The sequence below is a fragment of the Panthera pardus genome, unplaced genomic scaffold (assembly GCF_024362965.1).
Source record: "Panthera pardus isolate Hobbes unplaced genomic scaffold, ASM2436296v1 HiC_scaffold_11, whole genome shotgun sequence".
Classification (NCBI taxonomy): Eukaryota; Metazoa; Chordata; class Mammalia; order Carnivora; family Felidae; genus Panthera; species Panthera pardus.
The window spans coordinates 63,208,784-63,782,869 of NW_026526666.1; the positions used below are offsets into that span (position 1 = coordinate 63,208,784).

The following is a 574,086-nucleotide window of genomic DNA, read 5'->3' on the forward strand; positions in this document are numbered from 1 at the left end:
GGCACCCGGTGGCTGAGGGAATGTGAGACGGTACCCCGTGGCTGCAGTGTGAGGAAGAGCCTCCGACTCTGGACTGCAGGGAGTAAACTTGACTCTGGAGACTGCAGGGTGCTGGCAGAGGTCTTTAGCAGGAGGAACACATTTGATTCTTCCTTCAGAGGAGGGGCTGCAAAGAAGTCTCTCTTCTGTGCATCAGGAATCATGATGTCATCGTCAAACTATCTTGCAGGCTCATTGAGAAGAAAAAGTGAGATCCAGAATGTGAACCCCGCTGGGAAACCTTAAAGATTTAAGCAGAAGAAAGGGGAGGGCCAAGCACTGTGCCAGGGACCTTTCACTTTAGTGACTATTAAAAGGCAACATTGAGTCAGCATGTAGTATCTGCCAAGCAGTGTCACAAACTTATCTACGTCTTGTCCCTTGTATCTCATTTCCTCTCGTGTTCGCAAACGTTCCAGGAACCTGGTTTGCTTATTCGCACTTTACAGAGGCACAGAGAGATAAAGTTACTTGCCTGAGATCACGTGGCCAGGATCAAACCTTAAGAGGTCCAGATCCAGAGCCTGTCGTACCCCCCACCCTGCCCCTTGACGTCTCGCTCTTCCTCAGCCAGGATTCCCTGGAAGAGAGAGCTGGAGGCCAGGCCAGGGGGAACCGGCCTGTCAACAGGAGGTGGCTGCCGCTGGCAGAATGGTGTTTGTTCTTTTCTTGTTTATCGGTACTTCCTTTCAGAAAGAGGCAGGTGCCACAGCAACCTCCCAGACAACACTCATACGCCAGGTCCAGAAAGCCACAGAGCCCAGGGCAGCCAGCCAGGCCCCTCCCCTGGCTCACATGGACAGAATGGCGGATTTAATGCCACAGGCTGAATCGAGAACCCAGGCAGCCAGCGTCAATATTTGCTATCTCCCTGGCCCCGGCTCCCTCCCCCCCCACCCCCCCAGCCTGCACCCAGGGACGGATGGATGAAATTTAAAGAGGCTCAGCCTTCACTGCAGGGCTTGCACTGGAAATCTGGTCTGCTTTAACCCTCTGTGGTCACTGTTCACCCAGGACTCTCTGTCCATCCTTGGACTCTCTGAACCACAGGTATTGGAAGTGGTGAGAAACTCAGAGCCCAGCCAGGCTTTTGACAAGAGGACACTGGGACCAGCTCAAAGTGGCACTGACTGTCTGCTGGGTGTCACTGGGATTCTGAGGGATATACAGCAACTCCAGGTCAAGGTAGAAGTGATTTCTCCGAATCCTCTTAAAAAAAAAAATTATTGAGGTATAACTTACACGCAGTAAAGGCATAGATCTTAAGTATATGTTAATGAGTTTTTAAAAACAGCTTTATTGCGGGGCGCCTGGGTGGCCCCGTCGGTTAAGCGTCTGACTTCAGCTCAGGTCATGATCTCACAGTTCGTGAATTCAAGGCCCGCGTTGGGCTTTCTGCTGTCAGCACAGGGCATGCTTTGGATCCTCTGTCTCTCTCTCTCTCTCCCCCCCCTCCCCTCTTGCTCTCTTGAAAATAAACATTTAAAAACACTTATAAAAATAGCTTTATCGAAGTATAATTGACATACAATAAGTAACACATATTTTAAGTGTACATTTTCATAAGTTTGACATAGGTACATACCCATGAATCTATTACAATCAAGATCATGAACATATTCATCACCCTTTACCCTCACTCTCCCCAGTCCTTACTCTCATATTCAGGCAGCCAGTGATTATCTTTCTTCAGTATAGTCTGTCCTTTTTTTTTTTTTTTTTTTTTACAATGTTATAGAAATAGAATCACATAGTATATACCCTTTTGGCCGGGCTGGCTTCTTTGGCTCAGAATAACTATTATGAGGCTCACCCATGTTGTACCCTGCCTGATCGGCCTTCCTTCTTATTGGTGACTAGTATTCTTTTGTATGAATCTGCCACAATTGGTGCACTCCAGGCTGAAGAGAGGCACTCTTCAGTGACGCATTCATTTGTTAATGGATTTTGGATTACTCCCAATTTGGGCTATTACAAATGAAGCCCCTATGATCATTTATGTACAAATCTTTATCTGGACATGAGACTTTTCCTTTATCCTGGGGTAATACCTGCAAGTGAGATGGCTGGATGTTTACCTTTTTATGAAACTGCCTGTTTTCTGAAGTGGTTGTTGTATCATTTTACATTCCCACCATTGCAACAGGAGAGTTCCCTTGCTCTGTATCCTTGCCGGCACTTGGTATGGCCAGCCTTTTTCATCATAGCTATTCTAGTAGGTGTGGGGCAGCATCTCGGGGTGATTTTACATTACATTTCCTTAATGACTGATGATGTTGAGCATCTTTTCACGTGCTTACTTGTCATGTATATTTCTTCTTTAGTGAAGGGTTCCTTCAAATTCCTTACCCATTTTATTTTATTAGATTGCTTGTTTTTTCATTACTGGGCTTTGACGTTTTTTTATATACTCTGAACACATGTTCTTTATCAGATGTGTAATTTGCAAATATTTCTCCCAGTCTGTGGCTTGTGTTTTCATTCTTTTAACAGTGCCTTTCCAAGAGCAGAAATTTTTTATTTTGATGAAGTCCAATTTATCAGATTTTTCCATTAAAAAAATTTTTTTAAATGTTGATTTATTCTTTTGAGAGAGAGAGAGAGAGAGTGAGCAGAGGAGGGGCAGAGAGAGAGAGAGGGAGACACAGAACTCAAAGCAAGCTCCAGGCTCTGAGCTGTCAGCAGAGAGCCCGACGCGGGGCTTGAACTCACAGACCATGAGATCATGACCTGAGCCAAAGTTGGATGCTCAACCAACTGAGCCACCCAGGTGCCCCAGATTTTTTCTTTTATGGATAATGCTCTGGTGTTGTATATATGAAATAATTGCCTAGCCCTAGGTCACAAAGATTTTACCCTCTGCATTCTAGAAGGCTTATAGTTTTGTTTTTACAATTAGGTCTATGACCCATTTTGAATTAATTTTTGTATATGGTGCAAGGAATGAATCAATATTCTTTTTGTTTTGTTTTTGCACATGGTATTGTTCCAGTGCCATTTGTTGGAAAGACAATACTTTCTCTACTGAGTTGCCTTTGCGTCTCTGTCAAAAATCAGTAATTTATAGAGGCGCCTGGATGGCTTAGTCGGTTGAGCACCTGACTCTTGATTTCAGCTCAGGTCATGATCTCACAGTTCACGGGATCGAGCCCTGCGTCAGGCTTGGTGCTGACAGCATGGAGCATACTTGGGATTCTCATTCCCTCTCTCGCTCCACCCTTCCCCTGCACTCTCTCAAAATAAATAAACTTAAAAAAAAATCAGTAATCTATATATTTGTGGTCTATTTGTTCCACTAATCTATTAGTCTGTCTTGGTACCAATACCATACTGTCTTGATTCCTGTTGCTTTATACTAAGCCTTGAAATCAGGCTTACTTTGTTCTTTTCCAAAGGTATTTTTTGGCTATTCTGTCTAGGTCCTTTGCACTTCCATATGAATTTTAAAATTAGTTTGCCAATTTCTACAGAAAAGTTCTGCTGGAATTTTGATTGAAATAGCATTGAAACTACAGACCAATTTTGGGGAGAACTGACATCTTAACATTGCTGAGTATTCTTACCAATGATTACATTTATCTCTATTGGTTCTCCTTAAATTTTTCTCAGCAATGTGGTATGGTTTTCAGTATACAGGTCTGTACATCCTTGGTCTGATTTATCCCTAAGCATTTTATGGTTTTCGATGTCAAGTGGCATTTACAAATTTTAATTTCTGATTTTTCACTGCTAATTGTATAAAGATACAATTTTTGTACATCAATCATATATACCTTGCTAAACTCTTTCATTAGTTCTAGATATTTTTTTGGTAGATTCCATCAGACTTTCCATATAGATAATTATATCATCTGTGAACAAAGATAGTTTTATTTCTTTCTTTCCAATCTGGATGTCTGTCATTTTTTTCTCTCATTTCAGTGGTCATTTACAATGTTGAATAGAAGCAGTGAGACTAGACGTACTTGCCTTGTTCCTGATCTTGAGGAGAAAGCATTCAGTCTCAATGATCATTACCCTTCATGGTCTGATGTCCCGTGTTTTAAAATTGTTGCTTCATGTATCCTGCCTGGTTTTTTGTTTGTTCCAGGCAGGAAGGCAAAGCTGGTCCCATTATTACATCTTGGCTGTGTTCTGAATCCTTTGAGAAAGGCAGTGGGAGGCACTTTCCTAGAGTTTTCCAGCCCCAGTCACTTGTAGATTTGTTCTACCTCATTCATCAAGAAGCCAGGGTCCAACCATCGCAATTTCATTTTATAGGCTGGGAGACTGAGGCAATGACTCAAGCCTCCTGGTCTCCACAGATGGGACTGATGGTAATGAATGAGATTAAGTCTTGCAAAATTCCCCATTTAGCCCGCTCAGTGCTGTGGGAAATACTGGACCTGAGAATCAGTCCAAGATTACACCCTGACTTTCCCTGCAAGCCCACCCCGCCCCCTCACAGTGGAGCCCAACTTCCCATCTGCACAGCACACAGATTTACAGAGCACTTTGATTAGAGGATCTTTGTTCTCGTGCCATTATCCGTTTCCCAAAGAAGAGTCCTGGGACCTGCACCTAAGATTCTGAGGGCAGGGGGAATGCTGCTTGATTAAAATGTAGGTTCCTGGGGCCAAACAGCAATTGAGAGTCAGAATGGAGTGGTGGATGTTATCTGCACTTTTTTTTTTTTTTTTTTAAACAGTGTCCTCAAGTGGAGGACTTGGAACTTCTAGGAATCACTGATCCAAACTTAAGCCAGTGATTTTCTTCCCAGGAGCTATACCACTTGCTAGATGTGCTGTCTTGTCAAGTTATATCACCCCTTTCTACTCCTAACCTCGTAAGCATTATGTGGCATGATTTTTCTTTAATAAAATGAATCAAAATAGTATTTTTGCCCATTTCACAGAAACCTTTGAGATGACCAGGGAAATCTGACAAGCATTAGAGATTGCCCAGCCTAGAGGGGACTTTCAAGTTCATCTACACTAACTCTCACCTGATGTTTGGATTCTATGTACCAGCCTTGCCTTCTGTTTGCACACTTTTGAAGACGAGGAACTTGCTATCTCTCCTAGTAGCTGTAGGTTTAGAAATTTTCTTCCATTGCTGAATCAAATCTCTCTCTTTAAATTAGTTCTGGGTGCAGAAAACCTATCTGTTCCCTCTGTCCCAGGAAAGTTCTTCATCTGAAAACAGCTAACCATTGCCTCTGAGGCTTCTCAAGCTGCACAACTCCCCGGTCCTCGGCTACTCCTCCTGGGATCAAGGTTTTCAGTCTCCTGAACAATCCTACTTGCCAAGCTGCACAGGGCTGCCTTCGCTCACCTGTCACTGGCTTCCTCTTGCTCTGGGGGAGCCACTGCTGTGCTGGCACGGCCACTGCTTTCCTGAAGTGCGGGGGTTGGGGGGGTGGGTACTGATGCTGCTTGGGAGCCTGGTGGCCTGAGATGGCTCCCCTTGTCTCCTGGGTTGTTCCTTGTAGCATATGAACATGTGTCGAGTCTCAGTCCTCCTGATATGAAAACAGCCTGCTTCTATGCCAAGTTCTCCTCGGGCTACCTTCTCAACTCCAAGTCCAACTGCTTGCATCTGTCTTCTCTGCCCTCTGCACCACGAAAATGCTCCTCTCTTGCGGTTTCCATGATGGGGCGCTATTCTGGCTTCCTCCTCCTTTTTCTCAGTGGCCTCTTCCTCTGCTTCCCTTTAAAGGCTGCTACTCCCTAGGTCTCTATCTTTAGACATCCGCTCACCCCATTTTATCTCAGTGGCTCATAATTGGGGGGGCATCTTTTCTCCCCTTTGAGAATGTGAGGATGATGGCTCTGGAGCCACCATAGGGTGGGGGAAACCCACATTTATCCAAACACAGAACACTTTGCATACAATTCCAGGTTCTTAGCCCGAGGCCCGTTCTTCCTGCCTGATTTCATTCTGCCCCCTCCCCCCTCCTCTCCCAACCCCCGCCACCCCCAGCTTCTTCCCAGTCTCTCTCCCAGGTGCCTAACTCTCTGGCCCCTCAGACTAACAGGTCAATGATCACCTGGACAGTTTCATCTGGTTGTCCCACCTCAAACTCGACAAACCCCAGACTGAACTTATCTGGCCCCAAATTTGCTCCTTCTCCAGGGCTCCCCATCTGGGTGGGTACTGACCTCCGTCGAAAGACCTCGAAGCAGTCTTTGACCCCACCTTCTCCGGTAGATCAACACCAAATCCTTCCAGTTCCCCCACCAAGCTCCACGGCTCCAGTGTCTGTGTTCATCGCGGAGCCCTGTCACTGGGCAGAGTGCCTGGCTCACACAGATGCTCAACAGATACCTGCTGTGTGAGTGAATGAAGACATCTCACCACCAGCCCCTCTGCTGCATTTCCTCCGTGCCTTACCTCAGGCCTCCCTTGGCTCCTTGCTGGACTCCCCCTCCTGGCCAGCTTCCACCAACAAGCCATCAGTATCTTTCTTTCTAAAACATGGGTTTCTGTCGTCCCTGCTTTCATCCCCAGTGTGCCTCCCTGTGATTTTCAGGAAAGAGGCCTTCTCCAAGACAGGTCCCTGTGGACCGCTCCACCTTCGTCTCTCAACTCCCTCTGGCTCCAGCTCCAGAACTCCTGAGAGCCTCAGGTGGGCAGATGCTAGCACCCTTTCCCACACTCCATAGAGCTAGAAATGCCCGGCCCCTCTCTTTGATTTGCTGACTCACATTCATCCTTCAAAATTCACTCAGGTCTCATCTTTTGGGAAGCATCTTGCGCCTCACAGCTCTTGGTTACCCATTTTAGCATTCCTTCACTGTGGTCCCAAAGCTCCCAAAGCAGACCCAAATCACAATGCTGATCACACAAAGCCGTAATTGGGAAGTCACTTGTCTGTTCCCTACTTGAGGACAGGGACCCTGTCTCATTTGTTCTAACAGAGCCCACAGTAGGTGCCCAATATTTGCCATATGAATGAAAGGAGGAATGTATTAGTAAGTAGTCTGCAGAGAGGAAAAACAAATAGGCTGTGTGTGTGTGTGTGTGTGTGTGCGCGCGCGCGCACGCGCATGTGTACACATACAGAGGGAGAAACAGGGAGGGGGGCAGGAAGAGGTTTATTCTAGGTATCTGTCTTTTCTCTTAGGCCTGCAACTGACTAGATGAAGCTTATAGACATTATGGAGAATCATCTCTTTTTTAAAACCCACATTTATAAATAGTTTCACAGCAACACCTAGACTGGCTTTTTTTTTCCCCCTAGACTGGATTTTGACCAAACTCCTGGGCATTATAGCCAATTCAACTTGACACATAAAATTAACCACCCTAATGAATAAACTTCCTCCCTCTAAGCTTCAGCTTCCCCATCTGTAAAATGAAGAGCTGTAATAATATTCTAGTATTCTAGAAATAAATAATTATAATTAGACAACATCGGGATCAGACTTTATAGTTCAAAGCACTCTCACATTATATAATTTAATTCCTACAACAATCCTATCAGGCAAGTTAGTTCTTTTTACAGATAAATTAATCCAGGCCCCGAAAGGAAGAGATTTGTGGGTGACAGAATGTGGACTGAAGCCTGAGTTTTGGGACTCCTCGTCTAGAGCTGATTCTTCACTGCCCAAAGAACCATCTTTTCATAGTTGAAAGAGAGGAAGTTGCCAGGAACGAGAGGCTGAAGCAGGAGCAGAGGGGGAAATTTCATTACAGAAACTCAGAGTAAAACCATAATGGTTGGACATCAAAATCAGACTGGTCTGGACAGTCCAGGAATTCCAGAATGGAATTTCTCTTCTCCAACTGAGAGAGTACAGGTATAGCCAGAGCTCAACCCCCGGTGTATTAAAAACTACTAACTTGGGGTTTAAAGATAAATTTCAAAAAGTAGAGATGACAACAGATGCATGTTAAAGGTGGCCAGGAAGGCTGGTCACTCACTGCTCTTTATTGGCCAGAAGGTATGCAGCATTTAATTTTTCCAGAATATTCTCTTACAAAATCTATTCCAAAGCTAGGCCCCTGTGTTTTTTCCAGACCAAAGGTACACAGAGACCTTTGCTGGCAGGACTAGAAAGAAAGCAAAGCCTTCTGGTAACACGTTCTATTTATTCTGACTTGGTATTACCTTTGTTTGCTTACGGGATTCCAGAAGATCACAGCTAAGTTGGACACCAAGAAGGCAGTGGGGAGAATCTCAAGACCAGGAAAAAACCTGCAAGCTAACTCTGCAAGAGTTGTCAAAAAGCCAAATGTCCCAAGCACTTCCAGGGCTGGGAAAGCTAATTGCTTGCTCTTGCTTTAACACTTTCTCCTTTTCCTGTGTTTTCCCTCTGTGTGAGGCTTCAGGGAGACTCCATATCCCTGCCTGTGTCAGTGTCCAGAGGCCACCTGTATTCCTTCGCCACGAGGCCCCTTCCCTGTATCACTCCAGCCTCTTACTTCCACGAGCCTCCTGCCTCCCTCTTAGAAGGGCCCTTGTGATTACACTGGGCCCACTCGGATGTTCCAGGATAATCTCCCCATCTCAAGATCCTTAGCTGAATCACATTTGCAAAGTCCCTATTACATATTCGCAGGTTCTGGGGATTATGACCTGGACATCTTTGGGGGGGGGCATCATTCAGCCTACCGCAATGGATAATGGGTACATGGGGGTTTGTTCTATTCTACTTAAAAAAAATTTTTTTTAATGTTTTTATTTATTTTTGAGACAGAGAGAGACAGAGCATGAGCAGGGGAGGGGCAGAGAGAGAGGGAGACACAGAATCTGAAGCAGGCTCCAGGCTCCGAGCTGTCAGCACAGAGCCCGACACGGGGCTTGAACTCACACACCGTGAGATCATGACCTGAGCCGAAGTCGGACGCTCAACCGACTGAGCCACCCAGGCACCCCTGCTCTATTCTACTTTTAAATATGCTTGAATAGGGGCGCCTGGTGGCTCACTCGGTTAAGCATCTGACTTCAGCTCAGGTCACGATCTCATGGTCCGTGAGTTCGAGCCCCATGTCAGGCTCTGGGCTGATGGCTCAGAGCCTGGAGCCTGCTTCCGATTCTGTGTCTCCCTCTGTCTCTGCCCCTCTCCCGTTCATGCTCTGTCTCTCTCTGTCTCAAAAATAAAATAAACGTTAAAAAAAATTAAAAAAAAATATGAATGTATGAGAAGAAATGTTGGTCTATCATCATTGTTATGTAATTCTAATAGACTAGAAGATTCTGATTCAGCAAATATGGTTGTGGCACAGGAAATTTCATTTTAACAAATACCCCCTGAGATTCTGGGGTAGGGGTCCACAGACCATACTTTTGAAACTACTGATTTATTCATTCTCACAAGTATTAGCAGGTAGGTGGCCTAGTTTTCAAGTGGTAAAGGGAATATTAGAATTGAGCCACTTGGCTAAAGTTTATAAAGAGTTAGCAAGTGAATCCTAAGAAGAAACAAGAAATTCAATTTAAGAATAGCTAATCCTTGGGGCGCCTGGGTGGCTTAGTCGGTTGAACCGTCCAACTTCAGCTCAGGTCATGATCTCACAGTTTGTGAGTTCGAGCCCCGTGTCGGGCTCTGTGCTGACAGCTCAGAGCCTGGAGCCTGCTTCAGATTCTGTGTCTCCCTCTCTCTGCCCCTTCCCCACTCATGCTCTGTCTCTCTCTGTCTCTCAAAAATGAATAAACGTTAAAAAAGAAAAAAAAAAGAGCTAATCCTTGTAGGTAAGCTTAACAAATACACAAATTACCCCATCTATTTTATGCTAGTCATAAATTCATGGACTTGATCATTTGTTTCAATCATTTAAACAAAGCCTAGACTTTTATAACTCCATCTGAATGACTATGAATTGTTCAAATCGAACGAGAAACATTTGTTTAAAGGAATCACCAGCAGAGGAAAATGAGATCCTTGAAAGAGAAAAAGGATTAAAAAAAAATGAAATCTTAACTTTGAAAGTACACTGTATTTATGAAAGATAAGTGGTCAGAAGTTGCTTCCAAGATTTGCCCTCCAAAACGACCAGAACAGGTGGATGTTTGAAGAGTAATTTCAGATGCACCTCTCTGATGGTATTGTCCCACCGCAACAATGGGGTGGGTGACCCACAAATTAGACTCCAGTTTGACCAACAATATATGCTAAGTTTGACAAGTAAGGCTGTATATGTGCACTAGGAATTTGGCAAGGTGTGCTACTGTCCACCCAAATGACATTTCAAAACTCAACTTTACTTCTACAAAGAAAAGCAATCTGCACCTCCTCTGCCTTTTTCAATGTACAAATTTCACGATCAGAACTTAAAAAATTTTTTTTTCTTTTGAATGTTTACTTTTGAGAGAGACAGAGACACAGACAGAGACAGCACACTAACAGGGGAGGGGCAGACACAGAGGGAGACACAGAATCCAAAGCAGGCTCCAGGCTCTGAGCTGTCAGCACAGTTTGAGCACGTGGCACTCAAACTCACGAACCGTGAGATCACGACCTGAGCCCAAGTTGGACGCTCAACTGTGCCACCCAGGCGCCCGCCCACCGCCCCCCCAACCCCACCCCGGCCCCGGACCAGGATCAGAAGTTTTGATATGATCTTGGGCAACAGGCCTTTACAGACCTAGAGCTTGCCTAGATCTGAAAAGCAAATAAAACATGTATCAGACCCAAGATCCACCTTTACTAAAATCCTGGTTCAACTCCAGAGCATTTCCAACTATCAAACCTGTCACACTAATGTATATCACACCAATGTATTAATTCCTTGAGCACTTCACTCTCTTACTTGCCAGTATGTCTTGCTTTTAAGCTCATCTTAAGGATGGAATATGGTCTACAACAGCACTGTTCCACAGAAATAAAACATAAATCATAAACATAAGACGTGTAAACTTTGTACTATCATAGTAGAAACATAAATAAGGTGAAATGAATATTTTAACCCCCAAATGACCATTTTAGCATGTAGTCAATACTAAAAAATGGGACATATTTTCCATTTATACTTTTTTGTACTTTGTTATGATATCCAGTATGTTTTTTACAGCACGTTTCAATTTGGACTAGCCCCACTTCAAGTGTTCAAAAGGCTACATGTCACTATGGGCTACTGTATTGAACAGGGAAGGTCCTGAACCTTGCTACTCTTAGTGTGGTCCACAAATTAGAAGCACAAGCATCTTCTGGAAACTTGTTAGAAATGTTGAATCTCGGGCCCCACGTCAGATCTACTGAATCAGAATCTACAGTTTAACAAGATTCCCAGGTGATTTGCATGCACAATAAAGCTTAAGAAGCATTGGTCTAAGGCAAGTCATTGGTCTCAGGTTCCTCATGTCAAATCGAGGTGATAATCCTGACTTTGCAGGACTATTGTGACAATTCTTGGTTTACTTCATAGACTTAATAGTTGGGATTTTAATAAACATTAACTATTATTTAGGAAGGTAATGTAAGAGTAGGCTCTAGAGTTGGATGAAAATGAGTATAAATTTGGGTTCTGTCACTTACAAGTTCTGTGATCTTAGCCAACTCATTTGAGGCTGAGTTTTTTCTTTATTGAGGTTTTTTTTTTTCCCTCATAACAAGTGCCCTCCTTAATACCCATCACCATCTAGCCTGTCTCTCACCCACCTCCCTCCATCAACTCTCAGTATGTTCTCTATTGTTAAGAGTCTCTTGTGGTTTGTTTCCCACTCTTCTCTCCCCTACCCTTCCCATATGTTCATCTGTTTTGTTTCTTAAATTCCACATATGAGTGAAATCATAGGGTATTTGTCTTTCTCTGACTGATTTCCCTTAGCATAATACACTCTAGGTCCATCCATATTGTTGCAAGTGGCAAGATTTCATTCTTTTTGATGGCCAAATAATATTCCACTGTGTGTGTGTGTGTATATATATACACATACACATATATATATGTATATACACACATATATATACATATATACACATGTATATACACACATATATATATATATACCACATCTTTATCCATTTACACACACACACACACACACACATATATATATATATGTACACATACCACATCATATATACCACATCTTTATCCATTCATCAGTCAACAGACATTTGGGCTCTCTCCATAGTTTCGCTATGATGCTGACTTTTCCGAACTCTAAAGTGGGGCTAGTACCTATCTTCCATTGTTGCTGTGAGGACAGGGTGTGGCACACAGGCATTCAGTAATGGAAGGAAGACACACAGACACAGACACAGACACAGACACACACACACACACACACACACACACACACACACACCCTCTTGGCTGGGTCACCCTGTAGTAACAAATCATGCTAAGCCGCCTTGTTAATTCACTTGGCCTCCTATCCCAAACCAAAGTGGTGTTTCCTGTAGCTCCAGTCTACATTTCACAAGCAGAACTTAAGGACAGCAAAAACGTTTATTTGAAAAAATTACTATGTATTGAAAATATACATTAGAAATTATTACATACTTCCATAGCATTCCCCTCCCCCACCACAAAAGTAGAAATATCCACTTGCTATGCTAATGCCATAGGTAAAGTCAAACAAAAAGGAAAACACCATCAGCCCCCTTTCCTCATACATAAGAGTAGGGGGAAAGAGGTCAACTCCTATCTACCAATCAGTAGGAATTTAACAAGTCCCAGTCTTCCACAGCAAGACACACGTATTTCTGCTTTGAAGACTGTGAAGAGTTGCTCTGTTCCTTCTCTGGCTCTTCAAAAGCTCTCTTCTTGCTCTTCTTTGACTCCTGGCTTGAGACAGCTTCGCGCTTCAATAGTGGCCCATGGCAGTCTGGGGCTTTCTCTTTATAGAACTGGAGTTTCTCAGAAGAGTTCATGTGGGTATCTGCCAGGGCACACTTCACAGGGGCTTCTGTTCGAGCCCGCTTGCCATCTGTGAGGGTGACAGAGGGAGGGGCAACGAGTTGACTATGCTGGTGTGCTAATGCCTGCCCAAGTCCAGAGAGATGATCCAAGGAAAACGACAAAGGCCTTAACAGGCAGAGGTCTGGATTAATTTTATTCTCTTCTGAATGCCCTACAGAGGAACAGTGGCATATGCACTGGCACAGGGTGGAGGAGTGTACTCATGTGGGAGTACGACAGATTTGGATTCAAATCCCAGCTCTGCCACTTCCGGATAAGTGGCCTTGGGCAAGCGGCTTCTCGGAGATTCAATTTTCTCAGCTTTATAAGGATATAAATCCTATTTTATGAGGGTGATGTGGAGATAAATGAAGCAACATATAGAGTGTTCAGCTCAATGTTCGGCACAGAGTAAAAGCTCAAAAAATGTTCCCTATTATTCTTCAAAATCTGGACTCTGTCTTCTAAAAAAGAGCCAAATTTGTGGCACACTCTAGCAAATGATCCCACCTTATTCTATAGTTTTTGGTATGCCCTGAATTCTTATTTTGCTACCTTTATTTTTCCTTCATTTTGATTTCATCCCTTAACTCTTTTAAAAAATTATGATCAAATATACTTAACCTCAATTTACCACTTTTATAATTTTTGAGTGTATAGTTAGTTCTGTGGCATTACATACATTCATTGTTGTGCAAACATCACCATCTTTCTTCAAAACTTTATCATCTTGCAAAATGAAATGATATACCTATTAAACAATAACTCCCTATTTCCCTCCCCGCCAGTCCCTGACAACCACTACTCTATTTTCTGTTTCTCTCGACTGTTTTAGGAACCTCTTATAAGAGGAATCATATAACCTGTTTCTTTCTGACTGGCTTATTTCAGTTGGTATGATCTCTTCAAATTCCATCCATGTTATGTCAAAACTTCTTTCTGTCTTAATGCTAATATTCTATTATATGGAAATACTACATGTTATTTATCCATTCATCTTTCTTTTCTTTTTTTTTAAAGATTTTATTTTTGGGGCACCTGGGTGGCTCAGTCAGTTGAGCATCCGACTTCGGCTCAGGTCACGCACGATCTTGTGGTTTGTGAGTTCAGGTCCCACACTGGGCTCTGTGCTAACAGCTCAGAACCTGGAGCCTGCTTCAAATTCTGTGTCTCCCCCCTCTCTGCCCCTCCCCACTCATGCTCTGTCTCTCTCTCTCTCTTAAAAATAAATAAACATTAAAAAAAATAAAAAATAAATAAAGATTTCATTTTTAAGTAATCTCTACACCTAACATGGGGCTCAAACTCACAACCCAGGGATCAAGAGTCGCATGCTCCACCGACTGAGCCAGCCAGGTACCCTTATCCATTCCACCTTTTGATGGATACCTGCGTTGCTTCTATCTTTTGGTTACACTTAATTCCTTTTTTAATGTTCTGTGCTCTATCCACTTTTGTGCCGCTGCAAATCTTTTTTGAAACAAAATGGGATATTCATACAAACACACACGTACATTTAATAAACTACTTTCCTGGTGTAGGTGCTTGAGGCTAAGTGTGAACTTATGCTGTAGCGTGTTGAGACAATACAAGTTTTGATGATCTCCTTAAGTCAATACCATCATAATTACTTTTCCCACTGGGTTAAGATGGGCTAACTGCTTTAAGGGTGCAAATAACCTAAGGGCAAAAACTCCAAAGAAAAGGAAATTTCTTACAGAAGTGTTGAGCTGCTGTTCGAGGCTCCCCGGTTTCTCGTGGCTTCACAGCTTCTGAAGTCACACGCTCCCATTGCAGAACAATCTAAAATGCATTTGGAAAGATTTGAATCCGAACAAAATCTCAAGTTTTCCTTGTTTCCTCTAGCTCCCTTTCCAGAAACACAAATCCCTGTGGTAATCTTACTTCAGATGACAGGTGGTAAGAATAACCAAGTCAAGCCTGGATTTTCTGTTTTAACACATAAGGTGATCAGAATACAAACATGTTGGATATCTGTGTTTCCATGACTCAGGAAAAATCTATGAAGCTGATTCCCTATTTTCATCTCTATTGCAAGCTAGAAAAAAGTGCCTATTCTCAAATTAAGTAATAAAATGTAAAACCTTAGTCATAATACTTTTCACACGTTCCTAGACTCACTTCCATGCCTTAAATATACCAAATACAATTCAAACTCTTGTACGTAAAATGCCCATGTTTCCATATTCTCATCTTTCATGATCAGTTTCCGTCTTTTAAATCTGTTACAAATATATTTTTATTATAAACTACTACAAATTCTTTTGGAAACTTGGCTGAATATAAAATATACATAAACAAAGTAAGCGATTGTTTCACATACACAAGTAACAAGAACTTTTAATTTAATAGTAGTCATTACAGTATGCAATGCAACGATCCTAAAGAAAGTCGAAGAAAACATTTCGGGACACAGAGGCAGGACAGCACAAGAGTGTAAGAATACAGACCCAGAGTTAGTGCCTCCACTTACTAGCCAGGGTACCCTCAGCAAGTGATTTGATTCTTTGGTCAGTATATACCACACCAGGCTCTTGGGAAGATTAAATGAGGGGTTTAGCAGTGTCTGGCACGCAGGAAGCACTCAGTGAATACCAGGTATCATCCCTTCCAGGATAACTTCCTGATTGTGGAAAACGGGTCAGATCCAAGAGAACGCCAGGATAAACCAAACCTGGTGACTCAGTGGGCAATCAGGAAAATAGTGCTTCCGCTAACACTAGTAAGAATATCAAGAGGAAGAGCTGCTGGGGGAAAGGGAAGAGGAAAATGAGCTTGGTTCCGGACACATTAAATCTGGGGTGCACGGTAGAGACTTATGGACAATATTTAGGAATGGGTCTGAAGTCTGATGTGTCAGAGAAGGTAAAATCTTCCCTGCAGGGACAGTTAAGGTGCTAAGATCAGTTAACATCACCAGGAGAGTGAGAGAAAACAGAGGAAGGGAGGAGGAAGTGAGGAATCAGCAAGAGCTAGAGGGAGAAGCGAGCAGGAGTCAGGAGAAAGGCCAGGAGAGGAAGGCATAAGGCACGTATGTTTATACCAGTACTGCAGAAAAGTGAGCAAGGTGGAGAATGAGATCACATGCCACCTTCAAGAAAACACCCACCGCAGAGCAGCGGAGACCAGACACCTAGATTACAAGGGAGTAAGAGCTGAGTGGGCAATGAGGAGGGGGGCAAGATCGCAGAAACCAATTCACGTCTGCATTGGGGGGGATGAAGAACATGTTAGAAAAAAGGTAACTCATGTTTATACACAGAAAGAAAGCAGCCAACAAAGCATGAGACTGAAAACTGAAGGGTGGGGCAGCAGAGGAAAAGAACTGTTAGTGACCTATACCAGAGAAATGTGGAGATCTCAGGGACTGTAACTGAAAAACAAACACTGACATGCTTATCCCTAGAATAAAGTGGCACACTTGACCCCTTGGATAGGAGGGAAGTAGGATATGGTTGAAGAAATGGAAAAATTCTGAGACATTGATAGGGCAGTATGGGGACTCCTGTTAGTGGCCATCATTTTTCTGTGTCACCTGGGGAGAACGAGGCAGGAGACTGGAGTCAGCCTGAAACATTTCAGTGGGGATCAGCCAGAGATGGGTAAAATACTGCGGCCACGCTTTAGGGGCCTGCTCAGGGGGATGTGGCCTGAAGCCGCGTGTGTGAAGGAGCCCCATCAACTTAAAGGCACGCCTCTCTTTGCTGACCTTTGCTTTATTACGTTTAGCAGATACTGTTTTTTATGAACTAGAGATCTGTGGCAATCCTGTGTAAAGCGAGTCTAGTTGCATCATTTTTCCAACAGCATCTGTTCACTACATGTCTCTGGTGTTACATTTTGGTAATGCTTGTAACACCTCAAGTTTTTTCATTGTTATTACATTTGTTATGGTCATTAGTGACAATGACTTGCTGAAAGCTCAAGTGACAATGGCAAGCATGTCTCAGCAATAAAATATTTTTAATTAATGTAACGTACTTTACTTTTTTAGATATAATGCTGTCACACACTTAACAGACTACAGTATAAACAGAAATCTTATATGCACTGGGAAACCAAAAAATTCATTTGACTTGCTTTATTGCAAGATTTGCTTTATTACAATATTCGCTTCATTGAGGTGATGTGAACCAAACCCACAATATCTCCATGGTACACCTGTACTTCAGGCCAGGATGCTAGGTATTTTACTTCATCCTCACTAAGCTATTTAAGAGAGGTCCTGGTTTCTGCATTTTACAGATGAAGAAACAGCAAATCCAAGTTGTCTAAGTCATGTAGCTATTGGGCTGTCCAGCCAGGATCCCAAACTCCTGTCTCTTTGACTCCATAGCCTATGCTTACTCCACCATATCATGTGCTACCAAACTTCATTAAACCTTTGTTTGACTATCCCACATCTGTCCCAAGTCCACTGGATACATATAGGATTCATTCAGTGCTACAAACCTTCTGGCAATGCACTGTTGTGATTATTTTAGCATAACGTTTTCTGGACAAATGTCAAAGTGCTCCTAAAATACTGACTCACCCCTTCTTGATTACTTACAGGGAGGTGATGTTACAATTAGGCAGTTGGATAGGTCCACCATCATGCATTATAGTGGAGCCAAGGGGGAATTCAGAACCAAACATTTTGGTGGGTCCTCTAGGCCTCCACCAAGAAATATTAAAGTGTGTGAGGAAGAAAGGCACGAGCTACAGGCAAGCTGCCGTCTACTGGTGCTCTACTACTCGGTTACCTTCTGACTTCCTATTTAGGTCTATACTTTACCAAGTTGAGGAAGACCACCAAGAAGACATGAGAGAATCGAAGCCAAGAAGTTGAAAATGGGAGGGTTTGCTTAGTGAGAGGACAGAAAAAGGTATGTCCTCACTAAGACTCTAAGAGTTAAGAAATTGGTCCAAACTAAGGAGAAGAATCAGATTTGAATCCTAAACAGTGTAACTTATTCTCTTTTCAGCATTTATCTACATGCTAAGGGAATTTGTCCTAAAGTTAGGTCATATTGCTTTTTTGCATAGCAAGCCAGAATATGCTTTTTTCTGAGTTGTTTATAACATGGCATTTTCTCCCAGGGTGAATAAGGATGAGACACAAGCTAGTGACCAGAGCAAGAGATTTAAGGATCAGCATCTAACACCTTGCTTTAAGTAGCTGGGTCAGTTAAAGGCCATCAGTGTCTCCGATTTGACATGAAGACGGCCATTCATTCAGACTACCAAGAGGATTAATGTTTGTTCCAAGTGTTGATTGAAGCACTTGGACTTCTCACTGTGGGAGAGAAAAAGCTGCAGTACCTGGTCAGCCCAGCCCTCTGTCTTGCAGTTACTGTGATCAAATTCCTTCAAAGGCACTTTGGAGTGGACAAGGCCTATGTGAGTCTGGAGCTTGTGTTTGATGGCTTTGATGTCCTATGAGGGAAAGAATAAGAATGCACACACATCTGGTCAATTCGTGCTTACTTTCAGTAGGAAACAAGTACTATCATAAATACCAGTTCTTTTGAAACACCAATTAGCAGGAGCCAAAAATATCTAATTGTCAGTCTGGAGAAATAAGAGAAGGGAGCAAATGTCTTACCTTGAGCCCTGTCCCAGAAATATCTAAACAGTTTAGTTTTCTAAAAGAGAAGAGGTATCCAATGCCCGCATCTGTGATCTCAGGATTACCTAGATGCCAGAAACATAGGTTGTATTACAATATACAGTATAACTAATACTAAAATCCAACAACAAACTCAGAAAAAATGCCAAACAATAAAATATAAAGTACTGAGTGGGCAAACTTTGCAGAGAAAACCAATGTAAGGATCTTATCTTTATCCTGTCTGTAATATGGAAAAGCCATACCAGATGACCCTTAAGATCCTTTATAGCTCTAACTTTCTAGGAGCTGGGGATTAGCAGAAAAATAAACGGGGGCACCTGGGTGGCTCAGTCAGTTAAGTGTCCGACTTCGGCTCAGGTCATGATCTCACCGGCTGTGGGCTCGAGCCCCGCATCAGGCTCTGTGTTGACAGCTGAGAGCCTGGAGCCTGCTTCGGATTCCGTGTCTCCCTCTCTCTCTGGCCCTCCCCATCTCGCACACGCGCTCTCTCTTTTTCTCAAAAATAAACAAACATTAAAAAAAAATTAACCAGGAAGTTATCCCAAAGGGTTTAATTTGGAGCTTTATGAAAGCAGCATACATGAACATGTATTAAAATGGTTTATCAGACTTTGTGCATGGTTATTTCACCTCCAAAGTTAAAGATTTATTTTAAAAATATATGTATTTTTAAGCTATGAACCTTTCTTTTTTCTTTTAATGTTTTTATTTTTTGTTTTAGAGAGCGAGAGCACACATGCACACATGAGCATGAGCAGGGGAGGGGCAGAGAGAAACGGGGACAGAGGACCCCAAGCAGGCTCTATGCTGACAGCAGTAGGCCCGATGTGGGGCTTGAACTCATGAACCTCGAGATCATGATCTGAGCTGAAGTCCAACGCTTAACCAACTGAGCCACACAAGTGTCCCTGTAAAAAGATTTTCAAAGGTATTTAGACATAGGACAACCACTACTAACTTGCACTGTTTTCAGAAGCCTTTCTCACATATTACCTTCTCAACTCAGACAGTACTACTTGAATCCTCAAGGCCATAAACACAATGCCTGGCACATTCTAGATGCTCAAAAAAATATTTGCTGAATAAATATGCTTTCCTGGGAGGGAGACTGGACATTCACTATTGTTTTTGTTCTACAGAAGCTAAGGCTCAGGAGGTTAAATAACTTGCTCAAGGGTACACAGCCGCTAAAAATACAGCAGAGCAAGGACTGTCCTCTGATCTTAAACCCCTGTTCCTTTTATTCTTTTGACACCATACCAACCTGCTATATAGTCAATGGATGCTCAGCTAAATTGTAAATGATCTCTACCAACTTTCTACCACTGAAATCAATATCTGGTTAATCCTGAGAAAGTTATCACAACTGTGAATTCATCCAGATTGTCATCAGACAAATACTGATTAAAAAAAAGACCTAGGTGACAGACACCATGGATCAGCAACTCAAAGAGAGAGGAGCCACATGTCCTTTATATGTGCCATGAATATGATGAAAGGCTGTTCTGTCTGTACACAGTAAGTGACCCAGATGAATGTGGAAAGGCTTTTCCTATTCTTTTTTTCAGGACTGCTTTGGCTATTCGGGGTCTTCTGTAGTTCCATATAAATTTTAGGATTGTTTGCTCTAGCTCTGCGAAAGGTGTTTCCTATCCTAAAGACGTGGCAGCGTACAGGAAAGGTATATAGTCAGGAGTCAAGAGCCTCTGGCTTTAGTTCTGCTCTGCCACTAACTTCCTATGGCAGCTAGGAAGGGTCACCTCCCCTTAATCTTACCATCTCTAAATTGATGGGGAAAAACTAGGTGATTTCTAAGGCCATTCTTCCAACGTTAAATACTATAATTGCTAATAAAACTTACAAGATAAGTCTAATAATGTTAGATTTTCAAGGCCTCTTTTCATCACTCGAACTGGTGCTGTCATTTTCCGCACCCCGGCATCAGATAAACAATTATCCTTCAGGTGGAGTTGAGTTACGCTAGGGAAACAAAGTCCATACATAAATCACTTAAACAGAGTTTGAGAAAGTCCACATATATAAATTTCACCTAAATACCTAAAATACAAAATATCCTCCACATCCTGTTATTTCACACCCATTGTGTTTAACAGCTAAAAATCTTTTGTTGCTATTTACTGACGGTTAACTTAGGGATCAAAGTGTCAATGTAGTACTAACCTCAGATGGCAGAGGACACTAATAGTATATGGTCAAATGAGGTAAATAGGGACTTCATGAAGGAAATAAATATACCCTGTTTAACACAAAAGCTGCATTCATGACAAATCCTAAGTGAAAACCAAAACACTCTATGTCAGGAAAGTCTATTAAAGAATTTCTATGAGAATTCATTTTGCAAAGCAAATAATCCTCTAATTTTAACTAGCTTTATGAATCCAGATTTTCAGATTGGATTTTTAGGTATACCCATAACCCAATCCATCCAGCTAACCTGAAATTGTGTATTAATTTGCTCCACTGTCCCCCACACAAGAAATCTGAACCTTTACTAACCCCCACACAAAAATACCTTTGTATGGGGCACTGTGTAGTGTCGCTGTCTGAGGCAGGCCCCAGGAAGCTGGTTAGACTTAACTTTGTAATGCTGTTATCCTTCTGGATGTTTATGAAACCACAAAAAACCCATCTGGCCTCCTTTCTGCTGGCCAGACTAACGGGATCAGTTGGTCTATTTGTGAATGTGTATAAACTGGGTGATTTTTTAAGATTATGGTTCTTGAAAAGGATTAGGCAGTGTTTAGTAGTTTACGTTTTAAGTAGTTTATAGTTCAATGATAGTTAAAGTAAAAGAAAATGATTGTAGATACCTGTATAACTATCTCATGCTAGAATAACCTAGGACTGGACAAATTGAGAGCAAAATTATTTTCACCTCTGGCAGTTTCCTATACTACATGTTGAAATAAAGGTTATTTATAAAAGGAACCAGCTAACTTACTTTCCTAAGACCTGTCCAATCTATATTGCTTATGCTCAATTAAAGGAGATTGAAAATGTTTTAGAAAAGAGCAAAAATTAGCAAATAAACACAGGATTAGGAAATAACCAGCATTCTTCAAGATGATCCCATTGGAACATTCTTTAAAAAAATAAAACAATTCATCTACAAGTAGTGGCAGGTCAATACCTAGACAGGGCCTCATTGGTGAGATGTTCTAGAAGTTCATGCTCATCTCCAAGCTTGCAACAGGAAAGATCCAGGCAGGTCAGCTCCCGGAAAGACTTAATCTCCTCAAGTTTTTCTGAAATCACCAGGTATCTGTGGGGCATGGAGGGCAATCAACAACTTTTTCTTTTTAAAACGTTACCATTTATGGTTTTGTCAAACAGTCAACATTCTATCAGGACAAGGTACTATGTAATAAGCCGACTTCACCAACTACTATGTAGGCACAGGTTGAGTTTTTAAATTAGTAAATGTCTTCAAAGTCTTTTTACATGATGGTGGGATAAAATCTTTAAATAAAAATGTACGAGCAAAGGCAAGACACAAGAGAAAATATCTGCTTTTTCAGAAGACAGACCTTGGTGTTGGTGTTGGGCCCTATGGGAGGATTTCCAAACTTTAGGATACTCAAAAACTTAATCATTCATTTTTTTGAAGTTGCCTTTTACCTTATGCTCAGGATCTACTGGTTTGAAAACTGGAATATGACCTGGAACTCTGGGTTCCAATCTCTGCACGTCCCCAAGAATATACCAAGAGATATTTGGCAGATCACATTTTCTCTCTTCTATTCAAACACATGCTTCAGTAGCTGCTCACTCCACTGTGCCTATTAACTTTACTCCAAAAGTACGTGCAGCATGATAGACTCCAAAGACTCAGTCTAATTGAGATGGTTAAGACAAGTCTGTGAGCACAAACAATTTAATTACACTGGAGCACCTTGCCAAACGATTATCAGGAAGCATCAGGCAGGCCTCTGGAGAGGAAAAGAAGATCAAAAGGGCATTTCACAGCCCGGGCCTCCACCCTGCTTTCTAGTTGTTCATCTATTTCAGATGATGTCAGTGAGAAAAAATCAAAAAGGGATTAGGTGTGACAGGAAACAGAGGAGAGGATCCTAAAAGAACAGGGAAACTAACTTGTAGCAAGAGACTGCCTTTCTCATCCGTTCTCCCCATGGGTGCCTAAAGTTTCGATTGCAAAATGGTATGCTAGGATCAGTGGAGTTACACTTAATAGTGCTCACTTCTCTTTTCTGTCAATAGGATCACAATTACCAAAAACAAGATGGAATAATCTGAGGGCAAGAGGGGAGTTATATCTCTTTTCTTCCTATTTCCAATCAAAATAAGATGTGCTGAAGCTGATCACTGGCCTGATGGCTAAGTACAGATGGCCTGGGGCATTGATACCCTCTCTAAGCTGCCTGGTGACAGAGCTCAGCTGGGTACACAACTGAGCCTTATTTACTCAGACATATTTTAATTGCACTGTAAATAAAGCTGCTGTTTTCCATCTTCCAATCACAGAGTTGAAGTGGGTTAATGGGGATTTGGGGGATTACTGGCAATCAGAGAAAGGAAAACACACATCCTTTGATCAATTAACCAAAATATTTTCAGTAATTCTGAAACAAGGGTTATCTGCAAAGGACCTAACAATGTATACTTTGATTAACAAACATTACAAAATCAAGGCTGAGAAACCAACATACAAAGCCACAGGCACTACTAGATGCTTATCTAGGACATGACAAAGCTCTAGGGTCTTGCTCAACACTGGTCTTCCAATTTGCCCCATAGAGTTCAGAATGGTGTAATGGAGAAGCAACATAAAGAACACAGGCTTATTTTTGTGTCAGATACACCTGAATTTGGATTTTAACAACCCTAATTACTTGTGTGACTACAGAAAGTTACTTAACCTCTCTGATCCTCAATTTCTCCAGCTAGAAAATGGGGTAAAGGATTACTTCTTTTAAGAATTACTAAGAAAATTAGAAACAATATTCCAAAAACACATGACATCTTATAGAACTTCATTCAATGGTAGCTATTTTTTTATTTGAGGCAGAGAGAAAGCGCGCATGCAAGTGTGAGCAGAGGAAGGAGCAAAGAGAGAGAGAGAGACAGACAGATAGGGAGAATCCCAAGCAGGCTCTGTACTGTTAAGCACAGAGCCCAATGTGAGGCTTGATCTCGCAAACTGTGAGATCATGACCTGAGTCGAAATCAAGAGTCAGACACTTAACCCAATGAGCCACCTAGGAGCCCCAGGATGATATTTTAAGAAAACATACTTGCCTCCCTGTGACCACCAGTGGGTTTAAAAATCACTGGGCTTTCGGGGCACCTGGGTGTCTCAAGTCGGTTAAGCATCTGACCCTTGATTTTGGCTCAGGTCATGATCTCACAGTTTGTGGGATCGAGCCCTGTGGTGGGCTCTTGGCTGACGGCAAAGTCAGCTTGGGATTCTCTCTCTCTCTCTCTCTCCCTCTCTCTCTCTCTCTCTGCCCCTCCCCTGTTCATGCTTGCACGTGTGTGCGCACACTCTCTCCTTCTCAAAATAAATAAATAAATAAACTTTAAAAAACCCAAACCACTGGGTTTTCAACACAAGGAAGAAATAGTTTTATACGATTGGGACCCAGCTGCAAAGACACTGGCTTCTCCTTCTGACAAGCAGCTTTGTGACCTACCCCAAGACAGCAAATGACTGAACATCCCCAATCATCTTATTTTCAATAATTTTCTCAGTCTCTTTCTCTTTGACTTGAACTCTTTTGTGCTGGTAAAACCTTTCCTGCAGCAGCATCAGCCCTGGATTGTAAATGCAAACCCAAATCTCTTGTCCATTTCCTATTTTTCCTTTGGGGATTCTAAAGTAGAAGGGAAGTTTGGAACCATAATTGAAAATCTTACTCTTGTATCTGAGTAAGACAACAAAGTTGAGAATTGTTGCACTAAAACATGAATCAAAAATCATGTTAAAAATGTTTCTATTTTTCTGACTATAAAAGTAATACAAGTTCCTTGTAGAAAAAATTAAGAAAATTTGAAAAATTATAAAGAAAATTATAACGGTACATAGACATCACAAATGGATAAAAAGTATTTTTGCCATCATAAGAAATACCTTAGCTATAATGGTAGATGGGGGAAAAACAGAAAACAAGTTATAGAGTATATTTCCAAGTGTGTATTTGAAAATGATCACCACATATAGTGGCCTTATGAATTTCTTAAAATTATAGCTTTATGTATTTCCCAAATATGCACTGCCTTTATAAAATAATTTTAAGATACGGTATGTATCATCCATTTATTTTTCATTGTTCTAATTTTTCTACAATGAACATAAATAACTTGGAACAAAACATGAAGGAGTAAAATGTATTTTAAATATATGAGCTACAATGAAATATTGCTTAGGCTTTTTCATTTAGGCAAGGTAATTCTTTTTTCTTCTGGCAGAGGCCCCAGGTTTGGTCGTGACTGACCACAGCACAGAGACAGAGCTTTTAGAATGTGCCTGCTCTGTTCCTAAGTCCACGGTTCTGCTCTCATCGGCATGTGTTTATGCCTTGTCTTTTTATAGTACAATGTTAGGACTGGGGTGAAACCATTAATTCCGTGAGCCAATTAAATAAAGATTGCTACTTTTTTGTTTTTGTAAGCATATGAGTTTAGCTTATGCTTTCTGGTATGACTTTCTTCTCTTATATGCTCTTCTGAGCCTTGTTTTAACACTCATATTGACGGTGCATCTTAATAGTAAGCTACCTTTCACATTTTCCAATCACAAGAAAAGTTCACACAGTGGCACACTAATTTTTTAAATCTACAGGTGTTGATGGCTAATGATTTTCGAAATATGTAAAGAAAGCAAAGTGTGTAACAGTGTAAGCAGTATGCTGCCACTTGTATAACAAAGGGGAGAGTTATAGATGTGTGTACATGTGCGAGATATCTCTGGAATGATGTAAAACTGTGAATAGTAGTTGCTTCTGGAAAGATAGAAGATAAAATGGGAGATTGTTTCACTTTATATCTTTTTGTGTTTGTGTTTGAATTTTCCATGCACGTTTTTAAAGTTTTTGTTTTACTAAAAAATGCTCATTTTACATGATGGAATAAAAACTTTAAATAAATCAATAAAAGCATGGGGCGCCTGGGTGGCTCAGTTGGTTGAGTGTCCGACTTCGGCTCAGGTCATGATCTCACAGTCCGTGGGTTCGAGCCCTGCATCAGGCTCTGTGCTGACAGCTCAGAGCCTGAAGCGTGCTTTGGATTCTGTGTCTCCCTCTCTCTCTGCCCCTCCCCCATTTGCTCTCTCTCCCTCAAAAATAAAACTGTAAAAAAATTAAAAAAAAAAATCAATCAATAAAAGCATATGAGCAAAGGCAAGTCACAAGGGTTGCTGTTGGGACCTGTGAAAATGAGTCATGGGAAGCCTCACTAAAATGAAGAGGGGAGTTTTCAGCAGGGGGAGCTCTTAAGCCCTATCACTAGGAATCAACAGTGGACCCAACAGAAAGAGCGAGCCTTGACCTTAAATGGACTTGACCTTTCACGCAAACCCTAGTCTACTACTCCCAGCCAGTAAAGAAACTGTTTTCCTCATCACCACCCCACCCCCGCACCCCCCGCCCCGGCAATAGCTTTACCAATGAAAAGTCACCACACTTTGAACTCCTAGCTTGCTCCAATGACTTTTAGTTCCAAACAACCTTCCCACCTTCCTTTTCTCCTTAAAAGAGTATGCCTTGGGATACCTGGGCGGCTCAGTTCATTGAGCTTCTGATTCTTGATTTCAGCTCAGGTCATGATCTCATGGTTTGTGAGTTCGAGCCCTGCATCAAGCTCTGCACTGACAGCGTGGAGCCTGCTTGGGATTTTCTCTCTCTGCCCCTCCCCTGCTCACTGTCTGTCTGTCTGTCTGTCTGTCTCTCTTTCAAAATAAATAAGTTAATTAAAAAAAAAAAAAAAGTATGCCTCTCCTTTGTTCCCTTGGACTTGCCTGTGGTTTTGCCATAGCTTGTTTGTCCCAGGTTGCAATTCTCTTTTATTCCTGAATAAACCCATCTTCTGCTGATAAAATAACTGGTAGTTTCTATTTTTAAGGTGAACAGATCTTATGTGAAAATTCCCAAACTTTAGGATACTCAAAATTTTAATCACTATTTTAAAGTTCCTTTTTATCTAATGTTCAATATCTAGAGGTCTGAGAACTGGAACAGAGCCCAGAACTCTGGTTCCTAATCTTCACATCCCCAAGAGCATACCAAGAGATATTTGGCAGATCACATTCTTTGTCTTTTCTGTTTTCTCACACTAGAAAAGTTGGGGGGTGGGGAGTTGGTAGATGAGTTATTTTTTTACTGAATGGAAGAGTGGTAGCAGTCAAGTAGTGGCAAAGAGATTTCAAAATAAAGCTAAGGGTTTTCTGGTGGGGGTAGGGAGCGAGAAAGAGTGATTTTTCTCAAAATGGTCTGCCACTTTGTATTTGGAAGTTTTAAATTGAACTGCTATTTGATGGGGGAAGCCCCCAACCCCACAAAGCCTGAGCACTAAACAGAATTAACACACCCAATAAAATACTCGATATCCCAATCGGAACACCCACCTGTTTCGCAAACACAGGGAGCAAAGCACCAGACTTCCATAGGCCTCAGTGAATTTCTGTAAAGCCCTCAGCCCTGCACCTGGCTCTGTGAATTTCTGTCTGGCTTCTGCAGCAGAGAACAGCTTTTCAGCAATCTGCTCAGGAAAGCCAATAAGGGAATCAATATGATCAACATTGTCGGAGATAAAGCCCAGGACGAGGCTGAAGAGAGATTTGGCAGAGTACCGAAGATTCCCCTCCCGGGTATATGTAAAGATGAAATGATCAGTCTTCTCTTTCTGTGCAGTATCATCTTCCCTGTTCATGCAAAGCTCCACAGAGAAGCCTTTGGGAAACAGTCTGAAAGGCCTTGGCTTCTGCAGGCTACTCTTGACACCATCCAAGGCCAGATTGACCATGTGTAGCTGACCGTTTTCTCGTACATAGATAGGTCCTGGGTCCAGGTGGTTTTCTGAGTTGAGGTAGTAAGACATTGCCTTGGTTGCAACTGTAAAAGCAAAGCACAAAGGAAGCAATCCAATTAAAATGCCATTTGTAACATGTAATTTCATCTTGCTGTGCCCAGAGCTTTACAAGCCTACAAGGAAGGCCCTTTGGTTGGTTGGGGAAACAAAGCTTACCAGTTGCCTGTGAACTCTGGCAATGAAGGCTGCCTCTATTGCCTCTACCTGGAATGCCGTTTCTTACTTTCTTCCTTTTCTTTGTACCTGGTGCACTCCCACTCATCTTTCAAAAGCCAGCTCAAATCTTATTTCTAAAATTCACCCTGAGGAAGTTACAGAAGCACGCAGAGTCACTTCCAAGGAAAGTCACAGCAGCTCAGTTGGTAATAGCAAAACAACTGGAAACAACCTAAATGTCCAACAGGGGTGTTATTAAATAAGTTATGACACATCTGCACCATGGAACGTATGCAGTCATTAAAATCCTAAATTTTTTTACTGATTTGAAAGTTACAAACAGTACATAAGAAATTTACTATTTCTGTTTTTAAAAATATATTTATGCACAGAACAAAGACCAGCAACTAATAATTCCCTTGCTACCTTGGCACCTTCCACATCTTTGTTGACTCAGTGTTCCACTACTGATTTATTTCTGGGCCTGTGTTCTACTGGTTTGAGCTTCTTGAGGAGAGGGACTGTGTTTAATTCATCCAGACTCCCTAACATAGTGCTCTGGCATATAACAGTCCCTGAGCAGATATTTGTGGAACTAAAGTTTACTCATTTGCTAAGCCTTACATAGACCACAAGCAATACGGTTTTTTGGATCTACAAAGAAAGACCTCCATCACAAGAGCTAAAAAGAAAGCTATTCTACTCCTTGGAAACATCATTATCTCTTAAGGTTCTATTAGATACTTTTGAGCTAAGGCAAAATACCAAAAACAGTGGGCATTTATGCAATCCTATGGGTGACATTTTGTGCTCAAGCATCAATTGGAATATCTGTTTTCCTGAGACACTGTGAGATTTCAAAAATACATGAGAAATTGCTATGTTAAATGAAAGTGTTTGATTATCATTTCCACAGCAACTTAGAAAAAAATTTATATATGTCAAATAGCTGCCATTATCTTTAAATGACTCTCTCCGCACCTAGGTGGCTCAGTTGGTTAGGCTAAGTGACTTTTGATTTTGCCCCAGGTCATGATCCCAGGGTCATGGGATCAAGCCCCGCATCCCGCTCTGCAATGAGCATGGAGCCTGCTTAGGATTCTCTCTCTCCCTCTAAGATAAATAAAAGACTCTGGCTTTTAAAGTGAGCTAACCCAGCTTCTTCTGCATCCGTGCAGGGCTGGGATGTAGCTCTGATGCCACGTAAAAGCCAACAAGCCAGTGATCAAAAATGCTGAGTCTCTGGAGATCAAACAGTGATCCTGCTTGTGGGCATCAGTGCAATCCATGTTTCTCTGGGGGATAATTACGTGTATAAAAGCACATCAGAAAGAAGGGCCCTGCCTAGCCTGCCAGCCTCACCTTTTCCTGCCCATCTTCTTATGCCCTACCTTCAGCCACGCCACACTATAAGTAAGTTGGCTGTGCTCTCTTATCCCAATGGTCTTTGCCCATTCTGCTCTCTTTGGTTGGAACATCCTTCTTTGCTTTTCTGACCTAGTTAAGCCTTACTCTCATTACCAAGCTCAACCACCATCCCTCTCCTGGGAAATCTTCACTAACCCCTGCACCAGCGCATGCCTGTCTGATTTTCCCAGAGGGCCAGTGTCTCCTTCTCTATATATAGCATGTAGCACTGTGTACTATGTTCACTTGCTAATGTTCTCAGAGCTATGAGCTCTTTGAAGGCAAGACACTTAATGGATTCGTCTCTTTTTCCCAGGCCCAACACAGGGCCTAGTACCGAGTAAGCCCTCAACAGATACTTGCTGGACTGAATGAAAGGAAGGGTGAGACCTCAAAGGGACAGACTTAGTGCTCTGAGCTGCAGGGCCTGATGATACTGTTGCTAGGAGCCAGCTCCTCTTCTAGGCAACAGCTGCAGGCTCCTCCCCGACTTGCCAGACCCTTCTGCAGGTGGAAGAAGCAAAGCAGATGATGGGAGTATATTGCTACTGGTACTACCAGGGGGAAAAAAAATCTAAAACCCAGAAAAAAAAATTCCTGTCACAGTGGCAGCTCTTCTAACCCATACTCTTGCCAGTATTCAGTGCCTGCTGCTAAGGAAATGCCTCTCTTATTCTAAGCTCTTCATCCAGTAGAGATAAGTGTCTGGCCCCTTCAACCTCACAGACTTTAATCTTGAGGATGAGAGACAAAGCAGAGCCCCTCAGTCTCTATCCCTGGATTTGGACATTTAGAGCCCTACTCTACCTGTGGATCAGAAATTTGCCACCAGGCATGGCCCTAAAAAAGAATGACTTGACTGTAATATGAGAAAGGCAAATTCAATGGAAGATAACATATTATAACGAATCAGCACACTATAAGCTCCCTGACAATGAAACAGGGTGTGCCCATCCGTATTACCCCTAACTCTCACCCCAACAGTGTGTTCCACAAACTTTGGAGTCCAATGGACAAACGGATGAATGACCACTTCGGGTGAAAATCAGAAAAGTCTGATTCCATCCAGCAGAGGGCACAAGCAACTTGGGATCAGAGTAAGGATGCTAACCCAGGCTGCCCCAAATCCTGGCAGCTTCTCTTTGCATCGATCACTTTCAAAAAAGGCATAGTTCTGGCTATATTTTACCTCTAAAGTACTCATCAAATGCTAGTTATCTTTCTAAATGATGAAAGAAAAACCCAGTATTTCCTTAAAAGTAAACCTACATTATCTGTCCAGAAGCCCCAAGGCTCCTCTGCTCTTCAATTGAAGGTACTTGAGTAACTAACCTTGGTTCAGGACATCCAGGTAACCTTTGATTTCTACTACTAACTTTGTGCATCTCACATTCTCCCAATAAGAAGCTTCCGGAGAGTTTGTGAGGTACTATAGAATGAGCTAAGAATTAATGTTTAAACCTTTCAAGGTTAAGAACCATAAAGACAAGAGCATTCCACATAAAGCTTCTGTACTTGGTTTTACTTACGCCTGGCCATTATACACGGTGGTCTATTATAAATGGGCCCTCAGGCAACAGGGCCTGTGCTATACCATGGCAAAAATCCCACACAAACTGGAAAATTAAAATAACTAGTATCTGTCAGAATATCTAGTTGAGATCTGTATTAACTATATTTTATATTAGATCAACAGAATGACAAGGTATTCTGATGGTCTCCCAGCTGGTCTCCAGAGAGGCAGTTTTGTAAACCATACAACCTCATAGAAAAATATCATGGGGAGCATGGGTGGCTTAGTTGATTAAGTGTCTGACTTCTATTTCAGCTCAGGTCATGATCTCACGGTTCATGAGTTCGAGGCCCATGTTGGGCTCTGTGCTGGCAGCACGGAGTCCGCTTGAGATTCTGTCTCTCTCCCTCTCTCTCTCTGCCCCTTCGCTGCTCACTCATCCTCTTTCAAAATAAACTTTAGAAAAAGAAAATATTACAACAGTGTTCTATTCAGTCACCACAAATGAGCCAAAGTTATCACAAAACGTATCATTTCATCAAATGAAAAAAATGTAACCTTACTACATTAAGAACTCAGTTCTTTATAGCCTCTAAATAAGAGGCAAAAAACAAAAATAACTCATAACTAAACATGGCAACGTTTTACAACCTGCAACCAGTTTACCAAGCAAAAAGCAGGACCATCCCACGCAAATGGACTGGAGGGAAGGAATCGGAGACAGAAGTCACAGGATTAAAAATGTGAGCTGAGTCTATGGCTCTCTAATTTGAAGTAAACACTTTCCTTAATTTTAGTAGGTAAAGTAACAATCCCCTAAGAATAAATCATACTGATGATGATGATACTGGGTGTGATAGCTACCATTTATTAAGCACCGACCGGATGTTAAGAACCGTGCTAGGTACTCTATTAAGTGATCTCATGTAGCCCTTGACAATCCTTTGAGATCAGGATTGCCACTTAACAGGTAAAGAGGCCCAGAGAAGTAAAGTAACTTACTTAAGGCACAGAGCTAGTAAATGGCAGAGCCAGAATTCAATCTCAAGGCTGTATTACTCCAAAGCTCAAGCTCTTTCAACTGCATGATGCTGTCTCTCAAGAATAAAAATATGACATCAGCCTTAAGGATTAAAAAAAGATGTTAAAAATTAATCTCACCCACCTGTTTGATCCTTCTGGTATTCACTGGCTTAAGCTTGGGTGGGGGGTGGGCAGAGAGGAGATTAAAAAAAAAAAAAAAAAGTGGACATCTGAAGAAAGAGTTGGTGGGAACAGAGCCAGGACAGAGCTACATTGAGGCCTCCCTTCCTCCCTCTGCCAGGGCAGAAATTACCCACATCCACACACCAGGAAAACATCTGTCAACCCATGGCCTTCATCCCAAGGCTGCAGACACCCTTGGTTTATTTGAAAATGCAGTATTCTTGAGAAAATTTCCACACCAAAATTTGAACAGAAACTAGTTTCAAACCACCAATACCCAACTAACAGCCTTACCTGCATTGTTCTGTGTCACCATCATTATTCAATTTTTAACTCCTCGCATTCCCACCGCCACCCCCCCAGCACTTTCCTACCTGCCTTTTCACCCCTACCCTTTGCTTTCACACCACACCCAGCTCCCTACTTCCCTCCAGGAGCAGGCCAATCTCTTCTACATCCTGACACTCTTACAGTTCTTCTACCTGCCAACTCTAGAGCTATTCACACACAACCCAATGTCTACACCCCAAATCCTCACCTCACTCCCTTCATCCACTCCCAGCATCCCTGCCCTGACTTCTCACATCTCAGGCCCTTCCAGTCCTTCCATGGCCCTTGTGAAATAAGGTTCTCGGTCCCAAACACCTTATTTCACTTCCACCTGCCTCTCCTTCCTTCCCCACACTGTTCCACCCCCATCGATTCCCCTGTCCTTCGCCAAGTATTCTTCCCTTCCTCCCACTGTCTGGGATTCCCTCTCCTAGGACGACAATCTCTCCATCCCTTTTCTTGTCTTCTGTCGATAACCTTCAAAATCCCCTTCCTTCACGCCTCACAACGCCCAACTTCATAATCCACAGCCCCAACTTTTCTCCCCTACCCCCAAGACCCCACCCCTTCTATTCCAATCCTGATCCTTTCCTTCTTACAACCCTCAAATCCCACTTCGTTTTCCCCTTCCCCAGTACCTCAATTCTCCACCCCTCCCTCAATTCCCACGCATGCCCCTCCCCGAGCCCGCCCAAAGTGACCCAGGTCCTTTCTCCCACCTTGCCCCCAACTGCCCTACCACGGCACCCCGACCCCACCCGTAAACCCATCTCCCATACCCCTATCTCCTCATCCTCACACCTCTCACCCAAACCACACCCCAACCCCGTCCCTCCCGGTCTACCCCTCCCCCAGTCCGCCCCTCCCTCACACCCCGCCCCCGCCCCCACTCGCAGCCCCGGGCTGCGTGAGCGGCCCAGCCCGCGGCCGCCACCTACCTGTGCCCCTGCCCGGGGCTGCGAGCGGCAGCTTCTAGGTGGCGGCTCCCTCCTCCCGCAGCGCGGCTGATGGGGGAAGCGGCTCGGCGCCCCGGGCACAAAGCTAGGGAGGGTGGGACCGAGAGAGGTTGGGAGGAGGGAGGGGGCTGGGGGCGACCTGGCGCTGTGGGACCGCGGGACTGGCGGGGGCGGGGGAGAAGGCTGGGCTGGGAAGACGCGCGTGCGCGGAACCCGGCATGAGGGGCGGGGCCGGGCTGGAGGCGGGGCCGGGCCCGGGGCTGGAGACCTGAGGGCGGAGGGCTCGGATCCGGGAAAGGTGGAGATTGCGCATGCGTGTTCGCGTAAGGGCGGGTCCCCTGGGTCCTACAAAGCCCCTGGGATTAATATGAGGTGGGGGGAGGGTAGGCGGCGCGGGCTCCGCCGCTGCTTTGAGGAAAGGCCCTAGGGTGGGGCTGCGTAGTTTAGCCGCGAAGTTAAGGAGAACTCGGAGGCGGGGCCTGCGGGAGAGGTGGGGCAAAGAACGCGGAGTCGAGATGGGAGCGCGCCCCGAGAGCGCGGCTGAGAACGGGGACGGATTTCGCGGGGCGGGGCCTGTGGGTGGGGTGGAGCGAAGAGCTCGAGTAGAGAAGTGCGCGCTCCCGGGAACTCTTTGGAGGCCTGGAGTAGGGGGCGGGGCTAGGGGTCGGGGCGCGCTGCGGCGCGGCGCGGCGGGGCGGGGCGGGACGGAAAGGAGGTTCCGGAGCCTGGACTGTCCGCCCGCCTGGAGCTAACGGGAGCGCAGGCGAGCGGGGCGGCGGGGCGGTGGGGATGGTTGGGCCGGCACCTGGGTGGGTGGGATCCTGGCTGGACGGGGGCGGACAGAGCGGGGAGCTGGTGGAGAGGCGAGCGAGAGTGGGGAGGATTGCGAGGAGACGCGCGGCGAGGAGGTGGAAGGCGGGAGGGCGCTGAGAGGCGGCCCGAGTGGGGACATGGATGAAGTCTGACGCAGACACCAGTGGCATTCCACGAACTTTTTTGAGCCCTGAAATGATGTTTTCACTCTCAAAAGTGAAAAACAATTGCAAATCGAAATTAATAAGTCTACCAAAATAACCTCTCAACTGGTACATAAGCCATATATTATGCATCGCGATGTGGGTTCATTTAATACATTTTATACAATTTGGAGTGGGGCGATCAAGTCGGAGTGTTTAGGACCCTCGGAGGTCCTGAAATGGCCTTGAACTGAGAAGGGTTTGGGATGGAAGCGAGGAGGTAGTGTCAGAGCTGATTTGCCTTTCTAGGGATACCAAGCCGAAGGCATTGGCCCCTGGGAGTACCAAGTCAGGGATACTGCGAAATTGACTCCTCTAGGTTTTCAGAAAGGGACCAGAAATGTCATGTGAACTGGAGATTAAAGGGTGGCTAAGTCGCCCTGGGTTTAGAGTACAGGATAAGACATCAGGGAAGTCCAGGGTCAGGGACCTTAAAAGGTGCAGAGGATGGCACCTCAGAGTGCACCCCCTTTAGTAAACTGAGGCCCTAAGGGAATACCTGATTTAGAGTAAGGTATCCCAGGGTGGGGTTTAGACTACATCGCAAACCTGCATCTTGTAATTGTGGAAGCAACATATGTACGGAGTTGTCTGGTGGGTTTCTTTGGGGCTAGTTTGCCTCTTTCTTATTAACCACAACAAAGGAACCTTAAAGAGAACTCAACTTCTGCCATTAAATAATTACATCCAACACAGGAAATGGGAAGGATATTGACGGACATAAGGAGGTATGAAGTGAGTTTTGTGTTAAAGTACATGTTGGCTTCCCTCAGACAACTTAGATGATAATGTGAGGCAAGAAAACTGAACATTTAGCGTATATCCTTTCCTTATTCATATACTACACATCAATGCTAGATACTTTTCCCTAAAACATAACTTTTTTAAAGCATATTCTCTGCTTAAGACTCCAACCCCCACATTTCCACCCCCAAATATATTACCATAAGGTTTTTCCACTTCTTTATATCCACATTTTGGTCTAGATAATTATTTGTTGTGGGGGACTGTCCTGTGCACGGTGGGATATTTAGAAGCATCACAAAATGCCCACTAGGTGCCCATAGTAGCGCACGCGCGCGCACACACACACACACGCACACACCAAGTTATGACAGCAAAACTCTTTAAAAATTGTTGGGGCACCTGGGTGGCTCAGTCGGTTAAGGCAACTTGACTTTTGATTTCAGCTCAGGTCATGATTTTGCGTCATGACATCAAGCCCCACAGGGCTCTGCACTGGGTGTGAAGCCTACCTAAGATTCTCTGACCCTCCCCTGCTCTGGCATGAGTGTGTTCTCAAAAAAAAAAAAAAAAAAAAAAAAGGAAAAAAATTGTCATATGTCCCTGGGGGACAAAATCACCCCAGTCCTATTGAGAACCATAGGATAGAGCCCATTGACTTTAACCTGGCTTTTAAGATTCTTCATTATCTGTTCTCAGTCTGTCTTTCCCAGAACGTGATCCAGTCTCAAAGAACCACCAATGCAGGAATCCTTTCTTTAGTTTCCTCCATAAATTATCTACTTGTTTGGGACATTTCAAGGATGGAAAAGACTTAAAACCTTTACTTTGCCAGTAAGTTCTTTTATCTGTGATGTCTTTCTTCCTGTTTAAAATTTGTATTTGTTGAGTCCAGTTCTCCCTCTTGGAGTTGTAAAAGAAAAATTCTAATCCTTTTTTCGTTTTTGAACACTTGTGATATTAATCGCATTTTTCTCTTTTGAAACATTTCAGCTCCTAATTCTTTCAACTTTCTCCATGTGATAGTTCATAGATCATCATGAACTTTTTGTTTTCCTCTGACAATATGAAGTCTGACAATGTCCTACTTAAAATATACTACCCAGAACCGAACATGATTCTGGATGTAGCTCACATTATTACACATAACATAGTATAATATTTGTTGCCTGTTTGTCCATCTTCCTTGACTCTGAGCTTGAAGGCAAGAACCAAGGCTTAGTCACCATCTTTGTCTTAGGTTGTAGTCATCTTTGCATTACTAGCAAGCACAATGCCTGGTCCTTAGTTAGTATTCACAAATTTTGATGGATATAGTTCCTCCTTACCTCTACTGCTACAATCTAAGATAGTACTCCTCTACCTTTGGGGGGTGGATATGTACACTCTTGCCCTATACTGTGACTTTGTAGTGAACCAAACCTATACATTTTACATATCTAGATCAGTGGTCAGCAAACCACCCTTCTTCTGTAAAGGGCTGGATAATAATTATTTTCACCTTTATGAGCCTTTGGATCTCTATGACAGTCACTGTAACACAAAAGTAGCCACAGACAGTGTATACATGGATGACCATGACAAGATATTATTTTAATTTTAAAAAGTAATTTAAAATAAAAAACATTCTCAGCTGATAGGCCATACAAAAGCAGATGGCAGGCTAGATTTGGCTCAGAGGCAGTAGTTTGCCACCCCCAATCTAGACCCAATCCTTGTGTGATTGATTTTTTAAGTCTGAGTATGGGCGTTTATTGTTATCCTTATTAAATATATTATTCCTCATACCCCATCTTTCTGCCTTGCTCAGATCTTTTTGTGTGCTAATTCTGTCATCCGGCATATTACCTGACATCCCAGCTTTGTGTCATCCGCAAAATTGATAAGCATACTTTTTCCATCTTTAATTAATAAAAATGTTGAATGGCATAAAGACAGAGGTCTTTCATAGTTCATTCTGTTCCATTAATCATCATTCTTTGAGCATAGCCACTCAAAGAGTTATAAATATCTACCTAAAGTACTGCCTGTCACCCAGCCGACATTTCTCCATCTGGTCCATGTGTATCTTGAGAGGCTTTGTCTGAAGTTTTGTTGAAATGTTCAGAACATGTCCCTAATTGGTAGTGACCCTATCAAAAAAACAAGAAATGTTTGTTATAATCTTTGTGAACTAATGTTATTGCTCCTTCCTATTGTACTACTCTCTTATTTATCTTTTCAAGGTTATCGTTTTAATACTGAAATTTATTAATTTCAGAATTTTGTTGAAAATTAACACCCAAATTCATTGATCTGTATTTCTAGGAATTTATCATCTTTCTTCAAACTAGTGCTAACAGCATCTGACACTAGTTCTCTGGTATCGATAGTATTAAATGCAAGAAAAAAGCCAAAAAAAGAGGCACAAGTAGAAAATGTCAGAATATATTCCTTTTTTCTTGACCAATCTCACCATGGCTTTCAACTCTATAATACTAGATTTTTAAATTACAATAAAAATGAACTTTATGCCAATAAATATAAAGACAAGAAATAGATAATATTTTTCAAAATAGAAATTTCAGAATTGATTCAAGGCAGTGTGGAAAACCTGAAGCGAACAATTGAATTTGAAATAGTAAAAACAAAAAATTTGCCTAGAGAGATTTTAGCAGGCTTACAGGATCAAATAAGCTCTGTCTTATATAGATTGCTCCAATAACTAAACAAAAGGGAAGCTCTCCAACTTGTTTATGTTGGGAGTACAGTCTTGATTGTAAAACCAGATATGAACTGAGTAACAAAGGAAAACTACAAGCCAGTCTCACTTAGAAATGTATCTCTAAAAATTATTATTAGCAAACTGAATCCAACTCTGGATAAAAATGGTAATATACCTTGGCCACATAGGTAGAGTTTATGCTAGGAACTGAGGATACTATAACATTAGAAAACCTTGATTTCATTTATCACCTTATCAATCTGTAGGAATTGATCATCTTAGTAAATATTAGAAGAGCATTTGTTAAAATTCAATGTTTATTCATGGAAAAAACTAACAAACTAAAAAGAGAAGGAAATTTCTATAACCCAAAGAACAGTATCCAAGAAAAAAAGCCTTCAGTGAGCATCACATTTAATGATGAAATGTTAGAAATATTCCTTGTATGGCAGAGAATAAGATTTTTTTTAAATAATGTTTTTTTTAATCCCATTTACAATAGCAATAGAAACCATAAGACATCTGAGAATAAACCTAACAGAAGAGGTGAAGATATGTTTAGGGAAAAGTAGAGAACAATTTCAGGACTTAAGGAGTCTTAAATGAAGAGAGATGCTGGATCCATGGATTTGAAGACTCATTATCATAAACATGATATTCTCTCCAAATTAATCTATAAATGGAATTGAATTACAGTCAACATCTCAAAAAATATTTTTCTGTAGCTTAAAAAAATCTTTCTTATAATTAAGGTACAAAGCATAGACCCAAACCAGTTTTGAAAATTAAGTAGAAGAATTTACTTTATCAGATATCAAGACTTGTTATTCTATCCTTTTACTTTCCCTCTATCCTTATATTTAGAGCATCTCCTGAAAAGCGTATCTGCTGGGTTTTTTTTAATGTTTATTTTTGAGAGGGGGGTGGAGACACAGTATCCGAAGGGGGCTCTGCACTGACAGCAGCAATCCCAATACAGGGCTTGAACTCACAAACCGTGAGATCATGACCTGAGCCGAAGTCAGACCCTCAACTGACTGAGCCACCCAGGCACCCCATCTATTGGGGTTTTTAAAATTCAGTCTGATAATGTAGTGTTTAGTTTATTAACATTTAATGGAATAATCAGTGTATTTATGTTTAAAACTATCTTCTTGCCATTTATTTTTTATTTATTGATTCTTCTCCTTGTTGGCTTTCTTTCAGATTAAACAGGTATTTTTATGAAATCCATTTTTTTTCTTTTCTATTGGCCTTCTTCCTATAATTTTTTGTTTTGTGACTTTTAGTGGTGAATTAATTCTAATCCTAGGATTACAACATTCATCTTTAACATCCTAATCTACTTTGAATCAATATTATATCACTTAATGTTCAAGAACCTGACAAGGACTCTATGAAGAATAGTCTCATTTATCCTTCTTTTGCCTTTTGTATTATTATTGTATTTGTTATTTCTATCTGTTAAATCCCTATCATTCATTGCTATTTTTTAAATTGTCAATAGTTTTGTAAAGAAAAATTTTATATTTTTTTATTTTTTTAATTTTTATTTATTTATTTTTAATATGAAATTTATTGTCAAATGGGCTTCCATACAACACCCAGTGCTCATCCCAAAAGGTGCCCTCCTCAGTGCCCATCACCCACCCACCCCTCCCTCCAACCCCCCATCAACCCTCAGTTTATTCTCAGTTTTTAAGAGTCTCTTATGGTTTGGCTCTCTCCCTCTCTAACTTTTTTTTTTCCTCCTCCTCCCCCCTGGTCTTCTGTTAAGTTTCTCAGGATCCACATAAGAGTGAAAACATATGGTATCTGTCTTTCTCTGTACGACTTATTTTACTTAGCATAACACTCTCCAGTTCCATCCACGTTGCTACAAAAGGCCATATTTCACTCTTGGTCATTGCCATGTAGTATTCCATTGTGTATATAAACCACAATTTCTTTATCCATTCATCAGTTGATGGACATTTAGGCTCTTTCCATAATTTGGCTATTGTTGAAAGTGCTGCTATAAACATTGGGGTACAAGTGCCCCTATGCATCAGCATTCCTGTATCCCTTGGGTAAATTCCTAGCAGTGCTATTGCTGGGTCATAGGGTAGGTCTATTTTTAATTTTTTGAGGAACCTCCACACTGTTTTCCAGTTTGCACCAGTTTGCATTCCCACCAACAGTACAAGAGGGTTCCCGTTTTTCCACATCCTCGCCAGCATCTGTAGTCTGATTTGCTCATTTTGGCCACTCTGACTGGCGTGAGGTGATATCTCAGTGTGGTTTTGATTTGTTTTTCCCTGATGAGGAGTGATGTTGAGCATCTTTCCATGTGCCTGTTGGCCATCTGGATGTCTTCTTTAGAGAAGTGTCTATTCATGTTTTCTGCCCATTTCTTCACTGGGTTATTTGTTTTTCGGGTGTGGAGTTTGGGGAGTTCTTTATAGATTTTGGATACTAGCCCGGTAAAGAAAAATTTTAAATAGTCTTTTAAGTTAGTCATATATGTACTATTTCCAATGCTCTTCCTTCCCACTCATCCAGGATTCAACCTGAAATCCTTTCCCTTTGGCCCACAGCACTTCCTTTAATATTTTTTGTAGTGTGGGTCTACTGATAACAAATTCTTTCAGCTTTTGTTTGCCTAAAAATGCCTTTATTTTGCCTTCACTTTTGAAGGATGTTTTTGGTGGATATAGAATTCTATATTTTTTCTGTTAGCACTTTAAAGATGTCATTTCATTGTCATTTGGTCTCTATTGTTTCTGATGAGAAGTCAGTTTTTATTCTTGTTCTCCCAAATGTAATGTGTGTTTTTTTTTTTTTTGCTTTAGCTGCTACTAATTTTTTATCTTTTCTTTAATTTTCAGCAATAAAGATGCCTCTAGGTGGGGTTTTCTTTGTTGTGTTTATCCAACTTAGGATTCAAGAGCTTCTTGGATCTTCGGTTTATGCCTTTCATAGATTTTGGAAAATTTTCAGCCACATCTCAGATTTTTCTTCTATAGTATTGTTTTTCCTCTCCTTCTGGGACTCCAATTACATGTATTTCAGAATAGTTTGATAATGTCTCACAAGTATCTGATGCTTTATTGTATTTCATTTTTTCTCTGTATTTCATTTTGGATCATTTCTGTTGACCTGTCTTTAAGTTCACTGACCCATTATTATGCTGGATCCAATCTGTTGCTAAGCCTATCTAATGAATTCTTTATTTGAGATACTATGCTTTTCAGTTCTGGAATTTTCATTTTGTTTTTCTTTAGTTTCCATTTCTCTGCTAAAATTCCCTTGTCCATCTTTTCACTAAATTATCTAACAGATTTATAATAGCTATCTTAGGTAATTCCAGCACTTGGGTCATCTATAGATCCGCTGAAGTGATTTTATATATTGGATGTTGTGTTTAAAAGAACAATAGACCCTGAAGTAGATAATGCTTTTTCCCAGAGAGACAATTTTCTTTGCGCAGCAGCCAGGATAAGGGGCAGATCACTTTAGTCCACCTCAGGATTGGACTGAGTTGTAGTTTTATTTAAATAGTTTCAGTTTACAGGTGTGCCTCGGTAGCTCAGTTGGTTAAACGTCTGACTCTTGGTTTTGGCTCAGGTCATGATCTCACAATTTCATGAGTTCAGGCCCCACATCGGGCTCTGTGCTGACAGTGTGGAGCCTGCTTGGGATTCTCTCTCTCTGTCTCTCTCTCTCCCTCCCTCTCTCTCTCTGCTCCCTTGCTTACACTGTCTCTGTCTCTCTCAAAATAAAGAAATAAACTTAAAAAAATAAAAATAAATAGTTCAGTTTACCTCTAATTTCAGATATTCAGTTTACCTCTGAATTCAGATCAGTCCCCTCCATCAGGGCTTTGGGATCTAAGTACCCAAGGTCACAGAAATCTTTCTTTGCTTTTCAGTTCATACCAAACTTCCTGTGAAGCTCCACTTGGGGGACGATTTCTTTGATTTTATTAGAGGTTAAGCTGGGTTGGGGCTGGATTGCATCTTTACTTAGTTGCACTTCAAGTCTATGACACAGTGATATGGGTAAGTGTCAAAAACAATGATGAAAGAAGCCGGATACAAATGAGTACAAACTGTATGAGTCTATGTATATGAATCTCAGTCAAAATTAATGTAAGAAATAAGGACCATACTTAACCTTGGAAAGGTGGGAAGGGTAGTGACTGGGAGGGGGCATGCAGAGGGCTTCTGAAGTGCTGATAATATTCTACTTCTTTACCTGGGTGTTGGTTACCTGGGTGTGTTAACTTTGTGAAAATTTATTGCTCTACATACTTCTGATTTGTGTTCTCTTCTGTTTATATGTTATAGTTAAGCAATGAAAAGTGGGGGTGGGAAAACTCTTACACACACACACACACACACACACACACACACACAAAGTTAAAAAGAAAAATCAAGCTGCAGAGTAGAAGATATTTGCAACAAATATAACAAAGGATTTGTATCCAGAATATTTTATTTTAAAAATCCCCATAAATCGAAGAGCAAAGGACGACAAAAGTTTTAAAAAGCAACACAATAGAAAAATGAACAAAGGATAAGGAAGAGCAAATAACGGAAGGAGGTCTGAATGGCTCATGATCATATGAAACAGTATTCAACCTCACTAATAATTATACAAATATGAATTATAACCTTATTGAGATATCATTTCACACCGATGAGATTGGCTAAAGCCAAAATATCTAACAATACCAAATTGGTGAGAATATGAGGAAGCAGAAACTCTCATACATTGTTGATGGTAGTGTAAATTGTTAAAATTTAGACATCTAGTTGATCAATTATTGACTTGAAGATATGCTGATTCTAAGTTTCTGCCATTTTACTTCTGTAAAGAGACTTTTATCATAAAGACTTTCTCCCACATGTGCTAAGGATACATACACAAAGATACTCATTTCAAATTTGTGTATAATAGCAAAAAATTGGAAACTTACCCAAATATTCATCATTAGAGAAATAGAGAAAGACCTGACAGCAGTTGAAGTGAATAAAGTAGATTTATATATATATCAACACGATTAAAAACTTGAATGAAAAAAGCAGATAGCCTAAGGATATATATATATATATATATATATAGAGAGAGAGAGAGAGAGAGAGAGAGAGAGAGAGAGAGCGCATTTAAGTTTTAAAAGAACAGTGCATGTCATTTATGGATACATATATGGTAAAAGTATAAAAACATAGTAAGGAGGCGTATTTATCAACTTGACAATAGCTGTTACCTTTGGGCAAGGAAAGAAATGGGCAAAAATGTTAATATTTATTAAATCTGGACAGCGGGTACATAGTTATTTAACATATGTGATATTCTCTGTAATTTGTTGATTATTTATTTGAAACAGTTTCACTTTTTGAAAAAATCAGACTGAGGCCGGAGTATGAAGGGTATTGGAAGCTTTTCTCCTTTTTCCAAACACTCTTTGTCTTTTAATTCTTTATAGATTCAGCTTCATAGTCACTTTGCATCTACATATTGGTTTGTGCCCTGTCACGACCAGATCAAGGAGAAAGGTGAGTGAGATCTGATAGAATCTTTTCTCATCTTCTGTCTTATCCACCAGGATCCATAGTAGAGCTCAATGATATCTTTTCAGGATACTTTTATTAAACTTAAAATATTACCATACAATAGAAATGTCTTGAAACCCATGACCCAAGTGACTGATGTAGAATTTAAAAATAAGCAAAAGCTTGTCTTCTCTCTTATTTTATATTCTGCATCAAAACAATAATGATGGTAAGATACCTTTCAAGTTGTGAATAATGTAGTTTGCTATTTTCAGTTGATAAATGTATGGGTAAACAGTCACAAAAAATCTGCTTTTATGTTCCAGATTTTTTTAAAAAAATGTTTTTAACATTTTTATTTATTATTGAGAGACAGAGTATGAACATGGGGGGGGGGGTCCGAAAGAGGGGGAGACACAGAATCTGAAGCAGGCTCCAGGCTCTGAGCTGTCAGCACAGAGCCTGATGCGAGGCTGGAACTCACAAACCGCACACTCATGTCCTGAGCCGAAGTCGGATGCTTAACTGACTGAGACACCCAGGCGCCCCATGTTCCAGATTTTTTTTAATTTCAGAAATATGGGGCACCAGCTGGGTGGCTCAGCTGGTTAAGTGTCTTGGTTTCAGCTCAGGTCATGATCTCATGGTTCATGGGTTTGAGCCTCATGTCAGGCTCTGCACTGTCAGTGCGGAGCCTGCTTGGGATTCTCTCTCTGTCTCTCTCTCTCTCTCTCTCTGCCCCTCCCCCACTCACTCTCTCTGTCTCTATCTCAAAATAAATAAACTTAAAAAATTAAAAAAAGAAATTTCAGAAATATAACAATATAAATAATTTTTTAAATTTACTCAGTAATTCAGTGAAAAAGAATGAAATCTTGGCATTTGCAACAACATGGGTAGAACTGGAGGGTATTATGCTGAGTAAAATAAGTCAGTTGAAGAAAGACAGGTATCACATGATTTCACTCATGTGGAATTTGAGAAACTTGACAGGTGATCATAAGGGAAGGGTAGGAAAAATAAGATAAAAACAGAGAGGGGGGCAAACCAGAAGAAACCCTTAATACAGAGAACAAACTGAGGGTTGATGGGGATGGGGAAAATGCGTGATGGGCATTAAGGAGGGCACTTGTTGGGATGAGATTGGGTGTTACATATAAGTATGAATCACTGGATTCTACTCCTGAAGCCAAGACCACACTGTATGTTAACTAATTTGAGAATAAAATATTTAAAAAGTTACCCATTAATTCATGCCACTTTAGCTTGTTAATTGGTTCTATATCATTATTGAGGACTTTTAATTTTAGAATCAGAGAAATGATGTCAGAGTAGTCAGAGTCTTGTTTTGTGGAGTTAGAGTAGTAGAAATAATCATTTTCTTACAGATTACTGCTGGGAGAGGTTAGGAGTTTACTTATGTAAATAAACGTTAGAGTCCCTTTCACTTGTTGAATAGCTTGGTTGTTAAGCTGTGTGCTAGGCAACAGGCTTTCTCTGTCTTCCTTTTCGCAGATCAAGTTCAGAGAATCAAGAATTTACTATTTTTATTATTGTTTTATTTGCAGATTAAACACTTTAAGATGAGAAAAAATGACCTGTGTTTGAGCTCTGAGGGGGCAGAAGTGATTTTAGCTACATCAAGTGATGAAAAACACCCTCCTGAAAGTATGATTGATGGGTAAGAGTTACTATTTTTTCTTCCTTAAAGTCTTGATAGTAGGTCAGTGAACCCCTTGAGTACTGGGACTATGCTTTGCAACAACCAGAACTTTTAAACATAGTTTAATAAATGTTTGGTGAAGTATATTACTTGACAATGTTCACCTTTGGTACCATTCCTGAAACCAATTCAGTTGTGTATATTTAGGTTTCTGATCCTTTCTTTATAATTCTTAAACAGACCTTTTATACAAATAGTTTTTTCTGAAGCTGTTTAACAAGGCAAAACTTCAAACAGACAACTACCTCATTTTATGGAAGAGTACATTTTAATATCTGGTTATGATTTTATTCCAAGTTTTTTTTTTAGTATATAGGAATAAAAACATTGTAACTTCTCATCTACTGCCTATGTCCTTAGTCGTCTAAGCAACATCTTTGCTAAACTGAATGCTTAACTTCCTGCTATCCACATGCATTGTTTGGTTCTCAGCTTCTTGTTATCATTCCAATTTCCTCTCTTCACTGTGTTAGAGCTTATTCTAGGTAGAGATAAATATCATTCTCAGGCTTTTGAATTCCAAGAAAAAGTAGTTAGTGGGAAATGTCCTTTTTTAATCGTTGTGACCATTTTATTACTTTCTTGAATTCTCTTTCTTGATATCTGTACAATGGCCAGAGTTTGACTCATAGAATCATATAATTTTAGAGCTGGAAAGACTTAGGAATTTATCTTAGGTAAACATTTTATTTTAGACTTGTGGTAAGAGAAGTCTAAAGAGATCAAGTACTAGTTTTAATTATTGAAGGCAGAGCCAGTTATAACGCGGATCTTGTGGTTTTTTTGTGTGTGTTTTATTGTGAACCCCATGTATCTAGATAAAATTCTAGCAACTCAAGCTCTTCCTTTAAGCCTAGTTGTTATCTCCTGTCTGACATCTGTCCCTTTGCCCTCACATAAGATTAATTTACCTTTGTGTTGGTCTGTAAAAGAATTTAGTATATACCTCTATTACCTTATTCCTTTATTATATGATTATTTATTTTTAATGTTTGTGTCCTCTCTTAACTGTGAATTCCTACAAGTTAGAGACTATGACTTACTCAAATACTGTGACTTACTTAAAATAATTGTTGAGTAGCTTGAATTTGACCATCAAATATCAAACTCAAATTATATTGGAAAGTAGCTGAGGACACACACACACACACACACACACACACATGCATGTATTACTTTATATTTGCATAGGGCGTTATAGTTTCATAGATGTTATGTCATTTGACCCTCACCATAAGCTTGGGAAATAAGAGGCAAGATATTTTACAAATGTATTTTCAGTCCATTGTAAAGATGAGGAAAAGGATAATCAGAGGTAAAGATGACTTATTCAAAATTACACAGATAACCAAGTGGTGGAATCAAGATTAACACTCATGTCTTTTAACTCCTAGTTTGGGGTTCTTTGTACCATACTATCATAAGTCAAACTTTAGGTTTGAATCCGAAACTCAATATCTGTTTTTTGCCTGTGCCTCTTAATCCTTCGTCTTTTACTTCCTAAAGTTCAGGTAATAGTTATTTATCCCACTCTGCCTTGGAGTAGAGAAATTAATGTGGGGACTGCTGTGAGGATACACAGACATAAAAAGATTCACCTTAAGTTGTTTTCAGAAATAGAGATCTTTCCAAAGATCAGTCCATATTAATGAATGATTAAGGACATCATACTTAATTAGACAAAACCCTTAGTACAGAAAACTATATGGAATAAAAGTAGTTACTGGACCTGACAACTAAGCAGAACACATCAGAGACTTTTAATGCATATGCATTTCCAATAAATACAATTAGACTTTATACAGTAGATATTAAAAATTATTCTCTGCTCATGGGTTGGTTTGTCTAAAAGGAAGTAACCATAGAATTATTTGGGGAAAACAATGCCATAAATTTGCCCCCATTAGGTAGTTCTCCCAACTCTCAATTTCCTCAGGAATCAGAGTTAAAGAAAGTGATTATATTTCTACTTGCCATTTGACTCTATTTTTGCTCTCTGATATTTAATATATCAATGAAAAAGGAGAAAGGAAGTTCTGCACTAGAAAAAACGAGTGAAGAGAAAAGGGAGACGGAGAATTAGTCCTTTCAGCATAATATAGAAGGATACTAGATTTACAATTAAAACCCTGGTGGGGGTGCCTGGGTGGCTCAGTCAGTTAAGCATCCAACTCTTGATCTTAGCTCAGGTCATGATCTCACAGGTCATGAGATAGAGCCCCTCTGTGCTGACAGCACAGAGCTTGGGATTCTTTATCTCTGTCTCTCTGCCCCTCCCCAACTTGCGTGCATGCACACTCTCTCTCTCTCAAAAAAAAAAAAAAAAAAAAACAAACACAAAAAAAGCCAACTTTAAAATTCCTGGTGGAATGAATTATATGTGTTAACTTGGACTAAAAGTGTATCTTTGAGCCTCACTTCTCTGATCTGCAAAATGGAGATAACACTACCTACACTGACTACCTCAGAGTTGTGAAAAAAATCACTTGAGATAATAGATGTTAAACAGTTGTTAGCTATAAAGCCTTATTTAAAAGAAAACTACCATTTTTATGACTTCGTTTTACCTAACTATGAGAATTCAGTCATGTGCCATTTAAAAATCTATCTATTTATTTATTTATTTAAAAAATTTCAGTATGATTAACATATTAATCATATGCTATATTAATTTCAGGTGTAAAATAGAGTGATTTAACAATTCTGTACATTACTCACTGCCCTTAATCCCCTTCACCTATTTTAACCCATCCCCTAATCCACTTCCCCTCTGGCAACTAACTACCGGTTTGTTCTCTGTATATTAGTCTGGTTTTTTTGTTCGTTTCTTTTCTTATTTGTTTGTTTGTTTTTTAATTCACATATTAGTAAAATCATATGGTATTTGTCTTTCTCTGACTTATTTCACTTAGCATTATACTCTCTAGCTCCACCCATGTGTTGCAGATGACAAGATTTCATTCTTTTTTATGGCTGACTAATATTGCATTGTATATATGTACCATATCTTCTTTATCTATTCATCTATGGATGGATACTTGAGTTGCTTCCATATCCTGGCTATTAATAAATAATGCTGCAATAAACAGAGTGGTGCTTTTGTCTTCTTGAATTAGTGTTTTCATTTTCTCTGGGTAAATACCCAGTAGTGGAATTACTGGATCTTATGGTGATTCTATCTTTAGTTTTTTGAGCAACCTCCATACTGTTTTCCACCATGATGGCACTGGTTTTAATTCCCACCAACAGTGCACAAGGGTTCCTTTTTGTCCACATCCTTGCCAACACCTCTTGCTTCTTGTGTTGTTGATTTCAACCATTCTGACAGGTGTGAGGTGGTATCTCATTGTGGTTTTGATTTGCATTTCCCTGATGATGAGTGATGTTGAGCATCTTTTGAGGGTCTGTTGGCCATCTGGATATCTTCTTTGTAGAAATATCTGTTCATGTCTTCTGCCTATTTTTAATTGGATTATTTGGGTTTTTTTAGTGTTAAATTGTATGAATTCTTTATATATTTTGGATATTAACCCCTTATTGGATATATCATTTGCAAATATATTCTCCCATTGAGTGTGTTCTCTTTTTGTTTTGTTGATGGTTTCCTTTGTTGTACAAAAGTTTTTTATTTGGTTTAGTCCTAATAGTTTAATTTTGCTTTTGTTTCTCTTGCCAAAGGGAATATATCTATAAAAATGTTTCTACAGCTGATGTCAAGAGATTACTGCCTATGTTTTTGGGTTTTTTTTTAATTTTGGGGGGGGGGTGCCTGCGTGGCTCAGTCGGTTGAGCATCCGACTTCGGCTCAGGTCGTGATCTTACGGCTCGTGAGTTCTAGCCCTGCGTCAGGCTCTGTGTTGACAGCTCAGAGCCTGGAGCCTGCTTCAGATTCTGTGTCTCCCTTTCTGTCTGCTTCTCCCCTGCTTGTACTATCTCTCTCTCTCTGTCTCTCAAAATAAATAAACATTAAATTTTAAAAAATTATTAAAAAAATAATAAATTTTCTTTATGTTTTAACTTTATTTTTGAGAGTACAAGTGGGGGAGGGGCAGAGAGAGAGAGGGAGACACAGAATCTAAAGTAGGCTCTAGGCTCTGAGCTGTTGGTATAGAGCCCAATGTGGGGCTCAAATTCATGGACTGTGCTGGGTATGGAGCCTGTTTAAGATTTCTTTCCCTTTCTCTCTGCCCCTTCCCCATATGCTCTTTCTCTCTTTTCCTCTCTCAAAATAAATAAATAAATAAATAAAATAAAAGGTACAATTTATTGGCTTCCAGCATATTCACAGTTATACACCTATCTCCATAATCAATTTTAGAGCATTTCATTACTCTCCATTGCAACCCATTGCAGTCATCTTATATTCCCCCTATCCCCATCAGCCCTAGGCTCTCAATAATCTACTTTATGTTATATCTCTATAGATTTGCCTTTCAGAGATTTAATGTAAATGGAATCATACATATGGTCTTTTGTGACTAGCTTCTTTCACTTACACGTTTTCTTTTTTTTCTTAAAAAAATTTTTTTAACGTTTATTTACTTTTTGAGAGAGACAGAGCACGAGCGGGGAGGGGCAGAGAGGGAGTCACAGATTCCAAAGCAGGCTCCAGGCTCTGCACTGACAGTTCAGAACATGGGGCTCGAACTCATAAGAAATTATGACCTGAGCCGAAGTCGGATGCTTAACCGACTGAGCCACCCACGTGCCCCTCACTTACATGTTTTGAAGTTTCATCCATGTTATAGCACATATCAGTGCTTCATTTATTTTTATTGCCAAATAATATTCCATTATATGGATATAGCACATTTTATTTATCCACTCACCAGGCTGATGGATATTCAAGTTTTTTCTACTTTTAAGCTGGATTTTCTCCAATCTTATTAAAAAATGCCAAGTGACAAATCCAAGAAACTCAGCAAGCCCCAAGCAAGGTAATTACAAAAAGACCATACTGCAGTCTGCTGAAAAGTAAGAAAAATATTAAAAAAAAAATTTTTTTTTAACGTTTATTTATTTTTGAGACAAAGAGAGACAGAGCATGAATGGGGGAGGGTCAGAGAGAGGGAGACACAGAATCTGAAACAGGCTCCAGGCTCTGAGCTGTCAGCACAGAGCCTGACGCGGGGCTCGAACTCACGGACCGCGAGATCACGACCTGGGCTGAAGTCGAACGCTTAACCGACTGAGCCACCCAGGCGCCCCAAGAAAAATATTTTTTAAATAGCTGCAGGAAAAAATATATTAACTACAAGGGAACAATAGTACCAGTGGCAGCTGACTTTGCATCACAAACAGTAGAACACAGGTGACAATGGAACAAAATCTTAAATGCTGAAAAAAGAAACAACAGAAAACCCCTGTCAACTCAGAATTCTGTATCTAGGTAATATATCCTTCAAAATTCAGGGTGAAATAGAAACATTTTATTCATCACAACTAGCTCTGCATCACAGGAAATGCTAAAGGAAGTTCTGCATGTTGAAGTGTTGTAATACTAAATGGAAATTCAAATCTGAGGAAGAAATTAGGTACATTGGAAATTGTAAATATTTGGGTGGATGTAAAAAACTATCCTTTTTCTTTTAATTTTTTTTACAAATTCAACTAACCACATAATGGGGAGAAAGACACATTGTACTGTGGGATTTATTATATACATATAGTAGTAAATGTTATGTATGTGAATGTAAAACACATGAAAATAATGGCACACAAGTGGAGTTCAATGTAAATTGACTATCGTGAGGTCACACACCAAAATGAGAATAGCCACACACCAAAAAAAGAGATATAAAACCAATAGAAAATTAAATGGAATTTTAGGGTTTTTTATTCAGTCAAAAGTAGATAAGAAAGGAGAAATAGAACAAGAAAAAAATAGATGGGAGGGCAAATAGAAAATGAAGAGCAAGATGGTAGACTTAAATCCAACCATAGCAATAATTACATTAAATGCCAATGGGCTAGCCATTTTAATTAAATGGCAGAAATTGTCAGACTGGATAAAAGTACAAGACCCGTGTATATGCTGTCTGCAAGAGATGTACCTTAAGTATAAAGTCACAAATAGGTTGAAAATAAGAGGATGAAATAGATGCATTCTATAAACAATAAACATAGGAAAGTAACTGGCTATATTCATACTAGACAAAGTAGAATGTAAAAGGGGAGAATTACCAGAGATGAAGGGGACATTTTACAAGGTGTGAGCATCTTTTCATCAGGAAGAGATAATACTCCTAAATGTGTACTGACCTAATAATAGATCTTCAAAATTTATAAAGCAAAAACTGACAGATGAAAGAGAAATAGACAAATCCATAATCATACTTGAAGATTTTAACAACTTTCTTTCAGTAATGGTAAAGCAGCCAGATGAAAAATCTAAAGATACAGATAGTAAAGGCATAGTAAAGATAGAATGATCTGCACGATACTGCCAGTCACCTTGACTAAAATGACATTTATACAACACTATAATCAACAATGGCACAGGGAACAAGTATGCATTAAACATTCACTAAAATGTACTGGGGCATAAAATCTCAATAAATGTCAAAAGATTCAGATCTTAGGGAATATATTTTCCAAAAAATGGTAAACATGTGAGATGATGGTTGTGTTCTTTATTGTGGTCATGATTTTACAACACATACACGTATCAAATCATCATGTTGTATACATTAAACTTATGTAATGTTGTTATGTTGAATATATTGCAATAAAGCTGGAGAAAAGAATTTGTTCTCTGACCACTATGTAAGTAAATTACAAATAAATTTTAAATAGACATCTGGAAGAATATCTCTGAAACTTAGATTTTAAGCATGGCACTTCTAAATAACCCATGGGTCAAAGAAGAAATCACAAGGTATATTAGAAAATATTTTTAACTGAATGATGATGAGAACAATATATTCACATTTGTAGATGCAGCTAACGTGGGTGATTCCAGGGAAATTTATAGCATAAATATTTTCTATTATAAAGAATTTTTAAGAACCAACAAATAAATTTCCACCTTAGGAAGCTAGATAAAGAAGAGCAAAGTATACCCAAAGAATGTAGAAGAAAATAAATAATAAAGAGCAGAAATCAATGAAATGGAAAATAGACAATTAGAAAAAATTAACAAAGCCAAAATTGATTATCTGAAAGGATTAATAAAAGTTATAGACCACTAGTAAGATTGACCAAGAAAGAATAGAGAAAATATAAATTACCAGTACCAGCAATGAAAGAAGCAATATTGGGTTCCCTGGGTGGCTCAGTCAGTTAAACATCCAACTTCGGCTTGGGTCATGATCTCACAGTTCATGGGTTCAAGCCCCATGTTGGGCTCTATGCTGACAGCTCAGAGCCTGGAGCCTGCTTTAGATTCTGTGTCTCCATCTCCCTTTGCCCCTCCCCTGCTTGTGCTCTGTCTCTCTCTCTCTCTCAAAAATAAATAAACGTTAAAAACATTTTTTAAAAAAAGCAATATCAGTACAGCTTCTAAAAGATTAATAAGTCACTATCAAGGACAAATTGAAGGTATTAAATCATTATGTTGTATGCCTGAAATTAATATGTTAGATGTCAGTTATACCTCAATTTAAAAATATTTTCCATTGGGGCGCCTAGGTGGCTCAGTTAGTTAAGCATCCAACTTCGGCTCAGGTCATGATCTCACGGTTCATGGGTTTGAGCGCCACATCAGGCTCTGCACTGAACGGCTCAGAGCCTGGAGCCTGCTTTGGATTCTGTCCCTCCCACTCTGTCTGCCCCTCCCCCACTTGTGGTCTGTCTCTCTCTCTCTCTCTCTCTCTCAAAAATAAATAAGCATTAAAAAATGTTTTTAATTAAAAAAGAAAAAATTTAGGCTAATAAATTTGATGACTTAAATGGACAGATTCCTTGAAAAACTCAACCTATAAAAATGACAAAAGATGAAAAAGGGTATTTGAATAGCCATGTAGCTATCGTAAAGTCTATCAAATATTTTGAGGAAGAAATAGTATAAATCTTTCAAAAATAGAGGAAGAAACATTTCTCAAATTGTTTTTTATGAGAACAGTGTAACCCTGAAAATAAAATCTGATAAAAACATTACAAGGAAAGGAAAGGAAGGAAAGGAAACAAGAAAGGAAAATTAAAGAACAATATTCTTTATGAACATAGACACAAGAATCCTTATAAACTGAATTCAGCAAATGGAATTAATCCTGGGAATGCAAGGTTGGCATATTTACCACGTTATCATAGGAATACCAGGTTGGGTGTAATTCACCACATTGCCAGAACGAGGGGGAAAAATCAGATGATCATCCCAATAGATGATTTTGTCAAAACCCAGCATTCATTTATGATAACAATTCTTAGCAACCAATCAGATTAACCAGTCTGATAAAGTCATCTACTAAACACATTCAGCTTAGTGCTGAAATAATAAATGCTTTCACCCTGAGACTGGAAATAGAGCAAGAATGTTTGCTCTCACCATTTCTATTCAGCATTGTCCTGGAGGTTTTAAACCATGCAATAAGGGAAAAAAAAGATATAAAAGGCATAAATATTAGAAGGAATAAAATTGTCTCTGTTCACAGATTGCATTGTTTCATCTGAATCTACAAAAAACAAGGAATCTACCAAAGAAAGCCTACTAGAGCTAATAAGTAAATTTAGCAAGGTCAATATATAAAAATCAACTGTATTACTATATAATAGCAGGAAACATTTGGAAACTGAAGTTTAAAAAATTCCATTTACAATAGCAGTTAAAATATAAGAGAGTTAAGAATAAATTTAATAAGATATGCAAACATTTACACTGAAAACTATAAAAGGTTGCTGAGAAAAATTAAATAACTAAATAGATGAAAAAAATGCACTACGTTAATGATTGGAAAATTTCATATTGTCAAGATGCAATTTCTCCCTAACATAACCATCGATTCAGCACAATGTCGATTAAAATCTCAAATGACTTTTTGCATAAAACACAAGTTGATTCTGAAATGTATATGGAAATGCAAGGGTCTCGTCTAGTCAAAATAATCTTGAAAAAGAAGAAAGTTTGAGCACTTATGTGATTTGATTTCAAGATTTAAAAATAACTTACAGTAATCAAAACAGTGTGATATTTTTGTAAAGATAGGTATCTATATCAGTGGGACAGAATAGAAAGCCCAGAAATAGACCCACTTATGCAAGGTCAATTCATTTTATTTCTTTTTTAAATTTTTTTAACGTTTATTTATTTTTGAGAGAGAGAGAGAAAGCATGAGCAGGGGAGGGGCAGAGAGTGAGGGAGATACAATCTGAAGCAGGCTCCAGTCTCTGAACTGTCAGCACAGAGCCTTACACGGGGCTTGAGCCCACGAATTGTGAGATCATGACCTGAGTTGAAGTCAGATGCTTAACTGACTGAGCCACCCAGATGCCCCAAGGTCAATTAATTTTCAACAGAAGGCTAAGGATATAGAAACAGAACAATGGAATAAAATGGAGGAGGCAGAAATAGATCTACCCATATACAGTCCATTAATTTTAGGCAAAGACATCAAAGCAATTAAATAAGAAAAGGAAAGTCTTTTAGTAAATGGTGCTGGAACAACTGAATAAACATACAAATAAAAATGAACCTCTACCCGTACCTTATACCAAACACAAAAGTTAATTCAAGATGGATCATAGATCTCCACTCAGAGCTAAAATTACTAAGCTTCGAGAAGAAAACATTAGAATGTACCTTCATGACAATGGGGTAAGCAAAGATTTCTTAGGACGTGAAAATCACTAAACATAAAAGAAAAAAGTTGTAAAACTGGACTTCACCAAAAATAAAACTTCTACCCATTGAAAGACACAAGGAGGAAAAGGAAAAGGCAAACTACAGACTGGAAAAAAATATACACAATACATATTATTTCACAAAGGACTCCTACAAAAATATATAGTCATGTACAGTTGACCCTTGAACAACATGGGTTTGAACTGCATGGGATTTTTTTCTGAAGAAATATATGTACCGTGGTGTAAACATATTTTCTCTTCCTGCAGATTTTCTTAACATGTTTTTTACTCTAGCTTACTTTATTGTATCATTATATAGTACATATAACATACAAAATATGTGTTAATTGATTGTGTTGTCAGTAAAGCTTCTGGTAAATACTAGGCTATTAGTAGTTAGGTTTGGAGGGTCAAAAGTTATACATAGATTTTGACTGCGTATCAGGTCGGCAGCCCTAACCCCCACATTGTTAAGAGTCAACTATATAACCAGTTTAATAATAAAAGAAAAAACACTTAACAGGCATTTCACAAAAGAAAATGTGTGAATGGCCAAAAAGCCCATGAAAAAATGCTTAGCAACATTTGTTATCAGGGAAATGCAAATTAATATCATTGTAAGACACCGTTTTACATCCACTAGCATGGCTAACATTTAAAAGACTGACAACAGCAAGTGTTGACAAGGGTGTGGAGCAACTAGAACTCTCTTACATTGATGGTAGGAATGTAAAATAGTACAACCACTTTGGAAATCTGACAGCTTCTTGTAAAATTAAATATACCTCTGCCCTGTGACCCAGCATTTCTACTCCTAATGATTACCCAAGAGAAATTGAAAATATGTCCACAAAAACACTTGTACAAGAACGTTTGTAATCACCTATTCATAATACTAAGAAACTGGAAGCAATCCAAATATCTAACAAAATATCAAACAAAAGAATGAGTAACCAAATTTTGGCATAGTCTGTGGTCATAGAAATCAGAGCATTAATTGCCTAAGGGAGGTAAGAATTGTCTGGAAGGAAAGAGAAGGAAAGTTTCTGGAACAATGGAAATGTTATATACCTTGATTGAGGTATTGGTTGACCTATATACATTGTCTAAACTCATTGAATTATAGACTTAAGATAAATTTCACCATAGGTATAAATTTGCCTCCAAAAAAGAAAAAGAAAATAGAAATGGTTATTTCTGTAGGCAGTACTATATATTTAGTTATAGTTATATAGTTATATTTAGTACTATATATTTAATTATATATGTGACTTAAAATTGAGTGCATTTTTTTCTCAACACACATCTATTCTGCATCTACTATGGGTCAGCCATTGTGATAGTTGCTGGGGTGTAAAGATAAGTAAGAGAAAGCGGTTTGACTCAGAAAAGTCAGCATCTAGCAGGAGCCATAAAAACACAAGAAATAAGTACCAATGCAAAAATCGATGCTAAGTGCAAAGGAGGCCTGAGGAAGTGATTCTGATTTGTTGAGGTTGAGAGATGGGACCAAAGAGTGAATAAACTTGTAAGGGAAAAAAGGCTTTCGGGTCAAGAGAATCTCATGAATTAAGTGAGGCACAGAAACATGAGCCTATATGATGTCTTTGCAGAATCTTAATTGGCCCAATGTGACTACAGTAATGAGAGAGGATACTATGATGGGAGACAGTGTACTTTAATAATGGACCAAATTGTACAGGGTCATAAAATGCCATACTACACAGTCATGTTTATGAGCAATAAGGGGCCACTGAAGGCTTTCAGACCAGAGCGATATCAGTTCTGTTTCTGTGTTTTTAAAAAATAGATCTGCTAGTAGTAAAGAAGAATTATTAAAGTTGGGGAGAGATTAGAGGCAGAAGGAAGAGATAGGAATTATAAGAATCCAGGGTCATTTATTTTTTTAAAAATACTTATTCACTAGAATTTTGTGATTAAACATTTTTATTTGGGTCTTTCTTTCTCTTTTTCTTTAAAATTAACAATAGGAATCCAGATACATTTTGGACCACAACAGGAATGTTTCCCCAAGAGTTCATTATTTGTTTTCACAAACATGTAAGGATTGAAAGACTTGTAATCCAGAGTTACTTTGGTAAGCATATCATATGTGATTATTCATCATCTTTTAATTTTCCCATAGGCAGAGGGCACATATGTAAACTTTTGGCAAAACAAGTAAACTTCTTGGCAGAACACTAACTTTTTTTACAGTTTTATGGCTGGGGTGGGAGAGTGAGGAATATGGGTTAACTGCCTTGAGCACAGTTAGCTTCTCTAAAATTGCAAATTTGAAACCCTTCCAAAGTGCATAATAATTTCCATGCAATTTACTATTTGATAATCTTTGGCAAAAGACCTATTATAAACATAAGAAGCCAGCTTGCCAGAACACTAAGTTCTTCAACATCTTTATTCCAGATTCATTTGGCTTGGGGTTCCTCTGTCAAATTCTTTCTGAAAATCTGATAACCCTGATTATTTGCATGGGATCATTTTGATTCTTCTATTAATAATGGCATTTTCTGAGGGGTTTAGGAGGAGACTCTCCCATTGGAACATCATTCTAATCCTGTCTTATGTTTATTTAAGGATAAAGTATTTCAGACAAAGTCATGGCAGGAAACAATATATCCCAGATGGTTCAAATGAATTTATTGATGAGATTACTTACAAAATTATGGTCTGAATAAAGAAACAAATCAGGGATGGTGGGAACATCCTGAAACTGGCTACAGCAATAAGTCATTACCACTCCTGGGATAAGGGATGGAAACAGTGTTTTCGGAGCCCAGTGGGAGCTGGAGCCTGTGGCCCAGCAGCAGCTGTAATCATGAAGGGACCCAACCACTGTCAAAGACATGGCATGGAAGCAGGAAGGGAGTGGAGAAAAAACTTGATCTCACTTCGCCACTGCCCTCCAATTTCCTCCCAGTGCCTCCCATTAGCCAAATCTGACCAGTAGCCAGTGGTGCTGTCTACAGGGATCCTCCCCCTAGGGCACAGAACAAAGAAGAGAAGAGTGGTTCTGGGGTAGCAGGATCTGGGTTAGGGGTAATGAGAAAAATCAATGCAGAAGGAAAATGCCTACATTCTGGTTAAGTCTCTCTTCGGACATTAATTTTAGAGGCTCTGGAGTCAGACACACCTAAAGTTAGAATTCCACTTTTGGCCCCTACTAGTTGTGTATCATTGAACACTTTGCCTTACTTCTCTAGGGTGCCTGATTTCTCTAAGCCTGTTTCCTCATCAATAAAGTGGATTGGTAATATTTTTTCTCATAAGATTATGGTCAGGAGTGAATGAGTAAATAGGCCTGGCTCACAGTAGTTTCTCTAGTAAATATTTATGACCAAGACCGCTAATAATAATAATAATAATAATTAATAATATCAGAATATAAAAATAATTTATTATTATTATTATTATTATTATTATTATTACCAGTATTCAAAAAACTCTGGATGATAAAAAAATTCAAAGATTCTAGGGGCGCCTGGGTGGCTTAGTCGGTTGAGCGTCCAACTTCGGTACAGGTCATGATCTCATAGTTCGTGAGTTCGAGCCCTGCGTCAGGCTGTGTGCTGACAGCTCAGAGCCTGGAGCCTGCTTTGGATTCTGTGTCTCCCTCTGTCTCTGCCCCTCCCCTGCTTGCACTCTCTCTCTCTGTGTCTCTCAAAAATAAATAAACTTTAAAAAAAATTTAAAAAAAAAAGACTCTACTAACTTTGTGTTGTTAGTACATTTATAAGATTATAGTGACATAAGACTGCATTTTACCATTGGGCCCTACAGACAAACAGAGTATGTGGATGATTTTTCAATGGTGTTTCTGATCCCAGTATTTTGTGCAGTCCCACCCGTGGTTGACACTTTGAAACAGAGGAAAAAAGGAATATAGGGACAGCAACATAAAATCAGGTAGGTAATTAACACTTTATTCATTTTGTTTGCTTACAATGTCAGTGAGGACGTTGAGGATTGAAAAGAGCACCTCTAAAGAGCCAGTTGATTTTGAGCCATGGATTGAAAGAGGTATGTGCTTGTTTTTTGCCAGCATTATTCTGATAATGAAGGAGTATTGTCCTTTGATTCTGTATTTCCAATTCGACTGCATTTTGGTGGAAAAAGATGACTCTTGTGATTTATTTAGAGCCCAGAAAAACTCAGGTTTGAATACAAGACTGCTTTTTCACTTACTGGTTATGCAGCTGTTACCATGTTAATACTTAATTTTTTGGGGTTTCAGAATCCTTATCTGAAAAATGGAGATGGTAACCTACCATTTAAGGTTTTTGTGAACTTAGTATCTGGCATATGGTAGACAGTAAATGTTAGTTTCCTGTCTTTCCTTCCTTCCTAATTAGTGGTACTATTTAATATCATCAGCAGAATTTCCTCGAGTTAAACACAACATATTGCCTTCATGTGTCTATTTCCTCTCCTTCCATGAAAATACCATGAAAATAATAATAAAGAAATAAAAGGAGTCAGGGCACCTGGGTGGCTTGCTCAGTTGAGTGTCTGACTTCAACTTAGGTCATGATCTCATGGTTTGTGAGTTTGAGGCCCACGTGGGGCTCTTGGCTGTCAGCATGGAGCCCACTTTGGATCCTCTGTACCCCTCTCTGCCCCTCCCCCACTTATGCGAGCACACTCTCTCAAAAATAAGTAAAAAATAAAATAAAGGAAGAAAGAAAGAAGGAAGGAAAAGGAAGCATAAACCTACAAGGGCAGAAAATAAAAGCAAACAAAAACCATAGGAGATCAAAGCAGATGTGAGAGATGGATATTATGGAAGAGAGGATACAGGTGGAAGAGAATTAACTTGTACAGCTGAATGGAGTAAGTTATAACCTAAGTGTCAAGGAGAATATCAGTGTGAAGCACGCCAGTTTGCCCAAACAGAACCCTAGAAAGGTCTAGAATTTGAATGTAAGAGGTACCATGGAAAGTGCAAGTGAGACAAGGACCAGAAAACAAGGGTGATTAGTTGAATATCTATATATAGAATGCTTGGGCCCTAGGTAAGTTCTCCTATTCCACAAAGCTGGACCACAAACCACTTGCAAGGGGTGACTAGAAACACTAAATGTTGAGGCTCAGAACTCCGGGAGACCAGGCATAATAGAGAAAGCTAAGTGAGGCATGGAGTTGAAAATGGGATTTAAGTGGAAGCCTGCATGTTGAATGGTGGGAACTCCTCTGTGCTCTACTATTTATGACAGCGACCAAGAATATAGTCCTGGCCAGGAGACCGAATGATTAATTTTTGGAGAAACTGAATGGCTATAGAAAAAAGACCTGTGGATACTGACAAAGCCTAGCTTTTTCCTGGCCACCTATTGAAATCCACTAGTCAGTGAGCCTGGTTTCATGCATACAATTTTCAAGTGATTTATTATAAGTAACGAAAGACAGCCAAAGATCACAAAGACATTTGGTGAAAGCCTCAAACCCTGAATATGATCAAGCCTTTAGTTCTAATTCCAGTATATAGGAAACAGAGGACAGAGGAACAGATTTAATGAAACCATGAAGAGGCAAGATGACAAAATGTGTGTCATTCTGCTTTCTGGTCCCTTCAGTAAGACTGACGTGGGAAAAAATGGGGGGAAAATTAGTTCAAGATTAAAAGAGACTTAATTCTGATTTGGATAAAGCAACCATAAAAAGACATTTTGGGAACAATTGGAAAATTTGAATGTGGACTGGTTATTATATAATATTAAAGCATTTTAAAAATTATTTTAGTGTTTGTTTATTTTTGAGAGAGAGAACACGAACGGGGGAGAGGCAGAGAGAGAGGGAGACACAGAATCTGAAGCAGGCTCCAGGCTCTGGCTGTCAGCACAGAGCCCAATGCAGGGCTCACACCTACAAACCAGGAGATCATGACCTGAGCCAAAGTCAGACACTTAACCGACTGAGCCACCCAGGCGCCCCTAAAGCATTTTTTAATGTTAGTATGATAATAGTATTATGGTTATGTAAGAAAATATCCTTATTATTTAGAGATAGATAATCAAATAATTGGAGGTGAAATGTCATGTTGTCTTAGAACATGCTTTAAAATACTTGAGCAGGGGCGCCTGGGTGGCTCAGTTGGTTAAGCGTCCGACTTCAGCTCAGGTCACGATCTCGCACTCCGTGAGTTCGAGCCCCGCGTCGGGCTCTGGGCTGATGGCCCAGAGCCTGGAGCCTGCTTCCGGTTCTGTGTCTCCCTCTCTCTCTGCCCCTCCCCCGTTCATGCTCTGTCTCTCTCTGTCTCAAAAATAAAAAATAAAAAAATAAAATAAAATAAGATACTTGAGCAAAAAAAATTCCATAAATTAAGTATATTGAAATGTTAATAAGTATAAAATCAAGATGATAGGTATATACAGGAATTATATCCTCTCTTCTTTTATGTATGTGAGATTTTCCAATTTTTCATAATTATAAAACCAATGAAAGAAGAGGTTATTATTAACTCCTGGTAGAGGAGGAATTGTGTAAGAAAGAAAATGGGATCGTAGTCCATTACTCATTTCAGCAGTAAATAACATTTATATAGGCAATAATGTAACCATCAAGTATTGATTTCAAAATTGAGAGGATGGCGGGAGGGAAAAGTTACAGGAGGAAAAGGGAGAGAATATTGGTCTAAGAGACCTAAACTTTCTCCTACCATAATATAAAGTCAGTAAATCATTTACAAATTGAGAATGGAATATAAACATGTTACAATTCCAGGAAAAAAAGCTTAAGGAGTTGAAAACATTATCTCTCAGGAGCAGGACTAGAGAAGGAAGAAAGGGTCAGGCAGGGGATTACTATTCATTACCTCAGAAAGAGGTTAGGAAACAAAGTCATGCACCATCTTACTTCCTACAGACTACCCTGTTCGTAGGATGTGCCTTGAAAAAGTATGCATGCTAACTATTCTGATACAAAGAAAGTTAATTTCTAAATTATGACAGTATTTATTATTATATTAATCAAATCATATTTCCAGGGTACCTGGGTGGCTCAGTTGGTTAAGCGTCTGACTTCAGCTCAGGTCATGATCTCACAGTTCGTGAATTCGAGCCCTGCATTGGGCTCTGTGCTGACAGCTCGGAGCCTGGAGCCTGCTTTGAATTCTGTGTCTCCCTCTTTCTTTGCCCCTCCCCAGCTCACACTCTGTCTTGGTCTCTCAAAGATAAATAAACATTAAAAAAAAAAAATTCAGGGGCGCCTGGGTGACTCCATTGGTTGGGTGTCTGACTTTGGCTCAGGTCATGATCTCACAGTTCGTGAGTTCGAGCCCCGCATCAGGCTCTGTGCTGACAGCTTAGAGCCTGGAGCATGCTTCAGATTCTGTGTCTCCCTCTCTCTCTGCTCCTCCCCCACTCATGCTCTGTCTCTCTCTCCTTCAAAAATAAGTTAAAAAAACATTTAAAAAAATTCAAATCATGTTTCCAAAAAATGTTTGATGTGATTAACTTGTGATCAACTAAGTTAATGTTTTAAAATTATATAAGTAAAGGTTTTTTAAGTTAGATACCTGAAAAGGTCAATTCATGGGCAGCATAATTCAACATCACAGTAAAAATTTAGTGTGAGAAACTGAGCTGTAGTCATGACCCATGAGAGTGGTGATAAGATGGCTCCTTTCAAGGGGCACCTGGGTGGCTCAGTTGGTTAAGCATCCAACTCTTGATTTCGGCTCAGGTCATGATCTCGTGGTTCGTGAGTTCAAACCCTGCATCGGGCTCTGCACCAGCATCATGGAGCCTGCTTGAGGCTTGAGATTCTCTCTCTGCCCCTTCCCTACTCTCTCTCATGCTCCCTCTCTCTCTCAAAATAAATAAACTTAAAAAAAAAAGATGGCTCCTTTCAGGCCTATAATAACTGTTAATAGCTTGATCCTTAAAAGGGATTTCCACATTTTATCCATTCCTTACTTTATATTCCTTTACTGTAATTTCCATTTCCTTTTGTTTATACTTACTAGAGATGGTCTAGAACTCACAGTTTATCTTTCATGCTTTTTATATCACATATTGCTATTTTGAAATTGAATTTTAACCCCCAAACCCTGGTAAGTCTGATCTAACTATAGTTTACCAGACATCATGTTTTGCTGAACATAAATTTCAGTAGCTGTCCTCATGTATTTTGGTCCCTAATTCATTTCTGTTAAATTTGCTTTAGATCTAGTCCACACAGAGGGGCAGCTTCAGAATGAAGAAATTATGGTAAGTAAATATACTTGGTAGAGATAAACATTATCTGTACCAGCACAATGTATTTAAATTTTAAATCTATCTCTTTAGTCATAAAGTTAATAAATATCTTCCTGTTATATTATAGGTTCTTTATCCAATCAACCAACAGAGAAGGTTATTCTCAATAATATTATATTCTAAATATAGCATTCATAAACTAGGCTCTTGTCTATCGTAGAATGACAGCAAGGATAAAACAGTTCACTTATTTATCTTTATTTTGTTCAATTATTTTGAAGTATTTACTTGCTTAGCTTTCTTTCATTTGATTCTGTAGGCCTTTTAGAATAGGAATTGAAAAAGGTCGAGATGCCAAAATCGGATGTTAATTTAAGCATGAAAGGACAAGGGAGATTCACATAAGGGGAACTGGAGCATAGGATCAGCAACAAATAAGCCAAAGAGAGATGAGGTGGAAAGAGAACCAGCATTTTTCGACAACATTCCATTGGGCTTTGCTTGTCAAGTGGAATGAATGCCCGTTGATGAAGCTGCTGCCTCATCAGGAGTTTCTCTGTTCCTGCTAGTTTATCAGGCCCTGGTTTTAGACAAACACACAAAAAAGTAAAACAACTGAATGTGGGGTGTTTTTTTGTTTTTTGTTTTTTAGATGATAGTGTTTGTTTAATTAAGATTTCTCTAAATGAGGCTTAAAGTTAAGTTTCCTTCTTCACAACTTACTGGGCGCAGCGTTTCAAAAGATTCTGTAGGAAGTTTTTGAATCCTCTTAATTATCTTCTCTACCACCCACACATGCCCAAGGACTGGAGAGGCCAGTGGGGGGCAGAAAAATGATTAATTAGACAGAATATTAACTGCCTGTTTTTGTCCATCTTTACTAATGAGTTATGATTAGTAAGCTTCTGGTAAGTATTTTGTTTCAGAACTCACTGTGAATCAAGGAGCACTGCAAAATTATATAGAACATTTGGAAAATAGTAAGGGGGAATGGGAAGCTGGAAATCAGCCATGATTTTATTAGCCTGCCACAACAGCTTTTATTACACTTTTTTTCTTCTAGTTGTCAATATGCATCACATAGTTATCAAAATGAAGAATTTTGTATCTTTTTAAACAATATTATATTACAAGTTTCATAATTAAAATTAAATGTATGAAAATAGGCAAATGTTAACTGATTTCATTTTTCCTCCCTCTGTCATTACAAGTAATACTACAGAGGCCATGTTATGCATGTTCTTGCTACCATGATCGTCACCTTGTGAATTATTCTCTAAGATTAAATTTCAAGGAATAGAATTACTGGGTCCATCAGTGTAGACATGTTTATAGCTGCTTATGTATATTGTCAATTTGCTTTCCAGAGAAATTATATCAATGTGAAAGTACAGTAACGTTTCAGGGTATATAGTCAGAGGAATCATAAAACAAGGGAAATCTAAACATGAAAAATACTTCAGAAAGACACTTTTTAAACATGTTTATTTTTGAGAGAGAGAGGGAATGTAGGCAGGGGAAGGGCAGAGAGAGAAGGGGACCAAGGATCTGAAGTGGCTGTGTCGACAGCATCGAGCCCGATGTGGGGCTCGAACTCATGAACCATGAGATCATGACCTGAGCCAAAGTTGGACGCTCAACTGAGCCACCCAGGTGCCCCATAGAAAGACACTTAAAAAATTAATCAGAGGGGCGCCTGGGTGGCTCAGTCGGTTAAGCGTCCGACTTAGGCTCAGGTCACGATCTCGCGGTATGTGAGTTCGAGCCCCGCGTCGGGCTCTGTGCTGACTGCTCAGAGCCTGGAGCCTGTTTCTGATTCTGTGTCTCCCTCTCTCTCTGACCCTCCCCCGTTCATGCTCTGTCTCTCTCTGTCTCAAAAATAAATAAACGTTAAAAAAAAATTAATCAGAAATGTAAAGTTGCAATTGTTAGCTCCACCTGCTTTTTTTTTTTCATCAAACCAATGCTGATACTTGCCTGATAATACATCAGAGCAACTTCACTATTATGTGCAGCTGGCTTCTCTTCTGAGTGTTGTAGCTTATATATTATTATATATTTAGGATATCGTTCTTGCATCAAACCCTTTCTTCTGCTAACTGCCATTCAACAGTTAACTAAAATTGCTAAAAGCATTCATATTGCTTTTTCCTTTACAGGCCCGGGATGGCCACGCCACTTACTTGAGATTCCTTATTATATCAGCCTTTGATCATTTTGCATCTGTGCATAGTGTTTCTGCAGAGGGAATAGCAGTCTCAAATCTTTCTTAGTCTTTATAACAAAATACACTTGCATGATTTTTTAACAATACGTTTATTTAAACATGAAGTTGTCATTGATATACTTTATTAAAGGGACTTGCATCGATCTGTTTCAGTTTTTATTTTCTCTTCGCCATTTTGTGCAAAGGAACTGGTTCATTAGTCAGAAGTGTTGGCCACCATGTAGGGTATGAGAAAGCTCTCTCTTCTATATACAGCTTAACAAAGGAAATGACTATATGTGAAAACTTAACTGATAATCCGTGGTGTCCTCACAACATCTAACAGGATGCCCCTCAGATATCAGTGCATTAATTTTTTTTTAGGTTCAGTGCATTAATTTTTTAACTGATGAAAAGGGCTAAGTGAGCAATATAGACACAGAATGTATGAATTCAGAAAAGAGAAAGTACTTATGGGAAGGTTTCATGGAGGCGACATGAGCTGGGTCTTGTAGAACAAATAATTTATTTCTTTTAATTTTATTTTGCCTTGATTTGAAAATCTCAGGGAAGAATTAGGAAAAACATTATCGGACTTCCCATAGACAACCATATTGATATTATTTGATTTTTTGGATAAGTGGGGGAGGTAAAGAATAAAATAAGACACACTAGAGGGAAATAAAACTTCTCTGAATGTACTTTATTATATAGTTTGACTTTGAAAACATAAATAACCAATATAGCCAAAAGGTAAAAAAAGAAAAATCCAGAATATTGAAAAAAAAACCAGAAATGCGTAAACCTAATGTTATCTCAGGTTGATAAACACATAGAAACAATGGCATTAGAACATAGTGTTTTGCCTGTGGGGTTCGTATTAGTTTCTTGGGGCTGCCATAATAATGTACGACAAATTGGGTGGTTTAAAACAATAGAAATTTAGTCTCTCACGGCTCAGGAGGCTACGAGTCAGAAATGAAGGAATTGAGTGTTTGTTCTGACTGGAGGTTCTGAGGGAGAATCTGTTCTATGCCTTTCTCTTAGTTTCTCGTGTTTCTGGAAATCCTTGGCTTGTAGCACCGCAGCTCCACTTTGCCTCTGTCATCATATGGCATGCTCTCTGTATGTCTTCACATCATTCTCCCTCTGTGCATATCTGTTTCTGTGTGTCTTCTCTTCTTATAAGGACATCAGTCCTATATTGAATTAGGGTCCACCCTACTCCAGTGTGACCTCATCTTAACTGATTACATCTGCAACGTATTTTCAAGTAAAGTCACATTCAAGGATTAAGACTTCAACATATCTTTTTAGAGACCGTTCAACCCACAACACAATCTTAGTGAAATATCTTTATGATGGTTAATTTTGTGTATTATCTTGACCGGGCCACAGTGCCCAGATATTTGTTCAAACATTCTGAATGTTTTATGTGTGGGGGTTTTTCTTGAATGAGATTCACATTTAAATTGGTGGACTTTGAGTAAAGCAGGTTGCCCTCCATAATGTGGGTGGACTTCACCCAATCAGTTGAAGACCTTAATAGAATAAAGACTGACCTTTTCCAGGCAAGAAAGAATTCTGCCAGTGGACAGCTTTCGGACTTGTACTACAACATTAGCTCTTCCCTGGGTCTCCAGCCTGTCAGCCAACCCTACAGATTTTGGACTTGCCAGACTTCATAATCATATGAGCCAATTTCTTAAAATCAATCTCTCCCCCCCTCCATTATCTGTGTGTGTGTGTGTGTGTGTGTGTGTGTGTGTGTGTATGTATATGTGTGTGTATATATATGCATGTATATATATATATGCACACACACATACATACACACACACACATATATGATGGGAGGAGAGGGAGGTGGTGGCTATTACTGCTATAATCTACTACAATTAAACACTGTATGCCCCCTGATGTGATGCAACATGAAGCACACAGGCCAGCCTCCGAAGTCCTCATGCCAAAATTACTGAGCCTAAATCGAGTCAAGTTCTAGAGTTCACTTCCATTTCCAGGAAACACGAGGGATGGATAAACAAGTAAAATGACACCAAAAGGAAGCAAATAGACTAGAGGCCATTTTGTAGCTCACTGAAATGTGCAGAGTTGCGCCTTCCCTGCACAAGGTAAGATATGCTTCCTGGCCTTCTTGGCTTGGGTAGGGCCATGTGACCAATTGTGGGTGATGAGATGAGGGGAAAGTGATTGCTAGGCCGAGCATTTAATTGCCTGCATGAGACACTTCAAAGCTCTTTTTTTTTTTTCTCTGTCACAACGACCGGCCGTGACGTTCTACACAGTAACTACTTCATCACTCTGGGTCTGGAAGTGAGCCTGGTGATGGCAGGTAGCAGACCTCTCAGCCAGTGTGCGATGGACATACAGAAGGAAAAATAAAGGTTCATCGTTTTAAGTCCATGAAATTTGGAGTATAACCTGGCCTGTCCTGACCGATTCACAGACAAATCTGGAATGTGGCTTATCCTACACAGCAAGTAACCTGGTTTCTTCAAGTCAGTGGCCTGAAAAATGGTAATTAATTAAGGGAGAGGGTCCACTCTAGAGTCAAAAAGGCATGAGAGTCCCAATAACTTCATGCCGTGTGTAGATCATGTTCGGATCTGATTTGAGCAAACCAACTGAAAGTAAGACATTTTAAAGACAGTTGAGGACATACTCTTACAGATTGGGTGTTACTGTTCATTTCACTAGGTGTGTTACTGGCATCATGCTTAGGCAAGAATGCTCATACTTTTCAGAGATGCATATAGACGTATGTAGGGGTAAAATGACATATCTGGAATTTGCTTTAAAATACTTCAGCAGACTTTTTTAAGGGAAATGGCGTTAGTTGAAACAAATATGGCAATAAATTGTTAGATCTGGGTGGTGGACGTATGGGGGGGGCGCTTCACTGTCCCCATCTCTTTATCTTTGTGTGTGCTTGACATTCTTCATAATAGAAAAATAAAAATCATTAATGCTACTGAGGGTATCTCTGTGCTGCCCCTCAGATGATTTCCTTAGAAGAGATTCCCAGCGGGAACTGGTCAAAATTAGGCTCTTACTACTTTCTGATAAACTACTTACCACGATTTGTTGCACAAATTTACTTTTAGAAAGGTAAGTTTCAAATAAATGGAGGAGAGTAAGAAAGGTATTTCAAGAGCAACGTTGGTGTGATCGGCAATGTGAAGATGAGCACTCTCTGATCAAACACATTTGGAGGATGTGATGAGGATTTAAGTCTGACCAGGGCAAAGAATGAGACGAAAACCATACAGATCACAGACAGCCTTTAATGTTCTCAAATAGTTTCTCCTAACACCGGAGCCATGTAAGGTTTTTGAGAAGGAAGGTGACTCAGAGCAATTGTGTTCCTGTTCAATAAAATGAAATGCTAAGGATTCTCTTTTGGCCACCTTCCTAAACTGAAATGTCAATGATTCTTTGCGTAAGAAGGGCTCACAGATTGCTGGAAAGGATCTCCAGAGGTTGTCTGATTGATCTCTTTGGCACAGACCTAGTAAATTATCTCTAAGTCTTTTTTCTCGGTTTCTGTCTTCCGCAGATGCAGACAGCAAGTTATCAGTGTTAGTGCTTGTCTTACCACTTTATGATACTTAAAAACAGCATATTCTTTAACCTGCGTTTTCCTGGGCTTTAAAAACTCATTTCATCCTTATGAAAACCTCTCCAAGTTTCAAGAAATAGGTATAATAATATGTGGCTTTATCTTTTTTCCTCCTCACTGCTGAACCCCATCATCTTTTCAAAGTATCATTTGTCCCCAGTTGGCTTCCTCTGTCCCCCTCATCCCTCATTTGGATTTATCTCCACCTACCCACTGACTCCTGACTCCCATTGTGCTGTGTGTGCTATGCGATTTAGACCTTTGAGTCTGCCTTCTCTTTCCTTTCCTTAGGTATGTGTACAGCTAGCTTCCTCATGGACTTCAGATCCTTACACCAAATCTCCTCAGTGAGGCCTTCCCTGGCATCCTGTATCTCACCATCCTGGCCATTTCCCACCCACACACACCACTGCAACGTGAACACATTCAGTCTTCCTTCCCTGTGTTTTTCTCCTGTGTTCTGGGACTAGCCACCCTGTGTCCTATGCTTCAGGGGTTCGGTACCTTATTCCTCTTTTCTCACTAAAATTCAACTTAGATTTTCCCCCCTTCAATCATACCCCAAGCAAGCTTTGAAAGATGAGGGCAGCGCAGCCTCCTTTCAGGTGTAAATATCTTGGGTAGGGTCTCGATTGAATTGCCCTTGGCTCCCACAAGCCTTCAGGGATGGCCCTACCTAATACTATACATATTTTTTTCTTTTCTTTTTTTTTAAGTTTATTTATTTTGAGAGAGTGAGAAAGAGAGCAGGGGAGGGGCAGAATGAGAGGGAGAGAGGGAATCCCAAGCTGGCTCTGTATGGTCAGCCCGACGCAGGGCTCAAACTCACAAACTGTGAAAGCATGACCTGAGCCAAACCTAAGAGTCGGACGCTTAACTGACTGAGCCACGCAGGTGCCCCACACATATTTTTTTCTTATTTCTCATGTATATCATATTTGTTGTGTCTTTCCCTCACTAGCATGTAAGTTCCACAGGGCAGAGAACTTTTGTTTCTTTTGTTTATGACTGTATCCTCAGGCCCTAGTGCCTGGCACATAGTAGATTTTCAATGAATATTTTCAATAAATAAACAATGTTCATTTGTTTGCATATCTCTGTCTCTATACTATAACATCCTTGAGGAGTTTTTTAATAAAGCTAGCTAATAAAGTACCCATTTTTGGATCATTTACCGTGGGCCAGTGCCTACCACAGTGCCAAGTTAAACAACCGATCAATTTATTTAAAGGGATGGATTTTTTAAAAAGTAAAACTGTAGGGGCGCCTGGGTGACTCTTTGGTTAAGTGTCTGACTCTTTTTTTAAAATTGTTTTTTAATGTTTATTTATTTATTTTTGAGAGAGAGAGAGAGCAAGCAGGGGAGAGGCAGAGAGAGATGGAGACAGAATCCCAAGCAGGCTCTACACTGTCAGCACAGAGCCCAACATGGGGCTAAAACCCACGAACTGTGAGATCATGACCTGAGCTGAAACCAAGAGTTGGACGCTTAACTGACTGAGCCACCCAGGCGCCCCGTGTGTCTAACTCTTGATTTCGGCTCAGGTCATGATCTCACGGTTCGTGAGTTCAAGCCCTGCATCGGGCTCTGCGCTGATAGTGTGGAGCCTGCATGGGATTCTGTCTCCCTCCCTCTCTCTCTGCCCCTCCCCCACTCGTGCTGTCTCTGTCTCTCAAAATAAATAAACAAAACAAAAGTAAAAATCTAATGACGTTTTATGATGTACTCAAACAGGGCAAAGAAATATTACACAAATGAAAATTCTTGCATCTCTCACTCATTTATGCAGACTTTTAACAAGCATTGCAGTTCTGAGTCCTGTCTCAGGAATTCCCCTCCGTGGGGGGCATCCTTTGGGAGCTCCACCTTCTAAGGTGATGCTCCAACAGCCCCTTGTAGCTGATAGCAAGCCCCCTAAAAATAGCATGTGGCAGTGTGAGAAGTTTTATGCGTATAGCTTTTGACACAAATTCCATTTATAGGAATACATGCTAATGAAAGAATCAGATCAGTGACAAATGAACCAAGATTTATAGCAATGCTGTTTACAGGACAGAAAACTGGAAACAACAGTACATCCATACATTAGAAAGCAAATATATAGACCTCAAATATACTTTATAATGGGATATAAATCATCTATAAATATAGGATGGATACTTCTGGTTAAAGATGGTGGCAGAAAGAGATTTTTACTCTGTCTCCTTTTTCAAAACACATATTCACAACAGAAGAATTATAAAAAGAAAAAAAAAGAATTTCATCTTCAAGGAAATAATTGCAACCTCTAACTGGAAAGGATTTTCACTACATACGGTGAAATCGGGATTTTGGTGAAAAGGAAGCTGAGAACAGCCATGCTTTACCGGAACTAGAGAGTTTTCTTGAACATGTCACAGACGTAAAATGCTTATTCAACATTTTTTTTTTTTTTATTAGACTCAAGCCATCTCAGCCCTCAGGTAGCTTCAGAGGAGGGGGAATGTCCCCAGAGGGCTAAGGTTAATAAACTCCAAATGGCAGCGGAGATGGAACTGAAGGAGAGACAGGCAGGACACAGCAGAGGAGGTGCTGGAGGAAGCATGGTGAAGGCGGGCTGCCGTGAGAAAATCCAGCAGGCTGGGGGCTTAAACAGACATTTATTTTCTCACACTTCTGGAGACTGAAAGGCCAAGCTCAGAGTGCCAGCACCGTTGGTTTCTGGTGAGACCTCTCTTCCCGGCTTGTACACGGCCACCATCTTCCTATGTGCTCACATGACCTCTTCTCTGTCCACAGCGGGAAAGCGAGCTCTCTGGTGTCTGTTCTTAAAAGGACACTGATCCTATTGTATCATTGCCCTTGCCTGACCTCATTTAACATTACTAATTTTTTTTAATGTTTATTTTTGAGAGACAGAGCATGAGCAAGGGAGGGACAGAGAGAGAGGGAGACACAGAATCTGAAGCAGGCTCCAGGCTCTGAGCTGTCAGCACAGAGCCTGATGCGGAGCTCGAACTCCTGAGCCGTGATATCATGACCTAAGCCGAAGTCGGACACTCAACCAACTGAGCCACCCAGGCTCCCCTCATTTAATCTTAATTACCACCTCTAGGCCCTGTCTCCAAATAGAGTCACCCTGGGGGTTAGAGCTACAACATATGAATTCAGTGCATACGAGGTGGTGAGAAGACAGTTAAAGCAGAGAGTGTGACTGAGGGGATTTCTAGGAGCACTGTTGCAAAGGAGGTAGTAAACTTAATAAGAGGATATCTAAGACTGCTAATCTATTTTTTAATTTGAATTTATTGTTTAATTTACGTCCAAGTTAGTTAGCATATGGTGCAGCAATGATTTCAGGAATAGGTTCTATAATGCCTCTTACCCATTGAGACCATCCCCCCTCCAACCACCCTCCAGCAACCCTCTGTTTGTTCTCTATATTTAAGAGTGCCTTATGTTTTGTCCCCCTCCCTATTTTTATATTATTTTTGCTTCCCTTCCCTTATGTTCATCTGTTTTGTATCTTAAATTCCTCATATGAGTGAAGTCATGTGATACTTGTCTTTCTCTAATTTCGCTTAGCATAATACCCTCCAGTTCCATCCCCGTAGTTGCAAATGGCAAGATTTCCTTCTTTTTGATAGCCGAGTAATACTCCACTGTATATGTGTATACCACATTTTCTTTATCCATTCATCCATCGATGGACATTTGGCCTCTTTCCATACTCTGGCTGTTGTTGATAGTGCTGCTATAAACATTGGGGTGCATGTGCCCCTTTGAAACAGCACACCTGTATCCCTTGGATAAATACCTAGTAGTGCAATTGCTGTTAAGACCGCTAACCTAAATGAAAGTTGCAGATAGCCCCAGCTTACTCCATCCTTCTACACTCTGTTCCAGCAAATAACATGCCCCATTAAAGAAGAGTAATCAGAAAAGACCCAGAAGGGTACTGCTTTAGGTCAGGTTCTCTAGAAACAGAGCCCAAAACAGAGATTCTTGCAGGAGCGATTTACTGAATGAGTGCTGTCAGGAAGCAGGATATACCAGGAGGGGAAAGCTAATCCAAGATCTGGCTTCAGCTGAAGCCCCAGCCTGATCCCATAGGGAGCTCTGGACCATGAGTGGCACCAGAGAGGTATACTCCCCACCATGAGGCAAAGGACTAGGACTTTGTGCTTCAAATGCATCAATCATGGGCCACCTCAGGAATTTTGGGTAACACAGCTCCTGTCACTTGAGGGCACTTGTCAGGAGAAAGGGCATCTGTGAGGAACCAATACGGCAGCTGGCAGATGGGTGCACTGGCTTGGTGAGAGGGACCAGGGTGGATCACCGACAACATCCAGTATCTCAATGCTCCTCAAACTGTGGTCCCTGAAACAGCAGCGTCAGCCTCCATCTGAGAACTTGTTAGAAACGCAGATTTCCTAGCCCCCCCTCCCCCCCCCAGATCTGTTGAATCAGAAATACTGGGGGGTGAGACCCATGAATCTATTTTAACAAGCCCTCCAGGGAATTTTAATGCAGGCCGAAGCTTGAGAACCACCATACTGTAGAGAATGATGACTAGAAACTAAGACATTGGAGGAAAAAAACAAAAATAAAGCGGCTATACAACACATGTTGCAAGAGAAATTAAAGAACACAAGAACTGAGGCCCATGGAAGACAAAAAGAGCTCAAAGAAGAGATACAAGGATTTAAAGAAAAAATTATAAGGCACGGAAGATGAACAGTGAGCTGCCAGAGCTAATAAAAGAAATGGAAGAGAAAAAACCATTTCAGAGGTAAAGACACATAAGAAACAAAGGGATGATGATGGTAGTTGCAACAGTCAGCATTCAGTTAGGACCCTACAATCACCCCGGATACGTATTTAAAGCGGAGAGGGAAATAGTGCAGGGAATTTGTTACAAAATGTTGAAGAGGCTGGGAAAACAAACAGGAGGTAGGAATGTAACCCAACGTTGGCACCCATGAGCCACACTCACTATTGACCAGCAGAGGCACCATCACTGTCTCTGAACAGAAGCCACCCGCTGCCGTGGTGATAAGACAGCCACAGTGCACGGTCCCCTTCCATCCCTATAGCCAGATATGGGAAAAATGGCTTCTCCCTTCTACCCACCTTCTAATCTCCCACCAGCGCTTCCCAGTGGCAGAACCTAAGCAGAACACAGTCAGTCTTCAGGCTTCCAGGTCCCTGAAATCCAGAGGAGAGGGTGGGCAGATGGGAATGGGTGAGAACCAACAAACTTTATCTGGCTCAATAATAAACCCAGTTTAGGAAGAATCCGGGTCAGAGGAGAGAGATTGAGAAAAATCATGGAATGAAATAGAACACAGATTTAAAAAATAGTTACAGAGAATAGCTATGGAAGAACAGGGATACAGCCTACCTAATTATAGTTCCTAAGAGAGTAGGACAAAATACAACAGAAAAGATGTTCCAGGCAACTGAAGAGAATGTCCTTGAAATTAAAAAAAAAAAAAAAAAAAAAAGAAGAAGAAGAATTAAAGCTTAAGACCAGAAGAGGATGTTATATGTGCCTTAGTTGTTTAGACTAACATAACAAGAATGCCATACGCTGGGTGGCTTATAGACAACAGAAATTTATTTCTTACAGTTCCCGAGTCCAGAAGTCTGAGATCGGGGTGCCAGCAAGGTCAGGTGAGGGCCCTCTTCTGGGGTTGCAGACTTCTTGTGTCCTCACATGGTGGAAGGAGACAAGCTAGCTCTCTGGGGCCTCTTTTATAAACACGCTAATCTCATCCCAAAGGGGTCCCTCCCGAAGGATGATTCATTCAGCATTCCTCCCAGGACTGCCCTGATACTATCACGCTGGGCTTTTGGGTTTAGCATATGAATCTGGCAGGGGTGGGGGGACACAACCATTCATACTATAGCGGTATTACAGGACATTTCGATACTAGAACAATCACCACTGGACTATGTCTTGGTGAAGTTACTGAACCTCAAGTATAAAGAAAGAATCCGGGGCGCCTGGGTGGCTCAGTCGGTTAAGCGTCAGACTTCGGCTCAGGTCACGATCTCGCGGTACGTGAGTTCGAGCCCCGCATCGGGCTCTGTGCTGACTGCTCAGAGCCTGGAGCCCGTTTCAGATTCTGTGTCTCCCTCTCTCTCTGACCCTCCCCCGTTCATGCTCTGTCTCTCTCTGTCTCAAAAATAAATAAATGTTAAAAAAAAAAATTTTTTTTTTAAATAAAAAAAAGAAAGAATCCGACAGGTTTGGGGCAGAATAAAAGCAATTCAGGAAATGCTAGGAGTAATCAGGCTGGCCTCAGACTTTTCTTCTCAGGACTTGTAGACAACAGTGAAGCTATATCTGCAAATCTCTGAGGTAAAGAGACTGAAACACAAGAGTCTAAAACCCAGCCAGGTATCCTGCAGGCTTACAGACAATAGACTGGAGGCTGCAAATATGTAAGACTTCATTCAGGGAATACAAGACCCATGTGCTTTTCTTGAAAAACCTACTTGAGACTTTTTTTTTTTTTCTAGAGAAAGCAAGGGGGGAGGGGCAGAGGGAGAGAGAGGACCCCAAGCAGGCTCCACATTGAGTGTGGAGCCCCACGTGGGGTTTGAGCCCACTACCCTGGAATCCTGACCTGAGCTGAAATCAAGAGTTAGACACTCAACCGACTGAGCCACCCAAGCGCCCCCGACTTGAGACTTTCAATGATGTAATCTATATGGCAAAATAGGTATCCTGAATCCTTCCTCAGTTGAACCCCTAACTATGCTGGATGAAATGTATTAACATACATTCTTAATTCATGGCTGAGCTTACCAGAAATGAAATAGTCTGTGGCCAGTTCAGCAGAATTAGAGTTGAGTCCAAACCTCTTGAGTCCCCTGCACTTGGTCTTTTTTCCATCTTTGCCATGTAGGTTTCTCTGCTTTAACACCCTCTTCCCTTTCCGTGTTCTCCAGGTTTCTGTTCCGGAAGGCCTGGGCCTCCTTGAGGACCAAGCCCAAATGCCCCCACCTATGACAGGCTTTCCCAGACCCACCTAGCTCCGAGGGATTGCTCTCTCCTCTATACTCCCAGATCAGTTAGTCTTTTTTTTTTTTTTTTAAGTTTATTTATTTTTTCAAGAAAGGAACAGAGATAGAGTGCAAGCAGGGGAGGGGCAGAGAGAGAGGGAGACACAGAATCCGAAGCAGGCTCCAGGCTCTGAGCTGTCAGCACAGAGCCCAACACGGGGCTCAAACCCACGAACAGTGAGATCATGACCTGAGCCAAAGTCAGACGCTCAACCGACTGAGCCACCCAGGCGCCCCTGATCAGTTAGTCTTATCTCAGCTGTCCCCATCGTATTTGCTTTGAATTATGGTCATTGCCATGTATGCCTAGTCCCCCACGAGGTTAAGCTGCTGGAGAACAATATAGCTGGACCTTGTCCATCTATGCATTTCTTAGCACCCAGAAAAGACTCAGTGCTCAATGTCTGAAGCATTAAACTGAAGAGAATTCAATTGGCACGCTTGGGGTCTATTTTAACATTCTAAAACCTCCTCAGTTCCAGCCACTATTGTTCACTGAAAACTGGGAGCTTTCTGTGCATTTAGAGGCATGAATCGGGGGACCATCTGGGAAGTGGTTCAGAGGAGCATGGCCTTAGCCGCTGTCTCCTTTTGTGGAACTTGGTACTTAGGAAGGACAGTGCTCGGCTGTGCGTTAGCCCCGCCATTTTCCCAGCTACTCATTCTCTGTCTAACCTCACAAACTCATGCCAGCATTGCTTTGGCAGGGTGAAGAATTTTTATCCAGTGTCCCTACTGTCCTGCCTTCCCTCCATCCCCCACTCCCTAAAAAGGGGGCCCAAGGAGGCAGTTGTGAAATAATAATGGCCAACACATCCATGGCATTTTCTCCAAGGCAGGTACAGTGCTTTACTCTTTCCAAGAGTAGCATTTTCTGAGTGCTTTACTCATGAATCGTGTATGCAGCAGGCGCTGTTGATATCCCATTTTATAGTTCAAGATACCAAGGCAGCTTAGCCAAAGTCCCACAGCTAGCAGGGAACAGGGCCAGGACTCTGGCTTGAACTTAGAGGTGGGGTTTGAATCTCTGTGGGTTACTTACTAGTTCTGAGACCTTTCACAAGTTACTTAACTCTGAGCCTTGAGTTCCTCATCTAGAAAATGGGGATAATAATTTCCTCTTTGAAATATATGAAGATTAGATGAGTTAACATATCTGAAAGTGGGTACCTGGTAGATGATTAGAGAGAACTTTTTTAAAAAAATAAAATAGCAATGTTAATAGTATTAACATTGTGGCAACTAAGGCAGAGCCAAAGAGAATGTTTTCATGTTAGAAAAATGTCTCCCGGGGCACCTGGGTGGCTCAGTCAGTTGGGTGTCCAACTTCAGGTCCGGTCATGATCTCGCTGCTTGTGGGTTCGAGCCCCGCTTCAGGCTCTGTGCTGACAGCTGGGAGCCTGGAGCCTGCTTCAGGTTCTGTGTCTCCCTCTCTCTCTGCCCCTCCCCTGCTCATACTCTGTCTCTCTCTCTCCCTCAAAAATAAATAAAACATTTAAAAAAATTAAAAAAGAAAAGGAGAAATGTCTCCCAAGTCCATTCTTTTATGTCATGTTGTGAAGGTAGCTTGATTCCAATGTGAATCAAAATGTTTTTTTTTTCTTTAAAGGCAACGGCCCCTGGACCAAATGAGGCACCTCCAGCGTATGGTATTTTTGCTGATCAGATCACACTGGGCTATAATTAAAGCTGAAACAGGCTGACACAAATTGGAAAAGGAAATGTAAAGATCACACCGAAGCCATCCCAAATAGCCTGAGGTGTTTTAATCATACTGTATTAGCTTTACTGCATCTTAAAACATTTTCGTTCAAGTCAAGTCACAGCTGTGTTCACTTTGCACTGTGGCCGTCATAGACAAACGTGAAAAGAAGCAGAGTTAAAACAGATCAATACCAATGGTTATCCATGAGTCTGATGTAATGTAACACAAATGACCCTTAGGAGACTTGCAAAGAAACCAGAGAAACAGTTTCAAATACGAGCTTCCGCATCAATGAACGACAGCTTTCAATTCCTCATCTCTCTCTCCACAACAGGAGTTCTCCCCATGCTTGGTTCTAAAAACCAATTTAGCGTCTTAGACGATCAGTTCCAGAAATGGCAAATTTGGTGGAATGAATCTACCTGACGTGAGGACTGCCATATGTCACCACTTGGTATCAGAGTGGCTGGAGATGGGGACCACGTGCAATGAATGTGGTCTCTGCGTGGGGGCAGCATTGACATTCTGTACAGTCTTTAACATTCAGCTCACTTGCTGCTTCGTTTTCTGACTACAGTTGTTCGGCTAGATCAGAGAGCTCTGAGCTGGTAGTTCAGCTGGGGATACAGGTCAAGAGGTAAAAGCCACATGGGCTGGGGGGAGAGCCAGGACTTGAGGAGCCCTCCTGCTGATCACCTAGGGCTGGGGGATCTGCCCAGACTAACTGTGGAGCTTTTCCAGAACAGCGCGAACTTCCTCTGGATGATAGTTCCAAGGGCCAGGTTTACCCTGTAAGAGAGAAAAATCAGCATTCCCAGATTTCCGACTTGCAGGAATTAGCAGGTCTGGAGCTTAGCTGAGAGAACTGGGCTGGTGATAGCTACATGGGAGTTGTCAGGATGGTGTAGACAATGGCAGATGCAACCATAAAGCGGATGGGATCACCCAGGGGGAGAGTGTGGAATGGCACTCACATCTAATGGGCAGACTGGACAGAGAAGTCTGAGGAGAACCAGAGGGGGTAAAGTGAATAGTTTCAAAGGAGAAAGGGGTCTCTACAAATAAGCTGTTCTTCCATAATTCGACCTTTAGATAGGCGTTATCTTCTCTATCCATCAGAACCACCTCTGCCTCTCCAATCCCCATGCCCTAGTTCAGCCCTCTTCGTTCCCTACTTGGGCAGCCATCCCACCTCCTGACTATCCCCAGTCCTCAGTCCCTGCCCCCTCCAGTCAATGCCTCACCCTATAGCCAGTGATCTTTCTAAAATACAGATCTAGTCATGCCTGTCTCCTGCTCGAAACTCCCACTGGCTCTCCTCCGCCCTAAGAGGTAGGCTGGACTCCTTGGCCCGGAAGGAGCCCCAGTCACCTAAATGCCCCAACTCTCCATTCGCACCCTGCCCTAACATGCCTCAGTGCCTTTGCTCACCTTCTTCCCTATATTTGCCATGATTTTCACTCACCGTGCTCATGTGGCTGGCTTCCTGGCCTTTAAGCCTCAAGCAACTGTCACCACCTCTAAAGAGCCTACCTCTCTTCCTCAGGGGTCAGGAAATTTACAGTCTGAGAGCCAAATGTGTCCTGATGCTCACACTCTTTCATTTACATATCGTCTACGCTGTTTTTGTGCTCGGACAGCAGGACTGAATGGTTGTCGCCGGGATTATTTGGTCCACAAAGTCAAAAATAATTTATAGTCTGGCCCTTTGCAGAAAAGGTTTGCTGATCCCTGCTCTGGAGTGTCACAGCACTTGGGACACTGGGGCACTCTATGTGTGTCCTCCTCATCCTCCAGACTGTGAGCACCTCCAAGTAAGGGGTGGGCCATTTTCAAATCGTTTTTGTGTTGCCAGTCCTTGCACGGGGCCTAACCCTGCTTGGCCTCCATCGTGCCATCTTAGAGCCATGTCTCTGGGGAGGAGAAAGGAAGAAGGACCTGAATTCTTGTCCTGTGGCCCTTGGCACCCTGGGGATTCATCTGCAAATTGTTGCTCATTTTACCCGCGTAAGTAGGGCCAGCTTGACACGTGGGCAGGGGAGCATCCACATGGTTGGGCTTCATGTGCTCTCCAAGGCTTGAAACCCCTAAGGCAGCTATAAAACAGTTTCTGCCCTCTCAGGGGAGGCCAACAGTGCCCGAGTGGTCAGAGGCTGTTCTTACACCCCCCACCCTGGCCAGGCTGGAAGTCCTAATGGGGACACAATCACCAGAAAGGAAGCCAGGACTCAATTCCTGCCTTGAATCCCTGCTTTGGCATTTCCAGCTCTTAACTACAGGGTTTGCTCTCTTCCCCCTCCTACAACCCCCACCAGGTTCAGGCCGGCCTCGGAGATTAGCAGCTTCAGACCCTCCCACTCCTGGCCTGTCCCATTCAAAGGGTTTAGAACTGAAATCAGAGCCTTGCACAGTGTGACCTTGGGCAAGTCAATGTCCTCCCAGCATTGTTTAGGAAATGGAAACTACATCCTCTCATTCAGCTTCAAACTGAACTAGGGCTGGGCCAGTCTTCTGGGTGTAGAAGGCAGCCAGGAGGCTGCGGCTCCAGTCCAAATACTAGGGACAGGAAAGTCCCATTATTTCACCTCCCGTGAGGTGGGGGGCCAGAACCTCCATTTTGCAGAAGAGGAAAGGGAAACTCCAAGACAGGAAAGGACTTGCCCCCGGTCACATGCCGGTAAATGGCTGGGCAACAACTTGAATGCCGATCTGCCTGATACAAAGCCCTTTCCGCCCTCACCCGCCCTGGGCCCCTTGCCCCTGGGCACCACCTTGTAGAGGATCCTGCCCGCCTGGAGCACATAGAGTCTCTCGGGCAGCGCTGCGTAGAGCCGGCTGCTTTGGTTCTTCATTGTGTCTACCACCACAGGGCACTGGGGGCTCCTGTCCAGCAGCAAGCAGGCTGCCTGCAGGCGGTCCTGGAGATTCCGATGATTCCTGATGTTCACGTTGTTCTTGAAAGCCCAGCCATCTGCAAAAGAAAGGATGGGCAGCGGGCCTCACGGGCATGGCGCATATTTTCCACAGATTAAATACCCCCATCCCCATCCCCACCCCTTTTTAACGGAGGGTCCCAGATGAGCCCTTGACCATGATTTCGCCCAGTGTCCTATTATGTGTGAATGCATGAGATCACATAGGGAGATACTGACTGACCCAAAAACAAAGCCTAGGTATCCTGACTCCCGGACCTCAGCTCTTCAGCATGAGAGAGTCCAATAGGCCAGTGCTTCCCGAATTTGAATGTGCATTTGATCCTCATGAGGACCTTGTTAAAGGAAGATCCTGATCCGGTCTGTCTAGGGTGGCACTGAGAGTCTAGCTGGTGCTTAGGAGGCCAAGGCTGCTTGGTCCCTGGACCACATTCTGAGAGGCAAGGGTCTAGAGCAGTAGTTCTCTGCAGGCATTCCGTCCAGACGAGCAGTGCTGGCCTCACCTGGGGCTTTATTGCTAATTCTCAGGCCGCATCCTAGACTGACCGGGAATGGGGCCCACCAATGTGTTTTCACAGCCTTCCAAATGATTCTAACACACACACTGAAGTCTGAGAACTACTATCCAGAATCTAGACAATCTCCCTCTTCTAATTATTCTCCACCAGAATGTTCTTTCCAAAATGCAAACCTGACCATGGCATTCTCCGGCCGTGGCTTTTCATGGCTCCCTGTCATCCTCGGGATAGATCTCCCCAGTGACCTGGCCCGTCTCACCTACATTCCTCCAGCCTCTGCTCCAGCCAGGTGGGTGAAACACCTGGGACCCCTTGACCCACAACCCCCCAAGCTGCCTCTCACTTCCACCCTCTTCATCACGGTGCCGCCTTCACCCACGGTGTGAGGGCAACAGAACCTTCTCTTTCCTATGACTTCTGGCACTGCTGCTGGTGGGCTGTCCGGACAGCCCCAGGGTGCCTGCCACTCAGGGTGAGCCGACAGCCAAGTACAACTGCTGGCCTGGCAATGACCTTACTTTCAACTTCTCCTAAGAAGTATCCCTGCCTCCCTCCTGATCTTGCTCCTCTCTAACCCATCATCCAAAGATCTCTGGCAATGCTACCAACACAAAATGTAATCAGATTTGTTTCTCTCCTTACAAACCAGTTATAGGACCGGCTCCTTGGCATAGCGTGTAATGATCCCGACCATCTCTCTCCATGCGTACTTCCGGTCACGGATCCCTGTCCTCCCACGTCTAGCTGAAGTGAATCCTCCTCAAATGATGCCGCCCCCTCTCTTCCCTGTCTCCTTACCATCTCTTCCACATTTGAGATCCTACCTGTCCTTTTAAGGCTCACCTTGGGGCGTTTAGGTGGCCCAGTCGGTTAAGCGTCTGACTTCGGCTCAGGTCATGATCTCACAGCTTGTGAGTTCAAGCCCCACATCCAGCTCTGTGCTGACACAGCTCGGAGCCTGGAGCCTGCTTCGGATTCTGTGTATCCCTCTTTCTCTGCCCCTCCCCTGAGACCGCTCAGTCTCTGTCTCTCTCTCTTTCAAAAATAAATAAACATAAAAAAAATTAAGAGGCCCGCCTCTACCATGGTGCTTCTCAACGTTGGGACTATTGACATTTGGTGGGGGGGGGGTGCCATCCTGAGTGTTCCCCGATGCTGAGCAGCATCTTTGGCCTCTACTCACTAGGTGTCAGCACCGCTCTGACAATTTGTGACAACCAAAAACATCTCCAGACATTGCCAAATACCCCTTGGGGGACAAAACCACCCTCAGTTGAGAACCACTCAACTGCCCTCCAGGAAGCCTTCCCTGACACACTCAGCTGTATGATATCGGGCAGGATCTTGAAATCTCTTAAAAAAATTTTTTTAATGCTTATTTATTTTGCAGAGAGAGAGACAGACAGAGCACGAGCAAGTGAGGGGGCAGGGAAAGAGGGAGAAGCAGAATCCGAAGCAGGCTCCAGGCTCTGTGCTGTCAGCACACAGCCCGATGCAGGGCTCGAACCCATAAGCCGTGAGATCACGACCTGAGCCGAAGTTGGATGCTCAACCAACTGAGCCTCCCAGGCACCCCTGAAATCTCTTTAAATTCTCAGCTTCCCCATATGTTATGGTATTAATAGAACCTATGTTGCAGATGGCTGTGCAACGGCTTGTATGAGGTAACTTATACGGAAATCCCTTCATAGAAGCTGCCTGAAAAATACTGGTTTATTTTGCCCGAGTGCCCTAAATAACAGACAGGTGGGAAAGAACCCAGTTTTTATTCTGTCCTGCAGAATACTGCTACTTTGCTCTGGAGATGCCCCAAACCACTTTGACTGCTTAACTTTACTTATTTTTTTATTTTTTTTAACATGTATTTATTTTTGAGACAGAAAGAGACAGAGCATGAACAGGGGAGGGTCAGAGAGAGAGGGAGACACAGAATCAGAAACAGGCTCCAGGCTCTGAGCTGTCAGCACAGAGCACGATGCGGGGCTCGAACTCACGGACCGCAAGATCATGACCTGAGCCGAAGTCGGACCCCTAACCGACTGGGCCACCCAGGCACCCCTGACTGCTTAACTTTAAACAGGAGGGGATTTTCAATTGGCCTCATTTGCCAAGGTGCCCCTCTGCCTGCTTACAGGAAGTGGTACTCATTAGTTAATGGGCCCACAGTTTGAAAAAAACAACCATAAAGTGCTACTGGCCTTGCCCTTCTACTTGCCTCATTTCTGGGGAGCCTGGGACCCGGGTAATGTGGTCATGGGTTCCTTCGGAAGCCACGTGGCCTGTGTTTACAGTAATAGCTGCCTCCCAGGGTAATATAAGTTGATTAAGTCTATCAGCAGAGTCCTCTGCTCAGGAACCTTACTCCAAGAAAAACCAGCTCTCAGGAGAAATTCACACCAAGATACAAGTGCCTGGCCATAGTGTAAAGTAATTATTACCTGCCCCAAGACACCAAAACTTTGTAGATGACGGTAACACTGGCCTACATTGGCCTCACGTGTAGGTAGTCAGTCTCGTGCAACAATTGGCTCACTGGGGCTTCACAACAGCCACCCACGGGAGGTCAGGCGGGATTCTCGTTCTCATCCTGAAGCTGAGACCATCGAGGCCCAGAGAGGAGCAGTGACTTGCTTCCCCAGCTTTAACTGTGAGTTCCTGAGAGGCAGGAACTGTGTGTGTGTCGTTTGTCTCAATATCCCTGAGCCCAGCCCAGGGCTGGCACACAGCAGGTTCTCATTAAACATCGTCAAGCAAGTGTGAGGTTGGTGTTGCCATCCTGTTTCAGTGTGGCAGAAGTGGGCACGGCAGGGAAGCTGTCCAAGGTCACGTGGCCAGCATGTGATGGAGCCAGGAGCCGTACTCAGGTCTGGAGCTCCAAAGTCCGTGTTCTTCCCACCATGCCTCATGCCTCCCTGTAATCTACCCGGACAAACATGTGGCGTGGGGAGGAAAAGGAAGCCAGCTGACTTGGGCCACAGGTCCCAGACCTGGTGGGATTGGTGGATACTGGCTCTGTGCATTTTAATTTTGGGGTTCAGGCCGTACTCCCTCCTGTCTGGTTGACAGAAACAAGTACCCCCGGGGAAAGAGATGCGGAGAAGGAAGAAATGCCTGAACTAGGAGTGGCAAAGCACAGGGGCAAGAAAACTGTCAGAACAGGGTGAGGAAGTCCTTCCTCAAAGGCTTTGAGGTTCTGGAAAAGTTAAACCTATTGGGGCTGACTCCAGGAGGAACAGGACAGATACCAGGACCAGAAACCATTTCTGTGATGATCCACCCCTCTTGTCACGGTTTACAACTTGTTCCTTTAGAGATTAAAGCTGGATCCTCCAGGACCTTGTCACTACAAGTGTGGTCCCTGCACCAGCAGCCTCAACCTCCCCTGGGGAGCTGCACTGCGGCACTGCTGAGCCAGAACCGGCTGAGGTCCCCAGGTCATTGACACGCACGTTCAAGTTTAAGTGCTGCCCCAGGACAGTTAAATCAGGTTTGGCTGAGCTTCGGCTGCCAGCTGTGATGACATCAAGTCAATGTCTCCTCTCGGCCATGGAGACCACAGACACCTGAAGGTGCCCAAATTCTCTCTCTGGAGCTCCTGGCTGCTGCTCTCCCAAAGGAGTGTTTGACCCGGAGGCACACTGAGCTAGCATTTGCTCTCCTGTTACCTACACGCTTTTCAATTGCGTTATGGAAAAGTTTTAAAGTACATAAACGTAGAGTGAACAGTATAATGAATCTCTTGTGTACCTATTCCCCTATGCTAGCTAATATTTTAGGTTGCCCCAAACCCTTAATGAGGACAGAAGCCGCCAGTGAAATGAACACAGTATTAAGTTGAAAGAAGTTCTCAAACCTTTGGGTGCAATAAATCAGGATGCAATGGGCCTGGGTGGGGGCCCTGGAATATCCTTTTTTTTTTTTTAATTTTTCTAATGCTTATTTATTTTTGAGAGAGAGGGGGAGAGAGACAGAGCACGAGCTGGGGAGGGGCAGAGAGAGAGGGAGACACAGAATCCGAAGCACGCTCCAGGCTCTGAGCTGTCGGCACAGAGCCCGACGCAGGGCTCAAGCCCACTAGCTGCGAGATCATGACCTGAGCCGAAGTGAGACTTTTAACCGACTGAGCCACCCAGGTGTCCCTGGAATATCCATTTTTAACAAGCAACCCAAGTAGCTCTGACTTCAGGGATCCAGGGAGCATATTGGAGAAAGCGCTGCTGGGCCATCTTTGCTGATAATTAATAGCAGCCTACACTTGATAGCACATGGATAAACCAGCAAGGCTAATACTGGCCTAAGCACGCTCATTCATCCAACTTTTGCTGAGCTCTGATTCTGCGACATGGGCTCTGCCAGAGGCTGGGGACCGACAAATCGTGTGGGAGGTGGGCGAGTAAATGACACCCGTCCCACTTGCCTTCTTCAGTCTTTGGGTTTGAGAGTTGGGCCACACTCATGGGTCCAACCCCCTCAAAAATCGGGAGATAGGAGTGTGTCTGACCATTCTGTCAAGTTCAAAGGGCTTAGACCATGAGCTCTAGGAGTTTCAGGGAGAGCTCTCCCGAAGAGAGCTGCCCAGGAAAGGAACAAGATTAAACGTGAAGTAATGAAGATGTGTGGCCACCTGTTAGGGGCTGAAGAAAGAATGCCTGCCCCAGATGAAAGTTAGCCTGGAGCAGTGGTTCTCAAAGTGTGGTCCCCAGACCAGCAGCTTCAGCATCACCGGGAGCTTGGCAGAAATTCAAATTCTCAGATCTAACTGATAAACTCTGGGGTGGGCTCCAGCAGTCTGTTTTAACAAGCCTTCTGGGTGCTTTTGAGGCTCACTACAGCTTGGGAACCATTGACTGGGGTGAACCAGTGTCCCTTTGAGCTTGGAAGAGTCTTAGGCTGGATTTCACAAGTAGCTCTAGGGCAGTAATTCCGGTCTAAATTCCTCCTACTAGCTTCTCTCCCTTGATTTCCCTATTTATCCATTCAAAATCGTGGGTCCTCTGCCAGGGAGACTTGTCCCTCCAGGTCTTCTGCTCTGTGTGCCCGGTTGAAGGCACAGGCGGTGGAGTTAACAGTGGTGGTAAACCCAGCAGGGACTGAAAGATGCCAGGTACGCAGTGAATAGTGGGGCTCTTTCCCTCACTCCTCTTCCTCCCCAATCCCCAACCTTGAGACAGGGCCTGGGGGAAGCAGGAGAGAAAAGAGAAGGTAGGAAGAGGTGAGGGCAGGGCGTCTCTCTCTACCTGATGCGTGTGCTTCTTCGATGTAGATGATGAGAAAGTCTGCTATGGAGCAAAAGTCTTCGATAAGTCTCTTGAACTGGTCAAATTTGAAAAGAAATGAAGGTCAGGTACAACTTCCAAAATTCAGCACCAATGGCCGGTTGCCTGAAACAGGAACGGAACCAGCAACAACCAGTCATCTACACACAGCATTGATTTGCCAGTAACTTCTTTACTCCTGCCCTCACTTCTATCACCACCATTAAAAAAAAATGTTTTTTAATGTTTATTTTGTGAGAGAGAGAGAGAGAGAGAGAGGAAGAACAGGGGGAGGGACAGAGAGAGAGGGAGGGAGAGAGAATCCCAAGCAGGCTCCACACGGTTACTGCAGAGCCCGATGTGGGGCTTGAAACCACAAACTGTGAGATCATAACTTGAGCCAAAGCATCAAGAGTCAGATGCTTAACCAACTGAGCCACCCAGGCGCCCAAATTCTGTTACCACCTTTATTTTCCCTCAGAGATGAAGCCAGGCCACAGTGGGGGGCTGAAGCCTACAGGGCAAGACTGAACACAGGCTGGAGCCAGTTTGCTCCTCTCCACAATAAGGCCATGTTATCAAGGGGTCTCAGCAGCCCACCTGCAGCCACTAGGTGGTAATTAAAATAATGATAAAGAGAGTCCCTCTCATGCAGTTTATAAGGCAGGCACGCACCTGTTTTCTCATGGGATGAGGTTAGTATACCGCAAAGTAGGCAATTTTCCCCCTTGTTTATAGGCTTGTTCCAGGCCACGCAGCAGGGTCAATGGTGGAGTTAAAATTAATACTCTGGCTTCTAGACTCTCAATTTAGTACTCTTCCCATTCAAAGCCTCCGTTTCCTCATTCACAGTCATAATATAGGATCGTTTTGAGGATTGAAGAAGGTAGTACAGATAAGGGCTTAAAATGGTGCCTGGCTTATAGTAGGTGCTCAATAAATGTAAGCTGTTGTTATCGGCTGTCTTATTCCTGAGCTACGAAGTGGGGGAGGGGCAGTGCCACCAAGGGGAAGGAAGGATGAGGACACGACTGGCTACATAATTTGCTGGCCCAGTGCAAAATGAAAATGCTGAGCCCCTTGCTTACAAAGTGGGGAGGGGAAGTGCCCCTAAACATATTAAAATAAACAGATTTTCTTCTGTGGTCTCTCTCCTGCACTGGCATGGTATTTTTTAGCTACTACTTAATGTCACGTTCCCACGGACAGAGGGATATTCATGGGGTGAATGCAGGCCCTCACAGTCACCCAGGAGCCCCAAAACTCGGTGCTCGTGTGCATGTGTGTGTGTGTGTGTGTGGCCAGTGGCTGCCAGTTTGCCTCTCCCTGCAGCACCGGATCAACACACTATGCCCCCACTAGGAGCACAGAAATTGAGCTAGACATTCACCCTTCCCGCATGCCCACCCCCCACCTCACAGCATATAACGACCTCCATTCAGGGACATGTGCCTGGCTCCTTGACGGGGGAGGGGAGATGGGCAAGAGGCTTCTCCCACCACGTTACCCCACACACTCAGCACAGTGCACATGGTGCTGTCAGCCCGGGATGGGGACGGCCGCCTCCACGCTCTGCCAGGAGACGTGGCAGGATGGGCTCACGGGACCCCAACCTTCCCCGTGTCTGCGTCCAGGCCCTCTCTGGGGTCAGAAGGAGGCAGCAGTCACTGGATAGCAATGGGAAGGAGGCTGGCCAAGCCCTGCATCTGAGCGGGGTAAGAGTGGGTCGTGGAGAACGTGTCCCAGGGAGCGAGGAAGCTGTGGGAGGCAGGATCCTGCATGAGCCAAGGCTCCAAGTCCCCTGGCCCGTCCCATTGTCCCAGCAGGCCTCACTTGCAAAATGCAGATTCAAAGATACAGTGATTAAGGATTTCAAACAGCTACTGCAGAATACTGAACCCCAGGCACGGGGCCCTTCCGAATGTGGAACCCCGTATGACCCACTGGTCCCACACCCACGAAGCCGGCCCTGGGTGGGAGCCTTCTGCAACTCTCCCACCTTAGATTGGGGGTAACTCCAGGGAGCTGCCAGCACCTGGTGGTTACCTGTGGCTGGGGCCGACATCATCGAGCCCGTCCCTCACATCTGTCAGAGCACAGCAGGCTGCGCACCGTGACGGGTCTGTGCCCGCCAGGCTACTTGTTGCCCCTTGTGGGCAGGGCCTGTTCCTCATTCAACCTCATGTCCCCAAGCATGCTCTCATTCCACCTATAGGCAAGTTATTCAGACTTATCCTGTGCGAGGCTCTCAGCCACATACCAGGGATTCAGCAGAGAACAAAGCCAGCAGGCCCCTGCCTGCATGCAATTTGAGGTCTATTTAATGGCAAAAAAACAAGTAAACACATAAATGTGGTAATTTCAACTTGCGACAAGTGTTACGAAACAGACAATCAAGGAGTGACCTACTTTAGACAGGTGGGTCGGGAGAGGCCTCTGAGGAGATGCCATTTAACCTGACAAATGAAGGATAGGAAAGAGCCAGCCATGGGCAAAGGGAGGAGAAGGGCATTCCAGACAAAAGGACTCTATCATGTACAAAGACCCTGAGGCAGGACAGAGCTTGGCGTGTTCAAGGACCTGTAAGGCCACTGTGACCAGAGCCAGGCCTGGGGAGGGGGTGGGAGAGTGGGTAACGAGAGGCATGACTGGAGAGGTAGGTATGGGTCAGGGAAGGCAGGCTCTCCTATGCCTTGGGGAAAAATCTGGATTTTATTCCACGTATGATGTGACATCACGGAGATGTAAAACAAGGACGGTGGATATTTGTTGCAATTTTGGCTGCCCAGTTCCTAAGCCTCCTTCCTAGTTGGAATTTCTTATTTTGTATGCTATTAATGGGAGAGTATGCCTCTGTGGAGGAGAGAGGGGCCAGGTCTGTTCTCTGTCCTGAGTAGCCAAGGCAAAAGCAGAGACCCAGGCTGGGCTGATTGGACTCTCCCACATAGATCTTTGATTCTGGAGTCATTGGGATGGCAGAATTCATCCATGGCCCAGTGGTAGTGCCCCTGTCAGGGATGGTGGGGTCCTGGGGGTGGGGGGGTTGGTTCTCAAGGCAACCACAGTGACAGCAGCATCCTGGCCTGACTGTTGATGCTAAAAGACAGTCCAGGCCCAGGGCTCCAACTGTGGTTGATTCTGGAGATCTTGCAACACCTTATTACTATGTTCTTTTGCATCCGTATGTTTGTGACTAAGAAAACCAGAGTGAGTTTCTGTGGCTCGCAAGCCAGAGCCCTGACTGTTACGGTAGGGGCATATAATCATGAAACACGATTAGATTTACACTTGGACATCACTTTGTGGAGAAAGGCCTGAGGATGAGAATGGAAGTGGGTAGGACTCAGTTAGGGGGTGTCAGAGAAATGCACGTGAGAGATCATGGGAGCCCGGGCAAGTATGTGGGCAGCAGAGAAGGGGAAAGATAGAACTTGCTGATGGAGGGGAACAGAGGGCATTTTACCTTGCCGATGCTTCATTCCATGAGTTACACCCTCACCTTGTTGTGCAATAGGTTTGAAGCAGCTTACACATATAGTAAAATATTTAAAAAAATCATGCCCTTCTGGGAGGCACAGAACAGAAGGGAACTATGGAAGACAAATAAACCAGTTCTAAGGTCCCATGCATTCACTGTAACTGAACTAATATTTGACTGAGTTTCCTGGTGCCCAAGTACAGATAGAAACAATTGGTTATATAGTCCTCATTTTTCAGTACATAAGGAGAAAGCTGTCCAGGAGATACAAATCTCTCCTTGTCCTTGGCTTACAGATTTTCTCTTAGGAGGCCCTAGGGAGTACCAAGTGGGCCTCAGTCCCCTGTTGGTTGATTACACAAGTCCTCACCCATGTGACAGGGTTGCCCAGGCCTCATCAGGGGAGGCTCAGAGGTAAGTCAAGGCCAAGTGGTCAGCCACTGGCCTCCAATGACCCCAGAGAGTCATGCTTTAGATAAGAACCCAAAAGACTTAAGGTCAGGACCAGTGCTAAATATTAGCTGTCTGGAATTTTGTTTTTAATTGGAACAAAATTCAACACTGATCAGGACATTGGAAGAGACAGAGACATTCGTTTAATTATTTATAGTGTGGTTGGGTGCAGTGATCAGTATTGAGGGCAAAGTTTAAACTGGGTTCCCCACTTACGTGGTAGCAGAGGGGAAGGATGGGTGCAAGGGGGTAGCGGTACAGAGGGCTGGCACTCTGCCTGTGTGCACAAGCCACGGTGCAGAGAACACCATTTCAAATGTCAGGCAAGTGCCGCCAAGTCCAGCTTGTCTGTACAAATGGGAAAACAGCTCTGCAGCAGCTGGACTTGAACCCACCATCCTCACCTCCATGCCAGTAAATTAACCCCCATGGCAGGCTCTCTCAGCAGACTAAGCCCATTTATAGTTGCTAGATGGCACCTCCTAAGTACACTGGGAGAGAGTTTAGAGGATAGGAAACAGGGGCTGAAATAAGTCCAGTTTCATATTAACTCTCAAGTGCCTAGAAAATAAATTACCCACCATCGTCTTCTACCACAACACACCAGTTAATCAATATTTTGCTGTGTGTGTGTGTGTGTGTGTGTGTGTGTGTGTGTATGTCATGTGTGTACATGTGCACATACATGCAGAGGATAGGAGGTGGCTGGGAATTTCTCTGAGCCTCTGTTGTCTGATCCAACAACACAAAGCACAGTAGCTGAGAGTCAGAAGGCACAAGTTCTAATTCAGGCTCTTTAAGAACTTGCCATATGACTCTGAGTCAGTAATTTCCCTCGCTGGGCCTTTGCATCTGAAAAAATGAAAGAACTGCTTTAGATTACCCATAGAGTCTTCTAGATCTTCCAGTCTGTGGCTGTAAAATGAGCTCAGATTTATACCTAAAGCATACGTCAGAGATTTTTAGTGGTCTGGTGGGTTTCCAAAGCAGTTATAGGATATCTTTCTATTAAGCAGAACTGATCATGTTAATGCCCTGCTTGAAAATCCTTCTGAAATTCACCAATACCTTCAGGATGAAGTCTACCCTCTTCAGTAAGACACATCAGGTCCCTTAAGTGCTGGTCCCTGATGATGGCTCCAGTCTCATCCTTCACCACTTCATGCCTCCCACAGTCCCACTTCTGCCAAACTGACGTCACCTCCACATCTTAGATCACAGCTCCCCCCTTCTGTCCTGCTCTGCTCCCCACTCTCCTGTTCCCCACACACTCCAAAGCTTCACTGTCTCTAGACAATTGGCTCGCCATCCTCTTCCCCAGGAAGCCTTCCTCTGACCACCTTCCTACCCACCCACATCTTCCAGAACCCTCTGCTTCCCTCTCTCACTACACTATCTCCCCCTCTGGGTTATGAGATTTTTCTAGGGCCGACATCAGTTGTGTTGATTTCTGTATCACCAGTATCTATCATTTCAGGACGATTCAGTACCATTATTTCTTTTTTCTTTTTCTTTTTTTTTTAACATTTACTTATTTTTGACAGAGAGAGAGAGACAGAGTGCAAGCAGGGGAGGAGCAGAGAGAGGGGGAGACACAGAATCTGAAGCAGGCTGCAGGCCCTGAGCCATCAGCACAGAGCCCAACGTGGGCTCGAAATCACGAACAGTGAAATCATGACCTGAGCCGAAGTCGGACGCTCAACCAACTGAGCCAGCCAGGCGCCCCATCAGTACCATTATTTCTGAATCCATGTGCTAAAAGCCAACTCATTTTATAAGTAGAGTTTTCTTTTGTCTCTTGGTCTCCTTCTCTCTCCATTCTTCAGTCTCAGGTGCAATAGCAGGGAGCAGAGGGAAATATTTAAAGTATTTAAAATGTGAAGTGGTCCATGGGTGCCTGGGTGGCTCAGACGGTTAGGTGTCCGACTTCGGCTCAGGTCATGTTCTTGCAGTTTGTGGTTCAAGCCCCGCGTCGGGCTCTGTGCTGACAGCTCAGAGTCTGGAGCCTGCTTTAGATTCTGTGTCTCCCTCTCCCTGGCCCTCCCTCGCTCACACTCTATCTCACTCTCTCTCTCTCTCAAAAATAAATAAACATTAAAAAAATTTTTTTAAATGTAAACTGGTCCACTGAAAGCAAACAGTTACAAGAAGCGAGTACATTCTGTGAACTGGCCATGAAGCAAGTTGGCTTTCATGGAACTGGTCAGTAGATGATTGATATTCATCAAATTGGCCTGCTTCTAGCTCAGTGCTTGGCACATAGTGGACACTCAATAAAAGTTAACTGTTATTCTCAGTGTTCTTATTATCAGTGGTCACTTGGCAAATGTTGGATAAATACAGGTCATTTATGTACCGCAGTTTAAAGTCATGAGCAACTGGGGCACCTGGGTGGCTCAGTCGGTTGAACGTCCGCCTTCGGGTCAGGTCATGATCCCACGGTTCGTGGGTTCAAGCCCCGCATCGGGCTCTGTGCTGACAGCTCAGAGCCTGGAGCCTACTTCAGATTCTGTGTCTCCCTCTCTCTCTGCCCCTACTCTGCTCACACTCTGTCTCTCAAAAATAAATAAATGTTAAAAAAAAAATTAAAGTCATGTGCAAGAAACTCTTGCCTGTTGCTCTACTTGAAACGCCTTTCCCTTCCCAAGCTATAAAAATCTTACTCATTTTTCAAGGCCTAGTTCCAAAGCCACCTCCTCCAGGAAACATTCCAAGCCCTGCAGGCAAACTTTATACCTTTACAGCCTCCCCCATCTCACAGAACTGTGAGGATTCCTTTACTACGTCCATCTGTGCTGGGAAACCGTAACCTTCTCGAGTGAAGGAGCAAGCTCTTACCTAACTCTGAGTCTTTGGCATCTAGCTGAGGGCCGGGCACAGAGGAGGTGCTCGTGAATGTTTGCTGACTGAAGAAAATGAGATGAAGAGGCCCAGATTCTGGGTCTGACTTGGTTGCTCACTGTCTCTGTTACCTTTGCCTCTCAGCGTTCTCCATTCCCTTCTAAAGTGAGAGGACTGGATCAGGTCAACTTTTCCCAAAGGGTGTTCTTTGGATCATGTATGATGATGACAGGCATTTCCTCAGGGGGAGACCTGGGGGTTGTGTGTGTTAGGAATATCAGTCAGTGCTTTGTCAGTTTGGTTTTTTTTTCCCCCAAGTTTTGTTTGTTTTGAAGCTTCAGGGCTTCTCAGAGCTTTAAAAATATTCGCGTGCTGTATGAATTTCCAGGAGGAGGGTATAGCGTGCAGCGTTTCTCAAACTACTTGAATCAGGGAACTCAATGTAGTAAAGCTTATCTGCGGGATTTGGCCTCCAAAGACGTGCTTTGAAAAACACTAGAGTAGCCACCTGCCTCAGGGGCCTTCTCTACTCCATCCGCTGGGTCTAGGTCCCAGGAAATCGGAGATGAATCGGACACAGTACTGTCACAAGGCTCCCCGTTGGGCAGCCAGAGGCTAGGTGGCAAGAATCAGTGTCCGAGGAGAGGGGCAGATACAGAGCCATGCGTCCAGGAGAGAGAGCACCTGCCTAGCTGTAGGGCTCTGAGACGGCCTCACGGAAGGGCGTGTGTGTGAGAGCAGGCCCCTGTTGATGAGGTGTTTGGACGGTTGGCGATAGAGGGGAAGAGCCAACAACATCAGCAAGGCCAAGAAGGGAAAGCACAAGGGATGTGCAAGGCCCAAGAATTGGTCTGCAGGCCACAGCATGAGGCGCAGCCCACAGGTGAGATGGGGAAGGAAAGCGGGAGTTGGCTCAGGAAGGAACCTTGAGCACAAGGCTGGGCCCCGGCTTCGTTCTGAGTGCAGAGGGCAGCTGCTGAGGCTGGGGATGCGCTTGCTAAGGGGCAATCTCGCAGCCAGTCACAAGTGGGGTAGGAAGAGAGGGCAACAGGGGGAGGAGGAGGAAGGCCTGGCAGAAGGAACAGCTGTGAGGACAAAAAAAAAAAGGGGGGGTCTGTAAGACCCCACATCAATAGAACTTGTATACATAGGAGAGGGAGAGAGAGTGCTTCAACATATATTTACTGAGCGCCTGCCATGGGCCAGCAGCAGCCAAAAGGATGCAAAGTGGGTTCCACTGCATGGGCTCCACCTGCATGGAGCGTGCAGGCTAGTGGGGGCGGCGCAGAACTACCTACCAGGTCAGGTGCAGTAAAGAGAAGCTTAGGACATCAAGCATGGAAAAGGAGGTAACCTAGCCTGGTGGGGGATCCAGGGCTGGCTTGTTGCAAGAAGTGGCACCGAGCGGAAGTCTGAAGGATGAGCAGGAGCTGACCAGGCAGGGCGACTCTAAGAGCCTAAGAGCCTGTGGAAGGGGGCGCCTGGGTGGCTCAGTCGGTTGAGCATCTGACTTTGGCTCAGGTCGTGATCTCACGGTTCATGGGTTCGTGGGTTTGAGCCCCACGTTGGGCTCTGTGCTGACAACATGGAGCCTACTTCACATTCTCCTTTCTATCTGCCCTCCCCCACCTCTCAAAAATGAATAAACATTTTGTAAAAATTAAAAAAAATAAATAAAGAGCATATGGAAGGAGCTGAAGGCCAGTGTAGCTGGTTTGTGGGTTAAGGGCCTGGGAAGGTGGCGATGCCCCTCAGAAGAACAGAATCTAGAAGTCCTAGATGCAGGAAGTGAGAAGACAAGAAGCCAAAAGGGAGCAGCCAGAATAGAATTCAGGACTTTCCAACCCACTTCCCCACCCACTGCTGAAACCCCCACTCCAAGCGCATCTCAAACTTGGAACAGTCTCCTGACCTTTCATGAAGTCCCAGATGCTGCACCTCTGTCCTGAGAGCCGGACCACGGGGCAGTTGGGGGCCAGACCTCCTGGCTCAGTCCTGTCCTCGAGTCGCTGCCATCGGACCTTCAGGACAAACCAGAAATACTGCACGCTGTACAGAGTTGGGGCCCAGTTGTCATAGGAAAAGTGGGGGTTCTTCCGGTTCATGGCCACGATGTGTTGCTTGACTCTCGAGGGAAACAATATCAGGAACACTTTGCCCACAGCCACCTGCAGGGCCACCTGAAAGAGGACCCAGAGCCTCCTCAGCCACAGCCCTGCCTGGGGCAGCCCCATTTTGGCACAGCCAGAGCTGGCTCTGGGGCTGGTGGGCAGAGAGGCCACAGCCGGGCGGTAATGGGAGGAGCTGAACAAAGGTGCAGGGTGGATGTAGCCAACCCGGGACAGCAGGAAGGTCCTGGGACAGAAGGTGTCTGCCTTCCTGTCAATGGAATGGAAAATTCCAAACCGAGGGCTCAAAGGTCTCTTCTAATTATTATCATTTCTGATCCTTTGCCTTAACCTTTGAGAGATCCTTGGACTGAGAGACTTCAGATTTTAAATCCTCCCTCTGATAAATTTTCAAAAACCAATACTTATAAAGATCACACTTAAAAGGACTCTTTGGTCCTTTAGAAAGGCTTTGTTGTAAGTAACTCCTAACATTAATCGTTCTTTTAATAATGTAAATTGTTCCTTTACTAATGAAAGATGGTTTTCCCACTCACAGCTTCTTACTTGGTGGTTGAATGTTTCTGGAGGCATAGCCTCCCCTAGAGGATTTTGGGCCTGGAAACTCCCAGGCAGAGACAGAGCTGGGTTATCCCCAAGAAAACCTGGACCTTTGTGTGTGTGTGTGTGTGTGTGTGTGTGTGTGTGTGTGTTGTGTGATATAACTACAACACTCTGCACTCAGCATGGTGGCAGTCCAGAGTGGGGAAAAGACAAATAAGCAAAAAGTTATCATTTTAGCATATGAAGCACAGAAACAGAAGATGGGTGGGGGGCTTGGAAACGTGGTGGAGGGCAGTTAATGCAGTTAATTCTATTTAGAGAGGTCAAGAGGACTTCCCCCAAAGTGATATCTACGCTGAAACCAGAAAGGCAGAATAGCAAGCAGTAAGCCAGGCAAATGGGGACATTGGTCCTAGTGGACGGAACCACATGTCCAAAGACCTAGAAGCCAGAGAGAGCATGGCCCACTGGAAAAATTAAAAGAAGAATCATAGAAGCTCAGAGCTGGAAAGTGTTTTAGAAAACATCTGAAACTACTTCCCTTTTAAGCAGGGAAACTGAGGCCTAGAGAGGGGAAGAGACTGAAGGCCAATTCTGCAATTAACTAATGTCCTAAAGAGTTAGTTCACAAAGCTTGAAGTTTACCCCTCCCTGACGCATTTGCATACCTGTGCGTTAGGGCAGAGGGAAGAAAGTCTGGAAAGCTGACTGTCCCAGCCATAAAGGTGTTAACCTTGGCCTCTAGCACACTAACTCTATTTAGAGAAGAAAAAACACCTCCAAAAGCTGTTCTGTTTCTAAGCATCTCACTGTAAATGCCAAGCTGTGCCCCCAAAGTACAGCACCTGCCTGTTTGAGCAGTAATAACCCCTAATGTGTACATAGCATTTTCCCATACAGAGCATTTCTGTTATTTGTTTTAAGTAGACTATTTTTTCAAGCAGTTTTAGATTTACAGCAACATTAAGCCAAAAGTACGGGAGTGCCCAACTACCCCTGGTCTCCATACTTGCACAGCCTCCCCTACTATCCGTATCCCACCAGAGTGGTACATGTGTTACAGTTGATGAGCCTATATTAACAAATCATTATCCCAAAGTCCATAGATTACATTAGACTTCACTCTTGGTATCGTACAATCTATGGGTTTTGACAAATCTATAATGATATGTACCCACCATTAAGGTATCATAAAGAATAGTTTTGATGCCCTTAAATCCTCTGTGCTCCTCCAGTTCATCCCTCCCTCTCCCCTAATCCCTGGCAACCATTAATCCTTTTAGTGTGTCCATAGTTTTACCTTTTCTAGAATGTTATATAGTTGGAATCTTACAGCATGTAGCCTTTCAGTTTGACATCTTTCACTTAGTAATATGCATTTAAGAAACCCTCGTGTCTTTTCAGGACTTGATAACTCATTGTTTTTTTTAAACATTGGACAATATCCCATTGTCTGGATGTACCACAGTTTATCTGTTCACCTATTAAAGGACATCTTGGTTGCTTTCAGGTCTTGGCAATTAAAAATAAAGCTGCTGCTATAGACTGTTTGTATCCTGCCCTACCCCACCTCCCCCCCATTCATATGTTGAAACCTAATCCCCAAAGTGATGGTATTTGTTTTTTTGTGAGGCCTTGTAAGGTGATTAGGTAATTAGAGTGGAGCCGTAATGAATGGGTTAGAGCTCCTTCACCCCTTCATCCATGTGAGGACACAAGATGACTGACTGTCTGGGAACCAGGAAGTGGGCCCTCACTAGATATCAAATCTGCTGGTGCCTTGATCTTGCACTTCCAGCCTCCAAAACTGTGAGAAATAAATTTCTGTTGTGATCCACCCAGTCTATGGTATTCTGTTATAGCAGAATTAATGGATTAAGACAGGTGCCATAAACAACTATACGCAAGTTTCTGTGTGGATGTGTTTTCAACCCATTTGGGTAAATACCAAGAAGCACAAAGGCTGGATCTTATGGTGAAAGTATGATTAATTTTAAGAGAAATTGATAAATTGTCTTCTAAAGTGGATGTGTCATTTTATATTCCCATCATCAATGAATGAGAGTTACTATTGTTCCATGTCCTCACCAGCATTTGGTGTTGTCTGTGTTCTGAATTTTGGCCATTCTAATAGGTATGTAATAGTATCTCACTCTTGCTTTAATTTGCAATTCCCTAATGGCATATGATAACGAGCAGCTTTTTATACACTTATTTGCCATCCATATATCTTCTTTGGTGAGGTGTCTGTTCCAATCTTTCATGCATTTTAAAATCAGTTTGTTAATTTTTTATTGCTGAGTTTTAAGAGTTGTTTCTTTTAGATAATAGTCCTTCATCAGCTATGTCTTTTGTGAATATTTTCTCCCAGCCTGTGTGGTTTGTCTTCTCAGTCTCTTGACCAATGTCTTTTGCAGAAGTTTTTAATTTTAATGAAGTCTAGCCTACCAATTCTTTTTTTCACAGATTGTGCTTTTGGTGTTGTATCTAAAAAGTCATCACCAAACCCAAAGTCATCTAGGTTTTCTTCTGTGTTATATTCTAGGAGTTTTATAGTTTTGTGATTTACATGTAGGTCTAAGTTCCATTTTGAGTTAATTTCTATGAAATGTCTGTGCCTAGATTTTTTTTTTTTTTTTTTTACATGTGGATGTCCAATTGTTCCAGCACCATTTTCTGAAGACTGTCTTTTGTCCTTTGTATTGTCTTTGTTCCTTTGTCAAAGATCTTTTGATTATATTTGTGTGGGTCTATTTCTGGGCACTCTTTTCTGTTCCATTGATCTTTTTGTCTATTTTCCTGTCCATATCATACTGTCTTGACTACTGTATCTTTATATTAAGTCTTGAAGTTGAGTAGTGTCAGTCCTCCAACTTTGTTCTTCTCTTTCAATAGTGCATTAGCTATTCTGGGTCTTTTGTCTCTCCATATAAACATTGGAATGAGTTTGTCAATATCCACAAAATAACTTGCTGGGATTTGCTTTGGGATTGTGTTGAATCTATAGATTAAGTTGGGAAAAACTGACATCTTGAAAACATTGAGTCTTCCTGTTCATGAACATGGAATGTCTTTCCATTGTTTAAGTTCTTGTTTGACTTATTTCACCAGAGTTTTCCTTGTATAGATTTTTTATATATTTGGTTAATTTATATCTAATATTTCATTTTGGGGGGTGCTAATGTAAGTGGTATTATGACTTTAATTTCAGATTCCAATTGTTCATTGCTGTTATATGAAAAAGCAATTAACTTTTGTATATTAACTTTGTATCCTACAACTTTGCTATAAACACTTATTAGTTCTGGGAGGTTTTCTTGCCAATTAATTCAGATTTTCAATATTGTAATCTATGAACAAAAAAAGTTCTATTTCTTCCTTCCCAATCTGTATACCTTTTATTTCCTTTTCTTGTGTCTTATTGCATTCTCTAGGACTTCCAGTATGATGTTGAAAAAGAGTGGTGTTAGAAGGGATATTGGCAGAGGTTATTGGGAGGACATGACTGCCAGTTGACCCACAAGCTGGGCCTGGGAAATCAGAGGCTCTTTATCACCTCCCCTATCCTTGGAATGTGTGTGTCATTTGCCTTCCCTGTGTTAGAAGCTGCCCAAGGACACGGCCTTGAGATAGTAATGTGCTGTTGAGACCATCTGGATGGTATACGTGACGAAACCCAGTTAACGCCTCTATATAACTTTTAAGATTCTGGCAGGCAGGTGCAGAGATCTACTTCTCTTGTGGTTGCCCAAGACAAGCCTCATAAGTAAGTTCTCTTGCTTACTGAAACTGCCACCTACCAATCTGGAATAGTCTGTCTCTTTCTTCAGTCTCTCCTTGCCCTCTGTGTAAAGGGGCCAAGTTGTGGACCAACAGGGTACACTCTTGCCTTGTTCCTGATCTTGGTGGGAAAGTATCTAGTTTCTCACCATTATGTATGATGTTAGCTGTAGGTTTTTTGTAGATGTTCTTTATCAAATTGAGAAGTTTCCTCTATTCCCTTTTCTGAGAGTTTTTATCGTTAATGGGTGTTAGATTTTGTCAAATGCTTTTTCTGCATGTATTTTGCTATAATCGTGTGATTTTTCCTTAATCTGCTGATGTAATGGATCACATTAATTCATTTTTGAATGTTGACCAAGTCTTACATATCTGGAATAAATCTCACTTGGTCATGGTGTGTAATTCTTTTTATACATTGTTGGATTCAACTTGCTAATTTTATTGAGGATTTTTGCATCTCTATTCATAAAAAATGTTGGTCTCTAATTTTCTTTTTTTTTAATGTCTTTGCCTGGTTTGGGTATTAGGGTAGTGTTGGTTTCATAGAATGGATTAGGAATTATTCCCTCTGCTTCTAATTTCTGGACAAGACTGTGGAGAATTGTTATAATTTCTTCCTTCAACGTTTGGTAGAATTCACCAGTGAACTAGTGGGTTAATTTGGGTCTGGTGCATTTTCTGTTTTCAAAAGTTATTATTTATTCAATTTCTTTCTTTATTAAAAAAACTTTTTTTAACGTTTATTTATTTTTGAGAGAGAGAGACACAGAGCGCAAGCAGGGGAGGGGCAGAGAGAGAGGGAGACACAGAATCCGAAGCAGGCTCCGGGCTCTGAGCTGTCAGCACAGAACCCCACGCAGGGCTCGAACCCACAGACCGTGAGATCATGACCTGAGCTGAAGTCGGAAGCTTAGCCAAGTGAGCCACCCAGGTGCCTCTTGATTCAATTTCTTTAATAGGTATAGATCTATTCAGATTGTTTATTTCTTCTGGTATGAGTTTTCACATGTTGTGTCTTTCAAAGAATTAATCCATTTTATTTTGGTTATTACATGTGAGCATAGAGCTATTTAGAGTATCCCTTTAATATCCCTGGGATCTCTAGTAATGTGCCCTCTTTCATTTCCAATATTAGAATTTTTTCTTAGTTAGCCTGGCTAGAAGTTTATCAATAAACCTCTGGTTTTTGGCTTCCTTGATTTTCTCTATTGAATTCCTGTTTTCAATTTCATTGATTTCTGTTCTAATTTTCATTATTTATTTTCCTCTGCTTACTTTAGAGTTAATTTTCTCTCTCTCTTTTTCTAGTTTCCTCAAGTAGAAGCTTAGATTGCGGACTTTAAATCTTTCTTCTTTTCTAATTTTCTAGGTATTTTTCTCTTATTGATTTCTACTCTGATTTCAATGTGGCCTGAGAGCATATATAACATAGTTTCTACTCTTTTAAATTTGTTAAGGTATATTTTATAGCCCAAAATGTGGTCTATCTTGGTGAATGTTCCATGTAAGTTTGAGAAAAATGTATATTCCACTGTTGTTGGATGAAGTAGTCTATATATGTCGATTGTATCCACTTGACCAATGCTGCTGTTAAGTCCCACTATGTCCTTACTGATTTTCTGTCTGCTAGATCTGTCCATTTCTGATAGAGGGACATTAAAGTCTCCAACTATAATAGTGGATTCCTCTATTTCTTCTTTCAGTTCTATCAGTTTTTGCCTCATGCATTTTAATGCTTTGTTGTTAGGCACATACACATTAAAGATTGTTATGTTTTCTTAGAGAATTGATCCCTCATCATTATGTAATGCTCCTTCTTGGTAATTTTTCTTGCTCTGAAGTTTGCTCTGAAATTAGTGTAGCCATTCCAGCTTTCTTTTGATTAGTGTTAGCATAGTGTATCTTTCCTCATCCCTTTACTTTTTTAAAAATAGAGTTATGGGGCACCTGGGTGGCTCAGTCAGTTGGGCGGCCGACTTCAGCTCAGATCATGATCTCTCGGTCAGTGAGTTCGAGCCCCGCGTCGGGCTCTGTGCTGACAGCTTAGAGCCCGGAGCCTGTTTCTGATTCTGTGTCTCCCTCTCTCTCTGACCCTCCCCTGTTCATGCTCTGTCTCTCTCTGTCTCAAAAATAAACGTTAAAAAAAATAAAAAAAATAGAGTTATTATGTAAACAGTTATTGGAACGATATGATCTATATAATCACTGTTCTTATTACTTTTTTACTTTTGATTTTTTTTGTGGTAAAGTACACAAAACATAAAATTTACCGCCATAAACAGTTTTAAGCATACAATTCAGTGACATTAAGAACATTCACACTATTGTACAACCATCATCATCATCCACCCATATAACTCTTTCCATCTTGCAATTCTGAAACTATATTCATTAAACAATAACTCCCCATTCCCCACATCCCTCAGCCTCAAGCAACCACCATTGGTTTCTTGCCTATGAATCGGACCACTCTCAGTACCTCATATAAATGGAATCATAGAATATTTGTCTTTTTTGTGACCGGCTTATTTCACTTAGCATAATGTTCTCAAGGTTCATCCATGCTGTAGCATATTGAGGAATTTCATTCTTAATTTAAGGCTGATTAATATTCCAATATATGTATTCCACTGTATGGATAATATGTATAATATTCCAATGTATGTATGTAACACATTTTGCTTATCCCATCTACTGATGGTCATTTGGGTTCCTTCCATATTTTAGTTATTATTGTGAATAATTGGCTAGGAACATAGGTTTTTAAGACCCTGATTTCAATTCTTTTGGGTACATACCCAGAAGTGGAAGTGCTGAATCATATGGTAATTCCATTTTTAATTTCTTTAGGAACTGTTTTCCATAAAGGCTTCATCATTTTACATTCCCACCAACAGTGCACAAGGATTTCAATTTCTCCATATCCTTGCCAACACTAGCTATTTTGTGTTGTGTTTTGTTTTGTTTGCTTTCTTTTTGTTTTTATACTATCCATCCCAATGGGTATGAGATGATGTAAACATTAATATTTAAAATTTTAATGGGTATGTATTTCTTTCAATTTGTATTACCTATAAAAAGCACACCAAAACTGGGGCACCTGGGTGGCTCAGTTGGTTGGGCATCTGGCTCTTGGTGTCGGCTCAGATCATGATCTCATGGTTTGTGGGTTTGAGCCCTGCACTGGGCTCTGCGCTTATGGCATGGAACCTGCTTGGGATTCTCTCTCTCTCTCTCTCTCTCTCTCTCTCTCTGCACCCCCTACAAAATAGGTAGATAAACTTAAAAAAAACCCTATCATTTCATAGTTATTATCACTTAGGGTAAGACCAAAGTAGATAGTATAGTGGTGAGCTACGTCTTCAGAAAAGGGTTAATGTTAAAAAGTCCTTCTTGTGAGATTGGCGCTTTACTAGTGCTCGCAAACTTGGATTTTAGAAGGGTTCCCACCACTGAAAATAGTGGTTCACTGTGAAGGAACTGTTTATGGAAACAGTGTGAACACCTGCTGAACACCTTATGCCGAACACCTGCTTTCCTTCTGGGACTCTGGAATTTAGGTGTGTGCTAGACAGAGGGTGCCTATGTGACCAGCTCCCAGTAAAATAAAACCTTAGGTACTGAGTCTCTGATGAGCTTCCTTGGGAGACAATATTTCATACATGTTGTCACAACTTTTTCTCTGGACTGGTTTTCTCTGGACTTCGCCCCTTGTGCCTGTTCCCTTTGCTGATTTTGTTTTATATTTTTTTGCTGTGAAAGCATAGCTGTGAGTATGACTATACGCTAAGTTCTCTGCGACCTCCTACAGATCACTGAGACTTGGGGTGGACCTATGATACACCATGTTACACAGGCTGCCCATAAACATTTGAAACCTCCAGCACTTCTGTTATTTTCAGTGATACATTAACCATCACTTCAGAAAGCTGACAACTGTTTGTAATGCAAAGTAGGTATAAACATGTTTCACTGAAATCTAGAAAGGGATTAAATATGGTTTGCCTTTCCTTTCCAATTGCAGATATGTGTTGGGAGTTGGGATTCTTGGTGCTGTAGCACTGAAACCAAACAACAGACTCATTTTATTATTCTAGAAACAAATCCTTATCTTAAATAAAGAGACAATGAGGGGTGCCTGGGTGGCTTAGTCAGTTATGCGTCTGACTTCAGCTCAGAGCATGATTTCATGGTTCATGAATTCGAGCCCCGTCTTGGACTCTGTGCTGACAGTTCAGAGCCTGGAGCCTGCTTCGGATTCTGTGTCTCCCTCTCTCTCTGCCCCTCCCCCCTGTTCAGGCTCTGTCTCTCTCTTGCTCTCTCTCTCAAAAATAAATAATAAACATTAAAAAAAAAGACAACGAGCTTAATATATCTGTGTTACTGATTGATCATGTATTGTTCCATTATTCTCACTAAAAAGTTTTTTAGATATGTATTTGTATAAATAGATTATTACTTTTATATTTTATCATTTATTTTCTTAATTTTTAATGACTTTGATTTTCATTGTATTTATTAGTATAGCTACATTCTATTAATGGCAAGAGATCGTGGTTTTCCATTTCATGAAGTTGATATACAGTTTCTCTCTAAAATAAACATATTTAGGGGCGCCTGGGTGGCTCAGTCAGTTGAACATCCAACTTCAGCTCAGGTCATAATCTCATGGTTTGTGGGTTCGAGCCCCATGTCAGGCTCCGTGCCATCACTGGAGCCTGCTTGGGATTCTCTCTCTCCCTCTGCCCCTCCCCTGCTCGCACTATCTCTCTCCATCTCAAAAAGAAACATAACAAACAAACAAAAAAATTAAAAAATATATATATTTAAGTTTAAAGAGTGAGCTCACAAAACCATTAAAAAAAGAAGGAAAACGAGGATGTGGTAAGTGAACATAGGTGATGGTACACGGGATTTCAGTGAATTGTCCTTTACTTTCTGTGCATGCTTGGAATTTTGAATAATAGAAACACTAGTTAAGAATTGCTAGCAGTATGTCAGCCTTTTGCTCACAAAACAACTAGCTTTTCCATGAAAAAACTATTTTATTTTTTTTAATGTTTATTTATTTATTTTGAAAGAAAGAGAGACAGCTTGCAAAAGGGAGAGGACCAGAGAGAGAGAGGGAGACAGAGGATCCAAAACAGGCTCTGTGCTGACAGTGGAGAGCCTGATGCAGGGCTCGAACCCAGGAACCGTGAGATCATGACCTGAGCCAAAGTTGGACGCTTAACCCACCTAGCCACACAGACAACCCCCAAAAAACTATTTTAATGTATTACGTTCACAGGAGATAAAGGAAAACCTCCAAACATCGACATGTAAGTGTACACACGCATAAATAATATCATTGGGTAAAACCAAAATAGGGAACTGGGCAAAATGGTTTGGGCAAATGTAAAAGTTAAAGCAGCCCTGAGGGAAAATGGCAGTTCTGTGATTGTGCAAGGAAGTCTGGAACATGCTATAGGACAGAGCGGCCGATTCTGAGTTTCCTACATTAGGACAGAGACTCCTGGAAGAATATGAAAGTGGTCCCGTGTCGGCAGTGACTACTGGCTTCTGGAAGAATCAATATTAACTCTTTTCTGAAAAGATATCCCCTGTATCTTGGTGTCAACAATGACTGTGTGCATTTGAAAAAAGAGCCAAATAGAACCATTAGAAAAGAAAAAATATTTAGACCTGAGGATTTCCATAGATTAGGATAAAACTGATATGAGTATGCAAAGATTACCACCACGAGTAGTACAAAGAAACAAACCACCATGAGTGAGAGTCAGCAGAAAAACAACATTGAAATCCTTAAGAATTTCAGGTAGTGGAATTATCAAATACAGCCTATTTAAATAATTATAACTATGTGTTAAAAGTTTAATTCATTCATAGGAGTCAGGGAACCCTGACAACAAAGGCCAGCTTCTACCAGCAAACTATTAAGTATTTGCCTTCCTGGATTATTAAAAAAAAAAAAAAAAAAGCATTCATGGGTTATCCAAAATGATTTTTAAAGAACCAAACAGAACTTTTAGAAAATGAATACATAATGGCTGGATTAAAAACTCAGTGGGTGGTTTAAATAGCAGATTAAGAACCCCTGAAGAAAGAATTAGCTAGAATGATGTATAAAGAAATTACTTGGGATGCCATGCAAATCAAAGGATTTGAAAAACATGAAAAAATGTTATTTGAAAACATGAAAGAGAAGTTAAAGCAATTCAGAGTGACATTTACAAAAAGTAATCGGTACGCTGTTTTAGTGAAGCTATGGAACACACACACACACACATACACACACACACACACACACACACACACACACAAACAAGAACAAGGAGAAGATCTTGAAGTAGGCATGGGGGGCACAAGAAATAAGTAAAAGCAAGCAAGCAAAGAAAAAAAAAGTCAGAGGGAAGAAAGAGTCCCCTACAAAGAATTGAGAATCATATTGACAGCAATTTTGAGTCAGCTTTCCTAGAAGCAGAGCCTGAGACAAGATCCTTCGGCACATGATTTACTGACAGGGCTCTCAGGAGAACCTTTAAGGTATAGGAAAACAGGACAGGGCAAGGGAAGAAGCTAAGTAAAATGTGGTTTCAGATGAGGTCTAGTCTTTCCCTGATCCCATGAGGATGCTCTGGATCATGTATGGCACCACTGAGTTATATCAATTTGAGGCAAAGAGGGGTCAACCATTAGTATACTCCTATCACTCAGTTACTGGCTACACGTATCACCTCCCAGACATTTCCAGACAAAGCAGTATCCTTCTGCTGAAGGGTAATTCTCCAGAGAAAAAGGGAGCTCTGAGCCATGAGTAATCACCACAGAAGTTGGGGAATGGATGCAGCAGGTAGTCATGAAGATTTAGGTGGGGCACCAAGTGCAACAGCAGAGTCCTCAGCAGCAACAGTGGAAATCAGAAGGTAGTGGAATAATATCTTCAAAGTATTGAGGGAAAAAATAACTGGCAATCAGGAATTGTGTGCTCAACCCAACTGTCTTTAAAAAAATTTTTTTTTCCATTTATTTATTTTTTGAGAGACATAGAGAGACAGAGCACAAGTTGGAGAGGGGCAGAGAGAGAAGGAGACACAGAATCCGAAGCAGGCTCCAGGCTCGGAGCTGTCAGCACAGAACCCGATGCGGGGCTCAAACTCACAAACTGTGAGATCATGACCTGAGCCGAAGTCAGACGCTTAACTGACTGGACCACCCAGGCGCCCCCCCAACTGTCTTTTAAGAATGGGGATGAGAGGCGCCTGGGTGGCTCAGTCAATGGAGCGTCTGACTCTTGATTTCAGCTCAGGTCATGATCTCATGGTTTGGGTGGTGAGTTTGAGCCCTGCTTTGGGCTCTATGCCTGCTTGGAATTCTCTCTCTCTGCCCCTCTCTCTCCCTCAAAATAAATAAATAAAAACTTAAAAAAAAAATCTATCAAATATTCCAAAAAAAAAAAAAAAAGAAAAGAATGGGGATGAAGGAAAGTATTCCTGAATAAACAAAACCTGAGTTTATGATCCTAGACTTCATTAAAATTACTTCTAAAATTTTCAGGAAGAAGGAAAATGCTCTCAGGAGGAATGTCTAAAATGTAAGCAGGCGTAGTGGCAATGAAACTGGTAAACATATAGGTAAATCTAAATAAATACGTTCTGAATAGAAAAATAAGAATAGGAATAAAGGGTTGGGCATCATCCCCCCAAAAGTGATTGATTTAGAGGGAAATATTACAGTTCCTAACAGGATGGAGACACCTGGAAACAGCCTAGGAACCAAAGTGGTTGGTCAATCTGTCAAATTAATGTGAACACTGTGGGAGCTTCCCGGGCAACAGAGGGTGAGTAGGTCTCGGTGAAGGCACGGGACAGAGCTGACAACACCTAAGACGATGGTTGTGCACTGGGGACTGGAGAGAGGGTGGACTATCATGTTTCCATGTGTCCATTTGCTGTCCCATACATTCCACTGAGAGACCCTTTCACTCCCTCTTATTAAAAAACCAACTAAACAAAAAAACCAGTAGCCAGCCCATCACTACTGCTGAAACCAGACCAGAGTGGGGCATGGTTAACTGAGATTCAGGCAGACTGGCAAGTCCTAAGTGGTCCCCCTTTTACACTCTCTGTCCATATCTCCAAGGACTGGGTGGTTCTAGATAAAGGTGACAATGAGCAGTGCCAGGACACTGATACAGAGTATGTAACACAGCTGCCCTCTCCACTCTTTGGTAGCTCTCCACACCTTTCTCTCCCAATTCATCACATAGAACACAGGGCACAGGTGTTGTTTTGTTTTGTTTTGTTTTTGTTTTTTTAGGCTCTTCTCTCAGGTATTCATCACCAGGACAAGGGGCTAAAACCCCTAGGAGAGTAAGAGTTCATTCAGAAAGATAAAACACCGTCTTAAAGGAAAAGATTCAATTGAACAACCTACATCAAAGGAGGCAGTGGGGGGAGGGTCACATCAGTTATTGCAGCGTGACCTGGCCTATCCTGATTCACAGAGGGAAACAAATATAGGGAAAAAGACTTTCGTGAAATCCCAACTAAAAGCCACTAAAATTAGAGAAATATGTAAGACTTCAGATTGAAAGTAAGATTGAAAAAACCACACCTAGGGGTGCCAGGGTGGCTCAGTCAATTGAGCACCCAACTTCGGCTCAGGTCATGATCTCATGGCTCGTGAGTTTGAGCCCCGTATTGAGTTCTGTACGGACAGCTCAGAGCCTGGAGCCTGCTTCGGATTCTGTGTCTCCCCCCTTCCCCAGCTCGTGCTCTGTCTCTGTCTCTCTCAAAAATAAGCAAACATTAAACAAACCCAAAAACACACCTAGTCATATTATAGTGAAATCTAAGAACATTGGTCACAAAGAGAAATTTCTGTAAGTTTCCAGAGAGAAAAAGTAGATATCACATAATATTGAATGAGAAGAACAAAATCAGATGACTGATACTACCCCAATTCAAGGATTACTATAAAGCTATAATAGTCAAGACAGTGTGCTATTGGCAAAGAATAGACAAGTATCAATGGAACAGAATAGGGAGCCGAGAAACAGAACCACATAAATATAGTCAAGTAATCTGACATAGGAACAAAGACAAGACAAAGGAGAAAAGACAGTCTCTTCAACAATGGTGCTGGAAGAACCAGACATCCACGTGCAATAAAATAAAATAAAATAAAATAAAATAAAATAAAATAAAATAAAATCTAGGCACTGACTTTACACCTTTCACAGAAATGAACTCAGAGTAGATCACAGACCTAACGTAAAACACTAAACTATAAAGCTTCTATTTTTTTTTTTTAATGTTTATTTATTTTTGAGACAGAGAGAGAGAGACAGAACATGAACGGGGGAGGGGCAGAGAGAGAGGGAGACACAGAGTCGGAAGCAGGCTCCAGGCTCCGAGCCATCAGCCCAGAGCCCGACGCGGGGCTCGAACTCGCGGACCGTGAGATCGTGACCTGAGCCGAAGTCGGACGCTTAACCGACTGCGCCACCCAGGCACCCCAACTATAAAGCTTCTAGAATATAACATAGCATAAAACCTAGATGACTTTGGGTTTGTTGATGATGTTTTAGATACAACACCAAAGATACAATCAATGAAAGAAAGAATAGGCTGGACTTATTAAAATCAAAACCTTCTGCTCTGTGAAAGACACTGTCAGAAGAATCAGAAGATGAGCTACAGACTGGGAGAAACATTTGCAAAAGACACATTTGATAACAAACTGTTACCAAAATATACAAAGAACTCTTAAAACTCAACAGTAAGAAAACAAACGATCCAGTTAAAAAAAGGGGCAAAAACCTTAACAGACACCTCATCAAAGAAGACATACAGATGACAAATAAGCATATAAAAAGATGATCCACATTGTATGTCATTAGGGAACTGCAAGTTAAAACGATAATGAGATACCACCATCTGCCTATCAGAAAGGCCAACATCTGGAACACCCATACCACCAAATACTGGTGAGGGTGCACAGCAAGAGACTCTCATTCTTTGCTGGTTGGAATGTAGAATGGTACAACTACTTTTGAAGTCAGTGTAGCAGTTTCTTAAAAAACTAAACATACCCTTCCCATACAATCCAGTAATCCCGCTCCTTGATATCTACCCAAAGGAGTTGAAAACCTAAGTCCACACAAAACCCTGCACACAGATATTTATGGCAGTTTTATTCACAACTGCCAAAACTTGGAAGCAACCAAGATTTCCCTCAGTAGGTGAATGGATAAATAAACTGGGATACATCCAGACACTGGAAAATATTATTCAGTGCTAAAAAGGAAGGAGCATGAAAGGACATGGAGGAACCTTAAATGTATAGTATTAAGTGAAAGATGCCAATCTCAGAAGGCTACATATTGTATGATTTGAACCATATGACATTCTGGAAAAGGCAAAACTATGGAGACAGTGAAAATATCAGAGGATTCCAGGGGTTTGGGGTGGGGCGAACAGGAGAAACACAGAGGATTTGGGGGGGCATTGAAAGTACTCTGTATGATACTATAATGGTGGATGCGTGTCATTACACATTTGTCCAAACCCAAAGAATGTACAACATTAAGAGTGAACCCTAATGTAAACCATGGACTTCAGATGATTATGATGTGTCAGTGTAGGTTTATCAACTATAACAAATGAACCATCTGATGGGAGATATTGATAATGGAGAAAGCTGTGCATATGTGGGACAGGGGTACAGGAGAAATACCTTTCTCTCTTCCTTACAATTTTTCTGGGAACCTAAAACTTCTCTAAAAAAATACAATACAATACAATGCAATACAGTACAATATAATACAATAAGATACAATATAATCCCACAACACAACACAATACAATACATGGTCCCACCAAGAAAAATGAGCAGATTATCTACAGAAGGATAAAATGATAAGAACCATTGGAGACAAGTAGAAAAGGGAATAATATTTGTCAAGTGTCGAGGGAAAGTGACTGAATTTCATGTTGTTAAATTAATATTTAAACATGAGGGTAAAATAAATTTGAGATATTATGAGGCACGTATAGCCATTGGAAGGTTTGCCACAGAGACACATCTTGAAAACATTATTACGGGAAACTCTTCAGCAAGAAGAGAAATGAATCCAGGAAAATGCCATGGGCTAAGGAAAATAAGAATGAGTGAGTTTGTTTGTAAAGTTTATCATTTTCTAAATGAGCAAGTGTCAGAATAAACAACAGAGCAAGTACCAGAATGTATATAATAACAATACAGAAACAAAACTCTAGAGAATGTGCTGGGGTATTTTCTTGTTCATTGGATAGTATGCATGACTTTAATAAGCTTCTAGAAAAAAAATGAGTTAGAAGCAACAAAATAAAATGGATCTATCACTTTGAATTAGCAAGGAAAAAAATTAACCTAGATAATGAAAGATAGTAAGGAATATGAAGAGGGCTTGGAAGTATTTAATGTGCAAAAAGATGACTGAAGTGTCTAAATATAGAAAATAATCGCATTTAATGTAAATGACTTAGAAGTACTTCTGGAATGGAAGGAAGGGTAAGGATCTTGGAAAATCCACTCCTTTATAAAGGTGATGAGAACAATGGCGAAAATGGTCAAAATCAACTTTTTTTTTTCAGAATTCTTTAAATTAACCAGCGAAAAGCTTGCAATAATCTGAAAAGTGTCTATTCAAGAAAAACAGCTGAATCTTGGTAAGAGCTTTGTGGTGTTTTAACTCACTCTATTCCCATGCCCTTCACACAGCTCCAGTTGAAAAACAACAGCTTTGCAACCATGGTTGCTGTGAAAAACAGCCATCAAGTAGACACTGGAAGTGGAAGAATGCGTTGGGAGCTCTTCAAAAAAAGTCCTATCCTCAGAGAACTTCCATTATTTGACTTGTCTAATGTCTTCCTTGGAAAGCTCCATTCTTGGGTCTTGGTTTTATTTGACCTGAGTCAGAGCTCACTCTATAAAAGCAGGGTATTTGTCAAAATATCAGTGGCAATTCTTTAACACTACAATTGTCTGAGGTGGTGTAATAAGTTTGGGGTAATGAGAGGCTGACCAAAAAAATTAAAAAGAAAAAAATTGAGGAATGAGACGTCCATAGTGGGGTTTCGCAAAGCTCCAAAATATTCCTGGAAATCCAGAAGGCCATGTGCATGTGTGGGGCTATAGGCATGCACAAGAAAGACCCAAGAAGGCCCTAATCTCTGTCTCTGGCTGACCTTGAGGCTCTGAACAAGTAGGAAGTGAAGGCTAAGAGCGGTCACCTGTCTGACTCAGCGTTGGAGGCATGAGCCAACATTCACACAGAGCCCCTCAGCAAAGTCTGAGAGACTTATTCCTTCCAGGCAGTTAAGGAAATCTGTGCAATCATTAGCTAACTACTAAAGCAACCAAGCAGAGACTTCAGTAGTCACACACAACAAAGAATACAGATTTTACAGCATTAGTTCAGGAAAGGAACCATGTAACCCAGCAATTCTACTTCTAGGTATACACCCAAGGGAAATTAAAACATGTTCACACAAAACTTGTACATGAATGTTTACAGTAGCATAATCCATGATAGCCAAGAAGTAGAAATGACCTAAATTCTGTTAACTGGAATATGATAAACAAATTGTAGTCTATCTACACAATGGGATATTATTAAGCAATAAAAGGAAAGACATATTGATTGATACATGCTACAATATGGCCAAACCTTGAAAACATTATGCTAGGTGAAAGAAGCCAGTCTTTAAAAACTATATATTGGGATGAGCACTGGATGTTGTATGGAAACCAATTTGACAATAAACTTCATATATTGAAAAATAAATAAATAAATAAATAAAAACAAAACAAAACCAAAAAAACCTATATATTGAAAAAGTTTTAAAAACCTATATATTGTACTTTTCCACTTAAATGAAATGCCCAGAATAGACCACTGTATAAAGACAGAGTAGATTAGTGGTTCCCAGGGACTATGAGAGTGGTGATGGAGATTGGGAATGACTGCTATGGGTACAAGGTTTCTTCTGGGGTGATGAAAGTATTCTAAAATTATATAATTAGGCTGGATACACAGCTCTGTGAGTGTACTAATAACCACTGACTTGTACATCATTAAATTAGAAATTTGGTAACAAAATGTTAGCTAAAAAATCCCTTATACCCTGAAACTATAAGGCATGCTGTCAGATAAGCCTTGGATTGAAGAAGAAGTCATTTGGGAAATTATAAAATATTTAGAAGTGAATAACAATGAAAGCATAATGTGTGTCACAGCTAAAACAATACCAAGAATACTTTCTTTTAATAAAACAAAAAAGAATGAAAAAATGAACTGAAGATTCAAATGCATGATGGGAAAAAGGACAATAGAGTAAGCCCCCTCACAAGGAAATCATAAAGATAAGGAAAGAAAAGAATAAATTGGTGGGGTTGGGTGGATGGGTGGCAATGGAGAGCTAGAAGGAAAAAACAAATGACTCAAAAAATTTTCCTTGAAATGATTACTGAGATAAATAAATCTCTAACAAAATCTGATAAAGAATGAAAATCTCAAATAAACACTAGTAAGAATGGACACAACAGAGGGGCGCCTGGGTGGCTCAGTCAGTTGGGCGTCCAACTCTTGATTTTGCCTTAGGTCGTGATCTCATAGTTGCGAGATCGAGCCCTGGTGTGGGACTCCACGCTGGCAGTGCAGAGCCTGCTTGGGATATTCTTTCTCTTTCTCCCACAATCCCTCTCTCCCTCAAAATAAATGAATAAATAAACATTTTTTTAAAAAGAACAGACACAACAGAGATTTTAAAAATAAAATGAGATTTGAACAACGTGTCAGTATATTAAAAACCTTAGATGACATGTACCTTTCTGACAAATATCAAGATACTGAAATTGGTAAAAAGGAACAGAAATTTGAAAAGGTCAATGTCCATTTAAAATTGAAACTCTAACCCCTAACATCTTTCCCACCAAAATAATCCTAGGCTCACATCACTTTACAAAAGAGTTTAGCCAAACTTTCAAGGGATTGATAATACTTGCCTTGCACAAGATTTCCAGGAAATAGCAAAAGAGAGAATGCCTCTCAGTTCATTTTATGAAGCTATATAACCTTAATTTGAAAGCTGGATAAAGACTGTACAAGAAAAGTATAGGTCCATTTCACTTATGGACATAGATCTAAAAATTCCTGGAGGGGCGCCTGGGTGGCTCAGTCGGTTAAGCGCCCGACTTAGGCTCAGGTCGTGATCTTGCAGTCTGTGAGTTCGAGCCCCGTGTCGGGCTCTGTGCTGACAGCTCAGAGCCTGGAGCCTGTTTCAGATTCTGTGTCTCCCTCTCTCTGACCCTCCCCTGTTCATGCTCTGTCTCTCTCTGTCTCAAAAATAAATAAACATTTAAAAAAATAAATAAATAAATAAAATAAAAATTCCTGGAATTCTCAGCAACATTAGCTAATGAAATGCAACAGAATCCAAGCAGTTTGCCATTTGTGTTCAACGGTTCCCAAGACCACCCTCTGGTTCAATTACAGTTAAAAGGATACAGTTGAAAAGATACTACAGTGAAAGGATACAGATTAAAATCAGCACAGAAAAGGGACACAGGGCAGGATGTAGGAGAGACCAAGAGAAAGCCCCCAACTGTCCTCACTCAGTGAGGTTTACAGACATTGCTTAATTCTCCCAGTAGAAATGGGTGGCAAAATGGAGAAACACTCACCCAGCATTGATGTCCAAGGCTTTTGATGGTTGATCATACTGGCATGACTGACACTTGCTTGTGGCTGACCTTCAGTCTCCAACATCTCCAGAGGTCAAACTGATACTATACGGCCCAAGGTATCTACCAGAATCACATTGTTAGTATAAATTATCTGGTGTGGCCCAAAGCCTCAGGTAAATAAGGACTCTCTTAATGGCAGGATAGTCCAAGGGCTTAGAAGGGATCTTCCAGTAGCCAGGCAATAGACAAACTTTCATTTGAAATGTGCAGGATTTAGACAACTCAGACCTGCTGAGTTAATCTTTTACTGCATAGCATCTTAAGGGACTAAAGTAGAAAGATCATGTGATTCCTCATTAAACGTAGAAAAGACATCTGATACAGTTCAGCATCTACTTAAAAAAATTTTTTTAAAAAGATTAATTTGATATCTGCAAAGCCAAGATACTAACCTTCTGTCAATTTTTGTTCAAAGGCGAGTGGGGGGTATATAAATAAGACAGCATAGCTGCAGGTAGTTGCCAGCTATGGTGGGAATCATGGTGGTGGCCCTACACAGCTGAGGTTTGGAAAACTCGTGGCTCCCTGTGGGCTTTGCAGAGAGATCTGGGTCTGAGCCTAAAGTTCAACCACTGGTTGTCTCAGGAAAAAAGAAAAAAAAAAGTATGCATACATCTGTAAGTTTGTCATCAATTTTACAGATATAAAGGATGTGCAGTAAAAAATTTACAAATGACAATAAAATATAAAATATTCCTTATTGCAAATTCCATCTAGCCAATTAGTTTTCATAGGATGCTTTCATTGCTTTTTGGCAAATACTTTTCTTCAGTCCACCTATGTTTGCAATTGAGAAATAGGATAGTTTGGACATGAGTGTTAATAATACTTTTCTTTAGGTTAAGGAGGAAGGTAAAAGTGAAACAATAAACACATATGTCAAAATCTGACTTGTTTGCTCATGATGTTGTTTTTGAATACTCAAAGAATACTGCCTCAATTTTTTGTGTTATTCACAATATTACTACTACAGATACAACATGTATTTTTATATTTAACCTGCACTTTAACGTTTTCTCCATCACTTTCTTAAATCTAGACCAGGGGCTGGTAAATTGTGGTAAATTATGGCCAAATCTGGCCCTCTGCCTATTTTTATAAATAATGCTTTTTGGAATACAGCCTGCCATTCATTTATACTTTTGCCTATGTCTACTTTTGTGCTACAACAGCAGATTTGACTAGTTGCAACAGACTCTGCTGAAATACATTTACTATTCTGGACTTTCTAGAAAAAGATTGCCAGCCCTGGTCTAGACAATTAACATCACAGTAAATCAATCCCAGACATGTAGCTTTTGCCTATTTCTGTGATGTAATTAATTTCACCACTGCTCATTTTAAGCTACCAATGTGACATCACTAAAGAGATTGGGAAGAGATTATCAGAAGCACACTGTATGTATAAGATAGATACAGCTTCAGGAGAATAGATAATGGTAAAATGTAGAGAAATACTTAGAAAGCAGTGTTTTGAACATTATTACCTCTGTTGTTAAAATAATTTATTGTTCATATAATTTCTTTAATTGTAAGCTTATATAATTTAACTTTAATAATGGCTGGATTTAATAACTGGCTCCTGAGAATAATAGGATTCCTGAGAATTTAGCAACCAGCTCTCATGAACTGGTCCGAGAATGCTCCAGCACACCACTGGCCCGATCTGCACCCAGCTGTATGACCAAAGCCGAATCACTTAACCTCTCTATGAGACAGGGCATGCAATAGAATGCAGGCCAAGCCATGCTTCTCCACTTTGTCTCCCACGTACTGCTAACTACCGAGTATCTGGGACTAGCCCACTCGGTTTACAAAGTCTTTGAAATCTGTTATTTCGTCTTTTAAAATGTTTGCAGTTGGTTTACAAATTTTTATGATCAAATTTTGGTAGGGGGAGGGGGACATTTATATGAGTCTTGTGTCCTGTTTGTTGCAGGATGGCTCTGGCCTACGCTGAGCAAGGGCCAGCGGCCTATTTCAGGTCTCCCTTGCCCACACGGTGGCTTCAAACAATCTTAGCCCTTAACACCGGGCGCATTAAAAAAGGACAAGAGGGCTGTGTGTTAGGAAATCCAAAAGAAAAAGATTAAAGCAGTCCTAGGGTCAGGGTGAGATGCTCCCACAGTGCCAGCAGCCCTCTCCTTGTGATGGGTGTTGCTCACGGGGGTGGTGGAGATGCTTTCTGGAACATGGCTCACCTATGTGGTCACCAGCAAAAAGCCAGGGGACTAAGTCAGGATCACATGCAGCATCTAACCAGAGTGTCCCCTTTACCCCCCTTATCCCTGTCCATCAGAGCAAGATGCTCCTCAGCTTTCCTTCCCCCTTCATGCTTCCCTCATTCTATCTGGGGTGGGAGGGTGGGATGGGTTCCATCTCTCACTGGTTCATTCCCCTTCAGAGCAGTAGAGGTGGAATTAGCATCAGCGGCTGAGCTCATCTACTTTATCATACTTGGGCAGACAACTTAAGGACATCTGAACATCTGAGCTTGGTTTTTTACCCTTGACACCAATAGTCCACATTTTGGACTAGATAATTCTTTGTTATGAAGGGCTATCCTGTGCCCTGTAGGATGTTTAGAAGTATGAGGGCCAGGAGCACTCCAGTAGCACCCCACAAGTTATGACAGTCAAAAATGAGATTTTTGGCAACTTTAGATGTTGCCAAATACCCCCTCGGAGCAAAATATCCTACAGCTGAGAATCACTGTTTTAGTTAAACCAGTAATCTTTGATTCTTATCTCAGTTTGAGCCAAAACTTTTATATCATTATAACTAATAAACCGATATAACCTTTATTTCTGTTTCTGAGAGAAGAAATATATAGCCTAGCTGTTATCACCTCCCCCCAACACACACATTGACCACCAGCGATGGGACTGTTGCCATCTGACTGCTGAGCAGTCCAGTTCTAAAATTCCACCCTGAGGGCTGCTTACCGGGGTCGCTCGTGGTACCAGTGTGCCTTAGTGTAGGTTCCTCATATGAGTACTTCATTGGCAAGTGTGAGTTCAAGAACCGGGAGTGACGGACAGGGGTTATAAAGCAGAAAAGGAAGGAGCGCCGTTGCAAGGATGCATTATCAAATTGGCCACTTCCTGAGGCACTTGCTGCTCGATCCTACAAGAGAGTTAGAAAGCTATATGAAATATCTGAAGAGTCTTTCTGAGGAGAAAAAGAGAGAAGCATCAGTTGCTGACCCCATTGGTCAAAAACGTGTCCATGGGGCATCAACCACTCCCCATCCCGGCCCTTCTGGGCTGTTCCTGTCCTGGTGCTGACCAGTTCCAACAGCCCCAGGACCCCATGGGATCAGGACACAAGTCATGAGGCAGGTGAGAACGCTGAGGCGTGGGTCTGAGGTGAAGCCCACTTAGGTTCCACCTGCTGGAGTGGAGTAAGATGCATGGTGGTGAAATAAGCAGCAGATGAGGCCAGGAGGATGTGAAATGGGGCATGAGGTGTTTAATATACTTGCCCACCTGAATTTGTGCATTGCGATTCATTCCTGATACCCTTCTCATATTCTAAGCCTCAGCTTTTTCTTTATAAAATGAGGATAATCACCTCAAGCTTGCAGGATTGTTTTGAGAATTAGAGATCCTGCTTGTATAAAGCCTGATCAGGATGTCAGCTCAACAAATACACTAAGTGTAAGTGTGAGTGAGTGTGTGAGTGTGTGAGTGTGTGTGTGTGTGTGTGTGTGTGTGTGTGTGTGTGTGTGAGTCAGATGTAAAGTCTTTCCAATTGACCACAGGGGTCCAGTGTGGTGAGGCCGAAGTGACCCTTTGTGTGAGCCGCGAATTATGCTTATGCCGCTCAGACAGCCAGAACTTGCTCACTCTACAGTTAACCTTTAGTGAGCAACTACTGCGTGCCTGGCCCTGGCGACCCAGGCACCAGAAAATTCCTGATCATTGCGCTCTAATTGCTCACAGGCTGGTAAAGATGGGCAGAAAACAGCAATCGCAGTGGTAGAAGCGAGCCCTGGAGACCAGGGGAGGTCAAGAAGTCCTTGCGCGGTGGTGGAGCAAGGCAGGCTTTTTCTGCAAGGAGAAAATGTACCAAAACCTGGAAGGCTATATAGGCGTTAACCAGGCCAAGACGGAAGGCAGGCGAAACGATTCTCACCAGGTTCGCTGGTGCACCCCCGCCATCGTTTACTGGGACCCCGTCGAGTGCCGGGTGGCGGTCAGTGCAGTGGAGGACAGAAGGGTGCGTGAGAAAGGCCTACTGCTCCCCCCGCCCCCCGCCCCTACCCGGGGCAGAGGGAGGCGGTGCGGGAGTGAAGGAACAAATACCACACTCACGGGGGACGGCGGCCACTAGAACAGACTTCATCCTGCGCTCGCTCACTCGTTCACAACTCAGAAAGGATTGGACTCATCCACTCCCTTACCGCTTCATTAAATTTTTAGCCAAAAAAGAATGCGAGAGGTTGATGACTTTTGGTCTCTCGACAACCGTTCTTCCTTATGTTATTTTATATTTCAATAAGAATAGAGGTATAAACAAACAATAAAAAGTCCCCACAAGCTAGAGAATTCTTTGTGCCTCCCCTTCTCCTCCCCCCACTCCACGCCCACCACCGCTCCGGACTGCGCCTGTCTCTTTAAGAACCCGAGCCTCCGCCTCGCAGGGGCGGGGCTAGGAGCCGGCTCTGGAGGCCGCGGCTGCCCAGTCTCAGAAGCAACGCTTCGGTCTCTTTAAGGAGGCGGGGCTCTGCCCGGAGGAGGTGGAGAAGTTCCGCCCCCCGGATCTCCGGCTTCCGGCAACTCGGCTGGACCTGAACCTGCCTGGTACTACTGAGGTTGGAGTCTCCCCCCGACCAGCTGGACGCCGAGCCCCTCGAGGTGAGGCGGCCGGGACTGCGGGGAGAGCCCGGGACGCGAGAGGCCCGCTGTCTCCTGCCCGCCGGGCCGCTTCGGCCCAGATCCTCCCCCTACAACCCTGCCTTTGCTTTTTGGGCAGCCCTTGCCCAGGCCTGCCGGGGCTTAGGGTATCCCAGGCTGCAGGGTCGCCGTCACTCCAACGCCTACTAATTGCTCGGCTGTGCACTAAGCGCCTTACACTCACTGTCTCATTTAATGGCCCCCCAGCACCGTGCGAGTAGGTACCATTATGAACCCATTTTACAGATGAGAAAACTGAGGCCCCGAGGAGCCTGCAGTCATACAGCGAGGACAAGCAGAATCGGGAATCAAACCCAGGTCTGTTTGACCCCAGAGCCTGTGCCCTTAACCACTGGCTAGGCTGAACTGTCTTTGCTCTTGACTGCCCTCATAGCCACCTCTCAAACTCCAGCCTCCCGTTCCTCACCCTTACATTTCCAGGCTCTTAAACTCCCACAGAGTGAGTGAGATTGGATGGAACCTTTGGACTCCCTATGGTTAGTTTCTTTATATCTGTTGCTAAGTGGTTATCTTTATACAGACCTGTCTCACCCTACCAAAGAAGGAGGCAAGGAAAATAGTACCATTTCTAATGCTGAAACAAGATTTGTTTGCGTATATTTTATTCTGGTATCTTATGAAGTTTATTTATTTTTCCTTTTTAGACCCCTGCAAAATTTCTTCTTAATAATTGGGAGAAGACCCGCTGGCTGGATGGCAGCTGTAGGTGATTTGCAGTTTGAAGGTACATCCGTTGGGGGCCCACCTTTTATGATCAGTGTTTCCACAGTCACAGCAATGGGTTCTCATTAATATACTGGCATATATATTTATGAAGATTATTTCAAGCATCTTGGTACAAGTATGTTGGGCACATCCAGGTTTTTCTGTTTGTCCACATCAGTTGTTCTTTTTTGCTGAATAGCCCTTCAGATTGGTAACGTCATTTTTTTAAAGATGTTTTTTAAGTTTATTTATTTATTTTTGAGAGAGAGAAAGAGAGAGAGAGAGAGAGAGAGAGAGAGAACACAGGCAGGGGAGGGGCAGAGAGAGAGAGGGAGACACAGAATCTGAAGCAGGCTCCAGGCTCTGAGTTGTCAGCACAGCCCAGTGTGGGGCTTGAACCCACTAACCATGAGATCATGACCTAAGCCGAAGTCCAACACTTAACTGACTGAGCCACCCCAGGTGTCCCCAGATTGGTAACATCATTAATTTAATACTGTGATTACAAAATAGCTATAGAGTTACTGCCTTAGTTCAACAAATATTTACTGAACATCTACTTTGTGCTTAGAACTTACTAGATGCAGGAGATAAAAAGATAAAGGAGGAGTTTTTTCCTCTGCTGGAGTAGATAAAAGTGTAAAAAGCTAATTATGATGAAATGTGATCAGGTCATTCCTTCACTGGATCAATAAGTATCTCATGAATGTGACTATGAGCCAGGCAGTTGTTCCAGTTATCAGGGACAGAGGAGTGACAGTTCACTCCCTAATGTAGCTTTCAGTCTGATGAGGGAGACATTAATTTGATAAATGATCACTTACATATATATCCACAGACTATGAAAATGTTGGAGGAACAGTTTATCACTCACAGCCTAGAACCTAACCTAGACTAGGGACTGACGAATGCTTATTTGTCTTAAAAACACTTGCACAGCACTTACTATACGTCAGGCCCTAGTTTACATGCTTTCCAAATATTAGCTCGTCTAATCTTCATGTTAACTTTATGAAATATTTATTCTCCCTGTTTTACCAGTGAGGAAACCGAGGCAGAGAAAAATGAAGTAATTTGCCAAAGGCCACATAACAAGTGGTAAAGCAGGGTTTGAACCCAGGCAGCCTGGCTTCACAGCCAGTGCTATCTCACTGCTATCTGAGGAAGAGAGGAGATGTTTAAAGAGAAACCACCTCCTCAGCAAATACTGTCAACTCCATCTTCAACGTACATTCAGCATCTGACCACCTCTCCTCACTACTACCTCTCCCTCACCATGCTCAAGGTCACCATCACCTCTCATATGAATTATAGCCCTTACCTTCCTTCTAGTCTTCCTGCTTCCTCTGTTGCCCCCTTACAGTCTGTATTTTGCAACGAGTGGTCCTTTAAAACTAAGTCAGATCATGTCATTCTTTCAGAACCTTCCGATGGCTCCCATCTCACTAGGTATGAAAGCCAGAGCCTTTTCTGTGTTTGGAGGCCGTACATGATCCTGCCTTCCACTCCCTCTGATCTCTCCTGCTACTCTTGTGCTTTCTCTCTCTGCCCTACCCACATGGGCCTGTCACTGTCCCTCCTAGACACCAAGTACACTCACAGCTTAGGGCTTTTGTGCTATCTATTTGGGAATTTTTTCTCCAGATAGCCACATAGCTTGCTCCCTCACTCTGTTCAAATCTCACTTCGTTCTAGAGGCCCTCTTTGGCCATCCTTTCTGAGTACAGTGTAGGAAAGTACAATGTCAAGAACAGCATATGCAAAGTACCCAAGGGGGGAGGAAGTTTGTTTGACTTTTTTCCCAGGTAATTGAAGGAGGGCTAATGTGCAGAGCACAGATGGTTCGGGGTTGGGGAGGGAGATGAACACAAGGTGAGGTTAGAGAGGAGGCAGGTGCCAAATCACAGAGGACTTTGTAGACCTTGTTAAGGACTTTGCTCTTTAGAACAGAATGTAGGATGCCGTGGGGGTCATGGAAGGCTTTCCTGCGGAAGATGGGAGTTCAGGTGAGAAAATTGAGATTGGGGCTCGTCAGGTGGAAGACCTTGTGTCAGGAAAGGATCAGAGGCCACACATAGCATAGGATATGCCAGCATGTAAAAGTAGAGAAGATGATGGTGGAAATGAAGAACATGCCAGTCTTGTCCTCAGGGAGCTGTGATGGACACCGGTAACTCATATGGAGCAGAATGTGTGGTCAAGTGATCCTGTGAGAGGTACACCATGCTGCGTTCCAATCAAACCATGCTACCTGCCGTTTCTCAGATAGGGGACACATCTTCCATCTTCTGGTTTTTGCCCATCCCATGCCCTTTGTGCGCGATGCCATCCCCACCACATCTGACCATCCTTCTCATGTGGCATCTTCAAGAAGCCTTTCCTAAGCCTGTCAAATAGACAAGTTATCATCCTCCTTTGAACATCTTTGGCCTTTGTACTTCTTTTTTTTTTTTTAATGCTTATTTATTTTTTAGAGAGAGTAAGACAGAGCGTGAGCAGGGGAAGGGCAGAGAGAGAGGGAGACACAGAATCTGAAGCAGGCTCCAGGCTCCAAGCTGTCAGCACAGAGCCTGACGGGGCTTGAACTCACGAACCACGAGATGATGACCTGAGCCGAAGTCAGACATTCAACTGACTGAGCCATCCAGGTGCCCCTGGCCATTGTACTTCTAAAGTGATCCCCTGTTCCTCCTTCTGGTATGCCCTTCTGCCTGCTGAACTACTGCTTTTTAAATACGAGACTTGGGCCACCTGGGTGGCTCATTCGGTTAAGTGTCTGACTTCAGCTCAGGTCATGATCTCGCGGTCTGTGAGTTCGAGCCCCCCGTCAAGCTCTGTGCTGACAGCTTGGATTCTGGAGCCTGCTTTGGATTCTGTGTCCCCCTCTCTGCCCCTCCCCCACTCACACTCTGTCTCTCTCTCAAAAAATGAATAAACATTAAAAAAAAATTTTAAATATGAGAAAAGTGTATCTTCCTCTGTCTGATTCCCTCAGTTGTGATCATCTTTTTAAATATATATATATATTAAATATATATATATATTAACGTTTATTCATTTTTGAGAGACAGAGCGCAAGAAGGGGTGGGGCAGAGAGAGAAGGAGGCACAGAATCCAAAGCAGACTCCAGGCTCTGAGCTGTCAGCACAGAGCCCTACACGGGGCTCAAACTCATGAACTGTGAGATCATGACCTGAGCTGAAGTTAGACACTTAACTGACTGAGCCCCCCGGGCTCCCCGTGATCATCTTTTTAAATGTTAATGTCCTGTTCCATCAATAAATGATAGCTATGACAATATTTATTATTATATCATATCATCCTCAAAATCTCTCCGTAAGATAGGTGTTACCTATGTTTTATTTATTTTTATTTTTAAAATGTATTTATTTTTGAAAGAGAGAGAGAGCGCAAGTGAGGGAGGGACAGCAAGACAGGGAGAGAGAGAGAATTGCAAGCAGGCTCCACACTGCCTGCCCAGAGCCTGATATGGGGCTTGAGCTCACGAACGGTGAGATCATGACGTGAGCCAAAATCAAGAGTCGGATACTTAACCGACTGAGCCACCCAGGTGCCCCAATTACCTACATTTTAGAAACAGAGACTCAGAGATACAGTGTTATTTGCCCAAGGTCATAGAGCATTAGTCTTAACTAACCCTTTGACCTGGTAATTGCACTGATAGGTGTTCAGAGATAATAACTCAAAAGCTTTTTCTTTGCAGACACTCCTTACAAGTGTTATTTTTATAATGAAAAGTTGGAAACACCATAAACATCCAACTTACAGTCTCTCTCTCCTACTCCCTCCACCTCCCAGCTGATGGAATATTACGTAGTTATGAAAATGGTTATTATAAAGACTGATATAAAATGAAAAAATCATTTTTCTATAATCTCCAGTTGACAGAGCAGGATACAAAATTGTATAGTATCACATCAGTACTTGGCACATTGTAGGCATGCAGTAAATATATGTTCAGTGAATGAATGATCATCACTGGCATGAATCTTAGAGAGTTACTATATGGAGAAAAGGAAACATATCAAAAATTAGTAGTGTTTGCCTTGATGTGGTAGGACTAAGAGTGATTTTTTTTTTAATTTTTTTTTTTAACGTTTATTTATTTTTGAGACAGAGAGAGACAGAGCATGAACGGGGGAGGGTCAGAGAGAGAGGGAGACACAGAATCTGAAACAGGCTCCAGGCTCCGAGCCGTCAGCACAGAGCCCGACGTGGGGCTTGAACTCACGAACTGCGAGATCACGACCTGAGCCGAAGTCGGACGCTTAACCGACTGAGCCACCCAGGCGCCCCAGAGTGATTTTTATTCTATGCTTTCTACTTTCATTTTTGACCCTATATTCCCTATAGTGATTACGTTGGACTTCTTGGAAAAAATAACTTCCATTAAAATTTTTTGAACTTGAATCAAAGAAGACAGGTATAGATTGGGTACTTGCTGTGGGCCAGCCACTCTGCTAAGGACTTTACTTAGGTTACATTCCTGACTTTCCCCCAATTCTCTAAAGTAGATGTTATTCTCGCCATTGTGTAGATGAGAATACTGAGGCATACAGAGGTTGAGTTACTTACTCAGGCTCTTATAGTTAGTAAGTAGGTGAGCCAGGACTAAAATCCAGGTCTGATTCCAAATTCTAGTCTTTGTAACCCCTTTTCTAAGTCAGCCTCATGTCTAGATGAGGTTTTTTTAGAGCCTTTTGCCATTTATATCAAATACGGTCTATAGCAAAGCTGGGGTTGAAACAGCTTGTCTTTAGATTAAAAGTATGGCATTTCCAATGTGTGTGAGGTCTTTGATGCCCTTGTGCCCTAATTGCTTTCAGAATTTGGTAACGCGGCCGCTACTGCAGCAGAAAACCCAGGTGCCACTACGATAAGTATCGAGGGTCCTGGTGAAAGCCCGACGCATCAAGCAGGACTCCCAAGAGGCTCCGGGAGAGAAGAGGATGATGAGTTGCTGGGAAACGATGACTCTGACAAAACTGAGGTTCGAACTTGTCTTTGATTTGTCCTTTTAATTTTTTTAAAAGCTTCTTCATGCATTTATTCACTGTCTCCCATGTGCCACGTAGAGTGCCAGGCAGTGGCAGCCCAAAGGTGGATCACACATGGCCTCTGCCTCGGGGGGAGACAGACAGGCACGCAGGCCATTGTTACCCACAGGGAGCGTGCTGGTGGAGGGGACACCGGGGTTGTGGGGGCAGAGCGGGGGCTTTGTGCAGGTAGTAACACTTGAACTGAGTCCTGGCACAAGGGTAGGAGGTGGCCAAGGGAAGAAGGCAGGGAAGGGTGATCTAGGCAAAGGGAAACGTTTCAGCAAAGCCAAAGCGGCACGAAAGAACGTGGTACACACAGCATGTTTCCCATCTTCACGTACATTAGAGCAAAATACAGGTGAAGACAGGAGGTGAGGCTACACGGCTCGGCAAGGACTCAACCAAATGAGTAGGAATTGTGCTCTGAAAGCTATCAGGAGCTACTGAAAGATTTTAGATGATATTTAGCCAGAGAGTTTAAAGATAAAGGTATGGTGGCCCTGTGGGGTAGAAACTGAAAGGAGCGGAGGCCAGTGGGAGACCATGGTAGCGGTCTAGGCTAGAAGCCCGAACCACAGCCGGACACAGGTGGTTAGGGGGTGGGCTCAGTTGGGCTTTGTGGAGAAGGGGTGAGGGATAGAGAGCAAAGATTTTATCGAGACTTCTAGGTTTCTGCATCTGGTTGGACAGTGAATAGCAGGTGGCTGTTTTTGGTCACAAAGATTTATCTCTATGTGCACTGGAAGTGTGTTCCAGAAAAATAGTATTTCTATCCATATTTTATAAATGCAGTCATGACTGTGATGCCCTAGGGGAGCACCCAGTTTACAGCATTGAGTTCACAGGCTCATTAAGTAGCAGAGCTCTAGGGTGCCAGGTGATCTTTCTGGAACTCCATGAGCTATCACAATAAGTACAGAAGCTTGTGCTAAATTAAATACCCATATATGCTAGACACTGTGGTGAGAGCTTAGACTAGGAGCCTAACTTTGAATCCTGGCCCAGCCAGTAGTAACAGCTATGTGGTCTTGAGTAAGGTACTTGAACTTCCCTAAGACCGGGTTTCCTCATCTGAAATATAAGAAAATAATGCGTTGACTATCGCCATCATTATCAGTACAATAGCTAATGTTTATTCCATGTTTCATAGCTGCCAGACACCATTTAAAGTTCCTTACTTGGATCATCTCATTTGACCCTCAAAACAACTCTGTATACCAGGAACTATTCTTATCCTCATTTTACAAAGGAGAAATGTGAGGCGCAAAGTTTAAATAAGCTGCCCTGGAACACACAATTAGTTAGCGTGCTCCAGAGCGCTAGAACCAATAGGATGTGTATATATAGAGAAAGAGGTTTATTTTTAAAAGTTGGTTCACGTGATTGTGGATGCTTGGCAAGTCCAAAATCTGCTGGAAGTGGCTGGCAGACTGAGACCCAGGAAGGAATTGGAGTTTGAGGCCAAAGGCATTCTGCTGTAGATCCAGGAAGAGCTGGTGTTGCAGATGAAGGCCAAAGGCAGTCTGCTGGAGCAGTCCCTCTTGCTCAGGGAGGTCGGCCTTTTGTTCTATTTGGGCCCTCACCTGATTGGCTGTGGCCCAGCCACATTATGGAGGGCAATCTGCTTTACTCACAAAGCCACAAATTAAAAAAAAAAACTTCTTAACGTGTATTTATTTTTGAGAGTCAGAGAGAGATTGAACACCAGCAGGGGAGGGGCAGAGAGAGAGAGAGGGAGACACAGAATCCGAGGCAGGCTCCAGGCTCTGGGCTGTCAGCACAGAGCCCAACATGGGACTCGAACCCACAAACCATGAGATAATAATCTGAGCCGAAGTTGGACCCTTAACCGACGGTGCCACCCAGGTGCCCCGAAAGCCCACCAATTTAAATGTTAAAGCTTATCCAAAAACACCTCACAGAAACATCCAGAATAATGTTTGACCTAGATAAGTTGACACACGAAATTAACCATCACACTGAGCAACGGCGGGTGTCAAAAGTTTGAGAAATGTATGAGGGGGGAGAAAAATCTTAAAATTGACAACATTCTATCCATCATCTTAATTTGTCCGGGAATTGGGAAGAAGTTACCAATATTCTATGATAGGCACTGAATCCCTTGTCCTAGCTTATAGAACATGGGTCTCTGGAGTTCAGTACCTTCTAATGCTAGAGTTCGAAAGAACCTTCAGTCTCCTGTATGTCACCTTCCCTCCCAAGATACTAATGCTGTCTGTGGTAGGTGGGAAAGACAGCACTTGGATACCCCTTTCTGGAGGCTATTTGTTACCGTGTAAAGCAGCATTGCCACTATTAGACAACTTTAATTGTGGAGAAATTCTCCTTTCAATGAACAAAAAAAAATCTGCCCCTTGTCCCGCAAAGCTCCAGCTAGTCCATCCGTACCTTTCGCTGTACGAATCCTCATGAAATATCTCAAGTGGCAGTCGTAGTTCCCGGCAAGGGGTCTTCGTTCTGTTGTCAAATAGCTGCGCTGTTGGGATAGATGAGCCCCGTGTGTGCTGCTCATAAATTGCAGTTTTGTGGGGGTTTTTTGTCAGAGGAGTATATTTTAAGTTTTCAGCATGTTAGAGTGAATCAGCGTATCAGATTTTTGAGAGTTGAGGTGGGGATAGTGGTAAGAATCTTGAGGAGGTAGGGGAGTAGATCTGACACTGACTGCCTTCTGTGTGTATATGTTTGTGTGTGTAAAAATGCGTATATATGTTATTGTACCTGATACATATTATATATAATCGATCTAATCCTTCCTATAATCCTATGAAGTGGATCTTGTTGGCTGTAATTTTTGGAGAACAAAGTCTGGTGATTTGACAAAGTCTCCCCCCGGTGGAGGGACCAGGAATTGAAACCTTTTGGTCTGACTTCAAAACACACGCTTGTTTTCTATCAGGCTGAGTTGGGCATGGCTGTTGTAAAGTTCATGAATGCAGAAGAGCTTGGTCTCTGATGCATCTTGATTTTCCATTAGATTAGCCCCCTGTCTGCATCGCTGATATAAGGACATTACTTCTGTGTTCATTATGTTTTATTTCACCTCTGACAGTTACTTGCTGGCCAGAAGAAAAGCTCTCCCTTCTGGACATTTGAATACTATCAAACATTCTTTGACGTAGACACTTACCAGGTTTGTAAACCCGTTTCACCTTTCCTTTTACACGTAGTGGAGACTTGTGTCTTTTGTGGTTAAACAATCACATGATGTGAACGCTTTTATGACTGGATATGGTCTTACAAAAATAAAGGGTCATTCGCATTTGAAAATACTATCATCGTGAAAGCTGTAAGAAATCTTCACGAAAGCTGTAAGAAATCTTCAGGAGACTTACTGCTATGTTGTTTTCCAGGTCTTTGACAGAATAAAGGGGTCCCTTTTGCCAATACCAGGAAAAAACTTTGTGAGGTTATATATCCGCAGCAATCCAGATCTTTACGGTATGTGTAGAGCTGTTTGGATTCTTTACCACGTACCAGTTGAATTCAGGTGCGTGTGAGCGTTGCCTGAAAGGTTGGAGAAGTGCACTGTTGGTGGGGCATGCAACATTTCACTCAACTCTTCTGGACGTCAGCGACAGCCTTTACAAACAATTTTGGGGAAAATGCAATTCTGTGTTATATGAATGCTGTGATTGCAAGTAATGGGCATGTCCTTTGAACGTCTTCAAATGACACTGCAAACCTGAGACGAATTAAGTTCACTTCGTCCAAAAGGAGATTGTTGATTTTAACTTGAGAGGATCTGAGGGTGGGGATCAGTGTGGAGGAGGTGCTCTCATACTTACTCATTGCTGTGCGGAGTCCCAGCTCTGCCCTCAGATGAGCTGGCTCCCCTGGGAATTCAGTCACAGCACTGGAAGTCTGTAAGAGGGATGGGCCAGGGGGTGACTGCCATTCCTGACCTCCATGCTGTCTGAGAAGAGGTCAGAGGCCCACCTGGTACTCCTGAAGGGAAAGGGCTCCTATAGCCATGGCCTTCCGTGTTTGAAAGGAGAAGCGAGCCAGCAGTTCTGGGTGCTTCCTTTGTGCAGATGCACTACAAAAGACTGGACGCGGGCACGTGTAATTCTTGCAGCCCCCTTGGGGGTAGGTATTCTTCTCCCCCTTTCTCAAACGAGGAAGCTGACTCTCAGTGAGGCCCAGTGATCCTGAATAAGCATTAGAGTATGCTCGATCCTGAATAAGCATTAGAGTAATATGTTACATATTTTGTACATATGTTGATCATAAGAGGAGAAGGAATTCATGAGGATCTATTGTGTGCTGATGACTGCATACACTTTAATTCTTTCAACAAGATTCTATATTAAGTGTGGTTAGCCCTCTTTTCCTTGTGAGGAAACCAGGGCCGAGAGTTGTCAAACTGAAAAAGCAAGAGCCAGAACTAGTTTGATGTTACGTGAAGCCCATACTCTGTTTGCCTGGTGGTTTTAAGCTACAGAACCTTTTCATCAGCTAGCATGGAGGTCCAATAGTTGGAACCAGTGAAAGTGGAACCACTGTGGGGGAGGCTGGGGAGAGGGTCCCTTCTCTATAGCTCCTCTATCTGGCAGCACTGAAAGTTCCATCCAGATGTCGGCGGAATGCCCGGAGCGCCAGGGAGCGCCATGTGCAAAGCACTGCCTTGGCCCATGCCTCTCGTCTAAATGTTGCCAAGGCAGTTTCTCCTCCTCGCTCTCTTGTTTATTCTTCTAGCCTGAGATCTTGAGAGACAGGCTATGTGTCTGAGTGATTTATGTCATCAGTGCCTGGTGGAGGCCTGGCACAGAGTAAGCACGCAAACAATTTTTGAGCACCTTATTTCGTGCTACAGGCTGAGGATGCAAAGATAAAGTCAGTCTCCACTGCCAGGAAGAAAGAAATGGTAGAACTAACATGTGCCGAGTGCCTCACAAGTGCCAAGAGCTCAGCACTGTGTCACTGTTTTATAGTTTTATATCCCACACCCCGAGGTAGGCTTACCTCACAAAAGAGAAAATGGAAGTTTGGGGAGGATAGCTTGCCCATAGTCACAGAGTTAGCATAGACAATGACACTAGCAAATGTACGTAGTGCTTATTATGTGGCCCCGTTATTGGGGAAGAACCTATATTAACTCACTTAATCCTCATAACAACCCGAACTTTATGAGGTAGTTACTATTATTATCCCCATTGTATGAATAAGGACACCGAGTTACTCAGATGTAATGCATTGTGCCTAAGATCGTATAGCTGAGCACAGTTTTCAAATCAGCACCATAGCTCATAATCCATATTCTTTATTACTCTGTTACGCTGCCTCTCCTGATAAAACCAGGATTTGAACCCAAAGTTTGCTTCTTTCCACAACACTGTTAGCCTCGTGAGCTCACAGACATGGTTAAAGAAAAAAAAGAGGTACTGTATAGGTAAAGTGATAGTAGAGAGGACTGGGCCTTGTGGGGGAGATTGGAGGAAGGTGGTCGGGGAAAAGATGACAGAAGTGCCAGTCTGCAGAATCCGAGGGTGAGACTGATGAATTTGATTGCATTTAAACTAAAATACAAAATTACTGGGGGAGCCTGAGTGATTCAGTTGGTTAAGTGTCTGACTCTTGATTTCAGCTCAGGTCACGATCTTATGATTTGTGGAATTGAGCCCTGCTTCAGGCTCTGCACTGACAGTGTGGAGAGAGAATCTTCCTTGGGATTCTCTGTCTCCCTCTCTCTTTGCACCTCTCCCGCTGGTGGGCACGTTCTCTCTTTCTGTCTCTCTCAAAATAAATAAATAAACTTTTTTTTAACTACAAATTTTTTTAATGTTTATTTATTTATGAGGGAGAGAGAGACATAGAGTGAGAGGGGAAGGGCAGAGAGAGAAGGAGACACAGAATTCGAAGCAGGCTGCAGGCTCTGAGCTGTCAGCACAGAGCCCAACGTGGAGCTCGAACTCACGGACCATGAGATCATGACCTGAGCCGAAGTCAGACGCTTAACTGACTGAGCCACTCACGCACCCCCTAAATAAATAAACTTTAAAAAAAGGAAAAAAAATTTTCTATACCACAAAATAAACATAAGCAAAGTAAATAAATAAGTAAATAAACTACAGACCAGAGATAATATTTGCAATTCTCATTAGCAACAAAGGATGAATATCTTTAGAACTCCTATCATTTATAAGAATAAAACCAGTTATAAGTTTTAGAGGAAAATGAGCAATTCACAGAAAAGGAAACCCAAATGGCTAACAAATATATGAAAAGATACTTAGCCCCACCTGTAGTCAAGGAAATAAAAACAAGAGATTATATTATGCTCATTTTAGCAAACATACAAATTGACTTGTCTTCATTCGTTCATTCAATTCAACAAGTATTGAGCACTAAACTATTGCAGGCACTGGAGATATAGTAGTGAGAAAAACAAAAATCCTTGCTCTGAGGCAGTTTAGAATCTACTGAGCTTTATGATAAGTAAAATAAGTCAGATATATAGTATGCTAATGATAAATGCCAAGGTGAAAATTTTAGAGGACAGGAAATACTTGTGTAGGTGGGTGAATTTGAAATTTAAAAAAATTTTAAGAGGTAAATTTTGAGTAAAGGCCTGGAGGAATTGGGAGCAATTCATGTAGATATCTAAGGGGAAGGCATCTGAAGCAGTGAGCACAGCAAACACAAAGGCCCTGAGGCAGGAATTTGCTTGGTATGCTCAGAGAACGGCAGAGACTAGTGTGACTGGGCCAGAGGGAAGAAGGGAGCCTAGGAGATGAGGTCGGAGAGACAACATGGAGGGGTAAGTTGTGTAGCATTTTGGTCACAGTGAGGACTTCAGCTTTTACTTGAGTGAGAAGCCATTGAAGGGTTTGAGCAGAGGAATGACATACCCTTAAGTCAGATTTTCAGAAACATTGATACCAAGAGTTGTCAAGATTGTGCAGCAATGGGAACTAATATGTGTCTAGTGGGTATGTAAGTGGTGCCTGAATGGGAGCCATTTGAAGATTCTCGTGCCCTACAAATTGGCAGTTGCTATGTATGATCTAAGAGAAACACACAAATATAAAAGAAGACATAGAATATTATTCATTGTAGCAACAGTGCTTGTAATAGCAAATATTTGGAAACAAAATATTCATCAGCAGGTGAAGAAATAAGTAAATTGTGGTGTATTCATACACAGAATGCTGTAGTTTTTAAGAATGAATGAGATCTATGAGCATTGATGTGGCTAACTGTCAGAACAAGGATAAATGAAGAAAGGCACGTTTTTGAAGGATGTGAGTAGTATGACCCCATTAGAAGGATTTGAAAAAGTAGCATGACGGGTACACCAGTGTGTGTTGTATCATTCTTTGTACTTTTCTGTATGTTAGAAATATTTTATAATATAACAATGCATAATACAAACTAAATTAAGACTCCTTCCCACCCCACCCCATAAGAGTAGAAATTGGCAGGAAAGAGGGAAAGAGAAGGTGTATAAAGCAACCTGGCAGGCCCTGGGATGAGTAGGTGGTTGTGCGTCTCTGGAATCTGAGCTTCCTGTTTGCCTTCGGGCACAGGACTCAGCGACTACATCTGTTGTGTGTCACTGTATCCCTTGCACCTGGCCCAGGGTCTAGAGAACAGTGGGTTCTTACAAATAACCTGCACTGTCAGCACAGAGCCTGACGTGGAGCTCAGTTCCAGACTGTGAGATCATGACCTGAGCTGAAATCAAGAGTCGGTTGCTTCACCGATGGAGCCACCCAAGCACCCTCTCTGCTTTCTAGTTATAGGTTCTATAATATTTTGGCCACTTGTGGTCATATGCTTGGATGGTCTCAGCCTGTTGACAACACATGGCCACTTTTGTTCATTTTTTCAACAAAGCTGTTGGCAATTTTGTAATCATTAAACTGTAGGAAATTTTTTTTTTTTTTTGGCCTTGTCTGTTGCATCTTTTATATGGTTGGTATTCAGAATAATACAGTGAACTTGTCCTTGGTGGTAGCAGAGGGCTTGCAGGCTGATGAGTCAAGAGCAGTATGTGGAAAGCCAATAGTGGTGATTCTTTGGAGTATCCCAGTTGATTGCTTGGGCTCTCTTTCCCACCTTCAGGAGCCAACTTGGCTTTGAGAAGTGCTAACCCATTTCTGCTAGTCATCTCCTGTGACACAGTAATTTTCTGAGTTTTGTGATACGTCATGGTGCCTGCAGTTATGCTAAAAGGTGTTGCAAAGTATTGGTGACATCGAAACATTAAATTCATACAATTTATTAGGAATATCTCAATTAAAAAATTTCTTTGTTCTACTTTTGTAGTACTTTTTCTAGATAAGGAGACGCAAGGGTGGTGTTCATGAAATCAAGTGAAATGGAGAAAGGGATTTGCAAAGCATAGTGTACTCATTCACTCAGTGGAATAGTTGATAATCACTAAAAGTAGAATAAGCTGATTTTTTAAAATGTTTATTTTTTTTTGAGAAAGAGAGAGAGAGAGCATGAGCAGGGGAGGGGCTGAGAGCAAGGAAGACACAGAGTCTGAAGCAGGCTCCAGGCTCTGAGCTGTCAGCACAGAGCCCAACGCGGGGCTTGAACCCGTGAACCTCAAGATCATGACCTGAGCCCGAGTCGGACACTTAACCGACTGAGCCACCCAGGTGCCCCATAGAATAAGCTGATTTTTATGAACAGCTATGGTAGAATCCCTAGGATATATTAAAGCGAAAATCGTAAAGTATGGAATAAGATATATATATATATATATATATATATATATATATATATATATATACACACACACACACACACACACACACACATACATAACTTAAAATTTACCATTTTACTTTTTAAAGTGTACAATTCATTGGCATTGAGTACATTCACAATTATTGTGAATCCACGTATCTTCTGGAAAGCTGTAAAGCAAGGCTAAATGGATATAGATATCTATCTATATATCTACACGTTATCATTTATATAAACATGCACACAAAATGTGCATTTGTTTATATGTATATAGAAATCTCTGGCAGGATTCACCAGAAACTGGTTATGGCTGCGAGCTCTGGGGAGAAAAAATGTATAGAGCCAGGGAACAGAGAGAGAAGGAATTTACTTTTGTCTATTTTAAAGGAATTTACTTTTCTCCTGCCTGCCTTTCGTTCTCTTTTGAACACTGAACTGTGTGCATTTATTGCTTTCTCATTAGAAAGAAAAGTCTTAAACACATTGCATGCACACATACAACCACGACAAACTGGTAGATTAAATGAATTCTTCCCTAAAGTGTTCTGTTTGCACTACTCTTCCGTTTAGACTGCAGAAGGACCTGTCTGATTTAAGTTATTTTTCTCTGGCATTAATTAACATTTGGCACTTAGATAAGGGAAGTAACCTTTGCTTCCTATATCCTGATGGTGCAGATTTAACAAAATGTCCATGAGTTTTTTGACATCCTCTAATAAAAGAAGCTATAAACAAATTAGTGTCTTTATTCAGCTAATTGTAGAAGGTATTTTGGCCTTTTCATTCCAGTCTCCCCTGTCTTTAATGCACCTAATTGCTGAGTTGTGTGTTTACCTTTTATAAAAGAAAATTCCCATTAGATGAATATTGATTGCATCTAAAATTCATTTTCCCTTGCTTATATGAATAGGGCGAGGGAGATAACAAATTATTCTGTAAGAGTCTATAAGCTGGTGCTTCATTTTTTTGTCTGAATTTTCTGGTTTTCTTTGCAGGCCCCTTTTGGATATGCGCCACATTGGTCTTTGCCATAGCAATTAGTGGGAATCTTTCCAACTTCTTAATCCATCTGGGAGAGAAGACATACCATTATGTGCCCGAATTCCGAAAAGGTTGGTGAATAGCTTGACTCATTTGGAACGCTTTCAATTTGTTACCATGCGTTCCTTTTAGTGAGCTCTTGGGCCCCTGTCTCTAGGTGCTGCAGCCCCTGCTTTTTGTATTAAAGGATTCAAACACCCTTATCACCTCAGCATTTACCACCCATCTATGTAAATTGACATAGTCTTTTTTTATGATGGTAACATATACATAACTTAAAATTTACCATTTTACCTTTTAAAGTGTACAATTCATTGGCATTGAGTGCATTCACAATTATTGTGAATCCACGTATCTTCTGGAAAGCTGTAAAGCAAGGCCAAATAGCAATTGGAACTTATTCAAAGCAAAATGTGCAAAGTAAGTAAAAAGCAGTGTGCATGAAAGTCTCCATTGTAGCATTATTTGTATTACCCAGATGTTGGAAACAATAGGGGCATTGTTATTTAAGTCATGGTGACTCAACTAGCTGGGTCTGTAGCCACTAATTATGAAACACTTAGAACTATGTGGAAAACTGATAATCCAAAATTATGCCTTTGCTGTTAGCTACTCTGTTAGAGGGAAGTCTGCAAATGGTCAGGGTCTAGAAGGGAGAATGTAGAAATAAGTTTGTCCTAGCAATGGGCTTGTGGATGACATTGTTTTTAAAACTTTCTTTCTGTGGCAGTCTTGGATAATTATACAAACCAACCAACCAACCAACCAACCAACAGCTTTTTAGGGACTTGTAGGTGACAGCCATCCCAAAATGAGGAATTTTGGCTTTATAGGAGATTGATGTGTGCCACTTGCTCAGTTCTGTCCTCCTCGCCCCCCACCCCCCTGCCTGCCTGCTGTCCTGTGAGAGGCTATATACAGACTGTGTAAGGGCACAGTCTCTGGAACCAGGCCACTGGCTTCAAGTTCCATTTACATCACTCATTAGCTTCTACTTGTTGGGCAAGTTATTTCATCTCTCTTGACCTCGGATTCCTTATCAGTGAAATGGGAATAATAATACCTATGTTATAGGGCCATTGTAAGAATAAAGAGTTGGTGTTTGTAAAGAGGTTGGAATAGTGCCTTGTACAAAAAAGAGTTAATACACATACACATATATGTGTGTATAGAGAGATATGTAGTTCCTTCTGTGTGTGTATGTGTCTCCGTGTATCCTTCCTTCTACCCTCCGTGACCATTTTCGTAGAGTCAGACCTGATTCATTTCCAGCCCCATTTGTCAAATGATCCTGGTTTGAGTTTAACTCAGTAAATGTTAATCATGAGATATAGACCCTGCCTTCAAGTTGTTCAATGGTTAAGTAAAGAAAGTCAGGTAAATGAATATTGCTGTAAATGGTATGTGTTAATTTCTATATCAGAAATTATTAACAGAATTATTAACAGAAATGAAGGAGTGAATTACCCTGCCTGAGGGTCTGGAAACTCAGCAGAGTTTTTATCTTTTCTTATCCTCCTTGGTTGGACAGTATAAGGGAGCCATGGGATGAATCGTTGACTCTGTCAATAAACACTTTTCCATTTTATGTGAAGAGTATACATCCACACATTCAAGGTCAGATCCTGCTTCCACCACTTGTTAATTATTTGACCTTGACCAAACCACTTAACTTCTCTGATCCTATTTCCTCATCTCTAAAATGAAGATGTAGATTATGTGAAATAATATATTTACATATCAGTTAATGATATGAAAAGGTAATTCTTGAATGAGCATTTATTTATCAATCAGTGTTATAAGTATATTTGTTTTTACTCATTTAATTCTTCTAGTGATTTTTTTTAAGTTTATTTATTTTGAGAGAGAGCGAGAGCAAGAGAGAGAGAGAGAGTTTGAAAGAGCATGCACACATGCAAGCTGGGAAGGGTCAAAGAGAGAGGGAGAGAGAGAGAATCCCAGATGGGCTCCGTGCTGTCAGTGTGGAGCCTGGAGTGGGGGCTCAGTCTCATGAACCATGAGATCATATGGCCTGAGCCGAAATCAAGAGTTGGACACTTAACTGATTGAGCCACCCAAGAGCCCCTAATTCTCCTAGTAATCTTATAAGGTAGTATATGCTATGATAATTCCCATGAGGAAACTAAGGCAGGAAAGTTAAGTAATTCACCCTCCAGAGTTACTTAGCTATAAGTGGCAGAGCTAGGATGAGAACTCTTGGAGTCTACATGCAGAGTCTGTGGCCTTGACTGTTACACAGTGTTGCCTCAATAAAATACTCAGTGAAATGCCTGACACCCAGTGGATGGCTGTAGGTATATAGGTACTTCCCTTCCCCTTCATTTAGCTATTAAAAAAAAAAAAAAAAAAAAAGGCAGTATAGCAGGAGAATTACATTTGGCTATTAGTTCCCAATATGAAAAATCTCCTCTGGGAGCTGAAAACGTTTTGGCCAATCACATGTCTTAACCAGAGTCTGACTACAATTGCTTGGGGTGCCTTTGTGCTTGCCAAGAGCGTTAAGTGCATTACTTACTGATTTTCCCATAGGAAGGGCTGGTGCCATGGGCTTAGCCACACTTTATGGTCCTCCACTCCAGAGGAGGGAAAATGAATCTTCTGGAGGAGGAGGAGGCAGCGGCGGCGGCCTGGACCGTAATAGACTGAACACTGCTGTTCTGAGGAGCCACTCGGTAGCATTGCTACCACAGACACAGAATTATTTAATGAAGAAAGTAAAAGTGAAGAATCTGTCGAACGATTCATCAATGAACTCAAACTCCCTATTTCAGGGACAGCAGGCATTCTAAATAGCACGCAGAGCAAGTTAATCTGCACCCAGGGCATTTGAATACATTCGCTCAAGACATCAGTGTCAGCTCTTGTTATACTGGGAAAGAGGATGTGTTCTTCCAAGGGGATAGTTGGCTTTCCTTTGACTGAAATGCTTGGTATGTTTAAACACTTGTATTGAGGCCCTCTGAAGTCTTTCAGTTGCATAATTCAGTTGTTCAGTACTGTTTGTTGTTATTAAACCAGTTATAAAAACCATATGAGAGACCACTGGTCATCACACGAAGACAGTGCTAAATCTTCGTCAATTCAGCACCGCCTTAGAGTGCTTGCTCTGTGGCAGTACTGTGCCAGGCGCGGGGACTATGAGACCAATAAGACTCGATCCCATGAGCCAGTGAAGCAGGTGGACATGCTAGGGAGTAAGTCCAGTAAGGTATTAGAAGTGCTCTGATAGTAATTAAAGGCACGATGGGGATTAAAACTTGTGTCCTGTCATCCTCAGTGTCCATAGCGGCCACGATCATCTATGCCTATGCTTGGCTGGTTCCTCTCGCACTCTGGGGTTTCCTCATGTGGAGAAACAGCAAAGTTATGAACATCGTTTCCTACTCGTTTTTGGAGATTGTGTGCGTCTATGGATATTCGCTCTTCATTTATATCCCCACAGCAGTAAGTACTATACTTATTCTGAGCGATGCCCCGGGCTTGTTGAAAATTCAGCCAGCATCATCATTTCTAGCCTGACACTGATGCACGCCTGAAGAATACCATTTGAATTTAGAGGTGCAGCGGGAATGGGGATAGGGAGCCAAGTGCCTTTGCTGGATCTTGAGCCCTTTGTTCTGAAAGCATTCGCCTCAGTCTGCATGCTGGGGTGTTTCTCCAGCTGTACTGAGAAACCACAGTGGCACAGGGGGCCCAGCTGCTGATTGGCTCAGGGGCCTTTACAAACACACGTGCCTGGAATGAACAAATGCCTCTCCGAAATGCCTCCAAAAAAGCCCTCCCCTTCCTCCTCTTCTTTCAGGTGCTGTGGATTATCCCCCAGAAAGCTGTTCGTTGGATTCTAGTCATGATTGCCCTGGGTGTCTCAGGCTCTGTCCTGGCAATGACATTTTGGCCAGCTGTTCGTGAGGATAACCGGCGCGTCGCACTGGCCACAATTGTGACAATTGTGTTGCTTCACACGCTGCTTTCTGTGGGCTGCTTGGTATGGTCTCATTCCTGTGATCTTCCTGTGTGCCTCAAATACAAAGGCCGAAAGACCTCAACCTGTTACTCACAACGGACGGGTCTTTTAAGACGGGCTCCATAAAATTAATGTTGTTTTGAATAGACTGTCCTAAATGAGAAGCGGTAAATTGATGAGAATTTGATGGTAATCTCTGGCTTTACCTAATTTCTGAAACTTGGTAAGATTTGGAGTCTGGCCAGAGGAAGTCGGGGTGGATGAGTGTCTGTAAGAGGTTGGGGGGTGGGGGGGGGGGGGGAATGTTCAACCTTTGGATGTCTTTGCAGGTTTTCTGCACATACCTAGAAAGAGTTTTGAAATTTCCAGTTTCATAGGTGGAAAGTCTGAGCATGAAATCAAATTAGGAGAGGGGAGATATTTTTAAGGTGAATAACATTTAAAAGAGGTTTTGGGTTCGTGTATTTGGGTGTCTTTTTAGGGAGAGCATGTGGTTTTCAGGCAGGTCCAGATTGAAGACCAGCTCTGTCACTCACTGGCTGTGTGAGCTGGGCCATGGTACCTACCTTCTCTGAATCTGAACGGCTTAATCGGTAACATGGGCATAAAATTTCCTGCCACCTAGGGTTGTATTGAGGATAAAATAAAGTAATACATATAAAACAGTTAATATAGAACTTGTCCCACAAATGCCCATAAGTTAGGTCCCTTTCCCTTGGTCCTAAGGAAACACGGTTTTATATCTTTTGTGCACATTGTACAAACCACGGTTTTATATCTTTTGTGCACATTGTACACAAAAATTGCTGCCCATGGCCTTAACAAGGCCTGAAGCAGGTTTGTTTTTTTTTTTTTTTTTTTTTTTTTAATTTTTTTTTTCAACGTTTTTTATTTATTTTTGGGACAGAGAGAGACAGAGCATGAACGGGGGAGGGGCAGAGAGAGAGGGAGACACAGAATCGGAAACAGGCTCCAGGCTCCGAGCCATCAGCCCAGAGCCTGACGTGGGGCTCGAACTCACGGGCCGCGAGATCGTGACCTGGCTGAAGTCGGACGCTTAACCGACTGCGCCACCCAGGCGCCCCCTGAAGCAGGTTTTTAAAGAACACCGAGTCCAAGAATGTTAAGGTCACTAATGAAGGAAAGAATGTGCCCACAGGAAGATACCCATATTGCATGTGTCCAGACCCTTGGCCGGGTTTTACAGTTGTGGGAGTAAATATTTCTTTGGCACCATTTGATCTGTGATAGTTTTGTGTAGACAACCTGGGTCATTAATAAGATCCCAATACTTGATCATTGAACAAAGTCTCATACAAAGTGCCAAGTTCTGAAACACGGACCTGGTTTACGTGCAGTTTACATGTCTAAGCTTTAAATTTTTGAGACGGAGGACTATTGGTCTGACTCACGGCAGAGTGACACCATTGATTTCGGGGACTTGGAGTCCCTGGGCTGACCCATTGTTACAATGGGTAACGCTGCTGAGGCCTTTCTTGACCTTTCTGTCTGCGGAGGAAGAATGTCGTTTCTCGCCGTAGCCCTCTCACTGGTGTCTCCCCACGTCTCTCTTGAAAATTTCCCCGCATATACCTAGTTGAGTTGGTGGAGAGAAGAAGGCAAGAGAAGAAGCACTGCCTTGTTCAGTTCTGTAAAGAATAGAGAGGAGCGTGGCAGATTAGACGATGGGGCAGGGAGGTGGTGGTGATGGTAATATTACTGAGAACCTATTTCCTTTGGTGTGGGTGGCAGGGTCTTTTACCTCCCATGCCTGTTACTCCCTTTTGGGGGTAAATGACACTGAAGTTAGGATTTACCTGCCCATCCTGCTGCTCCGGAACTTGCTGGAAGAGAGCATTATAATGAAATAAAAAGAGCCCTGGACTGGGCTTAGCTTTGTGAGCCTAGGCGAGTGACTTCATTCTCAGAGCCCTGGCTTCCTCCTCTATCATGGAGATTCATATTTTGTGGGCTCTTGTGAGACTCAGTGAGCTGGCCGTGAGAGCCCTTCATGTGTCGTGAAGGGTTCTTCAGGTGTAAAGAAGGTACTAAGAGAGCCCTGTGTGATCTGAAGCTGCCAAGGCCACTCTGCTACCTCTTCCTCCTGAGTGCCCCAGTGAGAGTGGTCCAAGGTCACACAGCTCGAAAGACAGGGCCCTTTCATTGGTGCCTCTCACTGGCATCTTCCCACCTCTCTCCAGAATGCCTTTTCCATCATACACCTGGCTGGGAAGTTGGAGGAGAGAAGGAGACAGGAGAGAAGGCTTCTTGTTCACTTCTTAGGGAGTCCGAGGAGCCGGGCACGTTGGATGATGGAGCAGGGAGGGAACTGCAGGTGTAGACCCCCTCTTGGAGGGAGGTGCAGTTTTCTCCTCCTCGTGGAAGGGAACCATCCCATGATCAGGGGTTTAGCCAGGGGCCCTCTGTGCCTGGGGTTTTGCTCTCCATGCCGGAGAAGGCCTCCTCTTATCTCTTCTGGAGATGTGCAGTACAAGAGGTTGGAGCAGAAGTTAGGAGATGGGGTCTGGTCCCAGCTCCTTCGCTCCCTGCTTTGGTTATTTCCCCTCTCTGGCCCCTACCTCCTCACTTAGAAAACGGAGCTGCAGGAACATCTTTACTTTTGTAAGGACTGAATGATACATGCAACATGAACAATACAAGCCATGCAAACGGCAGATATTATTATTAGTGGAAGGGCAGAAGGGAGAAGAATTGGCAGGGGAGGGGCACTGGCTGACCCACACAGCTTGGCTTCTCACTGCCCCAGGGAGCACGGATTGCCGGTTTTAAAGCTTCAATGTACTAAAGTGTTTGACAGTCCTCTATCTGCCGAGGACCCCTCAGGGCTCACAGTTGTATGCTAAGTTGGTAGTGGACGCTCACTCCAGGTGGGGAGGACTAAGGAAGCACCAGAGGGTGCGTCCTTGACTGGTGTATTGGAGATGTACAAGCCTGCGTTTGCCATGGTTACTGCTGATGGTGGACAGTCCTGTGCCCTAACTCTGCCAGGGGACACTCCCAGCCCTACTCCTAGAAAGCCTGAAGTTGCATCCTGAGGCCTCCACAGTGCCTCGTCCTAGACTGGACATAGTCTACGGCCATACCACCCTGAACACGCCCATCTCGTCTGATCTAGACTGGGCATAAAGTTAGGTGCCAAACTGCAGGCAGCACTGGAGAAGAGAAGAACGTAGTTTTTGGAGCCGGACACAACCGGATTGAAGCCCTCAGACACAGGGTTGTGTAGCTTTGGGAAAATCTCTTTGCCACTTGCTCATCTTTAAAATGGGGATAAAATTGCCTATTACAGGATTATCGAGTAGGTTAATGATCTATGCACCTGATGCACAGTAGGCACTCCCTGAATGACAACTGTGGCTATTGCTAAGTATTTGTGGAATTAATGAACTAATGAGCCGTAGAATTACAGTTTGACCTTAGAGGTCATTTTTTCCAATCCTTCCATTTCACAGATTAGAAAACTGAGACTCACGGGTGGAGTGATTTGTCCAGAGTTACTGTGCGAGTTACTAGCAAAACCAGGTTTAGAACCTGGCCTCTTGGCTCATTCCCTCTGATGAGGGTTTCGTCCGGTAGCCTGGAAGAAAGGTACTGTTCCTGCCTCATGAGGGCTTTGTGGCTCCACCTTCACGATATCTGGAGGGGCCCAACACTATAGCAGCATGTCCCCTGTCCCCTCGTTAATTTAGGGACCATTCTTTCCCTGCCTCAGAAAACAAGTGCCAGAAGGGACCCTGGGAGGAAGGCTTTTAGAGCTAATAGGATTGCTCAGGGAATGTGACAAACTAGGGGCGCCCTGTAGCTGGAAACTTTGAAATGGATTGCTGAAGAGCTAACACAGAATAGGACTATGTTGGGGAAAGTTCTAGTGTGTCATGTTGGTGCCCCCTCCTGGCTGATAGAGAGCAGTGCTGGCAATATGGTTCTTGACTTGGCTTTTTATCCATTTAATCCCAATGCCCTGACTTCCAAGGCGGAATCACAAGTGTGCAGTGATCCTTGATCTGTTAAGAGATTCACCTTTCCTTTGAACAACCCAGGTATTTTACTGGGCTAATGTCAAGATTCTCAGACCATGAGACAGGTCGGAAGATCCTCCTTGGTTTTTTCCCTCTTCTATCTCCTCCTGATTTTTGACAGTTAAATTGCAGATGTTGACTGAAAGCATTTATCAAACCTTTCATTTTCACGCTGAAGAATTATGAGGTAAGTCCTGCCTGGCGCTTTCTTTCGGAGGTCTTTACCAAGAGCCAGCGGGTTTAGCAGCAATCTGTCGTAGTTCAGTTCATTAAGTATTGGCTGTTTACATAGTGTGCCAGGCCCTGAGTCAGAGGCTGGTGGCACAGGGACAAGAAGGACACAGTCTTTGCCCAGGAGGAGAGACTGTAAGGTAGTGATTAAGAGCCTGAGGAGCTTGGAGTCAGAAAAGACGCGACTCTCCCACTTATTGGCCATGTGCGCATGATTGAATGGCAGCCTCCCTGAGCCTCAGTTTCTCATTTGTCAAATGAGGATAACAATAGCACTCCCCTGGGGTGGTTATGCAGATGAAGTCAGATGTAGTAAGTGCCCAATAAATAGTGGCTAAATTTTAAAAAGTGAGTCACAGTAGAGTAAGTGAGATGGACAGAAACAGAGTCGGTTGTAGTTCAGTGGGATGACAAATGTGTCAGAGGGAAACATAGGGGCCATGAGAGCCCAGACATACTATTGGCATGAAGACTAGAACACTCGAGCAGATCACTGTGTTTTAACCGCCCTCATGGGTTTCCTTCTCCTGCAGGCATACTTTTTTGATGCACCGGAGATGGACCACCTCCCCACAGCCACAGCTGCTCCAAACCAAACAGTTGCAGCAGCCAAGGCCAGCTAAAAAGGAAAGTAAGAGATTATTTTTTGTTATATTTTTTGCTGTTTGGTACAGTCAGAAGTGGGCAAGCGCAGCACTTCCATTACTGTTAGCATCAAGAACCAAGAGGGCCAGACCCTTTTGTCTCTCCGCACGATTCACTGTGGTGTTTGTGCACGAGCATGTCTGCATATATGTGTCACGTGTAACCACGTGAAATCCACGTGGCCCTGGTTTAATAGGTTTGGGAGATGTGGGCTCTAAGCTTCTTCATGAGAGGAGCTCCTGCCTTCTGGTCCTAGCATCCCCTCCCCTCTGCTCTCTGCCCCTTTCCCAGGAGCACAGTGTGGGTGTGTTCTATTTGGTTACAGTCCTGGTGGTTTTTGTAGTTTCCCTGTGACTTCTCACCATGGCCTCAGACCTGGAGCGTGACTTGTCTTGAATTACTCACGGGGTTCTCCAAAGCTTACACATTCTCATGCCTGGTTTGCTCTCTGGCCTCTTGGATGATTTCACTTCGGTGGTTAGCTCCGTGGGTTAGAGTAAAGGAAGTAAAGGGAGAGCCAATTCCTCCATGGCCTATTCCTTGCCTCCCAGTTCCAGCTCCTCCATGTTCCAAGGCTGCAGCCATGCTGGACTCTTGCCCTTGCCAGAACACATGCCTTTGCACTTGCTCTTCCAGATGGCTGAGATGTTCCCTCTCTTCCAACCGTCATCACTTACCTTGTGATCCTATTATAGCTTGTATTATACATTCCTGTTAATGGTGCTTGAACTACTAATTGTTCACTGTGCGTCCATCTGCCTATTCATTTGTTCATTCATTGATTCATTTGTCCTCTGTGGACTGGTATGTCCTCTTGAGGTATGAACTGTTCAGCTCAGTTCCATGAGAACAAGAAATAGGTATTACCCTTTATCTTCATTGCTCACCACAACACAGTGGATACTCAGTAAATGTTTGTGGAGTGAATGAATGAAGCCATACTCTGCCCCTGATCCCCCTGTGGGCCAAGAACCTTTCGTCTGTTTTGTAACCACAGGGTGACCTTCTCCTCTCCCAGAGTTATTGAGTGTGGTGCAAAGACCAGGGCCTTTAGAGTCAAGCAGAACTAAAATGAGATCTTGGTCCTACCTTATACTGGCCGTGTACCTGGGGCAAGGAGCTTACTCTTTCAGAGCCTCGGCCAACTTAACTGTGAAATAAGAATGATACAACCCATACTCTAAGACTGCAGTGAAGATTAGAGATCACGTTTATAAAAGCTCCTGGCACATAGTTAAGGTACTCAGTGATAGATTCAAAGCTACTTCCTCTCTGAGAGTGGCTTGGTATTTGTGTTGAGATTTGGTGGTTCCCACTGACTTTACCTTGACCCTTTATTTCTTTTTTGTCAAATAAGTAGATTTTTTCTCTTAGGTGGGGAATTTGGGTTGCAGGCCTTGCAAATTGACAAGATTTGCTTGGTCAAACAAAGACACCTCTGGCGGGGTTGTTGGTAAGACAACTGCCCTGACCAATGGAATGACTAGGGAACTATTGTAAATGTCACAGCCCACCTTCCCCTCTTCCTCTCTTCACATGGGGATGTAATGTCAGAATCAAAGGTCAGAGCCCTTGCAGATAGGGTGGGCTTCCCTCCCCCTTTTAATAATAAGGAAGCTGAGGCCAAGAGAGGACAGTGCCTTGCCCAAGGCCATCCCAGACTTTTGTAGCAAACCAACATGTGTAATATCACACTTCATTCTGCAAAATACTTTCCAGATCACTCTCTCTCTGTCCACTCTCACCAGCCTTGTTGACCCCATTGTATAGATGAGGAAGATGGACTTAAGTCTGAGTTGACTAAGTTCACCTACCTCTTAGAGGCAGAGCTTGGACCCAAACTCATGTATTCTGAAGCCAATTTTGGAGGTTTTTCTGATTTCCTACCTTGAAGGCTGATGTTGTTTTTATTAATAAAACTTTCAGGCTCCCACTGCTGGCTTTTGGCCTCTTTTTTGGAGCCCTCCTTTGCTGGTCTAGAGATGCTTCAGTTCATAGAATCCATACTTCTTTGGTTGCACAACCTATCAGTTAAGAATTTAAGAATGTGAGGGCTGTATTAATTATCTATGGCTGCCTAACAATATTACCTCAAACCTAGCACCTTAAATGACACTCATTTATTAGTTCGCGGTTTCTGTGCATCAGGAATCTAGGCATAGCTTAGCTTGGTTCTCTCCTTCAGGTTCTCTTACAGGGCTGCGCTCAAAGTGTTCGCCTGGGCTGGGGTCTCATCTGAGAGCTGCACTGGGGAAGGATCTTCCTCCAAGCTCACATGGTTGTTGGCTGGATTCACTTCCTTGTAGCCTGTTGACTGAAGGCTTCCTTGCTAATTGTCAGCTGGAGGCTGTCCCCAGTTTCTTGCCACATAGGCCTCTCCATAGGCTCACCAGCGTCATCAAAGCTGTAAATGGAGATAATCGACAGTCAGGAAGACAGAAGATCTGTAACATAAAATAACCATAGAAATGATATATATCACCTTTGCTGTATTCTTTTGATTAGAAGCAGGTTACAAGTCTTGCTCATACTCAATGGGAGGGGATTATACAAAGGCATGAATACCTGGAGGCAGGGATCATTGGAGGGCATTTTAATTTTATTTTATTTTTCACCTTTATGAGGGAATCATTAACAAATAAGATGATACAGGTATTTAAAGTGTACATCATGATGATTTAATATACGTGTACATTGTATGGAGGCCATTGTGCTGTCTGCCACAAGCACATACTCTAGTAATATGTGTGTAGTGTTTACGTATTTTGTTGTCAATCCATACAGTAACTATTAAAGCGTAGTTTCTTCTTTTTTTGATGAAAAATAGATATTAATAGAAGTTCTAACATTTTTCCTCCATTACCTCAGTGGGTTGTTTTTGCAGCCCACCGCCTTAGAATGAGCATGTGGTAGCTTGTTTGCCTCATGGTTTGATTGTCTACACATTTGTTCAGCTCCTCTTGCAGATGGATTTGATTGACTGTTGCAGAGAAGGCCCTAGGACAAGGCGGGTCTCTTCCTGAGATTGAGTTTCATGGGGAAGAGACTGAGTCTAATTGGACTTGGACTCCCCAGTGCTTGGCCCAATGCCTGCCTGGCACAGACAGAGCGAGTGCTCAGTCAAAGTTGGGTGGTTGGAGGTGACCCTTTGTAAGATTAAGGCAAGAGTGGGATGTGGGCTTTTACCAGAGGTGTCTTGGCTCACGGAGCTCCAGACATCATTTACTCTCTCGCTCAGTGTTTACTTGAGGTGACTCTGTGGTCCCCCATGGGCCAGGCATTGGGGACCTAGAGAATCAGATGCAATCTGCCATGGGGAGCCTCGGTCCATGGGTAAAATAGCTAAACAGATAATAAGCAGATTATGTGAGACGTGCCCTACCCAAATTGTGAATTGATGAGCGTGGTGGGAGCACAGAAGCACTGACTCATTTGGCCTGAGGGAAGGCTTCGCAGAAGGGATCTTGTTTGAGTCTGGCCCTGAAGGTTGAGCAGAAGCAATCAATTACCTGTTTTTCTGAAGAGTGGTCAGCTTCCCATGGCATTTGGGAAGGTGAGGTCATAGGTTGTTCATTGGGACACAATGATGCGATGTGGGCTCACCTCACTGGGAATAAGAAAATCTGAGCTCAGCTGGAGGATAGAGGTAGAGACCACAAGGGCAACAGTTGCTTGGATCTCTCTGCCTTGGTCGAGAATACCTGATACCAGCCTGGGTGAGGGGCTCTTTCAGCCTGATCTTGCATTAGGACTTGAGTTCCTTCCTTATATTTTATTATGAAGGCTCCGACTAATGTCCCAGGTGCTGTAAACCTTCAGAGAGTCAGAAACTGGCATCTGAGAAAAGCCTGGACCCCAGGACCTTTGCAGACCTCCCATCCTGATTTATACAAATTTGACACCTTTGGGCTTTGCTCAGATCTATAAACTTGGGTGTCAGTGTCTCCATTTGGCCTCACGTCTACAAATGAGATAGTGATGAACAGTTTCTTTGGAGCTTCCCTGGCAGAAGCATCAATCGCTTTGCCAATGAGGGGTCTGTCTAGAGCCCCAGGCACTGTAGATTTATGAGCTGGCTGCCTTCTACTGTAATCTTAAGCCTCCAAGCTTTCACTGAAAAAGAATGGCTTCTAATCTCGCAGATAACCTTCCTTATATAAATCTGTGCATTGGAGGGCTTAGCATAGTATGGATTATGGGAAGAGCTCTGTCTGGAAACTCAGGATCACAGAGGAGCTTCTGATTACTTGTGATCAGAGAAATTACCCCTGTATAAGTCATTGAGATATTATAGAGAATATTTGGCTTTCTTCTTCCCTCCTTTCCTTCCTTCTTTCCTTTGCTCTTTCCTTCCTTTTTAAAAATTAACTTATCACCTGAGGGCCAGTGCCATTTCTTCTCTGAGCCAAGACCCTGGGGAAGCCTAGAAACTACCTTGGGAGTCTTACTTTGGCTTGTAGGAGGGAGTTTCTGAAGGACCGCATTCAGACGGGGGGTGCCTTCCCAGGAGCAGTGATAAGTGGGTCTGTGTGGAGAGGAAGGTGGCCAGCAGATAATTATACTGCAGTGTGATGGGGCTTTAATAAGAGATGAGCAGAGGACTGGAGAAGATTCCTTTGTCATTAAAACCCTCCTGATTTGATACCTAGGGTTTATGTGCAATTATCCTTTCACTCACTTGGGTCAGGAGTGTTCCTTTGGTCAACTAAAGCTACAAACCCTTTTGCTATGTTTATACACATCAGTTCCATTCTGAAATCAGCTTTAACCCAGTGCTATCATCCTCTTTAACACAGCATCCAAACAGCAGGACTTTATACCACGGCTAACACTGTTTTCTACCAGCCCCTTATTTTCTACACAATGTCTGAAAAGTCCCTGCACAGAGAATCCATTTTCAGTTTCTGCACTATTTCTTCATTGCTCTTCTTCCTGGTTCTCTTTCTTTGGAGTCATTTGGGGGAACTTGGGTTGGAGAGTGGGTCAACACAATAACTTCTTATTCCTTTTTAAACTTATTTTGTGGGAAGTCTTTAAACACAGGCAAAAGTAGAGTGAACAGTATAACGAATCTCCACATACCCATGGCTCACTTTCCACAGTTTGTCAGCTTGTGGTCAGCCTTATTTCATCCACACACCCATCTAGTCCCTCCTATTCATTTGAAGCCAATCTCAGGTATCCTATTATTTGATGCACAAATATTTAAATTCTGAATCTATAAAAGATACTTTTAAAAACACGACCATAACACCATAGTCACATCTAAAAAAAATGATAACTCCTTAATGCAGGCATACCTCCTTTTTACTCAGCTTTGCTTATCATGCTTCACAGATACTGTGTTTTGTACAAATTGAAGGTCTGGGGTAGCCAGGTCTATTGGCACCATTTTTCCAAAAGCATTTGCTCACTTTGTGTTTCTGTGTCACGTTTTGGTAATTCTTGAAATATTTTAAACTTCTTCATTATCGTTATGTCTGTTATGGTGATCTGTGATCACTGATCTTTGATGTTACTTACTATTGTAATTGTTTTGCGGTGCTATGATCTACGCCCATGTAAAATGGTAAACTTAATCAGTAAAGGTTATGTGTGTTCTGACTGCTCCAGTGACTGGCCATTCCCCCATCTCTCTCCCTCTCCTTGGGCTTCTCTGTTAAAGACACAATAATATTGAACTTAGTCCAATTAATAACCCTACAATGACCTCTGAGTGCTCAAGTAAGAAGAGACACACATCTGTCACTTTAACTCAAAAGCTAGAAATGACGGGTGCCGGGGTGGCTCAGTTGGTTAAACATATGACTTTGTCTCGGGTCTCGTTCTCACTGTTCGTGAGCTTGAGCCCCGCATCAGGCTCTGTGCTGACAGTGCTGGGCCTGCTTCTGATTCTCTGTCTCCCTCTCTCTCTCCTCTCTCTCCTCTCTCTCTCAAAATAAATAAATAAACGTTAACACAAAACAAAACAAAAGCGAGAAATGACTAAGCTTATAGTGAGGAAGGCATGTCAAAATCTGAGATAGGCCGAAAATTAGGCCTGTTGTGCTGGTTAGCCAAGTTGTGAGTGCAAAGGAAACGTTCTTGAAGGGAGTAAAAAGTGCTACTCCAGTGAGCACATGAAAGATAAAAAAGTAAAACAGACTTATTGCTGATATGGAGAAAGTTTGAGTGGTCTGGATAGAAGACCAGCCACAACATTCCCGTAAGCCAAAACCTGATCAAGAGCATGGCCCTAACTTTCTTCATTTCTGTGAAGGCTGAGAGGAAGCTGCAGAAGGAAAGTTGGGAACTACCAGAAATTGGTTTACAGCTTTAAGGAAAGAAGCTATCTCCATAACATGAAATTACAAGGTGAAGCACCAAATGCTGACGTAGAAGCTGCAGCAAGTTATCCAGGAGATCTGGCTAAGCTGATAAATGAAGGTGGCTACACTAAACAACAGATTTCCAATGCAGATCTTCTTATGTTGGAAGAAGATGCCATCTAGGACTTTTATGGCTATAAAGGAAAGAAGTCAATGCCTGGCCTCAAAGCTTGCAAGGACAGGCTGGCTCTCTTGTTAGGGACTAAGGTAGCTGGTGACTTTAAGTTGAAGCCATTGTTCATTTACCATTAATAAAACCCCAGGACCCTCAAGAATTATGCTAAATCTCCACTTTCTGTGCTCTATAAATGGAACAGCAAACCCTAGATGATAGCACATCTGTTTACAACCTGCTCAGAAAAAAAGATTCCTTTCAAAATGTTACTGCTCATTGACAGTACATCTGGTCACCCAAGAGCTCTGATGGAGATGTACAAGATGGATGTTGTTTTCATGCCTGCTAACACAACATGCATTCGTAGCCCATGGATCAAGGAGTAATTTTGACTTTCAAGACATATTATTTAAGAAATAAATTTCATAAGGCTACCACTGCTGTAGTGATTCCTCGGTGGATCTGGGCAAAGTAAATTAAAAACCCTCTGGAAAGGATTCACCATTCTAGATGCCATTAAGAACATTTGTGATTCATGACGAGGTCATGAACATGAGCAGCAGTTTGAAAGATTCCAACCCTCATGGATGACTTTGAGGGGTTCAAGACTTCAGTGGAGGAAGTAACTGCAGATGGGGTGGAAAGGGCAAGAGAACTAGAATTACAAATGGAGCCTGAAGGTGGGACTGAATGGCGGCAATCCCACGATAAAACCTGAGCGCCTGAGCAGTTACTTCTTACGGATGAGCAAACAAAGTGGTTTCTTGAGATGGAATCTGCTCCTGGTGGAGATGCTGTGAAGATTGTTGAAATGACCACAAAGGATTCGGATGATCACATAAACTAGTTGATAAAACAGCGGCACGGTTTGAGAGGACTGACTTCCAATTTTGAGAGATGTTCTAACTGTCACTAAAATGCTATCCAGCAACATCACACTCTACAGGGAAATCGTTTGTGAAAAGAATCAATCCATGTGTCAGACTTCATTGATGTCTTCTGAGAAATGGCCACAGCCACTCCAGTCTTCAGCAACCAGCACCCTGATCATTTGGCAGCCATTGCCATTGAGGCAAGACCTTCCACCAGCAAAAAGATTGTGAGTCGCTGAAAGGTCAGATGATGCTTAGCATTGTTTAGCAATAAAGTATTTTTTAAGTTAAAGTATGTACATTTTTTAGACCTAATGCTATTGCGCATTTAACAGGCTATAATATAGTGTAAACATAACTTTTATGTGCTCTGGAAAACCAAAAAGCTCATTTGCTTTCACCTTATTGTGGTGTTCACTTTACTGCCATGGTATGGAATATCTCCACCATATCTCTGAGGTATGCCTGTATCAAATATACTTTAGTGTTTGAATTTCATCTTGCAATTTATTGATGTATCTCTTAAATGTTTTTCAAATTATAGATTCCTACTCCATTTCCCTCTCTCTCCCTTTACCATGTATTTGTTGAAGAATCATTTATCCTGTAGCTTCTCACTGTCTGGATTCTGCTGACTGTATCCATATGGTGTCGTTTAACATGTTGCTCTGTCTTCTGTTTTCTGTAAATTGGTGGTTGTATCTAATGGTTTGTTCAGATTCAGCATTGGTCGGTTGGTTGGTTTTGGCAAGACTACTTGATATGTGGTGGTAAATTCTTCCACCCATAAACTCATAATGTGTAATTATCTCTTTTACTCTTTGATATTAGTGACCATTAATAAGCAATGCCTACATCTGTTCATTCATTAGGGCTTCCAAAATGGTGATATTTCAATTCCATCTTTGCTTCTTTGTTTACTAACTAGAATATTTATTTAAAAAAAATTTTTTTAATGTTTTTTGAGAGAGAGAGAGACAGACAGACAGAGCATTAGTAGGGGAGGGGCAGAGAGAGACAGAAACACAGAACCTGAAGCAGGCTCCAGGCTCTGAGCTGTCAGCACAGAGCCCAACGCGGGGCTCAAAGTCACGAACTGCGAGATCATGACCTGAGCCGAAGTTTGCCGCTTAACCGACGGAGCCACCCAGGCACCCCTAGAATATTGCTTTTATAAAAACTTCCCTTTATCTACTCTTTGGCTATCCAGTGATATAGTTTTTATAGAAGAGCAGAATAAATGATTTATTTTTCACCTATTTTCAAAATAGCAGTTGGTTTAGCAGCACGCGGCAACAGTGACCAACTAATTTCAGTCCATCACAAGTATTATGCTTATCAGTACTCAAATTGTCCCATCTTTGGCTGATGGGAACCTCTTCAAATTGGCCTGGGTCCTGTTGGCACGGCCCTAAGAGTTTCTGATGACTGCCTTGTTATCTGTCATAACAAAATTTTCCCGGCTTATTCTGAACATTTCCTGTCCGAGACCCAGGTTGAGTCATGTCTCGAAGGAGCCTCGGTCCTGTTCAGTGGAGAAGTGGTAAACTGCCAGATCGTTGTAGGGGTCTTGGCTGTTTACGGGCCTTTTCACTGTTCAGAGTCGGGAAACAGATTTGTGGTTTGCTTGGTTATTTATTTTTTTAAAGAAGATACATTGTGAGTTCATACCCAGCCTTTCAGTTCTTACGTAGCACTACAGAGTTTTCACTAAATTGCTTTTATCTTATATCTGCATCTCCTTTCTCACCTAAGGATCTCGCTTTTCAACAATACCAGCAGTGGTAAAATTGGCCTGGCACATAAGTACTTAATTGTTGTATCCAGGCACTCACAATGGTCTAATAATAACAGCAACAGCATTACCATTAATTACTGGGAATATTGCTCTAAAACCTTTTAATTTTTGTTTTGTTTTGTTTTGTTGCGTTTTGTTTAAGTTCTGGAATTCCCTTCCCTGGCTCACCTGCTTGGAAGCTCACTATTTATTCTTCAGGACTCACTTCAGATACCCTCTCCTTGGGGAAGTTTATATTACTTACTCCTCTGTGCTGTCCTACAGCTCGTTGTATGTTCCTCTGTTATGGCAATTTTTTTCTATTTATTGTAATCTAGACTGAGAATTCCTTGAGAGCGGAGATGTATTTACCAGTATACCCGCAGCATCCAGCAGGCATTTGAGGAAAGCTTCGTTTTGAACGAGTGACAGTTGATACACCAATCACATGCACATATCCTCGGTTTGTTTGCCAGGTTACTTAGGAACTTTCATTCATTCAAAGAGAACTACCCTTTGCTACTTTTTGCTGGGTGACTGGGGTGAACAATAGTGATAAGTCCTTACCCTCACAGATTTTACACCTTGATTTTCTATCCCATGTGCTCAGACAGACTAGAAGGCCCTGCTAAATTTAAGAGAGAACTTCTGATTGGAGCACCTCCGATCAGGCTTGGGTGCAGGGCTGTATCGACGAACAGGACATGGGGCATGCCTGTGCCACAGTGGGGCCAAAAGTGGGGAGCCAAAAGTGGCCAGGAATCGGGTGTTCGGCAGGGAAGAGGTGAGGGGGTTCTGGCTGTTGGTGGCATTATGGGCCAAGTCTGGCACAAAGTATCATCTGACTTGCCACCCTCTGGCCCAAGCCCCAGGAATTCCCAGCCTCTGTCCCACAGGCTACCTATAAAGGTTGGCAGCAGGGCAAGGGAATTTTCTGTCTGCACTTCCTCCTCTAGTCTTGACATTAATTTGGAACAAGCAGCTAGAGAGATGAGAGAAAAAGAGTATATTTATGAAAATAAGATCTTTAGTGCCTGCCCTGTGTGTTCGTTTGTCCCTACCTTTATTTAGCATTTCAAAAACCTGAGTTGATGTTTACCAGAAGGCCAGTCAGGACTTTAGGTTCTAACAATCCAGCAAATCCCAGCATTCACCCTTCTCGAACCACTTTTCACAGATATATTGTTGACAGCATTTCCCTTTTCTGGAGCCGGGCCATTAAGGTACATTCCCCTGTCTTAGCCCCACCCTGCTAGTGTGGTCAGATGCCGACGTGTAGGTGTGATACTGCCCCTGATGGTTTCTAAGGAGGCCTGGCACATTCTCTTAGGTTCAAGGCCATTTATTAGGAAACCCTCTCTGCCACATTTCTTAACCACCCCCCTGAGATATAAATATATTTCTGGCGCCTCTTTCCAAATTCCCATCTATTGCAAATCCCCAACTGGGTGTACCAACAGATGACTCAAATTCATTATGTTCGAAACTAAACTCACCCCCACCCCCATCAGATCCTCCTTGTATTTTCCTGACTCAGTGGATGGCACTACCATCCACACCGCCCCTGACTTCAGACTAGGTTAGATTCTTCATCATACTCTCTCACAGTTACCATACAGTTGTAATTAACATAAGTAATGTTTTATGTATTTGTTTCCTCTGTAGTTTCTGCCGCTAGACTGTAATTTCTTGAGAGTTAGGACCACATCTACCTTATTCATCACTGTACCCAGTGCCTGACACATCTGACACATGAGTCCTCGCTCAGTATTTGTTGGATTAATTAAGAAATCCAGGGGCGCCTGGGTGGCTCAGTCAGTTAAGCGTCTGACTTCGGCTCAGGCCGTGATCTCGCGGTCCGTGATTTCGAGCCCTGCGTCGGGCTCTGTGCTGACCGCTCAGAGCCTGGAGCCTGTTTCAGATTCTGTGTCTCCCTCTCTCTCTGACCCTCCCCCGTTCATGCTCTGTCTCTCTCTGTCTCAAAAATAAATAAACGTTAAAAAAAAAAAAAAAAAAAAAAGAAATCCAACCCAGTCACCCAAGGTAGAAACCTCATCATCAATGTAGATTCCTCTCTCTTATCATCTACATCTTATCTATCAGCAAAATTTGTCTATTCTACCCCTGAAATGTTTCTCAGATCTGTCCTATCAGTACTATACCTGGTGTTCAGGATCTAATCATCTCACATTTGGACTGTGGTAATAACTTTATGGGTTTCTCTATCTCTTTTCTTTTTTTCCTTCTAATCTATCCGATGTGTAGCCAAAGCGGTTTACAAAAAATTATAAACTGTGTCACTCCTCTATTTAAAAACTTTTTGGGGGCCTCCTATTGTCTAAAAGACAAAATCTAAACTCCCGGGAGAGTGGGATCTATCCCGAATTTAATTGTCCTGCCTCATATCCTGCCATTGTCCCCTACATAACCACATGTTTCAACAACCACAAACAGTTCCCCAGTTCCCAAATCTTTTTATGTGTCTCCATATTTACTTTCTTCCTCCTCTAGCACCTAACACAGCTGTCACAAAGACAAGAGAAAGAAGGATGGGTGAAGGGAACTGTGGGGTCTGGTAGAGAAAAATCACTGGATTTCCAAAGAAACAGAGGAAAACTTTTAAAAATGTCATCTTCCCTCCAATGGTAAGCCTTGAAGCTCGTGAATCAGGGCTCAAGGCTGTCTGGTATTGAAGCTATACCTCTAAACATAAATACCGTCCTGCAGTTTAGCTCCTTTCCGTGTGGGGGACTCTTCATCTTAAAAGTTGCTCTTTCTGTTTTTCAGTTCTCTTTTATGTGTTTTGGCGTGTGTCTCCTTTGGACGTGGCATCTACTGCAGGAAAGCAGAACGACCAAGTGCAGGAAAACTGATGCAATGGCACCACCTTTGGCATCTATCTGTAAGGTGTCACCCTGAAACCCAGTCACCTAATTTAACACACAGCAATTAAGTGTTGTTCAGCGCCTGTGTCTTTCAGCTCTTCTTTCTCAACTGTCAATTACCATCGGGACTATGCCCTGATTTGGAATGGAACACAAGGGAACGTGGTATGTGTGCCTGCCATTTGCCTCTCGCTGTCATGTGACATGCTTCACATTAGGTCTGCCCTTGATACGTGGAATGGATCCATCCTGAGCTTCTCATGTCTTTGTTCTGGATGTTCCTCTAAGGTGATCCTCTCCTCTCCAAATGCTTGCCATCCTAAAGTGGCCAAACTGTATGAACTTTGGTTCGGATCCACTGGGAGCCTGAACATTTGTCTTTGGTGACCTGACTCTGAGCAAGCAAACCTAATCGTTGCAAATAAATACCTCATAGAATGTCTGTCTGCATTTCATGACTTTGGTCTCAAGTTCTTCCTTGATGTTTTATCTTTAGTATGCTGGAGGCTGCTGGGAATCTTGATTTATTTAATGCGCTAGCTGTTGGGGTGAGGGACATTGGAATTGTTCTTCCTAGAAGTAGGGAACAGAAGGATTAAAGACCATGCTCACTTACAACCTATTCTGACACACACATTTTAGTAAAAACTTGGAGGGCACTTTGAGTGCCTCTTTGAGGTGGCATGACTCCTGGCTAGGGTGCCTTAAGGGGGGAAACCAGTGACGCCTCTCGGATACTTTTAAAATACATTGTATTCAAAATGCGTAGCACCGAGGAAGCTGAGCTTCTGCCAAGTCAGGATTGCTGATTCCCTACTGTTCTGTTACCCTCTTCAGGATGGGATTTTCCAATGTATTTCTGAGACAGCCACAAAGACGCACTCGGTCTTAAAAAGCTGATCACACAGAAAAAGTAAGATGCGTACCAATTCCGGCTCCAGTGAGCTTAAGATGACCTTGGCAAACCTCCCATCAAGTGCAGAGTATTCCTCCCACTGATTTACTTAACACGTATAGGTTGTGCACCTACTATGTGCTGATCACCATTCTAGGAAGTGGGACTAGAGCAGTGAACAAAACAGACAAGGTCCCTGAGCCCCTGGATCTCACCGTCACATGATTACTGCTGGGCAGTCGCCAGCCTCGGCCTCTCCAACGCCGCCATCTCCTCCTCGAACAACTCCTGTGTGTACCTCTGCAGCTTTCACTGCTTGGTCCGGGCTCTACCCCTGGACCTCTCAGATCAGGTCTGAGCTGTCTTCCCTTTGTTGACTTCAGATGTTTGAAAACAGCTCTTCTGCACCCCCTGCGTCTTCTCCAGCAAAGTGTTTCTTCTTCTTTTTTTCTTTTTAATGTTTATTTACTTTTGAGACAGAGAGAGACAGAGCATGAGCGGAGGAGGGGGAGAGAGAGAGGGAGACACAGAATCCAAGGCAGGCTCCAGGCTCTGTTATTTTTTGACACAGAGAGAGACAGAGCATGAGCGGAGGAGGGGTAGAGAGAGAGGGAGACACAGAATCTGAAGCAGGCTTCAGGCTCTGAGCTGTCAGCATAGAGCCCAACGTGGGGCCCGAACTCACGAGCCATGAGATCATGACCTGAGCCGAAGTCAGACACCCAACCTACTGAGCCACCCAGGCGCCCCGCTAAGTGTTTCTTTTATCTTCAAGGACTCTTCAAAGAACTTGGTGTCTGTACCTTCTGGTCACCCTCTGAAATGGTACCCTGGTGCTCTTTCTTTAAAATTTAACTCGGGGCGCCTGGGTGGCTCAGTCAGTTAACCGGCCAACTTTGGCCCGGGTCATGATCTCGCGGTCCGTGAGTTTGAGCCCCGCGTCGGGCTCTGTGCTGACAGCTCAGAGCCTGGAGCCTGTTTCGGATTCTGTGTCTCCCTCTCTCTGACCCTCCCCCGTTCATGCTCTGTCTCTCTCTGTCTCAAAAATAAATAAACGTTAAAAAAAATAAATAAATAAAATTTAACTCCTGCTGCCCAAGGCAGTGATTCTTATACATGTGGGTCCTGTGAATTCCCTGTACAGGCCATTTGCAACCTCCCCTTCCTGTCCCCTAGCAAGAGTGGCAGGACTCCGATTGAAGAATAGAAGCATATTGTGAAATGATAAATCTATACATTGGTCTCTGCCACTGTTTCTGACCGAGCTGCTAAGACCCTTGCCATTTCCTGGATGATAAAGAGTGTCTGACAGAGCTCCCAAATCTCTTGGAATTTCCTAGGTAGTGGAACATTAAAAAAAAATTTTTTTTTAATGTTTTATTTATTTTTGAGACAGAGACAGAGCATGGGCAGGGGAGGGGCAGAGAGAAAGGGAGACACAGAATCCGAAGCAGGCTCCAGGCTCTGAGCTGTCAGCACAGAGCCTGATGCGGGGCTCAAACTCACAAACTGCGAGATCATGACCTGAGCCGAAGTCGGACGCTCAGCCGACTGAGCCACCCAGGTGCCCCTGGAGCACTTATTTATTTATTTTTAAGTTTATTTATTTATTTTGAGAGAGACAGAGATAGCGCAAGTGGGGGAGGGGCAGAGAGGGAGACAGAGCATCCCAAGCAGGCTCCACACTGTCAGCTTGGAGTCTGATGTGGGGCTTGAACTCACGAAACCATGAGATCATGACCTGAGCCAAAACCAAGAGTCGGACACTTAACTGACTGAGCCACCCAGGCACCCTTTTTTTTTTTCCTAATGAGGTGACTCTTGGGAGGCTCTGGAGGGGGCTGGTCACCAGGAAGACCAGGCCATGATTAGAAGCTTGGAACTTTCAGCCCCACTCCCCATTCTCTGGAGAGAGGTGAGGGGCTGGAAATGGAGGTAATAATCAATCATGCTTATGTGATGATGCCTCCATAAAAGTCCCAAAAGGACGGGGTTTGGAGAGCTTCTAGGTTGGTGAATACAACCACATGCCCAGAGGGTGGTGCACCCCAACTCCAAGAGGGACAGAAGCTCCTGTACCTGGGACCCTTCTAGAACTCGCCCTGTGTATCTCTCCATCTGGCTGTTTATTTGTATCCTTTAAAATGTTCTTGGTAATGAATCAGCAATAGTGAATAAACTGTTTTCCTGGGTTCTGTGAGCAAATTGTCAAACTCAGGGAGGAGGTCATGGGAACTAACAATTTATAGCCAGGTCAGACAGAAATCATGGGTAACCTGGGAACCCACTATTAGCAATTGATGTCTGAAGTCAGCAGGGTGGTCTTGTGGGAGGGTGCCCTTAACCTTTGGGTCTGTATTACCTCCAGGCAGTTAGTGGCAGAATTGCTTGGTGTGGAAAACCCACACATCTGGTCACAGAAGTGTTGTTAAGCGTTAAAGTGAAGGAGAGTAGTGAGTTTTTCCCAGGCATACATAAATATCCATGTTTGAGGGAGAATTTAGTTACTACTGAGTACTTTTAAGTGTGGTATGACTGGTAAAGTTTAAAAAAAAATGTTTAGAGATTATTTAATACATTGGTCAGGATTTAATTTCTAAGTAAGGATGTTAGACACAACCACCCTCATAAATTAGCACCATCATCTTATAAAAGAGAGAACATTATAATATCAAATAATCTGGAGGGGCATAATTTCAGTACTAAAGAAGCTGACTACTTTGTTCATTTTTTCTCACCTATGAAGGACCAGTGAACATTTCATGAACCAGACGGCCCTGCCATTTGGGGGCCCCTGCTCTTGGGACCTCCGTGAAGCACTTACAAATTGTATTCAACCTTAAAAAAATTCTGAAAAGCAATAGCTTAAACAAATTAGTAGTTTTACTTTTCTCACACAAATAGAAGTTTAGAGATAGCCCCACCCAGGTTAATATAGCTGCTTCATGATGCCCCTAGAGAGTCTGACTTATTTTCATTTTTCTTTGGTTCAACAGTCTTTAGCATGAATTTGCCATCATCTGATCCCAAGATGTCTGCTGTCTTCCAGCAAAGTGTAGGCCATAAGGAGTCCAGCTTCAAGCCAGAACCCTATATCTTTCAGGCTTGACCATAGACAGTTAGGGGCTATGTACCTAAAGACCTTTACCTGACAGGCTCTGGGAAAGCTGCCCACTGCACACCAGACTAGGTGCATGGCCTTAGCACTGTGCTCTCTGAGGGGAGTTGCAGTCAGGGGCTCTGGGCTCACCCTACCATCACCCCAGCCTTGTTCTTTTGCAAATCTGCATTTCTAGCGCAGCTTCCTTCCTTTGGAGGCCTCCTGATGGAGCTAAGGGATGAGGGCCCTAGCTATGGCCTCTCTCAGGTGCCTCTGCTAGACCAACATACTCGGGGGTTGGGGTGAGGTTGGGGTCTTGAAGATGTTTTCTCCACTCTGACCCAGTATTCAGTACCTTTCTACCCATAGCCCTCTCCCTCCTCCTACCCTTCAGGGCTGTAAAATGGCAGGCGACTTTTGTTTAGGGATCCTTTGGCAGTAAGACCGCGCCACATCTGTACCAATCCACCGGACCCTTGCCTGTCACTGTTCCATGGAGAAAAATGAACATTAGGGGAGTCAGTGCTTTCTCCTATTTAGTGTCTTGCTTATACCATCACAGTAAATGATTAAGACTTGACTGTAACTATTCATGTTTACTACTCAGACACCTGGCAGCTCAGCACTCCAGCTCAGCTCAGCTTTTGACAGGAAGGGAAAGGGCAAAAGGGGTTGACCAGTTGGACCCACCTTTGAATAAGCTTTCTCCAAAACTGCATTTAATGTCTTATGCTTATATCTCATTGGTCAGAACTGTATCACATGGTCATCCCTAGCTGTAAGGGAGGCTGGGAAATGCTCTTTAGCTGGACACACTGCCACCCTGAATGAAACCAGAATGAGTTTTAGACAGATAGCTATTACATCTTGGAACTTTTAGAAAAGTTAATGGATGGTGGTTTTTCCATTGTCAGTTTGATTTCACCGGTTGGCGTCATATGAAGATTTAAGAGAAAAGAATTCTGAGAAGATGGCAGTGGCATTTTTGAATCTCCCCAAATTCCTCCATTAAAAACAGAACATCTGGGATAGCAAAACCAAAACCTATGGACAACATCTACAACAAACCTGAGTGACAAGATATCAAACCCCAAAAATCAAGCTGGTGGAAACCACTAGCAACTCAAAGACTCACATGGTATTAGCACTTTTGTGGAAAGAAGCAAAGGGAAGCAGCTCACCTTCTGAGAAATCTAAAAATGAGAGAACCTCAAAATAGCCAAGAGGTACTCCCTAGAGAGGACAGTAGGCCAGTGGGAGAACAGCAGCTGGATTCGAGGGCAGTTTTGTGCAACCCAGTTTGCAGCTGATGAGCGCAGGGGGTCTGAAGTAAGGTCTGAAGAAGTTGGAGCAGTCCAGGTCCTGTGGACTCTCAAAACCAGCCGAAGGCTCTTTCCAGGACATCAGAGCAGAAACTGCAAGGAATGGGATACAGACAGAGTAGGCCAGAGATATTTGGGGCACAGAAAAGGGAAGTCAGAGGAGAGTGGGGGAAGGGCACACAGCCAGGAGGTCTCAGAAAGTGTGAAGCTATGTGTTTGAACGCTTTGTGAAAACAAAAAAAGAATCTGTAGAACCTTGAATTTAGCGAAGCCAACCTAAGTCACCCATCCTTCCTAAGTGTGCAGGAGAACTAATTTCATAGAAAAATGAGCAACAGAAAGGACCGCAGTCACATCTCATCGTGAAGTTATTATTAGAAAAATGAAAATACAGAGCAGAATGATATCCCTAATGATATGAAAACATTCCAGAAGACACACCCACAAAATCACATGAAAAGGCTAACTTAGTATTTCAAAATAAGCTAAAGTAAGTTAAGGAAATAGTGCAAGTTCCTGCTCAACAGCCATGGGGTAGTTCTAACAGCAACACTGGCGCTCCCTTCGTGTGTATGTGCGTGTGTGTGTGCGTGCATGCGTGCGTGCGTGCTTATGGCTCTAATACAGGAGTAGCACCTTCATAATGTTTGGATAAGGACTCCCTCCTCCCTTTTGCTACTGCAACCCTATTCTTTCTCCCGTATGTTGTTCAGCCCTTCTAATACTTTTGTTATCAATTCTCTGCATTCAGTCCCTCTTTGATTTAGATAACAAAGTTTGTTATCCTGAACAGACACTTTCTGATGTAGTTACTTCCATTCATTCTTCTGTTCATTTAACAAACATTTATTGACTACTTTTGAATGTTATGGCATTTCAAAACAGTGATAAACAGGATAGACAAAGCCCCTGCCCACGGGAAGCTTATCTGCTAGTGAGGAACTCAGACAATAAATAAGTAGTTACACATGATGATTTCACATTGTGGTAAGTGCTCTAAAAATAAATGTGGTGTAAACAATAAATAATTGTCTCTTGTATAAATGAAGTCAGGAGGTAAGGGCAGGTAGCCTAAGGATTGGTTTAGTTGCTCCAAATAATCAAGTCTCCTTTTATCCATATTCCATGCAGCTGGATGGGGGAAGGGTTTAAGAAGGGGCAAAGACCTTGGATACCTCTCCTTCAAGGGGAGTTTCTGGGAAGCTACCACGTAAGTTTGAATACATTTTTATTGACCTGAACTCATCAGTCACCTGGCTCCACCTAGCGGCAAGGGAGACTAGGAAATGTAGCCACATGCCTAACTAAAAATTGGGGATTCTACTTCTAAGAAGTAAGGGAAGAATAGATAGGGTAGACAACCAGTAGTCTGAACAAGATACTAAAGGAACTAAACAAGGTAATCTGATCGCAAGTAACCTGGAGTGTTTAATTTTTTTTTAATGTTTGTTTATTTTTTTTTTAATTTTTTTCAACGTTTTTTATTTATTTTTGGGACAGAGAGAGACAGAGCATGAACGGGGGAGGGGCAGAGAGAGAGGGAGACACAGATGAGCCATCAGCCCAGAGCCTGACGCGGGGCTCGAACTCACGGACCGCGAGATCGTGACCTGGCTGAAGTCGGACGCTTAACCGACTGCGCCACCCAGGCGCCCCATAATGTTTGTTTATTTTTGAGAGTGAGAGAGAGAGTGTGAGTAGGGAGGGGCAGAGAGAGAGGGAGACAGAATCCTAAGCAGGCTCCAGGCAGCCCGACGTGGGGCTCGAACTCATGAACCGAACTGTGAGATCATGACCTGAGCCGAAGTAGAACACTTAACCGACAGAGCTACCCAGGCGTACCTCCTGGGGTGTGTTTAAGGACACTCATTTAGAATGATTCTTTATAATCTTTCTCTACCACCAGATAGAAGGTTGTCAGATACCTGATCTACCTTTGTATTCCCAGTTTGTTCTTCAGTGCTTCAGACATGATTGATATTAACATGTTTTTGGAAGTGAATATAATCTTAAAGCAACTCAGGAAACCATTATTAGCAAACATTACAAAGCACTATGTGTGATCTCAATTTCTCTCGCTAGATTGGGACTTTCTCCAGTCAGTAAATCACTGAATCTCTGTTACTAGAGTACTGAACATTGACCGTGGTATGTAATTGGGTATGTAAAAGGTGTTAGCAGTATGCCTCCAGGGATCCCACTGAGGGCTGCTGCAATCAGAGAAGATTTCATGAAGTGGAACTTGGGTTGGTAAAAACCTTTTTCCTTACTGGCAGGAAATTAATATTTGTATAGCATTTTATCATATCTTGGCAACATCACTGGATGCTTTTATTTTTATCTTTATTTTATAGGTGAAGAAATGGAGGCTAAGAGAGGGTCAAGACATTCCAATTAGCAAGTGGCAGAGCTGGAACTAGGAACTAGATCTTAGGAAACCAAATTCACCTTTATGGAAAGAAAATTTTTTCCATCAGTAAAATTAGTAAGTACCTCTGTGGAGAAGGCCACACCATCCTTTGATTTCACTTTCAGGCAGTCGATAAAGAAAACTGGGAGAAATAAGGGCCGATCATTTTGCCAGATCTAACTGTGAAATTCCGACCAATTGTCACTGTTCATATTATCGGCTTTATAAAAGACTACGATTCCCAGCATGCCACAAGGTACTTCTGGGAAGACTTCCACTCCCGGCATGCCGCACTTTGGAACTGAGTCCCAGAATGCAACGCTCCCCTTGCTCCTAGACCGCGGTCGAGACTACAGTTCCCAGCATGCAGCGCCGTCCCCAGTCTCTGGCGCCCCGGTCGTCCCTGCTTCGGGGAGACCTTTTGAACGCCAGGGGGCGGGTCCTGAAGTCCCAGCTCCCTTTGGGGGACGTGTCCGTGGGGCAGTTCTGGGGCGTTGCGCCTGTCCAGAAGAAGCCTCGAAGGGATTGGTTGGGGCCCGGGCCGGGCTTCGCTCAGGCAGCGTTTGAGGCAGCCCCAACAGGGTCCTCGTGGGGCCTTTCTCCCTTTGAACTGCTGTGGCGGGCGGGCACACTGTCTCCTGCACCCCTCAGAGTTGGGGCCGCCATCACCATGGCCACGGCTGCGAGTCGCCTCTCCGCCGGCGGGTCGCGGGACATTTTGTGGCGCGTGAGTGCTGCGCGCGCTGTGGCGCGCGCTCGTCCCGCCGCTGTAGTCGGGCCTGGCGGGCGGGTGCTAAACGCGCGTGCGCGGTGAGCGGGTGGGTGGAGGGCGGCTCCAGCGTAGCGTGGGGAGCGCGTGGGGAGGGGGCGACCCGAGGAACCGATTACGGGAATGTGCTGGGGGCATCCCGAGTGGAATCTGGTTATAGGGTGGGCGGAGCGGGCTGAGGAAAGCTGATTAGTGTGTGCGAGCGGGACGTCCTGAGTGACTTGTTATGGGGTGGGAGAGGAGTCCCAAGAGGAAGCTGGTTGGAATGAGAGGGATGACCTGCGTGGGAATTGGGGCAGGGAATGGGCAAGAGTTTCATGCGGGGGTAGTCTACCTAGTAGGTGCAAAATAAATAGCTTATTGATTACTAGGGTTAAGAAGTGGGAAGGAATGTCCAGAATTGGAAAGACTGTGGTGTGGTCTTAGCAGAGGCTGTATTCCAAGCTAAACGCTTTGAGTCCTTAAGTTTTACTTGTTCTTTATCACCTATGTTATCCATGACTGGTGTTCAGTAGACAGAAAACATGGCTGCAGTTCTTCTTTTCAAAACGTTCCCATTGCCACTGCCTTCCTTCAGGCACAGGCAGTAAACTTTGGCTGTGGGCAGTTGTGGTAGACTGCCTCCTAATTGTCTCTTGTGGGTCTTGTCCTTTCTGATCCATCTTCATTATAGCCACTTTACAAACACGACAGTGTTTTTACCTTCCAAAATGTAAATCCGATTGTCATTTTCTTTCTTCAGACCCCTCAGTATCTCTTCTTCTATTGACTTATTCGGCATTCTATCTTGGGTCTCTTAAGTGGCAGGCTCTGGTGATCACACATGAATACAATGCATTAACTGCCTGATAATTGCTGTAGCTAATAATGGAAACGCAATTACGATATGCAGATGATTCCCATACAGTGTATACATCTTTTAGATACTAACATATCTATCAGTTAAACCTAGAGAGACAATTACAAGTTGCTGTAAAATACAGTTGTAAAACTAGATAAGACAATTCCTGCCCTTCCCCAAAGTGTGATATTTAATGTGGCATTGGACTCTGGACTAATACAAGAATCAGTTCAGTGATAATTACAAGATTCTGTAGTCGTATGCAGTGTTATTCATAGGAGTAACCGTTATGATCTGGGTGTAAATATTAGTGTTTAACGTCCTGTATGAAAAGGTAGGATTTGCATAACTGGAATAACTGAAATAGTTTGACTTCATGATTGAGGGATTTTGTTTAATTATAGGTTTTGGGCTGGAGGATAGTTGCGAGTATTGTCTGGTCAGTGCTGCTTCTACCCATCTGTACCACAGTATTTATAATCTTCAGCAGCATTGATTTATTTCATCCTATTCAGTGGCTGTCTGGTAAGTGGTACTCAGTTTGGGGAAATCAAATTTACAGGACCTACTTCTCAGCATAAAAATTGTGTTATCAAATAATTTGTTTTTCATCACTGCCTATATTGATATGGCAAAACATTCACCTTGAGGTAATCTTAAGGCACTCCCTTTATGAATCACCTTTTCACTCTATAATAATATTAGTAAACCTGTCAGACTCTATTATCACATAAGCAAAAAGATAATTAGAAGGTCACATAAATGAAAACGTACCTTAATTTTTGTTTGTCTTTTTTACTGCTTTTTTTTTTGACATTGTCTTTTTAAGGACCAGAACTGTTCCTTTTATCTATTTAAAAATTTGGAATAGAAAATATGACATCTGTCTCTTTAAAAAACCTGTCTAAAATTGAGACTACTTCATTTCTATATTGTGATTAATAAGAAAAAGAGAAGAGAGAAAAGGGGGAAAGAGTTAAAGACTAAGAAACATAGAGTTAAATGCAAAGAGTGATGAGGAGGAAAAGATTGGAGCAGACTAAATGTTTCTCCGTGGAGACAAAAAAGTCACTACATTTATTACAATATGATTATGTCAATAATACGACCAATTATTGCCATCTACTGTGTGCCACACACTGTACTAAGCACCTTAAGTATATTAGCTGTTATCCTTCCTACAACCCTATATAATAAAGAAGTATTATCCCTACTTTATAAATGAAGAAGCTGAGACTTGGTTGTATAAGTCTGTGCAGAGTCACACAGTTAGCGAGTAACTGAACCAGAATTTGAACATTGGTCTGACTTCAAAGCCTGTGTTTTTCCACTATGCTACACTAGAATTAAAAAGAGAAATGTTGCCAGGATAGGTTTTGAACTCTTTAAAGTTTAAAGCTTCTTGCCTAAGGCTAAGAAGCACAAATACTCTTAATTCTTTTTTATTTCCCTCTCCCCAACAAGAACGACAAATTTCTTTTGCTTTGGGAAGTGGAAAGTGTGTTGTTGATTTAACTTTCAGAAGAAAATGCCGATTTTCAGGGAGTCAGAAGCTTTACCTTGTGGTCTTTGGAGACATTGCTGCTAAAGAATTATAGTCGTGTTAAGTTTTTTGTTGAGACACCTCAGTCACTTCTTGCAGGGGTTCTACAAGGCAGATAAAATTAACCCTTAAGCCAGCACAGGGATGGCAGGTATTTCTGTAACCACCTTGCCTGAGTCTGCATCGCTCATTGATCTTGGCCGTCTGGTCCCAACCTCCGAGTATTGAGCACTGAAATCGAGAACCATTACCAGTTGTTCTGAATTGGCACTTAAGAAAAGCTTTTTGCCATTTCACGGGCAAGGGTTTTTTAATCCTAGTAACACCTTCCCTCCAAATGGGATTTGATTTGTGCCATTTTTCTCATCAAATGTTTCTCATCTCTTTCAACTTTTGCTCACAAAGTCTTTTCAGAGAAACTGTGCTCTTCCCTTTCTTATTTCTAGTCACATGAATCAGTTCTTTCATTCTTTTAGTTCAGTATAATGTTTGGCTTTAATTGTGAATACTTAACAAATATTCTTTACTAATCTTGGTCAATAAATTATACTCCTAAAAATTATAGGTTTTATTATTAAGTCTCAGCCTATACACCAAATAGATTTCCTTGTTATTTCTCTTATTTATGTTTTTAGGTGTTTTATATACACATACATATTTTAAACTTGGCCATATTTTTGAAATGGAATATTTGCTTGTTCGGACTACTCTAAAATGTGAATGTTAGTATTTTACAGGAATACCGTGATTTTTAAATTTTTTTAATTCAGGTCACTTAGATAATTTATGCATTATGCTGTTTCCAGAAATGTTACATTTTTTGCTGTAGGAGCTAATTGCATTTATTAAGAAGAGATATGAAAAATACTATTTATACATTTTAAAAAGAAACCTTGTTGGTATATTACTAAATGTGGTACTTCTCTCTTTCATACGATGAAATACATTTGCATATGGTAGTATTTTGTCTGATGTTAACATCTGGATCATCTAAAGGAAATTCTAGTATAATTTTAAAGGACCCAGAGCTTGGTGTAAGTAACTCACACTGTAGTTCTTGAGTTGATGTTCTGTAGGACCTGTCAGCAGGGTATGAGTAAATTCTTAAAGAAAAGATAACTTTTACAATGAAACTTGCAGCTGTGGTTCAGACCCCTTTTCTATTGCAGTGTATTGATCGTGACTACATGACTGAATGAATTTACTAATTCATCTCTCTTGTGTTTTAGATTCTTTCAATGATCTATATAGTTCCTATGTAATTTTTTACCTCCTGCTGCTGTCAGTGGTAGTAGTAATAATAAGTATTTTTAACGTGGAGTTCTATGCAGGTGAGTTTTCAAATGTTAATTGTCTTAAAAATATGTGACTTTATATTATTAAGGGCATACTCAGTGCATTTTGTATGTAGGTGTATATAACAGGCTTGTTTTGAGTCAGTTTGAGTCAGTTTAAGATATCTATACAGAATCATCTGCTTTGAATGTTTTAACTAAAAATTTATTTGAATGCCAGTTTCTCTGTGTTTAAAAATATTTAGAGGTTTGGGACACGTGGGGTGGCTCAGTCAGTTAAGCATCTGACTCCCGATCTCAGCTCAGGTCTAGATCTCAGGGTCATGAGTTCAAGCCCCATGTTGGGTGTGAAGCCTATTTAAAATATTTAGAGCTCTTAGGACAAATATTATATGATTTCACTTATATAGTAGATTCCTAGAGTCATCAAATTCATAAAAACAGAAAGAATAATGGTTGCAGGGGCTGGGGGAGGAGGGAATGAGAAGCTGTTCTTTGACGGACACAGAGTTTCAGTTGGGCAGGATGGGAAAGTCTTGAGGTGGATGGTGGTGATGGGTATACAACAGTGTGAGTGAACTTATGCTGCAGAGCTACATGCTTAAAAATGGTTAAAATGGGAAAAAATGGTTAAAATGGTCAACTTCTGTATATTTTACCACAATAAAATTTAGACCTTTTAATAGTTTACAGCTGCTGTTAAAGCTGTGACTCAGCAGATGTATTATAAAAATAACTCCTTTATAGGGTAGGAGATCAGGACCAGATGATTTCTAAGGTCCTTTTCAAATATAAAAGTCTATAATTCTATAGTTAAAAAAACAACAACAACTGTATGTTTTGCCTTGGGAAAATCACCTGCTAGATTCCAGAGCTTTGTATTTTTTTCGGTTTCTCTTTTTACTCTTTATGCCTTTTCTGATTCCTGCATCTGTCCTTATGGTACTGTAAGAAGCTTTTTCTGACACTTCTTTTTTTGACTATACCATCATCCCTCTCTTAGCCCTTCAGTAGTTGCTTCTTAGAGATGGGATAAAATTTCAAGTCCTACTCTGGATGTTATAATATATACCCTTTTCCCTTGCTTTCTTAATCTTTTACGCCTAGCTGATGGATCTCTTTTTCTGTTCAAGCCATACACAACTCTCCCTAGCATTGTGCTCTTTTACACAGTCCCACATTCTCAGGTCATCTTGATGTAGATGCCACACTAGGGCTGTCCAGCTTGTCATTCTTAAAGCCTGATTAGTCACTTTGAATCATTCCTTCAAAAGCATTCTATGTGCCATACATTGTATGGGGATAAGAGATGAGTATTATGGTCCCACTTGTCCCCAGAGGATCTCAGTTAATCAAACATATTCAATTACAATACACTGGATAGTATGGGAATATATAGGAACACATTTACCCAGCATGGGAAGCTTCGTGGAGGAGATGATGCTTAAACCAAGCCTTGAAGGATGAGTTGTATTAATTGGGAGAAGGAAAATGATGTTCCAGGGAAAAGATAAAGCACATAGAAAGGCTTAGGGGCACCTGGGTGGCTTGGTTGAGCTCCTGACTCTTGGTTTCAACTCAGGTCATGATCCCAGCATCGTGGGATCGAGCCCTGTGATGGGCTCCATGCTGAGTGTGGAGCCTGCTTAAGATTCTTGCTTGCTCACTCTATCTCCATCTCCCTAGGCCCTTCTCCCTCACTCGTGTGCTCTCTTAAAAAAAAGGCTTAGAGACATGAGAAGCTTTGGTATGTTCAGAGCGTTATAAGTCAATTGCATGCTCAGTGGGTCTCATGGGCATTTCTGGGGGGCAGGGAGAGGGGATAGCAATCTCTTTCTCCAAATGTAAAACACCTAAGCCCTCTCCTTTCACAGGAATTTTTCATCTCTCTACTCTCTCTTTACTTGGAATCTGTTAAAAGAAGAATGTATAGGGGCGCCTGGGTGGCTCAGTCAGTTGAGCATCTGACTTTGGCTCAGGTCATGATCTCACAGTTCGTGAGTTTGAGCCCTTGTCAGGCTCTCTGCTGTCAACATGGAGCCTGCTTTGGATCCTTTGTCCCTCCCTCTCTCTGCCTCTCTCCAGCTCACTCTATCAAAAATAATAAATAAACATTAAAAAAAGAAAAGAATGTGTGTATGTGTAGGTCAGGAAACCCTCTGCTAGCTGTTTTCAAAAGTCAAAGTCAATATCCCTCCTACCCACACTCACCTGCCCTAGCACACTTCCTGAAAACTGTTTTTGATTATCAGAAGTATTAGAAATTCCTGTACAAGCATTTATTTTAGTATTCAGTGTTGTCATCATTTACCTAGTTTGTGGTTTAGTTTTTACAATTGGGCTATATATTGACAAGTTCAAATGCTGAAGTAAGGGTAACTTGTCAGAGGGCAAGCACTATCTTTCAAAAATGATCATTATTTGTTCTTTTATGGCACCTACAAGGTTGGCAGGGTAGACAGTATTTGAACTATTTTGATTAAACTATTTTAATTATTTTAACTTAGAATTCTTAATTTGGAGTTTTTCTTTACTTCACATTGATTCTGGGTTTCCTTGTGCCTTTGGAATATCTGTGCAAGGACGAGAGGGAACGATATGGTTCGTGTCCCCTGATCTCATATGCTACAGATTATAAAGCCACAGTAACGTGCTTTATTTGCAGTTGTGCCTTCCATTCCCTGCTCCAGACTGGCACGGATTGGGAAGATCATTCACCCTCAGCAGCTCATGCACTCATTTGTTCATGCTGCAATGGGGATGATGGTGGCTTGGTGTGCTGCAGTGATAACCAAGGGTCGATACGGTTTTCTTGTGGTTTCCTGCACTGGTACTGAGAGGTAATATGAAATCTGTTTTCTCTATGGAACTTGTTTAGTTACTAATCCAAAGGTGACCTGTATAGGTTAATAGTTTGTGGGCATTCTTTGTTTATTCTAGACTTACACGGAAGGTGCTTTTATACATAACATCAGATGTTTTTGATATTTATGCTTGTTGAATTTCAGTAGTTTTTTTAAAACCGTTTTCTGTGCAAGGTGCTATGCCAGGTGCTGTTGGATTTGTGAGAGTGATTCACACATACACTATAAGGTCTTTGAGAGTTAGGAACAGTAAGGGAATTAAGACATGGACACAAATGGATGTGATAGAAGAGAAATAGGAATTTATGTGAAGTGGGAGGGAATAAGAAAGTAATGTGTACACATTAAACCTGTGGCAGTTCAGAAAGCAGGGAAGATCATTGGCTTCTTGGAGGAGGTGGCATTTAGGTTGGAGTTTAAGGAAGGATTGTGTGGGGAGAATGAAGAAAAAACTTTAAAATAATTACAACCACCTTCTTCAGTAGTCCTTTTATCATTTTGAAACTGATACATTTCTTGAACACATGGCCCTGATAAAAATTTCAGGTTGCTATTCTGAGCTTAAAAATAAAAAAAGATTACGGTAGTCTTAAGTTCCCTATTTTTTACCACCTTTAAAATCTAGGGTTCACAAGTACTACTTAATACTTGATTTCCCTCCCCCCCGCCCCCTCCAGTTACTATTACATAGGGCTTTTTTTTTTTTCCCTAATGTGATAAATTTTCTTTAGTGAAAAGGGTCCTCTTGAGGGATTGCCCCTTTAGAAGAGATAGCACAGAGAGAAGGCCAAAGGCATGACCTCTCTAGCAGGCACGCACCGTTCAGTTCTAGTTCTCAGTCCAAATGCAGCGTACCTGCTTGTAAGCAGTGTTGCGTGCTATCACAGGGCATGTTCTTCCCATTGGCAGACTTCCACAGGAAGAGCTAAGGAGTTAACCTTTAGAGAGGTCAAATTCTCATGCATCCGGGAAAGGGTTTTATTAATCTTTTGCCCACACTTAACCCAAAATGAGCCATTTAGTTAGCATTTGGGGCATGTCTTAAGTGATTATGTCAAAGTTTGAGCTTTCTAAAACAGTGGTTTGTGTCCTTGACTGTTGAATTAATAACCTTTTTCTCTCCAGTTTAAATAGCCCTGCTGCACAAACCTGCATAAATGAGTATCACCTGTTTTTTCTCCTGGCTGGTGCATTTATGGGCTATAGCTACAGTCTCCTGTATTTTATTAACAACATGAACTATCTTCCATTTCCTATCATACAGGTAAGATATCATTTGAGCATTATGTTATGTCAGAATTTAGCAGAATTAAAATTGCCTTCGTATATGTGTATATAACTGGCCTCATCTGATTGATTCAAGATTTGATCAACAAAACTTAGGACTGAGATCATCAAAATGCCATTTGGAGAAGAGTGATTTGTTTTCATGAGACTTTAGCATATGTTTGAGAGCTGTAGCTGCCCTTCACACTGCCACTCTGAGGATACTGCTTTGCCCCACTCTTTCCCCCGCTGCTAGGTAGTGGCAGTTGCTGTGACCTAGCAGGGCTGGGGGAGGAGGAGGATGACATTCATGCAGTGTACTTCTGTGCAGCTGCCAGCTTCCTTTTGCACCTAAGAACTCATAGGCTTGAGGATGTTCACGTAAGTACAGAATGCCAGTTACTGTCTCAGATCTTTTCCAGAATGAGGCATGGTGTATTTAAATAAATCAAACAGTTTGACTGGTTTGACTGAATAGTTTAAACTATCTCTCAGTTAGGTTTTTAAAAATCTAATCTGGTAGGAGTCTTTGGTGGAACTCAGAACCACCTCCTTTGGCAGGAGAGAGAAAGATTGGTTGAGATTTCTCCTGTGGCGTGAAGGCTGTCTCCAGACTGTTCCCACTCTTCCTGACTGTGCTCTGACTCGCTTCATTCCTGTGCTGTGGCAGGCTAAGGACTGGGCTTTGGAGCAAAACTATTAGAACCAGCCCTTTCCCACTGAGACCCAGTCTGGTGGGGAGGGAGGGATGTGCAAACAAATGATGTATCGTGAGAGTGTGAGAATGTAGATTAGGGTTCTCCTGACTGCACTGAAGGTCCCATGTGCCTGTTGCTTCCATGAGAACGATCTGTTAAAAATAGACCTATTGCAAGGAGATAGCGCTCACAGAAAAAGCTGGCGAGGGCACCTGGGTGGCTTAGTCGGTTAAGCGTCTGACTCGGTTTCGGCTCCAGTCATGATCTCACAGTTTGTGGGTTCAAGCCCCACGTTGGGCTTTGCACTGACAGTGCAGAGTCTGCTTGGGATTCTCTCTCCCTCTCTGTCTGCCCCTTCCCTGCTCATGCTCTGCTTCTCTCTCTCAAAAATACATAAACATGAAAAAAAAAGAACAGGAGCTGGCCCTTACCTCCCTGCAGTCTGTGAGTGTATGAAGGAAGAGTCCTGGTTAGAAATTCCTCACATCTTGAGAAGATGAATTAAAAGCAGAGTGTCAGCTTTGCCACCTTAAAATTTTAGGAGGAAAAAACCCCAAATTCTGTACAGAAATATCCATGCTAAATCGTATTTGATCCAAATGTAATTAAGAATATAAAGAATAAACGTGTTAGAGAAAAACGAGATACCCCGAAATCACTTTCTCCTCCATGAACCTCAGTTGATGGCAAAAGAGCACAAGTAGGAACGGTCCGGTAACTGATGGTGTCTGCCGGTAGAGGGTTCCCGCTGTGTAAAGTCACATTTGTTTTTTTGTTTCTTTTTTTTCTAAATGTTTATTTTTGAGAGAGAGAGAGAGAGAGAGAGAGAGAGAGAGTGTAAGTGGGGGAGGGGCAGAGAAAGAGAGAGAGAGAGAGAGAGAGAGAGAGAGAGAGAATCCTAAGCAGGCTCTGAGCTGTCAGCACAGAGTTGGACGTGGGGCTCGAACTCATGAGCCGTGAGGTCATGACCTGAGCCGAAGTTGGACGCTTACCTGACTGAGCCACCCAGGTGCCCCAGTAATGTCACATTTTTAAAATTTTACTACTAAAGTTTTTGTAATTTCTTTTGATAAAATTTTATTTTATTAGAAATAGAGACAGAGTGTGAGCAGGGGAGGGGCAGAGAGAGGGAGACACAGAATCTGAAGCAGGCTCCAGGCTCCGAGCTGTCAGCACAGAGCCCGATGCAGGGCTCGAACTCCAGAACTGTGAGATCGTGACCTAAGCCAAAGTCAGACGCTTAACTGACTGAGCCACCCAGGCGCCCGGTCCTTTGATAAAAATTTAGATTTATTTTTATGCCCATGAAGTTTCTTTTCTTTCTTTTTTTTTAAGTTTTTTTTTTTTTTTTTAGTGTTTTTATTTATTTTTGAGAGAGAGACAGGGAGACACAGAATCCGAAGCAGGCTCCAGGGAGCCCAATGCAGGGCTCAAACTTGTGAACCACAAGTTTATGACCTGGGCTGAGGTCAGATGCTCAACCGACTGAGCTACGCAGGCGCCCTGAAGTTTCTTTTCTAACGGTAATATTCAGCTTTGGCTTCAGATTCAACTTTGGCAGAACGTTAACTTTTAACATTGGGCCATTCTGTATTTGGCCAAAATCTTTTTTGGGGGCATCTCTCATAACCATGAGCGTACAGGAACAGTGTTGTTTGGTCTGCCCAGGTGGGTGTTATTCTCCAGCCCCGGGGATGGTTGGAACAGGGGTTTTATGGGTGGATGCAGTGGAGTAAGGGAGGTACAGGTTTTTGGCAAGAGTAGTTGAAATGATGGATCTTTGTAACCAGGATCATAGTTTCTCATCCACCAAGTTTGTAACTGTCTTTGCCTGGCTGGATAGATTTGCCTCTTCAGAAGATTGATGGGGAAGGAACATACAATAGCTTAGCCTTCTTTGATTAGCCCTAAGAGCATGGTGCACATCGTATGACCTTTCCTTATGCACTTCAGTTGCTAAGGAAAGCAATATTGATAGGAACTTGCAAGCTTAAAGTGAGATCAGGCCCATTTGTTCTTCTGAACCTCCATAAAATGAGATGATGGTAATAGCTGTTTACTTTTTTTCTTTAACTGGCCAAGCTGACCAGAGAATGTTAGACCTTAAATTTTTTTTTTTTTTATAAGCATAACGGCATTATTATTAGCATCGCCATCATTATTATTTTTGGTGCTGCCTGTCAGCTTACGTCCTAAGAGTAGAGTGGTAACACTATTTTTATTATAAAATATTCCAATACCGTAGATAAAACAAAAGTTTCCTTTAGTCATTCTGCTGCCAATCTCAATCTTTGCCTCAGAGATCACTGTGACCAGTTTAGTGTATGTTCTGCTAAACCCTTTACTGTATAGTTACATATATATTATATATATGTAGGATGGAGCTTCCATATATATTTTGTAGGATGGAGCTTCCATAAAGTTTTATATGGTACATATTATTCAGTAACTGCTGTTTTCATGTAACAGTATGAAAAATTAGCTCTTTTTAAAAATCTAATTCTAAGCAATTTACCATTAGCCTATTCGTTTTTCTTTAAACTAGCCTATAGAACTACAACCAGTTCCATTGTCCTTATTGAGTTCTTAATGATAGACTGATGGGGAAAAACAGAACATCAGCATAGAGTAGGAGACAAAGAAGTGGATGAACATCAGGACGGGGCTTGGCAAGCTCTAGGCCAACAAGACTGAAAGTATTAAGTAAGATAAGATTTATAGAGCCTGGCACATAGTTAATACTCAGTGAGGGGTAGTTTATAGCCACATCACAGAAGAAACCCACTAGGGAATTGGGGAGCACGAAGAGGTTCTATTAGTTATTCTCTGCATATTTACTGATATGCCTACCTCTTTGCCTAACCTCTTTGGATAGTTGTGAGTAGTGGTTGAGGTGAGAGCTTCAGTAGGAACAGTATAGGAACTATAGCCTTTCTATTGGGAGATCAAGGTAAGAAGGTAGCACCCAGGGGCTGTGCATAATTGTGCCGCTCTGTATCTTGGACTTTGAATATATCCAAATAAACCAGGACACTTGAAACTGTGTGGTTAGTGACAAGTATTCATATGGGATGCTTTTTGAAAGATACTGTAGGAGTTCACAGACATTGTATGAAGCTGTAATTTCCACCTGAGTAATATAATTATTTGCTCTTCTTTAGCTCCTGAAATTCCTTAAAGAAGGATCAGCCATAATAGAAGCAGAAAAGAAGACCAGAATTTGGGAAATTCATCTTTGCTTCATTAAATTTCCTTTAGATTCTGCCCAATAATTTAAAAATAGTTTTCCATTGGCATTTTTGGGGCAGGGAGGGGAGAGGAAAGAAGCAAACAAGCCTTATTTTACAAGAAGTATAGTTCGTTTTTTTTTCCAGGAAAAAAGCATTTCATATTTTTTAATTGATTTTTCTCTCTTAGATGATTAGAATAGAAGATACCCATTAATGCACTGTTTGGCTGGGTCAGCCTTCTTATCTCACAGATAATTAGGAGACATGACTTGCTCAGTGCTACACAGAGAGGAGTACTGAAACTCAGGTCTCCCGACTCAGTCTCGTGTCTTCTGCCTATTTTTCTTGTAGACAGCATTTGAAAACATTGAGTGTAGAGGCAGTATGCAGAAGATTGTAGTCTCTGAAACCAGCCTGCCTGGTTTAAAATCTCAGATTTTCCTTTTGCTAGCTGTTAAATTGGTTAAGTCGCACCTCGGCTTCCTCATTGGTAAGATGAGGATAATAATGGAACCTCCTTCATAGCGTTGTACTTAGAGTAGTACCTGGTACATGCTAAGTGGCCAAAGAATGTCAGCTGCTGCTGCTGTGATTATCATGTTTTTTGTATGTACACACTCTATTTCCATAGTCTTTAGTATAACTATAGATATTGTTAATTTTGTCATTTCTGATCTCCTATTAATGAGATGTTGTATATGTAAATATTAAATATTTTAACATCAGAAATTGTTGATTTTTTACCTCTGGAATAAACTTCATCTTTTTATGCATTGATTATTATTTTTTTTTTATTATGTGGACTGTTTTAGTGTTTGCTTTAGAATGAACTAGAACCTCTACTTGGAAGTGTCCTTTGATTCTGTTTTTCTTTTTTTTCTCAGCAATACAAGTTCTTGCGCTTCAGGAGATCTCTGCTCTTGTTAGTTAAGCATAGTTGTGTGGAATCACTGTTCCTGATTAGAAATTTCTGCATTGTGTATTATTTTCTTGGTAAGAATTTCTGCTTTTTGATACAGTGTATGTGTTAGCTCACAGCTCAGAAAATGTCAATTAACCAAGTCATTTTTGGTTTTGTTTGTTTCTCAATTGTAGGTATGTGACTAGCCTGATTCAATGTTTAGATTGTTAAAGAGTATTTATTAAGTTAAGGGAAAATATTGTTAAAGAAAATGTATGTACAAACAATGGAATATTATTCAACCTTAAAAGAGAAGGAAATCCTGTTATGTGTTACAACATGGATAAAACTTGAGGACAACATACTAAGTGAAATAAGCCAGTTGCCAAAAGACAAATACTGCATGATTCCATTTACATGAGGTATTACTTGAAGCAGTCACACTCTTAGAAATAGAAAGTATAATTGTGGTTGCCAGGGGCTGTGTGGGGGAAGGAAAAAAGAGAGTTGTTGCTAAGTGGGTAGAGAGTTTCAGTCTGCAAGGTGAAAAAGTTCGGGAGATCTGTTGCACAAGGTGCATATAGTGTCTGTACGCTTCATGGTTAAGCTGGTTAATTTTGTTGTGTGGTTTTTACCATGATAAAAAAAAGAAGAAAATATATGTCATTTTGTCATTCTATAAATAACATACTCTTTTTTTATAACCTTTTGTAACTTGGTACTAATATACTAGAATATCCTGCTGCTAAGGGAAACATAGAATTTATTAACATGAATTTTAAGCACAGAAATATAGCTTATTTAATATAATGAGGCAGATCAAGATGAATGGAAAACATTAATCTCAATAGCAACATATAATAGTATAATCAAAATTCAGCATCCTAAAATACTGTTTTCAGACTACAGGTTTCCCCCATTATCTGAAAGTGGAGTGTTCCTGGGAAACTTTTTGTAAGCTGAAATGGCACAGAGTGAAGAAACAATTACTGTTGATTTATATAGAAAGATTAAAAAAATTGTTTTAAATGTTTATTTTTGAGAAGACAGAGTCAGAGTGTGAGCCGGGGAGGGGGCAGAGGGGGGAAACCCAGAATCCAAAGCAGGCTCTAGGCTCTGAGCTGTCAGCGCAGAGCCCGATTCAGGGCTCAAACTCAGGAACCCTGAGATCATGACCTGAGCTGAAGTCAGATGCTCACCTGATTGAGCCATTCAGGCACCCTGATATGGAAAGATTTTTGAGTATCCCAAAATAACCTCTCTTAGGCTTTTCTGATATTTTAGGACGCATCTTGCTAATGGATGCACAAAACAAATTGAGGTAAAGCACAGATGCTCACAGACACAGTTCAAAGCTTTGGAGGCTTGATGCTGAGCTGCAGGAAGGAGCCTGGTGGGGCTGCTCTTGCTGCTCAGGGTGTGCTGCCTCTATACAGCAGCTGTTCGGCTTGGTGCAGAACAAATGCTGAATGTTGTTTGCACTTTTCTGCCTTTTTCATAAATTTGGATTTCTTTCAGTTAGAACAAGTGCTAGCGTAGGCCTTTCATAAAAGCGAAGTGGCATAACATGAACTTTCAAAAAGCAGGGGATATCTGCATAACTTTCTGATCCTACTTTTTTCTATGGAATCATTTTATAGAATTGTTTTTACTGGGTATGGGCTGTTCTGTTGTCCACTTCTTTCATCCTTAGTTTATATAACCCATTGTTTTACATAGCTCTTACAACTGTCATTCTGATGTTAACACCTTGTTGTTTTTTTATTAACCTACTATCTTCATTCAGCCTGGATGTTTCCCCACCGTTGTACATTTGGGCTGACATAGCAGCCGTGTGACTATTTCCGTGGTCAACTATTTCTTCTAGAACTCTGTACATGTTCCATTCAGATTTCATTTCATATGTTAGCACTTTTCATTTCTTTGTTGCACTTGGGTCTTTTGGGCCAGTTTCTTTCAGTTATTCATTTTTATAAAATGTCATGTGGGCTTTTCATAGGAAACAAGGAGGCGACACAATGTTATGCTTTGCTGTCTGCGCCTGAACTGAATAACAGATGTCAGTGACCAATCACAAACAGACTTAGAAAGAAGGGATGTGATTAGTCACAGATTGTGATGTGTTTCCATTATCTACATACTGATTTGTGTACTGAGAAGCTGGAAATATATTCAGTTGCTCACTGTAAATATACCATTGGCAACTGAAATTTGAATTATGCTGTTGGGGGACTAGTGTGATTTAACTAAACCACCACTGAAATATGACTGAAATATATGCATAATCAGACCTGTGCAAAGCAAGGACTTCCTGTATTTAGAAATTATTCTCTTTTCCTGCCCATTCCTGATCAAACAACCTAGCGTTTTGACCCAGGTCTTAGTGTCTACCTGGTCATCTCATCAACCTCATGTTACAAAGTATGATTAAGATTTATTAACTTTTTATGTTTATAGCATTGTATTTTTTTCCTGTCAGGCCATATTCCCAAAGCTTGGATTAGCACTGCAATGGACCTTCAGATAGATGAGTAAGTGATATATGAAAAGTCTGATTTTTAAATGTTAGTTGTTTCCATCATTGTAGGTGTTTACCACTTTCCAGGTATTTTGTTTAGATTTAGCCTTTAAATTTTTAAAGTTGAAAACCAATTGTTTTCATTTTGGAATATACCTAGTTCATATAACTCAAAATTCTAGTGTCATATAAAAGAGTATACAGTTAAGAATAATCCTTTTGCTCCTGTCTCTAGTCACCAAGGTTCCTCTCCCTGGAAATTAGCAGTGATAATTTGTTTTTTGTTAGATATAGCTTTTATATTCTAGAAAAGTGGACTTCTTGAGTTGTATGGGCATACCTCTCTTGTTTTTCTCCTCAGTAATCATTCTCTGCTATTGTGGTAGGTAAGCACAGTGCTATGGTATTGTTTTAACTTTACCACTAAAGAAACCAAAATTGAGCAGGGTCATATGACCAGTTGAAGGTCAATAAGTGATAATCGAGTGGCAGCACTAGGGTGTCTTACTCTGGTTCTTTCCCATGTACTTTGCACATAGATAAGGCTTTAATCTTTATTTGGAAAAAAATGTAAATTTCTCTATCAGTATTTGTTCTTTTAATTTTTATTATTCTACTGTGAGACTTTTTATATCATGTAGATTTAACTAATAGCATTTTGGGGGGGTGGGGATGTTGACATTTGTAGGTGTTTGAGATATTATGGTTTCTACATTGTGTATTTCAATTTCTAACTTTTTTTTTTTTTAATGTTTATGTATTTATTTAGAGAGAGAGAGATAGAGAGCGAGCAGGGGAGGGGCAGAGAGAGAGGGAGACAGAGAATCCCAAGCAGGCTCTGCACTGTCAGCGTGGAGCCTCATGCGGGGCTTGAACATACGAACGGTGAGATCATGACTTAAGCCGAAATCAAGAGTCTGAGCACCCACACACCTCTCAATTTCTAACTTTTAAAAGTTTCTAGGTAAATTTAGTTTTGTCCTCGGTTTAATTGCTAGATAATGAAACCATATGCATGGGTCATTTATGTTAGTCTGGATTTTACATTGGGTCTAATGGAAAGAGAAAAATGATAATGACATTTGATTGTAATTGAACATAGTATTTTTTTCCTTCTTTCACTTGAAATACACTTTATTTGTATGGCAGTGTCAAATATCCTGTTCTTAATATATGGCAGATACTTAAAATCTGAAAATAACTTTATTCTCCTAGAAACTGTAAAGCACTATGCTAGACACACCTAACATCAGGTGTTTTAAATGTCAGAATAGCCCTAAGAAAGAAGAGGGGTGTCTGGGTGGCTCAGTCAGTTGAGCGTCCAACTTTGGCTCAGGTCATGATCTCACAGTTCGTAGGTTCGAGCCCCGTGTCAGGCTTTGCTGAAAGCTCAGAGCCTGGAGCCTGCTTTGGATTTTGTGTCTCCCTCTCTCTCTGCCCCTGCCCTGCTCACATTCTGTCTCACTGTCTCTCAAAAATAAACATTAAAAAAAAAACCAAAAAACACCTTTTTTTAAATAAAAAAAAAGTAAAAAGAAGTGATTATGGTACCATTGTATGGATGAAGAAATTGAGTGTGGGTTAGGTCAAGCAGTTAAAGGTAATCACAACACACCTAGATGGCAGAACCAGAGGTTCTAATCCTGTTTTAAAATTACTAGTTGTGTGATTGTAGGATTATGATGACTTTGCTAATTGATCTACTCAAGGTTTTGGTAAAGTAGTGTTCCCTTTATTTAGCCTTCTAACAGAGTTTCTTAAATTATTATTATTTTTTTAAGTTTATTTATTTATTTTAGAGAGAGAGAGAGAGAGAGAAAGCGCCAGCTGGGGAGGGGCAGATAGAGCGGGAGAGAGAGAATCCAAGCAGATTCCTTGTGCTCAACTCAGAGCCCCAATGCGGGGCTCAGTCTCACAAACCATGAGATCATGACCTAAGCCAAGATCAAGAGTCAGTCATTTAACCAACTGAGCCACCCAGGTGCCCCTTAAATTATTTTAAAAGTAAAGATTGTGATTTTCTGATAGTGCTATGTGCTCCCAACTATTGTGGAACCGTTTTTTTAGGGTGTACAGATAGAGCCGAAATTTGGCCCAGGAGAGGTGCTAGTCCTATTGAATGATTATGTGTCAAGCTACAAAGTAACAGTAAAATTTTACCCAGCTGCTAAGGGTTGGCTTACAGGCTTGGCTCATTCTTTCTCCATAGGAAATGAGAGTGAAGATTTGGAGCACAAGAAACTGAGCATAAGTTTAGGTCTCTTCTTCATTTAAGGCTCCCTTATGTAGTTCGTAAGTAGGTATTAGGGAAAGAATTGTATAGGGTGCAAAAGGAGGGGAGTCTATAGCACCATTATTTATTTATTCATTACAAAAATTTTTTTTAATTTTATTTTTGAGAGAGACACAGAGCATGAGTGGGGGAGGGGCAGAAAGCGAGGGAGACACAGAATGTGAAGCAGGCTCCAGGCTCTGAGCTGTCAGCACAGAGCCTGATGTGGGGCTCGAACTCACAAACTGACATCATGACCTGAGCCGAAGTCAGACACTTAACCGACTGAGGCACTCAGGCACCCCCGTATCACCATTATTATTAATAAATAAGATTGATTTGTCATTGTGAAGCTGTTGAAAGCTGAGATTGTATTTTCCCCATTGGATTAAATAGTAATTTCTGCTTTCATAGGCAGTTTCATAGGCCTCTTGACACTCTGAGTGGCCTCTTGAATCTCTCATTACTCTACCATGTCTGGCTATGTGGTGTCTTTCTTCTGATGACTTGGTATATCTCATGGATACTCTTCAAAATCTTTGCCACAGAGGTTAGTATTGAGTTTTTTCTTAGTACATTTGTGTTTTAGAGTGCACGGGTATTTTTAGCAGAGCACTAAGCAGTATGCTATTGTGCCTAAAGCCATTCTGATAAATTGGGTTTTGGTCTCTTTTCTGAGGCTTTACTAGGGATGTATCATTTGTAACCATAATTCGCTGTGTGTGTGTGTGTGTGTGTGTGTGTGTGTGTGTGTAAGGAACAGTGTTAGTGTTCTTGCTCTTTGGAAACTAAACTGCATGAACTGCTAGTGGAACTTACTGTGCTTTATCTGTAGTGTAATTCTCATTCCTCTAGTGAGCACATGCTAAATGCCTGAATTTTAAATTAGTTTTACATGCTATCGTTATAGCTAGTCTGAAAATATTCAATATAAAGCAATAAAATATTTGTTCTTTGAAGGAAAGTCTTAAAATTTGTATAGAAATTATTTTAAATGAATGGGAATTACATTGTCTTTATCATCCAGGTGTTTATCTTAGGAAATGAGTGTTTGTTTTTCAGTTTACCATCTTTGTAGGTTTGTGCCCTTCAGTGGCTTCAGAGAATCTTTGTTACTGGAAGCCAGAGATTTAATAAAATGGGGAGAGTAACATTTCAGAAAGTAGTGTGTTTAGGTATATGTAATTTTGATGCAATCCATTACTAAAACACTGAAGATGTTAATTTGGTTGTATTGTTTCCTGTTGTAATAAATTTCAGTTAGTGCTAAGTTACTGAATAGAGTCAAGAAAATAATCATTTTCATAGTCTTTATATTTGATTATACTTGATAGGCTCATCTGTTCCCTGTTCAGCCACCATTTTCAGAAGAGTCGGACGAATGCCTCCCGAAGGTCTTAAACAGCAATCCTCCCCTCATCATAAAGGTGCCTGAGCTATGTGTTTTGTGTCTTCACGCAGTAATCTCGAACCTATTTATGAAATGGACTTAATATTTAGCGTATTTAGATCTATTTTTTGAGGGCCTACAATATTCTAGCACCAGTATTGTAAAACATCAACTACACACTGCATGGAATGCCATTCACTTTCTTAGTTTTCATTCCAAGTGACTAAAATGCAAGGATATATTGCAGTGTGTATGTACAAGCTAAGCTAATTTGTGCAAACTAAACTATACTTAGATTAGACATAAAAATATTTCCTGGCACAAAATACTATGATATACAACCGTATGTGTGCATTAGCTTTTCATAAACTTATAATTATAGCGAAACAAAATACTGTTTTGTTTTATTTATTATGGAGTCGACATGTTTTTACTCATGTACTATTTTTTAAAAGTTTTTTTTAATGTTTGTTTATTTTTGAGAGAGAGAGACAGTGTTGAGTGGGGGAGAGGCAGAGAGAGAGGGAGACAGAAACAGAAGCAGGCTCCAGGCTCTGAGCTGTCAGCATAGAGCCAACACGGGGCTCGAACTCACAGACCGCGAGATCATGACCTGAGCCAAAGTCGGACGCTCAAACGACTGAGCCACCCAAGGGCCCCTACTCATGTAGTATTGTTGGTTGTTATGATCAAAGGTAGTACTTGGTAGGTACACATACAATGAGCTGTCTTAAAAGATGAATAATGAGGGGCACCTGGGTGGCTCAGTCGGTTGAGCAACCAAGTTCGGCTCAGGTCATGATCTCGCGGTTTGTGAGTTCGAGCCCTGCATCGGGCTCTGTGCTGACAGCTCAGCCTGGAGCCTGCTTCGAATTCTGTGTCTCCCTCTCTCTCCGCCCCTCCCCTGCTCATGCTCTGTCTCTCTCTGTCTCAAAAATAAATAAAACATTAAAAAAAAAAAGATGAATAATGATAATGATCCTAAATTAAATTTTAATCAAAAGAGTTTAAAGAAGTTCTAACAAATTTACAAATTAAACTAAGAATAAATTGTTTTGATTCAAATTGCATTTTGAAATTTTAAAGTAGATCTATACATAATATGTGTGATCCTGTTAAGAAGTCCTAGTACTTAAAAAATAATTCAAAGAAAATGGAACCCAGAGTTTGGAATACATTCCGAAAAGTTGTAAACGAATAAGAAAATGAACCAGTGAGGTTCTGATTACCGTTAAACATCAATTATGACTAATTTATTAGATATACAAAAATATCAGCTACTCATTTGGTTATTTAACATATCTTTATTTACTGGGTAGGTGTCAGTCATTGCTAGTTGCTTAAGGCATAATAACGAGTAAGATGTAGCAAGCCTAATGGAAAAGGCAGATACACAAAATAATGAAAATTTATTATGATGAGTGCAGTGGGAGCCACTTATTCTGCTTGGAACCAAAATAGGAAAGCTTCATAGAAGTGATGGTGTCTTGAATGATGAGTGAACGATTTTGCCAGGAAACAAAATGAAGATTTTCAGTAAAAAAAGTTCAACATATGTTGTGTGTCTGCTGTGTGCCAGGCACTGCCTTTGGATGTGGTAGCAAGTAAGATGCTGTCCCTGCCTCAGAGTTTAGTGGGTGGAACCAGATGAGACAAGTAAACAGGCAGTTACAATAAATTATGTTAAGTGTCATGGTTGAGAGCTGTGTAAGTATATGTTGATGTGGGGGAGGCCTGGGAAGTTCTAGAAGGAAGTGATGTTTTAAGTGTCTCACCATAGAGATGGGAGAGAACACAGAGAGTTTCTTGTAGCTGGAGCCTACAGTGGGTAGGGTAGCTTACAGAGGGTAGAGGCAAGAAAATTCTGGGAGTCTGGAAAGGAAGGTTATGGCCAGCTTGATTGACAAACTGAATTTCCTTCATGAAAAATTTCAGCGACTTCCCCTTACATATAATACTGAGCCCAATTCATAACTAAGATTTCATATAGACGTTAAAACAATGAGGGGCACCTAGGTGGCTCACTTCATTAAACGTCTGACTTTGACTCAGGTCATGATCTCGCGGTTTGTGAGTTCACGCCCCACATGGGCCTATTGTCAGCCCAGAGCCTGCTTCAGATTCTCTCTCCCCCCGTCTCTCTCTGTCCCTTTCCTGCTTGCGCATGCGTGTGCATGCGTGCGCTCTCTCAAAAATAAACATTAAAAAAAAAAAGTTAAAACAATTAAATAATGTTTGTTTTTTTCCCTTTTAGTATTTGGCCTTGCAGGACCTGATGTTGCTTTCTCAGTATTCTCCCTCACGAAGACAAGAAGTTTTTAGCCTTAGCCAACCAGGTATTGCTAAAAGTAACAGATATAGGCATGTGTGTGCAGAAGGTATTCCACTTAAAATTTTTGGTGACAGAGATGTATTTAATAAAATACACAACTGTTGAGTCCATTAAATGAAGTATTGATTTTAATGCACCTAAATGTTTGCATTGCTGTGGTTAGAGGTTATATTTCCAGGAAAGGTATTTTAAAACTTTCTTCAGCATCCTCATTCCCTTACCCTGAAGAAATGATGAGGTAGATTGACAGTTTTAGAGCAGAAGAGTACAGTTTAAGTATCCTCAGAGTTTTCATGTTACAAAGTGTCTTGAATATCAGGTGGTCTAATTCCCTAGATGGGGGATCTAAGTCTCAGAGAGATTAAGTGGTTTATTTACAGTTAATGTCAGAGTTGGAATAAGAAATTCTGTCATCTGACTCCCAAGTGCAGAGCTCCCTCCTTCTGTCATGTTACTTTGCCTCCCTTTAAAAAAAAGTAAAAAATAACTAGATTTGATGGTGACCCGTGGATGCCCTTGGCAACTCTGAAACACTTTTCCACTGTCAGTTGTTACAAACTCATCAAGACTGCAACTATGCCAGTGCTCTGCCTGTTCCTGGATGGAAAGCATTCCAGCCTAGCCACCAATGAACAACCTAACCTAGGTAGCTTTTCATCTCTGTAATCAGCTCTTCGTTATTTTGCTAAACTTGCCAATTCCCACATTATAAAAGAAACTTTCTATGGTTAAATGTTACATGGAAATGAAATTCAGTTACATAAAAATATAAATGATTGGAGCCACACTCTCCTTTTAGTAGCATGAAAAATCCAGAGCTGATGCTGTGGAAAATTAACTAGCAATTCTTTTTTGTCAGACTTAGGTTCACTTAGGAATTCTCTATGCATTAAATATTTTCACCAGATATTCCAGTGAACTGTAACAAGGTGACATGTTCTCTGCTAGAGAACTTACATTCTAGGGCATATTATTAAAATTTCCCTGGACAATCACATAGTTGCTTATTGGTTCTGAGTTACAGCAGTACAAAACATTCTGGGACCTACTGATGAAGTATTTTGTTTTCTTGGAGGTTAAGTGGTATTCCTCTTGAGCTGTAGATGGGGGAAGTATTTAAGGGGGGCTCTAAATGAAGACAGAAAGGTTATTTGGCACCCAGAATGGGAAACAAGTTTTCAGTGGACTCCTTGGCTATTCTCAACATAGAAAGTAGCATGGTTGATTTTTATGTGGCAGCTGTGGGAGAGAAAGGTCTTAGGAAATGAAAAGATAATGAGAGTAAGGGAATTTTTACAAAATTGTGGATCATAGTAGTTTCAGTTAAATAATAACAGATATGTGTATAAAATATGATCGTTAGGAATAACATGTCATTCCTACAGACATAGTAAGAAATAGGGGCCATTGTAAATGAAAATGTAAGGAAGCTTAGTGGGCCAGACACAAATTTATGGGTCACTGGGGGCCGTGGGGCACATCTCATGAGACATGCCTGTATTCATTGTCTTCGTCTTCAGTCTGTTCAGTGCTGGTAGGGAAGTAACTCTAGTCTTTTTCATTCACACCATCCTGTAGTATTTGGCTTTATTTTAGCAACCAATTTGGCAGGTTTTTTGTTTTTTCTTTTTTAATGGTAAGATGGCAAGTTTTCGCTTGTAGACTTTTTGTATAATTATTTCGTACAAATATTTATTGAACTCCTTCTGTGTAGATGGCAGTGGTGTAAATAGTAGCTTAGCCGCGGCAAGTGGACCTTCATGCAAAGTGCAATGTAGTGTTTCTTGCAGAGTTTTCTCCTCACTTTGAGAGGAGACTCTAAGATTATGTACATTTTAAAAGCTGGTTTTTTGACCCCTTAGGTGGACATCCCCACAATTGGACAGCCATTTCAAGGGAGTGTTTGAGTCTTTTAAATGATATGACTCAGAAACTGGTTCTGTATCAAGAAGCAGCTGCTACGAATGGGAGAATGGTGTCCTCGTATTCTGTGGAGCCTAAGAAATCGAATTTTCCAGGTAATGCCTGTACTAGTGAGAGAGGGCAAAGTACATACATTTTGTTTCCTAAGAAAGATGACAGTAGTTAATCTAAGGATATGTATACATGAGTGTGAAGGAGTTTTAGGGAAATCCTAAATTTTTAGGGAAAATTGATCTCATAAGTGGGATATTGTACTGAACCAAGAAGAAGGCCTGAGTATCATTGTAGATTGAAGAAATTAAGTCTGGTGTGCTGACGGTGTTAAGAAGGTTAACTGTGGCTCATCAAATAGAAGGAAGCGTCAGCTTCCTCAGGTACAAAGCCAGGTGAAGCTTTACAGGTAGTACTGGTGCAGTATCCCAGACACAAAAAGTCGCTGGCCAGTGCCCAGAGAAGAGTAACTGCCTGACTGAGTGATTTCATGGTGGGGGCATCGCATTCATGGTTTTCAGAGAGCTTGATAGAATGTTTGAAAGATGAAAGCCGAGGGGAAGAAGTACAGTGGAGGAACCTAGGCTATTTGACCAAATTCCTTATGTCAAAAATTGCCAAGGAACGTAAGACTAACGAACGGACTTAATGTTCACCTGCCTTCTGGAGCCAGGCCTTTAATGAAAATGGGCAAAACTGGCTGGGTGAGGACTGTGGTAAACCTGAGAGCACTGGCTTCATCTGTAGGGGAAGCTGTGGGTTAGCTTCGGTTCATTGTTCCCATGTGGGAATTTGGACCCAGTATGTGAACTTCTGTGTGCCCCCCCACCCATCCCTACTTTTAAGAGAAGCCTGAAATCTGAAAATATTTTGGGTGAAATTTTCCACTTTTTTAATTTTGAGTTTATTTATTTTGAGAGAGATAGTGCATTGTTGTGAACGGGGGCTGGGGGGAGGGACAGAGTGAGAGGGAGACAGAATTCCAAGCAGACTCCATGCTGTGAGCACAGAGCCTGAATCAGGGCTCGATCTAACAAACCATGAGATGGTGACCTGAGCTGAAATCAAGAGTTGGATGCTTAACCAACTGAGCTACCACAGGTACCCTGAAATTTTCCACTTTTTAAATGTTGGTAACTAATTTTGATATTTACAAAATCACTACATGGGTCACAGTAAACATCATGATTCTGAGGGGGTCATAGACCAAAATGAGAGATTACAAATGGAAAACAATTTAGGTAAGATCGTGAATGTCAGATTTTAAAAGATTCTAGTGTTTCACTTGTTCTCCACATTCAGATTAGCATTTATTTATTCAACAAATATTTATTGAATGCTTAGTATATGCCAGGCAATGTGCTAGAAACCAGAGAATCAAAGATGAAACACTCTTGGAACTGACCTTTTAGTGGGAGGCCCACAAATAATTACAAGACAATGGAATTGGTAAAAAAAGAAGTCTGTCACAGATTCTGAATGGGTAGGATGATTGTTGATAACAAAAGGAGGCCTGGCATATGTAGTTTATATTTTGTAGCAATATGGAGCCATTAGAGAATTTTGAATAGGCTAATTATATCAAATTAGCATGTTAGATCAATGCAGTCCCAGATTAGGAGAGAATCATGGGGGTGACCAAATAGGAATTATTCATTATTTTAAGCTGTTGTCACATCCCATTGCTCAGTCAGTATTTCACATTTTGTAGAACTTAAAAACCCCAGTCTCAATTTTTAAATTGATTCTTCAAATATTTCCAATTAGCACTAACCTTAAAAAGTCATTCAAAAAAGTTTGGCACTTTAAATGTTTGATGTTTTATGGTGGTTTTATTAAGAAGCTAGAACACCAATGTAATCTATTTGTCTTTGTGCCTTGCACTGGAGTGGCTGGAAAAAATATTCCTTTGTTTTTATACAACGGAATTTATAAATTGGTGATTATAAGATAAATTTTGAAGAAAGTGTTTATAGATCATATTTGTAGATAATCCTGGGCAAATTCATCTCTGGTGTGACTTCTGTTAACTTGGAAAAAATTCTGTGGAAAATGGGTGAGTGTGCATTTATCAGTACATTTCACAATACAAATTTGTTTTAGCCAAGTAATAGCTGTAGTAGGAGCTTGCAGTAACATTGGACACATACTAGCGCAGTAACTGAGGTTGTTGCCATTTAAAAATAAAATAGAAATTGATAGGTTCGTTCAAAACAGCGTAGGTTTAGAGAAACTGACCTTGAAGGTGAAGATCTTCTCTGGGGGTAGAAAACAAGGGAAGCTGCACCAGTCTGACCGAAGATGTAGAATACCCCCGTGAGTGGTCGCTGAGTTGCTGTCATAAAAGCTGGATGTTGAGAGTGTAAACATACATGGAAACAAGCTACTAAACTTTGGGTAAATGCATTAACCCAAAAACTGAGATGTGTAAAATTTGTTCAGGCTGCCTGTTCAGCACTGGCTCTGTTCTTTTACAGAAGAAACTACTTTTCAGACCCCGAGATCTAGCCAGATGCCTCGGCCGTCAGTGCCACCATTAGTTAAGACGTCACTGTTTTCCTCAAAATTGTCTACTCCTGATGTGGCAAGTCCCCTCGGAACCCCATTTGGTTCTAGTGTAGTGAATCGGATGGCTGGAATTTTTGATGTAAATACCTGCTATGGGTCACCTCAGAGTTCTCAGCTGATAAGAAGAGGGCCAAGATTATGGACTTCTGGTGAGGATTGTTTTCTAAAGTTTGAAATGTCATAGTTGTAGAGAATCCGATATCCTAAGTTTTCACTTTCTTGATTTTGTTTTGTTTTTTGTTTTTTGTTTTTTTATTTAGATCAGCAAATGCCTGAATTTTCTAATCCTTCTCCATCTACCTGTGTTGGTGCGGAGGGTAAGACAGCAAGACAGCCTAGCATGATTTATTCATGGATTCAGAATAAACGTGAACAGGTAGGATGATATGGTTATAGGATTTATATTTGCACGTAACATTGAGAGCATCAGGAATCTCACAAGAGTAACCCATCAGGGATAATTAGGACTTTTTTTGATGCTTCATGTATTAAGTTGACCCAAATGAAATTGCCAGTATTTGACGGGCTTTGAGCTATATAAATTGTAATTTCATATGACTGAGACTAATACAATGCCTTTGATCTGTGAATTCTTTCGTTTAATGAATATTTACAAAGTTCTTTATATATGCTGGGTGTGGTTTTAGGCACTGGGAAAACAGCAAACAAAAGTCCCTGACCATATGTTTATATTCTAGTGAGGGGAAATAGATGAGCAAGCAAATGTATTAAACCATGTCTCTCTGAATAAAAAAAAAAAAAAGTATTGTAAGACTTATTTCATATGCTATTAAGAAAAAAAGTTGCCATGACATGCTGTCAATTGTTAAGACGCGTCCCAATATGTTATACTCAAACTATGAAAAATATGTGTCTTAAAGGGGAAGAAATTTGATGTCTTAAGTGCTGTATAGGAAAATAGAGCCATTAAAGGAAGTCTCCTTGATAAGTTGATACTTGATTAGAGACCCTGAAGGAAAGGCAGTGAACAGACAAATGCAAAGGTCCTCAGGTGGGGGTGTGCTTGATTTGTGTGAGGAACAGCATGGACACTAGTAGGTGGTGATGAAGTCAGAGAGGCAGCAGGCACCCAGAGCTCATCAGGCACATTAGTTATTGTGAAAACTGACATTTTCTCTAAGTGAGATGGAAAGCCACAGGATGATTTTGTCCACAGGAATGACGTGATGTAACCTTACATTTTGAAAGTGCTGCTTTAGCTGTTGTGTTGAGACTACGTTCTCAGATGGCAGGAGTAGAAGCAGAGAGACATTTGTAAAGCTGTTGAAGTAACGTAGTGGGAGAGGATGGTGTCTGTGATCAGGGTGCTTGTGGTGGAGATGTTAGATGTGATCAAGGTCTGGATGTATTTTGAAAGTAGGTGTGATAATCCTATCTTACTGATAGCAAGATAAACCTTGCTTACTGTTTGGTTGTGTGTGAAAGAGACAGTGTTGACTTTCAAGTTTTTGGCTTGAGGATCTGAAATAATATAGTTGCAATTTATGGAGTAAATTTAACTGATTTGAAGAGATTTGGTGGAGATGAGGTAGGGAAATTATGAGTTTTATTTACGTCCATTTTGAGGTGTTTATTAGACAACCAATTGAAAATACTGAGTAAGAACTGAGATGTATATCCAAAGTGTAGGGGTAAGTTCTGGGCTAGAAATACAAATTTGGAAGTCATCAGAATATAGACAGTTTTGAAAGCCATGAGACTCCCATGAAAAAATGCTTTGGGAGTGGATACAGAAGAAAAGACATGTGAAAACTGGACTCTGCAATGACTAAAGAGGTCTGAGAGATGAGGAGGAATAGCAAAGGAGACCAAGTAACTATTGAGGTGAGAAGAGAACCAAGAAAAGGGGAAGTAAATGCCACATGCTGCCGATACGTAGCCTGAGATCCACACTAGGAATGAACTATTGTGCTAGAAATGTGGAGGTCATTGAGTCCTTGTCCAGCTATTGGGTGGAGCCTTGGGGATGAATGCCTGATTGGATGGGTCCAGGAGAGATGGGAGGAATTGCCGGCCACAAGAAAAGCTGGATCTTTCAAGGAGTTTTCCTATAAGTGGTACAGAGAAATGGGGTAATTAATAGCGGGAAGGAGTTGAGGGGTCAAGGAAGGGTTTTATATTTTAAGATGGGAGGAATTACATCTATTTTGACGGAATGATTGATTAATAGAGAGGGACTGTAGGCATTATACAAACTTGAGGATCCCATTCGCCCTACCTGTCGTAAGTACCGCCGTATCGTGAATTCCCTTTCAAGTCAGTTGGGGTATATAGCTTTCAGCTTAATACTAAGAAAATTGTTTCCCATGTAAATATCAACTAATAGAAAACAATTTCATGTCTTAAGATTTTTTTGTTGTTGTTGTCTGAGGAAACATTCTTTTTTGGCATTAAGAAGTTAAAGGGCAAGACCGTTGTCAAGAATTGAGTAAGAAAATTATCACCAGAACCAATTCAGATTCCTTTTATTGTGGGGTTAGACATGTGTACTTGAGAATGCAGTTTAGGTGAGATGGCCCATCTTAGTTTTCCAGTTTATAATACGAAGGTATTTACTTACGTGGTTTACTATAACTATTCTCTGTAAGATATGAAGTGTTTCATTTAATGTAGTGTCAGGGAGAAACTGGGGATGTGTTAACATTATGTTTGAAAAGATTTGAAAACTTACATGTGTTAATTCTTCCTTCTTTCCAACTCAGGTTAAGAATTTCTTATCAAAACGGGTGCTGATAATGTATTTTTTCAGTAAGGTAAGAATATGTAGTTACAGCATTGGGAATGGGGGGAGAGGAAATGAAACGAAATGAAGTACCAGACTAGATTTGACTTCTAAATATTTAGTTCGATCCTAGGAAGCTTGGCGTAGTGCTCTGCTAAACCTCCATGTTAGTAGTTGCCCTAGACCTCCATCTCACCTCAGTGGCTTCCTGAGGCTTGACTGCAGTTGGCCTCCCGAGTCTCCTGGCTGAGGACAGCTTTGTGCTCATATTCAGCCTCTTCCTGCGGAGTGATCAAATCCATGGCGATCCTTCATGGCTCATTGTCCTGCCAAGATCTTTGTGGCCAATTTGGTATTCAGAAGAGAGATGACTGGATTAGATTATACATGTTACGCTTGCGTGGGATAAAAAGTTGTGATTCAGGCCACAAATGAAATGATGTTCCACCTTGTCCGTCCGCCGCCCCAGCTGCCGCAGGAGAGTAACTCTGAATTGCAGAAGCGGAAGAGTCGATCCTGTTTCACTGACTACAGCTGTTGCATGTTAATCCTTTGATAAGCAAAACTTCTGCCCATATGTAGGGGAAAGAAGTTTTGTTTTGTGTTAGCTATTTAAATCTAACTCCTTTCATTCTGAAGATACTACAGTATTAGCTAATGTTGTACTTTGTTAAAGTGAAAAGTTTGCACTGGCATACGTTATTCATTTTCATTCTGTGGGGAGAGAGATCTGAGTAACTGATGGAACATAGGCACACACAAGAAAGGAATCATTTCAAGTGCTTGAAACTTTTTTCTCGCTTTGGTGGCAGGGAAGATCCACCCAACTAGCAATTACCTTTACCAAAAAGAATCTACCTCAGGCTCTCCATTAGAGCTTTGGGAAAACTATCAGCCCCCCCGAGGAAGGTGTCCTGTCTTCCACCAAGAGGAAGAGGGGTTGTCCGAAGTTTTACTTCAGAAGGATGGGAAGAGAACTCACCTTTGTGTCTTATGTATGCCATGTTCTTTTCTCTTAAGTTCCCTCATTTAATTCTAACAGCATTCCTGTCAGATGTCTTTCTGTCCTCATTTTACAGATAAGGAAACCTGAGGCTCAGGGGGGTGGGGAGGGGGTCAAGTAGCTAGTCTAAGGGCACATAGCCAGTAAGTGGCAGAGCAGATACTGAACGAGATCTCCTTTTCCCTTGGAAGTGAACGTCTACTTTTGATTTTGATTTTGCAAGTGGATCTATTTTAAGATGAGGAGTTGTAGACACTGCCGTTGGATGTTGAAAAATGTAACGTGCTGGTGTATTTAATAGGCTTTGTTGGGCATTACCAAAGCCAGCATTTGTTAAAATGCTCCATACTATTTGACCTTGCTGTATTAAAGAAGATTGGATGGTGTTTCTTTGGAGTGGGGCTAAGGGTAGACAATTTAAGAGTGGGTAATATGTATTTAGGCGTTCTGAGGTTTTGACGCCTGAGCATTAGGTGTTCTGAGCATTTGTAACCATTGTCTCAGGTGATCTGTATACCAATCTGAGGTGCGTTGAGTGTAACTCTTATTTTAAGTGGGAAACTGAGACACATAGAGATTTAGAGATTGGGCAAGAATCACACAATAAGTTGGTGATAGACTGCTTTATTGCAGTGAAATCATATTGTGTAAGAATTTCAGATTTTAATTCTTGAGAGGCAGCTGTGAATTTTGTACTGTTACAGCTACGTAGTTGATAGATGACATAAGAGTTATTGCCCAGGGGAACTTATTGAAATGTTTTTGTTGTATTTGTAGCACCCAGAGGCATCTATTCAGGCTGTTTTTTCAGATGCCCAAATGCATATTTGGGCATTAGAAGGTAAGCAACCTCAGTGAACTACGATTCTGATTTTCATTATCAGTTAAATAGTGAAGTATAATCCATGAAAGGTCAGTTCTAGACTCTGATATCAGTCTTTGCATTTTTAGATACATTTTTATATCTTTGTTTTATATGGATCATTTTTCTTTCTTAGATACTTAGGTGTGCTTTCATTTGGGCAGAAAATTTCCTTATATAGAAGCAGAGAAACTGAGCCTGGGATTCTTACCTATCTTTTTCTGCTTCAAAAAACTGCAACAATTAATAGATTGTTTTCAACTGTCAACTTATGTTGACCTAACATTTAACATTTTAACGTATTTAACTTGAATTTCATATTTAGCTTTAGTTTAACGTATTTAACTTTAACTTCATATTTAGCTTGAATATGAAAATTTGGTTGTTAAAGAACTGTTTTTTGTTTTTTTGTTTTTATCTCCTAGATACTGCCTTCTCAATGCTTAAATAATACTTCCTCAGAGAGCCCTTTCCTGAGCACCCTAATGAAAGTGCCCTCAATAGCAGTCACTCTTTTCCTTTATCCTGCTTTGGTTTTCTTTCTACCAGTCATCACTACCAGACACAATATCATTTAAAAACTTCTCTTCCTACTAGAATGTAGAGACTCCTCTTTTTCAGGACTGGTGTAGTGAGGACCTTTTCAGTGCATGTTTCTTTTGCGCATTTTTCTAGCGTAATACCCTCCTCCTCTATTTCAAGTTCTTTAGATACTCAGGATATTAATCCTTTCTCGATAGATGTATCGTCAGTAGATTTGCCTAATTTTTTTTTTCTCTTTTCTTCTTGAGGTCTGTCTCACTTAGTAGCAGCATCATTCACCGAAGATAGATTTGGAGTTGTCCAGACTACACTACCAGCTATTCTTAACACTTTGTTGACGCTGCAAGAGGTAGGCAGTGTGTGGGTTGCGGGGAGGTAGACGGTCATGTTTTTCCTTTCCTCCCAGGTTTTTCAGTTTGTTTCTCACATGTCACATTTATTGAGTAACAAAACATATGTTGGAAGTTAAAATGGGGTACTGTTCTCACCCATGGGAAATTCTAATCTGAGAGAGACCAGGAAGAGAAACTTCTAATTCGTTTGTAAATAATAATTTTATAGACACAGAAAAAGGAAGTCACTAAACTTCTGGTATTAATCAGATTACTTAGAGTATTAGAATTCTGTTCAGTGATATAAATTTGGATCCTTACACATCTTGTAGCTACTAAAAATAACCTGTAGTTAAATTATCCTTGCAGATAAATGTTACCTATTGGCCAGATCCCTTGCTGCCAGGCTGGTGAACAGTTTCAAAGTAGTAGGACTTTTTAGTCCTAGACTTAAAGACAGAAAGATAAAACATACGCTTCTTGCTTCTGAATAGGCTGCCTTTCCTCATTTCATGTTGGGTGGTGTGTTTTACGCTGTCTTGGCATTGTCATTGTACGCCAGGTGACAGATGCAAACACTGAGTGCCAAAAGCATTTCCAGGTGGGAGCTGGGTTGTGCAGTAGGTGTTCCGGAGGAGTGGTGTTGAAATAGGCTCAAAGAACGATTGGTGCATCTGTGCAAGAACGTCTTGGGAGGGAATGTAAGATACGAGAAGAAAACATGCTTTGCTGTTCTTTTCTTCCACTCTCAATTTATTTTGCCTGTTACAAAGTCTTAGGCATCAGAGCCAATGATTCTTTTTTTTTTCCTTTGAGTTCTTTTTGTGCCCACTTTCTCATGAATGTGTTTTGAGACGTGTGTACATGTGTATAGTTTTATTATTTGTGCTCTTTTCCCAGATACCTTTCTCTAAAGAAATCATTTCCTAGTATTTCCCCACAACTTCTAGTATTTGGCTTGCCTGACAACACAGTAAGATACCCAGGATTTGGGTGTGTATTTTTTTTTTTTTTTAATGTTTGTTTATTTTTGACAGAGAGAGAGAGAGACAGAGCATGAGCAGGGGAGGGGCAGAGAGAGAGGGAGACACAGAATCCCAAGCAGGTTCCAGGCTCTGAGCTGTCAGCACAGAGCCCGACATGGGGCTCGAACTCACAAACCATGAGATCATGACCTGAGCTGAAGTCAGATGCTCAACCGACTGAGCCGCCCAGGCGCCCCCTTTTTTTAAAAATTAAAAAAAAAATTTTTTTTAATGTTTTGTTTTTTTTTTGTTTTTTTTTTTTAATGTGGGCGTATCTTTGACACACATAGCATTGTTTGTTTTTTATCACTTGGGCGGTGTAGTTTACAATAAAATAACAATAACAGTACGGTGCTTTGTAGTCTACAGAGCGATTACTTACCATGTTTTGTTTTGTTTCATTTAGGAAGACTTAGTTTTAAATTCTCTAACTACCAAACTTCTGGGGTTGTTAAAGTATATTTTTTATTTAAAATAGTTATTATTCAAGTATAATTACCATACAGTGTTATTAGTTTAAGGTGTACAACATAATGACTCAACAGTTCTGTCTATTGCTTAGTGCTCATGCGGTTAAGTGTACTTTTAACCCCCCTCACCTATTTCACCCTTCCCCCCACCCATCTCCCCTTTGGTAACCACCAGTTTGTTCACTACAGTTAAGAGTCTGGGTGTTTTTGTTTGTTTGTCTCTTTTTTTCTTTGTTTGTTTCTTACACCTAACCTTACACCCGTCAGAATGGCTAAAATAAAAAAACACCAAGAAGTAAGTGTTGGTGAGGATGTGGAGAAAAGGAACCCTCCCTCATGCATTATTGGTGGGAACGCAAACTGCTACAAACTGCGGAAGACAGTATGGAGGTTCCTCAAAAAATTAAAAATAGAACTACCCTATGATCTAATGATTCCACTACCAGGTGTTTACTCACAGAAAATGAAAAGTAACTTAGAAAGATACATGCACCCCTGTGCTTATTGCAGCATTACTTACAACAGCCAAGATAATGGAAGCAACCCAAGTGTGTCCATCCATAGATGAATGGATAAAGAAGATGTGCGGGGGGACACGCACACAATGAAATATTACTCAGCCATAAAGAAGAATGAGATCTTGCTATTTGCAACAACATGGATAGATCCAGAGGGTATTATGCTAAGTGAAATAAGTCGATTAGGGGCACCTGGGTGGCTTAGTCAGTTGAGTGTCCGACTCTTGATTTCAGCTCAGGTTATGATTCCAGGGTGGTGGGACTGAGCCCCACATCGGGCTCCATGCTGAGTGTGGTACCTGCTTGGGATTCTCTCTCCCTCTCTCTCTGTTCCTCTCCCCCGCTCACTCACACTCTCTCTCTCTTAAAAAGTAAGAAAAAAGAAATAAGTTTGAAAAAGACAAATACCATACAATTTCACTCATACCATTATTACTATTATTATCTTTATTTTTATTTTTTTTGGTCCTCATAACTATCTTGTGAAGGAAGTAGGATGGAGGTATTTTAGGCCTATTTTAGAGGTGAGGGAGGCTAGCTTCAGGTCTCGCTCACAAGTCTCAGGTGGCAGAGCTGGAACTTGAACCTGAGCTGTTTGCAGGGCATTAGCAGTGTAGAACTGTGGGTTTGAAGGCTCAGAGACACTTGACCAATATTCTTTTATAAGTCGCAGTTCATTTTTCGTTCCTCTAGAATCCTCTGCTGCTCTACCTAATGTTTGTGTGGTATTCCAAAGAAATGATTTTTCTTTAAAATTTTAACAACTAAGGTTAGAATAAGGGCTGTTGTACGTGATTGTATCTGTCTCAAAAAGGCTACTATCTTTTGGTATGACTTATTTAAGATTATGCTCAGTAAATGGTCAAGTCAGATTTGAAAACCAGGCTTTCGGACTCCTAGTCCTTTGCCTCTGTGAGGGCTTGGAGGGTTATGCATCTCCTAACCTTTCCTGAGATAGAATGGCAGTATGTTAGATGGACCAAAGTGCTAGATCTAGAATCAATCCCACCTGTGTCTGAGTCCTAGCTCCTACTACTTCCTAGCTGTGCAACCTTAGAAGTACATTTACCATATTTCATTGAGTCTAAGATATCATTAATTAGAAGATACATCTCCATTTCAGGAATTTTAAAATGGCGGGGCGGGGGAGTGCATTGTATAACCGGTGAAAATAATAATCTCTAAACATCAGTTTCTGTATCTGGAAAATGGAGATAGTAATAGTAGTACTTACCTCATGGGGATGTGAACAATGAATGAGATCAGTACTCAGGATGCCTGTCCCATATTAAGTACCCAACAAATTTAAGCTTTTATTACTTCGTTATTATTTCCATGTTGTATGACAGAATTCTTACAGTGTACAGGAGAAAACATCTTTCAAGATTAAAAAAAAGTATTGCTATCACTACTGTAAGCAAGCAGTCTAAGAGACATAGTGTCAGACAGATGTCCGGTTCAAGTCCAGGCTCTTATACTTTCTGAATGATCAAGGGTAATTTATTAAACATCTGTCAGGTTAGAGTCTTCATCTTTAAAACAGAAATAGTACCTTGCAGGGTTATTATGAGGGTTCAAGATAAAATCTGTATACAGAGTCTAGAGTGGTGTCCTAAGTTATCAATTGCCTGACAATAATCAAACAGTTACCATGTGCTAAGATACAGAATAGAGAAAGACAGACATGGTTCCAGCCCTCTAGTTTACAGAGTATAAAACAGATAATCTATGAATAATTAACTACAATTGTAACAAGTGCCACAGTGTACAGAAATGTAGAATGATCAGAGAACATAAAACAGGTATGCAATAAATAACAATTAAATGAACATTAAATGAAATGCTTGTGATGTCAGCATGGTGTCTTTGTTAGCAAATTATTTTAATATTTAAATGAGGTAACATATATAAAGCAGCTAAACTCCGTGCCTGGCACACAATAACTGCCATCAGTAAATTTAGCTATCAGCATCATCTAAGAGTATCATTTTGTAGCTGTGGTTTTTGCCAGGGGCAGTTTTGTTCCCCAGGAAACTTTGGGCAATGTCTGGAGACATTTTGATTGTCACAGATAGAGGGGAATGCTACTGGCATCCTTTGTGGAGGCCAGGGATGCTGCTAAACAGCCCATAATGCACAAAGCGGCCCCCACAACTGAGTATTACCCAGTCCAAGATGTCAGTAGTGCTGAGGTTGAGAAACTCTGCTCTGTAGTCATGATTACATTTAACAGAGTCTGGTGTTCTCCTTGCCATTTGTTTGGGACTCTGGCGTTCGTGGAATAAACCTCTATTTTAACCAGGTTGTAAGTAAGATCCTTGAGACGAGGCGCTTTCAAAGCTCTGCACAGTGGACAATTTGTTAATGACACTGACAGATAAATAGTCACAGGAGAGCAACGAGAGTTTTCTCTTTATTCGGTTTGTGTGCATATACAGTGCATATAAATATAAATGGGCCAAAAGTGCCTATTTTCATAGTATAGCCCTTTTTCAGGCTTCTATAAGGGCTAACGTAAGGCCTTTTGGGGATTTTTAATTTTTACTGAAGAGTATATTGTTTAGTGGTGTACTCTACTCACTGTTTACCCTTTTCGTTGTTTAATTCTTTTTTTTTTTTTTTAATTTTTTTTTTCAACGTTTTTTATTTATTTTTGGGACAGAGAGAGACAGAGCATGAACGGGGGAGGGGCAGAGAGAGAGGGAGACACAGAATCGGAAACAGGCTCCAGGCTCTGAGCCATCAGCCCAGAGCCTGACGCGGGGCTCGAACTCACGAACTGCGAGATCGTGATCTGGCTGAAGTTGGACGCTTAACCGACTGCGCCACCCAAGTGCCCCTGTTTGAGATAATTCTTAACTGTATATTTGAGATCCCAGTTGTGTAATCTGAATCTTCAGGCCAGAAACCATGTGTAGTGCATAAAACGAGTGCTCAATAGATACTTGTTTAACCTCACAGCTGATTAAGTACTTCGGTTCTAACTATGGCATACATCACTAAATACTGCAAACTGGTGTTTCCTAGAGTGAAGTTATTCATTTACTACTTCCATAGTTTTTGCTGTCATTGTTTATTACCACGTTATTGCCATAATTTTAGTCCTATTTGCCACCTGAACTATTATTTACTTATTTAGTATTTCAAGTCGTTCATTATAAGCTTAATTAATTCATTAATTTGGATTTTATTTTTAAGTGATTTCTATACCTAACATGGGGCTTGAACTCACAACCCTGAGATCAAGAGTCTCATGCTCTCCCAACTGAGTCAGCCAGGTACCCCTAACTTAAATTTATTTAAAAGGAAATTTTATCTCACTTTTGTAAAAGGAAAACTAGCTTGAATTGCTATAAATAGAACATAGGTGCACAGTTCCTTATCTCAAACCTTAGGATATATTTCAAAATTCAGATTTTTTTGGATCTTAAAAATATAACATTGTATATATATCCTAGATTACAAAATACTCCTATTGGTATCTGAGGCAGAATCCCCTTAATCAGATACATTAATACTTTTCTGCAGTGAAATATCTGGGTCTTCATATTAAGTAAATAAAGACTGTAAATAGCCTGTGTCAGCTCAGGTCAGGTTTTACTGCCAGATGAAGTCAGGTCAGCTTTTGCCACCAACAGTTAGAAAAGTTTTTGTTTTCAGGGCTTTTTGGATTTCAGTATTAAGGGTAAGACAGTCAAAGTGAGAAAAGACAATAATTGAAAGCTCTAGCTGTAGATACTGTTGTTTGCTGAAGTCCCTGAACCTGAAACCTATTTATCCTTTGTCATAGAAGGAGATTAATGAGGATTCAAGATGTGTTAGGGACACATTAGCTCCAAACCCAGACTTTCCTCCCTCGTTTAACCCTTATCTCATTAGGGTCTGTCGTTCCTTATTTTTTAAGAGCTGATATTTTATGACTTTTATTCTTAGAGGTCTTTCAGAGAACAGATAAAAAACAATTTAACAAAATTCATTCTTTTGCATTTACCCTTCAGACCCTTTTAAAATCTAAGATGTGGGTGCTTGGGTGGCTCAGTCGGTTAAGTGTTCGACTTCAGCTCAGGTCATGATCTTGCAGTTTGTGGGTTCAAGCCCTACATAGGGCTGTGTGCTGACAGCTCAGAGCCTGGAGCCTGCTTCTGATTCTGTGTCTCCCTGCTTCTCCCCCACTTGTGTGCGCGCGTTCTCTCTCTCTCTCTCTCTCTCTCTCTCTCTCTCTCTCTCTCTGCCTTTCAGAAAAAGTAAATAAACATTAAAAAAAATCAGTCTAAAGAAAAGTAAGCTAACCATTTAAAATAAATAAGTAAATAAATAAAATCCAAGATGTATTTTGGAATCTTAGTGATTTCATGTTTCCGGTATCTTGAAATGTAAAGATTTCAAGATTTGCTGTTTGAGCATCCTAGGAATTATTTCATCATTACTCATTATTTATTCCCAATTGTGGTAAAAAATCCCAATAAGAAACAGGAGAATGATGGAATCACATAGTATTCCATCATCTTTCAAGAAAAGTATATAAGTGGGGCGCCTGGGTGGCTCAGTTGGTTGAGCGGCCGACTTCGGCTCAGGTCATGATCTCGCGGTCCGTGAGTTCAAGCCCCGCGTCGGGCTCTGTGCTGACCACTTGGAGCCTGGAACCTGTTTCAGATTCTGTGTCTCCCTCTCTCTCTGACCCTCCCCCGTTCATGCTCTGTCTCTGTCTCAAAAATAAATAAATGTTAAAAAAAAAATTAAAAAAAAAAAAAGTATATAAGCAATATGGACATACGTTTTTATAGTCTTTTTTTTTTTAAACTTTCATTGAATATAGTTGCTAATTCAGAATTAAAAAATTTTTTTACTCACATTGGCAATTGGAAGAAAATTGCCAGTATGTGCAATATTATTTAGATAAATCAGAAGATGAATGGAAATAGCACTCTAGACTAGCTTTGTCAGATAGAAATATAATGCAGTATAATTTTACATTTTCTAATAGTTACATTAAAAAAATACAGGTGAGGTTAATTTTAAGGATATATTTTATTTAACTCAGTTTATCTAAAATGTAATTTTATTATGTAATCAATACAAAATTATTGAGGTATTTTATACGTATTTATTTTTTATTTTAGAGAGAGCATTTGTGGGTCAGGGAAAGGGGCGGAGTTCAGCAGGCTCCACACTCAGTACAGAGCCTGACGTTTGGCTTGAGCCTACGACCCTGGGATCATGACCTGAGCCGAAATCAAGAGTTTGGTCGCTCAACTGACTGAGCCACCCAGGAACCCTTAGATATTTTATATATTTTTTAACACTAAGTCCTCAAAATCTGATGTGTACTTTTCACTTAGGCAAATCTCAGTTCAAACTTGCCACATTCCATGTATCTTAGTGGTTACCGTATTGGATCGCACAGCTCTAGATTTTAATGAGGATCATAGAAGAGAAATTTTAAACCGTGAATCTTCAGATGATAATATTCTAGATATATTTTTTCAAACTCAAGAATCGATGACAGAATGGTGTATTTTTAAGGAAAAAGGAAATATATGTGATATTCTCATTCAGTAAGTCATTCAAGAGGAAGGACTTTGTCCCAAAATATTTTATAATAAGAACCTGTGGATCATCCCATTTTGTTGAGAGTATATGTGACAGTATTCTTTCATTTTCTGTGATATTTTACACCAAAGTTTACTTTATATGGCTTATAAGTGGATAAATGCTGAAGGGATACAAAGGTGTATACAGAGGTGATTGGAAAGAAATAGATGATGTTGAAACGAAAAAACTCACTAGATTTGTCATTTGAATTTTTCTTTATAAACCTAAGAATGAAAATATTTTACCATTATGGTGCAAGGAAAATGGATTAACTGTCTTCAACAAAATTATGAGCTGTCAAAAATTTTTAAAAATAATTGCATTTTGATGGTATCATTCTTCTGTAGATTTTTTGTAAGGTGACTTTAAATTATAAAAAGGGACCATTGGACCCGGGCGGTAAATGATGATAGCTATTTTTCCTGGTCTAATGAGGGTTAATCAAAGTTTGCAAGAAAAGTGAAAAGGAAGTAACTTTTCCATTATGATTCAGTGTTACCTAATGTTGCTTGGGTATGTCACTGAATACCACCTCCCATTCTGCCTAAAATTATTTCAGGTATGTCCTGGTCTCAGGAAACACTCTTATAAGTTACTGTTGAAAGAATAAATGATTGGACTTGAACTTGTCATGGCAGACCGAACACACACACTAAATCTTGTTCCTTCCCCCACACTCTGCTAAACCACAGTAAAAGGACTTTTAAAAAGACATAAATCCACAAACAGGAGAGGAGACAACAGCAACAGAGTCTTCAAAGCTGGAGAGGAGATGGTTGAGATAACTAACTTGGCAGACCCCAGAAGCAAATCTGAAGTTGGTAATGAGACCGGCCCCCAGTACCTCTGGAACTAAGGATGAACGGATAGGTACCAAAATAAGAACGATGGCTGAGAGCTGTTCGAAAATTAGATCTCTAGATTCTCTGCTGCTGGTGCCCCCACCTCCAGCAGCTGAGGTTTGTCCTTTAGAGAGGGTAGAGCACTGGGCTCTCTGGGCTGGCAGAGTTGTGAGTGGACACGACAGACACGCTTGTGGCTTCTGTATTAAATAGATAGGGGTATACTCCCCTGAATACAGGCCCACCAGACAGAGTACTGGAAAACTCTTCTCTGGGAACTCTGACTAATCCAAGAAGAAAAACAAAGTTACTGAGTTGGGCAACTCTAAAAAATCCATGCAGGTCACCTCTTGTGAAGCCTGTTGTCAGTAATCTCTATGTATTCAGTGCTTTTGGTCAGCTTTTTAGGAGGTCCCTCTCGCATTCATGAGCCAGGGATCACTAGATTTCTGAGCACAGTCTCTAATGCAGAAAATAGAGACCAAAGAAACAAAGATGGGGAAAGTAGCTTGGAAGAAACTATAAAACCAAAAACCAAAACCACAACAATCATCAAAATCCCCAGAAATAGGAGAGGATATTGCATCCTTGAAACAAAAATAGGATGCTAAAATAAAAGGGATCACTCAGATGATATAAAAGAGCTCTTGAAATTAAAAACATGATGGCAGAAATCATTTTAACTGTATTTAGTTCTTTTGGTGGTTCTATCCATAACTATGAACAATAATCTTAAAGTATTATTTCTTGTCACTATAGTATTATCTTTCTGTAATAGTTTAATACACTTACACTTCTGTATCTTTAGTTCTTTCTTTTCTTAATGTAGTTATATCTTTTAAAAATTATATTATTTACCTTTGGCCTTCAAAAAATACACTTAAATCTATATTTCTTTTTCTATCAAGTATAAATAAAGTCACTTTCATTTATGGATTCTCTCTCTCTCTCTACCTATTGCTCATAGATGTTTTATCATCTAGAAAGGAAGATAAGCTAGTTTATAGTAAATAACTTTATTTCTGTAAAGCATAAAGTTTTGGTCTTTTTTTTTTTTTCTGAGATTTATAATAAAAGTATTCTTAGCTGTCACACACCATAAGCAAAGTAGGATATCTGTATTTCACTTCCCACCTTTGCATTTTCAGGACCGTTGCAGAATGGCTCCTCTTTAGACGACAGGTCTGAACTTTTCTGTGCTAACTGCTGTAGTGGCTAAACATCCACTGCATTGTCTTTCAAACTTTTGACTGTGATCCAAAATAAATGTTTTCTAGAATGCCTGTATGATGTGTGTATCTCTCTCTCTCTTAATTTATTTGAAATAAAATCTCCTTGATTCTTTGGACTAATATGGCTTTATTGATATTCTGAACTAATGTGCCTTCTTTCTTTCTTGATCTAGGCAGTTGACAAGTACTTCAAGCTTCCTCATGCTTCCAGTAAACCACCTCGGATTTCAGGAAGCCTTGTGGACACTTCTTATAAAACATTAAGATTTGCATTTAGAGCATCATTAAAAACTGCCATCTATCGAATAACTACTACATTTGGTGAACATCTGAAGTAAGTTTACCTGTTTTAACCCATGATGATAATCTACTTTCAGGAGTTCCCATGAGAAACAGGTATGAGAATTATAAAGGCTTACATGTTCAACATGTGACTTTCATAATTCCTACTGGGAATTAACAGCTTTGATATCGACGTTATATTTTAAATTGGGCCTATCATATAAGCTTTGGGGCCTTCTTTCAAATAGACAAAAAAGGATAGAAAGTTATAAAAGATTTTTTTTTTTTAATTACCAAAACATCCTTATGAGATAAAAAGCAAAAAATTGAGTACCTTTCCAGAAAAGCATATTAAAAATAATTCTGATATTACATCTTAGTCAGCTAACTAAGATTTTGGGTGAGCAGAGTGTTCCATAAATGAGTCCTTGGTGCTTTGTGAATCATGCTAGAAAAACAATGACAGATCATGACACCTTTGGAAACAGAACCAGAAAGAAAACCACAAATGCCAAGCCTGTTTATATTTAGTTTCATTGATGTTTACTGCTTTCTTCTCATGAAATAATCCAGCTCGGCAGGATAAGGGATGCTAGTTTATTAACTAAACTGTGTTTATCACAATTATAAATGAACTTTAGAAGGCACAAGAGATTGCTTTTTCTGTATGCGGTCAATGAGTAGTTTAGAACTTCTGCATGCTGCCTACTTTTAGAAAGAGTAGTATATTTCCTTTTACTTCCACAGTGCACAGCAGTAATAGCAGGTTTTTATGGGACACTTGGCTCTGTGGCAATGTAAAGAGCACTAGATAATCCTCTCTCTTTTCAGAGGCTTATTCACTTGTTTAAAAACAAACAAAAAAAAAATTTATGGAGTGCCTTCTACCTCTGTGCTCTCCAATATGATAACTCCGTATTACTGTTCAAATTTAAATTAACTAAAAATTCAGTTTGTCAGTCAAACTGGCCACATTTTAAGTCCCCAGTAACTACATGTGGCTAGTGGCTACTGTATTGGACATCTTAGGTCTAAAACATTTGTGTCATTGCAGAAAGTTTATCAAGACAGCACTGTTCTAGACAATACACTTAGCACTGTAAATACATTTTTTTCATTTCCTTCTCTCAAAGCATCTATGAGGTGTAGAGGTTATCATAATTGTACAGATATGGAAACTGAGGCTCAAGGAGATTAAGGACTTGCCTAATAGCACAGTCTAGTTGGGTTTAGAACATGAATCTGAAATCTGGTCTTACTTACTCTTATAATCCTACCATTTCTCCCTATATTATAGACTGCCTCTGAGATATAAACCACCATGGAGGATGCTTGATGAATGTGGAGCATGAAATATGTATATGATGATAGAGCAAAAGCAGGGAGAAAGGGGGAAATAGAGAGTTTTAGATAAGAATGGGGGGTGCATGACTGATAAATTATGACACTGAAATTCTGCCTTAGTTTCTTTTCTCTGAGAAGAGCCATCTTTTATATATGATGAGGTCAGCAGACTGTTGTATGTCCAGGACAGAATGGTATGGTGGGGAAAAAAGATTTGGAGTTAAAACATTTGGATTTATGTCTGGTTACATCATCGACTATCTGTGGTTGCAGTCAAGTTACCTAATGATTTAACTTGCCCACGATTATGTAGAACCAGAATTCAGACTCCAGTCTCTCTGACCTAGTGTTCTATTTAATGGTGTCTATAGTCTTAACCAGTAGGCTGAGTTGTCTCCCCTAATCTCTGACCTTTGTGATACTGTTTACCCTCCTGTGAAATGGGTATGTTATCTGGCCTCACTAGCACCCGGAGAGAGTCCACACAGTAAAGTACTTGAAATGGTTCAGTTAGAGGCAGCTGGTTTAAGCAAGCAGAGATGTGTATTTATAAGGCGATTTGGGATGATTTGAAGACTTTTTTGGCACTTTTAAAAGTTGTAACTTTTATAACCTGGATTTTTTTTTTATCATTTAATAATACCATCTTCAACTAGAAGACCAGAATCTTTATTCATTTTTTACCCAAAAATTTGAAAAGAAGTTTTATACTAATTACAGAATATATTTACTCCGCTTTTATCAAGGTAATGTATTTTTGTGGGAGGCAAGGGTAGGGAGAGAACTCTATTTCCCCATCTAAGACATAACTTATGTTCAAAGGGAAAACTAAATCTAAACCACCAAGCTGTTACCTTTGAAAACGATTAGTGGAGTCTATTGTGTTTTAACCAAACATTTTAGTTTAAAGGATTTTATATTAAAGGCAATTCAAATACTCCACAACTCAAAGATAATGTTGGAATCTGGTTTAAATAAAATAATAAAATCCAGAAAATCTACTGTAAGGCCTGGAACTCTGCACAGCAGGTTCCACAGCAGAGCAGGTTAAAATCGATGCTTTCACTTGTCAGTCTTAATTTGCTTTGGTCTCTTAGAAGGTAGAAGCATGCTGTTACTGAATGCAAGCCCTCCTCCTCATTAGATTAAGGAGGGTTTTCATCCAGCTTTCTCAGAAGTACTAAATAAGTGAAGATTTCTATTCATTTTTAATTGTTTTGAAAAATATTGACTCTGTGCTCTGTGGTTCACTTAATATGCTTAATGTAAAATAAAGCTTATGCTTTGAATTTATGTTTCATTTAGTGCTGTGCAAGCATCTGCAGAACATCAGAAAAGACTTCAACAGTTCTTGGAGTTCAAAGAATAGCTCAGTAATATAAACTGTGTTCATTACACTGCTGATACAGCTACAGATGGGACAGTAAATGTTCAGCATTCTTGGATCAGAAGAAAATGGACTAATTAGATGCTTCCTTTGTCGTGGTGGTTGCTTTGAAAACTATACTTTAATGGGAGAAATCATGGAAAGAAATTCTCAACAGAATAACCGAAAACTGCCTTTTCTGTACCGATTGCTTTTTGTGTGTGTGGTATAATAAAAATCTTTATTCAATTTTACAGAAGCCTCTCTGGAAGTAGAAATGTCTTTAGCTTCTATAGCTTAATAATAATAACTGGAAAATGTTTAGAATTTACTTTTGAGCTGAGTAGAACCAGTTCAGAAGGTAAAATAGATCGACTTGATTCAGTCTTCCTGATTGCTGTGAGTTTAACTCTCTGTGCACTCGAAATACGTAAACTTTTTAAGAGTGGTTTCTGCTTACTGAAGGATGAAATGGTAATAGTGGAGAAAAATTCACAGAAAAACTATTGTTTAAAGGACATATTTTGTTAATCTGGTAGGCTGTGTTTTTCTTTCCAGGGACAAATTAAATTTGCATGATTGTCCAAAAAAAAGGTCTCAATTTACAGATGCTAACTCTCTATAAAGGAATGTGGAAAAATTCAGTTCTTAAGTTACAAGATCAAACATTCATATTTGATTTTTGAAAGACGATTGACTGACAACTATGAGTTTGTTTTGTATCATGCTAGTAAACAATAAGTGTATGGGTATTTTCCCCAACTAGTTTTGCTTTCTTTTTCTGGAACAAAACATTAAGCGATTGCAGAGCTTTTTAAGTGAGAGAAGAAGTTTTGCAACAAAAACCAGGAAACTTTCCCTTTCCCCCCGCCCCCCCCCTTCATCTTCATTAGATCAAATTATTTGGTGAAGCTCGTTTGGCCTCACAGAGGGAGCAGCCTTTGCTGTGTTAACTGGCTAATAAAAATATATTAGGAAAATCTTTACAACCAGAAACAACTTAGTCATCAAATAGCAAGTGAAACCAAAATGTCAGAGGGCTTACTGTACTTGGGAGTATGTTGTATGCCCCCAAAATGAGCAAAGTAATTTTACAATTTATTAGATCAGCTTCTTTGGAGATGGAAGATTGGAAATCCCACTGGTAGTATTCACTGGACTAGCGTTAGACTGAAATGCTCCCTTGTAATTCTTCCCCTATTATCTTTTCCTTCCACCCTCCCAGTTTTTTCTTTAAAGTCGGCACAGTATTGTATATGAATCTTTAATGTGGTATGTATGTCTACCATTTGTCTGATTACTTGATGTATTATATCTTTATTCCTTTTATTTGTTGCCCCATCAACCAGCGCATGCCAAATTATAAATGAATCCTGCTGGCCTTTTGAGCGTCTTTAGGAGACAGTTCCCCAGTTGTCAAGTGTTTGGAGTATTTTGGCTAATTGCCATTGCTTTATTTTTTCTCATCTGAAGTGGAGTGATCTCTTTTTTGAATATGAACATTGAATTTCGAATGTGGTAATTCCTTGGAGATGGCCAGAAGAGTGTGGCGAGGTTGACTGAGGACTGTTGAATTCCATGTTTTGGAGCTGTTGAGCTTTTTCTGTTGCACGGTCTGTGCTGTCCCTAGCTGAGGCATTTTGGGAGAAAAGGACTCTTAACCTTCTGGTTCCCTTAAAGAATTGTGGCACTTCACCCACTGGATCCCGGAGATTGACGAAGAGATGGTTCCTGTAAGTTTTCAGTGGCTTGGGTAAAGTATCTGGCCAGGCTTAGGTTTTTGCCATTTCTCATATGCTTTGGGAAAAGGTACATGTGATGAGCAATGTGAAAATTTGAGAGGTGTTCATCCCTATTTTCTCTCAAGGAAATATGCTGTGTACAAAACACAGGTCACATAATGTACACCTGGTGGAGATTTGGAAACTCCGCCCAAATGTGGATTGTATTTAGTAGATAAGAGAGGTAGTTCCTTTTCCCCATTATGTGTTGATAACCTACACACCATCCACTGAGGTAGGGTATTGCTCGGCCACCTGTTATTAAAGGGAGCTCCCTCTCCTGTGTACAAGGAGGAGGGTCTTAGAAAGGCTAAGAGGAGGGAAGCATTTCCTTTGATGAAGTCCTATCCTGCCTGTGAGCCCACACGTGCTCTATAACATTGGCCTGAAAATTAGAGAGTGTTCTTTAAAAGCGTTTCTCTGTCAGTACAAAACATGGTTCTTTTCAGCACTTGTAATGTTTGCTTCACCTTATGGGGGGTATAAATTCAGGTAGCTTCTTTCCTGGGGAACCGGGAAACTGTCCTAGAATGAACCGTGTATACCTTTGAGTAGATGTGGGTAAGCAACAATTTGTTACTTTGCCGGATTGTTCCTTGATAGTTGGTTTGTGTATCTTCCTGTAAATGTGGTAATCTATTTTATCCTTTTGTATATCACTGATACTGAATTGGGTAGAAAAATAAATCGACAGTTTTTCTAAATGGGACTATTAAAATATGTGTATCCTTAAGGTCATTTATTTAATATCTTGTGTGTGTGTGTTCTTTTAGCCCTTTCAATCAAGCCTCAGTTGCTTACAAAACTTGAAAAGGTTTAACTTCTTGATAAATTAGCTATTGCCCCTAACTGAACTAATTTGGTGGATATCTGTGTTCAACGATAACCAAGGAACCTGAATTCCGAAGGTCTCTTTCTTCCTTGTCTTGGCTGCCTTTCTTCCAGAACTAAGCAAAGGATGTAGGTGCTGAAAGCCATCTCTTAATAGAATTTTCTTTTCTTGCCAGTATACTGTTTCTGAATGGCTCATATTCCCCAGGCTCACGGTTATGTCTGTCAACTTTACTTAAATTAGTCTCAGTCTGAACATCACCTCGAGGTTGTTGAGGCACTACACTAAGGCCCTCAACTCCCTCTTTTACTCTCCCAACCCATAGTTCTCTTTCTTTAAAATCAAATAGCTTAAAACAAAGATGGCTTTAATTCCTCAGTTAATAAGCCAGCTGTTATTAGCAAGCTGCTGAACACCGTTTTAAAATAGACAAAATTGTTCTTGTTTTAAGGGGTATAAGACAAGGTAGGACAAGCACATAGGCCTGTAGTTCTCAGTCATGGTCCTAAGCAACCTTGGCAGTTGCTGTACTGATGTGCAGGTTGATCCAGAGCTAGCTAATCATTCAAAAACATTCACGGAATGTCTGTTACAGCCCAGCTATTGGAAACAAATTGAACTGTGAACAAGACAGTTCTTGCTTGCCCTTGAGAAGTTTATAATCTAAAGCGGTGGCATTTGAAACTTGGAATCAGAAACATGAGCCTCTCAGAGAGTGCTTATTAGAGGTGTAGAGTCCAGGCTCCACTTTGGTACAGATTATGCCTGTGCACTGGTTCCCAAGAGATGTAGTTTGTAACAAATTCTAAGCAGTGGTCTGAGAATCACACTGTGAGAAGGGTTTATTTTAGATCAGGAGTTCTCAAACTTAGCATACATCGGAATCCCTTGGAAAGCTTGTTAAAACAGATGGCTAGGCCCCACCTCCAGAGTTTCTGATTCAGTAAGTTTGGGGTGGGCCCAAAAGTTTGTATTTCTGGCAAGGGTCAGGTGGTGCCGATGCTGCTAGTTAGGAGACCTCACTTTGAGAACCATGGCTCTAGTGGATTGTCTTCTATGTGGTGCTCTCAGATGAGTGTCTGAAGCACGTGAGCCATCATTTGCTATAAGGCATACTTCTGATGCACTTATTGGAAAGCATGAATATGGTTAGACCCCAAAGGCTGAGAAATAGGTGTTCATATACTTACCTTGAAATTGCAGCAAGTGATAGAACATGAACTGCCCATCCATGTCATTATATACTCATGTTCATGTTCCCTTTGCCTGGGTTTGTGTCTTGGCATACTTCCTGGTCTTCAGGATGAGCTTAGCCTTTCTACATACTCCCAGATAGAATTCGATGTGTTTTTTCAACGTGTTGTCATTCCCTCTTTGTACTTACCACATTGATTTGTAATTTAACTGATTATCATATGTATCTCCTTTTAGACTATGAGCTCTCTCTCTTTCCAGGATTCCAGTTACACTTTCTTAATATACCATATGTGTCTTAACTCGTCTTCTCTATTTTAATATTTTTGACTTTCTATGCTTTATTTTGGATAGTTTCTTCTGACCTATCATTTTCTTCCAGTAAGTCTAATCAGCGGTTAAACTTATCTGTGAACCCATGGAGACTCTGTGCTCCACTGACCATGGTTTCCCAACAAATAAGTGAAAGTTAATAGTCCTTTCTATGGTTACTTTAGTTTTCATCTTTAGCAGAGCTTTGTCTACAGAGTCTGAAATCTAGAGCGTTTTTTTGTTGGTAAGTTTTGTGACAAAATTTATTTGGCAGCAAAACCTGACCTGATGTGAGGCTCTTTGTAGACTTAATTTATTCCACGTAGTGAGACTATGCTTACGTTTGCTGTAGTATGTTTGCTTATGAGGTGCTGTCCCAGACCCCATGAGAGTGTTATGTAATACACATCGTGATTACCTAACACCTGAAAAACTGTATTCTGAAACATCTGGCCTTGGGCATTTAAGACAAGGTGTAGCATTTTTGTAAAATGCTGTTAATTCTTCCATTCACTCATCCAGCATTCACTCACTGCCTACTGTATACCAGACCCTGTGATAGGCTCTGATCGTACAAGGTCATAGACCTTGTCCTCAAAGGGTTCTCCACCCTGTGTGAGAGAAGTAAATGGAGGCAACGCATGTTCCCACAGAACCTTTCCCTATTTATTTACAAAATTGACGTGTCCTGGGGCGCCCGGGCGGCTCAGTCAGTTAAGCCTCCAACTTCAGCTCATGTCATGATCTCATGGTTCATGAGTTTGAGCCCCTCATCGGGCCCTGTGCTGTCAGTGCAGAGACTGCTTCAGATCTTCTGTCTCCCTCTCTCTCTGCCCTTCCCCTGCTCATGCTCTTTCAGAAATAAACATTAAAAACAAAAGACAAAAAAAGCCAAAATTGATCTGTCTTGCTGTTGCTGTTTGTTGATTGAGCATCTGTTCTGGCCCTAGCCTACTCCAAGCAATAGCTGTTGCTTGCATTTGTGCCCACTTCCTTCACGGACCCTTTCAGCACTAAATGCAGCATCTCCTTAGGTGTCCTGGTGCTAGCGTGCTTTGTCACTTGTATTATTTTGCAGGAGCTGTGTGACTCTGCCTTGCTCTCAACTTCTCATGTTCTCTCTGCACACACGTCTTATCAGATTCTGTGGAGTGTGCCTTGCAAGTGATCCTGGTGGTAAAGCAGTCCTGGAAGATCTATGGGATGTTCCCTGGCAGGCAAACATTAAAAGGTGACCTCTAAATCACAGACCTTTACCTTGACAGTCTTTTAAAGATACGTGGACTCTTTTTTTTTTTTCAATATTTATTTCTGAGAAAGAGAGACAGAGCATGAGCGGGGGAGGGGCAGAGAGCGAGGGAGACACAGAATCCAAAGCAGGCTCCAGGCTCTGAGCTGTCAGCACAAAGCCTGACGCGGGGCTCAAACCCACAAACTGCGTTTATGACATGAACCTAAGTCAGATGCTTAGCTGAGCCACCTAGGTGCCCCCAAATTTAAACTATTTTAAAAACTTACTTGTTTTAGAAGATAGAGAGCAAGCAGGGGAGGGGCAAAGAGAGAGGGAGAGAGAGAGCCCCAAGCTGGCTCCATGCTGACAGCACAGCCCAACGCAGGGCTTGATCCCACAACTGCGAGATCATGACCTGAGCTGAGATCAAGAGCTGGTCGCTTAACAGACTGAGCCACCCAGGTATCCCTGGAAATAAAAATTTCAACTATACTGACATCCCACTACTCACCCATGAGAAGGGCTTAAAAAAAAAAGACAATGACAGGTGTTGATGAGGATGTGGAGCAACTAAAACTCCCATAGACTTGCTGGAAGGAGTGAACAAATGGGCAGTAACTACTAAAGCTAAGCATATGCCTACCCCAGAATCTACCAGTTCCACTAATTGGTATTAGTGCATATCCCAAAATATGTAAGAGAGATTAGTGCATCTCCCCCTCCAAAATTCATTTACTAAGGATGCTTGTAGGAGTCTTAGGATTTTTCACAGTAGCCCCAGATTGGAGACAATTCAAATGTCCATCACTATAGTAGAATGGATAAATGTGCTGTACTTTTACAATACAATTTTATAGAGCAATCAAAAGAATGAACTACTGCTGTGTTAAACAATGTGAGTGAAGTTCATAGATATAATATTAAGCAAAAGAAGCCAGACAGAAAGGAATATATACTGTGATTATATTTATATACATTTCAAGCACAGCGCCGTATGTTTTCACCCTATGAATAATGGGGAGGGGGCGGTATATTGACTTGGGAGAGTCGTGAGCAATCCTGAAGTGCTGGAAATGTTCTCTATCTTGATTTGGGTTATGTGGGTGTATACATATGGAAATTCAATGAACTATATAAGATTTCTGTCCTTTATGTATGTTACACTTGAATTAAAAAAATATTATGAATTAAAAATATTATGAATTTAAAAAATACCCATTATAATGGACAGAACCACTTACAAGGAGGGATAGACCAGTCCACGGTTTAACAAGAGGTATTTTACATACCTCTCTTAGTGACTAATAGGACAAGTGGGTTTTAGAAATCAGTAAGGATGTAGAATATTTAAATGACATGATCAGCAAATCTGACCCAATGGACACATAGGGAACATGGCACCTAACAACTGAAGAACACACATTCTCTTCAAGCTTACACTGAACATTTACAAAGCTGGCCATATGTGGGTCCATAAAGCAAGTCTCAACAAATTTTCAAAGGATTAAAATCATTTAGAGTATGTTGGCCATAGGACAATTAAGGTAGAGATCAGTTAAAAGTGGTAATTAGAACACTCCATATGTTTGGAAAGTAAGAACTACACTTACAGGTAGTTACAGGTCAAAGAAGAAACCACATGGGTGGGAAAAATTATTTTAAATGGGCAATAATAAAAATACATATTGAACTTATGAGATACAGCTAATGCTATGCTTGGAGGGAAACGTATACCCTTAAATGCATATAGCAGAAAAGAAGAAAGACTAAAATGAGTGAGTTAAGTACCATCTCAAGAAGCTAGAAAGTGAACTTAATCACGTTAGTCTTTACCATTCCTATACCTTTTCAGTGCATGTGTGGAAATGTATTATAATTTCCAATTTACTAGCTCTCACTGGAAACTGAAATCTGTGAGTTCCTTGGGTTCAGGGATGATATCTCATTTTTTATAACCCCAGTGCCTATATTAAGTGCCTGGCATGTGGTTGATACTTGTTTGAACTGAACTGGGTTCATCATCAGTGCCTTTGGGCTTTTAGAAATCCAGAGTCTCAGACTCAAGCACTTGCAAAAGCCAGACAGGTGATGTGATGAGCGAGGCAGACCAGAGAGCACGCGCCCCATCTGGAGGGAGGACCGCAGCTGCTTGGCCCTAGTTGGTTGTCGCTGTGGGAGAATGTTGGCCTGAGAGGACTAGATCTCTCCATTTGTTGTTTATAAGAAGGCAGAAATTCAGATTTTGATGTGAAATCTCCATTTTTAAAGTGTTGGAAACTAATTTAAAAAATTGGGCAAGTGCCAAACCAAACGACATGGCCCTTTGGCTGCCAGTTTTCAACCTCTGTTTTATTTCACACCTTAAGCAGTAGGAATGTGTTTCATGTCTAAATGTCCCAGCCCACAGACTCTTAAGTAGCCTCTTCCATCAAGTGTATTTCTGACTGAACAGAAGGGACATGGCAGCTTCCTAATTGGATTTCTGGGTCATATCTGTAAGAAGTTTGCAGGGTTCTTTAAAGCCTTCTTTGTAGTTGGCTGTTTACCCCAGCTGAATCAGACGTGTATTCATTCCCAAAGATTTTTTTTCCCTCCTTTTGTTGTAATATTCTTAATGATGCATTCTGACTTTTTCACTCTGTTTTCTACACATTTGTCACCACTTCTGCTTTTGGATCTTCATGCTGGAAAATCTGAGGCTTACATGGAAGATTGATTTTTAATGCCCCTTGCATTGTTTTTCAGCTGTAACATTTGCATGCAATTATGACATTTTAAAAATAGGAGACCACGGGGTTTGAAAAAAAGATTCTTCTGGGCAGATGAGCAAATGGAAAGGCCGGCCTTTAATTTTGTTAACATCCCAATTACATCGTGGTAACCCTTGTGACGATTTCTGTCCCTTGTAATGCAACACCTGGTTTTTGTTCCAGGGACAGGGACCAAGCCTGGCTGACTCAACCCTTGCTCAATCATGAGAGTTGGCTGGAGAGCTCTGGTTTTCCACTGACCAGCAGAGGTCACTATTTCAAAGTTGTTAAAGGAGAGATGTCTGCAGTCCACACCACTTCTCATTTGTTTAGGGGGGAGATTTATTTTTTTCTGTATTTTCTAAATGTTCTTTTAAAATCGATTGTTTTAGTATCTTACATTTGAAAGTGCTGATGGCTTGAGTGGGATTCTGTAGATAGATGCTCATAGAGCAGTAACTGCTACCATTTATTGAGCACCTGCTGGGTGCTGGACAACAGGGTCCATACTCCATACACATTATCTTTAATAGCCATTTATCTGTCAGGGTTATGTCGTTTACCTCAGTTTTCTAGGAGAGGAGGCTGAGGCGAGAAATGACACGATTTGCCCAAGGACACACAAGTAATAGAGATGGGATTCAGATGCATGGAGATCTGTCTTCAAAGCCAGGCTCTTAATTTTCTTGGGAGCTGTACTTCCCACCCCACCCCCCCACTCCCCCCCGCCCCAGGAAGGAATATTTTATCATCTTGAAGAAACAATCCCCAAGAATGTGTGAGAGGAGTATGTAGTTTTGAAGCAAAACCTTAGAAATAGCTTGCTATTTTTCCTTTGCAAATTTCAGCCTGTGATTTTCTTGCAGAATCTAGACTTTACTCCTTGTCTTCTTTGAAACGGAACTGTGATGCTCTGTCAGGCTTTGCTCCTTCTCCTCGTGAAGATGGAACATTGTCTCCAAATATGTCTCAAGCTTAAGACTTACTTAGTTGAATCAAGTTTAGTAATGAGAATTCTTATTTCAATGTACAAGTCCAATGGAAAACTTCCTAACTTTGGACAGAAGTACTGTTTGTGAATGAAAAGATAAATCTGTTTTAGTGGACTTTTATTTATTCGTGTTTTAAAACATGAATAAGTCACCAGGATTTTCCCCAAAGCTAGACAGTTATGAGAGGACAGCTGTGTCCATCACCAGATAACGAGTGGTCAGTTTGCCCCGCCTTGTTCTCACTGAAGAGGTCATGTGAGAACAGTAAGAAAAGCTTTGTATCTTTTGGGCTGCTATAAAAGGACATTGGGTTCTGGAGTCAGCCTTACAAATTGGCCTGGTATACTGAAGTCCATCATTCTTATTTCAAAAATTTTAATGTTTTTGTGGTTGCTATTAACTTGATAATAATAACAATTATTGTTATTATTAGGACAGAAGACCATATTACCCTTTTAGATCTTCTTAAATAATAAGATGGAACTGGCTTATTTTCTTTGTCAGCAAATATTTGACACGTTTTCATACGGATAGCAAGTAGCTCAGAGTAGGCAAACTAAGGCTGTAGTTGGAGGAGATAGGCAATGAATATAAACCAACGTCACGTGATGGTGAGTATTCTGAAAAGCAAGTAGATAAAGCAAGTAGGTAGTAACTAGCAGAGTGCGTCCATTTTAGGTGGGGAGGTCAGGGAAGGCCTTCCTGGTAAAGTGATGTTTGGCCAGATAAGTGGGAGAAAAGTCCCAGAAAGCAGGACCCCAATACCAGAGTGCGCTTGATAAGTTCAAGGGATAGCAAAGAGGGCAGAGTGGCTGGGCACAGTGGGGGGTGGCAGAGGTGAGGTCAGCGACGTAGGAGAGGACCAATCCATGTCCGGACTGGTAGGCTACAATAAGGACTTTGCTTTTACTCTGAGTCAGAGGCAACCATTGGAAAGTTCTGAGCAAAGGAGTAACTTGGGCCCACTTATGTTTTTTCAAAATTCAATCTGTCTGTTCTGTGGAAAGTAGACTGGGGAGAGGGGGTGGCTGGTAAGAATGAAAGCAGGGAGACTACTTAAGAGGCTACTATATTGTCTGGTTCTGTTTCCTGACAAATACAGTGATGTGCTGAAAGCCAACTAAAGTTTTTATGGGAGAGCACTTGCCCAGTAATGAGAGTGAGGAAGGGGTATAACTTAGTGGCCTGGTAATTGCGGCAACGTGGCTTCCAGAAACCACCATTAAGGATGAGGGATGCCTTGGGCCACCCAGGGGAAGTTCCAAAGTTGAAAACTGCAACTTCCAAATGCTTGACCTCTCCCTTCCCTTCCATCTCTGTCGCCCCCGTCACCTGGGCCTGTCAGGTTAACTTCCTAAATAAAGCTGCATTTAGCCACTTCTGTCCGTCCCCACCAACCCTGGCCACCTGAGTCCAGGCTCCCCAGCATTGCTCTTTGGGACTTGGCCTGATGATTCTGACAGCATCTGCACTTGCCTCTTTCTCAATCCACTTTCTACACAACAGGTAGAATGGTATTTTCAGAGCAGATCTGATTATGTGAGTCTCCAGCCTGAAATTCTTCATCAATTTTGGATCCAGCCCTTTCCCTTCCCTGGCCTCATCTGGGGCCTCCCCTCCCCTCACTCACTGGCTTCCATTCACACTGCCCTTCTTTTGCTGCCTGGAAGGGATCTTCGTTCCTCTCATCTCAGGGCTTTTTGCACATGCTCGGCCATCTGCTGGAAAGCTCCTCCTCAGCTCTGAGACCAGTGACTTTGTTTCCTCCAAGATTCCATCTGAATCATCACCTCCTCAGGGAAGCCTTCTGTGACCCTTTAGACTTCATCAAGCCCCCAACACCCCTGCCTACTTCACAGCCTCTCATCACATGGGGCATTTCTCCTTCAGGACCTTATATCTTTGTTCAATTGTATGATTCACGTACGTGCATGGATTTGTATGATTAGTTGAATACTTTCTGTCCACTACCAGTTGGAAGCTCCATGAGTCTCTGGCTCCTTAGAACAGATCCTGGGCATGGTAGGTGCTCAGTCAATATTGTTGGATCAAGATGGATGGGAATGTGCATACACTACCTCTGATCTCTCAGAATGAGTTTCTGGAGGGTCTTCACGTCCTTTGGCAACTCCTTAATTCACTCTATTAACTTACGCATCTATTCAACCATAATTCACTGAGTGTGCATGGACACCAGGCACATACCAGGTGCTCAGTACCAGGGCTAGAGTGGCACATAGAACAATTCCTGCCCCCAAAGAGCTGGGGGCACTCAGAAGGCTTTCAGCTAGGAGAGCAACATGGTGGGATTAGTAATTTAGAAAGACCACTCTGGCTGCAGGGAGGAGGTTGGATTGCAGGGGCCAGGCAGGAGACCCAGATGGGAAGCTGGTCCAGTGATACAGACTAGAGATGATGAGGCCTGGTGAAGGCCACAGTGTGGAGATGGAGAGAAGGAGCACTTACAGGAAGTACACGGGAGGTAGGAATTACAGACCTTGGAGTCTAGATGTGGGTGGAGGGAGAGAAGGAGCCTGGGATAACCCCTAGGATCCCAGCTTGATGGTGCCATCATTCATGTAAGAGAAAACAGGAGGAGAGGAGAAAGGAGAAGGAGGGGGTGGGGAGAAACTTGGCTTAAGCCATTTATCAGTTTCTATTTGTAGAGAGAGTTTGATGAGCCTAAGGCGTCATTTAGAAGAGACTCCACTTTTAGGAATAACCGACTTGACTCTGTTTTTAATTTACATACAGTAAAATTCACTGTGTACAGATCTAAGGGCTTTGATAAATGCATAGAGTCGTGTAAACACTGCCACAATCAAGATACAGAACAGTTCTATCGTGGCCCTTCTTCCCCCAAATTGCCTCATTTCTTGTAGTCAGATCTTTTCTAACCCTTAACTCCTGGAAATTGTTGATCTGTTCTTTATAATTTTGCCTTTTCCAGAATGTTACATCAATGGAATCATACAGTATGTAGTTTTTTGAGTCTGGCTTCTTCTTCTTCTTTTTTCTTTTTTTTTAAGGTTTATTTATTCATTTTGAGAGTGTGGGGTGGGGAATGAGTGGGGGAGAGGCAGAGAGAGGGAGGAGAGAGAGAGAATCCCAAGCAGGCTCCTCACGGTCAGTGCAGAGCCTGATGCAGGGCTGGAACTCATGAACCGTGAGTCTGGATCATGACCTGAGCCAAAATCAAGAGGCAGATTCAACCTACTGAGCCACCCTAGGCACCCTGAGTCTGGCTTCTTTTACTCAGCATGATACATCTGATTCATCCATGTTGTTATGTATGTCAATAATCAACTTTATGTTACTGTTGAATAGTATTTCATTCTGTGCATTTACCATGGTTTATCTGCTCTGCAGTTGAGGAACATTTGGTTTTCTATTTTTGAGGATTACAAACAATGTTCCTAAAAAATCTTTGTGTACAGGTTTTTGTGTAAACCTAGATTTTCATTTCAAACTGGGAAAGAGGTTGCTAGCTTGTATGGGTTGTATGGCAAGTATTATGTTTAACTTTGTAAGAAAATATCAAACTTTTCCAAAGTGGTTGTGCCTTTTTGCATTTCTACCAGCAATTTATGTGAGTTTCACTTGCTTCACATCCTTGCCAGCATTTGAAATTTTTAAAATTTTATTTTTAAATTTAAAATTATAACCATTCTAATAGATGTGTAATGGTATTGCAGTGTGTTTATCATTTGCATTCCCTCATGACTAATGATGATGAACATCTTTTTATGTACTTATTTTGCATATTTTCTTTGGTGAAGTATCTGTTCAGATCTTTTGCCCATTTAAAAACATTGGTTGTTTTCTTTTTATTAAGTTGTAAGAGTTCTTCAGAAATTCTGAATGCAAGTCATTAGTTGGATATATGATTTGCAAATATTTTCTTCCTGTTTGTGGCTTGTCCTTTCATTCTCTTAATAGTGGCTTTGAAGAGCAAAAATTTTAATTTTGCATCATATCTAATTACTCTTCCCCTAATCTGAAGTCACAAGTATTTTCTTCTCTATTTTCTTCCAGAAGTCGCAGCTTTGCATTTTGATCCATTTTGAGTTAATTTTTTATAGCGTGTGATGTATAGGCTGAGGTTTGTTTTTTTGTATATGTATATTCAGGTGCGCCAGCACTATTTGTTGAAAGACTGTCCTTTCTCCACTGAATTGTTTTGTACTTTTGACAAAATCTCTTCACCATATGTGGGTTCCATAGAATATGGAATATTCTGTTCCATTAATCTATGTGAATATCCTTTTGCCAGTATCACACTGCCTTGATTTTTTAAAATATAATTTATTGTCACACTGTCTTGATTATTATAGCTTTATAGTGAGTTTTAAAATCAGGTATGAGTCCTCCATCTTTTTCTTTTTCATAACTGTGGCCATTCTAATTCCTTTGGTTTTCCAAATAGGTTTGTCAAACCAGCTTGTTGCTTTCTATTAAAAACAACAACAACAACAACAACAACAACAACAACAAACTCCTGCTGGCATTTTGATTGAAGTTGTGCTGAATTTATAGATTAATCTGGGGAGAATGGACATCTTAATAATATTTAATCTTTCAAATGATGAATAAAGTATACCTCTTTTGTTTATTTAGATCTACTTTGCTTTAATCAGAGTTTTGTAGTTTTCAGCATATCTATTCTGCACTTATTTGTTAGATTTATATCTAACTATATCTTTTAAAAAAATTTTTTTTTACTGTTTACTTATTTTTGAAGGAGAGAGAGACAGAGCATGAGCCTGTAAGGGGCAGACACACACACACACACACACACACACACACACACACACACACACACAGAATCTGAAGTATGCTCCAGGCTCTGAGCTGTCAGTACAGAGCCCGACACAGGGCTTGAACTCACCAACTGAGATCATGACCTGAGCCGAAGCTGGACGCTCAACCGAGTTTTTTTTTTTGTCCATTGAGGCATTTTATTTGCATGTATGTATTCCATCCCTAGAAAAAAAATCCCAGGATTTTTTCCCCCTCCTGTGTGTTTTCATCTTGCTTCTTCATGGTTCATGATGCCAGCTGAGGTTGTCAGTACAATGAAACCAAGCTGGTGACATGGGAACAGATTATTCTGCCATTTTTCTAGATCTTTAAGTTGTACAGCAAACCTGGGGCTGATCACTCCACACTTGTTTAACCTGCCTGTGAGGTTCACAACAATTTTCCCAGCTCTGTGATCATCAGTGATTTCCAATTTGCCAATGTAACCGTGCTCCATCATCACAGTTAGAAACCGGATGATGACTTTGGAGCATGGCCTAATAAGGCCCTGGCGTTTGTCTCTCCTGTCACGTTAATGCTCTTGACAGCATCTGCCAGGATGTTCATGCTCACTGTTATGGTGACATCGGAAGATGGGGAAAAGAGAATGGGCAAAATTAAAAAAAAATTTCTAGTGGTTTATTGCTAGTATATATAAACGTGATGGATTTTTCTATATTAACCTTGTATCCTGCAACCTTGATAAACTCATCATTTATTAGCTCTAGGAGGGTTTTTGGGATAGTTTCCATGGGATTTTATACATCGATGATAATGTTGCCTGCCAAAAGAGAATATTAGTTCTTACTTTGCAACTTTTTTCCCCTTGCCTTACTGCACTTGCTTAGGACCTCCAGTGTCATTGCTGAATAGGAATAGTGAAAGCAGATATCCTTATTTGTTCTTAATCTTAGGGGAAAATCATTCATCTTTCACCACTAAGTATAGTGTAAATGTGTGATGGTAGGTTTTGTTTTTGTAGATGCCCTTTTTCTAGTTAAGAAAGTTCCTTCCTATTCCTACTTTCAGTTGGTTCTTATTCTCCCTAATCATATTTGAGATTTTATCTAGAACCTCTTTATTGGTCCTTTATGACTGTGTTTCATATTAGGATTCTTCAGGGGTTTTTCTTTGTTCTAAAAAAGAGCATCTTTGGGATGCCTGGGTGGCTCAGTCAGTTGAGCGTCCAACTCTTGATTTCGGCACAGGTCATCATCCCAAGGTGGTGAGATCAAGCTCCGCGTCAGGCTCCACACTGAGCATGGAGCTTATTTGGGATTCTTTCTCTCTCTTTCCCTCTGCCCCTTTCCCCCATCCATGTGTACGTGCTCTCTCTCTAATAATAATAATAATAATAATAATAATAATAATAATAATAAATGATAACAAAGCATCTTCAAGTTAATAAAAGAAGTCTAGAAGTTGTAAAAGAAGTATGTTGGGTATTTCATTTATCATCATCATGACTTTTCATTTTCTGGTGATTTGATCTTTTTCCACCTTCTCATTGAGTCTCCACAGAAGCCCTGGTGAGTCAGGGACTGTCATCTTTATTTGGCAGATGCAGTGTCAAGGAACCGGGGATGGTGACTTGGTCAGGTCCCTCAGCTTAATAGCACCAGAGCTACAACCACTAAAGAAGTCATTCTATGGACTGTCCTCAATGAAAGCCCCAAAGGGCAGTGAAGGAAACCCAAGCTTTGTACTCAGGCACACAATCTTTAATTTTAATTAAGTCAAAAATTTTTATTGCAGTAAAATTCATGTAACATAAAATTAACTACTTAAAAGTGAGTAATTCAGTGGCATTTAATACATTCACAGTGCTGTGCAACCATCATCTTTATCTAATTCCCAAAATTTTTCCTTAGCCTAAAAGAAAACCTGTACCCATTAAGCAGATAATCCCCATTAGCCCCTGGCTACCACCAATCTGCTTTCTGTTTCTACGGATTTACCTATTAAGAATATATCGTACAGGGGGCGCCTGGGTGGTTCAGTCAGTTAAGTGTCTGACCTCGGCTCAGGTCATGATCTTGCAGTCCGTGAGTTCGAGTCTCGCATTGGGCTATGGGCTGACAGCTCAGAGCCTGGAGCCTGCTTCTGATTCTATGTCTCCCTCTCTCTCTGCCTCTCCCCCACTCACATTCTGTCTCTCAAAAATGAATAAATGTTAAAAAAAAAAAAGAATATGTCATATGGGGCACCTGGGTGGCTCAGTCAGTTGAGTGTCCGACTTTGACTCAGGTCACCATCTCACAGTTCGTGAGTTTGAGCCTGGCATTGGATCTGTCTGCCGTCAGCACAGAGCCCGCCTCAGATCTTTTGTCCCCCTCTCTCTCTGCCCCTCCCTCATTCACGGCCAGTCTCTCTCTTTCTCTCTGTCAAAAATAAATAAACGTTAAAAAAAAGATATAAGTGGAATCCTTTTGTGTCTTGAGGTTCATCCAGGTTGTAACATGTAACAGTACTTCATTCCTTTTTAAGGCTGAATAGTATGCCATTTGTGTGTGTGTGTGTGTGTGTGTGTGTGTGTGTGTGTGTACAGTTTGTTTGTTCATTCATCCTGGTGAACATTTGGATTGTTTCCACAGCAGTGTTCTTTTGGGTAGATGGTTAGGAGTGGAATTGCTGGGTCATATGGTAATTCTATGTTAAAATTTTTGAGGAACCATCAAACTATTTTCCACAGTGGCTGAACCATTTTACATTCCTACCAGAAATATATGAAGGTTCCAATTTCTCTACATCCTCACCGACACTTGTTGTTTTTTTTGATTATAGCCATCCTAGTGGGTGTGAAGTGATACCTCATTGTAATTTTGATTTGCATTTCCCTAATGACTAATAAGGGTGAGCATCTTTTCATGTACTTGTTGACCATTTGTACATCTTCTTTGGAGAAATGCCTGTTCAAGTCCTTTGCCCGTGTTTTAACTGGATTGTCTTTTTGCTGTTGGGTTATATGAGTTCTTTATATACTCGGGATACCAAACACTTATCAAATGTATGATTTGCAAATATTTTCTCCCATTCTGTACGTTGTCTTTTCACTATCTTCATAATGTCCCTTTGATGCACAAAAGCTTTTAATTGTGTTGAAGTCCTTTTTTTCTTTTTTAAATTTTGTTGCTTCTGTTTTGGGTTTCACATCTAAGAATCTATTGCCAAATCCAAGGTCACAAAGATTACCCCTACATTTCCTTCTAAGCATTTTATGGTTTTTAGCTCTTGCATTTAGGAACATTTGAGTTACTTTTTGTAGATGGTATGAGATGGGGATTCAACTCATTCTTTTGCATATGGATATCCAGTTGTCCCAGGACCATTTGTTGAAGAGACTATGTTTTTCTCAAATGATTCGTCTTGGGACTCTTGACTGAGAACTTTAGTAAATCACTTAATTTGGAACTACCTACAAAATGAGAAAGAGAATCTCTCTCTCAGAGTTTTCAGGATAAAATGAGATCACATATGAAGAGTGTCAGCCATACTATCTGGCACATAGTAGGTTCCCCAGTGAATGTTAATTCTTCTCTTGTTGCAAGAAATAGAGGCAGGGTAAGCAGTGTAGCATTCATCACCGCTATTCCTTCTCCTTTTGCATATCTCCAGGACACAGGAGACCCTCAGATACACAGAAATGTCTATTTTTGCCTCAACCATTTGCTGAGTATATTCTTAAGACCGTGTACAAAGATGGTGAGTGGGGAAGTCATGATAGGTTGAAGAAGCACTTAGCTAGAAATGCAGTTAAGCAAATGGAGTAGTGGTCAGTCTTTAATAATTCAATCAGCATTCCATAAACATTTATCTAGTACTGACTTTGTGCTAGAATCTGTTCTAGGTTCTGGAGTTACAAAGGCAAAAGGCTGCCCCTGCTCTCAGAGAGGTCTCACTCTAGATGAAGAGAGAGACTGTTAAATAGGTAGTTTTAAAACAGTATAAGTTCTGAGATGGAATGAAGTAGAGATTTCTGTAAGAGTGTATGGGAAGAAAATAATTGTAGCCAGAGGATTCCAACAAGGCTTCTGGTAAAAGTGACACTTGAGCTGTGTATCAAACAATTCACAGGAAGGAGTATGAAGAAGGACAGGAAGGAAAAATGTTAGCATAGTAAGCATCATATACAAAACCATGAAGACATGAGTATATGTTCTGGGTTCTAGGTGATGAAAAATATTCTAGGGTTCCTGGAACATAGGATAGGGCCAAATGGTACAATGAGAAAATGGTTTGACTTTATTTAGATGGCTGTTGGGATCTATTTTTTGTTTGTTTGTTTTTTTGTTTAAAAAAAATTTTTTTTTAATGTTTATTATTGAGAGACAGACACAGAGTGTGAGCAGGGCAGGGGTAGAAAGAGGGAGAGACACAGAATCTGAAGTAGGCTCCAGGCTCTGAGCTGTCAGCATAGAGCCCAACACGGGGCTTGAACTCACAAACTGCGAGATCATGACCTGAGCCAAAGTCAGTTGCTTAACCCACTGAGGCACCCAGGTGCCCCGGGATCTATTAATAATCATTGCCCTAAATAGGGAAATGATGTGATCAAATCTGTGCCTCAGAGATGGACAGAGGGACCTGTAGGGAAAATGGATGCTAGGGAAGAAGATGAGGCTGAGGCAGGAAGAAGAGTTGGGAAGAAATGTTGGTGTGTGTGGGGGGGGGGGGGCAGGGAGGGTGGGATTGTTAAGTGGATTAATGGCAAATCAAATATGGGAGTGTGGGAGAAGAGGGACCTAGGCTGGGTCTCAGACTTCTAACATGGGAGACTTGACCATGGGGACATTCATCTAGGTAGTTACAGGAATGAAGACTTAAGTCAGAGAAGAAAACATGATGTTTGCTTTTGCAGATGGATCCTGATGGAGATATCTAGTAGACAGGCTGTATGTGGGACTAGAAGGGCAAAAGTGGGTTTGAGCTGGAACACTGGTGAGTATAAAAAACACACATTATTGTCTGGCCTGCTAAAAGGAGAAGTGGGTTTTATTCGTTTTGCTTGGTTTTGTTCTTGACAATTAAAATATGAATGAGTTTTATTTTCGTACCAAAACTATAAAGAAAAGAAATATAGCTCATACTCTTAATACTCAAATAACCCCTACTGAAAGAGAGGGAGGATAATATATACTGTTAGAAAATACTAACAGTTCAGAAGAGCAAAAAATGAAAAGTACAGGATTCCCTGCCCCCCCCCCCCCCCGCCCCGTCCTCCATTCCCTTAACCACTGTTAACACGGCCTTGTATTTCCTTCTAGGAAAAAACCCGCATGCACCCACTGGATTCTGTATATCCCCAAAGGACTCCTGCGGTATACAAGTGTTTAAGAGGCCTATTTTATTGAGCAGATTAACCTTCTCATTGCTTTGTCAGGCTTTACAAACCCATCTGTCCTGGTGGGGTGGAGCTGTGAGCTCACTGGAGGAAGGGCAGGATCTCCATTTCTCTACTTCAGGTGTGGGGGCTGGCTCAGGGTAGGTTCCCAATAAAGAGTAAGTGAATGAGCTGTTGGTGCACCTTGGAAATTGGAAGAGCCTTTGCCTGAAGTTCTAGTTGATTCAGTGACTTATTCAGCAAATGTTTTCATCGTCCTAAGTGTGCAATGCTGTATGTGAGTGTGCGTGTGTGTGTGTGATGTGTGTGTGTGTGTGTGTGTGTGTGTGTGTGTGGTGAGGAGGGAAGGCAGAGGACTCGGCTGAAGGGCAGAACTGGAAAGGCCAGCCATCTTCTTCCACCTGTCTTGATTTTGAGGTCCAGAGTGAGACTGTGATTTGCAAAAGCCACGTGGCCTATTGGCGGCACTTCCGAAGCAGGGTGTGTGGAGTAGCATGTAGTGGTGTGTCAGGAGGGCTTACTGAGCTACTCTTGCTCCTTTCTACCCCTTCCCCTCCTACCAAAAAAGTAGCAACAATCCCTGACTCCAAATCCCTGGACAGAGGCAACACCTTGAGATGCCCTATACAACCCTTGGCCCTTGACCTATGTGTCACAGACAGGTTGGTTGACATCCTATACCTAATAGAGGCAACTGGCTGGCATCGAAGTGAGGAAGCCTGGATGCTGGTGCCACACCCAGTCACATCCTCTCTCCTTTGAATGTGGGGGTAGTCTAACTAAATCTCCAAGGTCCTTCTTAGCGCTATTGCTCTCTAATTGTAAGATGCTATATTTAGTCAATTACAGGAAATCAGATTTTGGAATTCTAGGATTCTAAAATCCTGGTTTCCCAAGATTCCAGGGATGCTGCTTGAGGTCTCTTACTCTGTGCAGAATCGTCTATTGTGAGACCTGACTTGTGTCATAGGGAGGGGTTCCATATACATTTTTCAACTTGAGAGCAGGGCCAAAGAGGTCAGACCGCTCCCTTCAGAGAGTGTGAAGCCAGACAGGTCCCTTGGAGCCTGCCCAGGTCCCTAGCAAACAGTGCAGAGGGGGTGAACTTAGATGAAATGCAGAGACCACCTCAGGGGCCCCACTGGGCCCTTCCAGTAGCCCTGGCAAATAGTCCAGTCCAGCTTAACAGCCCGGTTTTGTACAGGAGGAAACTGAAATTCGGAGAAGGGAACTGAGCCACTGCTACCGGTCACCCTGAAGTCCTGTTTATGCGGTGTTCTTTCTATACATTGGACAGGGATCCCTGAGACACTACTGTCTGTGAGGAGCCCGGAATGCAGGCGAACCGGGTTCCAGGCCCGGAAGGGACTTAGAGGAATGCGTCTAAGCCTTTACAAGTCTGTGAAGATCTGGGAGCTTGCTAAAAAATCTGGGCGCTGGGGCTCTGTCCCCAGACAGATTTACAGATTTAATTAGAAAATATCGGGGCACCTGAGTGGCTTAGTCGGTTGAGCCACCCACTCTTGATTTTGGCTTAGGTCATGATCTGGAGGTTAGTGGGACTGAGTCCTGCCTCCAGGTCTGTGCTGACTGCACAGAGCCTGCTTGGGATTCTCCCTGTTCCTGCTCTCTCTCTCTCAAAACAAATAAATAAACATTGTGTTTTGAAAAAGAAAATATTGACCTGGGCATCTGTTTCTGTTTGTCTTTTTTTTTTTTTTTTTTTTTTAAACAAACATCTTTACCTTTCTAATTTTTTTAAGTAAGCTCTACGCCCAAAGTGGGGCTGGAACTCACCATCCTGAGGTCAAGAGTCACATGCTGTACTGACCGTGCCAGCCAGGCGCCCCTGTTTTTGTTTGTCTTTTAAATTTGGAGTTTGAGACCCTCTAGCCTGGACTCTAGGGTGAAAAACACCACAGAAACGAAAACGTTAAGAAAAGTGGTCTGAGATCCCTGAGTTTGCGTCCCAACGTTGCCGCTGACTGGCTTATGAAATGCGTGCAAGTGAGCCGCTTGGATCCTGCAAGAAAACTTTTAAAGCACTTTTCACATCTGTTACCTCCGCGTGTAGGTTTCGCCGGTCCCATTTGGTAAGGAGAAAACTGACCTCGGAGGAGGGAAGGGTCCTGCCTCAGTCGCTGGGACAGGCGGGGACACAGCCTGGCTCTCCTGACGCCCAGTGCACTCCGCCGCCCGGCCAGTCCAGCTCGGACGACAGAGCCCAGCCTCTCCCGCCTGCGGCGCCGCCCTGCCCGGCGAGGCGGCCGGAGGGCAGCGGACAGCGCAGGGCTCCGGCAGCCGCCGCCTGTCAAACCCTCCGCCCAGCCCCGCGCCGGGCCCTGCCCAGGCCCCCCAGGCAAGGAGGCCCCGCCCTCGCGCCGCGATTGGTCTCCGCGAGGCAGCCGCAGCTAGCCAGTGGCTGGAGCGGCTGTCTGGCAGGTCGGAGCCCCGCCCCCTCCCGGGATGCCGCCCCGCAGGACGCGGCGGCAGCGGCGGCGGCTGCGGGGGCTGCGGCGCCAGTGGAGGCGCGCGGAGCGGTGCGCGCCGCGAGCTGCAGCCGCAGCGGCGAGGTGAGAGGGGGCGCGGCCCGTGACCCGGGGAGGGGGCGGGCGCCAGGGCCTGAGATCCGAGGCTGGGATCCCAGCGACGCTCGAATCCCGGGAGCTTTGGAATGGCGTGGGGAGTGCAGAGAGGAAAGGAGAGTTTGGGGGCCCCGGGCCCTTGCTCCAGGAGGGATGATGGAGGGGCTGAGACTCTGTGGAGGAGGACGCAGCCCGCGTGTTTGTGGAGTGTGAGCCAGTGACGCTGCTAGTGTTGCTGAGTGAGCGGGTGAGTGAGAGCAGGACGTGTGGCACACTGTGTCCCCGGCGTGCATTTGCGAGGGTGTATGGTATGCGTTGGAGCCAGCGTCCATGGGCGTTACAGACTTTGTGCGGGTTTGCGCGTGCGATGGGTTCATTTTCTCTGCTGCGCGTGGGAGTGTGCGTGTCTCTGTGTGCTCGTGATGGGTTTGTGTCGCGGGAGTGAGCGCCCATCGTCGGACTCGCATTCTCCTGGCTTGGGGGGGGGGGGGTCTTGGTAAGTCTCAGAGGGTTTGCGCCCCAGGCTGGTGGGTGCACAGTCTGTGGTCCCTACGTGCAGCCGGGTCCCCGGAGCGCTCAGGAGGCGCGCAGCCTCTGACCCACCTGAGTAGCCTCCGTGGCTTCGCCGGAGCCCTGCCCAGGGAATACTAGTTGCCTCCCGCTCCTGCCTCACTGGGTGTCACCGCACAGCCACTCTCCCTTCTCCAGGCCTCAGTTTCCCTTTTAAAGCGGGCTGGTACTGGTGGAGGTGGATTTGAGTGGGAGGATACACGGGCCCCTCGGAAAGCGCTGTGGCAGCGGGTGGCGGGGGCCCTGGACGCACCAGAGAAGAAAGTATGAGCCACTCTTGTGCCTGGAAGGGGCTTTTGCGGGATCAGGTGGGTGCGTCAGGTTAAGGTAAGTGTGGTGGAGCTAACTCATTTTAGAGACAAGAAATAAACCGAGGAGTGGTGACCTGCCCAAACCTCCCCCGGGACACGGTAGGGGCTGTTCCGTCCGTTCCTACTAATGCGCTGATGCTTTCTCCCCTCCCCAGGAGCCCGGCGCGACCCCCAGCGGCGCGCCCTGCCCTGGCGCCATGCACTGCGAGGTGACAGAGGCGCACTCAGACAAGAGGCCAAAGGAGGCCCTCGGCGCCCCGGGTTCAGGCCGCGGGCCCACTGGCCTCGGCGGCACGCACATGGCCTTTAGGGTCACCGTGAGCGGCGGCGGCTGCGTGGATGGGGACTCGCGTGACCTGTTGCCCCGGCCGCCCGTGCCGCCTCCGTGCGCCCACGACCTCCTCCGACCACGGAGCCCCAGAGACTACGGTCCGTCCAAGGCCACCGCCGGGAAGGGTAAGTCTGCCCTCGCCAACGTGTCTGGCCGGAGGTGTGGAGAAATTCGGGCTGCCTGGCCTGGATACCGCACACCTTGGTGGGAATTCTCCAGAGAACTTGGTGGAACTTTCAACAGTGCTCCTCAGTTTCTTTCTAGTTGTTTGGGACTCGGTTGTCATAAAATGATGCCTGTTTAGGAAGCATCTCATTTAAAATCAGTAAGCCTATTTTGGAGAAGTATGTGTATAGAAAGTTCAGATTACATAATTTTACTTCTGTGTATTTCTGATAAAAGTTGTGTGAAACTTATCAGAATCTTATAAATTAGGGTGAATAGCAACTCGAGGATCTCTGAACCAGTTGCAGGCATATTTTGAGTTATTCCAATCTCCCTAAGTAACAAAAACCAGAAGCCTTCAGCAAGACCTCTCCCCTCTTGGAACCTCAGTTTCCCCATCTTTCAAGTAAGGAATTAATTACATCAGATGATTTCTGGATTCCTGTTAGAAAATTTTATGAATCTATGATCTGTCCTGAGTCAAATTCTGACTTAGAAAATGGCTTTTCTCAATTTGAAGCTTCAGAAGCATAATCTTTGGTCAGAAGTTCCTTTGCAATACCTTTCCTCCACCCAGTGAAGCTGGTGAGTATAAGGTGCAGGCCCAAGGAAGGTTTATGGGCTCAAAGTCAGCGATGATGTGGGGATTCTCATGAACCTGTTCTTCTCATCACAGTTAATTATTATTGAGCCATTATTTATAAGTTTCATGCTGACAGATAATTAACCAGAAATTGAGGAAATTGTTAAGACGCTGTGTGCTTCTCTCCCCCTGCCCTTTTTTTTTTCCTCCCTGAGAGAAACCAAGGCTTGGGATTTCATTATTTCAGCATTTGGAACCTCTTGGTTCTATCCAGGTGATTCTCAAGGAAGACAAAAAGTTTATTTGGCTCTATAGACATCACTTCTTTAGCATCAACCCCAGCAACTTAGGTAGGGTGTCTTGCTTTTAGAGATGAGAGCTTCTTCAGGGTAGAAAATATCCAACTTCCTAATTCAGGGACTGGTAAAACGAAATGAATGCAAACTGTTTTTCTTTTTAACAAAAACATCAGAGTTTGTTAGAAGAGTGCTATTTCTTGTCTCATTTTCAATGTCAGTCTCTTCTCCAGCAGATAGGGGTCCTGTTTGAAAGGGTAGATACAGAAAAAAAAAAAAAATGGCATGGCTTTAGAGTATTATTACAGGGATACACATATAAAGTTCTCTTTTGCTAGGGAGAGAGGAGTGGTGTGTAAGACATGAGTAATATTTGCTGCCCTGAACTCCCTGCCTTGCCCGGCTCCACGCATAATCCTCCCTTAAACAGATACCCTCCTGCAACATTTTAAGTTTTAAAAAATCATAGCTGTCAACTGAAGATCGAGTTCTCGGCAGACCTGGTGAATGGCTCTCCTAAACATAGTCTTTGTCCCGAGCCTTGGTTAGAGACCTTTCATCTGGATGTTTTGCCTACGATCTTCCTACTTCCATTCTCCCAACCCCCAATTATTTTTATCCATACTCCCCCGCCCCCACCAATGTCTTATGTATGAGATGTTTAAGTCAGGATTATATTTGGAAAGGACAGAGGAGGATAAAGGGATGGGAGGAACAACTTTTTTCTTTGTACCCTAAGGTGGTTGTTCTGGTTAAGTGTTTGCAAGAGCCTTCTAAACTGTTTTCTTCACAGCCTTCAGCAAGGCTGGTGGGGTAGGATTTATCACACCCATTTGAAAGATGAGGAAACTGAGGCCCGAGAGTGGAGAAAGTGTCTCCTATGTAAAAGGGCACCCAGCAGGTCTGGGTGGGAGTTCTCTGGTCAGCCTTTGCATGCTGACCTGGGCTTGAAGAGGTTTCCATCCTGGTTTCTGTCTTTCTATGCAAGTTCTTCTTCAAGTCAAGCCCTTCAGTGGCCTCAGACAAAACCAACTTCCAGCAGAGTGTCAGCAGTCCTCCTATAAATGCGTAAGGAACCGGCACCTCTTACCCCTACTCCCACCCAAATATTCCCCAGACCACGTAACCCTTTGAATGTTTGGTGTGTAGCTTCAAATCTTAGGTTTATTGGAAACAGACATAATACCAATTGAAAAATATTTATTGACTATGCCCTGCCATCTATGATTTGTGGGAGTTTGGGGGAAGTTATTTCCCTCTCTGAGCGCTTTAGTTCCCCCATTTGTAAATTTCCTGTGACACTGACTTAGAAAGCCTCAGTGCCTGGTTACTGGGGGGATTACTCTTGTAATGTGTTTATTGTTCTCAACCTCTGGTTCTTCATTTGCATGAGAGATAATAATGTCTTCCTCTCAGGGTAAATCAAACAATGGTTGTAAGAATGCTTTATAAACTAAAAAGCTAGAAGGGGTCACTTTTACTATTCATGCCAGGCACCATGCTGGGGTAAGTGATCCTTGAGATAAAGGGTGCAGGGAAAAGAGGGAGAAAGGTTTGATTTTTAAAATGTTGGATGTGAAGCGTACTCACTGGTACGCTAGCCAGAGGAAGCTGAGAGGAGCGAAGCTTCAGGTCTTTTGTGGCCACGGCTGCCCAGTGACCGGAGAGAAGACAGTATTGCTTGGTCTGGGGTCAGGTTTCAGATGATCTGCCTTCTTGCTTCAGACAGACCCTAAGCCGAGAAAGGGAGCGAGCCCTTTAGTCCAGCAGCTTATCCGCAAATGCTAGGGTCCTCTGTGTTTCCAGATCTGGAATCAGGAGGCACTGGGATGATGCGACGTCATGGACTAACATTGTCATCATTTACAATAAGAATCACGATCTGTTTATGGCAGAGTCCCGTTTATCCAGATTCCAAGCAGCTGGAAAGGCCAAATTACCAGATGCTGCATTTTTCTTTCTTCTTATTAAACACCCAACGCTCTGCTTTTGGAAGTCCTGACAAGGAAAGAAGGTAAACATCTGGGCTTTATGGAGGCAGACAGCTTTGTGGCGATGGCCCGATGACGCTTGTTCCCCGTGCACAGCGTTTTACGGTTTTCAACGTACGTTCCCACACATTCTCTCATCTGCCCTCACGCCAGCTGTGCTCTGCCTACCTCGTGGGCTGTTCGGACGGAACAGATGGAGAGCACTTTGCAGTTTTTAAGTGCTGGGCAGATACTGGCTCTTACTACTATGGTTCCCATTTTATAGATGAAGACGTTGAGTTTCAAGGATGTGCTCAAAGCTACAGACAGAAAGTGGCAGTTTCTTAGCCTTCCACTTCCAAGTACCAGATCCCGGTGCCACGGGTTGTACCTTCTACATGTGTGTGGCAGCGGCTGAGAGCTGGCGTACTAGATGGCTTCTGAACGTGCCCGGGGAATTTAAAATATTTTTGCTTTTGGTATTTCTTCTGTCTTGAATTTTTGGAAGTAGTATCTGTGCCATAGTTAGAAAACTTGCTAGTTTACTGTTTTTCCAGAGTTGCTGTTCCCAGACTGAACCAGATAATGAGCTCACTATTTAATTCACAACGACTCTCTGGGCCCTTTCACCACGTACTGAGACTGGACACGTCCTAGCAATAAAAAGAAGGCTGACGATCATGACAAATGTGGACACTGCCATTAGTAAACAGCCATCATAATATGGCTGTAAATGCCAAAAAGGAGTCAATCTTGTAACTTAAAATAATAGCTAGTATGTGTGTGTATGTATGTGTGTGTGTATATATATATATATATTTTTTTATTTTTATTTTTATTTTTATTTATTTTTCTTGAAGAAGGAAAACAAAATGCCATTGTAGTTTGTCCGCATGGGCATTAGGGGCTGGTGACAGTGGAGAGTAAACATGATGGTTTTAGTGGCCTTACCTGGTAGAATTTCTTCATCTGAATCAGAAGCCACAGAGATGTCCTGGGGAGGCCTTGCAGGGGCTAGCGCATCCATAATAGAAAGGTATGAGTTATTTTGAAAGCATTTACCCCCTCCGGCTCTGGTGGGCAATTTGCTTGCATTTCATCCATTTTAAAGTGCTGGTCCTGCGATCCGGAAATAATCAGATCCAAATTTTTTCGGTGCTTGAGGTTTCAAATAAGGAGGGGAGGGAAACCTGCTGGCCAAATGTCAGGCTCAGTGAGACAAAGAGAGAACCGTGTATGTGTGTGGGTACACAAATACGATAGGAACATGTTGCGTCTACAGGCATGAGAGTTATGTATCCGACAAATCTTTTATAGACGTGTAGCGGAAATATAATTCCCAAAGATTCCCTAAGAATCTTGTGCGGCTAGAATTTCTCTTCCCTTCCTGCCTCCCAAGCTCTCCAGAAGCTGCTAGGACTTGGCGTACAAATGGAGAGGAGACCATCACATGAGATCGTAACTTAATTTAGGCCTAGCTGCCTCTGAGCAGTTTACCTGCCATACTTGGCTGGGCCCAGGTCTCAGGACTCTTCTAGCTGTGGAATCATATCGATAGGCTGTCTTGCTCCATCTGTGATTTGAAAACATAAGTTTCTTTATATGCTCTGGTTTTCCTTCACACTTCTCCTCCTTCTGAGAAAAAAAAAAAAAAGCAACAACAAAAAAAACCCACCCCGTCTTTGAGTTATTCATCTCCCTGCGTTACATTTGCGTGAGAAGCTAAATGAGCCAGCACACTTATTTTTACAGTGCGTTAAAATCTCATTACAGGCATAAGTGCACAATGAATCATTTAAAAAAATATATTCTTATGTTCTTTGTTCTGAATGTTGCATAATTATCATCATTTTCTTCGGTTTTATTTTGTGGAGTTTGGCCAGCATCCTAGAAAAGGGGAGAAAAAGTTTTCGGTCCTTTTTTGGATAGGATTAGGAAACAACAACAACAACAACAACAACAACAAACAAACAAATACCAACTTTATTTGTAAGTTGACCAGACTATGGCTAACTGTGGCTTTTGCCTAGAGAGGGTCATTTCCCTTCCTTGTCTCAGTTTTCTTGGGAAAAAAATTCCCTTTTTTTTTGAAGCCGATGTGGTAGTATTTCAACAATCTCACCTTATATATACACGATTGTATTTAAAATTAAATTATGTGGTTTGGTAATTTACTTTCCTAATGCAGATTTTAGTTGCAATTAGTTTGGACCTAGAGACTTGTGTTGTTTCTTTTGGTAGGGGGTAGTTTATTTTTGTGCCTAAAGAAACAAAGACATTCAGTTCAAGGGGGAGAAGAAATGAAACAAATTTTGCAGTGGGCTTTGAAAAATTCAAGTGCATTATGCAGAAAGCACAGCTGTAATACCAGGGCCAGGAAAAAAAGAGCAAACTCCTGAAATATTTGTGCCGAGCGCCTTCACTGTGCTAATGATTCTAGCAGTTTAAAAACGGACTTCTTGTTTATCAACAGTGGCTGCCCGAATTAATAGTTTACAATGAAAAAAAAAAGTGCTTTCAGCATTCGAAGCAAAGTCCGGGCTGATAGCTGAGTTAGTAAGGAAGGCAGAAAAGGGGGAGGGTGGTTGTAGCTGATTTGGTCTCCCTAGGCCTTATTTATAAGAAACTGAAAGGAAACAGAGACCTGGGGTGGGTGGGGGTGGGGAGAATACATCCCTAACCCAGTGATCTTATAGTTTAAAGTCACTGAAAGCATCTGTTTTCTTCTTTTCCCCGTCTTCCCCTAAACTCCAAAGGGTTATTCCTTCAGAGGGTTTCCGGCGGATTGAGGCGGATTGTGTTAGCATTACGAGCTGTGTTTTTAAAGTCAGCATTTGAGTCAGATGCACTGAGAGGAGACCTTCAGTCCGCTAACTGAATAATGCATTTCCTGTATGGCCTGAATTTATTTGGTGGTTATGGTTGGGCCTGTCTGGAGCAAACACATGCACCATTGTACAGCCTCAATGCATGCAGGCCATGCTCTTGGCTTTGAGTCTGTTTCCCCATCTGTAAAATGGGAAGCAGTGGGGACTGGATGATCTATACATAGTCCCTTCCTGCTCTGATGCTCCGGGATTCCCCATGAACTGGACTGGGAAGTTTGGGAAGGATCTAGGGTATGGGAAGAAGGCACCTTTGTCTCGGGTCAGGTTTAGACTTGATTTCTCCTATGAACACTTGATTCCTGAAGCTGACCACAGAAGAAAACAGAAGAGGAGAGTCAACTAATCTTTACTGAGCACCTACTCTGTGACAGGCTGGGTACATTATAGTTGTGATTGCAGTTAATGATGCCCAATAACCCTGTGAGGAACGGAGGCATTATTTTGGTTATACAGATGGGGCAGCTGAGGGTTGGAAAGGTTAAGTCATTTGCCCCAATAATAAGCTCACTATTTAGTTCACAGCGACTTGCTGTACAGGTAGTAAGTTAGTAAAGCCTGGGATTTGAACTCAGCTCTGTCTTACAGCAAAGCCAATACTTTCCCCCTAAAGCACAGCACTCTCAAGGACGGGCTTTAAAACCCAGGCAGTGGCACGGAGTTGCTGTGGCTGCAGAATGTGCCCCCATTTCCGGGGGGAACGTAGCGGAAGGCTGTGGGCTGGGCCAGACAGCCATTCCCGGGAGCGGCCCTTTCCGAGTCCCGGCTAACAAGCAGAGGTGTGACTTTATGGGGAGACTCCCTGCATCCATCCACCTCCCTGCTGCAGAAATGGGGGAAAGACAGTGGTTCCCAGCTGTGACACGGGGTCCTCAGGCCAGGCCTCTCTGAGGCTGCGGAGGGATCCTCTAGAAGCAGCTCCTTCTCAGAAGCGGCGGCACACGCATTATGGCGGGTTCTAGTCCCTTTTTGAGCCTTTCACACAGTCTGGGGAGATTTTCTTGCCCAGACCCTGGTTGTGGTCTTCCTTCCCCTGCTTCTGAAGGCATCTGTTGATGTTTGAAGAGAATTCCTCATAAGCCCCTCCATGCCTAGGGTAGAGAATGCATGCTTCACCGGGCACGATGGCTTAAGATCTATTAAGCTATTTCTTATTCAATGATGGGACGGAGAAGGGCTTGGTGGGGAGAACAACCCGGGATCAGGGTCAGCTTGAGAGTTTGCTTGTGGGAAGCGGGGCTTTTGTATCAGATGATGAACACACCAAATGACCCCCACGGAAGGAAAAGTTCCCGCTGCTGGTTTGTGTCTGTGGCCTTGCATGAGGGTGCCTGCGTTCACGAGAAGGTGGACATTCTCAAAGAATCCTACTTATTCTGAGGATGGCTTTGCAGGAAACCTTGTTGCCCCAGGCTTCTTTGCCTTCGGATGTTGACCCTGAGTCTGAAAGGGAGAGGAGGAAGCAGTACCAGGATGGTGCTGGTTGTGATGTGGCCCAGCCCCTTCCTACTTGTGTCTTTTTAACCACTACATTACTCTTTTAGATGTTGTTGCTTTTGTTTTTAAATAACAGGTTTGATGGAAAATAGAGCTTTCGCAAGAAACCAGGGAGAATTCTAAACCTGACTTTAAAAATACAGATCCCATTTGCTGTTTTAAGCTCTCCGGAGGGCTGGAGAGTGGGTTTGTTTTGGAACGTTGCTGGACTATATGAATTACTTCTCTGAGGCTTGGGTATTTAATACCTAGTAGAAGTTTGTATAAGAGCTGATGATGTATTTTGCCGACTTTCCAACCCTGTAAATAAATTACATGTGCCGGCAGAGGCTGCCAGGATCCACTGTGTCAATTGAAGCTTAATTTTTATCCCAAACCACTTAATACTTTTGTCCTAGCGAGTAGGGAAAGTTACCCTGTCTTGTCCAGCAGCGGGCCCATTCCAAGACAGAGACAGCTTTGCGAGACCGTGAATAGGCCTCCGTGGATTCACCGATCTTGACACGGTTTTCTGTGATTAAGTAGCTTCAGCGCTCTCAAACCCAACCCTCCAGGCAGAGGATGATAGTATAATTTTAAGTGTATCGTAAAAATGAAACTCAATCGCTTCCACTCCCAAACCTGCCTCGCTCCCCTTCTCTCTGGAGAAAACGGCCGTAATTATGTGTTTAATCTCAAGACCGCCTGTGCATTTTATCTTATTTGAGTGCAAAGCCCAGGTAATAACGTTGGCATTTCCAGCACGAAACAATATAGGGTTTCTAATTTGGAGACGCTATTAAATATTTCATGCTTCAACCAAACGCAATTCTTTTTTCCTATAATAAGTTTAAATATTAATTCTCTGGAATGTCAGATGCCTAAAGCTAGGCATTTAGTGATCTGCAGTTTCAAGTATCTCGAAGAAGGTTTATGAAACAGGATATTTCACTGGGAGGGATGAGTTGTGTGTTTCAGAGATATCTGAATTCAAGGCAGCGTCTTCTGATTTACTTTTTAAAGGGAAAAGGTCATAAAATAAGTTGCTTTATGTGCTGAAGGATTAAGTGGCTTAGGCTGAAATAACAGCAGGGACTTTACTGTTTTTCCCCTTATATTTTAACAATGCTTTCTGGGGGAGGGGGTGGGTCATTTTCCCGCCTGCTTGTCTCCTCCCCCATCAACCACCCCCTCCCCCCCCCCACCAGCCAGATGGCTTTAATTCTAACCAAATCCCACGCCGAGGCCAAATGATTGATCAAACAGTCATTTGTACTTACGTAGCGCTCTTTGTGAGAATATCTCTGCATTGGAGCTTCTCGGCCGGGTCGGCTCTTCTTCGGGCCTTTAGATGGTTGACTTCCAGCAGACTGAGGGGCTCGGAGAAGTGGGAGTGCAGGGGTGGGTGGGGAGCAGAAGCCCCAGACCTTGCCATCTAAGAACTCCTTGCTTAGAAACTTTCTGTTACTTCCCATCCCTGACAACAGGGGTATCCAAGTTTTCTAAATACAAGGACAAAAAAAATCTTTCCCCGGTTCACATGACAGCAGTTATATATTTAGTGTCTGTTGATGGATAAGATGCCTAAAGGGGTTATTAGTTTTAAGAGCTCTTTTAAACAGATTTGTATTTTATCATTCACTTACCTATCTGTAGAGGTCTCCATATTCTCCAGTCTTTGGTACACGCTTTACAGGTGGCCTCTGATATTACAACTTGGCTTATAGATTGGCAGCTGTTTGGCCAATGGGAAACATCCAGGCCCTTTGATGTGATGTTCAAGGCCTTCCCCACCAGTCCGCCTCATCTCTTGCTGATGCCTGCTTTGCTTGTTCTTTAGCGGTGTCGAACTTTTCCTTATGTAGCTTCAGACCCAGGATTTTCTCTTTACTTGTCCTTCTGTCCTTATACACTGTGAGCGTCTTTTTATTCATCTTTGTACCTTCGTGTCCGGTTCCAAGTCTGGTACAAAGTGCATATCCTAGAAAGATAGGGTGATTCTGATTGAGGTTGTGCGCATGGAACTAGGCCACCAGGTTCGAATCCTAGCACTGGGTACTAATGTGGGGAATATGGGGCATGCTGTGGAGCTTTCTGGGCCTTGGTGTCCTTATCTACAAAATGGGGATAATAATATCAATGATCTCAAAAGGCTGTTATGAGGATGAAACGAGTTAATACATGTATGGGTGCTTAAATATGGGGATTGGACCATGGTAGAATGCTCAATAAATGTTGGGATTATTATTATTGTTATTGCTAATGTAAACGTTTGGTAAACAGAACCTCTTAGAAGGGCCTTCCTTCCCTTCCTTTTCACCAGACTGACTCCTACTTGTTCTTTAAGACCCAGCTCAAGAGCCACTTTCTCCCAGAAGGCTTCCCCTTCTCCCTAGGCTGGGTTTTGCTAGAGCTCTGGCATACACAGCCCTTCTCCTTCCTTCTGCTATAGCACTGGTCTGTGTGATTTTCTATTTACTTGTGTGTTCTTGAGGACAGGGGCAGAGTCTCCTTATCCCTGCACAGCTCAGGGTCTGGCTCAGAGTGGGTGTCTAGGAAGGTTGGGAATGGAGTCCAACGCAGTCTCTGCCCTCCAGGAGCTTGTAGCCTACAAAGGAGGAGCCAAGTTGTATGTTCTTGTTTTTCCCACAAGGTTGAGCCCACGGTAAGCTCTCGGCGCATATGAGAGTCTGATTAAATGTACAAGGAGTTTTCACATGCACACACAGTCACATTCTCTTTCCAGCACCTATTTGGGGCTCTTCATAATGAAGTCTGCCCCTAGCTTGCTAGGTGACCTTGGGCATGGCCTCTGACCTATGTGGGTCTCCCCTTCCTCTCTTTTCTGGGAAGAGTTGGCTTCGGTTATCACAGACTCTTCTAGGTTGCAAGCCTATGGAGTTGCCGGGCCACGGACCAGGTGGAGGAGCTAGGGGCCTGATGGCTGTGTCAGAGTGACTGGCCCAGAATTGGAGGCACCTCCTGCTGCACACCTTCCCTCCCTCCTGGGAAAAATCAGACATTGTAAAATGTGTCCCATCATGTGGTTTAAAGAGCAGATGGTGGTGGTTGTAACACCCAGATTTCTCTACAATGAAGAAGAACCTCGGACCAAGTATTGGAACTGAGGGCCAGGAACCAGACGATGGCTCTCCATAGTCCTGCTGGGGGGGGTGGAAATTGATGTACATACGCTGAATCTCCACTCGAAGTCAGGCTTAGACAGAGCCCCCCAGGGGCATTGTACTGGCCTACCAGCTTCTCTCCAGGCATTGTTGTGGTTTCAGCCCTGTAAACTGGAAAGCTCTGCCCAAATCATTACCGTTTGTTCAATCTGCCTTTGAACAGAGGGGAAGACTAAGTTCAAAGAGGCCATGTTGTTACTTGTGCAAATGTGGCCACGTGGCTTTTGGAGTCAGAACTGGGTTCAGATTCCTAGTATACCACTTTCTGGACCTTGGGCAAGTTCCTTGAGCTGTGAACCTGAGTTTTCCTCATTTGTACAATGGAGATAATTTCTGTCTCACCGGGTTGACGTGGGGATGAAGAAGAGAAGTCTGTAGAGCACCTAGCTCAGGGGCTAGCACATAGTAGGCGTGAAACAAAGGTGAGCTGATGCTGTTGGTCTTGTTGCTATTATTTTTTTTAAAATATTTTTATTTATTTTTGAGAGAGAGACAGAGCACGAGTGGGGGAGGAGCAGAGAGAGGGAGACACAGAATCCCAAGCAGGCTCCAGGCTCCGAGCTGTCAGCACAGAGCCCGATGCGGGGCTCAAACCCACAAACCGTGAGATTATGACCTGAGCCGAAGTCGGGTGCTCAACCGACTTGAACCACCCAGGTGCCCCAATTTTTTTTTTTTTTTTCAAGTTCGTTTATTTTGAGAGAGCGCAAGTGAGAGAGAGCACATGTGAGTGAGGGAGGGGCAGGGAGATTTGGAGAGCGAGGAAGAGAGAGAGAATCCCAAGCAGGCTCTGCACTGTCAGGGGGAAGCCCCACGTGGGGCTTGAAACCTACAAACCTCAAGATCACGACTCGAGCCAAAATCAAGACACTCAACCAGCTGAGCCACCCGAGGCGTTTGTCTTACTGAGTGCAGAGCTGGGACAGGTTCCCAGTCCTGACTTCATCTGATGCTCCTCTGTGGCATGGTAGCCTATCCCCTTACTCTGATTCTTGTTTTACTTTTTTCGTGAAGTTAGAAGAGTATGGACTTCGGAGTCTAAGGACTGAGGTTCTCATCGGAGCCCTGTGGGACACAGATCTGATCGGCTGGCATCTGGGCTTCACTTTGAGCTGGCGGTAGGTGAGGAGCTGTTGTCCTTGCCCAAGTGGGTGTGGGCTGCCTCAGTACAGCTGTCTGACAGGTCCTGGCTCTGGGTCAGTCCCAAACCCTCACTCGGCCTGTGGTGGCTCTGGCGTCCAGCTGGAGCGGGAGGGTGTCTGTGGGCCTGGTCAGGAGGCAGAGCCACCCGCCCCCTGTTGATTGGGTTGGGATTCGCCTTCTGAACAACGCCCAGGTGAATTACTTCCATTCTGCTTCCCGAACTTGTGATGCCATAACTGTTCTGCTCCCTGCTTCCCCATGTGTGCAGGTCTGTGCATTACTGTAGTGGCTTCCATTTGTTGAGCCCTGTTGTGAGTAGATAGCCTGTGAAGCCATTTAATGCTTTCTACATTTACTCTGTGTGAGGGGGAAACTGAGGCCCAGAGAGTGACCTGCCCAAAATTCTGGAGCTGGTGGCCGCAGGCCTGTCTGACTTGAAGACCCAACCTTTCTTACACCTTGCTACCTCTCTGGGTCCCCCCTTCAGGTCCTCTGGACCTCCTTGCTGCTTCGGGTCCAGTCTTATCTGTTCATCAGGGTTGGGAGGCTGCCTCTTCTGGCCGGAATTACCATTTCCTTGCTTCGGCTCCTGACTGCCCTTTGTCATTTTTCTTTCTCTAAACAGGTGTTATAGATGCTTGGGTCTGTGTTTTCCTCTGTGATGAGACCATGCGCTCCTTGGAGTTGGGTCCGTAGTAAACACATCTCTGCCTTGTAGAGGGAGTGTGGCAGAGAACAGAGTGAGCGCAGAACCCCAAGAGAATTAATCTGCCCCTTTCCAGTCCAGGTTTCCGAGGGGAGTTCCTCAGGCAGATTTTCTATTTGTAAAATGGGGACGGTGATCCCTGCCCAGGCAATTGTCATGAGCATATGGGATACAGTGTATGAAAGTGTCCTGAAAACGGGAAGGGCTGTACCTGGGTTTGCTTGTTGGTTCATTTGTTCATCAATGTGTATTGAATGGCTGCTGTGTCTCAGGTATTGTGTTGAGCCCTGGGACACCATGGTGGTCTAACAGATGGAACCTTCACTTGCACGGAGCTTGCAGTCTCGAGGGCAGTGGACAGTGGGCGAGTGTGTGCAGGACCCCTCCCAGTCCTCCTCTGTGCAGCTTCACCGCCTTATCACCTGTTTACCGTCCTAAGCAGACTCCTGGGCTCCAGCCAGTCTAAGCCTCATGACCTCGGACAGTCTCTCTGAGCCTTGGTTTACAGGCTTATGAAACAGAAATATTTGCTAGCTAGCTCCCCTTGCAAGGCTAGTGAGCGAATCAGTGAGGTCCGTGGGAAGGGGCTGGACGCTGTTGGAGGGGGATAGTCAGTCCCTTTGCCAGCCCTTTCCTTGTACCAGTAGCCAGTTTTGCTTGCTTAAGCTTTCCTCCTGGAGGGGATGCCCTTTCTCATTGTCTGTGGCAGTATAGGCCAAGAACTTTCCTTTTGCAAAATCTTCAGTCCCTCCCGTCCCAGCTCACACCCCTCCTTGCCCACTCCTTTCAGTCTCTCAGTGACTCTGCCTACTCATATAGGAGAGCTCTTTGCTAGGGAGATCTGGAGGCATGTAAATTCCTACTGTGCGATATTGGGCACATAGATGGGGGCACTGGGGCTATTAGGGGCCCTTCTCCCCTCCCTCCCCTCCTCATTTTCAGTGTGCCGAAGTACCCATTTATTGAGTCCTGCCAGACACTGGATTATCTTTTTAAATTGACTACCTTAATAAAATTCTCCCCCCGCCCCATTTTGCATTCCCACATCTTTGCCAACACTTGGTATTGTAATTCTTTTTAAAGGTAGCCATTCTGATTGGTGGATGGGTGGTGGAATCTTACTGCCATTTTAACTTGCATCTCCCTAATGACCAGTGATGTTGAGCATTTTTCAAATGTGCTGACTGGCCACTACTGTACCTCTTTTGTGACATGCCTGTTCAAGTCATTTACCTATTTTTTTGTTGAATTGTTTTATTACTGAGTTTTTTCTTTTATGAATTGATTTTTTTAAATATAATTTATTGTCAAATTGGCTTACATACAACACCCAGTGCTCATTCCAACAAGTGCCCTCCTCAATGCCCATCACCCACTTTCCGCTCTCCCCCCACCCTCCATCAACCCTCACTTTGTTCTCAGTATTTAAGAGTCTCTTATGATTTGTCTCTCTCTCTCTTTCTACCTTTTTTTTTTTTTTTTTACCCTTCTCCTCCTTCATGGGATATTAGGGGAGTTTTAAATGTTCTTCATATGTTCTGGATAGAAGGCCTTTGTCAGATATGTGTATTGTGAGTATTTTACCCAGCCTGGGGTTTGCCTTTTCATTTTACTAAGTCTTTGGAGTTTTCTTTCTCCTCTTAATTCTTTTTTTTTTTTTAAAGATTTTATTTTTTAAGTAGTCTCTACACCCAACATGGGGCTCAAACCCACAACCCCGAGGTTGAGTCACATGCTCCACCTACTGAGCAAGCCAGGCATTACTTTTTCTTTTTCTTTATTTTTCAAATGTTTATTTATTTTTGAGGGAGGGAGAGAGAGAGAGAGGGAGAGAGAGAGAGTGCGCACAAGCAGGAGAGGGGCAGAGAGAAAGAGAGAGGGAGACACAGAGTCTGAAGCAGGTTCCGTGCTCTGAGCTGTCAGCACAGAGCCCAACATGGGGCTCCAGCCCACAAACTGTGAGATTGTGACCTGAGCTGAAGTTGGACGCTTAACTAACTGAGCCACCCAAGTACCCTTTTTGTGTGTGTGTGTATGTTACAATTTACATACATACAGTATATATACATATAGTATATATTATATATATATATTTTTAATTTAAATCCAAGTTAGTTAACATATGGTGTAATAATTATTTCAGGAATAGAATCCAGTGATTCATCACTTACATATAACACCCAGTGCTCATCCCAACAAAGTGCCCTCCTTAATGCCCATCACCCATTTAACCCATCCCTCCACCAATCCTCAGTTTGTTCTTTGTATTTAAGAATCTCTGGGGCGCCTGGGTGGCTCAGTTGGTTGAGCAGCCGACTTCGGCTCAGGTCACGATCTCGCGGTCCATGAGTTCGAGCCCCGCGTCGGGCTCTGTGCTGACAGCTCAGAGCCTGGAGCTTGTTTTGGATTCTGTGTCTCCCTCTCTCTCTGACCCTCCCCCGTTCATGCTCTGTCTCTCTGTCTCAAAAATAAATAAATGTTTTAAAAAAAAAAAGAATCTCTTATGGTTTGTCTCCCTCCCTGTTTTTATATTATTTTTGCTTCCCTTCCCTTGTGTTCATCTGTTTTGTATCTTAAATTCCACATATGAGTGAAATCATATGCTATTGTCTTTCTCTGATTGACTTATTTTGCTTAGCATAATACATTCTAGTTTCATCCACGTCATTGCAAATGGCAAGATTTCATTCTTTTTGATGGCTGAGTAATATTCCAGTCTATATAAAAACCACATCTTTATCTGTTCATCTGTGGATGGACATTTGGGCTCTTTCCATACTTTGGCTATTGTCAATAGTGCTGCTATAAACATTAGGGTGCATGTGCCCCTTTGAATAAGCACTCGTGTATCTTTTGGATACAGGGCTGCCCCCTCTTTTTTAAAGGATTATCTTGTGTAATCTTAAACTACCCTATGATGTAAGTGTTTTTGCGGAATACTCTTAACATGACAATCAATTTCAATTAATTACAATTCAGTGACATTAAAAATCCAATCCCTTGGTCATACTAGCCACATTTCAAGTGCTCAGGAGATAGATGTGGCTAGTGGCTACCCGTACCGGGTAGAGCAAAGATAGAACATTTCTATCACCACAGAACATTCAGTTGGGCAGCACTAGTTCTAGAGTATCATTCTTTAATTTATTCATTTGTTCAGCAAACACTTTCTGGAGCCCTATCGTATGCTAGGCTCTGTATCCAGCCCTGGATAAGTAGATGTAACCCAGGCTCAGGCTCTGCCTTGGGGAACAGCTAGTCGAGAGGGCAGACAGGTGGACATACCAGCTTGGAGGTAGGGCCAGCATACTTGTTACTAGGCCTGCTCCTGTTGGGGATGAGATGTGAGTCCTAGGGTCTGTCCTGATCTCAGAGAGCTTACGCGTCAGCACTGATAGGAGAGATATCAGAGCAGGCTCTCTTGAGAAGCAGCGGCTGAGTGGCTGGTTTCTGCTGGTTCTGCAGAGAAGTAGCCTGGAGAGTGCAGGTGGTTCATGCAAGTGTGTCTCTGCTGGTGGAATCAGCCCAGGGCTTCCTCAGGGCTCTCTGCACAGCCTCTTAGACAGCGGTGGGTTCTTGACTTATGACCCATTGCTTGATGTTCATTATCATCCTTCTTTGGGAGGTGGATTACCCTTTAAAGATAATTTGGCTTATTTTTATTCTTAATTTTTAATTTTTTTCTTTATTTTTTCACTTACATCAGTAGTGCATACTTTAGAAACATTGGAAACTATAGAAACATATAAAGATGGAAATAATATTTGCTTAAAATCTCACCCCTCCCACACAACGGCCACCATTTACATGTTGGTATATTTCATTTGTCTTTTTTTATGCTTATTGTATATTAATGTATTTTTTGTATCATTGAGATCCTTCTGAATATGTCTTGTGTACTTATTTTTAAATGTAACATTATAACATAATAAGCCCCTTCCATGCTGTTAACATTCTTTGTAAACATTCAAAAATACATGCATTTTATTAAATCTGTCAAATCATTTTAAATAGGTGATACATTAAAATAGTTTAAAATTCAGAAGATCCAAAAAGGGTTCTTAGGAAAAGCCTTCTTCTTTTACCTCCTCTGCCCCATTCCCATTGCTGGCAATGACCAGTGATGCCTGGCTGCTCAGAGAGAGTTTATGTCCATACAAAAAATCTGTATGTGTATTACTTGTATACTGCATAATGCTCAGAATTTTTCACCACTTCCCCCAGTATAGATCATGCTGCAGTGGATAGCTTTATATAATAATCCCTATTTGCATCTCTGATTATTTTCTTAGGATAGTTCCCCAACACTGAATTGGCTGGGCTAAAGGGTAGTAACATTTGACACACATTATCAAATAGCTCTTTAGATATTGTACCAACGTTCACAACTGAAGGCCTCGTCTTAGGGAACTTGCTTCCTGGCATATTCACCAACATTTCCAAAATAATTTCCTAATTTGGAGGTAGAGATAACATCGGTTATCATTTCATTTTACATTTATTTGATTGTTAGTATAGCAGCACAGATATTGTGTGTGGATTCACAATCCATAGCTCCTCTTTTGCAAGTTGGTATTTTATTATTTATTTTTTTTGAAGTTTATTTATTAATTTTGAGAGAGAGTGTGCAAGCGAGGGAGGGGCAGAGAGAGAGAGAGAGAGAGAGAGAGAGATTGATTCCCAAGCAGGCTCCACACTGTCAGTGCAGAGCTCATTGTGGGGCTCGAACTCACGAACTGTGAGATCATGACCTGAGCTGAAATCAAGAGTCGGTTGCTTACCCGACTGAGCCACCCAGATGCCCTGCAAGTTGGTTTTTAGGTTGGGGTCTGAATATTTTACTTGTAAAATTTAAACATTTACTCTCCATATACATAGAAAGTAAGCTAAGCATGTTAATTAATGCTTCGTGCATCATATTTGTTGCTGATGTTTTTATGAGTCTGCTGCTTAAACAAGTTTTCAGCGATGATTTTAAAACAAAAATTTGAAATTTTTTGTATAGTCCTATTTCCAAGACATTCCTTTCTCATTTCCTTCATTGCTTTCCTTTTTGTCATTCGCCAAGTGCTGTTGTTTGCTGTTATTACTATTTTAGGGAGCTTGTTTTATTAGCATTCTAAAAATAAATATTTATTTTTAGCAAAATAATGCTAAGCAGTTTTTAAAATCACCTAATACTATAAGACTTTAAAGAGAATGGGTTTCCTTTCCTTCGTGGTCCCACACCCAAGAGGCAGCTGCCTGTAGCCAGGGCTGCTGGGAAGTGCACCTCCAGGGGGCGCCACTTGTCCCCCCATCTATGTGAATGATGCTCCCCAGGTTGTGCAACACGGTGGTGGCCCTGCCTTCAACTTACTTGCTTATCTTTTTCTAGTATTTTCTTCCATATGTCTAGTCACAAAAACAAAAACAGTGGCTAAACAGGGTACTATGGTCCAGTCCTGCTCTAAGCACATTTCAAACATAATTCCTGTAATTCTCCCAACAACCCTGTGAAGGCGTTACTATTATTTCCCCTGATTTGCAGATGAAGAGATAGACCCAGAGGAGGAAAGTGCCTGGCTTGTCCGGGGTTACGCAGCTGGTGAGTGGCGAAGCCTTCACTGCTGTGCGCTGCGGCCTCTAAGTAAGATTTGTGCGGCTATTTCCGTATCAGTTGTACCCAATTGTCTCCTGGCACCTTGTTATGAGAGATGAGGATTCCCATCTCTTAAAGCCCTGCCTCCAGCCCAGGTCTTTCCCACTTGCACACCCGCCTTCCCGCTCCTGTCCCTGGGCTGCAGCACAGTCTTTGCGTGAGCCTGTGCACAGGGGGGACTGTGCGTAACAGGATGCCCCGTGGGGATTTTGCTCTCTTGGTTGTGGCTGAGCCCCGACAAGAGATACGATGGGCACTGGTGGCTACCTTCTAAAGCGGGACTTTACTATGTTCTAAAGTGGGGGCTTTAGGTGCCTAAACTAAACTTGGGTTTTGAGATCCTTACCTGGCATACACTTGGGTTGGGGTGGATTTCTTCAAATCCTCCAAAGAGGGGATTTCTTTGGAGGGAGTTGTTGAGAAAGCTGTGACGTTTTCTTCCCCTGTGTCAGGCCAGCCGGGGTGGGGTTGCTCTCTCCTCTTTGCCCCTCAGGGAGAGACCCCCTCAGACAAACAGGCACAGCCCCTGAAGCTGAACAATTGTGTTTCTCTGGGCCTGACAGTGTAGAAGAGGAAAGCAGTGGCGGAGTGAAGAGGGGTGGCTGCTGTTGCACCTGTGACGGAGCAGAGGGTTGTGTTCCGGGGGACCTGCCTGATGATTGTTCTCCCACCTACCCTCTCTGTCCAAGACGGCTTTTTGCCAGGCAGAGGCGAGAGACACTGGAGGTGTCCTGTGGCACGCAGTGGGGTAGGGGGTGTCTGCCAACCAGGGGAACTCTCCCACTGAACATCTGAGTCCACAGAGCTCCCACGGTACTGGGCAAGTCAGCCCCTTCCTGCCACCGTGATAGAGTAAGAGGACTGGAGACATGGCCCCTCACCCTGCCCAGAGCCCACAGCCCACACTGTGGGAGGGGAGGAGCTTCACTGTAAATGAAGCTCAGGGTTGAGATTACTAATCTGGATGGGGCATCTTAATTACAACTCTGAGACTGTTTCGGGGACTGATGTGTCTGAAAGACGTTTTATGATCGAAGAATGATCCAGCGAGTTAAGTAAGGGGACTTCCAGAGACTTCACAGGGGAGGAGGTGGGAGTGGTGGGGAGCAGGTCAGCAGGTTGGGTTTTAAAAGGGACCGTTGGGGGGGCGCCTGGGTGGCTCAGTCAGTGAAGCGTCTGACTTCAGCTCAGGTCATGATCTCACGGTTCAAGGATTCGAGCCCCGCATCTGGCTCTGTGCTGACAGCTCAGAGCCTGGAGCCTGCTTTGGATTCTGTGTCTCCCTCTCTCTCCGCCCGCCCCTGCTTGTGCTCTGTCTCTCTCTGTTTTCCAAAAATGAATAAACATTAAAAAAAATTTAAAAGGGACCTTCTCTGGGAGGTGAGACTCGGGAAGGGGGAGGTAATGATAAATTGTTTCAATAGCTCTCTCTGGGGTCTGCTTTGTCAGCATAGTGGTTACATTTGGAACACAAGTCCTGTACTATGGGAACTTTAACCTTGGAGTACAGCATCTTGTTTTCCTGGGGTTAAATATCACCTCTTTCTTCATTTACTTAGTTTTATATTTATGTATCTGTTACCATTTCTCCCTAAATATTGCATCAGTTTTGTCAAGCGCCTGTCAATCATACTTTCCTAAATGCTCAAACGCATCAGGTTGTCTTGGCTCCATGCCAAGCACCCCAAAAAAGTAGGAGGTATTTGTGCTGTACAACTGACCTCTGGGATTCCCCCTTTGAAGCTCTCCTATGCTGGATTCCCCATTTCTTGGCTCACACCTATATCATACACCGCAGCTGATTTAAGCAGAAAAGAGATTTTATTAAGAGGGTGCTGGGTGGCTCTCCTTATTTCCTACTAAGGCTGGAGAGCCTTGCTCCAAATCCTGCCACAGGGCTGTGCAGTGAAAAGAGTGGGTGGCAGACATTGGTAGCAGAGTCATGACCCCTGGTAACTGGCTATCACTGACTCCTTGTTTTTATCTGTGCAGATGGAGGCCACAAGGGAGGCTGGGAAACCATGTCTTTTCTTCATTCGACAAGTTTTCATTGAGCACCTGCTATGAGCTAGGCACTCTCCTAGATGCTAGGAAAATAAGCAAACAGGCAAACATTTCTGCCCTCATGAAACTTACATTCTAGAGAGGGGAAGACAAATTATCAAGTAAACTGGTTAAATGTAAAGTTTGCTAAATGATGATACATGCTATGGAGAAAAAGAAGGGCGTGGGGGACGGCTGTTTCACAATGTGCTCATGATAGGGTGACGTAAAGCAAAAGCAAAGGATGTAAGGGATCAGATATTTCCAGCTTCTGTATGTATTTTCATTGTGTGTGTTTGTGTGTATGTGTTGAAGTGGAGTGGGGGGTGGGGTTGCCTTATAAGCTGAACAATTTTCCCAGTAGAAGAAAGGCATTCAGATGCTGGGCACTCCAAAAGAAAGGCAAATGCCCTTTGCATTGTGTTTCCTTTTTTTTCTTGGTTTAACCCTATGATTTGCTGGAGCACATCCTCCAATGACTTTGTAGGCAAGGTCAGTAAAGATGTTTGTCTGAAAAGTCTCTCATTCCTGATTGTTTGGCTGGGGAATTTTGATAAGAGTAAGAACTAACACTGAAGTGTTTATTACTGTGTGTTAGGCATAGTTCTGCATGCTTGACGAGGATCCATTCATCCTTACAACAATGCATTAAAGTAGGAGGGAGAGACTATTATTGTGCTCATTTTATGGATGAGGAAACTGAGATCCAATGAGGTTAAGTAATGTGGCTATGGTCACACAGCTAGCGAGTAGCAGGGCCAGGATCAGAACTCAGGCGTCTTGTCTTCGGAGCTGATCCTGTTAAGAATTTTGACAATACGGGGCACCTGGGTGGCTCAGTCGGTTGAGCGTCCAACTTTGGCTCAGGTCATGATCTCACAGCTTGTGAGTTCAAGCCCCGCGTTGGGCTCTGTACTGACAGCTCGGAGCCTGGAGCCTGCTTCGGATTCTGTGTCTCCCTCTCTCTCTGCCCCTAACCCACTTGCATTCTGTCTCTGTCTCTCTCAAAAATAAATAAACATTAAAAAAAAAATTAAAAAAAAAGAATTTTGACAATACGGTCCCATTTTCTGTCTTTCGGCTTCCCTCCTTGCTGTTGAGAAGTCCGGTGCCATGCTGATTCTGCAGGCTTTGTATAGATAGGTTCTGCCTGATCCCCCCTCCCCGCCCCCAGCTCCTACCATCTGTTTTCTAGAAGACTTCTAGATAAACCCTCCATCCCTGATGTTGTGAAAGTTTCTAGTGATGGGCCTTGATGTGGAGTTTTTCCCATTAATTAGACTGGGTGCTTGGTGGGCACTTTGTGGAGATTCAGGATTTTTGAATCATGAATCTGGAGATTCAGATTTTTTTCCGTACCACTTCTCTGTTTTTTTCTGGTTTACTTTCTGTATTGATCCTCTAATTTTCTTATCTTTTTTGTCTTTGTGCTTTTGATCTGTTTTCTGAGAATTTACTTTATCTCCCATTTTATTTTTTATTTTAGTATTTTTAGTTTGCAAAAGCACTTTCTTGATCTCCAGTGATTCCTTTTCATGCATTCTGTCTCTGTTTATGGATGTAATATCTTACCGTGCCTCTCTAAGGAGGTGGGATTTTTTAGGAGGTGACGTTGTTAGGATTTAGAAATTTTTTAAATTTATTTTTAATTTATTATTATTATTTTTTTGATGGTTAGGATTTTAAACCATCTCCTCTCCTGTGCCTTGTGTTCCTGTTATCCATTTGACTGACTGGGTTCACACTTCAGGTCAACGGCTTTCCTCCCATGGCGTGACAATTGTCTGACCTCGTGAAGACATCCCATTACACTAACCTTCCCACTTTTCGCTGCCATCACCACTGCCCAACTCACCTGCTCAGAGGCCATCATTTTACAGTTGCCGTTTCCACAAAGCTGTTCTTCGCACCGTCAGGCCCCAGCCGTGGTGAAGACCTACATGCCCCCCCACCCCCACCCCAGGTGCTCCCGGTGCCCTGCTTTTTTCACAGGCCAACCCATTTGGGGGTTTCCTCTCCTGCAGGGTGAGTTTCGCCTGCCCCAGTGGTCCGTGCCATCGGCGTCCAGATGTGCTGCAGAACCTACGGCCAACATCCCTGCCTCGATGGCACTCCTGTCCCCGGCCTGCTCCACCTCTGCTTCTGCTGAGGGTGAATGAAGCTTCCTAAGGGAGTTGCCTCGGTTTGCAGTCTCTCTTCCCTCAAGTTCATGTCTGTGCCCGCCCCGCCCACATTTGCTTGTCAGGGTCCCCTGTGGCCTTCACGAGGCCCCATCTAGCCATCCTGCCTGCCTCCATGCCACGGCCGGTGCGGCAGTGTTGGGCACAGGGACCACTCCGGGCTCTCTCTGCCTGCTGCCCTGCACTGGCCGTCACTTCCCTCGGCCTCCAGGCTCCGTTCCACAAGTGTCTACTGCCACCTGGCCCAGGCTGCTTCCCTGTGCCCCTCCTCTGGTAGCTGCAGGAGTCAGCCTCCTGGCCTCCCTCACCACCCTTGCCTTGCTGTAGCTCATGCTGTCCCCAGCAGCTGGTGTAGGTATGATTTCAAGTGTAAATCATACCCTGACACCGTTTAAAGCCCTCCTTTGGTTTTCTGTGCTCCTGCCCTGGTCTTGCCAGGCTGAGGTGATGTCCGCCCTCAGGTACCACATCGCTCTCTGCATCCCTCCTGGCACGTCAGCCATGCTGACCTTTCTGTCCTCGGAACTCAGTAAGCTTGTCCTTTTTTTAGGGCCTTTGCACAGCTTGTTCCCTCTGCCTGGTGTGCTTTTCCAGCTCATCCTCTCGTGGTGGCCTAGGGTGTCTGCTTAAACGCCCCCTCCCTGACCACCGGGTTCTTTTGTCTGATTTTACTCGGTTGCATTTTCCCCAGAGCACTTGTCATTATTGCCTATTCTCTCGTTCAAGGTCAGTCATCCTTCACTGTCAAGAACAGAAACTGGGAGCAGCAGGCACCTCGCCGGGGCCTAGAACAGTGTTTGCAAAGAGTAGGCTCCTGACCCCGGGTGGGCCAAGTGCTCTCCGGTTGCCACTGCCCGTCTCCGCAGCGGTCACACTATGTCGTCTGTCTCCCAGGCAGGCAGGACTGCTCTTCGTCCATGTCTGTGCCCATCCCTGCACAGGGCCTGGCACAGCATCAGCGGAGGCTGGGTCACTGTAGGAAAAAAGTGCATTTCTTGTTATTCTTGTGTAGGCCTTAGTTCTGACGCTGCCTGCAGCCGGTCTAGGAGAAACAGTGGGGGCCCACGGTGGTCCTGGATTTCCACACGATCCTGAGGATGAGGGCTGCCACATAAAATGTCCCAGTTTTCTCTTCTGTAAAACGGGATGATAATCCAAGCCTGGGTTCCTGTGAGGCTCACGGGAGACACAGGATAGGAAAGGACTTTAAAAGAGCTAATAAAGAGGGTATTTATGGAACCCACTCTGCTGTTCAGATGCAGTGACCATTTATGAGGCACCTACTGGGGCTAGAATGAGCTGCTGTTCTCATGTTACCATAACTCATCAAATCTTTCCAACAGTCTTGTGAGGCTCCTGGTGATTTTGCTCCTGAAGCAGCTGAGGCCTTGGAGGAGGTGATTGACTTGCTGGTACCTCGGGGAGCTGGTCATGGCTCTGTTTTCTTAGGCTCAGCTCAGTCTCCTACTAGTTTTAGATCTTTAGACTGAAAAACGAACAAAACAAAACAAAAATCCAAACTTCTGGGTTTTTCCTCAGTTTCTTTCTCTTCTTTCTTCATTTAGTAACTTTGGGGGGGCAGGGAGGATTGGGGAAGGTAGGGGACATGAAGACAAGGTCTTAGGACTCGCCCGGCCCAGCCACAGTCCCGAAGCCAGGGGTGTATGTAGGTGGCAGGAACAGCATGAAGAGGCTGAAGCCCTCAGGGGCCACAGCGCCCTTTGGTGGGGAGGCTGCCTGATACCTTATGGATTAATGGCTTTTCCAATAGTTAGCTGCGGTCTTAGACGCTACCCCCCTCTCCACTTGTAAAAACATCTTTTCTTCTTCCTCTCTCTCCTTGCCTTCTCTCTCACACTCTGGCGTGTACCCTGTCTGCCTTTATACTTGGTTCCTTTTTTCTGTTGGCATTTCTGATTCTTCCTTTTTGGTGTCTCTCTTTACACTGCTTCTGTTTCTTTCCCTTTTTCTCCTCTGTACCTTTCCATGTCTTTTTACCTAGGCTTCTTTCTGCTTCACTTCCTGTGTTTTTTCCTTCCTTCTTTCTGTCTCTGCCTTTCTAGGTCCATATTCACACTTAGGTTCCCGCTACCTGCTGTTTCTGGCAAGTACTACTTTTGTGGTTGTGTTAAGGAAGAATCATCTGTGTGGTGACCCATGACGGCTCTTCCCTGCACCTGAAGTGACTAGAAACAGAGGTCTGGTAGAACGGGACAAGGCTTCATGCGGTCCAGTCCTGGGGACAAGGTGGGAGGAGGGTAGACCTCTGTAGGTCACTTTGGCTCCTGGCCCCTGGGGGCAGGTCTGAGAATGACCCCACTGCCCGCAACCCTATTCAGTTAGGGGAGGCTCACTGACCCTCCCTCTGTGCAAGTTCTGTGCCCGGCACTGAGATACTGCCCTGCCCTCAAGGGGCTTTTGGCAGGGACACGGAGTCAGAAACGGTTTGTTGTGGGGAGCGCTGGGTGGGTGATTATCAGTTATACACATAGGAGGCCTGTAGGGGCTTTATGAATCCTGCTGCGGGTGCAGGCTTCTCAGCGGAGGGGTTGCTTGAGCTAGGCTTGGAAGGATGAGGAGACATTTTACTGGGTGGTGAACAAGGATGAGGCATTCTAGGCTTTCCTGTTCGAAGTGTGGGTTGCAGCCCAGCAGCATGGGCATCACCTGGGAGCCTCTTAGAAATGCAAGAATCCCAGTCCCACCCCAGGTCTGCTGTATCAGAATCTACCTTTTTTAAAAAAAATATTTTAATGTTTATTTGTTTTTGAGACCGTGCAAGAGAGAGACAGAGCACGAGTGGGGGAGGGGCAGAGAGTGAAGGAGACACAGAATCTGAAGCAGGCTCCACGCTCTGAGCCGTCGGCACAGAGCCAAATGTGGGGCTCGAACTCACGAACTGGGAGATCGTGACCTGAGCCGAAGTTGGACGCTTAACTGAGCCACCCAGGTGCCCCAGAATCTGCCTTTTAACAAGATTCCTGCATGATTCGTGTGCACACCAAAGCTGGAGAAGGACTGCTCTAGGCCAAGACTGTGCAAAGGCCTGGTTGCAGGGAGAGCCTGTGTGCTGGGCAGCGGGGAGGAATTTAGTGTTTAGTTTAGCAGAGAAGTGGCTTAAAGTGGCTGGAATGAGGCAAGAAAAGAAGGTTGGACTCAAACTGTAGGGGGCCTTGAATGACCCACTAAGGACGAGAAGGGAGCTGAGGCCATGCCTGCTGCTTCCCAGACCTGCCAGACCCACAGACCGACAGACTTCACTGTGTCAGTGAAGAACTTTCAGGATCAGGAGGTCCTCTCTTCCCCTGAGTTGTATGGGGGAAACTGAAGCCCAGAGACCTCAGGTGACTTGCTTAAGGTCACATAGCAAATAGGAGGGATGGGACAGCTGGCGCTGTCTGGGAATGTATTTGTTTGTGATAAGAATGACGGTTACTTAGTGAGTTCACACTATAGGCCAGGTATGGAATCGGGTGCTGGCCATTGGGCGAATGAACTAGGTCTTTTCCCTTTTGTGATCTGCGTTTAACCCGTGGGGAAGTTAAGACTCTGCGAAATAAAGTCACTTGCCTGAGGACAAGTGACTAAGAACAGAGCTGGACTCTGTACGTTTGGCAGACTCCAGGGCCTGCTGTGGCCTGCCCCCCTGGACGACAGGCCAAGAAACTCGGGCTTTCTTCTAGAGGCAGTGGGAGGCCACAGGAGGCTTTTGAACAGGTAGGATCTGGTTTTGGGGGAGATTGCACTAGGGCAGGGAGCACTCGGCTCTTTGGGTGGCCTCGGGTGAGCACGTTCCATGTTCTCGGTTTCCTCACCCGCGGGGTTTATGCGGCGCTTCGAGAAGAGGGTCTTGAAGGTCCACTCTGAGTCTGGCTTTGTGTATGTCGTGCTGCGATGCATATGACAGAGCTGATGGAGGGTGGCTTGGCCCTGATCCTGTGAGGGTTTTCCCATCGACCTGTATTAGGGTGCGGGTAGTTGCCGTCCTAGGGTGGGAGGTATTGAAACAGGGCTTCAGGAAGACAGAATGGGTGGCAGCTGTGTCAGGGGAGGAGCCGGACCGGCCCCTCCAGCTCGGCCACCATGGCTGACTCCGTCCCACATGTGATTCTGATTAGGCGGCCTGTGTAAAAGTTACCTAAACACCACTCTAATTACTCTGTTTAGGAACATTCACATGCGTGGGAGGGTGCCTGGCACTGGCTTCCCACATGTGCTGGGGGTCTGCGGGGAGTACCACGTTTGCACGAGCGTGACAGGCACCGTGTCGGAGCTTCGCAGCCACCCGGGCTCAGGGGCTCCTGCAGGACGAGCTCGGGGGGTTCTTCCCGGGGGGCCTGGCAGGCAGTCGGGTGAGAGCATTTCCTCTCGGCACTTGGTTGCAGAGGAGGGCTTGTTTCGAGGCTCTTGTCCTTCCTGTGAAGTAGGGGGTATTGTCCCCATGGGGACTGATTCAGAGTCTCGGGGAGCGTTATCAGCTACACAGCACAGATTCGGATTCCGAGTCAGTCAGCCCGATCCTCTCACAGGTCCCTTTGCCTCTTGGGGCCTCAGGTTCCCCATCTGTCTAAGAGCGCCTGCCTCGCGGGCTCATCGTGAAGGTAAAATGAAATCAGCGTCACGTGAGGGGACTTGAAATGTGCAGCCAGGGCCGCCGTGTGGCACCGCGCCACTCGCTGTGAGCACAGCCCCTGTGCCACACACAATTCCTCACGGTTGACGTGTATGAGGCCGTGGGGCTGTTTATTTCACTTACAGTCGTGTGGGGGAGACGGCTCGGCTGGGTACGATTCAGAGTGCCCCTGGAGATGGAGAGGGAAGGCATTTAGGGGCCTGGCTGAGCGTCGGGCAACACCCAGCCCCTCTCCGAGCTGGATGGGCAGTCCCGGCAGGGGTCTGCAGCTGGGGGACTGTCAGTGTTTCCCCACTACGGTAGGCCTACGTGAGGGGGTGTGGGCAGCAGGCTCTCCTCGGGAAAATCGGGACATAAGTGAAGGTCTCTTGTGCCTTGAACTTCTCCTGCCCAACCTTCCTGTTCTGTCCCCGTACCCCACTCTCGTATATATCAGTGGATATTCCCATGTGCCTCTGCATCTGTTCCCAATAAGGCCTTCACCCATCCAGCCCCACAACCATCTTCGTGCCCGTTTGCATGAATGTCATCGGTATTTTCATACCTCTACCCAGTCACCCATCCGCCAATGTTTACCAAGCCTCATCATGTCCCCTTTTCTTGCACTGTACTAGATCACCCTCAGATGAATCAGAACTACCTCTGGTGAGGGTTCATTGGAGGTGGGTGTGGCTTTCTGTTTTCGACATCAAAGAAGGCTGTAAATTTCTTGACTCTGCTTCAGAGATGAATCAGATCAGAGAGTGAATTCTGAAGGAGTCTTTCCTTCCCAGCTTTCCTTTCCCTCCTGCCTACTTGTCCGTTCTCTCATTCACCCATCTTTCCATTCATGTATCCATCCATCTAACCACCTCTCCACCCACCCACCCACCTACCCACCCATCTGTATAACCAACCATGAAGGCCTCTAACTGCCAGAGACCACCCAACTACCCTACTACCCACTTAGCTACCCCGCTACCTCTCAACTCATTCACCTGCATACCATCAGCAAACACATTTTTAAGATTCCAACATGTAAGAAGCACCGTATTAGATTCTGGAATAGTAGCCTGATATATGACCTGCGTCAGCTGAGTTACTGGGACTTGCTTTTAAAGCTCTGGTATTCCGGAATACTGTACATGGAAGCCCAAGATAGGGGCCCTACTCTCATTTAATCAACAGATTCATATACACAGCAGCTACTGAGTGCCCACTGCTAGACACTTTCTAGACACTTGGAATCCTGTGGTGAGCAAGACAGACATTCGTTGACCTCATGGAGTTTACATTCTAGTAGGGGAGCAAGTAAACAAAAAAAATAAAGATTGGTGTCTGTGTTCCTGTGTGCCGGGTGTGGGCTAGGCTCCCTGAGGGAGTTGGAAGTGAGGCAGGTCTGGGATTCCCAGGCTCTGTGCACGTGTGCTGCGTTCCAAACTGGAGTGCGCTTAAACAGCGTGGCCAGAGGCGCAGTCAGTGAGGACCGCCCCAGGATGGGAGACGAGAGTTAAGCCTAGGAAGTCACAATACTGGAAAACCTGCTAAAACATGAGACCAAGTGCCCCTTGACCCTGAGGGCCATCCCAGTGCCCCCGTACCAGTGCTGGCCTCTATACCAACTTGCTGGGTGAAACTAGTCCCTTGCCCGCACTGAACCCCTGTCTAGAACCGTGAAATGAAGGGGTTGTATTAGACAAGCTGTAAAATCTCCTGGAGCATGACTCTAAGATCTATGAATTTAATTAAAAGGGAGACGTATTTATATTATGTTTTATGATGGCATTCTTGAATATACCATTTTATTTACTTGTTTATTTGTTTTGAGAAGGAGGGAGAGGAAGGGAGGGGTAGAAAGAGAGAGAGAGAGGGAGAATCCCAAGCAGGTTCTGTAGGCTCTGTACTGCCAGCGATGAAGGGCTCGAACTCACAAACCATGAGACCGTGACCTGGGCCAAAATCAAGGGTTGGCCACTTAACTGACTGAGCCACCCAGGCATGCCTTGAATATACATTTTGAGTAATAATCTTTGTAACATTCTTGTGAGGGAGGAGGCTGCTACCTGCATTTCACAGATGAGAAAATGGACTTTTCCCACTCTGTCAAGCTACCTTCAGTCTTTATTTTCCTTTCAAAGATTTGGGAAAAGCTTTTCTGGGGTGGGTGGATGTGTGTGTGTCTAAAGGGGTACCCGAGCCCGTCTTTGTCCAGTACCTCATCTAAGATGCAAATGCTATTTTCATTTGTTTGAGGGGAAAAAAATCAGTAAATGGTTTTGATGTCTTTTTTTGTTTTATTTATTTATTTAGAGAGCTCATGTGCGCGCACACGACTGGGGGAGGGGCAGGGAGCGAGAGAGGAAGGGAGAGAGAGAATCCCAAGCAGGCTCTGCACCGTCAGCACAGAGCCTGTTGTGAGGCTCAAACCCGTAAACTGTGAGATCATGACCTGAGCTGAAACCGAGAGTCAGATGCTTAACCGACTGAGCCACCCAGGCACCCTGGTTTTGATGTCTTCAATTGCAGGAACACTGCCACAGAAGGTGTTATAATTAACTGCTTTCCTATCAGACAAGACCTTGGCAGCAGCCACTTGGTCTTAAATGACATAGCTGGGGGGGGGGGGCACCCGGGTGGCTCAGTTGGTTAAGTATCTGACTCTTGATTTTAGTCATAATCTCATGGTTCCTGAGATCGAGCCCCACGTTGGGCTCTGTGCTGAAAGCCCAGAGCCTGCTTGGGATCTGTGCTGGAGCCTGCTTGGGATTCTCTCTCTCCCTCCCTCTCTCTGCATCTCCCCCACTCATGCTTGCTCTCTCTCTCTCTCTCTCTCTCTCAAAATAAATAAATTAAAAAAAAATTGGCAAAGTTGGGACTCGAACCCAGGGTTCTTTGACTCCGCAAACCTCATCCTCTTTCCCCTATCTCCATTTCAGAGCTCTCTATACAGTCTGGAAGAGTGCCAGGGAAGAAGGAGATTGAAAGGGAAGAGGGAAGGCTTTTATCATACCATCTTCTCCTACATCCTCTATATGAGAAAATTGGGGGGAAGGCTCTTTTTTAAAAAAGTCTTTTTTTAATTAAAAAAAATTTTTTAAAAATGTTTATTTATTTTTGAGAGAGAGAGAGAGAGGCAGAGCATGAACAGGGGAGGGGCAGAGAGAGAGGGAGACACAGAATCTGAAACGGGCTCCAGGCTCTGAGCTGTCAGCACAGAGCCCGACGCGGGGCTCGAACTCACGGATCGTGAGATCATGACCTGAGCCGAAGTCGGATGCTTAACCGACCAAGCCACCCAGGTGCCCCTAAAAAAAATTTTTTTAATGTTTATTTTTGAGAGGGAGGGAGAGAGAGCGAGGGAGGGGCAGACAGAGAGGGAGACACAGAATCTGAAGCAGGCTCCAGGCTCTGAGCTGTCAGCATAGAGCCTGACATGGGGCTTGAACCCACAGACTGTGAGATCATGACCTGAGCTGAAGTTGGATGCTTAACTGACTGAGCCCCTCAGGTACCCCTTTTATTTTTTTTTAATTTAAGTTTTAGTTAACATACAGGAAATGCTCTCTTTAAAAAAAAAAGAAAGAAAGAAAGAAAGAAAGAAAGAAAGAAAGAAAGAAAGAAAGAAAGAAAGAAAGAAGAAAGAAAGAAAGAAAGAAAGAAAGAAAGAAAGAAAGAAAGAAAGAAAGAAAGAAGCAAGCTTCTTGGGCTCTTAGAGTCTTTTTGCAGTGGAAATAGCCAGGTTTTGGTCCAGCTAGGAATGCTTTGTGATTTAGCAGGTGCTGTATAGGCAGATTCTTTTGTTGAAGGGCTGTGTGCACTCACACTCTGCAAACGGGACTAGCTCCGGCCTCTCTATTAATTATGAACATTTAGAAATGTTCCTGACTATACCCAGAGTTCCCTCTCGTGAAACTCCACAGGTCAGAGGCCACACATGTTTTGATTTTCTTATTTGAGGTATTATGTGTTCAAGGTAGATTTATGCTACAACCTTTGTTTATTGACTTGTACTTTTCCCTGTGAACCTAATGGAACATGACAGACGATATTTACAAGGCACGTGTTTCCGATTAAATCATGTGAGACATTAAAGCCCGATAAATGAAAGCCCCTTTGAAAGGCCAGGTTCAGAGAGAAGGAGGCAGTCCCTGGTGGAGCCTTGACAGTGGAGTCACCCCCTCAGCTGTGACTGTAGGAAATGCGGAAGGTGGCAGGCAGTCCTTTTGCTTGAATGGGACTCGCTTGTCGCCACTTCCCAGCTGGGGACCAAGGCTGCATAGAGGTCTGAAAACATGGACACGAAGAACCCCTCTTTCTCTCAACTGGGGAAGAGAGAAGAGAAAAAACACTCCTTTTTAGAGCACCTACTGTGTGCCAGGCTCTGTCACATAAGTGCTTTCCTAGAGAGTCTAGCCGAACCTCACAACAGCTCTGAGGTTATTACCTTCTTGAAGGGGAATCAGTATGGCATGGGTTAAGAATGTTGACTCAGCCCACAGGATGGCTTTTCAGGTCCCAGATGGCTCTGTCATCCACTTTCTGTGAGTCTGGGCAAATTCCTTAATCTCACTAGGCCTTGGTTTCTTCACCAGTAAAATGGGGACAATGATAGTATCCATTACTATCTGTGCTCCATACATTAGCCAATGTCACTATCATTAAATGGAGGCAGGGAGAGGCTGAGTAGCCACGATCACTGCCAGTAGGGGGTTGTAGCTAGAACCCAGGCGTCAGGTTCCAGAGCCTCTCCAGTCGTGCTGAGGGTGCTTCGGTGGGTGGGGCTGTGTGGGGCAGCAGATGACCAGGGAGGGCAGCCTTCACCAGGACATGGGGTATTCCCTCAGCCTTCCCCAGACTTCCCCGGAGCATTAATGGGAAAGCTCGGTAGGCAGGATTAGCCTAATCGGGAGTCTTTCCATGGAGGTCAATTAAAGGATTTGGGTAAATACAAAAAGTGGAAACAGCTTGGGATAGAAGGCTTCCCCCATCCCTACCTCCTGCCTTCTCTCTCCCTCCCACCCTTCCTTCTCTCTCCTTTACCCTCCCCCCTCTCCCTCCCTTCTTCTGCCCCCTGTTGTCTCAGAAGGGGTCTGGGGATGCTGCTGACCCATGGGACTGAGTATTGCCTGAAAACTCACCTTTTTTCCCTTATCTGGACACCTGGTGGCAGGTGAGAGAACTAATGAGAACAGGTTGGATTTTTTTTTTTTATGCTTAAAATTTCTTTTTATGACCTCTGAGTAGTTTTACTGCTTTATAGGAGTAGCAGTTGACAAAGAGGAGGAATGATACCAACTGTCCCCCCCCCCCCCCACATGGCATAATGAAAAAGCTTGCTTTTGGAAACACTAACTTCTTCTCTACTCAAAAGCCTTTATAAGAATAACCATCACCTGCCATTTTCCAGGACATGGAACTTCTGATTTCCATCCAGCTGCAGGGGTATGGGAGTAATCTGAGGCATCCTGGGGAATATGGCTTTGGAGTTGGCTAGCCTGGATTTACCCTCTAGATTTGCCACGTGCCAGCTGGGTACCTTGGGCAGGTTGCTTTCTCCCTCTGAGCCTCAGTGTCCTCAGATGATAAATAGTCTCCTTAGTTGATGCGAAGGTTCTGGACCAGGGTTGACACCAATACGACATCTGCCGTATCTTCCCAGGAGGCACCACGGGGCCTAGGAAAAGCCCTAACAAGCAAAAGGCCTCCTTCCTTCATTGCCCAGTATCCTGTTAGGTTGTGTGTTGGGAGCAGGTGTGAGTTCATGCTCACCCTGCTCATTTCCCTTCCCTGGCCTCTCTTTGCTCATCTGTGGAATGGGGAGAAGAATCCTCATAGGAGGCATATGAAAGCACTTGAAAACTTGCAAACCATACAAGTAACAGTAATGATGCTTCATGCTTCCCGTGGAAGATTACGAAGGGGCATTGCTTCCTTGAAACTCCTAGCATTCCTCTGGGGGGCGGGGTGGTGGTGTCATCTTTCTCATCGTGAGGCAGCGTTGGGAGGGGGAGGTGATTTGCTCAAGATTTGGGAACTACTGGGTCCCCCAGAGCCAGGCTAACCTGAGGTCTGTCTCCCTGCAGGTCAGGCCTGCTCTGTCCCTGTTCTGATGTCCACTCTTAGACCCTGGACTCCTGGAGTTGGAATGGCTCCTAAGCAGGTGGCTCCTCTAGCTCTCTGTCCTAAACATACTCTCCTCCTCGCCCTCTTCTCTTCCCCCTATCTTCTCCTCCTTTACCGCAGTCCATCTGCTCACCCACACTGAGGGTGATATGTGGCTCAGGGGTACAGGATGGGGGTGCCCATCGAATGGAAAGCTCTATGAACAAGTGAATGACCCCGCTACTGACTTTGTGTGTCTGCAGGCAAGTTACTTTTCCTCTCCATGGCTGGATTTCTCCACCGATAAGACAGGCTAGATAATACCTGCTTAATCCTGCCACAAATTTGTTACAAGGGGGTAACAGCAGTCTGACAGTGAGCAGGTGGGACCCGGTGAAAAGTGCTGTTAGGCAAGGCGCTGGGAATGAGCACAGCGGTCCTGGGAGAATACCCCATGTTCTGCATCCTCGGCTGCGCGCAAACGTTTCTTCCAAGTGAGAAGGATTTTTAAAGGCCACGTATGGTCTTAAATGCACAAGTGGGACCGAGGGAGAGGGTTTTGTTTCTTTAGTGGGTAACACTGATTCTCAACAAGCCAAACAAATCCCCCCCTTATTGAAGAATGTTGCTCCGGGCTAGGCTTGATTAAAATCGGAAAATCTAAGAGGCTTAAATGTGTGCGGTTTGGGTTGTGGAGGGATCTGGAGTGCTTTGCCCTGCCCTGGGTCTCCCTGGCCATGGTTATAGAGTTGTGAGGCCACAGAGGGTCTGCGGTGGTGAGCGGCCCATCCGGCACCCCAGTTTACCAGCAGGGAGCTGGAAAACCTTCTGGGCTCTGACTGCCTTGGGGTGGCAGGTTTGTGTTGAGCGCCGCATGGGGACCAGGTTGCTCCATGGATTCTTTGGAACAAGGGCCATCCTAACACTCTCAAAAACCCCAAGACCTGTTCCCACCTACTCAGGGGAAGGAGGACTCATGCTTTAGAGCAGCGTTGGGTGCCAGGGCCTGTACTAGGTCCCTGTAGATGTGTCTCCTGCCCATCTGTCTGTCATGTTTCCTTCTCTGAAATGTGGATAATAATAGTATTAATTTCCTAGGGTGATGGTGAAGGTAAAGTGAATTAATACATGGAAAGAGCTTAGAACATTACCAGGCACAGGGTAAATGCACAGTAAATGGCAGCTCCCATGTGGACTCTGCCAGAAAGGGATGGAATTGCTTTTTATGTTGGCTGTGGCTGAGGCTTACAGAGGTGAAGTCATTTGCCCATGCTGGTGAGCGGCAGAGCAGGGGTTTGAGTTTGAGTCCACTTGACTTTAAAGCCAGAGAATGTCTTGGAAGATGAGAGCTCTGATGCCACAATGCTTTCCAGGCAGCGGGGGCACCCCTGCAAGGGGACAGTCTGCAGTGGTCTCCAGTGCCACTTTCCCCCCATAAGCCCTGTGGGCAGGCTTGGCTTCTGAGCCCTGTGGGAGGGGCTTATCAGACTGGTTAGTGCTGAGTCTTTGCTTAGAGTTTTATGACCATGCAGAGAATGACACAGTTGCTCCTCGTTAATTGGGCAGGGTCAAGTTTCAGAGCCGACTGCAAAGTGGCAGTAACCCCAGCTCTGGAGAGCGGCCCCTAGCCTTGCACCCCTGCCACCTGGGGGTGCCATGAGGGGTGCCCTGGTCCTGGGCAATGAATGTGACTTGAGGGTGAGAAGGAAGCTCTGGCCCACAGCCAGGGGCTCAGGGTCAGCCACCTCTTTCTCCCCTGGTCCTATTCCAGCCGGGAGGCCTTGCCCTCCCACCCCACATGCCACAAATCTGTGCTCCCCGCATTTCGGCCAGGGGGCAGATGCAAGGGGAAGGCTCCCTATGGGAGCTGACGTTTACTGTACATTTATCCTGCACCTGGCACTGTTCTAAGTGCTTTCTTTATATTAACTCACTTAATCTTCACCATAACCCTATACAGTAGGTACTCATATTACCCCCAGTTTACAGGTGAGGAGAGAGCCTTGGTATCCTTCTGGAGAGGCAGCTTGGGGAAGGGGTGGGGGAGCATTGATCTTGGAGCCGGGACTGGACTTCTTGCACCAGCCTCTCCTCCTCCCCCTTCTCTTCCATCTCCCACACCCCCCCCCCTTTTTTTGTAGTCACATACTGTCACCACACAAAGTTATTACTATGTTATTGACGACATTCCCTATGCTGTGCTTTTCATCTCCAAGACTTATTTTATAACTTGAAGTTTGTACCTCTTAATCCTCTTTGCCTGTTTCACCCATCTCCTCACCCCCTTCCCTCTGGCAACCACCACTTTGTTCTCTGTATTTATGAGTCTCTTTCTGTCTTTTTGTTTGTTTTTCAGGTTCCACATATAAGTGAAATCATACGGTATTGTTCTTTCTCTGTCTGACCTATTCACTTAGCGTAACACTCTCTAGGTCCATCCATGTTGTTGCAAATGGCAGGATATCCTTATTTTTCATGGCTGAGTAATATTCCATTGTGTGTGTGTGTGTGTGTGTGTGTGTGTGTGTGTATGTGTGTGTGTGTGTGAGAGAGAGAGAGAGAGAGAGAGAGAGAGAGAGAGAGAGATACCATATCTTTGCCCATTCATCTATTAATGGATACTTGAGTTGCTTCCCTATCTTGGCTGTGATAAATAATGCTGCAAAGAACAAAGAAGTGCATGTATCTTTTCAAATTAGTGTTTTCATTTCTTCAGGTAAATACCCAGAAGTGGGATTGCTGGATCATATGGTATTCCTGCTTTTACTTTTTTGAGGAACCTCCATACTGTTTCCATAGTGGCTGCACCAATTTACGTTCCCACCAACAGTGCACAAGGTTTCCTTTCCTCTGCATCCTCGTCAGCACTTGTTATTTCTTGTCTCTTTGATACTAGCCATTCTGATGGGTATAAAGTGATGTCTCATTGTGGTTTTGATCTGCATTTCCTTGATGATGAGTGATGTTGAGCATCTTTTCATGTGTCTGTTGGCCATCTGTATGCCTTCTTTGGAAAAATGTCTTTTCAGGTCCTTTGCCCACTTTTAGTCCAATTATTTAGGGGTCTTTTGGGTGTTGAGTTGTATGAATTCTTTATGTATTTTCGATATTAACCCTTCATTATATATATCATTTGTAAATATCTTCTCCCATTCAGTAGGTTGCCTTTTTTGTCTTATTGATGATTTCTGTCCCGTGCAAAAGCTTTATATATTGGTGTAGTTCCAATAGTTTACTTTTGTGTTTGTTTCCCTTGCCTGAGGAGACAGATCCAGAAAAATATTGCTAAGATTAATGTACAAGAGTTTACTGCCTGTGTTTTCTTTTAGGAGTTTTATGGTTTCAGGTCTGACATTTAGGTCTTTAATCCATCTTGAGTTGATTTTTGTGTATGGTAAAAGAAAGCAGTCTAGTTTCATTTTTTCTTACATGTAGCTGTCTAGTTTTCCCCACACCATTTATTGAAGAGACTGTCTTTCCCCCAGTGTACATTCTTGTCTCCTTTGTCAAAGATTAATTGACCATATAAGTGGGAGTTTATTTCTGGTCTCTGTATTCTGTTCCTTTGATCTATATGCCAGTGCCATGCTGTTTGATTACTATAGTTTTGTAATGTATCTTGAAATCTGGGATTGTGATACCTCCAGTAATCTCAAGATTACTTTGCCTCTTCAGGGTCTTCTGTGGTTCCGTACAACTTTTAGAAGTGTTTATTCTAGTTCTGTGAAAAATGCCATTGGTGTTCTGATAAGGATTGCATTGAATCTATAGATTGCCTTGGGTAGTATGCATATTTCAAAATATTAATTCTTCTGATCCATAAGCACAGAATAGCTTTCCATTTCTTTGGGTCTTCTTCAATTTCTTTCATCAGTGTTTTATGGTTTTCAGAGTACAGATCTTTTACCTTCTTGTTAAATTTATTCCTGGGTATTTTATTCTTTTCGATGCAATTGTAAATGGGACTGTTTTCTTAATTTCTCTTCCTGCTAGTTTTTATTGCCCTGGCCCCATCTTCATCCTTTAGTGGGGGGAAGGGTCCACCTGCTGAAATAGAGTAGAAAGGGGTCGGAAGTATAAGTCACCTATGTGAGCAAATGCAGGGAAGGAGAAATAACATGAAGGCTGTCTGCCTGCCTCCTCTAAACATTTATTAAATGCCTGCTGTTTTCTGGGCATTGTGCCAGGGGCCGGGGCACTGAGCTGACCGTGGAGGAGGCTGGACTTTCTGATAGCACTGAGAGCTGATGGTGCTGTGGTCCTTAAGTTGACAAGCAAAGTGTTTCCCCTGGTATTGTCTTTATTGACTTGAGAGGCAGAAGATCCTGGTAGTTAAGAGCCAGGGCTCTGGAGCCAGGCTCTGAGGTTTGAATCCCTGCTCTACCAGCTTAGGCAATCACTTCTTTCTATGCCTCAGTTTCTGCATCCGTAAAATGGGGGACAATACTAGGGCTTAGACCAGTACCTGGTGCATCATGAGTACTCTCAGTAAGTGTTCCTTTGGGCAGGCGAAGAGGGTGTGGGACAGGAGGGAAATGAGGTGGAGCAGACTCTGGGAGGCTCTGAATCCCAAAGTTCTTCTTTAAGGAAGAGTTCAAAATCCTGCCCAAACCGCAATGAGACGCCACGGCACATCCACTAGGATGGCTAGAATCAAAATGACAGACAATAACAAGTGTTGGAGAGGAGGTAGAAAAACTAGAACCCTCCCACACTGTTGGTGGGAATACAAAATGGTGCAGCTGCTGTAGAAAACAGTCTGGCAGTTTCTCAAAAGGTTAAACATAGAGTTAACACATGACCCAGCAATTTCACTCCTAGGTATATACTTAAGAGAGTTGAAAACCTACCTCTTTACAAAGCTTGCACACAAGTGTTAGTAGCAATATTATTCATCATACTCCAAATTTATCAACCCAGATGTCCATCAGCTGATGAATGGATAAACAAAATGTAATTATCTATGCAGTGGAATATTGTTCAGCCATTAAAAAAGATGAGATACTGATACATGTTATCGCATGTGAGAACGTTGTGCTAAGTAAAAGAAACTAGACACAAAGGGCCACGTATTACATGACTCCGTTTATCTGAAATGCCCAGAATAGGCAAATCTGTGGAGACAGAAAGTAGATTAGTGGTTGCCGGAGGCTGGCGGGGAGGGGAAATGGAGAGTGACTTCTGAGAGGTATGGAGTTTGTTTTGGGGCTGATGAAAATGTCTAGAAAATTAGGTAGTGGTGATGGGTATACAACTCGGTGAACATACTAAAATCCACTAAATAACACTCTAAACAGGCGAGTCTGTGGTATATGAATTATATCTTGATTTAAGAAAAACAAATACGAATAACAAAAGCCCTCCCTGGTCTGACCCCTCTACCTCCCCTGGGGACATGCATCTCACTGTGTGCTCTGGGCAGAAGTACCTGGAATAGCCAGATCTGTGCTTATGTGCTGCTCTGTCCCATTCCTCTCTGGCAGGCTGTCCAGGGCCAAGAAGTAAACACGTCATAGATGATCTCACGGCAAGAAATCTGGAGCTTTGGAGCCACTGAACCCTGGCACTCTTGCCCCTTCTTCTGGGTCTCCATTTCCTTACTGGAAAACATGGTGTAGGATCATTGGGAGGGGACATAAGGGCAGGCAGCAGCCCGGAATGGGCATGAAGAGCAGAACATCTGGGCACTTCATTGTTCATTTGTTCTGCCAGGCCGGGTACTGAGTACATTGTCAATATTCCAGAATGTTTGGGGTAGTGTAGGACAATGGTGGGGCCGAGGCCCTGGCTGAGCAGGTAGCTGGGCTCTGCCGTCACCCGATAGAAGCACCCTGGCTCCTCAGAGTCCCTTCTGTGGGTCAGGGAGGCCTGGATTTGAATCCCCACTCTTCTTCTAGCTGAGCATCCTATTGCATATCACTCAACGTCTCTGTGCTTCGGGGTCCTCTTTAGTAGACACAGGTTGTGGTAGGTATGCTCTGGACTGCATTGTGTGTCCCCAAGGCCCCCACCTCTCAATTCATACGTTGAAGCCCTACTCCCCAGTGTGCTGGTATTTGGAGATGGGGCCTCCTCTGAATTAGGCTCCGGGTCCTCATGATGCGATTAGAAGAGACACCAGAGAGCTTTCTCTTTTCTCTCTTTCTCTACAATGTGAGGACACATCAAGGAGGTGGCCATCCACAAGCCAGGAAGAGAGTTCTTACCAGAAGCCAACCATCTGTCCCCCTGATCTTGAACTTTCAGCCTCCAGAACTGTGAGAAATAAATGTCTGTTGTCATAGCCCCCCAGTCTGCGATGTTTTGTTATGGTGGTCCGGGCAGACTAAGACAAGGCATTAACGACAACAGTGGATGTAAAATGCAGAGCATTTTCTCTTCTATAGAATGAGGTCAAGATGCTGCCCACGCAGGGCTGTGGCAAGGCTCAGGCCAGATAATCTAGGTTGAGGGGCTTGTAAACTGTGCAATGGCTTGCCTGTGGAAGGGGCTCGGTGTTTATGGAGTAGAGACGATGGGAAAGCCGACAGGAACGTGTGGGAGGAAATGTGAGCAGAGCTGTACTGGTGGCAGGTCTGAAAGGTGCTCTCAACGTGGTCCTTTTAGGAAGTGACTGTGTCGTAGCAGCACATCTGTCTACCTGTACCCAGGTGGCAGCACTGAATAGAGATCCCTGGGCTCGGCCCCACCTGCGGGTGTTCTGGGCTCACAAGCATCTTGTCGCTGAACAGGGAGCCAGGCGGAGGGGAAGCAGGGCCCATGCCCAGAGGCAGGATGGGGCAGGGACAACCCACAGACAGCTCGTGACCTTGCCACTAGGCATTGCCTGAACCCAAGTGGGGGAGAGAGAACCTTGGCTTACAGAGAAGCCTTGCAGTCAGCGGCCAAAAGCTGCCTTTAAGGACATGAGTAGACCTGGAAGGGCTGGCTGAGTTGGCTCCTGTTTCTGCTCTGTGACATCAGGGACTCGGAAGTCTTTGGATGGAAAAGCACCGTCTGGAGCTTCTTCCGCGTCACCCTGGAGTGTGTCCCGAGGGGCCCTTGCTGGTCACATTTATCTGCAGAGCTGCAGGCTGAGTTGTCCTCCAGCTCAGACATCCCAAACTGGAGTGGCGGGAGGGGTGTGTTCCCGAGGGAGTTTATGGGATTTTCTGGTTGGTTCTTTAATGGAAGTCCTGTTTGTTTGCTGTCTGGTCTGGGCTGATGGGGTGGGTGGGGTGGGGAGTCCTCGGAATGTTGGCCTGGGCAGCACAGAAGGCCTCTTTGGGGCAGAGGAGGGCAGACGTCAGAAAACAGAGACGGGAGGTTTTCAAACGTAAGGGGTAAGGTTGCTGGAATAACTGGTCTCGCCCCACCCCATGGATCCTTGTATTTCAGAGAGGCGTTGGCTGCAGTGGTTAGCACCACTGGCTCTGTGCCCAGTTCTACCTCTGATGGGCTCTGTGACGTCAGCAAGTTTCTTAACCTCTCTGTGCCTCCATTCCCTTGTCTGTGAATTAATAGTAGCACCTACCTCATAGGTTATCGTTAGGCTGAAGTGAGGTGATGTATACAAAAGCATTTAGAACAGTGTCTGGCACAGAATTAGTGCTAAATAAACGTTAGTTGGACTGTGCAAGAGGCATGAGGACGGGTAGGTCCTTCCAGTAGAACCGTGTCTCCTTCTTCCGAGTTCCTGTTTAGTTCGGCTTCACTGACACTCACTGAGCCCTTAGTGGGGCCACGCCCTCCACTGAGAGTGGAGCCTGTTCTCTGAGCCCATCCATCCAGGAGTGCTCACAGACTGGGCAAGGGGAGGCTCAAGAACAGACAGCCCCTCACCACCCCACCGCCCCCCGCCCAGGAGGCAAGGATCAGGGAGGTAACAGTAAATTGTGGTTTGAAGGATGAATAGGGGTTCCTTGGTGGGGAGCAATTGCATGTGTAAGGTGACTAGATTAGGAGGTAGAAATGGAGAATGGGGTGACGAGGCTGGTGACTGGCTCACAAGGACCTTGAATGCCAAGCTAAGGAAGTCAACTCTGCCCAGTAGGCAGGGGAGCCACTGAAGGATTTCAGACGTTGTCTTTCCACTCACCTTGCTTAGAGGGCCAGTCATTGCATCATTCTTGGAGTCGTATGCCATGTGACTGCCTTCCCCATTACCTGGTTAGTGTCCAGAGGTTCCTTGTCCTGCCTTCTCCCGGCTCCCTTCCCCAGCCTTGAGGGAAGCAGCCTCCGTAGTTACTAAGACAATTTATTAGTTCACCCCGTAAATCTGGAGGCACCTCCTATAAAATCCTGGGCACCATGCTAGGCACAATAGGGGGGGTGGGGCAGCACGGTGTACAAAGTTGCCTGTGCATGGTGGGATAGCACATCAGAGGCCTTCTGTTCCTAGTCTAAGGTGCTTCTCTCATGAGGCTATCATCCAGGATCAAAAGGAAAGGTCTTCACAAGACCGAGAGTATCCCAGGAGTTCCACGAGCAGATGGCCTGTTCCAGCTGGGGGTGTTGGGCAAGGCTGTAGGGGGGCGGGGAGGCGGGGCTTGGAGCACTGGCGGGAAGGAGATGCCAGGCAGCACCATCAGCGTGGTCAGAGGCACAGGACAGGGAAGGCAGAGGGTGTGTGTGAGGAGCAGCCATGAGCTCTGCTTGGCTTGAGCAAAGGGTCTGTGGCGGGAACAGAGAAATATATTAGCTTGCAGGGTCTTGAGCGCCGGGCCAAGTGAGGCGGGGTGTGGATGGAGAGGGGAGTTTCGTTTCCCTGTAGACACAGGGAGCCATGGAGAGCATTTAGCTGTGTTCTTGTTACATAGTATAGTTCTTTGGGGGAAGGGGCAAGAAGTGAATTTATCAGTCTTTAAGGTGGGGATGGGTAGCGTGGATCCTTTGTTTGCAGAAAGGTAACTTGTTAGGAAACCATTATAAAAATCCTCAGAAATTTCTGCCTTAATGAAGAAGGCAGTTTTTTCTCCCACAGATTCTTTAATACTTGGGTTTCAAGCAGGGAATAGCAACACATAATTTATTTCTCCTGGTGCTTGATCTGAGATCCCATGGGAAAGAACAGGAAGGAATTAGTGAGCTCTATATTACAATTTAATTGCTTGAAGGAAAAATATTATTTTTTATTGTTAGCCATTAGCTGCTTCTAGTTTTATTAAACTCAACCCTCTGCCGAGTGCAGCATTAGCCGCTTGGAGCTCTCCAGTGCCCCGAGGGAAGGAAAACCCTCAGAATGGTCCCACCTTGTAAAGCAGGGAGTTACTGCTGGGATCTGAGCAGCCTGGGATTCTTGCATTTCTGGCATCTCTGTAGCTGGAGCGCAGCCTTGTGATGGCAGGTTCAGTCCCCATTCTGTCCCTGGCACTGAGACAGAGGCCAAGGAGGGCTCAGGAAGGGTCCCCGGCCAGCGCCTGGGTCAGGCCCGAGTCTCTCCTAAGATGTGTGAACTTGGCTGTATTGCTCTGGTTTTATACACGGGGTTTCTAGGGGTAGTTGCTAGGCCTAAATGAGACTGTATGTTAACTGGATACCCTGGTATTCAGTAAGTGCTTGATAAATGCTGGTTAATGGGTCCCAGTACAGAACACTTCTGGCCATTGCCCTTTCTTTGTTTTGACTCCAGGCTCCAAGCTCTGGCCTACTGGAGCCCTGCTTGAAGGGCTAGCCCCACCTCACTCCCTATGCACTGGGGAGAGAGAGAGAGAGAGAGAGGCTCCAGCTCAGCCTGACTCTTCCACGGTGTTGCCAGCTCTGTGCTGGCCATGTGTCAGCACCTGAGAGCCATGCCTTAGACAGGCCTGGGCCCTCTGAGAGCTCCCAGCAGGATGGGTGAAGACAGATGCGTGAATTGTGATGGTGTAACGTGGCCAGCGTGGGACCTCGTCCTCCCTGGGGGCCTGGGGGAGGCTTCCTATGCATGCGCCAGGGATAGTTCTGAGGGACCGGGAAGAATGGGTTCACTGCGTCGGGGTGGGGGTGGGGACTGTCTTCATTCCCTGTCACACGGGTGTGTGTCCTGCCGTGACACACACCTTCTCCTGGTTGGAAGGTCTCCACTCACCCAGCTCTGCAGTGTCTCTTTTTGATCTCTATATCCTCCCTCACTCTGTTCCTTCACTCTTTCCCTACAGCTCGTGCTTTTTTGCACCCATCTTCTTGGTGGACTTGCACCACCGCCTTGGAGACTTGTCACTCCCTTTTACAGGTGAAAGGTCACCCAGCTGGGGAACCTGGCCAAGGACTGGTAGAGTGCAGCCGAGCAGGGGGCTTCCCTGGGCCCTTGCTGCCCTGGAAGACCACACAGAAGGCTTTTGCAACAGATGGGGGCCTACTGTGCACTGTCACGTTTTCACTGACTTACCTTCCCTGACCTACTAGGAACCACTTGCCACTTGGCCCTGGTCCATCGCATCCCTCTGGGGAGGCAGTGAACCCTTGTTTTCAGAGTGGCCCTTGTAACACTGCACTGAGGTTGCCCACTCCCCCTCCCCACCACCCTGTGACCTTGGCTGCTCTCTGTGTCAGAGCTGTCGCCTGCACATTTCCTGCTCATCGAGTGGCCCTATGGCCTAGGATCTTCCAGGATAGCCTTCATTTAGTATGATAGAGTTTAGATCCTGCTGTTCGATACTTAATGGTGTGTGCAGGATGATGTTGAGAGCCTTGCATAACCTGGTCTACAAAAACCCTTTTACTGCAGGTCCAGGGTCTGAGCCCTAGAGTGACTTGGTCACACAGCTATTAAGAGGGAAAACTGGGGTCCCCACAGTGTCTCTCCAGCCTGGACTTTCTTCCTGTATGGCACTCCTGCCTCCTGATGTCTCCCTGTGGCTTGACCTTAATGGGCTGGTCCAGAAGATCAGGTCAGCGGAGCTCTCCTGGAACACTAGGTCCCAGCCCTTGAGAAGGAAGGCGGAAAGGGCCCATCCAGACCAGGGTCAGCCAGCTTGCCAAAAGGGAGTATGGAGTCCTGAGCTTGGACCTGAATCCATGGGGATGTGTGGGGACAGGAAGAAGATGGCCATGTTCTGCCCACCTACTGTGTGCCATGTGCCATGTTGCCTCTCCTAGTCACCCCTCCCTGCCAGCGCTCAACTACCCTTACCCTGAAAGCACATGCTCCCTCTGTCTCTGTGCTTCTCCCCATGTTCTCTCTGCCTAGAGTGCCCTCCTTTCCTTCTGTATTTGGCTAACTCCTGCTGGTCTTTTAAGACTCATTTCAGGACCAGCCTAGAAGACCTGCCCTGACCCCCAGGCTGGGTTAGGACCCCCTTCTCAGGCCCCCTGAGCACCCCTCCCCACAGCACTGACCACTTGTGTGCTGGTCGCCTGTTCACCGTCTCCCCCACCAGGCGGTAGGTCTTGAGGTCTAGGATCATGTTCATTCTTCTCTGTCCCCAGTGTCCCCCATCCAGCTTGGCTCAGGGAAGTCTTGTCCAATTTGATGAGTAATGATAGAAGCCCCTGTATTGTCCATATTCCGAAGCATGTTCACATCCATTGTCACTTTGAGTCTCACAGCTGTCAGAGTTTGGTAAGGCTGTGGTGATAAGGTGAGGAAACTGAGGCTCAGGAATTTGCTCTGGGACTGAGCTCCAAGTCCGAGGCCTGCTGCGCTCTCCCCCTGCCTGCGCCATGCCGTAGATGGCTCCTGCTTATGATGCCCACACCCTTGGCGACCCCGAGACCAGGACTGCTTGTAATCAGATTGCCTTCCTCCCCACTGAGCTCATGCTGCTGAGAGAATGGAAATTTGCATCAGTGGGTGGGGGTGAGAGGCTGGGTTGGGGGCGGCTCTGGCTGGGGTGCCGGGAGACCTGGACGGGATGGGGGTGCTGGATGGACACAGCAGGACCAGACTTAGTGGTTCTGGCCTCTGGGCCTGAGGCCTGCTGAACACCATCCCAAGTGATTGGCCAGATGCCTACACACATGTCTGAGTGTCCTGAAGGTTTGGGATGGTCAGTAGCAGCAGGGAGATGGATCAGACTTCTCTGGCCTTTTGAGGTGAAGCTGGCCATGATGGTGGCTTCTGGGCACTGACTGCTCCCAGGGAGACCTGGGTTCAAGTTCTCCCTGGTCATGAATGCTGCTGAGTTGACATAGGGGCATGTAAGTCACTTGCCTTCTCTGTGCCTCAGTTTTCTCAACTGTGAAAGGGGACTAAAAGCATTCTCATAGGGGACTGTAGAGAGGATTACACTCTTTTTTAAATTTTTATTTATTTTTAAATGTTCATCCATTTTGAGAGAGAGCATGCGTGCACAAGCTGGGGAGGGGCAGAGAGAGAGAGGGAGAGAGAGAGAGAATCCCAAGCAGACTCTGTGCTGTCAGCACAGACCCCAATGTGGGGCTCAAACCCACAAACTGTGAGATCATGACCTGAGCTGAAATCAAGAGTCAGATGCTCAACTGACTGAGCCACCCAGGCGCCCCGAGAGGATTACGTCATTACACAGTGTCTGAAACATACTGAGTGCCACGATTACTTCCTTCTCTGTGAAGCGGATATGTATGCTGCCCTACTTATCTCCTTGGGTTGATGTGAAGTCCAGACGAAGCTGTATACATACTATAAAGTGCCATACACTCGTGTTTCCTCAGAAGGGAGGTGGACGTAGAGGAGAGACCCTGGCTGTTGAGCAGCTTCTTTGGAAGGCTAGTCCACCTTTCTGGGGTGGCTAGGCCACTGGGAGCCAGGCTGACAAATGGGCCAGTCCAGCTAGCAAAGAATGAGCATCTTCAGCCAGAGTGCAGGCAAGCGGAAGGCGTGTTCCAGGAAGACCGTGGGGTTTATCTGATGGCAATGCCAGTGGTTTCAGCCCAGTGGGGAGAAAGAAGGTAGAGCTGGGGTGGCCTGGATTTCCCTAACTTGCCTTCCCAGCCCTTTCCTCACTGCAACCCCTAATGCTAAATCAGGGACAATAGTAGCACCCACCTTGCAGCTCATTGTGAGGGTTAATATAACCCTGTGAGATAAGGTAAGTAGTATGTGTTAATATGTATGAAGTACATGGCAAATGCTCATTAACTGTTACATATTTTTATCGTTACATTCTTCATATTATTATGCCATTCTTTCCACATAGGTCCCAAGTACATTGGATATGTCTTGTTGTTTTATGGTTGTGCTGAGTACTTTTATCCTTTAGGCAATGGGGAGCCATGCAGGGCTCTTGCGCAAGGGTATGGCATAGAGCTCGGCTTTTAGATGATTAATCTAGCAGTGGGCTTAAGCCTCATTGTGAGATCTGGATAGTTCAAAAAAAAGGATTTCTTACTTTATGGACTTTTTAAAAATGACTTCTTGGGGCTCCTGGGTGGCTCATTCGGACTTCAGTTCAGATCATGATCTCTCAGTTCATGGGTTCAAGCCCAGCATTGGGCTCTGTGCTGATAGCTCAGAGCCTGGAGCCTGCTTCGGATTCTGTCTCCCTCTCTTTCTCTGCCTCTCTCCAGCCAGCGTTCTGTCTCTCTCTCTCAAAAATAAACATTAAAAAAAAAATGACTTTTCAAATCATTCTCTTTTAGTTAGGGGGAAAAGAGAGTTTGGATGGGAAGGAAAAGAAAGCTTGTGTTAAGAAAAACTGAGACAGGGGCGCCTGGGTGGCTCAGTCGGTTGGGGGTCCGACTTCGGCTCAAGTCATGATCTCACGGTCTGTGAGTTCGAGCCCCGCATCAGGCTCTGTGCTGACAGCTCAGAGCCTGGAGCCTGCTTCTGATTCTGTGTCTCCCTCTCTCTCTCTGCCCCTCCCCCACTCAAGCTCTGTCTCTCTCAAAGATAAATAAACATTAAAAAAATTTTAAATAAACAATGGCCCCAAGTCAGGTTGTGAGTGTGGAAAGAAATCCCCCTGCCCCATCGGCCTCATACGTGTGGGACTTAGGAAGAATTCTAATATACATGATCTCTGTGCCTTCAGGGATGCAGACATTGGGTGGATCCAGTCTGGTGGAACTGGTGGCACTGGAGAGTGCCGCTGGATTGGGGTGGGCGTAGGAGGGAGGTTGGGACTGACCGCGAAAGGAATACAGAGGCCACTTAGAGAAACTGGAAGTTCGATAAGGTGAGCTGTGTGGAGATGAAGGACCCTTTCTTAGCAAATCCGGAGCTCAGCCAGTGTATGATTTGATGCTGGCTGAGTGGCTGCTGGGAGCGGCCAGTGGAAAAGCTGAGGGGAGGCAGGGAGGAAGGGGGAACTGAGGAAGGAGGGAAGTTCAGGGAGCTGGGGGTGTGGGCGGGCAAGGCACTCGGCAACTCTGAATGTGTGTGCATGGGACCCTGGGCCCAGGGGCCTTCCCAGGCTTCATACCTAGGGACTCTGACTCATGGAGTCCTGGGTAGACCCAGAATCTGCATTTTAAACAAGAGTCTGTGGGCAAAAGGCAAAGTCACAGGCTCTGAGGAGTACTGATTTAGGCCCACCTTTGCTTCCCATAGTGGGTAGAGGGGATGATGTGACAGGCAGCAGGGGGTGAAAGGGCTGGGCCTAGGCCCAAGAGACTCCCACTGGCGGGACAGACGGAGGGGTGGGCCTAGCTTAAGGGGGTGGGAGCAAATGTTTTGGAGGGCTTTGGTTAGAGGCTGGTCGCAAGAGATGGCACAAATAGAGGGTATGTGGGGATCCAAGATCTGGGTGGGGACTGGAGAGGGGGTTGTCCAGGGAATCAGACTGAAGGGTCAGAAGCGGAGGTCCACAGCTAGGGAGACAAAGGAGGGCCAGAGCAAACGTGACGATGGTGTGGGGGGTGAGGGCGTGGTGGCCTTGCCCATGGAGATAGGACCGAAGTCAGGGCAGGACCAGTAGCCGCCCTGAGTGCCTCGCTCTGGGTTCCTTGAAAACCCTCACAGATCTTCCAGCTGGAAGCTGTTTGGGTCCCAGAGCCTGGGCGGGGGACGAGCGTGCTCTCCTGTGTGGGGTAGGTGGTCCCAGCCAGTGGTGAGGATCAGGGAGCTAGTATTACAGACGGGGAGAGATGCCGAGGCTCTCCATTCATTCATCCACTTGTTTGCTCATCAAATATGAATTAAGGGCCAGGCTCTGAATAGGGTGCTGTCACATGCTCCCTTCCTTTTTGAGAGGTGGTGGTGCCTGGTGGTTAGGAAAGAACATGCCCCTGGAGCCTGAGTGTGCATCACCCCTGCTCCTTCACCTGCTGGCCGAGCAACCTTGGGAAAGGTACTTAATCTTTGTGTTTCAGTCGCCTCATCTGTAAAAAGGGGGGGGAAATAACCGCACCTGCTTCAGGGGGTCGTCATAAGTACTTGGAGTTTAAGTACCTGCAGAGTGGCTAGAGTGGCACCTGGCTTTTGTTATCCCCGCTTCAGCCCCACCTTGCACAGTCCGTGCAGCATGGCCAGTGTGTGTTCGTGCCGACGCCAGTCCCTCTGCCAAAATGCCCTTTCCTCCCGTCTTTGCCTTCTAAAGGCCCGGTTCGGATGTGCCGCCTCTCAGTCTCATTTTCTTAGCTGAAAATAGGAGTTAATCCTTTCTGCCCTGCCCGCCTCACTGGGTGACCCAGGGAGAAGCTTGGCATGCTGGACCAGGCCGTGCAACGTAAGCCGCTCTGCTGTCTTGTCCTTCGTTCATCTACTAGATGTGGAAACTGGAACTGAGAGGTGCTTGTTGCATTAAAGGGCCCTTCCTCCGTCTGGGGGCTTGGCAGGTCAGTTCAGGCCAGAGCCTGACTGCCGTGTCCCGCACGAGGCCGGCCGAAGTGGTCCCCGCTGTGCCTTGCAGCACGGACCTTCAGAGCCTTGAAGATCACCCCTTCTCCATCATGTGGGGCCGGAGTGGCAAGATGGTAGACAGGGCCCATCTCTGCCTGGGGCCTTGAAGGTGCTCCACGATGGTGCTGAGCGAGTTCCTTCATTCTGGCAAGAGGTTCAGGCGACAGCTGGACCTGTCGCTGTTTGATTCCCGTTCTCTGCTCCTTCTGGTCTGTGCTGGACGGTGGGAACCCAGAGATTAATCAGGTCCAAGCCTGTCTGGAGGAGCTCACAGCGGAGGGGTTGGGCATCTGGGTATGAGATAATGACCACACAGAGTGACTTTGGGTCCGGAGTCCAGAGGGAGCACGGAGCCCAAGGGAGCTTCATTCCTGAGTAGATGGGCTGCCCCAAGATCCAGAAACCCTCCTCCCTCCCTCCCTCCTGCTGATGTCTGTGCCTCCCTGGCAGGGCCTGCCTCTGCTGGGCACTCCCTCTACCCCCTCCCCTTGAGGTCAGGACCCGGCCCGGCACACAGTGACTGCCCCCGGCATGCTACCACATCTGTCTTGCTGCCTTTACTCTGAACCACATGCTTCTTCCCCACGGCACTGTGCCTTTCCTCCACCTTTCCCTCAGCCTGGGCTGCCCTTCTTTATGTTTTTGCCCATTTCCTCCCTGATTTACACCGTTTGGCTCAGGTGTCACCTCTGTGAAGCCGTCCCCAAGACTGACTTCCCTCTAAGGGGCTGTGGCCCTGTGTGCTCCACGCCCCCCTCCTTGTTCCTGTGTTTGTCTTCCTGAAGTCTGTTGAATCCATGATTAAGCCTGGGCAATCTATGACTTTGGGCTGCTGTCAGCCTCCCCCTCCCATGGGGGTGGTGTCTATGGACAATCAAGTAATATGAGAGGAAGTACTCAGTTTTCCACAAAGTACTATTAAAGGCAAAAGTGGGATTACCGTACCAATTACGATGACTGTTTTATCTCCGTATCGATGCCTGGCATGGAGTTGGCCCCTGGGCCGGGGGCATGTGGCTAGTGCAAGATGTCCCAACACCTGGGCCTCCAAGGCTCTGCCAACAGGTGCCTGTCCCCCTAGAGTTCTCAAGGTACTTGCCAAATGAATTCTCCACCATTCAGTAAAAACTTGAAAACTCTCCAAGTGAGAACATTGACTTACTCATGGACACGTTTAGCAGATTTTTGCTGAGCACCTACCCATGGTTCATGACACTTTCTAGGTGCTATGGGGCTGCCCTTGGGGAGCTGGTGGTCTAGTGGGGAAAGGACGTGTCAGACAAGGGAGGAAGCACATGCTGTGGCGGCTCAGGGAAGGAAGGCATCCTTCCCAGTAGGGGTAAACCAAGGAAAACTTCCTGGAAGAAGGGTCTTTGTTCTGGGCCTTAACGAATGGAAGGGTTTTAGCGGTTAATGGGAGGGAGAGCAGAAAGAGTGGTTGGAAAGGCCGGCACAGAGGCGGGGGGCGGCCTGGGGATGGCAGGGCGGTCGGGAGTGCTCAGCTCACTGCCTGAGCAGGAGCTCACACATCTGCACAGGGAAGGAAGGGGATCCTTCTCCGCTCCCACGTCTTCCCTCTTCCCCACCTTTCCCTTGCGAAGTGCTCAGAGCACATGTTGTAGGGACTAGTCAAAATAGAGACTCAGACAGATTTATCCCCCATGAGCCCATGGTCGCATTCCTGGGCACAGGAGGGGCGGCGGGCCCGTGGAGATGTTTGCAGAGAAAACAGAGCCTAATGAGAGTCTGATGAGGTGCTCGCCATGAACCAGGGACTGAGCAGGCGTCGCCTGCCACACACAGGGCTGAGCTGGCTGTGCAGGAAACACTGGTTATATGGCCCCCAGGGGGGGCAGGGAAGCTGGGGTCCCACAGGCTTGAGATCACTGTGTGGCCTCTGGCAGCCTGGTTTACCTTTGCAGCCGCTTCCTCACCTGAGACGCGAAGGATCTGTGGCTTTCCCGAGCCAGAGTGAGAGTCAGATACAGGGGAGGCAAGCAGCCGCCCCGGCGCCTGCACCCGCGAGCTTCCACAGGTGGGGGCAGTTGTCACCGTCACCTGGTGACATGGGGCTGCCAACCCCCGTTAACTGGAACCCCCATTAGCCAGAGTTCCTGCCTCACCATCCTCACCTTGGAGAGCAGGTGGCAGGAAGGTGTAGGAGAGACCCCTGGGCTGGTTGAGAGGAGGCAGGGACTTTGGCCCAGGGTGGACCCATCATTTGTTGAGCAAGTTTCAGGGGTTGAGGAAGAGAATAAGCAAACCCACTCTCCAGCTGGGTGACCTTTAGGAAGCTCCTTGGCCTCTCCTCCAGGTGAGGGTGACAGGGATATGATAGTATCTGCCATGAGGTGTTATTGTGGGGATCAAACTGGACAAGCCCTGACACGGGGGCTCAGTGCCTCAGATTTGGCAAAAGCTGAGTTCGATGGTTGGCCCAGGTGCTAGGTGTTGCGTCCAAAGTTTCCTTGGAATGGTGGGGAAGAAATAATTTGTAAAAGAACCCCACGGGAAACTCTTAGGAGATCCTTTTTTTCCTCCTTCCTGTTACCCCTCGCCCAAGACGGTATCTGAGAGATCCAGGCAGGCAGCACCACGAAGGGTGTGAAAGGTGTTAGGAGCTGGGCCCGCTTCCCTCCCAGCGTCTACAGAAGAGGCGAGTGGCCCCCTTCCATGTCTGGCTCACCTGCCTGGTTTCGGTTCTAGCTCTCACCTCCCCTTGCTCATCTGCCTCCATCCTGTGAACATCTTCCCTTAACTCTGGACCTGCTAGGTTCCAGCCCAGGCTGTGCTCCTCATGGGCTGTGTGACCTTAGCTAAGTCACTTGGTCTCTCTTAGCTTGTGTTCTCACAGCAAAAGTCCTGGCATTGGGATCGCTCTCAAGAACTTAACAGAATCCTACACAGAGCTCTGGATTCCTTTGCATGTCAAGGCAAGGGAAGGGCTCAACACTGTCTGGAAGTTCAGTCAGATGACAGACTGGGCGACCCTGTAGGATGTGGTCTGACCTCCCTAGCATGGTGGACGAGGCCCTTCAGGATCTGGCCCTACAAACATACCCCTCCGTCCTTCATCCGGGCCACGCCGAATGTTTTCATCCCCTGGACACACCATGTGTTCTCATGCTTCCGCGCCTCTGGATAGTTGCTCTTTCCTTGGCTGGAGAACTCTTACTTATTTCTCAAAACTCAGCTCAAATATCCCCTCTTTGAACATCTTCCATCTTTTGCAAGCAGAGTCCATTATCCTGACTAAATACAAGCACCATTTACCCTGTGTCCTAGTATTTTGGCTCTGTTCTTTAGCTCCTGATAGGCTTTGAGCTTCCCAAAGGAAAGGAAAAGGCCCGATTCATCTGTGCCTTCAGTGCCCGGCTCAGGGTCTGGCACAGACCAAGCAAAGACCAGTTTCCTTCGCTTGTGAGTTTTGCTCCATTTCCCACCTGCTCTTCTTCTCCCCTTTGGAGGGAAGAGACAGTACTGTGAGTGAGAACAAAGCAGTGTCCTCTGTGGCAGAGGCATAGGAGCTGGCGGGAAGAGGGGTGGGGCTGAGGCAGGGAGGGGAGAGTTGTGCTTTGAGGCACTGAAAGATAAGAAGGGGCCATTATCTGACCTGCCGGTGTGCGGCCTCCATAATGGACTGCAGGGCAATCTTCATTCATTCATTCATCCAGTGAGCATTTAGTGAGTACACAGGTGCATGTCCAACTCTGTCTGGTTCCCAGGGAAACAGTGGAGAATAAAAGAGCCCCTGCCTGCAGGAGCTCACAGTCTGGTGGGAGAGATGGAGGAAGCAGTGACCATAGGCAGGACTGGGACAATGCAGGGAAGCCCTCAGGACGGTGACGCTGAGGAGTCAGCCCAGCAGCCTGGTGTGAACTTTGGGGAGACGTGAAATAGCTAAAGGGTCTGGCAGAGGGGAGGGCCTGTGTCTCACACAACCTGTGGATGAGAGTTGGCATGTCACTGGTGGGGGGTGGGGGGTGGGGGTGGGGTTGCAGGTCAGGCTGGAGGGGTCAGGGAGCAGTTCCTGAGGCCAGATGGTCGGGGACGCCTTGCTTCTGATCAGATGTGGATTGGAGGGCCGAGGAGGCTGGCGGCCAGGGCCAAGGCTGGCAGGGAGGGGAGGAATGGGTCAGGGCCGCTATTTGAGACTTGGCGACTGGCTGCATGTGAAAGATGAGGGTGAGGGAGACTGTCGCAGGCAAGTGGGGAAGTGACAGTTGTCTCAGGAAATAACTTGTTGGTAGAGAGGGGAAAAACACAAAGGGCTCAGCAGGGATCTCTGCAACTCAGGGTAATTTTGGCTTCGGAGAGCTAGCCCTGCTAATCAGATTGTAAAAATCAGGTACCGGGGTTTTTGCAGAAAATGAAGCAGATCAAAGCCAGGGTCGATTAGGCTCTGATTAAACATTGCCGAGGAGGGTCAGACTCATTACCGAGGAATGTACACAGGCCGGCAGCACTGACGGGGGATAATAACAGATCGTACCCGGCAGCGCAGACACCACGGCGCTCTGGGGACGCAGTGCTCCACGGCGGGGTGGCCACAAGGAATGGTATGTCCGCGGGCTCCGATGGGCACGAAGGTGGCAGGGGGTGCGTGTGGAAGTCTGGTCCCCCGTCTGTGGCCTCTGTGGATGGGGACTGCTCCTGGGAGCCGGGCATTGGCAGAGGTCGGCCAGAGCGTGCGCCTTGCTGTTGTCTACCTTTGCGTGCTTGCTCATGCCCTTCCTGCTGGGTGGAGAGCCTCCTTTACCCTTTTCCTCTTTTAAGGCTTCCCTCCAGGACCTCCTCCAGGAAGTCTTCCCTGACCCCCTAGCCTGGGTGAGGTGTCACCCCCTGGATCCCCACAGCTCTGTCATTCTGGGTTGTCATCATCTGCGTGGGTGTGTCTCCTCCCCCCTCCCATTACCCCCCCGCCCCCCCACGTACCTTGAGTCCCTTGATGGCAGCATGCCTCTCCGTGACCTGTGTGTCCCGCTCAGTGCCAGACACCGAGTAGATGTCCGTTCACTCATCTGGGCAGAACCAAGTCCCTGAAATCACAGGAAAAGAGCAAAGCAGGGTCAAGCCCTGCTTACCTGCCTTAGGAGTAACCCCAGGACTTTGGCCGAGAGGTGCTCATGGGGGCGGGGGGGGGGGGGGCGCTGGGAGCCCTCTGGCCAGGGTCAGAAGTCCCTGAGTGTCTCACTCTCCTGCTGCCCAAATGAGGAAAGGCAGGTGGCTCCCCCAGCCTGGAGTCCACAGAGATTCATTAGAAGGGAAGATGGGAAGGAGTCCAGGCTGAAGAGCCTGGATTTGATGCTCAGAGCAATGGGGTGCTGCTGAAGGTTTGATTTGGGGCAGTGACACAGACAGAGCTGTGCTTCAGAAGACACCTGAGCTGCTTCTTCGTGAGAATGGGGTCCCTCTGAACCAGCTGCCCAGGTGGATTGAGCTCCCACGGGCTGTTTCAGCTTGCAGTATAAAGCGAGGCACACGTGCACTGGTCCCCATGCACAGCCCTGAGGGGCCCGGGCTGGTGTTGATCACGGAGAGCCCACGTCTGGCCAGGAGTGAGAGGGAGCAGGGCTAGCCTGAAATCAGGCCAGATTTGCTTTACACCCTCCACAAACCTTCACCTACCATGTGGCAGCTCCGTGTTGAGCCCTGGGGGTCCTCTGAGGTTCTAGCAGCCTGGCTCCCTCCAGAGACAGGAGGAGGAGCTGGAATCCAGAGGTCCGGGAGGGGGCTGCCCATCTGAGGAGACATGGACACTCCCAGGGCTGGCTGGGAACGTTTGGGGTTTAGAAAGAAGGAACACGAAAGCCTGTAACCTCCCAGCTGGAATGTGGACACTTCATCCATCCTGCTCTCGCGCCCCTCCTCCAGCCCCATAAATGTCCAATTTGGGGAAAGGATTCAGCTCTAAGCCCCGGCAGAATAAGGTTGATTAAGGAACTGAGCTCCATAAAATTGTCCGTGCTCTGGCAGGCCGGTGAGTTGAGAGAGTCGCTGAACCTCAGGCTTGGGAAGGACTGTCCAAAGCTTCTCATCCCTCCAGGCCAGGCCCTCCCAGGGCCCCGATCCCTTGTGCGGCATCCCCAGCAAGTGACCACCCCACCCCGCGTGTGTTTGAGTGTCGCTGCTACCCACCCTCCCTCGCCGTATACCCCTTCAGGGTGTGACACTCATTACCAGCTGAGCATTTACTGGGCACCTGGGTGGTTCCTCCATTCCACAAACCTGCCCCATGCCGAGCCTTCTGCCGGTGCTGGGGACACAGTTGTTGTTCTTACCGGGAGCCGGGCACGTTGCTGACGGATTTGTTCGATGCTCTTATTTGATCCATGTGGGGACTGTCCTTGGTAGCTGGCACTATCATACCCCCATTTCACAGATGGGACCCTCAGAGGTAGAATAACTCACCCAGCGTCACCCACCTCTGCGCTCAGTCACCGTGCTCTGTGGCTCGTCGAGAGGGGGCCTTTGGTGCGGCTCTCAGGCTCTGGAGACTGCCCTCAGGGGTTCAAAGTCACAGCTACCACTTCCCTTCCGTGATAGGGGACTTAGTGGGTATCAGTGCTCAGAAGAGGGCCTGGCTCTTGGTAAATGCTGAGGAGGTGTTAGCGAGGTCTGCCGGCAGTGCAGGTCGGGGAGTGAGGACACGGACCCCCAGATTCCACATGCCAGGACCGAGCTTGTCTGATCATTGTTCTCGATGCAGCCCCCTGACTTGCCACCTCCAGTCCCTGTGCCAGCCCTGTCGTTTTGACTTCCTGAATCTCTCTTGAGCGTGTCCACTTCCGTGCATCTCCACTCTCACCACCCCAGGGAGAGCCTGGCCAACTGCAGTGACCTCCCATCTGGTCTCCCTGCTTCCCCACAGGCTTTTTCCCACCCTGCAGTCGGGGGGTGACCCTGTATAACACAGATCTGGTCGCGCCACACACCCTCACCTTGCTCACGGCTCTGCTAGGTTGCTCCTGTTTTCAGAACAGCACTCGCGTTTTGCACCTTAGCCCGCAGGGTCCTGGGCGCTCTGGCCTGTGGCCGCCTCTGTGGCTTCATTCTTCAGTGGCCTCCCCGCAGTCTGCGTATGCTAGCCACATTAGCCTTCTTTCCCTCCCTTCCAGGGCGCTGTTTCCTCTGCCTTGTGGCCTGTGCACCGGTCGTTCCCTGACTTGGACTGCTTTCCCTTCTTCTGCTGCAGCCTTTGCCCACATAATCTCTACTGCTCTGCGTGTCTCTGTTCAGATGCTGCTCCTGCAGTTCAGAAGCCTTCCCCGACTTCTCTCCTGGGCCCTCATAGCGCCCTGTGCAGGCCCTTTGCGCCACCTGCAGAGTTCATTTTGCGTTTATCCGGGTGATTCTTACTCTCTGACCCTCTCGCTAGGCGCTAAGCTCAAGGCAGGGACATCTGTTTAGCTCATCATTATGTCCACAGTGTCTGGCATATAGTGGTCTGCAACAAATGCTTGTTGAATGAAAGTTCAAAGGAAAGAACGGGAAGGTACCCAGGGACCTTTAGGAGGAGAGGAGGAGAATCCAGTGGAGTGAGCCTGGGCCTCACAGGTGGTCAGCATCTCTGGGGACCTTCTCTGCAACAACTCTACCGAATTGTGACACTTTACTGGGAAGCTCACCGATTGTGGATTTCTTCGGGTGGGCCAGTATCCTCCTTGAGCCACCAGGACCTCTCTCGGGGAGGCAGGAGGAGTTTGGACTGATGAAGCCAGCATCGACCTTTCTGCTGGGCATCCCACCTTTCTGAGCAGGCCCTGTTCCAGCCTTTGTGGAGGCCTGTGGTAGCTTCTTCTCTTTTTTTGGGCCTCAGTCTCCTCATCTGTAATATGGCAGGGTTGTCTGAGATGATCTTTGAGGTCCCTTTGTACTCTCTGGTAGTATGATTTAATGAATTACTGCTGCTCTTTTGGTTTTTTTTTTGGGTGAAAATCCTCATAGATTAACCAGTGGTAAAAGGGCCTCTCCTAATCCTTTTCCTCCTTGCCTGACCTCCCTGGCTCTGTGGTTACTGCTCTCTCTCTCTCTCTCTCTCTCTCTCTCACACACACACACACACACACACACACACACACACACACACACACAATTCATTCAGACAGGAGCATAGAGGTATCCTAATGAGTGATGCCAGATCCACCCAGGTAAAAAGTTACCAACCTGCGACACCAGCACATGGGGTCACTGCCAGGGCCTTTGGCATCTGCTTGTGCCCCTGCATTCTTTCTGGGGACACATGTTAAAAGGTAGCCCACAGAGGAAGTCCCTGTTCTGATTATGTTCAGTCTATTTCAGTCACATGTATGAGGTGAGAGGTGAGTGACCATTGGCCTGCCCAGACTGTGAGTGAGCTCCTCACATGGGGATGCAGGGACCATGCCTGATTTGCCTCATCCCCTGGCCTGGCCCAGGGCCCGCCGCCAGGTGTCAGCCCTGTCAGTGACTACTGGATGGCCAAAGGAGAAAAGGAATGGTTGCAGTTGGGGACAGTTGCAGAGTGGGTCGTGGGGTTGGGGTTGTTGAAAGGGTTGCAGAAAGGGAGAGAGGCTCCTCACCTTTACAACAGGAAGCATCTGTGCAGGGTTGGTGCTGAATCTGCCTGGAATGGCCCCAGCTGGCCAGATGCCAAGAGTTTATTGCATGCAACACGGCAATTTCAAATTTCCTTTATTCTCCAAGAGCCGATGAATTAGCTGAAAGATTAAGAACACTTGCAAAGTAGCCGACAAAGTGGTTTAAGTTAGTGTAGTATAAACTCAGCACAGGAGTGTATGTGTGTGTGTGTGGGGGGGGCGGCGGGTGGGGACATGGAAGGTCCCAAGACAAGGAGCAAGTGGCTGGCTGGGTGCATGTGACTCTATGGAAGGATATAATGGAAGATCAGAAAACGGGGGTTTGAGACCCAGCCCTGTTGCCTATCTGCTATGTGACCTTGAGTGTATCACTTAGCCTCTGAGCTATTTGGGAGAAGAAATTTCCGTCATAAGCTCCCGGAGGGCAGAGGCCATGTCTGGGGCCTGTCTGTTCCAGGCGCCCACACCTGCTTGTGGAATGGGTGGTCACTGAGGGGCCACTTCACCCGCCCGTCCTTAGTGGTCCTTGAAAAGCAACCCTCCCCCTGCTCCTGGAGCTGTGGAAGGAAGTCCAGTCCCTCACTTGGTCAGCCTAGAGAGAATGCGCGTGTTCTGTTTCTTGGCCGCCTTTGGAGACATAAGCCCTGGCCTGCAGCATCCATTTCTCTCGGTTTGCTCACAGTTTTACATGAATTCTCCCAAATATCTTCTCGGATCCAGGCCCCTCTCCTGGCTCTGACCAGCATATTCCACCCCACTTGGCATCATCCCTTGAACAGTGAGGCCTATGAGGGTCTGTTGTAACAGCCCAGGCTAGAGGCGACAAGGCCCTGAAGCCCCGCCCTGATGGGCTTTGCCCACCACGGGCTGCGTTCCCGGTTCTGGGGAAGAGTGTGCCACGTGTCCCTCACCCCGTCCGGTGACTCACAGCTGGGCACACGTCGTCACACAGCCATGGGCTCAGAAGAGAACCCTGCTCTCCTGATGCAAGTGTAGATCCCAGGACAGCAGTGGATCAGATATCTTATTCCTACTGCTTAGTTATTGGGGTGGATCAGTCTTAGAATACATTCAAGTGACCTGAACAGCTTTTGAAACGCCATTCGTTCATTCACGCACTCACCTGTTCCGTAGGTATCTGGAGCATCACAGACACACATTTGCCTGGACCTAACCCCTCCCCAGATAGGGCTGATTTGTTTTCTGACCCTGTGAGTTTTAAAACCTTCTGTGATCATAAGAGAATGATAATCCTCACATCTCCATGTTGTTTACAGTTTACAGAACACTTTCCCTACCATTGTTCCATTTAATGTTCATGAGGTGAGGGTGTTTCTTTATTTCTATTTTGTAGGAGAAGGAAACAAGCTAAGAGAGGTTAAGAATCTTGCCCCAGGTGACACAGCTCTAGAGGTCTCTGGCCGTCTGCTCTCCCCTCCATGTCCTAGTCTGGTGCTGGTGCCATCCGGTGGCAGGCCCCATGCTCATGACATGGATAGAGCAGGGATTTCTGAGTCGATTTGGGTCTTGATGTTCCCATCCATTAAATGGATGGGATGGAAATCTCTCCCCTTGCCTTTCCTTATGAGGACATTAAGGACAGCCACCATATTTGATATGAAAAGATTTTAAAGCTATTAGTTGCTAAGATGTGATGGACAGTCTGTGCTGTCAGACCCTTCCTGAGGCCTCCCTCCCGCCCTGTCACCTCCCTCCTTCATGCAACATGTGGCTGGAAACCCCTGCTCTGTGCTCAGCGCCAGGATGGGCACCGAGGACCCAGAGAATTCCCACTTGGTACCTGACCTTGAGGAGTTCACAGAGCTGGAGCACTCTTTTGGCCGTCACTCATTTCTAGAAACCCAACGAGCTGGAGGGGGAAGTGGGGATGTGGGGCTGGCACTGCCATCACAGAGGCCCCTGAGGCCGGCACTGTGCCTGGGGCTTTCCGGACTGCGGCCCGTTCTCTGCTCACAGCAGCGCAGGAGGCTGGTGTGTGCTGAGGAATGGACTCAGACCAGCACAGTGACTTGTCCTGGGTTGCACAGCCGGCATGTGGATTTTCGTGTCTGTGATTCTGCGGCCGAGACCTCTTTCTGGGACTCCTTGCCTCCGAGTAGCTCTCCACATAAAAGCAGGAAGTCGACGCGTGGAGGTGGAATGCTGGCTTTCTGGGTCCCGAATACCTTGAGTACTGGTTTGGGGCAGGAATCTGGGTCTCTGGGCAGCCCCTCCCCTCCAAGCGTGCAGGGACTTCTGCTGAAGCAGCAGATGTGCAGGTCAGACGTTCAGCCTCCCATCTGGCCTCCCTCCTCCTTTCATCTGAAACCCAACTCGGATTCTCAGTAAACAAACAGTAAATTCAACAATACAATCTTCCTGAAATGCCTTGTAGTTATTTTAAGGCTGTTTGGGGGTTTATTTTAATTGTGGGCCCAGGTCCCACAGTCATCCAACTGCTGCTAGGATGAATGTGGCCGCCGCCTCCCTCCCTGCCCTGTGGACCCCGACCCCTTCCAGCAGAGGCCCGGGGTGGCCCAGAGGTAGTGGAGGGTGATGAAGTGAGGTATGAGGCCACTCCCTCCCGTGTCCACCCGCTGTGAGGCTGTGGTGTCCAAGAGACCAGCTTCGGATCCGGGCCTGGTGGGAGAAGGACATGGAGGTGAGGGGGCAACCTTCCAGGCCGAGGAGGGGTCGCTAGGGAAGGAGCAGCCAGGGCTGGTCATAGGTTCACACTCTGATTACCAGGATCACAGATACACCTCACTTTATAGCCAAAATGGGTTGAAAGTTGGGTCCAGATAAGCAAGATTTTCTGGCTAGGAAGTGGACGTTGGGGGTCTTGTCCAGCGCTTTCCTCTTGCAGTTAAAGGAAACTGAGGTCCAGAGAGGGAGGGGCTCGCTTCCCCTCCTCACCTCCCCTAGACTCAGAGGTATCACCCTTGCTCTGCTCTCAGCTCATCTTGTGTCCTGGCTGACAGCTCCAGGAGGTATGACCTCCTCCCGCAACACGCACACCTTCATGATGTGCCATTTATTTTTTAAAAAATACTTTTTTTTAACGCTTATTTATTTTCGAGAGAGACACAGAGCGCAAGCAGGGGAGGGGCAGAGAGAGAGGGAGACAAAGAATCCGAAGCAGGCTCCAGGCTCTGAGCTGTCAGCACAGAGCCCAACGCAGGGCTCGAACCCACGGACCGTGAGATCGTGACCTGAGCTGAAGTCAGACGCTTAACCGACTGAGCCACCCAGGTGCCCCTGTGATGTGCCTTTTAAGTCAGTGGCTGTGGAAGTCAGAAGCCTTTAAGTCTCAAGGGAATAGGGCGCTTGCAGTGGGTGTTAGTACTTGGACAGGCCGTGGACTATGCCGTTACTGCATCACTGCAGTAACCTTCTCGTCCTGGCCTCGGGTGGAAGGTACCAGCTTTGCAGGGAGTCTGGGGACTTGGTTTGCCGCGTGACACCAGGCAAGTGATCTGATCTCTGGGCCTTGGTTTCTTCATGTATGTAGTGGAGCGAAACAGCCTCAGCCCACTTCAAGGCAGCACCTCCTAAGCTGTCTAAGACAACTCTGGAGCAAGGCTTTGGATGACAGGCTCCCTCAGAGGGTATAATGTGCTGGTATGTGGTGTGGGTCTCCAGGAAGGGGTATTGGGGTATCTTCAGGGAATGGTCTGGTGGGGAACAGAGTTGGGACTGGTGGGGGTTCTCACTGCCTCAGGAGTATGGGAGGACTAGACTCAGCCCGTGTGTTTCCCAAGGAGCCTGATGGTGCCAGGGAACAGTAAAGGAATCCCACATTTGGGGGCCATTTTCTCAGTGCCAGGCACGATGGTAGGGACTTCAGGTTTTTTTTTTTTTAATTGATTTTGTTAATGTTTATTTATTTTTGAGAGAGAGAGACAGAATGTGAGTGTGGGAGGACAGGGAGAGAGGGAGACACAGAATCCGAAGGAGGCTCCAGGCTCTGAGCTGTCAGCACAGAGCCTGACGTCGGGCTCGAACCCACCAACTGTGGGATCATGACCTGAGCTGAAGTTGGACACTTAACTGGCTGAGCCACCCGGTGCCCCCAGGTATTTTTATTTTTACAACAGCTCTGGCAGGAAGACCTCATTATCCCTATTTTATGTATGAGGAGACTGAAGCTCTGAGGGGAAAGTAATGCCTGAGGCCCTCACAGCAGGGAGGTGGGCAGCAAATGCCAGAGACCCTGCTCCGGCCCCTGGCCTGGGGGAAAAGGACTGGGGGATCCCCACTAGATGGGCAGTCCTCCGGGTGATGACAGAGAAGAGGGAGAGGAGGTGAGGAGGCACAACAGACCCCAGAGATGGCGTGAGAGCAAGTGAGAAGTGAGGGTGCTCCACACAGCGCCTGGGGCCAGATCCAGTCGGAATGGAGCCCAGGCCCTGGGAGACGTCTGGTCTGGGCCTGGCTGAGGCCCCTCTATTTATTTGTACATCACCAGATGTAAACTAATTTGTTTAGCAAGAAAAAACACATTTTTATTGCCTTCCAAACAGGGCTGTTTTTCCTCTGGCCGGCCGGCGTGCCTTGAACGGCCAGGCTAGGGAGCAGAACTTTTGGGAACACGCTGAGGTGTTGGGGAGGCAGCTGTGTCACTTGCAGGATGTTGGGCTCTAGAGCCAGCAGACCTGAATTCCAGCCCAGCTCTGTCACCGGCTTTGGCAAGTCCTCCTGGCTGCTCCTTTTCTTACCTGGAAGAGGGGGTGACTGTGCGTCCTGCATGGAAGGAGCCCATCTGGTTCCACCAAGCTCGTTTGTGGGGGAAAAGCAGCTTCAGTGATCACTGACTTTCCATACTAACTACCCTGCAGACCGCACCCTGTTGATGGAGCTGTGGACCCCAGCATGAAGCCTGTTCTGCTGCCATGCATTTGTAATTATGAGCTGTAGCTAGTGGGGTGCACTGACCTCACGGGAACTGCACCCTGGGAGTGGGGAGGGGAGGAAGGAGACCTTGGGTTGTTTCACTAGATGCAGTCATTAAGTGGTATCATATCACTTAATCCTTGAGACCCAACAAAATAGGTATCATTGATATTCCTATTTTGTGGATAAGTCGCAGAGCAGCCTTATCAGTGTTGCACGAGAGGTAGGTGGGATTTCAAGGCCTGTTTGTCCAAAGCCCATGCTCCTTTGGGTATGAGGCAAGAGTGAGGGAGAAATTTTAATACCTTCAAGTGGTTATTAAAGTTCCCAGCCCCCGAATGAGGCCGAGGAGGGGGATACAGCCATGGCTCAGCCCTAGGCTGCGGGACCCTCCTTGGGACTTGGGAAGGATGGTGCTTCTGGCCCCAGGACACAAACGTCAAAAACCGAAAGACTCAACCCAAGGGTTGGGGAAGGAATGGGCAGAGGCCTTGCTTCTTTCAGCCTTTCATTAAGGAATTGTGACAGGCCCAGTGGGTGGGGGATTTTGGACTGAGGACTTGCTGTGGATGGGCCTGGGACTGGCATGGGGACCTGCCCGCAGGGTCCCAGTGCCAGGGGGGCGGGTAGGGGGGGAGGTGGAAGGATTATCAGGAAGACCAGGGCAGGCTGAGGGAAGTGTGGCTGGAACTCTCAGGCTCAGAGGATCTAAATTGGGCAGCTGTGCCAGGGTGTCGGGGAGGGGGCCATGCTGGTTCCCTCCTGGCAGGCTGGGGGCTGGTCCAGCACTCAGCCCGGGCTGGAGGAGGAGATGGCCCTGGGCAAGAAGGGATGGTTTTCAATCCAGGCCAGGACTGATTCCTGCCTGACCGTCTTTTCTTGTTCCCTGTTCCTCAAAGCCATTGAGGCTGAACCCTTCGGGGCCTGAGGAATGAGGTGTCCCCAGTTTTTTGCTTCCCACGGACTTGACCAAAACCTCAAACCCCAAACCAGAGCAAACGGTGCTAATTTGCTGAATCCCAAACCAAACCTGAGGATTAATTTTTTTTTTTCCTGAACTGTGAACCAAGTCTACGATTTCTTCCTCAAAATAAAAGAAGGTTCTGTTCAAGAAGTTTTAAATCTTAGTGGTGCCTCTTATTCCCCTTCTGCTTTTGCCTGGGGATTCTTGGACAGGGTCCTGGTGGCTGCTGGCTCCAGGTTGGACTCTGGGCCAGGTAGAGAGAGGAGGTGGAGTCGGGTGGCGTGGGGGGGAGGGCCCCTGTTCCCGGGAGTGGTTGGAGGAGGAGGTTTGCTGAAGGAGGTGGCAGGACCATGAGAGCCCCGATGGAAAGGACCCTGTCTAGGAGCCGGAAGACCTGGGTTCAAGTTCGGACTTGGCTTCTGTATGCTCTGTGAGAGCTACCCGTCTCTAAACCTCTGTTAAAACGTTGCCTGCAGGGCTATGGGGAGATAACCCTTGCAGATGTCTGGGCCTTGCAGCCAGCAGTGAGAGGTGATCAGACAGTGACACCGCATGTCTGCACATCTCCTTGTTTCCATCTTCTCTTTAGATTTCTCTAGTCAGGCCTGGGAGATAGATGATATTTTCCCTGCTGACTTTGGGACATCTGGGTTCGCTCAGAGTGGGGCTGTGACTTGCCTGATGTGGGACCTAATTTTGGGGGGAGCCAGGCACAAACCCAAGCTTCTAACTCAGGGGAGTGATAAGAGCACAGGTGGAGCGTGAGTTTCGGTGTCAGACTACTCTACTCTTGAGCTGTGTGACCACAGGCAGTTCACATAACGTCTCTGAGCCTTGTCTCTAAAAGCAGAATAATAACCCAGATGAATGATTTTCTTGTCCTTGCTGGGATTAAAGCCATCTGAGCAGAGCCTGGCACACAGGAGGCACTCAGAGAGTAATTGTCGAATGAGTAAGTGAATGAATGTGAGTTTAAGAGTCAGGACTGGGAAGAAGCTGTTTTGAGGGACCCTAGGTTGCTGGAGTGATCCAGAGCCCCCACCTTTAATCTCAGTCCAACAAAGCAGGGGGCCCAAGAGAACCAACCTTCACCTTGGAGACTCTGGCTCCTCACTGTGAATGTCAGCCCACATGAGGCTCCTGGCCCAGAGCATGTTGGGAGTACTGAGTTGGCCCCTATTGTATGTGGGCAACCTGTCCCCGCTGCTCTTGGGCTGAGGTGAGTGCGGGGTCCTGCAGTGGGCACTTCTGCTTGAATCTACTCGAAATCTCCCTAAATTCCAGGCTTGGCTCATCCACACTGCCTGGGTGACCTCCGGCCAGTCTTGTCCCTCTCTGGCCTTCGTTTCGTCCTGTGTAAAATGGAACTTGCAGGTTCCAGTAGTTTCCTAGCATTCCTTATGGGGGCAGCTTCAGCTCAATCCCAAGGGCCTCTGGATCAGCCAAGAGATTCACTTACGTGGCCCAGCCACACCACCAAACACGTCATCATACCCCCTCAGGTGTACTGGGCTTTTATCCTGAGCGTAAGCCATGGGGGGAACAGAGCTCTGGAGAGCAGAATGGGGCTGTACCTGCTACATCTGCATCCCTCCCTGCCCCTCTCTCCTGCCGGGCCCCTGGTGTAGACATTTAGTAACAGCAACACGCCTGCGACTCTCCGGAGCACGTTTATGGGCATTGTCTCCATTTTGCACAGGTGGAAACAGGGGCGTCGAAAACGTAAAGAACTCAGACCTATGATTAAAATCAGAGTTTCTCAAACTTTCTCCGGTGCAGAAAAATCACCTGACAGCCTCGCTAAAATCCAAATTCCTGGGCCCCACTGCCCAGAGAACCTGTTTTAATAGGTCTGGGGTGAGGCCTGGGAATTTACATTTCCAGCAAGTTCCGAGGAGATGCTGATGCCACCTGACTGTGACCCAGACTTTGGGTAGAGCTGTTAGCATCTGCCTGACACCAGGCGTGGTACTTGGCATTAGGGTTATAGCGGCAGGAGGCTTGAGTCTTATTCTAAAGGTGAACAGTAGGCCCAAAGAATCGAACTTTATTTGTTCTTTTGTTTTTCTGTCCATCCGTCCAGCCAAGAGATACCCATTGGTGCGCCTCTGTGTAGGCTGAGCTGGGTATCCCTGACTGGGAAGAAATCCCAGTGTGGCAGGACATGCATGAGAAGCTCAAGGAGGAATGGGGCCAGTGCAGGGAAGTCAGGGAATGCTCCCCGGAGGAGGTGAATTGCCCAGAACCACATGGGCTGGTCAGCATAGTGTCAGGGCTTGAGGCAGGTCTCCCCTGCACTGTGCTGTCTCTATAAAACCCTCTGGCTCATTTTCTCCACGTGGTCTGACTGGAGGTATGGATTCGCATTGTTTTTCCCGTGTCTCTGGGGTTGGGTTTTCCCTGGGCAGAGGGCCCCAGTGCTGATCCAGGCCCTTTCAGAAGCCCTTTATCACTGCTATCTCTCTAAACCACTCCAATGTTCACTAAAAAAAAAAAAAAAAAAAAAAAAATCTGTGGGGATGGTGTGGACAGGAGGTTAAAGATACAACGCTTATGGTCCCAAACTGAGCGTGGGCTCCAGGAGACAGAGGAGGCCTCAGGGGGACACAGACTGCAACGAGGCTTCCGTGACCGCTGGCGCCACTCTGCCTTTATAGACGTGAGATTGTGGAGAACATGGCGTGCTTGCCAGCTCAGGGAATAATGTACCCAACGCTGGAGTGATCTGGCAGGGCAGAGACCCGGGGACAGTCTGGCAAGACTGGGCTTGGGGGAGAGCCCTGCACGGCCTTAGCCTGGCGGGTGGGGTAAAGAGTGGCCGAGGGCCAGGCAGCGCGGCCGGTCCCAGCAGAGTAGGGTGGGGCTGTAGCTGCTCCCGGACACTCTCCATGTCATGTGCAGAGAGATTCGCGGAGGTGCTGTCCTCTTACGTGCCTAGCCCTGAGCTGGGTACTGTGGGGCATAGGAAGGAAAGAGAAACGGAGTCTTGTAGAGGGAGGTGGGTGAGAGGAACAGGTAGAAGAGCTGCTCTCAGAGGCTGTAGGCAGACTTTGCAGCGATCTGCAAATGTAAGCCCCTAAAGGCCACGCTGGTTTCAGGTTGGCACAGAGGCCTTGTCCATCCAACTCACCAGTCTGTGCGCCTGGAGACACATGGAACTTGCTTCAAGATCCACGGTCAAATAAATAGTCCAAGGATAGGGGATGTTCTGGGTACTAGTGAAGCAGAGTAACTCACTCTCGGCCCAAGGGCAGGAGGTGATCAAGGAAGGCTTCATAGAGCAGGTGATTTTGGAGCTGGGCCTCGAAGGGTGTGTAGGAGTTCCCTGATAGGCTGGCGAGAGGGCATTCTAGGTGAAACTCCACGCAGCTTCAGCTGGACCAGATGGATGGAATGGTTCCATTTTACACAAAAGTAAGCAGGGCTCAGGAAGGTGGAGAGGCTTTCCATAGGTGGAGGCCAGACCTCCTCCTGGTTCCTCATCTGTTGTTCTGCCCACTGCTCCACACTGCTTCCTAAGTCCACTCTCAGGCACCCAGCAGGAACCTTGGGAAGGCTTAGAATATGCCCTGGACTCCTGTGCCATGTCAGCACCTGGACTAGTGGGACTGGCTTGGTAGGGTAGCTTCAGGGCTGCCTGGAGGCAGGACTTGACACCATTGGCCTTGGCCCTCCAGCCCTGCAGATGGGCCACTGCCAGCTTGGCTGGGGTTTGCTGCATTCCCCAGGCCACACCATAGCTCACGGGTGGAGAAGCTGAGAATTTCTGCATTCTACAGTGGGAGGAAGTCTGAATTAGAATTCAGAGTCCCTTATTGCTAACGGATGAAATATTTAAGATAAAAGTAGGGGGTGAGGGAAAGGAGCTTTGGAGTTGGGCAGATCTGGGTTTGAATTCCTGCTCTGCCTTGGCTGGCTTTGAAAGCTTGAGCATACCGTTTCACCTTCCTAAGTCTCAGTTTCTTTCTCTGTAAAAAAAAAAAAAAAAAATCTATGATAGTTTAATGAAATAATATGTATTGAAAGTACATTCCAGTTTATATGGATGCTCAGTAACTATGCGTTCCATTTCCCACAGCATACATGAGATTAAACTGCCTATCTCCTCAAAATATTCCCAGTGGAAGGTCCGCAGTCTGTCCCCAATTACTCCTAGTGATAGGGAGCTCTCTAGTTTCTTTTTTAATTTTTTTAAAAAAGTTTATTTTTGAGGGGGGGGGGGGTGTGAGCAGGGAAGGGGCAGAGAGAGAGAGAGAGACAACAGAATCTGAAGCAGGCTCCAGGCTCTGAGCTGTCAGCACGGAGCCCAACACAGGGCTCGAACCTACAAATCGTGAGATCATGACCTGAGCTGAAGTTGGATGCTTAACCGACTGAGCCACCCAGGCGCCCTGTGAGCTCTCTGCTTTCAAGACAGTCCTTCTGTTACATGAAATCTGGTCCCTTGTTGCTTCCCCCATTGATCCTGGTTTTGTTCCATGAGGCCTCAGGCACTGGAGGCCAGTGAGCCTTCCCCTTATTCAGGAGCCACTTCCCTGGGCCATCAGCCGTGGGAACCCTTCTCAGAAAGTAGGGTACCCAAGCTCCTTTCAGGATTTGGTGCCAGGAGCTGAGTCCCCCAGGGTACTCCCCAGCTGGGTCTGGGAGGAGAGTTTTCACTCCTGAAGGTTTCTCGCAAATGCAGCTTGAGTCCTACCAACTTGTTGACTCACGGTATACAGACACCTCCATGCTTTGAAGCCCTCTCTGTCCTTTAAAAACATCCTCTGCTATTAAGACAGGCTTCCATCTTCTGTTCTTTGTAAATTATTTTGGAAGAATTCTTTAAAATGAGATGCACTTTCACAAACCCGCCCCCTCCCCACAAAAAATCACATTTCCCCTGCTCATTGATCCTTTCTGTTCACATGCATGGTTTAAAAATACCTTGGATTGTTTGTTTATCAGCTGTAGCTCAATATTAAAGAAAATACACTAAAAATAGTTTGAATCATGGCATAGATGCTTTTATTTTTTTTTAATTTTTTTAAAATGTTTATTTATCTTTGAGAGAGAGACAGAGTGCAAGAGGGGGAAGGGCAGAGAGAGAGGGAGACACAGAATCCAAAGCAGGCTCCAGGCTCTGAGCTGTCAGCACAGAGCCCGACATAGGGTTCGAACTCATGAGCCGTGAGATCATGACCTGAGCTGAAGTCAGACGCTTAACTGACTAAGCCACCCCAGTGCCCCTTGCTTTTATATTCTACTTTGAAGTTTTTCTTCATGAGCCATGTCTTCTCAGAGTAATGGCCACATGGTGTCTCATTACCTGGACACTACCTGGATCCATGGACTCTTTGCTCTGTTGCTGGACTTTTCGGTTGTTTTCTGCTTTTCTCTCACTATTGTAAATAATAATGTGAGGGACATCTTCATTTAACAAAGAACCAGTAAGCTCCTCCTGCAGGCCAGGGGACATGCAGGGTGCTGGAGGGCAGAGATGAGCAAGGCACCTTGGAGGAGCACGGTTGGTCAGGGAGATGGAGGTATGAACAAATGATTAGACCAGAGTCTGGCTAGTTCTCTGCCGGGAGTTTACACAGAGGCTGGAGTTCAGCTTGGAGGACCCAGCATGTAATTTGAACCTCATCATGGGACTTGATATGTATCCCTTCAGGATTTCATCTGGCTTGTGTCCCAGGATTTGAATGGAAGGTGTCTTCCCTTTAGCGAATTGTTAAGATGTAGAAACCATAAGTTTTTGTTAAGCGCCTCTGTGTACTGGGGTCTGGGGCAGAGAAGAAATGAGTGGGGCTCGTCCTTGTCTTTGAACCAATAACAGTCTTACTGGTAAAACAGGTGGACATCCCAGAAGACGTGTTCAGAAGCTAGAGGGCTTAGAAGAGGGATCAGGTTGGAGGTTGGGGGTACCCTCACTTTTGGGGATTTGGGGGAGTTGTCGCCTCACTTGCAAAACGTGGCACCGCCTGAGCTATTCTGTCTGTGTTCGGCCAGGTGCTCTGTGACTCAGGAAGCCATCTCCGCACACGGGAGATGTGGGTTCAGGCTGGGGGAACACTCAGTTCCCGTCAGCTGAGCCATTCATACCAGATTCTGGTTGAATCCAGAGAGAGAGCCAGTCCAGAAATAGGATTCCTGCCTGGGCTGGGGCTGCTGGGCCACTTTTGTTTTATGCTTTGGGTCACTTAGATAAAAGCGGATAAAAAGCCAGACCAATAATCTCCATTTGTTGTCATGCAGGCTGTTCCATTTCCAGTGCCTGCTGCCAGCCTGACAAAGCAATGCTGGGCTGCAAGCCCTGGTCAGGAAGCACTCTCCAGACATCCCTCACCCCAGTCCTTGGATGCCCCATCTCTCAGTTCAACCAGTAAATGGTCTACTCCGGGCCAAGCTCATGCTGGGGGCAGGGCGTGGGGACACAGGGAGGAGTTAGATCTGGACTCTACTTTCGGGGTGTGCTCAGTCTTTGTGGGACAGATACATACCAGGCAGTGACCATGTTGTGGGAGGGGCTTAGACCGAGGGAACACGGGGGCTGTAAAGCTTGGACATCCTGCCAGCCCATAGGGTACATGGGGGCTGGGTTGTATCTGGCTTGTTTTCCATACTACCTGTAGCATGCTGCCTTGGACAGAATAGATGCTCAGTAAATATCTGTGAAATGAATGACTGGGTAGTACCTAACCCAGCCTAGGTATGCGAGTAGAGGGGACCAGTCATCACCTACTCTTACCTGGTAGAAAATAATCTGTGTTCTCTCCTTCATCTTTCCTTCATCTATCCCTCACTGAGCACCTGCTGGGATCCACTGAAGTCATGTGAGCTTGGAAGAGACAAGTGAGAATGTTATTTTGAAGCCTCGCTTGGGTATCAGGGTTGAGAATGGACCATGGGGCCAGGCTGGAGCTGAAGGGTCCTGAACCATGGCAGGGCTCCCCACCAACTGGCTGGGGGCCCCTGGGGATATACTTCCCTGATCTGGGCCTCAGTTTCTTCATCTATAGCATGGGAATAATGAGGCCAACCTCAGGAGCTATGAAAGGTGGTTTGCATGGGATCTTGGCCATGGTGGGGGGGGGGCTTATGTTCAGAGGAGGAGGGTGTGGGTTGATAAGCATCATACCTGGAGTGGACCATGTACTATTGTGGGTGGGGCAGATGCCACTGGGCTTATGGGGGAGGCCCACGGTGGCACACGTACTTGATATGGTTCCCACAGTGCTTTAGCCCTTTGAATCTCTTTTATCCTCATTATAACACTGAGAAGTATACATTATTATCTGCATTCACTGTCCATTGAGAAACCGAGCCTCAGAGGTTCCTAGGAAGAGAATGGATGGATGAAGTAGTACAGGGATAGGGCAGCACAGGAAAGGTTCATGAAAGGAGACGAATATGCTCTGAGGACAAAGGCCAGAGCGAGCCACATCTTGGGAGAGGACTAGTCCCTGGCTCTGGGGCAGGATGAGTCTGCAGGGAGAGGCAGCGTTGCTAGGATAGAGGCGTTGGGAGCGAGGCAGAGTCTGACTTCCTCACTCTTGCCCTGTGGCTCCCCAGCCTGGCTCAAAACCAGCAGAGGGGAAGGGGTTTGGTAAAGTGCTGTAGAGGTCGTGGGGACTGTGCCTGATTATTTCCTCCATTCAGGGGCGTGCCTGGGCTCTGTGCCTCTCTGTGCTGGACTTCAAGTGTGCTGGCCCCGGGGTTCGGGCCCACAGGAGTGGCTGACTGCTGTGGGGTGGGAGGTGGGCTGAGGACGAGGCTGGAGGGGAGGTAGGCCAGACCTTCAAGGACCCAAGAGCTGTCCACGGTGCTTGAGCTCTCTGTCAACTGGTGGGATTTGGGGACCCCAAGTCAGGGTGGTTGGCCTGGTCCCTGCCTGAACAGAGTACCTGATCCAGTGGGACCCAGGATGTCATCCTGGAAGCTATCAATGAAGGGCACAGGCATCAGGGTCATCCTGACCAGGGCCCAAATGCTGGTCTCACCTCTTGCTAACTCCGAGCCCAGGTTTCCTCATGTGCCAGGTAGGGAAGTAACAGACCTGTGTAGTAGGTGAAGGGGAGATAATGCTGTTGGGTGGTGTTTGTGAGGGGCTAGCCCTGACACACAGCAGGTGCTCCGTAGACAGGTGGCTGTGTGTCTATCAGAGTCAGCCACAGCAGAGCAAAGTGGTTGGGACCAGCGGCCCTAGAGCCAGCCTGCCCAGGTTCAACGTTTGGCTTCACGCTTGCTGGCTCTGCTACCTTGGGCACTCCGGTTAGCCCTCTCCGTGTTTCTCTAGTTTTGTCATTTTAAATTTGAAACTATTTGAAAAAAGTCATATTGACCTCCTAGGATTGTTGTGAGTAGGACATGAGTTAATACTCACTTTCTGTCTTCCATTCTCTACTGGATCTACTCTCACGCACACTCTCACCCCATCGTGGAGTCACCAGTGCCCTCCGGGTTGCTGGAACCAGGACTGGGTTCTTAGGTCTCAGTGTCCTTGGCCTTTCGGCACCGTCTGACACACGATCGTTCACTCCCTCCTTGAAACATGTTCTTCGTTTGCTCTGAAGACACGTCTTGGTTCTCTTCCTGTATCCCTGGCAGCTCCTTCTTACGTGCCTTCTCTGGTTCCTCCTCCTCCCCACGTCAAAATGTCTGTGTGCCTGGGGTTCTCGTCTCTGCCTGCATTCACTCCCTTGGTGATCTCCTCCGCTTTGTGCCTTTAAATCACGTCAGTGAGTCCCAATTTATACTTCCAGCTTGGCCCTCACCTCTGCACTCCATGCTGCCCCCCTTTGCAGCTGCATGTCTAATAGCTAGCTCTACCTTGGCACATCCAAAGCTGAACTCCTAGAAATACCCCTGCAGCAACCCCTTTCACCCCCATTTCCCTACTAGTTGCTTAGGTCCAAAGCCTTGGAGTCCCCTCCTCTCTTCTCTCTCTCCCAAATCCTTTGGCAAACCCATTTCCAAATCTTGTTGTTGTACCTTCACCACAGAGGCAGAATCCGACCCCTTTCCATCCTTTCCCTGCTGTTAGCCTGGTCCACACCTCCCTCAATCGTTCTTCCTTGGGTTGTTGCAGTCACCTTCGGTCTGGCTCCCTGCTCCTACCCTGGCCTCCCTACAGCCGGTGTCCTATTCTGACACAAACCCAGAGATGTCACTTCGCGGCTCAGAACTCTCCAGTGGTTGCACACTAGAACTTTGGTGGACCTGGGCTGTCTGCTGGACTGGGGACTGTACAGACCCTGTCAGGGTTATTTCAGACCTTCTAGCTAACAGGGGTTCAACTTCGTGCAGAACATGTTCTGGGTTGCCCTTCTTTTTCTGAACTGGGTTCCCTGCCACCTTCCCAGTCAGCTGGGCACAAAAAGCAAAAAGGAATTGAGTGATAGGGGAGGGCCAGCCTGGGATGGGGCTCTCTGGGAAGGGGAGGGCCAGCCTGGGATAAGGCTGCCAGGGAGGGGAGGGCCAGCCTGGGAGGGGGTTCTCTGGGGAGGCGAGGGCCAGCCCGGGATGAGGCTGTCGGGGAGGGGAGGGGAGGGCCAGCCTGGGATGGGGCTCCCCGGGCCCATCTTGTGCTGCAGTCCCGGCTCCTTTAAGAGGTGTCTGGAGCCACATCAGAGGAGGCTTTTCCGGCGACATGAGCCCATAAATTGTGGCTCCTTGTAAAGGCCAGGGCTTGGGGCCACCCAGCTGCTGGCCCAGAGGGAGCCACAGCTCAGCCTCAGAACGTTTTGTCTTCCTGACCCCTGGCTCCCCCTGAGAGAGACCGCCATGGAGCATGGGCAGCCAGCGTTTCTTGAACTCCAGCTACATGCCAGAGCTAGGCCACCAGTTCCCTGATAGTGTCACTCCTCTGGCTGCCCCAGCCACCCTGCCAGGAAGGGGTGGCTCACCCCACAGAACAGACAAGGAAACTGAGGCATGGAGCAGTGAAGAGCAGTGCGGTGGGAGCACAGAGGTCAGCCTCACCTCTCACCTTGAACCGTGCCCATCGCTCACCTCCGTGGTCTAAAGGGGGAATCTCCAGCTGGTGGAGCAGAAGGAGCCTTGATCCATTGAGTGGCACAGTTATACCTAGAAGGGTCCTGGTGTGGATGAAATGGGGTCATGCATGAGAAGTGCTCTGCCTGTGCCTGGCACCCAGGGGCCATCCATTTGCTGCCCATGGCCCCAGCATCAGCTTCAGCAGCCCCCAGGCCTCCTGAGTGGGTTTGGTTTGGGTCAGTGTATTCGGTGCTTACTGATGTCTGCCTGCTTTGGGCCCAGCCTTGTGCCAGAATTTAGAAGCCTCGGAAAGAACCAGACAGGTCCAAGCCCTTGAGTTACTCGCACTTGGTGTGGTAGGCAGGTGGGAATAGAGGAGGTGCTGGTGGCCTGAACTAGGGTGGTGGCAGGTGTCACGGAGAAGGGTGGGGAGCTGTGAGACGTTCAGCACATGGAAGAGGCAGTTCATTGGCTATAGGTTGTCCAGGTTCAAACTCTGGCTCCAGTATTTACCAACTGTGTGACCTTGGGCAGGTTACTTACCTTTTCTGTGCCTCAGCTTCCACATCTATAAAACAGTGTTTTCTAGGGGGATAACCTTAAAAGGGCTTAGAACGATCTCAGCGTGTATGTGGGGCTCAGTAAACATTAGCTGTCATTGTTATTATTGGTGACCGGTCAGCTGGGGGCCTGGGACAAAGGGAGGCATGTAGGATGATGCCCTGGGTATCTGGAGGTGGAAAGGAGGAACAGGTATGGGGTTGGGGTGGGAGGGAGCTCAGCTGAATCTGGGTACCTGTGAGGCATCCCATGGAGATGGGGAGGCCTTTCTGGGGTTGACCAGGCCTGTCAGAAACTGCTTCCCAGCCGCCTCCAAACCAGGAGGCTGATGGCCCCACAGGTGACAGGTCTGCCTTCAGGATCTACGGCTTGATTATTTTGGGCCGCTTGGGATCCCCGCGGCAGGAGATGGGAGAATAGCAATGGTCATCATCACCATCATCATCATCATGATAATGGCAATGATAACAACTACCATTTGTGTGGGGATTTACATTTTACAAAGTGCTTTCTCATCCATTACCTCATTGGGAACACATGGTTCCAATAGAAGGCAAAGGATGCATTTCTCTCAGGTCCTGTGGGGCCCACTCCTCTGAAAGTCTGTTTCAAATGATAATAATGCGGTGCATTTTTATAGTGCTTTGTACTTTGCAAAGTGCCCTCACGTCCATGCTTGCATTTGGCCCTCGCTGTGGCTCCTCACAAGGCTCATCAACCAGGAATGAACATCCCATTTGACAAGAAAATCTGAGGCCCTGAGAGTTTCAGTGACTTGATTGAGGTGTCCCAGCTTATGAGGCTGGGACTTGAGTGGTAGAATGGGGGGCTAATGGGGTCTTCATTTTTCAGCTTAGCTTTCCATACAAGGCAGGCCTCTCTTCTGTAGTAGCAGCTCAGCCACTTGATTACATACCTCCAGGGTCAGGAAGCTCACTACCTAAGTTGAACAGAGGTCTGTCCCCCAATCCATGGTCCTAGCTGTGTGGTCTGGTGATGCACAGCTTGGCTAAGCCATCAGGACAGGAGATTTGTCTCCCTGATGTACAGCCCTTCAAATGACTTTTCAAATGGCCAGGTGGTATTCAGCCCCGTACCAACTGAGTCCTCATCTCTGTGTTGTATCTATCCTGCTGTCTCTATCTTGACCCCCCGTTAGGGCACATCCTGAACCTACCCCAGAGAGGGGGCAGAATAGAGATCACACAGGGAGTGTTGGTGAGCAGGAGCCTTGGGCTGGGCATCTGGGGTTCTGGGCTCCACTTGACCCTGAGAAGTCAGCACCTTTTAGGCCTCCTTGAATTAGAAAGTCTTTAAGGTCCCCCAGTAATCGAAAAACTCAATCATGCCCTTACCAGCCCCTTCCCTTTAAGGTTCTTCCAACTGTGTGGGCCTGTGTGGAATAATCTAGGGGATTTTAGACCAGACATTCGGGGGGTTGATGCAAGAGTTGATGTTTGGGGATTGTTTTTGATGAAAGCAAATTAAGCTTTTGGAGGAATTTTATTCCAGGACAAGGCTCAGATGTGTATCTGAGCAAACAAGCCATCCATGGTGGACCCCCCTTTTCCTTTGCCTGTCTGCCCCAGATGTGCTGCCCTCAGTCTCCCCACCCTACTCCCCATCCTGCTGCCCAGCTCAAATACCCCCTCCTCCAGGAAGTCTTCTCTGAATTTCTTGACTAGGTAAGGGGCCTTATCAGGGCTCCTGCAGTCCTCAGGCATCTCTCTTTTACCAAGCATTTGCTTTCTTGTCTTCCCAAAAGGCAGGGACCCAGCCTTGTCCCTAATGCCAAGGAGGTGCTAGCATTTCCCATTTTGCGCCTCTCCCGATTGTGTCCCAGGAGTTGGACGACACCGAAATACACGCACATGTACACACACGTATATCTTCTTGCTCAGCCCTACAACCCTGTGGAGTGGGCACTGCCCAAGGCCACCCCGTCGTAGAGCCACAATTCAAACGTGGGTCTGCCAGCACACATTCCACCCCACGCAGTCACCTCCCCAGTGTATCCTGCTGTGACTGTCGACTGTGGTCCTCCCTGGCCTGCTGGGAGAGGAGCTCACTGGTGGATGTGCTTTGGTTTGCAGTGACCCACTCCTCTCTTCGTAGTCCTTCCTCTCCAGTGGACCCTGGGGGGACACATTCCTATAAACCTGAGCAGGAGAGAGCTCCCGCCTCCTCTGTCTGGCCAGATGAGAAGATGAGAGGGAGGAATGTCTAGGCTGGCCTGGGCTCAGGGGTCCCCTGGGACTGCTTCCCCCCCTCTTCCTGCCCTGCTCCAGGCCGGCCCAGGCTCTCCCCTCTCCCCTTGCCAGGCCAGCAGTCAGGTGCAGGGACGTTGGTCCAGGCTCTCTCCCTCTTCTATCCTTCCTCGGCCTAGCGCCCCTGGAAGGCACCTGAGGATGGACTGTGTGCTGGAACTCTGGTGTCTTTTCTGTCATGTCCCCATGTGACCAGGGGCCAGTCACTTCCCCTTTCTGGGCTTCCTTGGCACAAATGGGGTATGCTGTCCCTGCCCCTGAGTTGCTGAGACAGGTGCAATTACATACGTGGAGGGCCTGGTGCCCTACCTGGCACACAGGAGATGCTGACTAGATGTTAGTTTTCCTTACTCCATCCGTGAGAAACCAGCCCCTTCCTTGCTGAGAAGGGAGGATGACTAGGGCAGACTGAGGCGTGGGGTGGGGTGAAGTGAGCCAAGAAAGACCTTGCCAGAGATCTGGAAGAAGGAAGAGGCAGGGGATCCCTGGTCTCCTGAGGAAGGCCCTAGTGCCTTTTGGATGCTCCCCGACCTGAGGTGTCTGGAAAAGGGGTGAGGCTTCTTGTATGCTAATGAGATGGCTGGCCAACACTGGGAACACCTGAGAAAACCTAAAGTAGTTGGGAGATCTTTGGAGCCGCCCAGGACATTTGCCGTCACTCAGCCAAACTGCTCACTTCAGAGACACAGGGACTCAGCGAAAGAGGCCTCCCCGAGGCCACCGAGCCAGAAGGCGGCAGAACTGGGTCCTATCTGTTTCAGTGCCTCAAATGGTCAAAAAAAGTCAACAGCTGACATTTACCACACCTTGCAATATACCAGGCCTGTCGTGAGTGCTTTTCGTATTTAATCTCGTTAATCCTCACCTAAAGCCTTTGAGGTAGGTCCTATTATTTACATTTTACAGATGAGCAAACTGAGGCTCAAAGTAGCTGAGCGACTTTCCCAGGGTGGCACAACCTTCCTGGTGCTGCAGGGCCGTGGGGTTAGGGTTCATCAGAGGGAGGGGCTTGGGGGGGGGTGTCTGGGTGGAGTTTGCCTGTAGGATCCCGCACAGATGCCCCTGGCTCTGCGTCAGCTGAGAAGGGTGTGTGTAGAGTGGCGTCTTGCTCTACACTCTCTGAGCCTCAGTTTCCCTGTGTGTGTGCGGTGAGGAAGCGTGAGAGACCCTCCAGCCCTGACATTCTCTGTTCTAAGGGGTTACCCTATTACTGATCACCTTGTGATGGGCAGCTCACTACCTGTCTAGTCAGCCCGTCCGTGTGCTGGACAGCTCTCCTCTGCAAGGAGCCAAACTCTCTGAGGGCCCAAGAGCTTCTCTGCTGCCTCTTCTTGGTTCCCCTGCTCTAGTGCTCCCTCAGTGAATGTGGCAGCCAAGCCCAGGGCCTGGCCCTTGGCTGCTGCTTTGGAAATGCTTCCTTCCCTTTCCTGGGCCCTTCCAGACGCCTTCTCCAGTGTTAGAGCACCAAAAGGCCTTCAGGGCCTGAGGTCATCCCCCAGCAACTCCCTGGTGCCCGGATTCCTGTTTACTGCACATCAGCACACACTACCCCGTGCCAGAAACTTCTTGCATTCACCCTGCCATGATCCCCATTTACAGAGGGGAAGCCGTGGGGTCCCGTGGCCAGGACAGCGGTGCGGTGCCTGCTCCACGGCTCCTTGGGGCATTCTTTGGGCTGCTCTGAGCGTCATCCTGCCCACAATGCCTCCTTAACCTCCCCCTCACTCATTTCGACAACTGGCCTTTGTGTGTGTGCTCTGGGTGGGGTGCTGTGCTGGTCCCTTTCTCTCAGATGGAGGAGAGACAGCCCGGTTATGATGCCCTGGGAGAGATCAGCTTGTTTCAGAGCCCCTGGCTGGGCACTGTGGATACGGCAGTGAGTGGGGAGTGGGGCACATGACCAGCACCTGTGATGCAGTCAGGGGAGTGCAGCTAGTGGGGGTCTGAGGGGCTGCCTCGGCGCAGGGGACTCTCTGGGAGCTCCTGGAGGAGCTCATGCTGACACCAGTATGGTCCTCCTCCTCTAGGAAGTCCTCTCTGACTACCCAGGCCCTAGTGGCTTATCCCTTCTCTGACCTTGAGCCAGTGGTCACTGCCGTGCTGCTTGTCAGAACTCTTTGTTGGAATTCAACTTTTCATGTTTTCCTTCCCACTTGACAGCCTGGGGCCAGGACCTGCACTGGACTTCCTGTGTCATGCATTTGTTATTGTACTAACTTATTCAGTCAAACTCTGTTGGACTCTATGCCAGGTACCATGTTAGTGCTGGGTTGATGAGAGCCCAGGAGCTTTTATGCTCTCCTCCAGCTGCTTCCCAGCCTTGTATATGATGGTGCAGGATGGTGAACACTAAAAAGGCCCAGAGGAAGGAGCCGACGAATATCCTGGATTTGAGCTGGGCACCGAAGGATGCGTAGGAGTTTGTCCAGGGCATTAGGCAAAGAGAACAGCACGTACAACAGCATGGAGGCCTTTCAGGATTGTACTCCATCTGGGGAATGGAGAGCATAGGGGTGGGGAATGGGAGTGGTGGGCAAGGTGATTGGAGAGGTGGTCAAGACCCTACAGGGCTTTGAGTTTGGGTGTGATCAGAGCCTCGGTGTAGCAAGGTCACCGGAGGCCAGGAAGAGTATGGCTGGTAAGGGACCTGATGGGAGGCTGGGAACCCAGGCCAGGGTGGCCCTTCAGGCAGAGGTGATGAGGCTAAAAGGGAGGGAACAGTGAGGATGGGGAGGCAGGGGGCAAGGACGGATGACCTACATAACAACTACCCCAAAACTCAGTGGTTCAAATCACCAAACATTTCACTATGTTCTGCAATTTTGTGGGTCAGGAATTTGAGGCAGGGCTCTTCTGGGTGATCCTTCTGCCCCACGTGACATCAGTGGGGGGGCCCTTTGGTGCTATTCAGTTGGCCTCAGGTCTGACTGGAGAGTCCAGGACAGGTTGATTGTATGCTGGCACATGGCTGAAGATGGCTGGAAGACTGGGCTCAACTGGGTCCTGCTCCCTCTCATGTGGTCTCCATGGGCTGCCTCCTGCAAGGTAGTCAGACTTCTGTGGGAGCTCAGGGCTCCAGGAGACCAAGAGGCAAGTGGCCAGTCCTTAGAAAAGCAGGCTCACAACCAGGCACAGCATCACTTCCCCCATACTGCATTCGTTAAGGCAGTCATAGGCCAGCTCGGATTCAAAGAGGACACAGACCCGCTTCCTAATGAGAGGCCCGTCCGTCCACATGCAGCCCTCACCATCTCCTACAGAGAGATCTGAGCCCCTCTGAGGACTGGGAGGTGGAATCTTACAGATGCTGGGTCTCAGCCACTTGGTAGAGAAACAGAACTCTGGAGCACAGATTGAATGTCTCACCTGTTAGCACACACCTCAACCGCTGCCCCTTGACACACAGCTGAGCCTCTGGCTTCCTTCGAGATCATTAAGAGTTTAACACACACCTGCTTCCTTCAGTCTCGGAGCACACCATTGGCACCCCAGCCCTCAGCACACACCGGCGCGGGAGCCCAGGGTTGGTACACAGGTTTCCACTTTCAGCCCAGCTTTGGCCACTTACTAGTACTGCCTGGAGAATGGTGTGGAAAAGGATTCTGAGCTTAGCAGAAAAGAGATGGTGTGATCTATTAGTGATGTCTGCCTTGTCTGCCTGGGGAAGGCCATTGCCACTATCCCTTGGTTCCCTGATTCTGCTTCCTCTTTCCCCTTAGCACCACCAGGACCGTTGCCATTATGAGGGTCCCTCCCCTGCTCGCGTCTAGCCATATATACCCAACGGGTCAGCAGATTTGCGTATACCTGTCCCTTCAGAAGCCCGTCAGCATGCGTCTTGCCCCCAACCCTTTGCCGCAGATTGGACCTCCGACCCAATGGCATGAGTTGCAGATGCCCCGGCACACCAGGACCATCTCCTGCCAGCCGGTACCTGAGCCAGGCAGACGCCCAGCTCTTTGGGTGCTAACACCAGCCTTTATCAGTCTCACACCACATTCCTTAACTTCACCATCTCCCTCCAGCCCCTCCAAGCCCTTTCTCAACCACGGAAGGTTTAATTGTTGCAAATGGAATCCGTGTTCTACAGAAGTCCAATAAATCTGCAGTCTGTCTTCCTGGTAATCAATCACAGATTGCAAATCGCACGAGGAGAAGTCTATAGATGTGTTCTTCACGTCTAGTATGTTGGGTTATTTTCATGTCTTGTGGTTTGAATTTGGCCACTGTCATTTTAGAGGAATTTCCTGCCATCTGCGTTCAATTGAATTTTCTCACAGATTTGTGCTTGCTTGTAAATACTAGGGGCTGGCAGAAAGGGGAGCTTTGTTCTTGGTGACATTTCAGAAATCTGTTAATGCAGCCTCGCCAGCCGATGTGCAGCCTGGCCTGCAGGGAGGCGTGAGGTGAAAGGAAGGTGCAGATTCCCAAATGGCAGTGATGCTTCTCTGGCTCAGGCCAGGCTCAGCTCTGGGGGGCTGGGGTGGGGTGGGGTGGGCGGGGCCTCCAGGTTAGGGTCTCTGCCTCTCCTGCCTTTCCTGCCTACGCCCCGCTCTGGTTTCCCCTGTGCTTCTGCTAATTATGAGGGGTGTGTGTGTGTGTGTGTGTGTGTGTGTGTGTGTGTGTGTGTGTGTGTTTGCCCAGCTAATCCTTCCTTTTCTGCTGGGGGCAGGGTCAACAGTCAGGCTAAGAGCCAGTCCCTGCCCCACAGACCCCAGCAGTATCTTCTGGCTACACCTCTGGTGATGAGGCCACTAGCTGTGGGACTAAGGATCCAGATGCCTCAATGTGGACCCCAGCTCTGCTGTAGCTTGCTCTATGACCTTCAGCGACTCACTTTACCCCTCGGAGCCTCAGTTTCTCCCATTGTAAAATGGAATACTGATCCCCCACTTCAGTGGTTGTTGCAGGGATGAAGTGATGTGTGGCTCACAGTTGGGCCTCAACAAATGATGGTTCTTGATTCCAGCAGCAGATTCTTGCCCACCTGCTTCGTGCCAGGCCCTCTGCTAGACATCGGGGATGAAGGGATGAGTAAGAAACACGTGGTCCTTGTCTTGAGGACCAGGATCGCTAAGGTGGCCACCAAGACCATCTATGAGTAGGGGGAGAAACACCAGAATGGGGTTGATGTTTATGACATATCTTGTTTTGGGTGAAGTAAAAGTAATGACGGTCCTATGTGTCAGGCACTGTTTCTGAGCGCTGCATGCATTTTTAGCGCCTGTGGTCCTCACAATGACCATATGAGGTGGGTGCTCTTATTATCTTCCATTTTATGGATGGGGAAACTGAGGCACAGAGAGTTTTTTTTTTTTTTTTTTGTTTGGGCCACTCGGCCGAGGCTGTATACCTAGCATGTGATAGAATAGTAGTTTATGTCTATGATTGATAAATGAATACGTTTTCTCCCGATAGGGATATGAGATCAAAAACATTTGGAGACTCCTGGTGTGGAGCAGGGATTGTCAGACTTGAGTGTGCCTGAAAAATATTTAAGGAAAAGGCTGACTGTGGCCTCCGGCCCCTCCTTGAGGGGCATGGGAGGTTTTTGAGGGGGCAGGTGAGGAAGGAAACTCCCGGGTGACTGTCCTGGAGATGCGGGTCAGTGGTATTCAGCCTTAGGACCCTCATCTGAAAAATGAGGGCAGGCTGTCCTACCTGCCAGCGGGGGGTGTGTGGCACCAATGCACCAGATGCCCCTCACCTGCTCAAGGACGAGCCCCAGCAGTCTGGCTGGCCCTGGGCAGCTGCTTTTGCTTTCTGCTGAGTCATTCCTGTCTCTGCATAAGCAAGCTGTTCTTTCTACCATAGTGCAAAACAAAACAAACCTCTCGACCCACTTCAGCCTTCAGATCCTGCCTCGATTCTTTCCTTCCCTTTAGAGCAAAGCTCCTTGAAGGAGTGGGCTGTGCTTTTTGTTTCTCTTCCACTCCCTTCCGAGCCCACGCTAGGCTTTCACGTCCCAGCTGCACGGATGCAGCTCCTATAGTGGCCCCCGGGGCCTCTGTGTCACCCAGGCCACCACCGTCATCTCTCAGTCCCCGTGCCCGTCAGCAGCGTTAGCCCGGGCTCGCTGGCCTCCTGACCAACACCCACACTCCCCAGATCTCGTGGCCCTCTGCTGCTTCCAGCCCCCTTCCCTGGTCCCCCTCATCTCAGGGAGCTTTCTCTTACTCTCTGATTTTGTGTTGGTTGTGGCTTTGAGGAAGGTCCATTGCTGACCCTCTCATTTATGTGCCCAGCCCAGCCCCTCCCCTGGAGCTCAGACTTGTACATGTACCTAGCTGCCTTCCCTGCATCTCCCTGTGGATGTGTGGGTGACATTTCCGAAATGTCATCTCCCCGTGGATGTGTGGGGCAGTGCCCCAGATTTAATGCGTTCAAAACCAGGCTGGGGATACTCTGGCCTCCAGACCGCTGTCACAGGGATGGAAGCTCTGTCGGCACTGTCCTCAGTGTTCAGGTTATGTATGTGGTCTGTCTCCCCCTCCAGAGTGTCAGCTCTGCTACCCACCTTGTTTCCGCCCCATCGAGGTGCAGGAGCTAGAACGGTGCCTGGCACAGGGGGTGCTCCCTAAGTATCTGTTGAATGGATGGATGCGGTGTCAGGACCTTGGAAATTGTGACGTGCCGGGACCACGTGGACACGCAACCCACATTGCTGTTGTGCTGAGGCGTCTTGGTCTCAGCCCACAGCTAGTTGGAATTTGGTGATGTCCCTCACAGAGGATCACCCTGCTTCTGTCCTGGGGCAGAGGTGGCAGTACTGTGGCTGGGAGACCCTTGGTGCAACCAGCGCAGTGGTCTCTTGGCACCTGTTCATTAGGGTCTGAGCCGGGTGGGGACCTCCCTTGTGTACGCTTCTTCCTCCTTGCCCCTGCTGGCATCCAGAAGGTCTCGGCCACAGGGAGAGCCAGGGCTCTGGTACCAGCCAAGATGTGAGGTACCAGGTGGGTGGGCACGGCAGGGACTCCGGTCTCCTCTGCCTGTGACCTGCCTCTCAGCTGGGCTTCCCCCTTTGATGGGGTGTGTACTTCACCCTGATCCTCTCTCACCGCTTACAAGCAGTGTGTCCCTGGTCAAAGCCCCAGTAGGCACACCTGCGCCGGTCGGAACTGAGGCTTTCACAGCAGGATTGGGGAAGGCAGCCCGGGTGATTGGGCAAGGGGAAGGAGAAGGAAGAAAGGAGAAGAGAGGCCAAAAAAGAGAGGCAGAGACACCAAGAGAGACAGAGGATACCCATTTCCTGAGAAAGCCAGAATGGGACAGAGAAAGTCAGAGACTTGGAGAGAGAGGCCAAAAGACAGAATGGCGCCCTCCAGGAAGAGACAGCAGACACAATGGGAGGGTCCGAGCGCTGTTCACAGGCACTTCCATGGGGGTCACGCAAGAGTGTGGTTCTGGGTCTGGGTGTTTTGGGGGCAGAGCGCAGCAAACCACCTCTGTGGGAGGAGGAAGAACGGAGAACTAGAGGTTTGAATCTTGCCCTCTCCGTTGATCATTCCTTTGTTCCCATCCGTATGTCCAACCATCCGTCTGTCAGTCCAACATTTATTAAGCTTCCATTTGAACCAGGCATCGGGTTCACAGCCACCTTTTCTTTCCCCTCCGCCTCTCCCAGCCCAGCTGATGCCCAGGACCTGCATTCTCACCCCCAGGCTGACCTCTAGCCTGGGCTCATCCCTGCAGGCCACAGAGCGTGGCCCACAGCAGGTGCACAGTCAGAATCTGCTGAGAAACAGAGACAGAGCAGAGAGAGAGGAATGGTGAGCCTCATGTGTGTCCAGCACCTCTCGTCCCCTTGTAATGTCTCTGGGTCCCGTGGGCAGCACTGGGAGACAGAGTTGCTGCTTCATTATCCCCACCTGCGGATGCAGAAGTGGGAGCTTGGGGGGTGCTGTCTCCTCCTCTTTTTTTGGTGGCCTTGGGCTGTCCTTGCATCACCTTCCGTGACCCCATGAACATCAATTTTAAGAGGGGTGACCCAGGAGGCTGTATTGCACAGGGATCCAGGCTTCCACCCAGGATGAGCGTCCTCCTGAACCGTAGGAACCGTATGGAAGATGTGGTTGAGGACTCACTTGCTTATCAATAACCTTCGCTGAGTTTTAATCTGTTGCCACCCAGACTGGGCACTGAGGACTCGGAAATGAGTCAGATGCTATCCTTGCCCTCAGAGGGCCGATGGTCACAGGGCCTGGGGGATGTGGTCTGGGGCTCTCAGAGAGTCCTTGGCCATGTTGCCCCAGTCTGGCTTCCCCTCTAGCCTGTCCCTGACACCCCCTTTCCTGCTTGGCACTGGTCTGAGTGGCCAGCAGCCGAGAGATACCCCTTCAGGAACGGCATAGAAGAGACTCCCCACGGGGACTCAGATCCCAGCCTCCTCTGCACCTGAGCTCCCACAGCATGCCGCACCTCCTGCTCTAATGAGCTGGCTTTCCACCAGGAGCAGTGGCCGTCTCTGCATCCTGAGCACAGAGCTGGCACGGAATGGGAGAAGGGGGCCCGACGTCAGATGGCCACCTGCTGTGGTCTCTGTGTCCAAGGACACATGGAATTCAGAGAACAGCCCCACACTGCAGATGAAGACACTGAAACCATCAAGCTAGGAAGTGGCATGTCTGAGACAGCCCTGCCATCTTTGCCCTTCATCAGCTGCCCCACAGTGGGAGCGCTGTCAGCACTTGCTGACCACGTTCGTCTGGAGAAGATCGGGGACTTTAATGCACCCCTGAGTCCCTCCCACCTTTTAGTACTTGAACGGAGCACTGCCCCCTTCCCCAGTCAACGGGTGGTATGGCAAAGGGAGACCAGCACTCCCTGCACCAGCCCCCGTGGCACCAGAAGGCGGCCACCCCACCCCAACCCACCCAAAGACAGTGTCACAGGGACTTGGGTCGTGGTTTGGGTTGGGTCTGCACACTCCTCCTGGTTACGTGTTTCAGAACTACAACACTGGGAAAATGTTCTTGGAAATTCTGTGGTTGACCCTGTGTTTTTGTTTAGGCAGGACTGGGAGTGGGAGCCCTTATTAGTATCAGTTTGGAAAAAATACTGATGCATTCACGGCCAACTGCTTAATAGTTTTCATTGAATTAATTTTAAAATGAGAACCTTGTTTCCCTTATTTAATAGTAGAAAGCGACTTCCACATTCTGCCTAGTAACAGCCTCAGTTACAGGCTGTCCGCAAACAATGTGCACATTAAAGGCATCGCTCTGCCCATATGTGGAAGGAATAATTTTGTGCAAACTATTTATTATAAGCACACGATGCACTTAAACTTTTTTTTTTAATTTTTGTTTTTTACTGTCGTGGTGACAGATCCAGCCCAGGACTGGACTGTTAAAAAGACTCTGGCTCTTTCAGGCTGTGAAAAAATGGACTAACATTTGAGAAACGCCATAGGGCTGAAAGGAAATTGTTAACTTATTTGGCCCAATGACCAGGACTCCCTGGGCCAGAATGCATTGCCGGAGAGAGGGTGGTGAGGGGGTTTAACAGAGGCTGCGCTAATTAGGCCAGTGCCGGCCAAAAAGAACGTAAGCACCGGGAGAGGTTGCTGGTAGATGGATGGGGTGAGATGAGCCCTGGCGGGGCGGGGGTGGGGGCATGTCCTGCTTCCTGTATTCATTTGTCCCTCCAGCTCTTTTTCCCCCCAGTTTTATTGAGATATGATTGACATAACAGTGTACTACTTTAAGGTATACAACATACCAATTTGATACATGAATGTATTGCAAAATGATCACCACGATAAATTTAGCTCACACCCATCGCCTCATATAGTTAGGCTTTTTTTTAGTGGTGAGAGCTTTTAAGATCTACTCTCTCAGCAACTTGCAAATACACGACACAGTATTAACTCTAGTCACCGTGCTGTATCTTATATCCCCGGGACTTATTTATCAGAAATCTGCCTTGTTCTAGATGCTGAATACATATCAAGACAATAATATTTATTTTATTCTGTCTTTGACAGGGCACTATACCACTCACTTGTCTCATGACCCTATGACGTGGGTGGTGGTGTTCTGGTTCCTGTGATTTCTTCCTGGAGCGTGGGTCCTTTTTATGTGCTTGTTTTTAATCTTACATGCTTAGAATTGGATTAAGCATTGTCATTTGTGTCACTGTCTTCTTTGGCCCGTTAATGTGCCCACCTCTCTCTCCCTCCCTTCTCCTCTCCCTCTTCCCCGTTTGAACACTAACGAACAAGAAAATACATTTACTTGTGTATTCTCCCCAACCTGGTCTTGCTGCCTCCAGTCTACAGGTTATCACATCACGGAATTTTATTCCTGTTATTCTATTTTAATTACACTTTTTATTGAAGTAAATCTTATATATATAAAATTACATAAATTCTAAGCACCCAGTTCGGTGAGTGTACAATACGAATGTAACTGTGAAATCAAAACTCAGGTCAAGAAATGGAATATATTACCTTCATCCCAGAAAGTCGTGCTCACACTTCCTCCCAGGCACTACTCCCTGCCTCCTTCCCCAGGTACCCAGGCCTGCCTTCCAGTGCGAGTCAGTTTTGCTTGCTTTGGACTTTATATAGCTGGGGGCATACAGTACCTGCTGTCTGTGTCTAGCTTTTTCACTCAACATCATGTTTCTGAAATGTGGTCGTATTTTTGTGGAGCTGTGGTTTTTTCATTTCCATTGATAGGTAGTATTACAAGTGTATTGATCTTTTTCCACTGCTGGTGAACATTTGGCTTGTTTCCAGGTTTTGACCATTAGTGGTGATATTACTATGAATACAAGTGTACGTGTCTTATCACGTACGTATATTTGCACTGACGGTTGGCTGTATATGAAGGGACAGGGATGTTCACTTGTAGTATGTAATGCCATACAGTTTTCCAAAGCGACTACGCTGTTTTAAAACTCCCACCTGCAGGAGAGCAGAGTTCCCGCTGCTCAGCATCCTTGCAACACTTGGTGTTGCTTGTTTTAAAAATTTTAGCCTTTTCTGGGGCACCTGGGTGACTTAGTCAGTTAAGCATCTGACTTTGGCTCAGGTCATGATCTCATGGTTCGTGAGTTCGAGCCCCGCGTCGGGCTCTGTGCTGACAGCTCAGAGCCTGGAGCCTGCCTTGGATTCTGTGTTTCCCTCTCTCTCAGCCCTCCCCCTGCCCACGTGTGCTCTCTCTCTCTCTCTCTCAAAAATAAGTAAACATCATAAAAACCTTTTTTTTAATTTTAGCCTTTTCTGATGGATGTGTGGTGGTATCTTACTGTGGTTTTGGTTCGCATTTTTCCTGTTGACCTGTTATACTGAGCACTATTTCACATGTTTTCTTGGCCATTTGAATATTCTTTTGTGAAGTGACTATTCAAGTCCTTTAAAATGTTCTTTAGGGGGGATGACTTGCCTTTTTGTGTAGGGAAGATGTTTATTCGGGATCTAAGCTCTCCATCAGGTGCCATACAGATAGCTTTCCCCAGGCGTCTTCATGGTGACCTTTGATGAGTAGACGCTCTTAATTTCAAAACAGTCTACTTTAGTAATCGTTACTTTTGTGGTTAGTGAGGTCTTGTGTCCTAGGTAAGAAATCTTTGCCTGCCTCAAATTGTGAAAATAGTCTCTTGTATTTTCTTCTTGAAGCTTGGTCGTTTTACGCCTCCTATTTAGCTCTATAATCCATCTGGATTTGATTTTTGTGTACGGTGTGTGGTAGGGGTCAGGTTTCATTTTTGTCGTATAGAAATCTGATTGAGCCAGCAACTTTTATTGAACACACTGTCCTTTCTCCAGTCTCCCTTGTCATAAATCAATTAAGCAAGGGGGTCGATCTCTGAATTCTCTGTTCTGTTCCACTGGTTTATTTGTTTGTCTTTGTGCCGATTTCACAGTCTGCAGTTTTATGGTAAGACTTGCTGTCTAGTTGTGGAGGCCCTTCTACTTTGTTCTTCTTCAGGATGACCCTGGCTCTTCTTGGCTTTTTGAATTTTCATGTAAATTTTAGGGTTCGCTTGGTGATTTCCTCACACAGAAAGAGCCTGCTGGGATTTTGAGTTGGATTGCTGTTAAATCTCAGGGTAAATTTGGGAAGATGAATTCGGAATTTCCAAATCCACATTTAGAATTTTTTGACCCGTGAATATACATATCTCTCAATTCATTTAAATCTTGTTTTTCTCATAATGTTCTGTAATTTTCTGTGTGGTCTTGCACATCTTTTGTTAGATTCATCCCTACGTACTTAATGTTTTTGGATACTGTTATAAATGGCTAAAAAACTTCCTTTTCTGTTTACTGGAGATAGACATGCAATTGATTTTTGAGTATGCACCCTGTGTGCATGTCTTGTGAAATTCAGTTATTAATGGCAATCATGTTTCTAGATCATTTTTGACATCTGATGGTCATCAGTGAATAGTAAGTTTTCTTTCTTTCTTTTCAATCCTTATATATTTCTTTCATCTCTGCCTACCCATCAGAGATAATTTTATGTTTGTCATTCTATTTCTTTCTTTTAAAAATTATTTATTTGGTGGTGGGGCACCTGGGTGGCTCAGTCAGTTAAGCATCCAGCTTCAGCTCAGGTCATGCTCTCCCAGCTTGTGGGTTCGAGCCCCGCATCGGGCTCTGTGCTGACTGCTCAGAGCCTGGATCCTGCTTCGGATTCTGTGTCTCCCTCTCTTTCTGTCCCTCCCCCGTTTGTGCTTTCTCTCTCTCTCCCTCCCTTCCTCCCGCTCTCTCTCTCTCCCAAAAAAATAAACATTAAAAAGTTTTTTTAATTACCTATTTTTCATTTTAAGTTTTTATTTAAATTCTAGTTAACATACAGTGTAATATTCATTTCAGGTGTCCAGTATACACTTATAACACTCACAACACCCAGTGCTCATCACAACAAGTGCTCCCCTTAATACTCATCACCTGTTCCCCTATCCCCCCCCCACCTCCCCTCTGGTAACCGTTAGTTTCTTCTCTATAGTTAAGAGTCTGTTTCTTGGCTTCTCTCTTTTTTCCCTTTGTTCATTTGTTTTATTTCTTAAATTCATCTATGAGTGAAATCATATGGTATATGTCTTTCTCTGACTTACATCACTTATTTAAAAAAATTTTTTTTAACGTTTATTCATTTCTGAGAGACAGAGAGAGACAGAGCGTGAGGGGGAAAGGGCAGAGAGAGGGAGACACAGAATCCAAAGCGGGCTCCAGGCTCTGAGCTGTCAGCACAGAGCCTGACATGGGGCTCGAACCCACGAACTGCGAGATCATTACCTGAGCTGAAGTTGGACACTTAACCAACTGAGCCACCCAGGTGCCCCTTATTTCACTTATTATGATAAGCATTATACTCTCTAGCTCCATCCATTTGTTGGAAATGTCAAGATTTCTTTCTTTTTTATGGCTGAGTAATATTCCATTGTGTGTGTGTGTGTGTGTGTGTGTGTGTGTGTGTGTGTGTATCTCACATCTTCTTTATCATTAATTGATGGACATTTGGGTTGTTTTCATATCTTGGCTGTTGTACATAATGTTACTATAAACACAGGGCTGTATGTATCTCTTTGAATTAGTGTTATATTCTTTGGGTAAATACCCAGCAGTACGATTGCTAGATCATAGGATAGTTCTGTTTTTAATTTTTTGAGGAACCGCTGTATCGTTTTCCAGAATGGCTGCACCAGTTTGCATTCCGACCAGACCAGCAGTGCGAGAGGGTTCCCCTTTCTCCACATCCCCACCAACACCTGTTATTTCCTGTGTTGTTAATTTTAGCTATTCTGACAGGTTTGAGGTGATATCTCATTGTAGTTCTGATCTGCATTTCCCTGATGATAAGTGATGATGAGCATCTTTTCATGTGTGTGTTGGCCATCTGGATGTCTTCTTTGTCATTCTATTTCTTTAAAACAGCTTTTATCAAAAAGTTTTTATCGTGTGTTTGTGTGAGTGTGTGTGTGTGTGTGTGTGTGTATGCTTGTGTGCATGGACTTAAACAATGTATTGTTTAGTTTTAGTTAATTTAGGGAATTCAGGAACTCACTTTTTAACTTCAACATTATGTTACTGGTCATTGCAGGTGTCTCTGGTTCATTTATTTCCACTGCTGTGTAACATTCCATCCTAGGAACAGAACACAGTTGTTGTTATTCACTCCAGTTGGTAGATATTTGGATTGTTTCCAGTTTTTTTTTTTTTTTTTTTTTGCTATTGCAAGTGGGGCTGCTACATGGACTGTATGTATTTTCTGGTGCACATATGCAAAGGTTTCTCTAGGGTGGTAGTTCAAACATTTTGGTCTGAGGATCCCTTTATAGTCATAAAAATTATTAAGGACACCCAAGGCCCTTTTGCATACATGGGTTATGTCCAATAATTTGCTAGTAAATGTTTACCAACTGGCTCTCTGAGGGGGGGTGGGTAGTGGGAAACCCTGATTGTAGTGTTTACTGATTTCTGTGGTCTGCAGACTGCACTTTGATAAACAGCGTTCTTAAGTATCACTGAGGTACGGAATCTCTGGGCTGAAGGGCATGTGGATTCACCTTTACAAGATAATGCCCAGCTGGTTTCCAGAGTAATGCACCAGTGTGCACCCCACGAGCAGAGCACGAAGGACGCGGCGCCCATGGCTTCTCCTACACCTGGTACTGTCAGACTCACTAATGTTGCCTGTCAAACAGGTGTAAAACGGCACCTCATTTGGTCTTGACTCACGTTTCCCTGCGGTGCCAACTTCCTAAGGCATCTCACAAAGAAGGCCTTCTGTGACCTGACTCCCGCCCCCCCTCCCCTTTCCGCCTCCTCTTACAGCTGTCTATCCAGACCACACCACTCACCTCCAGGCCTTTGCATGTGCTGTTCCTTCTGCCAGATGATCCTCCTTACCTCAGCCTCCAGCCTCTTGTTCGCTGCTGCCTCCTGTTTACTTCCTCAGCACAGGGTGGGCATGGCCTGGCAGGTCTGTAGCCTGTGATTGAAAAAAAAACTGGAAGGAGCCCAGTAGGCCTGGGTTCAGATCCCAGTGCCACAGCCTCCTAACGTCCGTGATCTTAGGAAAGGTGCTTAGCTTCTCTGAGATTTAATAGGTTTTCCTCTTGAGTAAAACGTAGATGATAACAGTTTGTGTGGTTACCCTGTGCTAACTCGCCATGAAACAGCTTAGCGTGAGTGGCGACGCCCTACCTTTTGGTCTGGCCTCTGTATCCAAGGCTGTGGTTTGCAGGGGGTCTTGCTGTTTGGCAGGGAGGCCACAGCCAGCCCCTGTTGCCATACTGCTCACCGAGGTTGGACAAAACAGCAGGCAGAAAGAGTCACTTGGTCATTCAGCAAGCATTTACTGGAGTCCTGGTGTGTGTCAGCAACTGTCCTAGATGTAGGATTTAATCAGTGAATATAAGAGAAAAGTGGATGGAGACAGATAGTAAGAAAGGAAAATGCAGAGTATGTCATTTGGTAACAGTGCAACAGAGAAAAAAATGAGCAGGAAAAAAATGTAGGATGTGTTAGAGAGGGATATGTGGCATGCCCCACTTAAACAGTGCGTCTAGGAAAGGCCTCAGTGTTCATGTGACATTTGAGTAGAGATCTGAAGTGTAGGGGGGCGCCTGAGTGGCTCAGTCGGTTAAGCGTCCGACTTCGGCTCAGGTCATGATCTCACGATTCGTGAGTTCGAGCCCCATGTTGGTCTCTGGGCTGACAGCTCAGAGCCTGGAGCCTGCTTCAGATTCTGTGTCTCCCTCTGTCTGCCCCTCCACTGTTTGCACTCTGTCTCTCGCATTGTCTCAAAAATAAATAAACATTAAAAAAAAAAAAAAGATCTGAAGTGTAGGACTAAACCCTGTACATCTCTGGGGGAAGAGCATTCCAGATAGAACACACAGTAAGTGCAAAGGCCCTGGGGCCAGAGTATGTTTGGCATGTGTGAGAAAGAGCCAAGAGGCTGGTGTGGCTGGAGTGCATGTTTGTTTATTTGTTTGTTTACCCAGTCATTCATTTCACAGACATTGTCAGAGCACCTGAATGTGCCAAGCCTTGTTCTAGGCCCTGGGGATAATGAAGATCAACTCACATCAAGTGCTACCCTGGTGGATCTCACAGTTTTGTGGAGGAAACAAACAATAAACCGACTGACAACTGAGACAGCTCTTCTTTTTAAAAAAAATTTTTTTTAATGTTTGTTTATTTTTGAGAGAGAGAGACCGAGCACAAGTGGGGGAGGGGCAGAGAGCGAGGGAGACACAGAATCCAAAGCAGGCTCTAGGGTCTGAGCTGTCAACACAGAGCCAGATGTGGGGCTCAAACTCATGAACCATGAGATCATGACCTGAGCTGAAGTTGGATGCTTAACTGACTGAGCCACCCAGGCGCCCCGAGACAGTTTGCTCTTAACACAACAGTCCGAATGATCCTTTTATACTCTCACTTCCTTGCCATTAATACTTGCTATTATGAAATGATACCCTTTTCACTCAGAACCAGCACCTGAGTCCTCACGGTGGCCTACAGGGAGGCCCGGGGTCCCTCTGACCACAGCATCATTTATTTCCCCCCCCTACTTACTTCCCCCACTCCAGCCAAGTACACTCCTTCCTCTGGGCCCTTGAGTTACCTGTTCCCTCTGCCTGAATGCCCTTCCCTCTGATAGCTGCTGGGCTAACTACCCCCCTTCTCTATGGTGCCCACCTCAACGACCTAATCAAGAGTACAGCCCCTCTCCTGACCCTGGCACACGCATTCCCATCACCCTGCTCAGTTTTTTTCAAATAACTTTCACAGTCTAACGTTTGCTATATTGACCATATTTATCAGGTTTATTACTTATGATTTATCTTCCTTTGGTATGTAAGTTCCACGAAGTCAGGGACTTGCGTCTGTTTTGTTCACTGTCATTTCCCAGATGTCTATAACAGCTTCTGGTAATAGGTGCTCAGTTAATATTTGTTTAAAGAAAAAAATTGATATTGTGTCCAGTAGTATGCTATATGGTGATTTAACAAAAGAAAGGCTGGCAGGGTGGGGCTGCTATTATAGCTGGGCAGGGAAGGACTCTCTGACCCAGTGGCATCCAAACACAGGCCTGGTGGAGTGAAGGAGGGGGCCCAGTGCTCTGCGGGGAAGGGGGTCCATGCTTCTGACCACAGTGGGAGCTAGTGATTGGGGCTGAGGTGAACAGAAAGAAACAGAGGCAAATCAGCTGACCCTAAGTGGTGTCTTTCAGACAGATCTTCTGGTATCTGTGAGCTAACCCTAGGATGGATTCTCCCTGCCCCCCTCTACACTGTCCCTTCTTTTTAAAACAAGTTGGCCCAGACCATCCTCTGTCAGGGAAAGAAAGAACACTGGGCTTGGCATTGAGAGTCCAGGGCCAGGCTCCCAGCTGGCTGAATTACAGGCAAGGTAAGGGCCCTCTCCAAGCCTCATTTCTCTCATCTCTAATGGGGGGGTGACATGTACCTCCTAGCTTGTCTGAGGGATGACTTTGGACAATGGATTTAGAAGGGTCTTATTTCCACTTGTCAGCATCTGATGGCCGAGGGGGGTAGGAGAAGACCCAGGGGCATAGTGGAGAGGCTCCGCTGTGTGCCAAGTGCTAGTCTAGACCCCTCTCCAGCATTAACCCCCTTAGTGCTCACACTAGCCCTGGAAAGCAGTTGCCCCATGGTAGAGGTGTACAAAGCGGGGCAGAACTTCCATAACCTAAGTCACAGTTGGCGAGATTCAAACCCACAGCTGCTGTGCCTTCAACATTAATGCTGGCTGGGACCTAAACTCCTTCCCCATGGCACCGTACAGAAAGGGAGACTGAGGCCACACCATGTACATAGCAGAACCTGTACTAAACCCAGGTGCCTAGGCCTCCTGCCTGTGGTTCTCTCCAGGCCCCATCCTCTGTGCCTTCTTCAGGTGACTTTGACCCACAGGGTTTGCCCAGAGGGCAGGAGCATCAGAGAGCCCCCTTCCCCTCTCCTAGTCATAATGGGCAGTTTCCTGTTGCTCTGAAGGTTTGTTCTCAAGGCTTGCAGGGGCAAAGGTAAAGCTTTATAGAGCTTCTGGAAAGAAGAAACCTGAGTGTAAATCAGGTTTATGGCCTGGATAATAAAGTGTCTATTCCAACTGATATTTTATTCCTCAGTCCCCTTGATTCCTTCCATATGAAGCCCTCTGCGTTTGGGTCATGGCAGCCCTTGGTGGTTTCATTTGTTCAGTTACTAGAAGCTGGGTCTTCTGATCAGTCTTAGATGCAATAGAGAGGACTCAAGACAGAGTCTGTGGGCCTCGGATTGCCCTGCCCCTTGGCTGTTTGAGAGTGATTGAACTTACTGGGTGCCAGGCCTGTGCTGGGCATTGGGAACAGAGACTTTCTAGTTTGCAAACATGCAAACTGCCAATTGTAGTACGGGGGGCAAGAGCAGGGAGCTGGGAGGGATGGCGCAGCATCCATGGCAGCCTGGTGGCAGATCAGGCAGAGTTTCTCAGAGCAGAAGACACCTAATCTGAGACATGAAAGGGGAGCTGGAGTTACAGCTGCAGGGGTAAGGCAGAGAGAACGATTAACATGAGAAAAGATGGAGCTTAGCTCTGTGTGAGACTGGAAGAAACCCCTATAGCAGGAGGGAGGAATACTTTACTGGTGGCATGCTCAGAAGGCTTCCTGGAGGAGGTGGCATTTGAGCTGGATTTTGCAGGATGGATCGGCACATAGAATGACCTTTGCAGAGGCCTGGAAATGTGAAGTGCTGTGGTGAGTATGGAGTGCAATAAGCAGTGCCAGCAGGGTATTACAGAGGTGGGGACCGGAGGGGTTGGCAAGACCCCACGGAGCAAGGCCTCATGTGTTGTGCAGCGACTTGAAACTCTAGCGGTGTGCCGGGAAGACAGTGCAAAAGGACCCAGACTCCTCCGGCCTGCAGTGTCCCGAATAATCTAAGTCGAGCTGCTCTGCCACTCGTTCCCCCATCAAAGAAAGGCGGCAGCCCTGATCCCAGATTGCCAGGCAGCTGATGTTTATAATTTCAGCTCCTACCGTCACAATCTTTGTTCATCAGGCTTCATAGGCTTGATTTATTTGACGGGCACTGGTCCTTGCTCATAATGGGGAACAGAAGCAGGGCAGCAGGCTGCCTGGGGATTCATCAGGGTGGGTGTGCCCTGGCCCGAGGGGCTCTGGGCCTGCTGGGCCACTGAGGCGTCTTGGCCCTGGCCAGCTGGCCCCAGGAACAGCCTGTGAGGCTCAAGGCCTGGCGGCGCCTGAGGGTGGGGTAGACGCCATGTGAAGGAGAGCTTTGCGCTCAGCCTAGGGAGGGCGGTATGCAAAGGACAGGCTCTGGGGTGGGGCTGCCCTGACCATGAGACCTGGGCCAAGTACCTCACCCTTGGCATCAGTGACTACCTTGTGAAAGAGAGGTAATACGCACCCACCCCTCCTCAGGGCTGGGGAATTAACTGCGGTGCTGGCCGAGGCAATTCTCAGTTGCGCAGAACAAGTGCGCAGTAGTCATTAACTCCTCTACTTTTTCCCAGCACAGATGGGCAGACTGGCTCTTCCTTCCCGAGAGGAGAGGTGGCCACATGTCAGGAAGATGTGTTAGGGATCTCACCCTCACTCCACCAGCGAGGTTGCCTGTCCCCAGCATCCAATTATCATCACCACCCCTCCACTGTCCTTATCAACTCAAAGCTACATAATTCACAAAGTGCCTCCATATCCTCAGTCTCATTTGATCTGTGTGACAACCGCACAGGGCAGAGTTAAGACACCCACAGTTTTTCAGGTGAGGAGCCCAAGGCCCAGAGGGGAAGTGAGTTCCCCAAGGTCATGCAGAGTCAGGACCTGCACCCAGGGCTTCACCTAGAGTGCTGGGACTCCTCTGGCTCCCCCTGCCTTCCTCCTTTCTCAGACACTACTGGAGCTCCTACTGTGGGCACCAGGAGGTTGCGATAGGAAAGCTGTTCCTGCTCTGGGGGAGCTCGTCTGTGGGAGTCAGCAGATGGGCGGAGTGGTTCTGCACTGTGCCAAGCAGGACACAAGAGGGGACAGCACAGGAGCCCAGAGGCGTCAAGGAGCATGCCCTGGAGGAGGTGAACACTGGAGCAAACCTTGTTGGAGTATGAGTTCTCCAAGGGGAAGGGCTTTCCAGGCTGAGGGACCAGCATGTGCAAAAGCCAGGAGGCCAGCTTTTGTTGAAGGATGCTGGTTCTTTTCATTTGTGGAAGGACAGCTGACATTTCCAGGACTTTCTGGTTTTGCTGCTCATAGATCCCTTTGGGGTAATGCTCAGGAAGGCAAGTAAGGCTCTTTGTCTGGACGGATGGGTTGGTCCAGGGAAATGGGGGCAGGACTCACAGTCAGGTCTGGGTTTAGACTCTGCTGACTCTAGGGCTGATGTGTGTCTTCAGGCAGGTCCCTCTGCCCCTCTGGACCTCAGTGTGAGACATGAGGTAGAAAAGCCTCCTATAGGAGGAGGGCTAACGGTCTGAGCTGTCATCAGGTGAGGCCCCTGGATTTCCCTCGAGCTGGGTTGCTGGGATTCTTGGGCCCTTGGTTAGGTGTCTCTAAGTAAAAAGTGGGAGAAGGGATATTTGTTTCTGAGCTGCCGCAGAGAGAAGCCATTGGCCAAATGCTCTGAGGTCAGGCATGGGAAGAGGCGGGAGGATTCACAGGGCTTGATGGGGAGGCATTTCTGACTGTGTTGGGAAGAGAACAGGAACAGAAGCACTGTCGCTGGCAGAGTAGGGACGGACATTGGGTAGTATGTGTGAGGGAGTGGGTACCTAACCCCATCAGGATTTCTACTCTCAGAGCCCACAGTGGTGGAGCACACTCCTGGAATTTGGTGCTTGAACCTGCTGTGGTTCCCTACTGCCTCTGAAAGCCACAAGCACCTTGAGGGGCAGGCAGAAAAATGGCAAAATGACAAGCACTGAGGTCAGACATACCCGGGTTTGAGCCTTGGCCCGACCTCTTTCCATGGAAAGCACTTCACACCGGGTCTGGCTCCAAGTGTTCATTTTGCGGGTCCCAGTGCCCCATTTTCCATCCATCTGTTTGTCCATCCAGAGCTCACACAACCAGGGCGACCCTCTGGAGCCGGGAGGCCTGGAAGCTGCTGGTTGTGGAGGACCAGCTGGGCTGCTGATTGTTCAGAAGAGCTGGGGGCTCTTTCAAAGGAAACTGCAGTCAATTAGTGGAGAGTGGAATTTGAAAGGCCCAAATCCCTTTTTTCCCCAAAACTTCAAATCTGGTTTTCGTCAGTGGCTTTGAAAACAAATACCAAAAGAACCCTTTTTTATTATTTTTTCCTTCTCCCCTTTTCCCTTCCCTCTCTTGTGCACTCTTGTTTCTCAGGCTTTTTTATCTCTTTGCAGAGTCAGCTTTGGCAGCCTGGCCTGCCTGGCCTGGCCACACCGTGGTGCTGAGCAGGTGGCCATCGGACTGTCACAGCCTCTCCCTTTCCAGAGCTGGTGCTTGGCAGGAGAACCTAATGGGACTGTATTGCCTGTGATTTACGGTCCCTTCTGAGTCCCTCGGGTTCACCTCCATGTTCCTTGGGCCCATCCCAGAAAAGGAGTCAGTATGGGTGCCCTAAAAGAGAGGTGTAAGGGGAGGTGGATGGACAAAATGCTTTCAGGGCACAGAGAAGACACAGTGGGGGAAGCACAGAGCCTGGTTTTCAGGGAGGTGTTCTGGCTCCCCATCCCTGCCTCATCCATCTGTTGAATTACTAACTCATTCATGCCACAAATGTGCACTGAACACCTGTTCTGGGCCAGGCCCTTGGCTGGGGGCCCCAGGTGAATAGACACAGCATTAACCCTGGAAGAGCCCAGAGTCTAGGAGAGGGGAGTATGTAAAGCTGTGTAACCCAGAGTGAGCATGGCTGGGGTGGAGAGAGGCCAGGAGCAGCCAGAGCCAGAAAAGGCTCTAGCCTAGCTTATAGTAGTCAGAAAAGGCTTCCTGGAGGAGGTGGCTGCTGAACTGAGTCCTGAAGGATGAGTAGGACTTTGCCAAGGAAAGGGATGATGGAAGATATTATGGGCAGAGTGATTCCGAGAGCATAGGCCCAGAGGTGGCGAAGAGCCAGATTGCTCTGAAAGATGTTGGGTATAGCTGTACCCTAAGAGCAGGTCATGGGGAGAGGTTGGCCGAGGCCAGGCTGCGGGGGCCTCGGGAGCCAGGTTGAGACCTGTGCTGTGTCCATCTTGTCATAATTCTCTGTTCTTGGCTGTTCCATTATAAGGGCAGGGAGGCCGTGTCAGCTTGACCTCTGAAACTATGTCATCTGGTGTTGTTTATTCTCTAAAACAACCCTCTGAGGTACGTGTTGTTATTCCCTTTTTACAGATGAGGAAACTGAGGCTCAGAGATAATAAGGTCATAGTCCTGCTGTGACTCTCAGCTGAGCCTAGACTCTGACAGCTGCTTCAGCATGTACATGAGAGAAAGTGTGTGTGTGTGTGTGTGTGTGTGTGTGTGTGTGTGTGTGTGTGTGTAGGGGAACAGGGTAGGGGTAGGGCCAGTAGAATGGCTCAGACTGCCTGGGTTTCAAATCCTGCCTTTACGTCTTTAATGACTTTGGGCCAGTTATTTAACCTTTCTGCACGATAACGCTCCTCTGTACGGCGGGCACAGTGATGGTGCTCCTACCTCGCAGGGCTGGGGTGAGGCGTGGGGTGGTCTGGGTGCTCAGCATGGTGCCGGCGCATGGTACACGCTCAGCAAATGGCCGTGGTTGTTAGATTCCACACACCCAGCTGGCGGGCGGCTGCCGATCCGGACCCCGCAGAAGGGCAGAGTGCCGGGGACCGCAGACGCCCTGCCATCCAATGAAAAACCGAGACCCAGGGAGGGGCAGGTCAGGATTTTAGCCAAAAAAGGTGTGGAATCACTGGCCTGCTTTTAAACCAAGACTCGTGGCCTAAATTTTATATTCCTCCTATTTGGTTACAACAAAAAGTAGTTGAATCATTAACTGGTGCTCGGGTATTTTTCCTTCTTTCTGGGCATTCTTCGTACAGGGTGTCTGTGGGACTGTGGAAGGGGGAGTCGGTGTTTGCCCTGCCTGAAGCCTGGCTGCCTGGGACCCGGCCGAGTGGTGCTGGCCACGGACTCTGTCTTCCGGGTGTCCCATCCCTGCTTCGTGGGGCAGGGGCCCAGCACACAGGCGCACCCATTGTGGCGTATTTTCCTTTCCTTTTCTTCTCCTTGACCGGCTGCCCCGGTGCCCCCTGTGTTGAGGGAGGGACCGGTCCGTCCAGTCGGCTGCAGAGGAAGTTAAGAACGGCTTGGGCTCTGGAGCTAGCCTGCTGAACTTTGTGCCGTGACCTTGTCACAGGTGTTGAGCTGTGTTCCTTTCTGAGCACTCATCATCATACTAGTGACAGCTTATCAAATATATAAAATGTGCTGGACTCTGTGTAAGCTATTCCTGTGTATTATTTTCCTTTAGCCCTCGCCTCACTATGATGTGTTAAGTGTTCTCATCCCTGTTTACAGAACAAAACGGAAGTATAAACTGAGCCTCAGGGAAGTGTCAGACCTGGGGTTAGAACCCAGGACCACGGGCAGGAAAGCCACAGCTTTCGCTGTTGGTTTCCTCAGGCAGAGCCCCATGGGTGGCTGTGAGGAAAATGGAGTCCCGTGGGAGAAGGTGTTCGCACGCTGGGAAGCCCCACAGCGGTGCTGGCTGTCCTGGTTACTGGCTTCCCCAAGCCCAGGGGTCTATAAATATGCACTGAGTAAACCTGGGTTTGCTGTCAGCCCAGGAGAGAGGGCTGGAAAAAAAAACCCCACCCTGTCTCCGAGGTAAGACAGGAAAGAAAATATTATCGTCACCCGCTGGTGGATCCAGGCCCGGCCCTGTCAAATTCTGAATCACCTGAGAGAGTCTGGTTTCACGGCAACCGCAGAGAAGGGCCAGGGTTCCAACTCAAACAACTTGTGCGCATCTGCTTGGAATTTATTGATTGATTTATAGGGCGCCTCCTGCCAGCCCTGAGGAGATGGACAGGCCCTCTCAGAGCTCCTACCCTGTGGGACGAGTGGAGAGGGGAAGGCGAGTGGCCCTGGGGGCCAAGGAAAACTCTGACTGAAGCGGGGAAGCCGAAGAGGTTTCCCCGGCAGCCAGGCACAGACTTGGTGCAGCTGGGAGGAGCTGGGAGGAACGCAGGGGCCTGGTAGACGCTGCTGGACCCCCCAGCCTTACCAGGCTCTCTTGGCGTAGATCTGGAGAGTGTGAGCGTTGCCACATGGCTGCTCTGCGTCTCCTGGTATGGTTCAATCTCTAGAACAGCCTTATGAGGTGGTGTTATTATACCCAGTTTACAGATGAGTAAGGACTTGTTCCAAGTTGCACGGCTACCAGAGGCAGATCCTGATATTGAGGCTTGTGCTGTCACTATGAAGCTGAAGGGCTTTGGAAGCATCTGCTCCAACTTTCTCCTTCTGCCCTCCACCCCCTGACCCCCATTTGTGGATGAGGAAGTCCAGACCCCAGAGCCCAGTGGCCCTCTTCCCACTGGTTCTGCTTCCTGTGTTTCCCAGTCACCCGGTCAGGTCCCACTTCCTTCTTCCAGTGACCTCCCTAACCACGCCCCTTCAGGGTCACTGCTGGTTTTATGTCCGTTGGCTCCTCCTCCACATCCCTCCTTTGGCCTCTGGGTAAGTGAATTTTTAGTGTTGGAAAGGGGCTTATTGACAGCCGTCTGGCCCAGACTGGCCGTGACAGGAGCTGGCCAGGGACACACAGGGGTGTGCAGCTAGGACATGGACACGGGACTCCCTGCTCCCAGGCTCCTGAGGCCTTGCTGTTGCTCCCTGTTGCCTTGGTGGCTCTGCTGAGGTTGGGAAGCTGCTGGGCTGGCGAAAGAGAGAGCTCGGATCACGTTCAGGACTGGCTTGGCCATTTCTACACTCTGACTCTGCGGTGGCCTCTGGTTAACCCCCTGTGGGTCTTGGCCTCATCTGTCAGCTGAGGGAGGGACCTGGACTCCTGACCAGCTGGGCCTGAGATGACCTGGAGGAAGCCTGTCCTTTTGAGCCAGTATCTGTTTTGCTCAGTCTTTCCTTCCTGCAGCTGACACCCATTATAGTCGCTGTGATCGTAATGAGTCGGCGGGCACCCTTGCCTTTGGATTTCTGGTGTCCGGCACCAAACAGACCTGTAGTTATTATCTGTCAAAATGAAAAAAAAGAGGGGGGGGAGGGGAAACTTCCTTTCCCTAGAGATACTTTCCTGGTCTCCCCAGACCCCTTCCATATGCACTGTCTCTCTCAAGTCAGGCCCCGCCTTGAACATGACAGTTACCTCCATCATGTTGGATCCCTCTTCACACCCAACCAGAGTGATCGCTCTAAGCCCAAATTGGATTCTGGCTACCCTCTGCCTTCGGGATAGCACCCAGGCTCTGGGATCTGGCCCACAAGGGCCAGGGTGTTCAGTCAGTGTCCTGGCATCGGATCCTTCAGCCAGGCCTCCTGAGACACCAGGCTCTTTCAGGTGCACATCCTCTACTCACATGTGTCCTGTTTCAGGAACAGCCTTCTCTCCCCTGCCTGTTTGACATATGCTTATCCATTATTGCTTGGCACGTGGTAGGTGCTTGGCAATTTTGGTAACTGTGATGGTGCTCACGAGGCAGATGGTGACATTTCCCTCGCAGTGATGGAGCCACTGCAAGGCCTGTGCTGGACACACTCTGCTCAGTGCCATGGGCCAAGGCTTGCAGGACCTTTGCAAACTGGAAGTAGAGTGTCTGTTCCAGCTGGGAGGTCAGCCTTAGCCTTGGAGGGATTATTTTGAATCTTGGCCCACGTCACGGGCTAACATGATCAGCAAGTGAAACTCAGTTGTACTCTTCTTCCCTAGGTCTGGACCAGTTTGATTTTGCCATCCTCAGGAGACCGTCCAGATTCTTAGAACCTAAGGGTCCAGGATGGGCTTTAACATATGTGCACAATCTGGTGACTGTGTCCATGCATTTTTCTGGGGGGAGGGGGAGGGTCCACGGTTTCATACATTATAGGAGTGACCTCTCTCGTCTCAGTGCCCCCCTTATTCCTCATTGATGCTCACGGCGCTTTACCCTCAAGAACCTACCTGTACCTCCTCCTTCTGGGAGACTCTCCTGACCTTACAGGCTGGGTCAGGCACCTTCTTGTTCCCACCATCCCATGTGGCCACTGTCAGCCCTCCGCAGAGGGGCTGGTCTCAGTGTGCCCTCTTTGTGTCCCTAGTAGCCACCCAGTGTAGGGCAAGTATAGGGTAGCTGCTCAGTGCATAGCAGCAGGAATAGTCTCTTAAGGAAGAAAGGCAGAAGTTGATGTATGTTGGTAAAGTAGAAAGGCCCTGCCTGGGAGACAGAATTCTGCAGCTGCAGTCACAGTCCATTTATTCATTCATCGTTCAGCAAGCACTAGCTGGGACCTGCTGCATGTGCAGGGCTAGGGGCACAGGTGAAGCAGACCTGGTCCTGCCCACAAGGAGCTAAAGAAGCAGAGGGCAGGACATTCCAGCCTGCAGAACAATACAAGAGGGGTCCCGGCCCCCAGAATGCAGTCTATGAGGAAGGGAAGTCAAACACACCATAGGTCCAGAGCAGCGGTAGGCAGAAAATATCAGGTGATGAGTGGGTTCACAGACAGCCCAGCAAACATTTGCTGAATGACTGAGTGAGGGAGTAGGGGCAGGATTAAAGACTGATAAAGGAAAACAGAAACAAAATCAGAACAAAGAAAAAAACAGGTAAAGCTCAAGTTGGAACCAGAGGTGGGAGCGCTCAGTGTGGGCTAGAAACAGAGAAGCCTGGGCGTGGATATCAGCTGTATTCATACATTCTAAATCTTGTCATTTCTTTTTCTTGCCTTTCTATTCTGGCTAGGACCTCCTTCTGACATTATTATATAGAGTATGGTATAGAATGTAATAGGAGTGGAGGACGGGGGATAAAAGACAAAGATGAACATCCTGGTCTGCTTTCAGTATCAAAGGGAAAGCTTTCAACATTTTACCACTGTCTGAAATTTACTTGTGGCTTTTTGTAACATACTCCTTATTATATAAAGAAAGTTCCCTTATTTTCCAGATTGGCTAATTGTTTTCTTTTTAAATCACAAATGGATATTGAATTTCATCAAACGCTTTTTCTGCAGTTATTGAGATGCTTTTATTATTTTTTGTTTTTAAATCTACTGATGTGGTGAATAATGTTACGTGACTTTCTGATGTTAAACCAATTTTGAATTCCTTGGATATACCCAATCTGGTCATTATATATTTTTTTCCATTTACATACTGCTGGATTAAATTTGTTAATGTTTTATTTAAAAATTTCCCATTTATGTTCACAAATGGAATTGACTTGTGATTTTCCTTCCTCATACTGTCTTTTTTGAGATTTAATAGCAGGGGTTCCTTAGCCAAATGAATTGTGCATTATTCCCTTTTCTAGTTTCCAGAAGAGTGAGAGTTAGATTAGGATTGTTTCTTCCTTGAATGTTGGGTGTAAATCACTGGAAAAGGCATCTGGACCTGGCATTTTCATGGTAGGGAGATTTTAGACCATTTACTCCATTACTTTAGTGCCTATAGGACTATTCAGGTTTTCTATTTCTTCTTTAATCAGTTTTGGTAAATTACATTTTCCTGGGAATTTGTCCATTTTGACTACCTTTCAAAATTGTTGGCATAAAGATATTCAGAATATCCTCTAAACATTTTTAAATTGCCTGTAACATCAAGTGTTGTCTCTTTTTTCATTCTTGATATTAGTTATTCATTCCACTTCTTCTCTCTGGTGATCTGTCTTGTCAGTTGTTTGTTGATGTTACTCATCTATTCAAAGAACCAACTTTAGACTAATTTACTGATCTCTATTATGTGTGTGCACATGTGTGAATATATTTTCTATATTCATGATTTCTACTCATATCTTTATCATTTCTTTCTGCTTTATTTTGTTCTTTTTAATGTTAATGTTAATTTTTATTTTTATTTTAGAGAGAGAGTGAAGGAGAGAGGCAGAGGGGGAGAGAGAATCCCAAGCAGTCTCCATGTTCAGCACAGAGCCCGACACAGGGCTTGATCCCACGATCCTGGGATCATGACCCGAGCCAACCAAAATCAAGAGTCAGCCACTCAACTGACTGAGACAACCAGGCACCCCTGTTCTTGAAATGGATATTTAACTCACGAAATCTCAATACTTCTTTTCTAAAAAACACACTAAAGACATTAAAAGCCATAATTTTTTCTGAAGCACTGCTTTAGCAGCATCCCACACGTCTTGCTATGTAGATGTTTCATTATCAATCATCCAAAATGTTTGGTAGTTTCCATTGTGTCTTTGAGCTGTAGCTAAAGGGGCATGTTTCTTCTAAACCTAGGAGATTTCTAATTCTCTTTTATATTGTGGCCAGAGAACACGTTCTGTTCATTTCAGTCCTTTGAAATTTCCTGAGGGTTGCTTTGTGGCCCAGTTTTTGGACCCTCCTCTCACTCACTCAAGGACACCTCTGCTCCAGTGTTTCTCCCCTTTCCTGCATCAGTTTTTGCATCCCTCCTGGATCATTGCCATCGGCACACAAGCCTGCTGTTATTTCTGACATCTTTAAAAAAACAAAAGCAAAATCCTCTCCTGACTGCATATCCATCTCCAGTCCCCTTCTCTTATCCTTCCCATCTGTCTTACCCTGTCTTCCCCTTGAGGCAGAGATTTTCACGCTCTGGTACAGGTAGTTTTCTTGAGAGGTGATTCCAGGGAGCCCGAATGAGAGATGGAGGAGTCAAACAAGGCAGTGGGGAGAGCCTGTCAAGAGAGTCTTTCGCATGCCTAGCGGAGCGCTGTCAGGGAGGAAGTACTTACTCATGGGTGCCCATGCCTGCTGGCCAAGGGTGCTCCAAAGCATTAACCCCTTCCCACGTTAGGGTTGGGTGTGTGGAGTTGCACCGCACACACTTGTTCTGTAGGAGGCGCTGGCAGGCTGCCCCTGCCTGAAGCCTGAAGCCTGCCTGCACCTGGCCCCCGCAGCAGTGAGAGGCAGCTGGGAGGATGGCAGAGGAGCATAAGAGAAGTCTGAGGATGCATTGTAGCAAACTGAAAGAGCTGCCTACGCTCAGCATCTCGAGTTTCTCTCCTCCCGTTCCTTCATGAATGAACTCCAACCACCCCTTCACTCCCTGCCTACCCCCAAGCAGCTCTGTTCAGGGTTTCTAGCGGCTTCCACATGGCCAAATCCAGGGGATAACTCTCAGTCCTCATTTTGGTTGTCCTCTCAGCATCAGGACTCTGCTCAGACGTGGCTTTCCTTCTGCGCCTCTGGCCACCCCCATCAGCTCTCTGACCTCTACACATTGGTGTGCCCAGGCTTAGTCCTTGGACTGCTTTCTTTTCTGTTTCTTAACTCACTCCCTTGGTGGTCTCATCCTGTATCACTGCATTTCAAACACCATCCATCTGCTCTTGGTCCAAAGTTATGTCTCTGGCCCTGATCTCGCCCCCAGACTCCACACTTGTCAATCTAGTTGCTATTCAGTGTCTTCATTTACATGTCAAAAAAGTCTCTCGGGGACGCCTGGGTGGTTCAGTGGCTTAAGCGTCCCATTGTCCCACTCTGGATTCCTCTTGATTTTGGCTTGGGTCACAGATCTCATGGTTTGTGAGATCGAGCCCCATCTTGGGCTCTGTGCTAACAGCAAGGACCCTACTTAGGATTCTCTGTTTCCCTCTCTCTCTGAACTCAACAACGACGACAACAACAACAACATTTGTTTTAGAAAGTCTCTCACACAGACTAAGACTGAGCTCCCAATGATCTCCCCCAAACCTGGTCCTTCTCCTATGTTTCTCATCTCCGTAAACAGCAGCTCTGTCCTCATAGGTCTTGAGGATATAAAACAGACTCGTCTTTTTCTTTCATTCCCCAAAGGTGATCTGTCAATAGATCCTGATGCCTCTGCACTCACAGCATATCCTCAATCCAGCCACTTCTCACTGCCTTGGCTGCGGCTGCCATCATCTCACTGATTGATTGCAGTGGCCCCTTAGCTGGTTTCTCTGTCTCCGCCTTTGCCCCATCAGCACAGCGGCCAGAGTGGTCTTGTTAAAGCAGTGGTTCTCAACCAGGGCCATTTTGTCCCGTAGACAACATTTGGCTACGTCTGAAGACAATTGTCACAACTGTGTGTGTGCACGTGCACACACATGCACGCTCACGCTGCTGAGGATGCTGTTAAACATCTTGCAATGTAGAGACAGCCCCTCAGAATGAAGAATTATTTGGCCCGAATGTCAGTAGTGCTGGGGTTCAAAAACCCTGTGTGAAAACATTAGTAATGTTGTTCCTCTGCTTAAAACACATCCAAATCAATCATCCCATCCAGATGTGGAAGTAAAGCAAGATCTGTATAAAGCCCTGTGAGGCTCTACGTGATACACACACACACACACACACACACACACACACACCTCTCTTGTAACTCTGGTCTCAGCTCCTCCTTTGTGCCTTCAGGCTTACTTACTCCTCTCCAACCACACTGGTCTGCTGCTGATCCTGGAACATGTTAGGTCTCCTGCTGCCTCCGGGCCTTGGAACTGGCTGTTTCCTCTGCTGGAATGTCCTCCCGCAAACCCCAACATCTCATGGCTCCATCCCTCACCTGCTTCAAGGTTTTAGCCAAGAGACACTTCTCAGCGAGGCCTTCCTTGAACATCCTATGCAGAAGTACATGTTCCCCTCAAATACTTTCCATCCCCCTCCTGTTTTATTTTTCTCCTTATCACTAACATTCTGTATAATTTACTCACTTATTTTACATCCCCTATTAGAAGGTGTGCTCCGTGAGAGCACGTATCTGTATTATTCCCGGCTCTATTCCTAGCACTTAGAATAGTCCCCAGTGCATAGCAGGCGCTCGACAAAAATGTGATGAATGAATGAATGATGAATAACGTTTTGTAAAGCGTAAGTACATACACGTGATATCTGTGATGATTATTATTACACTGTGGTCGCTACTAAGGGAGATGGTAGAAACTCTGCCATAAGGTCTTGAAAAAAAAGAACACAGATGGGGACAATTGGTTAACTATTCGGGGAAAAAAATAAAGTTAAATCCTCACCTACATTATCCTGCAAAATACATTCCAGATGGATTAAGGAGCTAAGTGTGAAAAATGAAGCCGCACAAAAAAATTAGAAGGTATTATAGGGAAATATTTATCTTATGTCTGGTTGGAAAAGGGCTAGCTTTACATAAAGCCCGTGGAAATGATCTCAACCAAAGCCCTGTTACATCGGACTGTGTGAAAATTTAGAAGACTTTTCGGTGTAAAAATGGATAAACAACAACAAAAGGCAGTCAACAAGTTGAGAAAAGCATTTGCTACAGAGAGCAAGCCTGATGTCTTTAGCACATGAGAAAGCCACCCCAAAGCAATAAGAACAAAGGAGGAAGGACAGGAGCCGGCAGTTGACTGAAGAAGAAATACAGAGAGCCAAAAAGTGTATCCAGTTTTTTGCCCCCTTTGGTATTCAGCTCCAAATAAAAATGAACTATCGCTTCAGTCTTGTAAAGTAGCAAACGCAAAGGAAATCCTGCCGCTCCTTGCTGCGATGTGCAGTGAAGTCACTGGTGTGAGTATAAATTGGGACGATCTTTATACTCACTGGTGTGAGTATAAATTGGGACGATCTTTCTGGAGGGCGATATTTTCCAGGAACCTGGAAAGTATTCAGTCCCTTTGACTCAGGAGTTCCTCCTTTGGGAAATTCTCCTGAGGAAACATTCAGAGATGCAGACAGTCATTTATGTCCAGGGGTGCTCATCACGGCATTATTTATAACAGTAAAAAATTGGAAACAACCTAAATGTCTAACAACAGGGAATAGATAAATAAATTATGGCGTGATCCCATGATGGAGTACTATGCAGCCTTTCAGAAGGGAGTTTTTGAAGAATCCTTCATGACAAGGGGAAAATGCTCATGGTTTGTGTAACAAATGCTAAATAAATGTCAGTATGTAATAAGATGCTGAATATTTGTGTATATATTTGTATGTGTGGGTACCTATAAACACAGACACATTCACACACGTAGGTGTAGTGAAAAAAAGGAGTGTGTCAAAATCTAAGCAGTCTGAGAGATGAGATTATGGAATTATTTTTAATTTGGGGAGATTTTCCTCTGAAGGTTCACCATAAATGAACATGCACAGTTAGCCATGAAAGTATCTCAGGAGGGAAAGCCCAAGGCTCACACATTGCACGGTCTGTGATGGCTTTCTCAAGGCTGTGTGTGTGCGGGAAAGAACAAGAAGGCTCTCCAGGCTTTTCTAGAGTTCACTTGGTGTAGCAAAAATACGTACTGAGGCCAGAGAAACTCCCTGTCCTCATGGAGCTTGTGTTCGAGTGGGGCAGACAGACAGCAAATAGATGATACGTAGGTAGTGGCATGTGCTAAGAAGAAGATCGAAGCAGGTGAGGGAATAGTGAGTGGTGAGGAGGGCAGGGAAGGCCTCTCTGGGGAAGCAAGCTCTGAGTGACAAGAAGCAGCCATCCATGAACTGTCTAGGGCAGCGCACATCAGGCAGAGGAAACAGCTAGTGCAAAGGCCCAGAAGGAAAAGCAAGCTGCTGGTGTGGGATGGGGCCAGCGTGTCTGAGCCGTGGTGGGGAGAGTGGAGTAAGGCTCCCAGTGACGCTTCTCCTTCTCCTCTTACCTTTGGGGGGAGGCCTTCTCTCCAAGACCACCTCATGCCTCATTTGTTTCCAGAGCACCATTCTGAGCCAGGCACTGGGCCAGGAAGTGAGGCTAGCGGGAGAACTAGAGAGAGAACCTGAGGCGCCAACCTCAGGGGGGCAGCTGGGATCTGGGGGTGCATGTTTATGGGGCTCTGAGGCACAGAGGAGATCTGGGAGGGCATAAGCAGGAATGAGTTCGCCACGTTGAAGTAGATAGAAAGGCATTTCAGGAGAGAGAAGGGCACGAATCAGGACATAACAGGGGAGTGGGAAATAGCTGTTAGGCTATGACTGTATGGGGGTATGTGAGCGTAGGTGCAGAGAATCCCGGAAGATCAGACCAGAGAGGTGGTTCGGAGCCAAGGGCCTTGAATGTGCCAGGCCAGAGGTGAGACTCACTACTCTTGAGGTTTGGTGGTGGCCAAACACTAGGTAAGGCTGGCACTAGGCTGGCTGTAGCAGGATCCTCTGTAGCCCTCATAAAAGTACAGTTTCCTAGCCCATAACCCCTGAGGTTCCGATCTGATTTATCAAGGGCAGGACCCAGATATATTTTTCAGGTCCCCCAGGGTGATTCTGATGTGAATCAGAAGTTTGGAGCCCACTGCCACGGATGAGGAGTGGCTGAGAAGTGTAGACGGAAAGAGTCAGGACTCTGCCCTCTGCCCTGGAAGTCCTCCCTGATGGTTGCCCCTTCTGACCTCTCAGGGTGGTGTTTCCTGTTCCTGTATTTGAGCCTTTGGTCATTAAGTCCATCCTGTCCCTGCATTTTGCACCCCTGGCTGCCTGATGCTCAGCACATAGTAGACTGCACTTAGACCCACTACGTTGGCGAGTGGGGTGGGGCTCTGACGGGTAAGGGGGACCTGACGGGTGGCCTTGGTGCACATCCCACTTGATCACGGCTGAGCTGCCACACCTTCTGAGCCTCAGGTGGGGGTAGTTATCCCTTCCCCTAGGTTGATAGGGTTAAATTAGTATATAAAGTGTCTGGTACTTAAGCTCTGGGTAGGCTGTAAGTGGGCACCATGTCCAGTTCGTGGTTCTATCACTGGTGCTGGTACAGAGTGGGCATCAAAACGGTGTGTTGAATGAATCAGTGAGGTGCTCTAAAATATCAGCTTCCTCCCCTGGCCATTCCCCTGCCCTTGGTGGATGTGATCCTGGTGTTCAGGTGCTGGGGCAACAGAGAATTCAGTAGAAACAGCATTGACCATCTCCTAGGTGGCCGTGGGAAGATGCAGGGATGGATAGGGTTATATTTATTTGAGGCAAGCCCTCTGGGGATCAATAAGGCAAACACAAAAATGCTGTAATTGAGCACACTCTCTTGAGGGCAGAGACCCAGGCCAGGTCCTGGCCTGATTATGAGCTCAGGAAATGACTGCAGAACACAGCCCAGGTAGAGAGCATAGGAAGGCTAAAAGGACCGGTGGTGGACAAGTACAGGGGTCACTTGGGGAGATGGCCCCTCAGGGTGCCGGAGCTCATGCTCTTGCTGTCTGCTTCTCTCTTCGGAGATCTGTGCTGTCGTATTGGGCCATCTCTTTTCCTATATCCTGTTAAGTAGAAAGAGCAGAGCTTTTGAGGCAGGGAGGCCAGGCTGTGTGGCTTGGAACAAGTTATCTTGGAGCATCTTAGAGTCCTCTTCTGTAACGTGGGGACAGTATCATGTTCTTCACGTGGTTGGCATCATGGCTTAGATAAAACAAGTCATGCCAAGCCCAGTGCCTGGCACACGGCAGGTACATAATTAATGCTGGTTCCTATGTCCCTCCTCCCTTCCTGTCCCACCTCTTCTCTGGTTGATAATCAGCCTTGGGAAGTCCCCAGTGGATTTCCCAGCCAGGAACATTGGCCCTGCGTTCTGCTATCTCTTCAAGATAATAAATACGAACAAAACCGAAATCCATTATTAGCTTCTTCTAGACTGTCTGCATGATTTATGGCTTCAAAGTGTCTCTAGTTAATCTGTCGAAAGGGATTTTAAATTTCATCCGTCTTCCCTGCTGGCAGCCTCCTCTACCTTGAACTCAGCTGTTTGACATGGCTAGTGCCGGGGTCCCATTTTAGAAACATTACAGTGGGCCGGCAGGCAAAAAAAAAATCTGAGATGGAGAGGCAAGTAGGAGGCTCAATTTGGCACATCTGCTTTTAATTCCACGCATCTCCAAAAGTGCAAATAACTTGAAAGTTCGCCCAGGGAAGAGGTCCGCTGTGCCCACGAGGGCTGCCTTAGGTGACTTTAAAGGAGAGAAGGATAATTACTGAAAATGAATTGTCACTGAAATAGAACTCTCCGACTGGCCAGGCTGACCATCTGCTGCTCACATGTTCAGGCGGCCCTTTGCGCCTCCCCCTCCCAGGCTTGCAGAGCGCTCAGCGCTGGGGTTTTCTTAACCTCTGCCTCCCAGGCTGCTCAGGTAATTGTTCAAGACTCATGCCAACCGTGGTAGTGGCTGCGCAGTTCCAATGCGTGGCTGTGATTATGGGACCTGGAGTTAGGGCACAGGCAGAAACTGCCCAGAATTCAGTTCAGCAGATGTACGGTAAGGCCCTGTGACCGTCAGGCCCTGGAAAGTGTGTGTGTGTGTGTGTGTGTGTGTGTGTGTGTGTGTGGGGTGTGTGTATGAATGCTCATATGCATGTGCACATGGCACTCCACAGTTTGCAGAGTCCTTCCACATATATCACAGGTGGTGAAGCTGAATTGCATTCATTTATTTATTCAGTGAAATTGTATTCAGCCCCTGTGGCAGGCCAGTCCCTGTGTAAGGTGCCGGATGTGGAAGTGAATCAGCCACAGCCGTGCCTTCGGGCACCTGGGGGAGAGACTGCGAGGTCTACACCTCTGAGGGAGCTGAGCAAGGGTGTCCAGGCAGATTTCACTGAAGAGGCATCATTGAAAGCTGGGCCTTCTGGGATTCATGCATGTGACAGGTATTTGTGAATTCCTATCGTGAGCCAGGCTGTGTTCTCTAACCTGGGAAGTGATCAACACAGACCAAGTCCATGCCCTCAGAGAGTAGAAAATCAAAGATGTGAACAAAGAAACAAGATGCTGTTAAAGAACACAAAAGGCCGTAAAGGTCAAATAGGACGGCATGACCGTGAGGCTCCCAGGAAGCAAGGGAAGGCTTCCTGGATGAGGCGACGTTTGTGTTGAGACTGGAGTGGTGATAAGAAACTGCTGTGTAGACCTGGGAGAAGAGAGGCTAGAAAATGCAAAGCTCCTGAGGTATGTTTGAGGACGAGGCAGGCATCTTAGTTGGTCCAGGCTGCTATAACAAAGATACAATGGGCATTTCTCTCTCACAGCGGTGGAGGCTGGGAATTCCCAGACTCCATCTCCAAATATACCATCACCCTGGGGATATTCAACATGTGGGTTTGGGGAGGACATGAACATTCAGCTCATAACAGTGAGGGGCTAATAAGGAGGCAGAGAACTTAGCCCCCAACTAGTTCAGGGGTTCCTGATACAGGTGGGGGACCATCAGACTTGGGGAATGGGGGTCCCTGAAGAAGGTTTGGAGCAAAGTTGGGGCTTCCCGGAGTGAGGTGGCAGTGTGTAAAGCCTGTGACTACTGGGCTATCGAGGTCAGACTTGGCAAGAGCTCCAGAGGGGAGGTAGGGGAGGCTGTCTCCCGGGGAAGTAATGGGTTGTCTGTTGTTTGTTTATGTGACTTGCCTGTGATTGGATTCGTGACCCCACTAGCTGCAGTAATGGGAGCTTCAGTATTTGGCCAGGGTCTGGTCATACCAGAGGTGTGGGCTCAGAGCAGAGGAGGCTAGACCTTGGCACCATGCACTTCCCCCCATGCTATTCCCAAGAGCAGTCCCCAACTCTGGGCCTGGTAGTTCTACAAGGAGGCGAAGGGATAGTGCATCCACTGTTGTGAGTGGCTAGAGAGGAGAGCCAGGGAGACTGGGTCAGTGTCCTCACTACAGCTCCAAGGTCACTCAGCCCGGGCATCTGGGGGCCCACCTAGATCTCTGTGATGGAAGGTGGCTCCACCTCTGATAGGTGAGGCAGTTGTGGGCAGGCACACAGAATGTGTGAATGTGAGCTCTTCAGAGGCAGCATTGTGGCCACCTGTGTCCCCCACCTGTCTCCCTGGCCTACAGCGTGCACTTGGGCACCATTTCTGCACAGATGGATGGATTGATCTGAATAGGGGTTTGGGAGTCAGATAGGCCTAGGTTTAAATCAGTTTCTGATCTGAGCTTCTCATTTCTTCATCTACAAAATGGAGAAAACACGAGTATTAAATAAGGTTTTGCTTAAATAGCATCAGGCCCAGCTCCTGGCGTATAGTAGGAGCTTACTCTATAGGGTCTGCATTTCCCAGGGAAAGAGTGTGGGCTGGGAATGAGGGAGACAGGAATGTTAACAGTAGGTGCACAGTTAATGTCTGTTGAATGAATACTTAAATAAATGAAGAATGAATGGCTAATAATATGGCGTGCATATTGGGATTTGGTCCAGACCTGGGCCAAGTGATAAATCTATGGCTCTGTCATAATAGAGGATAAAGTCCAAGGTTACTGGAGTGGCCCACCAGGCCCCACCTGCCCCAGCCCTGCTCGTCTTACTTCCTGGGCTTCTTGGTCCTAGTTCTGAACACTCAAAACCCCCACATGCCTCCTGCCGTTGCATATCTCTGGCTGGTTGGTGGTCCATGCACTTTTGATGCTCTTCTTGCCCTTTCTGGAAAATAATCTTTCAGGATTTAGCTCGAGAGTCATCTCCTCTGGAAGGTTTTTCTGACTCCTTCCTGCTCAGAAGCAGGAAAAGAAGCTTAAGGGGCGCCTGGGGTGGCTCAGTCCGTTGAGCGTCCGACTTCAGCTCAGGTCATGATCTCACGGCTCATGAGTTTGAGCCCCGCGTCGGGCTCTGTGCTCATAGCTCGGAGCCTGGAGCCTGCTTCGGATTCTGTGTCTCCCTCTTTCTCTGCCCCTCTCCCGCTCATGCTCTGTCTCTTCTCTCTCTCTCAAAAATAAATAAATATTCAAAAAAATTAAAAAAAAAAAAAAAGAAGCTTAATACCAGGTATGTGATCCAGACCTGAAGCTGCCAGAAGCTGGGCTTACATTTTGCTTTCTGTTCAGAACTGTTCAACAAGAAGACAGTCCAGCAGTAGGTGTGCAGGTCCAACCTTCCAGCAAGCCAAGGTTGCTAGGACTGGCTGTCTCCCCGTTTTAATTTCCCTGGTGACTAAAAATGTGGAGCATCTTTACACCTTCTCGTGTGCATATTGGCATGTGCATATCTTCTTTCAGAGTCTATTCAAGTCCTTTGTCCATTTTTCAGTTGCACTGTCTGTCCTGTTACTGAGTTGTAAAAGTTCTTTATCTCTTCTGGATACAAGTCTTGTTAGATATATGTGTTGGGAATATTTTCTCACATTTTCTGTCTTGCCTTTTCATTTTCTCAGTGGTGTCTTTTAAGAACAAAGATTCTTAACTTGGAAGCAGTCCAACGTATCAACTTTTTCTTTGAGATATTTTCTGCTTTTTGTGTTCTGAGAAACCTTTGCCTGTCCCAAGTCATGCTCTCTTCTAAAAGTTTTATGGCTTTAGCTTTATGTTTAGATTGATGGTGTACTGTGAGTTGATTTTTGGGTATGATGTCAGAAAAGAGTCAAGGTTGTCTTTTCCATGCACTTATTTAGTTGTTCCAGAAGCATTTACTGAAAAGACTTCTTTCTCATTGGTTTGTCTTGGCACCTTGGTAAAAAATCAATTGTTCATAGTCGTGTGGGTTTATCTATAGACTTTTCTATTTGTTCCATTGATCTATATGCCTATTCTTCTACCACCACTACACTGTCTTGATTACTGTAGTTTTATAAAAAACCTTGAAATCAGATAGTCTAAATTCTCTCACTTTGTTCTTCATTTTTAATATTCGTTGGCTATTCTAGGTCCTTAATATTTTCAGATGTATTTTAGAATTAACTTGACAAATTTTGCCAAAAAGCCTGTGGGAATTTTTATTAAGATGGCATTAAGTTTATAGTCCATTTGGATAGAATTGACATCTTAACCGTGTTGAATCCTCCATCCATGAACATGGTATCTCTCCCCATTTATTTAGGTCTTCTTTTTTTTTTTTAATGTTTATTTATTTTTGAGAGAGAGAGAGAGAGAGACCAAGCGCAATCGGGAGAGGGGCAGAAAGAGAGGAAGACACAGAATCCAAAGCAGCCTCCAGACTCTGAGCTGCCAGCACAGAGCCTGACCCGGGTCTCAAACTCACAAAATGTGAGATCATGACCTGAGCCAAAGCCGGACGCTTAGCCAACTGCACCACCCAGGCTCCCCTATTTAGGTCTTTTTTTACTTTCTGTCAGGAGTATTTAGTAATTTTCAGGGTAAAGGGTCTTATACAACTTTTGTTAACCTTATTCCTAAGCAATTTATGTTTTTTGATGTTATTATATATGGTATTATTCCTTAAATTCCATTTTTGCCTCATTTTCTCTAGTATATAGAATTATAATTTATTTTTATATGTTGGCCTTGTGTCCTGTGACATTGCTAAATTAATTTATTATTTCTGTGTTTTTGATTTTGGAGGTTACTTAGGACTTTCCATGTAAACAGTCATGTCATCTGGGAATAAAGAGTTATGACTCTTTATTTTCTTATTTTCATGCCTTGCCTAATTGCACCAGCTACGACCTCTGATAAAATATTGAAGAGAAGTAGTGAATGTGGACATCCTTACTTTGTTCCCAATCTTAGGGAAAAGCATTCAGTTTTTTTTGTTTGTTTTTTTTGTTTTTTTTGCCATAAAGCATGATGTTAGCTATAGTTTATCATTGATTTTATTTTATTGTATTGAGGAAATTCTTTTCTATTCCTAGTAAGCTGAGAGTTTTTATCATGAATAAGTATTGCTTTATTGCTTTTTTTTTTTGCATCTGTTGAGCTGATCATATGGCTTTTCTTTATTTTTTTAATTTAGTGAATTATGTTGATTGATCTAAAACCTTGCATTCTGAGGATAAACTTTACTTGGTCATGATGAATTATCTTTTTTATATATTGCTGGATTTGATTCACTGATTTTTTAAAATAATAGATAACAAACTTGATATCTTTAACCATAAATATGAAATTTTATTTTATTTATTCTTTTTTTTGAGAGAGCATTCAGATGGGGGAGAGGGGGAGAGGGAGGGAGGGAGGGAGGGAGAGAGAGAGAGAGAGAGAGAGAGAGAGAATCTTAAGCAGGCTCCACACTCAGCACAGAGCCTGATGCAGGGCTGGATTCCATGACCCTGAAGTCATGACCTGAGCCGAAATCAGGAGTCAGTCAACTGACCGAGCCACCTAGGTGACCCATAAATATGAAATTTTAAAGAAAAAAGTAAGAAGTTATTTATAAGCCATAAAAAGTCCTAAACGATGGGTAAAGTAATAAATAAACTAAGAAGTCATGTACGCAGCCCTGTCACAGCTGTGTGTTAATTGCCAGAGATAAACAATCTCAAGTCACTAGGTTTCTTGAGAAGTTAGCAAAAGAATCCCTTAAAAAGAAAAGAGTTGACAAAATAGGAAATGGCATAAAATAATGATTTAGAAATATGTATATTAGATTCTTGAGGCTGCTGTAGCAAATTACCGTAAACTTTGTAGCTTAAAAACAACAGACATTTATTCTCTTACCCTTCGGGAAGAGTCTGGCATCAGGTGCTGGCTTTGGAGGCTAATGGATAGAATCCTATCTTCACCTCCTCCAGCTTCTTGTGGCTGTTGGCATTCCTTGACCTGTAGTTGCACTGCTCTAGTCTCTGCCTCTGGGGACACATTGTCTCCTCTCCTGCGTGTGTCTCTCATGAGGATGCTTCCCATTGGCTTTAGGGCCCCCAGGATAATCCAGGAAGATCTTCCCATCTTAAGACCCTTAACTTCATTACATCCGCAAAGACGGTATTTCCAAACAAGATCACGTTCACACATTCCAGGGATTTGATGTGGGCTTATCTTTTCGGGGGCCACTCTTCAGCCTATTACACAGTGTAACTTTAAGATTTCCTGTATGAAACAATGGTACTTGATTTCTGATAATGAAATAAACTGAATAAATACTAAATAAGAAGACTAAATCAATCTATGATCCTTGATTTTGACCAATTTAATACTTTTTAAAATGCTACTCTGAACACAGAATGAAAACTTACTAAAACTAAAACTGTCTCCTCCAACACAAATTGTCATCGTTATAAATGGTTAAAATAAACAAGTTTTGGGTAACTGTTTGGGTAATTTGGGAATATTGCCATTTGGCAAAGTAATTTGTGGCTAATTGGCTTTTGATAAATTGGTCATTTGACATGTTGATTTTTGGCCAATTGGCTCTTGGAGAAGTGATGTTCGTCAAGTTGGACTGCCTCCCACATGGGCCTGGGTCTTGATGTCTGGGGCCAGGCTGTGAGGCCCACACGGGCGCCTGGCAGGCTGAGCGCCTGGTCCAGGATCCAAAGATCATCTTAGATCAGGAGGGGAGAATCCCAGAAGACCTGGCCACCCCCGCTTCATCGTGAGACCGTCCTCCAGGAGATTTAGGAGCTACAAATAATTAACAGAATGAGAGTGACCTTTCATTGACTGTGTGCTGGGCCCTGGGCTAAGTGCCTGTGGCATTTGACCCCTACAGCAAACCTGTGCAACAAGCATGATCGTCTGCATTTTACAGTTAAGGGAGGGGGAGGTTCAGAGAGTTTGGGTTACCTGGCCATGACCACACTGGCAGATGAGTGGCAGAGTGGGGATTCCAGACCAGGTAGGTTGTCTGTCTGTAAAGCCCATGCTGTTAACCACTTGGTCAGAATGAATCAGATACAGTCCTTGTTTTTAAGCAATTGCTGGTGCAGTCAGCTCATTCAGAAAGAATTTCTGTGGGCCGCATTGCAACCTGACAGTGAAGCCCTTTCCTGTTTCTCCAGATGAGGAAACCGAGGCCTGGATAAGGTGTGAGATTTGTGGAAGGTTGCACAGAGGATCAGCGTCAGAGCTGGGATTAGAACCAGGCGGGGCCTCATTCCTCCTCGATCGGCCACCTCCACCTCCAGCCCGGCTCCTGGATTTCTGCTCCTTTGTGTCCTTTGTGTTGTCTCTGAAAGTGGGACAGACCCCAGAGGCCTCCCTGCCTTCCATCCCCCAGCCCTCCTTGTTTATGTCCATGTTAATGGGCCTTTGCAGGCTGGTCCAGCTGCCGGGTGTGAGCCAGCGAGCCACCTGGCGCTGCGTCTGCCACAGAATGTTTACGGTGCGTGGAGCCGGAACGAAACAACATCCATCTTGTTGACTCTGCTCCCAAACACTGCACTCATTCATGGCCGGCCCGCTGACAGGGTCCCTGTGCTTGGCAGTGAGCTGCCACGGCTCACCCGGCAAAACCTGGCAGCCAAGCAGGGTGAGGAGGAAGCAGGCAGCCTTTGGGGACCTCACGTCCTGAGCCCAGGCCCTCCTGCCCCTTTCTGTCCCCACTCTTCTCTAGCCAGATGCCTGCGTTAAGATGGCACCCTGCAATGTCAGGGTTGGCCTGAAGAAATGATGCCGTGACACTGAGCTGGCATCAGAAGCACAGGTCAGTGATAGCCATAGGCTTCGGTGAGGCCCAGTGGGGCTATACAGGTTACCGTGAGGTGCCGTATGGTCAAAGCCAGCAGCCTAGCAGCCTGGCATCCTAGAGAGAGCCTGGGCGTGACCCCAGGCAGTTGACCGGCATGGTCCTCATTGCCTCCCAGACTTAGTTTCTTCATCTCTCCAGTAGGGTTAACGATGACCTCTGCCTTCAGAACTGACGGGAGAATCCTTGAGACGCACTCATAAACCAAGTTGTGCCTATGAATATCTTATCTCTTCCAGGAGGCTAAGGAGAGTGTTACCCCCTCCAGCCGCCATTAAGAGGTAGAAGTGAGGCACCATGGAGTGAGTGCCTCTTGGGGACTGCAGAGAACTGGGTCTGATCCTGACTTGGCCACTGTCTGTGTGAACGTGGACAAGCCCCCTTGCTCTCTGTGGTCCTCAGTTTCTCTTTTCTGTAAAACAGGAGGCTGAGATTAGATGATCGTTGTAATAGAGATTTTAGCCTGTTTTAGCCCTGGCATCTTAACATCAGAATGACTGAGGTGATGCTTCTTAGGATGTGTGTTTGTGGTCTCACTGGGAATGGCCTCCCTGGGCCTGTGGGTTGTCCTGTGGGTGGGGCATGGGATGAACACTATAACCCTGGCTAAGGGGTTATTCCAAGTCTAGAATCAAGTCCCAGGTCGGCTTGTTTCTAGGTGTGTGACTCGGGAGAAGTCATTTCACCTTTCCGGGCCTTGGTTTCCTCACCTGTAAAATGGGCTAACTGATCTATCTAGCAAGACTATTGAGAGGCTCATGTGACCCACTTAGCATAGTACTCTGCCCTACCAGGTGCGGACGTAACTTATGTCACGCAGTAAGGGCTCAGGAGTGGGACTCCCAGCATTCCTGGGAGCAGCCAGTCACAAGGCAGGGTCAGGAGGAAGTGGCCACGACGCTGGAGAAAGGATGAGTACCAAGGTATGCCACCTCATCCTTGGGGATGGGGGGCACTTCAGTACTGGTACTGATCCGTCCTGATGTCCTTCTGTATTTAAAGGTCCATGTCACTCACCACTGACTGGCTCCTGAGGGCATCACCAGCGTCTGGCTCATCTCAGTGTCCAGTACCCAGGCCTGGCTTGGAGTAGGAGTGTCGGGGAGGGATAGGTGCTGTTCTCAGCACATTCCAGAGAAAGCCTTGGGTTCCTTTGGGAGGTGGCAGGCCCCAGGGTAGTGAGGAGCCCCAAGTGCTAGGGCCTGGGTTGGGGCAGGGGAGGCTGGGGCCTATCCAAGACCAGCCCCTCCTCTGGGTTGTGAGGCCTTTGACAGGGAATTCAGTATGGCTGTCTGGGTCTAGAAAGGACACGAACATTTAGGGGCGCCTCCAGTGCACTTCCTTTATTTTATAGGAAAGGAAACAGGCCCAGGGGCTGGGAGCTGCTGAAGACGTGCAGTGAGTCTTCAGGGAAGCCTAGAATGCCAGGCTCGGCGTCCCTGCCCAGGGGGCCTTTCCTCGGACTCTTGACCCCAAGTGTGAGATATGGGGTCAGCACTGAACGTGAGGGCCACTGGACCAAAATACACCATTGATGCGTTTACTTTTAATGAGAACCTGCCTGCCTCCCCACGGAGGTGAAATGTGACCTCGTGGGCAGACTTTTCTGCAATGACAGCAGCCACGAGCATCCTCGAATGGGCTGTCCCTCATCAGCTGCGTTTCCTAGAAACCTCTTCCTTGCAGCCTGCAAAGTCCGGGCGGTGCAGCTGGGAGCAGAGCCCGGGCTGGGCCAGGGCTGCGTCCACCCACACTTCCACCACCCCACAGAGGCCTGCTGCTGTTTGGAATGAAAACACTGCTAGGTGCTGCTTCCCAGACCCTCAGACACGTTTGTGGATATGTTCGCTGCGTTTCCATCCCCCACTTCTCAGGGGAATCCGTGGGTTTCGGTCAGTAAAGCTGTAATGGCTGGAGCGGAGTCTGCGCCTGGCCGGCCCACCCCCAGGGGCTGAATCTTAGAGAAAAGGCTTCTTGTCTCTCTTGCCTTTCTAGATCTGCCTTTCCTGGCAGCAGGGGTTCACGAGTCATCCAAGGCCTCGTTCGTGGATGTGTTCGCTTCCGCATTTTTTCTTCAAGTTTCCACCTGAGCCACACTGCATGGTGCACGGGGAGCTCTGACGGGGACCCAGGGCCGGGGCGGGTGGCGGCACAGGGGGCATGTGTGGTGTGGGGGGAATGGCAGGGACTCAGAGGAACAAAGAACAGGCCAGGTCTGTGAGCAGCTGGCCTCAGCTGCAGCAGGGAGCATGTTGGGAACGGCAGGAGAGGGGCTGGGGCCAACAGAAGGTGCTCCGTCTTGTTTTCCTGGCTTAGACATTCAGAAGCTATCTCATGGGTTGTGGGGGCCTTGGAGGGTGAGGAGCAGGGGGGGACTGGTCAGACTCTCGTGCTTTGGAAAGACCACCTGGCTGCTGTGGGGTGCAGGGATTGCATTCAGGGAAGAGGGGAGACTGTCGTCCAGGTGAAAAAGGTCGCTGTTTGAACTGAGGCAGAGATTGAGAGTGGTTAAGTGCGGGAATGGGGGGCTGAGGGAGAGAAGAGAGCTGAGTTGGGGAACATTGCAGGAGAGTGGGGAAGGTTTGGGGTGGGGGAGGAAAGGGGTGCAGAGGTGAGCTCAGTCTCAACCCCCCAGCCGCTGCTGATCAGCCAGTGCCGGGGACTGCACCTGCTGGAGCCCCTTCTATGGCCTGCCTCTCTGGGGGCTTCCCAGAGTCATCGTGGCACAGCCCACCTTGTGTCCCCAGGCCCCTTCCCTGGGGACCCACCTGGGAACCATGCACCTGCCTTCTTGACGGTCCTTCTGGGTTCAGGGCTCTCTCTGTGTCCCTGAATCCAGAAACGGACCATGAGATTCAAAGACCTCAAGACATGGGCCCTCCCTCTGTGTGTCTGAGCACTGTAGAATCAGACACACTTGGCCAAAAGGCTCTCCGGTACTCCCCTCACTATGCGACTGTGGAGGAGGCCTTGCTTTCCCCATCTGAAAAATGAGTTGGCTGCGGTCGGGGGTTCACATCAGCGCTTCCTTTTTCTAACAGGGCCCTTCTTGTCCTGCCTCCTTTACTCTCCTAAAATGAAATTCACAGATAATGTAACCCGCCTACACCATAATTCTTAAAAATTCCATATAATGTTTCAATTGTATTATAAAAAAGAAATGAAAGGGAAGGAACTCCTAAGTAACGTGCATTTCCCTGCATAAGCTGAGGCACAACCGTGCCAGGAGACGGGATGAAGTCGTCAGCTGCCTGCATCTGCGTGCGGCATCCCCAAACCTGCCAGCTACAGACACACAGACATCACAAGCTAAGTGACCGAGGGTGACGTGATTTTCTGAAATGGTGAACAACTCCTGGGCAAGTTCCAAACAAAACACAAGCCAGTCTTTCCTCAATTTACATGGTAGTTCCATTCCTGGAAAATTCAGTATATGTTAAGACCATGAACAAGTTGTTTATATGTAAGATGGAGCTATGTTCTAGGCATTGGTGGTGAGGTTGCTCATTTACAGTTCTTTTAAGTATCTGGAAAGATATACAAAAGTTAGTGGAGAGCTGACCCTCCTTGGGGCCCATCCCTGACTCCTCCCCACTAAATGACAGTGACTTCCAGTCCTTGTGACCAACAGAAATTCCCCCAGTGATTTTCAGCATGCTCCCTGGGGTAGAACATACACTCTGGAGAGTCCCTGTTGCAGTGATGCCCCTTGGGCCTGGTGGGTGACAGTGCAGACTGGAACACTGGCTGTAGTTCCTCGACGAGGGAAGAGGAGGAGAGCAGAAAGGCTTCCTGGAGGAGAGGCCCTGGGAGCTGTGTGGATTCAGATCTGGGGTACCAAGGTCGGGAATTTTTTCAGAAGCCGAAGCAACTTCTATGACTGCTTCAGTAGGCTTTGCCAGCCTTTTGTGGCCTTAATACGAAACAAACCATCTTTTCCAGAGTCTGAAACTCTGCTTCTCTCTGAGGGATGAGGAAAGGTTCCCTCTGCCTGCTCTGGGCTGCATCCCATGATGCACCCTTTCCTGGAGGTCGAGGTGTCTTCCTGCAGGTGGTGGTATTTTCTCAGTCAAAACAACTGATCCTTCCCAGGGAGACCCAAGAGGGAGGATGGGGATTTTAATGTGCTGGCATCTCACATCCTACCCCACATTCCCCCAGCTGCCTGGAGCTGGGCATTTCTCCCTATTGTTATGTCTTTCTTCTTGTTTCATATACTTTTGAGCACTTTGGGGGAATATTTCATCAGTTAGGGGGAAGAGCCAGCATGAACATAGAGGTTAATTAGACTGATTTAAAGGGAAAGAGGTTTTTTTTCTTTTTTTAAGTCAAGCATGAAATAATAAATATATGCCTCACATAAACATTTATGGTCCTGTATTTACTGAAAAAAAAGACAGATGGAATATGTTTGTCTTTGAGAAGTTTTTATAGATTCAACAGTCATTTCCTCTGAATTTCTTGTCATCCTATGACTCTTGGGCTGTTTGGGGCTTGGATAAAAAGTGGTTCTTGGTGATCATCACTTTTGCTCCCTGATGATTTGGACCAGCCAGGGTCGTGCGTGGGCTCAGGGCACTCTAGGTAGTGGCAGGACTTCTGATTAGAGGCATGTGGGATTTTACGATCCCAGAACCAGAGAATCTCCTCGTGTCTCATCTGTGACATCACAGAATCTTAGAACCGTAGTAATTGAAATGCTTAGCTTTCTAAAAATGCATCATCTCAGAAGGAGAGAACTGTGGAATTTTAGAATCCCAGATGCATGGAAATTTCTCATTTTAAATTTTGGAATCTTGATGGCTCAGCATGAGAAAGTGTAGAAACAGACTTTTAAGAGATACCAGTTTATTAGCCCTCCGCCGCCCCCCCCCCCAGTATATTTACATACGCTAAATATACTTTCTTCAGCCAGCCCCTGGGTTCCCTCCCCACTCAGCCTGGAATCTCAGTCACTCCTGGGGAGTGGGGGGAGCACACTAGCAGTCATTTACAACCAATGTGGGTGCAGCCTTTCAGCCTTTCCCAAGGATGGAGCTGGGAGGGGGAGGGGAGGAGTAGAAGGAGAGGGTGGGGAGGAGGACAGACTAGGAGGCTGTGAGACAGCAGGGGGAGGGCAGAGGCTCCTCTTGAGGAGAGGAAGCCCTGAGTCCTGAGGACGTACTGGGCAGCGCATCTTTCGAATCAGTTCCCTTACCTCATGTGAACATGCCTATGTCCTTTAGGGCTGTTCTCTTCTGTAAGCCATTAAGAGGACAGGTACCCAGAGGTCCCCCGGGCTGGTGTCTGGGCGTGCTCACACGTACCCTGCCCCGGAAGTGCTTGTGGTGGGCTGGGAGGGAAGGGTATGCTGGAAGATGGTCTGTGCCATGTTAGGGACAGCCAACTCCATCTTGGGTCTATACTCAAGGATGGATTTTGGCACAGATTTTTATTAAAATAATAGAAAATATTTTGGAATGTGTAATACAGAGATTTTCAAAAGAAATTATTTTAAAATTTGTGTAAGGTAAAATTTACATCACATGTGAGTGTGAACAGTTCCATGCGTTTTGACAAATGCATAGTCATTACGTCAGGAGTGCAAACACCATTACAGTCAGCAATTGGGACAGTTCCCTCACCCTCCAAAGGAATGGCGAGTTTAGAAAACATTCCTATGATGAAGCCACCGCTCTCCCTGCATCATCTACTCTTTTCCTTCTAAGGTCTATTTTCAACACAAAACTCAGATGTGATCCCACACCATAGGTGAGATCTGGTTGCTCCTGCTTTCCCCCTCTGATGGCTTCCTGATGCATCAGGGTAAAACCCAGATCCTCACCAGGACCTTCCCAAGACCCTGCCAGTCAGGTCCAGCTTGCTCATCACCTGCCCCTTTCACCCCTGCTCGATGGGCTACAGCCACCCCTGGACTTCTTGTGTTCCTACTCTGGAGAACACTCCTACCTCAGGGCCTTTGTACTTGCTGCTCTCTCTGTGGGAATGCTCTTCCTCCTGGTTCCACCTGGATCTTTCCTTCTCTTAAGTTTCTGTGCAGACCCCTCAGAGACACCTGTCCTGACCATCTCCATCTCTGTACTTTCTAGCTTCTTACCCCTATTTTAATTCACAACGTTTATCTCTACCTGATATTGTAGGATATATTTGTGTGTTTGCCTTTGAAATTGTCTTCTTCTCTCTTAGCAGAATGAAAACACTGGGAGAATAGGGATTTATCTTCCTCATTCATCCCTGCATTCCTGGTGACTGGTACCTAGAACACTGCATTTCTGGTGCCTAGTGCCTAGTCCTGGCACATAGGCATTTAGTGTACATGTGTTAAGTGGGTGAAGGAATTAATAACATTTGATGTACATTTTGCATTTGATATTAAAGGAAATTTTGCATTTTTTTTTACAACCCAGGTTATTTTCATGTCTATGGAATTTTGAATCCTGCCCTTTCCTTTGAATATACTTCTCATAAATATTTTCCCTTCTAATTAAAGCCTTTGATAAATCCAGCAAAACCTATCAGATGCCTCGTGATGAGGCAAATTCATATAAAACATGATTGGCGGTTGCCTCTGCCCTCCATCCCTTCTCTTCACAAATGGGGCTTTGAGATTGTTCATTTCTCTGGGGCTTGCAAGGCATGCTGGTCTTAGGAACTGACCGCCTCACAACCACATGAGACTTTCTCAGTTCCTTGTGTGCTGTGTATTTTGTGGTAAATGGGCTATTCCCAACATATCTAATAACTAAGAACTTTTTTCCCACATATTAGCTGGAAAACCACCAAAAGTATAATTTTTAAATTATGTAATAACATAACTCTGTACTTCTAATTAATTATAGTTTTTGCGCCATGCTATTGCATTATGGTGAGATTTTACTGTATCATGTTTAATGGCCACGTGAAATTTCTGAAGAACCTTACTGTGGTTTACCTAATAGTTGTTGTATTATTAGATATACAGGCTGTCTCCTACTCTTTTCTGTTATAAACAACCCTGAACTGGTAAATTAAGAGATTTGTTTGTTTGTTTGTTTTAACAAGAATACCAGACTGGCGAGGGTACAGGGAAACAGGTATTTTCCTATACTGCTGATGGTATCAAATGGTATATTCATATTACTTTTGGAGAGCAATTTGAACTGCAGGTAGCTAAATTCTTAAAATTTTGCATGTCTTTTGATTCAGCCATCCCACATCTAGGAATTTATCTTAAGGCTGTAAATATGGACGGACATGAAGACAGGTCTATAAGGACATTCATTACATGATGGTTTCTAGCTTTAAACTTTTCTAAACAGTCTTAATCCCAATTCTGGAGGCTAGGTTAAATAAAGTATGTACAACCATATGATGGAATACTAGACAGTCATTAAAATTATTTGCTGGAAGGGGCTTTTTACATTTGGCTATACCAAGTAAGTTTGTATAAAATATAAAAACCAACTGTTTGAAGACATCAGAGGACTACCAAGACATCCAGGGCTTGAGAAACCAACATTCTGAAGAGAAAAGAAATGCACTGATGTGGATTTGACACTCTGTACCACTTCTTCCTTTCAGGTATTTGCCAATTTGCAAGTGGTGTAGGACTAAGAGAGAGCTGAACAGCTTTCTACAACCTTACTTTGCTGGAGAGACAAAAATTGGAGTTTAGGGTTACCAAGATAGGCAGTTCTGGAAGGGCCAAGATTCCATGGAGACAGGAAGTGGCAAAATGCAAGCCTAACATTCAGTGTGTTGCTTTTCCTTTCAAAATATTTGTTACTTCTTAAGTGGCACAGGCTAAGTGGCTGAGAAATCAACAGAGTATGGCAGTTAAGAGGTTGAGAAGCTAAGCAGAGCTTTCAACAGCTTCAAGTTCTAGGAAGACACATACTGAAGTTTAGTGTCAACCAAGGAAGAGGAGCCCTGGCCTCCCAAGCTTTTAATTGGGACCCCTGAAGGGCAGCATCCTAGGAGAAAGGATGAGCAAGACATAGATCTACTTTTACAAAGACTTAAGCCCAGCTTTAAAGCAGCTAAAGCCTAAAGTGGATAAAGATGATCTTCCCCTCTTTTAACTACTTATAAGAAGCAAAAGAGGGGCGCCTCGGTGCTTAGCTGTTTAAGTGTCTGACTCTTGATTTGGGCTCAGGTCATGATCTTATGATTCATGAGATTGAGCCCTATGTCAGGCTCTGTGACAGTGTGGAGCCTGCTTAGGATTCTTTTTCTCTCTTCTCTCTCTGTCCCTCCCCTGGCTCACACAGACTCCCTCCCTACCCGCTCTCTCTCTCAAAATAAATAAACATTTTTTTTTTAAAGAAACAAAAGGAAATTCTCTCTTAGGAAGGTAACATCATCTGAGGCCTGTAAAAATTTCATACACAACATTGGGAATTTAGTCAAAAATTATCTGGGATACAAGGAAACAGGAGCAAGAGGGGGAGAATCATGATAAAAACAGATTCACAGGTCCACATTTTGGGGTTATCAGACATAGCATTTAAAATAACTGTCATGAATATGTTTGAGAAAATAGAGAAATGGAGAATTTCAACATATCTGAAAGCTGTAAAAATAAATGAATTGGAAAATTAAAAGATACAATAAGCTTAAGGACTCAAAGGTGGATTTAATAGATTAGATATGGCTAAAGAGAAGATTAATGGATTGGAAAATAGATTAGTAGACAATATCTAGACTGAAGCTTGAGTTTAAAAAGATGGAATACAGAAAAGAGCATAAGAGGTTTATAGAACATGATGAAAAGGTCTAACATACATTGTTTCCCCAGGAATGTAGATGAAAGATAATGGGCAGAAGTAATATCCACAGTGATAATGGCCATCAGTTTACCAAAACTGACAGAAGACATCAAGCCACATATTTAAGAAGCCCTATGAACTTCAAGCAGAATAAATACAAAGAAATTCACATCTAGGGGTGCCTGGGTGACTCAGTTGGTTAAGCGTCTGACTCTTGATTTTGACTCAGGTAATGATCTCACTCTTTGTGAGTTGGAGCCCCACACAAGCTCCATGCTGAGAGTGCAGAGCCTTCTTGGGATTCTCTCTGTCCTCTCTCTTTGCCCCCGACCCCCAACTCACTCTCTCAAAATAAATAAACTTAAAATAAAAGAAAATCACATCTAGGGACATCTTAGTCATAGTCAAACTGTTGAGAATGAAACGTGAAGAGAAAACTTTAAAAATAGAGATGGGGGGCAATGTAGTATCTTGAAAGACTTAAAGATGACTTTTCAGCAAAAATGATGAACTCGAGAAGACAGTGGAATGAATCTGTAATGTACTGAAAGAAGGTGACTGCCAACCTAGAATTCTATACCCAGCAAAAATATCACTCAGAAGTAAAGGTGAAAAAAGAATATTTTTAGACAAACAAAAGTTGAGAGAATTCTTTGCCAGCAGACTTAACAATTTTTTAAATACCTTCATGTAGAAAGAAATTGACTCCCATATGGAATCAGTAGAAGGTAAAATATTTGAATAAATATAGACTATATAAAACATTGATAATATCTGGTGAGGTTTAAAAATATATGTAGAATTAAAATACACACAAGAATAACCCAGCGAGAGAGCAAGAGAAAGAAAGTGTGTGTGTGTGTGTGTGTGTGTGTGTGTGTGTGTGTGTGTGTGTAGTCCTGAGGTTCTTGCACTTTACAGGAGATAGTAAATATATTAGTCTGTATTAGACTGCATGCAATAAGTCTACAATGGAGACTATAATTGCTAGAAAACCACTAATAATAAAAGAATGTGTGTTTAGCAAGTTAATAGATATAGAAACTGGTATGATAAAAAAAAATCCCTGATCTGAAAGATTGCAAGAGAGAAAAAGAATAGAGAGTAGGTGGGACAAATAAAACACAAGTAGTAAGATTGTAGATTTAAAGCAAAATATAAGTTACTTACATTAAATGTAAATGGTATAAATGAACTACCCAACAACAAAAGTTGTCACAGTAGATAAGAATTATTTTCTAGAAGAATATTGTATTAGTAAGGATGCTTTTTGTTTTAAGTAACAGAAAACCCATTTGAGATAGGCTTAAAATTGTATAGGAACTTCACTCTTCACACAAAACGTTCTTAGCGCCACCAATGCTATGATTTAGTGTCTCTTGGTTTATTGTTCTTGCCTTCCAACCAACTTCCCGTGGGAAGACAAGATGGCTCCCCCTAGCTGTCAGGGCCTCACGCCTCCTCACTTGCATGTAAGGGAGGAGAGGCTGCTCTTTCCCCAGTTGTCAACAGAAGTTCCAGGACTCTAGTTAAACCAACTTGCATTATGTGCCAATCACTGTGGCACTGTGGCTGGCAAGAGAACGTCATGCTGATTGGTTCAGGCTTCCACAGCCCCCTCTGGAGTGGGTTAATGAGGAAACAATGAGGCAAACACTCACATGGCGTCTACTATGTGCCAGAGGTACTATCTATTGTAGGCATTTTACGTGTGGTATAGGAACCCATTTCACCTTCATAAACCGGCACAGAGATGTTAAATAGTTTGACCCAGACAAGGTCACAGCTAGTAAATGGAAAAACCAGGATTCAAACCTAGTTACTTAGGCCCCAGAATCTGCATCCCACATGCTATCTATACTGAGTCTGCTTCTCAAGCCCCATAGATATAGGAAATATGGGACTCTGTTAAGGAATGAATACTATGTGTTATGGACTGGATGTTTGTGCTTCCCCAATCCGTATGTTGAAAGCCTAACCCCCAGTATGACTGTAATTGGAGATGGGGACTCTAAGGAAGTAATTCAGGGTAAATGAGGTCATAAGGGTAGGGCCTGATCCAATACAATTAGTGTCCTTAAAAGAAGAGATACCAGACGGTGTGTGCATTCACTCCCTCCCTCCTTCTTGCCCTCTCCTCTTCTCCTTCTCCTCCCTCTCTCTTTTCTTTCTCTTTCTCTTTTCTTTCTGCATACACTGAGGAAAGGCCATACGGAAGACATAGTGAGAAGACCACCATCTACAAGCCAGGAAGAGAGCTCTCACCAGATACCAAATCAGCAGGAATCTTGATCTTAGACTTCCTGCCTCCAGAACTGTGAGAAAATAAATGTCTATCGTTGAAGCCAACTGGGCTGGGGTGTTTTGTTATGGCAGCCCAAGTGGACTAACACACTGGGGAAGCAATCACTGCATTGCCTCTAAATCCCTTCATGATGGGCAACAACATCAGGCCAATCCTGCCTTCCAAGTCCAAGAGAGCTGGGCTTGCATCTCCCGACTCCACCCTCTGCCAGCTGCGTGACCTTGGGCAAGTCAGTTACTCTTGCTCTGGAAAATGGCATTGGTAATTCTGGCATGGAAAGAGCCTAGTACTTCTCAGGTTTCACTAGTCTGAGTTCCCGTAAATAAATCTAGCTTAGCTTTAAAGGGGGAGTTTATAGAGTTTGGGGGATGTGGGATAAGAGACGATGGGCAGCCATAAGCCCGGTGTGAGGCCTTGAGCATTAGGCTCTGCGGCTCCAGAAGCCCTGACAAGATTACAGGCCCCCTGATGGCTGTGAATGCCCCAAGGTGGCAAAAGCGTGGGTGAGTGGGCCTTGGCTAGCTCATCCCACCTGGTCTGTGGACATGAGAACGAATCTGGCTGTGTGCCTTCCTGCTTCTCCTCTTTCAGAAGCCCCCACCTCCTGCTGTTTGTGAGACCTTTGGGTTTGGTGAGGAGAGGGAGGTATAGGGTTCCTATACCACACGTAAAATGCAGCCTGGTGAGGCCAAAGAGGTCCTGCAGGGTGGCAGTGCGGGCCCTGCTTCTGCTGTGTGTCCTGAGAGAACCACTCACCCTTCCTGGGCCTGTGAAGTGGAGCCTCTTGTCTCCCACTCTGTGGGATCTCTAGTGTTCCTCCTGCCCTGGCCTGGCACTCCCACTACTCAGAGGGGAAAGCTGAGGCTCAGAGAGGGGGCCAGGGCCCTGCTCTACCCTGACCGAGCCTGCAGAGCCCAGGCTCAGACTCAGGACCCCATTAGCCTGAAGTTGCCCTTCTTTGGCCATTAGTGCTCACTACTTGGGAACACGCATTTCTGTCCCAAGAGACACAGGTCACCCTGGGAAGGCGATTACTCTGTCTCCTCAGCCCGTCAAGAAAGTAAAACAGAGGGACATTTTCTAGGGTGCTGCACCCACCGTGCCTCTAAATACATTAACTCATTTACTCCTCACTGCCTTTTTCTGGAGCTGGGATTCTTATCCCTGTTTTACATATGAAGAAACTGGGGCTCGGAAGGGTGAGGTAGGTCATCTAGGGTCACATAACCTGAAAATTCAGGGTAGGGCCAGGGCTTCAATCTGGGTGGATGTGTCACAAAAACAAGTGACAGTGACAGTCCTTCCAGCCACCCACCTTCTCAGGGTTTCCAGGCACCTCCTGCGGGTCCAGCCGTATGCTAGGAATGAAGGGAATATCTCCAAGGGGGCCTTGGTGTCTAAAGAACCTGCTTACTGTGTGACCAAGATAAGCCTGTCCTTCATCTAGGTTCATGTTTTCTGTATGTGAAGTAAGTTGGACAAAATCATGTCTCAGGAGGCATTGACATTTAGCAGCTCTGGGGCTCCACAACTCTTGTCCCGAAGGTTTTTATAGACTTGTGGGGGAGGCAGGGTTCTAACTGCACTTGAAAGCATCGGTGTGGTAGTACAGAGTGGTGTAATCTTGATTTTGTGGTGACATGGTGGAGATTTAGAAATAAAATATTTCAAGTACTTGGCATGCGCTGGGTGTGCATAAAGTACACCTTGAATGGTAGCTGTTCACAGAGACTGCTGTGAGCTGAGGTAGGGGAGCTCGGAGGGCAGGGAATATCCTGGAAGGAGATGCACTGCTCCCAAGCTCTGAGGGCCCAGAGGAGTTTGGGGGGTGTCAGGCTGTCCTCACTGGGTGGGTGAGGATGTGTGCAGCATAGCAGCAAAGCACTATGGGAGTGCAAGGTAACGCCCAAGTGGAGGGATGGGCCCAGGCTGTGAGGGCCCCCCATCCAGGCCAAAGGGACTTCATTTATTGAATGCCTGCAAGGGACCAGCCCTGCATTCAGTATTTTCCAGGGGTTTTCACATCAACTCCACCTTCTAAAAATCTCCCCGTATTACAGATGCAAGAAGGTGCGATGGTTTCATATTTTGAACCTCTGTCTTTCTAACTGCAAAAACCCTATGTCTAAATGCTGCATGAGCTCAGGGGTTGGCAGATTACAGCCCCAGAATCAATGAGCTGTTTTTCTAGATAAAATTGTATTGAAACAAAGCCCCATTCATTCATTTACATATTGTCTGCGGCTGCTTTTCACTGTTGAGTAGTTGTGGCAGACTGTGACCTGCAAAACCTACAATATTTGCTGCTTTGCCCTTTTTTAGAAAACATTTGTTAGAGTAAAAATGTTTGCTAGACTAGATAGCTAAGTCAGAAGATTCAGTGTATGTCTGAGCCCTACACTTGCTGTGTGAGCTTAGGCAAATTGCTTGCCCCCTCTGAGCCTGCCCAGCCAACTCTTGACAATTGTGGTGAGGGTCACAGGTGATGGCTGCAAAATGTTTTCTATACTGTGAAGTGTGGTACCCTATCGCCAGCCTGGCACCTGGTGGACAGTAAAACTCTGCTTGTTGGTGAACGAGGAACAGTCATTGTGCAGGCCTTCCTAGACCCAGCTGCTGGCTGCTCCTGGGACCGCAAGGAGGTGGCATCTGGGCCTGAGATGCTGAATGCATCATTGTTCTTCTCGTGCAGACTTGGCAGGTTTGAGCATAAATTAAAATTCTTGTGGGGAGTCACCTTATATGTGGTACCACTTTATAGCCAAGTCATTACGGTAATTTGCAAAACTCTCTGGTGTGTAACTGGAGTCATTTGCTTCAGATTTGCTGGCTGTGACCTCATTCAGGCTGCCCAGTCCTGCATTTGGTGACCCTTGAGCCTTGGAGACTTGTCCTGAGTCTGGCCTCAGGGTTAACCAGACCTGACATTCTGGGGCTAGAATACAGGGGCTTTGCCTCCCTCATGGATAAATAGGAGAAGAAAATGATTATCATTATCATCCTCATTTCTTTTCAAGTGCTGTGAGCTAGGCACCATGCCAAAGGCATTGTGTCCATAATCTCTTGTGATTGTCCTCACAACCTTGTGAGTAGCTGTTAGCACCATTTTACAGATGAGAAAATAGAGACTTAAAGAGGAAACTAAACCAAACCCTTACCTAGTCCCGGGGGTGCCATCCAGGCTGTGCTGTGGATTTGCTGTCTGACCAAGGCAGGTCCTTTCCTTCTCTGAGCCTCAATTTCTTCATCTGTTCATTAAATGAATGGGCAGTCGGTTCCAGCCCCAACATTCTAGAATTTCTCACTAACTTATAAAAGCGAACATAGGACTTCCTCACCCTCCAAGTCTCCAGTGAAGCTTCATTTACATGGAAACCAGGTCTAGTATCTGCTCTTGGCTCCAGTGGCACAGAGAGAGACATGGCTGCAGGCATAGCCCTTCCCAGGGCACCTCCCTCCCCCAGCCTGCCTCAGAGCAGCAGGGCCAATGTGCCCTTCTCATTCCTCTGCCTGTGCAGGGAAAGACTCCGCCCTTGCTCCCTGGAGATGAAGAGTGAGCAGGGATGATTCTTGGGATGCCTTTGGGGACGGAGAAGCAAGATACCAGTAGGCGGGAGGGCAGTGGGAGGCCCCCTGGCTGACTGGGACCCGTGGTGGGCAGTGGTAACAGCATCTCTGGGACACACATTATAGTCTATGGTTTAATTTCCAGCCTTTGAGAAAGCAGGTGGCCCAGGGAAGGGTCTGGCATGGGCTTTGGGAGACCTGGGTTTGGGCCCCGACTGTGCCAGCAGTTGCCACGAGACCTGGGACAGTCGCTCGCCAGCTCTGATGCTCCCCTCCCTCTGCGAGTTAGGGAGGCTGATGCATTTATCCAGAGTGTTGTGAGGGTCACACAAGACAAGGGCTTGGATGGGCTTGGAGCCCTAAACAGTGCCAAACTGTGACCTGAGGGGCTCCTTCTTTCCTCCCTCCAAGAGCTGGCTTCTTTGTTTATTGTAGGAAGACATCTTACATATCCAGTGGAGAAGAAGCCAACGGGCCTTAATTATTTGTCGGGTAATAACTGTTTTTTCCCACGGAGGTGATGGGTTTGCATATCAGCTCTGCCCTTTACTCCCTGTGTGACTTTGGGTAAACCACTAGACCTCTCTGAGCCTTCATGTGCTTGTCTGTAGATGGAGTGGTCCTATCCTGTGACAAAGACTGAAGTTCAGGAGCCATTGGAATGGTTGTACTTTGACTTCCCACAAGACCCCCCCCAACATGATCTTCATTGGAGTCAAAGGTGGGGATGCCTGTTTGGGGGTCCCCAGTTGTTCATCGGTTGGCTGAGAAGCAGCAGGACCGAACTCAAGCTTTGAAGTCTGAGAGATCTGGGTTTGAATTGTGACCCCCACCTCTTACCCCCGAGCCTGGTCAGAGGCACTTAATCTCTCCAAACCTCAGTTTTTCTCATCTGAAAAATGGCTCTAATGAGCCCGCCACACAGGGATGGACACTTGAAGGGAACCATGTGCCTCATGCCTAGGAGGGGCTTGATAAGTGCTGGGCTCCCCAGTGCCTTTCTGGGGGCTCACCTTCCATCGCTCCACACATACTCCTTAAGTGAAGGGAGGGTAAGCAACCCAGAGGCCCCCAGTGGGTCTGGTGGGTTTTTGGAGGAAGCTCAGAACCACCTCCCCAACCCAAAGACTGGGAGAAAGACCCTGGCAAAACAGCTCCGTATGATGATTAAGCTTTCTTTGCTCCAAATGCTATTAATGGTCATAAAATTATCCACAGTTTTCTGAGGCCCAGGCCCAGGGTCTGCCTCAATGGGACAATAAAATCGCATGCAGAAACGATTTGGAAAAGGGAGAGACCGCCAAGCAGAGCTGGGGCTAAACGAGCGGCAGCCTGCTCTCATTAACTCAGGCCATTCACATTTGTTACCAGGGATTTCTTTTTAATTAAAAAACAACCAAGTTATTAAAAAATAGGCTTGTGAGCGGCTGGCCCAGCAGCAGCCGGAGCCAGCGGGAGTGAGCGTTCCTCGCAGCAGGAATGAGCCCAGGGAAGGTGACAGGCGCTTCTGAGCAAATCTTCATGCGTGCCCTCTCCAGCAGGCTCGCCTGTGCTTGGGAATGCAGAGGCTCAGCTGAGCCCCGCCTCGGCCCTGGGAGCATTGCTTCCGGGCTGCAAACTGCAATGTGCTCGGCAGGTGGATGCCTGGAACCTGTCAGAGCTGTGGGCACTCGGCAAGTTAGCACGGAGGCTCCAGCCCCCCTTCGGGTTGGGCGAGGATTAGGGTTGGGTGAGGTGGATCCTTGAGGATGGGGTTGCATTTTTGTCTAAGAGGCTACTTTTTGTCACGTAGCGATTCAGAATTGGGGTTTGGGTGCGACAGACCTGAGCCAGAGATCCAGCCCAGACTCTTACTAGCTGTGTGATCTCGGGCAAGTGACATAAGCTCCCTGAGCCTCTGCTTCCGCTGTGCCTCTCCTCATCCTCAGTCTCGGCGGCTAAAATCAGGACCTGGGGGCAGCTCCCTGCTCATCTTAATGGCTTGTCTTGCTCAGAGTTGACCGTACTGGACAAATACCTGGGCCTGTTAATAATGCTTTATCATAGGGGTGCCTGGGTGGCTCAGCCGGTTAAGCGTCCGACTTCGGCTCAGGTCACGATCTCACGGCTTGTGAGTTCGAGCCCCACATCGGGCTCCGTGCAGACAGCTCGGAGCCTGGAGCCTGCTTCGGATTCTGTGTCTCCCTCCCTCTGTCCCACCCCTGCCAGTACTCTGTCTCTTTCTCTCAAAAATAAATAAAACATTAAATAAAAAAGAATAATGCTTTATCACATCTGTAGGACACTTCATGCTTTTCAGAGTGCTGTTTGACAATGAGAACAATTTCCATTCCTGGAGCTCACCCACTAGGTGCCAGCACTGTGCTGGGGGCTTTGCACCTCAGCTCTCAAAACCTCACGGCCATCTCTGGAGAGCTGGTGCGCCTGTCTTCATTTTACACCAGGGAGCGGAGGGTCAGCCTCGGGGAGGGATGTGTCCAAGGCACAGACTTGGTTAGGGGCGGTCGGGGCTCACCCCGAGGTCCATCAGGCCCCAAAGGCCGTGTCTTGTCCTCCTTAGGGTTATGGCTGCCAGGCGACAGGACAGAAAGACTGAGAACATAGCTTCCAGATTAACCCTCCTCGTGCTGTAGAAGAGAACGCTGAGGCCCAGAGAGAGGAAGTAGCTTCTAACAACTGTGCCTAACAGTTTTGTTACACTGTGTACAGTTTTTTTTTTTTTCAGGGTTTTCATATCTTCTCCCTCAATTAGTCTTCATAAAAACCCAGTAGGTGGGCAAGGCGGGGCATGTGACAGTTAGGCTGTCAAAGAACCGTGGAGAATCGTGATGTGGTGCAGTTTGGGGAATAACGTAGATTGAGCTTCGGTGAGAACAAGAACAGATGCTGTTGAGCGAGCACCTGCTCCGAGACGTACAGATATCAGAGCTGCTCACCCGGCCTGCCCGGCAGCGCAGCCCCAGCATGCATCCGTGCACCTTGTCACATGAGCGCTCGGTGACCAACGTGAGGGTCATAGATGGTTACGTTCCAGGAGGCAGGAGCTCGTCTGCCTGGTTCGCCACTGTTTCCTGCACCTGGCAGGGTGTTGGTACGTCGTCAGGGCTCAGCGCTTGTGTCAGGGTCCTTCGACTACTGGAGCTCGGCATCCACATCTAAGTATTGGGGATTTTATTCCCGATCCTGCTGCTGATAATGGAAATTAAATAAGGGATCCCCAGTGCTTTGAATGCAGCAGGGGTTCAGTTAGTGTGCTCTGTCCCACGCTGTGCCCCGGAGACTGCCCTCTCCCTGCACCCCTCTGCATGCTGTCTCCACTCACGTTGTCTCCTCTTCCTGTCTTTCTTTGCACAGTGAACGGGAGCTACGGCCACTGCACCCCAGGCTCGGAGAAGAGCCTGCTGGACCTGGACCTTGCGGAGGGCCCCGGCCCCACCTGCCGCCAGGGCCTTTTCCTCCCCGCGGGCACCCCACCACCCCGGGGCCACCCCCCAGCCTGCGAGAGGCTCCTGCACTTCCCCCACCCTAGCAGGTAGGTGCTCTATCCTCGCCCATCAGCTGCCTTCTGCGGACACTTCCTGAAGGTCAGGGACCTCACCTGGTCTGCCCGGTTGTGGGATACGCAGGGGAACTGTCGCATGGGAGGGTGGGGGACCAGCCAGAGCCCGGTAGCACAGTGGTGGCTGCCTGGTCTAGGCCTTGAATCTCTCGCGTCGCGTTGCCTCATGAGAGACGGAGATGGTTTTCTTGGGGTGTCTTTCCCCATTATGGAAGCTGAGGTGGCTTTTCACAGAGAATCAGTAATTTCAGAAGAGGACGATGCATGGTGGGATGGGGATGGAAAACCCAGCTCAGGGTTTGTATGCATTGTGCTGTCAAATCCTGGACTGCTCCTGGAGGGAGGGGCTCCTCCGCCTGGGGCCATCTCCTGCCCCAGGAGGCCATACCTCGCAGAGCCCTCCTGCCAGGTGACCTTCATTCAGTGCTTGCACATCTCCAGTGACGTCCACTTGCAGACAGATGTTCTATCAGATTGCGTATTAGGCTGGAATCTGCCTCCTGGGGTCCCAGCGGTGCCTCTGTGCCCTCTGGTTTGTGACCTCTGACAGGCAGAGGTCAGCCGCCGGCAGGCCGCTGTTCCCATAGCTCAGCCCCAGGGCCTGCACCTCACCGCCTGGGCATGCTGGCCGAGGCCTGCTTCACAGATAAGAGATTCTAAAACCTGGCCCAGTTGCCTGTTCGCAATTCATTCTTTTATCATTTATTAAGTATGTGCTGTGCGCCAGGCACTGTAGGATGCTGGAGATGCCTTGGCAAAAGAAGCAGAGGGGCGCCTGGGTGGCTCAGTCGGTTAAGCGGCCGACTTCGGCTCAGGGCATGATCTCGCGGTCCGTGAGTTCGAGCCCCGCGTCGGGCTCTGTGCTGACCGCTCAGAGCCTGGAGCCTGTTTCCGATTCTGTGTCTCCCTCTCTCTCTGACCCTCCCCCGTTCATGCTCTGTCTCTGTCTGTCTCAAAAATAAATAAACGTTAAAAAAAAAATAAAAAAAAAAAAAAAGAAGCAGAGAGCTCCTCAGTGGCATTGATGGTCCAGTAAGAGTTTCAGGTGAGAGATATTACTAAATAGCAGGATGCTTATTCTTCCACACGGAGCCTTTTTTTTTTTTTTTTTTTTTTTTTTTAGCACATAGGATCCCTGTGGCCTTCATTGGTATTAGTGAGACTTCTGATTTCTAGGAGTGTGTTAGTCTGCTTGGGCTGCCCTAGCAAAACACCACAGCCTGGGTTGTTAAAACAACAGAAGTGTATTTCTTACAGTGGTGGAGGCTGGAAGTCTGAGGTCATGGTGTCCCCTCAGGCTTCTCTCCTTGGCTTGCAGACGGCCACCTTCCTCACATGGCCTTTCCTTTGTTTGCACGCCCTTCGTCTTCTAAGGATGCCAATCATATTGCATTAGGGCCTCACTCTTACAACCTCATTTATCCTCATTTACCCCCCCAAAGGCCCTGGCTTCAAAGACCATCCCACGAGGGGTTAGGATTTCAACATGGGATTTTTGGAGGGACGCGATTGAGTACGTAACAAGGAGCAAGCATCTTTTCGACTTCGAGCCACGTGTTGGTCGGTGACAGGCCAGTGCATTTATCTGCTTGATTATTCACTGAGGCTCCCCCAGCAGCATCTGGTTTCTCCAGGGAAGTTCTTCCTATCTCAGGGTAGAAGCTATGCTAACTTAGGGAAAGCTAAAGCAGGTGGGATTTTTCTTTTATTTATTTTGATACAGATGATCCAAAATATTTGTCATTTTGAGTGTCATTTTGACAATTTAGAGCCTGTACCTAGAACCCCACATACGCATTGATCTGAGGAGCTGCTATTTTTTCTGCTGATGTGGCAGCATCATACCCCCTCATTTTCCTAAAGCAACAGAGGGCTCTAGCCCCTGTCCCACATCCAGTTGGATCCTGTCCCTTCTCCCTCCCATTGGACTGCCTTATGTTAGGGACCCCTCCCCTCCCTTCATACTGCCCCCTTCCTGATCTCTGACTCCTTGACCCACTGCCTGGGTTCTGGGAGGCCTCCTTGCCTCCAGCCCAGCTTTCTTTTTTTTTTTTTTCTTTTTGCTTTCTTAATTTTTTTAATGTTTTTATTTTATTTTTGAAAGAGAGAGACAGGGGCACCTGGCTGGCTCAGTCAATTGGGCGTCCGACTTTGGCTCAGGTCATGATCTCGCGGTCCGTAAGTTCGAGCCCCACATCGGGCTCTGGGCTGACAGCTCAGAGCCTGGAGCCTGTTTCCGATTCTGTGTCTCCCTCTCTCTCTGACCCTCCCCCGCTCATGCTCTGTCTCTCTCTGTCTCAAAAATAAATAAATGTTAAAAAAAAGAATTAAAAAAAAAATTGAAAGAGAGAGACCGAATATGAGTGGGGGAGGGGCAGAGAGAGAGGGAGACACAGAATCCAAAGCAGGCTCCAGGCTCTTAGCTATCAGCACGGAGCCCGATGCGGGGCTTGAACTCACGAGCTACGAGATCATGACCTGAGCCGAAGTTGGATGCTTAACCGATTGAGCCACCCAGGCACCCCGGGCCCAGCTTTCTAATACTAATAAAAATGGCTCCCGCTTTCTGAGTGCCTGAAATGTGCTTGTGCACATCTCTCATTTAATCCTCGCTGCTAATGAGTGACAATCCTGGAGTACTTGCTATGTGCCACACACTAGGCCAAGCACTCTTCATGTTATTAGCTCACTCAATTCTCGTCTGCCAGAGGGTGGGGAAATTAAGGTTAGAGAGGCCACAAAACCAGCCTGAGGTCACCCAGCAAGTGGTGAGAGTATTAAGTAATGTCAGCGATACCTTGATTTTGTCATTTCTGTGCTAAAAATGACTACCCGCCACTGCTGTGGTCAATAGAATGTATTCGTACATGCGGTTTGAGGTCTAGCCCCATCACTGGCTTTCTGGGTAACCCCGGGCAGGATGCTACTCTTTCTGGACCTTGTTGCCTTACCTGTAAGGTGAGGATAGGAACACAGAGTGCACAGGCCCCCAGTAGTGTGGGAAGGCGCCCTGTGATCTGGCCGCTGCCTGCCCACCCATCACGTTGACCTCCTGGCTTTGGGACCCGTGGGCTGCACACTTCCCCACCTTCATGCCTCAGCCTTCAGAACTCCCCCTTGATCACTTATGTTTGCCAGAAATCTCTCCGCCTCTTAGCAGAGTTTAAGTGTTCCCATGAGAGCCGGTCCTCGATCTCCCCTGTGAGAAGGGAAGCTTCTCGAGGGCAGGGACCTGGTTTATGAAACATCTCGTGTCCTCAGCATCACAGAGCACAGAGGGAAAAGCCTGCAGAGCGACCTCACTGGCCCCTAGCCCAGGCTGTAGCCCCTGAACCAAAGGGTGCATGGACCCCATGAGATCCAAAGACACCCTCCTTTCCGCTTGAACCTCTGCCCGAGAAACACTGGTTTTCCCAATTTCAGCAGCTCCCTTCCAGGGACCAGGATGACAGACAGAGTTGGAGTTCTTGATACTCACAACATTGAAGCTGCCAGGAAACGTAATGGTCATCAAATTACATCATTTTATATAAGAGGAAGCTGGGGCCCCTGGCAGCACATTGTTGTGGGAAAATCCCAGGCTTCTGATTCAGACAATCTAGGTTCAGATTCCTGCTCTAACACTAACTGCCTCTGAGGGCTTGGGCAAGTTGCTTCGGTTTTCCGAAGTATAAAACAGATGGTGGTCTCTCCCCCGAAGAATTCAGTTATGCATTCGGCAGATACCATGCATCGGTTCTGCTGGGGTCGGGTTGCGTGGGACAGCCTTCAGGAAGGTTCCTGGCATGCAGGGCTGCTCAGCAGTTGTTTGCTCTGTCCAAGGACCCCTGCTCACAGTTTCCAGAGATGTGATGGGGGTTGTCTGGGGAACCCAGGGCTCAGAGGCAGAGCAGGGCAGGAATCGCTGCCGGCCTTCCAGGGGCTGAGGGACCCACGAGGACAAGCAGGGGGCTGTCTCAGCTAGCATTTGGAGCCAGGAGACACCACAGCCTGAGCTGTCCCCTCCCCACCCGATACTCATAGGTGCTATAACTGTTCTCTTGATTGCTTCTCCTGTCCTCTTCTGCTGATTATTTAGCCTGATGCTAAGCTGGGTTTTTTTTTAATGTTTATGTATTTGTTTTGAGAGAGAGAGAACAAGCAGGGAGAGAGGCAGAGAGAGAGGGGGAGAGAGAGAATCCCACGCAGGCTCTGTGCTGTCAGCATAGAGACCAATGTGGGGCCCAGTCCCACGAACCATGAGATCATGACCTGAGCTGAAATCAAGAGTTGGACGCTTGGGGCGCCTGGGTGGCTCAGTCAGTTAAGCATCTGACTTCGGCTCAGGTCATGATCTCACGGTTCGTGAGTTCGAGCCCCGTATCAGGCTCCATGCAGAGAGCTCAGAGCCTGGAGCCTGCTTCGGATTCTGTATCTCCCTCTCTCTCTGCCCTCCCTTGCTTGTGCTCTGTCTCTCTCTCAAAAATAAATAAACATTAAAAGAAAAGAAAGAGTTGGATTCTTAACCGACTGAGCCACCCAGGCACCCCCTGATGCTGTCTTTAAAGGGATTATTCCAAACAGATGCTTACCTGGGGCCCACCCCTGCCACGCCCAGGATGACAACCATATGGAAAACAGCTATGCTTTAATTTTTTTAAGCTTCACAAAGTCACAACTTTCATATCAGCTCTTTAAGCTCCTCAGTGCTTTCTGCTGGCAGTGGTGGCCCAGCGTCCCCAGGCTTGGGGAAGGGGGGGATGTGCATCTGCTGTCCACCTTGGAGTGCAGGATCCTTCTGATTCCATCTGGTGGCCAAGCTCTGGGCAGGGAAGGGAGGTCTTTTCTGGGTGAGGCAGATAATTATTGGTCAAGTGTAGCTGAGAAACAGAAGGGCCTTCCCGCAAGCCTTTATCCGGGAAGTGCCTCGGGTCTACAGTGAAGAAACGCACACCTCCAGGAGAAGGGGAGCCTGGCTCCTGGCCCAAGCCCCATCACTGGCTTGCTGCTCGTGACTGTGGGCAAGCCCTGTGCCTTCTTGGCTCCTTTCTTGTCTGTGGAGTCATGAGGTTGGAGCCCATGCTCTCTGAGGGCCTCTGGGCTCTGCCTTCCTGTCTCCCGTGCCCCTTCGTTCCTTCTCCTCCTCCTGAGTAGTGCTGGGGCTGCTGCCGCTGCAGGGAGCCAGAGACAGAGGGGCTGGGGGCTGCTGGGCGGCTTGGAGCACAGGGACAGGTGATGACCCCACAGCCCATCTGCAAAGAGTTCCAGAACACTGGCGGTGATATGGCGGTCACGAAGGCACCATTCACCCTGCTGTCCCCCTTTCCAGAGGACTGTCACGGCACCTGCCGTCCCACTTGGTCCTGGTAGCCACCCTCTGAGGTAGTGAGGGTTAGTCCTCGCTTCACAGGTGAGGAAACTGAGGCTCAGGCCCAAGGACACATGGCATGTCCTAGTCAGGACAGTGGGCCCATCGGCAGGCTTCCTGTTCTGCCCAGCCAGCCAAGGGGCTTCTCTGACCCTTCATCTACGTCCCCTTGCTGGTGGCTGGAGGCCCTGGTGCCTCTACCTGCACTTACTTGTCCTGCGTTTGGGAAAGGCCCTCTCTACGAACGCGTGCGCCACATGCCTAAGGAAGACAGCACCATGTGCGGCCCTGCGCGTCACACCGTAGTCACACTCGGGAGAAGAACGTGCAATGAGGAAACGGGCCCAGAGTGCCTTGCCCAGCTTTGTGCAGCTGGGAGTGGCCGAGCCTGGTCTCAGACCCCGGTCTCCCACCTCCCCCGAGCTGCCCTCCCAGCCTGCCTGCCCGCCCATAGCCTCACCCCAGAATTGAGTTTCATGTAGTCACAGTGTCTGGGCTTGAAACCTGGGACCACCCCACCTGGCTTTTCCTCAGTCATTCCTAGGATGCCCCCTGTCGTCGTGACTTGTGTTTCAGACCCCCAACTTACTGATATTCACTGTGGAAAAGACAGACTGCTTGGGGCAGAATGTCACATAATTAACATTTCTAGAAATTAACGAAGATTACGAAAATTAAGAAAGATCTAAGGGACAAATAGGCAGAATTTAAAACATACTGGACCTGGGGTTCCTGGGTGGCTCAGTCGGTTAAGCATCCGACTTCGGCTCAGGTCATGATCTTGTGGTCCTTGGGTTTGAGTGCCACGTCGTGCTCTGTGTTGACAGCTCAGAGCCTGGAGCCTGCTTTGGATTCTGTGTCTCCCTCTCTCTCTGCCCCTCCCCCACTCATGCTCTATCAAAAATAAACATAAAAAATTTTTTTTTAATTAAAAATAAAACATACTGGACCTGGATGTCCCTCAAAATGATCGCCTCAGCCTCCTTCCTCCAGAACTCACTAGAAGGTCACAGGGAGAAGGTCAGGGGAGACCCTAGGGAAGCCTCAGCAATAGGACAGGATGGCATCTGGGGCTGGAGAGGTAAAAGGATGAAACGGTGGTCTTTCTTGGCATCCTTTTCAGACCTCCTCCTTTTCTGGAACCTCTCTCCAGCCCCTCCCCTTTTTCTCTCCCCCATATTCTTTCCTGCTGACCACATCCAGCCTCTGCTTTCTCTCTCCCTCTGCCTCTAGCCCTCAACCTTCACTCCTGCTCTGGGCTTCTCCATCCTTTGGTCCCAGGCTCCCTGCTGTCTCCTGCCCGGGTCTCCCCTCTGTGAAGTGCCCACCCTCTCACAGCTTCTCTGGTCACTGTCTTTCAGGTCGCCCAGACCCCAGGCCACGTATGTGAATGGTGGCCTTCCGGCCACACAGCACATCAAGCAGGAGTCCCTGCCTGACTACCGGGCCATGACGGAAGCTCGCACACCCCTGTCTGCTCACTGCCGGGCCCCGCCAGCCACTGGCCTGCACTCAGATCTGGACCTGCCGGGCCGAGGCCTCGCCAACCCCACGCCTTCCTGCTACCTTCTGGGCAGTGAACCCAGCTCTGGCCTGGGCCCCCAGCCCGAGGCCCACCTCCCCGAGGGTGGCCTGAAGCGCTGCTGCCTCCTGGGCCTGCCCTCCACCTCTTCAGCCTCCCCCTCCCCCTGCGCTTCCTCCGATGTCACCTCCATCATCCGCTCTTCCCAGACGGCTCTGGTCACTTGCGTGAATGGACTCCGGAGCCCCCCTCTGCCGGGAGACCCGGGAGGGCCCCCCAAGCGAGCCCGGCCTGGCCCTGCAACCACAGAGAGCCACGAGGGCGGCTTGCAACTTGAAGCCTGCCGGAAAGCGGGCTTCCTGAAGCAGGAGCCTGCGGATGAGTTCTCAGATCTCTTTGGGCCTCCCCAGCAAGGCCTGCCGCCCCCCTACCCCGTGTCTCAGTTGCCACCCGGCTCGGGCCTCGGAGGCCTGGGGCTGGGCCTGGTGGGCAGGGGGGTGGCCGGATGGCAGGCGTGCCGCTGGGTGGACTGCTGTGCAGCCTACGAGCAGCAGGAGGAGCTGGTACGGCACATCGAGAAGAGCCACATTGACCAGCGCAAGGGCGAGGACTTCACCTGCTTCTGGGCGGGCTGTGTGCGCCGCTACAAACCCTTCAATGCCCGCTATAAGCTGCTCATCCACATGAGGGTGCACTCGGGTGAGAAGCCCAACAAATGCATGGTGAGTTCCCACGGCCACCAGGCCGTGCCCCTGCCTGGCCAAGCAGAGCAGTCCCCACCTCCGTGCTAGGAGTGGCCTACCGGGGGCTCCTTCCCTGGGGGCTGGCTGAGATCCCCTGCGGTCGAGGAGGGGAAGGATCAGTGCTGTGGATGTGGTCATTGGTCAAGATAATCAGTGCCCGTGTCACTGGGAATCTTTGGCTCCTCTGCTCACCGGGTGCCCTTCCCCCACCCCAGGGTACATGACCTGGTCAAACACACTTGTTCAGGTGGTGACAACACACACTCTGAGGTCAGAGCAGGCCCGGCCACCTTCTGTATTACACACAGATGCTCAGTGCCTCACCCACCACTGGTCGGGCAGCCTTCCCAGGGAGGCTCTCCGGGCCTTGGAGCGGCCCACAGGCTTGGCTTCCTCCAAGGAGCACTGTGTCCTCACAGGCATCTGGCTTGAGAGCTTGGGTCCCTGGAGCAGGTTTGGAGGTAAGGGGAGGGGTAACAGATAAGGCCCTGGATGGCACCTGCAGTGCCATGGCTGGGGTTGAGCCTGAGGTTTCCAGGGAAACCCACACACACACACACACACACACACACACACACACACACACACACACTAACAGTGGACACCGAGGCCTCCAGCCCTTCTCACTGGTCATTTCTGTATTATGCTCTCACAGTGGTAGAAATGCCTATCAGTCTTAGTCCCTGATACCCTCCGCCGAGCTGCTGTGCCTAACCCCAAGGCCCAGCTACCCCACCGGGAGAGGCTCCCGCCTGGGAGTGGAGAGGCTGGAGGAGCCACCCAGTCTTCTAAGGCCCAGCTCCATCTTCCAGCCACTGGGGCGTTGGTGACGCAGGAGAGAAAGCAACGTGTCTGGTCTGCAAGGCCAGCGTCATAGCCGAGGTCAGGTTCCCCCACACGTGCATGCTGTCACTGATGCTGGGCGCCTCTTCATGAAGCACTCGGTCTGGGATGGAGTGCCCCTCTGTCCCTGCTCAAGGCCCAGGGTAGTATTTACAGGGGCCGGGGGAGGCAGGAAGCTTTGGCAACCAGCAGTATAAACTCCACCTTCCTGGGACTGGGTGGTCACCCTTGGGGCCCCATCTGCTTGTGGAGCTGTGGCCTGGGCATCCAGCTAGACCAGCTTATTCAGCTCAAGGGGGCCGGTTCTTGAAGAGGAGGAGGAGAGGCAGTGAACAGCCTCTGCAAAAGGACAGCCTCAGATTAGGAGGGAGCCTGCGGTTGGCGTATTAGTGTTGTGGGGAGAGGCTGAACTGGGCAGGCTGAGGATTTGACTTCATCGTGTGCCTTGGGGCTAAAGCCATGCTGGGAAGGGCTGGGGGCCGGGCCAGTCCCGGGCATGCCCCTGTTCCTCTGGGGTGTTGTAACACAAGGCTTGCTGAAAGGCATGCCCCCCCTCCCCCGCCCCGCCGCCGCCCATCTCTGGAAGGAGATGACCAGCAGACTACTGGAAGACTGAGGGTACCGTCTCTGAGACCCTGGAGCTGACAGCTGTTGAACGGTGGTCCCTGATGTCTTCTTTCCTGTGGGGGTCCTCCTGTCTGTGGGGGCCGGGGCGGAGGCCCAAACCCTGGCGCGGTACGGTCCGGGGCCTCCGCCCACCAGGGCCTCTTGTGTGGAATTACAGCATCCAGTAGTGCCCGTGCTGGACAGCAGGGACCTTGAGATAATCTAGCCTTCCCTGCCCATTTGCTGGGAAACAGAGGCCTAGTAATTGGGTCAGAGAGGCCCAGCTTACTCAGTGCGGTCTGGGGATCTTTCTCTATGGTTCTTTTTCCTGGGCCTTCCAGGATCTCATTTGGTTCAACGGACTCCACAGAACACTGGCTTACACCTGACTCCTGCCTGTCTCCGGCGACCCAGACGTAGACTTTCCAAGGTCTTTGCCTGAAGGCAGTTGTGGTCAGCAAGGGGTGGGAGATGGGTGTGGACAGGTTCTGGATGGAGTTTGCATAGACCCAAGGACAGGAGGCCCACAAGGGCTTCATGGAGGAGGTGACGTTCAAGCTGACATTTAAATCTTTACAAAAACCCTGTAAAACCAAGGTTTTACAGATGAAGAAACAACGCTCAGTGGTGTCCAGCCGGCCTTCTCCCTGCTACTATGAGAACACTTTATCTTGCCTCCTGAGGGATTTAGGATTTTGATGATAACACCAACAAACAGCTTCTGAATGTTGACTGTGTGCAGAAGCCATTCTAAGTGATAACTCCATGCAATCCCGGGAGCAGTTCTACAGGGTGGAGACTATTAACTCCCATTTTACAGATGAGGAAACTGAGGTTCAGAAAGATTGCTGAATTTGCCCCACGTCACACAGCTAGTTAGGAGCACACAGTAACAACAACAATAATAACAGAGATTGCTAATCATCATGGTAATAATAGTGACAACAATAAAAATAACTTGCCTGAGGTTACACAGCTAGTAACAGTTAGAGTGAAATCTGAACCCACATCTTTCTAAAGTGTGATGCTTTTGTTTGTATAGATTGTCCCGTTACACTCCTCATTCTCTGGGGTCCTCGGGCTAGCCTTGCTGGGTGCCATCATCTGGAGTGGTGGGAGAGACCTCCTCTGAACATCTCCCTGCCTGCTGTGGGAGCGCTCCCCCTTCCTGTGATGCTGGTGCAGTAGGTGACCCAGGGGAAGGGGCAGGCTCCAGCCCGCACCCAAATAAGTACAGTCTCCCTTCCCTGTAAAATTATTAATTTCTCATGACAGGCCTCTGCTACCATGTGCTGTAATAGACAAAGGAATTTTGGGCCCAGATCCTCTGGAGAACAGGAAATAGATGAGACACTTTGATTGAAGAGTAAATGGCCCACTAAAATAGCAGTTAATCCTTTTATTATCTTTCCAGCAGCCGTTTCCACAGTTCTTTCATGAGGTAAGCCTTCCCCGCCCCATCCAACTGTACCACTCTGGTCCCTGCCAGCTGGTTTACATTTAGCCCGCGGAGCCTCCGCTCACGCACCAGGCAGGCCCGGAGGCACGGCGAGGAGCCGGCTGCCCTCTGCCCAGGTTCTCAGGTCCGTCCCAGGATCGGGATCGGGCCTCGGCTGGCGGGGGCCCCCGGGGTAGGCCGCGCCGTCCATCCCCCCGCCCCCCAGCTCTGCCCTCTCCCCGGCCCATCCACGCCATCCAGAGGAAGCTCCCTAATCTCTTTGCAATATCCTGTTATGTTTCTTATGTTGTCCGAGTTGTCTTAGCCTTATTAAATTTGGGGTTTCATCTGCATTAGGATAGCGAGGATACGTCCAACCCAAATACTGCCGCGACGCCTCGAAGACGTTAACTTTGAAAAGATTAATTTCTTGCTTTCTTAGGTTGGCTCTCCCAGACAGTTGGAATCCTGATTGTCTGAGACTGCAGAAATTAGCAGGCTGTGTAGTTTGCTTTCCTCCCCATCAAGAAAAAGAGAGGGAGAGTGAAAAAGGAAAACCTTTCATAACCTTGGGTTTCATAAAATAACAATAATAATGACAGCAATTCCTGCCTTTGTGAAGAGCTTTAACCGAAGCTGTGAGTGCAGTGTGGACGGTATGTGTAGGCAGGTCTGGAGCCATACAAACCCAGTTCCCTCCTGGGCCAGCCACGTAGCAGCTGTGTGACATCAGGCAGGTGACTTAGCCTCTCTGAACCATAGTACATTTGGTTGTAAAATGGAATGATAATCGTACCTCCCTTTTAGGATTTTTGTCATGAGGGTTTAAAGAGATGACACAGGGAAGTGCTTCGTTAGTTCTCTTGTCCCCCGTCACACTCCGTCACGTCGACCATCTCAGGAGATTAACACTGTAGCCCTGAGAGTTACAACAGGATCATTTGTGGCTATCTTACAGATGAAGAAACCCAAAAGAGCCAGTCAGTAGTGGAGCTTGGACTTGAGGTCAGCCAGTTCCAACGGCCTTCACTGTGGGTGAGGTGGACAGGGCCGTCACCCATGCCGGTGGCCTGGTTAGGTGTCTGCCAGCAATGTGGAGCACCTGCTCTGTGCCAGACGGTGTCTGCTCCGGGTGACGGGAGCTAGAAGGGGAAACTGGGGTGGGGACATAGGGAGGAGGCTCTGGTCCCTGCCTTCCCAGGCCCGGTGTGCGGCTGGAGGCTGGGCTCACGTCCTGCCTGGGCTCCTCTGGTAGCTGCACCTGCTCTGGCCGCTGGTCTCCATCCGTTACGCCCCTCTCCACCACTGGACCTGGCACCAGGGAAATACAGCCCACTGAAAGCTGAGCATTATTGGTTGGCTGTAATCAGCCAAGGAATCAGACACGAGCCACCTGGCTGGGCCTTTTGGGAGGGCCTTGCCCACCTCCTAGAAGGGCCAGCCTGGGCCAAAGCTTCTCTCCTTTCCCATAATCCTGGGGCTTCCGGCTCTCCCTTTTGGCTTTGCCTCAGTCCCCCAACCCCTGAGAAACAAAACGCAGGGTGCTGGAAGAGGTGAGGGAGGCGGAAGGAGGTGCTCTTGGCTGAGACGCCGAGATTCTAATACCCGGGCCCAGGGCTAGCCATGTCCTAGTCCATCTTCAGAAAACCACTGGTCAAAACGCTGAGGCCCAGAGAGGCCAGATCAGGTTCCAGGGTCACACAGTCGGCCAAGTGGCCGGGCACAGCTACACGTCAGATTTGCCCACCTGCCCGGCCAGGCTGTGAGTTGGGAGTCAGAGAGAATCTTGACTGGCGGTGAGGTCATATCTCATTGGAAGTCATCAGGGAGAAGAGAACTAATACATTCTGAGGTATGCTAGGTACAGCCACGCATCACCATGCCCATTCTTTCAGGAGAAATTGATGTTCACGGATGAAATGGCTTGCTCTTTGTCACCCGGCTCAGCTGCCTGGGCCACTCCACGGGCCACATGGCCCCCCACCCACCTGCCTTTGCTCAGCCTCTTCCACACAGAGGCGAGTCGGTGCTTCTTAAACCACAATGAGTGGGTCCCTGGGCATGTGCTCCCCCCGTGCCCCACGTCCTGAGACTGGCCCCGTGGGTTGGGCATGTTTCTGGGCCAGCGGACACCCCTGACTCACGTCAACATCTCCAACTCATTCTCGGGAATTTTCCTAGAGCCCAAAATGCATGCGCAGGTGGGTCTTCTGTCCATCTTCATCGTTACAGAGAAGAGACAGGGAAGACAGATCCTGAGAAGACAGTGAGGGGCCCAGGATCCCACAGCAAATGGGGCAGCTTCAGTGGACAGGGAGTTTCCTGAAGGGGCTAGTAACCAAAAGTTGGGGAAAGTTAGACCGTGGGGAAAGTGACCGCAGATGAGGGAAGAGTCCTTCCCAGAAACACTTGCCTCACCCAAAAGATGGGTGCCCCCGTGTGCTCAGCCTCATGCTGAGCTGGGGGTCCTGAGACAAAGATGAGGTGATAACGAGACTTCTGGCACCTTGGGGAGGACACCAGCCACCCTTGAGTCTCATGCTGTTATTGCTGGATGAAGGAGGGAGGGGAGCCAGACGCTGAGGATTTGAGGCCTGGCTGTATAACCTTGTCTAAGTCAGTCAAGGCGGCTGGAACATTATTGGGAATTTTTCAGCTTATATAGGACTTCCACACAGGCATTCCTCAGAGTGGAGGAATAATTCCTGGGGACTGGATCATTATCCCCATTTTACAGATAGGGAAAGGGTAGTCCGGTTCATGCCCAAGTTTAGGTCTCAAGTGCATCATAGGGTGAGGTTTGAACCCAGGTCTCAGCCTGACTCCAGAGACTGTATGCTAGCTGTGACCTCAAGCTGCTTCCCAGGCAGAGGACCATCAGTCTGCCTATAAATATGAAGAAAATATCCAGATTTGAAACTCATTTCAGCAAGCTGTCAAGGAGCATGCACCTCCTGTATGCCAGGCCCTGGTGGACCCAGGGGTCACAGAAGGGAATCAAAGCCAGCTTTGGTCTGGAGGAGGCTTTGTTAAGCAGAGAAAACCAATAGACGCTTGCATTTTTGCATTTAACTGTTTTCCCACATGAATCCCACCCCCCCACCACCACCTTGAGAGCCTGTCGCAGACCCCCTGCCTTGCTGATATGATGACTCCTTTGTTCTATCTTGGAGGAGAGGGCCCTTGTGGGATGAGGGGGGAGACATTTCAACTTCTTTATTTTATTTTATTTTTTTTATTTTTTATTTTTTAAAAATTTTTTTTAACGTTTATTTATTTTTGAGACAAAGAGACAGAGCATGAACGGGGGAGGGTCAGAGAGAGGGAGACACAGAATCCAAAACAGGCTCCAGGCTCCGAGCTGTCAGCACAGAGCCTGACGCGGGGCTTGAACTCACGGACCGTGAGATCATGACCTGAGCCAAAGTCGGCCGCTCAACCGACTGAGCCACCCAGGCGCCGCCATTTCACCTTCTTTAAAATAAATAAATAAGTCACCCGAAGACAAGCTTACTTTCTGGTGAGCTAAAAAGCTACAAAGTAGAGCATGTTTTAAAACTCCTGCCCTTGAAAATCCTGCTGTAAATGAGCACGGAGAGGTCAAGCTGGCCCAACCAGCTTAGGTGACAAGTCCACCCACTTTGGAAATGGGGTCTGAGTGTCACTTTGTTCTCAGGTGGGAAGGGTCTGGGTAGAAAGACCTTTCTAGGCAAAGGAAGCTTTTAAGTTGGCATGCAGATGTGCCCTTTTCAATGACCGCGACTGGGGTACCTCCTGGGATCATAGCAGTTCTCGTGTCTACTTATTATCAGGTGGGAAACCCGAAGCCCAGAGAAGGTGCAGAGTGGCCCATTGTCACCCAGCAAGTTAATGGTAGCCGTGGGATACCTGCTTTATTTCTCCCTGCCCTGAGGTTTCCTCTGCAACCAAACTCCTAGAGAGTCTTTGCACACTCCAGCTCCTTTCACTCCTCTGGGCCTTGGCTTTTGCTGGTCTCTCTGTCTAGAATACCTTTCCCAGCCCAGCAACTCCTAACCATCCTTCAGAACCCAGTCCAATGTCCCCTCCTCCACTTCCCCCCTTTCCATGCCTCCCGCTCTCCCCACACATGTTGCCCCACATAGAGCAACATTTCCTGGTATGGCCAAGTGTCTTGGGGACCGTGTGCCCTCTGATGTCTGGCTCAGCCTTGAGGCAGAGGAGCTAAGCCTGCCCTCTGGTGCAGAGGCTCTGACCAGCTCTGTGCATGAAGCAGCCTGGGCACTGTCCTCCAGAGCAGTTTCCAGTGAAGTCACAAGATGGGCAGGGCCCTAAAGATGGGCACGTCCACCCTCTAGTCTGGTGCTTAAAGTTTTTCTGCAAGAAAGTCTGAACTTGACACGTGGCTTTGCTACCTGACAGCCTGTGACCGTGTGTGAGTAACCTGGCTTCTGTAAGGCTTTGCGTTCTTACCTGTGAAGTGGAGGGAGCAGGACAGCTGGGAGGCTCCCATGAGATGCCGTATGTGAGGTGCTTCGGCAGTGCCTGGCACATAGTAGATGCACAGCAGATAGTTCAGACTGTTTTGGGCAGGTTGTACTAGGAAAAGAGAAAAGGGAGAGTCTGAAACGGATAGTAGCTATGCAGTCGTGAACATCCCCATAGGAACAGAAAGGGCTGGTGTAAGTCCCAGCTTGGTCACCAACTGGCTGTGTGACCTTGGACAGGTCACCTCACTGTGCTGAGCCTCAGCTTCCTGAGCTGTGAAATGGGATAATGTCTAGCACTCTGTGTCCAGTGGGAGCCCAGTTTACACTAGTGCCTTTTACCCTCTTGGACCCAACGCTCCAGCTCCACAGAACTTGGCTCAAACTGGGCTGCCTCCCTTTCTTCTCTAGTTTGTAAAAATCAAACTCAGGGGACTTCCTAAGGAGAGGCTTCCTAGAAGCTCTGGCCTTGTGATTGGGTCAGAGCCCTGTACAGGAGGAGAAACTGAGGCCCCCGATGGAAATGACTTGCCTGGGGGAAGGGAGGAGAACTGGAGGTAGGTGTGGGGGCTCATTCCAGCTCTCCTGCGCACTAGCTGTGTAACCTCAGGCAAGTCATTTCGCTCCCCAGTCTCTGCTTCTGTGTCTGTAAAATGAGGGCTGTGATGCTCGCCCCAGAAGAGTGTCTGTGAGAGCCAGAGGGGCCGTGATCTACAAACCGCAGAGCGCCCTTCAGGAGGGAGCCACCTGACTCCCGGGCCTCAGAGGACACAGGCACCCTCATAGGCGTGTTCCTCCCAGATAAGCTTTCCATCAGGCGCGGTGCTGGTTAGCCACAGGCTCCCCAAATGCAGTTCCTAGCCTGCAGCTCTCCAGGGCCTCCTCCCTCCCTGCACCACAGCCCACCCTCCTCACTTCCACCTCCACAACCCCATCCAGTTCCCCGCCCCCTCCCCTACCTCATCCCCATCCCTGCCCACCCCCTTCTGCCTTATTTAAATTCTGAGTCAGGAATCCATGAGCCAAGTGGAGGCCTAACCAGCCCTGGGACCTCAAACAAGCCACGTGGCCTCTGGGAGCCTCAGTTTCCTGTGTGTGTGTACAGGGGAGACAGTTGTGAGATTAAATGAGATCATGCATGTGGAGCACTTACCTCATGCCTGGCAAATACTTGGCACTTGAAAACAGGAGCCCTTGTTTTTTTTTTTGTTTTTTTTTTTTGAGTCATCAAACCCAAGGTCTCGCTCGCATCCTAGGAGCACCAAACTTGAGGGTATGGGAACGCTGGCCAAGTTTTGTGAACTCAGTACTGCTTTATGGAATATGAAAAAAATTAAGGATAAAAAAAAACAACCTTCTGAATTGAATTTAAAATAATAAAAGGGGGGAAAAAAGCTTTTTAATTTAATGTAAATGGCATTGAAATGATTGTCTTATTAGAATGAGAAAGTCAGATAAAATCAACAGTGACTCTAAGAAAGTGTCCAGACCATGTTTTCTGAGAGGAACATCCTGGAAATGGTAAACTTCATGATTGAGCCTTAATAGGCGCTGTCTCCACTGGATGGCAGATGGGTTAGCTGAGCTGACTTCCCGTGCCTCACTTGGACTGCCGCAGTGATGGACCTCAGGATCCTGCCCTCATCTGTGAGACGGGTCATGGTCTCACCACCCTGTGGCCTCAGTCACCGAGGACACTCTAAGACCCGGGATACTCAAGACTCCTTACCTATGCCCCTCCCTCAGGAGAGAGCCTTGTGCTGTCTGTGTTGTCTCTTTCCTCACCCCTGCCAACCCTTCACCAGCTTTATTGACACCCATACCGTGGCAGGTTTGATGCTAGAAGCGTGGGGTGCAGCGTCAGTAAGGAATGGTGAAGGAATTAACAGAAGGGGGAGAAGGCTTCCCCCAGGATGTCATGAGAGCTGGGCTTTGAAGGGTGTGTAGGAGCTTTTGAAGGGTGTGTGCGAGGAAAGGCTTTTCAGGGAAAGGGAACAACACATGCAAAAGTTTTGAGATGTGACAGTCTCGGCCCTCGGGGGGAACATAGGTGTCTCCTTGTGCTTGGGGTGTGTTACCTGCACGGTGCTGGGAGCAGAAATGGTAGTTGGAATTGGACCGTAAGGGGCGTCCAAGTTCAGTATCGGGAGCTTGGCCTGTGCCCCGAGGAAAGTGGAGGGAGTGGTGGAAAGGTTCTGAGCAGGAGAGCAACGCAATGAGTGCTAACATGGAGAAGAACGCTGGGCATGTGGTGGGTACACAGTCCTCGGAGGGGGAGTGACAGCAGGCAGATGAGGACACGGAGGCAGGAGAGAGCCTTCTTTCCCAGGTCCACCCGCGCAGCCCAGGTCAACTGTGACCCCCAGTCAGCAGAGCTTGGCTGTCAGCCAGGGCCTGGGCACCGCGGGCCAGGCTGGCTCAGCCCAGCAAGCCATGCAGGGGCACTGTGTCCGTAAGGTTGGGTAACCGAGCTCAACTCCCTTTGGAAGCAGCGTCCAGCACATTCACCAGTGGGAAATGGGAAAGGCATTTCCCATAATGTGGCTCTGTAAAGTTTGCACAACTGTTCTTTGTTTTCCGTCCATCCCCACAATAAATCTTCCTCCACTGCCAGGACCGGGGCCTCCGTGGTCTGTAAGTGATTACAGCACCGAATGGTGCAGCACTGCCTCCTCACGATCGCTCTTCTGACGTGGGTAGTGATAAAATGGGAGCCCATCACTGGGACTCTGTGGCTTTGTACGTGGTGATTTCCAAATAGCTAGGAGGTGGCCTCCTGAAGGGGCACAGCCCACGCCTGCCCTCCACATGCCCCCGACCCTCTGGACGAGTCTGTCACATGAGCCCGAGAGGGCAGACATGCACAGGAGTACTGGACTGTGCATTTCTTGCAGATGGGACAGTGGGACTGGAGGTTTCTGCAAGCCTGTGCATTCCTGTGGGCAAGACTGGGAAGTCTCTGCTGGGCCCGGCACCCAGTGAGTGTTCGATGAACCATCCACCAGCCTCTTTGTTTTATCAGAGCTGAAACGCATAGGGTTTTGAGCTGAAGGTAACATCTGCACCTTCCCAGGGCCCTGGGATACAGAGTTTTGGTGGGTTGTTCCCGTGCAGGACCCTGGGAATGCACAGGGCAGTGGCAGAATCCGTTTTACAGTGAGGTCACTGAAATCCAGAGCTTCTGCTACCTGGCCAGATGTCCCATCTGGGACTCCGCCTCATGTCCCTGGCTCCCTGCTCTGTGATCTTCCCACTGCCCACAATTGCCTCTGTACCCCCACTTAACCATAAGTCCGTGCTTCCCAGAATCTTCTGAACCCACGTTTCAGGAGTCCTTTTGGCCTGTGGGGTCATTTCTGACCAGGTTTAGTTGCCAACGGTCACCATAGCAATTGGAAGTCAAGAGGGTTTGGCTCCAGGGAGAAAAATGAGTCTGCCATTCTCAGATATTTCCTGGAGGTCCTCCTCCCCTTCCAAACCCTGCTCCCTGCTCCTATTCCTTCTCCCCAGGCATCCAGGGGAAGAGGAGGTGGTTCACTGAGGCTGTCAGTCCCAAGGCCTGTTTGTACTCTTGCTGTTTGCTTATGTGGACACAGGCCTGTAGAGAGGATTTGGCTCATCGAAGGTCACAGGGCAAAGGAAGGAGAGCTCGGCTCCCTCGCCTCCCAGCCCGGTGCCCGTCCCACGCCACAGAGCCACTAACTGTTGAGAACCTACTATGCGCCGGGCCCCGTGTTGAGGGCTTTTGTGCACTGTCTCCGTCTGTACCGTCTTTCCCTCCTGTATCCTGAAAGAACACAGGCTTGTGTTGCGTTTGCACCAGGGCGTCTCATCGGATGCTGCCCGCAATCCCTGCAGCACCCTCTGACGGATGGGGACCTGATGACCCGCTAGAGGTCACACAGCGGGAGATGACTTGCGGCCTGTGCAGCTCATGCCTGTCAGCATCACCTTCCCCTCCCGACAGGGTCTGGTTTGTGAAGCACTGCCCAGCAGGCTCCAGGGAGACTCTAGCTGGCAGTAGGTGTCAAAGCTCACACCTCTTTACGTGCACTGGGAAAGCATGATGATTGATCACTGGGGGTGTCAGGCCCCAAGGAAGCCTGGCTTCCCTGCAGAAGCCCGCAGGCATGCTCTTCCCCTGCCTGCCCCCACGCTTTACTTTCTTCAAGCACTCAGAGCCACCTGGCCTTGGGACCTCACTTTCTTCACCTGGGTGATGAGGTCTTTGCTTAGTTCAAAGCTCTTAGGACTCAGGACCCTGATTTGGTCAGTAGAGGTGGAGCATGGCCCACGAGTTCAGAGCTCAAACTGGGAAAGTCACAAGACCCCTTTGGGCCCTCAGTGTTCCCATCTACAAAATGGGAGGCTAAGTCTCCAGGACTTCTAAAGATCCTTTGGACTCAGATGTTCAGATAGCCGTCTTTATCATCCCGGGGGGAGGAAGGAGAGGGAGAACAAAGAAAGGGCAAGTGTGGGGGCCCCCAGTGAGCCCTCTGGTCTCAGTTCCTTCCACGCTTTGCTCTGCTCCAGCCACCCGGCTCCTGACTATTCCTCCAACACGCCAAGTTCATTCCTTCCTCAGGCTTTTCGCTTGGCTGTTCCCTGTGCCCCAAATACTCTTGCCCAGCCCCACCTCTGCCCACTCGGCCTCTGCCCCCACGTGCAGCAGCTGCCCACTAATTCGGTCTCCACAGGTTCTGTCGTTATGACCGTGGGCCCAGAGCTGGAGGAGAACAATTTTGTATTAATTGATGACAAAAACGCATTACAGCCAAGAATGCAACAAGGGAAACGATTAAACTACCCAAAAGCAGCTACTTGAAAGTGCGAGGAAGGAAGGAAGGTGGTATTTGTTAGGAATGTGCTCTCCTCCAGACACCAGGTTAAGCCCTTTGTTCATGTTTTCTCAGTAAACTTTTGATGTTGGCTTTAGTGCCCCATTCTATGGATAAGCAGACTGTAGCTCAGAGAAGTTAAGTGCTGGGGTATCAGCTCCTGGCCTCCCACCGCTCCAGCTTACTCTCTGTGTCCACACAGTTTTCTGTAATCAAGCATGAGCTGATTATTCCTTGTTTTCATTGAGCTCACCCAGGGAACCCCTAACAAGGAATCTTAATTCGTTACTGGGACTCCTCAAAAGCAATCACATGGAATCTGGGCTTTTCATGGATCTGGAGCTGATCCTTCCAGTTAACCTGCACTGGATGGCAGGGAGGGGGTGCTGGGTCAAGAATCAGCACCATGAGTCCAAGGACTCTTCATGTCCCACTGTCCTGGCTTCTACGTGCAGAAAGATAGCTGGCCTCACAGCTCAGGGTGGCCTTGCAGGCGTCAGAGGAAGGAAGAGGTTGGGGGACGGCTGCCTGGAGCTCCAGACCCGAGAAGCGGTGCAGGAACCAGGTCAGGATGGAGGGGCTCTGCAGCTCATGACTGCATACACCAGGACAGAAGAGAACGTGGGGAGGTCTTACAGCCAGGAAGAGTCAGGGTCGAGACTTGAATCCAGGTAAGCCTGCAGGTGGAACCACTCCTTGGAGAGATCTAGACCCTGCCCTCAAGGCTCCTGGAATCCAGGTTCCAGGTCCAAGGCCTTGCCTGACCCCTAATTTACCATGACCTTGGCTGGGTAAGCTGTTTGCTGGTTCTGGCCCCAGTTGCCACCTCTGTTCAGTGGGAATGATAATCCTGCCTTATCTGGGTGCAATTGCTTAGGGTTCTTCGCTCCGTATCATCCTCATAATGACTTCGTGTCTTTGAGAACATTGCCCCATCTTCACAGGAAGGACACAGGGGCCTGAACAAGCAGGGTGGTCAGCAGAGGGTCACACACGGGGCCACAGTCATGCCCAGAATCACACAGCAGGTCAGCAGCCTTGGCCAGAGTCCTACAGCAGGTTAACAGCCAGTCCCAGGGTCACACAGTGGGTCCGCAGCCAGGCCCAGGGTCACACAGTGGGTCTGCAGCCAGGCCTAGGGTCGCACAGTTGGTCTGAAGCCAGGCCCAGGGTCACACAGTGGGTCTGCATCCAGGCCCAGGGTCACACAGTGGGTCCGCAGTCATGCCCAAGGCAAGGTATTCCCCTGCCACACCTGTCCTTTGAGTCCTGTCAGCTGTTGTGCCCAGGGATTATATGGTGTCTCTCAGCCCAACCCTGCTGCTGCTGCTGCTGCTGCTGCTGCTGCCCGCACAGTGAGCCCAGCCCAAGAGCTGGGGGAAGACGAGGTGTGGTCCTGAGACCTGAGGAACAGAGGGTCTGCCGCCTGCAGTCAACACCTCTGTCAGGAAGTTCTCGGCTCGTGCCTTCAAAGCGCCAGCCTTTAATTGTCTCCACATTGTGAACCCAGGAAGGTTTGTCCTGACAAGCGGTTGGTGAAATCAGCCAGGAGATCCCCCTCCCACAGCTTTTCAAGAGCTGTCTGAGGTGGTTACCGAAGGGTATAAATTAGATTCACCTGGCAAGGCCCCACTTCCCTCTGGAATATTCGTAAAAATGCTCCCATTGGATCCTGTCAGACGGAGAAGCATGGATTAGGCCTGGGCCCCCAGGAAGTTGGGCAAGTGAGAAGTAGGAGCTTCCTGTATTCCCTGGTGAGGTGGTAAAGGGAACAGGGCCTCACCATGGCATTTGCCAACCCCAGCACTTCTGGCTTCAGCTTCTCCCTCCATAAAAACACTAAAAACTACATTTTATGATGGCATTGGCATAAAGACACATATTCATATTATGTATTAAAACATTTTCTTTGACCTAGAAGTTCCTTTTTTTTCTTCCTATTTTAAATTAAAACATTTTCACGAGGCCCTGAAAATTTTGTGGACTCTCGCCACTGTGCCTGCATGCCCAATGGATAAGTCAACCCAAAAGCCAAGCCCTGCAGAGGCTGGAAACGCTTGAAGTACGATCCATGCCTCGCCTTTCCCCTTCCTTCCTTGGGCTTCAGCTGCATCCTCTGTAAAGAGGAATAGATAGAGGAAACACCAGAAATCCTGTTGTGATTTTCTAGTCTCTTCCCTTCTATTCTAGTCCATCTTTTTTTCTTTATCATCGAGTTCTTGGCTTCCATTAAGGATTCATAGACATTTACAATAAAAGATCTATATGTAGTTAAACTGACAGTGAGAGAAAAGGATGTAAATACATGAAAAACCTAAGTTCGTTTAGTTATTGTGTGTTTTCTTGGAGCTTCCTAGAAGCCAAGGCAAAGAAGGCAACTTGTTGAATTGCAGAGTTCTGGCTGTCTGGGAAAGGAAACAAACCAGCCAGCTTGTGTATTGGGACCAGTTCTTTGCGCTCTCAGATCCTTTTGAGGCAATGGTGAGAGTCACCTGGATTAAATGGCTGGAGGAAGGCTGTTGAATTGATTGTTGATAATGCAGAGTCACTGAACAAAACAGTAGACCTTATTTTCGCCAATAACTTTGCTAACATTCTTTGAGAAAAGCCGGGGCAAGTAAATACTGGCAGTGAAGGTACCTTACTTGTGTTCTCTAGTCTATGTCCTGCTTTTAGTCTGTCCACCCCCCTTTTACGGATGAAGAAACTGAGGCTCAGAGAAGTTAAGTAACTTGGCCCTGATCATCCAGCGGGACCTGAATTTTTTGGCAAGTGGCCTTTCTCTGCAGATGTCACGCTTTACTACTTGGGGCATAGTCGGTCCCTTCCTCGAGGAGCTCATAGCCTAAGGGGACTCTATGGATCTTAAAAAGAGGGTAACATTGTGTGCTGTGTGCTCTGAGGGAGCTCAGGGGGTTTGGGGGGCTAGGAAAAGGAGTAGCTATCAGCCTGGGCCTAGGGGAAGGCAGAGTCAGAATAGCATCATGGAGGAGGTGAGAGAGGGCATCCCAGGAGGTGGCGCTAGCATGGGCCAGGACATGAGATGGTGACACCTTGGTCAGAGCTGTGGCAGAGTGGAGAGAGGCGGCTGCTCTGGCCGTAATGAGCCCTGTGTCCCCCCTCGCCCCCCCACCCCCTAGAATTTATCGGCAGGCCCTTGTGAGCACAGACCATCTGTCTAAGGAAAGAGGAGCGAGGCCTGCAAGCAGGGAGCCTCCACCTGCTTCTCTAAGACACCTCTGTGCTCTCACTGCAGGGCCAAAGCTGTAGCAGGACATCCCAGTGGCCTGGCCTTTCTCTAGTCTCCCTCAGGCCGACGGAATATCACTTCCTCCTTTGTGGAAGGCATAAGGGCCCTCCCTCTTCACACCTTCACCTCCCACACTGAGGGACTCTTCAGTGTGGGGGAAACTGGGCTGCCAGTCAAACCAGCACATGTGTCAGCTACAGAAATGATTGGCTCTGAGAGATACCCAGGAGAGACGGTGGGCAGAAGGGGATGAAGCTGTTAAACGAGGGATTGGTGCTTCACGCTGGCCTGGGATCATCGAGAGGATGCTGGTACAGCCTTAGCAGCACAGGAGAGGAGGGTGTGAGCCGGTTGGGTCCATGCTGAGTAGGGAAGTGCCAGCCGGAGAGTCCCTGGGGTTGGGATGTGCAAGAAGATGGGCATCATCAGCCTGGGGGCCGACCCGGTCAGTGATATGGGAGGGGCTGGAGTGAGCCTATCGGCCTTTACAGGATAGGGGAGGCCAAAGCCAGGGGGAGAGAGGTAAGGCGTTTGGGTGGTAGGGTAGAGCACGGTGGTCGGTTGAAGAGCCAAGTGATGAACTTGGTTTCAAGAGAGAGAATCTTGGACTTGCTGGAAGTTGGATGAGACAGGCTGGCGGAGAGCAGGGGAGTTTTGGAGAGGCGGAGAGGGCCGTTGGAGGGAAACTGCGCACTGGGCTGGGTGGCTCCGACAGAGGAGCCGAGTCCACGCAGGCAAAGCTCATCTGTGGATTTGCCCCAAGAGTGGGGTGATGCTGGGCAGTAGCCGAGAAGCTTGGGAAGACAGTGAGAGGCGTCTGAGCTGGGCAGGGAGGGAGATGGAGATCTGAGAAACCAGGACAGACAGGAGGCCCGTGGGTGAGCTAGTTGGAAGGAAAGGTAGCCGTGGTAACAGTGCTTCAGCATTTTACATGTGTCATCTTGAACTGGGAGAGACATGTTATTACCTCTCTGTTGTGGATGAGAAGACTGAGGCACAGAGAGGTTAGGTAACTTACCCATGGTCACACAGTGCCAGAGCTAAGTTTGTCCCTGCAGTCTGGGGCTACACTCAGACTCCCACTCAGATGTGCAAGTCTGCAGCCGGAACCCAAAATGTGGTGGGGAGAGGGGGTGCGTTTGAGGTGAGCAGAGGAGGGAGGATTGGGGGCCCAAGACCAGTGCAGGGAGTCACTAAGATGAAGCCCTGGGCCAGGGAGCGAGCCTGAACTGGGAAAGAGGGACTTTGCTGAGTATGGAGGGGGAGGTGCCCAGGGACCACTTCTCTAGGAGCCAGGGAGGAAAGGGGGTGGGCGTCCGGAAGGTTGGGAAGGAACAGTGGCCATCCAAAATGAAGAGGCAGAGAAAAGTGGGCTGTTCCCACTGAGAAAGCTTGGTGGAGTCACAGGGGACAGCGAGGGCAGTGTGGCGGTGTGGGTTGTCTTGCCTAGTGAATCGGCTGGATCACATAGTACGGGATGCTTTGGGTTGTTCGCTCACCTGGGCCCTCTCGGATTCTCATCCACCCCCTACTGACTGGGCTGGCCTGTTCTCCAGGAAGAGATAGCCCAGTGGGCCGGGGTACCTCTTCATTCTGCTGGGATAAGGGGAGTCCTCTGTGCATCAGCTCCTGCGCCGTCCCCAGTGCCTTGGGCAGGTGCATGGGCCGGCTCAGAGCAGCTTCTGTGTGTGTCCATTCACCGCCATGTGCCTGCTCTGCGCCTGCTTTGTGCTGAGTATTTTCCACACAGCATGGAGTCCTGCCCTGGAGATGCTCATGGTTAGAGGGGGGACAGACGAGGGCCCAAGTTACTAGACCCTGTGATGAATTCCCCTGGAGGAAAATAAATGGGAACCGAGAGGAGAAGATTTAATCCAGGGGGAAGAGGCTTCTGGAAGAGAGCTAGGTAAGAATTATCCAGATGCAAAAGGATGGGAAGGGTGTCCCAAGGAGAGGGAACAGCATGGAGATGAGAGCTGCAAGTGACTCAGAACATGGAATGGGGGAGAGGTGATAGGGCCATATCAGAGGACCTCGTGTGTCAGATGGAGAAGCCCAGGCTTTGCCTACAGGGCTGCAGAGACCCGAAAGTAGGTTGGAGCAGGAGGGGCATGAGGTGTGTGTGAACATACACGCGTATATGCTTCTTGTGCCTCACGAGAGCCAACATGCAGACGGTCATGCCAGGCCACTAACCAAACTCTCTGCCCCCCTCTTGTTAATTAATAGGTAATGACTTGATTTTGGAGGCTTCTCCAAGAACGTAGTGTCTTTGGTTGCAGTTTCTCAGGGTTTAATAAACCCTTTTCTCCAGATTTATATAGGCTGCTGGAGAACACTGTGCTTGCAAGCAGTTTTCCAAGTTGGCCCAAGAACCCTCGGTGCCGGGCCAGGGTGTCCAGTGAGGAACCCTTATGAGATGTCAGGGCCAGACAGGGCCGCCTGCATTGTGCCTGGAGTAATTGCACTGTGTGTCTAGAGAGGCCCTCCAAAGGAGCCCGAGCTTTGGGTCAGGTGGGCATCCCCCCTCCTGCGGGCCTGAGGTCAATCCCTGGCTGCACTCAGTTCTTCTCCTTTTAACTATATTCGTGTCTAGACCCCAGAGCTAGGTGAGGGTCACAGTGGCCCCCGTCGATGGTACAGCTGGAACCACGAGTGTGGCTCGGACACGAGGGCAAAGTGCAGCTGCTTTCTTTATTGGGGACCAGCAGCCACCCCAGTCAGATAAGGTCTGGGGAGCTGCCTCCCCAGAACTAAACCTCAAGGGCTGGCTATGCTATGTGGCATGGGGAAATTTTCTTTACCTTTCTGAAGCTTCCGTTTCTTCCTCTGTAAAATGGTGCTTAGGTGGCTGTCCCAGAAGCAGACCCTGAGAGGAAGATTTGTGTACAAGGATGGGAGGCAGGGTCTGCCACATACGGTAATGTGCCTGTCTTGCAGGGTGGAGAGGGGGTTCAATCATTCCTTCAACAGTCTTTTAGTGATCCTTAGAATATGCCCAGCAATGTGTGAAATGCTGGGGACACAGAGGTGAGTGGGGCCTACGAGAAAGACAGGCTAGGTGGAGAAGTTGCAGGGGAAGCCGACCAAAGGCTCAGTAACACTTGGGGAAACTGAGGCTCAGAACTGTGCTTGACCGGGGCCTTACAGAGAGTGACCTCGATGGGGCTCAGAGCAGGACCGCAGAAGTGGAGGTCAGAAGTGCAAATGGTCTGGAGGTGGGTGAGGCCCTGTCCCGGATCACTGAGTCCTGCTGTCTGGAGGGGGGCGGGGGGTGGGGGGAGGCGGGCTGCAAGGTCTGTGTGCACCGGCTGACTGGCCTGCAACAATTGCTGCTCTAATTGTCATTGTCGTGTAATTTGTCCAACAGCTTGCGTGGCATGGAGTCGAGCAGAGGCTGTTTCTGCCATTTCTAAAAAAAAAAAAAAAAAACGCCCCTCCCATGCCAGGCTTGCTGAGAGTGGCCAGAGGGAGACCTGTGGTCTCTGGCTTTAGCCTGAGCTACCCCCAAGGGATGAGTTCAGGGTCAGTCAAGTCCATCTCTAGGGAAGCATGGAGCCCTCCTGCCCTGAGGTAGCTCTGACCCTGGCCGTCTGGCTTCTGAAGTTTCCACATGCCTCTGAGGGCCTGCATTTGTGCTTGCTGTCTCTGGGTGCTTATCACCATGTCTCTAACTACATGTACCTGGTGTGTGTGTGTGTGTGTGCGTGTGTGTGTGTGTGTGTGCGCACGTGTGCACGTGTGCACATGTGACTGCGTGTTAGTATCTGTGGGCACGTTTGTATGGTTGAATGTGTCTCCAGGGGCCAGGTGTCGTGTATGTTCCTGTGAGTGAGTTGGTTTGTGACTATGTGACTGTATAAGGGGTGGGTGCCTGCACCTGTCTTGTGTATCTGTATTCTTCCTGGCCAGAGTGGCCAGGGGAGGACCCCTGAGAAGAGCAGGCTGGATTCGGGACCTGGAGAGTGGGTACCAGTGGGGAGTGGGGAGGCTTCTCCTCCCCACTGCCCTTCCCCCATTCTCAAGGCTCAGAGGAGGATACTGTCAGGAAGCAAGTTCAGCTCGGTACCAGGAATGACTTTCTAACGGGCAGGACCTTCCCCAGTGGAGGGAAAGGGTGAGGTTCTCATCCCAAAGTGTGGGTGCAGAGGCTGGCCTGCTGCTTGGTGATTTCAGTCAGCAGACATTCCCTGAAACTTCTGTACCAGCCCTTGCTCTGAGCCCTGAGAATAATTAATAATAATAATAATAATAATAATAATAGGGGTACCTGTGTGGCTCAGTCAGTTAAGAGTACGACTTTGGCTCATGTCATGATCTTGTAGTTTGTGAGTTCGAGCCCCGTATAGGGCTCTGTGCTGACAGCTCAGAGCCTGCAGCCTGCTTCAGATTCTGTCTCCCTCTCTCTCTGCCTTTCCCCTGCTCATGCTCTGTGTCTCTCTCAAAAATAAATAAACATTAAAAAATAACTAAAAATAATAATAATAGCTAAAAGCGATGGAGTCCTTACTGTGCTAGACACTGTTCTAAGCCTCTGATGCACTTGAGCCAGGTGCTGTTTTACAAATGGGAAACTGAAGGCCGACTGATGAAGCAGCTTGCCTGGGGTCTGCACAGCAAGAAGAGACATGGAACCCGCTAGGGGTGGAACCTGCATGCCCGAGTCAAGAGGACCTGAACTGCCAGCCTCCCTCCCTTGCCCCAGCTCCAGGCGATAGTGCCACCCAGGGCCTGGAAGAGTCTCATTTCTGTCCCCAGAGCTCATGTGCATCCAAGAGGTGCCCGGGCCATCCCGCCTGTTCCCTGCCAGCCATCCTCTGAGAGCTCTTAGCACTAGAGCCAGGTTATTAATCACCAGGGCCCCGAGGCCGCCGCTGCAGTGCCGGCTGAGGATTTTAATCCTCCAGGAATGTAAACGGCCCGTGACTGCATGGGGGGTGTTGGCCACTGTGCTGCCCACTGCAGCTGCTCCTCTGACAAGGCCTGAAAACTCGCCCTGCTGCAACCCCCAGCGGCCTAGGGACACCAGGCAGAAAGGGCAGCGTAGAAGGAACGTTGGAGTGGGAGGTGGGGGTGGCCCGGGTCCCTGCCCCAACACTATGTTTGTCGTTATCACAAGCAATACAGGTTTCCCCCACTATTGGAAAATAGTGAAAACTTTTGCGAAGCCAAAATGCAGGTCTTTGATAAATGCCAAGGGTCATAATGCAGACTTTCGGAAAGCGGGGGATACCTGGCCATAAAAATAGCAAACGTTTATTGCTTCATACATGCCAGATACTGTGCTAAGTTAGGATTGGCTCCCAACACTCCAGGAGGGAGGCGTCACTATCCCTGGTTTACAGATGAAGAAACGGAAGCTTAGGAAAGCGAAGAGAATTGGCAAGGACACACGCTAGGAGGTAGAAGCACCAGGCTTTAAACAAGCGCTGATTAGCCCCAGAGCCCTTACTCATGTTTACATTTTTAAAAATTACATCCTATTTGATACAGTCAAAAGAATACATGCAAATATGTGTACCTAATAAAGCGTAGCAAAATGAACATCCATGAGTTTCTGGAACCCCTGTTCTTTTTCTGCTTAGCATTCTCTGCTTTTCTGTACGTAGTTTCATCACACATATTTATCCATAAACAGTGCATTGTTTAGTTTTGCTTGGTTTAAAACTTTATAAAAATAGTATCGTACAGTATGTGGTCTTTGCAATTGTTCCACATAATATTATGTTTTTAGGATTTTATCCTTATTATGGTATGTGGCTGTCATTCGTTTTCACTACTGTGTAATATTACATTGTGTGAATAATCCAAACTTTAATCATTTTCCTGTTGGTGGACATTTTGGTTGTGTCGGTTTCCTGCCAGTTCACGGTGCTGCTGTGAACGTGTGTCTTTATGTGTCTTTCTAGGCCAGTGGAAGAGTTTCACTAGAATGTGTGCCTAGAAATGGAATTGCTGGGTCAGGGAATGGGAGATAGTGCCAGGTTGTTTTCAACAGTCCTTCTATCAATTTACACTTCCACTGGCAATACCAGGCCCCCCTGCTTTTCAGAAGTTCATGTTATGCCACTTTACTTTTACAAAAGACTTTATGTTAGTACCCGTTTTCGCTAACCAGAAGAAATCAGAAGACGATTTTCACTTTTATTTTTTAAAAAAGCTAAAATAATCACCTCACGCCAGTCAGAGTGGCTAAAATGAACAAATCAGGAGACTATAGATGCTGGAGAGGATGTGGAGAAACGGGAACCCTCTTGCACTGTTGGTGGGAATGCAAACTGGTGCAGCCGCTCTGGAAAACTGTGTGGAGGTTCCTCAGAAAATTAAAAATAGACCTACCCTATGACCCAGCAATAGCACTGCTAGGAATTTATCCAAGGGATACAGGAGTACTGATGCATAGGGGCATTTGTACCCCAATGTTTATAGCAGCACTCTCAACAATAGCCAAATGATGGAAAGAGCCTAAATGTCCATCAGCTGACGAATGGATAAAGAAATTGTGGTTTATTTACACAATGGAGTACTACATGGCAATGAGAAAGAATGAAATATGGCCCTTTGTAGCAACGTGGATGGAACTGGAGAGTGTGATGCTAAGTGAAATAAGCCATACAGAGAAAGATAGATACCATATGTTTTCACTCTTATGTGGATCCTGAGAAACTTAACAGAAACCCATGGGGAGGGGAAGGAAAAAAAAAAGAGGTTAGAGTGGAAGAGAGCCAAAGCATAAGAAACTCTTAAAAACTGAGAACAAAATGAGGGTTGATGGGGGGTGGGAGGGAGGGGAGGGTGGGTAGTGGGTATTGAGGAGGGCACCTTTTGGGATGAGCACTGGGTGTTGTATGGAAACCAATTTGACAATAAATTTCATATATTGAAAAAATAAAAAAATAAAAATAAAAAAATAAAAATAAAAATAAAAAAGCCAAAAAACCATTCAGGGTTTGTTTTGCAGCAAGCCATTATATGGGCAGCATGCGCCCCAAGCAGCCCACATGGCATGGCCACGCTCCTTCCCTGGGACCACACTCAGCGTCTCAGCATCCAGCGCATGGCTTTGAACTGTGTCTGTGAGCATCTGTGTTTTATCTCCGTTTATTTTGTACATCTGTTAGCGGAAGGTGTCCTAAGGTACCAGAAAAACCTAAGAGAGTTTATTTTTTGAGTCTGGAAACCCTCAAAATATTTTTCTATTCATGGTAATTGCTTCTTCACTTTATGCCATTTGGGCTTACAGAAGTCTTCACAGGAATGCTCTATTTTTGCATAGCAGGGGAAACCTGTGTATAGAAGTTCTGTTGTTCCACACCCTCAAAAACACTGCACCACTTTGTCAGTCTGGTGGGTGTGAAAGGGTATCGGGTGGTATTCTTAATTTTCATTTAGCTGATTACTAATGATTACTAGTACCTTTTCATAGTTTGTGGGCCATTCACGTTTTCTCTTCTATGAAATGCCTTTAGTGTCCTTCCCCATTTTTCTATTGGCTGTTTGCTTTTTTCTTTATTAGTTTATAGGAATTCTGGATACTTTCTGCCAGCTTAGGACTTGTAATGTCTCCTTTTTGACGGTGTTTTTCTTGAGCAGAAAGTCTTAATTGTAATGAGTTGAATTTATTAGTCTTTCTTTTCATTGCTTTTATCTTTTGTGTCTGTTACAATAAATCCTTCTCTACCTAGATGTTGAAAGTAAATCATCTTGTATCATAATGAGAGGATTTATTTTCAAGTTTTTCAAGTTTTAAAGTTTAACTCTCATTTAAGGTTTTAATCCAGTGGAAGTAGTTAGGGTGTATGGTGTGAGGTAGGGACTCAATTTAATATTTTTCCATGTGGATAACCATTTGTTGAATTGCCCATCCTTTCTCCAGTGATCTGCAGTGCCATCTGTAATATATCAGTTTCTTACATTTGAGTCTGTTTCTAGGCACTTTTGTTCTATCAGTCAACTTTTCTATCCTTGGACCAATATCATACTAACTTAATTACTATCGTTTTTGTAAGAAGTCTTTGCTAATCTAATGGAAAAGTCCATCCCCCCCCCCCCACTCCCACTCCAGTCTCTTTTAATGTTCCTCTACTGTTGTTGGGACTTTAACCCTAGCCCTTCCATTTTTATTTTAGAATCAATTTTAAAATTTCCACGAAAGGGGTGCTGGGTGGCTCGGTTAAACATCCAGCTTCAGCTCAGGTCATGACCTCATGGTTTGTGAGCTCGAGCCCTGCATCGGGCTCTGTGCTGACAGCTCAGAGCCTGGAGCCTGCTTCCGATTCTGTGTCTCCCTCTGTCTCTGCCCCTCCCCTGCTTGTGCTTTGTCTCTGTGTGTGTATGTCTCTTTCTCTCAAAAATAAACATTTAAAATAAAAATTTAACATTTAAATTTAACATCTAAAATAAAAAAATTTTAATTTCCATGAAAAAAATCTTGTGATTTTGATTGGCATTCCGTTTACTCTATAGATCAATTTGGGGAAATGGATCTCTTTATGATATTAATTATTCCTGTCTGTAAACATGGTCTTTGTTAATGATTTTCTGCAAGGTTTTATACGTTTTCCATACATGTTTTACATATATTTCTTTTAAATATTTATTCATAGGTTTCTTTTATTCTTTGTTGATAATTTTAATTAGATCTCTTTATAAATTACCTTTTTTTCCTGGTGAATAGGAATATAATTGCTGTTTTGTATATTGATCTTATACCCAGCCATCTTAACAAGTTCTTCTGTTATTTCTGTTAATTTTTGATGTAGATTCTTTTGGTATTTCTATATAGATTTTAATATATGTGAGTAATGATAATTTTATTTATTCCTTTTCCATCTTTATACTTTCTCTTTTATCTCTTGGAAAAGAAACAATGATAGTGGACCTCCTTGTTTTACTGCTGATTTTAAATGCGTCTAACATTTTATTATTGGTATAATGCTTTCTGTAGGATTTCTGTAGATACCTTCTACAAGATGAAAAGCATTTCTTTTTTTTTTAATGGATTTTATTTTTTTAGAGAAGTTTTAGGTTCACAGAAAAATTGAGCAGAAAGTACAGAGAGTTTCCATGTATCCCCTTCCTTCCCCAGCCCCCTGACTATCAACATCCTGGACTCGAATGTGCGTTTGTTACAATCAGTGAACCTACACTGACACATTATTATCATCCAAAGTTCATAGTTTACATTAGGGTTTACTCTTGGTGTTGTACATATGTGAGTTTGGCAAAGGTATAATGACATGTATCCACCATTATATCATACAGAATGGTTTCACTACCCTAAAAATTCTCTGTGCTATATTTATTTCTCCCTATCCCGTAACTCCAGGCAACCAGTAATCTCCATAATTTTCCCTTTTTGCAGAATGTCATACAGTTGAAATCATAAGATGTAGCCTTTTTCAGATTGGCTTCTTTCATGTAGCAATATGTATTTTAAGGTTCCTGTATGTCTTTTCATGGTTTGATAACTCATTTCTTTTTAGAAGTCAATACTATTCCACTGTCTGGATATATACCATAATTTATTTATCTACTGAAAGACGTTTTGGTTACTTCCAAGTTTTGGCAATTATGAATGAAGTTTCTGTAAACATACAGTGCAGGTTTTTGGGTGGACCTACGTTTTCAACTCTTTTGGGTAAATACCAAGGAGTGCAGTTTCTAGATTATATGGTAAGTGTATGTTTAGTTTTATAACAAACTGCCAAACTCTCTCCCTGAGTGGCTATACCATTTTGCGTTCCCATCAACAATGAACGAGAGTTCCTGTTGCTCCACATTCTCTCCAGCATTTGGTGTTGTCAGTGTTTGGGATTTTAGCCATTCTAATAGAATGGTAGTAGTGGTAGTGGTAGTGTAGTGGTATTTCCTTATTGTCTTAATTTGCAATTCCCTAATGGTATATGATGTGGAACATCTTTTCATTTGCTTCTATGCCATCTATATATCTTCTTTGGTGAGCTGTCTGTTCAGACCTTTTCCCCATTTTTTAACCAGGTTGGTTGTTTTCTTATTGTTTAGTTTTAAGAGTTCTTTGTATATTTTGGATAATTGTCCTTTATCAGATATGTCTTTTGCAAATATTTCTTAGTCTTTGGATTGTCTTCTTGTTTTCTTGACAGTGTCTTTTGCAAAGCAGGAATTTTTAATTTTAATGAAGTCCAATTTGTTAATCATTTCTTTCATGGATCATGCCTTTGGTGTTGTATCCAACCCAAAGTTGTCAAGATTTTCTCGTATATTGTATTCTAGGAATTGTATAGTTTTTCATTTTAGGTCTGTTATCTGTTTATAGTTAATTTGGGTGAAGAGTGTGAGGTGTGTGTCTAGATTTTTTGGTTTTGTGGACGTCTGGTTGCTCTAGCACTATTTTTTGAAAAGACTACCTTTTAACCATTGTATTACCCTTTTTCCTTTGTCAAAGATCAGTTCATTTTATTTATGGGAGTCTATTTCTGAGCACTTTATTCTTTTCCATTGATCTATTTGTCTGCTCTTTCACCAGTGTCACACAGTCTTGATTACTGTATTGATATAGTAAGTCTTGAAGTCAAGTAGTGTCAGTCTTCCAACTTTGTACAGAAGTCTTCTCCTTCTGTATTATTTTTGCTCTTCTGTAGATTTTGCCTCTCTGTATAAACTTTCATATCAGTTTGTCAGTATTCATAAAGCTGGATTTAAACTGGGGTTTTGTTGAATCTGTAGTTTAAGTTGGGAAGAACTGGCTCCCTGACAGTGTTGAATCTTGTTATACATAAACGGAATATCTCTCCATTTATTTAATTCTTTGATTTCTTTCATCTCTCTCTCTCTCTCTCTCTCTCTCTCTCTCTCTCTCTCACACACACACAAACACACACACACACACACACACAAACTGTGTAGTTTTTCTTATAGATCTTGTACTTATTTTGTTAGGTTTATATGTAAGCATTTCATTTTCAGGGTGTATGTGTGTGGTGATGTAGATATTATTGTGTTTTCAGTGTTAGTTCCATCTGTTCATCACTGACACATAAGAAAGTGATTGACGTTTGCCTATTAACCTTGTATCCCTGTAACCTTGCAATAGTCACTTATTAGTTCCAATAGTTTTTTGTTGGTTCTTTTGGATTTTCTGCATTGTCGTGTCATCTGCAAAAAAAGATTTCATTTCTTAATTTCTGATCTCTTCTTTTTATTTTCTTTTCTTGTCTTACTTCATTAGCTAGGACTTTCAGTGTGATGTTGAAAAAGGAAAGAAGGAGGACATCCTTGTCTTATTCAAGGCATTCATTTTTATTTCTAATTTGACAAGAATTTTAGAAAATATGAGCATTGAATTTTATCAGATGGCCTTTCTGAATCCATTGAGGTTCTCATATGTATATATATGTATAGTTTACTTCAATTTGTAAATATGATGAGTAAAATTTCTAGATTTTTCTGTTAAATCATTTTTCTGTTAGATCAGTCTTACAATTCTTAGGATCCACCTTTCTCTACTTGATTATGGTGTACTTTTTTTTTTCTATTATTAAATTCAGGATTTTACATCTTTATTCATGAGTGACACTTGCCTGTAGTTCTATTTTTGCATACTTTTCTCATTTTGGTATCTTTTTTTTTTTTTTTTTTTTGGCTTCATAGAATGAGTTGGGGAGTGTTCCTCTTTTTTCCTATTCCTTGAAAAGTTTGTATAGGATTGTAATGATATGTTCTTCAAATATTTGGCAAAACTTGCCTGTAAAACTGTCTTGAGTCTGGAGTTATCTTTGTGGGAAAATTTTAAACTACTGTTCCAGTCACCTCAATTAGCATAGAACTAGTAAGGCTTTCTATTTCTTCTGAAGTCAGTCCCCCCCACCCCCGGAATTTGCCTATTTTGTGTATGTTTTCAAATTTATTGGCATAAAATTGGTCATAGTGTTCTCTTTTATTTTATGGTCTTTGCTGGATCAGTAGTTATGTCTCCCTTTTTATTCCTAACATCATTCTTTTTTTTTTGTGCCTGCTCTTTTTTTTTCTTGATTCATTTCACCAGAAGTTTGTCTCTGTTGTTAGTCTTTTCAAGAGCTAATTCCTGGCTTTGTTGATTCTTTCTATTGTGTCTTTGTTTTCTACTTTATTAATTTCTGCTTTTGTATTTATCTTTTTCCTTTCATGTTTTTGTATAGTTTATTTTGCTGCCCTTTTTCTAATTTCTCAAATGGGTCGCCTAGCACGTTAATTTTTCAGACTTTCTCTTTTTCTAGTATAATCATTTGCAAAATAAATTCCTTTTAATACTACTTTTACTGCATCTCAGAATTTTATATGTAATGTTGGTATTATTGTTGAGCTCTGAATAAGTATTTTTAATATCCATTATGATGCTTTGATTTACCCAGTGAGCCTTAATTTTCCAAACATAGGGGAATATTTTCCCTTTTTGTTATTGACTTCTAATTTGATTTCAGTGTAGTTGGAGAATATTTCTTTATAAAATATCAACCATTATGACTTATGAAGCAGTTTTTTATAAGTGTTCCATATGTACTTGAGAAGAATGTGCACGTTTTATTTTCACTCAACAGATCAACATTTTGATAGCCTTGCTAATTTTTTCTTTGTGAGACCTATTAATAATTGAGAGAAAGGTGTCGCCATCTCCCACCAAGTTGGTAGGCTCCGCATTTCAATCAATATTTGCAACAAAATTAGGTCCCTAGAAGTTTAAAACCTTAATCATTTAGAGAACTCTACTCCTAATAATTTTTTAAGTTCTACTTTATCTAATATTAATATGGCCATTACAGCTTTGTTTTGGGTAGCATTTGCATGATCTAGGTTTTTCAATCCTCAAACTTAGCTTTTTCATGTGCTTATGCTTTAAGTATGTTTACTGTAATTAGCAAATAGTGGAAGCTGTGGTTTGCTTCTTCAGTTCATTTGGGCGTATTCTCTTTTAATTAGAGCTTTGTCTGCTCTCAATTATTGTGATTACTAATGTATGTAGATATGTTGCTGGTATCTTACATTTTGCTTCTACCTCTGCTTTTTCTATGCTAACTTTTTTTGTTCGTTTTGGGCTTAATTTTTGTTGTTTGTTTTGTTTTGCTTTTTCGATCGATTAAGAGAGGGTTTGTTTGTTTTGTTTTGTTTTTTGTTTTTGTTTTTTTTACTCTTTATTACCTTTCTCCCTCTGCTGGTTTGGAAGTTATATACTCTAATTCTTTTGTTTTAGTGATTACCTTAGAATTTCCATCATCCATTCTTCACCTAAGGGAGCCTAAAGTGAATACCTTAATCCCTTCCCCAGTAACAGAAGGACCTCAGAACACTACCTCTAATTACTCCATCCAAGTTTATATCCAGTTGTCATACAGTATTCTCTTTCTGTCCTGGTTTCAATGCCACAAATTAGAGAACGTTATTATTTTGTAAGACAATGTTTGTTTAGCTCCACCTCCATATTTACCTGTTTACACATTTATTTGCCCATGATTATTAATTCTTGAACATTTTAGACCCTCCTTCTGCAATCCTTTTACTTCTTCCTGAAGTTCATCCTTTAGAGGTTCCTTAGTAAGTTCCTTAGAGGTTCCTTAGAGGTCCTTAGAGGTTCCTTGAGTAAGTCTCTCTTCCCCTCTCATTTGTTTATCCGAAAATGTCTTTTCTTTCACCATTGTTTTGAAAGATAGTTTTTGAAGTGCCCCATTCTGGATTGACAGTTACTTCCTGTCAGCATTTTGAATACATGATTCCATTGCCTCTGGTTCCCATTCTGTCGTAGAGAAGCCTGTTGATAGAATCGTCATTCTTTCGTGGGTTTATCTATATTTTTTCTCTATTGCTTTTATGATCTTGTACTTTGGTGCTCTGCATTTTCACTACTCTGTGAGTAGGTGTGACCTTGTTTTAATTTTTTCCCCCAGCTCTGGAAAATTCTCAGCCATTGTCTCTTGAAATATTGCTTCTTTTCCATTCTTTCCTCTTTGCCTTTGAGGCTTTGATTAAAGGTATCCATGCCTTCTTCTTCTGGCCTCCACACCTCTTATTTTCCAAGCTGCACATCTCCTTGGTCTGAATTCCTGAAATTTCTTCAGCTCTTCCAGTTCAGCTGTGTCTGATCTGCTGTTTCACCCATTTCAGTTTTTAAACATTTATGTCAACAATTATATTTTTAATTTCTAAAAATTCTACCTGATCCTTCCCAAATCTCATTGGTTGTTTTTGACTCCGTCTTATTACTTGCTCATATTTTGTGATTCCAGCCTTTATTTCTTTCAACATTTCACCCATAGCAGTTTATATGCACAGTCTGATAGTTTTAAACTGTGAAATCTTTGGAGGGAGCATCTAATTTTGTGCTTCTTTGTCTCCTAAGTTCTCCCTGTGCTTGTCCCCTAGTTGCTGGGTAATTTTGAGTGTGAGGTCATGTAGTTGGTCTTTGTCTCTGGGCACGCTTGAGGCATGAGTTGACCTGCTTTCCTCTCTGGAAGATTAGTGTTTGCATTTGCCAGAAGCCAGGGAGCACTCAGAATCAGGTCACTCCAAACTCCAGCCAGACCCCAAGCTCAGTCTAGGAGTCAAAGGTCCCCAACCCTGCTGCCGTCCTGATGTTAACGGGACAGCTCCGCCCCTTATCTGTCTAGTCTGAGCTCATGGCTTCTTGCTTTTGTGTCTCCCCGAGCCTCTGAGAGTCTTCTTACCTTCTAGGATACAAACAACTCAACAAAAACTCTTTTATGCATAATCTGGTTCTTTGCCTGGAAGCAAAACCTCAGTTTCCTCATCTGTAAAATGTTCACCGATACGAAGAAGAAGAAAGAAGAGCTGCCCCACAAGTCGTTGTAGGAATCATAGGAAATCATATATGGCAAAGCACCATAAAAATGTTATTTGAAGTATAACCACCATATGTTGTTGATCTTTTACGGTGCTGAGTGCTTTACATGCATTATTTCATTTAATCCTCCGGCAGATCTGGTTCTGTCATCACCTCCATTTTACAAAGGAGGAAGTTGATGTTTTAACTGGTTAAGGTTCATTTGCATCACTGTTATTATCATTGTGTTGTTGTTGGAGGAGAAGGAAGTGAGAGTACCTGTGGGTGTCCTAGGGTCTAAGGGAGCTGGGTAGGCCACCCGCCTGTTGGTTGAGAGGCAGTGTGGTGTGGTGGGAAGTTACACAGCGCAGCTCGGACTCAGGAGGAAGGGTGGCGTTGTGGCTCCGACAGGTTTCTGCTGGGTGATCTTGAGCCAGCTCAGCTCGTGGTCTGGGGTGCTGGCTCATCCCTTAGAAGCAGAGGGGTGAGCTGTGGGTGCAGGAGTGTGTTTCAGTACATCGTGAGTCACTGCAGAGGTGTGGCTCTGAGTGTTTCACTGGGAGAGTTGCACTTCTCAGATGTTGCCAGGTTCCTTGTCTGTCTCATCTCTGTGGCCGGTGGAATTCTTGGTGCCCTGTTTTCTGCCGGCTTCTTAGCTCCTTGAGTGGCAATGCTTAAAGTCACAGATTCTGCTTGGCTCTTTGTCACCTGGCAAGGGCCTGGTGCACCGGTGTTCAGCAGACGCTGAACTTCCGGGAATGGACAATGGCTCTTCTCTACTGCATCATACAGGGACCCCACCCACATCTACAGCGCCTTCATGAGCCTCTGCTCATTCATCTCTGGGAAGCTCCCTCCCTCCCCCCGCATGGTGTTCCGGCATCATCTTACCTTCGATCTGTCATGTTGCCCTCATAATCACCCTGGCACTTGTCATTCCTAGCGGATAGATCTTCTGGTTTGGCGAGTATCTGTAACCCGTTTGCCCTCCGAGTGCCACACACTCTGTTCCTGTGTGACATGGAAAAGGGCTCTGGAACTAGTCAGCCCTGGACCCACGCTGTGGCTTCTACAGTTGCTGGCTCTGTGGACAATAAACATAAACTCTGGGAGCCTCTGTCTCTCTAGCTTTGAAATGGGGATAGTGAGGCCGGCCACCCAGGAGTGTGGAGAGATGTGCATGCTGTAGGTTCATGGTCAGGGTGAGTTCCCTCCAGTTTCCCTAGCTGGCCTTTGGCCCTGCTATTGGCCAACATGTTCCACCTGACCAGAACACTCTGGCTCACAGGGGCCTAAGTTCCTTTGGTTCCACTCCTTAGGATGACTGCTCCATGGGTTGCTGGGCCCATCAGCCCCTGCCAAGCCCAGCATGTTCTGAGGCTTCCCGTGTATGAGCCCAGCCCCCACCCCAGGCCCTTTGCTCTGTTCTTGACTGGCTGGGAGGCAGCTGCCAGCCAACTGTTTACCTTGGGAGTGCGATCGCCTCTCCTGCAGCATTTGCCAGCCATGGAGCGAGGGCAGATTTATGAACTTGGTCACACAGAAACTATTTAAGGCCCTGGTTGGCCAACAATAATGTAAAGACATACAGTACTTGTTTGAAAAAAGATTGCATTTAGGTGCCCACACTCTGGTCTGATTTACAGCGTAGGCTGACGATCCAATTAGCAGTCACAGTCGTCTTTCAGCTGAAATCCAGCGCCTTCCAGGATTATGCAGACTTTCCAGGGTCTGTGCTATGATGAAATTATAGCTGGAGGCTTGTAAAGTTGCACACCATTTATAAATGCAGTATATTCTTAACTGTTTTGCTGCTCAGCTTACCTGCAAGCCTAGAGCCCCTGTGGCCTAGCTGCTTGTTAAAGTGACCCTAGGAGATTATTAGAAAGGGGGACCTGGTTTCAATCCTGGCTCTCTACTACTTGCTGTGTGACCTTGGGCAAGTGGTTTAGCCTCTCTGAGCCGAACTCCTTCATCTATAACTTGACTAGGGTGGCAGAGTGGGACTTGGGAAGAGTTAAGTAGATAGCTCTGCCTTGTGGGAATCAAACAGATGAGCAAGGGCAATAGGGAGCCCATCACAGTTCTAGCACATAGGAGGTGCTCAGTGATGGCATGCACGTTCAGGCTCTTGAAAGAACCACACTTCTGGCATGGGGCTGGCCTCTTCTCTGGTACTCTGCCTGGCTGCCTGAAGCCGGATGGGGCAGGAGCAAAGGCAGACGTGGGAGTGGAGAGCAGAGTGTAATATACCACCTGCGGTCCTTCGGGCAGCAGGGCCTGGAGTCCTAAATTCACGAGCCTGTCGGGGTGGCTGCTGCAGGGGCTGAGATGGGCTGGAGCTGGGCTTGCCGGTGGAGGTTGAGCAAAGGGAGAGACTCACAGGGGCCTCAAGACCAGGACCCTGTGCCTCATTAAGGCAGTTGGGCTTGACCCTGAGGACAAGGAGAGCAACACAGTGAGAGGATGGATGGGAGGGGCAGGCCTGGCAGCCAGATACCAGTCAGAGCCTGCCAGTCATCATCCCAACCTGAAGTGGCATGGCAGGATCAGGGCAAGGCCAGAGCAGATGGAGGGATCTTTAGAAAGACAATCGCCAGGGCTGAGGGATTGACAAGCAGTCAAGGGAGAAGTCCTTGGTGAGGGCAGGGACCCAGAGTCCATCTGTCTCAGAGAGTCCCAAGTTCTGGGCCAGTTCTGGGATTGAATGCGTGACAAGGCAGGGTTGTGACTTTGTGGTCTTTGGGGCTCCGAGGTCCTCTTTCCAGTCAGCAGCCCCAGTGCCTGTCCATTCTGTGCCAAGTTGGGCTCTGAGAGGGATTGGCACAGCCAAAAAAGATTTAGTCTCTGCCCCTAGAGAAGCCAAGGTCTGAAAAGACAGGGTTTATACAAATGGCAGAGGCCAGCAAAGCCTACTGCATTATGGGTTACCATTTCTACGAAGCCCCCGGGTTCAAGACTAGAACGTTTTCTAGGCTCTTCTAACTGTGCGTCTGAGTCTTCTCTCAGCTGTGGCACACACTTAACCAGGTTGGGCTTTGTGCCTCTCAGCTTTTTGGTTTCTGGGACAGCACAGACGAGTCCAGGATTGTGCTCCGTTTACCTACAGGCCTTGTTGGCTCTGTGACAAATTCTAGGTGGCCTAGAGTCCTACAGAGTCCTAGGCCTACAGAGTCCTGAACTGCACAAGTTAATTGGCTCATCCCAGGGGAGGATGGGCATTCGTTTGCTCACTCATTCGGCCTTTGCCAAGAGTTCCTCTGGGCCCGGCTCTGGGTTGGTGCTGAGCACCACAACACGAATGGAACACCCTTCTCAACCTTGCCCTGAGTCTTGGCGGGTGGAAGCCAGGCAACTGGAACAAAGGGAGTAGACGTGCAGATTGGCCCAAGGGGTGGGAGTTTGCCAGGAAGAGAAGGAGGGACAGTGTGAGCTAAGGACGGTCATGTTCTAGGACTGACTGGGAGTCTGCTGGGGCCAGAGTATAGGGCCTGGGGTGAAGAGCAGCAGATGGGGACTAGAAAGGTCTCGCAGGGCTGGGTCACACAGAGGAGCTGGGACACGATCTTGGAGATCCAGAGGAGTGATACCATCAGCTTTCAAAAGATCGCTTTGATAGTGTCAGAGCAGTGACTTAACCCCAGGGGATGGCGCACGGTATGACACTCAGCCTGCCTCCGGGGTCATTAATCTACCTTCTCTACATTGGACCCTTTGAATGTGTCCCCCTGCCCCACAGCCCCACCCACGTGCTGTTCCATTTCCTGAGTCCAGGCTCCCGGCACATTGTTTACACATGTGTGCTTTTGACCGTGTGCCCTTCTGCCTGACAAGCATTGCCCACTGCAGAGCCTCATCCCTCATCATCTAGAGCCCTGTTCCCAGTCTAATTAGTGGCTCCATCCTGCTTTGATTGGGGCTCTCCTAAAGACATTTGATTGGCAGTAACTGGAGTCAAGCATAAGCTCATGCGGAAAGGCAGATTCTTTACGTGTTTTCTTCTGTTCTGTTAACAATGACTTCAGAGGGGCATATGGAACAGATAAGAGATTATTTAGAAATCAGAAATTTGCAAGAGACTGGAAAGAACTTGATAAAAACCGTTTAGGTACTATAACGTGCTTCATTTGAAAAAGATACATATTTACCTAGTCTGTCTGATTTTACAGGAAGTGAATTGGGAGAGACATTCAGAAATGTAATTGGAGTGACAAGATATTTCATGGTAGCTGCTTGTCGGTGCCACGCACCCATGCAATCTGCATGAACTTTGTCTATCTCAAGGCATACCTGATGGGGTCACAGGCTCTGCTCTTCCCAGGCTGGCCTCTGCCACAGGGTGTGATGCCTCTGCCTCTGGAAGCCCACTGGTGCCCACCCCCCCCCCCGCCAATCCCTTTCCTCCAGGACCCCAAGAGGCTTTCTGAACTCTTCCTCACTTCCTTACATCTAGTGCATCACCAAGTGCTGATGACCCGGCCTCCTAGACCTTTCTCCCAAGCCAGGCTGCTTGAGTCAAATCCCAACAGCAACTACTTTCTCTGGGCAAGTTAACGAATGCTCTGTGCTTCAGTTTCTTCATCTGTAAAACGGATGATGGTGATGCCCACCGCTGAAGCTGATCTGAGGATGCAGGCATGGCCAAACGGATACAATTTGTTTCTGGTCCCAGCCCTGGCCTGCGGGATCACCCTGGGGTCTGGGGAAGTGAGTGGGTGTGCTGTGCACAAAGCTTGCTGAGCCCCAGGCTGCTGGCTCTGAGGGTGGCTGGCTGTGAGTGCTGGGTGAACACGGTCTGTAGCTTAGCATTCTCCTCCCAGAGCCGGGAGTGAATTCTTCGCCTCATTTTGACTAAGTGCTGCTCCCCGATGTGCCTGGTGTTGAGGAGCTGAGTGGTTTTGTTCCTTAAACCTCTCCTGAAGCTCGTCCCTGGGGCCACAGTGCTGCAGCCTACACGCACACACGTGCTTGCAGTAAACCTGCACGTGGCCAGGGGAGCCATGCCCTGTCTCTTTCAACAGCCTTCAAAGCCACAGAAAAGGTCTGGGGTAGAGGAACTAAGGAACCAGGGTGGCCCAGGAGCCTCTCTTGTCCTAACACACTGCTTTGTAGGGAAGGGAATGGAGTCACCTGAATGGAGAGGAGGGGTGGCCAGGCTTTAGACCTGAAAGTCCCTGTGGAACTTTCTGGAACATGCCAGCTCTGTGGGTTGCTGAGCCTAGAGAAGCCACTCAGTGGGCAGCACACATGTCTGCCCAGAGAGAGAGCTTCAGGGCCCTGGGAGCTGCCAGTCCTTCTCAGATCCCCAGGTCTTCTGCCCTTCTTATGAGGTCTTATCCATTCTGCACCTCAGAGAATGTCCCCTTCAAGCCTCATAGGCCCTGATGGAACCTGAGAGGATGACACAGTGTCCTTCATTGGTGGCTTCAGCAGGACCAGAAGGAATGTCAGGGTGGGGAGCCCTCCTGAACCCCCGAGGCAGTGGTTCTTAGGTTCTTAGTGTCCCTCAGTTTCTCAGAAGTGGCCAGTGAGGCCCGATGACAGGTCAGAATTGGTGGGGCCTGTGTCACTGCCTCCCTGAGGTGACGCCTCACCATCTAACCCCACACTCTTCTCCCGGTGACCCTGTTGCCCACCACTCAGGTTCAAACCTGAGTCCAAATCAGCATCAGAAGAGGAAATTTGCCTGAACAAGCTGCTTGATAAGTCCTTTGGTGCCAGACTTGAGTCAAGTCCTGGCCCCTCCTCAGATTTGCTCTGTGACCTTGCGCAGGTCGCTTCACCTCTCTGAGCTTTGGTTCTCTAATTTTATAAGCTAACGTATGTAAAGGGCTTGGCCCCTACTGCCTGTCACTACCTCAGTTGCCCAAACATTACCTCATAGGGCTGTGGTGGGATTGATGGGGTCCTCTGGACACCCCAAAGAAAGGGCTAGGGTTCAAGTCCCACTCACCAGGTGACCTCAGATGATTGTCCTAGGTCTTTGTGCCTCAGTTTATTCATCTGTTTAAAGGACATTGTCATGCTTGTCCTCCCTTCCTTGACTTTGGAATGCTCAGATGGGATTTCCTTTTTTTTTTTTTAATGTTTGTTTTTGAGAGAGAGTACATGCAGGGGAGGGACAGAGAAGGAGAGAGAGAGAGAGAGAGAGAGTGTGTCCCAAGCAGGCTCCGAGCTGACAGCACAGAGCCCGATGTGGGACTCCAGTTCATGAGCCATGAGATAATGACCTGAGCCAAAGTCAGATGCTTAATCAACTGAGCCACCCAGGCACCCCATCAGATGGGATTTCAAGTGTGAAAGTCTCACAGGGCATGTAATGGAAGGGGCTGCAATAAGGTGGGGTGTGGGTTAGAGAATGCAGAGTGGAGTCTTGAGGTCTCATGGGTTCAGGATGGCATTCTCTGCACCGAGAAGTGGCCCTGGCAGGGGATCCTGGAGCCAGACTTTGGAGAGGTCTAGTGTCCTCTTTACTGTTTAGGAACACCCAGGGAGGCTGTCAAGGCTGACACTACACTGTCTTAGTGGGCCCTGTCTCCCAGATCATTGGCCAGACCCAGCAAAACAGGCTCACTCATCTCTCTAGACCCCTTTGGCTATCTTTCCCCTTGCCCAGTCTGCTCCAGCCATGCTGGCCTCCTTGCCCTGCTTTCTTTCCTGCCTCAGGGCCTTTGCATTGGCTCTTCCCCCTACCTGGGATTCTTTGTCCCGAGAGCTCAGTGTGCCTTGCACCTTCTCATCCTTGAGATCTTGTCTCAAATGCCACCTCTTCAGAGAGGCTTTCCCTGACCGTCTCTTCCCTACCACAGCACTCCCATCACATCACAGGGCCAAGTGCTTTTGCCCACTGCACTCACATGGTCTGACATTATCTTATTGGTTCGCTTTCTTGGTTGTTATCTGTGTCACCCCACTAGCATGTGAGCTACGAAGGGCAGAGGCCATGTAGTGTCTTGTTCACCACTGTGTCACCAGCAGCTGTGACAAGGGTACCCAGCATCTTGTAGGCACTTAACATTGGATGGGTAATGGATGGGTGAGCGTGTAGATGCATGAGTCATGGTTGGATGGAAAGGTGGTAGATGGATAGGAAAAGGCTACCTCGGGTGGGGGGCACTATCTCAGCAGGTGTGTAAGCCAAGGGAATGGTTCCTGGCAAGGAGCCATGGAGTAGTTTCCTATCCTGGGGGAGGGTTGGGTGAGGTGACCCCACAAGTCCTTCCAGCCCTGGCTGTGCTTTCTTGGTGTCCTCTGGATCTGAAGCACAACCTGTGTTCATCAAGGCTCCCAAGGGTGGGACTGACTACAGCTGCCTGACCGGCCACTGCGGGCCAGCTAGGTAAGGTGAAGTATCTTAGGAAGGCAGAGAAGGTTGGTGGTCTCCTTCCTCAGCCTATGGAATCTGCTCAAATAACGGCTCTGTATTGCTTTGTCTGAGCCCTGCCACTAGTTGAGGACTTGAACAAGTTACTTATTGCCTCTAAGCTCAGTTTTTTTGTGTGTGAGATAGAAATAACAGTAGTACTTACCCTCCAGGGGGTATTATTTGTTTAAAAGGTCCGATTAAATAAATGGCAGCTTCCTTCTTTTCTGTCACTGAGGTGGTTCGTCTCTGCCTGCCCAACTCCTCCCTCCAGGGTTGATGATAAGACTAAAAGTAGGAAAAGGCTCTTAGAGATAGTCCCACAAGGGGCTGTGGCCTTGGTATGGCCGGATCCTCCTCTGGGCCCTCAGCCTCCAAGTGGGGAGCCATCCCTGGAAATGAGCCAAGCCTGCAGAGGAGAGGAGGGAGGCAGGGAGGGAATGTTTCTATTAGGCCACGGGAATGTTTGCTTTTCTTCTCCAAGAACTGGTTGTGGTCATGTAAATCACCCTGGAGGAAAATCAGAGGGTCCCCAAATGCATCTGTTGGTTTTTATATTAAAAAAAAAAAAAGAGAGAGAGAGAAAGAAAGAAAGACAAAGACAACAATCTTTGTGGTTGGCTTGAAAGTATTTTAATCATCAATGAACAAGGGAAGAATAAACCTCTGGAGCAGGCAGGAATGTAGCCAGGGGACCTGAGGATGAAGGCCCAGTGGGGGCTGCCAGTCTGGGAGCCACCTGGGCCCCGCCATGCAGAACTGGCCCAGGCATGCAGTTTGTACACAGGCTCACAGGGACCTGCCTGTCCCACTCCCATGGGGACACAGTCTCCACCCATAGAGGTTTAACGTTGAGGTGTGTGGTGAGGCCTGGGGAGCCAGTAGGGGAGAGTCTGCGGGGAGAGTCCTTCTTGGGACCTGGGGAGGTGGTCTGTGAAAGTGTGTATGTGTGTGGTTGGCTATACCCGGGTGTGTGTTAAGCATTGCAGGGATTAGGAAGAGAGGGGGTACACGTGTTTGTATGATTAGATCTGTGTGGGTGTGGGGGTGTTGTTTGCAGTAAGATTGGAGGTATATGATTTCAGATTATGCATTTGGGATTGTGGTGGGGGCGTGTAGCGTTTGCTGTGGGATGGGGGTGTTATGCAGTTAAGTGTGTATATACTGGGGATGTGGTCGGGGAAATATATGGCTGAGACAGACATATACCATTGCACACCCCATCTGTCCCTACACATCAACACCCAGAGCATACCCAGACACCCCTAATACCACACCCAGCACCTAGTGAACACACACATCCGGCCCCTAGTGAACACCCCCTCACCAGCATATACTCACATGACACCCTCCCAAGCACGCTCCTCCAGTAGACGTACATCTGTGTGCCTGCGGATGAGTAGAAGCTTGAGTTTGTGTTTGGGAGGTGTGGTATGGTCGTGCATGTGCTTATATTGGGAGAGAGTGGTTTGCGAGTGTGGTTGAGTGTTTGGGTGTGTGTTGCATGTGCTGTGTGTATGTGTTGAGTGTATAGTGTTGCATTGGGTGTTGATCATATGTTGGGTGTACATGTGCGCAGTCAAGGCATGCGTGTGTTTGGAGGAGTGTGTTTGAGAATCTGTTTCCTGTGCGTATGTGTGTATCGGGTATGGGAATGTATGTTGATGTTGGTTTTGTGTGTGTGTGTTTAGGCATGTGATGGGATGCTGGATGTGCATCGGGTGTGTGTGTGTGTGTGTGTGTGTGTTAGGTATAAAGGCGCCAGAGTAGAGCTCGCACTGGCTGGGGGAGATGAGTCTGCTGGCTCGGCCCAGCTGCAATTTGAACCCAGGAGCCTGTAGCCCCCACTCCTTCCTCCTCGAGTCAAGGACCATGTGAGGTATTAGAGGGGGCATCTGGGAAGATTTCTTGGAGATGAGCAGAGCTTAGGGTGCTCAAGAGAGCACCGGCACCCAAGGACGTTCAAGGCCAAGGGGCCAGGAGGCAGAGGTCATGCAGTGCATTCAGGGAAAGCAGGTGGGCGTGAGAGTGAGTGTGAGGTGAGGGAGAGTAGAAGGAAGTGGCGCTTGGGCCATGACGCGGTGACTCTGAATGTCAGGCCAACAAGCAAAGACGTGATTCCGTGGGCAGCGGAGGGAGAGATGGAGCAGGCTACCGCAGAGGTCCTGGGAGAGGCCCTGGGAGGGCCAGTGTTGCCATTGGTGGTTTCTGAAGTGCGCAGAGGGTCCCTGAGAAGAAAGGCAGCCACTTCATGAGGCTTCCGTTGGTCTCCAGGGCTCTGCCCAGGTGCCTGTAGAGCGACTGTTTGACCTGGCACCCTCCCAGCACGCACTGAGGCAATAGGCCAGACATGGTTGCCCCACTGGACAGATGAGGACATGGGATGGGAGGGAGGAAGCAGCCTGAGGCCTGGACATCTCCCATCGTCTGTGAGAGGCTTCCCTCCTGGGCTCAGATGCTGAGTGTAGGTGGGCTGCCACAGTCCCCGGAACGCCACCTCATTCGTGACCTCCACAGGCTTTGCTGCAACCCCAAGAGGCCGGGGTTCTGAATTTCTTTGTATGAATGTGACATAATCGTATGCTGGAAATTTTGCGGAACCAAAAAGAGAGAGCGGACCACTCTGGACCAGCACGGGACGCAGTTGCCTTTGGGCCTGCTCCCGTCCATGTGTGACATAGTGCTTAGCGCAGCATCTGGCACACAGCACGTGCTCAACAAGTGGTGGCTTCAAATTCATTGCTGGGATTTTAGAGTGAGAAAAGTCCAAGTCCCAGCCCAGCCCTCAAATGTCGGATGAAGTATTCACCGCTCTGTGCCGGTAGGAGGATTATTAAGAATCAGCGTTGAGGGGCACCTGGGTGGCTCAGTTGGTTGAGCGACCGACTTCGGCTCAGGTCATGATCTCACGGTTTGTGAGTTCGAGCCCCGCGTCAGGCTCTGTGCTGACAGCTCAGAGCCTGGAGCCTGCTTCGGATTCTGTGTCTCTCTCTCTCTCTGCCCCTCCCCCAATCATGCTCTGTCTCTGTCTCAGAAATAAATAAACATAAAAAATAAATAAATAAATAAATAAATAAATAAATAAATAAAAAGAATCAGCGTTGATAAATTTAGCATTGTGGCTAAGGAGCTTCCGTGATTCCGTGGCACATCATAGCCATCGTTTTTCATGGCAGTATTATAGTCCATCGCGTGGATGGTGGTACAGTTCACTCTGCTTTGCTCGCGTTGTTGGATCTAGGTTGCTCCTGAACTTCCACTCTTCCTACTTCATAACAAGAACGTTTCATTAACTATCTTCTGGCATAAAGCTTGTCTGATTGCCAACCTGCGTAGGTGTCCAGAACCCAGATGGCAGTAGGGCAGTTGGAATGTGGCACTGTGTGAGTCTGTGTTCACCCTACACACAGTCACACCTAATCCTCCAACCCCTGGGGCAAGACTCTCCCATCAGGCTCCTGCTCCTCCAGCATTACTGCCTGCCTCCTTCCTGCCCAGACTACAGAGAAAGGCCACAGATGCTCGCTTGCTAATGTGTTAATGGGCGAGGTTCCCTCTGGCACTGACGGCTCAAAACCTCATCCTTTGTGATTTTTGCAGTGATTTGATTCCTGGACAGGAGTCTGAAACCTCCTGGGAGAGGTTTTCCACCCAGTTTGAGCCTGTATGGCTTATAAGGAAACTGAATCCTTCCCGAATAAAATTGAACCCAGCTCTTCCGAAGGTGGCAAAAGAGACAGAAAATCCCCTGGCTCTTGTCAGGAGCATCGGGTCTACTCTGAGGGTTCTCTTGCCACTCTGCCCCATATCAGCCCCAGGGGCACCATGCCCTTCCCTTAATGCCCCAAAGCTTCCACTTTGCCACTTCCTAGATGGGCGACCTGAGCAGGGTACTGCTTTGTGACTCTGTATACTCATCTGTAATATAAGGAAGATGATAACACAACAACAATAATAATACCTGCCTCATGGAGTTGTTGTGGGGATGAAAACACTCATTACATGTAAAGCACTGGCAATGGGGCCCAGCACATAGTAAGCACTCAGTCAGTGTTAGCTGTTGTTGCTTTAGCTTGAGAATGGCTTTACTTTTGCAATCACTTTTCTGATAAGGGACTTGTACCCGTAATATATTAAGAGACCCGTAATATATTAAGAGCTGTTACGATGCAATCGTGAAAAAGATAAATAATCCGTTGTAAAAGTGGGCAAAGGATTTGAAGAGACATTTCTCCAAAGAAGATACACCCATAGCCAAAAGCGCATGAAAAGATGTTCAACATCGTTATCATTAGCCATCAGGTTAATGCAAATCAGAACCATAATGAGATACTAGTCCACATCCACTGGATGGCTACAATAAAAAAGATGGGTAATGGGGTGCCTGGGTGGCTGAGTCAGTTAAGCATCCGACTCTTGATTTTGGCTCAGGTCATGATCTCATGGCTCATGAGGCTGAGCCCTGCACTGGGTTCTGCACTGACAGCCGGAGCCTGCTTGGGAATTCTCTGTCTCTTCTCTCTCTGCCCCTCCCCTGATTGCTCTCTGCTCTCTCTCTCCCTCTCTTCTCTCTCTCTCTCTCTCAAAATAAATAAACATGAAAAAAAAAGATGAGTAATAACAAGTGTTGGCAAGGACGTACAGAAATTGGAGCCCACATGCACTGATGAGAGGAATGTAAAATGGTTCAACCACTTTGGAAGTAGTCTGGCAGTTCCACAAACAGTTAAATATAGAGTTACCCTAAGATCTAGTAGTGCTGTTCCTAGGTATTATACCCAGAGCAAATGAAAACATATGTCTACACAGATCTTGTACACGAATGTCCGCAGCATCGCGATTCCTGGCAGACAAAAGGTGTAAACAAACTGACCGTCCATCAACTGATGAATGGACAAATGTGGTCTCTCCATACAATGGAATGTTACTTGGCCATAGAAGGGAATCAAGTATTGATTCATGCTAGAGCACCGATGGACTTTGAAATCATTATGCTTACCTGAAAGAAGCCAGTCACACTAGGCGTGGCATGCCAGAGCCAGAAGGGGCTGTGGGATTATCTTCAACCCTCTTCCCTTTATTTAACAAATGGGGAAACTGAGGTCCAGAGAGGGAAAGTGGTATAGTGGAAAAGAGGAATCAGGCAGACTTGTATTCAGGTCTTAGTCAGCCTGGACTCCTGGGGTGGCTTTGAGCAAGAGTCATCTTTAAAACGTAGAGTTGTTGAGGTGCCTGGCTAACTCGGTCGGTAGAGGGTGTGACTCTGGATCTCAGGGCTGTGAGTTTGAGCCCCATGCTAGGCACGGAGGCTACTTTTTAAAAAATAAAATAGAACGTGGAGTGGTTGAGAAGGTAAAGTGAGCAAACCCAGGGTCCAGGTCGAGCTTGGCAACTGGAGGGGAGAGATTCATCCCATTTTAGCAGAAACTGCCCCAGTGCAAAGAAGCAACGAGGGAGGCAGGCCATTGGGGAGGAGTCGGAGATGCAAGAGGATTCTGTCCTTGAGTTTTTAAAAACAAATATTTGTAGAAGTTTTATACGCATATTGCGGAAAACATGGAAAACACAATAAGCATAGATTTATAAGAACATGAAAGTCCTCCCTGCTCTCCCCTCACAAAAAGACTCTCAAGCTGGACCTCTCTGGGCTGCTCCTGGCTCCTTGAGTCAAATAGAAATGGACTTTATGAACCATATTTCTAATGAGAAATTACCGTCATTCTGCTCTGGTAATCCCTGGCAGCCCAGGCTTGGCTCGGCACGAAGGGAGAGGCAGGGAAATAGAGTTTGTCAGACCTGGACTGAGCCAAGTTCGCCAAGTTTGTGTTCCAGAATGTACAGTCATTCCAAAGATGATGAAAACCCACTGTGGTGCTTGCAGTTAGCAGATACACTTTAAAGCAGGGCCCTTGTGGATCCAGGCTTGAGTGGGCCTGGAGGGGCCCACCGGGGAGCCCTGGCTCTTGGTGAAGTTCTGGGGGGCTAGGTGTGTCACGGGGGCTTGGCCTGGGTCGGGGCCTGAGACATGGAACATTGCAGAGATAAGTAGCACCGTCCATCCATTAAAAGGCAGGAGCAGGCGGTGAAAAGTGGAATAGAGGTCAGGGCCCAGGAGTCAAGAGCTAGTTCTGTGAGCATGCAAGAGGAGATGACCTTGACGTCCTTTCTCTGGGTGAAGGAGGCGAATACCCTTGAGGCCAAAGGTCAGAGAGCACTAGGCTGGGAGTCCGAAGACTTGGCTCCCTGTCTTGGTATCACCACCGACTTAATGGGCAGCCTTGAGCCAATCTTTTCTCCTTCCCCAGCCCCAGTCTCCCCATCTGTAAAATGGGGGCAGACTTCCCCTAGCACTCCTTCCAGCTCGGACCTTCTGTGATTTTAAAAGAGCCTTTCTCCCTACCCGAGGGTGGGACTGGACAAGGGTGACTAACAGCGACTGAGCAGATTGTTCCAGTCAGCAAATGTACCCTGAGCCCCCGCTGTGTGTCAAGGCCATTGCTGGGCTCTGGAGTGAGACCAGTCAGTGGACCATCCCCTGTCTGACTCACACCCCCAGCTGGCAGGAGGAAAGGGTACAGAAGCTGACAGTTATAATCCTGAGTCCCGGGGGGCTGTGATGAGGTGAAGGACAGGGCTGTGGAACCCCAGAGAGGCCTAGCTGTACCAGTGGGGCAATCAAAGAAAGTTCCCTGGAAGAGATGGCATATGAGCTGAAGCTTGGAGGATGAGCAGGATTTTGCCCGGGGCAGGGGCAGAAGGGCACTCTAAATAGACAGTGATGGGAGCAGAGGCACTGGCTGCGTGTGTGACTCCCGTCATTGTCATGTTGTATTGCTGGGTCGAGCCCTGTCCCAAGCCCAAAGATGGCGGGGCCCTGCCACGTCTTATCTCATTTGGCCCTTACAACAAACCCACAAGGAAGGCTTGTTGACTCTTTTCAGAAGATAGTTCTGGACCAGAGAGGCTAATTACATGCCTAAGGACACAAGCCAGTAAGCAGCAGAGCTGGGACTTGAACCTTGGTCCGCCTGACCCGAAACCCACACCCCATCCAGCTGGCTCAGAATCGTGTCCCCAGACACTCAGCCGAGGCTGTAGAGATGGGTGTAGAAGGAGCACTGTCTCCTCCCCAGTGCTCTGAGCTCTTGGCTGCTGCCGGGAAGTGAACTGCAGCCTTGCTCTCCCTCATCTGGGCTTGTGGCTCAGACTTGCCTGTGTGTCCTCTGCCCTAGGAGTGAGGCCGTCTGTCACCATTATTTAATTAAACTGTCCACTCCGTCTCCAGAGACTCTTCAGTCATCATTGGCCACTGTGTATCTAACAGCTCAGTGACATCATCCTGTGAGGAGGCATCTGTGTCCCTCAGGGCATCCAGGGGGGTGGGCCTTGGGTCCCCTGATGCAGGTACACAGCTGTCATTGTCATGGGCTTCCTCTCCCGTCGTTTGGAAAGTTGGTCACATCCATGTCTTCCTTGATCCTCAGATCCTCTCTAGAGGTCATCGTGTTGCCCCCATATATTAATGTGGAAGGAAACTGAGTTCAAAGCAAAGTCCTTTGCCCACATCACAGAGGACGGAGGGAGCACGTGTCAGGTCCAGACCTGACTCAATCTCTCTGGCTCCACATTGAGGGTGGGAGCATCCTCGGGTCCTATTCCCCAGGACGATTCCTCCAAAGCCCCATGGAGAGCTGAGAAGTCTGGTTCGGCAACCTCAATCTGGCTGTGAAAGGATTACATTGACCACTGTGATTTTTTGTTTTAACTTCCAACAAAACAGAGTAGCATAAAACATAAAGTAAAAAAATGTAAAAGTATAACCTATCAAGGGGCACCTGGGTGGCTCAGTCGGTTAAGCATCCGACTTTGGCTCAAGTCATGATCTCACAGTTTGTGAGTTCGAGCCCTGCATCGGGCTCTGTGCTGACACCTCGGAGCCTGGAGCCTACTTCAGATTCTCTGTCTCCCTCTCTCTCTCTCTCTGCCCCTCCCCCGCTCATGCTCCGTCTCTCTCTCTCTCTCTCTCTCTTTCTCAAAAATAAACATTAAAAAATTAAAAACAAAAGTGTAACCTATCAAGAAGTAGAAAGTAGACAGTGAAGTACAAAGAAAAAAAGGAAAAGTTACTCCTAACTACACCACTCAGAAATACCCCTTGTTTAACATTTTAGAGTATTTTTCCAGACTTTTCTCTGTACATATGATAATTATACTCTTTAGTAGAATGGAATCATGCTATATTTACTGTTTGGTTACTTGCTCTTTTCACTACATTATATTTTGGACATCTGGTTCTGTGCACTTAGCTGAGTGAGTGAGTGAACGAGGAAATGAATGAATGGCTAGTAAAGAACTGAATGAGCTGCTATCTTGTGTCACTGAAACAAGTCAGGCTTTGGGAACTGCACTCAGACTGCCTTCCCAGGGGCAGGAGCTTCTGACTCTGTCCTGTCACTGATGCCCCATCCTCTGTAGCCTCAGACCTCAGTTTCTCCATCTGCACAGGGGGGTGATGGTCGGTGTTGCAGCAGTATCTGATGCTGACTGCACAGCCCTAGGAGGGGGTGACCCTATGCTATCATTACCATTCTTGTAATGCCGACAGACGTGGAACCTCAGAAAGGTTAGATGGTTTGCAGCTCTCACGGAGCTGGAGGGGAGTTGCAACTTGAACTCAGGCCTGGGTGACTCCAGGGTACTCTATACCCCAGAATGAGCCTGTGGGAGCAGAAAGAGCCTGCCCTAAGAATCCAAGGGGCCAAAGCTAGGGCGGGGGGGCCAGGGAAGCCTTGGTCAGCCCTGCCCTCTCTGGTCTGCCTCGATGTCCCTATGTGTAACACAAGGGCCTCCAAAGGCTGGCCAGTCCTAACACTGAGTCTTGGGTTCCTACATAGTCTGGCCCAGCCATCCTGCCTTTATCCCAGGACCAGAGTGGACCCAGAGAGGTCTCTGGCCGAGGGCCTGCCTCAAAGCCCAGAGCTTTTGCAGAGGAGCCACTATTGGAGTTTAGCCCTGATGCCTGAGGGAATTCCAGGCTAAGGGAACAGCATATGCAAAAGCTGAGAAAGTACAGGAAGTTCTGGAAGCCCAAGTAGTCGGTGTAACTGGAGCCCGGAGAGGAAACAGGAACTTGGGGAGCCAGCCACAGCTGGAAGGCCTGCAGGGTCAGATGCTGGGAGGCTGGAAACACCAGGCTGAAGGCCTTGGGTCCTATCCTGAAGGCAGTAGGGAGCCATCACTGGGTTTTGAGCAGTGATAAGGACAGGCTTGCAATCTAGGAATCTGTCTGACTGCAGGATAGGTGATGGATTTGAGCACAGTGGCCAGGGAGGTAAGGAGGGGCCAGTGAGGAGAGCGGAAGGGTGGGCGCGAACCTGGCACTGCCGTGGGGAGTGAGCAGTGGGAAAGCCTCACCTGGGCCCTGCGCCCCCAGCCGCCCCCCCTCCCCCCACACCGGGCTCCCAACTTGGCTTGCCCCAGGACAGAGCTGCAGACTCATCGCTCAGTCCTCAGTCTTGGGCTGGGCCCAAGTGCAAGGCAGAGATTTATATTCTGTAAATTATTGGTGCCCAAGTCATAGCTGCATGGCTCAGCACAATGGCATCCTTCTCTTTTTGTCCTCCTTAATTTTAGAAGCCAAATCTAAATGTTTTAATTTTACATTATTCCTGACATAATGCTAATGAATTCCAGGCGTCCCCCTGAGTTGGGCTCAGCTCTGCAGGGCCAGGCTTCTGGGAGGGGCCCTGCTCCCCGGAACGCCCCTCCAGCCGCCCCCCTTGGTTCTCGGCCAAGTGCCTTGCAGCGTGTTTCTCCTTAAGGACCCCTTTCTGTTTTATCATATGGTTACACTTTTTTTCAGTTCACTTGGTCTTCTTTCGTGGGGTGACCACAGGGTGTTTCCCTTTGTCTGAGGGACAGAAGGCTCCCAGGAGAGCCGGACAGCACGCCTGACCCAGCAGAAGCCACATTTCTCCTTCAGAACCGTGGGGCATTCGAGGCGCAGGTGAGGGGTGGGATGCCTCCCCCAGACTCTTCCAGAGTTTTCCAACCTGTGCTGGACTGAAGAGCGGGGGGATTTGGGTTTTAAGGGCAATCAGCGCTCTTAGGGAATCTGAAAAACGGCGTGGTGGCTGTTATTGCTAGTACTGCTATTTTCTGGTAAGGTGAGACACTTAATGTTTTTTGCCATTTCTTTCCCACGGCCTAGTGTTTCCTAACCATTCTGCTTTTTGTCGAATGCAGTGTAAGAGCAGGGCCAAGGGCTTTGCCCCACAAATCAGTCCCCCGTCAGTTCAGTCCCAATGCTGCCTCTACTCCACGGGTGCCCTGAGCTCAGGCTCTCTGGGATGGCCTGTCTCCTTATCTGTGAAAGATGGTGATATGGCACCTTGTGTCCAGGGTGCCCTGAAGGTCAAAGAAGGCAGTGCACCAAAAGGGTCCACGGCTAACTTATTCACGTCGGGTTCAAGCATCAAGTCTGAAAACTCCAGTGAGAGAGAAAGAAATGTAACGTGGACATTTTCCTTGAACTCCCTGCCCATTCTGAGCATCTACATGCTTGCATTTCAAGAACACTGCCATGTTTCCTCTTAGTTGTATCTAAGTTCTTGGGGGTGGGGGGCATACACTGAACCGAGGGGTCCTCAGGGCCTTTGTCATGCTGGCACCTGCTGAGCTGTCCAGCATCCGGCCCCATCTTTGGCCAGACTCTGCCTGTGCGCCGTCCATCTGAAAGGCTGCCTCAGGGCCAGCTCAGACTGTCTCCCCCATAGTGCAGGGTGGGGGACCTCCTGAGACATCTGGAGCCCTGCCTGTAAGGGGGCCTGGGCCCCGCCTGGGGAGAGCCTTGCTTCAGGTCACACAAGTCTAGCTGGGGGTGCTGTTGCATACCCAGGGGTTGGCCCCAGAGGCGTAAGAGCAAAGTCCAAAGCCTCTCCACTCCCAGGGACTGCAGCCGTCTACACATCTCGCTACCCCTCCTCTGTCCCTGTCGCAGCTAGAGCGCTGTCTCAGGAGCAGGGACACAGGAAGCTTTGCTCTTCCGACAAAACCTCTCCTGACCTCTACTAATTAGGGGTCTCCCTGCCCCTCACTTCCCTCGAGGCTCAGTTGTTTGTTGCTCGAGGCTCAGTTGTTTGTTGCTCGGGTCTTTCATTCATTAACAGATATTTACGAAAGCCCACTCTGTGCCAGGCGCCGTGTTGGGCACTTTTAGGTTTATGGCAGAAAAAATCGTTTGAAACATTAACTGTGCATGACTCATCTCTGTCTCCAGAGATCTTTCCATTCGGTCCCTGGGATAGTGAAACCCAAAAGCCAGAAATTCACTCCTGTCTGCCCTGCTTTCTACTAAGTTATCTCTTCCCTGAGGCACCTGAGTAGAAGCATAATGCTGTTCCACACATACCCATTCAACAGATGAGGATTGAGGCCCAGCAGGGAAAGGGGCTTTCCCTGGATACCTGGCCCAGGGGCTCCCCTGTGGCTGACCAGTTGGGTGCCTGGCTTGTAGCTGGATGTCACTGTGCCAGTGGGGCAGTTGGGGACAGGGCGGAGGGGCCCTGACAGCAGTCCCAGCTACAGAGAAACCCCACAGCGCCTCTCACGGTGTTGCGGTGATGCTGGTGGAGCCAACAAGAAGAAGTGTTCTGCCGACTGAGGCACTTGGCCACCAAAACAGTTTGCTGCGTCTCTTCTTGAGCTCTCATCCCCTCCATGGGTTGGGTTTCATTTGGGGTTTTTGCTTGGGTAATTTGTTCCTAATTGTAAGTGACCTTCCTTCACTAGCTCAAGTACAAGTGCAAGACTGTCACCTCTCCTTCCACCCACTGTTACTAAGAACCCATTACGAATCCATGGCAGGAGGATGTGACTTGGCCTCATTCAGAGTGTGGCCCTACGTCACCTGCACAGGGTCAGCCCACCTTGGCACCCCTGAAATGATCAGTGATGGCTGGCTAGATGAGGGAGTGGTAGTGGTGCTGAGGCGGGTCATCCTGGCCCGTTTATACCGCTGGGCCTCGGGTAGCAGGTCCAGCCCAGTTTAGAGCCGGTAGCTTTGGGAGCCATCTTGTACCGTCCAAACAGCCCCAGTGAACACAAAGTTGCCTGGTTTTGTTCCTGAACATCGGGAACAGGCCACTCCCCTCCTCCCTGCTAAGGTTCCTCCTAACATTGAGCAGGGCCTCTGTGACTCCTCCACCGACCTCCGTGGCCCTTGCTGCCCCCAGAGCTGCCCGTGCGGGACCTAGTCTGACCCAGCCTGCTCCTGCCCCTCACAGGCCTGGTTCTGAACGCTGCTCCCACCTCAAGGTGGGGGCCCGGAGCCTCAGAGGACAACGATCTAAATCCCAGGTGCACACTGGGCAGCTTGCTCCCACCCACCCACAACCTTAGATGGGAGCTTTGCATGTTGTACATTTGTAATGTTTCCCGGTGGCCTGATGTGAGGTTTTCTTTCAGGAGATGGGTGGGAAGTCTGGGGTCTCTTTCCCCCCCGAGCAGTCCTAGGACACTGGGAATTATGCTGCTGCCACCTGTATGACCCTGGTGCACATTCACGCCCACTGTCCCACCCGTCCTGGGCAGGCAGCCTTGGGGTGAGCCCAGGGAAGGCAAGTGACTGGTCTAAGGTTACATAGTTGGCCTCAGGTCTTCAGACCCTGATGTTTTCGCATCTGGACCCATCCCTGCTGTTGCTGTTTGGAATTTGAGAGAGGAGCCAAAAAGGGGACTAACATTCCTGAGCACCTGTCCTGTATTCAGTACCAAGGGCATGGCATTCTGACGTCCATCACATGCATCTCAGGCCAGGAGTGTCACCCCATTTTGCAGTGGGAACACTGAGCCTCACCGGGGCCAGCAGGAAGAGGAACCGGCCCTGAACCCCAGCTGTGCTGGTGGTGGGGAGATATCCTGCCCAGACCGGGGCTTGAGCTTATTTGGGGGAAGGCGGTGGGGTTTGGAGCTGATGGCTGGAAAGGATCCTTTTGTTCACTGTGGTCCCTCTCCCTCCTCGTCCCGAAGCAGCTCTTCCAGTTGGACACTGCAGCCGTCTGCAAAGGTGTCACCTCAGTAAAGGGGACCAGGCACTCCTGCTTGGTGGTTGGCTGTGGAGATGGGGTCGGCTGCATGTGGCTCTCTGACCTGTGCCTGCCTGCCTCCCCTCCTGGGGGCGAGTTTCTAGACACCAGGCCCAGCAGCAGGCAAGGCCCCAGGGCATGTGTGGTGTCTGCACCAAGGGTGAGCAGTGAGAGGCGGGCAGTCCTGGCCTCAGCACCAGGATGGCGGCCCGGCAGAACTCAGTCCCAGGTGCTCAGAGAAGGGCGGAAACAGGGAGGGTTAGGGAAAGACTGGGGAGAGGAGCAGGCGTGAGCCTTGAGCCAAAGCCTTAGAAGACAGGGAGGACGAGACAGGCAAGTAGATGGACCTCATGTGAAGAGGACACTGCATTGCCAAAGGCCTGGAGGCAGGAAGGTGTGGCTCGTGGCTGAGCACGGGGAGGAGGAGGGAGCATTGGGCTAGAGGTCAGCACAGCCAGAGGGCGTTCTTGGCCTTGTCTTAGGGTTCTTTAAGGTCATGTGTGCCCTCCCCAAAGCCAAGCCAGTCCATCCAGCTGCCATGGGAAAGTTGGGAGATACGGTGGGCCCCTGAGGGCTGCCTAGAGCCATGGAGAGAGGCGAGTGGGAGTGGGAGTGTCCACAGGACTGGCTGGGTTGGGTGTTAAGATGGTATGAGGTCTTTATCTACTGACCTCTTGGAAGACTTTCTGGATGTTGTCTGGGTGAGTGTCTTCTCCCTGTGCACACAAACCATCATGAGGCCGTCCTGTGCCGAGATATGGGCCGGTTCCTGCATGTGCTGTGCTGTGCGTGGGGTTGTCTGTCAGTATGTCTGGGGTCTGGGGGGGCTGTACGTTTGAGCCTGTGGTGGGGCCTGGAGCTCGGTCCTTGGTTCATGTGTGGGCGTGTATGTGCTGGCCTCTGCGTCTCTGTGACGTGAGTCGTGTTTGTGTGGCCATGTGTTTAAATCGGTGCTGTGTGTTGGTGTCCTGGGTTCTGTGTCTTTGATGTGGAGCTTGGTTGGAAGGGGAGGTATCAGGCAGAGTGTGTGTGTGTGTGTGTGTGTGTGTGTGTGTGTGTGTTTGTGTGTGTGTGTGTGTCTCCAGATCTGCAGCTGGGGGCTTGGTGCGTGTGCGTGTGCTAACCATTCCGTGCTGTCTCCTTCTGCTGGCCCCTGGCCCCTAGTAGGGCCTCTTTCCGCATCTCCAATGATGTCTGGACTCCTCTTGACACCGGGAGCCTCCCCAGATCCCACCTGTCTACGCAAGCAGACTCTGAGCCCCTTCGCTTCTCCCATCCCACCTGGAGGGGTGGCGTAGTCCTCTTGGCCCTTGCTGCCTGGGAATAAGAACCTGCTTCTGGCCCAGAGACCTTCTACTGGAGAGTTCTCAGCCAAGAGCCTCCAGTGCAGTCCTGGTGAGGAAAGACAAGGGGTCTGCAGCCCTCATCCCCCCTTGGAAACCTGGAGAGCCGTGGTGCCTCTGGCCCAGTCTCCCTTTGCCTTTTGTGTGCCACGCCCCCCACCCCCACCCGCCCTGCCGCCTCTCTGGATGATTACGAAGACGAAGACGCAGAGAGCTGAGCAGTTGTGAAGAGACCCCCACGCCGCCTCGGATCTCAGTCCTGGCTGGCCCAGGGCACAGAGCTCAGGCGCTGGAGGCAAACCCAGGCTCCCTCCCTCATGAGCTCTGGGAATCTGACCCCTAAACTCTCTGGGCCTTTGTTTCTGCCTATATAATGAGGTGGGGGTGGGGGTGGTACACTGTCCTAATGGGACAAAGGAGATCGTATTTAGGAAGAGTTTGGCCCAGTCCCAGGTACAGAGTAAATGTGATAGTTGCTGTTAGGGTCATAGTCTCCCTCGTACACACATCTGCCCACTTCTTCATTTATTCAGACGGCACTGCGTGCCCAAAGCTAGACCAGACCCTTGTGGGCTCACAGCGCAGAGTCCAGGCTGGCCCTCCAGCCTCACCTCCCAGGGATCCTTCCATATCTGTTCCTCCCCTTCTTGCCCGGACCCCCTGAGGACTGGCGAAGCACAGGCTCTGAAGAGACTTCCATGGAAACCCCAGAGGGCCTCATAGGACAGTAACCTCGGGGCCAGAGTCCCCTGCAGGGGTGCGGGAGTGAGGAGTAGACCTCAGCTCCCGGCTGGCTGGCCTTTCAAGCTGGCCAAACACAGAATTATTTGACATCTTGGAGAAGAATCTGGCACTGCACGTCCAAATCATTGTTATAAAGTAAGTTAAAAGTTTGCACAAAAATGAGAAGTTGATCCCCGAATGGCCTGCCAGACTGTTGTAACCCAATATATTTTACCCTTAAACCAGAAATGTGTTTGTTTAGAAGCAAGTCACTGGCAAATGCCAAAAGTGGAGGCATTTCCTCCCCTGCCCCCACCCATGCCCTGTTCCCCCAAGACTCCCTCCTTGCCCTTTGCGTCCAGATTCTTAGCCAGAGCATGAGAAACCAGGCCCTCGCTCCTCTTCGGGCCACAACAGCGACAGGGAGGAAACTTGACGTTCGCTAGACGCCTACCGTGTGCCAGTTGCAACAGTAGTTAGTGGCAGCCCCGTTTTAGAGAGGAGAGAAGTGGGGGCAGGGATGGGACACGATTTGCCCAAGTTGGTGACTCTCGGTGGTGGAGCCCCCGGGAACAAGCCTCTGTCTGCACGACCTTGGGGTCTGTGGCATGCGGCGTGTTGCCCTACATGTGGAACGGCACTCTTGCTCCTTTCCCAGGGGCCAGAGGGAGAGAACGGTCGTGCTCAGCACCAGAGGTGTGTCTGGCACCGTGCTGGGGCTTCCCCGAGTGATCTTGCTTAGCCGTTGATGAGGGCGAGGCTCAGAGAGGGCAGATTGCTGAGTGGGGGTGAGCCCAGGCCTGCAGATTCTGACAACTGACCCAGTGCCCTCCCCCACCCCCAGCCAGAACTTAAAGGGCCCTTTGGCTCAGCCTCCCCGGCTCCTGGGATGGCTCCCCCGTCTTTCATCTCCTGCCCTTGGTTCTGTGAGCTGCACGCAGCGGTAATGGATTGCAGTGGACTTTTTTCAATTAGGTTCTGATTCTCCCCTGCCTGTTACTATAAAACTCCAGATGGTCTAGGGCTTCACGGTTCCCGGGGTATTTTCCCCCGTTATTTTAATCTTCTCTTGTAACACGCCCCACATGTGGAAACTGGGCCTTTCAAGACTCTGCGCTCTGTGCTCTTTCTTCTCTGCTCTGCCGCCTTGTTTTTCCTTTTTGTGTGGTGGTATCTCCTCTCTTGGAGGGCGTCCTCCTCTCCCAGCGTCGGCTCTACATCCTGGGCCGGGCCTGGCCTTTGCCTGGGAATGGAACCCAGGATGTGGGCCCAGCTGGAAATCCTAGTAATAGCTGCTGAGTGCAACCCCCTTGTTGGTGCTTTACTCCTGAGGCAATGGCCAGAGTGTTTAGGGACACATAGGGACAGACTGGCACATCAGCCATCGAGATCAGACCCCAGCTCCGCCGGTTACCAGCTATGAGTTGAGCCAGTGGTGTCATCATTCCGAGCCTCAGTTTCCTCATCTGCACAGGGGGGCTAAGAAGGAGGCTTATCAGTAGAGCATGTTGTCATGATTAAATGACACAGCCCGTGAGACACACACAGCAGCCGGCCCTTGGTAAGTGTCCGAGAGGGTGTCCCCCAGTCACTTACATCATTCTGAATTCACTTGTTTTGTCTTACGATATAGTTCACGTTAATGCATTATAAAGTAAAGAAGAAATCCCTAACACCCATTTCTTTGCATTTTTCTAGACAGAAGTCCTTTCTGTTTCCTCTCCCCTCTCTTTGTACCTCCTGTCCACAGCAGCTACCCTCTCTGCTGCCCATGGCGTGTGAGCCTTTGTTTCTGGCCAGATAAATTGTGTTGTGTGTTTGGTTATTTGAGCTGGTGTGTTTCACATTCACCCCAAATAAGACGGAATGCTGCATGCACCCTGTGGTTCACAGAGACCACCCACCTACTGTGTGCCCAGGTGTGCCCGAGTGATACCCCCACTTATGGATGAAAAATCTGGGCTCCAGCAGAATGAAGTGAACTTGCCCAAGGCCATCCAGCTGGGAAGTGTGGATTTGCATCCAGGCCGCTCTGATACTGAAACATGCCGGTTTGGAGGTGGGAGTTGGAGGGGGCGGGCACCACCAAACTGTCACCGGGGACCAGATCACACCAGCTGGGATGCCGTGGTGAGGATTTGTATTCCCCAGGCACTAGGGAACCGTGCAGGGTTTGAGCAGGGAGGGAGTGGGACAGACCTGTGGGCTTCAGTTTTCGTTCTAGATCCCAGATATCCTGTGGGAATGAGTTGAGAGAGGAGGGGCAGGAGGCAAGATGGTGGCTAGTGCAGTCACCTGGGTGAGAAATGCTGGGGGTGTGGACCAGGGCAGCGGGGCAGCGAAGAAGAGAAGGGGGTGCATGTGAAAGATGGTTTAAGAGGTGGCATTTCCCTGACCTCGTGGCCGATCAGATACAGCGACCAGGGAGGAGGGAACAGGTTCCTGGCTCAGGCATCTAGGTGGAAGGTGGGAGGTCCAGGTAGTGGGGAGTCTAGCCAGCAGCAGTGGCACCGGAGTCCCCCCAGTGAATAGCCTCGGGCCACCCCATTTGCTGAGCCACGTCAGTGAGTGCACAGGGCAGTTTCTGTGGTGTCTTAATGGGATCGAAAACTCCCTAAACTTACCTGCTCTAGAATGGATCACCACTGCATGGGTGGGAATGAAGGGAGCCCCCGAATTCCCATTTCTACTTCCACCTCTCCTTCCCTGCTCCCCTTAATCTCCAGAATATTCAGCACCCCTCCCAGTCTCCCTGTGCTTCCCACCCTGTTTGTCCAAACCCTGCCTGGGTGTCAAGTCCCGGCTCCTCCAAGAAGGCTTTAGTGACCTCCGACCTCCCCAGCTAGAAGCCCCCTGAGATTAGCCCCTCCTTGGGGCTGAATACATGTCTTTCATTTGGACTTATGGGTCTTTTGTGGTCTTCTTTGCCCTGAAGTCTCAGCTCCCAGAGTGCCGCCAGGCACACAGGGGCAGCTGAGTGAGGCAGAGGATATGAATCAATGTGCAAAAAGATGAGAGGATGAGAGTGAATTCCAGAAGTGAATAGGTGGAAGCCTGGGCAGGTGCGGATGGGATACCAGCAGTGAGGGTGAGTGATAAGGTCGGGGGCAGGTGGATAGGGTGCATGAACAACTTTCAGAGTCAGGGGGTTTGTCCGACCTGCTAACCTCGGGTTGAAGATTGAGGAGTCCCTTCTTTCTGCGAGAGAGGGCAGTTCTGATTGTGGCTTGGCCCTTCTGGTACGGTAGAGACAGTTCTCCCTGTGCCCCCCTTGCAACAGGGTGAGGGATGCCCCAGGAGGTCTGCTCTGCAGGGTTCTATACCTCAACATTGACAGCCGGGAGGAAGGGGTCTGTCTGTCCAGGGCAAAATCTGCCTTTGAACCCTAGGGGACTGGAGTGTTGTGGGAGGAATGTCAGGAAGGCCCTTGTGTGTACCCCCTGGGGGACAGACCCCACCCATGGAAGCATCCTTACATCCTTGGGTCACAGTGGCATTGCCTTAGGACCCATCTTCCACCCCACTCAGGGAAACCAAAGCTCAAAGCCAGAAACAAAGCCAAGACCCATGCTATAAGACCCTTCTGCTACAAGACGCGTGTGTCTATTCCAGCAGCATCTGTACCCCCACAACACAACAGTGGTGGGGCACCTCTCCATGCTGACCTCCCAGCCCCCACACGGCCAGTAGATGGGGCCCCATCGGGCCATTCCCACCCCCAAAAGGCTGCCTTGCTCTCATTAGAGGCTGTTGCTGGCACCCAAAGGACACCACATGGGGTTGCCCTGGTAAAACCTGACCTAGGCTGGTGTTTTTTTCTGAGGGCAAGATAGAAAGAATTACCATCACAATAACAGTAATGACATTTACAGAGTATGTCCTGTGTGTCATGCACACATGCACATCGTCTCACCCCACAACCAACTCCGTGAGCTGGTTTCTGTCTTCGTATTACCGAGAAAGACACTGAGGCACAGAGGGGGCGCTGACTTGCTGGACTTTCTGCTTTCCAAGTCTGGACCCTTCACCCCAGGCTGTGTGGCATCAGACCCTAGAAGGCCTCCAATGCTAAGGGGATTGACTGGTTGTGAGAAGGCATGATGAGCCCTAGAGAGTCTTGAGTGGAGGTGACCCACCTAAATGTGCAGCGTAGAAATAGACTCACAGAGCGGGAAGGGCCGTAGGGGTGTCTGGTGACGCTGCTGGCTGTAAGGCAGCGGGGAGGGGCTCATAAGAAACTCAGATGGGCAGGCTTCAGCTTTAGGCTTCCAGATCCTGGATCCCCAGGGTAGAGAGACAAGGGGAAACAGACCTGTCCAGGATGCATTTGCTCCTGTAGAAGTGGAACCAGGACAGCCCTGGACACCTGCCCCTCAAGCCCCCATCCTTTTCCCCACTCCCCATGCTGCTCCAGGCCCCAAGCCCAGGCTAACCGCCCCCTACACCTGAGCCAAGGGGTTTGAAAGCACAGGGTGTGATGGGATGGTTAGTCCAAGCTGCCAGGCCGGAGGAGGAGGATGGGGAGCAAGGTAAGGGGTGAAGGAGTGAGAAGTGGAAACGGGACATGGGGAGATGTGGGAGCCCACCATGCCACACACACACACACACACACACACACCCTTCCACTCTACAGAGGGGCAGCCCGGGAGACGCCACCCCAGCAGAATGCCACCTGCTGCTTACCTGCTTGGTGACCTTGCCTGGGAGCAGCAGTAACAACACTAGGTGGGGACTTGGTGCTGAGCTAAACACTTAACCTGGCACTCTTTCGTTTCACCCTCACAGCCACCTTCCACAGTTGGAAGGACTCACCTAGTTTTACAGATGAAGAAACTGAGGCTCGAAGGCTTGGAGGGACTCCTCCCGGAGCACTCAGGGAGTTGAGCAGCCAGGACACAAGCCCAGGTTGTCTATGACTGCTGTGCTGGTCCCCTGAGCCCCAGCTCCTGGCAGGAGGAGAGGAATATTTGCCCCTAGGGCTGTGGAGGGATACGAGGTCACCCTGGTGACAATCCTGGGCCCAACAGAGAGGGTGCACCTAGGTGTGAACCCACAAGTGTGCCATCCTCCTCTCTCTGCCTCTGTGGGCCATCTGCGCGGTGCTTGAATGGGGAGGACCGAGTGGACCTAGGCAGCTGCAGACAGAGCCCCCATGGCCTCAAGGTCCCTGGCATGTCTGGGTGCTGGCCTCATGGCGGAGTTATTCTGCCGTGGTACCTGCAGCATCCTCACCCTGGAACAGTCTTGATGGGGCAGCAACCTCTCCCCACCTACTGCTACTACCTCTGGTTCCACCTCGGCGGTTCTACTCCGATAGCTGCTTGCCGCACCCCAGCCTGGGACTCAGCTCTGGGAGGTTCCGCGGGTGTGGGGTTAGGACAGGGCTGGGCCAGTGTACGTGGGCGTGACACAGATATAGGGCACAGGTATCAGGGTACTTCGATGGACACTGGAGGGAAGGGGGTGCACTCACAAGGGCACGTACGTCCCCAGGCCTGGGAATTTCTGTTCGTGCTCCCATTGGCTCAAGTTTCTAACCCACCCTTTGTCCCGTGAATGAGATGCCAGCCCTGCCGTCAAAGGAACTCCCAAACCCTCATCCTAGAGGCATGGTGAGAAGTGAGTGTGCAGCAAAAATCTTCTAACCCCTAAGCTCAGGGTGTGACCAAGGAGCGGCCACGGAGGTTGGGGAAGCTTCTCAGAGGAGGTAGTGCTTAGCACCTCTAGTAGACGTCTGCAAGATGAGTGGAGGGAAGGAGAGGCATTCCAGGCCCAGGGAACAGCTCAAGCAAAGGCCCAGGGGCATGAAAGTTCCTGACACATTGAGAATCACACTCCCATGCAGCTATAGCAGGACACACGGTGGGTGTGCAGACAGGAGAGGCGTCGGGGCTGTGGTGGAAGGCCATGAACACCAAGCTTGCAGATCCGAGGCTTTTGAAAAATGTATGAATTAGAATATCAACGAATTTGAAGGGAAGGTGGGGTACCCAGGAGGGGTACAGCTTGAACGGAGCAACGCTGCCGAGACGGAGGCTGGCCAGCGGGGAGAAGATGAAACACCGGTCTCCAGGGTCTGGTGGACTCCCCCAGAGTCAGGAAAAGCACACAGCACATTAGGAGTCACTGCCCCTCGGCCTTAGATGTCCACCCTTCTGGCATGGGCCAGAGGAGGAACAGAGGGACCGGCTGAGCGCCAAGAGGCAGCCCGCTTTCCAGCCGTGGCTCCTCCACCTCATTTCGGGGTGAACTTGGCACAGGGCCATTGCAGGAGAGCAAGGGAGTAGTTGTGGCCTATTTATTCCCCAAACAGGATTTCCTCCTGGTTTTGATGCATGGAAAAGGCGCACCATCTGGGAGAAGGGGGCGGGGCAGGCTCTGAAACCCGGCTGCAGGCGGCCTGCCCCGGATGAGCCCCAGTAGAGCTCCCTTGCGGCCAGGCCTTCAAGGGAGAGACAGACGTGAAGGGAGTTCACCCGAGAGAGAGTCATTGTCTCTCGAGTCTCTGTCCTCGTGTCTGTCCTGAGCTGGGGGATGAAACTAATGATTTGGGCAAAGGAGCTGGTTCCTCTGGCCTCGTCCTCCTCAAGGGTCACCTCCCCCTGCCCACCTGCAGGGAGTGGGCGTAGCAGAGCCACCTGGGCTTTGGCGTCAGTCGTGGCCTGCACCCTGTCGTTGCCATGTCACAGCCCTGTGATCACCACACGAAGCGTCTGTCCCTGAGGTGTTGAGGCCTCACACTTCAGAGTGATGGTGTGGTTCAACACCTCACACCACGCCTGGGTGGACAGAGCAGGTTCGGGTGCGTGTCAGTTCCTCTTCCCACCCCGTGGTGCCCACCACAGGAACACCGGCCTGGCTGGGCCCCCCAGACACTGAGGAGAAGCAGGAAGGAGCGGCCGGTCACACGAGGGGACCAGGGAATGTGCCATGGGGCAGCATTCAAGCTGGACTCTGAAGGCTGAGGGGAGATTGGATGGATGGTTATGAGAAAGAGGACGTACCTTGCTGAGCAACTTGTGTGAACTAAGGCTTGAGATTGCCCGGTGGGCTCCTGCCGTGTTGAGGGTGTGGGTGGGAGTCGGGAGGGGCAGGAAGGTGTGGAGGGTGCAGGGCTTAACATTTTTTTTTTTAACGTTTATTTATTTTTGAGAGAGAGAGAGACAGAATCAGAAACAGGCTCCAGGCTCTGAGCTGTCAGTGCAGAGCCCGACTCAGGGCTCAAACCCACGAACTGTGAGATCATGACCTGAGCCGAAGTCGGACACTTAACTGAGCCACTCAGGCATCCCAGGGCCTGAGGTGGAGCAGCGGGGTCCTGTTGTTACCTCAGAGACCTCGGCTGGTCACGTGGGGAGGAGTGAGCAGTTAGAGGATTCTGGGGTGGCAGGTGGGAGGTGGACAGAGGCTGTGGGACGGAGATGGGGCAGCCTGCGCCATGGGAGGAGGCGGTGCATTTGTTGCTGTCCACCCCCACTGCGGCCAAGGGCATCGCTAAGTCTGTGCTGTACCCGCTGCATGCCCACCGCATGCCCACCAGCATGGGGCCTGGTACATGGTGGGCACTGGACAAATAGCCAAATGATAAATCAAAGACCCTGAGTTTACACATATGGTTGTTACTCTGACAGCAATCAGCACCGATGCCGCACTCCAGGTGGACAAAGCCCTTTGACAGTCATCGTCCCCCCACCCTAAGGCCCTCATATCAGCCCTGGGTGGTGACCACAGGGTCTCGAGTTTGTAGGCAAAGAAATAAGGGACAGGGAGGTCAAGGGCACTGCCCAAAGCCTCACTGGGACAGAGCCCCACTCAAATCCAGGCCTTAGGTTCCGAATGCGGGTTGTCTGCACCTGCTGTCCTGTCTGTCCGTTCAGGGTTGCCAACAGCGGTGTGTCCTTTCCACATGCCACTGGGATCCTTCCAGATCCAGAGTTGGAAAGACCGCTTTCTTTTCTAGCACCGGGAGCCATCTCTAAGTCAGGGGAGTACTTTTTCTGGACCCACCAGGGCCTCCCAGATATAGTCTGGGTCCTGATCACTTCACGGGGAGCTGAAACAGGGCACCTGGAGGCCTTGGGCAGGACTGGGGGCAGAGGAGACGGGGGCCATTTCCAGGCTGAGTAGTGGGCCCTCCGGGAGCTGCGGAACGCCCCTCACCAGACTCTCCTGCAGTTCGAAGGCTGCAGCAAGGCCTTCTCACGGCTGGAGAACCTCAAGATTCACCTGCGGAGCCACACGGGCGAGAAGCCATACCTGTGCCAGCACCCAGGCTGCCAGAAGGCCTTCAGCAACTCCAGCGACCGTGCCAAGCACCAGCGCACCCACCTTGACACGGTAGGCCCGAGGACAGAGGCCGAGGGGGAAGGGGTGTGGGAGGCGTGCACAGTCCCTCGCTCGTCTGATGCAGGGTAGCACCCAGGGTCCTCGCAGAAACCCTGCCTTCATCCCGAGCGCTGGGCATTCTGGGCAGGATGACGGCATGCAGGGAGAGGGAAGTCTCATCCTTGTAGGACAGTTAGTAGTATCCCTGGCGTCCAGCCACTAGACAGGTAGGAGCAATTTTCCCTCTCCCAGTTGTGGCAGATGTCTCTCAACATTGCCAGATATCCTGGGGAGGAGGAAGCAAACTCTCCCCAAGCTGAGAACCACTGCTTTAGTCTGTGGTTACTGGCCCAGGCACCAATGGCCAGGCACGTCCCCATGGAGAGAGTGGGCTCACCACCCTCTTCCTCTCCCCAGGCCTGTCAGCCAGCCCCAGAGCAGGCCTTCCCCGCTCCGCCCACCCCACGCCCTCCGTGCAGACAGTCCAGAGCCTCTCCAGAGCTGTTCTTTACCCCCTGAGCACGGTGGGTGAGGGGTTGAAGTGAGCAGGGCCTGAGACTCTAATTCTGGTCCCCAGATACCTGTATGTCCACCCCCTTTCCCTTGTTTGGGCCGAACTGTGACAACCTGCAGCTCTATCAGTGTCAGTCTCCCCGTTTTCTCCCAGACCTCAGAGGTTAACAGGGCACTTTCTAGAACATCGTGTCCACCATCTCATACTGACCAGGCCAGTCAGTCACTATGCCATTTGACAGATGGAGGAAGCAGGGCTCCAGGAGGTTCAGTGCCCCGAGCTGGGCCTCACACCCCTCTTACAGGGCCTGTGTGAGGGGGTGTGTGCAGCCGGGTAGGAGCCCAGCCCCCATGTACGGCAGGAGATAGTTCCACAGCCGGAGCCCATGTACCTGTGCTCTTTGGGCAGATGTTTGGGGAGCTCTACTGGTCGGGGGCTGGGAGACCCGAGTGGCCATCCGGCCCAGCCTGTCTAGTACCAGATACACAGATGAGGAAACAGAGGCCCACAAGGCCGACTAACCCCTCCAGGGTAAGTTGGAGGCCACAAGACAACAGCGGTCAGAGCTGGAGACCCTCTGATCCAAACCCTTTATTTGGATGTGAATAAGCTGGGAAAGCCAAGACCCAAAGAAGATGGTGGGGAAGAGGGTGGCAGAAAACATAAGGAGGTCACTGTTTTGGGTCCCAGCCAGGTCCTGGGCAGAATGTTCTATACATTTTCTTCACAATCAGTATCACGTATGCTCTCCTCGAGTTTAATGTTGGCAACAACCCACAAAGGGGTTGGGCCCTTATCCTCATTTTGGGCCTCATTAAGGGCCATTATCCTCATTTTGCAAGGAAACTGAGACTCACGTTAAGTCACAGACTGTCACGCAGCTCCTAAGTGGCAGAGTCCAGTGGCCCTTGCTGGAAAAGCCAGTGTATCGGCCACCCTGGAGAGGTGGAATGGAGTACAAGGGACAGGGTAGGAAGGAGGAGCCCCGTCCCTGGCTGAACCCGACCCTTCTCTCCACCCCTCCCCTCTCAGGCTGCATTATCACAGGCTTTGTTGGAGACACAAGTGAGGAGGCATTCTAACAAACCCCTGCCTTCATTACCTTCTCAGAAGCCCAGCCCCTGGGGCCCATGGCCCCCACCCAGGTCCTGAGGGGCACAGTTTGTGCCCAAGCCTCCTGGTTACATGTCCCAGAGACCACAAGGCAGCACCCACAGCACCAGGCCTCTCTGCACGCCCCACCCCCAGCCTGAGCAATGTCCCTCCAGGCCTCTCAGGGTCACCTACTCTGACTTACTCCCTTCCTCCCTCCCTCCTTGCTGCATTTCCTGGACCCAGCCCCAAAGCAACAGGCCTCTGGCCCCCACTTGGTGTGTGAACAGAGCTCTGAGGACTAGGTCAGGTCAGGCCCAGAATGAGCCCACGGGGTTATCTCAGGCCTTCATCTCCCCAAAGGTCCTGGTGAAGCCTGTAGGTACAGCCGCCAAGCCCTGCACCCACAGCCCAGAGGCCAGTGGGTCAGGCCCATGCAGGCTGGGCCTTGTTTTCCAGAAGGTACCCCGTCATGTTCCCAGCTTCCCTCTGGCGCCAGAGATCGGAGGATTCTCCCCACGGGCAGGAAAGTGGAAGAACAGACTAGAGAGAGCCAGCCAGGTTTTAACTCTGGCCCTCCACCTGGGCTCAGACCTCGAAGAAATGCCCCTAGCCTCTCTAGGCCTCCATTTCCTCAAACACCTACATCATAGGGGAATCAACTGAAATGATGCAAAGACAGGCTTGACACACGGTCTGCACGGCAAATGTGAGTCCCTCCTTTCCCTCCTCTGACTCGCTGACTGAATGCTGAGCAAACCCTGCCGCATCCCCAGGCACTCAGTGTGGGCTTTCAGTCCTGACTGCCACGGCCCCAGGGGGTGATGGTCTCTCCTTTGCCCAGACGAGAGGAGGCCTCCTAACAGAGTGTCACTGGCACACTCTTACTGCAAGATCTTGGACAAAGCTTCAGCCTCTGTTTCCTCATCTGTGCTTCGGCTGTGGCACTGTGTCCTTACTACACCGTCACGAGTGTCCTTGTTACTAACAAGGCTTCGGAGCTGGGGCAGTGACTCCAGGCCTGGGGCTTGGCTGCTGCTTGGGACAGCCACAGGGTTTCCTGAGGGCTCACGGAGGAGCGGGGCTGGAGGAATGTTCTGCACACGTCAGGCCCTGGAAAAACAAACACAGAGATGGGCCTCGCGCCCTTTCCAGGCAAGCGCGCCTGCACACACGGAGCTCTGTTTGTTTGCTTTTTGGCAAAAACGTGTGGATTTGTATCAGCATCCCCCGGGGATGGGGCCTGGGGCAGGACAGGGCAGGGCCCACGAGAGAGAATGTCTCTGTGTATGTACGTGCATGTGTTGGGGTGGGAGCAGGCCCATAGCGTTGTGTGCATGTGTGTGTGCGTGTGTGTGTGCACGCATGTGTGTGTGTGCAAGCATGTCTGTCTCAAGCGGCTGGGGAGGGCACGTCTGAGTGTGCCTTCCACCCTCCTGCCCCACACCTTCCTTTCAGCGCGGCAAGCCTCTCACTTCACTGTCTCTTTCTTTTTGCTCTCCTCCGTTTCTTTAACCTGGCAACTGTCCGTGGCAGCACCAAGGTATGGTCGTCTCTTTCTGCTTGCCCCTCCCCATGAGGTCCCTGGGTCTGCAGTTGGACTGGCCTGTCCTCAGGCCAGCAGGGACAGAGTTGCCTGAGGTCTGGGGTGGGGGAGGGGGGCAGTTCCACATGGGCATGTCTGACAGGGACATAGTGGTCCCCGGTACTTAATGTGAGAGGCACCACATCCTGCAGACACCCTCCCTGCTAGTTGCTAGAGGCCGGAGGGCCCTGAGAAATCAGGACTACTAGGTATAGTCAAAAAGGGAGGCCTTAGGGAAGGACTGTTTCAAGCCTCAGCAGGAGCCCCTAAGGGAGAGCTCAGAATTCAGTTGGAGCAACTTCCTGGGTCAGTCCCTGGGACCTGAGATGAATCCGAAGGGATCATCCCCCGAGGAAATGCACCACCTGGTAGAGAAGGACACTGAACAAACCCAGCATTTCTGGGTGCACAGTGGTGCCCTTGGGAAGATCAGGAGGTAGAGACAGAAAGAAGATTCCAGGAGGGCTGGGTGGGTGGGCACACAAGGACAGGGGCAGGAGGAGAGGTGAGAATTTCAGCAGGCCCAAGTCACAGCGCGCCCTCAGTACCGGGAGATGGGCTGTGTCCGAGGGCACGAGGGAGCCATGGAAGGATTTTTCAAAGGTGAGAGCATGGCCAGGTCTGTGAGAAAGGCTCTCTGGCTGTGGTGGGAGGGGAGATGGGAGGCAGGGAGAGCAGCATGAGGCCCAGGCAGGAACAGGGGAACAGGGGAGGTGGTAAAGGGTATGGATTGGTTCTACATGAGCAGTGGGGGCCCATAAGAGGAAGTACACAAAGGGCACAGACCCCCAGCCTCCCCAGGCCTGTGTCTGAGATCCACCTTCCCCCAGCTTCCCGTGATCATCGGAATGAGGATCTGGTTTTCTCATGGTCCAGAGAGCAGTCTGGCATCTCTGGACCCACTACAAGGTGTGATTAGTCACTCCCAGCCTGGGGCCCTGCCGTACTCCAGCTTGGCCCTGTGCTGTCCCCTCTCTTCCCCTGCCCCTCCTCTTCCTCTCCAAGGCCGCCACCTCACTGTACTCCTTGTCCACTCGCACCTTCTCTGCAGCCGTGGGCTCCAAGGGTGTACTCTTCTCAGAGCCACTGTCAGAGCTGGGAGAATCCTTAGAACTCAGTTGGCCCCATTTTGCAAGGGAGAAGAGTGAGGCTCAGAGATGGGAGGCGACTTATCTGAGGTTCCAGCACGAGAGTAGAATGGAGACACAACCCCTCCTTCACTACGAGGCTGTGGGCAGGGCTGGCAGAGTTGGATCCTTCCTGGCTGGGGACAGAGAGGGAGGGACAGGGTGTGAACCTGCTGCCTGCCCCCTCCCAATTGCAGGTCACACAGTATGACCTTGGGGCCTGGCAGATGGCCCTGACTCACCCCACCTCTACACCTCTGATGTTACAGAAGCCGTACGCCTGTCAGATCCCTGGCTGCTCCAAGCGCTACACGGACCCCAGCTCCCTCCGAAAGCACGTGAAGGCCCATTCAGCTAAAGAGCAGCAGGTGCGTAAGAAGGTAAGACGGTCTTCGTTCCAGGCCCACCTCTGCAGATGCCCCGCTGGCCTCCCAGACACCTGTCCAGCATCCAGCCAGGTGCCCGCACTCCTTACGTGCATTCACCCACACGCCCGAGGATGGTCCTGTCCATCGTCCAGGATCTGCCTCCCACCTGGCCCCAGAGTTCACTTCCTTACCTCCAGCCGGCCAGACATCTATCTGCCCACAGACCGTCCACCAGCTTCTCTGTCATCCATCTGCCCACTTGCCATGGCTCATTTAGTAAATACATGATGTTGGGCCCTGTGTAGGCATCGAGGATACAAAAATGGAAAACCGGAGATAGACATAAAGAGATAATTCAATATAATATAATAAAGATGGCAATGGAAGGATGCAGAGAATAGGGTGGGAGCAAGAGGGTCCATGGAAGAAATGACATGGGGGACAGTGGACTACAGTTGTGTGTGCTCTGGAGCCAGCCTGCCTGTGGCCTTGGGCACATCTCTTAGCGCCTTTCTTCTTCATATTCCTCAACTGTCAGATGGGGGCAACAGAGGACTTGTGTAGAGGGTTGCCGTGAGGCTTAAACTAGTAAGGGTGTAGAACAGTACTTAGCCCAAAGTAAAAGCTCCGAGAAGAAGTTGGTGCATGCATGTTGTCATTAAGCAGTGGGCAGGCCAAGACAGTAAGGAGAGCATTCCCAAGAGTGACTAAATCTTGAAACAGCAGGCACCTTGCCTGTCTCGAGGCCAGGCAGCTACGCAAGGAGGAGAGGCGTCCTGTGGGGAGCAGACGTGACAGGCCCAAAGCTCTGCCGAGGAGTTTGGGCCATCCTGAGGACAGTGGGTATCATCAAGGGGTCTTAAGCAGAGAAGGGACGTGTCACCTTGAAAGATGGCTCTGGGGGCCATATGGAGAATTGGTTGGGGCTGGTTGGGAAACCTGAGGCAGGGAGGCCACTGCTGGGAAGCAGGAGAGGTGGTGGGGGTGGCTTGGGGCAGAGCGGGACGGTGGGTGGGGGCGGGGGAGAAGGGGGTTGGCAGAGGAGTAACAGAAACAGATTCTGGGGGGCAGGATGGTGGTGGCCCCCTTCACCAGGACAGAGGGTCTAAGAAAGAGGCAGGCTTGCGGGAGAAAGCATTGAGTTCTGTTTGGACAACAAGTGTGTGAGCCACAGAGGGACCCAGTGCAGCAGGGGGATGGGACAGCTACTTGGTGCAAAGCCCACCTCTCGGTTCATCCCGCATCTCCAGAAGAGCACCAGGGCCATGTGCGGTGGGTACTTGAGTGCAAGGGAGGACGGGGTGGGGGTGGGGGGTGAAGAGAAAACCAGGGCCAATCCAGGGACATCAGCATGACAGTGGACAACAGAGCAAGGAGAGCCTGTTAATTTGCCCTGCAAGATTTATGGAGCACGTACTGTTTTCTGAGATACAGCTGCAAATAAAGCAGAGAAAGTCTAGAGGCTGGAGAAAGAAAACTACTTCAGTCCTGTGGGGTGGGGGCGTACAGAGATGGGTCTGGGACAGGCAGGCCTCAGCTGGGAAGACGTTGCAGGGGCACAGCCAGGCTTGAGGCTTTGGTCTTCATCCTGCAGGCAATGGGGAGCCACTGGAAGCAGAAGAGGAGAGGAGGGACACCGTCAGAGTATGCACATGAGCTTGCTGGTGAAAACACCACATGTGTATTCACTCTGGTGAGGGAGGGACGAACCTGAACCTGAACCCAGTGCTGAGCCTGGTGTTTCACACACCATATCTCATTTAGTCTTCTCTATGAATCTAGGGGGTGGGCAGTTTTTAATCCCCCATCTTAGACGTGGAAACTGAGGCCCAGAGAGTTAACAAATCTGCAGGGTTGTGCAACGCAGGAGTGACGGAGCCAAGGGTCCCACCCCAGACCTGCCTGTCCCCGGGGCCTGAGCTCTCTCTACTGATCTCAGGTTGAAGGGCCTGAGCAGGGACAGGGAATGGCCCGGGCTCCATGCCAAGGAGGCCTCTATCCCGAGCAGACTGGTGCCCGAGGACCAGAATCCTGCCCTGGTTTTCCCAGGCCCCATGCTTGGCTTGCACTGAGCCCCAGGGACCTGGGGCCGCAGATCTGCAAACTTCCCAACCATAAGCATCCATTAGGAGCCATCGGGGACGATGTATCTTTCTGGGTAAAGCGACCCTTGTATTATGACAGCTCCTTGGCAGCCCTGCTGCGTTTCAGAGAGAATTAGAAATGCTTTTCTTCCTTAATTCTCCTCTCCTGCTGCTCCTAATCCGATCGACATTGCGGTCTGCAAGAACATGCCTTGGCCCTCTTTTGCCAGAAACTTAATTTACATGGAAAACAGCTGCTGGGTCAGGGAGCCGAGGGCCCATCGGGAGGCTGGGCACACCTTCCCCAGGCCTGGGTGCTAGCCCTTCTGGCCTGGGAAGGTGGAAAAACCCTTGGGGCTGACTCTCAGCTGCGGTGTGACGTCGCACAAGGCTCCCACCTTCTCTGGGTCTGTTTTGTCCCAGGTGGAATGAGGATCTGGACAAAATCTTCAGGGCTCTGAGAGTCAGGCTTGGGGACTTCCCTAGGAGAGGGGCCCCTTCCCTTCCAGATGAGCTTTTGCCTCATGGCCCGATGTCCCAAGGGCCTCAACTGGCCACTCCCTGTCCCCATCTGGCCTCTCTGGGAAGGCGAAGACGTTCTGGGCTATGGAGCTCGAGTCTACCTTAAAGACAGCTAAGGGTTGTTGGCCAAGGATTTGCCCACCCAGGCTTGCTCTCAGCCAATGACCTCAAGTCCATGTATGGATCCAGCATGCCTACTGTCACACGACCATGTGGGACACGGCCAGCTGGGGTCAGCCAGCCCTTCACACAAGCTTGTCCATACCTGTCATCTCCTTACTCCACCTAGCAGCCTGGGGGGTGGTGGTGGTGATTGTCATTGCTTATTACAGGCAGGGGAGAGCCAGAGAGGTTAAGGTGTTTGTCCAGTGTCACACAGGGAGGAAGAAGAGATGGGAGTGGAGTTTGAACTCGGGTTGCCCTGGACTATTTCCATCATGCCTCATACCAGGAAGAAAGGAGGATGGGGGCAAGGGGGAGAGAAGGAAAGACACTCCCTGGGTGCCCTCTGTATGTTACTCTGCCCACATGAGTTCATTGTGGGGCAGCCCCGAGAATGGGCCACACAGAGCTCTGGCTACCTGCGGGAAGCCCCAGCTGCTGTACTTTGACACCCTTCTGGGCACATGTGTGAGGCCATGGCTCCTGTAGGCTGCTCCCAGCCAAGGACTGAGTGTGGCAGGCCCTGCAGAGATGCTGATGCCTGGGAGACACAGGACCCCGTGACTTCCAGCACACTTCAGCTCCCTGAGGACTCCTAGTCTAGAAGCTTCCACCAAACTCCTTCCTCCCTCTTCCCTTTCCCAGACTGCCCAGGTCCCTGGTTTTCTCTCACGCAGGCACTTCCCCTGTTAAAATCCTTGCATGTTCACTCCTGGTGTTTGCTTCTCAGACCTGAACTAACCCAACGTATACAGTTCGCTCCATTTTACAGATGAGGAAACTGAGATGCAGTGAGGTGAAGGGTCTTGCTCTGGAGCCACCATCCTTGCCCTGTCCCCTAAACCGAGGGTTGCCGGTGGGAAGATGGTCTCGCACTAACACCCTCTCTCCCTCTGCTTGTTCCTCAGCTGCACACAGGCCCTGATACTGAGGCTGACGTTCTGACCGAATGTCTGGCCCTGCAGCAGCTCCACGGGTCCACACAGCTGGCGGCCAGCGAGAGGAAGGGTGGCCGCGCCCCGGAGCTGCTCCCAGGTATGCGTGTGGGGAGGCAGCGGCCAGGTGCACAGCCCAGGAGGGCTCTTTCACAGCCAGCCAGCCCTGCAGGAAGACAGTGATGCTCTGTGGGTGCCCAGGGGCCGGTGGGGGGCACCTGCTCCTCTGACATACCTTCCTTCACACTCTCGTGTGGCTCCAGTGCCCAGGGGAGGAAGCCCAGGATCCTTTCAGCCTGGCCTTCGGGGCCTCACGGGGCCGAGGCCCTCCTAGTGGCCTCCCACACCAGCCTTGATTGGCACGTCAAACATAGTTCCTTGGACATCCCGTGCTCCCTCTTGCCTCTGAGCCACCGTATACACCCTGCCGCCTCCTCACCCCAGCCCTTCACCGAGGCAGCTCCTGCACTTTCTTCAGGCCCCACCTCAGGGTTCAGGCCTGGGCCTCAACCTAAAGACCCACATGCTCCCCACCAGGACTCCATACCACAGCTTCCGGCTTCAGAGGAGAAAACCGAGGCTCGGAGAGGGTGGGCAAATTTGTCCGAATCACTTCCAGCTTATTCAATTCTGTGGCCTAGAGGTGGAGCCCCTCAACCCCTGGGACCCTTCAGGGCCATCCAGCTGGACACTCAGAGCCACTGGTCCAGCCGACATAGGAGGCCTCCCCAGGAGGCCGCAGGCCGGGAGGCGGGTCTCGGGTCCGGCAGGAACGCTTCACTGCGTGGCTTGCGATGTGGCCCGCGGGCGGATTCCAGCTGACAAGACTTGTGCTCTACCCTCCCCATCCCACAAAGAAACCACAGTATCAGAGCAGAAAGCTCTTCCCACCCTCTGGGATTTCTTGAATTACTCTAACCATTTTAGACATTTTTTATTTTCTAATTTTTAATGCTTTCCCCTCAGGGTTGAGGTAGCAACAGATTTAAAACTATGTTGAAGCATTTACCAAACAGCCTCAGGGAGAGAAGGTGTTTACACTTTTTCTGGGTTGCCCTTACACTTTTTCTGGGTTGCCCTACCCTCACATTGGTCCACAAGGGCAAGGACACCCCGGGAGGGTGGATCTATGGAGAAGGAATCACACCCTCCTTCCTCCAGCTAGAGGCCCCTCTGCCATGGCTGTTTCTCACAGCATCAGATTTGCTAAAATAGCTGGCGACAAAGAGACCCAAGGGATAATAGGGATGTGTTGAGGATACTGAGGCTCGGCAGAAAAGAGGGCTGTGACTGATTAGCAGTGGCTTCCTTGGGGAAGAAGTCCTGCAGCCCCATCATTTTTATCCTGGGAGGATTCAGGATTGGGCAGGAGGAGGACTGACCCAAGGTCATCTGGAGAAGTCAGCAGCAGATCCAGGCTAGAAGCCTGTTCTCCCAGATACCAGGCCAGGGCCTATCCCAGGGAGAAGGGCTAGGCCAGCAACAGCCACCTCTTGAGCGCCCGCATGGGCTGGTCACTAAACAAACATCATCTCATTCAGTCCCCATGAGCCCATGCTGCAGATGAGAAACAAAGTCACTGAGGCCGCAGCATGGATGGCGGGGGCATTAGGGTAATACGCCTATGCAGGCCTGCTCCAATAGCAAGCGAGTGGTGTCCTCCTTGCCTCAAGCCTCAGTTTCTCCCCCAGACTTGCTGTGACAACAGATGTGATTGTGACGCCATCACTTATATAAACCCGCTGTGACCGATAATTTTTGTCATCATTATTATTCTTGCTCATCGTGAATGAAAAGAGGAACCATTTATTCACCCATCTCCTAATAATTTACAGCCAGCATTTATTGAATATTTTTCACCCCAGGAAGCCATTCTAGGGGTTGTACAAGTACATGTTCACAGAATCCTCACGTCGGCCTCATAAAGTACATGCTACTATGCTCTTTCTTTTCCAGATGAGGAAACTGAGGCCTCGAGAGGTTAAGTAACTTTTTGCTGACGTCCCACAGCCGGTAAATGGCAGAGGCCAGGCTTGAACCCGGGCCGTCTGGCCACAGGCCCTGCCCTTAATCAGAGAGTCTGCTGCCTCCCTGCTGTTGATGCTAGATCTCACCATCCTGGGCACCTGCTGTGTGCCAGGCTCTGTGCCGGTCCCTGTCCTCAAGCTGCTTCCAACACAGCAGGGAAACAGGGACCAACCAGGAGAACCCAGAAGTCCTGGATCCCTCTGGGTTTCAGTGCCAGGTTCTTCCTTAGGCAACACTGCAAATGCTTGAGGCACAGTTGGGAACAGATGTTAGGGCCAGAGGTTAAGCGCTCATGGCTGATGATTGATGATGCTGATTTATAGCCTCAAATGGTGCATTTGGGGAAGAGGCCAGCAGGCTCCATGGCGTCCTCCTCCTGCTGCCCCTCATGATGACTCCCTCATTGCCATCCACTGTCTGTCCATTGCTTGACATGCCTAGTTCACACACTCAGTGGCCCACCCTGTGTCTGTCTGCGTGGGGCTGGACAGTCAGGGCAGAAGGCAGGGGGAAATGGGACAGATTCAAGGAGTGTTAGGTCAGAGAAGTCCAGAACAGAAGAGTTGAGGACAAGGGAGGAGCTGGCAAGGATGACCTCAAATTTTCGTTGTCTGATGGTAGGAAACTTCCCCAAACCTGTCTCTCATCAGGAAGGACGAACTCACCTCACAGGAAACCCTCAGGAGTTTTTCTGGCAGGCTCCTTTAGCAGACCCAGGTAACGTGATGGGCAGCGAGGATGTGAGAAGCACGAGGTCGGCATGGCTGAGGGAGAGAAAGCAGGATTTATCAGGATTCTAGGCCTTCCTAGCTGTCAGGCCCCCAAATTGGTTCAAGATGGCAGGTGAGGAGGTGCGCCGAAAAGTGGTGAGCAGAGCAAGCCGTGAGCAGCACCGAGCCAGGCTCCATCCACAAAATCTTCTCCAGTGCCTTCCTGACAAAGCTGGGGGGTGGGGGGGGGGGGGGGAGGATGGGTGGTAAAGGGTGGTGGTGGATAGATGGATGGGCAGGGCTGTCCGTGGGCAGAGTTCCCTGAGACAGAGGGGTAAGGACTGCAGAAGGGAGGAAGGCCCCCAAGAGCCCATTTAGAGCACTGGGGTCTCACAGCCCAGTGAAGCCTGGACCATAGGACCCTACCTGGCTATCTAGGACGTAGCCTGAGCCGGAGCCCCAGGCCATTTCCTGGGCCTCGCTTTAAACAGACTTTCTTTTGGTATCACTTGGGAGGCCTGATTAGCTGTGGTTGAAGATTTGAGCTTGCAACCCCTGCCCTGGCCTCCTCAATCCCTGGTCGTAACTCCCTGAATTGCAGGCCTGGGTGAGAGGGGCCAGCCTGAGACAGCCTAGCCTGGAACGGCAGCCATCTGACAAGGTGAAACTTCCTTCTTTATGTGGTTTGTGCTCAGATGGTCCTCGTGATAGGGAGCCTTGGGTCTCGATCCGTGATGACCAGAGTAATATTCAAAATGTAACAGCTGGCCCAGGTGAGCTCTGACTAATCAGCATGGACACCGCATCAGGACGGCTCTGCGTGTGGCCCCCCGGTCTGCAGAGTCTTCCCAGGGCATCAACTTGATGGGTTGATTTCTAGGAAAAGGATGTCAGTTTCTATTAAAATACAAATAAACGTGGCCAGATTTAAAAAGGGGAATAAGATTGGCCCCATTTTTTTTTTCAGATAAAATGGAGAAAAACATGGAACCCTTGCTGAGTCCCTCCCAGGCTCCAGTCCCAGAATAGGGGTCCGATCTCCCCTCTAATTGGGGTTCCTTGGTGAAGGCATTTGGGAAACACTGGCATCAGTAACTGCTCTCAGACCGTCAGGCCCCTGGAACGACATCTGACTATGACCTAATGTCCCCCATTTGATTCTTCCCCCACCTGTCTTCTTAACAAGGGTAAGGCGCTTAGGAGTAAGAGGTGACAAAAGGTGGTATCACCCTGCAGGTGTCTTCTAGAGGTTTAGAATCGTAGACTAGAGCATGGCCGACTCCTCTCCTCAGTCAGGACCCTTGTGCAGCGTACAGCCTGTGCAACCATCTCTGGTTGTACAACCATAGGTCTCCTAGGCCGGCCTGCCATCTAGCTAGCACAGCCATCCTCTATTTGGGGTCCTTCACAGTGGACATCCAGGCTGTGCTTGCACATCTCTGGGGATGGGTAGTTCATTTCCTCCAAAGGCGGCCCATCACCCTCCAGCGGCTCTGCCCGTGAGAAGCCATGGCCAAGCCCTGAGTTCCTCTCAAGCTTCTCTCCATTCCAGGACCCATGTCTGCCTCTGGGGCTGCACAGAGCAAACCTCTTCTTTCTCAGAACAGCCCCAGAGACTTGAGGCAGCTTGCTCCATACAACCCTCCTCCCCCAAACACACACGTGTGGGCACACACACGCGCACACGTGCACGCGCACACAGCCTGACCACCTAATGCCTCTGACAGCCCCTGGTAGTCCACCACCTATCCTGCTTTCAGGGTAGGCCTCAGTCCCACATGCAACCCTTCAGCCAGGGTATGAACCGCAGCGTGGAGCCATCGTCTCCCCATTTGGGCCCCTAACCTTCTGTTAATACAACCTTGATGGTTTCCTTTTGTGTCTTTCTCTTTCTGTCAGCAGGCACACAGCTCCGGGGTCATTCACAGCCACCGCTCGGGAGTGGCCGAAGCCCAGTGATGTTTGTTTGCTTTCCTGCAGGCGTATATCCTGGCTCCATCACCCCCCATAATGGGCTCGCATCAGGCATCCTGCCCCCCATGCACGATGTCCCTTCCAGGCACCACCCACTGGACGCCACCACGAGTTCCCACCACCATCTGTCCCCCCTGCCCGCGGCCGAGAGCACCAGGGATGGGTATGTACAGCCAGCCAATCCTCCTCCGGCATAGCAAGCAGGCACCTGCGTGGGACGAGGGCGAGGACAGGCATCCCACGCGCTAGGGGGTCGCTACTGACCACGAAAGTAGCCAGCATTTATGCGGCACATACTGTATACCGCACCCTGTACCAAACACCTCCCGGGCATCATCTCATTGGCAACTCACGGCGACCCTAGCAGGTAGATGGTATTGGCATCTGAACTTTGTGCCGCCTCCCCTCGTGTGCGCCTCCCCTGTGAGCGCAGCCGTGGGAAGACGCTGTGCACCCGCACCGCATTCCGGACTGCCGTACCAGGCCTCCTTGGGAGTCTCACCCTGGCTTCTCTTCGGCTCAGACCATGCGTTTGGTGAGCAGACTGCCCGCTGCCCACACCAGAGGTGCTCATCCTGCCCTCACCCCCACTTCTGGCCGCTGCAGCCGTGATCATGGTTCAGCCTGCCGGGCTGTCCCGGGGCCCTTGCTGTAGGATCACTGCAGAGAGGAGTAGCCTTTTCTGTATTCAATGTGGTTCCCATTGTGGCCGCTTAATTGGCTGGAAATGGTAAATGTGCTAATTGCTGGTCCCTAATGCTGCCAGAATCTGTTTTCCTTGCAGATGGGCAGAGGGAGGTCACATAGCCCCACCGCCTGCCTTGCCTGCCACTTTCACTTATCGCTAGCAGGACTTGATCAGACTTGGCCCCCAAGGCCTGACCTCAGTACCTGCCTCCTCCTCTGCCCTTCCTCCCTAAGGCCACAGCCTTAGCCTTGGCATTGGCCTGCCTGTGCCTGGGACCAGCCCGGCTTCATCACCAAGTTTGTGGCCCAGGGCTCCGAACTAGGCTCCTTCTGCTACTCACTCATCCATTCATTCGGTGTCCGGTTCCTGCGTCCTTGGTGTGGGCAGGCCCTGGGCCCGGTGCTGGAGCCGCCGATGAGCCCAGTCCTGGAGGAGCTCACCATGAGGAGGGGAGATAGAGCCGCAGGGATTGACCACGCAGGACAAGTGCTCTGAGGGAAGAAGCAGAAGGGGCTGTGGAAGCCCAGAGGAGAACCCAGTGAGCTGGAGGACGTCAGGGAAGGCTTCCTGGAGGTGATGCTAAGCCGGGCCTCCGAGGTTAAGTAGGAGTTGACCGAGTGGAGAGATTGGGAGGGACTAGTAGCGAGAGTGTAGACATGGTGAGAGCTTGGCGTGTTCTGGGAAACATGAACCTTCGTGTGGGGTGACAAGCTCAGGAGGGAGGTTGCTAGGGCCAGATCACGAGGCCTGCGGCAGGAGTGTATCCGAAGGGTGCCGAGCAGAGATGTGGTCAGTCCGGGGAGGAGAGTGCAGCCTGCAGTGTGGGGCTGGTTGCCAGGGCAGGCATCAAATGTGGGTGGATGGCAGCCTGGGCCAGGGCTGGTGGGTGGGGAGGAGGAACACCAGGAGGCATTAGTAACAGAGCATAAGCAGGGCTGGGGAAACTCCCACTGGGCGGGGAGAGGAGGAGGGAGGAGCCACCAGAGATGAGCCCCTGGGGAGGCAGAAGTGCTGTTCACGGAGCAGGGAAAGTGGGAAGACTGTGAGTGGGGGGAGAGGCACGAAGAGGCTGCCTGATGGAGCTCAAAGGGGGGCCCAGAGAACCAGGCCTCCCTGAGCCTCAGTTTCTTCCTCTGTAAAATAGGTATTAAAATACCCTCCTCTAAGAAGGTGGTGAGGATCAGCCATGACTGAAATACACATGCCTGGCATTGTATGTGTCATCTGGGACAGGTTCCACGGACACTACCCACCTCCCCACCCACCGGCTCAGGCCACCTGCTCACCCACCAGCCGGCCCCAAAACATCTCCAACCAAGGAAAAATAAACCACACAGGCCTTTCCCTGCTCAGGCCCGTGCTCTCTGCTCTGCCTCATTCATCACCCGCCTGCCGCCTGCATAAGTGCCGGTCAAGAATTCCTGTAGCGAGAGGCAGAGTGATGACAAGACCAGGACAGCCGGGCCCGCCATCCGCCTGCCCTTGCCTACGGGAGTGGGAGCGAGGGCTCGGGTCATCCCAACAGCCAGGCGCCTCAGCTCCTTGGGCTGGGCTGCAGGAGAGGAGGGCTCTCAAGCCCGACACCAGGCCCAGGCCCGGGCCCGGCTTGAATGGGTTTCTTTTTTCAGCCCCTGAGAAGAGAGGCAAGACGGGGAAAAGGCCTTCAGCCTCCCCTTCCTGCCAAAGTCAACAGGGAAGGCCACTCGCGGCTCCCCGGTGGTTTGCTGGGACGTTTAAATAGCTTGACAGAATTATCTGATTCACTCAAAAATATGCTAAGAGGGCCTGACTTCATGACCAAATTTATTTACCCTGGCTCAGATTAGACGCCGAATAGGGCAGTTTTTTTTTTTTTTCCCCAGCCCCATACGAGGTATGAAGCCCTCAGTCTGCCAAGCCAGTGAGGTTTTATATTAATTTTTATAGGTTCCAATTGAAGCAAAAATATTTGATTTAGGAATCATTTGCATGACTCAGAAGAGGAGCTCCAGATGATCTTTTTTTCCTTTTAAAGAGTTCAGGTAGAGCAGCGTAACCTCAGCCTTCACGTCTGCTGTGGAGAGTCGTGTTCTGTTTAATTTCACTGGCTGTGAAGGTGGCAAATGTGAATTTATGGCAGGTTTGAGACAGGAAAAACAAACTTTGAGAATGCGTGGTTTTTTTCCCCCTTCAGATCTGGTTCTCCTTAATTCTGCAATGCTGTTAATCTCTGGGTTTTGTAGCCGAGTGATTAAGAAACCCATTTGTTAGTATTTATCAGCTGTTTGCTGTGTGTCAGGCCCAGTGCTAAGCACAGAGTGCCTCAGAGGCAGAGACCTGGCCCTCCCCACGAGCTCCCAGGGGAGGGGACGATCAGGAAGTCGGGGAAGAGCTGTGTATGGGTGCCAGGATGGGGTGGGCGTAAGGCCAGTGGACCCCATGAAGAGGGCTTGAAGGAGGACCCACCCCCCTGGCCACGCCACGGCCCAGCCTCTCTGGCCTCAGCCAGAGAACTTGTGAGGACACACAGCTTGTGCACAGCCCTCTACAGTTTACAGACTGCAGTGGTAGACCCTGTCCCACTTGACGGCCCTGTGAGAGAGGCCTAAAAATGTTAATGATGACGATAATGAGAATTTATGGAGCTTCGATGAGGATTCAGTTCATTAACTTGAGGTTGAGGGGTACCTAGAGTGTGTTAGATGTTGGGCTGGGGACTAGGGACCCAGGCCTAAGGCCCTCCCTCTGTCTTCAGCACGCTCACAGTGGTGGGGTTCCAGACATATGAATGATGGCAGTGCAGCCAAGGGGCAGAAACGGCAGGATGCCCAGGCTGGAGGGAGCAGATGGGGACCCAGCAGAGTTACAGACGTGGAGCCCACTGGCCTCTCCCCAAATCTTTCTCTGTTTCAGAGAAAGGCACTGATCTGTCCCTTTAATCCATCATGTTTTAGAGGGTAGGCAAGGGTAATATTCCTGGCCTGAAAAGGTCACCTACAGCTGTGACATTGAATTTATACTATATTTTAATGTGGATGGTCCAAAATCCCAAATGCCAACAAGAAGATGGACTCTTTGAGCTACCCCCCACCCTTTCTGCAATGCATGTAAGTGCTTTGTAGGCTAGGAGCCTTCAGCCTGGTCCCAAGAGCCCCTAAGTCCATCCGACCTCAGGGCCATGTTGGTTCCTGTGAACAGACTCCAGAGGCTTAGGTGGCAGTGTGAGGAAGGAACCTAGTTCACAGTGATATGCAGTCCAGTTAGATGACCCACATGGGCTCAGCTGGGTTCAAGGTAACTAAACAGCTCTACACTACTACAGCCGCGTTTCAGAACATGAGCTTCCAGAGAGCCCAGACTTGGGCCTGTACCACCTCAGGCTCTGTATGAATGGAGGTGGTGAGCCCCCCATCACAGGATGTATGCAAGTGGAGGGGAGATGTCCAGGGATGGAGACAGAAGGCCCCTGAAGGCACACTGTGCAGGGAATAAAGCCCAACTTGGACATCAGACCTATCTTCTAGTTTTCTTTCCCACACCTTTAGAATAACGATGACGATTCGTGGAGTGGCTGAGAATACCTCTGATGTCATCTTGGGTGCTTTGTCTATTTTGATTTATTTAGTTTTACCCTTGTCATAACCTGTGAGGTCAGTGCTGTGTGGCCAGGAGTTGGTGAGCAGCCTCTCTGAACCTTGGTTTTTTGATCTGTGAGGCGGACACAAGAACTTCTTTCATAGGGCCTGAGGCGAGACAGAGGCTCAATAAGTGGGGACTGGAAGTGCCATGGAATGTTCTGCTAAGGAAGCACGAGAGCTTTCAGTGCACCTGCTCCTGGGCTTGTCCTCCAGAGGCGGCCGGAGCGGCAAGCACAGAGGGAGAGTGTCAGGATCCAGTGGGGGAGGCTGGTGGTTAGCCCTGGGTGATAAGAGTAGTAAGTGCACCAGGGGGAGACACAGCCACACTGTGAGGAAACCAAGGCTTTAAGAGACATTAAGCAACTTGCCCAAAGTCACGTGGCCAGTGAGAGCAGATGGGTAGAAAACAGTTTTGTCGACTCCAAGGCCCATGTTTATAACCAGTGTTCCTTGCTGATTTCCAGTCCTAAATGCCAGATAGAAGTTCTTTACTGATTCCTTTGGATTCTGAAGCTCAGAGGACTTTAACATTTAATTCCAGTTTGAACAAACTCAGAAGTAAAAGCTTCCTCTTCTAACTGCACTGTCTTAAGTCAGAGCGGAGCAGGTAGTGAGCTCAGCGTTGCTAGAGGGAAGCAAGCAGCAGCAGCCATGCCTCTGGCCCCCACTCCCCACCCCACACACTGCCCCCAGAGCCTCTCCTGCTGATGGCCATCTCTGTTCTCTCCAGGTTGGGACCCGGCCTCCTCTCACCTATGGTCAGCCCACTGAAGGGGCTTGGGCCACCACCATTGCCACCATCCTCCCAGAGCCATTCTCCAGGGGGCCAGCCCTTCCCCACACTCCCCAGCAAGCCACCCTACCCGCCTTTCCAGAGCCCTCCACCCCCGCCTCTGCCCAGTCCCCAAGGTAAGCTCTGGCTGAGGGCCTCTCCATATACCTCCACTGACTCCTCCAGTGTCCAGGAGGAACAAGGCACTGACCTAGGGCAGGGAGGCGGGGACTCGGAATGACAGAGGGCACTGAGGGCCACCGTGAGAGAAACCAGGAGTCGGGTGACCCGACATACCTTGTCCGGGGCACTTCCTGGAGGAAATTCCACCTGAGGGGTGAGGAAGCGTTTGTCCCATTGACAAGGCATCGCAGGGCTCTCCCAGCGGAGGGAACAGCATCTACACTGGCAGGGGGGTGGGTACAGCCTGCTGCTTGGAGGAGGTGAGTGAGCGGGCATCTCAGGAGGTGGGGATGGAGGGCCAATGGTCCCCTCCCTCAGAGCACTATGTCAGCCACAAAGTCCAGCGCAGCCACGTGAGGCCGCCTCGCCCTACCCCCTCCGGTGCCAGACAGAACTGGGAAAGGGGCCCAGGACCCCTGGCACCTTCTCCACCCTGGGGCTCTCTTCTCTGCTTTGCACCCACCGTGCCTGGACAGGACAATGCGGGAGGCTGGACAGTGCAGCGGGATGGTCCCCTCTCTGCCCTGGGCGGTTTTCCTTTGTTAACGCATCCCCTGCCGCCTCCCTTCGCAGGGTACCAGGGCAGCTTCCACTCCATCCAAAGTTGCTTCCCCTATGGTGACTGCTACCGGACGGCCGAGCCAGCAGCCAGTGGGGACAGTCTGGCCGGGGAAGCCCACAGCTTCAACCCCCTGCGGCCTAATGGCTACCACAGCCTCAGCGCACCTTTACCTGCCACAGGTGAGCCCCACTTGCACGCCTCTCTTCCCTGGCTACCTACCAAGGCCCAGCCCTGTGCTGGGTACTTGTGCACATTGTCCTGAAGCCTTGGGACAGCCCAGAGGGGCAGAGTCCTCTCCATTTTACAGAAAGGGAAATAAAGGCTCACACAGGTCCCAGGACCCCACAGAGTTGGGATTTGCACCCTGTCTACCTCCGATGTCAGTGTTTCTTCCACACTGTCACACAGCAGGTGTGTGATACGTGTCTGGACTCTGGCAGGTTTCTGAAGACAGAAGACTCAAACTGGGCGCTTGAAGGCTAGTTGAGGTTTCCCTTTAAATATTTAGTGAGCACAGAGTATGTACACAGTTGTGGACCCTGGGGAGACAGCAGGGAAAGAGACAAATACTGATCTCTCTTTAACAAATAAAGAAAATGAGGCCAGAGAGGCCACCCTACCGGGAAAGACAGGACCTAGAGGTTGTGCTTGTTCCTTGTGCTGCATCCGTGTCCCGTACAGGGCCCTGGGCCTTCCCCACGTAATGCCCCCTGGCTGGGGTGGAGAAACCCAGTGAGAGGGAGGGCTTTGCACAGCCCAGGGTGGAATCAGGCTCAGACCAGCGGGGCCAGTGCTGATCAGAGCAGGGGCATCGGGTTGGGGGTGGGGGACGGGGCGGCCAGACCCTCCCTGAGTTCCCCAAGCCCAGCTCCACCCCGAGTCAGCCTCCAGGCCTGGGTCCAGCTGGAAGTTATAAGTTCTGGGCAGGCTGGGGGCCCCAGACAAAGGGGAGCCTGAGACCCTGTGCCAGAGGCCCCTTGGGCAGCTCTGGGTGTGTGCAGCCGGGGATCGAGGATTAAGGACATAGGGACAGTAATGAGGCCACAGACAAGCCTGCAGAAACCTGTGGGTCCATCTGCGTGAGGGTCCATGTGTTCCTGTTCACACACAGGTTCTCACGTCCACGTACGTCTTCTTTTGTCACGTGTTTGTGGTCCCGTCTGTGTGGACACATTGTGTGTTATCCATCCCATGACCCCTGTGTGCACAGACTGTGTTCAACCGTGGTGTAGGTGTGTCTGTAGGTGGACGCGGGTCACATACATGCACCATAGGCAGATGTGTGCCGATCACAGGGTGTGTGCGGGTGGGTGGGGCGTGTTCCGTGTGTGCACATGCGTGGGTTGGTGTGCGATGAGGCCCTGGCTGCTGTTCCCGGCACTGCTGGCTCACCACCTCATCCTCCCCCTGCTCCATCCGGCCTGCGGCGAGCTTTCTTGGGGTTTAGCAGCAGAAATAGGTAACTCTGATGGGCAAGAGGCAGCTTCCATGCCCCCACAACAGGGTGGTGGATTCTTCCGGCCTCCCGTCTCCCCTGCTATCTGGGTGGCAGCCCGGTGTTCAGTGCCCGTCCCAGGCCCCGTGCATCTGCCTGTATGTCCTCTGCCAAGCTGAGAATAGACACGCGGGATTGATCCAGACTGATAGGGTGGGGCTGTGGGGCCTCGGGGTAGTAGTTCGTCGTGATCCCACTGCACAGATGGGAAGACTGAGGCCTGCCTGTCATGGGCTATGCGGATCTGTGACAGCAACTCAGGGACAGAGCCCTTAGGGCAGGGACTGGATAAGACAACCTCTCCAGGCCCCTCCAGGGTAAGGGCCTCTGAGCAGCGGAGCATGTCCAATGGAAGAACCAGGTGTCTCAGGGCCAAATGGATCTGGGTTCAAATCCCAGTTCCCCCACTTACTGGCAATAGGACCTCAGGCAAGTGTCTTGGCCTCTCTCAACCCATCTTCTCAGTTATAATATAGAATAATGACTCCTACCTCACAGGATTGTTGTGACTGAAGGGAGGTAAGACTTCAGTGAAACCTGGGTAAGAGCCCAGTCAGTGCTGGTCCCTTCTTTGGGTTTCTCGTGTCTGGTGGGGTGAAGGAACCTGAAAGGGTGGGGGATGCGCTGTGCTGCTCTGCCAGGAGGGGCCCAGCCCCCGAGGACAAGAGCTGTGATAGCCCATCCCACCCTCCCCCACATTCGGCCCTACAGTCCAGCGCTGGGTGACGGACTGCTCCAAGCCAGCCAGCTGTCTGTCCAGCTTGCCCGGGTCCCTTGGCAGTGCAAGGCCTGGAGCACCTCCTCCCACCCAGCAGCTCCCCTGTCCGGAAGAGCAGAGGCTCTGAGCAGGCCCCACTGAAGGGATACTGTGTGAAGGGACCCTGGACAGGAAGGTGGGGTCAGGGGGCTGGGAGACAATGACAAAGCATAGCCCTTGCATCCTCCAGCCCGGACCCTGTTCCCTCCCACACCCACAGGCTACGAGGCCCTGGCCGAAGCCCCATGCCCCACAGCACTGCCACCACAGTCATCTGAAGACATTGTGTCCAGTGGCCCCGAGGACTGCGGCTTCTTCCCCAATGGGGCCTTTGACCACTGCCTGAGTCACATCCCGTCCATCTACGCAGACACCTGAAGGAAGGCCCAGCCTGCACCTGTCCTCCCTCCATCGCAGACACTACCTTGCCCACTCGCCATCTGTCCCCACCCTCTGTGCACCCAGCCTGAGCCGCCAGGCCAAGGCTCCCCACAAACTCAGGGTGCTGGGTCTGCGGCGGCTGCCCTGCGCTGGCCAGGGACAATCGCCTGAGCCCGAGCTGGGTGCTCAGAGGTACCCATCAGGATCCGTGACCCCCCGACATTCCCTTGACTGTGCCTTCCTTTTTTTCCTCCCCAATGGTTTTGAAATCACAGACCTCGTGTATATAAAATGTACAGAATTTGTTTTCCATTCCCCTTCCAGTTTTATATTTTGGGTTTTACAAGAAAAACATTAAAAACTGGAAACGAGTCATGGGGGCCTAGTTTTGCCTGTGAGCCAGCAGAGTAGAGGCCGAGACCAGCCGCGTGGCGGAGGGGTGTGTAACAGAGCCGGTGTGCGAGGCTCGGAAACCAGCCCAGGCCCTGGATTCCGTCAGCGGGGATGGGCGCCCACCTCACGCGGCCCCCACCATGTGCTAGTCCCAGGACCGCGCCGCAAGGCAGGTGAGCTGACCAAGGCTAGGGCTAAAATTGGAGCCCGGATCACCTGACTAGACCTTTGTTCTCTGCACTGACTTCTCAGCTGGCGGAAGAACGCACTTAAATTCTGGCCCGCGGTTGGGCCAGGCTGCAGACAGCATCCCAGGTACACAGAGGTCCACCCCGCACCGAGAGGTCTGGGAGGGGGGAGAGGAAATCACTTCTGAGGGCACCAGGGCTCACCCCCTGCCCGTCTCCCTCCCCATCATCCAGGCCTGTGCAGATGGCCTGGACGCTGTCCTGCATCTCACCGTGTCCCCCTGAAGGTCACCTGGTAAAAGAAAAGTCCTCCAGGAAAATTTCTGCCTCGTCGCCGCCGAAGTGAAATGAAACAAGGGAAGTCACGTGTACTGCATGCCTACTGCGTGCCGGGCCCTCCTCCTCCAGCAGCTCTACGAGGATCTTCCTAGCCCCTTTAGCTGCGGGCGAGCAGTCAGGATTCAGAGCCAGGTCAAAGGAACACCTCTGTGTTCCCTGTGGCTGGGTTAAGTAGGCAAACCAGATGGAAAGATCTAGCCAATCCCTCTTTACATAGTGGGAAACTGGGGTTCAGAGAAGCCACCCAGTCAAGTGGTGACAGAACAAAGACTGCACCCTGTGTGCGTGCCTGCTCTCTCCCCGCGACCGAGGGAGGCCGCGAGTGCTACTCCGTGTCTAGGGCTGACCTGTCAGCCCTTCCCTCTGGCTCCCAGCTGGCTCCAGCCAATGAGGAGCCCAGCTTGGGGTGCGGGCGGAGAGCAAGAGTCCCTGGGCAGGCCCCATTCTCACTCAAGGTCCCGGCTCCAGTCAGGTGGCCCTCTCCACACTGCAGGTCACCGCAGCGGCCCCCTGTCCTCCCTCTTCAGGCATGGGCTGGGGCTGGAGCTGCTCCCACTCTTAGGAAAGTCAGACCCCGCACTGTCCCTCATTTGCCTGCCACTGGCCCCCACCGTTGTACGGAGTCCTCTCCTTAAACCCTCCTCAACCGCCCCACTCAGAGGGCCGTCTGTTTCCTGCCAGGGCCTGACGGTTATCCCACTTTACAGATGCAGAGACTGAGGGACCGTGAAGGGAAGTAACGTGTCCGTGCCGCACAGCCAGCGGGGGGGAGAGCAGGGATTCACACCTGGGGATCGGGCTCCGGAGCACCCTGGAGGACTCTGGGCACCTGGCTCCCACCTCTGGCTCCCAGAGCAGGCCAAGTCCAGGCCCGCAGTGGGGAGATTCTGATCTCGTGTCACACAGCATCCCTAATGTCATCAGGGATGAGGACCCAGGACTCCTGACTCCCAGGCTCCCCTGGCCCCCTCGTCCCATCCTCCACTGGTTTTATGGAACTAATTAGGTCGTGGCAAAATTCCTTTAACAGGGATGCTCAGGAATCAATACTGCATGTCATTGTAAGCACTTAATCCACTCCAGATAAGCAGAATTAAGCTGTACAATGAGGACATATTTCTATTAATAATGAAAGGGCTGAGCCGTGAGCAGGAGAACACACAGGGAGCCAGCAGTTGGATCCCATTTAGTTTCTGAGAGACAGAGAGAGGGAGAAAGGGGGACAAAGGCAAAGACAAACAAAAGAGAAAAAGACAAGTGAGCTGGAGACAAAGGCTCGGCACACAGTAGGGATTCAGTAATAGCAGCTTTTATCATGCCCCTGAGCTGTAAATGTGACTGTTCCCTTCCCCTGCTGGGGTCTCCTCTGAGCCTCCGCTCCTCCGCTTGGCACCAGGAGGCCTTCCTCCCAGACGCCTGCAGGTCTCCATCCTGGTCGAGTGGGCACAGTAGCCGGTGGGCCCCTGGGGCAGGACCCGCCGAGAGACTGGATCCGAGCTCCCTTCCCAGCCATGCTTGCTTCGTCCCTTGTTTAGAAAGCACTGACCATCGAGGCCCCTCCTGAGCTCTGCCCGAGTGCCAGGGACTGCGGCCAGGAGTGCGGTGCCGTCACAGGGTGGGGTGATTACTGCCAACCCTCACACAGGGGGCGTTGGGTCAGGTGGCACTTCTTACCTGGAGAGGCCCCGGGGGATGGGCCAAGGCTTTGGGCACTGCAGGGTCTGTAGGGCAGTGGAGCTAAGTCTGCCCGAGAGCCCCTAAAGGGGGACCCAGGGTACCGGCATGGTGCCCAGCCCTGCCAGGGGACCACACTGCCCTTCCAGCCCAGCCACTCCAGGCGGCCCCTGCCGCCCTGCCCTCCGTCCAGTCCAGGCTCATATTGGCCTGCCCCCCACCTGCCCTGTCCCCATCTCCATCAGAGGCCCTCTGTCTTCCATCTCCCCCTGTCCTGTCTTGCGTCCCCTGTCCCTCTGTCTTCTGTCCCCCTGTCCCTCTGTCTTCTATTGCCTGTTCCTCTGTCTTCCATTCCTCCCTGTTCCTCTCTGCTTCCCCCTCACTGCTACCCCTGGTCCCCTAGCAGCTCTCTGCCCCTCCAGCCCTCCCTCTGTCTCCCCATCTCTGCTGTGCCCTTTTGTCCCCCTCCCAGTTCTCTCCTTCCCCCCTTCCTCTGCCCCTCCAAGTTCACTCCCTGTGTCTCTTTTTCTTCTGTTTGTCTTTCCCTTGCCCTCTTTAAACTGCAGGTCTGTCTTCTGTGCCCCTATTCTCCTTGCCTTGTCCCCCTCCTCACTGGCTCTTGCCTCATTGTCTGGGGCCTAAGGCAACATAGAGCCTTAGTGGTTACAAGGAGGGGAGGCCAAAAAGGGGAAGAGTGCTGGTGAGACAGGCCTTTGGGGCAGGGGTCTGTGGTCACTTGACCCCCTCCTCAGCCACCTGCCAGGGGTCTCTGGGGAGAGTGGGTCTCAAGACCTCCCCTTCTGCCCTTCATGACCAGGCCCAGTGTCCCCTGATGCTGGGCACAGGGATTCCCCATTCCTGGATCTGCCTGGACTCCCTCTGCCTCCAGAGTCTCTGTTGCTGCTGGCCGTCGGGGTCCCCCATGACCCAGACCATCAGAACTAAGAAGCCCACTGAGGCCACCGGCACCGCCCCCTCTCACTCCATGGATGGAGAAACCCAGGGGACATGGAGAATGGGACACCAAGCAAGGGGGGAGTTGGGGTTGCTATGCCCGCTTTATCCCTCAGGACGCCCTCCGCCCGCTGCTGTGAAGGGAGCGGCCAGGGGGAGCTCCCCCTGGACCATGGGCCCCGGGAGGTGGATCCTGCTCTGCCCTCCTCACCGCTGACTGCCCAGCCCCCACAGCACATAGTAGGTGCTCCGTACTTGTTTGTTGAATACATCAGTGGAGCATGAGAGCCAGGAGCAAGGGAACCAGGGCCCATCTGCACAGAACCTCGTGCAGATTAGGGCCACAACAATCATTTTTGAACTCCCCACCCCATCCAACCCCTTGTTTTCCAAGCAAAGTGACACAACCAAAGTTACAGAGCAGGTCAGTGACCCACAGGGGACAACCCAAGCTCCCTGGTCCCCAGCCTACACTGTGTCCACTACCTCCTGTCAGTCGGCCTGAAAAATGACAGCATCCCGTGCTTTATGGCTCCGAGAGAACCTACGTGACATCATCATGACACTCCACAAGGTATGTGCGATTAAGCCCATTTTGCGGAGGAAAGAACTGAGGCCACCAAGAGAGTGAGGGCAGAACTGGAATTCCAGACCAGGTCTGTGGCACCAGCGCCCGGCCCACCCTCCCCTGCTGACTGGGGTCCAGGGGAGCAGCCTGAGGAGTTTTGGTGCACTCCCTTCTCCCCCGTCCGGGGGGAATCATTAGGCTTTTACAAGTCCTGATTTATATACTCGCCTGGGCCGTCAGCCCTGCCAGGGATTTATAGGTTTCTCAGTGATCGTGTCTCTGAAGGGAAACGCCATCGGAACGTGAACCAGGAAGGAAAGGCCCGCTCTCATCAGCCCTGCGGCTCTGGAGCCAAAACTCAATTTATTCCCAGGGGCCCCAGGCCTGTGGTGCAGCAGGCCGAGCAGAAGGCCTGTCAAGGGGCTGGTGGGGAATCAGGCCTCCAGGAAGCCACGTGCCAGGCTGTACCACCCAGGAGATGTGTCCCAGTCTCTGCAGGAGGGAGGGAGCTGCTTGAGCTCCCACAGGGCCAGGGAGCGGGGGACACGGTGGTGGATTTGGTCCAGTGGGTGATTTTAGGGCAGAGCAAAGAACTGGGGCAACCAGGCTTCAGCATAATTTGGAAGAGAGTGCATGGAGGGGATGGAAAGAGGCTTTGCCTCAAGTTGACAATGCTAAAGCTGGAGGACGGGCCCATGATACTATTTTCTGTGGCTCGTTATATTATATCCTCTGTACTTTCAAGTATGTCTGAAATCTTCCAGAAAAAAAGCCGACCCAGCCCCAGTGTGGCCAGGCCGGGGTTTTCTTGCTTGTCTGGCAGCCTAGATGGGTACAGGAGGCAAGTTCAGGCTAGCGCTCTGGAGGACGGTCTGGGGCCCAAATTCACCTTTGCCGTAGGACTGTCTTGTCACAGCAGGACCTATGTTGGAGGCCTTATGTCCCCAGGGCCCAACACAGGGCCTGGAACGCAGTTGGTTCTTTGGGTTAATTTGCCAGTGACAAATAAAAGTTTGTGCAGAACAAGGGCCAGGTCAGGGAGAAGTCTGCTCACCTCACACCTGAAGGTGGCTGCAGAGTACGGGAGACTCGGGGGCGAGGTGAGGTGGGGGGGATCTTGAACACAACCCCAGAGCTCAGCAGAATGCCCTGAAGAGAGGGTGCTGACAGTACTGGGAGACCCCCAAGTAGGCTGGGACCCCAGGGAGTGGGGCTGAGGGGCAAATTTCAGATTTCTAAAAGGCAAAGCCCTCTAAAGTAGAATGGACTACTTTGGGATGAAGCGAGCTCCCCATCCCTGGGGGTGTGCGAGCAAGAGTGGGCAGGATGCTATGAAGCAGTCCTGCCCCTGGGTCAAGGGCTGGGCTGCACAACCTCCAAAGGCTTCTCAGGCCCAAGCTGAGACAGCAGCTGTCTCATGCCCACACAGGCAGCAGTGGGGCCCGCCATGCCGGCATCGTTCCTGAGACTGGACATAGGGCAGAGCGTGTCCAGGTGATTAATTGCACGTTTGCAGGGAAAGCAGGTGGCCAAGGCTTGGGTTACTGCCTAAATATTTTCTCAGAGGTTCAGGGCTGGCAGACCTCACACCCAGGCAGCTCAGGACAGCAGGAAGGGGCAGCCATGATGGGAGCCTCTGTTCTCATGTTTCCCCAACAAGGAGCCCATGCGTTAGGAAACTAAACCTTGTCTGGAGACTGCAGGGGAAGAGCGGTGTTGATGTAGGGCTGCAGGCTGGAGCACATGAGCTTCTGTCGGTCTTTGGAATCTGGAAGGCGGCCAGTCCACAGGTGGGACAGCATCTCACCGGCATTTCTCCTCACAGATGGGGAAACCGAGGCTCAAGAGGTCAGACTGGCCCCAAAGGGTGGGGGCAGTGAGGGACGGTGGTTATTTACAAGAGAAGAAATTAAGTCGCAGAGAAGGAAAGGCTGTGCCCCAGACAGCTTACCCATCTGCAGGATGAGTAGCTAAAGCAGAACCATCTTTTTACCGCCGGTGACTACACATTAGAATCATCTGGGAGTTTCCACACCTCCACATGCAGATCCTGCCTCTGAGCAATGGAATCAGCTCTCTGAGGGAGGGCAGGACTCCCCGGCAGGTGCCCAGGGAGGGCTGGGAGCATTGACTGGTTCAGAGGCTCCACCTGCTACAGGCCAGGCAATGTCAGTGCTCTACACGTGCTAATCATTTAACCCTTACACAGCCCTGCAGGGAGGGTCTTGTTACCGTCCCCATTTTACAGATGAGAAAACTGACGGCCAGAGAGGTGGCCAGCCTCACACACTGCCCAGCCAGGCTTCGGACTCCTCCCGACTGCAAAACCCTGCCCTTGGCCAACCTCTGAGCCCCAGCACTTTGCTGTCCCTAGACTCCCGACAGTGCACTGGGATGCCAAGTGGTGACAAGTTCCCAGAATCGGGCGACAAGTTCCCAGTTACGACCTGGGGGATCAAGAGCTCTAGTGGAACGGGAGCCACGGCCTTGTGGGCCGTGCAAGGCTGTGCCCAGGCGAGCTGGTGTTTTCACCCAAGTTTGGCACTTTGCCCTCACCTGAGGTTTCCTCCGTGTGGGTCATGCCACCACCAGACAGTGAGCAACTTGAGGCCACCTGGAGGGGGAGTGGAGTCTGATCACCCAGAAAAGAAGGGCAGGGGGGGATCAGGTCTTCTGCTAGGAAGCAAAGGGGGTGAAGTCACTAAGTCCTGCACCAGGTGTGTGCCAGGCCAAGCAAGACGCTGGGTGTTGTGCAGCCATCTCCATGGAGATCAGCTTTACTGGGTGGTTCCGTGCCCCAGAGAGGTCCGGAATGTGACAGGCAGATGCCTCTCGATTTTTATTGATGGAGAAACTGAGGCTCAGGAAGCTTGTAGCTCTCAAAAGATGGTGAGGCCCAGAGTGCTGCCAGCAGGGATTCCGTTGTCTCCAGATTTGCTCAGAATTGTAGACAGGTCCCCTCGCTGAGTCTGGGGTTCTGCTCTGTAAGATGAGACAATGGCCCTCCCTCAGGAGGCAGATTAAATGGGACAATACTGTCACATAGTAGGTGCTCGAGAAATATAACCATGGTGCTTCCGTTTTAGGACTGCCCATTAAGACAAACGCCCCAAGTATTTTCCCCATAATTCTAAACCAAGCTTCATGTTGCAAGTAGGGAAACTGAGGCCCAGGAAGATGGTCTGCTTGGCTGGGGACATGTGGCGATTTGGCAATGGATCTGATCTCAGGATTCCCAGGGCAGTGCTCACAACATCCCATGCTATCTTGGGCAAAGGCCTAAGAACACCCCAGCCTGTCTAGTCAGGTCCTGCAACCTTGATTCAAATTCTGACTCTGCAGCCTTACGCAAGTCACATGTTCTCTCTGGGCCTCCATGACCTCACCTGAGAAATGGAAAACCATGGTCACACATAGGGCTGTACTGAGGACGAGATAAGAAACCAGATGTGGCAGCATCTGGTGACCATGAAGAACCACAGTATTGGGGGGAAGGGAGGTGGCCTTCATTTATCAATTCAGCAAGTAATTCATTCTACCTCGCTTTGTTCTAAAGAAGAATTTGAGGCTTCTTCAAGAATTCATCTACCTGTCCAACGAGGTAGGCTTCTCTAAACGTGTTTCAGGGCCCAGCACCCAGAAGTGCCCCCAACACGACCTGCCTTCTTGTAGCTTGCGAATCTCTGCCTTCTCTCTCAATTTCTCTCTGTGCATTTAATGTGCTCTTGAAATAGACTTTCCTCCATGGAGCCCTCTTGATGGCCATTTGGACATATGCCCAGAAATGGGCACTGCTTTTACCATCTCCCTGCATAGGCTGATAATTGGGGAGGGAAAAACCATGCCATTGCAGGAACAGATAGAATGTGACCCTGCCCACTGACAGGCCAGGGCTGTCTAAAAGCAAAGCCGTCGCTCCAAGGTCAAGACGTCTTCTACAGTCCGTGCCACCTACTCCCTCCCATTGGCCGAGAAAGTGCCTGCCTCGGTCTCGATAACTTCCAAGACTTGCTCGTTAGAACCGTTTATTAAGTACCTCTGTGTTCCAGCCACCTACCTATGTTAACTCATTCTCTCTTCAAACAACCTAGAGAGAAAGAAAGAGGAAATCCAGGCTCAGAGCACCAGACAGGCCCACTGGACCGTGAGACCCCTCTTCTTTTTACCAGGACAAGCTGCCTCTCTGAATCCTACTTCCTCCAAACTGACCTTCATTGTTTCGTCCAGTTCTGCAGCTACGACCACCAGAGCATAGTCAGTGCTCAGCAATCCACTTGGATGGTGTGCAAGGTCTCAGGATGAGCTCATAGGGTCACAGGCTTGGGACCAGGAGAGGCAGGGAGGAGTGGGGCCTGCCCAGGCCACTCAGCAAGTGGAAGAGGGGTAGAGGCTGGATTCACAGGTCTCCAGACGCCTAGCCGGGGCCCCAGGACTCCCACGGCCCCACCCAGCTGGTCAGCCTTTCCCTAACTTTTTTTTGAGGTATCTTATCTCGCAATGACAGGGAGTTGCTCTAGGTCAAGTTACCCAAGTCTCCCATCCACACAACACAGCACTCAGTATGTCACACGGCGTAGATGCCAACAGGTTGGCTGGAGACTCCCACACAGCTGTCGTCCCCTGTCTGCCCACCCCCGCCCTGGGAGATGGCACCAACTCCCGAGTCTCCAGTCTCTAAGGTCCGTCTGTCAGCAAGGCCTAGAGTTGCACCCAGGCCATCTCAGAAAGGCCAATCCCCATTTTACAAAAAGGGTAGGTGGGAAAGTTGCCCCTGAGTGTAGAGCCCAGGTCGGGACACTTCTGTCACAAATCCTTTTCCTGAAGAGATCCAGCCCGGAGAGACTTTAGACTCAGCTGTTTCTCATTTCCCTCTTGTGTCCCTTGGCTCGTGCCGATCAATTCATCAAACTGTCTCCACGTCTTCTCTGAGCTGGGCACAGGAAAGTGGGATTCGTCAGTCTGGTCCCAGCCCTGGGCGGCCTCACAGTCCTGGGGAGAAGACAGGCTCATAAACAGCCCATTAGAGTCCTTGTCCCCGTGTGCGAACCAAGTGCTGTGCTCACACACTCCCACTGATAAGGTGCTTACTACCAATGAGGGGGTCTCTTTCATCTTTGTTCAGCTCCAACTGTGAGGAAATCCTTCCTTCAATATTTTGGGTACATTATACAGTGAAATAAGGCAGTACATGCGGTGTAAAAACAATTTCCTAAAAATATATACGCACCCAGAAGAAAGTTCAGACAAATGTACTTCCAAAGGTTAAGAGTGGTTTATCTTTGGAAGATGGGGTTGATGGTGACATTTATTGCTTCTTCATGCTTATTCTTATTTTCCAAATTTACTCCAGCTTTTTTTTTTCAGCCTTCATTTCCTAAGCTATAAAATAAGGACAAAAATGTCTACCTTCCTGGCAGCTATATAAATGGGATGAGACATCTGAAAGTGCTAGAGATAGAGTAAACATTTAAAAATAACACAGTAATAATACTAGCTACAGAATGCTAGAGTCCAAAAAAGGCTGCAGAAAATCTTAGTGACTCTAGGTCCCAATCCTCTCATTTTAAAGGAGAAGACACTGAGGCTTGGAACTATTGCTCGAGGGAGAAGGAGAAGGGGAGAGTGACCCTTTGACAGAGGCTGAGATAGGCTTCTTATTTTCCTTGCCTGGAACCCAGCAGGAGCCCGTGGAAGAAGTTGCTGTTCTAACGTCTTTTGTGCATCTGTCCAAAATCAATTTTAAAACAAAATTGAAAAATTGTTATCAGAGACAAAGGGGTACATGTGATAAAAGAGTCAATCCATCAAGAAGATATAACAATTATAAACATATATGCTCTGAACAGCAGAGCCCAAAATACATGAAGCAAAACCTGACAGAATTAAAAAGAGAAATAAATTCAACAATAGGGGGAGACTTGACTACCTCACTTTCAATAATGGATAGAATTAGGCAGAAGATCAGCAAGGAAATAGAAGAATTGAAGAATACTATAAACCAGTAGACCTAACTGACTTCTACTGGATATTAGAGGTTCTAGCAAGGGCTATCGGGTGAAAAAATAAAAGGCATCCAGTTTAGAAAGGAAGTAAAACTACTTCTATTTGTAGATGACATGATTTTGTATATGGAAAATCCTAGGGAATCCACCATTAGAGCTAATAAATGAGTACAGCAACGTTGCAGGATACGAGACCAATGCACAGAAGTTCATTGAATTTCTATGCATTTGCAATAAATAATCCAAAGGTGAAATTAAGAAAAAAATGTCCAATAGCATTAAAAAGAGCGAACTGCTTAGTAGCAAATTTAACAAAAGGACAAAATGTGTATTCCGAAAACTACAAAACATTATGGAAAGAAATGAAAGGAGACCTGAATAGATGGAAAGACAACCCATCATCATGGATCAAAAGACTTGATATTGTTAAGTGCAAGACTCCACAAGTTGATCTACAGATTCAACACAGTCCCCTTCAAAATCCCACCTGGGTTCTTTGCAGAAATTGACAATCTGATTATAACACTCATGTTATCGTCCAGGAATCCGAAACAGCCAAAATACTCTCAAAAAAATAAGAACAAATTTGGAGGACTCACACATCCCAATTTCACAATTTACTACAAAGCTATATAGTAATTGAGGCAATGTGGTACTGACAGACATACAGATCAATGGAATTAACTTGAGGGTTCAGAAACAGAGTTTCACATTTATGGTTAATTGATTTTGGGCAAGGATGCCAAGACAAATGAGGGAAGGGATAGTCCTTTCAATAAATGGTGCTGGGACAAATGGATATCCGCATGCAAAAGAATGAAGTTGGACCCCTATCTTACATCATATACAAAAATTAACTTCAAATGAACCAAACATCTAAATGAAAGAATTAGAACTATACAACTCTAAGAAAAAAATATGTAGAAGTAAATCTCCATGAGCTTGTATCAGGCAATATTTTTTTTTAAATATGACAGTAAAAGCATAGCAACATAACACAACAAAGATAAATTACACTAAAGTTAAAAAATTTGTGCTTCAGGGGTGCCTGGGTAACTCAGTCAGTTGAAGGTCCAACTTCAGCTCAGGTCATGATCTTACAGTTCATGGGTTAGAACCCCACGTAAGGCTTTGCACTGACAGCTCAGAGCTTTCTTCGTATTCTCTGTGTCCCTCTCTCTCTGCCTCTCCCCTTCTCTCTCTCTCTCTCTCTCTCTCTCTAAAATAAATAAACATTAAAAAAATTTTTTTTAATTGTGCTTCAAAGGATACAATTAAGTGGCATCTGGGTGGCTCAGTAGGTTAAGTGTTCGACTCTTGATTTGGGCTCAAGTCACGATCTCATAGCTTTGAGATCGAGCCCCGCATCAGGCTCTGTGCTGGGTGTGAAGTGAAGCCTGCCTAAGTTCTTTCTCTCTCTCCTTCTGCCCCTCCCCTGCTCACGCACACTCTCTCTCAAAACAAAAACAAAAACAAAGGACACAATTAAGAAAATGAAAAGACAATCCGTACAATGGGAGAAAAGACTTGCAATCTGTGTATCTGGTAAGGGTAAGGGACTTGTATCTAGAGTCTATAAAGAACTTTTACAGCTCAGTAAGAAACAGACAACCCAGTCAAAAAATGGGCAAAAGATCTGAAGCAACATTGCTCCAAAGAAGATTTACAAATGGAAACACACACACACACACACACACACACACACACACACACACACACGAAAAGGTGCTCCACATCATTAGCCACCAGGGAAATGCAAATCAAAACCACAGTGGGATACCCCCTTACACTCACCAGGATGGCTCTGAAAAACAGTTTGGCAGCTCCTGAAAAAGTGAAACCTAGACTTAACATATCACCTAATCATTCCACTCTCAGGTGGAATAAAAACCCAAGGGAAATTAAAACCCAAGCCCACAAATGTACAAAATGGACAAAATCTCGTACGTGAGCGTTCACAGCAACATGACTCACGATGGCCGAAAAGTGGAAATGACTCAAATGCTCATCGTAAACATAAAATGTGGTATATCCATACAATGGAATATTATTCCGCAGTGGATAGAAATGGCGCATTAATATTGCCACCGTATGGGCAACCCTCGAAAACACGATGCGAAGTGAAATGAAGCCAGTCACAAAAGATCACGTGTTGTGTGATTCCATTTATACACAGTGTCCCAACTAGGCAACTATATAGCGGTAGAAAACAGATGCATGTTTGTCCCGGAATGTAAGCTTGAGAGGGAATGGGGAGTCATCACTAATGAGTATGGGGTTTCTTGTGGGGGTGATAAAAATGTTCTAAAATTGATTGTACTGACGGTTGCACACCCCTGAATGTGCTAAAAGTCAGCGAGGTGGGGCCCCTGGGTGGCTCAGTCGGTTAAGTATCTGACTTCGGCTCACATCATAGTTCACAGCTCCTGAGTTCAAACCCTGCCTTGGGCTCCACACTGCCAGTGCAGAGCCTGCTTGGGATTCTCCCTCTCTGCCTCTCTCTCTCTCCCTACCCCCCTTGTGCTTTCTCTCTCTCTCTCTCAAAATAAATAAATACATTTTAAAAAATAAAATAAAAATCAGTGAGTTTTACACTTCAAATGTTTATTTATTTTAGAGAGTGCAAGTGGAGGAGAGGCAAAGAGAGAGGGGGACAGAGGATCTGAAGCAGGCTCCACACTGTCAGCAGTGAGCCCAACGTGGGGCTCGAACTCACGAATTGCAAGATCATGACCTGAGCCCCTCAGACACTCAACCACCTGAGCCCCCCAGGCCCCCCAGTGAGCCATACACTATAAACGCATGAATTGTATGATATGTAAATTATTATCTCAATAAAGCCATTATTTTTTTAAAAAGAGAGTGTGTGCTGAATTTCTTACAAACCTCTTAATGATGGCAAAGTCTATGCAGTCTATTAAGTGTCTTGGCAGCAGCAAATGACTAATTATGACTTTTCCCACTGGCACTGTGTTTCTCATCAGTATGTAACCCTTCCCTTGCTTGGTCAGCTGTCTCACCTCAGAGACAGAAAACTAACAGGTCCGGCACAAATTATTTTAAAAAAACAACTCTTGGGGCACCTGGGTGGCTCAGTCAGTCAAGCGGCTGACTTTGGCTCAGGTCATGATCTCACAAGTGTGTGGGTTCGAGCCCCGCGTCGGGCTCTGTGCTGACAGCTCAGAGCCTGGAGCCTGCTTCACATTCTGTGTCTCCCTCTCTCTTGCCCCTCCCCTGCTTACACTCTGCTCTCTCTCAATAATTAATTAATTAATTAATTAATTAAAAAATCTCTCCTATAGTGCAAAAAAAAAAAAAAGAGGAATCACTAGGAAGGGTATACAAACCTTTTATACAAATCAAAATTATTATTATTATTATTAAATGTTTATTTATTTATTTTGAGAGAGAGAGCAAGGAGGAGAGGGGCAGAGAGAGAGGGAGAGAGAATCCCAAGCTGGGATTCAACCTCATGACCGTGAGATCATGACCTGAACAGAAATCAAGAAATCGAGAGTCAGACGCCTAATTGACTGAGCCACCCAGGTGCCCCACAAATGAAAATTGTTAAAGGAAAAGGTTTTATTTCTAGAGAAACCACAAAGAAAGGCTGTGGAGAGGTGCTCCTATAGACACAAAGGATCATGGGAGGTGTGTTGAGGGCTTTCACCCCTGCCTTAGGAGGTAATCTTTATTCTCACAAGCAAGCTATCCCCCAATGTCTTTTGTTCCTATTCCAGGGGAACCACCTGTGCAAAGGTGTGGAAGTGAGAGAGAGAATGTGGGGTGAGCAGAGTACTGGATATGGTTCAGTCCAGTGCAGTGGGGAGGGGTGGCGTGGGGGGGTAGGAGGCTGGAGAGGTCGGCAAACCAGGACCCTATCCAGGGCTCTGACTCTGGCTGAGGAATTTGAATGGCTTCACTGGGTGACCTTGGGCAAGTCCCCCACCTCTTTGAGCCCAGCTTCACATGTATGATTTCCCTCCTAGGGGGTAGTAAGAATCCCATGAGACAATACATGGTCACATACTTCATAGTGCTCTTGGGATGGAGCAAGCTCTGGACAAACATTGGCTGTTATAATGACAATGACGTTTCTTTGGCACCTCTGATTGCCTGACACGAGCAAAGTCTAACTGAAATAATGGAGAGAAATTAGACATAAGTGTTGATCTCATCTCCTTCTAAAACGCCGTGAAGGTGACGGTACAGAAATCAAAAAGACCATGAGAATGGGAGAGTTGCCAGTGGAAGATGTGGCTGGTGGCGAGCAGAGCCCGAACCAGTGGGCCAGAAGCAGCTCCATGTCTGTGGGGGGAGCATTGCCAGACATGAGCAGGGCTGCCCACAGAGCCCCAGAATGGCTCAGGACTCACAGGCACCAGATATTGAGGAAGGGGGAAGGGGCAGGATTAAAAAGAAGGGGGCTGATGGCAAGTCAGTGTAGAAGCACTTAGACTCCCTGGTACCTCGTTTCCCAACTCACGCAGCCACTCCCAGGAGACTGGGAGATGAAGGTCATTCTCCAGAGACCAAACCAGAGGGGATCCTGGCCCAGAAACACCCAAGCAGCCGCAGAAGACAGGAGGATGGAGAATCTTCTCTGGAGTAATTGGCCTCTGGAAATGGGCATTTGGAGCCCTCCTGAAAAAGCTGACTCACCACCAGTTCACCCCAGTGAAGCCCACAGCCAACAAGCCATGCTCCTCCCCCACTGAAATCAGGTGCAGTTTCCTATCGGGTTTTTAGTGCCTGCAAGAACACATGGGGGGAAACCCTGGAGGAAACAGAGTCAAGCAGGCAGAAGAGAAAAAACAAATAAACCAACAAGATAACTGAAATCAAATCTTTGATAGACATTTTGAAAGGTAACATGAAGGAAATTGCTCAGAGAGTATGTAAAAACACATAGAAATCAAGAATAGGAAAAAATAAATAAATAAGAAGGATTGAGGGTCAACCCAAAGAGTCAATATCTGACTAATAAAGGTTCCAGAAAGAGAGAAATGAGAAAATGAAGAAAGTAATCAAAGAAACATAAGAAAAATTTCCAGAACAGAAGCATGTGAGTGGCAGCTTAAGGGGTTCACTGCATGCCCAGTACAATGGATGAAAAAGCCCCTCACCAAGGCACATCATTTGAAAACTTCAGAAAACCAAAGATAAAGGACATAACCCTAAAAAGAGTAGATGGAGAAGAAACAGAAAGCCCCATACAAAGATAAGGAATCAGAATGTCATGGAATTTCTCAGAGCAACACTGGAAGATAGACAAGTGGAAAGCAAAAGTCTAAAACATTCTGAATGAAGACAATTTTCAACCTAGAATTCTACACCCAGCTAAACTATTAACCAAGGGTAAGTGTAGAACAAAGATATTTTCAGACATGCCAGGACTATTTTTCGAAAAGTTACTGGAGAATGAGCTCCACTAAACTGAGAAAATAAAACAAGGACAAGGAGACATGGGATCTTACCAAGAGGGGGTCCAGTCCAAGTGACTGTCAAGGAGAAGGCCAAGCAGACAGTAGTGCAGCAGGGCTGCGGGGGGAGTCAAGGGCTGAATTGGGGCTCTGACACGTGATCAGGAGAGGGGGTGTGTGTGGCTATCAGAAGGGTTAGGGAAAGGGGTACCTGGCTGGCTCGGTCGGAAGAGCCATGTGACTCTTGGTCTCAGTGTTGTGATTCAAGCCCCACTGTTGGGTGTAGAAATTATTTAGATACATAAAACTTTTTTTAAAAGGAGGGTTTGGTTTGGGAAGAATTAGCACTAGTAACATAGACAACCAGGGGCGCCTGGGTGGCTCAGTCGGTTAAGCGTCTGACTTCGGCTCAGGTCACGATCTCACGGTCCATGAGTTCGAGCCCCACGTCCGGCTCTGGGCTGATGACTCAGAGCCTGGAACCTGCTTCCGATTCTGTGTCTCCCTCTCTCTCTGCCCCTCCCCCATTTATGCTCTGTCTCTCTCTGTCTCAAAAATAAATAAACGTTAAAAAAAAAAATTAAAAAAAAAAGAAAACCAGACAAACGAGAAAACAAGGCAGTTATTCCAGAAAACAGTAAAAGTAGGAGAAAAAGAAAGCAATCAGAGTACAGCACTTGGAGGAGCTGAGTACAGTTACACGGTCATGATTACATAAATCCAGAATATCTATTTAATGAAAATGTATGTGCCCCAACTACTGGGAGCCTGGGGACAAGGGAAGTGGTGGCAGCACCAGAAGAAAAGATCATCACTGCCCTCCCCAGGAAGGCAATAGAAATACCTCAAAGTGAGGAGTCAAGAACAAGCAGTTAACATTGCTTGTATTGGTACATGTATAATACGTATTGAAGTTATCAAAGTGAGTAAGAAAAAATGGCATCAGGATTTGAATGGAGCTGCCTCTGGAAAGTGGTGGTACTGGGGTCGGGGCTGGGCGAGCGGGATAATGTGGGGACTGGTGATTTTTGTTTGCAGCCCATACATGGTATGCTATTTGGTTCTTTGAAACAATGTGTTCATATTACTTTGAGAAAAATAAAAGTGAATGAGCAGGAGGTATAATTAATCCCTGTTGGTAGGAGAAGACAATGAAGCTTAGAAGACACTGACACTTGGGTAAGGAACTAGCATGGCCAAGTTAGGGCAGGAGCCAGGGCCTCCTCTTCCAGGCAGCCCTCGGGTGCCCATGACTGCAAGTGATGGTCACAGGAAAGATGAAAACTGGAACGTTACCGCACTGAATCTGGAAGCGAGTCTGCTTGACCCTCCAATGCTGGAAGGATGGTTTGAAAAAGTTCAATCCACTTATGTTATGGCTAGTGAAGTCAGTTGAGTTCAGAAGAAACGTAGGACCATAATTTACATTTATTTGATCCAAAAGCTTTACTTTCAAAGAAGGGGAAATATGGGACCAGGGGAAATTCTTCTCAATGACCGTGAATTCCCAGGCCACAGAGCAGAGGAGACCATTTCCATAATATTCCACCTTATTCTATACACGTTTCCAAGCAGCCTTTGATGCTGAAGTTTAGGAAAGCAGCACAGAGCCTCCCGCTCTAAAACAAATCAGCTGCTCCCTACCCTCCCTCCCCACTTCCCCCTCCACCCCCACCTCACTGCCTACTTGGCAGCCTCAGCTCCCACCCCCCCTCCCAACTCCACTGCCCCCTCCCAGCCTGCATTCCAATGGGGACAGCTCAGCACTAGGGGGCAGAGTTTTGGGGGTACCAAGGGTGGGCTCACACAGTTAGCAATGGGAGCCCCCAGGCTGGCGGGAGACTTCCGAATGAAAAGACAATTGCAGACCAGTGTGAGAGACATCCAAGCTCCCCTACCCCCAGCTGAAAGTTCAGAGGCCTTCTTGAGGCCTCGGGTCCTCCATATCAGAGGTCCTCCTTGGCCCTCTTCCCATCACACTCTCCCCTCCCATTCTTTCAGTTCTGCCTCTTGCTTCCAGGCACTTGTTCGTGCTGTTCCTCTGTCTGCAACATTCTTCCCTGGACTTGCCAGGTCACGGCACCAGTCACATTGCCCTGCATTGTCTGTAGGAGGCGGGCGGCTCCCTCCTAGGCTCTGCGGGCAGCGGTTTCTCTCTGAGTGCGCTGGCACAGGGGTGGTCTCACCAGGAGCCGGGTCAGTAGGGGAGTGTCAGTTAATGCTTGTTGAATGAAAAAAGAAAGGAACTGAAGTGTGACTGCTGAGCTTGGAGGTGCATCCGGCCTGGTGCCCGTGGACAAGCTACATCCACCTACGCAGTGGTTTCTCATTCGGTGGCCTTCAGTCCTCTGGTTCACAGCCATTTGGGGCAAGTGCTACAAATGCAGATTCCCGGCCCCTCTGAGACTAAGGTTGGCGGTCATGTTCCATGTTCCAGGGCTATGTCTGGGCTCAGTGCCCTTCCTTGGGGCAGCCTTCTCCTGGTGTGATGAGTATCTTTGTGGCGCCTAACCCTGGTCCTAGGGGATTCCTGCCTCCTGGGCACTCTGAGCAAGCAGGGAAGAAACAGAGCCCACCCTGGGCCCAAGGCCCAGAGTGCAAAGCTGTGGGCATTTTCAGGCAGGTGAGCTTGAAAGCATTCAAGCTTCAGTTCCCTGCACCTCAGTTTCCACACAAGCAGAGTCAGGACTCCTGCCCTGATTTCCCAGAGGGTTGTGAGGGTTGGGCCAATGTGGAAACATTTTCAGCAAACCCCAGAGCCCTACAGAGCCTGAAGACACCCTCATGACCAAGAACACACGAATGGAGGCCTCCACAAGCAGTGGGTAGGTGGGGCCAAGCACACGATCACTGCAGTGTGTAGGGCGGCAAGGCACGGGCAGTTTCGGGCCCTCTCCTTCCTTCACCCACCCAAGTGAGTAAGATACTACCGTAGACCCAGGGGAAAAAGGCCCAGAGAGCACTCAGTAGGACTGGCACGAAGCCTCTGGCAGAGCTGGGAACGGAGCTGGGCCCCCTGCCTCCTCTCAAGGACAGGAGAAACCCTACACCATGATAAAATTAAGAATTCTCATTGCAGCTAACAGCCCCTTCGAAATATATAATAAAGACCACAAGCACTCTCGCTAGAAGTAGCTGGTTGGCTTGGGTCATGGCGCCCCCTAGTGGCTGTTCCTTCAGTTTTTCCCACAGGCACTTTCCCCACTGGAAGCGCTGGTGGCAAGAGACTGGGGGACCCAGACAGGCTGCGGGGTGCTGCTCCTGGTGGAGGAAGGGGCCAGAGGACTAGACCTCCTTGCACTCACGCGGAAACCTTGGACAAGCTCTTGGACACAACCAAACCAATTCATCAGAAGGGACTTTGGAGATTACTAATCTCCCACCAACTCAGGACTCCAAGAACACAGGGCTGCCTAGAGATGCCAGGCAGGTGTGACATGTGCCCGGGGAGTAGATGCAAAGGTTCTGGGGAGGGTGCAACATCCTGCACTGGCTGGTCCTGGAGAGGGGGCTTCCAGAGCCAGGGAAACCAGATGAGAAGCCAGAGCCACCCTCACCAACCCCCTACCCCTGCCCCAGGGGCCTCAGAGTCCTCTGGTCAGCCACTCCCCTCTCCCCCGCTCCCCCCACTGCCTCCACCATCCTCCCTCCCCACAGCCTGACTGCCAGCTGCTCCTCCTGCCCCAGACCCCCAACACTGCCAGGATGGACACTAAGGCTGAGGGCCAGCTGGGATTCACATCCCAGCCCCAGGGCTGCCCCAGTCTTGGGGCCCGGGGCCCCTCCCCCAGGTCCACACCCCTCCACCCATTCAAGGCTCACACCGCAGAGACCCCCACGGGCCAACCCTGTCTAGGTGCCGGCGACAGCCTCTACTGGAGCTCACAGCAAGCCTTCTTCCGTCTTCCTTCTCTGTCTCCTAGACCCCCGGCCACAGGCCTCTCCTCCTGCTCCCCCAGACCCACCATCTGATGGCCCTCTTGTGACAACTGGCCACAAAACCTGGTCCTCCCCTTCCTCCACGCCCTACCTCCCGCCCCCTCCATCTGCAGCCTTTCTTCCGCCCTTTTCTGATCAGCACTTAGAGTTCTCAGCTCGTCTTCACACACACACAGACCCCCTGCCCTCACCAGCTACTTCCTATCTCTGTCCTCCCTTCAGAGCCCAGTTTTTAAAAGACAAGTGTTCACTCACTAACCCTTCCTGCCTTACATTCACTCCATCACCTTTTTTTTTTTTTTTTGAGAGAGAGAGAGAGAGAGAGAAAGAGAGAGAGAATCCCAAGCAGGCTCCACACTGTCTGCATAGAGCCTGATGTAGGGCTCAAACTCACAAACTACAAGATCATGACGTGGATGTCAATCAAAAGCTAAACAGATGCTTAACCGGCTGGGCCACCCAGGCGCCCCACTCCATCACCTCCTGTTCCTGAGCCCAGTACACACTTTTGATCCCATTCGCCCAATGAGCTAGCCAGGCTCACACCTCACCAAGCCCTGCTCTCTTGGGTCTCCAGGACTTTGCACGTGCTGTTCCCTCTGCCTAGAACACCCTTCTCTCCTTTCCTCACGAAGTAATACCTTCTCATTCTTCAACACCAAGCCTGAGTGTCGCTTCCCTTAGGAAGGCTTCTGTGATGCCCCAGGCTGGTTCCGGCAACCTCTAAGGGCAGCCCATGATCCTTGTGACCTGGCTCCTGGATGTCTCAGGCCCAGGGAATTTCTTTTGGTTTCTCAAGTGTGGAAACCTCTTTCCAACCTCAGAGCCTTTACATGTGCTGCTTATCTGCCAGGTCCCATCTCTGTCCACCTTGTCCCCATTTTATGTGTGGAAAACTGGTGTCCTCTCCTCCAGGAAACCTCTGTCTGTCTTCAAGCCAGCCAGTGGCCTCCCTGGGTCCCTCAGGTCCCAGCTTCCTCTGTCATAGCACTTATCCCTCAAGGCGTCACAGAACACATACATGCCTGTCTCCTGTAAGAATAACAGCTCACTCTTCCTGGGCACTTTCTAAGCCCTATGCATATATTAATCCTACAGTGTATAGAATAATCCTATTGTTATCCCTGCTTCACAGATGGAGAAAGTGAGGCCTCACGTCCTTCATCCAGGGCCAGAATCAAGCACACAGGCTGTACCAGGCAGGGCTTCCCAGACCCAGAGCTCTGCAAGAACAGATGCCTCCAAATCTGGTTTAAATGGAAACCAGCCTCTGAGCCGCTCCCCGCCCCACCACCAGCCCTGGATGAAGGCTCTGCACCGCCCCCCCCCCCCATGCTGTTTATTCTTTTGAACAAATTGTGAGTTTTATAAGACATTCAGGGCCTGTGGTGGCAAACACATGTTCCCATGGAGAGACCTCTCGGACCTGCTGGGCCCCCAGCTCCGCTCCTGCCCCTGTTCTTCCATGCACTGAAGATACGCCCGAGCAGGCCCCCACCCTGCCCCTCGGACTGCCGGAGACAGGGGCCACGGCTTCTTCACCCAGCGTCCCCTCAGGTCCACGGCTCCCCACCCTGCAGAAGCGGGGCCCTCACGACATCCTAGGACAGGGCACGACCATTGTGTCTGTTCAGCAAAGGAGGAAACCGAGGCTCCAAGAGGGAGGCCAACGTGCCCACAGTCACACAGCTGGGTATCGAGGATGCTGGGAATCAGAACTCAGGTCTCCTGGCTACAAAGCACACAACTTCATTCCTGCCTTCAAGGCCAAGAAAGCAGAAAGGTTTTGCGTCCCTTGTGCCTGAGATGCTGTTCTCCATCCAGACTGTCCTGGAAATGCCTGAAGATCTAGGAAGCAGGGACGTTGTATTCTAGGCCTGGGTCTGCACTTCAGGAAGTCACCCACCTCCCCCGGCCTCAGTTTCCCCTCCTGAAGATTGTCAGGTCACACCCCTCTGAATGGCACTCTGCCAGTGATAAGGTTCTCTCCATCTCTCTTTTCTACCACTTCTCCAGATAATCCTCAGAACTGTCAGAAACGCTGGAGCTTGTTTAGTCCAATGTGCATTTCGCAAGTAAAACCTGCGTTTTCAAAATAAAGTAATTGAACAAGGGCCTCATAAGTGTGAAACTACATAAAGATGCAGATATGAGGCAGCCCTCTCTCTTCTGAGGGATAAACTTGGGGAGAAACCCACTTGCCTTATATTCGAGTATATATGGTAGCTGCCCCTCCTCAGAGGCCTGGGGGAGGACCCTAGCAGCCTTTCTGCATCTCTCAAACAGCGTCTGTGGCCCACCTCTTACCCCAACACTGTGCCCCCATGCTCCAGCCATCCTTCCCTGAGCTGCCCAAGACTTTGGGCCCATGGGGACTGTTCCTGGGAGGGGAGGGCTGTAGACACAGGTGAGCCAGGGAAGGCATCTGAGAAGGTAACATTGCATTGAAACCAGAAAGATAAAAAAGCAGGGCCAGCAAAATCATTCCAGGAAGAGGGAACAGCAGGTGCAAAGGCCCTGGGACAGGGATGAGCTCAGAGTGTGTACAAAGAGGCCAGCATGGCTGGCATGTGGCGCGGGAGGGGAAGAGCGGTAGAAGGGGAGGGGAGAGGTAGACCAATAGGGGCCTGGGTGGTGATGTCCTCAGCAGCACTGCCCCACAGCCGAACCCCCACGCCCGAGTGCCAGCAGGAGGGAGAGTGTGAGAAACCTGGGACGCCACACAAGAATGTCATGCGGCGGGTGAAACAAATGGGCCACAGCAGCCCACAACAACATGGATGAGTGTGAGCAATATAATATCCAGTGAAAAAAGTTTGCTCCAAAGACAATAGCCTAAAATAACTTTAAAAAGCCAACCATTTAGGAATACATATGGATGTGATGAAATAAAAAAAGGAAAGCGAGCAAATGAGGCCCTGGGATTCAGGATGCTGGTGACCGCGGGTGGGGGAGGTGAGAGCAGGATTGGGGACCAGATGGCTGGGTGGAGGGCTTTTGTCTGGAGCAGTGGATTCATGGGTACTTATCACATGATTAAAAACAAGCGAGCAAATCAGAGTGGCTCATGCATGGACCAATGATGAATTTGTCTCGTGGACCAGCCCGGGTGGGAGCCATTTGATCTAGAACCTACCTCGGAGACCAGGCGCGGGGGTTGGGGTTTTACTTGAAGAGCAACGAGAGCCACCGTGGAGTTTGGGGCAGGGGAGTGACTTGAGTGGATTCCTGGTTATAAGGATCACTCTAGCTGTGTATGAAGAACACGGTGAGGGGTGGGGAGGAGAGGGAGGCAAACCAGCCAGTTAGAAGGCCACAGCCATTGTGGGGGGGGGGGGGGCGCGATCTGGGGGGTTGGGGGCAAGCAGTGCTTGTTAAAGTGAGAGCTCTGTTTTGCCCCTCAGGTTTGAGATGTGGGCTGGTTGCCCTCCCTTTGCCTCTCACACACAGATCCCTTGTCCACCCTGCTTCGTGTCCACAGGGGCTGACCCCTGCAGACAGCACCTCCTGGGCTCCCTCACTCTCTGGCTTTCAGTAGGAGAGCAGAGGCCAGGAGGAGATAGGATCTGGAATATCACCTCTAAAATGAAAGACCTCTAAAATGAAAAATCTTTTTGGATTTTGGAAGTTGTCTACACCATACCTGGGGGCCAGCTCTGACCCACTGACTGGGGAATTAGCAAGCTGCCAGTTTGGGATGGGCCTGAAGTAGGAGAGGGCTCTGCATTTTGTCCAGATTATGGTACCAGCTGCCCTGCCACACAGGCTTCGTGGCCTAGCAGATCCGGCGGGCCGTGGAATGTGGGGGTGCGGCGGGGGTGGGATCCCCGGCATGTCCCACAGCATCAGCACAGACCGCTGAGGTCCTGGAGCCCAGCCTGCTCTCCTCTACTGGCAGTTCTTCCGTATTAGAAAAGCAGCCTGGCCACTTGCTCTGGGAGAGACTGGACCCCACAGCCTCGGGACACCAAAGGGCTATGTGACCTGAGCTGCTGGCTGGTTGTCCTCCTGCTGCCCACGTTTCCCTGTCCCCTGTCCTCTCCCCTGCTCTGTGCCCCAGGAGGCCGACCTGTGGGGACTGTATTAAGGGGCTCCTTTGCCCTCTGGCCTCTGGCTGAGCTTACCACTGAGGAGCCCTGGCAGGAGACTGGAGAGGGGAGTGGGGGTGGCGCAGGGGGCACAGCAGTTATTCTCCCAGCTCCCTTCCTCCAGGGTGTCTCTGGGAGAGGTCACTGCTCTGTCATAGCAGACTTTGCTACATGACTGTCTCCTTCCAGGTCCCACTAGCTGCTCTGTCCCTCATTCTTTCAGCCCTGGGGATGCTAATGAAGCTCCTATTTATTGCACTAACCTATGCACTTTCCTACTGCCTACCAGATCTTTTTATGAGTTCCCTTATGGACACCTCCCCCTTAAATGATCTCAGTTTGAGCATGCTGTTTCCAGCTGGAACCCTATGAAATGATAGGTGTGCAGGCAGATTTCTTTTTTTTTTTTAATTTTTTTAGTGTTTACTTATTTTTGAGAGAGAGAGAGAGAGAGACAGAGCACGAGTGGGGGAGGGGCAGAGAGCAAGAGAGACACAGAATCTGAAGCAGGCCCCAGGCTCTGAGCTGTCAGCACAGAGCCCGACTCGGGGCTCGAACCCACAGACTGTGAGATCGTGACCTGAGCTGAAGTCGGTTGCTTAACCAACTGAGCCACCCAGGCGCCTCCAGAATTCTTAAATGAGCCCAAGAATCCTGCCCCCTAGTGTATGTGTCCTGTATAATCCCCTTTGCTTGAGTCTAAGTATGATGCAATCGTCTTTCCTGTGATTGCCTTATGTAAGACCCTGTCCTAGCTGACTGAAGAATCTCCTGCTGGCTTTGAAGAAGAAATTAGCATGCTGGGAGAGACCCATGTGGCTAGGACCAGAGAGGAGCCGGGAGGAGCTGAGAGTGATTCCCAACCAACAGCCAGCAGGAAGATGGGGACCCCAGTCCTGCAACTGCCAGGAACCAAATTCTGCCAACAACCCGAATGAGTCTGGATGGGAACCCTAAACCTCAGATGACATCGCGGCCCTGGCTGTCACCCCGATTTCTGCCTGGTGAGACAGCGGGCAGAGAACCCAGTTGTGCAGTTACCCAATTTCCAACCTACAGAAACTGTGGGGACATAAGTGGGTGTTGTTTTAAGCCACGAAGTCCGTAACGATTGGTCACGCTGCAGCAATAGCAAAGGAACGCACTGATGTCGATCTGCTCCTCCGAACTGTAAAGCTAGGTGCAAGCAGCAGCATTTCTGCATTCGATGCAGATGCGTGTCCAAACTGAGACAAGTCAGTCAAAGAACACATGGCTTTGATGCCCATGGAACCTCGTGCCGCTGTTCTGACAACCCCTTGGGGGAACTCCCTTCCACCGGTTAGCAGAAGAGAAACCACTAGGAGGCAGGGTCACAAATTAGTGTGCGTTGGAGTGGGTGGAGGCTGCGTTACAGCCCCAACTCGGGGCTGCCTCAAAAGAGAGTCGTGAAGGGAGAGCTTCCCGTGGGCAGAACTTCAGGTGGTACCTGACTGCCCCCTCCAGTGGAAAAACAGATAGCCCGAGGTGTGGGTCCACACTGATTCGTGGGCAGAGATTCCTGGCTTAGCTGACTGCACAGTAACTTGGAAAGAACAAGATTGGGAGGCTGGGGACAAGGAGACAGGTGTGTGGACCAGCCTCTCGAAACAGGCCGTGTGTGAAGACCTCCATCTCCCATGTACATGTAACCACTGCAGAAGAGGCTTTCACGAACTAGAGGAACAAGATGGCCCATCCTCGGGATGTCAGTTAATCTTTCTCCCCAGCGAGTCCTGTCCTCGCTCCATGGGCTCATGAGCAAAGCGACCATGGCAGCAGGTGTATTAGTCTGCCTGGGCTGCCTTAACAGACTGGGTGGCTTAACCAACAGAATTTCACTAACCATAGTCCCGGAGGCTGGGAAGTGCAAGATCAAGGTGCCGGCAAGGCGGGTTTCATTCTGAGGCCTCTTCTCTTGGCTTGTAGGTGGTGCCGTCTTCCTGTGTGCTTACATGACCTCTTCTCTGTGTGCATGGAGAGGAAGAGAGAGGGAGCTCTCAGTGTCTCTTCTTATAAAGACACTACTCCTGTGAGATTGGGGGTCCACCTGTATAACTTCATTTAACCTTAATTTCCTCAGTAGAGGCCCCATCTCCAATATGTAAATTACTGGGGGACACAAACATTCAGTCCATAATCCAAGGGTAGGGGCTTTGCATAGGCTCAGCAGCATGGACTTCCCCCTACCAAAGCTGATCTGGCGACTGCCGCTGTTGAGTGCCCAGTCTGCCGATAACTCGGGCCAAGCTGCCCGCTTTGGGCACCGCTCCCCAGGAAGCCATGATGATGGCACATTGATCACATTGGGCGTCTTCCATTATGAGGAGTGCATCCATGAATCCTCATGGAATCTGGGTATAGAGTCGCCTTCTCTCCCGGACACAACTGCCAGCACCACCATCTGTGACCCTGCAGAATGCTTTATCTGCCACCAGGGCCTGCCACATTGTATTGCCTCCAACCCAGGATTGCAATTAACAGGGAGAGAAGCGTGGCGGTGGGCTTGCACCTAGCAGCTAGCCTGCAGGGGCGGCGGGGCGGCCTTCTGAAGTTTCCTTTACAGCACCAGCGGGAAGGGAGCACCCGGGGAGGTAGCAGATCTGTCACATAGGATGGGAAGTGTGCCTTAATCAGTGACCAGTGGATGGTGCTGTCTCCCACCAGGAGCATCCCCGCTCACTTTGTAATTGAAATAACAGCTTTCTCGTATGGAATTCGCATGCCGTACCGTTCAACCATTCAATGTGCACAGCCCGATGGTGTTTAGCATATTCCCAGTTGTGCAACCATCACCATAGTGCACTCACTCTCACACCTCCATAACTCTCTGCCATAACTCGTTTCCCATCTTTGCAACACAGCAGATCGTATCGAACCCTGCCCAGCTTCCCTCAGATTCCTTTTTTCCATGTTTGGGCCCCTCCTGGCTTCAGTGTGTTTTTGCATCTGACAGATGGATCTGAGGCTGTTTTGCAGAGACCATCCCCTGGGCTCCCAGAACCTGCTTGGCCCACAGGTCAGACGGTTGGAGGTGCCTGGGCATGTACATCACCCCCCAGGGCAGCCCTTGACCAGTGACTGAGGGCGGAGGGGCGCAAAAGCCCGATTCTCTCACCTCATCCAGATAACTTGGAGGCATAATGTGTACTCCAGAGCTGTCACACTGAGGCTGAACGCTTACCTGAAATGGCATCAGCCTGGCTTCTCTCTCTTCCCTGTCCTCCTCCCCACTCACCCTTCCTGGTCTCCCCCAAGAGTACTTCTTTCATAAATCACTTCTCCCCCAAACCTCACCTTGGGGGGGGGGTCTGCTTTTGAGGAATCCACACCATGATAGCAGCCTTTGTCTCAGCAGGTTTGGGGGAGCTATTTCCCAGTAGCCTTTCTCAGTGGTTTCCACTGGGAACCACAGCCATGATTCCACTAAATTAAGAGCTAGGCTTCCTCTTAGCCACCTTGACCCCCGAGATCTATAGAACTAACAGGCAGAGTTGCCATACTGGCCTGGGTGGGGGTGGATGGTGGTCCTGATTCCCAACAGGCAACCGAGCTCTGCTGCACATGGGGAAAAGGAACATCTGCCTGCAGCCTGGGTACTTACTGCGGTCAAGGAGAGATGCTTCCATGTCCTCTAATGGCAGCCGGGGGGAAGCTGCAACATGCAACGAAGACAGGATGACCGAGGACTCAGGCCCCGTGGGGGGCGGGGAGGGGAGGCAGTGTTCAGAACTGGGTCACCCTACCACATACGGAACTCCCACCAGCCCTTACAGAGCATAGGGGGACATAGAATGAGGGCTAGAAGAAAGTAGTAATGATTCCTGACTTCTGCCCCTCAATCCACTACAGACATGGTGGCTGCAACCACTATCTATCGTACGTTGATCGATCAGTTTCCTTCCCCTTTCTTGCCACCTAGCTCGTGCTCTAGTTTAGCTTTCAGGTGGGAGCATGACTGAGTGACAGCACTCCATGGCGATACAGCAGCTGATGCGCTTCCTGCCTCGCCCCCCATTTTGAAGATGAACGTCTCTTGCCCTGAGAGAAGAGCAAAGACACTGAGGGGCACAGGGGTGGACTGCCATAGTGACTCTCTGATTGCCCCTCTCCAGCCTATCCTCTGCCCTTATCTGCCCTATTCTGTGCTGAGGGGCCAAGCCAGATGGCTGCAAACAGCATCACGTGGGCTCCTTTGCCCTCCAGCTTCTGGCTGGGTTTGGCCAACGGAAGACACTCGCAGGAGGTCTGAGGGCGGGAGGAGAGCAAAGCAGGGCTGTTTCTAACTAGTCCCTCTATGGTCTGGGCTACTTTTTTGGGCTGAAGTTCTATCCCTTTATGACCACAGCAGGCTTCGGCGCACTCGGGGAACACTACTTGTGAGCCTTCCAAGTTGACTTCTGTTTCCTACCAGAGCCCTCACGGCCAGGAAACCTGTCAGACATGCAGTTAGAGAGGTCATGTAGATAAAGGTGTCACATGTCCGGAGCCCAGGCTAGCCCTTACCACGTACTAGATGGAGGGTAAGGACACGGACCTGCATGAGCCACTCTAGAGAAAGAGCACTGACAAGCAGAAAGGAGGGTCCGGGACCCACTGGGGAGCGCCAGCCTCCAGAAGGCAGGCAGAAGGGGCAAAAGTGGCAATGGGTGGAGGAAGAGCAGCCATGAGACAGGAATGAGGAGAGAAGAGTGTTCCGGAAGTCTAGAGAAATGGGTGAAAACGTGTTAGGAGGTCAAGGGAGCAGAGGACAGAGAACTGACCACAGGACTGGCCAAACGGTCATCACTGGTGACCTCAATGGGTGAGCTAGATGTCATCCTTACCTGTGACGAACCCAAAAAAGAGACAAGGAACTACTGTGAAGTCTTGGAAGGAGACACGCAGGGCACATCAGGCATCAAAGGAGAGCAAGACTGGACCTCCTCGCAGGGCTCTGAGCAGGCTACTCAGAGGTGCCCATGAGGCTCGAGGGAGGGCTTGCCTAGGCAGGGGACACTGAACAAGCACAGCCTAGAGGCATTTTGGGAAATTCCAGTGCAATGAGGACTAAGAGGCACAGAAGACTCTGGAACAATCAGTTGGGTTGCAGGTTTCAAAGGCCTTGCAGGCCAGCCTGGGGAGCTGGGCCTCGGTCCTGGGGCAGTTGGGAGCCAGAGAAGGGCTTAGGTGGGGGAGTACTCAGATTGCGGTGTTAGGATGCCCAGGTCAGGATATGGGAGGGAAACACCCATCTCATCGTAGGCACAGTACAAGGCCAGGCCCATTGTAGGTGCCTGACGAATGCTTATTGACTCTGGGAACAGAACATAGTCTGTTGCGAATATTGAAGATGGTGGCTGACATCACCCCATGACTGATGTTAATATACTGCGGTAGTAAAAAATTTACTCCAAATTGGAAAAAAAAAAAATCTAAAAGCCAGATGTTCAAAAGCACTGACTTAATTAAAGACTGACAGTGAAATGGCCAGGGTTTCAAAACCAGGTATGTCTCACACATTTCACAACGAGGTGTTATCGCTTATTTTCCCAAGTGGGGGGATGTGGGGGGAGCAATCGCTTTAGCAAACGGCTGACAATGTTGGGAGGTAACTCAGGGTTTGCCGGGCAACTGGCTTATAGCTGGGAATTAATTACCCATGAATGTGGAAAAACAGCCAAGTCCACACAGAGTGTTCCATGGACTGCATCTACTACCAAGAAGAAGAAAGAAAGAAAGAAAGAAAGAAAAAAGATGTTCTGATTCCAATTATAAAAAGAAAAAAGATGAAGAAAAGGCACCACCCAGCAGCTAATTACTGACAGGCCAATGCCTGCACTAGCTCAAATGCAAGAGCTGACATGATAGAATGTTCACGTCTTACTATCTGCTGTTAATAAAATGTAGCACAAAGGCTCAGAGGTGCTGTGCATCTGCTCACAGGATGCCGCACAGCTTGGGGAACCCTCCCCAGCCTGCCTACCTGCTGATTCACCGAGGCTTAGGGTGGAAACCCTAGCCTGGGCTTGAGGGCAGGGGCAATGGGTGTCCTCGGATGGAGAGTGGTCAGCCCCAGAAGGAGGGGAGCATGGGCTGGAGCCTGCTGGCCAAGATTCCCTCTGCAGATCTGCTATGGATGTGTCACCAGCCAAGGGTCTCTGAAGGCAGAGGGGTCCTCTGGATGGCCCCCAGTGGGGCCAATGTTGAGAAGAACATTTCAGTAGGAAAAAACACTTATAAAAATTAAGTGGACACTCATAGCAAAAGATTGGAAACAACCTAGAAGTCTCATAGCAGGGGGCGCCTGGGTGGCTCAGTCGGTTGAACATCTGACTTCGGCTCAGGTCATGATCTCACGGTCCGTGGGTTCGAGCCCCGCGTCGGGCTCTGTGCTGACAGCTCAGAGCCTGGAGCCTGCTTCGGATGCTGAGTCTCCCTCTGTCTCTGCCCCTCCCCCGCTTGTGCTCTGTCTCTCTCTGTCTCAAAAATAAATTTAAAAAATTAAAAAAAATGTTTTAAAAAGTCTCATAGCAGGGCCCTGTGAAATAAATTAAGAGGCATCCATTCGATGAAATACTACACAGCTGCTAACAAGAATGAGGCAGCTGGGAGGCCCTCCAAACTTTAATGCAGAAGTTCATGATTGGGGTTGGGAAGAGAATTAAGGGCTCTGTGAACTTGGCTGGGGAAGAATTACATCTTGATTTTCACTAACCTCTAACTGTAATTTAGTGTTTCCTTCAATTAGGAACGTAGGCCACAAAGCCCAGAAGAATTAGCAGTGACATGATCACCAGAGAAGTCACAGATTTTTCTCATATCACTTTACAGTTGCTGCAGGTATCTCAAAAATATCAATTACATCACGACTTTGAAACTATTCATAATGATTACACCCACCACTAGATCTTGTTATTTAATGCATTAGTAAAGAAATACATGTATTACTAAACCACAAATGTATTTCTCTGTTTTGACAAGTATATTAAACATAATTGGTTTCCTCTGTAACCTTGTGTTTTATTTTATCCATTTAAAGCACTGCTCTGAAAAGGGGTCAGAGGCTTTCCCAGACTGACAAAGGGGTCCATGGCTCAAAAACGACTCCAAAGCCCCGATCTGGTGTTAATGAAAAGAGAAATGTGCAGAACAGCATGGCTCATATGCTACCATTTGTGGGGTTTATTTAAAAAAAAAAAAAGCAGATCAATGGAACAGATTAAAAACTCCAGAAATAGACCTACACGAGTAGGTCCAACTGATGTTTGACAAAGGTATAAAAACAATTCAATGGAGGAAGGGTGGTCTTTTCGGTACATGGCACTGGAGCTCATGGACATCTATGGGCAAAGGAGGAAAAAACAATGAAAAACAAAAAACAAGAAAACAAACCCTCAACCTAAACTTCACACCTTATTACAAAAACTAAACGTAACATGTAGAAGGGAATCTGAATAAGTTGAGTGGACTGTGTCAATCTCAATATTCTGGTTGCGATCTTATACTATAGTTTTGCGTAAAGTAACCATTGGGGAAAACTAGGTCACGGGTCCATGAGATTCCTCTGTATTATTTCTTTTTTAAAAAATTGTTGGGGCGCCTGGGTGGCGCAGTCGGTTAAGCGTCCGACTTCAGCCAGGTCACGATCTCGCGGTCTGTGAGTTCGAGCCCCGCATCAGGCTCTGGGCTGATGGCTCGGAGCCTGGAGCCTGTTTCCGATTCTGTGTCTCCCTCTCTCTCTGCCCCTCCCCCGTTCATGCTCTGTCTCTCTCTGTCCCAAAAATAAATAAAAAACGTTGAAAAAAAAATTAAAAAATAAATAAATAAATAAATTGTTTTGGGGCGCCTGGGTGGCTCAGTCGGCTAAGCGGCCGACTTCGGCTCAGGTCATGATCTCGCGGTCCGTGAGTTCGAGCCCCGCGTCGGGCTCTGTGCTGACAGCTCAGAGCCTGGAGCCTGTTTCAGATTCTATGCCTTCCTCTCTCTGACCCTCCCCCGTTCATGCTCTGTCTCTCCCTGTCTCAAAAATAAATAAAATGTTAAAAAAAATTGTTTTAATGTTTGTTTATTTTTGGGAGAGAGAGGCACACACAGAGCGGGAGCAGGGAGGGGCAGAGAGAGAGGGAGACACAGAATCCGAAGCAGGCTCCAGGCTCTGAGCTGTCAGCACAGAGCCTGATGCGGGGCTCCAATTCACTAACTGTGAGATCGTGACTTGAGCCGAAGTCAGATGCTTAACTGACTGAGCCACCCAGGCGCCCCTCTGTATTATTTATTACACCTCCAAGCGAATATATAATTATCTCAAAATTAAAGATTCATTAAACAAAATAAAGCTTGTACAAATTATCTCTGGAAGGAGACACAAAAAAGAGGGGACATCACCGAGGAGAGAAATGAGAAAGGACAACAGGGGTGGGGAAAAACTCTTGTTTCTGGCTTATGCTTTTAAATTGTGTACAATTTCCATGAATTCCTTATATTCACAATTAATTGTTTTTACTGTTTATTTATTTATTTTGAGAGAGAGAGAGAGAGAGACAGTGAGCTGAAGGAGGGGCAGAGAGAGAGAGGGAGAGAAAGAATCCCAAGCAGTCTCTGCGCTGCCAGTGTGAAACCCAAAGTGGGGGCTCAAATTCACCGCAAGATCATGACCTGAACCAAAATCAAGAGTCAGGCACTTAACCGACTGAACCACCTAGGCACCCCTCACAATTAATTATTTTCAAAGAAAAACAAACATCTCCTGGAGAGAGATAAAGAAATGAGCATGAAAAGAAATCAAAACTATTCCCTAGGTTACACTTGAATTGCAAGCATTATGATTGATCAATTTCCCAGCAACCTTGTGAAAGGATTTCGATTACAATTTTAATATGCTATTAATACTCAGCTCTTTAAAAACTGACTTCACGCTACTTTGTTCATTTTCAAAATGAAATTAAAGGGTTTGGGGGAAAAAAAATTAATGGTTTCATTCCTTGTGTTAAGACCCGAGCTGGGTTGCTCTTTGTATTCAACCTGTCCATGTCTTGAAAACCAGCTGCACTGGGTGGACTGCAGTCAGGCAGCAAGCCCCAAGACGCACCATGACTTCCTCAAGACTCATAGCCCTCCCTTTCTGGGAAGCAGGAAAGCACAGTGTGGTTAGGAACTTAGCTCTAGACTCAGGTGCAACTCAGATTTAATCCCGGCTCTGCCATTTATAGGCACTATGGCCAAGTACAAGAACTTAATCTCTGTAGGTCTCAGTCTTGCCATCTGTAAACCAGGGGTATTATGGTGCCTGCCTGGAGGCGTTGCTGTGAGAATTCGCAGAGAGCATTTGTGAAAAGTGCTCAGTACAGTGCCTGGCACATGGGGAGCGCCTGGCAGTAAAGAGCCTCAGCTATTGGGCTTTGCAATTCTTAACCTCCTGACACAGTTTCAAAGAAGAGGCTTCTGTCAACCATCCAACGACGCAGGTACCATATACTGTACATTAAGAGGTGGCATTAGAAGTGGCATTTCAGGGGCGCTTGGGTGGCTCATTTGGTTAAGCGTCTGACTTTGGTTTAGGTCATGATCTCACAGTTCTTGGGTTTAAGCCCCGCGTCGGGCTCTGTGCTGACAGCTCAGAGCCTGGAGCCTGCTTCAGATTCTGTGTCCCCCTCTCTCTGTGCCCCTCCCCACTCATACTCTGTCTCTGTCTCTCAAAAATGAATAAACGTTAAAAAAAATAAAAAAAAGAAGCAGCATTTCATACAAGAGCTTCCTGTATCCTCAGCACACCCCTGAACCAATGTTACAGGGGCCAAGGGAGGCTCAGGGAAGAGATGCGATGCGCCCAAGAACACACAGCTAAGAGGAGGCAAGGGGTGGGGGGGTTAGCTGGGGGTGGAGCCCCTGGGGTGTGGCCAATGAGAAGAGGCTGTGACCCATCTAGGGTCTCTGAACAGCCCCCCAGTAAGGGGAACGTAGGCCCAGGTCCACCAAGACCACAGCACCCAGGAGTGGAAGGAGCTGTGAGGATCCCCAGAGCTGTAGGGAGAGGGTCTCATCCCCTGCGCTGGGGCCAGAGGGGTGTGTTTCGTCTCCAGGAGGGTGCAGAGCACCCCCACCCGACTCTCCGGGAAAACTGGGGGCATCACGGTGGGAGAGCTTCTCTCCAGTAAGGTTTGAGGAACCAAACCTATTTGTGCAGCCTTAGAAGACACAAGGACACAGACGTCCTTGCTCTGCACAAGCCACAAGAACAAGCATTCTGTCAATCCTGGCTCACACAGTGGGGCTTAGGTGAACCCCAGACCACGATGGGAGCTCAGGCAACGGGAAATGCTGACCGCCTTCTGGCTCAGAGGCCCGGAGGGCCCTTCCCACACCCATCACCATGATGCCTACTTTAGCATTTTCTCAGGAGGCTCTGTGTACTATGGTCAGTAGAGTGGAAGTGGTTTCCAGAGGCAAAGATCCTTAGGCTGTTCTCCCTATACTATGCTAGAATCTGCTCAGAAACTAGGGAGCTTTCATATGGTTAAAAAAAAATCTGAAGATAGGAACTCAGGGGAAAATGGGTATTAAAAACTCTGTAACTGGTGCCCACGGATGTATGTGGCCCTTTGCACACCCTTAGAAGCTGTGTGACATTGGGCAAATCGCTATCCTTCTCTTTGCCTCGCTTTCCTTCGTGAAATAGGGATGATAACGCACCTCTTCCCTGGATTGTTGTGAGGATTAAATGAGGGGAGGGGTGCAGTGCTCAGCACACAGCATAGTTTCAGTGAAGGCTCACTCCCTGTTCATCTGCCCCTGTGTGGGACCCCAGCAGACAGGGCACAAATGTAAGGCAAAAGATGCAGTGAGCGGCGAGAGCAGGGCATCTCAACTCCTCACCCCCAAATCCCCAAGATGGCCCTGAGATGCAGCCATTCATTCTGCAACAGGCACTCGGTAACTACTTGCCGAACCAATGCTGAGCCCACATTGGGAGCTGGGGACTACAGGGACAAATGAGACCTTGTCTCTGCCTCCAGGAAATTTGAAGACTTGGGAGAGGGGCATCTATTCAGTGGGATGGGTCATGTGATAGAGGGCTACAGAGAGCCTGGACAGGCTGAGTTGGCCTGGAGGAGGGGGCAGGTGAGCTAAGTCTGAAAAGGTAAGTAGGAGATGAGGGGGTGTACGTGCAAAAGTGCAGAAAGGAGAGAGAGAGGAATAAGCCATGGGACGCTGGGGTTGGGATTGGGGCTGGTGTCTGAAATATAGGAGGGTATCTATTTCACAGGCACAGCAAAGATGATTGCTGAGCAGTTGGCAATCACACAGCCCAGCCTAGAGGCTCATCATTCTGATTTCCCAGGGAGATGCCAGGTCTCTGGGGGGCGCTTCAAGCCCTGAGCTGCGGAAACCTATTCTTCCAGCTCAGCTGGCAACGGACCTGCGCGTGTCTCTGAGGCCAGTCGCTAGGCAACAGGCCCCGCCCACAGCTGCTCCCCGCGCGCCCTCTCCTGGCGGCTTCCTGACAGTACCTCCGGCGTCAGGCAATGGCTGCCTTCCAGAAGATTCTCCGAGCTCACAGCCAAGCCTCGGTTTAGGGATGAGCAGTGCTGCCGCTGGCTGCCGGTCTCTCTGCTTCCCATCCTTTTCTGCCTGGACCTCGCGGACTCCACCCCTGCAAAACCTGGGCTGGGCCAGCCTGTGAGAGAAGAGGCTGGAAAGCTGGGCAGACAGATTGTTGCAGATACTGGCCTCAGAGCAGTAGGGAGCCATAGAAGGTGTGTGAGCAAGGCAGCATGCTCAGATCCTGTGTTTCAGTGCTCATGCTGAAGCTGCTTCAGGAACAGGGCATTCAGGGAGCAAAGATTGGATTGACTGGAAAGGCTACAGGGAGCAGGGGTCCACCGACACCACCAAGGTAAATAAGTATGGTGTGAACACACAGGAAGGGACAAGCTGGGGCTATCAGAACTTGGGCTTCACACCAGGGGTAAGGGAGGAAGGCAGGTCTCCAACCCTGTCCCACAGTTGGTCTTTTCACCACAGCAGGCACCTTCAAGGTTCCAGGAAAAGATGCTAACCAGTCTTCAGACATTCTTCAGATCACAGGCCTATAGAACTGAGCAATCTTCCTCTTCCTAGAGTCCTGTGGACATGGACTCTGGCAACAGGACACTGCGCTTCTCAGCAGGCCAGAGCTTCCTATCTCAAACCTCACAGGCTAACCAAACATCCTGTTTCCTTGCACTGGTCTGGAATGTTACAGAGTACACGTGGTCAGACTCTCCCACTTCTGTGTGCATTGAGCAAAAATGCTTTGATTAATGTAGCTTGGTCGAAAAATCTTTCAAAACATGGAGTCCAAGATAAAACAAAGCGTATTGAAAAAGTAGGGGGTTGGGGCGCCTGGGTGGCTCCGTCGGTTAAGCATCCGACTTCGGTTCAGGTCATGATCTCACGGTCCGGGAGTTGGATCCCCGTGTCGGGCTCTGTGCTGACAGCTCAGAGCCCGGAGCCTGTTTCGGATTCTGTGTCTCCCTCTCTCTCTGCCCCTCCCCTGCTCATGCTCTGTCTCTCTCTGTCTCAAAAATAAATAAACGTTTAAAAAAAAAAAAAAAAAGAAGTAGAGGCACCAATCCAGCCTCACTTGGCCATATTGACAGGTCAGGGTCCAATGAGGGCAGGGTGAGAGAGGCCAATGGGAATCCAGGGCCACTGCAGTACTGTGGAGCCAAGGACAGGACTGGGGGGGGGGGGGGGGGGGGCGGGTAAGGGGGTGTTTCCGACTCAAAGCCAGGCTAATCCAAAGCCAGACTGAAGCCAGTGCTGACCTACAGGCCTACAGGGCTTCGGTCTGCCCTGCTGAAAGCACTGTCTGTAAAGCAGTAACTGAAAAATTCCTAGGACTGTACCTGTTCCAGCGCCTTCTAACAGAACAGGTCCAGGCCTAACCACTACACCAATGGTGGGAGAACATGGAGTATCACTTCTCGGTGGTCTTCCTGCCACTTGTCCTGTGAGGATGCTACAGGTCAGGCAGGCAGCAGGTCAGTTTGTTCTCTTGAAGACCAGTCCTTCCCTGGACAGAGAACAGGACACGGTCTCTCACCCAGAATCCTTCACTCCAGGTGCCCTATTCTCCTTCTGCACCCCCTACCGGGAGTGCCTACTTTCACCTAGTTCACTCGTGCTCTTTAAGACGTGGTCGAGGCCCCAACTTCTCCAGAAGGCTATCTCTGCCCACCCACACAGCTGGGGAAGGGAAACTAGAAGAAATCTTTATATTTTATGTGTCTGAATCCGATTTCCTCAAAAGGTCTCCACTGCTTGAGAAAAAGGTAGTGACAGTAACAATAATAATTAAAAAAATCTAGTAGCCTAGCCCAAGCGTCTCACTTGATAACAGAGGGAAAGGGAAAGGGGAGGTAGACTAGGGAGTGGCTTGCCAGGCCCCTGACCCCCAACCCAACACTGCCTTCCACAAGGATTTAAAAAGAGAATAAACCTTCCACAAGAATTTCCAATGCTCATTTTATTTCAACAGTCAGCTGTCCCCAGAGAAGGAACGGATACCACAGATGATTTAGAAGCACCATTCTATTGTCTGAGAACTGTATCAGTGCTTACAAACAGCCTACTTTTTAAAGTTGGCAATCACTATAAAAATATCAAATAATCAAACTTTAATAGATTTTTAAACCAGAAATGATGCCTATAATGGCTTAAACTTTATGGATGGGAGCCCCGGCGGTCAGAATGCTTAGTAAAGCCCATTGGAGAAGGGGCGCGGGGCAGTGGCCAGGCAGCCCTCGGGAGCCCGAGCAGCAAGGAAGGACACTGCAGAACCTGCCGTCAACGCCCTGGGCCCCCGCTGCTCCCACCAGCCACCTGGATGTGCTGGAAGCTTGGTGTCTGTGCCCCCAGCTGGGACCAAGCAGAGGCAGAAGCAGAAGGCTGAAATAGATGTGCCTCCTGTCCTGGAACCCGGCCTGAGGAAATCAAAGACCGCGTCTGGGAGTGAATCTGACAGCGGCACAACCTGGACACGGTTAAATTCATTCCGAAATGTGAGCTTCCACCAGCCCCCCGATCCTCAGAGCCCTGGCCTTCCCCTGCTAACCATCCTCCATCCTGTTCAGTCCCCCATCCCGGGACTGAGAGGACCCTAGAAATCACCCTCCTTCTTCCTGTCTTGAAATGGAAATTAACTGCTCTCTTAAGCCTACTACTATCCTTCCTCCCTACCCATCCCTGAACTCAAACAAGAACATCATTGCTGTAACACCCCTAAGCGCCCCCGCTGCTGGCCCGAGAGCCTGGACCTAGTCGGACTGCTCCTGAGAGGGCGGCTGGCTGGGCTCAGGCGGTGGTTCCTCCCCCTCCTCCTTCTTCTCAGGCGGCACCTCGGGCGGCACCTCGGGCGGCTCCTCCGGTGCCGGTGCTGGCACCTTCACATCCTGGTCGTCTGTGAAGGACAAAGAGGGGCTGGGTTTACAGGATTCACTAGGAGGAAGATTACCTACCTTCAGATGTAAACTTTCTATAAGGCATTCTCACCCTTCCTGGTCCCCGTGGAGAAGGATTTTGCCTCTCATTTGCTAGTCTGGACACTGGCAATGTAGCCCCCTGCCACATGACACAGACTCAGGTTCAAACTCCGGTTCTGCCTGTACGAGCTGGGGGACAAGAAGCAAGCTACTCCCCAGCTCTGAACCTCAGTCTCTTTCCGTCAAATGAGAGAGCTACCTGGCAACATCAAGGTCAGCAAGAGGACGAGGGGAAACAGTGAGAACGCTAATGCCTTCCTCGTTCTAGGTTCTGTTTAATCCTCAGAATAACCTCGTGAGGTAGGAACCATTGTTAGTCCGCTTTTGCAGAAGGTGAAGCTGAGGCACCAGGGGGTGAATTAACTTGCCCAAGGTCACGCAGCTGGTAAATGCCAGAGCCAGGACCAATACCCAGGCTGTCTGGCTCCGGGGCCGGCATGCTTCAAGCTACGTCCCGTCTCCCCATCCTGTGGATCTAGGCATCTCACACACAGCCAAGTGTGCGACAGGTCTTAGTTTCTTTTCCTAAGGCGCCTCAGGGAAGGATAGAAAGGGGAAAAAAATATCCTAGAACCTTTAAAGCTGCGAGAGTCTCAAAGAAAAACCAAAGCATTTCTACATCCAGAATTTCAGCTATCACAGGAACCCTGTGACATGACCCATTTTACAGATGAGAAGACGGAGTCCTAGAGAGGGTATGAATGCCCGAGGTCACCCAGCGCACCAGTGGCAGAGCTGCGAAGGACAGCTCCTGGTCTGTTTCTCTCTACAAGTGGCCTGGGGTAAAGGACCCTTCCCCAGCCGGCCCAACCCAGCTCCAGCTACTGCTCCAGGCTCCGCACCTGCCATTTCCCTAGCCAGAGAGGCCCCAGCCGAGCCAGAGAAGCCTGGCACCTCTGGTCTTCTGAACACACCACATGCATGCCACCCTCCACGTCTCTGCCCACAGGCCCTGGTAAGGGGAGGGAATTAGCAGCGGACCTGGAGCCAGACAGAATTCTGTTGAAATCTAAGCTCTGCCATCTGCCACTTACGTATGCGAGAACCTCTCAGGGTGCTGTTGGTTTTCTCACCTGAGACTGGGGACCCCCTCTCTTAGATGCTCGCATAGGGAATAAAGGGAGGGATATAAGGAAAGAGCTTATCCCAGGGTCTGATACATTTTAAGTTCTGTTCTCCATTTCCCTTCTCTCCACATCCACTTCAGATCAGGTCCCCCTTCCTCTAGAAAGTCTTCCTGGCTCCCCCAGAAGCTGGACTACAGGTCACTTACCAGTGGTCTCCTTGTCTGTGTCAGACAGGACAGCAAGAGAGAAAGATGCCGGTGGCGGCGGCGGTGGCGGTGGCAGCGGTGGGAGGAAGTGGAGCGCAGACAGGAAGCCGGGCGGGAGGAACTGAGGCTGCTGCGGAGGCGGAGGCGGCGGGTAGTAGCTTGGCTGGAAGTCTCCCACCGACTCCGACACCTGCACAGCACACACACAGCAGAGAAGCCAGAGAGGAAGAGGCTTAGCCAGATGGGCTATCAAACAGGTCTCATACTTCTAAATGGGGGGCTCCCCAAGAGGTCGATTCGCCTCTCTGACCTAAGCACCTGGGCACAGGGCACTCGGAACAGGGTGTTCAGCAAATACCCACCAAATAACTGAAGGCAAGAACAAATACCGGCACATCTCAGGTGAGCCTGGGGAGCAGCCAGTCCCACCGAGCCCTTTTGTATATGCTTAGATCCATGACCTCACTCCATCCTCATGACCCTAGGAGGGAGGTTCTAGTGTCACCCTCACTATAATGATGGAAAACAGTGTCAGTGAGGTGAAGCTTCGGGCCCAGGGCCACAGAGCTGGTAAGTGCAGAGGCAGAACTGGAGCCCAAGTCTGTCGGACTCCACTGCTCTGTGCTGAATGCATCCCAACCCCCTGTGGCCCCATTTTCTGGTATAGCTAAGGACTTGGAATTGAGAGTCGGGGGCCTTTGGAGGCCCTGTTCCAATACAACAGCGTGTGGTGCAGCTGTTAGAGGCAAGGGAAGCTGGGAGACCTCAGCAAAGCAACTTCAGCAGTTAGCCCTTCCATGTTTCTGTTCCTTCTTCAGAACATGGAAGCTGAGCTCAAGCCACAGGACCCCAGGGCTGGAGTGGGGGCATCTGGAGTGAGGACTACACAGATTGGAGCTTAACCCAGAAAGACGCGAATGTAATAAAAAAAAATAATAAATTTCATTGGGGCGCCTGGGTGGCTCAGTCGGTTGAGCGTCCGACTTCGGCTCAGGTCATGATCTCACGGTTTGGCAGTTCGAGCCCCGCGTCAGGCTCTATGCTGACAGCTCGGAGCCTGGAGCCTGCTTCGGATTCTGTGTCTCCCTCTCTCTCTGTCCATCCCCTGCTCATGCTCGGTCTCTCTCCCTCTCTCTCAAAAATAAATAAACATTAAAAAAAAATTTTAAATAATAATAAATTTCAGATGTAGTTCCTATCATTTACTTCTCCATCCAGATCCTTTAGAGCAGCAATTTACATGCCATGTTCTAGAGAATCCTAATGTCCTAGAAGAGATCTGATGTGCTCTTAAAAATGGTCTTTGTTAAGGCACTTTGAGAAACCCCACACTGCCCCCACACTGGTGAGTCACACATGAGCATGTTAAAGCCTTGAGACAATCTGCAAAAATCATTTCCTAACTTAAGTTAACCACAAGGAAAGGAAGGAAGCCCACCTTTAGGTGCCTGCTACATGCCAGACCCTGTGCCAGGCACACATTACCACGCATTACACCTATTCCATCTGTCAATGGCCCCGTGAGATAGGTACTCTTACCCCTACTATACAGACCGAGAACCTGAGTGAGATCCTCAGAGGTTACATGACTTCCCCAGGCCATATGGTTAGGAAACAATGGAGGGAAGATTGGATCCCAGGTCTGTCGAGCTCCAAGCTTGTGCTGTTTTGTGGGAAGAGGACAGAGGAAGTAAAGAAGCAGCAAATGGGGCAGGGACAGGAATAGGAGGCTGAAGACCTCTCTGGAGAGTATCTCAGAGCCTGGGCACAGTGCAGCAGGACAAGGATGAAAGCAATTCATAGGCTCTTGGGTTTGAAACAGCTTCACAAATAAACGCCTGATCCTTTATCCAGACGTGGAGGGGGTGGGAAGGGGGATTATTAGTGCTTTAATTCCAAGCTGCTCAGCCAAGTCTCTCCCTGGATCACAGCTCCTGCCTGGGGCCTGTGGTGGCAGCTCAGGCCCAGATAAACCAACTGAGATCACACTCTTAACAAAGGCCGTCTGGCAAGCCTGTCAATCAGAGCCCTACCCTGGACGCCAGGCTCCATCCAAGCTTCTGTGTGAGCAGACGGTGGGTGCGTGCTCCACTTGGCCAGGGCCCCCTCTTTGTGTGAAGGCTGGAGGCACCGTGCTCTCCTTGAGCTGCGAGGGGGTGGCCAGTGCCCACAGAGTTCAGGGGTGTGGGGAGTCAAGGGCCATGTTTGCTCCTCCTCTGCACGACAGACACACCTCAGGCAGCACCAAGTGCCAGGGCTCCAGAGTTGGGGTGACTGCCACTCTGTTACTGAGCAGCTGTGTAATCTGAATCCCCAGTTCTGTGACCATGAGCAACTACTTAGCTTCTCTGAGTCTTCTTCCTCCACTCTACAGTGGGGTAATACAGCGTGCCCTGATGGCTCACGTAAGGGTCAGGAGGCACCCCAGAAATTCTCAAGACCAGTGGTTTCCAAACGGTTTCCCCTTGAATCAATGGAAAAGGACTTATCAGTATCTAAAGTATCTAAAACAGACAGCAGAGATGCTGCTGGGGCTGCAGCAGGAGTGGGGACCCAGCGCCCTGGGTGCCTGACCTGCCTGGACACCTCTGGAAGCTCATCGCTCCACACTCCGCAGCTAAGACTCTCGGTATGTACATGTCAGGCGTTCCTCCTTCTTCTCAGTCACTTTCCACGTTAAACAAAGAAGCCTGCTCTGTCCTCGCTCTTCTCTACCCTCCACCCAAGAGAAACACCTAACACCCAGGGTTAGGCTTTTAGTTCTGAGGGAGGCAGGAAAGGTAATAAGGGTTTACTTTTCCGTGAGCTTGAGCTGCATTGGAGTGGACCTTCCCTACAGGCCCAGCCTCATGGGCCCAAAGTCAAGACTGGATACCCAGGCCTCTATCCTGCAGTCATCACAGGTCTCAGGGTTGCCAAAAGGTAAAGGGCTTTTAACCATTCTGGTCTGCAAGGCGCTGGTAACCAAGGCCACAAAACCTGATCACCCCGACTCGTACCTCACATAACAGGGATGGCCTGACTCTTACATACTCAGTATTCAAAACTCCAGGCTTATGTCGGGAGAATGTTTCCATATTTTTCATGACTAAGCTTAAATTTCTCCTGAAAGCCCTCTGCAGTCTCAAGAGGCCCATACCTTTGGGCGGGGGACCTATGTCTGCTCCTGGCTCCGCCCTCAACTACGTGGTTCCAGGACAGTGATGCCTCCTTTCTGGTACCCAGCAAAATGAAGCACCCTTCCAACATCAGCATCCCGTGAGTCCAGGCTGCTGGTCACTCACCCGGTCGGTGGTACTGTGTGGCTATTCCCGGGTTTATCTGAGATGTGTCTGCATTCGTTCTTGCTTGAGCTCCCAGCTCTGAAAAGCACATGCCACAGCCCAGGCCAACTTGTTTACACGCGAATGGACTTGCCTACACATGTGCACTCCCACAGGTGTACATGGCACAAGGTCAATGTTATATCCATCCTACCAGTGCTCAGAGCCTGGCACAGCCTGGCACAGCGGTCTGCTTCCTGGGATTGAGGATGTGTAATGGCAACAGGGCATGTGGGGTAAGGAGGAACCAGGAAAGGAGTGAGGATGGGACTTACCAAGCTTCCTCCATGGTAGGGGCTGCAGGACACATGCCGGAAGCCCCGCTGCAGGGGGATCCCCGGAGGCGGGGATCCATCCTGGTAGCCCAGCGGGAATGCACAGTAGGAATGCATGATGGAGCAGCTAGGGTACAGCTTGGAAGGCTGTCTCTCCAGGTGCTCAGGCCCCACCACATGATCTGAGCTGATGTTCAGAGGGAGCCCTGAAAAGGTAAGCAATGATGGAAGTGTTAAAACAACACAGAGCTAGGAAAAAGAGCATCACATCACTGTGCGAAGGCAGCACACAACACTCAGATCCACTTACAAAGATCTCCCACGTCCATTATGCTTTTGATGCTCCCTGCTTTTTAAGCCCTTCAGCCACGTCCCCCTGCTCTTAGAAAAAGTCCTTGGCATAGCCACAAAGCCCCATGAGGGCTGGTGCCTGCCTCCACTCCAGCCTCCGCATGCACTATAACCCAACAGCTTCTCCTTTCTCATCAACCTCAAGGCCTTCACAGATGCTGTTCCCTCAGTTTAGAAGACTTTCCCCCCTAATCCCACTGTGCCTCTGGAAGTCCTCAGCTCCTACTCTTCCTTCAGACCACAGCGAGACCATCAATTATTAGAGCTCTTTACATTGATTTGTGTGATTCCTCGACCGGTGCTGTCCCTCCCACAAAGACAAGATCCTTGAAGGCAACAAATGTGCCTTTGCCCTCTTCACTTCTTCATCACTAGTGAATGGCACATAGTTAAATGCTCAGCCCCTGCTGAGATGGAACAAAGAAAGGCACTGTGTCTATGGAAAGGTATCTTCTAGAATTGCTATTTCAGGTCTGTCTTCCCCATCTAGTTTCCTGGGGACCCAAAGTTTACTAGAATGTCCCAGAAGATAGAAATGGCCTTCAGAAAGCATCCAGGCCGGTCCCCTTAGCGTAGAGGGGAGAGGCTGCCACAGAAGGAAGGAGCTTGCCCAAGGTGACTGAGCAGTTCCCCTAGCCTCCTGTGCTCTTCCTACCACACTGCCATAGGGAAAACCAAAAAAGAGCGTGTCTCTGCCCATAAAGAGCGTCAAATCTATATATGACTTGCGATTGAAATTTTAAAGAGGCTCCAATCTATGACTTGAAATTGTACTTTTAATAGTGCAAACCACAAGACATAGAGAACCATGTAATTTATGCATGTGATGGGTGGGGAGAAAAAGAAGCAACATCAATATTTCAACCGTTCTCCAATGGGGAACATAAAACGGTCTCATTCCCAGGCCCGGTAAAAGGGTGCGTAGGGGTGCGCAGGTGCAATGGGATAGGGCCCTTGCAAGGGAAGTCCGCTGGGAGGAGCCTCCAGCTTCTAGAAACGGAAGGAGTGCGCAGGCGCAGTCAGGGCTGCGCAGGCCCACCCACAGTGGCCTCCTGAAGGAGGCGCCACCAGCCCTAGAAAAAGGCGGGAAGAAGCGCGCAAGCGCAGTAGGGCGCCTCTCGAACGTCTTCCTGAAGAAGGACCCACAGCCAAGGCGTCTGGGGGCCATTTTCTTTCTTGCTAGACGGCAAAGCAAGAAGCTAAATTTTAACATTTTAACGGCCGTCTGAACCGCCCGTTCCTTTCTAACCCTCTCTCGTCACCTTTTTCCAAAATGCCACCCAACCCAAATCTCTATTTAGAGGAAAGCTTCCCAAAGCAAGAGTACCTCTGGAAAGCATTTTCCCCACCCCCACCCCGAGGGTCCATCCCCGCAGGATCCAGGATGGCCTAGGCTGCCAGCGTAAGGCACTGGAGAGGAATCCCAGGCGGGGCGAGGCCACGCAGGGCCTGGGAATCTTACCGAAGTCGAACGGCGGGCTGGGCAGGGGCCGCAACGGACTGCGCAGCCCCAGGCGGTCAGGGCACCCCCTGCCTGCTACCTCCATCCCAAGCTGGGGCCCCACCGAACCGGGCATGGCCACGGCGGCTCGATCGCCGCTCGGCCCCACGTGGCCGCGGCCGCGGCCGTGGCCGCCCAGAACTGGCTGGAAGGCGCTCGGGCCGGGGCTCGGGCCCCGTGGGGGCCTCTCCGGGAAGCCGGCGGCCACGCGGCACTCGGGGCCTGGCTCCCAGTCTCCCGAAGCGGTCAGCAGAGGCAGCTGGCGGAGGCTTGCGCCCAGGGCTGCGGCCGCGGCCCCTGTCAACAGCTCCTGGCCCTGCGCGACGAGGGCCCCGTCCTGCTCCTCCTCGGAGGCCTGCTTCTTGAGCACCTTCTGCGCAGCCATGATCTTCTGGCGCTCGGTGATCAGGTAGCACTTCTCGCAGGTGCACTGCTTCCAGCGGCACTTGCCCGCATGGCCCTTGACCGGCACCAGAAAGCCATGGTTCCGGCACCTGGAGCACTTGGGGGTGCGCAGCATCTTGTCGGCCAGCTTGGCAGGGTCTTCCTTCATAGCACAACCGCCACCTCTGGGAGCTGCAGAGCGAGTGCGGCAAGGATAAGCGGCGCCCCACAAGTCTCTGCTGCTGGGGACTTTGGATACACTTGTAACAAAGCAGTTCTCCGTAGTCCCGGGAACTGCTGCAGGACCCTTGCATTTTCCCTCCTTTTTTGGAGTGCAGAATTTGGAGTCGTTGTGTGCCTTGGTTAATTACATGCAAGGGATTGAGTTGATTAAGTTCTTCATGGAATACTATTGCATGTATGTCTTCTGTGTTATCTGAAGTCTTACGCAGTTAATTTTCCAAACTTTCTGTTCCCGCCACACCGCAAAGTATTTTTGTAACTTCAAAAAAGGCGGAGTGACGTTCAACGGTCCACAGATTTAAAGCACCAGAGAAGCCCAGCTCTCAGTAAACCCATTCCAGGAGAAAAGCATTCTAAGAGGGAAACCGTGTTTCTCCTCCCAAAAGTTGCTGCTTCTGCTGAATTTCATTTCTCTCTCTTTGCTGAGAAGCAACGGTTCACAGTGATGTTTCCAGAATATTCTCAAGAGCTCCGTGCAGTGTGATGGTTTGTGCAAGGGTCTTCCCTTAGAGGAAGACTCTTATTGGTATAGAAATGCTTTTCTGGAAAATGGTACATTGCTGTTGTGGATGCCTTCCAAAGTAAAGCATATTTGCAACAGGATATTTTAGCATGAGTTTTTTTTATCATTTCTTAACGTTTTTTACCATTTCTTAACGTTGCCAGTGAATTTAGCTATCCCTATAAAGCAGCCTAAATATCGGGACACCTGAAAACTGGTACAAATTTCATAGTTTTACAATGCTTCTAAATTAATTCATTTTCTTGTCTGATAGAAATTTATGCCACTCTGAGGTCTTTTTTTCTTTTCTTTTTTTAGGCCCCTAAAATAGGAAAAAAAAAAAAATGGGTCACTAATACCTAAGTTGAAAAGCCTATAATCATAGGATCTGTCATATTTAAGGAGATAGTTACACTTAAAACCTGACTAAAATGTGTGTGTTTTAAACTGACCTTTTTCTGAATTTTTTTTTCTGGTAGGAGAATGGTAGAAGCCGAGGCCTGGTGTCCACCTTGATTTTCCTGAGCTCGTGGTAGTGGCTGTCCTTTGCACTTCTCATGAGCCTCCAGACAATAGGATATGGTTGCCCTTCTGAGGCTGATACCGAAAGCAGAAAAGAGGTTTGTAAAACCCTTTTCTGCTTGAAAGAAACATACTCCTCATTTTAATAAGAGGGCAAAAGTATATGCTTCCTGTATTATTTGGCCCTTCAAGAATTCCACTGGTAATTTTATAGCCATTTAAAGAGATCGAGATTTGTCTCTGCTTGCTTTAACACCCTCTATCTTAGTTTTTGATTTAAAAAATATGATCCTGTATATAAAAGGACAGGCAAGCTCTTTTTCTGACTCCACCAATTCAAAATGTCTAATTTTTTCACTGCACTTGTCATTTGAAAATGGTCCTTAAAAATCATAGTTTCAGTACTGCTGTCAAAAAATCTGGGGCATAAACTGCATTGTTTCATGATAAGGTCATATTCCACATTATCAAATTTAAATTTTAACATCAAATAACATCGGATGATGAGACAAAAAAGAAAACTGCTCTCATTTACATTTCATGCTTGACCACCCAAGCTCTCTTCATTTTCCTATTAATGGTTTAAAGGAAAATCCTATTCAAAGCCAACTATTTGAATTAACATATTTTGCTCTTGTTAACTACAAAATGCTTCCATATTTACTTCATAGCTTTAGGGGCAAAATATACCCAAGGTGATGTGAATTTGCATCATGCTTTGAGAACACTAATAAACAACCATATATCTTTTTAATCAGTAGTCACATTATAAGATGCAAAAACCCCAGGGTTTACACAGTAAACAAATCTAAGAGAAAGAAAAAAATTCTAGTTTATTTCTCTCTTCCCTGGAAAGTCTCAATTTGTATAGGTAAATTCCAACAGAGCTTTATTTACTTCACTCTTGGAAATTCAGGCAAACTGATAGTTTTGTTTTATTTGGTGTGATGACTGATTACTTCTTAGGCTGCTGCTTTTTAAAAGAAATATATACATTTCCTTAAATTGTTATTTTTAAAGGATGGTAAAAGTGAAAAACTGGAAGTCAGAAAAGGATGGGAGCCTTAAGTATATAGTGGACCCCTTCTTTCCTCACACCTAAACCTTAGGATACTTATGTTTAAGAAAGGCTGCATCCTTGTAAGCAGTAGTTTATAAAATAACAAGTCATTGGGGAACCTGGGTGGCTCAGTTGGTTGAGCATCCAATTTCGGCTCAGGTCATGATCTCACGGTTCATGGGTTCGAGCCCTGCATCGGGCTTGCTGCTATCTGAGCCTGCTTTGGATCCTCGTTGCCCCTCCCCAGTGTGCTCTCTCTTTCTCTCTCAAAAATAAGTAAACATTAAAAAAAAATAAGTCATAGTTATCAATGAATCACCAGTTTGACTAATTAAGCACAGAGGGGCTGGTTGGTGGTCATATGTGACTCCCAGGTTCAAGGCTCCTTTTCCCTGGAAGTCCCAAGTTTCCTGTCTTGAATAATGCCTCTTCTTTTCAGCTAATATGACTGCTATTGGTACTGTTTAATTTATATTCATTGTAAAGAGTCTTGTGTTATACAGTGCATGGAGGTATCATTTATAATCATTAAATATTGCATGCACTGTAATGCCTCCTTACTGGTAGTACACAAGAGTAAGGAAGTCCTTTTTTTGCCTATAGCTTCTTTCCCCTAACAGTTATAACACAGATATCTGCTATCTTCCCCTTCTTCAGGCTCTCTTGAGTGAGCAATGAAAATTTTATTGAAGATATTTTAGGGGATGGAGGGGAGGACTTACATAACACATCCTATAGCAGATGCTTTAAAATCCTGCCTTAGCATTTCTGTTCTCTCAACATCCTCCTCTACTGTGCCGTACCCACCGGAGAGAAACTGGTCTGCCCCCAGCACCCCACCCCCCACTCCCAGTCCCCAGCCTCTCTAGTTTCTCTCTTCTTTCTTGATTTTTTTTTGGGAGCTCTGTAACAGCTGTGACGATCTTATTTTCCTCTATGTCTAGCACAAAATAGACATTCGGTAAATATTTGTTGAATGTACAAATGGATCTTGCCTCCCTCTCCTGCCAATGTCAAAATTACCTCATCTCTGATTGGCACGGTAAATCGGCTTGGCTTCAGCAACTCTCCTCAAACATATAAAACAGAAAACCCACGATGAATAAGATCACTCTCCTGAAAAGCATTATTTGGTGATCAACTTTGGTTCCGTCAGCTCACCCCCCAACCTCTAATGGTTTAATAAAAGAAATAATCATTGCTAGCACTTACTGTTTATATATGCAGTAATTATTCAGTTCTTTGTGTGCATTAATTCATATAATCCTCACAACAGTGCTCTAAGGTAGGTGTGCTGTTATGTTCACCCCCATCTTACACATGAAGAAACTGAGGCCTAGAGAAGTAACTTGCCCAGGGTTTTATAGCCATTGAGTGGCAGAGCCATGATTCAAAACCAGAAAATCTATCCTCAAAGTCCATATTCTTATATCTGCTAATTAATATTTCTTCTAAATTAACACAGTGCTCTCCCCAAGAAAACTTTAGTGATGAATAGAAATGTTTGTTTTATTACATATCCCATTACAACTGGGGCAAAAGGGGGGAAGGAAGTATCAATCTGGGGAAGCTTCCTAAGATGCCCTGCATATTAGTTGCTTTTCTTCACCCATAGCTGATATTTATTGAGTGCCAACTATGTGCTAAGTATAAGTGACACAGAAGTAAATAAAAAAGACAGGATCCTTACCTTTAGGCATACATTCTAGCTGTCAAGCTGGGCAGTAAACAGATAATTCCAGATGAAAGCTGGGGAATAGTGGGGGGTGGGGGGCATGTGGAGAGAACCAGGATTCTATGGGAATCCATATGAGGGCCTAACCTGAATCAAGAAATCAGCTCCCTTGAGGGGTTGATTTCTAAGCTGAGGCTGAAAGGATGAGTAGGAATTAGTCAGGTGCAGGGGCAGAAGAGAGGTGTGTCAGACAGAGTATTGGAATAGCATGTTTCAAGGCCTGCAGTGTGGCTATGGTAGAGTGAAGTCAGGAGACTGGACAGAGATAAGGAATAGAAGCTAAACAGTAGCCAGGGGCGACTGGGTGGTTCAGTCGGTTAAGCGTCCGACTTCAGCTCAGGTCATGATCTCACAGTCTGTGAGTTTGAGCCCCCTGTCAGGCTCTGTGCTGACAGCTCAGAGCCTGGAGCCTGTTTCCGATTCTGTGTCTCCCTCTCTCTCTGACCCTCCCCCATTCATGCTCTGTCTCTGTCTCAAAAATAAACAAACGTTAAAAAAAAAAAACAAAACTTTTTTAAAAAGTTAAACAGTAGCCAGATTGTGGAGGGAGTCCTTGGGGACAAATTATGGGTGTCACTATCTAAGATTAAGTAGAGGAAATGACATAGCAGAGCCAGCCCAAACTAGAACCCACACATCTAGACATGTCCCTGCCCTTAGTTTTTCTTTCAGAAAGTAGAATAATAAGTAACCAGGACTCACATAGGTATTGCAAGATTAAAATGAAGTTGAGTATGGTTTTCTTTGGGGTGGTTGTTCCAGGCGGGGCACGCACTCGAGGCTAGCCATGGCTCTGAACTAACACTATGCTAGCCAGGATTGTTTATCCTATGCCTGCAGCCCCGTTCACTGGTTCATGTGACCTCCCCTAGAAATCTCTTAAGAGTCACAAAGCAGCCACGATGGAAGACAAAACAGTGACAGAAAAAGAGAGTGACATGAAATCAAACAGAAAGCAGTTGAAAAGGTTTTGTAGGTAAAGCCCAGAACAAACAATTCTGTGCAGAAAGTACACGATCTGGGCAGACAGGGCATACTCAAGATGGTACAATTAACTGAGTTAGACCCAATAGCGCTGGGGCTAATGTTTTGTTTTCACTTGCTAATTTGATGAAAAAAATATTTTTACACACAGAAACTTTCACATATAACTGTTACATGTACTTTCATAGTACTATTTTTTGTCTTAAAAGATGAGAGGCACATATCCCTATAAACACATTGTTAATAGGGAATAAAAGCCTCAATATCACTCTCCTTTAGTAAAATGAAAATTTGGTTTTACACAACATGCATGAATTTTTTAAAATGTTTGTTTGTTTATTTATTTATTTTTGAGAGACAGAGACAGAGAGAGCACAAGTGGGGGAGGGGCAGAGAGTGAGAGGGAGACACAGAATCTGAAGCAGGCTCCAGGCTCTGAGCCGTCAGCACAGAGCCCAACGTAGGGCTCAAACTCACAAACCAAGCGATCATGACCTGAGCAGAAGTCGAATGCTTGCTTAACCAACTGAGCCACCCAGGCACCCACAACATGCATGAATTTAATGCCAATATATGCAAGGCACTGTTTCCGAATAAAAGGAGAGTCAAAAAGAAGAAAGGATCAAAGAAAATTAAATTTAATTTTCCTTTACATGTATATTCATCGTCTAGTTTCTTAAAACAGTAAATTCTTATTTATCCAAACAAAACAAAACAGTAAATCCTTACTTACCAAAACGCAGACTTTCCCCCTGAATTCTGCTTCTATGAGAATGGAAGGCAGATATCAGGAATTTATCTTTCAAGAGATCTTTTCATTTTATGTCATGGCATCAGTATAAATTCAGTCCATATTGTAACTGTAAACACATGACAAATACTGCTTTAGAGATAGGCAAACCGGGTGAGAACCTGATCACTACTCATTAGCTGCGTTACCATGGCTAGGTCACGTAACTTCTTTGCACCATAGTAGTACCAGCAGTAGAAGTGATATTTGTCTAATGTGCTACAAATTCCAGAGTACCCCACATTTATCCCAAATAGTATTATTAATATTTAATGAATGTGCCCACAGCTTTGGAGGTGAAGGGGTTCAGAACAAGTCTCCCCAACATGTGCTACTTTGGCATACGGACTATTTTGAGCCGAAGGCGATCAAGACCCTGCAGGCCTAAGAGAAACTTTCCACCCTTCCTTAACTAGAAGAATATGAATTGAGGGGTTTTGCCAGCGTAAGAGTTATTATCAGAGATAAGTTTTATCTTAATGACCTATCTGTACGGCAGGGCAAACATCTGATTACCAATCTGCCCTTCTTCTTATTGGCCTGTGAATTGCCCTCCTCCCCTTTGAAGCCCCAGGCCCCTATCCCATTTCTTAGCTCAGGATGGCAAATATAAGCCATTTAACCTTAAAGTTATTAAATGTCTCATGTATGTGGGGGTTTCCACACATACAAAACTAAATTTGTTTTTCTCTTGTCCATCTGTCTCATGTCAATTTAATTTAGACCAGCCAGAAGAATCTTTGAAAGATAAAGGAAAAATTTTCCTCTCCAACATAGGCATGGTCTCATTTAAATCATAGGACATCCCAGGGTACCTTGGTGGCTCAGTTGGTTAAGCATTCAGACTTTGGCTCAGGTCATGATTTCACAGTTCCTGAGTTCAAGCCCTGCATTGGGCTCTCTGCTGTCAGTGCAGAGCCCGCTTTGGATTCTCTCCCTCAAAAATAAATAAACATTAAGAAATTTAAATCACAGAACACCTACAAGGGAAGTACTTTTGTTATGTCCATTTGACAAATAATAAAACTAAGGCTTACAGAGGTGAAGAAAATTCTTCCCCAAGGTGTACAGGAAGTGGCAGAAACATGTATGAATAGCTTCCAAGTCTGTTCTCTTAACCATTATGCTATCATTGCCATCATTTAGTTATTTCATTTACATTAGACTTTTTTTTATAAAAGCAGATCTCTGACTCTTGCAGGATTATAGTGCATTTAGAATGCCCAGCACAGTGCCTGGTATCTGGCACACGGTTAGCATGCGTTACATGGTATCCGTGAGGAGGAAGGGCAAGGGAATAGGGAGTGAGAAGAAAGAAAGAATATCTCCACCTCCAACCAGGACATTTGATTCAGCTGCTCAATCTTTCCAGGTGGCTTCAGGCTCTCCAAGCACAGATTAAACCCAAGCTGACTGACACCATAGCTTTACCCCCATGTGGCTATTGAGCACTTTGAAGTGTGGCCACTCCAAATTAAGATGTGCTAAAAATATAAAATACCAGATTTTAAAGACATAGTCCAAAAAAGGATGTAAAATATCTCATTAATAAGTTGTAGAGATTATATACTGAAACGATATTTTGAGTAGATTAAGTTAAATAACATATTTTATTTTAATGTGTTTTTTTTACTTTTTTCATGTGGCTGCCAGAAATTTTCAAATTACGTATATGTCTCACCTTGTATATCTACCGGATAGTGCTGAAAGAGATTTGTCTATGTGGGCCTTCTTCCACTTCCAAAGAGTAGGTTTTTAACAGTAACTCAAATTTAAGCTGTTACACCACCGTCAACAGTATGCCACTTTGACACACCCCTTCTTCACGTGGGCCACATGACCTTCACTAGCTTGAACCTACTCTGTGTCATTTCGGGCCTTTCTAATGGAATCAAAACTCTGTCTCGTGCTTTAGAATTGGAAATATTTATCTGACTATTAGGATATGTCAGCTAGAAGATTCTAATAAAACTGTAGTTTGCATTTTGAACCTTCAGATGTATTGATGTTATTTTTACAGGAATATTTCCATAGTGCTCTTGGTAGGTGTAAATTGCTAGTAAAAAAATACGTAAACTAGAAAAGAAGGGTGTTATTTCATACTAAGGTTACACCATTCCTGAGATACATAACCCTTTAGATTCTCCTAAGATCCCAACCAGAGGGCATGGACAATTATGTACATGCTGCTTGATAAATGGAGTCCTTTGGACATGTAATATCGTTAGGAACTCTGGAAGTTTAATAAAAAATTATTTGATTTATGCCCTTCTCCCCCAGAACTCACCCCAGATAAACAGTTACTACCACCAGGAGCATTAGTGCTGCTTTGCACAAATAATTCCTTAAACAAGCAAACAAAAGGCATGAGGATTTGTTATGAACGGTTTTCATCTAAGCATATAGGGATTATTGCCTCCCACAACATTTTCTTTAAACATGGTTAGACTTACTTAGTTTAATGAGTTTGGGGATTGTTGCTTTTTCCCCTTCAACTTGCCAGATACATCAGAAATATTTATTTTCAGAGACAGTTTAAGGAACTCCGTAATTCCCAATCTGTTCAAGTTTTACAGTAAATCTGAGTTGAATGCCTGTCATTGTTCCCAATCTGGTCAAGCAAAAAGAAAAAAAGGCATACCGTTCATCAGAATAATTAGTTGATTGAGGTTAAATAATTCTAGAAATAAACATTTGACCCCCTGGCACATCATAAACCTCCTGGAGTGAGAAGGATTATAAATTAAACGTACAAGGTTTAAAATCATCCAGATACACCCCAAACATTATTGCAGGCATGTGGGACACATTTAGATAAGTTAAAACCAAGTGTGGGTTTAGAGTTTAGCCATCTTTGATCAGTGGCCTACTAAAGCTTTATTGCTTTGGTGCGAGTAGAGGAATCGTGACAACAGTGCCCCCTGCTGCCCGAAGGCCACCTCCCTTCCCCGAAACAAGTTTCAGGGATTTTTAAGACACATGGTACCCCAGGAGATAATGAAATTCTAGTAAGTATAAGGAGCTCAGGAAGGAAAAAACAAACAAACAAAAAAACCCAACTAACATTCATTGAGGGCTGACATTGCTCAAGCACTGTGATTTAATTTAACAATAATATGAAGTTTATCACAAATTCAGGAAAGAATAGGATGAAATCTCTGGATAAAGAAACCGAGGTTCAAAAAAGTTAGATGACATTTACAGGATTCATCACTAGAAATGGAATGAGCCAGGATTTGGACCCAGGTGTGTCTGGCTCCCAAGCCAGTGATTCTTATGTTGCGGCAAGATAGCAGTGGCTGGAGGCCTTGGGCACAGCTGAGACTCTTAAAAGTATCATGACCAACCATCCTGATTTGCCTGGGACTGAGAGGGTTCTGGGGACACTGGACTTTCAGTGCTGTAAATGGGAAAGTTGGGGGGCAAAACTGGGACAAGCTGGTTGCCCTAGCTAGAATTCAACTGAATAAAGCACCAGGCTAGGAGGGTCTGTTTGGGAGGGAGGAAGGCTGCCCAATTGTCTGTCTGTCCTGTTCCTCTCTGTGGCCCAGGTTGCTGTGCCACAGGTGTGCAGTCTCTGTCCTATTTTATTCTGTGACACATCCTGGGGCATTGTCAAAGAAGTTCACATTTCTGCCAGCTATGATTTCTTCAGTTCCCATCCTAAATCATCAGTCAGTTGGAATTTAGTTAACTGAATAAATCATTCGCTCGAGTGGAAGAGAAAGAGCAGAGACTGGGGCATCACGGAAACATGAGTTCTGTGAGGATTAATGAGGGCCAGAAAAAGCGGGTGAGTAACAGAACTGACATTCATGGAATGCTTACTAATGTTCAGGGCACTGGGCCAGGTATTTTGTGCGATTATCTCTTCTTTTAACGACTCTAAAGGTAGCTATAATTAACCCTAATTACAGATTTTTAAAAGGAATAAATAAATGAAGTTCACAAAGAGACTAAATAACATGGCTAAGGTCATCCAGCTGGAAGAAAGGGTGAAAAAATCTGGTACAGAAGCTTCCTAAATTGTTTCCTTCAACTTGTACATTTTCTTGAGCAATATATTAATGGTACAGAAGAAGTATCTCCTGTGAATGAGATAAATTAATTTAAATTCTGTTTTCATGAAGTGGCCAGTGACTCATGCTACATGTTGGCAAAACATCCAAGTTACGCCTTCAGGACATAGAGGCCTAAGTAAATGGTACCTGCTGTTATTACTCTAGCCTTCTTTACTCCTCATTTTCTCCAAGCTCTGTTTTTGATAGAGTTCAGCATTTCCCAAAATATACTCCATGGGAGACTATGTCTGTGAAATGAGAATAGGCATCCGGTAAGAAAGGGGTTCTGGGATCCAGTAAAATGAGGATAGGCTAAGTTAGCTAGTCAGCAGACATTAAAGTTCTTTCCTCTGAAACTTCTCACTCTGTAATAAGTTCATGTGCCCCATGAAGCTCCAAGAGGAAGTTCTAGTGCTGTGTTCTCAACCTTTTATTCATTACTGGCCCTCCGTTTCCTGAAGCCTTTTTAGACATTCCCTTAATCACTCCTTTCCATCCACCTGCCCCTCCCCCAAATTAAATACTAAAGAATAAGATTTTGGTGAGTAGGTTGAGTTTGGGGGGGGGGCAAGCCATTGTATTAAGGGTTGAGTTTGGGGGGGGGCCAAGCCATTGTATTAAGGGGTTTTTGCCCCCTGTGAACTAATTTTTGCCCCCTTGAGGATGACACTGCTTCACTTGAGAATGCAGGCTCTGGCATGAAATGCTTCTCAAATGTGTTTGACCCACCACTGACCTTTCTCAAGTGGACCAGTATTCCCAGGAACGTACTTTGGGAACCCCAATTTATTCAGCATGAGATAGTTTAGTTTAACACTTTTTGTTTTCTTATGAGTCAAGGAGAGAATCTCTTCTTTCATACTTATATTCCTGATGTGAAAAGATAAACTGAGACATATTAAAAGTTTAAGAGTTTATTTGAGCAAAGATCAATGCCAGTTGGGCAGCACCAAATGGGAAGCAGTTAGAAGCCTCCAGGGACAGGAATTAGGGGACAGACTTTCATAGAGAAGATGCCAAAGCAAACCAAAGAAATTATCTGATTGGCGTTTTGCTTTATATGGAAAAGCCTAGTTGGCCATTTGTGATTGGCTGTCCTTAGTTTTCAATTTCTTAACATTTGCAGGATTACATTTTGGTTTCCTTCCATAGACTGCTAAAGCATTAAGTCCACCTTAGTCTATTTGCCTTGTTTAACTACTTTAACACTGGTATAAGACTATACAGTAAGGGGGTGCCTGGGTGGCTCAGTCAGTTAAGTGTCCAAGTCTTTTTTTAAAAAATTTTTTTAATATTCATTTTTGAGAGAGAGACGGAGTGCCAGTGGGGGAGACAGAGACAGAGAGAGGGAGACAGAGAATCTGAAGCAGACTTCGGGCTCTAAGCTGTCAGCACAGAGCCCGATGGGGGGCTCGAACCCACAGACCATGAGATAACGACTTGAGCCAAAGTCAGACACTCAGCCGACTGAGCCATCCAGCCACCCGGTAAGTGTCCAACTCTTTTTTTTTTTTTAATTTTTTTTAAATTTAAATTTATTTATTTTTGAGAGAGAGAGAGATACAGAGCATGAGCAGGGGAGGAACAGAGAGAGGAGACACAGAATCCGAAGCAGGCTCTAGGCTCTGAGCTGTTGGCACAGAGCCCGACGCGGGGTCGAACCCACAAACTGTAAGATCATGACCTGAGCTGAAGTCGGACGCTTAACTGACTGAGCCACCCAGCCGCCCCATAAGTATTCAACTCTTAATTTCAGCTCAGGTCATGATCTTATGGTTTGTGAGTTTGAACCCCACATTGGGCTCTGAATTGACCGTGCAGAGCCTGCTTGGGATTCTGTATCTCCCTCTTTCTCTCTGTGCCTCCCCAACTCACTCTCTCTCTCAAAAATAATCATTAAAAAAAAAAAAAAAAAAGACTACAATAAGGACAGGAGTTCAGTAAGACTTGTTGATTGAGAAAATCTATATCTGCCTCTGCTCTCCATCAGGTCATCATCCTAAGTTTGTAATTAGGACCCAATTCTATTTTTTTTTTTTTTTTATACTGCCAGTTTAAACAAGTATATGTTAGGAGCACCTGGGTGGCTCTGTCGGTTGAGTGTCCACTTCTAGATTTCAGCTCAGGTCATGATCTCAGAGGCGTGAAATCGATCCCCATGTAGGACTCTGTGCTGAGCATGGAGCCTGCTTAAGATTCTCTCTCTCCCTCTCTTTCTGCCCCTCCCCCGTGTGCACACACACGCACCCTCTCTCACACAAAATTAAAATAAATAAATAAAAATATGGTATAACATACATAAAGTGGCTAATGTTCACTAATCTTAAGTGTACAGCTTGATGAATTTGCACAGGATAAAGTACTAAAATTTTTAATCAGAGAACCTTTAAAAAAAAATCTTTGACCTCCCATCATCTACATACTGTGGTTTTCAAACTTTAATGAAGGATCCACCCGAGGGAGCTTATTAAAATTGCATATTCCTGCCCTCAGAGATTCTCATTCAGAGGTCTGGGGTGTGATCTTAGATTTTAAATAAAGCATTCCAGGTGATCCTGATGAGGTGGCCTATGGATCACACTTCTGAGAAATGTTAGCCTCCCTACAGGATAAATGTTAAAGTGCTGAATAAGGCATTAAAGCTTTCCCTAATTTGACCCGATTTCTCTTTTTCTAGACTCAACCCTTGCTAGTTTCCACCATGTTGAATTACTCACCCCTCCTCAGTACTTCATGTATTCATGTTTCCCCTAACCTGGACTTCCATTTCCATCTACTTTATGTGACAGCCTCCTACTCATCCTTCAAGACCTCGCTACATGGTCATCTCCTCTGGGAAGTCTTCTCAACCTCATGAGATAGAATTGGTTGCTCCCTCATTGTTCACACAGAACTTGAATCAAACCCCTATCATAATACCACACAAGGCTGATTTTTAAATCCCCTTGTTTGAAAATAAGCAGGACTATATCTAGCTCCTCTTTGAGAGAGAGAGAGAGAGAGAGAGAGAGAGAATGCACTACAAGCTGGGGAGAAGGGTAGAGAGAGAGACGAGAGAGAGAATCTTAAGCAGGCTCCATGCTCCGCTTGGAGCCCCACGCAGGTCTCAATCCCATGACCCTGGGATCATGACCTGAGCCGAAATCAAGAGTCAGATGCTCAACTGGCTGTGCCACCCAGGTGCCCCAGTCTAGCTCTTTCTTAAATCCCTAACCCTCCACAAGGCCCAGCACACAGTGGGTGAATGAATGAGTGAATGCTAGTGATTTACACGTGGAGTCACTCAGTTCTCACTTTGCAAGCCAATGAGACTGCAGTCTCCCTAGGGGAAGTGAGGGTTTCTGCCTCACTTTTGTGATCTCCAGAATTATGCCAGGGATTCAGTAGTCAATGAAAAAAATACCTAATGAATGAAAATAATCAACAGAATCCCCACCCCCAACTCAGGAGTACCTCCATGCTTCCTAAGCCCTCACTGCAATTCTTGGAGGGAAACAGGAGTGGCGTGTGAGTGCTTGGGGGGAGACGGCATCCCTATCTGCCAGATGAGAATGGTAGGCTAGAAGCCGCAGGACTGGCTGGCCTCCAACACCATGTTCCTGGTTCTCTCTGCCCATTCCTTCCATAGAACACTCTGTTGCCATGGAGAGGACTATTGCCCTAAGTGGGCACAATTAGGTGAGACCTCCAGAAAGGCCTCTCAGGAAAGCAACGGTGCATGGCGACTCTTCGCCCCCTAGCCCAACTCCTTATCTATTTGCTCGCCTATTCCTGTGTGTACTCATGTTTGTACCTATTGATTTACTTTATTAGCGTCTTTGTAGAGGACTAGGCAGCTGGGCTGGGCAGAAGCCACCTGGGCACGCAGAGCCTTACCTACCGCTCAAGGTGAGATCTGGGGACCACTGCCCATTGGCTAGGGAGGGCTGAGGGGATGGCCTCCTGCCGCTACCAGAAGCCCATTGGGCTAAAAGTGTGAGGGAGGAGCGGAGGGCGGTCCTGGCGGTGAGGGGCAGGGTGATGCTCCCCCTAAACCTCTGGGAGCCGGCCTCAGGCCCCCAGCTAACCCGACCTGTAGGGGCTGCGCAGGCGCGTGCCGAGGGCGGGCAGAAAGCCTACGGACACCGACGGTTGGGGTCACGCGCGGGAAGTTCACGAAGCATGCGCACCTGCCCTTGGGCCCCCGAGAGGAACGAGCTCCGGCCGAGGGCGGTGTGGGGCTGGACGGAGCGCGGTCATGCGTGACGCTGGCGGTTGCCGGGCCCCGCAGGCCAGAAGCTTGGCCCCGCTCAAGGGCAGGTTCTGGGCGGCGGCGGCCGCGAAGGAGCAGACCTACGAGTACGGCTCCACGAGATACCTGCTGCTGTGCGGCCTGGGCGGCATGCTGAGCTGTGGGCTGACTCACACGGCCGTCGTGCCGCTGGACCTGGTCAAGTGCCGCATGCAGGTGGACCCCGCCAAGTACAAGGGCATCGTCAGCGGCTTCGGCGTGATGGTGCGCGACGACGGGCTGCGCGGCCTGGCCCGAGGCTGGGCGCCGACCTTCCTGGGCTACTCCCTGCAGGGCCTGTTTAAGTTCGGCCTCTACGAGGTCTTCAAGATGCGCTACGCCGAGCTCCTGGGCCCGGAGAAGGCGTACCGGTGGAGAACCGGCCTGTACCTGGCCGCGTCGGCCGGCGCCGAGTTCTTCGCCGACGTGGCGCTGGCGCCCATGGAGGCGGTGAAGGTGCGCATCCAGACGCAGCCCGGCTTCGCGGGCACGCTGCGTGCCGCCGCACCGCGCATGTACCGCGAGGAGGGCCCGCGGGCCTTCTACAAGGGCGTGGCGCCACTGTGGCTGCGCCAGATCCCCTACACCATGATGAAGTTCGCCTGCTTCGAGCGCACGGTGGAGGCGCTCTACGAGCACGTCGTCCCCAAGCCCCAGAGCCAGTGCACCAAGGCCGAGCAGCTGGCCGTGACCTTCGTGGCCGGCTACATAGCCGGCGTCTTCTGCGCCGTCGTGTCCCACCCGGCCGATTCGGTCGTGTCCGTTTTGAACAAGGAGAAGGGCAGCTCGGCCCTGGGAGTTCTCCAGAGACTGGGGTTCGCGGGCTTGTGGAAGGGCCTGTTCGCACGCATTATCATGATCGGCACCCTGACTGCGCTGCAGTGGTTCATCTATGACTCGGTCAAGGTCTATTTCAAGCTGCCTCGCCCCCCGGTCGCCCAAGCGCCCAAATCCCCGAAGAAGCAGAAGTAGGCGTGGGTGTGTCAGCCCCTGTGGCCACCGTCCGCCCAGAAGGCCATCCCGTGGGAAGGGGGGGGGGGGGGGGGGGGGGCTGCGTCCAGACAGTGCTAGCATGTAAAATGTTGGGTTTTCTGGTTTGGGAGAGGTGACGATATGTAGTCCGAGTTCTCTTTAAAGGATCGATTCCTTCTCTTTCGGCGATCCAAGAGGATTGCAGCCGTTTCATGTAGGGGTCCGGACCCTTGTCTTTGGGGAGTCGGCATGGCTGCTTTAGCTCGGTAGCTTTTGAGCCACTGTAAGGAGAAAACCCTTAACGGGAAGTCATGTTAGGTAATTCAGGGTCTCTAGTTTGTTTCTACCTTGATCCACCGTTCGGTGGAGATTTCCTGAATAGCCTACTAATGAGGTTTTAAGGTCAGCACAACTGTATGGGACAGGGAACAAAGTAAAATTCTACTAAAAGGCATTCACCTCAGTAGAAGTCGTGTACCTATTGAATAGATGACGGACTCATACCATGTTTCTTGTTCATGTCCATTACAGGTAAAAATTATTAAAAGTCAAATTGTGACTTATATTGCCTGATACCTTAGAATGTATTCTCTGTTTTCAAAGAGACATGACATGAGAAGATCTGCATTTTCTCATTTTGCTTTGTCCAATTCTCTTCCTGATGTTGCTGATTAGAACATAGCTCTCTCCAGGAAGTGCTACAATTGGATCAATGTGGAAAGCCAAAATGAGATGAAGGGCAGGCTCTGAGAATAAATATGTAAAGAAAAGCCTCTGTTCTCTAAAAATTTCTTTTGTACAACTCAGCTTTCAACAGCCCCACATCCAAAGAGGATCATACCACCCTGACATTTAAAAACACACACATGAAACCCTGCAATTCCAATTTTTTGTTGAATATTAAAGAATGGTTTTGGTGACTTTGGAAGGAAGATCTCACTTTTAATGTCACAAATGCCATTCATTTAATTTGGTACATGTTTCCATGATCTTTACAATGGTTGAGCTTCATAAAATTTACTGAAGTTATAAGGCACATTTTCAGTTTTCTGTGGCCTTCACATCTCTGCCTGAGGAAATTATAAAATTAGTGAAATTCTGTGAATTAGAGATGTTTATGGAATATGAGCAAGAAATAAACTTCAATGTGATATTTGCTATAATTTGCCTGAATGTTACACGGTTGCCTTAACTTGTATTAAAGACTGCAAACTTAAAAGATGTTGATGTTTTAACTATGTAATAGTAAACTGTTCAGTATAAACTGAAGTTTACACAGTGTAACAGAAGCTTAAAAGTGTCTAAATTTAAGTATATTTGAACTGTCTTGACTGAATAATAAAGAACTTGGAGGAAAAAATCAGAACTTGTGAATGAGCTAGAATGAAATTTATATTTAGGGCCTGTATTTTGTTTATTATTGGGGAAGATGCATGGGAAGGATACTATGTATTTTTTTTTTTTAATTTTTAAATGTTTATTTTTGAGAGAGAGAATGCGCGTGCATAAGTGGGGACGGGACAGAGAGGGAGGGAGGCATAGAATCTGCAGGAGGCTCCAGGCTCTGAGCTGTCAACACAGAGCCAGATGCAGGCCTCCTACCTGCCAACTGTGAGATCATGACCTGAGCAAAGTCGGACATTTAACCGACTGAGCCACCCAGGCACCCCCAGGATACTATGTATTATTAAGACATTGACTTTCCTTAGGCAGTTGGCTTCCAGGTTTTTGAAAAGAGTTCTCAATGAAGGAGAGTGATAAATTTCAAAGGACTAACTTGTGCATGTTCTTACTAGGAAAATTTTAATACAAATATATTTCTGTCTAGTGTTGCCTTGTAAAATGTTAGTGGGAAGTTTCTTTGGTCAACAGTTTAAGAAGTTCTTTCTATAAGTACTATGATTTAAGGATTTGCCACAAAATCTTTGGAATTTCAACATACCACTAGTTCTGCTCTGTGGCACTTCATGATTGCTCTGTTGGGAACACCAGGTAATTTCTGTAATATACCCTGAGAATTATAATCTAAGGAGAACTATTTGGCATATTCTGACTATCGTGGACATGGTCAAGGAAATGGGTTTACTTAGTTTGGGTTGGCAGTTTTCCTGTTCAGTTCCTAGATTTCTATTCATCTCTTTTTTTGTTGCTAGTTTACAAATGTCTGTCTAAGTAGGGGCCAGAGTAGCTGACAATAAAGACTAAAACTTAAGGTTAATAAAGGTCAATAAGTAAATCAATTTAAGTAAGGTTAATAAATACAAGTTCACTTAATTAAGTAACTTAATGACTGTTTTACATTCAGAGTCATTGGGGATTTTTTCCCTAGTTAACTATTCCTTTGGTACAACTTAAACTTCTATTCAGTGTTTTACTTTGTAATTACCGCTCAGTGAAATCATGCAAATCCATTAGGATCAGAAAAGCCATAGTATATGTTTGGCATTATGAGACATTTTATATGCATTTTCTCATAATCTCAATCCTTGAAGTAGTGCGTTTTATAGATAAAGTGCATTATATATACAAAGAAACAGATTCAAGGGCTGGGTAACTTTCTCAACATCATATAGCTAGTAAGTGATCGTCTGAATCAGAGTCCACATTTTCTTCATTACTCAAGCTCAGTGCCTTGACATAACCAGTAATTATTCTTTTCATAAGCTGCTTTTTATAGTGCCTCAAGAATATTTTTTAAATTTCTATTTGTAAAAAAAAGATTTCTAATTTTACACTAACGGAAAGTTTATAATGTATTTCGATTGGGGAAAACCTATGGCATAATTGCTTAGAAGTAATCAAACTGCAAACTATTTAAATACATGTAATTCAATATTTAAATCATTTTCCACACCAGGTCAGTGCCTCAGTCCTAACTTGAAGGGCCTGATGATATTAAAAAACAGTGCTGCTTCTTCTTCTTCTCCTTTTTTTTTCTAATTTGTGGTACTGCAGTTTCAAGGCTTTATTTTATCGCATTTTCTAATTCTTTCCTCTAATCTTTAATTCCTATAGCTAAAAAAGCTGGCTTAGGCTATTTATCTTTTCCCCCAGGTGGTGATCAAAGTAGGTGTTTCAAGTATATGAAATTAATTTCATGATAGGGAGCTGTAATCTCATCCACTGATCCATCCTTTGAGAAGTGAATAAAGAGAGTAGGTAAAATCTTGAAAAACAAAGGCCATATTTACACGTTAAACCACACTGATAAAGATTGAAAAGAATCAAGGTATTAATGTTTCGAGTATTTGTCCTTGCTGTGTAAATGTGTCTTTAGAAAGTATTTCTTTTGAGCCTTTCAAAGGCAAGAATGATCACTGAAGTCAGATCACATTTTGATAGGCAGCCATTCAATTATAGTATGTTTGTTCTGTGTGATCTTAAAGATCAATATATTTTTTTAATCTTTTAATGTTTTATTTTTTGAGAGACAGCATGAGCGGGGAAGGGGCAGAGAGAGAGGGAGACACAGAATCCAAAGCAGGCTCAAGGTTCTGAGCTGTGAGCACTGAGCCCGATGCAGGGCTCAAACTCACAAGGTATGAGATCATGACCTGAGCCAAAGTCAGACGCTCAACCGACTGAGCTGCCCAGCCGCTCCAAGATCAATTTTTGTTTTTAATCATAAGCAAAGAACTATTTGAAAGGGAATTAAATTTTAATATTATTTAGAAGGCTTTGTCTTGCTTTTGTGAATGGTAGGAAGAATTTCAACAATGCAATTATAACTAAGATTTGTGGGTATGTGTGCCCATTTTAGTTAACGTATTTTGAGACATTCAGTGATAGAGTATCCAAAATTTTTGAGGCAATTTGGTAATTCTGCCCATGCCCAGTTTGTAACACTATTGATCAACATGTATCATATACCAAGTGTTGTGCTAGGCAGAGGGGTTTTCGTGATGAGCATGATGCATGGTCCCTGCCCTTAAGGAGCTTACAGTCTAGTAGGAAAAGCAATTTACAGTCATAGTGTGCTGCAGAGAAGTAGAGGGTGTTTGTAAGATTGGACATCTAAGTGATATCAAAAATGAGACCTAGAGGATAAGCAGGAGTTAGACTGGCAAAAAGAAGATACACAGCATGTGCACCTGCCCTGAAGAAAGAGAAAGCCTGATGGTTTTGAGGAAGTGAGAGAAGTTCATTTTGGCTGGAGCCTTTCAGTTGTAGAGGGGCTGGTATAAAATGAAGTAGGAAAGGTAAAAAGGAAGAGGGCCACTCCAAGCTTTGTAGTCCCTGTTAAAAAATTTGGGCTTCTTAGAGTGTTCTTACAGCCATTGGAAAACCCATGAAGGACTCTAAGCATGGAATGACCTTCAGGTTGCTGTGTGGAAAGAAATGGAGTGGAGGGAGAAGAGATCAGTTAAAATGTTGCTATAATCCAGGTGAGAGAGACTTTATGGTGACCTGGACTATGATGACAGTGGGGACACTAAAGTATCACGAGAAGCCAAAAGGTGGAAATAACCCAAAAGTCCATCAGTGGATAAATGGATGGATAAATCGGGGTATGTACATACAAAGGGATATTATTCAACCATAAAAAGGAACAAAGGACTGACAGGAGCTACAAGTTGGATGCACCTCAAAGACCTCATGCAAAGTGAAAAAAGTCAGACACAAAAGGTCACATATTGCATGGTTCGTTTTTTACAATACATCAAAATAGACAAATCCATGGAGATAGTACACAGATTAGTGGTTACCAGGGGTTGGGGTGAAGGGAATGGGAAGTGATTATTTAATGGATATGGAGTATCTGTCTCAGGTTTTAAAAGCATGGAGAGGTGGTGGGTGAACAACCTTGTAAGTACACTAAATGGCATTTAATTGTACACTTTAAGATGGTTAATTGTGTGTTAAATTAATTTCACCTCGATAAAGATATCATGAGATGCTTTATTCATATTAGCTCCAAAGTGGAAACAACCCAAATGCCCATCAACTGATGAATGGATTAAAAATGTTGTATATCCATACGATGGAATGTTTTCACCATACAAAGGAATAAAATACTATTTCACATAAAAGAAACACACGAATAAAATACATGCTACAACATGGATGAAACTTGAAATCATTATACTAAGTGAAAGAAGCCAGACAGAGCCAAAAATGGTATGCATTAATCTATATGAAATGTCCAGAACAGGCAAACTCATAGAAAGTAGATTAGCGGTTGCCAGGGGCTGGGGTGGAGGTGCAGGGATGGGAGGGAGGAATGGGGAGTGGCTGCTAATGGGTACAAGGTTTCTTTTTGGTATTATGAAAGTATTGTGGAATTAGTGGTGACGGTTGCACAATTTTTATACTACAAACCACTGGATGATACACTTTAAAAAGGTGAATTTCATGGTATGTGAATGATATCAATAAAGCTATGAAAAAATATCTTGAGACTATAAAATACACCTCAAACATCTTTTTCTTCCTAGAAATACAGCCTTTCTGTCTTTCTCAATGGAGTTAAGACTCCAGCTGCAAGGATGGTTACTAGACCTATTGTGGCGATTATTTCGCAGTGTATGCAAACATCAAATCATCAAATTGTTATGTTGTACACCTGAAACTAATATGATGTTATGTGTCAATTACACCTCAATTTAAACAATAAGAAACCTTGTGTGGAAAAAAAAAAAAAAAGACCACAGCGCATTAGTAAACTGCTAGCTGTGTCATTGTCCTGTTAAATTCCATACAAACGAGTAGGGACAAACTGCACCACGTTGTAAAGGCTGGAAATTGCCTCTAAGGAATGAATGATATCTTCGTCTCTTAGTGATGCAGAGATCATTAATTTTGGAGAATTGTTAAGCCACCAACAATTTTGCCCTTTATTGTAAGAAAGAAAGAGGAACAGATGGATTTTGAGAAAAGCAGATGTGCGTATAATATACAAAAGAATCTCCATTAACCAACATGTTCAAGAATTGGTGGTAATGAACTGCAAGGTAACCAGAAATTCTTTTCTATCTCCAATTCTTGATGAATTTTTGTCTACATGTCTGATTCTCTTTCATAATATATTAAATATGATTAATAATTCAGGGATTTGTAAAGCCTCATGACTATCAGTTATGAAAAGCAATGCTTATTGTCTAGCCATAGAAGGTGTAGGGCTTTTGGATGGATGTACACGGACCCTATACATAAGTGGATATGGCTGTGAGTATGTGTGTGTTTAATCCTCTGTGTTACTTTGAGACCCTGTCATTTGCTCCTTTGCTAAAGCACAGTGAAGGAAGAAACGGGGTTTACTTGAAGGTTACTTATTACTTATTACATATCTACTATATGATATTACCTCTATTATGCCAGGTACTTTCACATGTTATCTTACTATATGCCTACTTTGTGTTCTAGTAGGTTGTTTCAAAAACTGGTGATTTCATCGGTAAACTATATGTAGTCCTGTGAGTTATCCCAGGGCTCCAAAATGGTAGACTATATCTAAGGAAATATTCCTAAATTATTATATTTTTAGTATATGTCACTGTATCTATCTTTCCTGCCACAAAGGGGAAAAATGTGTTTTTAGAAAATACTAGTAAAATTTGGTATTCTGGAAAGAGATCCTGTGGGTTGAAAGAACTCTGCCCCTTTGCAAGGCTGGTAATTCACATACACATAATTGTTAGTCTTCAGACATGAATCAGAGCTGCTGACAGGGTGATTGTCCGTTTGTAAGAGGGTGGATGGAAACCTGGCAAAGAACCACAGTCCTTTCATCTCCATTAACGTTCACATTCTGGCTGTAGTTACATCTTACTCCCAGATATAAGGATTTGTCGCTGTAGTCATTGTCTTGTACCTCAATGTCTCCCCCAGCCCTTACCAAAAATATAAAGCTTTTTTTGTTGTGCTAAATCCGTACCGTTCGTTTGATTCATCTGTTGTGTTTGGAAACTTTTGTTCTCTTGGATCCTTACCTGTGTCTCATTAATGCCCTTACTAACATTTACAGCAATGATTCACTGTGCCAGGTATCGCGCTAACTACTGTACATCCAACGTATCACGTATTTACAACCATCCTGTGAGGTTGATATTTGTGTAAGTTAGGATTTGGGGGGGGTACAATAAACACAAAACCCTACACAACAGGTTAAACAATAAAAGACATTTATTGTTGACAAGAAATCTGGAGATAGGTAGACCAAGTTTGGTGCAATAGATCAGTGCTGCTCCAAGGACCTACACTCTTCAGGTCCTTCAGCTCTGCCACCTTTAATGCGTCAGTGATGGTCCCGTTTGTTTTGAAGAGATGGCTGCTCTTACCCCAAACATCATGTCTCCACAACAGCATCTGACTCAGGAAGCAAGAGGGCCAAAGGCAGATGGGCTTTCTCTTCACATGTGTCACTTATCAGAGAGGAAAATCTTTTCTGGGAAGCTTCTGCCAGATGTCCCGTTTGGCCTCATCGGTCAGAATTAGGTCACTTGCTCTCCTCCGGACCCTACAAACCAACCATTGGTGGCAGGAATGGACACCTTGGGTCGTTGCAGCGCATCTGCTGGGATTGGGCATATCGGGAGCTAAACAAAATCAGGATTTGTCGTCGTCGTCGCCGTCAGCAAGGAAGAGGAGTGAAATAGTTGGCAGGCAACCAGGCTCTGCCCTTACGTTCTCCCCCATTTTACAGATGAGGAAATGGAGGCTCCGAGAGATTGAGGTAAACCCATAGTGACAAAACCAGGACTCAAGCCAGGTCTGTCTGCCTCCACGGCAGTTTGTTGTCCCCTTACCTGCTTTAGCCTGGAACTTGCTATGAGGCAGAGGTACTATAGATGATATCAAAAAAGATTGATTACTGAAAGTGTCAGAAAAACTGCCTCCTAACAGTGACCGCATCACAGTGAAGTCTCGAAGCCGGGAATCTTTGGACAGCGGCAATCCTGGATAAGGAGATATGATTAGATACAAATTTTGCTGTCATGTCCCGAGAAAGGGAAACTAGGTGAGCAACAACACACAAAGAAGCTTCCTAAAAGAAAGCAAACGAGATGTTTATAACCATCCTCGGTCTTTTCATTCTGCACTTTTCCCCCTATTGACTTTCCAGAAACGGCCGAGTTCTGTCAAATGCTGTATACCGGAAGAATCCAAAGGCTTCATCAGACGAACACGTTTCAAAGTGCCACTACCCCTTTTTTCCTTAAGAAATGCATCAAGCATCTGATTTGCTGCTGATAAATTCTCTGTAAGTAGCATTATAATTAAGCACACACAAAACCATTCTGTGTTTCCAAGAATACAGCTGGGCTGGCACTGAATCGGCGACAGCGCACGGGCACTGAGCGGGAGGCTCCCATTGCATCTCAACTACCATGTACCTTCTTTGTGTGGCAACCAAGCCGTCTCCCCCCCTCCGCCCCGGCACCCTCTGAATCACAGGCCATTGCCTATTCACCCCGTGTCTGTCACTGAGCTAGTGTATTGGGCACCTTCACTGAGCCTTGAGACTGGCTGTCCTGCTTCCAAACTCTGGTCAGAAAAAAAATGCCAGGAAACCCAAGGGGTGCACCTCTCCCAGCAGGACTCCCTACCACCCCCAGACTGGTAGGCTCGGCCCTTGGAAATGAAACAATGGTATGCAGCAAAACTGCGGGGGGGGGGGGGGGTGGAAAGAGAGAGAGAGAGAGAGAGAGAGAGGCAGTGAGGGGGAGGGGGTGGCAGGAAAGGGCTGAGAGGTGAGATCAGGCTTCCCAACCTGGCTTCACCAGTGCTGGCTTGTGCGGCTTTGGCGAATTAACTTACCTCCAGCTCCCCAAGCCTCAGCTTTCTCATAGGTAAAATGGGGAACCCCAGCACCGACCTTGAAGACTGGGAGAATTAGCAGTAATTTATATAAAACACGTGGTATAAAATAAAAGCTCCCTGTATTATTATTATATTATTACTACCAGCTCCTTTGTAAACATGGAAGTCTGTTGGCACAGAAAAATTTAGCCTGTGTTGTTATTGTTCTTAGGGTTGTTCGTGGATACGTACAAGATATACTTGCTTTAATTTTTAATGCATCATAAAGTACATAACCCTTTGTGGGAAATGCAGCGTAGAGGAAACCGAAAAGCAAGTAGCCTGGGGGTGTTGTGTGTATAAAAGCCAACAGTGGCAACCCCATCTCTCCCTGGCTTCTATGCAAACAGTTTCCTTTACAAATGTGTTTTTGGTATGCAAATCACTCTATGCAGATTTCTGTGTGCAAAATACAGCATAGAAAAATGGCCCTCTTGCCAAGGAAGATAGGAGATGTTGGCTGCCGTCAGATGAATTAGCAGCAAATTTTAGATTTCTTTTGCTACTGCTCTTTCTAACAATGTATGGGGGGAGCATATTTTTGGCACATTAAACTGAACTATTTTGGCTTTAGGTTGTGTGTTCTTGTGATAAAAGTGCGCTTATTGAAGCCTGTAACTACTTTTTGAAACCGTAATAATGTTTAGTGGTATTTAATTTAGCATTTCACAACAGAGTGCCACCAACAGCTAGTAAAAGGGCTTGTTCTAAAGTCACAGATGGCTTCTCATCCCAGGTTAGGCTGCTGGTCTCCCCTGCTTCCTACTTCTCTGGGAAGATTTGTGCTTATTAACAGATTTAAGTTTATATTTTGGAAACGTTTTCGTCATAATTAATGTATGTCTTAGCAAGTGAAAGGAATACATTTAATATTAAAATCACCCCCTTTCTAAGGGTGGGAACACGGGAAGCTAGCTCTTAATTCACAAGGCAATATTTAACCATCCAGGCAGAAAATAATACGTCTTTTTCACGGTGTTCCTTACTACTTTCAAAGTTTTTTCCTATTGGCTCCTCTTGTGAGGAGAAATTTTGTCGGAGGTCACTTGTAACAAAGGACCCAGGCCTGCTGTTCGGTGCTTCTCAATCACGCTCAGGAAAAACAGCACCTGTCATAAGTGGATGGCCCCCACCATGTTCCCCTTCTCTCTTCTTTCCTGTCTCTTTCACCCAAGCTTTTTTTTTTTTTTTTTTTTGGCTAGCTTTGGATGTTTCAAACTGGCCAAATGAGACACTCATTGATTTTACAAAAACAAAACTTAGATTGGAAGCATTTCTCAAAACAAAGTACCTCATCGGAGAGAGAATGATGAGTTAGCTTACTTCTATCGGACATCGGGAATGACTGGGAATGAGGGAGGAGAACAATACCTTCGCCCATTCATTTACTCACTTACACGCGCTTCCGTCCATTCATTCAACATCGCGTTCATTCAACATCGTGCTCAGTGCGCATCAGGCATTACCGCAGGCGCGGGAACACAAACACCAAACTGGTCACAACCGCAGAGGAGTTAGCGGTCTACTAGAGGACGCAGATGCAGAAACAAACCGGCACCGATGTCCCCGCAGAAGCATGTGCGATGTACAGAGGCCGTACAAAGGTGGGATCAGTCACTCCATCACGCCTGCAGCGAGGAAAGATTTTGGAGGAGTTGCCTCTATGAAATGTTTTAAAGAATGAATAGGTATTCTCCAGGTGGGTAGGGGTGTGTTGGGAGGGAGAGCACTTGAGGCAGAAGGAACAGGAAGCACACAGGCACCGGGCCCTGAACCAGGAAAGGGTGGGGAAGCTTTCACTGGGGAAATTTCTCTGGCCTAAGAACAGAGAAGGGGAGAGGTATGGGAAATACTCTCAAGATCTCATGTATTTGTTTCCCCTTTTTTATTTCCATTACCCATGTCAGGTCAGCTTATAGTTTGTCCAAATTATTGCTGTGGCTTGTAACTGATCTTGTTGCCCTTGGTCTCTTCCCCTAATAACATGAGAATATTTCAAAAGCCGCCTTCACACACACACACACACACACACACTGACACTGCTGTGGGATAAATTCTGAGCACCTTACCCAGAGTATTTGAGGCTTGCTATCAGCCGACCCCACCCCCTCCACGCCACTGGCATTGATTGCTTCCGGCTCCACTACCTACCCCTCACCCTGTTTCTCAGGTCCAGGTCCCAAGCGTGGCCCACCTGCTTCCTGCTCCCTCCTCTGCCCACATCAGTCCCCCTGACCAGGCTGTCCATCCCTTACTGATTTTCACTTTAGTCCTTTAAGATTTAGCTCGAGCACCCTTTATCTGTGGGGTTGGCTCCGTCCTCCGTCTGCCAGCATTGTGTCAGGGACTAAACAAAGGTTTTAGAGTCCCCAGAGTGGGCTTCAGTCTTGCCTCTGGCTTTACACAAGTTTCTGAGACTCAGTTTCCCCAACTGTAAAAGATGACTGCCTACCTGGCCCAGCTGTTCTCAGATTATCCACACAGCATGTTTATTAAGTATCCTCAGACATTAGAGCTATTATTTGTTATAATAATTTAACCTCTTTGTGAAATTCAGGCAATAGTAACCACCTTTCTAACTTGCTATGAGGCTTATAAACTGATGAATAGGATCCTCCCATAAACTGAAAAGCCCTTTAGATAAAGCTCATTATTATTGGTATCTCTAGTAACACACTCATCATTTTTTTTTCATGCATTCATCCACTTATTTAACATTTATTAAGTTCCCAATATTTGGTACATCCTAAGCTCAACATGGGGGATAGCAACATGAATTTGAAATGCTCCCAAAGAGCCTCAGGGAAGATTCAGACAGGGAGACAGTCAAGTCAAAAACCAGGTGGGGAACTCTGTGACCACATTGGGTGCTGCAGAATATGGGAAGGCCCGGAGCTTAGGGATGAATTTCAGAACTGCTGCCCCTGTTCTTGGGTCCAGAAGGATGTGGTGAGGTGGGGAAGGGCATGGCAGGTGGAGGGAACTGAGTCAACCTGCCCTGGGGTGGGGTGGGGGGAGGGGGGCAGTTGTCAGACTGCTTAGGGTGTCGGGAACTGCAGTGAGGGCCAAGGAGCCCGGCCTGGGGCTGTGCTTTAAAGAAGAGAGTGGAGTGAGGTGATCCTGGGGAAATTGCAGCGGGGACGGAGAGGTTGGACAGGCAGCCCTGGCCTGGGGTGAAGGTTCTCAGTGCTTGCATGCTGGGGCAGTACAGAAGGCTCCACGGCCCCCCGCCCACCTGAAACTCCTTGAACACAAAGATCAGAAATGGCTTCAGACCCTCTGATTTCCCCATGGTTCTCGGGGCCTGTGGGGCATGGTGCTGAGCAGTGAGTCCGGAGGGTGGACCACGATGGGAAGTTCTAAAGTGCAGGAAAGACCCCCACCCCAGCCACCACCCTAGCTGTGCCCCGAATCTCCAGCCCTCCTTCCTGGCACTGAGTGGTGGGGGTGGTATGTTTTTTGCCAAGGAGCTGCGACGTCCACAATGTAGTAAGGCAAGTCAACAGGAAAATAGGGTTTGTGTTACAGAATTTCACTCTGAGTAAATTTTGCTGAAATGCACACAGTTACAAACTGAAGGAAAGTCTGCCAAAATGCTTTAAAAGTTGCAGGAGATGATTCCCTGTAACGGTTATCCCTTTTAAAGCCCTTTGAAGTCTGCGGGACAAGGCCAGCCACCATGTAGGTGTTAAAATAAACACTAACTTGTTGATCACAAAATGGGCTAAAGGGTACTGATTATAAATTGGTAGCAGTTGAGGGTTAATGACCTTTTTTTTCCCCCCTCCATATGTGGAAAAATAACCACTTAGAATAGAGACACCCTCTATCCAAATACACAGAATCCAGTCAGGTCTGGTACTATGTTACCACCACCCTCTGAAGTTAAGGTTTTGAAAATAAACACTTGAAAGTCTGCCCAGATTGTTGTAATCTTATTAATCTAACAAAGAGACTCAGCAACTGCCTCAACCAGGGGGAGCTGTGTTTACCATGTAATTTGCAAGTAGCTGATAAACACATCCCTGCCCCACTTGCAGGAAAAGTCTCATGCTCCCTGCAAGGAAGCAGTTGGCAGAAAAGCAGTAATAAAGGATTAGAGACTCCAAAAACCGTGGTTTAGGTCCTGGGTAAATGTTTGCTCATCTCCCCTATCCCCGGCCTCCCAGCCCCTGCCATCTTTCCAAGTTCCCAGGAATGGTGTGTGGTTTCTCCCGGTCTTGGCCCTCCTGGGGGTTCTGTCATGATGCTTCTGGCCCTTCCGGGCAGTCTACCAAGTTCTCCCTATGAGGGATATCTGCCCTGGGATCTTGCTGGTCAACTCTGAGGTCATTCTGGATTCTGTGGTGGATTTTTAGAGCTGTCTTCTCTCCCTAGTCCAAGGGAGTGGTATTTGACAACTCCGTGGAGCGTGGCTCCTCTAGGAGTTCTTGGTTGCAAACCTATAGGACGACCTCTGGCTAACTCAGCAGAAGAGGAATTTATTGCAAGAGCAGGGGCAGGAGTCAAGGAGGTTAGGCAGCCGGGGTTATGCCAAGTTACCACAGGGAGAGTCCGGCTGCCCCAGCACAGCGACCCAGCCATTGCTTCCTCATAGCTCCCAGCTCTGCAAATCATCTCCAAGTGTGGTCCCGTACCTCTGGATTAAACCCTCAGGATTAGAACCCCAGGAGGGGGCGCGTGTTTAGCTGCCCCCCAGGCCCACCTTCTTGCCTCCTTTCTTGCAGAGTTAAGCCCTGCCTCCCACCGGGACCCACACAAGAGGGGATTTGGATGTTGGGCTGTCAAAAGATGAAAAATGTCCATTTCACTGCCCTCAATAACGATAGCTAACATTTACTGCACACTGTGCCACGTATTTTAAAGGGATGAACTCATTCAGTCTTCACACTGAAGATAGGGCTTCATTTCACAGATGAGAAACTGAGGCACAAGAAACTGAATAACACGTTCAAGGTCAAACAGCTAAGAAGTGACAGAACTGTGAGTCAAGTCTCACCGGGGGGTTTAGACAGATGTCAGTTATTGTCTGTAGAGGTCCTGGAAGCTACATGTAAACCTTGCCAAAAATGAGTCTTTCACATATTATTAGCTAGCCTCCCCCGGTTCCTGCCTCTAACCTCCTCTCCTTCTTTCTGCCCCATTTTGCTTTACTTCCAGGCCCACCGACTCCCTCACCCACCCCGTGTCCATTGTCCATCCAGGCTCTTGCCCCCACCCTCTCACCCACGGCTGTCTGTGCAGTGCCCCTCCTGGCTCAGAAGTGTACGTGGCCCAAATCCGAAATACAGGATACAAAATGCCATGATTAATTCTATGTGAGAAATTCCTCCTCTATGTTTTGTTTGTTTTTTTTTTAATTTTTTTTCAACGTTTTTTATTTATTTTTGGGACAGAGAGAGACAGAGCATGAACGGGGGAGGGGCAGAGAGAGAGAGAGACACAGAATCGGAAACAGGCTCCAGGCTCCGAGCCATCAGCCCAGAGCCTGACGCGGGGCTCGAACTCACGGACCGCGAGATCGTGACCTGGCTGAAGTCGGATGCTTAACCGACTGCGCCACCCAGGCGCCCCTCTCCTCTATGTTTTAAAAACTGTCCTTATGAGGGTCTGTTCCAGGATCTGAATCATGAACAGCAAAGAGCACATTAACATTCATAAATCTAGTATTTCTATGTTTTTTAAAAACTGTCTTATCAATCAGTGATTATAGCATGGATAGCAACACAATTTGACATTCAGGGATTTCTATTACTTTTTTTAAATCGATATGTTTGGAATCTGGTACATGGTGGTCCCCTAATCAATATCAGCTGCATCAAGGAAAGAACCAGAGGCCTGTCACTCTGGCAATGACAGCCTTTACTGAAAGATTGACTTTTTTGTGTGTGTGAGCATGTTACAAACAAAGCCTCATCTTCAGTCTTAAAGTATCCTAATTTTTTAGTCCTTTATTTATTTCCCTATTTCTTACCTCCTTGTAGATTACTGATTACCTCCACTTGCACTCTTGGAAAGGGCTTTTTTTTTCTAAGAAATAATTTTGTCCCCCCCCACCCCCCCACACACAGCATGAGAGAATTCCTCGTATTCCACGCCATTACTGAAATCTAAACACGGTGATTTAGAATCTATCAGGCAGGAACGTGTGTGTGAGTTTGTCTTCTTCTGCATAGCCCCCTATCCCACTGTGATTTCTCAGCAAGACATGATAATTATCCATAATTGTAGTGGGCATGATAGATAAAGACTGAACATTAAATCCATCCTTCTAAAAACAAAATATATGCAGTGCACTATGTCTTTTGCAGTCCCAAGTTGTCGTTAAAAGATACCCGACAAACTCCTTAAACTGAACTCTGGGTAAAGTTTCTAAAATAACAATGGGCCAATACTTTAAAAATAAATGTGTTTTGAATAAAAAAGTAACTGAGGATTTAAGACTCCAGGAGCGGGGCGCCTGGCTGGCTCGGTCGGTAGGGTGTGCAACTCTTGAGCTCAGGGTTGTGGGTTCGAGCCCCATGTTGGGTGTAAAGGTTACTTAAAAATAAAATCTTTTTTTTTATTTTTATTTTTTAACATTTATTTATTTTTGAGACCGAGAGAGACAGAGCATGAACCGGGGAGGGGCAGAGAGAGAGGGAGACACAGAGCCGGAAGCAGGCTCCAGGCTCTGAGCCATCAGCCCAGAGCCCGACGCGGGGCTCAAACTCACGGTCCGTGAGATCGTGACCTGAGCTGAAGTCGGACGCTTCACCGACTGAGCCACCCAGGCGCCCCAAAAATAAAATCTTTTAAAAAAGAGAGAGAGAGAGACTCCAGGAGTGATACAAAAAGGAAGGGAAAGGCCTCAAGACGCCTTTTCCTAAATCAGAATGATTGAATTTGTTTCCACCAGCTTGATCCTTTCCTGAAGGCGGCAAACCAGAGTGCATCCAGTCACCCTCAAACATCTCATCAATCTCCCGCCACAAAAATGAATCAACGTCACATCCAGACTCTTATCCTACTTCCCCTCAGCCAGAGCACCTGCCAGGCTGCGTTAGAGATGAGCGATGCCAGCACAGATGGAGGTCCACGCATCCGGTGCTGGGGGGCCCGGTGGGAGGAAAGGAGGAGCCCCCGCAGCTAAACGCTGCCTCTCCTCCTAGACGCGTCGGGCTCACACTCCCTCGGGCATAGATCTGTCACACGCCGTTGTCAGCAGCAGAGCTGCTGGGCAGATGTGTGCGTGGTCGGACAGCTGAGATGCCTCCACTGGTGGGGTGGCTGCCAGGCCATGTTTGGCGGGGGAGGGGGGTGCTGGTCTGTCAGCAGCTGCAAAGGCAGACCTTGCTGCTGCTCGCTTGGGCTTGCCTCTCCCAAGGGTCTCAACCCCATGAAAGCAATTTCCCTAAAAATTGCTCTAAGGTTGCTGCTCACACTGTTAAGTTCCCGGAGGGTAGCCACCCGGCCCGTCAAGGTGAATTGTGGCTCGCAGCGCATCCCCTGAAACCTCAGTGGCCCAGGAGCAGCGATCCGTTTTCTGCCTGGACAGGCCGATGAGACTCTCCTGAGGTCCCTGGGCCTCCTCGTGGGACGGACGGAGCTGGAGGCAGATTCTAACACAGCCACCAGGGCAAGGTCCCTAACCGATCTGAGCCGCACAGTAGGGATAATAATACCCACCTGCAAGGGTTGTCGTGAGGCTCACAAGTGCACACGCACAGCACGGGGCATGGAACCTGACATGCTCAAGGTGTCCTGTTTACTGGACTTGTTTATGGTCAAGATCTTTACGACGGCCACCCATGTGCCATTTAAGAGATTGCACTGAGTCAGAAACATCCCGCCTGGCGATGAGCCAGGAGGGACTCCCAAGGGCAGGAGACATCTCCTTTCACTGAGCTTTCTAGCGGTATTTAGACCCCCGACCTAGGCCCTGGGATGAGGGCCTAAATTCCTCCTGGGTTTCCTTAGCTTGGTCTGGTCTGTGAGAGGGCTTGCAAACTACCCTATAAGTGCTTCTCTCTAAATAAACAAACAAACAGAGAGAGAGAAGAGAGAGAGAGAGAAAACCCAGGCAAGCTCCACGCTGTCAGTGCAGAACCCAACACGGGGCTCAATTTCACAAACCATGAGATCACGACCTGAGCCAAAACCAAGAGTCAGATGTTTAGCCGACTGAGCCACCCAGGCGTGCCTATAAGTGCTTCTCTTCAAAGCACTTTCCTCTCCTTTTGCGGGCGTTCTTTCTTAGTTGGCATTAATGACTTCAAAGAGCCAGAAGGGACCACAGGGACCATCTGGATCCCAGATGGGGTAACTGAGGACTGTGGCAGAGCTGTGGGTGATATCCCGGGACTCCCCATCCAGTGCTCCTTCTATTCCCCATGCTGCCCTGGGCATGTGTGTCCTGAAGTGTGGTTGCCAGGGAAACACTGTTCAGATGTGCTGCTTCTGGTGCCCTGGCAATGCAGCCTGCCTTGTGCAGGAAGGAAGGTGGGCAGCAAATGCTGCGCTTAAAGCAGCTGTTTTGGGGTCTGGCCACTATTGACTGGGGGAGCCTCCTAGAAGGCCGAACACGGGTCGTCCTGGCACCGCTGTCTGAAGAGTCATGTGACCTTTTCCCGTGGCTTTCTTCAGATCCTGTGAAGTTTATGCCCTGTGAGTGCACTCCTCTCCTTGCCAGGCCCAGACACTACCACATACCTGTGCCCCAGTCCTTCCCCCACCTTCTGGCAAACCCGCCCCAAGGACAATCCTGCAGTTGCCCTTCTCTGTGCCTACCCAGGCTACTGAGCGCTGCTGGGTTCTCAGCACTGCTGGGCTGTTCCCAACTGTCCTTCTCCCTGTCCCAGCCAACCTGCAACTCAGCCCCTTGCCCCTCTCCTGAGCCCCCTCCCCCATCCTCTGGCTCCAGGTCTCTCTCAGTGGAATCTCAGCCTCCATGTTCTCTAAGCTGCTGGCACCACCAACCCCCACACCCCTTCTCCTTGTACCCAGGAGTCGTCCTTGATTTCCCTCTCCCTTCCCTCAGGCTCTTCCCAACAGGTACCTCGTCTCACTTCCCATGGCAACTGTCACCTCTGGCCTGGGTTCCTACCCTAGCCTCCATGGGCAGCCTGGCCCCCTCACTCAGAATGGAACCCGAATGGGTTAGCTGTCCAAGTCAGATTCCCTCCCCATCCATGACCCCCAGGGCTCCCCTGGTCCCCTGGGTAGGGTCTACCCCTGACTTTGGTAACACTTTCACGGCCCTCTGTGATTTGATGTCCACCAACCACTCTAGCCAGGGTCCTTCCGCTCTACCCTTCCTACTTCCTGGGGCCTCCTCATGCAAACCCCCTGCCTGGCGGCCCCACCTCCCCTCCCAGTCCCCCCTCTCAGCTGACTGATTCCTTGCCATCCTTCCAGACCCAGATCCTTTGCATCACTGCCTCCTGGGGCAATCCCCAGCCTCTGGGGTTAACGTCACAGCCCCCGATCACCCCTCTGTCCAGCCTGGATCACAGGCCGCTGCCGTCTGTTTGTACATCTACCTCCCATGAAGCTGGAGTGTCCTTCCCAGGCAGGGGCCACGCTCCATTGGCCTGTGGGCCCCCCAGCCTGGCACAAGGTGGGCGGTCAGTGACTGACCTGTGATGGAGCTCAGGCAGGAATGTGAATATGCAAAGCCCACGCCTCTGATCTGGCCAGACTGAATAACATATCCTGTTCAAATTAGGGCCTGGTAGAGCGTCTGCACACAGTAGACATTTAAAAGTGGAAGTTAGTACCCCAGTGGGCTTTTTAATACACATGTATTAAATATAATAGGCCCGAATCCACTAGGTTACACAATTATGTTAGCCAACTATGTCGCCAAACCAATGTCCTCAATGGTTTACAAAAGGGGGGAAGATTTGGCTAAAATGGTAACTAGATTCACTCCCAGCTCACAGATTAGCTGATGCTGAGATTCTCTGATTCTACAATTTCATGAACTACCATACGAAGCCTGAGGCTCTACTATGGTTTTTAAGGGAAAATGCCTCCCAAACTCAATTCTACTGAAGGGCAAAAGATTAGCGTTGGAAGGCCAAGTCAGTCGGCAAGCCCTTACCTGCAAATATTTCCATCCACGTGAGAAGGTGACTTTCCTTCTGAAAGGTTCAGAGGCAGTAACGCTCCAAACAGCCACTTTGTGAATCTCAACAATGTTCAACATTCCAGCAATCGCCGTGAATGGCTGGCGGGAGCTTGTGTCTGCAAAATGCAGCCTTCTGGATGAAATTTGCAGAGAAATAGAGGCTTTAGACATTACAGTGTTTTCAAATATCATTATTACTGTTCTATAAATACCCCTCGCCCACTGCATATCAGGTGCCACATGGGAAATGTTGGGTTCGGTTGGAGATTTTCTTAAAAGACACGTAACAGCGCCATATGCCAGTCATCTTGGATAATACTTATGTACATGCTGCAGAAGCAAAGATCAGCTGTGTCAATATGTATAGAAAAATACCACAAAAGAGAGTCTGTGGGGTGTGTATCATCTGCACTTATGATCAAAAGCATTTGCCTAATTTGTTTGCTGCTTTAAAAGCTATTTCACCCATCAACTACAGAGGGGTCGGAGGAGTGAAGAATTAGTACAACAGTAATCAGGGGGAAATTATCGGAGATCCCTGGGGTCTCCGACTACCAGTAGTTCAGAGCCTGTACAGCTAAAACGAGCAGTTCCAGAGCTGTGAAGAGCCATTAACCCTTCCGTCTGCTTCTAACTACTGGGATTCTAACTTGGTCCATTCCTCTTCAATTGTCCTTGCCAGCATACCAAAGGGGGAATTGCTCGGAGGAAAACAAAGTTTTTGCATAGAAGACATGCATGAGGAACAACTATTCCCACTAATACGATTCCAAGTGCAAATTTGCACATGAGCACTGTACAAATAACCAGTCAGCTATTTTAGTAGGTGGGTGCTATGGACTGAATTGTGCCCTCCCCCTTCATATGTTGGAGATCTAACCCCCAATGTGATGGGATTCAGAGATGGGGCCTCTGGGATGTAATTAGGTTTAGATGAGGCCGTGAGGGTGGGGCCCCACGATGGGATTAGTGCCCTTGTAAGAAGGCATAGTGGAGAGCTTGCTTCCTCTCTGTGCCACGTGAGACAGAGTTGAAGGTGTCTACAAGCCTGGAAGAGTGTTCTTGCCAGAACTGTACCCATCTTGGACTTCCAGCCTCCTCAGAGCTGTGAGAAAATAAAGATCTGTTGTTTATGCCACCCAGTCTACGGTATTTTGTTATGGTGGCCCAAACGGACTACTGCACTGGGGTTCTCACACTCCGAGCTTTCGTCTTAAACAGCAATGAGATCAAAATTCGGGATTACATTAAGCAAAGAGATACATGCAAGCGGCCACGTAGGCATCGGGTGTGTTGCCTTTGACAGGCCGTTGAGGGTGGGTGTTGCCGGCTCCTATTCTCTTGTTAGAGCCGGTTATTGACCGAAAGGACCTGTGACTGTCTGTTAGGGAATCAGTCTCAAGCTAAAAATATGACATCGTTTAATCATTTGGAGAACAGAACAGGACTACTCAACACCCTAATGTCAGGAAATGGTTCGAAATCCAGATGCACTATTGCAGACCCCAGGCGGGCGGAGGGCGGGGAGAGGGAACAAGTTCGTTTATTGTGAATTGCATTTCTCTTTACTTCACAGTTTCATTTTTAATTGCAAAGTGTCTGGTTGAGCAGTTATTACAGGAATTCATTTTTGTAATAAAAGCCCTTTGTTAAAGTGCAGTTTTAGTAACAGTGACATGAACTGGATTTTGCTGTAATAAATAAGATGCTGAAGTGCTTTTAAAATTGGGAAAAAAACGTCTGCAGCCCATCCCAAATCTTAATATGACTGTTAGGCAGAAAAAAGAGTGACCTAATTGTATTATCTGAGAATTCATGGGTGCTTTGTTGAGCATGCTGCGGGCTTGCCTGGCTGCAGGAGCCTGGTGTTCTGGATTTGATTCGCCCTAAAATAGCTGTGTGACCTGGGGCAAGTCCCTTCCCCTCTCTGGGCCTTGGCTTCCTCATCTGTCCAAAAGAAAACAAAAATAACAACAGGAGCCTGGATCTTTCTGCTCTGACATTCTTCTCAGGAATAGGAGTCCACTCAACAGCAGGCAGCTCTGAAAGATGAATTCCCAGACCTGGCAGAAAATGAAAGGTTAGGGACAGAACTGAAACATAAAAACTGGTTACTCAGGCATGGAAACCCCCGTTGTCACCATCGTTATCTAGTCCTCTGTGATGCACAGCTCCAGGCTTCACTTCATGTTGGATGCTGGTGGTGGGGGAGGGGAAGTGTCCAAAGGCACGTGTGGGCAGCTCCAGGTCGTGGGAGAAAGGACCCAGGCCAAGTTCTACAGGGAAGCTGGCTCAAGAGTGGCTTGGGGAAGCAGGCGGTTGAGAGGCGCGCCTGGGGCTGGTTACTTGGGCACTAGGGGAGGACTCTGTGCTCCTGGGAGGGCTGGGCAGGTGTCAGGCAGAGCCCACAGCACAAAGCGCTGACTCCTCCACCCCAACCTGAGCCAGCTTACGGCAGTCATGGAGGCCAGCCTCAAGAAGCCACTGGAAAAGCTTCTGCAGCCCGGCCCATCCGGCGGGGCCGGTGAATGCTGGGGTTGATGCATGTTAGTTTGCTCCGGCTGCCATTGCCAAGTACCACAGGCTGGGTGCTCAAACCACAGAAATGTATTTTCTCACAACTCTGAGGAAGTCCAAGATCAAAGTGGTGATGGGGTTCCTTTCTTCCGAGGCTCCTCTCCTGGGCTTGTAGATGGTCATTTTCTCCTCCTGTCTTCACATGGTATTCCCTCTGTCTGTGTCCAAATATCCTCTCATGAGGAGGATTAGGGCTCACACTAATCACTTCATTTTAATTCAATCACTTCATTAAAGACCTTATCTCCAATACAGGCGCAGTCTGAGGTATACCGGTGGGTTCGGGCTTCGACGAATGAACTTTGAGCGGACCCAATTCAGCCCCTAACAGGAATCTTTACTTTTATAGGTACCCTGTATTCGTTTCCTAGGGCCGCCCTAACAAATTACCACAGACTGAGTGGCTTAAAAGACCCACGATTTGTTTCCTCACCGTTCTAGAGGCTAGAAGTTTGAAATTGAGGTGTTGGCAAGGCCCTATTGTCTCCAAAGGCTCTAGGAGAGGCTCGCTCTTTACTTTTCCCCGCTCTAGTGTTCTGTGGCCTTCGTCAGCGGCAGGTCTCGTGTAGAAGCATCACTCCCCTCTCTGCCTGCACTTGACATAGCACTCTCCTCTCTAGGTGTGTCTGTAGCTAAACTTCCCCTTTCCTTATAAGCTGCGTCCTGATCCAGTATGACCACCCTTAACTTGATTATACCTGCAAGACTCTATTTCCAAATTAGGTCACATTCACAGGTAGTGGGAGTTAGACCTTGAACCTATCTTTTTGGGGGACAAAATTCAACCCACAGCAGACCTCTTCTCCTTATGCCCCTGCCCTTCTGATCTCAGAGCGACTTGGGTGTCATTATTTTGCAGAAAGCTTCAGAAAAGGGTGCTGACTGGCTTCCCTTATTGAATACTTTTTGAAATGACTAACGTCTTTCTCTTTCCCTGGTCCCTTTCCTCTCCCTGCCTTTGTCTCTTTTCTTTTTTTCTTCCCCTTCCCCCCACTCTTGTTCTGCCCTGTTTTTGTCTCTGTTCTGCCTTTCTCTCCCAGGTCCCCCACTCTCCTCGTGGCACCTTGCTTAGGTATCTGCCCAGAGGACACCACCTTTTTCTCAGACATGATGACCAGGAAGAATGTTTCTCAGTTGTTATAAAAAGCCTGAGTCTCTGCTTTGTTCCGGTGACCACATGAAGGCTTTCTTCCCAGCTTGTCAGGGATCGAGGCTGCTTTTTTCAAGTATTTTATAATAATTATTTGGCTTTTCACCCTTCTACATTCTCTCTGGAATTAATAAAGTTACCAAAAAAAAAAAAAAAAAAAGACTGGTTTTTTTTCCCCTTCTTCTAAGGAAGCCCCAAACTGAGACGGGTCAGTTAATTCAGCATAAGTTCACCCTGTGCTCAGCGGAAGAAACCTGTTGCTGGTCCCTCCATGGGACCATCATAGGAGGCCACCGTGCACTGCGTGTGGGGTTTGCACATAGACACAGGGTCATGACATCACAGCTTTTTCTAAATTTTCCTTCTTCACGCCCTGAAGCTTCTAAATCAGGTTTGTTTTTTTTTTTTTCTGGGCTGTTCCTGCCTGGTTGATCTATTCTGGATCCAAATCTTGGTTCTTTGCCCTCACCACAGATACAGATGCTTATGTCCTAAGGGAGCTATTAGCAAACCAAATCTAGCCGGGTATTAGAAATAGGCCATGATCAAGTAGGGTTTATCACAGGAATTCAAAGAAGATTCCAAGAAATGAACCCTTGATGCACACCACACCATGGATGAATCTCAAAATCATTATTCTGAGCGAAAAAAGCCAGACCAAACAAGGGTGCCTATAAAAACCCTGGAAAGTGCAGATTGATTTATAGTGACAGGAAGCAGCCCCATGGCTGCCTGGAGGAAGGGGGTACTGGGGAGGGGTCAGGAGGAAGTGATTCTAAAGGGACAAGAGGAAATGTGGGGAGCGATAGGTATGTTCTCTCTAGATGCTAAGAGATGGTGCCGCCGAAGCTATGTATATGGCAAAACATCAAAGTGCACCCAAAAAAGATCAAAGAACGTTCCACGTTTAAGAACTCTATGAATGCAGTCAAGTGTACAAGATTTGGTGCAAGGGGCACAACTTGGCCAGGGGCCCACAGCGAGGACAAGCTGGGACTTGCCCATAACTCCCTAACAACTGTGAGTCCCCGCTTAGACCCCGAGAGACTCTTGCTGAGGGCACAGCTGGCCAGAGCCAGGGATCCAGGTCTCTCTGTCTCTCCGGTCCTGTTCCTCTGTCTCCTCCACATGGCCCTGACTCCCACAGGGCCAGGCTTCAGGCTGGGGGTGAAGGGGCCCTCTTGCCACAGCCGCCCCCACAGGGGAAAGAAAGAGAGCCTTGCAGCCGCCTCTGTTTGGACAAGCAGAGATCTTCACATGTCAGCTCGCCCAGCTGACACCCCAATTTCTCTCTTGGGCTCAGGAGGGGCAGGTGTGATCCAGGAGAGTGGATGGAGCGTTTTAACAACCTTTAATACCTGCCTCGTGCAAAAAAGGACATCCACACCGAGAGAATTAATGAATGCACTGCTCCAAAGACTTCGGTTGGGGAAGGCTTTTGATCGGATCTGGGAATGCAGCCAGGAAAAAAATCATTTCCACAGCCCTGCTGGGAACAGAGACAGTGACCCCATTGGACAAGCCTTTGGGAGGGGGCCTAGCCTGACTGTCCCCTCTGGAAGGGGCCCCTACCACCCCTTTTTTCCCAGAACCACATCATCTACACAGTTCTTTAGGGCTTTTGATTGTTCTGTCTTAAGGGAGGGGGTGGTCCCTTACTGGGAATGGCACACCCTTCCCATGGAGTACTACTCAGCAATAAAAAGGAGTGAGTCACCCACACACGCAGCAATATTCCCCAATCTCAAAAAGAATATACTAAGTGTAAGAAGCGAATCTCAGGACACGTACTGTAAGATTCCATTTCTGTGATATTCTGGAAAAGGTAAAGCTACAGTGATAGAAAGTATAGAGGGACCAGCCTGGCCAGGGTTGGGGGTGGGGAGGGCATCAATGGCAAAGGGTCCCCAGGGGACTTCTGGAGACAATGGAAATGCTCTATGTTTGTTTGTCAACACTTCTCAATTGTGTTAAGTATGTAAATTTTATTGTATGTGAATTATCCCTCAGTACAACTGATTGAAAAAGGAAGGAAGGAAGGAAGGAAGGAAGGAAGGAAGGAAGGAAGGAAGGAAGGAAGGAAGGAATGGGGCGCCTGGGTGGCTTTGTCGGTTAAAAGTCCGACTTTTGACTTCAGCTCAAGTCATGATCTCACAGTTCATGGGATCGAGCCCTAGCTTGGAACCTGTTTGGGGTTCTCTCCCTCCCTCTCTCTCTGTCCCTCCCCTGCACTTGCTCTCTCTCAAACTCTCTCAAAATACATAAACATTTAAAAGAAAGTTTTAAAAAGAAGGGAGGGAGGGAGGAATGAAGGGTGGCAGCCACTGGTGGTGGCTGGGTCCCCGTCCCAGGACCCACTGGCACTCACACTTAACGTGTAAATGAATGAATCCAGGGACCGCTCCACCGGGAGGGCCATCTCTGACTCACTGGCCTCCGCCCAGCAGGCTCTCTGCCAGATGCGGTCCTGGCTGGGTTCCCGAGGACTGCCTGCTTCCCCTCACCCCCAACCCCCACTAAGCCCCTCCTCGGGCCAAGCCCGGTGCAGGTGCTGGGGACAGGACCCTTCCCTGGAGGCACTCACACTCTGGTGGGGGTGGGGGAGCTAGCTGCAGACAGCTATGACAGGGCAAGACAGAGGGAATCCCTTGACTCTTGGGATGGAGATGGAGCAGCCCATCTTGATAGAAAGGCTTCCTGGCAGAAACGACTTTCCGGCTAGGCCCAGACAGGGATGGGGAGGAGTTAGCCGGTAAATCGGCCGGGGAACTTCATGATTCAGGGCAAGCATGAGGCAGTTTGGCGTTGGGGAGGGATTTGGGGGAGGGGACAGCAACTAGTTCTTACTGGGAATGACAAGAGAGGAAGCTGGTAAGGGCCTTCTGGAGTCTTGAGGGCTTGGAGCCCCTTGGACTTTGAACTCTCCTGAGGTAGTGGTGAGGCCCGTGGAGAGCAACGTGGTCAGATTTTCACCGTGGGGAAATCCTCGTGGCAGGAGATTTGTATGAGCCGCAGCCAACACATCGAAGACATGCACAGCTCCTCCCGGGTCCTTGTATCACACACAGAAGCGCTCTGTGAATTATGTACGGTTATGATGACCCACCTCAGACAGCCCTGTGAAGCCAGCAAGTGTTTGAAGCCCATCTCACAGGTGGCCGCACACGAAGAGATTGTCCCAGACTCCCAGTCACTTTGTGGTGGGCCCACGCTGGCACCTGGTACGTTACTTTTCACGCTGCCTGCTGAAGAGGGAGAGGAGAAAATGTCACACACACGTTTCTGTGTTCAGTCGTTGGGTGCCGTCAGAGGCGGCAAAGCCTGAGCCCTCTCCCCTGGGGTGCCCCCGCCCGTGCCCAGGAGTTCTGCCAGGCCAGCCCGGAAGGCCCCAGGCCTGAAAAGCAGAGCAGGGCTGCACCCACCCTCTGAACCTCTGTCCAGAGGCCTGAGCTCACTTAGATGCAATTTGGGGCTATGACCAGCAGGGGGCGCCCCAGGACTGATGACTTCTTGGGACGGGCCCACAAGCGTCACCCAGAAATCGTGTCCTTCACAGAGTGTCCCTGCTCTTCCTCTTCTTCCCAAAGCCCAGATGGTCAGATGTCTTCAGTAAATCATGTTCAGACAAGCCCTTCGGACACTCTTTACCACCCAGCCCCTTTGGACCAAGCCCTTCTCAACAGGAGAAGTTTTTTCAAGAAGACTGGTCAGTCCCATTCATCAAGGAAGGAGGACAGATAATCAGAGAGTGAAGGTTGGGGCGGGGGGTGGGGGGGGATGCTGATTGGAAGAGGTTCCCAGGGGCCCCTGTTAGCATTCACCAGAGCCATTTCTCAGAGCCCATTTAACCTGTTCCCTCATTAGGCTCCCTCACTCTCAGGGATCTGAGTGGCAGGGGGGTGTGTCAGAATCTTGGGACCCTCCCCCCCATAATACCCACACTGGGCAGGTTTGGCTCTGACCCAACTGAGGCCAAGGGTTCGGGTCGGGTTCATCCTGAAGTCAGTTCCAAGATTAGCCCACAACTGCCCTGGGTGGGGGCTGGAGGAGGTCTTCTTTAGTTATTTTAGGGTGAGAGCAGGCAGCCTGGCTCAGGAGTGTGCAGTGTGCTATGCAAGTAAGCCTCAGACAAGCAGAGTTCAGTGTGTAATTAAGTACTACACGCAACAAAGTTAATCCCACGCCTACCTAAAGCCACGTGTGGTGTGCTTGTGCGGCATTATAATTGGGCAGGCATAGAAAACGTGTCACGTAAATGACTGTAATTAATGCTGTTTTTGCTCAGCAAACCTTCGCACGGCTTCCTGTCCTCTGCTAGTGCTTCGCTGTCTAAAGTAGAGGTGATGGTTCCTCCTGACACCAGTTTCATGTCCATCCTACCCACCGTGACAGAGACATCGACTTCTGGAACCTTCCTTCACTTACTTGCAGTCCTTGTAGTTTAGGTGGTGCTATGTCCATGCCCAACCTCAGGAGTGAGCATGTGACCCAGACACGCGCAATCAGAACACTGCACGCACCTGTGCCCCCAGTGATTGGTTTAGGAATGGACATGCAACCCAGTCACAGTCGATGCAACTCAACCTTTAGACTTGGGTTAGATCTGTAGGGAAGAAGGAAATCTCTCTTTCTGTTGTCCTTGATGTAGAGAAAGTAAGGTCAACCCAAGTTATACTAGTTGAGGGGGGCTACACAAGCAGAAGACACCAGGTCCTTTTGACATCATTTGATCTCCTGGATCCAGCCATGCCTGAAGTCACTATGAACTTCTTAGTTATGAAAGCCAATGAATTCAAATTTTTCTTTAAGCCAATTTGAGTTAGGTTTATGCAACTTGCAAGTAGAAATCTCCTGTCTACTACCTATTAGAGGAATTTAAGGCCAGAGAAAGATAGGTGGGGAATGAGAGGGAACCAGTCAGATATGAGGGCCTGAACTTGGACAAGTACAAGGGAGAGAGAGACGTGAATAGATTCAAGAAGAACTCAATGGACATCATCAATGGGTTTGTTGAATGAATGGATTTGTTGGAAGAGGGAGAGAGAGGAGTGAGGATGAGCCTGGGGGCTAGGCCATCCTATTGTTAAAACCAAAACCAAATGGAGACCAGTCTTGAAAGTTTCCCGAGCAGACAAAACCAATTGAGTCATACAAGGAAAGTTAGATTTAGTTTCTTTTGCAAGGCTAACTTGATCTGGGGCATTTCTTGCTTATGCCTCTGAAAATCAGAAGCAAAATTTGTTTTCGAAGGGTGATATAAAGTAACCACTGACCAATTTCCTACCACTTAAGAAAATCCTAACATTATAACCAATCACTGTGAAGAATACACAGTCACCGCTTTCTCACCAGGATAAGCTGTTTTATAACAACATACCCCTGAGCCTCATTCCCTGTTTTGGTCTGAGTGCGCCCAGTTTGCAAACTATCTTTTTTGATGTATACACAATAAATTTTTACTAATTGTGACTTCAGTGGTTCTTTGGTTTTATGCTGGCTAATTCTGAAACTTTGACATCATTCACCAAGGCAGAGAGTAGGAGGAGTGGGGGTGGCGGGGTACATGGAAAGACACCAGCTTGCACTTTGCAAATGTGTGGCTTGGGTGTCCATGGGCAGTCAAGTTGGCTGCTGGCCATGGGAGTCTGCGTAGGCACCGTGGTGGTCAGCAGAGGGGAGCATCTGGAAGCCTTGAGAGTGGAGACAGTGCTAGGAAGAGGAGACAGGAAGACCATGTATCCTCAGCACCAACCTACACTGGTGTGTGATGAGGGCTGGGTGGCTGCTTGTTGGATGAATGCATGAAGGAAGGAGGAAACAGCAGCGGGGCTGGTGGACTACAGATATGAATTTGGTCCCACTTCTTACAAAAAAAAAAAAATCAGATTGGGACGTTAGGACACCAGGCTGGCTTGTTCCTTGGGATGGGCACTGTGTCTGGCACCTCCGAGAGGGCCTGTCTCCTTCAATTTCAGGGCCAGAGTCCTCCCCCACTCCCCTCTCTCCCTTATGTCACCTCAAGTCACAGCCAGGAAGGGGCTGGCAGGGAAACGGGCCACTTGCTTTTGTTTTCCTTTCCAAGGGCTTGGTCTGACCTTAACGTAGGTGCCTCCCGGCGCCTGGCCCCAGCTCCTATCTCCTCCTCTCCCCTCTCCCTGGCGACTTCTTCCTCTACAGACACTTCCCTCTGCTGACCACCGTGGTGCCTACGCAGACCCAGACAGCTAGCAGCCCACTGGTCAGGTGCCCAGCTGCCCACAGGCACCCAAACCACACACTTGCAAAGTGGAAACTGGTGTCCTTCCATGTACCCCCTCCTCTCCCTTGTACTCTCCGCCTCGGTGACTAGCATGACCCTGCCCCCTGGGTCATCTTCACTCCTCTCTTTGTCCTCCAACCCTACTAACACCACCATTCAATTACTCATCCAGTCCCTTTGATGCTATTGCTAAATTCTTCTCAGATCTGCCCACTTTGCTCTTCCTCAGTCTCTGCCTGACTTCAGACCCTTGAATCTGTCTGGCTTGCACTCATTCTTTACCCTTCCTCTTCTACCCCCAACCCTTCCCCGCCCCTCCATGACACCACAGGTGGGAGCCAGGAGCCAGCCTTGCTCTCACTTGCACACTCATCCCTAGACCCGTAGACCACAGGGGCTGCTGCTGTCATTCACCAAAGTTGCCTTTATTATTCCCTCTCCTTCCCCACCCCTGCCTGGGCTCCAGGCACCGTCCAGCCCGCATAGGTTAAGTGAGCTTCCGGACATGGTGGGTATTTGGGATGCTGGGATGGAAGCTGTAGGTGGAGAAGAGAGGCAGACAGTCTCCTAAGTGCAGGGAGCTGGGGAGCCAAACTGACCACACTGCCTGGGAGCTGACATAACAGAACTGAAACTAGAGCCATCGTGTAAGTGTGGTGTCACCTTGTAGTTTTAACTGGTGTGTTTCTACTGACTGATGAGCTTGAAGGTATTTGCATGCACTCTTTTGCCCTTCTTCTAATTTCTTTGGTGCAGCGTCTATTCAAATCTTGTGCTCAACATTTTTTTTAAGTTTTTATTTATTTATTTCGAGAGAGAGAGAGAGGGCATGAGAGCAGGGGAGGGGACAGGTGGGGAGAGAGAATCCCAAGCAGGCTCTGTGCTGTCAGCTCAGAGCCCGACTCCGGGCTTGGCTCAATGAGCTCGGCTTGCTGGGCTCGGCTTGATCCCAAAACTGTGAGATCACGACCTGAGCCGAAATCAAGAGTTGAATGCTTAGCCCACTGAGCCACCCAGGCACCCCTGCTCAACTTTTAAAATTGAGGTTTTATCACCTTATTGAGTGGTAAGAGTTCTTTATATATTCTGGATACAGGCCCTTTGTTGGATATATGTTGTCTTTGTCCACAACTTTATTGGGCTATAATTCACATACCACAAAGTTCATCCTTTTAAAATGTGGCTTTTAGTATATTCACAAAGCTGTGCATTGATCATCACTATGTTGGATGTATGTTTGCAAATATTTCTCCCAGTCTGTGGCTTGCTTTTTCATATTCTTAACAGATTCTTTCAAAGAACAAACGTTTATGAATTTGATGAAGTCCAATTTATTGCTTATTTTTCTTTTGTAATTTTTAATTTAAGAAATCTTTGCAAAACCCAAGGTCATGAAGATCTTCGCCTATGTTTTCTCCTAGAAGTTTTATAGATTTAGCTCTTATATTTAGGTCTATAATCCTTTCAGCTTGGTTTTTGTATATGGCATGACATAAGAGCCAATGTTCATTTTTATTGGCTCTTTTTTTTATTTTTATTTTTATTTTTTTGTCATTTTGGTCATATAATTGTTTCAACGTCATTTGTGGGAAAGAGCATCCATTCACCTTTTTCATTTTGTTGAAAATCAATTGACCATCTATGCATGGGTCTTTTTCTGGACTCTCTATTCTGTGATTTATCTATTTTTTATGCCAATACCACACGGGCTTAATTACTGTAGCCTTATAATAAGTCTTGAAACCTGGTAGTGCCCATCTTTTAAATTCGTTCTTCTCTATTTTTTTTTAAGTTTTATTTATTTAAGTAATCTCTACACCCAAAGTGGGACTTGAACTCATGACCCCGAGATCAAGAGTTGGGTGCTCTTCTGACTGAGCCAGCCAGGCACCCCTGTGCTTCTCTTTGAAAAGTGTTTTGGCTATTCCAGACTCTTTGCATTTACATATACATTTTGGAATCAGCTTGTCAATCTCTGCACATTTGCCAAAAAGCCTGATGGGTTTTTATGGAAATTGCATTGAATCTGTACATCATTTGGGAGAGAACTTCTTAATATAGAATCTTCTGATCCATGAACATGGTCTATTTCTCCATTTGTTTAGGTCTTAATTTCTCTCAGTATTGTTTCAATGTTTGGGTCTTGAATATCTTTCGACAAATTTGTCCTTAAGAATTTCCTATTTTTGAAATTATGATATGATATTACTTTTAAAATATCAATTTCCAACTGTTCATTTCTAGTATGTAGAAATACAGTTAATTCCTGTACATTGGCCATGTATTCTGCAAACTTATTAAACTCCCTTATTATTTCTAGTAGCTTTTTTGTTGGGGACGTAAAATTTTCTACATAAACAATCATGTCATCTGTGAATAAAGAAATTTTTCTTCTTCTTTTCCGACCTGTCAACATTTTATTTCTTTTTCTTTCCTTATTGCACTGGCTAGGGCCACCAGTATAATGCTGAACACAAGTGATAAAGTGGACATCAATGCCTTGTTCCTGATCTTAGAAGGTATTCAGCTTTCTTAGAAATCACTCAAACTTTGGGACACCTGAGTGACTCAGTCAGTTGAGCATCTGACTCTTGATTTCAGCTCAGGTCATGATCACAGGGTTGTGGGATTGAGCCCTATGTTGAGCTCCACGCTGAGCATGAAGCCTTCTTAAGATTCTCTCTCTCTCTCTCTCTCTTTCTCTCTCTCTCTCTTTCCCTCTGCCCTTCTCTCTTGATTTCATGCACTCTCTCTCAAATAAAAAGAAAATCACTCAGATTTTACCATTAAGTATAATATTAGCTGAAGGCTCTTTGTGGATGCCTTTTATATCAGGTTGAGAAAATTCCCTTCTGTCCTTAGTTTGCGGAGAGCATGAGTGGAGACTAGGTTTTGTCAAAATATTTTTCTTGTATTACAAAGATCATATGTTTTTCTTTTTCAGCCCATTAATATATTAAACTCTCCTTACTTTCCTAAGATTGACTCCACGTAGTCAAGATATGCTATCCTTTTTATATATATATTGTTGTATTCCATTTGGGAAAGTTTTGTAAGAATTTTGCAACTATGGCTGGTGGGGACACAAACGATTCCCTATCGTATGTGAGAAACATTGTGTCCCCTGTTCCTTGTGGGTGGCTCTGTCCCTAGCCTCGGATTGTCTCCACACCACATGCCCTTGTCAGTTCTCAGCTGAAGGCCCAAGCAAAAGCAGATCTCCAGAGCTTTCTCTCTGGGCACCTCCTCTCTGGTATTCTGCCAGTGGATCCTAGTGTCACTGCTCCTGTACTCTGTTTCCTCAACTCAGGGGGACCAGGTTCCACCTGGACTCCCCTAACCATACCACAGCCCGGTCCTGCTCTCCAGGCAGAAAACTGAGGTAATCAAGGCTCACTCCTCAGGGTAGTTCTTCTCCGAGGGATCCAATGTCCTGTGCTGCCTGTTGTTAAATGTCTGCAATCCATTGTTTCATATATTCTGTCCAGTGTTTGTTTAGTGTTTTAGGTGGAAGGGTAAATCTGGCCCCTGCTATTCCATCTTGGGTGGATGCAAAGTTCTTCTTTTCATATGAGAACTGTTTTTAGGTAGTCAGAATTCTCTGTTTTTCTTACTCAGCATTTTAACATAAGCATTTTCATGAGATCATAAACTTTCCACAGATGTCACTGTGAGGGATGCAAAATATTCTGTCAAGGGCATGGCCAGGTTTCATTGACCCTTCCCCTAAGTCTGGATAATCCCCAGCCCTGCCAAGTAGGAAGAGGTGTGGTCCTTTGCACAGCAGGGTCTCTGCCTTCCCTCCTCAGACTTTGCCCATCACTCTGACGCACTTCCTAACAGAACACATTCTGTACCACAAACTTCAATGAGGTGATGATTAAGGACTGCAGAAGAAGCGTTTTTCAATTTAAACCTATTTTTTTCCTTTGAATGGAGCGAGCAGGTGTTTGGAAGTCACAGTTACAGGAATGAAAGGATCACATTATTCATGATTTTCCTGTAATTAAACTCATCCACTTTCTGAATGAGGCCCTGTGCCCAAAATAATAATAACTATAGCTCCTGCCTGGGGACCTCTCACTGTCTCTGCAGCAGGCAACTTCTTGGGTACCAGAGCTGGGTTTGCTTCAGACACCGGTGAACCCCATGAACACCTCTCCAGGAGCCCAGACACCCTGGTGGACACCCTGGGGGAGAAGATACAGGGAGTAGCTTATGAGGAGGTTGATAAGATAAACTTAACAGCAAGAGTAATACTAATTTTACCACTTATTAAGACTCAGTGCTAAGTGTTTAATCCTCAAAAACCCTGTGGGGGACAGACTGGGAAATTACAGCTCAGAGAAGTGAATGAACTTGCTCAAGGTCACACAGTGTGTTGGTGGTATTCCTGGACAGTCTAACTCCAGAAACATTGCTTTGAACCACTATGATTGGTTTAGCTAATAGAAGCCTCTCACAACCCCCAGTTCCCATCTACCTTGTCCCAAGATGTCCAGAGGGGCTTCGGTGACTGGGGTAGCTTGAGAAATACTGAGCCTCAAGGAATCCTGTAGTCCTGGGAACTGGCTGCGTGTGGCCTGAGTAAGTCCTCTGCCCCGCACAGGTCTCTCCTGCCTCCATGCCCACACCCTGCCCCCAAGCCCCAGAGCCCTTCTCCTGCCCTGAGCTCTAAAAGAACCAGAAAGTTCTTTAGTGAGGCCGATCAACTGTCCTGCCAATCGACACTCCCAGGGCGGTGGGTTCTCTTTTGGAATTCTCTGGGTATTGTTCTTCCAACTGTATTGATGAGGAAACCAAGCCCAGGGGGTAAGGGGATAATTTGTCCAAAGAAAGCAAAGGAAACAGGATTTGAACAGAGGTTTGCTGAGGATCCTGTCACACCATGCTGAAATATGACCCACTGGTGGAAAAACTTTGTATTTATCTAGAGGCTTTGTGTCCCTCATCTCATCTACTAGTACTTAGTGAGTAGAAAACAGAAGGCACTCTGTCCCTCTGGGGGCGGGGGGGGGGGGGGTAGAGCGTGGAGGATCAGACAGATAATGGATATCACACTCTTAATCCGAGGCCGCCCTGACCAAACAAATTGATTGAGGCTTCCACTAAACTGTTCTGTGGATTAAGTATGGTGTGTACCCTTCAGGGTCCTTGGTTAAGGACAATAAAAACGGACTTGGACAACTTGAGCAAGAAAGGGGTTTGTTGAAAAGATATCATACAGTAACAGTTAACCTCACTGAGCCCTCACCAGGCCCAGGCATGTGCCAAATGCTTGGCCGGTGTAACTCATTTTGTAGATGAGGAAACCAAGGCATGGTAAGGCCAAGCAAGTTGCCCAAGATCTTCAGCCAGTAAATGGAAGAGCCAGGATTCCATCTGGCTGGCTAGTTCTGGAGCCCGCCTCTGAATAACCATGGTCGTTTTTGTTGCCGTTATCTCTGATAGTCTGCCTGCTTTGTGTCCCTTCTTTGGGGGCCAAGGACCCAGCGGAGTTTTGAGCTAAGTCCATGTCCCAACTGTCAGGGAGAGGAGAGGAGACTATCTGTTCTGTCAGAGGCATGGCAGGCATGGCCCTGCATTTCAGCTGTCTTAAGATTCCCCCACACGTGGAAGGTGTTGCAGGTACTGGCTAATCCTCAAAGGTCAATGGCCCCTACAGGACTGAGATGACTCCTAGTGAAGACTTTCCTGTGTATAGCCCTCAAAACTTTAGGCCCCCAGGTGGGGAGCTAGGCACACAGACTTTTGGGAGAGAGTGGGTAACTTGGAGCATGAGCTGGTGGTCCTTCATGGGGACAACAGAGCTGGGTCCCCCAGATACCCAGGAGCCGTTTCCTTACAGGCTGGAAGCCATGTTTCTCAAGAAGGTGTCAGCCTCCCTCACCCCATTTTCCCAAGAAACGGCGGCGGATGCCTCCCCATCCCTGGAGTCACATCTCAAGGAGAGCAGAGCTGCTATCTTTGTTTGGCATTTCTCAATGTCAGCAGCAGAGAAGCAAAATCAGCCCAAAGGGCTGTTTAATTGCAATAAAAAAAAAAATCATGCTTTTTCAAGGGAAAAAAGGAGAGTTCCCCACCCCTTCGGTTTCCAGCGCAATACCATATCTGCTGATTCGGCCTCATTCAAATCCAAACAAGCACATTCATCATCGCAAAAAGTGCCATTCAAGCGAGCGCTCTCCACAGGCCTGTGTTTCGCCTCAGATGTTCCCAAGCCCAATTAGGCCTCCCGCGAGCTCCTGAACCCTGGCAGAGCAGTATGCAGGGAGATACTACAGCAGTTCCCTGGAAAAGGCTGGTTGGCTGCTCTGGTTCCCCCCAGGGCAGAGGGAAAGTCAGCAGGGGCCAAAAGTCCTGCCCCAAAAGCCAGCTCGGACCCAGGACATGTCCCTTCCCTTCTCCAGGGCTTAGTTCCCTATCTGTAAGATAAGAAGTCAGGCTAGATCAGGGGCAGCGAGTATGTGAACCTTGCACCCCTAGTTTGCCCTCTCTTGCCTGGGCCCATGTCTCTAATTGTTCAAGGGTTTATATACTGAGCCCAGATTTGATCTCAGAATCCTTCTCAACACAGCACTTGAGGCGACTGGCACTTGAGATGAAGTGTGTTGCCACCGCTGGGCTAGAAGAGCCTCCTGGGTGTCTTCCTGGTCACACACTTGAACTCTGAGAGCAGCAGTAACAGCCACCAGCCCCTTGCTATTGCTTCCTGTGGGCCAGTCTATGTGAATGCTTACTTAACCCACCCAACGACTCATGAATATTACTGATGGGCCCATTTTATGGAGGAGGCACAGGGTGTTAGGATCTTGCCCAAGGCTACACAGCTGGTAGGTAAAGGAGCCGAGATTCAGACTCAGGCAGTCCAGTGGAGACTCTGAGCTCTTAATCCTTCACGATGATGTAGGTCAGTCAACAAAGACCAGCCTCCGAATAGAGGGTCGTCTTGATGTCCCCAGCATCCTGCACTCAATAAATGCTTCTTGAATAAGCGAATAAATGAATAAATGAACGAACAAGTGAAAACTAAAAACTGCGGGGAACAGCACGATAATACTGAGAATAGAGGCAGCCGTTTATTAAGTGCTTACTGTTTGCCAGATGTGCCCAATCCCCCAACTTGGGAGGAGCTCACTGTATATCTGTTGAAAAATGAGGATAGTAATACTTGGCTCCTGTAATAATACCCCCACACCCCTCAGAGGTAAGAGCCACAGGGCCTCATTTGATCTGGGGGAGAATGTTCCCCTTGTTTAGTGTCCTCTGTTAGCAGAGCAGAGCTGGGCTCTGTGCCCAGGTCTGACTCTCAATCCTGCCCCTTCTGGACTCTACCTAAGTGCTAGGGGAGGCCTGGGGAGAAGAGAGCTGGAGAACCCGGAGCCAGACCTGTCCTTGTTAATTTTGCCTGTGGAACCCACTCAAGTCGCTGAGAAAAAGATATTAGGAGGTCAGCCTGGGGCAGCCTCTGGGTTGCTTTCATCCACATTCAGTGCTGGCTTCACCTGGCAGCTCAGCGACCAGAGGGCGGGCCCAAGGGGGGCCCAAGGGGGGCACATGGGGTGTAGCAGTGCCCTCGGTGTCCTCACACCTCCCCTCCTGCCCCACTGGCAACAGCCAGCCGCCAGGGAAGGGAACAGCCTGACCGCGCTCAGGCAGAGGCTTTTCAATCCTTTTGCCGATGACCCACAGAAAGAAATTTGTTTTATATAAACGCTCGGAAGCAACAGTCCTGCAAAACAATATTTACCTTTTCTCATTGCCAAGTATTGTGATGACTTTCTATTCAATTCTCTTCTAGCCAAAGAAACTGCTAATGGTGACGCACTAAGTTGATTTCATGGCCCATTGGTGGGTTGTGTGATTTGAAAAACATCACTGTAAGGTCAGACATTAATAATAGCTAATATTAATTGGGCACTCACTACCACGTGTTGACTCCTACAACAGCCCTATGGGTAGGTCATTACTATCTCTGTTTTTCAGATGAGGGAACTGAGACCCAGAGAGCTCAAGTGACTTAGCATGACATCCCAGTCAACGGTCAACGACAGCCACAGAACAAGCAACCCCGCCGGCTCAGTGCTGCAAAACAATGAGCATTTCTTTTGCCCTCCCCAGTCTGTGGGGGGCGCTGCAGTGGCCCTACATGAATCATCCCCAGCTGGGACAGCAGGCCAGGGACGTCCTCTTCCAAGCAGTGGCGGGGCACGCAAACCCCGTGGCAAAGCACACTGAAGCTCCTGCTTGCATCACATTTGCCAACTCCCACGTCATGGGGATGCACTGCCATGCTTTCAATTAAGGCTTGGGGTCCTTCCGAAGAAAAGAGACAGACGCATGCATATCAGCATAGCAGCAGAACAGGTCCATTCAGACTGCTTTTGGAGTACAGAGGCAAATTACAACAAAGGAAAGAAGGAAGGGAGGGAGGGAGGGAGGGAGGAAGGAAGGGAGCAAGGGAGGGAGGGAAGAAGGGAGAGAGGGAAGGAGGGATGGAGAAAGAAAGGAAGGAAGGAAGGAAAGGAGGGAGGAAGGAAGGGAGAGAGGGAGGAAGGGAGGGAGGAAAGAAGGGAAGGAGGGAGGAATGGAGGGAGGAAGGAAGGGAAGGAGGGAGGAAGGGTAGGAGGAAGGAAGGGAAGAAGGGAGAGAGAAAGGAAGGAACGGAGGGAAGGAGGGAGGGAGGAAGGAAGGACAGAAGCGAGGGAGGGAGGGAAAAAGAAAGGAAAGAAAGAAGGAAAGGAGGGAGAGAGGAAGGAAGAGAGGAAGGGTGGGAGAGAATCCACAGGGTGGACATGTGAACAAAGGGCCTCACATCTCTGAGCTGAAATTTCTTCACCTTTAAAATGATGACACGGATGAATATGTGTTAACATGCTGTTGAGTGACAAAATTAGGTTACAGCACAGCATGTAGAGTGGGGTCTCATTTTCACAGCTTTGTATTCATATTTAATTAATATATGCATATGTATTTAGGTGCAAATATGTCTGAAAAAGGTTCACCTAAATCGTACCAGTGGGTTACCTTGCAGTGGTGAGATTTGGAGTGATTTTTTATTTTTTCTGCTCGCTTTACCTATGTGAATATTTTTACCAGGAGTACGTATGTATTACATACATCATCAGAGAAAGCAACGAGGGCAATTATATTTTGCTTAACAAAACCCTAGTCACCGGTGCTTGTGTCCCATCCCCAGGGCCCTCTCATAGAAGCAGCCTACCTGCTAGGTGTCCTCTTTCAGAGCCCAGGCCTGCTCATCTCCCAGAAAGGGGGCAGACCCACACATACACCCTCCACACTCTGGCCTTGTGTCCTTGTTCTTCCTCCTCACCGCCCTGAACGCTCTGGACATCTTATCTGGCACATTCCATTTCCCTGTCCCATTCCCATGACCTTTAGCAACATGGGGTTAGTTTTCATTAATGTTCTGTGAGGTTGGAAGTCATTCATTCATTCATTCATTCATTCATTCATTCATTCTTCTATATATGCACTCATCTATCCATCCATTTATCCAACATTCACTGGTGCCTGCTCTGTACCAAACCCTGTACTGGATTCCAGGAACCCAGAAGTGAGTCCGATGCCAGCCCTCAAGATCCCCAGTCCGGCATGTGACATGTACCAGCCAACAATAACATGTACAAAATGCTACAGGAGCATCTAACACTCAAGATTACAAATAGAGAAATATTATCACCACCTTTCTGCAGAGAAGCATGACAGAGGCCCCGGTAGAGCAGGAAGGCCCTTAGAGGTATCTATTAAGGATGGGGAATACATGGCAGATGTAGTGTCTCTTCTCCCAGCCCTTGACTGAGGCAGACATTCCTGATCAAACAGGCATCTCTCCGCATGAACCTGGAGCACCTCTGAGTCAATGTCCACACTCCGTTCCAGGCAGCCATCCCAGGCACCTGGAGTCATCAAGTCCTATCCCTGGCTGGGGAATGGAGGCTCAGGCTCAGAGGCATTGAAGGGCATTTAACAAGTTAATCTCCTGACTCCCTGCTTTTAGACACAGAGGAAACAGACCACAGAGGGATTGTACTGGGGTTTACTGTGTGCCCTCCAACGTGCTTCCCTGTACTGATGGGTGAACTCTTAGCCTCCTCTATTTCCTGGAAGGCAGGGAGGAGAGATGACCGTCCGCTGAAGAAATCCACGAGGCGCGGCAGGGTGGCTTTTTGGGGGGCTTGTAAATTGCCAAGGAAGGATAAATAAGCCAAAAGACACCAGGCCCACACATGGTAACCGGCACAGCTTGGACGTATTTCATTTCTGACCACACCCAAATGGAGCAAGAATTACGGACAAAGTGCACAAACCTGAGCAGCCACGCTTGGTAATTTACACTCCTCGCTGTCATTTTTAATGCGCCGTGTCTGCCTCTCTCCAACCAGGGAAACACTAAACCCAGCTGCTTGAAGAACCACTTCACGCTACAATATGCCAAGAGTCTTTCTCAAGACTTGGAGTGGTTCCCATGGGGGCTTCTGCACACACCAGGGCCGGGTTCCCCCCTCCCTGGGACCCTGCTGTGGGGACTGAACACGAGAATGAATCTGGCAGAGGGGGCACTTGACAGTCGATCTATAAGTTATACGTCAAGCACACATCCAGGCCCATATCCACACTCCTTCTCTCCAAAGCTCCATCACGTTTTAGGCATAAGAATGAGTTGGGAGCATAAGCTTTAGGGTCACATGGACTTGGTTGGACTGGAGTCCTAACCCCAATGCCTATGAATGATGGGAGTTCGGAGGAGGCAATTAATCTTTGTCAGCCTCAGTGTCCTTATTCGTAAATAGGCTAATGACATCGACCTCGTGGGGTTGTTGTGTCCATGCTGAGAACATGTGTTGGACACTTGGCAGAGTTCATGGTACCCAGTTAGGACTTGAAACATGACAGTTATCGTCATGATTTTTGTCCAGACACAGGATGCTGTACCTGCCCCCTGGGGCCTGCTGTGATGCCTCCAGGCTAAGGCTCACAGAGTCTTTGGCTGGACACAGGATGTATACTGTATATTGGATGGATGGATGGACTGATGGATGGATAGGTAGATGAATGGATGGGTGAAGGGCTAGATAGAAGGATAGCTGAATAGGTTCTATCTGGGGCACAGAGAACATCAAAGCAGGGATTTGAGAAAGCCCAAGTTTGGCCTTCCTGACGTCAATCTCCAAGGTGACATTTCCCACTCCCCTCAGTACCCTATTACTCAGCCACCATTAGAGAATTTCCCTAAACTTTTCCCAAACCCCTCAGCAGGACTACATAGATCCAGACACACCTCTCACCTTGCTCTGCCTTATCCAGTCCAAAACCCTTACCTCAGCACTCAGGACCACTGCAGCCAGGCCTGTGCACCCACCCCCTGAACTGGGGATAGCAGGGGGCCCCATGAAGGGCAGGGATGGCTCTGGGAGGTGTCAGGGGCCCTGCTTTGCAGTCAGATTGAGGCACGTAGGGACGGCTCCTGCTGTCAAGTGTGAGTGGGATGAGATTCTGGACCCCTTTAAATCTGCAGAGCTGTTCAGGGTCTCTGGTTCTCATCTCAGCTGGCCCGTGGGCACCATTCCTTCCCAGCTTTAATCAAAGGCTGCAAGTTGCCCTGCTTGGCAGCCTACCGTCTCAGCAAGATGCCCAAGGCGGTGCAGGGCGGGGCCTTCCTTGTAACTCCTGCGGTCACTTGACACACAGTAAATTGCTTTTCATGAACTCAGGCAGGAGGCAGTCCAGGGGGAGCCACTGTCTTGTGACGAGTGACATTCGGAAGGTGCGATCTTTATTCTGAGCAGGCAGGGTTGGGGCTGCCTGGCATGAGAACCCGCAGCAGCAGCAGCTGGCTGCTGTTCCACGGCACTGGCCCAGGGCCGAGTGCGTCAGCCAGGGGGGCTCCACGACCGAGCCGTCAACAGAGACACAGGTGGAGGTGGGTGAGGCGCCCTGAAGGACCCGTGCTAGCTGCCCACTACTAGTTACCAGCGTTGGTTCCCTCCTCTTTAAAATGAGTGCAATGGCCTCTCCCATTTCCCGGCATAATTCTGAGAATCAAACAGGCAGAAGTCATGACAATCGTAACAATGCTTGCACGTGTACACCATTCTACAGTTAACAAAGGCCCTTTTCTTGCCAGGAATCAGTTTATATTCAGTTAATATTCTCCCCTCGCCTATGAACTGCTGTCTGTGATTCCACCATGAGACTCCAGGTGCTTTATCCTAAGCCTTTGTCGCTCCCACCCTGCCCCTTCCCAGAGGGCAGCACTTTGCATGCTCCAGATGGGATGCTCTGGGAGGAGAAGCAGCAGAAGCAGCGGCTGGTGGCTCCCCAGCGAGGGCCCTCCGTACACCCTGCCGTTCGCCTTCCATCTTTGCTGTGGGCAGGTTTAGTGAGGAGCGGCGGGGGAGCTGGGGGCCTCCCTCTGGGGGGAAAGGACCAGGATGGGAGGTGGGGGGAGTCTGGGATGTCACAAAGGAAGCTGGCTCTTCCACCCTGGGGAGGATGGAAGGCGAGGGAAATGTCACCTCCAAGTGCCAGCTGTTCCCGGATATGTGCAGGGTGTTTCACAAAGTGTCATGTGACGCTCCCAGCAACCACTCCTAGGTAGATATGGATTAATAGCCCCATTTTAAAGGGGCACAAACTAAGACCCAAGGAGGGCAGGGAGCATATCTAAGCCACAAGACTAGGAGGTGACCGAGCCAATATTTAGATCTGCTCTGTCTGAGGCTGGGGTGGGTGGATGGGGAAACAGAGGACAATTAGATGGGTCTTGGAAATGCGAATAGACAGGTGAGTAGAGAATGGAAGGGCAGTGGACAATGAAGGGGAAGAATCTGGAAGGTGCTGGTTAAGCCACAAGTCAATAGCAAGAGATTGAGTTAGGCTTCATCCCTGCAGCATGGTGTTCTCCCAAACTTCCCCAGTCTGGGCCCCAAAGGGCTTCTAGTCAAGGGCAGGAGAGGCCTTTACCTGGGCCCGTCTCCAGGAAGCCTGGGGGGCCCACAGGGAGCAGTGAGTGGTGGAGGCAAGAATGGCAGAGGCAGTTGACTTCCTTCTACTCCAACCAAGGTAGCCCCCCCTCCCCAGCCCCTGTCCCCAGTGGTGTGAGGGCACAGGCTGAGAGACTGGCCACCAGGAATGCTGTAGTGGGAAGTCCCACCTGAGTGGAAGTTGTAATAAAGGGACTCTGGTATTCTAGAACAGTCTCAGCCTTACTCTTGCTGAAACAGAGGAAGCCTACCTTGGGGGAAAGGGTCCCCTGGGAATCCTAGAGTGGCCCAGCCCAGAACTGTCTCCATCCTGGCTGCCAGCAGTTTCTCCTCATCAAAGGCTGAGTCTCTTCCATATCTCACCAGGCCCAGGTTGCCCCCAGATCCACATGTACCTGGGTCCAGTCCTCCCCTGGCTCCTTTCACCCCAGGAGCCTTGCACATCAAACGCTTCTCTCTCTCTGTGCCTTGTTTTATTTTTAAATATACTCATCTCCTTCCTCTTCTCCTGATCCATGTCTGCAGGGACAGCCTCTCCTTCCAGTTGCCCAAGCCAGAAATGTTGGGATCATTCTGGAAGACTCTGTCTCTCCCATCCACATCCAGGTGGTCAGATCTGTGGCACCTCCTTCAGATTCCGGTATTCCTCCACACTTCCACTGTGGCTGAGCCCCCACCACCCAGGCCTGGATACTTACTGCCCATTGGTCTGCTTCTCCCCTGTCCCCTATAGTCTCTTCTCAGATTAGTGTCAAGAACGAGCCTGATCAAATCCACATCAGATCACAGCCGCCCTAGGCTCAGATCCCGGCAGAGATCCCAGCTCATTCGAGCAAAAAACAAAATGGACAATGTCTTCTAGTTCCTTTTGCTTACATTTTTACGGAAAGACCCATGAATTGCTGGTCTCCTGCAGACACTGTCCTAGACCATTTCCAAATGTCATCTTACTCTTTTTCACAACAAGCCATGTGATAGGTATTGTAGCTATTTTTCAGATGAGGAAACAGGCCCCGAGGGATGAAGAAATCTGCCCCAGTTAAAAAAAATTTTTTTTAATGTTTATTTATTTTTGTGAGAGACAGAGACAGAGCATGAGTGGGGGAGGGGCAGAGAGAGAGGGAGACACAGAATCCAAAGCAGGCTCCAGGCTCCGAGCTGTCAGCACAGAGCCCCACGCGGGGCTTGAACTCACCGACCGTGAGATCATGACCTGAGCCAAAGTCAGACGCCCAACTGACTGAGCCACCCAGGCACCCCTGTCCCAGTTTAAACATTATCTTAACAATTATATTAATACTGGATATGGCATTTTTTTATTCCGTCCTTTTCGCCAAATCACATCATGATCATGTCCCCAGGTCGTTAATGGCCATCGAATATTCTTCCCATGCTATTAGTTCCCTAACTATTCCTTCACAGTTTAGAATTTGGGGTATTTCTAACTTTTTATTATTATAAATAAGTAAACATTAAGCTTTCCCCACACTTTGTTGTTGTTGTTATTTCCTTCATTCCATCTCCTGAGACAGAGGAAAATCCACGGCTAACATTGTACAAACTTTTAAAAAGTCTCTGGATGCCTGTTACCAAATGCCCCGTTGGCGTCTGTGACGGAAAGGTTCTGAGTGTGTGAGTTGGTGTGTGGGTGGTCATCTCAGATGTTTTACTGTGGTGTCTTTGTCCTATTCTTGGGCCAGAATGGCTCACATTTCTCTGGGCAAGGACCTTGTTCATTATCGAAGTCCATCCCTCAGCCTAGCTACAGCCAAGGCCTCTGACCAGCTACATTAATCTTGCACGCAGGGCTCCTGAGGGCCTAAATATTTGATCAGAGAGTGTGCTGAGCTGTCAGTGAGCCATATTCGGAGCAAACGAGCCCCCCTCCCCTTCTGCAGTACCCAAAGTGGTGTGAGGCCTGGCCACCAGACGACAAATGTGGTCGTTGTCTGTGGAGAGCTACTCACTGTGGGGAAGGCAGGTTAAAACAATAATGATCCGAATTACAGCAGCCTCAGCATTTACTCTTTGATTCCGCACATCTGACGGCCTGCAACAGCATCCTGCCGTCTGGGTGGGAAGGAAAGACAGGGTCCACTACACCCAGCCAAAGCCCTGGAGCACACAGGCCCCGTGTGTGGTCGTCTGAGTATATGGCTCGTCCTTGGAAAATGGGAATGTTCATTAGGTGCAGTCACTCACCACTTATTAAGCACCTATTGAGTACCAGCCTCCACGCTGTACACTTTGCAGTGATTCTTTTAATGACTCTTAGAAGAGTGCCTAGCGGGGCGCCTGGGTGGCTCAGTCGGTAAAGCGGCCGACTTCGGCTCAGGTCATGATCTCGCGGTCCGTGAGTTCGAGCCCCGCGTCGGGCTCTGTGCTGACAGCTCAGAGCCTGGAGCCTGGAGCCTGTTTCAGATGCTGTGTCTCCCTCTCTCTGACCCTCCCCCGTTCATGCTCTGTCTCTCTCTGTCTCAAAAATCAATAAACGTTAAAAAAAAAATTTTTTAAAAAAAGAAGAGTGCCTAGCACATAGTGTTTTAAAAGGGTTTGCTATCAGAGTGCCTGGGTGGCTTAGTCGGTTAAGCATCTGACTCTTGATGTCAGCTCAGGTCTTGATCTCACAGTCATGCTGGGCATGAAGACTACTTAAAAATAAATGAATAAAAGGGTTAGCTATGATAATAATAACAAGTAAATGCTACTATTTATTTCTTATTGTTAGTTATTATCTCAATTCTATGAGGGAAGCACAATCATTACTCCCATTTTGCAGATGAGGAAACAGAGGCTCAGAGACTTGGCTAAGGAGCCAGGAGGCCGGCCACAGGCCTTGACCATTCATTCTAGATCAAGAGCTGGACATGAACGCCATGGCCATGGCCCAGGCTCAGGCTCAGGGAGTCAGGGTCTGCCTGGGACTCCATACTTGAGTATCCAGGCTCCTCCTGGCCTGGCTCCAGCCTCACAGTCCCAGCACCTGCTCCTGGCCCAGCCTTGGCTACAGGGGGAGAGGGACACACAAACTCCTGGGGCCAGTGGACCTGCCTCACATGATAGGCATGGCGCTGAGAGGAAGAGACCCTGTTTTCCCAGAGGAGGACTGCCACCTCAAGCTGGCATCTAACTTCTCACCCATTATGGAGCGCCAAAGCCCGGGTGACAAGAGCCTGGCAGGAGAACAGGAGTGAGTCGTGGGGGAGACTGGGGGGTGATATAGTACAGAGGCTGGTGGTGGAGCAGGCCCAAGTCAGCAGGCCCTCAGGGACACATTTAGCCGTGTGACACTAGCTGGCACCCTGAGATGAGGCCATCTGAAACAGCCTGGGCCCGGGCCCCAGTGAAGACTGAAGACCTGCCCTACCCACGGGCCGAGGGGAGAGGCCAGGACTTACCTGTCTGTCTAAGGGTCACCACCTCATCACCCTGGGCAGCCTTCTGGCAGATGTGTCCCACTCTGCACTCTCTCCGGCTCTCCCTGTGACACCGCATGCCATCTCATGTCCCAAGAATCCTAACTGGCCCCACTTCTAGGAGCGTATTCTGTAAAAATAATCAAGGAAGTGTATGGATTTAGTCACAATGGTGTTCATCGTGGTGGTGATAACAGTAATGTCATATCCACATGACCGTCTCACACACCATCACCGACTCTCCCCTTCCTTCGTTCCTTCCTTGTCAGATCAGACATGCTAAGAGGAGCCCAATGTCACTCCTCTCCTCTACCTTAAACCCTCTAATGATTTCCTTCACACTTAGAATAGAAATCAAACTCCTTACCTGGCCCTGCTTAATCCGCCCTGGCCCAGCTCTCTGATGTCTTTGTGTTTCTGCATTAGCATTCGCTGTTTCCTTTGTCTGAAACCCCCTCCCTGTACACTTCAGTAGTTTCTCAGTCTCGGCACAGATCCCCCTCCTCCGGCAGCCCTGGTGGCTGAGGTGGCCCCGCCTGCCCCATCCCCTTCACTCCACCCCAGCACCCTGTTTTAATTTCTCAATGAATCCTTTTTTAGCCATTTACTTGTTTGAGGTCTACTCTGATTTTCAGAGCCCAGGGGAACAGGGCCTTAGCTTGTTCACCGCTGACCACCGAGTGTGCATGCTCACGCCGGGCATTGCCAAAGGAGAGGAGAGAGGGAGGGAGAGCCGGAGGATGTCAGACCAAGCAGGTTCTCTGTGAGCTGGGGCTGGGGTACTGCTGGGAATGCCTAGCCAGCCAGAGACCAGGTGAAAGGGACGGAAGGACACCGCATGTACCCATCGCGCCCCAGCCCGTGGAGTCTCCATCTCAACGGAGGAATGGGACACGTGTGACTTTGCCCATTTTACAGATGAGCCTGGGGAGGGACGCACAGGCCCTGGAATCCTAGTGCCGGGTTCCCCCTCTCCCGACATTCTGCACCGCCCCCCCCCCCTGCCACGGCCAGGTGCATTGCGGGGTCGGAGGAGCGGGCCTGCCCTGCTTGTCATTCCAGCCCAGGCTTCCTTCACTCAGGTGCTTCCCACTGCACCAGGAGTGGGTTTGTGATAACGTCCGAATAAATTATTTAAGCGACTTTCCGCGAGGCGGGGATGAAACTCTAGGCTGATAACCGAGTGGGGGTGGGGAGGCAGGAGGGGAGATTCAGGGCTCCTGCGCTGGCCGTGATGGTTCGCTCTCCACCCCCTGCAGGTGGTTCGGTGGCCCCCAGCATCAGCATGTTAATTAAACCCCCACAGGAGGGGTGGGGAGGGCCGCTTGGCCATGGTCCCCCACTCTTGGGCTCAAAGAACCGTGGGCGAACAGGGAGAACAGGCCGGGGTCATGGGCTCAGAGGACCAGAGGGAGTCCCCCAGAAGCCCCCCAAACGGAAAAGTTTCCTGATCCAGACAGGGCTGGCCCAGAGCCAGAGGACTCAGGATGGAGAGCCCCTGCGGGAGAGGAGTGCAGGGAGGGATGGAGAGTGGAGGACTTCCTACAGAGATGTGGTTGTCGCTAGAGGAAACACCTCTGAATTAGGGGCAGAAATAGGGCTGGGCCTGGCAGAAACCTGGGGTTGTCACCACTGGGACCCAGGTGTGCCTATGGGATGCCAGCAGCCCTTAGGCTGCCATCACCTGGCATGGGGGCCTAACCAGGGCAGGGGCCTGCAGGCAGGTAACTTGCTCCCTCTCCATGGAGGATAACAGCACAGTCCCTTCAGGTCACCCAGTATGGGGAGGTGATGTAAAGCACGGCCTGGTGACCCTGGTGACCGCTGAGTGGAGCCAGGGCCAAGCCCACGTGCCCAGGTGTGTGCGTAGTACCTTCCTGGTTTTTTCTAAGAATCCACTTAGTCTGGGCCTTGTGGCTTAGGCTGAAGCACAGGTTGGTCCACACCTGTCACTTCCCAGTCCTACAGTCCCCAGCTCCCGTTGGTGGCCGGCCCAGGGCTCTGGCCGTGTGGGTCCTCAGGACTTGAAGGGCCTGGAACCATGTGCCCATTCCTGCCTGAGGTCCTGTTATTTCAGGGCTCATATATCCCCCAGTGAGGGCTTCTGTTTTTTTCCCTCTGTGGAAATTCCTTCATTCCCTCTCCCCAAGCTTCCTTCAGAGGCCCCCTCACAAACAATTTCCCTAGGACCTTTTGAAATCCAAACCAGGAAAGGTTGTGTCTAGCAGGCAACTTCTGCTTTGGGCCCTGCCACAAACCTCCCCTGAGCCAGAACGGGGTGGAAGGAAATACCAAGAGAAAGACATAAACCAGTCTCCTGAATGATATTCCTGCCCTCTGTAATCACCCAGAGCAGCAGCTTCCTTTAGGGCTGCCAAAATTTCATTCTTCCTCTGCACTAAGGTGGGTGACAGGGTGGCCTGGTGACTGCAAGGAGAGGGGCACGGCCCAATCGGCCCCGGACAGGAGTACCAGTGGGAGGAGCGGGATTCGTGGCTAGGGAATGGGCCCCTGAACCCTGGGTTTCTTTCTGAGTCTCAGGGGAAGAAGGTGCCTAGCTGGTGAGTTCTGTTCCAGGCGTCCTTGAAAAGTTTGTGTTTGGGAGATTGTTTGAGGCAAAGGACTCGAGCCAAATGGGTTTAAAATCTAGCTGCCATGAGCTAGCTGTGTGACCTGGGCCAGTGTTCTGACCTCCCTGAGCCTCCACCATCTCCTGCATAACTTTAACGTAAAGCACTATCACCCTCCTCCTCCTGTGGCCCTAGATCTGTCCAGTCGGGCTGGTGGGAGTCCCCCCAGCGGTCGGCACAGAGCAGGTGTTCTTGAGCCCCAGAGGACTGTGAGGTAGGGAGCCAGTATGGTGGTCTGGAGAGTGAGGAGGCCAGGAGTGAGGCCCAGCCACGGTATGTGCCACTGTGTGATCTTAGGAAGCTGTGGCCCCCTTCCTGGGCCTCGGTTTTCCTTCTGTCAGCGGGGATCATAGTCCTTGCCCTGCGCGCTCACGGCACACAGACACAATAACAGTTCATCCTCACACGGCGCTTCCTGGAGATCTGCTGCCCCGAGAGCCATCCAGGTATAACCCATTGAGGCCCCACAACAGCCCTGTGAGGTAGGTACTATTACCCCACTTTACAGATGAGAGCACAGAGACACAGAGGGTTACATGATTGGCCCACAGGCACAGCCAATAGTGTCTAACAGTGGCTAAGGCTGGCTTCGGAGTCAACCCTTAACCATCACAGTGCAAGCTGGCGGCCGGGGAGGAATGGAAAGGATTTGCTTTCCGAGGTCTGGGGTTGCCGAAGCTGGCCCTGGGCACCCTCTAAGACCCAGACACCGGCAGCACTTGCTAAGGCCCCACATCCTGGCGGCGAGCTCCGCTCTGCCCCCTCAAAGTGGACCTGGAGGGGGATGAACCCACGGATGGAGGCGGCTGGCGTGGTGGCTGGGACTGAGGGGGGGAGGAGGGATGGGAGGATGGGAGGCGGGGGGGAGAGGACAGACCATCAGCAGGCAGCCGCAGCCTCCTCTTCACGCCCAGTCAAGATGCAGACCTGTGTCACCACCTCCTGCCAGAACCCAGCATGTGCTCCGTGGTGAAGAGGACCCGCTGCCCTGGGAGGGATCTGCAGCTGGTGCCGTGGGGGAGGCCGAGCGTCAGCGCCCGCCTGGCTCCCGTGGGCAGAGTGACAAGAAGAAAGCACCACCCCCAGCAAACCTGTGCCTCATTTAACCCTCACAAGAACCTGCAGCACGCAGTTGTTACCGGCCCATTTAGCAGAACAGAGACTGAGGGCTAGAGAGTGCGGAAAGAAAAGATACAACGGAAGGCAAAGGAGGCAGCCGCGTGCTCGGGCTTTGAAGGCCCCACAGGTGGTGCAAAGTTGTAAAAAGGCTAAAGGCTTGGCCTTTAGGCACCAGCATTTAGGGAGCACCTGTTTTGTGCCTGGCAACGTGCTGGGGCCCTTGGCTCCATTTTACAGGTAAGCAGACTGAGGTTCAGAGAGAGGAAGTAGCTGGCCCCAGGTCACACCGCTGGCTGGGTCAGAGCTAACCTGAAGCAATTCTCTGCCCTCCTGGAAGTTTTAGTCATTTGGGGGAACATTCATACCAGCCCAAGGCAACGGAGCTGTGACTAAGATGTAAACCAATTCCTTTGGGAGACAGACACAGAGGAGGGAGTGCCAGTGAAGAGAATTTCATGAAGAAGGAGAAGGTGTCTGACTGGGACATCTGGACTGCTGTGCACCAGTTTGTTTGTTTTAAAGAATTTGTAATTTGTTATTGTATTTTTTTAAGTAAACTCTACCCCCAACATGGGACTTGAACTCATGACCCCGAGATCAAGAGTCACATGCTCTATTGACTGAGCCAGCCAGGCCAGGTGCACACGCCTCCCCCTGCTCTTTTAAAAGAATTTGCAATTAAAAAAATTTTTTTTAATGTTTACTTATTTTTGAGAGAGAGAGAGAGAAAGAGACAGAGTGCGAGTGGGGGAGGGGCAGAGAGACAGGGAGACACAGAATCCGAGGCAGGCTCCAGGCTCTGGGCTGTCAGCACAGAGCCTGATGTGAGGCTCGAACCCACAAACCGCGAGATCATGACCTTAGCCAAAGCCGGACGCTTAACTGAAAGAGCCACTTGGAGCCCCAAGAATTTGTAATTTTTTATTGTATTTTTATTTATTTATTCTCTTTTACATTGTGCACCAGTTTAAAAGGCAAGATGACGGGAGGGCATTTCAGCCATGGCAGCAAAGCACAGAGGCAGAGCCGGTCAAGGCAGTGCTCTGAGAATTGTGAGGTGTCCCGGGAGGCTGGAGCACTGGCCTTGAGAGTAGGGAGACTAGAGATTAGGGAGGAAGGTGGCCCCCTGCTGGGGTCCCATGGGGAGTGGAGAGCCTCTCTGAGGTTTAGAGCACAGGAAGGCCAAGGGGGATGGCTGAGAGGAAGATGAACAGGGCACAGGCTGGAGAAATGAGAGGGCGGAGCTGGGTATGGAGGCAGGAACCCATGGGGCTCCTGGGGTCAGCTGGGCCAGTTGTCTTGGGCTTGGGCTCTGGCGTTAAGCACATCTGGGTTTGAATCCTGGCTCTGCCCTTACTTGCTGGGTGGCCTCGGGAAGTTGCTTGCCTTCTCTGAGCGTTGGCTTCCCTCTATGTGAAGAACAGCCTCCTGGGGTCATTGTAGATGCCACGTATGAACCCAGGGCTTTTCATTTAACCCTCCCACCCTAGGAGGGAGGAGCTACCGCTACCCCCCGTTTCACAGAAGGGCAAACAGGTGCCTGGTCATGGCCAGCATGTAAAGGCCCAGACATTTTGACCCACTAGGAGATAACTTAGAGGGGCTGTGTAGGCTCCAGGGGTGGCTGATGCCCTGTTTAGACCAGCATCACCCATCAACCTCTCTAATCTTGCTTCTGCCTCCTCCCTTCCCCGAGTGTCGATCCCTAATAACTATCCTCTGCATCAAAGTCCATCTTGGGGTCCACTCCTGGACAAGCCCACATGCCACAGGGCTCATTTATATTCCAGTCTGTATGACCACCCTAAATCCTGGGTGGTGCCCCCAGACTGCTTTTGTGAGCAGCACGGCCTCAGAGGCCAGTCCTTAAGACAGTGGTCTCTTCAAGGTGGAGCAAAGACCAATCTAAAGAAATGAGGAACCAGTTAGGCCAGGAAAGGGCTTTGGAGGCCAGCCACTTTGGGACCCGTAGTGGGATGAATAGTAGCTCCCCAAAATATATGTGTATGCCCTAATCTCCAGAGCCTATAAATTTTGCCTTATTTGGGAAGAGGGTCTTGGCAGATACATAAGTTAAAGATTTTGAAACGAGGAGATCCTCCTGAATTATTCAAGTGGGCTCTAAATCCAATGGCAAGTGTCCTTGTAACAATGAGATGGAAGGAGAGAGACACGTATAGAGAAGAAGGGCATGTGGAGATTGGACCGATGTTGTCACGAGCCAAGGACGCTGGTAGCCCACACAAGAGGCAAAAGAGGACCCCTCTCAGAGCCCCTGGAGGGAGTGCAGCCCTGCCCCACCCCTGGGATTTCAGGCTTCTGGCCTCCAACACTGAGAGGGAATATATTTCTGTTGTGTTAAGCCACTCGGTTTGTTACAGCTGCCACAGGAAAGGCATACAGGCCCCACATCCAGGTCCCGTCCCGCTCCCTTGGGAAGCTTTCCTGGAAATCCCTGGAGGCCCCTGGGGTCATGCACTATGCCGGCCTGGGGTGGGGTCAGAAGAGACAGGCAGGCTTTTCAGAGGAGGTCTTCTTTACTTTGGGTTTTGACTGAGTAGGAAGTACTCATCAGGTAGGGAAGGGAAAAGAATGGCCAGGGAGAGGAATATCATTTCCCTGGAAGAATTGATCATCATGGTGCTTTCTAGAAAATTCAACTTGGAGATATGGTGGGAGCGGGATGTACTGGAAGGAGAGAGGAGAGAGACACAACAGGAGGCAAAGGCCTGATCTCAGAGGTCCCCTGATGCTCACGCGATACTTGCTTTTTTAAAGTATATTTGAAAAAAAATTGTAATGTTTATTTTTGAGAGAGAGAGAGAGAGAGCACGTGTGGGCGGGAGGGGCAAAGAGAGAGGAAGACACAGAATCTGAAGCAGGCTCCATGCTTTGAGCTCCATGCTTTGAACTCACAAACCGTGAGATCATGACCTGAGCCTAAGTCGGATGCTTAACCGACTGAGCCACCCAGGCGCCCCACTAAAAGTATATTGTAGAACAGTTTTAAATTTCCAGAAAAATTGTGAAGGTGGTACAGAGAATTTCTATACACCCAGTTTCTCCTATTTAAAAAAAACTATTTTTTAGTATTTATTTATCACATTACAGAACACAAGCAAGAGTGAGTTGGGGAGGGTCAGAGAGAGGGAGACAGAGGATCTGAAGTGGGCTCTGTGCTGACAGCAGACAGTCTGATGTGGAGTTCAAATTCACGAACCGTGAGATCATGACCTGAGCGGAAGGCTCTACTGACTGAGCCATCCAGGTGCCCCCACCCAGTTCCTCCTGTTATTAACATCTTACATCAGTATGGTACATTTGTTATAACTAACGAACCAATATCAGTACATTATTATTAAGCCCATACCTTATTCAGATTTCTTTAGTTTTCACCTAATGTCCTTTTCTTGCCTCAGGATCCAATCCAGGATACCCTGGTTGTCAAGTCAGCTTAGGCAACCCTTTGGCTGTGACACTTTCTTACTCCTTCCTTGCTTTTAATGACCTTGACAGTTTGGTCAGTTATTTTGCAGAACGTGCCTCCATTGGGATTTGTCTGATGCTTTACTCATGATTAGTCTGGGGCTATGGGTTTTGGGGAGAAAGAAGACAGACATAAAGGGCCATTTTTATGACAGTGTAACAAGAGTACTTACTGTCAGCACGACTTCTCGAATGTTGATGTTAACCTTTATCACTTGGCCGAGGTCAGGTTTGTCAGGTTTCCCTACTGTAACTGTAAAGTTACTCTTCCCCTGCTTCCCATACTGTACTCTTTGGAAGGCGGTTTCTGGTGGGTTTCTAGCCCACAAGTGTGGGCTGGGGACGTACGCTCCACCTCCTTGAGGAGTGAGGGGTTTTAAGCAGGAAATTCACAAGGTTAGGTTTTCCTCTTAAAACCCAGTTTCGACAAAGATGTGGGGGAAATAGACACCCTCATCTTCTGTTGGTGGACGCGTAGGTTGGACGGTGTTTGGCAGGGCAACGTGACCCATCCACGCAAATTTTAAATGCACATTATCTTTGACCCAGCAAGTCAACCCTTCAGAGATGCCCAGGCAGCGTCACAGTGATATTTGGACAAGAATGCCTGTGGCAGCAAGGTAGCCATCAAAAATGTGAAATAAGGGAACATCCACTAACGAGGAGATGGATGAGAAAACTGGTAGATTCACATCACAAAATACTAAGCAACCAGCTAAAAGAAAGAGGTAAATCTATGCATGTGACAGATGAAGTCCTCCAAGATGTGTTACAAATGAAAAAGTACCTGCAGGCTCTTATTTATGATAGGATTCCGTTTGCGTGAAGAAAAACGATGTACTTTTATATATGCACATATGAATAGAAACTGTGTGTCAGGATCCACAAGGAACCCTCAACCATGGCGGCTTTGAGGAAGGGGATGCTGTGCGGGCCAGGGGAGGGGAGGGTGATTTTTACTTTTCACTTTATAACTCTCTGTTTGACACTTTGCACAATAAGCAAGTCCTGCTTTCATGAGAAAATGTTTTCAATATTAAAAATGTTTCCTTAAAGGTTTGCATTTTGAGAAGCCACTGTGGCTGCTAGTGAACGATGAATTGGGGGAACCAGGGTGGGGTGAAGAAACCAGTCTACAGCTATCAGGATGTCAGATAACAAGTGGGGAAGACAAGAGAAGAGGGTGGGTTTGGGAGTGACAGGGTACAATTGAGAGGACTTGGTGACTGTGATGGGGGGGTGGTGGGAGAGGGGAGAGGGTGTTTCTAGCAGGGGCCCAAGCTGGCCACATCTGGGAGCCATCACCTCCCCTTCCTAGAGAGAGGGCAAGGCTGTTTAGAACAGGACAGGGTAGCTGTGGGAGAGGGTGCCTGGCAGGGAGGAAGTCTGGCAGCAAATACCCCAACCTTACCTCCCACTGCAGATGGTACCTCCCATTGGCCAAACTCACCTGGAAGCCAGAGGGCAAGTGCAAAACAGGGTAGAGAGGGATGGGGGGACGCAGTGAGGAGAAGGAGAGGTCTAGGTTCTGACTTGGATGCCTGATGGACGGATGTTTCCCCTCGGAGACGAGGAACCCAGAAAGAGGAACAGGGTTTCAGGAGGATGAAAAATTCCCTTTGTGATCCATTTCAGCTAGTATAAGCTACCTACTTAACAAACAGCCCCCACATGAGAGATTGGGTTGGAGCTTAGATCCCAAATGGTCTGGTTTCTTTGGTGGTCCCCTGGCACCCTTTGAGATCACTCGTCTTCCACCACCACCTGCCTGGAGCCCTGCTCAGGCACACAGGGATGGAATCTAGAGGACTTCTATGTGGGGGGGCTCACCCCAGGGGTATTGGGCCCCCACTAGTCCTGCAGGGTTATGGAGGAATCTGTGGGTGTGGCCAGGCCATAGGAAGGCAGCCTAGGGATCCAGGGCCTCAGGGCTCAGTTAAGCCAGGGGTGGGGTGGTAGGGGCTTACTCAAAGCTTGCTTGGACCAGCCTTGGGTCTGGGAAGTTTTAGGCCACCTCATTATCCCCAGATAGGGGGGAGATCTTTAAAGAAAGTTTGGTTTTCTGTGGAGGGGTTGGCTATGGAAAGGTAGGAAGGGGTACTATCCCCCAAGCCTGCAGGGGCCTGGAGTGACCAGCAAGTCCTCAGAGGAACTAAGAGCCCAGAACAATGCAATCATGGTGTTTGCCAGGAAAACAGGAGTCCATTGGCACTATCAGCACATTCCACAGGATTCTGTAATCAGATTAGCTCCCAGGAGAGTCCAGGAGGGCTGGTCAGGCAGGTGGGGAGAGGAAGTGGGCTAGGAGAAGGGCTTCCCTCTGAACTCTCCTGCTCTTGCCTCCCCACCCTCTTCTACATCTTTACATCTCATCACCTAATTGCTCTCCTCCACATTCATATGGGGAAACAGACCCAGCAGGGAGAAAAGAACTTGTCCAGGGTCACACAGTGTCAGGGATAAGTCATGCCCCAATCCTGCCCTCCCTCTGTGGGATGCCGTTCTCTGGCCCCTTAGGTGATAGTCTCAGCTTCACCCCATGCAGGACTGGTACATAATTTGCAGGGCTCGGTGCAAAATGAAAATGTGGGGCCCCTTGTTCAAATGTGAATTTCAAGATGGCTGCAGAGCACTAACGCCTCTGATTTTGGGGCCCTGATTGAGGGCACAGGTTGCAGGAAGCAAGTCCCTCACCCCACGCCCAGCTCAACTGCTTTGTGCTGTTTACTCCTCTCCTCCTGGTGCATCCCTCCTCCATCATCCCATAGGTCCCAGTCGCTGGGTGTCCCTCAGGAGTACTGGGGCAGGAGGCGTCATCTCTAGCAGTGTGTGAGCTTCCTAAGGGCTCTACTCCAGGGTCCCCAGTGCCCAGCACAGGCCTGTAGGAATTTGTAAGTGATGGAGCACATTTCTTCATGTTAGGACATTTGGGGGTATAAGTTGGAAGCCCCCTCCCACTCTGGCTCCCCTGGGGCACAGTAGGGAGAGCTCTCAGGTACAGTGCTTCCTTCCAGGCTCACCCAGGACCCAAGACCAGGCAGGCTTCCCTCCTTCTCTAGGGGGGAGGTGTTAGAAGATGGAAGAATGGGGGTGGGATGGGGACGGGGGGATGGGAAGAGAGGGAATGGCAGACTAAGGAAGATTAAGGTGATAAGGGGATTTCACAGACAGCAACTGTAAAATTCAGTGACAGGGGTGAGGATTAACAGATTAATATCCAGAGCCAGGCTCTGAGCCCAAATCTTTGCTGAGTGTGGCTGAAATTCAAGGAGTTCACGGAGTACAACTCCCTCCAGGCAGTCAATCTGGGACAGAATCATCCATATTGTGGCCATTGTTCAGATGAAAAACTGAGGCTCAGAGAGGTCAAAACTCTGAAAAGCGGCTGAGATGCAGTTTAAACCCAGTCTAGCCAAACTGCCTCCCTGGAGTACTGGGACACCTACCCCCACCTCCACCCCCTTGCCAACCCCCCAAATTTGAATCAGGCCCTGTTCCCACCCTCAGGGCACTCACGGTCTAGTAGCTAAGACACAAAGGGAAGTCAGAGGAAGGAAAGTTTAATGTGGGCTAGGGTAGTCAGGGGAGGCTTCCTGGAGGTGATGGTAGAGA

The 574,086-nt window shown here is 46.8% G+C and overlaps 8 protein-coding genes, 1 long non-coding RNA gene and 1 pseudogene across 23 annotated transcripts; 5 read left to right on the plus strand and 5 right to left on the minus strand.

Moving 5' to 3' along the window:
- Positions 1 to 12,398: 12,398 nt before the first annotated feature.
- Positions 12,399 to 33,287, minus strand: LRRC42 (leucine rich repeat containing 42). The gene is made up of 8 exons (XM_053895085.1): positions 33,119 to 33,287; positions 27,105 to 27,591; positions 21,657 to 21,788; positions 20,367 to 20,485; positions 18,479 to 18,567; positions 18,196 to 18,309; positions 14,589 to 14,673; positions 12,399 to 12,898 (listed from the first exon to the last, which is right to left on the minus strand). Exons 2-8 carry the CDS (start codon positions 27,575 to 27,577, stop codon positions 12,624 to 12,626), a joined length of 1,287 nt encoding a protein of 428 aa, XP_053751060.1. The 5' UTR covers positions 27,578 to 27,591; positions 33,119 to 33,287; the 3' UTR covers positions 12,399 to 12,623.
- An 85-nt stretch (positions 33,288 to 33,372) lies between these two features.
- Positions 33,373 to 77,575, plus strand: IFT25 (intraflagellar transport 25). Of its 8 annotated transcripts, XM_019449222.2 has the most exons (9): positions 33,408 to 33,459; positions 35,596 to 35,730; positions 41,511 to 41,640; positions 43,071 to 43,140; positions 44,706 to 44,818; positions 56,632 to 56,738; positions 58,610 to 58,678; positions 62,822 to 62,865; positions 65,013 to 65,223. In XM_019449222.2, exons 5-9 carry the CDS (start codon positions 44,721 to 44,723, stop codon positions 65,124 to 65,126), a joined length of 432 nt encoding a protein of 143 aa, XP_019304767.2. In that variant the 5' UTR covers positions 33,408 to 33,459; positions 35,596 to 35,730; positions 41,511 to 41,640; positions 43,071 to 43,140; positions 44,706 to 44,720; the 3' UTR covers positions 65,127 to 65,223. The 8 variants fall into 8 exon arrangements, with proteins under 8 accessions (XP_019304766.2, XP_019304769.2, XP_019304767.2 ...); XM_019449218.2 differs by lacking the exon at positions 41,511 to 41,640; XM_019449219.2 differs by lacking the exons at positions 33,408 to 33,459; positions 41,511 to 41,640 and adding an exon at positions 33,525 to 33,626.
- On the minus strand, positions 77,508 to 118,738 carry DIO1 (iodothyronine deiodinase 1). Of its 5 annotated transcripts, none has more exons than XM_019449214.2 (7): positions 118,504 to 118,738; positions 117,133 to 117,313; positions 114,125 to 114,247; positions 94,852 to 95,119; positions 86,150 to 86,293; positions 80,233 to 80,432; positions 77,508 to 78,250 (listed from the first exon to the last, which is right to left on the minus strand). In XM_019449214.2, exons 4-7 carry the CDS (start codon positions 95,042 to 95,044, stop codon positions 78,182 to 78,184), a joined length of 606 nt encoding a protein of 201 aa, XP_019304759.1. In that variant the 5' UTR covers positions 95,045 to 95,119; positions 114,125 to 114,247; positions 117,133 to 117,313; positions 118,504 to 118,738; the 3' UTR covers positions 77,508 to 78,181. The 5 variants fall into 5 exon arrangements, with proteins under 5 accessions (XP_019304759.1, XP_019304758.1, XP_019304760.1 ...); XM_019449213.2 differs by lacking the exon at positions 118,504 to 118,738 and adding an exon at positions 118,325 to 118,480; XM_019449215.2 differs by lacking the exon at positions 118,504 to 118,738 and adding an exon at positions 118,265 to 118,283.
- A 179-nt stretch (positions 118,739 to 118,917) lies between these two features.
- YIPF1 (Yip1 domain family member 1) lies at positions 118,918 to 155,998 on the plus strand. 2 transcript variants are annotated; one of them, XM_019449211.2, is made up of 11 exons: positions 118,918 to 119,046; positions 119,332 to 119,403; positions 119,751 to 119,830; positions 124,659 to 124,822; positions 127,942 to 128,022; positions 128,243 to 128,330; positions 134,585 to 134,701; positions 137,929 to 138,095; positions 138,454 to 138,636; positions 143,420 to 143,517; positions 155,451 to 155,998. In XM_019449211.2, exons 3-10 carry the CDS (start codon positions 119,800 to 119,802, stop codon positions 143,507 to 143,509), a joined length of 921 nt encoding a protein of 306 aa, XP_019304756.2. In that variant the 5' UTR covers positions 118,918 to 119,046; positions 119,332 to 119,403; positions 119,751 to 119,799; the 3' UTR covers positions 143,510 to 143,517; positions 155,451 to 155,998. The 2 variants fall into 2 exon arrangements, with proteins under 2 accessions (XP_019304756.2, XP_019304755.2); XM_019449210.2 differs by lacking the exon at positions 119,332 to 119,403 and having other exon boundaries at positions 118,927 to 119,046.
- On the minus strand, positions 155,266 to 163,723 carry LOC128774961 (uncharacterized). The gene is made up of 2 exons (XR_008419529.1): positions 163,359 to 163,723; positions 155,266 to 156,121 (listed from the first exon to the last, which is right to left on the minus strand). It is a non-coding gene; the product is annotated as an uncharacterized LOC128774961 (long non-coding RNA).
- Positions 163,724 to 163,760: 37 nt separating this feature from the next.
- NDC1 (NDC1 transmembrane nucleoporin) lies at positions 163,761 to 210,315 on the plus strand. Of its 2 annotated transcripts, XM_019449227.2 has the most exons (18): positions 163,761 to 164,002; positions 165,290 to 165,410; positions 167,658 to 167,759; positions 170,389 to 170,563; positions 171,713 to 171,851; positions 176,666 to 176,774; positions 179,162 to 179,213; positions 181,887 to 182,022; positions 182,807 to 182,899; positions 185,117 to 185,198; positions 187,057 to 187,212; positions 189,586 to 189,825; positions 189,937 to 190,052; positions 192,400 to 192,450; positions 194,200 to 194,263; positions 195,076 to 195,176; positions 205,012 to 205,172; positions 207,770 to 210,315. In XM_019449227.2, the coding sequence occupies exons 1-18, from the start codon at positions 163,946 to 163,948 to the stop codon at positions 207,831 to 207,833; spliced, it is 2,019 nt and encodes a 672-aa protein (XP_019304772.2). In that variant the 5' UTR covers positions 163,761 to 163,945; the 3' UTR covers positions 207,834 to 210,315. The 2 variants fall into 2 exon arrangements, 1 of the variants encoding a protein (XP_019304772.2); XR_002079894.2 differs by lacking the exons at positions 205,012 to 205,172; positions 207,770 to 210,315 and adding an exon at positions 193,232 to 193,414 and having other exon boundaries at positions 163,860 to 164,002; positions 195,076 to 195,118.
- An 8,879-nt stretch (positions 210,316 to 219,194) lies between these two features.
- LOC109266612 (40S ribosomal protein S15a-like) lies at positions 219,195 to 222,490 on the minus strand (annotated as a pseudogene).
- A 7,054-nt stretch (positions 222,491 to 229,544) lies between these two features.
- Positions 229,545 to 457,955, plus strand: GLIS1 (GLIS family zinc finger 1). 2 transcript variants are annotated; one of them, XM_019449228.2, is made up of 11 exons: positions 229,545 to 229,636; positions 230,685 to 230,985; positions 367,141 to 367,318; positions 374,054 to 374,936; positions 435,879 to 436,040; positions 440,616 to 440,726; positions 444,391 to 444,517; positions 449,136 to 449,292; positions 454,165 to 454,343; positions 454,963 to 455,130; positions 457,424 to 457,955. In XM_019449228.2, exons 2-11 carry the CDS (start codon positions 230,727 to 230,729, stop codon positions 457,579 to 457,581), a joined length of 2,382 nt encoding a protein of 793 aa, XP_019304773.2. In that variant the 5' UTR covers positions 229,545 to 229,636; positions 230,685 to 230,726; the 3' UTR covers positions 457,582 to 457,955. The 2 variants fall into 2 exon arrangements, with proteins under 2 accessions (XP_019304773.2, XP_053751098.1); XM_053895123.1 differs by having other exon boundaries at positions 440,616 to 440,714.
- Positions 457,956 to 494,644: 36,689 nt separating this feature from the next.
- On the minus strand, positions 494,645 to 503,916 carry DMRTB1 (DMRT like family B with proline rich C-terminal 1). The gene is made up of 4 exons (XM_053895125.1): positions 502,359 to 503,916; positions 500,546 to 500,751; positions 496,948 to 497,137; positions 494,645 to 495,592 (listed from the first exon to the last, which is right to left on the minus strand). The coding sequence occupies exons 1-4, from the start codon at positions 502,948 to 502,950 to the stop codon at positions 495,450 to 495,452; spliced, it is 1,131 nt and encodes a 376-aa protein (XP_053751100.1). The 5' UTR covers positions 502,951 to 503,916; the 3' UTR covers positions 494,645 to 495,449.
- A 12,673-nt stretch (positions 503,917 to 516,589) lies between these two features.
- LOC109266852 (phosphate carrier protein, mitochondrial-like) lies at positions 516,590 to 519,299 on the plus strand. Its single transcript, XM_053895136.1, has one exon. It carries the CDS (start codon positions 516,916 to 516,918, stop codon positions 517,918 to 517,920), a length of 1,005 nt encoding a protein of 334 aa, XP_053751111.1. The 5' UTR covers positions 516,590 to 516,915; the 3' UTR covers positions 517,921 to 519,299.
- Positions 519,300 to 574,086: the final 54,787 nt, after the last annotated feature.

Excerpts from the sequence above, each read along its gene's own strand:
- LOC109266852 (XM_053895136.1), top strand. The coding sequence starts at position 516,916 with ATGCGTGACGCTGGCGGTTGCCGGGCCCCGCAGGCCAGAAGCTTGGCC.
- DMRTB1 (XM_053895125.1), bottom strand. The coding sequence starts at position 502,950 with ATGAAGGAAGACCCTGCCAAGCTGGCCGACAAGATGCTGCGCACCCCC. Across the intron at positions 500,752-502,358 it reads CAGCCCGCCGTTCGACTTCG|GGCTCCCTCTGAACATCAGC; the intron begins GTAAGATTCCCA and ends TTACCTTTTCAG. Across the intron at positions 497,138-500,545 it reads CCTACCATGGAGGAAGCTTG|GTGTCGGAGTCGGTGGGAGA; the intron begins GTAAGTCCCATC and ends TGTGCTGTGCAG.
- NDC1 (XM_019449227.2), top strand. The coding sequence starts at position 163,946 with ATGGCCACGGCTGCGAGTCGCCTCTCCGCCGGCGGGTCGCGGGACATT. Across the intron at positions 170,564-171,712 it reads TCCTGCACTGGTACTGAGAG|TTTAAATAGCCCTGCTGCAC; the intron begins GTAATATGAAAT and ends TTTTCTCTCCAG. Across the intron at positions 189,826-189,936 it reads GCCAAGATTATGGACTTCTG|ATCAGCAAATGCCTGAATTT; the intron begins GTGAGGATTGTT and ends TTTTTTATTTAG.
- GLIS1 (XM_019449228.2), top strand. The coding sequence starts at position 230,727 with ATGCACTGCGAGGTGACAGAGGCGCACTCAGACAAGAGGCCAAAGGAG. Across the intron at positions 449,293-454,164 it reads GCCGAGAGCACCAGGGATGG|GTTGGGACCCGGCCTCCTCT; the intron begins GTATGTACAGCC and ends TGTTCTCTCCAG. Across the intron at positions 454,344-454,962 it reads GCCTCTGCCCAGTCCCCAAG|GGTACCAGGGCAGCTTCCAC; the intron begins GTAAGCTCTGGC and ends CTCCCTTCGCAG.
- YIPF1 (XM_019449211.2), top strand. The coding sequence starts at position 119,800 with ATGGCAGCTGTAGGTGATTTGCAGTTTGAAG. Across the intron at positions 134,702-137,928 it reads TGTGCCCGAATTCCGAAAAG|TGTCCATAGCGGCCACGATC; the intron begins GTTGGTGAATAG and ends TGTCATCCTCAG. Across the intron at positions 138,637-143,419 it reads TGCTTTCTGTGGGCTGCTTG|GCATACTTTTTTGATGCACC; the intron begins GTATGGTCTCAT and ends CTTCTCCTGCAG.
- IFT25 (XM_019449221.2), top strand. The coding sequence starts at position 44,721 with ATGAGAAAAAATGACCTGTGTTTGAGCTCTGAGGGGGCAGAAGTGATT. Across the intron at positions 56,739-58,609 it reads TGTAATCCAGAGTTACTTTG|TGAGGACGTTGAGGATTGAA; the intron begins GTAAGCATATCA and ends TTACAATGTCAG. Across the intron at positions 62,866-65,012 it reads TTCAGAATGAAGAAATTATG|GCCCGGGATGGCCACGCCAC; the intron begins GTAAGTAAATAT and ends TTTCCTTTACAG.
- DIO1 (XM_019449217.2), bottom strand. The coding sequence starts at position 95,173 with ATGGGGCTGCCCCAGGCAGGGCTGTGGCTGAGGAGGCTCTGGGTCCTC. Across the intron at positions 80,433-94,851 it reads CATCTGGGACTTCATGAAAG|ATGGCTGGGCTTTCAAGAAC; the intron begins GTCAGGAGACTG and ends TTTCTTTTGCAG. Across the intron at positions 78,251-80,232 it reads CGGGCAGGATCCTCTACAAG|GGTAAACCTGGCCCTTGGAA; the intron begins GTGGTGCCCAGG and ends TCTCTCTTACAG.
- LRRC42 (XM_053895085.1), bottom strand. The coding sequence starts at position 27,577 with ATGTCTTACTACCTCAACTCAGAAAACCACCTGGACCCAGGACCTATC. Across the intron at positions 20,486-21,656 it reads ACCAATGAGGCCCTGTCTAG|CGTAACTCAACTCCACCTGA; the intron begins GTATTGACCTGC and ends TTGTTTCCCTAG. Across the intron at positions 12,899-14,588 it reads AACAGCAGCTCAACACTTCT|ATGGCAAGCGGGCTCGAACA; the intron begins GTAAGAAATTTC and ends TCACCCTCACAG.